The sequence below is a fragment of the Salvelinus fontinalis genome, chromosome 16 (assembly GCF_029448725.1).
Source record: "Salvelinus fontinalis isolate EN_2023a chromosome 16, ASM2944872v1, whole genome shotgun sequence".
NCBI lineage: Eukaryota > Metazoa > Chordata > Actinopteri > Salmoniformes > Salmonidae > Salvelinus > Salvelinus fontinalis.
In genome coordinates this window covers 1,879,049-2,455,764 of record NC_074680.1, presented here as the reverse complement: position 1 = coordinate 2,455,764, position 576,716 = coordinate 1,879,049, and the positions used below count along the sequence as shown (strand labels likewise).

The following is a 576,716-nucleotide window of genomic DNA, read 5'->3' as shown; positions in this document are numbered from 1 at the left end:
CTCTTTTGCACACCAGTATCTCTACCTGCACAGGATCATCTGATGATTTATCACTCCAGTGTTAATCTGCTAAATTGTAATTATTCGCTCCTATGGCCTATTTATTGCCTACCTCCTCATGCCTTTTGCACACAATGTATATACACAATGTATATAGACTTATTTTATTTTTTCCTACTGTGTTATTGACTTGTTTATTGTTTACTCTATGTGTAACTCTTTGTTGTTGTCTGTTCACACTGCTATGCTTTATCTTGGCCAGGTCGCAGTTGTAAATGAGAACTTGTTCTCAACTAGCCTACCTGGTTAAATAAAGGTGAAATAAAAAAAATTAGAGTGTCTAGTTTGAGTAACAGACTCCTCACAAGTCCTCAACTGGCAGCTTCATTAAATAGTACCCGCAAAACACCAGTCTCAACATCAACAGTGAAGAGGCGACTCCGGGATGCTGGCATTCTAGGCAGAGTTGCAAAGAAAAAGCCATATCTCAGGCTGGCCAATAAAAATAGAAGATTAACATGGGCAAAAGAACACAGTCACTGGACAGAGGAACTCTGCTTAGAATGCCAGCATCCCGGAGTTGCCTCTGCACTGTTGACTTTGAGACAGGTGTTTTGCGGGTACTATTTAATGAAGCTGCCAGTTGAGGACTTGTGAGGAGGCTGTTTCTCAAACTAGACACTCTAATGTACTTGATTAATTAGCCTTTTAAAATTATAAACTTGGATTAGCTAACACAACGTGCCATTGGAACACAGGACTCATGGTTGCTGATAATGGGCCTCTGCACGCCTATGCAGACATTCCATTAAAAATCTGCTGTTTCCAGCTAGTATAAATAGTCATTTACAACATTAACAATGTCTACACTGTATTTCTGATCATTTTGATGTTATTTTAATGGACAAAAAACGGATTTTCTTTCTAAACCAAGGACATTTCTAAGTGACCCCAAACTTTTGAACGGTAGTGTACATTTGCAATCATTTGCTTTCAAGAATAAGGCAGCTAAAAAATGCATTTGTTTCAGCCTAGCTCAGTGCTTTCTGTGGTGGTGGGGCAGCCAGCGGAAAATACGGAGTGTAGGGGTTGGTAATGTTCTCTAGTTGCTCTGTGATTGGCTCAGTGTTCTGTCACTCATGGGGACACTTTGTCACTGCAAAATCTATGGGGAGAGCTCATGAATGCAAGCCCCTTGGGTGCTGCCATAGAGTTGCAGCGTCACTACAGGCTAAGGTTCGATCCCAGGTTGTGTCATACCCGGCTGAAATTACAGAGTGTAGGGGTTTGTAATGTTCTCTAGTTGTTCCGTGATTGGCTCAGTGTTCTGTCACTCACGGGGATATTTCGTCACCTCAAAGTCTACAGGGAGAGCTCGAAAATTCAAGCCCCTTGGGTTCAATCCCAGGCTGTGTCATAGCCGGCCGTGACCGGGAGTCCCATATGGCGGCGCGCAATTGGCCCAGCGTCGTCCGGGTTAGGGAAGGGTTTGGCCGGTGGGGCTTTACTTGACTTATCACGCTCTAGCGACTCCTTGTGGTGGGCCGGGCGCCTGCAGGCTGACTCTGTACGTCAGTTAAACAGTGTTTCCTCCAACACATTGGTGCAGCTGGCTTCCAGGTTAAGCAAGCAGGTGTTAAGAAGCGCGGCTTGGCGGGTCATGTTTTGGAGGATGCATGACTCGACCTTCGCCTCTCCCGAGCCCGCTGGATGAGACAAGATGGTAATAATGAAATTGGGGGCGAAAAGTATAATTTACCACATTAACAATGTCTACACTGTATTTCTGATCAATTTGATGTTATTTTAATGGACAATTATTTTATTTTTTTCTATTTCTAAGCGACCCCAAACTTTTGAACAGTAGTGTACATTTGCAAACAATGTCAAAATATATTTTTTTATCATTGAGTTAATAAAGCTGCATACAAACATGATCTCTTTTTTGCTTTCTTGAATAAGGCAGCTAAAAAAAGCATTTGTTTCAGCCTAGCTCAGTGCTTTCTGTGGTGGTGGGGCAGCCAGCGGAAAATACGGAGCGTAGGGGTTTGTAATGTTCTCTAGTTGCGCCGTGATTGGCTCAGTGTTCTGTCCCTCATCTTGACATTTCGTCACTGCAAAATCTACAGGGAGAGCTAGAAAATTCAAGCCCCTTGGGTGCTGCCTTAGAATTGCAGCGTCACTACAGCCTGTGGTTTGATCCCAGGCTGTGTCATAGCCTGGGATTTTAGGCAGCTAAAAAAAGCTCCCGGTCGCTACCATGACCGGGAGTCCCATAGGACGGCGCACAATTGGCCCAGCGTCATCCGGGGTTAGGGGAGGGTTTGGCCGGTGGGGCTTTACTTGGTTTATCGCGCTCTAGCGACTCCTTGTGGTGGTCCGGGTGCCTGCAGGCTGACAATGATTGTCAGTAAACAGTGTTTCCTCCGACACATTGGTGCAGCTGGCTTCCGGGTTAAGCGAACGGGTGTTAAGAAACGCGGTCATGTTTCGGAGGATGCATGACTCGACCTTCGTGTTTCCCGAGCTCGTTGGGGAGTGGCAGCGATGAGACAATATGGTAATTACGAAATTGGAAAAAAAAGTTTTAAAATATATTATTTAAGGACCCATCCAAGAATGCTCAAGGTCATTGACCACAGATAAAATGATGTCAAATCACGTTATATGTACCATGGCTTTGATTGGACTGATCATGTCAACATCATACTTTCAGAATCTTAGCTAGCAAGCTAGCAGTCATCATTATGAATCAAGTCGACAATCTACTGGCAAATCCTTTTCCATCCTTGTCATATGAAGAGAAATTATAGGTAAAACGTATCGGTGCTCATCGGCCATTGGACATAAACATTACACAACATTGAGTGGTTTGGAAGGAATCAGTGGCTAACTGCAAGCATAGCAAAACAATAACTAGCCTGCTATACAGTGGATGTATGGTCCAAGTCAGGGTTTAAGGGTCTCTTTTCCAACCTTAGATAAACATTCAACATTGGACTTGTTGTCAATCCTGCATGACTTCTCCCGCATTCGAAACAACTGGAAACTCAGAACTGGGAAATCTCAGATTTCAGTGAGTTCAAGACAACTGGGAACTTTGAAAAAAACTAGCTCTGCCTGGGAAAATAAGTTTTGAACGGTCATCCAACTCGGAATTCCAAGTTGGGAACTCGGGCCTCTTTCTAGAGCTCCAAACTGAAGATCACTGAAGTCATGATTCAACCTTGTTTTTTTCCGAGTTTCCAGTTGTCTTGGGCTGGCAAACCCTAGATCATTGTTATTCTAACTTTCGCGACGCATATAAGGCCCTCCCGCCCTCCTTTCGGAAAAGCTGACCACATTTTGTTGCTTCCAGCCTATAGACAGAAACTAAAACAGGAAGCTCCCGCGCTCAGGTCTGTTCAACGCTGGTCCGACCAATCGGATTACACGCTTCAAGATTGCTTCGATCACGTGGACTGGGATATGTTCTGCATTGCGGCGAACAACAACATTGATGAATACGCTGATTTGGTGGGCTGGTTTATTAGCAAGTGCATCGGCGATGTCGTACCCACAGCGTCTATTAAAACATTCCTAAACTAGAAACCGTGGATTGATGGCAGCATTTGCGCAAAACTGAAAGCACGAACCACTGCTTTTAATCAGGGCAAGGTGACCGGAAACATGACCGAATACAAACAGTGTAGCTATTCCCTCCGCAAGGCAATCAAACAAGCTAATCGTCAGTATAGAGACAAAGTAGAGTCGCAGCTCAGACACAAGAGGTATGTGGCAGGGTCTACAGTCAATCACGGACTATAAAAGGAAAACCAGCCCCATCGCGGACCAGGATGTCTTGCTCCCAGACAGACTAAACAGCTTCTTTGCTCGCTTTGAGGACAATACAGTGCCCTGATATGGCCCGCTAACAAAACCTGCGGGCTCTCCTTCACTGCAGCCAACGTGAGAAAAACATTTAAACGTGTCAACCCTCGCAAGGCTGCAGGCCCAGACGGCATCCCCAGCCGCGTCCTCAGAGCATGCGCAGACCAGCTGGCTGGTGTGTTTACGGACATATTCAAACAATCCTTATCCCAGTCTGCTGTCCCCACATGCATCAAGAGGGCCACCATTGTTCCTGTTCCCAAGAAAGCAAAGGTAACTGAGCTAAATGACTTCCGACCCGTAGCACTCACTTCCGTCATCATGAAGTGCTTTGAGAGACTAGTCAAGGACCATATCACCTCCACCCTACCTGACACCCTAGACCCACTCCAGTTTGCTTACTGCCCCAATAGGTCCACAGACAACACAATCACACTGCACACTGCACACTGCCCTAACCCATCTGGACAAGAGGAATACCTATGTGAGAATGCTGTTCATTGACTACAGCTCAGCATTTAACACCATAGTACCCTCCAAACTCGTCATCAAGAGACCCTGGGTCTCGACCCCGCCCTGTGCAACTGGTTCCAGGACTTCCTGACGGGCCGCCCCCAGGTGGTGAGGGTAGGTAACAACATCTCCACTCCGCTGATCCTCAACACTGGGGCCCCAGAAGGGTGTGTTCTCAGTCCTCTCCTGTACTCCCTGTTCACCCACGACTGCGTGGCCATGCACGCCTCCAACTCAATCATCAAGTTTGCAGACGACACTACAGTGGGATGCTTGATTACTAACAACAACGAGACGGCCTACAGGGAGGAGGTGAGAGCCCTCGGAGTGTGGTGTCAGGAAAATAACCTCACACTCAACAAAACAAAGAAGATGATCGTGGACTTCAGGAAACAGCAGAGGGAGCACCCCCCTATCCACATCGACGGGACAGTAGCGGAGAGGGTAGAAAGTTTTAATTTCCTCGGCGTACACATCACGGACAAACTGAAGTGGTTCAACCACACAGACAGCGTGGTGAAGAATGCGCAGCAGTGCCTCTTCAACCTCAGGAGGCTGAAGAAATTCGGCTTGTCACCAAAAACACTCACAAACTTTTACAGATGCACAATCGAGAGCATCCTGTCGGGCTGTATCACCGCCTGGTACGTCAACTGCTCCGCCCATAACCGTAAGGCTCTCCAGAGGGTAGTGAGGTCTGCACAACGCATCACCGAGGGCAAACTACCTGCCCACCAGGACACCTACACCACGCAATGTCACAGGAAGGCCAAAAAGATCATCAAGGACAACAACCACCCGAGCCACTGCCTGTTCACCCCGCTATCATCCAGAAGGCGAGGTCAGTACAGGTGCATCAAAGCAGGGACCGAGAGACTGAAAAACAGCCTCTATCTCAAGGCCATCAGACTGTTAAACAGCCATTCACTAACATTGAGTGGCTGCTGCCAACATACTGACTCAACTCCAGCCACTTTAATAATGGAAAAATTGATGTAATAAATGTATCACTAGCCACTTTAAACAATGCCACGTCATATAATGTTTACATACCCTACATTACTCATCTCATATGTATATACTGTACTGTATACCATCTACTGCATCTTGCCATCTTGATGTAATGTATCACTAGCCACAAATCATGTCCAATCAATTGAATTTACCACAGGTGCACTCCAATCAAGTTGTAGAAACATCTCAAGGATGATCAATGGAAACATTGATTTACTACGTAAATAAGGTATTTCGTTTTATTTTTTTTGCAAATATTTCTAAGAACCTGTTTTCGCTTTGTCATTATGGGGTATTGTGAGTAGATTTCAGAGGAAATGTTTTTATTTAATCCATTTTAGAATAAGTCTGGTATGTGGAAAAAGTCAAGGTGTTTGAATACTTTCCGATGGCACTGTATATAGAGAGTTGGGCCATTGCGGTTTCTGTCAGAACCTTTATAGAGGGCCACTTTCTCCTCCATAGCCGTTACTAAGTGATAATTGACCCTTCGTTGTGCTGATTATTTCAGATAGTTTTCAAAACATAGGATGCCCAGTGAAAGCAGACATGCAATTTGTTGACAACACAACATAGTACTGACTTGGATACACATTATCCCAAATGCTAATCAATAAAAACATCTGTTAATTTTGCAACTCTTTTCTGCTTGTTTACAGCGGTAATTTCATAGGGGAATTGTCGGAGGTGCTCTCGTATTGTTACATCACCAAAATGTTAAGAATAACGGTGCAAACATGGCAGCTTTTCTAAAACCTGGCCCAACTACTTCAGAAAGTATTCACACCCCTTGACGTTTTCCACATTTTGTTGTGGAAAAGATTTGCTTAACAAGTCACATAAATCACAAGGAATAATAGTGTTTAACATGATTTTTTAATTCATATGTCATCTCTGTACCCCACACATACAATTATCTGTACGGTCCCTCAGTCGAGCTGTGCATTTCAAACACAGATTCACCCACAAAGGCCAGGGAGGTTTTACAATACCTCGCAAAGAAGGGCGGGCACCTTTTAGTAAAAAAAGAGCAGACATTGAATATCCCTTTGAGCATTGTGAAGTTCTTAATGTCAGTTGGGATGGTGTATCAATACACCCAGTCAATACAAAGAGATACAGGTGTCCTTCCTAACTCAGTTGCTGGAGAGGAAGGAAACCGCTCAGGGTTTTCACCATGAGGCCAATGTTGACTTTAAAACAGTTCCAGAATTTAATTGCTGTGATAGGAGAAAACTGAGGATGGATCAATAACATTATAGTAGTTACTCCACAATTCTAACCTAATTGACAGAGTGAAAAGAAGGAAGTCTGTACATAATACAAAATATTCAAAAAAAATGCATCCTGTTTGCAACAAGGCACTAAAGTAATACTGCAAAAAATGTGGCAAAACAATTCACTTTTTGTCCTGAATACAAGGTGTTATGTTTGGGACAAATCCAATACAACACATTACTGAGTACCACTCTCCATATTTTCAAGCATAGTGGTGGCTGCATAATGTTATGGGTATACTTATTATCGTTAAGGACTGGGGATTTTTTTTTCTCAGGATAAACTGAATGGAGCTAAGCACAGGCAAAATCTTAGAGGGAAACGTGGTTCAGTCTGCTTTCCACTAGACATTGGGAGATTAATTCACCTTCCAGCAGGACAATAAACTAAAACACAAGCCAAATCTGCACTGGAGTTGCTTACAAGGAAGACATTGAATGTTCCTGAGTGGCTAAGCTACAATGTTGACTTAAATCTACTTGAAATTTTTTGGCAAGACCTGAATATGGTGTCAAGCAATGAGCAACAATGAATTTGACGGCGCTTGAATCATTTTGAAAATAATAATGGGCAAATGTTGCACAATCCAGGTGTGGACTCTGAGACTTACCCAAAAATACTCACGCCTGTAGTCGCTGCCAAAGTTGCTTCTACAAATGATTGACTCGTGGGTATCAATACTTATGTAAATTAGCTATTTCTTTTTCAATACATTTGCAAAATTTTATAAAAACATGTTTTTACTTTGTTATTATGGGTTATTGTGTGTAGATGGGTGAGAGGGAAAAAAGAAGCTATTTAATCAATTTTGAATTCAGGCTGTAACACAACCAAAAGGTGGAATAAGTCAAGAGGCATGAATATTTTCTGAAGGCACTGCATACGGCTCTTGGTCTGGTCTACTTAGTTCATTGACATCCAATGAAACAGAAAAAATCGGAGTGGGATGTCCCACTTCCTCTTCCGTCTCTGGCTCTAGCATCTCTGCCACGTCATATAGGAGTGATATCAGAAGAATATTCTGTTTCGATCAATGATGTAAACTAGTGATACACTCGAAAAAGGAGATCGATCAAGTATTCATTCATCTCATTCCGATATTTATTCATCTGTACGTGCCCTTACATTGATGTCACCGTAAGTACATTGGCATATTTTCTTGATTTAGCTAGCTACATTAGCATAGCTGAAGAGCAATGTTGTGAAGTGTAGCTAATGTCAGCTAGCCAGTAGATCTCTGATTAATTAATTTAGGGTTAGCTAACTAGCTAGCTATAATAAACATGTTAGCAAGTGTCAGAAAACGGAAAGGTAGTTACTCTCACTAGCTAGCTAAGTTGTTGTAACGTTAGCTTGTCAGGGAAAACATTTGTCAGGAAAAAGATTTTGGTACTATGGAAACTTATGGCAAAGATTTATATAACTAAACCATTGTTCTATCTGTGCTTGTGGCAACATAGTTACTGTGCCTTTTGTAAATAGTGAACATTTTATGACAGCTAGCAGTGGTATAAAAAGTACCCAATGGTCATACTTGAATAAAAGTAAATACCTTTAATAGAAAATGACTCAAGTAAAAGTGAGTCACCCAGTAAAATATTACTTGAGTAAATTGGTTTTAAATATACATAAGTATCAAAAGTACATGTAATTGCTAAAATATATTAAAGTATCAAAAGTAAAAGTATAAATTATTTCAAATCCCATAGGTTAAGCAAAACAGAGGACACCATTTTCTTGTTGCTTTATTTACAGATGGCCACGGGCACACTTCAACACTCAGACATAATTTACAAATGAAGTATTTGTGCTTCGTGAGTCCACCAGGTCAGAGGCAGTAGGAATGGCCAGGGATGTTCTCTTGATAAGTGCTTGCATTGGACTATTTTCCAGTCCTGCTAAGCATTCAAAACGTAACAAGTACTTTTGGGTGTCAGGAAAAATGGTACAAAGTCCATTATTTTCTTTACAGATGTAGTGAAGTAAAAAAATATATATAAATAGTGACGTACAGATACGACTTAAGTAGTACTTTTAAAGTATTTTTTACTTGAGCTCGTTTTACCACAGACCGATAGCAATGAACTAACCTTACTCTTCTAGATTCATCAAGGGAAAGACATAAACACTTCCATAACTAGACCAGTCCTTCGCTGTTTATGAAACAATTCTAGGCAAGACAATTGACTTTGACCACCATCAGTCAGTTCCCTTACTTGGCAAAAGGTGGACGGTAGGCCTAAATTCTTGTTCTATGGCTGCACCCAAGTGTGTCCACATAGTGGGGTAGGTCCAACTCCTGTTACACGTCCTGGATAGGAGGAGAGTATAGGAGGACATATCCTGAACACAATACAGTTGTAATTCAATCCCAGTAAATGGGCAATGGGAGATAAGGAGTTATTTCACCTTACAAAGCCAAGAGGAGAGAATGGTATCAATAAATGATTCATACAAATTCTTCAAGTTGAATGTTAGTCACTCACTGACATTGTCTACCATTTTGGAAACTGCCCTGAGTGTCTTTCAACCCAAAGTTAGACTCATTTTGTTCCTCATTACTATTTTATACCGTATTTGCTCGGTCAAAGTCCACTGTCTGTACATCAGAACTGAATTCGTCATTTCAAAAGTAAACATATTAAGCTAATCTTGGAGAAAGGATTTACACACTATATACAGTTAGTATTTGATTAGTACATACATTTTATTCCCACACCTTTACGTCACAGTTTTGCTAACATTAAACGTGTGTGTGTGTGTGTGTGTGCAGAGCCTGTGGGATGCTGCTGGATGAGACGCCACTATTCGAGCCAGCTCTGCTCCAGGAGCTGGACTGGAGTAGCAAGACAGTGTCCTTCTCTCCCCCAATCTCCCCCTCCCAGCCTGGGGAAGGTCTGGTCCTCAGGCCTCTCTGCACAGCCGACTTCAACAGGGGTAAGGAAGGAAGGGCCACTACAACACACTGCTTTATCTGGGTTGTGTGCATTCAGCAACAACCGGAAGAAAACGGACTGAAGCAGGAACGGTCATTTTGAGTTTTCCGTTGCAAAACCTTTTGCTACAGTGTTCCCTTATGAGCACGACCCTGACTGACACATTCCAAATAATAAGACTGACTTAGCTGAACAACAATAAGAGACTGACTGACTTGTGTATTACAATAGTAGCATTCCTGAAAGTCAGTGTTTTCACAATAAGAGACTGACCTGTCTGGTTCAACAGTCGTGCATTCTATTCTATGTCTAAGATAAAATGTTGAATGTAAGTTTCCTAATAGTTACAATGTTGTTTTTGCTACACAGGATTCTACAAGGTGTTATCCCAACTCACAACTGCAGGGGATGTTACGCCAGAGCAGTTTATTAGTATGTTCCAATCAAAGCCTGGGCATGGCAATACACATTGACTGGTTCATTTTGACAGTGGATTTTGACATGTTCTAAAGTGAATGTATATTCTGATTTTTCATCAATACACAATCATAGAAAACACACATTCTTCAGTAAAAAGGTCCTCAATAAGTGTTTTGCCATATGATATCCTGTCCTTCAGATATAGATGCACACACTACCCAAAATGATCCTGTATATTCTCTCATAGAGAAATTTGAGCACATGAAAAAGACTGGGGACTACTATGTCATCGTGGTGGAGGACACAAACCTGGGACAGATTGTTGCCACGGCCACATTGATCACAGAGCACAAGTTCATTCATTCCTGTGCAAAGGTAGGGTTTACCAACAAGCAATCTACCTTAAACCCTCCCCGGATCTGTGTCAACTCCTTTTTGATTGGTGTACTTGGTCTAATCCTATCGGTCCGTATCGTGACAGACACACACGTAACACTGCATTGATAACAATGGGATATTTTGCTCAAAACCACACGTTTGTCACAATGTTATTCAGCCCATTGAAGACTTCAAAATGTCTGACATTTTGTCTCATTCACAGAGAGGAAGGGTGGAGGAGGTGGTTGTCAGTGACGTGTGCCGGGGAAAACAGCTGGGGAAACTGTGAGTTGTCTCCACTGAGCTTAAAGGAAAAATCCACAACAACAAAAAACACTTCAAATGTTTTGCATGTCAGCAGTCGGTTTGCTTCTTGAAAATCCTATTGACAAGAAGCAGTGTTACTTGCCACAAATTTTAAATTTAACTAGGCAAGTCAGTTTAGAACAAATTTTTATTTATAATGACGGCCTAGGAACAGTGGGTTAACTGCCTTGTTCAGGGGGAGAACGATAGATTTTTACCTTGTCAGCTCGGGGATTCGATCTAGCAACCTTTCGGTTACTGGCCCAACTCTCTAACCTCGAGGCTACCTGCCGCCCCATCATGATGACTTGACTGTTGACATGCAAAATATTTTGGGACTGTATGAACAGTAAACTAATGAAAAAAATACCAAAATATAGTTTGACATAATTGGTAGTCCTTGCCTCTCTTCCAACCCGTTCTGTAATACTAGCTGGTAAACATGGGCGTTACATTTCAGTGAGGTTGTAGCTTTAGCCAACTTGTCTTGCAAAACAAGGCGGGCTATTGTCCTTTGTTAAACTCTTCGTTAACGGTTCTTGTTCTCTCACCAATTTCAGGTTAGTGTCGACCCTCACTCTCCTCAGCAAAAAATTAGATTGCTACAAAATAACATTGGAATGTGCACCCAAGAACGTGGCCTTCTACACAAAGTTTAGCTACTCGGCATCAGACGAGACTTACATGCAGTGTCGATTCTTTGATTGAGCGTCGTTCTCCCTCCCTGGGATTTGACTTGAAGAAATTGGTTCCAGGACATTGTCATATTGGTTCAACATCCCAGGATCCCCCAACGTTCCAAGTCTTCTCCCCACCGTCAGAGCTACCTCACCTGGGGGAGATTTGGCATTGTGTCCCCGGCTTCTTAACAAAGGAATGTCAAGCCAGTCTGGAATTTGGGACATGCAATAAAGTGCTCTCTGCGCTTTATAGGAAACACATTGAATCATTTATTTTTCTGTTTTACAAATGTGAGGGTTTAGTTAATATTTACATGTGTTAATTGCAATTTAAGATTTGCAGACTGGTCCACATGAGATATGCGAAGGCAAGTGAAAAGTCCCACATTGACCATTTGGTAACGGTTTGATATAATTTTTGTTGGATTGATGTAGGGCAGAAAACTTGGGACATTGATTATGCTAAGGTACTGCATATTTATTTTGGGGAAATTTGACAATCACCCACTGAAATTGTATTTTCTGTTCATTGGCAAAGACTTTGATCGCTGTGCCCTTTAGACTAACTGTGCTTGCAACCTATTGGGCAGCACAGAATTGCTTTCACTAGTGATCATGGGTTATTTCAGACCTCAGGAAGTTCAAGTTGTACATAAGTAAAATCATGTATAGGTTTGAGGGAATTCTGTTCTAGAAAATACATAGCTACATTTGGTATGAAGATATGGGTAAATTAATTGTAGTGAAAGCTTATTTATTCAACCTTAGGTTTTTTCAGTTTAGTTTCGGCAACTGGGGACATTTTTACTCTATGTAAAATGCTAATAAATTATTTTTACACTGGTTGTTACTTTGTTGGTCAAAATACAAAAACCTAAACTATTTGGGAGCAATGTGTTGAATGCAAAAAATAACAGTACAAAAGACATGCTAGATGTTTGTTTATTAAGCAATGGGTCGTTAATTCTCTGGCAAGCTGTTTCAATTGTAAACCTGATCTGTCCAACATTCCTAATTCCCTAACATGGGGCTCAGCATTGGGCATTTACTTCCTATTACTGTACCTTACAACTGCCACCTTCTGGCAAAAAATAATTAAAGTATCAAAAGTGCATTATTGCAATACTGTCCCGATGCAAATGCAAAATGCTATAAAACCTTCAGTGCACACAGGTCAAGAAAAACAAGTCACTTATGAAATTGTATCCTTCGGTCTCAGACGTCAGGAAGTGGACCCAATGCTCTCCGACCCCCCTTTAGAAAATGTTTAATATTTAAATTATCAATACAAATGTAAAAAAGTGCACTGTATGTGATGACGGCTATCTGCATAATAAGCCTATCCGTTCTGCTCAGTAGTGACCTGCATTCCCCCAAAATCCTCGTCTTCTTCCAGGCTTCGTTTCAGGCTGCCTGTGAGGTACAGATTGAGTCAAAAATCCGCAAAGAAAGACTGGTGACGAGATTAATAAACTGGAAAACTCAATATCATCCAAACTAAAAATCAACTTAGTAGGATGAAAACCAGTTGTAATTGGGCATATTTGAGTGCACACATTCTGCCCAGTCACTGAACAATAATAATCAGCTACTTTCAATGTGTTGTATTATAGGAATGATCTGACTTGCACCCATTGATTGTACACGAACGTGCTAGGTTGATATGGGGTAGAGAATAACTTATTTTGACATGAATGAAAAACATGAACAATGGTAGCTATGACACAGCCATGTTGAAATGAGCCTTGCTGTTGGAAAGCCACAGAAAGTGTTTGTACATAAGCACCTCCCTCAACTGCAATTGACTTACAAAACTGCCTAGAAAGAAGTCTATCTCAAATGCACCCACGGTGACACAATAAGCCCAGGTTCTTGGAACTGTCACCTGAATGCAAGTTGCACACACTGACCTGGCATTCCAGCATGCAGGGAGAACGATCTGCCCAGCTGTATTGGAGACATCTTGATGGTCAGTTTAGCTGAGTAGATCGCTTCATATTCCTAGAAAACCCAGAGATGGAGGGCGCAACGTTACAAACATTCAGACAGAAATGTCTTGTTTTGAGCAGACATTTATGTATCTGCCAAATTTGTAATGTTGAAACCCATTGAACATCCCTCACGCCATTTTGGTATATCAGTGGTCAGAGCTGTTTGGAAGGTTGAGTCCACAACTTTATACAGAGGACCCTACCTGTAATTGATGCACAAATCCCACGTTAGGGTTGATGCAGAATCTCCTCTCCTGAACGTGGCTGAAAGCATCCCTGCAGAAGAACCAGTAAAATACAGCAGGACATGTGACTAGATCTTTGGTCACCATGCATCTGGACAGCAGCAATACATGGCGTGAACTCATTATAATGTCTATGAACTAGAGCGATATGGACAAAAAAAATCCATATTGCGATACATTTACATTTTGTTTGCAATAATCAGTGATAAATTACAGTAAATACTTTTAGGGAGAGATACTAGCTGGGCGATATGGACAAAAGTAATATTGCAATAAATGTAACTACACTGAACAAAAATATAAACGCAACCATTTCAAAGATTTTACTGAGTTGCAGTTCATATAAGGAAATCAGTCAATTGAAATCAATTCCTTAGGACCTAATCTATGAATTTCACATAGCAGGGGTGCAGCCATGGGTGGGCCTTGGAGGGCATAGGCCCACCCACTTGGCAACCAGGCCCACCCACCGGGGAGCCAGGCCTAGCCAATCAGAATGAGTTTTTCATCACAAACGGTCTTTATTACAGACATAAATACTCCTCAGTGTACACCAACCCACACACACAATACCCCATAATGACAAAGCGAAAACAGGGTATACATTTTTACAAATGTATATATATATTTTTAAAAATACCCTTTACTATGAGACTCAAAATGGAGCTCTGGGGCATCCTGTTTCTACAACTTGATTGGAGTCCACCTGTGGTAAATTCAATTTATTGGTCATGATTTGGAAAGGCACACACCTGTCTATATAAGCTCCCACAGTTGACAGTGCATGCATGTCAAAGCAAAAACCAAGCCATGAGGTCAAAGGAATTGTCCGTAGAGCTCCAAGACAGGATTGTGTCGAGGCACCGATCTGGGGAAGGGTACTAAAACATTTCTGCAGCATTGAAGGTCCCCAAGAACACAGTGGCTTCCATCATTCTTAAACGTAAGACATTTGGAACCACCAAGACTCTTCCTAGAGCTGGCTGCCCGGCCAAACTGAGCAATCGGGGGAGAAGTGCCTTGGTCAGGGAGGTGACCAAGAACCCGATGGTCACTTTGACACAGCTCCAGAGTTCCTCTGTGGAGATGGGAGAACCTTCTAGAAGGACAACCCTCTCTGCGGCACTCCACCAATCAGGCCTTTATGGTAGAGTGGCCAGACGGAAGCCACTCCTCAGTAAAAGGCACATGACAGCCTGCTTGGAGTTTGCCAAAAGGCACCTAAAGGACTCTCAGACCATGATAAACAAGATTCTCTGGTCTGATGAAACCAATATTTAACTCTTTGGCCTAAAAGCCAAGCGACACGTCTGGAAGAAACCTAGCACCATCCCTACGGTGAAGGATAGTGGTGGCAGCATCATGTTGTGGCGATGTTTTTCAGCGGCAGGGACTGGGAGACTAGTCAGGATCAAGGGAAAGATGAATGGAGCAAAGTAGAGATCCTTGATGAAAACCTGCTCCGGACCTCAGACTGGGGCCAAGGATTCACCTTCCAACAGGATAATGACCCTTAGCACACAGCCAAGGCAATACAGGAGAGGCTTCGGGACAAGTTTCTGAATGTCCTTGAGTGGCCCAGCCAGAGCCCAGACTTGAACCTTGTCAAACAAATAGTTTGGCAGCGACACTCCCCAACCAACCTGACAGAGATTGAGAGAATCTGCAGAAAAGAATGGGAGAAACTCCACAAAAATACAGTTGTCAAGCTTGTAGCATCATACCCAAGAAGACCCGAGGCTGTAATCGCTGCCAAAGGTGCTTCAACAAAATACAGAGTAAAGGTTCTGAATAATTATGTAAATGTGATCGTTTTTATTTTTAATACATTTGAAAAACTTTTTTTTGCTGTTTTTGCTTTGTCATTATGGGGTATTGTGTGTAGACTGATGAGGGGGAAATCAATTTAAGAATAAGGCTGTAACACAGCAATGTAGAAAAAGTCAAGGGGGCCGAATACTTTCCGAATGAACTGTATATACTCACAGAAAGCTGTGTATCTCCTCTCTGTAACTAGAACAATAGCTGCATTTTGAACGACGTTCCCATGCTTTTGCTACTCAGAATGCATCGCTCTCTCCTCCGCACGGACCGCGGGGAGACGGAGTGAGTCAGCAGCTAAACAGGGACAGGCAGATACTTTCGTAGCAGGACTCAACACAATGCATAGGATTTTACTGTTGAACAAATTATGGTTTTATAACCATCTACACGAACGCTGTGGAGCAAAATCACCGACATTTGCTTTGGTAAGAGGAAGACGATGTCCGTGTTGGCCATTTTCGGTTTATCATTCCAGCTCTACTCTGAACTAGCTAGCAATAAATGAAGCCTGCTTGGTTTGTTGAACGGTCTTACCTGTATTTTACACCAAATGTCTCCATAAGGTATGCAATAACCAAGGCAGCACTGAAAGAAGAGAGAATTATTTAGATTAAGATTGATACTAATCTTCATCTTTAAGTATCAGGAAGATCAATCGACAAGCAAGCAATTTTCAAACACACGGGATCTGTTCAAAATCAAATATTTTACACGAGGTAACCAACCTTCTTGATATCCCTGCGTTTCCATGAACTAGAACCTTTCCTATGTGAACAAGACAAGGAAAGAGTCAAGATAGATTTCTACGGGGAAATAGTAAGAATTCAAAAGCACTGTTTCGCACAATCCAACAATTATCCAGGTGCAGAGTACAAGTAATGTCACATACAGTGCCTTCAGAAAGACTTTATGCAAATTTTCTTGTGTTACAAAGTGGGATTGAAATGGATTTAATTGTAATTTTTGGTCAATGATCTACACAAAATACTCAAATGTCAAAATAAAACACTATCTACACTAAACAAATATATAAACGCAACATGTAAAGTGACGGTCCCATGTTTCATGAGATGAATTAAAATACAAGTAATTTTCCATATGCACAAAAAGCTTATTTCTGTCAAATGTTGTGCACAAATTTGTTTACATCCCTGTTAGTGAGCATTTAATCCTTTCGCAAGATAATCCATCCACCTGGCAGATGTGGCATATCAAGAGGCTGATTAACCAGCACTATCATTACACAGGTGCACCTTATTCTGGGGACAATAAAAGGCCACTCTAAAATGTGCAGTTGTCCCAACACAATGCCGCAGATGTCAAATTGAGGAAGCATGCATTTGTCAGTGACGGCAGGAATGTCCACCAGAGCTGTTGCCAGAGAATTTCTTGTTGATTTCTCTACCATAAGCCACCTCCAACATCATTTTAGAGAATTTGGCATTCCGTCCAACCGGCCTCACAACCGCAGACCACCTGTAACCACGCCAGCCCAGGACCTCCACATGCAGCTTCTTCGCCTGCGTGATTGTCAAAGGGAGGGGGAGTAGTTGTCTGTAATAAAGTCCTTTTGTGACAAAACTAGTTCTGATTGGCTAGGCTCCCAAGTGGGTGAGCTTATGCCCTCCCCCAGGCCCACCCATGGCCACAGCCCTGCCCAGTCATGTGAAATCCATAGATTAGGGCCTAATTAAAGTATTTCAATTGACTGATTTCCTTATATGAACTGTAACTCAGCAAAATCTTTAAAATTGTTGCATGTTGCGTTAATATTTCTGTTCAGTATAGATTAGTATTCAACCCCCTGAGTCCATGCGTATTACAATCACCTTTGGCAGCGATTAAGATCTTACTGGCTAAGTCTAAGAGCGTTCCACACCTGGATTGTGTAACATTTGCCCATTATTCCTTTCAAAATACTTCAAGCTCTGTCAACTTGGTTGTTGATCGTCGCTAGACAACCATTCTCAGGTCTTGACATATTTTCAAGCAGATTTAGGTCAAAACTGTAATTTGGCTACTCAGGAAAAGTCACTGTCTTCTTGGTAAGCAACTCGTGTAGATTTGGCCTCGTGTTACGTGATTTCATCTCCCAGTGTCTGGTGGAAAGCAGACGAACAGGTTTTCCTCTCGGGTTTTTCCTGTCCTTCACTCCGTTTCTTTTTAATCCTGAAAAACTTGATTACTCGATTACAAGCATACCCATAACGTGATGGAGGCACCACTATGCTTGAAAATATGGAGAGTGGTACTCAGTAATGTGTTGTATTGGATTTGCCCAAACAACTGTATTCAAGAGAAAAAGCTAATTGCTTTGACACAATTTTGCAGTATTACTTTAGTGCCTTGTTGCAAAAAGGATGCATGTTTTTAAATATATACAGTACCAGTCAAAAGTCGACTCATTCCAGGGTTTTTATTTGGACTATTTTCTACATTGTAGAAATAACACATATGGAGTCATATAGTAACCAAACAAGTGTTAAATCAAAATACATTTTACATTGGAGATTCTTCAAACTAGCCCCCCATTGCCTTGATGGCAGCTTGAACATGCTTGGCATTCTCTCAACCAGCTTCATGAGGTAGTCACCTGGAATGCATTTCAATTAACAGGTGTGCCTTGTTAAAAGTTAATTTGTGGAATATCTTAATGCATTTGAGCCAATCAGTTGTGTTGTGACAAGGTAGGGTTGGTATACAAAAGATAACCCTATTTGGTAAAAGACGAAGTCCATACTAGAACAGCTCAAATAAGCGGAGAGAAACGACAGTCCATCATTACTTTAAAACCTCTTCTGGCTGCAGGGTGAATATTGAAAAAACTGGAAAATATGCGCACATTTTCAAACGGCCTCTTAAGAAATTTTTGATCTTACAATATGCATATATTTACTACTATTGGATAGAAAACAGTCTATAGTTTCTAAAAACGTTTGAATTATTTCTCTAAGTTGAACAGAACTATTTTTACAGCCCATTTCCTATCCAGAATTGAGATTTCCAAATGCGATGTCTCTCTTTAAGACCTTGTCTATAAAAGGTCATGTCACTTAGGACCGTAGAAACACGTCACACGCCTTCATCTGGGTGTAATGCGGAAGTGAGAGAAAAAAGCAGTCGAATATCTCTTCCAGGGGCTGAACACAACATCTTCTAGTGAGACCTGCGCAGTTTAATTTTTTTTCTGGGCGCGAGGTAGAACCTGGACTCGGCTCCTGGAATACGCTCGTTAAAGGTGAATATGACCTCTGGCTACGATATTATTTGATACATGTCACAAAATCATCCTAAAGTATGTTTTTTCAATATACTTTAATTATATTATTGCAATTTATTCTGGACTTTAGACGTGATGCTTTGGAAGAATTTTTTGAAGAAAGAGAGATTAGCGCCGCACGACCATTGTGCTTGCTAACCCAAGAGGGAAATAGTTCGTTCTGGAACCCAACTAAAGACTGTACTGGACAATGGACCCCTTTACAACATTCTGATGGAATATCAACAAAGATAAGGACCCAATTTGGGATGCTTTTTCATATATCTGTCGAACTGTGCTATGCTAGCGTTTGACTAGAATCAATGCTGCCGTATGCTAGCTAATGTTGTAAGCTAATATAACGATATATTGTGTTTTCGCTGTAAAACACTTCAAAAATCGGAAATATTGGCTCTATTCACACGATCTTTGTCTTTCATTAGCTATCCACCATATGTTTTTCTGAAATGTTTTATGAGGTGTAATTAGTAGTTGACGTTGGTGTCTGTATTTTCTCTGGCTACTCCCGTGCGATTTCAGACTGTAGCTATGATGTAGCTATGATGGGAGCAGTAATGTAAAACTGATTTATAGCTAAAATATGCACATTTTATGAACAAAACATAGATTTATTGTGTAACATGTTATAGGACTGTCATCTGAGGTAGTTTTTTCTAGGTTGTTTAGGTTGGTTCTAGGTTAGTTAGGTTGGCTTGTGCATGCTACTTGAATCATACTTGTGCTGCTGCTACATGTCTGTCCACTTTTTTATTTGGTGGTGAGCTAACATAAATATATGTGGTGTTTTCTCTGTAAAACATTTAAAAAATCGGACATGTTGGCTGGATTGACAAGATGTTTATCTTTCAAATGCTGTATTGGACTTGTTAATGTGTGAAAGTTAAATATTTAAAAAAAATAGATTTTGAATTTCACGCCCTGCAATAGAGCTGGATGTTGTCATAAGTGTACCGATATCGGGACAGCCCGCCTAACAGGTTTACTTTAAGACATGAAGGTTAGTCAATCCGGAAAATTTCAAGAACTTTGAACGTTTTCAAAATGCAGTTGCAAAGACCAAGCGCTATAATGAAACTGGCTCTCATGCGGACTCATGAGGAAAGGAAGACCCTGAGTTACTTCTGCTGCAGAGGATAAGTTCATTCGTTACCAGCCTCAGAAATTGCAGAACAAATAAATGCTTCAGATTGCAAGTAACAGACATCTCAACATCAACATTCAGAGGAGACTGCATGAAATCAGGCCTTCATGGTCAAATTGCTGCAAAGAAACCACTACTAAAAAGACAAACAAAAAGAAGAAACTTGATTTGGCCAAGAAACACGAGCAATGGACGTTAGACCCCTGGAAATCTGTCCTTTGGTCTGATGAGTCCAAATTTGAGATTTTTTGGTTCCAACCACTGTGTCTTTGTGAGATGCAGAGTAGGTGAATGGATGATCTCTGCATGTGTGGTTCCCACCGTGAAGCATGGAGGTGGTGTGATGGTGCTTTGCTGCCCACACTATCAGTGATTTATTTTGAATTCAAGGCACACTTAACCAGCATGGCTACCACAGCAATCTGCAGCAATACACCATCCCATCTGGTTTGCACTTAGTGGGACTATCTTTTGTTTTTCAACATGACAATGACACCTCCAGGCAAGGAGGAGAGTGATGGAGTACTGCATGAGATGACCTGGTCTCCACAAATCACCCGACCTCAACCCAATGGAGTTGGACCGCAGAGTGGCGGAAAAGCAGCCAACAAGTGCTCAGCGTGTGTGAAACTCCTTCAAGACTTTTGGAAATGCATTTTTTTTAACCTTTATTTAACTAGGCAAGTCAGTTAAGAACAAATTCTTATTTTCAATGACGGCCTACGAACAGTGGGTTAACTGCCTTGTTCAGGGGCAGAACGACAGATTTGTACCATGTCAGCTCGGGAACTTGCAACCTTTCGGTTACCAGCCCAACACTCTAACCACTAGGCTACCCCGCCGCCCCATTCCAGGTGATTACCTCATGAAGCTGGTTGAGAGAATGCCAAAAGTGTACAAAGCTGTCAAGGCAAAGGGTGGCTATTTGATGAATCTCAAATATAAAATATATGAATTACTAAATCTATATTAGTCAACACTTTTTTGGTTGCTACATGATTCCATATGTGCTATTTCATAGTTTTGATGTCTTCACTATAATTCTACAATGTACTTTAAAGAAGAAAAAAAATGTATACCCTCAAATGAGTAGGTGTCGAAAGTTTTTTACCGGTACTGTAAATATTATATACAGGCTTCCTTCTTTTCAATCTGTCAATTAAGTTAGTATTGTGTTGTTGATCCATCCTCGGGTTTTCCTATCGCAGCCATTAACGGCAACTGAGTTATGAAGGACGCCTGTACTGATACACCATCCAAAGTGTAATTAATAAATTCAAAGGGATATTCAATGTCTGCTTTATTTTTTATTCAACCCAATTTTTACTCTTTAATAACTTCTCTAGGATAGGGGGCGACATTTTCAATTTTGGATGAATTGGTGCCCAAATTGAACGGCCTCGTACTCTGTCCTAGATCATATGATATGCATATTATTATTACTGTTGGATAGAAAACACCGAAGTTCTAAAACTGTTTAAATTATATCTGTGAGTAAAACAGAACTCATATGGCAGGCAAACTTCCAAACAGGAAGTGAAAAATCTGAAATGGGTCGATCTGAAAGTCATCGCCTATTCAAATCTCCTATATTTATGGATCTGTATGCACTTCATACGCCTTCCACAGATGTCAACAGGCAGTAGAACGTGGAATGAAGCGTCTAGCATGATGTGGGGCCGGATGAGAGCTATTGGAGTGGGTGGTCAGGCAGATTGCCAGTTCTTGGCCACGCACTCTGGGCATGGGATGTCCTTGTTTGCAATGAGTCATATAGACATGAAGAAATGCTCCGTTTGGGACGTTATTGGATATATGAGAAAAACATCCTGAAGATTGATTCTCAACTGAGTTTGACCAGTTTATTCGATTTGTAATATCACTTTAAGTTTTCGTTCATTAGCGTAAATTTGTATGGACACGTGTACTACACATGCTAGCCAAAGTTGCTAATTCGACAGAAGTAATGGACATTATAAAACAAAACAACGATTTATTGTGGAACTAGGATTCCTGGCACTGCATTCTGATGAAAGATCATCAAAGGTAAGGGAATATTTATGATGTAATTTCGTGTTTCTGTTGACTCCAACATGGCGGAGAATGGCTGAGCGCCGTCTCAGATTTAAAAAATAAATTTAGTAAAAAGTATACCATGCAATAATCTAACACAGCAGTTGCATTAAGAACCAGTGTATCATTAATTATATGTACAACATGTATCTTTCATCAAAGTTTTATGATGAGTATTTCTGTATTTCACGTTGCTCTCTGTAATTATTCTGGCTATTTTGGATGCATTTCTGAAAATGGCGCCAATGTAAAACCACGATTTGTGGCTATAAATATGCACATTATTGAACAAAACATAAATGTATTGTATAACATGATGTCATATGAGTGTCATCTGATGAAGATGTTCTAAGGTTAGTGATTCATTTTATCTCTATTCGTGGGTTTTGTGAAAGCTATCTTTGCTGTGAAAAAATTACTGTTTTTTTGGATATGGTGGTGAGCTAACATAAATATATGTTGTGTTTACGCTGTAAAACATTTTTTTTTAAATCAGACATGTTGGCTGGATTCACAAGATGTTTATCTTTCATTTGCTGTATTGGACTTGTGATTTCATGATATTATATTATTTACCTGTGGCGCTATGCTAGGCTATGCTAGTCAGCGTTTCTGATGACAATGATCCCGGATCCAGGATGGGTGGTTCAGAGAGGTTAACTTAATGCTTGCCATAACAAAGGGGTTGAATACTTATTGACAAGGCATTTTTGAAAAACATATTTCCAATTTGACATTATGGGATATTGTGTGTAGGCCAGTGACAAAACATTAATGTAATCAATAAAAAATTCAGACTAACAAAATATGAAAAAAGTTGAGGGGTGTGAATACTTTCTGACGGCACTGTAGAAGGAAAAGAAGTACCTGCACATTGTTGTATGCTCAGTTTTTTGGAATGAAATTCTAAAAACAATACTCAATCCAATTAAATACATTTTTATTACCTCCGCTTGCTAAACAGCCATCAATAAATTCTTTAGTCTGTGGATAGAGGAGAAAATACATTTAGGCATTCTAACAATAACATGGCAGGTTAGGCTGCAGTACATTGTAACATTACCCACCACATTTAGCTCATGCTGAAACTCACCATAGGGAAATATCTAATTATGTTCTCCACAGGATTGTCGGCAATATCTAAAACGAGGTATCTGAAAACAGAAGAAAGCAGGCCAACATGAATTAGCTGATAGATTGAGTGAGAGATTTCATTTAGCTGAGTTTTAAACACGTACCCATTCTCAGTTTGTTTCTTACCTAAATTTATGTGGGAAGTTGGCCTTTATAAAATTTGCCTCAATATCTTGGCGAACACACACCAAATGCGTTATCTCCTGTCTTTCAAGGATGGAAAGCTAAAAGAGGACAAAAAGGTTCAGTTAACAGCACATTGCACAAACTCAAAAAAGTTATTATTTTATGGCCCAGGACCTTCAACATTTCAATAACTATGTTTTTAGGGCCATCCACCCCGAAGACGCAAACAATAACTATGAGAATAAACTACACAACTAGAAAATGTTGGCGAACATCCACACTAGAGGAAAGGTCATCGTTCTACAGTACACATGTCAATCAACTGATCGACACATCCTACTGGACGCTGTAGCCCTATTAATACAGCCTGGTCTCAGACTAGCCGTAGTAAATGTAAATCTGGCAAACTCAAATTGGTATGTTGTTATGTTTGGTAGGTTACTTAAAAGAGTAACTTGTGAAAAAAAATGGGGGGGGGAAAACATTTAAATCCAGATGTTTTAGGTTTAGTTAGCAGGTGACAATGCACCTTATTTGGCAATGGTGTTGCTGGTGTGTGCAAATGTATTTTCCATGATGCTACCTTGACTAAGCTATTAATGTTACACAATTCTTAAGGCAGTAAGGCACATTTCCGCATATGACCAAATTCAAAGTGTTTGCTTACCGTTTCATACACATCTATGTGCTTTTACAAAGAAAACATATAGGCTATGAGGATTTATATTTGTAGCTACATCCATCGGCACAAGAAATAGATGACAATGGTGACCTAGTCAACACGTATTATTTTTCCAAACTGCTATAACCGATTGTTGGCACAGTCCACTAAATACAGGTGGCTTATAGTTCAATGGTTGTGAGTTCTAAACCCACACGGGGAAGATATCTTCACTTTTTTTATCCTCTCTTCACAATATTCATCCTGTGCCCACACAATTCTAATTATGAAAAGTAAAAGTATACCTGTGAGAGGGGTTGCCCCGGTAGTAGTTGTAGGTTTTTATACAGTACTCAAGACCAGTCTGAATTCATTTGACCATTGGAAAAAGAGTTACTGCGTAAATACTGCAATGTGGGTTGGATTTAATTGAGCCCCTAATCTTCATCTTCAAGGTGATTGCACTTTTCTAAAGTGTGATCATAACCTACCCCAAATTTTGAAATATATATATTTTTAAATGGCAATTCAAACAAAGCCAATATGCGGTGATAATTAGGGATGCGCGATATATCGCTGAACATATCAGTATCGGCCCATGTCTAGTTTAACGCAGATGTGAAAAACCGATGTCAAAGCTGATGTGCATACCTATATAACATAGGTACATGACGCAATGACGGCACGTAAAATGTTGTGCTACATGTGCAACACAGTATTCCTAACTCAGCCCACAGTGTCTGCTGTGTGGATCGAGCAGTCATTTGAAAGAGCAAGAAAATTTCAGCGGGACAATTCCAATGGCGAAATCCATTAACGTCAAGGTAATGGAATTCGTTGCCCTTGACAATCAGTCGTTCTGCCGTGGGATGTTGGCTTTCGCGACTGGTCAAGCACCGGTACACACTAACGTTACCAAGTGCGCCATTGTGCAAATGTTTCCCTACCGGAGTTACACAGTAATAGCGTCACTGCTATTTGCTTCACGACATACTATGGAACGCCGTTTGGCTCTTTGCGTGTCAAGAAAGATACGTCAAATAACACTATTTGACAATAACACTATTTGACGCGTTAAAATAAGCTTTTCAATTGACACGTCAAATAACAGTTCTATTATAGAATGTTGTGTTCAGAATTCACGTGCAAGCCAAGCGCCACCACTACCATCAGTAGCACTGTCAAAGCTGTGCAAAAAAGTCTGCAAACAAGCATACACCGGCCACGAATTATGCGTTTACAATACCGCGTTGGTAATAAAGCATTATTTGTTCAACCGCAACTTCTGGGGTAGCTTGCAAGCTTTAGCTTGGTACCTAGCTAGCTAGCACCAATACAACCAGCCTGAAAACAATGACCAGTAGAAACTGCAGTCATTTTCATTATTCTTAGCAATGATTTAGGAATCCTTGTGAGTAAGTATTAGCTAGGTTGCCACTTGTTGTTCGCAAATTGAAATTGAACTTCAGTTCTTGAACATAAATAGCTAGCCAGCTACTTAACCTTGTTGCCCAAAGCTAACATTATAAGCAGCCAGCTAGCTTCATCTGGCTAGTAAGGCTCGAAATGACCGGTGAAGCTAGCCACAATAAGAATTAGGCACAAGTGGAATTTGCGGTTTGCCTTCAAAATAAGAGTACCTCTTTGAAAGTGATTCAGAAGGTTACAATTGGTGGAATCATGCCATATTTAGACTCGATAATGTTAAACAAAGTTGGAATGTGAAGCGATGAAATGGGGTGTCAGTCTACTTGGTGACACACACAGAACACAACTGTGAAGAGTTTACACAAATATTAGCGTTGTAGCTCTTATCGCGGGACTGTGACTATGTCAAATCATCTCCCCAGTCAGCCTATTGTGTGTATTGACATTCATATTGCACTGTACAGGCTTACCCCATTTCATTGATCCCCAATCCTTAGGTATCAGTCTACTCAATACCCAATATATTTTCCCCCAACGTCCTCCTCAGAGTTATCAGACTTCAAAACATCCACGCAGTATTGTTTTTCCTTTGGAACGGTGTTCAACACACATAGGTTGACAATAAATGTGGCTCAATCCACAGTTGTGTGAATCCCGCAATAAGAGCTACAATGCTAATGTTCTCTGGGTGTCACTGAGCAGACTGATACCCCATGTCATTGATCCACAATCCATAGGTAAGGCTGTACAGTTAAATAAATATGCCCCCAATTTAATTCTAAAGTATAATACATTGTGTGATTTAAACAGATTGTCTTTTGTTGTTTGTATATAACATTCCAACCTCGTTTAGCATTATCTATTCAATTCTGGCATATTTCTAAGATTTGCATTCATTTGCGTCACTGTCAATGACACTTATTTTGAAGGCTAACCGCAAAGTTCACTATGGTGGCTAGCTTCACATAGATGGGTCCGACCACCATTAATCAAATAAGAACTGTCTTATAAATTAGGGTTATTTTAAATGACACTTGGGTTCTGAGAATATGAAATACTTATGCCAGTGAGGGAGAGAGGGTAATGTATAACGTTTACATTATATCAGGTATCCTATTGAAATATTGAGTGCAGGGAAGCGATCACGTGGCAGGCATTGATAAGCGGAGAGAGCCATGGATTAGTGATGGAGGGGGGGGGGGGGGGTCGAGATCAGGTCAGATCACATTAAGGGAAAAATATAAGTTTATGGCCCGCATCACTTAGTGTCCTGCCTAGCAGTAAAGACACAATGTTTGTACAGATGTGAAGGAGGAGACTCAGCCTAGGAGGAATGGTTAAATATCAGTGCTTGTGTGAAAATGTTTTTGTCTAATGCAGCTGTATTGATCGTCTGGGGAAAGCTTTCAGTGACCTTTGAGTTTATTACTCTGAGAATTAGAACCTAACACCTAGCTATATTGTTAGCTAGCTAACTATAGCTACTGAAACAGATTGTCGTTTTGCGATGTTTTTGGGGAAGAACATTGTTTGCATCCATGAGCTAGCTAGCTTCTTTTTTTTTTTTATGACCAGCACTGTAGGTGCGCGAGACAACTTCACCAGCATCATAGTATATGTTTCGATGAATCGGTGTGACATGAAATACGAGTGATAGTGTAATCAATGTGTAATAACTACGTAAAAAAATGAATAAATGCGTTAACTTATGTGACGTGCAGTCATATTCAGGTCCTGATTGGTCAACAAGCTTATTTGAAGTGCATCTTTTTTGACATGCGAAGACCCAAACGGCGTTCCATAGAAATCCTGGTTGAGAAGGAAACGACTGAACAAATGAAACAGCAAATAAGTGAAAGAAATAGGTTTTGATTATGTTTTACTGGTAATGGGGACATCCGTAAATGACAATACAACTTTTTGGTCAGTGGTGTGTGTGTAACCTTTATCTAGGCAAGTGTCACGCCCTGGTCTTAGTTATCTTTGTTTTCTTTATTATTTTAGTTAGGTCAGGGTGTGACATGGGGGATGTTTGTGTGTTTTTTGTCTAGTCTAGGGTGTTTGTATTGTATAGGGGGTTTTGTAGCGTTCATGGGGTTGTGTTCAGTGTAGGTGTTTATGTAAGTCTATGGTTGCCTGGATTGGTTCTCAATCAGAGACAGCTGTCTTTCGTTGTCTCTGATTGGGAGCCATATTTAAGGCAGCCATAGGCATTAGGTAGGTTGTGGGTAATTGTCTATGTTTGACGTTAGTCGCTTGTGTCTGCACTTTCGTTTGTTAGCTTCATGGTCATTTGTTGTTTTGTTTAGTTTGTATTAGTTTCGTGTTCGTGTCATCTTCTCAAATAAATAGAAGATGTATCGATATCAAGCTGCGCCTTGGTCCTCTCTTTCACCAAACGACGATCGTGACAGCAAGTCAGTTAACTTCACTAGGATAGCATTAGGAATTTTGGATGAAAAGCGTGCCCAAACTACACTGCCTGCTACTCAGGCCCAGAAGCTAGGATATGCATATACAGTGGGGCAAAAAAAAGTATTTAGTCAGCCACCAATTGTGCAAGTTCTCCCACTTAAAAAGATGAGAGGCCTGTAAATTTCATCATAGGTACACTTCAACTATGACAGACAAAATGAGAAAGAAAATCCTGAAAATCACATTGTAGGATTTTTAATGAATTTATTTGCAAATTATGGTGGAAAATAAGCATTTGGTCACCTACAAACAAGATTTCTGGCTCACAGACCTGTAACTTCTTCTTTAAGAGGCTCCTCTGTCCTCTACTCGTTACCTGTATTAATGGCACCTGTTTGAACTTGTTATCAGTATAAAAGACACCTGTCCACAACCTCAAACATCACTCTCCAAACTCCACTATGGCCAAGACCAAAGAGCTGTCAAAGGACACCAGAAACAAAATTGTAGACCTGCACCAGGCTGGGAAGATTGAATCTGCAATAGGTAAGCAGCTTGGTTTGAAGAAATCAACCGTGAGACCAATTATTAGGAAATGAAAGACATACAAGACCACTGATAATCTCCCTCGATCTGGGGCTCCACGCAAGATCTCATCCCGTGGGGTCAAAATGATCCCAGAACCACACGGGGGGACCTAGTGAATGACCTGCAGAGAGCTGGGACCAAAGTAACAAAGCCTACCATCAGTAACACACTACGCCGCCAGGGACTCAAATCCTGCAGTGCCAGACGTGTCCCCCTGCTTAAGCCAGTACATGTCCAGGCCCGTCTGAAGTTTGCTAGAGAGCATTTGGATGATCCAGAAGAAGATTGGGAGAATGTCAGATGAAACCAAAATATAACTTTTTGGTAAAAACTCAACTCGGCATGTTTGGAAGACAAAGAATGCTGAGTTGCATCCAAAGGACACCATACCTACTGTGAAGCATGGGGGTGGAAACATCATGCTTTGGGGCTGTTTTTCTGCAAAGGGACCAGGACGACTGATCAGTGTAAAGGAAAGAATGAATGGGGCCATGTATCGTGAGATTTTGAGTGAAAACCTCCTTCCATCAGCAAGGGCATTGAAGATGAAACGTGGCTGGGTCTTTCAGCATGACAATGATCCCAAACACACCACCCGGGCAACGAAGGAGTGGCTTCATAAGAAGCATTTCAAGGTCCTGGAGTGGCCTAGCCAGTCTCCAGATCTCAACCCCATAGAAAATCTTTGGAGGGAGTTGAAAGTCCGTGTTGCCCAGCAACAGCCCCAAAACATCACTGCTCTAGAGGAGATATGCATGGAGGAATGGGCCAAAATACCAGCAACAGTGTGTGAAAACCTTGTGAAGACTTACAGAAAACGTTTGACCTCTGCCAACAAAGGGTATATAACAAAGTATTGAGATAAGTATTTGGTCAATAACAAAAGTTTATTTTCCACCATAATTTGCAAATAAATTCATTAAAAATCCTACAATGTGATTTTCTGGATTTTTTCTCATTTTGTCTGTCATCGTTGAAGTGTACTACCTATGATGAAAATTACAGGCCTCATCTTTTTAAGTGGGAGAACTTGCACAATTGGTGGCTGACTAAATACTGTTTTGCCCCACTGTAATTGGTAGATTTGGATAGAAAACACTCTAAAATAATGTCTGTGAATATAACAGAAGTCATATGGCAGGCAAAAACCTGAAACAAATCCAACCAGGAAGTGGGTTTGTAGTTTTTTTTAAGTGATTGCCTATCCAATATCCTGTGTCTGTGGGGTCAGATTGCAGTTCTTAAGGCTTCCAGTAGATGTCAACAGTCTTTAGAAGTTGTTTCAGGCTTGTATTGTGAAAGGGGATCGAATAAGAGCTGTTTCAACAAGTGGTCAAGCTGAAAGACATTAGTTTAGTCTCGCGCATGAGCGCGACACTCGTTCTCTTTCCTTTCTAATGACAACAGACTTGTCCGGTTGGAATATTATTTAAGACTCATGATATGGTTTAGCCCCATCCTATATCTCTGATATTTTAATCTCCTTACGAGCCAGGACGCAACCGGAGATTCTTTGGCAGGGCCCTGTTGACCATTCCAAAGTCTAGGTTGAAAACAAAAGGAAACCGGGCATTTGACATTAGGGCCCCTAAAACTTTGGAATGATCTGCCAGAGGAGATCAGGCATGCAAATTCAGTGCCTCTCGAAATCCCTGCTGAAGACACAATTTTAGAAAGATGATTTCAAAGTATGATTTTAATAAGCCATCTTTTTCATTCTCCATCCTCCAGTCTTTGTTTCTTTACTACTTTTATTTTATTATATTAAGCACTGTTACTTGTATTGAAAAGCGTTATATAACTGAAGTTAATATGACTTTGGCCTATTCTGTAGGCCTATTTTACATTCAGCAATAAGCAAGAGCAAGCCTGCTTCTCTCCTTGAACAGGCCTAGTATTACAAAAAAAATCTAAAAATAAGTGTCCTATAGCTTTTGTAGCCTATCGCTTTTCCTGGGACTCCACGAAACAAGGAATAGTGGAGAGGGTTGCGTAGCCTGTAGCCTACTGAGCCGGGGAACAGCTGGAGGAGGGAAGATTGAAGAGCGTGTGGACGCTGCTGTTCACTTGAATTAGAACTACTTCACTGTTTATCGTCCTTGGTGTGGATGGCCCTTTACACGTAGTAGGGTCAGTTTGAGTGTAGGCTTTTGTTCCAGCCAAGCAGAAACACACCTGATTCTACTAATCACTTATCCCCCATCGTCAGTCGAGACTGACTTATTGAATGAGGTGTTACTGCTTGACTGGTCTGGAACAAAGGTCTGCACCCACACCTGCCCTCCGCAGATCAGCCACCCCTGTTTTAATTATGGTATACCAACTTACCTTGCTTTTCATAGCAGCTGAGTAGGGACCTAAAAACAGGCCTGGTAGAATTTCCTAACACAATGGAGAAACATGTTTTGGCATCATTATGAGATATGACTCAGCACTTCTGTTGCCCGTTTCAAGAATTCCACTTTGGGGAGAAAAGGGCATAGCTACCTGCATTTCTCGTCTCATTGGATACACCCAGTCCTGTGGAAAATATCAGAAAAGTCAAGGGATGTTAGCTGGCAGGCTAACTAGCTACTTAACGGTATATTTAAGCAATAATGTACGAGGGGGTGTGGAATATGGCCAATATAACACGGCTAAGGACTGTTCTTACACACGACGCATCGCGGCGTGCCTGGACACAGCCCTTAGCCGTGGTATATCGGCCATATACCACAAACCCTATTGCTATTAAAAACTGGTTACCAAAGTAATTAGAGCTGTAAAAAAAAAAAATGTTTTGTCATACCCGTGGTATGCTGATTGGCTGAAAGCCGTGGTATGAGACCATATGAAATACGTTTGACAAAACATTCTTTTTTAAATTACGTTTGTAACCAGTTTATAATAGCAATTAGGCGTTGTGTCGTGCACAACAGCCTTTCGCCGTGGTATATTGGCCATAAGTTACAAACTAACTTAGATAGTTAGCTGACGTTGGGTAGCTAGTTCGCGGAACACATCTGATTTGAACAGAAATATCATTAACGGTCATTTAAAAATGCTTCAGACAAGATTACATTTAACTAACGTTAATCACATTTATCGAGTGAGAGATGACACGTTAGATTAACGTTACGTTCATCTTACACCGGCTGTTTTTGAGTATGCTAACTTGTTCATTTAGCTATAGTTGCGTTAGCTTTGCATGCTAGAATTTACCAATAGGTCCTCCTTACACGGAGGAAGGGACGGGAACTGAAGCTTATTCTCCTCGTCCATCTTGCAGTGTACTCGGGCGCCGGTGCCCCGGCCTGTCGCTCGGTTTCGGTGGTTTGCTAGCTAAAACTGTACAATTGTAGGAGTTTGTTTTGAGGTTGCACATGCGTTTCCGCCATGCTGCTACCTTTCGGATGAGTCACGTGACCCGAGACAACGTCACCCCGTAGACGTTATTCTTCGATGACGTTTAACGGCGGTTGGAATCCAATAAATGTTGCATTACCGCCACCTACTAGACTGGAGGACAACTCCTTTATTCTTTGCTTGAAAAAATATAACTTCTTCGATCACCACGTAGACGTGCTCTTAGCTGCTTTCTGTAAATAAATGGGAATTTCAATGCAGGATCCTTGGAACGTCACTATCCAATTGAAGTTAACATTGAAAATATAGACCCTTTTCTGTGTTTGCAAATGTTGCCACACGAGGGCGATGTGCCCAAGTTGGTAGTAGAACAAGGGGGAGTTCTTGTAGAACGCCAGCATGGCTCCTTGGCGAGAGAGTTGGAGTGAGGTCGGTCTAGAGGAAATGGCGAGTGTGCTTGAATCCGAAAGTGCGGCAAGTGAAGTGGTGTGGGGGCTGTGCTTTGGCAAAGTGGGTGGGGTTATATCCTGCCTGGTTGGCCCTGTCCGGAGGTATTGTCGTATGGGGCCACAGTGTCTCCCGACCCCTCCTGTCTCAGCCTCCAGTATTTAGGCTGCAATAGTTTGTGTCGGGGGGCTAGGGTCAGTCTGTTATCTGGAGTATTTCTCCTGTCTTATCCGGTGTCCTGTGTGATTTTAAGTATGCCCCCTCTAATTCTCTCTCTCTTTCGGAAGACCAGAGCCCTAGGACCATGCCTTAAAACTACCTGGGCTGATGACTCCTTGCTGTCCCCAGTCCACCTGGTCGTGCTGCTGCTCCAGTTTAAACTGTTCTGCCTGCGGCTATGGAACCCTGACCTGTTCACCGGACATGCTGTTTTCGATTCTGTCTCTACCGCACCAGTTGTTCCGGACGACTGTGTGATCACACTCTCCGTAGCCGAAGTGAGCAAGACCTTTAAACAGGTCAATATTCACAAGGCCGCAGGGCCAGACAGATTACCAGGACGTGTACTCAGAGCATGCGAGGACCAACTGGCAAGTGTCTTCACTGACATTTTCAACCTCTCCCTGACCGAGTCTGTAATACCTACATGTTTCAAACAGACCACCATAATCCCTGTACCCAGGAAAGTGAAGGGAACCTGCCTAAATCACTACTGCCCCGTAGCACTCACGTCGGTAGCCATGAAGTGCTTTGAAAGGCTGGTCATGGCTCACATCAACATCATCATCCCGGAAACCCTAGACCCACTTCCATTCACATACCGCCCCAACAGATCCGCAGATGACACAATCTCAATCGCACTCCACACTGCCCTTTTCCACCTGGACAAAAGGAACGCCTATGTGAGAACGCTGTTCATTGACTACAGCTCAGTGTTCAACACCATAGTGCCCACAAAGCTCATCACTAAGCTAAGGACCCTGGGACAAAACACCTCCCTCTGCAACTGGATCCTGGACTTGACGGGCTGCCCCAGGTGGTAAGGGTAGGCAACAACAACACATCTGCCATGTTGATCCTCAAAACAGGGTCCCCTCAGGGGTGCGTGCTTAGTCCCCTCCTGTACTCCCTGTTCACCCACAACTGCGTGGCCAAGCAAAATTGTCCACGTCAGAAGTAACATTTAATCTTCGGAAGAGGGTGCCTGCCAAAGGAGTTATAAAGGGAAAGGAGATACGTAGTCAGTTGTACAACTAAATGCCTTCAACTGAAATGTCTTCCGCATTTAACCCAACCGCTCTGAATCAGAGAGGTGTGGGGGGCTGCCTTAATTGACATCCACGGAGCCTGGGGAACAGTGGGTTAACTGCCTTGCTCAGGGGCAGAACGGCAGATTTTTACCTTGTCAGCTCGGAAATTCAATCCAGCAACCTTTCGGTTACTGACCCAACACTCTAACTACTAGGCTATCATATAGCTTGGAGTCTCTTTGGATATAGATGAAGAGTACCTTAGTCAGAAAATCCCAGGAGTGGTCAGTGCATGTCGCCTGACCCGTATGGTAAATGGAATGAAGGAGAAAACCCTGTCGATATTCTTGTTGTTTGAGGAGACTACCTGAATATGTGAAGCTTGGAAATGTGAGGGTATGCTGTGAGTGCATTTGTGTCCACAACCATTACAGTGTGGGAATTGTAAAGTATATGGGCACATGTTAAATGTTTGCAGATTGGAGAAGTATGATATTGAAGAATCTGTGAATGGAAAATGTTGCAACTCTGGTGGGGATCACACTCTGGACTTCCTTGAGTGCCCTGTTAGGGTGAAAGAGGTTGAGGTGTCAAGGATCAGGGCTGTGCAGCAGATCTCCTATGTGGAGGCGGTGAAGTGAGTCTCTAAGGAGCAAGAGGCAACAGTGTTGAAAATATTGCGATCGAGTAATCTGGATGCACTCATTGTGGATTTTGTGGCATTTATAGCCACAGTAATTCATTGTACAGCACAAGTGTCTAAGAAGTCCAAGATGCTGGGATATCATTATATCTGCAGCCAATATTTTTTGGGGGCTCCAAGACTTCACGGCAGAAGCACTACAAGGACTATTGTCGCTAGCAAGTGTCCCACCCTCACAGGAGGCTTCTGAGCCTGTGTTGGGACCTGATTAGAATGAGGTAGTTTGAGGTAATTGGTAGTTTGAATGATCTTTTATTTTCACCCAAATGTTTTCCTTTTTGGGATCCTTATTATCAGGGTCTGTAGTGACGCCTCGAGCACCGCCTCGAGACTGCTGTGCCACTCGGGAGCCCCCTGAGCAGACGCTTTTATCCAAGTAAGAGGATCGGTGAGTGGATGGAAAGGATTGCTGAAGCGCACGCTGATGTGGAATGTGAATATAATGGTGGGGGAATCAAGGAGAATTGGAGTATTGTCCAAAATAATAGAAAATGGAATACAGTGATGAGAATGTCCCTTCTTATTTTGTAGGAGTACGTTTTGTTAATGAGGAGCAGCTGATTGGATTACCAATTTTGAAGAATCCATTTGATATATCCAAACTGGTGGAGAGAGTGCTCGGTGAAGTGAAGGCTGTGAGGATCACATGATCCTTGTCCTTCTTCTGAGGAGCAGAAGAGCATGTGTTGTGTCTCACCCGATTTGAGAAGTTTGATGTGTCCCGTGTGTCTCTTTGGAACAGGTCACCCCTCTAAGGGGTGATATCTGGCATTTCAATTATCTCGCAACAGCTCTAGTGGACATTCCTGCAGTCAGCATGCCAATTGCACACAGCCCTCAAAACTTCCGACATCTGTGGCCTTATTTTGTGTGACAAAACTGCACATTTTATAGTGGCCTTTTATTGTCCGCAGCACATGGTGCATCTGTGTAATGATCATGCTGTTTGATCAGCTTCTTGAGTCGTGAGTGATCAGGGAGTACAGAAGGGGACTAAGCATGCAACCATTGTTGAGGGGCAGCGTGACGGATGTGTTGTTGCCTACCCTCACCACCTGGGGTTTCCCGTCAGGAAGTCCAGGATCCAGTTGCAGAGGGAGGTGTTCAGTCCCAGGGTCCTGAGCTTAGTGATGAACTTGGAAGGCACTCTGGTGTTGAACGCTGAGCTATAGTCAATTAGCAGCATTCTCACGTAGGTGTTCCTCTTGTCCAGGTGGGAGAGGGCAGTGTGGAGTGCAATAGAGATTCGGTCACCTGTGGGTCTGTTGGGGTGGTATGCAAATTGGAGTGGGTCCAGGGTGTCTGGGATGATGGTGTTGATGTGAGCCATTTCATGGTTATGAAATGTGAGTGCTACGGGGCGATAGTCATTTAGATAGGTTAGCTTGGCATTCTTGGGCACAGGGACTATGGTGGTCTGCTTGAAACATGTAGGTATTACAAACTCAGGGAGAGATTGAAAATGTCAGTGAAGATGCCAGCTGGTCAGCGCATGCTCTGAGTACGCTTCCTGGTAATCCATCTGTCCCTGCGGCCTCGTGAATGTTAACCTGTTTAAATGTCTTACATCGGCTACGTAGAGCGAGATCACATAATAGTCTGGAACAGCTGGTGCTCTCATGCACGGTTCAGTGGTGCTTGCCTCGACGCGAGCATAGAAGGAATTTAGGTTTCTGGTAAGCTCGTTTGACTGGGCAGCTACGGCCAGGTTTTCCTTTGTAATCCGTGATAGTTTGCAAGCCCTGTCACATCCGACAAGCCTCAGATCGTAGTAGAATTCGATCTTAGTCCTGTACTTTACGTTTTGACTGTTTGATGGCTCGATCGAGGTCATAGTTGGATTTCTTATAAGTGTCTGGATTAGTGTCCCGCTACTTAAAAGTGACAGGTCTAGCCTTTAGGTCATTGCGGATGTTGCCTGTAATCCATGGGTTCTGGTTGGGATATGTACGCATGGTCAATGTGAGGACGATGTCGTCGATGCACTTATTAACGATGCTGGGGACTGATGTGGTGAACTCCTCAATGTTATCGGATGAATCCCGGAACATATCCCAGTCTGTTCTAGTGAAACAGTCCTGTAGCTTGGTATCCGCTTCATCTTCATCTGATCACGTCACTGGTACTTCCTGTTTGAGTTTGTCCTTGTAAGCAGCAATCAGGAGGATAGAGTTATGGTCAGATTTGCCAAATGGAGGGCGAGGGAGAGCTTAGTATGCGTTTCTGTGTGTGGAGTAAAGGTGATTTTGAGTTTTTTCGCCTCTGGTTGCACAGTCCACAAGCTGGTAAAAATTATGTAAGACAGATTTCAGTTTCCCTGCATTAAAATCATCGGCCAATCGGAGCAGCACTTTTGGATGTGCATTTTCTTGTTTGCTTATGGCCCTATACACCGCGTTGAATGTGGTCTTAGTGCCAGGATCGGTTTGTGGTGGGGAATAGACAGCTATGAAAAATATAGATGAAAACTCAGGTGAGCAAAACCATGAGCAAAACTTCCTTAACATTAGAGATCGTGCACCAGCTGTTGTTGACAAAGAGACACACCTCCTCCCTTAACCTTTTCCGGAGCTACCGTTCTGTCTTGAAGATGCATAGAAAAACCAGCTAGATATACACTACCGTTCAAAAGTTTTAGAACACCTACTCATTCAAGGGTTTTTCTTTATTTTTTCTATTTTCTGCATTGTAGAATAGCAGTGAAGACATACAAACTATGAATAAACACATATGGAATCATGTAGTAAACAAAAAAGTGTTAAACAAATCAAAATATATTTTATATTCTTCAAATGTATTTTATTTTATTTTATTTATTTCACCTTTATTTAACCAGGTAGGCTAGTTGAGAACAAGTTCTCATTTGCAACTACGACCTGGCCAAGATAAAGCATAGCAGTGTGAACAGACAACAACACAGAGTTACACATGGAGTAAACAATAAACAAGTCAATAACATGGTAGAAAAAAGAGAATCTATATACAATGTGTGCAAAAGGCATGAGGTAGGCAATAAATCGAATAATTACAATTTAGCAGATTAACACTGGAGTGATAAATCATCAGATGATCATGTGCAAGAAGAGATACTGGTGTGCAAAAGAGCAGAAAAGTAAATAAATAAAAGCAGTATGGGGGGTGAGGTAGGTAAATTGGGTGGGTAGTTTACAGATGGACTATGTACAGCTGCAGCGATCGGTTAGCTGCTCGGATAGCAGATTTTTAAAGTTGTTGAGGGAGATAAAAGTCTCCAACTTCAGAGATTTTTGCAATTCGTTCCAGTCGCAGGCAGCAGAGAACTGGAAGGAAAGGCGTCCAAATTAGGTTTTGGCTTTAGGGATGATCAGTGAGATACACCTGCTGGAGCGCGTGCTACGGGTGGGTGTAGCCATCGTGACCAGTGAACTGAGATAAGGCGGCACTTTACCTAGCATAGCCTTGTAGATGACCTGGAGCCAGTGGGTCTGACGACGAACATGTAGCGAGGGCCAGCCGACTAGGGCATACAGGTCGCAGTGGTGGGTCGTATAAGGTGCTTTAGTAACAAAACGGATGGCACTGTGATAAACTGCATCCAGTTTGCTGAGTAGAGTGTTGGAAGCTATTTTGTAGATGACATCGCCGAAGTCGAGGATCGGTAGGATAGTCAGTTTTACTAGGGTAAGTTTGGCGGCGTGAGTGAAGGAGGCTTTGTTGCGGAATAGAAAGCCGACTCTAGATTTGATTTTGGATTGGAGATGTTTGATATGAGTCTGGAAGGAGAGTTTGCAGTCTAGCCAGACACCTAGGTACTTATAGATGTCCACATATTCTAGGTCGGAACCGTCCAGGGTGGTGATGCTAGTCGGGCGTGCTGGTGCAGGCAGCGAACGGTTGAAAAGCATGCATTTGGTTTTACTAGCGTTTAAGAGCAGTTGGAGGCCACGGAAGGAGTGTTGTATGGCATTGAAGCTCGTTTGGAGGTTAGATAGCACAGTATCCAAGGAAGGGCCGGAAGTATACAGAATGGTGTCGTCTGCATAGAGGTGGATCAGGGAATCGCCCGCAGCAAGAGCAACATCATTGATGTATACAGAGAAAAGAGTCGGCCCGAGAATTGAACCCTGTGGTACCCCCATAGAGACTGCCAGAGGACCGGACAACATGCCCTCCGATTTGACACACTGAACTCTGTCTGCAAAGTAGTTGGTGAACCAGGCAAGGCAGTCATTAGAAAAACCGAGGCTACTGAGTCTGCCGATAAGAATATGGTGATTGACAGAGTCGAAAGCCTTGGCCAGGTCGATGAAGACGGCTGCACAGTAATGTCTTTTATCGATGGCGGTTATGACATCGTTTAGTACCTTGAGCGTGGCTGAGGTGCACCCGTGACCGGCTCGGAAACCGGATTGCACAGCGGAGAAGGTACGGTGGGATTCGAGATGGTCAGTGATCTGTTTGTTGACTTGGCTTTCGAAGACCTTAGATAGGCAGGGCAGGATGGATATAGGTCTGTAACAGTTTGGGTCCAGGGTGTCTCCCCCTTTGAAGAGGGGGATGACCGCGGCAGCTTTCCAATCCTTGGGGATCTCAGATGATACGAAGGAGAGGTTGAACAGGCTGGTAATAGGGGATGCGACAATGGCGGCGGACAGTTTCAGAAATAGGGGGTCCAGATTGTCAAGCCCAGCTGATTTGTATGGGTCCAGGTTTTCCAGCTCTTTCAGAACATCTGCTATCTGGATATGGGTAAAGGAGAAGCTGGGGAGGCTTGGGCGAGTAGCAGCGGGGGGGGGCGGGGCTGTTTGCCAAGGTTGGAGTCGCCAGGAGGAAGGCATGGCCAGCCATTGAGAAATATTTGTTGAAGTTTTCGATTATCACGGACTTATCAGTGGTGACCGTGTTACCTAGCCTCAGTGAAGTGGGCAGCTGGGAGGAGGTGCTCTTGTTTTCCATGGACTTTACAGTATCCCAGAACTTTTTGGAGTTAGAGCTACAGGATGCAGATTTCTGCTTGAAAAAGCTGGCCTTTGCTTTCCTGACTGACTGCGTGTATTGGTTCCTGACTTCCCTGAACAGTTGCATATCGCGGGGGCTCTTCGATGCTATTGCAGTTCGCCACAGGATGTTTTTGTGCTGGTCGAGGGCAGTCAGGTCTGGAGTGAACCAAGGGCTATATCTGTTCTTGGTTCTGCATTTTTTGAACAGAGCATGCTTGTCTAATATGGTGAGGAAGTAACTTTTAAAGAATGACCAGGCATCCTCAACTGACGGGATGAGGTCAATATCCTTCCAGGGTACCCGGGCCAGGTCGATTAGAAAGGAATGCTCGCAGAAGTATTTTAGGGAGCGTTTGACAGTGATGAGGGGTGGTCGTTTGGCCGCGGACCCGTGGCGGATACAGGCAATGAGGCAGTGATCGCTGAGATCTTGATTGAAGACAGCAGAGGTGTATTTGGAGGGCAAGTTGGTCAGGATAATGTCTATTAGGGTGCCCATGTTTACGGATTTAGGGTTGTACCTGGTGGGTTCCTTGATGATTTGAGTGAGATTGAGGGCATCAAGCTTAGATTGTAGGACTGCCGGGGTGTTAAGCATATCCCAGTTTAGGTCACCTAACAGAACAAACTCTGAAGCTAGATGGGGAGCGATCAGTTCACAGATGGTGTCCAGGGCACAGCTGGGAGCTGAGGGGGGTCGGTAGCAGGCGGCAACAGTGAGAGACTTATTTCTGGAGAGATTCATTTTTAAAATTAGAAGTTCGAACTGTTTGGGCATAGACCTGGAAAGTATGACAGAACTTTGCAGGCTATCTCTGCAGTAGATTGCAACTCCTCCCCCTTTGGCAGTTCTATCTTGACGGAAAGTGTTATAGTTGGGTATGGAAATCTCAGTATTTTTGGTGGCCTTCCTAAGCCAGGATTCGGAAACGGCAAGGACATCAGGGTTGGCAGAGTGTGCTAAAGCGGTGAGTAAGGCAAACTTAGGGAGGAGGCTTCTGATGTTGACATGCATAAGGCCAAGGCTTTTTCGATCACAGAAGTCAACAAATGAGGGTGACTGGGGACATGCGGGGCCTGGGTTTACCTCCACATCACCCGAGGAACAGAGGAGTAGTAGGATGAGGGTGCGGCTAAAGGCTATCAAAACTGGTCGCCTAGAGCGTTGGGGACAAGGAATAAAAGGAGCAGATTTATGGGCGTGGTAGAATAGATTCTGGGCATAATGTGCAGACCAGGGTATGGTGGGGCACGGGTACAGCGGAGGCAAGCCCAGGCACTGGGTGATGATAAGAGAGGTTGTATCTCTGGACATGCTGGTCTCAATGGGTGAGGTCACCGCATGTGTGGGGGGTGGGACAAAGGAGGTATCAGAGGTACGGAGAGTGAAACTACGGGGTCCATTGCAAACCAAAACAATGATAACTAGCCTGAACAACAGTATGCAAGGCATATTGATATTTGAGAGAGACATACAATAAGGCATAAAGTGATTGCAGGTCTTGATTGGGAGAGCTAGCTAAAACAACAGGTGAGATAACAGCAGCTAGTCAGCTAACACAGCAACAGCAGGTAAAAATGGCGACGACCAGGCAGAGAGGGTCGGATTAACTACAGGGCAGAGTTAGTTAGTTAACTACAGGGCTGAGTTAAAGCACAGAGCCGACAGATAAAACACAAATAAACGGAATGGAGTACCGTGAATTAATGGACAGTCAAGCAGGCATCAGCTATGTAGCCGAGTGATCATAGTGTCCAGGGGGCAGCCGTAGATGGAGCAGTGAGGCCTCCACTAAGCTAGCCCGCGGCGTTTAAAGTTAGTAGCCCGGGGGGGTGGTCTGCTCAGACGGAGGGGGTCTGCTCAGACGGAGGCCGGTTGAGGGCACAGCGGATGGGGTGTTCGTCTGCAGACCAGACGTGGTCGTGTCGACAGAGAATCCAAGCCGGATGGCGGTGGCGAAAGAGAGGTTGTGAATTGTAGAATTGTGTATGCTAATGTAACGGATGTGAAATGGCTAGCTAGTTAGCGGGTACGCGCTAGTAGCATTTCAATCAGTTACGTCACTTGCTCTGAGACTTAAGTAGTGTTGCCCCTTGCTTTGCAAGGGCCGTGGCCTTTGTGGAGCGATGGGTAACGATGCTTCGTGGGCGACCGTCGTTGATGTGTGCAGAGGGTCCCTGGTTCGCGCCCGTGTCGGGGCGAGGGGACGGTTTAAAGTTATACTGTTACACTAACTGGTGCTAGCTTCGTGATTCAGACAGCTAGTCATGGGTAGCAAGCTAGCAGAAGATAGCCACCCTTCGCCATGATGACAGCTTTGCACACTCTCTGGCCTCTAGACTGCTGATTATTACACACACCTGTCACCATCTTCACATGCACCAGCACTTATTGACACTCACCTGGACTTCATCACCTCCTTGATTAACTGCCCTATTTATGTCACTCCCTTTTGGTTCCTTCCCCAGGCGTTATTGTTTCTGTTTCATGTCAGTGCGCTGTTCGTGGTTTTTGTTTTGTTCATGCTTGTTTATTTATTAAACGTATTCACTCCCTGAACTTGCTTCCCGACTCTCAGCGTACATTGTTATGATGACGCTGGGCCAATTGTGCGCCGCCTTACGGGACTCCCAATCACGGGCCTGATGTGATACAGGCTGTATTCGAAACAGGTACTATAGTGACACCTCTTGCACTGAGATGCAGTGCCTTAGACCACTGCGCCACTTGGGAGCCCTACGTACAACCAACCACCCATAAAATATATTTTGTAACTACATCACATGATGGCGATGATGGTGGACACACAAAGTCAAGAAGAATGCAAAGTACATAAATGTACAGTAGGATACAAGTAGACACCCCTTGCAGGTGCGGTGGCAGGAAGCATAAACTCCATATTGAAGATCATTTTACAGCCTCAATCTTTTTAGATGAGGCATGCATACAGTATAAAGATTGGTGATCTAGCTAATATTAATTTAGGGTATTGTGTAGTCCAAAAACGTATTGTACAGTCTCTGTGCCCTTATGACCTCACGCAAGCAGGTCACAGTCTCAGGTCATCGTCACCAATCAACTGCATTACAGTTAAAAACGACTTTGACTACCCCGACCGATTTCTGGATGCTAGCAATGCTAACGAGCTTAAACGAATGGGAGTTAGCATTTAGCGGTCACTACTTCTAAACCTGAAAAGGGACAACTTCTACATGCTATTCAGAGAAAACAACCAAATATCTCAAAATTCCGACTTAGGTAACCACATTGGGGGCCTGTTACAATACATAAATCACGATGGATTGGATGAACGTGCGCCAATGTCTGCATTCCATTGACTCCTTTACCGCATCTATGCTGTGACCAAGGTGACTCCCTTCACTTATCAAAGAAGCAGGATGTTAAAGCAGAGCACCAAGCAGAGATCACAACCATAAGTTGCTGTTTTCTCTCTCTCTCTCTCTCTGCGTGTGTGTGTGTAGTATGAGTGTTGCAGATTCCTTAAGATGGTCATTTTAATTGCAACCACAGTAGATGCTAGATGTGACTGAATACAAAAAACAATGGCGCAGATATATAGGCATGAGAAAATGCATCCAAAAGGGGTAAATTCCACCTGTAATGTACTGCATATGCATTCACTGTGCAAGGAGATATCAGGAGTCTCTCTAGGTGGAGACAGAGGAGAAGACCCCTGCATTTAAAAGGAGTCTCTCAAGGAGATGGGTTCAGCCTCTGAAATGAGTCCTTCTGTGGACAATGACACTGGAGCTAAGATGTGCTGTGTGTTTGAGTGTCTGTGTGTGCAGATATGACTTGAGATCTGAAATCTTTCAAGGAGCTCAGCGCAATAACATTGTCTATGGGCTTAGAATTGTCTGTGTTGTCCTGGAGCCCAATCGACGAGGAGAGACCAGATTCACCTATACCCAGCTGTGTGTCCGTGAAGAGTGACTAGTCTATGAAGCCGCCAACTGAATTCAGACAGCCAGCCTATAAAACAAGGGTCAATTCCTATACATATATTTTTTTATGGCCTCTACAGGACAAAAGTCTGAAATGTAACAATGTTATGACATTTGAAATGGCACATAGAAGTCAAAACACTGTGAAATGGAAAATACATCATTATTAATCTGAAAGAGAGTAACCTGACATCACATTTACTCAAAAGGCATAATATTCTTTCTGTAAGATGGTTGATCTAATATTAAACATGTTGTTTTTGAAACGGCCCAGCAGGGAAGATCAGACTCACCTGAACCCAGCTGTGTGTCCATGAAGAGTGACCAGTCTATGATACTGTCTATAGAATTCAGACAGAAAGCCTCCCCTACAAAACAAGGGTAAATACCCGTGCATATCTTTTTTTTGTGCGGTGGATGACATTTTACTCTACTTTACTAATTTTACTCTCTACAGGACTCTATGGGATAACGGTATGAAATGTAACAATGTTATTAGCTACGTTTGAAATGACACATACAAATCAAAACACTGTCAGATGGAAAGTACACTATTAATACATCTGAAAGAGAGTGACTTGACATAACCAAAAATGCATAACATTCTTTCTGTTTAGTGATTGTAATATTCAATGTTTTGTTTTTGACATATCAGACTCACCTGTACACAGCTGTGGGTCCATGAAGAGTGACCAGTCTATGAAGCTGCCTATAGAATTCAGACAGGCAGTCCTCCAGACAAAACAAGGGCAAATACTTATTCATATATTTTTTGTGGGAAGGGTGACATTTTACTCTACTAATTTTACTTTGTACTGAAGTCAATGCGTGTAAGGCATTTTAGCAAAATTACACCCTTGTTTTCTTAAGTACAATGTCTGGGTAAAATGGCTGGTTTTCATGTCTTTACACATACAGTATCTCACAGAAACCAATAGGAGAGATCAGACTCACAGATTCTCAGTGGTCAGTCTACCCAGAGTCATCATACAGAAATAGCCTCCATATTCAGAGTGAGCTCGTATGAAATAGAAAATGGGTGGGATTTAAAAGCTACGTAGAAACCTGACCATTAATGGTCAAACACTTTAGTATTACAGCTAAAGAAAAGAAAATAGCAGCAGCTAATTATTCATTTTATTTTCGTTGCTATATTTTTATTCTATTTAACCTTTATTTAACCAGGAAAAGCCCATTGAGACCGAGAGTCTCTTTTTCAAGTGAGACCTGGCCAAGAAGTCAGCAACAAACAATACATTACAGAATTAAAACATACAATACAACACAACATGATCCGGTCTAAAAAAAGTATTTACACTCCCCCGTAACAGTCTCCCATCAATATTTTAAATTAATTCAGTGGGATTAACATATCTAGATGAAGCATGGATTGTAGACTATTCCATGCCTCTGGTGCACAAGAAGAGAAGGCACTCTTGCCTAATACTGTGAATGTCCTGGGGACATTAAGTAGCAACCACCTAGCAGACCGGGTATGGTAACTGCTGATGGTGAAGGAGAACAGACTACAGAGGTCAAGAGGGAGTTTACCCAAAAGGGCTTTGTAGATGAACACATACAAATTGTAACGTCCTGACCAGAGTTCTTATGTGTTTTGCTTGTTTAGTGTTGGTCAGGACGTGAGCTGGGTGGGAATTCTATGTTGTGTGTCTAGTTCGTCTGTTTCTATGTTCAGCCTGATATGGTTCTCAATCAGAGACAGCTGTCAATCGTTGTCCCTGATTGAGAATCATATATAGGTGGCTTGTTTTGTGTTGGGGATTGTGGGTGGTTGTTTCCTGTCTTTGTGTTTTGTCTGCACCAGCAAGGACTGTGACGGTTAGTGTGTTTTGTCAGTTTGTATAGTGTTTTTGTTTTGTCTATTAAATTCATTATGTCTAATTACCACGCTGCACATTGGTCCTCTGATCCTTCTCGCCTCTCCTCGTCTGAGGAGGAGGACGAAGTAGACTGCCGTTACAGAACCACCCACCAAACCCGGATCAAGCAGCGTGAGAACGGGCAGCAGAGACAGCAGCGACAGCAGCAGCGGTACCAGGAGGAATGGTCATGGGAGCAAATATTGAACGGAGAAGGACCCTGGGCTAAGGTTGGAGAATATCGCCGCTCTCGGGAAAAGATGGAGGCAGCTAAAGCCCAGGAGCGGTGGTATGAGGAGGCAGCACGGAAGCGTGGCTGGAAGCCCGTGAAGAAACCCCAAAAATTTCTTGGGGGGGGGGCTAAAGGGTAGTGTGGCGAAGGTAGGTAGGAAACCTGCGCCCACTTCCCATGCTTACCGTGGAGAGCGGGAGTACGGGCAGACACCGTGTTATGCGGAAGAGCGCACGGTGTCTCCTGTACGGGTGCATAGCCCGGTGCGGGTTATTCCACCTCCCCGCACTGGGCGGGCTAGAGTGAGCATTGAGCCAAGTGCTATGAAGCCGGCTCTACATATCTGGCCTCCAGTACGTCTCCTCGGGCCGGTGTACATGGCACCAGCCTTACGCATGGTGTCCCCGGTTCGCCAACACAGCCCAGTGCGGGTTATTCCACCTCCCCGCACTGGACGGGCTACGGGGAGCATGCAACCAGGTAAGGTTGGGCAGGCTCAGTGCTCAAGGGAGCCAGGACGCCTCCACGGTCCGGTATATCCGGCGCTACCTTCCCGCTCCAGCCCAGTACCACCAGTGCCTACACCACGCACCAGGCTTCCAGTGCGTCTCCAGAGCCCTGTTCCTCCTCCACGCACTCTCCATGTGGTGCGTGTCTCCAGCCCAGTACCTCCAGTTCCGGCACTACGCACCAAGCCTCCTGTGCGTCTCCAGAGCCCTGTACGCACTGTGCCTTCTCCCCGCACTCGCCCTGAGGTGCGTGCCCTCAGCCCGGTACCACCAGTGCCGGTACCACGCACCAGGCCTATAGTGTGCATCGAGAGTCCAGTGTGCCCTGTTCCTGCTCCCCGCACTAGCCTTGAGGTGCGTGTCTCCAGTCCGGTACCATCAGTTCCGGCACCACGCACCAGGCCTACTGTGCGCCTCAGCAGGTCAGAGTCGGCCGTCTGCCCAACGCCGCCTGCACTGCTCGTCTGTCCAGCGCCGTCTGAGCTGCCTGCCTGCCCAGCGCCGTCTGAACTGCCTGCACTGCTCGTCTGCTCAACGCCGCCTGCACTGCTCGTCTGTCCAGCGCCGTCTGAGCTGCCTGCCTGCCCAGCGCCGTCTGAACTGCCTGCACTGCTCGTCTGCTCAACGCCGCCTGCACTGCTCGTCTGCCCAGCGCCGTCTGAGCTGCCTGCACTGCCTGCCTGCCCAGCGCCGTCTGAACTGCCTGCACTGCTCGTCTGCTCAACGCCGCCTGCACTGCTCGTCTGTCCAGCGCCGTCTGAGCTGCCTGCCTGCCCAGCGCCGTCTGAACGGCCTGCGCTGCTCGTCTGCTCAACGCCGCCTGCACTGCTCGTCTGCCCAGCGCCGTCTGAGCTGCCTGCACTGCCTGCCTGCCCAGCACCATCTGAGCCATCCGTCTGCCCAGCGCCGTCTGAGCCATCCGTCTGCCCAGCGCCGTCTGAGCCATCCGTCTGCCCAGCGCCGTCTGAGCCATCCGTCTGCCCAGCGCCGTCTGAGCCATCCGTCTGCCCAGCGCCGTCTGAGCCATCCGTCTGCCCAGCGCCGTCTGAGCCATCCGTCTGCCTAGCGCCGTCTGAGCCATCCGTCTGCCCAGCGCCATCTGAGTCATCCGTCTGCCACGAGCCATTAGAGCCGCCCGTCTGTCCCGAGCCATTAGAGCCGTCCGTCAGTCAGGAGCCGCTAGAGCCGTCCGTCAGTCAGGAGCCGCCAGAGCCGCCAGCCAGTCAGGAGCCGCCAGAGCCGCCAGCCAGTCAGGAGCCGCCAGAGCCGCCAGCCAGTCAGGAGCCGCCAGAGACGCCAGCCAGTCAGGAGCCGCCAGAGACGCCAGCCAGTCAGGAGCTGCCAGAGACGCCAGCCAGTCAGGAGCTGCCAGAGACGCCAGCCAGTCAGGAGCTGCCAGAGACGCCAGCCAGTCAGGAGCTGCCAGAGATGCCAGCCAGTCAGGTGCTGCCAGAGCCGCCAGCCAGTCAGGAGCTGCCAGAGCCGCCAGCCAGTCAGGAGCTGCCAGAGCCGCCAGCCAGTCAGGAGCTGCATGAGCTGCCCTACAGTCATGAGCTGCCCTACAGTCATGAGCTGCCCTCCAGTCATGAGCTGCCCTCCAGTCATGAGCTGCCCTCCAGTCATGAGCTGCCCTCCAGTCATGAGCTGCCCTCCAGTCATGAGCTGCCCTCCAGTCATGAGCTGCCCTCCAGTCATGAGCTGCCACCCAGTCATGAGCTGCCACTCAGTCCGGAGCTGCCACTCAGTCCGGAGCTGCCACTCAGTCCGGAGCTGCCACTCAGTCCGGAGCTGCCACTCAGTCCGGAGCTGCCATTCAGTCCGGAGCTGCCATTCGTCCTGAGCTGCCTCTCTGTCCGGAGTTGCCCCTCTGTCCTGAGCTACCTCTCTGTCCTGAGCTACCTCTCTGTCCTGAGCTACCTCTCTGTCCTGAGCTACCTCCTAAATCATGTGGGGGCCTTGGGGAGGATTCTTAGGCCAAGGTCGTGGGCGAGGGTCGCCACTCAAAGGACGCTAAGGAGGGGGACAAAGACAGTGGTGGAGTGGTGTCCTCGTCCACCGCCGGAGCCGCCACCGAGGACAGATGCCCACCCAGACCCTCCCCTTGAGTTTTAGGGGTGCGTTCGGAGTCCGCACCTCAGGGGGGGGGGGGGGTACTGTAACGTCCTGACCAGAGTTCTTATGTGTTTTGCTTGTTTAGTGTTGGTCAGGACGTGAGCTGGGTGGGAATTCTATGTTGTGTGTCTAGTTCGTCTGTTTCTATGTTCAGCCTGATATGGTTCTCAATCAGAGACAGCTGTCAATCGTTGTCCCTGATTGAGAATGTTGGGGATTGTGGGTGGTTGTTTCCTGTCTTTGTGTTTTGTCTGCACCAGCAAGGACTGTGACAGTTAGTGTGTTTTGTCAGTTTGTATAGTGTTTTTGTTTTGTCTATTAAATTCATTATGTCTAATTACCACGCTGCACATTGGTCCTCTGATCCTTCTCGCCTCTCCTCGTCTGAGGAGGAGGACGAAGTAGACTGCCGTTACACAAATGTATCTTTCTGCGCATATAAAGTGAGGTCCAACCTACCATTTGGTACAATGTGCAATGTTGGGTGAGTGACTTGGCATTTGTGATAAAGAGCAAGGATGCATGATAAACAGAGTCCAGTCTCTGTAAGACGGAGGAGGCTGCATGCATATACAACAAGTCACCGTAATCAATTACAGAGAGAAAAGTGGCCTGAACAAGCTTCTTTCTAGCCATAAGCGGGAAGCAAGCCTTATTACGAAAATAAAAACCCAATTTCAATTTAAGTTTTGTCACAAGATTATCCACATCAACTTTAAAGGACAACTTGTCATCCAACTTTTTCAGTGGACAAGCCACCAGATGTAACAATGCTAACCTACTCTGGCAGAGTTCTAGCTCTGGTAAAGGTCATGAATTTAGTTTTTTGTACATTCAATAACATTTTGAGACCATAAAGGGAGGCCTGCAGTGACTGAAAAGCAGTCTGGAGCTCAACAGCCCGAACCAGAGAAGGAGCACATGAATATATGACTCTATCATCTGCATATAGATGTAACTTTGCTGGTTGCCCAAATCATTAATACAAATTGAGAACAACACAGGAGCTACAATGGAACCCTGGGGCACACCTCTATTAATCTCAAGAAAGCTAGACTTGTGATTATCAGTACATACTGTACAGATTGTGTTCTGTCAGAAAGATAGTTCCTAAACCAATTTACTGTCCCTTCACTGAGACCAATGTTTCTGAGTCTAGCTAGCAACAATTCATGGTCAGCTGAATCAAAGGCCTTTGATAAATCCACAAACAGAGCAGCACAATGTTGCTTTTTATCCAGTGCATTAATGATGTAATTTACCACTGCCATAGCTGCAGTTGTGGTGCCGTGTCCCGATCTAAAGTCAGACTGAACCCCGTTCAGTATGTTCTTTTCAATAACACATTTTTTTAAACTGTGAGCTCACTAGGGATTCATAGACTTTGGCCAGGTTAGGGAGTTTGGAGATAGGACGATAGTTATTAGCATCTGAGGGATCTCCACCTTTTAGCAGTGGGAGGACATACGCTGATTTCAAAATGCTGGGTAGGGAATTGGTCAAGAGACTCACTTGAAAATATGAGCCACAGGCTCAGTAATAATACCAGCTGCTATCTTTAAGAGGTAGGGGGTCCAGGTTGTCTGGACCTGCAGACTTTTTACTGTCTATTGCCTTTAGTGCTTTATAGACCTCAGTATAAGAAACAGACTCAACGTTAAAATGGCTCACATGCGGGTCTATATCATAATTGACTGTAATAGAGCTTACATTAGAGGCCTGAGCCCCACCATTATCAAAAACTGAACCAGCAGATATGAAGTGCTTGTTAAAAAACCCTACAATATCCGCTTTATCCTTCACTTCATTAGAATCCATCATTAAATGGTCAGGAAGGTCAGAGGATACATTAGAACCTGACACTGATTTGAGTAGCTTCCATAACTTGGTAGGGTCGTTTAGGTTCTCTGTGACTGCATTTAAATAGTAATCTGATTTGGACTTCCTGATCAATCCTGTGCATTTGTTTCTTAGCGCTCTGAAGGAGGCCCAGTCAACAGTAGCATTTGTATGTCTAGCTTGAGCCCAAAATATTGTAACGACCCTTGGTTTAGAGGCGCGGAAATCGACTCTGCCGCTCGAGCATGCTTTTGCGGCACAGTCGATAGCGCGCCGGACTTCGGGCTAGAAGGTCAATGGTTCGAGACCTGCTCCCTGCCTGTTTCATTACACTGGTGTCGGAAGTGATCGGACCTTGCATCCACGACAGTGAGTGTGCTTGGCCGGTGAGCGCGTTCCTGTAAGACGTAGAGTCGCAAGCTAGCACGAGGACGCGCTCTTTGAAAGGAGGGAGTAGTGTAATGACCCTTGGTTTAGAAGCGTGGAAATCGACTCTGCCGCTCAGCATGCTTTTGCGGCACAGTCGATAGCGCGCTGGACTTCGGGCTAGAAGGTTTGAGGGTTCGAGACCTGCTCCCTGCCTGTTTCATTACAATATACTTCTTATGTTCTTTCCTGATCCTGTGCCAGGATTCAATGTGGAACATATTTATCTTTCTATCGTATATCATAAAGATCAATACTCTGTATGGGGTTTTAACATTTACAATTAGACCTATCACTTGTTATGATTTCTCTGTCTTTTCCGATTGAATTGTTGATTTCAGATGCTCGAAGACCACATGATCTATTTTGTGAAGAAAGAGCTGAAGAGGTTAAAAATGTTTCTGAGTCCTGATCTTCCAGAAGGCTTTGAGAGTCAGAGGGAGGATGCAGAAATGGTGGGACGCGGGACCGAAGATGAGAAGCAGGAGAGCATTTGCCAGAGAGGGGGCTCAGCAGATCACACTGCATTTCCTGAGGAACATGAACCAGACGGAGCCGGCTGACATAATGGAGAAAGGTAAGCAATCTAGTTCACTGTGCTGTATTGTATTCACTGTGATTCACTGTGATTACTGGTTCGTTATTTTCACTTAGAAATGTACATTATCACCTGAACATGTGATTGGAAATAAAAGGCCTCATTGCCTCCTAAAGGGGGAAATATGTGTGAACTGTGTTTCCAAAGAGAATAAATATTACTGGATAAAAAAATCTGAAACGCCAAAAAAAGTGTCTATGAGTACTAAAGTTTAGTGTTTTTTGTTTGACCATTCAGATGTGCTTGCTGTGTTCCAACCTAAATTCAAATCCAACCTGGAAAGAAAGTTTCAGTGTATATTCAAGCGAATAGCTGAGCAAAAAAAAATAAACACATTGCTCATCAGGATCTACACAATGCTCTACATCACAGAAGGTAGAAGCGGAGAGGTCAATAATGAACATGAGGTATTTCATATTTTAGTATTTTATTAGGGTCCCCATTAGCTACTGCTAAAGCAGCAGATACTCTTCCTGCGGTCCACACAAAACATGAAATAAAACATAACAGTAACAAGTACATCACAAGGAAAAAACGAAATCTATTTCAAATAAGTGTACACGCTTTCATACATTTATGCCTTCCTAATAATGTGATTCATAGTGTCACGCCCTGACTGTAGATTGCTTTGTATGTTTCTATTTTTAGTTTGGTCAGGGTGTGATGTGGGTGGGTATTCTGTTGTAGGTCTAGGTTTTCTATTTCTATGTGTTTGGCCTGGTATGTTTCTCAACCAGAGGCAGATGTCTATCGTTGTCTCTGATTGAGAGCCATACTTAGGTATCCTGTTTTCCCACTTTTGTTTGTGGGTGGTTATTTTCTGTTTAGTGTTTGTCGTCACCTTTCAGAACTGTTCGTTTGTCGTGTTGTTGTTTTGTTAGTGTTCATATTTATAAAAGAAACGTATTTATGAATACTTACCACGCTGCACCTTGGTCCTCTTCTCCTTCTCCAGACGACGTTCGTTACACATAGACACTACTGAATGCAAGTGCAACACACAAAAATGAAAATGTAAATGCAATAACAAGGTGCGTTGCAAATAGGCTGACACTTTTCGTTAAATTCCCCAGACGCAAATATAGCAACCATATTTTGCTAAGTTCCCCCGACGTGAAGAAAGCTACCTTGTTTCTATAGTTATTGCCCGTAATGGGTATACTGGGGTAAAATATAGACTTTTAACAGCTACCACCCGCATGGGTTTCCTTAGGTAACATGTCATCTCTTAAATTCGTAGGCCTTTTGTTAGTTACCACGCACTATGGTTTTCATTAGGTAAAATGCAACATTTATGAATATCAAATAACCAGGCCTTGAATCTTTTTTTAAATCTTTTTTTCCCCCTAATTTTGTGGTATCCAATTGGTAGTTACAGTCTTGTCTCTGTAAATGCTTTAGGTCAGATGAGGGTCTTCTGAGGCTGGTGCCAGTGGTCAAAGCCTCTAGAACAGTTATATGAGTGCTTGAATAACAATGATCCAATAGCTATTTCCCTGTTGTATACCGCATAATAAATCTTGTTTCATTTTCTTTTATAACTTCCACAATTTTTCTTCATTCTTGAGCTCTAGTTCAAGTTATTGTGATATAGTTTCACTGTGTGTAATTATTCTTATTTCAGGCTCAGTCAATGTAACCTCACAGAAAGAAGCTGTGAAATGTTGGCCTCAGTTCTCAGCGCAAACTCCTCACACCTGAAGGAGCTGGACATGAGCGACAACGACCTGCAGGATTCAGGAGTGAAACTGCTTTCTATTGGACTAGGGATTTCACTTCTGTAAACTAGAGACAATGAAGTGAGAAAGTTTCATGGTTATTGTTGTAATAAACCAATAAAGTGCACATACTTTTGTTTGAATCACATAATATTCTTGCAAATTCAATTAAAGGGGAAGTTCAAGATTGTAAAACTTGATGTTAGATGGTTGCTCACCCAGAAAGTAGTCCATGGGCTAGGAGAAAGTGTAATCCATGGTTTGGTTTCCTCTAAACAGCCACTGAACACTTCAACATTAGCCTCCGCTAGCGAAAACATAATGTAAAACATAATTGCAATCATGCAATTGTCAAAATATAATGGCCAAATCAATTGAAATAAACTCCATATTTGATTTGATGTTACGTCTGGGGGCGTTGGCCATAGACGTTTGATTTTGTAAGAAAAAAATATACGGACATTTTGAAAGCAACATGCTGTATATAAAGAGAAGAACGGGCTGCACGTTGATCCTGCTGCTCTGATTGGATAGTTGACTCGTCTCATATTTCACCCAAAGCTGTCTTCGTTCACTTGCTTGTAGCTTCATATTTCACCCGATCACCTTTCGGTCTGATCATTTAGATCGCTACTGCCTCCTGTTAGCCTGCCTCTATGATAAATCAGTAGAAACGCTGATGCACATTCTGGCTGAGTGATGACACCCTTGTATGTGACAGTTTGAGAACAGAACACACACACACACAGTCACACACACACCTCTGGTCCTAACCTGCAGGGAGATGGGCACTTAGACATAATAAACCTTACGGTTTTTTTTCCCATCATGAGTATCAACTGTCAATTTACAGATTTGATTACGAATGTAGCCACCCTCTAATAACAACACAGTAGATTCATCTGATACGTAGGCTAAAGGGGACGCCTGACAGCACGTTTTCTAGCGGGTACTTGAAGGCTGAGAAGCCAAGCAGTTCTAGTGTAAAAGGTGATGTATAAAGAGAACCGAATCATGGATTACGTTTTATTCTTGCTCATAGACTACTTTCAAGGTGAGGAATCATCAAGTTGTAAACTCCTGAACTTCCCCTTTAAAGCATCCTATTGCACATCCCGATTGAATTCTGGTTTAAAATATGCCATTATTTTCTCCCCCTCAGGCTCTTGAGATGTAACTTCACAGAAAGATGCTGTGAAGAGCTGGCCTCATTTCTCAGCTCAAACTCCTCACACCCGAGGCAGCTGGACCCAAGGGACAACGACCTGCAGGATTCAGGAGGGAAGCTGCTCTCTGCTGAACTCGAGTCCAGTCTGTAAACACTGAGCGAAGGTATTATGTGGTTAATGAGACATTAGAATGGGTATCATAGTACATTGATGTTATTGTTCTAATCAATGCCTGGTGTGAGCCAGCTTTACTCTGATTGTTATATCATTTTGTAGATTGTCATTCTGTAGAGTCGCAGAGGGAGGTTGTGCTTCGCTGGCCTCAGCTCTGAAGTCAAACCCCTCACATATGAGAGAGCTGGATGTGAGCTACAATAACCCGGGAGACTCTGGAAGGAAGTTGGTCTCTACTAAACTGGAGAAGCTATTACCTGTGCACACTTTTAAGGGGAGGCTACCTGGTAGTAGTAAAGGATTTTCAAGTAACCTTTAAGAAGCTACTGCCCATAAACTGCAGTGTTGTTCCAATTGTATTGAGCACCTATATTTGCCATAAGTCTTTGATATTTGTATATGGTCATTAAGTTCCTCATTTATTAATAATATATTTATTGGTCATTACAGTAATGAAAGTGACTAACAACATCATGATGTGAAGGGAACTTTACATAAAGCCTACAGGTATAATTCATTATGATGCAGTTTTGTCATAAGCATGTATGACCCCATATAATGCTTATAACCATCTCATAATGATTCTGACTAAATACCAGACATTTTGAGTCAATGACTCAGCGATTTGACACAGACATAACTTATTATAAGCATTTCAATAAGACATTATGAAGGCTTTTAGAAGCTTATAACAAGTAATAAAGTACTATACCTGGAGACTTTAAGTGTTACTGATGCCTTTGAGGTCACACAGGGCCAAAACACAGCCATATTGTGATCACTCGAAGATATTTAAGCACAGGCGCCTGCTGAGGGGAGGACGGCTCACAATGGCTGGAACGGAGCAAATGGAGTACACGGAAACCATGTGTTTGACGTCGTCCAATACCATTCCACTGATTCCACTCCAGCCATTACCACAAGCCCATCTTTCCCAATTAAGGTGCCACCAACCTCCTGTGATTTTGAGGTGTGGCCACAGTTGCCGTGGAGACAAGGGCTGACCGGGTACTGTTACTGGGAGGCAAACTGAAGTTGGATATGGGCTCTTGTAGGGGTGACATATAAAAGACGTAGCGGGAGAGGAGAGGATTTTGACACAATGATAAGTCATGGAGTCTGCTGTGCTCCTAACTACATATTCTTTATGGCACAACTATACGCAGACTACCATACGCAGAGTACGACTCTGTTGCAGGTGGGGGTATCTGGACTGGTTGGTCATTCTTCAGCGTCTCCACTGGCACACTTGTACACATTCTGGCTCCACATTCACTGAGCCTCTCTACTAAGGGTTTAGGGTTGATAAAGTCATTGACTCTTTTTTCATGATTGAATGATATTCGAAGAATCTCAAACATGCCCTGTGACGTTGGATTTACAGATGTTCTCTATGTCTCACTTTAACCACTAGAAATAAGTATAACGTGTGAAATGGATAAAAAAAACATTTGAAACGAGAAGGATAATGACACCTACCACTTACTTGTAAATGTTTAATTGGCCATTCAGGCATATGGTCAAAAAGTGCTGTTTTAAAAAAAAATGGTTGTCACTGTAGATAGGTTCTGACAAACTGACGACTGAATGACCAACTAAAAAGTCTGCATGTATAATAAAGATATTTCCCACGCTGTCAATTATTGCATTTTTTTAAGGCAGTGTTATATCCTGCTGTTGCATGAGATATAACAGGTGGTTTAGTCCATCTACCCCACTAAGTAGTTTAGGGGTACGTCGTCTTTGAAATAAAATGTGCCTAATATTCAGTGCGACAAATGTAAGGACACTGTATTGCTCATGGGACACAGATTGTGAACACAAAGACGAACAGGCCAACGCAACAACTTTCAAGAATTCTTTGTTGAAAATGCTTTTTTTATTAGAATTATTGATTTAAATTACGAAATGAACAAACACTGCTATACATATTGCTGTTTTTGTTTGTTTTCAATCATTTTAAACGGTTAAAGCATTTGAGAAAAGAGGAAATAGATGTCAGAAACAGAAGACGTACAGTAGATGACACGTACAGTAGAAGATCTAGAGTCAATGGCTTTCCTACGTGTTTCTAAGGGGTTCAAAAAACTCGAACAGACTAAGAACACACTCTCTCCCACAATGGTTTTTGGTATCTTTTTTTCCGGTCTGCAATTTGCCGCAATGCATGATGGGTGTTGTTGTTCAAATGCTATCATGTGATACCATAACTATCCAGTGAAGTTTACCTCACGACCATCCACACAAAGATAAATAAGTGATGTGTTCTCCTTCAAGGCTGGTCAGTCCACAACAACAGCAGCAGCAATGATTTTTTTGCACAGTCTTATTTGCTGCACCCAGCACAACAAAAATTGTTCAGCAAGTCTTCTGTCCCGTGATCACAGCAAGGCCATGACACTCACTGACTGTGTAAGGAATGTTTGAAGTAAACAGGTCTTAAATATTGCAATTCAATCACCCCCCCCCCCCCCCCCCCAAAAAAAAATGACTTTCAATGAAGCTCTAGAGTGTCTGCTTGAACCTCACCTCCATAAGTATTGGGGGTATAAGGAGTTGGTCATAATACCCTCATTGGTCGAACTGTCTTGGTGAATGACATCATTTCAGAAGTAGAAGGGTCCACGGTTTGAATTTCTCCTCATATAACACTCAAGCATTTGAGCCCCGACGCTTCCCATGCTGCTCCTTAAAATAGTTATCAACAACCACACCGAAGAGAAATCCCTGACATCAATGTAAATCACACAAACATGTATTAAAACACATAGTAAAGTTCAGGTACATTACTGAGAAAAGCACACAATACGATGGCCATCGATACTTTGACCGATATTCGGAGTAGAGTGTTGAGGGTCTAGGCAATGGATAAAAATTGGCTATTTTTGTTTGAGACACTGAGGCTTTGAGGCTCACCCAGTTAACCATCAGGAGACAACAACACCAGAACGCAAGGTCACACAGCACAGGTCATAAATACAATTAGAGATGAAAATAAAGTCATATGTTTATTAGCGTATCGGCGCATCCACATAAAAAAAAAAAGACGAGTCTGCTTTTAAAATCTCTCCATTGTTTCTATATCCCTCCCATTGTCTCTCATTTAGTCATTCATTGGTAGATTGATCATAGCAGAGTGCAACTTTTGCCCGATGGCTTTACTCAATGTTGATCGAAAAATATGTCTTGCTTTCACCAGTTTTCTCCTCTTATGACTGCCTCTGCTGTCATTTCTAACCTCCATGTCATATGTTCATTGTTCAAAAAACAAATTGTGCTGGAGTTGAAATGGAGAAGGGATGACACTGGCTGGTACAGGTGCACACACTTTGGGTATAAAAAATCACACTGAAGCGTACAAGAAAAACAAGCGGCTTAGCCCTTGAGGGTTCCTGATGTCAAGGAAACAGTTACCGGTTGGCTTGGTCCAGGCTTGAGTGTGCTCTTTGTCTTCCAAGTCGGTAAGGGGCGCTGCTCGCCCTCCGCACAACATCACCTTACTGCCCCTGCTCAGAGGGCCAGGAGGGTAGGTGAGTTGAGGGAGTCTGAAGACTGATCCCCGCTGCTGCTGCTGCGCCGGTGGGCTTTGGAGCAGGACTCTGAGGACGGCGAGGGGCTCTCGGACTCCAGCATGCTGGGGTAGGTGAAGATGAGGCTAGGGGCGCTGGGTGTGGAGGCCGGGGTGGAGGCGGCCACCACCGGAGTGTTGAGGCTGTCGCTATCGCAGTAAATCCCACCACCTCCGCCAAGACAGATGGGCTTGATGACGGAGCGCTGGGACTTGCCGTCCTCGTCGTCCTCTTGTGGTTCTTGCTTCACCACAACGGGGTTGATGAGGCCTCGGGGACACAGATTGTTGCGCATGGTCAGCGGGAGAGGAGCGCACTGCTGCTGGTGGTGGTGGCCCCCCTGGTGGCGATCGTCGGGGGGCAGTTTGCACATGGGGTTGTGGGCCACCAGCATAAACTCCAACTTGTCCTTCTCCTTCTGCAGTGTCTCGATCTCTTTCTGTAGATCAGCCTTCTCGTCCTCCAGCTCCTCAGTCTCCTGGAAAACACAAACAAACAAAACAGACGATCAGGACAAGTTTTAATCTTCAGTATCTGGAGGGTTAATATTCAGCTCAATTACAATTCTGGTGTTTGGAGTAGACAGAAAAAGTGTTCATCTTCATGTTAAAGCCCCAATCACTGTTTAAGGTACACGTTGGTGAGTTTCTGCACCACCTAACGCTACCACAAGAGTGTACTGTTTTCCAAAAAGAGCAAACTGAACATATTTCAGTGTAAGTTTGCTCAGGAAAAGAGTAGGGATACAGCGAAAGGGCAGTCAATAAACATCTTGGCTATGTTGCTGAATGACCTGAACTTAAATCTACACTTTACCTGACATTCAGGTTTGACCCTTATCCTAATTAAAAAAAATATTGCTAGTACAACTTTGTCCAAACAAAAAAGGTATAAGGAAGTAGGAAACAAACGAGCAAAGCACGGACACACCCCAAAAATAGCAGAAATAGTGCAACAAGGAAAGAGACGGTTGCACTATTTCTGCTATTTTTGGGGTGTGTCCGTGCTTTGCTCGTTTGTTTCCTACTTCCTTATACCTTTTTTGTTTGGACAAAGTTGTACTAGCAATATTTTTTTGAATTAGGATAAGGGTCAAACCTGAATGTCAGGTAAAGTGTAGGTTTAAGTTCAGGTTGCCCTTCATGCTTGAAATATGACACTTCCTTATTTGGTCATTCAACAAAGAGTGGCGTGTGGTGGAGAGAGGGAAGGGCGTTTTTGCTGGAAGCAGTTTGGGGGAGGGGAAAGTGTAGTCATCAAGTTGAGATCAGATGGGACTATTCAAGCCAATGAGAAGGCAGATATGGGTCTGAACAACAGGCAAAACTCCTTTTTCTCAAAGTTGCCGAAATGCCACGTGCGTCCACTTATATTAGTGCATTCGTAACAACCTAACCATTACGAAACTTTGCCTCTTCTTCTCGGTTAGGGAGTGTGTGAGTGTGTGTATTTATGTGGTTGTGTGTGTGTTTGTGAGTGAGTGTGTGTGTGTGTGTGTGTGTGTGTGTGTGTGAGAGTGCATGTGTGTGTGTGTGTGTGTGAGAGTGCATGTGTGTGTGTGTGTGTGTGTATGTGTGAGTGTATGTGTGTGAGAGTGCGTGTGTGTGTGTGTGTGTGTGTGTGTGTGTGTGTGTGTGTGTGTGTGTGTGTGTGTGTGTGTGTGTGTGTGTGTGTGTGTGTGTGAGAGTGCGTGGGTGTGCCGCGTAACTCACTCCTTGGAGCGTCTCAGTGAGTTCCCGTCTGCGGTTGCGGCACTTGGCGGCAGCCAACTTGTTCCTCTCGCGTCTCACCCTCCTCTTCTCCTCTTCTTCAGGGGTAAGCTAAGGAAATAAATAAAACACCTTGTGAGTTGTCGTTCACACAAAAGCTGAACAAGGTAAACAAGAAGAGAAGCCTTGGGTTAAGACATATAAGCCATCATCTCCAAATTCCTCACAACTTGGCACTTTGATATTAAAACTCACTCTACTGTCTCACAATGCTAGAAGACATTCACCAATAGTGCTTGCCGGCACATGGTGAATTCCACACATCCAGACAAAATGAACTTTTAAACACACACATCATCTGTACACTTTGTGGTCCTCACCTGCTCATCTCTCCTGCGGCGTCCGCGGGTGTCCCCAATGGAGCGGATGACACCCGGACGGGCCAGGGTGGTGTGTCCCAGGAGCCCGGGGCCGTTGGAGAGGTGGTGGCCATAAGGGTGGGAGCGTGAATACGGGTTGGACATAGAGGTGATCACTGTGGGCTGCACCATCCACTGCAGGTCCTGGCTGGTCGTGATGGCGTTTATCGTAGGGATGAAGGCACTGCTAGAGCCAGGCATGTCGACCCGGTATTTCTAGATACAGGAAAGGTAGCCAAAAGAGGGAGGTGGGCAGAGCGGGAAAAAAGAGGGCAGAAAGGGAGAAAAATGGTGAGTGGATATTTTCAAGATGATAATAGATGTTTTCAAGATGACAAAGAACACAAGTTGTGTGTCTTCAACTCCGGGGAACAAACACATTGTGAATGGAGTAACATCAAAATATACATTTCCATGTATTTCTTTTTTGCTTCAATTGAATGTTGTTTATTTATTTCACTGGTTACAACTGGGGGGAGGGGAAACTTCACTTGACATGTCTTCGACCCCGCTACCTCAATTTCCATTTCTGCCACAGAGTACTGCAGCGTAACCCCCCCGTTTACACACCGGCCACCCACCCTTCATCATACTCACACATCCTCTTCATTACAGCCTAGTAGTGAATCACTGACTCCACACACAGACACTGTCTAGATTCACCCGTTTAACCCCTGGAGTGGCACAGTCAGTGACACATTCGGTGAATCATGGCGGGAAAGCCCGTAGTGTTGCCGCCTCCATCATCGTACTACAGCTAGGAGAGGAGCTTGCGTCAAGCTGCAAGTCATCTGGAGAGCAACATGGTATGGAATGGTATACCTCTCGGAAGAAGAAAAAATATCCACCACGAAAATGTGTGTTGACTCGTTTATTCCAGTCAGAATAAGGTGATTATGATGGTTTCCAGTGGCACTGATATAGGCCTTATCTCTCTCTTTCCATTGACAAGTGTAGCATATCTATTTTTTTCCTTGAGTTGACTTTATCTGTGGACTCTATCGTGCTCATCAGTGATCAACGCCAAACTGTTGTGAGTGACAACACAGAAGTGACCATCTTTAAAGCAAACTATGGTATCCTTAATTCAATTTATATGGCTTGAGCCCTCACGAGGCATCTTTGGGGTGATAAGACAATATCTGATGCCACAATGATATTGCCCCTGAAAGCAAGGATAGGACGCAAGTCGGTATGTCTCAACAAGTCCGGGCCAGACACTTGAGTGACTAGAGGGAAAAGGTGAGTGATGCATGTCATCAGCCGACCCGATACGGGCTGGATTGACTTGTTCATTAAACATAGAACATGAAGAGACTAGTAATGCTTCTGGGCTGTCATCCAGGGGTCCATTCATCCATTCTTTTCTTGTGATGAGTCATGTTGGGGATATGTAAAGCACGTGCGTAAAACGGTCAGTTCCAGTAAGGCGGAAAGAGGCATTATATTTAGGCTAGAGAGAAAAGCCAGGTCCCCGGCCAGTTACATTCCAGAAGTGAGGCAACGGTGAAAATTCCATTGCAGTCATAAATCCCAGGGACTAATAACTAACGAGAAGGTAAAGTCCTAAATGGGGTAATGGTTGGATATGGTAATTGGGGTGACTGGTTGCCACACAGAAGTAACAGACATTTCTGGTTAGAACCGGGGATATGAAAATAGGTAAAGGAAGGCTGTTGTGCAAATTTGATTTGTGAGATAATAGGTGAATGACTGCGAGTAGACTCCAAATGTGAAACACCGTCCACAATTCCAGGTGCAGGGTGCAAATACAACATGTTACGCGTTTCTCGGCCCAGGATTTTGTGAGTTGTCTCGCATAGGCTATCAAGTCAGTAAGCTAATGTCTGTGTGCCGGTGTTTTGCCGAAAATCTCCCCCCTGCCAGAATTCTCCCCCCTGTCAGAATTCTCCCTCCCCTTTGCGTTCTTCATTGCTGCGACTTGCTTGCTAGTTGAGATTTCTGCTCTTCACTCCGTTGTCATTTTAGCCTACATTTTACTGATCTAGTAGCAGAAAGCATTTTTGTTTGCAGTTTTCGGTTTGGCTATTTGTTTCAAGTGTATGTGGCAGTTCTAGCTTGTATGGCGACCTGGGCGAACCCCCCCCCCCCCCCCCTTCAGCGCCCGCCCGCCCGCACCAGGGAGCAGCGGCGGCGGCTTCCCATGTCACCCGTACAACTGATTTTGTATTAGTCTATAAATAAATCTCTTTGTCAAAATTCGTCATCTCCCCCATGTCTTATTCGACTAGTATTTCTGAAAATGTAAGGATAACTCAGCCATAGTTGTTTTGAAATGTTTATTGCTTGCCAACATTTGACTCCCTCCTCTATGTTTAATATAACACATACATTAATTATTCATTTCGGTTGCCTATCCTGACGAAGTTTGTTCTATAGAAAGAATTTGACTCTGATGTGTGTCACAGAAAGTATTTGAATCTAGCCACAAAATTAAGGAAATTAGATGGGAGGGGGGGGTGAATTCTGTCAGGGGGGAGATTTTCGACACAACACCGGTAAACAGCTTACCACACGTTACCCCCTTTCCCGGAGTCTTACTCTTACGCACTGGGATTTCGCCATTGCTGCAGAAGAAAATAACACTCCTCTTAAACAAATAGAATAGTTGTCCTCCGCCCCCGAGAAACTAAATGATGACGTGAACATCCAGGAACTTTCGCCTCGATAATAGTGTAAACATGTCCAGGGAAGAGAGAGGACCTATGGCACTGCGTCAAACCCGGAACAAATAAGGAAGTGCTTATGATGATCTCGAAATTGATGTAACCAAGTCAATTCAAAAGACGGATTCAGGCAGACAAACCATTGAAAGAACAAAGTAAAATGCGTGGGAGTTCTGGTCTGAAGTGGACGATAAATATTATTTAACGCTACGACCAGGCCAGCTGTTATATGTGAGCCCACGGGAGCAAAACAACAGTTGCCATTTGGCAGACAGACCTACAAAAACGAGAAACTTCTTTTAGCCCTCAGTTTTCCGACATGTGCCTCAGAGGAGATCTAAACAGTTGCAATGTTCATTATACTAAAATTAAATTAGAACACTGGTCTAGGTCTATGAAAGAACAAGCTGTTAAATGTAGCGCAGAGATCCTCCTTCGTTTGACTTAGTAGGCCTACTGCGGGTTGTGAATTGGACACTGACAACCTAACACCAGACGACTGAAAACCTAAGAGACATGTCTCTCTGTCACTTTCATAAAACACATCGATACTTTTCAACCTTAAAAGCTCATCTTTTGTCGGGAATAACCTTTAAAGTGGACAGGTGGTGTGAAATGCTGATTATGGTTGTTCCTCAATGATAGCCACTGGGCATCATATCTCAGAATGTCACTAGAACCAGAGGACGAGAGAGCAGGTAGAAAAAAAACCCGTAGGCCTAATCACTATATGGGATCTGGGGGAAATTCCTGCCTCGAAGTCTCCAAATGTTCCAACATCCACGAAGGCGCATTGGGAGACGCATCGTGAGCGTCTTAACCTGCCGTTTCCAAGTCACGACAAAATCTGCCAGTGCGTGATACATGGGGCCCATCTGCAACACACACACACAACCTCGAAGCTATGGGTGGATGTCCTATATTGTGCAATGTGCAGCGTACCACCACTGAAGGACGCTATAGGCCTTGTTGCAGAACTTCTATCCAATGTGGAATCCTAGTCAATATTCGTTATTGCTCCGTTCGCTTTACAGTGATCCACACTTATCATCAGCCGGTCAGAGACATACAATAGACTATCTTAACCAAGAAGGCACTGAGAAGGATTGGTAGAATCAGTGGATGTTTTTTGTTCCCCCTGACCAAGTTATGCGCATGAATAAAGTCGTTATCCCATATGCAAGGGAAAGGGTAGCCCTTTGGTTTACACATTCCAACTTATATTTAAATCCATATCTTGGAGGAGAAATGTTGAGAGCAATCAGAATGACACAATATGCTGTAGCAACCTGTACGCAGTTTGGTGTGTGTTATAACTCATGATAACTTGCCTCCTGTGTTCATAGAAGTGTATACTCATTCAACAGGTCTTATAATGTGCGTATGCCTAAATTATTTGTGGACTACACAGTATGAACACTTTCTAAAGTATATTCTTCCGTCTACAAAATATGCATTTTCTAATAAAAACGTCCGCTCATTTTCAAATGACCAGTTCCAAAGTGCAACACGTGGGTGTTAAATTATAGGCTACAGCGACTGAGCAATACCTGATTGCATATTGCAATTCAGATGACGCATACACAGATGTGTCAATAAGTACATTTTCTGCAGTCGTTCATAACACAGGTTTCATAACATTCAACATAAATACGGCATTGAGTCGGTTTGTTCTTTTTTTACGCACTTCGCTCGCGCATCGGTGTCTTGGCCAGAACCACATATATAATCTATTACGTTTCACCTTATTGCAGAGCAGGTCTGGAAAATATTGGGAGAATATCACAATATGACGCGCGCAGATTCTGATAATATCACAGGCGATACCGCGAGCGCGCTTTCTCCAAATGTGAAGAAAAAGTCTCTACAGCACAAGGCTATAGTTTGGAGTAATATATTTCATATCAATATAATATTCTTAATGCCCCTTGAATAAAACATGTACATAGCGATGTATTAGAAAGATAATATGTACCTCTATTGCATTGCACAGCAACATCACCTTTAATTACGAACAGCGCTATAGCCTCTCCGGGTTACCCATCTAAAAGTGTGTCATAGACAACTGCACAGTGACGAAATGTCGATACAATGAAACTCAATTTACAGTTGTGAATGCCAATATTTTAATTTGAGAGAAGAGAAAATATATTATGTTGTATTGCGTTACCTGGTAGCTTGAGGTAGAGATCGGACTGCCGATCGTGCTGCTGCCGCTTGTGAACGACTCTGGCTGGACCGGCGAAGTGCTGCTGCCGCAGGACGAGGTGTCGTAGTTCACGGAGTAGTCCTGGTACATGATCCAGGAAAGAGGAAGATTTCAGTAGTTGATATGAGCTCCTAACTCTCAAAAAATCCTCTGACTGTGGAATCCCTTTTGGGAGCTGAAAGTGGACCAGATTGGAAAGTGACCAACTTGAAAGCAATAGTCGTTAAAACACGTGGAAATCCAGAAAAAAAGTGTTTTCAAATAGGTTATTGGTACAATAAATCCAGGCTCTTCGAAATTAAATATTTTAAGGTAATTAACTAGAAATAAAACTGAAAATATTTATATTTTTTTGTCCACTCCAAATAATTATATCCTGCTTGAGGATAACTTCGGCTACTGTTCTTTCCCTTGTCACTGCTGTAGCCTATTCAGGTGTGCTACAAGAGCCAACTTCAAGAACAAAAGTCACCTACTTTCGCAGTCAATCCAGAGTTGACGGTGAATAGACTTGCGTTGCGAGTGAGTCACACACAGAGGCTTTAAAATTGCTTTCCACCCCAGCCTACTCTACAGAATCTCTTCCCCGCGACACACTTTAGGCCTCCACTGTTACCCTGGAACAGTTCTATCTTTCTTTTTCTATTCCTTCACCACACTAGGATGACTCACTTCAATGGCACTACGGAGAACTGCGGCCGCTTATCAACGCAGGCAGGCTCATTCACGTCACTGTCTGGGCGTAGACACTTCACTTGAGGGGTTATCATAGCTAAGATTGTAAAAATCGGCACAAGGTATCGTAAATCAGCTTTTTTGTTATAAATAACATCGTTGGAGTCGATTTACTATGCTTGTGATAAGCCTACATGTTTACGCACGTGTATTTTATCATCGGTTTGGAAGTTATACAGTATCTCTATATTCACCGTTTGTCTGATTTGGTACAGTCCATTGACGCATGTTTCCTAAAATGGGCAGTTGCGAGAGGACAAGGTTTCCTTGGTAAAGGCACGTCAGAGACTGGAGGGATTCCCTACCCTCCCTCGCCGCATTTTCTCCTCAAACTCAGAAGGATAGGGGTCTCTGTGCCACATAGAGTAGGTTAGGTATATGCAGTTATTAATAAAGACGTGTGCAGTTATATCTTGCCACCCTTGTGGATCTTCATCTCATGACTATTCAACGTTCTTGTAACTTTTGGTTTTCAAACGAAGAGACAGAACGAGAGAGAATTATATCCCTTTTAAGTTTTTCGCAGCTCTAGATTTTAAACGCCTGCCCTTATGTGTAGCCCGAGGAACAGATAGATGTGGCTAGTCCAGCAGTAAAGGAAGATTATGGAATTCTACCATATTCTCGACCGCTAGTCAAATAAAATAAAATCGTATTGGTCGCCTACACATATTTTGCGGGTGTAGCAAAATGCTTATGTTCTTAGCTCCAACAGCGGAGTAATACCTAACAATACACGCAAATACCAAAAATAAAAATAAAATAATTAAGATATATAGAAATGTTAGAACGATTCATGTCAGAGTCCGGGAATATAAATATGTATATAACGTGTGTATAGACAGTATGGACAGTATATGAATATAAAAGGTGTGTACAGCAGTAGTTATATAGGATGAGCCTTGACTAGAGTACAGTACACTGAATGAACAAAACATTAAGAACACCTGCTCTTTCCATTAAATAAACTGGCCAGGTGAATCCAGGTGAAAGTTATGATCCCTTACTGATGTCACCTGTTAAATCCACTTCAGTCATGAAGGGGAGAAGATGGGTTAAAGAATGATTTTTAAGCCTTGAGACTATTGAGACATGGAGTGTGTACGTGTGCCATTCAGAGGGTGAATGGGCAAGACAAAATATTTAAATGCCTGTGAATAGGGAATGGTAGTAGGTGCCAGGCACACTGGTTTGAGTGTGTCAATAACTGCAACACTCAGTGGTGACCAGTCATTAATTTCCCCAGTTTTCCATGTTATTTTGGCATTAATACGTGTCACATATCAGTTTGCAAACAATGTAAAAAAAATAATATTATTGCGTTAATAAAGCTGCATACAAACATGGTCTCTTTTTTGCTTTCTTCAGTAAGGCAGCTCCAAAATGCAGGTGTTTCAGCCTAGTTCAGAGCTTTCTGTGGTGGTGGGGCAGCCAGTGGAAAATACGGAGCGTAGGGGTTGGTAATGTTCTCTAGGTGCGCCGTGATTGGCTCAGTGTTCCATCACTCATGGGGACACTACGTCACCGCCAAATCTACAGGGAGAACTTGAAAATTTAAGCCCCTTGGGTGCTGCCATAGAGTTACATTAGAAGTGCCCATCCAAGAAGGCTCAAGGTCATTGGCCACAGATAAAATTAAGTCAAATCCCGTTATATCTACAGTAGCTTTGAATGGACTGATCATGTCAACATCATACTTTCAAAATCTTAGCTAGCAAGCTAGCAGTCATCATCATGAATCAAGTCAACAATCTACTGGCAAATCCTTTTGAATCCATGTCATATGAAGAGAAATTATAGAAAAAAAGTACCGGTGCTCATTGCCCAGCAGAGGTGTGGACTCGAGTCACATGACTTGGACTCGAGTCAGACTCGAGTCACAAATATGATGACTTGCAACTCGTCTTTGACTTTAACACCAATGACTCGTGACTTAACTTGAACTTGAGCCTTTTGGCTCGACCTGACTTGATGCCCTCCCCAAGCCCAAATATAAAAAATTATGCTATTAAAAAAAGTGTCAATTCTTCATTTAATGGATTACATTTTGAATCGGACAGCAGCCAATCAAATTGTGCCGGCTGAGAAAAAGTTGTGCGTGGCAGTGGAGAGGAACGTCAGCAGGTGAATTCAGATGGAGCCCTTGGAAAGATGATACCCAAAATTATTATTTTTGGATATAAAGACGACGCTGTATCAACAAAAAACAGATTGCAACTTGCAAAACATGCGGGAAGAAAATTACAGACGGAGGCGCAATTTCCAATTTTGTTCGCCATTTGAAGCTGCAGACAAGGCTCCTCTGACAGCCATGTGTAGCGGTGGTAAGGTGTTGGGACTGCTGTTGGGACTCTGCTGTTGGGTGTTAAGGCTGTGTAAGGGAGGCGAAGTCAGGTGCAAGAGAGCAGAGTAGAGTAAACAGGCACACTTTTATTCCGTTCAACAATAGACACAAAAAATGACATAAGTGCCCAAAAACACGGAACATAAACTACAAAAGTATCGCGCGTGAACATACACCATTAACAATGAACAATTACACACAAAGACATGATGGGGAACAGAGGACTAAATACATGTAGATTGATTGGGGAATGAAAACCAGGTGTATATGGAACAAGACAAAACAAATGGACATTTGAAAAATAGAGCGGCGATGGCTAGAAAGCCGGTGACGTCGATCGCCGAACGCCGCCCGAACAAGGAGAGGATCCGACTTCGGCGGAAGTCGTCACATTGGGACAGCTTTATATAGGCCCTAACAGTTTTTGGGCACCGTTTGAGTGAAATTCATGTATTGTTTAGTGTTGTGTTGTGGCTTTGCTGGCATGCATAAACATTTTTTGGGGGAGTTTGCCCTACCAAGATTTACATGCTAAAATCACCACTGGCAACACTGCTGTTTTTTTCACACTCAACAGTTTTCCCTGTGTATCAAGAATGGTCCACCCAAAGGACATCCAGCCAACTTGAAACAACTGTGGGAAGCATTGAAGTCAACATGCGCCAGCATTCCTATGGAAAGCTTTCGACACCTTGTAGAGTCATGCCCCCCAAAATTAAGGCTGTTCTGAGGGCAAAAGGGGGTACAACTCAATGTTAGGAAGATTTTCCTAATATTTTGTACACGCAGTGTATATGGGTATTTCTATTAATAATGGGGCCAATGTGTGACATTGGGATAAACATTTTAATAAAAAAAAAATGTTTTAAAAGGATTTTCATGCAGTTTCATGCATACATCCTTTAAGCAGTGTTCATACAGACATTGGCAAGTCAAATTCAAGGACTTTCTTTAACTTTTTCCAGGACTTAATTGTAATTGTCAAGGACCTCAATGTTATACAGTTGTATCATTTATATAATTGTACATATAGAGCCTAATTTAACCCCCCCTCCCCATTACTACTTTATGAAGGCTTTTTTGGTGGCCTTGCCAATGCATTGATATTCTAATTATTATTATATTCTAAAATATGTGAGAATAATGTGGACATTGCCAGACTAAATAGATTGGATGCATGCATGGTGATTTTTCTGTAGCCTATGTGGCCGACGCAGGCACACATAGGCCTAATAAAGCCATAAATAGTGGTAGCAAAAATCTCCCGATTTGAATCTCACCATCTCTGGGGGTTTTTTTTAATGAGAAAGTGACCAAAAACCAGGTCGATTTTTTAATGAAGGATTTTATGGAAAGCCAAGATGAAGCCAGCATTAGATGTTGTCATCCTCATAATAACTGCATGCTGTTTTACCGCAACAGAGTAGCGCAGCACCCTTCAATTGAAGCGGCGGGAAACAAACGAAAGTGGCCACATCTCTGGCAAAAACTGATGAAATCACGGATAATTATAAGGGAGCAGGAGAACTTAGAAATGGGCAACAATAAATACCAGGAAGCCTAGCTGTTAAGAGCGTTGGGACAGTAACCGAAAGGTCGGAGGTTCGAATCCCAGAGCCGGCGGAAAAATCTTCTGCTCTGGCCTTGAGCAAGGCATTTAACCCCCAACAACAACTTCTCCTCGGGCGCCGATGACGTGGATATCGATTAAGGCAGCCCCCTGCACCTCTCGGATTCAGAGGGGTTGTGTAAAATGTGGAAGACACATTTTGGTCGAATTCATTCAGTTATGCAACTGACTTGGTATCCCCCTTTCCCAAATTGAGGAAATGTCCGATTTTCAAGATAGGCCTATTACAGTACTTTAATTTACGAGTTCCAAATTGAAGTAGGCTGCTTCAAGCCCCTTGTATTGATAGCCATGGGAAGTAGGGGTGCTGATGGTCCTACAGCACCCCCTGAAAAACTATATTCAAAATGCAATATTACTACTTAAAAAAAAATATATATATTTTTTTTTCTTCACAAAAGTAGTGCACTGGAACTTTACTAGTCCTGTGCTAGTGGACCGATATAGCCTTCTGTATTGTGGGAAAAACTATTTGTATATATTTTATCCAACGTGGATCCAGGCACAACTATCTTCCCCAGTTTAAGGAATGAGACACCAAAATATTCGGAACATTCCTTGTTTACAGCTTTTTTTCCAGCACTTGGGATGTTCTTGCGTCACATGCACTATCATAACAACTGTTCATCACTTGACCGTCATTCGGAAAATTCCTTCCAGGATCAGATGATGATGTGTGAAAATATCATGGCATAACTGATCAGCTGGACAGTGGACACCAAATGCACATTCAACAAGTGTTATGCGTAATTCTTGAAGAGCCACATTAATGACAGCGTCTATTTAGGTTTTAAGTATCAAGGAAAGGTGCTCCTGTCGGTAAGAAGCATTCGATTCTGCAATTCAGACATTATTTTGGATTTGTGTGCGCATGAAAACTTTTCACCCCATAACATAAGGAGACACAAAATGTTATATAGTAACACTGCATTTCTGAGATCTCTATACAAAAAAAAACTGTTTAACAGCTAGATCCAATGTAATATTGACATTAAAAAAAATTGCCAGATTATTATCAGTGATTTATCAACAGCTGTAATAAATTGTCCAGTGTAGTTAATCCTCACTGGTACCCTAGTTTATAGAAAGACCTATATACACTGCTCAAAAAAATAAAGGGAACACTTAAACAACACAATGTAACTCCAAATCAATCACACTTCTGTGAAATCAAACTGTCCACTTAGGAAGCAACACTGATTGACAATAAATTTCACATGCTGTTGTGCAAATGGAATAGACAAAAGGTGGAAATTATAGGCAATTAGCAAGACACCCCCAAAACAGGAATGATTCTGCAGGTGGTGACCACAGACCACTTCTCGGCTCCTATGCTTCCTGGCTGATGTTTTGGTCACTTTTGAATGCTGGCGGTGTTCTCACTCTAGTGGTAGCATGAGACGGAGTCTACAACCCACACAAGTGGCTCAGGTAGTGCAGTTCATCCAGGATGGCACATCAATGCGAACTGTGGCAAAAAGGTTTGCTGTGTCTGTCAGCGTAGTGTCCAGAGCATGCAGGCGCTACCAGGAGACAGGCCAGTACATCAGGAGACATGGAGGAGGCCGTAGGAGGGCAACAACCCAGCAGCAGGACCGCTACCTCCGCCTTTGTGCAAGGAGGTGCACTGCCAGCGCCCTGCAAAAAAAGCCCTGCATGCTCTGGACACTACGCTGACAGACACAGCAAACCTTTTTGCCACAGTTCGCATTGATGTGCCATCCTGGATGAACTGCACTACCTGAGCCACTTGTGTGGGTTGTAGACTCCGTCTCATGCTACCACTAGAGTGAGAACACCGCCAGCATTCAAAAGTGACCAAAACATCAGCCAGGAAGCATAGGAACCGAGAAGTGGTCTGTGGTCACCACCTGCAGAATCATTCCTGTTTTGGGGGTGTCTTGCTAATTGCCTATAATTTCCACCTTTTGTCTATTCCATTTGCACAACAGCATGTGAAATTTATTGTCAATCAGTGTTGCTTCCTAAGTGGACAGTTTGATTTCACAGAAGTGTGATTGACTTGGAGTTACATTGTGTTGTTTAAGTGTTCCCTTTATTTTTTTGAGCAGTGTATGATGCACCACTGGTCTCCTGCATAAAATATGCTACTGCCTGGCAGTAGTGGATTTATAGACTATCATCGGGTTGTGCGTGAGAGAGGGGCTACCTGGCTTGGTGGTCGATCGGGGGAGGATGACTCTCGAACGTCTTTGAAGCGTCTGTACGAGTCATGATCTCTCCTCAAGTGAGGAAGCATAGGCTAATCATCAGGCGAGTTATCCGCCATGACAACAATCGATCAGAGCCAGACATAGCAGAGTGGAAAAGTATATCTCTCGATCATCAGAACATTATACATAGGCTATTCCTCGGTTCACACGTGAAGCTTTTTTCACTCATAAGTAGGCTTATAGCCCATGCTGCATTTGTGACGTCAGGCAGACGGGAGAGAGGATTATGAAAGCATTGAGATAAAACAGATGCCAATTAACCCACCTGTCCATAACCAATAAAATGAATACATTTACACAGGAGGAATTTAAAGAATGTTACTTTTCCTATTAAACAAGTTCACATATAGAGTTTGTTTGGGAAACAGGCAAACACCATGTCTGTAAATATCATTCTTTGCCTATAGATACAACATAGTTAAAGTTTCAGTATCATGTTTGTTTATACTTCATAAAAACGAAATAGGCTACTTAAAAATGTTTGAACAATTGAGTTATTTTCTTATGAATTGCATTCATTAGAATGCTCATAGGCTTAAATACTTATGAACGTGATGGCATAATTGATTAACAATATGTACGTCACACTATTTATATAGTTTATGACTGTTTATTCATTAAAGTCATTCTAAATGGTTACCTAATTGTTTTACACAGGCTCTACCCAAGTATCAGCATTGTAGGACAAGGGCATTTAACACATATGTCATTTCCTGCACCATGAGAACAAGAGGGTCAAGCTCTTTTGATAGACTCACTGCCTCCAATAGCTAAACCCAGGTCCTATTATTTCTGTCTCCACCAACAGCCGGGAAGCAAACAAAACACAACTCAGATACCTGTGTAAATCAAGACCCGTGTTTGACCATCCACCTCCATATGACCATATGAGAGAAAAAACACCATTCTGTTAGCTGGTCACAGTCTCAATGGTCTTGCAATATCCATCCATATCACGTGTGGTTGGTTTTGCTGCAGAGCTTATGCTCGTTTCAGCATGACATCAGTGCAAATATAACAATAACAATACATCCGGTGCAGATACTGTATATGGGGCTAATATCGGAGAGTGCGAGGATGTTAGGTGTTTTACCTGTCAAAGTGAGGATGTGATTAACCAGGGTGTAAACTGAAGTGGGCTCAGTTCCCTTGTTTTAACACTAAGCCAAAGGAAATGAACTGATATTCAAAGTGTAAGTCAATGTGTAAATTAACACACAAATATTTGGTACTGATTATCCCCCCCGGTATCACTTTCCTCCTTCCACGGCAGTATTGTTTTCACAGGTTTAATTTACACCCTAACCTGGATAATAGCTCATGTGATCAGACGAGCTAATCTGATCACTCCAAATGCTGTCTATGCACGCACGCACGCGCCAAAGTGCTGACTCGGAGGGCAATGGGGTAAAGGATCAGACATGGAAATAGGCCGTGAGCTGTTATTGCAAACGTATGCTCGTGGCGTATAGGTCAACCGTTTATGACGTCAGCGTGACATTCTGATATACATCCGTTTACTTATCACCGGCCTAATCGTACTATTATTGTTCCATTATTATTATTATACTAGAGATTGGTTGACATGTTATCCAGATGACTGAAAGTACAGTGGGCTATCTATTTAATAAGCACCGTCTGAATTTGAGCAAGTAAATAACATTTTATGCAACTTATGTGGAATGATTCAATTAAGACAATTATCAAAAATCCAATCAAATTGTATGTCACATGCGCCGAATACAACAAGCCCTTAACCAACAATGCAGTTTTAAGAAAACACCCCCCAAAAAAGTAAGAGATAAGAAAAACAAATAATTAAGGAGCAGCAGTAAATAACAATACCAATACCGTGTGGTAGCAGGGAGAACAGTCTATGACCTAAGGTGTCTTTGACAATTATGCACCACTTTGTTCACGTCTACCATTGAAAACTAAGACTTCAGATGTCTTCAAAAAAATGTTATTACATTTCATCGAACAAGTGATGCACAGATTCCTACTGGATTCCAAATCAGATTGGTAGACACAGCTGATCCAAATGAGCAACCTGAATTCCTGCAATTGTATTTGCAGGTTACCTTGGCGACTAATGTAAAGCAGTAAGAAATAGAGGAGCACAGCAACACAATAGCGTTCCTGACCTTAAGACAATGTGCAATACAGAGGAGGAGAAAATGTATTCATTCCGATGTGCATTTCTTCCCATAAGACCAATCACATTAAAGTAAGCAGAAAACAGAAGGACTGTGGCTGTCAAACAATACCCTTCCAGTTTTTGCAATGACTTAGTAACAACTGCAGGTTTGACGAGCTCAAGATAGACACCCAATTGCAGTTTTTGCCCTGTGGTCTCTATCCAACAGAAAATCAGAAACCCTACATGGGGTCTTGACATATCCAAGCCAAGAGTTTCCATTGTTTTACACATGTCAAAGCTTGACAGTGATTGATAACCCCCCTATTATCCATTTCCTCCATCCTATAATTTTTCCCATCTTCCTTATCAGATCCGTGATCTATTCAAGAAGGGATGGGCAGACTTTGATTCATTTTTGAACAGATGGTGATCTCAGGGATCCACCCTCAAAGGAACGTTTAAAAGTTGCTTATGGATGAGGCGCTAGCCTCTTTGCATATCTCAAGTAGTATTCGAGCAGTAATCAACAAACATTCATAATGCATTCATAATGCCTCACTCTCCCTATAACTTCAGTATGTAATAAAGTCTCCAATTGGACACCAGTGCTGTAGAGAAAAGAAGAGCCTTATGTGAGAACCTCTGGAGAGGAGGAATAGCACTGACTAAAAATGCCAAATTGCCATCGCGTAGCAACCACCAAACGTTTCTTTGTTTGTATGTTGATGCTGGAAAATCGATCTGAAAGGTGACTCAATGTTGTTAAGGGGCACTACGGTTCAACACTTGTCCTTTGTATGTTGGCAACCCGCAGTCCATTGCCTAGTAGACAAAAGGTAATTCTCTGTATTCGTTGTTAATTGCTATACAATTCTGTAATGGAAGCATAACCTTTACCCTAGCCAACCTAGTGGCAAAAACAAGCTGCAACAACACCTAGTGCAAAAGGACACGACTATGTGGGTGAAGGTAAGATATAGTCAATATCCCCAATCGCGTTACACATGAACACACTTAACAGTAATAAGTGTGGTCTTTTGACCGTAAACCCCCCCCCCACCAACAAAACAGAGGGTATCAGTTCTTCCTGCTACAATGGAAGGAAGTGCGTCACAAACGCACAGCGTACCACGAAAACAAAGAAGAATGGAACGCTGCTCAGGCGAAGTGAAAAACAGAAGAGGGGAAATGTTGGAGTGTGTGGTGGAAGAAGTGAACAAATAGCCGGGGCTTGGAGAATAAAATAACTCAAGTGGCCAGGGGACTTCTGAGCAGGCAACGGAGGAGTCAACCCCACCATCTGCAGCTATGGATAAAAAAGGACCTTAGCAAGTCTCTCACCTCGCTGGACGTTTCGTCGACATGTTTTGTTGGCTGGAAAAAGGCCCAATCAAAACAACAGCACTCTTTACTAGAAACTGACAAAGGGACGTGTTAGTTGGCCACCTGACAAGAAGCGCTTTGGGTCAGGTTTTTATTTAGGTGGTTCACTGCCTCACTGGTTTTCCCCCTCACTGCTCCAAAACAGGTCAAACCGAAATCGTGTTTTCAGTGGCGCTTTTCAACGGAGCCACAACACACAATGGGGAAACGTATCTCTGTCCGTCAACAAGGTCGTCCAGTGCAATTTACGAGAATTTCGTCTGGAGCTGGGAGGCCAGGCAGCTTGGAATGTTAATGGCTTCCGGTTGGAGCACAAGTCGAACTCACGTTGTTGGACTAACTGATAGCCTTTCTCGTGATGTTGTCTGCATTCCTGTCCCTTGGTGACTCCGACACACAAAGTGAATACGTGTAATGACTTAACTCAAGGATGATCTAGATAGTGTTGTCACGATACCATAATGTTGAATTCGATACCAAGTTTAGTATCGCAATACTCAATACCGTCAAGATACTCGATACCAAAACGATACCACGGCAAAAAAATAAGGCATATTAGCAGAAGCCACAGAATGGCACTTGATCTAGACAGATACACTCAGCTACTGCTCTGTTCAATCATTGGCCCTCATCAGTTCAATATCATTACATTTTTTTAATGTTTTGCATTTTCTTTTAAATCCAGAGACAGCCATGTATGCATTAATGAATCAATTTGACTTTATTTTTACCAATATAACTACGTAATGGTAATCACTTATTTGAATAGTAGCATGGTTCATCTCTATTGACAAACTGGGTAAATCAAGATGTAGTCTAGGCTTATCCACAATACAGCTGAATGCATATTCAATAGGAGTGTGTGTATGCGCATTGGCAAACACAGGCTTAGGAGATCTTATACGTTTTGTTCTATGAGATAATCTTCCTCAGCTAACGTCACCCTTTGTGAATTTTAAAGAATGTATGTAATATAAACAGCACATAAATGCTTAATAATTCATTAAGGTTGTGATAACTGGCTGCTATTATCTTATAGAACGAAACGTTTTCCTAAACCTGTGTTAAGCTTAGACCTTATTTTCTACGTTTATTCCAAAACCCTATTCTTTCCCCCATTAAATTTGCCCACAGGGAGAGCTGAGCGAAACAGAGGTAAGGCTTTTCCGGGTCTTAGGACTACAAGCCGGCGAGCTCTATATATAACCTTTGGAAGAGACCGAGAGAGACCGAATAAGTGAATGAACAACGTTTTTGGTGGCAATCAGCTTTGAAATCAGCATATTTAGCGTTTTATTTGGAATAAATCACAAACAAAGTACTAGGGTAGTGAATTGGTGTTATCTTTAGCCGTCAGCTACTAAGGAAGGTTTGCCAGCAAAGCTGGAAGTTACCGGTACCTTCTTTCCATTGTAAAGTCATCTAGCCTGTATGGACATGGTTTTGTGAACAGTAGTTAACAGTTTCAACATTTCTACATGCCATGGCGCATTTTTCAAGTGTGTTAACTTCTGTGCATCATGTGTGGGGAGATAACATGATGCAGCCCAGACTCCCAGTGCAGGCAAGTAATGAGTAAGTGGTGAAGGCACGATGTGCGCTATAATAAGGGGTCGGTTGAGCTGACAGACAGGCTTGATCCGTGGGACACATTTGACAGAAGTTCCCGAACGTAACACAAATCCTAAACTGAACCGTTTTTCATGTTCTAGTATCGGAAAAGTACAGAGGTTTCGGTATATCGTGCAACACTAGATCTAGAGCAGGAGCGGCCACATCAGCATTTCAGAACATAGAGGAGGGGCCACACAGATTTCTTTGGGGACCGATTTGTTTGTCAAAAGCAATTTGCGGGACAGAAACATCTAGTTTTAAACATTCAAGAGTGGCCTGAAGTGTTTTTCAACCCAAAATAATTAAACATTATCAAACCGCCCGTAGGCCGTACGTTGCCCACCCTTAAGTTGGAGGATCTGAGAAGAAATGTAGCTTGTCAGGCTCGATCCGAGAAGATTGTCAGATTGTCATCCATGGCCATCTAGAATTCAGGTGCACCACAGCCCAGCAAAACTTGAGAAGTGGATATAGAGGTAGCGAGACAGAGAGAGCGAGAGCCTCACGGGGAAGGAATAGAAAGCGACACAGAAAGAACATCTCTTATGCCACTGAATATGTTCACACTCAAATGACCACCGTTCTGTCGGCATACTCTCTTCACAGTCACATTAAAGGAGGAATATCAGGAATCCAGAAAATGTGCTCATATAGTTGGAATCCCATGGAATGCTTTGTTGAGATAAACAAATACAAGCTCAAATTGAATGTGTGGTTATCTGGAAGAAAATAATTAATGGTGCTGTGGTATGTGTGCCAAGATCAGCGTGTTGCTTCTAATCTGCAATCATATTCCCCATTGTTCTCTTGTGTTGCAGCTATGCTTTTAATCGTGTTCCCTCATGTAAACTTGAAATGGAAGCAAATTAAAAGGGAATTTCTATAATGACTGATGTGTATTCCCACTAGGGCTTCTTCTAGGCGCTAAGGGACAGTCAGCTAGTGAAGATGAAGACACTGACTTCTCCTGACTGCTCCTGTCTCCTGCATAACAGACTCTCTTTCCCCTTTGCCATACGCACACTACTACAGCATAAATGTAAAGGAAGGGAAGAAAGGAGAAGAGAGGAGCGAAAGAGAAGGAAGGAGGGGTGGGGGGGGGGGGGCAGAGTCCTTTCCTGAGGTCTACTGCTCCGGTGCGTCCATTCCTTCCGGCTGGATGGAGGCTTGATGCGAATGTGGAAAAGTGGAACATTTAATTAGGCTGCCAAGGGGGGTTTGTGTCACTTGGCACGAGCGACACAACCCCCCCCTCCCCACCGCTCTTTCACCCTCTCCGTAATGCGTTCACTGCAGTCCAACCCCCACCTCTCTTTTTACCCACAGTCCTCGGAGGCTTGACCTACAGGGCCGATGGGGGCGGACAGAGGTCAACAGTTTACAGCTGTGTGGTGGCCACATACTGTATAGCTCGCTGAGCGTTTCAATGAGCTGCCACCGAGGGTCAGGATGGTTTAAGGTGCCGCTGACTCTGGAATGGGTTTTACGTTGCTTTATGGTTTCAACAAAATGTGTAGCTAACTATAACATCAGGGCAATATTTTATAGTCATGAGCTTAAATGTCAGAAATTTGTATGTATGTGAGTGTGTGTGTATGTATGTATGTATGTATGTATGTATGTATGTATGTATGTATGTATGTATGTATGTATGTATGTATGTATGTATGTATGTATGTATGTATGTATGTGTGTATGTATGTATGTATGTATGTATGTATGTATGTATGTGATTGTGTATGTATGTATGTATGTATGTATGTATGTATGTATGTATGTATGTATGTATGTATGTATGTATGTATGTGATTGTGTATGTATGTACGTATGTGAGTGTGTATGTATGTATGTACGTGAGTGTGTATGTATGTATGTACGTGAGTGTGTATGTGTCCCCCTGCTTAAGCCAGTACATGTCCAGGCTCGTCTGAAGTTTGCTAGAGAGCATGTGGATGATCCAGAAGAAGATTGGGAGAATGTCATATGGTCAGATGAAACCAAAATATAACTTTTTGGTAAAAACTCAACTCGTTGTGTTTGGAGGACAAAGAATGCTGAGTTGCATCCAAAGAACACCATACCTACTGTGAAGCATGGGGGTGGAAACATCATGCTTTGGGAATGTTTTTCTGCAAAGTGACCAGGACGACTGATCCGTGTAAAGGAAAGAATGAATGGGGCCATGTATCGTGACATTTTGAGTGAAAACCTCCTTCCATCAGCAAGGGCTGTGTGGCTGGGTCTTGAAATGTGGCTGGGTCTTTCAGCATGACAATGATCCCAAACACACCGCCCGGGCAACGAAGGCAACTCACATACACACACACATACACACTGACATACACACTGACATACATACACACTCACGTACATACATACACACTCACATACATACATACATACATACATACATACATACATACATACATACATACATACATACATACATACTCACATACATACACACTCACGTACATACACACTCACGTACATACGTACATACATACATACATATATACATACATACATACATACATACGCACTCACATACACACTCACATACACACATACATACATACATACATACATACATACATACATACATACATACACACTCACATACATACATACACACTCACATACATACACACTCACGTACATACATACATGCATGCATACACACTGACATACATACACACTCACATACATACACACTCACGTACTTACACACTCACGTACATACATACATACACACTCACATACGTACATACATACACAATCACGTACGTACATAGATACATACATACATACATACATACATACATACATACATACATACATACATACATACACACTCACATACATACTCACATACACACACACATACACACTGACATACACACTGACATACATACACACTCACGTACATACATACACACTCACATACATACATACATACATACATACATACATACATACATACATACATACATACATACACACTCACATACATACATACACACTCACGTACATACACACTCACGTACATACATACACACTCACATACATACATACATACATACATACATACATACATACATACATACATACATACATACACACTCACATACATACACACTCACGTACATACGTACATACATACATACATATATACATACATACATATGCACTCACATACACACTCACATACACACACATGTATGTATGTATGTATGTATGTATGTATGTATATATGTATGTATGTATGTACGTATGTACGTGAGTGTGTATGTATGTGAGTGTGTATGTATGTATGTATGTATGTATGTATGTATGTATGTATGTATGTGAATGAGGGTGTATGTATGTATGTGAGTGAGGGTGTATGTATGTATGTATGTATGTATGTATGTATGTATGTGAGTGTGTATATAAGGTCCTTTGCTGTTGTTCTGGGATTGATTTGCACTTTTTGCACCAAAGTACATTCATCTCTAGGAGACAGAATGCTTCTCCTTCCAGTGCGGTATGACGGCTGCGTGATCCCATGGTGTTTATACTTGCGTACTATTGTTTCTACAGATGAATGTGGTACCTTCAGGCGTTTGGAAATTGCTCCCAAGGATGAACTAGACTTGTGGAGGTCTACAATTTTTTTTCTGAGGTATTGGCTGATTTCTTTAGGATTTTCCATGATGTCAAGCATACATCCACAGGTAGACCTCCAATTGACTCATATGATGTCAATTAGCCTATCAGAAGCTTCTAAAGCCATGACATCCTTTTCTGGAATTTTCCAAGCTGTTTAAAGGCACAGTCAACTTAGTGTATGTAAACTTCTGACCCACTGGAATTGTGATACAGTGAATTATAAGTGAAATAATCTGTCTGTAAACAATTGTTGGAAAAATGACTTGTGTCATGCACAAAGTAGATGTCCTAACCGACTTGCCAAAACTATAGTTTGTTAACCAGAAATTTGTGGAGTGGTTAAAAAACGAGTTTTAATGACTCCAACATAAGTGTATGTTAACTTCCGACTTGAACTGTGTGTATGTATGTATGTATGTATGTATGTATGTATGTGAATGAGGGTGTATGTATGTATGTGAGTGAGGGTGTATGTATGTATGTATGTATGTATGTATGTATGAATGTATGTATGTATGAATGTATGAATGTATGTATGTGAGTGATAGTGTATGTATGTATGTATGTATGTATGTATGTATGTATGTATGTATGAATGTATGTATGTATGTATGTATGTATGTATGTATGAATGTATGTATGAATGTATGTATGAATGTATGTATGTATGAATGTATGTATGTATGTATGTATGTATGTATGAATGTATGTATGTATGAATGTATGAATGTATGTATGTGAGTGATAGTGTATGTATGTATGTATGTATGTATGTATGTATGTATGTATGAATGTATGTATGAATGTATGTATGTATGTATGTATGTATGTATGAATGTATGTATGAATGTATGTATGAATGTATGTATGTATGAATGTATGTATGAATGTATGAATGTATGAATGTATGTATGTATGAATGTATGAATGTATGTATGTGAGTGATAGTGTATGTATGTATGTATGTATGTATGTATGTATGTATGTATGTATGTATGTATGTATGTATGTATGTATGAATGTATGTATGTATGAATGTATGTATGTATGTATGTATGAATGTATGTATGTATGTATGTATGTATGTATGTATGTATGTATGTATGTATGTATGTATGTATGTATGTATGTGAGTGATAGTGTACCAGCACAACATCCTAATTTCCATATGATCTTTATGGCCAAAATTGTGCTATCTATAGAACAGTGCTAATCTTTACAGCGAAAACAGTTAGAATCTACATATAACATAATACTAAGTATTAAACCTGTTACTGTAAGGCTGTTACTGTAAATAACGAGAATTTAACGAAGAAAAAAATATATATTCATTTCACATGGACATTCAAACATGAATTCGAAAATCTCAAAAACATACGTGGTCAGAAATGCAGTTCTGATTTTGTGTGCATATACAATTTACATATCACATGCCTACAGTAGGTTACATCACACCCATTTTGCGTCAGGTAAAGTTTTCCAAGTTGCAAGGACACTTGTCCACACACACTATTAAAAGTTACCAACACGCATATTTACAACTATTTATTTTGGAAGGTCTTTTCACATTACATGTACCTGTTTGCGTGCCTGTCCAAGTCCCTTCTGTCACTCCACCTGACAAGTCTATCAGTGTACAAAGCCGATCGGGATGTGTCCCTTAGTCAGTGTGACAGCCTGAACCGGCAGCATTGCAATACAGAGTGACAGCTCGTCAGGTAGACTTGCCAGTGGAAAAGAGAGGGAAGGGAGAGAGGGAGGAGAGAAAGAGCGGGGTAAAGGAAGAGAGACTGGCAGGCAACAGAAGTGTAAAGGGGAAGACAAAGATAAAGGTTATTCATCTGAGAAACTCATGGAAATAAGGTCAACTTCAAGCCATAAAATAAGTTAGTCACTTTTCCTTACATTACCTCTAAACTCCACTCAAACCCTTCTCTCTACCAAGAAAACCAGTGTCTGTCTAGGATTGCCAAGTAGGACCTATATCAGGCGGATTGAGACTCATTTTATATGCTGATTTAGTGTGTCGGCCCCAGACAAATTCCCTGCTAAATAGTAGAGAACCAAAGGCTGCATTCCAGAGACAAACCACCTGAGGGATGTGCTTTGGTAAATCCATGACATGTTTAAGAAGAAGATGGGGTATAAAAAAAAACTGACACAAATATCTGCCTTCATTTCATCAAAAGCCATCCAATCCATCCAAAACACCCAAACAATGTAAGAGGAATACAAAAAATGGAAAACCTACAAGCTCTTGAGCGAGGAGTCTTTTGATCGGCTTAGCCACGCTCTCCTGGCTTCTCATGTTTCGGCTAGGACGAGAGTAATTAGCAATTAACAATCAGGGTTTAACGAGATCCCGTTATTATCTATGCAAGAGGGAGAAATCTGCTGCTTTGACAGTGAGTGCATTAGAATATCCCTGCGACTTCGGGATGAAAACAAGAGTGGTCCAAACCAGTAATTCTCTCATTTCCACGACATCTCTGGGCTATTTTTTCCCCAAAACTCCCCCTGATCAAACAGGCTGCAACAAAAGGCACCAAATCCCCCACTCTCCTCACTACTCTCTCTTTCTCAAATTAGCTAAGCCTCTCAGCTCCATCATTTTCAGCTTGGCTCGCATCAACAACCCCGCTGCATACCTAACACTGCCTACCGCTGAAACCCGACTTTGGGAGTAAAAAAAGAAAAAAAAAGAGTCATGGCTGACAGCTTAGGTGTCTTGGACGCAATAAGGGTGGGGAGTAAACAGTGGGCGAAGGCAGCCGTCCCTTGCCTCCCTGTGACATATTCAGGCCTTTCGGATATACCCCATTTCCCTCCGATTACCTCCCCGTGTTCACTGCCGTCCTGTCTGTTTAACGTCTCCAGAGATAAGGGCCGATTTGGGATGGCAGGAAGGATTCTCAATCATTCCCTTCTCCCCTTGCCTTTTTGTCTGTACATTTCTCTATTAGCTCCCCAGCCGAACTCAAGTGTGTAAAAGGTGGGGAGTTTTTGACTTTCTCGACCTCTGCTCTCGAAAGTTCATTGAGTTTCTTCTTAGGTTGAGCCTAAGTGATTCTAAACGCTAGCCCCAGGTTATCACCCAGGGAACGTGCTACAGAGCTTAAGTGATCCTGTTTCACACACCTGTCATTAGCTGAGACTGGCAGATCCATGACTGCCTTGAAGCTAACTGCTGACAGAGGTTTCGCAAGAGCAGAATGTCAGTCTAATGTTGATGTAGCTAGTTAGCCAGATCCTTGGCTAGGAAACACTTGCTGAGCAAAGCATGCCAGGAGCTTGAGAAAGGAGAAAGAGCGTGAGAAAAGTGAGGCTTCAGCTCTGGTTGGGAGCCTTCAGCATTAACAACCTACAGGGAGTAAAAAGGCCAACCTTGACTGAGCTCTTTTTCAACAAATGATATGATTAAGTAATCAAAGAATGTTATAAACATCTTCATTAGACATAGGCGAAGAGGTCGTGGCTCATTTAACTGTAAACCAAACCACTTATCCAAAACCAAAATGGCCGACAATCATTAGCAAAACCATTTCATGGTTCAGCAAAGGTTAAACTGACTTTGAGTGGTAAAGAGATCCTGAGCATCATTTTAATCAACTCTCTCCAGAGACCCCCCCCCCCCCCCGGCTAATTATTCCTACCTTTAATGATTCCGGCCGACTGCCATTGCGATCTCTTAAATAAGGCTGGATTAGAGGATTTGGAGTATTAGCAACAGAGTTGGCAGGCAGGAGACCTCTGTGCCGTGAGTCGGGGTGAGAAAAACAGCTTCAAAAGGTATCTTGAGCAGCACCTTCATGAGATTAAGATTACATTACAAAGACCGTATCCCTATTAAGAGGTTTAACGCCTGCAAAAGAGAGGCAAGTTCCATCATGTGGACTGCAGTACTTTGGAAGTGGCGCCTTCATGTGAAATGACACCTGTGCTATAGTTGAAGTAAGTTGAAAGAGTAGTTTACGTGTAATTTAGAAGTTTTACGTCAAAGTATATTACCTTCAAGACCTTAAGTATTGCACCAAACTTAACAGAATTCTATGAATCGTCGACAATGTCAGCGTCTGTAGATTCCTCACAGCTCACTCCAATCTTTATTTATATATAAAATAATATTAATAAAACATATCTTTTTTTTATTGATTTAAAGCTGATCGTTTATTCGTACGTGAAGCTCCAGACTTCTGCTAGGAACACTGACTAAGGAAGGATCCAGAGGACAGGTTAAGCTGCCAACATCAATTCAAGGAAAACAAAACGCATTTTCAATGTGAAGCGCCTAGTTCACAATCAAATAAAAAGCCTCTACTGTCCTCGAGAAGCCTTTGTTAAAGATGCTGTTACCCCATAATCCTCCCCTTCTTCCTCTGCACTCCCTCCCTCCACCCCCTCCAAAAAAAGGAGCAGTTTGTCCCCGGGCTGACGAGAGAGACCATTTGAAAGCAGGTCGGCAAAGGTTACCGTGGGAAACGTGGAGCACAGCAAAAATAGACAAAAATAAGCTTGCTTTTAATTATTTTTTATTAAGAGACTTGATGCTATTAAATGCCCCAGATACATTCACCCTATAGTTCCCAATTAGACTTGACAGTTGCATTACCAACAATAAATATAGCAAAGGGCTGGCCCCCGGGCCAGGAAAAACCCCTAACTATGACCCCCTCATGTTTAATAATGAAAACAAGCATGCACACACACACTCCCTCTCTCACACACCGTCCCTCTCTCCCTTCCTCCAGTACACAGACCACCCCTCCCTCTCTACACTCCTGTTAGTCTTGCTCTACACTCCTGTTAGTCTTGCTCTACACTCCTGTTAGTCTTGCTCTACACTCCTGTTAGTCTTGCTCTACACTCCTGTTAGTCTTGCTCTACACTCCTGTTAGTCTTGCTCTACACTCCTGTTAGTCTTGCTCTACACTCCTGTTAGTCTTGCTCTACACTCCTGTTAGTCTTGCTCTACACTCCTGTTAGTCTTGCTCTACACTCCTGTTAGTCTTGCTCTACACTCCTGTTAGTCTTGCTCTACACTCCTGTTAGTCTTGCTCTACACTCCTGTTAGTCTTGCTCTCTCACACAGACACCTTCCCCGCCTCTCTCTTCCGCTCATTCAAACACAGCTACAGTGCCTTCAGAAAGTAGTCATACCCCTTGACTTTTTACACATTTTGAGTCACTGAACTACACATAGTACCACATAACATCAAAGTGGAGTGATGCTTTTAGACATTTTTACAGATGAATTCAAAATGAAAGCTGAAACGTCAATAAGTATTCAACCCCTTTGTTATCGCAAGCCTAAATAAGTTCAGGAGTAAAAATTTGCTTAACAAGTCACATACTAAGTCGCATGGACTCTGTATGCAATTAGTGTTTAACATGATTTTTAAATGACCACCCCATCTCTGTACCCCACACATACAACAATTACAGTTGAAGTCGGAAGTTTACATACACTTATGTTGGAGTCATTAAAACACATTTTTCAACCACTCCACAAATTTCTTGTTAACAAACAATAGTTTGGGCAAGTCGGTTAAGACATCTACTTTGTGCATGACACAAGTCATTTTTCCAATAATTGTTTACAGACAGATTATTTCACTTATAATTCACTGTATCACAATTCCAGTGGGTCAGAAGATTACATACACTAAGTTGACTGTGCCTTTAAACAGCTTGGAAAATTCCAGAAAATTATTTCATGGCTTTAGAAGCTTCTGATAAGCTAATTGAAATCATATGAGTCAATTGGAGGTGAACCTGTGGATGTATTTCAAGGCCTACCTTCAAACTCAGTGCCTCTTTGCTTGACATCATTGGAAAAGAAGTATAACGCAAGTATAGTATAAACGCAAGTATAAACACCATGGGACCACGCAGCCGCCGTACCGCTCAGGAAGGAGACGTGTTCCGTCTCCTAGAGATGAACGTACTATGGTGTGAAAAGTGCAAATCAATCCCAGAACAACAGCAAAGGACCTTGTGAAGATGCTGGAGGAAACCGGTACAAAAGTATCTATATCCACAGTATAACGAGTCCTGTATCGACCTAGCCTGAAAGGCCGCTCAGCAAGGAAGAAGCCACTGCTCCAAAACTGTCATAAAAAAGCCAGACTACGGTTTGCAACTGCACATGGGGACAAAGATCGTACTTTTTGGAGAAATGTCCTCTGGTCTGATGAAACAAAAATAGAACTGTTTGGCCATAATGACCATTGTTATGTTTGGAGGAAAAAGGGGGACGCTTGCAAGCCGAAGAACACCATCCCAACTGTGACGCACGGGGGTGGCAGCATCATGTTGTGGGGGTGCTTTGCTGCAGGAGGGATTGGTGCACTTCACAAAATAGATGGCATCATAAGGCAGGAAAATTATGTGGATATATTGAAGCAACATGTCAAGACATCAGTCAGGAAATTAAAGCTTGGTCGCAAATGGGTCTTCCAAATGGACAATGACCCCAAGCATACTTCCAAAGTTGTGGCAAAATGGCTTAAGGACAACAAAGACAAGGTATTGGAGTGGCCATCACAAAGCCCTGACCTCATTCCTGTAGAAAATGTGTGGGCAGAACTGAAAAAGCGCGTGCGAGCAAGGAGGCCTACAAACCTGACTCAGTTACACCAGCTCTGTCAGGAGGAATGGGCCAAAATTCACCCAACTTATTGTGGGAAGCTTGTAGAAGGCTACCCAAAACGTTTGACCCAAGTTAAACAATTTAAAGGCAATGCTACCAAATACTAATTGAGTATATGTAAACTTCTGACCCACTGGGAATGTGATGAAAGAAATAAAAGCTGAATAAATCATTCTCTCTACTATTATTCTGACATTTCACATTCTTAAAATAAAGTGATGATCCTAACTGACTTAAGACCGGGAATTTTTACTAGGATTAAATGTCAGGAATTGTGAAAAACTGAGTTTAAATGTAATTAGTTAAGGTGTATGTAAACTTCCGACTTCAACTGTATCGGTAAGGTCCCTCAGTCGAGCAGTGAATGTCAAGCACAGATTCAACCACAAAGACCAATGCCTCACAAAGAACGGCACCTATTGGTAGATAAAAAAAACAAAAAAAAAACAGACATTGAATATCCCTTTGAGCATGGTGAAGTTATTAATTACACTTTGGATGGTGTATCAATACACCCAGTCACTACAAAGATACAAGCGTCCTTCCTAACTCAATTCCCAGAGGAAGGAAAGCGCTCAGGGATTTCAGCATGAGGCCAATGAAGTTTTTATAACAGTTACAAATTTTAATGGCTGTGATAGGAGATGAGGTAACGATTTACTTTGACTAGATATCCATAATGCATTTATTACACGTCTATAAGAATTGACATGTAATAAACGTGTTATAACAGGTCCCAACCACAGTATTAAAATCTAATGAAGATACAGGCATCCTTCCTAACTCAGATTAGGAATAGATTAGGAATCACTGGCCACTGTAAGGAAATGAAACACCAGCCACTTTAATCATGTCTCTGTATCTTGCATTAGTCATCTCATATGTGTAAACTGCACTCCACACTATTCTACGGTATCTTAGTCACTTTAATTGTTTCTAAATATTGCATCACCCATCTCATATGTATATACTGTACTCTATACTATGCCACTGTAACTTAGTCCAATGACGTTCTGACATATATGTATATATGTTCTTAATCCATTCCTTACTTAGATGTATGTGTATTTTGGGTATATGTTGTGAAACTGTTAGTTATAACTTGTTAGATATTACTGCACTGTCGGAGCTAGAAGCACAAGCATTTCACTACACCCGCAATAACATCTGCTAAACACGTGTACGTGACCAATACATTTGATTTGATTTTGAAATATACTAATAGCATCTGTAGCGCATTCATGTCATGCTATGGAAAAACTCATATTTAGGTATCTTAATAGCTGCATCCTTACAATGACAGCGTAGTGTCAGTATGGCTGTTGTCATTATGGCCATACCAGTGTTTGTGAATATGTTAAAAGGCCAAACGAGGTTTTGAAAATGGTGCTGATATATAAGTTAGCCTGTACCAGCCCCATTTCCCCTACCTGCCGGTAGAGACGGATTGGTTGTTTTGCAACAAAACCAAGGCGTACTCAACTATGGGGAAAAACAGATGGGGTCATCCAGAAACACAACAAAACAGGCTGACTTCTGCCCCCATGGATGAGCGCACATCATTTTTGTGAGGTTGTCAGCTAACCCATCTATAGCTGTGACTTACCTTCTTTTCTTCTTCTCACTGAGGTCAGTGGTGCATGAAGATCCAAAGAAGGTTGAAATGTTACGGATCAAATCATGTACAGTGCATTCAGAAAGTATTCAGGCCCCTTGACTTGTTCCACATTTTGTTACCTTACAGCCTTATTCTTAAATAAAATGTAAAAACATTTTCCTCAGCAATCTACACACAACACCCCATAATGACAAAGCGAAAACAGGTTTTTAGATTTGTTTGCTAATTTATTAAGAACACTAAACAGAAATACCTTATTTATTTAGTGTTCAGACCCTTTGATATGAGACTCGAAATTGAGCTCAGGTGCATTCTGTTTCCATTGATCATCCTTGAGATGTTTCTACAACTTGATTGGAGTCCACCTGTGGTAAATTCAGTTGATTGGATGTGATTTGGAAAGACACACACCTGTCTATATAAGGTCCCACAGTTGACAGTACATGTCAGAGCAAAAACCAAGCCATGAGGACGAAGGAATTGTCCGTAGAGCTCCGAGACAGGATTGTGTCGAGACACAGATCTGGGAAGGGTACCAAAAACTTTCTGCTGCAATGAAGGTCCACAAGAACAAAGTGGCCTCCATCGTTCTTAAATGGAAGACGTTTGGAACCACCAAGACTCTTCCTAGTGCTGGCTGCCCGGCTAAACTGAGCAATCGATGGAGAAGGGCGGTGGGAGGTGACCAAGAACCTGATGGTCACTCTGACAGAGCTCTAGAGTTCCTCTGTGGAGATGGGAGAACCTTCCAGAAGGACATCCATTTGCAGCACTCTACCAATCAGGCCTTTATGGTAGAGCGGCCAGACGGAAGCCACTCCTCAGTAAAAGGCACATGACAGCCCGCTTGGAGTTCGCCAACATGCACCGAAAGACTCTCAGAAACAAGATTCTCTGGTCTGATGAAACCAAAAACTCTTTGGCCTGAATGCCAAGTATCAAGTCGGCAGGAAACCTGGCACCATCCCTACGGTGAAGCATGGTGGTGGCAGCATCATGCTGTGGGGATGTTTTTCAGTGGCAGGGACTGGGACACTAGTCAGGATCGAGGGAAAGATGAACGGAGCAAAGTATAGAGAGATCCTTGAAGAAAACCTGCTCCAGAGCGCTCAGGACCTCAGACTGGGGTTGAAGGTTTACCTTCTAACAGGACAACGACTCTAAGCACACAGCCAAGACAACGCAGGAATGGCTTCGGGACGAGTCTCTGAATGTCCTTGAGTGGCCCAGCCAGAGCCCGGACCTGAACCCGATCAAACATCTCTGGAGAGACCTGAAAATAGCTGTGCAGCAACGCTCCCCATCCAACCTGACAGAGCTTGAGAGGATCTGCAGAGAAGAATGGGAGAAACTCTCCAAATACAGGTGTGCCAAGCTTATAGCGTCATTCCCAAGAAGACGCGATGCTGTAATCGCTGCCAAAGGTGCTTCAACAAAGTAGAGTAAAGGGTCTGAATAGTTATGTAAATCTAATATTTGCTCAAATAAAAAACTGTTTTTGCTTTGTCATTATGGGGTATTGTGTGTAGATTGATGAGGGATAAAAAATTATTTAATACATGTTAGAATAAGGCTGTAATGTAACAAAATGTGGAAAAAGTCAAGGGGTCTGAATACTTTCCGAAGGCACTGTAGTTGAGGGTAGAGGTCGAGCGATTATGATTTTCCAACGCCGATACCAATTATAGGAGGACCAAAAAAAAACAGATACCGATTAATCGGACGATTTTTATATATATATTTGTAATAATGACAATTACAACAATACTGAATGAACAATGGACACTTTTGTTTTAACTTAATATAATACATAAATAAAATCAATTTAGTCTCAAATAAATAATGAAACATGTTCAATTTGGTTTAAATAATGCAAAAACACAGTGTTGGAGAAGAAAGTAAAAGTGCATTATGTGCCATGTAAAAAAGCTAACGTTTAAGTTCCTTGCTCAGAACATGAGAACATATGAAAGCTGGTGGTTCCTTTTAACATGAGTCTTCAATATTCCCAGTTAAGAAGTTTTAGGTTTTAGTTTTATAGGAATTATGACGTGTCCACTATTTCCCTCTATATCAGTTGTACTTCATATACCTTTGACTATTGGATGTTCTTAAAGGCACTTTAGTATTGCCAGCCTAATCTCGGGAGTTGATAGGCTCGAAGTCGCTGTGCTTCAAGCATTGCTAAGCATCAAGCATTGCTAAGCATCAAGCATTGCTAAGCATCAAGCATTGCTAAGCGCAGTAGAGTGCTGTTTGAATGAATGCTTATGAGCCTCCTGCTGCCTACCACCGTGCAGTCACACTGCTCTATCAAATATCAAATCTCAAATCAGAGACTTAATTATAATATTATAAACACAGAGATACGAGCCTTTGGTCATTAATATGGTCAAATCCGGAAACTATAATTTCATCGAACGGGTGGCAACCCTAAGTCTAAATATTGCTGTTACATTGCACCACCTTCAATGTTATGTCAAAATTATGTCAAATTAATTACGGTCTTCACACAGTTCGCAACGAGCCAGGCGGCCCAAAGTGTTGCATATACCCTGACTCTGTTTGCACTGAACGCAAGAGAAGTGACAAAATTTCCCTAGTTAATATTGCCTGCTAACATGAATTTCTTTTAACTGAATATGCAGGTTTAAAAAAATATACTTCTGTGTATTGATTTTAAGAAAGGCATTGATGTTTATGGCTAGGTACATATGTGAAACGATTGTGCTTTTTTCGCGAATGCACTTTAGTTAAATCATCACCAGTTTGGCGAAGTTGAAGTAGTGTAACGGTCCTGACCTGTTTTATGTTGTTTTTTGTATGTGTTTAGGTCAGGGCATGTGTTTTGGGTGGGCAGTCTATGTTATCTGTTTCTATGTTGGTTTTGGTTGCCTGGTATGGCTCTTAATTAGAGGCAGGTGTTTTGCGTTCTCCTCTAATTAAGAGTCATATTTAGGTAGGGTGTTCTCACTGTTTGTTTGTGGGTGATTGTTTTCCGTATCTGTGTTATGTCTTGCACCATACGGGACTGTTCGGTTGTTCGTTTCGTTTCGATGTAGTCTGTTTCCTGTCCGTAAGTGTTACGTTTAGTTATGTAAGTTTATGTTCAGGTTTCGTCTACGTCGTTTTCTTGTTTTGTATTTTTGAAAGTGTTTTGTGTTTTCGTGTTGCCGTCGTTTCAAATAAAAGATGGCTTATTTCCCGAATGCTGCATTTTGGTCTGATGATCCTTCTCTCCTCTCCTCGTCCGAGGATGAGGAGAGCGACAGCCCTTACAGAATCACCCACCACGCTAGGACCAAGCGGCAAGGGAAAACTCAACGGAGTAAGGGACAGGAAAAGAAGGAGCAATGGATATGGGACGATATATTGGACGGAAAAGGTGTCTACACATGGGAGGAGATCCTGGCTGGTAGGGATCGCCTCCCATGGGAACAGCTGGAGGTACTGAGGAGAGCAGAGGCTACCGGAGATTATGAGGGAACGCGTCTGGCACGGAAGCCCAAAAAGCCCGTAAGTAACACCCAAAAATTTCTTTGGGGGTAGCTAAGAGGTAGTGGGCCAAGGGCAGGTAGGAGACCTGCGCCCACTTCCCAGGCTTACCGTGGAGAGCGGGAGTACGGGCAGGCGCCGTGTTACGCAGTAGAGCGCACGGTGTCTCCTGTACGAGTGCATAGCCCAGTGCGGGTTATTCCACCTCCCCGCACTGGCAGGGCTAGATTGGGTATTGAGCCAGGTGTCATGAGGCCGGCTCAACGCGTCTGGTCTCCAGTGCGTCTCCTCGGGCCGGCATACATGGCACCTGCCTTACGCATGGTTTCCCCGGTTCGCCTACATAGGCCGGTGCGGGTTATTCCACCTCCCCGCACTGGTCGGGCAACCGGGAGTATTCAACCAGGTAAGGTTGGGCAGGCTCAATGCTCAAGAGTGCCAGTACGCCTCCACGGTCCGGTATTTCCGGCGCCACCTCCCCGCCCCAGCCTAGTACCTACAGTGCCTACACTACGCACTAGGCTACCAGTGCGTCTCCTGAGCCCAGTTCCTCCTCCACGCACACTCTTTGTAGTGCGTTTATCCTGTTCGGTGCCTCCAGTTCCGGCACCACGCACTAAGCCTCCTGTGCGTCTCCAGAGCCCTGTACACACTGTATCTTCTCCCCCTACTAATCCTGATGTACTTGTCCTCAGCCCGGTGTCACCAGTGCCGGTACCTCGCATCAGTTATAGAGTGGGCTTTGAGAGTACAGTGTGCCCTGTCCCTGCTCCCCGCACTAGTAGGAAGGTGCTTATCCTTAGCCCGGTGCCTCCAGTTCCGGCACCACGCACCAGGTCTACAGTGCGCCGTATCCGGCCAGAGCCATCTGTCTCCCCAGCGCCATCTGAGCCATCCGTCTCCCCAGCGCCATCTGAGCCATCCGTCTCCCCAGCGCCATCTGAGCCATCAGTCTCCCCAGCGCCATCTGAGCCATCCGTCTCCCCAGCGCCGTCTGAGCCATCCGTCTGCCATGAGCCTGCAAAGCCGCCCGTCTGCCATGAGCCTGCAAAGCCGCCCGTCTGCCATGAGCCTACAGAGCCGTCCGCCAGACAGGAGCCGCTAGAGCCGCCCGCCAGACAGGAGCCGCTAGAGCCGCCCGCCAGACAGGATCTGCCAGAGCCGCCAACCAGACAGGATCTGCCAGAGCCGCCAACCAGACAGGATCTGCCAGAGCCGCCAACCAGACAGGATCTGCCAGAGCCGCCAGCGAGCCATGAGCAGCCAGAGCCGTCAGAGAGCCATGAGCGTCGAGAGCCGTCAGCCCGCCATGAGCGTCGAGAGCCGTCAGCCCGCCATGAGCGTCGAGAGCCGTCAGCCCGCCATGAGCGTCGAGAGCCGTCAGCCCGCCATGAGCGTCGAGAGCCGTCAGCCTGCCATGAGCGTCGAGAGCCGTCAGCCTGCCATGAGCGTCGAGAGCCGTCAGCCTGCCATGAGCGTCGAGAGCCGTCAGCCAGCCATGAGCGTCGAGAGCCGTTTAGTCAGGATCTGACTGAGTATATCAGCCGGGACCTGCCCCTTGTCCCGGTGTTGCCCCTTGTCCCGGTGCTGCCCCTTATCCCGGTGCTGCCCCTTGTCCCGGTGCTGCCCCTTGTCCCGGTGCTGCCCCTTGTCCCGGTGCTGCCCCTTGTCCCGGTGCTGCCCCTTGTTCCGGTGCTGCCCCTTGTTCCGGTGCTGCCCCTTATCCCGGTGCTGCCCCTTATCCCGGTGCTGGTCTTTATCCTGGTGCTGCCCCTTATCCTGGTGCTGCCCCTTGTCCCGGTGCTGCCCCTTGTTCCGGTGCTGCCCCTTATCCCGGTGCTGCCCCTTATCCCGGTGCTGGTCTTTATCCTGGTGCTGCCCCTTATCCCGGTGCTGCCCCTTGTCCCGGTGCTGCCCCTTGTCCCGGTGCTGCCCCTTATCCCGGTGCTGCCCCTTGTACCGGTGCTGCCCCTTGTACCGGTGCTGCCCCTTGTCCCGGTGCTGCCCCTTGTCCCGGTGCTGCCCCTTGTCCCGGTGCTGCCCCTTGTACCGGTGCTGCCCCTTGTACCGGTGCTGCCCCTTGTACCGGTGCTGCCCCTTGTCCCGGTGCTGCCCCTTGTCCCGGTGCTGCCCCTTGTCCCGGTGCTGCCCCTTGTTCCGGTGCTGCCCCTTGTTCCGGTGCTGCCCCTTATCCCGGTGCTGCCCCTTATCCCGGTGCTGGTCTTTATCCTGGTGCTGCCCCTTATCCTGGTGCTGCCCCTTGTCCCGGTGCTGCCCCTTGTCCCGGTGCTGCCCCTTATCCCGGTGCTGCCCCTTATCCCGGTGCTGGTCTTTATCCTGGTGCTGCCCCTTATCCTGGTGCTGCCCCTTGTCCCGGTGCTGCCCCTTGTCCCGGTGCTGCCCCTTGTCCCGGTGCTGCCCCTTCTCCCGGTGCTGGCCATTCATTTAGGGGATGTTAGTTTTAGGGTGGTCATTGGGAGGGGAAGACAGAAGCGGGGAGTGACTATGGTGGTGTGGGGACAGCGTCCAGAGCCGGAGCCACCACCGTGGTCAACTGCCCACCCAGACCCTCCCCTGGACTTTGTGCTGGTGCGCCCGGCGTTCGCACCTTGAGGGGGGGGGTTCTGTAACGGTCCTGACCTGTTTTATGTTGTTTTTTGTATGTGTTTAGGTCAGGGCATGTGTTTTGGGTGGGCAGTCTATGTTATCTGTTTCTATGTTGGTTTTGGTTGCCTGGTATGGCTCTTAATTAGAGGCAGGTGTTTTGCGTTCTCCTCTAATTAAGAGTCATATTTAGGTAGGGTGTTCTCACTGTTTGTTTGTGGGTGATTGTTTTCCGTATCTGTGTTATGTCTTGCACCATACGGGACTGTTCGGTTGTTCGTTTCGTTTCGATGTAGTCTGTTTCCTGTCCGTAAGTGTTACGTTTAGTTATGTAAGTTTATGTTCAGGTTTCGTCTACGTCGTTTTCTTGTTTTGTATTTTTGAAAGTGTTTTGTGTTTTCGTGTTGCCGTCGTTTCAAATAAAAGATGGCTTATTTCCCTAATGCTGCATTTTGGTCTGATGATCCTTCTCTCCTCTCCTCTCCTCGTCCGAGGATGAGGAGAGCGACAGCCCTTACAAGTAGGCTGTGATTCGATGATTTGATTATACCGCATACCGCATTGATTATATGCAGCGCAGGACAAGCTAGTTATCTTACAAAAAACATGGTTGATGATCTTACTAAGATAAAATTAATGCTAGCTAGCAACTTACCTTGGTTCCTTGCAGCCACAAGGTCCTTTTGATGTTGCACTCGCATATCAGGTGGTCAGCCTGCCACGCAACTTCCTCGTGGATTGCAATGTAATCGGCCATAATCGGCATCCAAAAAGGCCGATTACCAGGATGTTATGAAAACTTGAAATCGGCCCTAATTAAATTGGCCATGCCGATTAATCGGTCGACCTCTAGTTGAGGGTCATATCATAACCCATTAAAGTTGGTCAAACTCGTCTATAAGGCACAGATGAAGGGTCTATGTAGGAATTCTTTACAAAGTTAAGTCAAATCTATTTTTCCATTCATAAAGCATTTATAGCTAAGCACTGTGCAGTTTGCCACTGATCTATAACGCCAAAATTAAAAATCTACGTATGAATTTTATGCAGTCAATGTACTGTCATTTCTATTTTCCCATTCATAAAGCAATTCTAAATCATTTCTAAACATGCCTCACTTACATAAAAGAATACGGACCCAACACAGAATGTTATTGGAAAGATTAACATTTTATTTACATTTTCTAGATGTAACGTTAGCTAGCTAGCACAGAAAACAATTGCTGAGCACATCGTCAAAGAATCAATCCTACTATTGACATTTTTCTGTTGAACTTTTTTAATAGATTTACCAAAGATTTATATTCAAAGCATTGAAATTCAATTTTCCATTTCAGACTTATAGCTAGCAATTAACCAGTATAGAGATCTCTCTAATGCCCAAAAAGCTCAGATTCAAACTCCCATTAAAAACTCTGCAAGCATCAAAATAAGCTCGTTGATCACTAATATGGAGTTTCGCTGAGCAACTATCTTTATTTACTCCCGTTATGGCTGATATGTACTGTACCTCCAAACAAGGTCTAAATAAAAAGCAACCTAAAAAATATATATTTGGCATCGCACAGGTCGGAAGTCTACAACACTCAATAGCTCAATACGTTGCGTAAGACTCATTATTTTGGTTGTTTGTACATTTTTATTTACACCTTTATTGGAAATACATACCGCCCGTACAAGGAGAAAATATAGATAGTTGCTCAGCGAAACTCCATATTAGGTGATCAATGATTGCAGAGCTGGTGAATGGGAGTTTGAGTCAGAGCTTTCTGGGCGTTAGAGAGGTATTTAAACGTGAGGTCACCAGGAAGTGACATTACGATGACCTCTCACCTGCTCCTCCTTCCTGTGGCTGTGCAGCCAAAATAGAAAGAACATTGTGATGTTTTTGTCTCTTAATTTGTCCTGTTGTTAATGGTTCGTAATGTGCAAAAGTACAACGTAAGTCTTAAGCTACTGGGATAGCTACCATTGTTAACTAAATGTTTTATGAGTTTCATGACGATTCTGTAATGTTTAGAGAGCGAGTTGGAAATGGTGTTGACATTGCCAGGGGCTTAGCTAGCTGCTAGCGGTAAAAGCTAGCTTTACCATTGTGTTAGTACGTTTTACTCACTAAAATACTGTAGTTATTGCTAGCTATGAGTCTGAAATTTGGAATTTTATTTGAATGCATTGAATATGAATCTTTGCTAAACGTATTCAAGAAAAGTTCAACTGAAAAATGTCCTCAGCAATGGTTTTATGTGCTAACCTTACATCTGGAAAATAATATGTTCATATTTTCTGTAACATTGTGTTGTGTTACTGTTTTTTTTTTATAAGTGAGGCATATTTATAAATGCTTACTGAATATGAAAATAGAAATGACAGTACATTGACTGCAAAGACCATTAATATTGCTGTTGTAGATCAGTGGCAAACTGCATAATTACAGTTGAAGTCGGAGGTTTACATACACCTTTGCCAAATACAGTTAAACTCAGTTTTTCACAATTCCTGACATTTAATCCTAGTAAAAATTCCCTGTCTTAGGTCAGTTAGGATCTTTATTTTAAGAATGTGTGATGTCAGAATAATAGTAGAGAGAATTATTTATTTCAGCTTTCATTTCTTTCATCACATTCCCAGTGGGTCAGAAGTTTACATACACTCAATTAGTATTTGGTAGCATTGCCTTTAACATGTTTAACTTGGGTCAAACGTTTCGGGTAGCCTTCTACAAGCTTCCCACAATAAGTTGGGTGAATTTTGGCCCATTCCTCCATGACAAAGCTGGTGTAACTGAGTCAGATTTGTAGGCCTCCTTGCTCACACATGCTTTTTCAGTTCCGCCCACAAATCTTCTACGAGATTGAGGTCAGGGCTTTGTGATGGCCACTCCAATACCTTGACTTTGTTGTCCTTAAGCCATTTTGCCACAACTTTGGAAGCATGCTTGTGGTCATTGTCCATTTGGAAGACCCATTTGCGACAAAGCTTTAACTTCCTGACTGATGTCTTGAGATGTTGCTTCAATATATCCACATAATTTTCCTGCCTCATGATGCCATCTATTTTGTGAAGTGCACCAGTCCCTCCTGCAGCAAAGCACCCCCACAACATGATGCTGCCACCCCCGTGCTTCACATTGGGATGGTGTTCTTCGGCTTGCAAGCGTCCCCCTTTTTCCTCCAAACATAACGATGGTCATTATGGCCAAACAGTTCTATTTTTGTTTCATCAGACCAGAGGACATTTCCTAAAAGTACGATCTTTGTCCCCATGTGCAGTTGCAAACAATAGTCTGGCTTTTTTATGGCGGTTTTGGAGCAGTGGCTTCTTCCTTGCTGAGCGGCCTTTCAGGTTATGTCGATATACGACTCGTTTTACTGTGGATATAAATACTTTTGTACCGGTTTCCTCCAGCATCTTCACAAGGTCCATTGTTGTTGTTCTGGGATTGATTTGCACTTTTCACACCAAAGTACGTTCATCTCGAGGAGACAGAACACGTCTCCTTCCTGAGCGGTATGACGGCTGCGTGGTCCCATGGTGTTTATACTTGCGTACTATTGTTTGTACAGATGAACGTGGTACCTTCAGGCGTTTGGAAATTTCTCCAAAGGATGAACCAGACTTGTAGAGGTCTACAATTTGTTTTCTGAGGACTTGGCTGAATTCTTTTGATTTTCCCATGATGTCAAGCAAGGAGGCACTGTGTTTGAAGGTAGGCCTTGAAATATATCCACAGGTACACCTCCAATTGACTCAAATGATGTCAATTAGCACATCAGAAGCTTCTAAAGCCATGACATCATTTTCTGGAATTTTCCAAGCTGTTTAAAGGCACAGTCAACTTAGTGTATGTAATCTTCTGACCCACTGGAATTGTGATACAGTGAATTATAAGTGAAATAATCTGTCTGTAAACAATTGTTGAAATAATGACACAAAGTAGATGTCCTAACCGACTTGCCAAAACTATAGTTTGTTAACAAGAAATGTGTGGAGTGGTTGAAAAAAGAGTTTTAATTACTCCAACCTAAGTGTATGTAAACTTCCGACTTCAACTATAATTACCATGAAGTGCTTCGCTATAAATGTTCTAAATGTTTCATGAATGAGAACATTTACTTTACTTTAACTACATGTGTGCATTATAGACCAGTACGACCAACTTAACTCTGATGTGGAGGGCTGTTAATGAGTTATGACCCTCAACAACACGATTTGATCCGTAAAATTGACCCTGAGGATTCAACCCTGTGGGAATCTTCATGCACCATTGACCTTAGTGAGAAGAAGGAGCAGGAGGTGGGGGAAATGGGGCTGGTACAGGCTAACTTATATATCAGCATGATTTTCAAAACGTGGTTTGGCCTTTTGGCATATTCAGTAACACTGGTATGGCCATAATGACAACAGCCATACTGACACTACGCTGTCATTGTAAGGATGCATCTATTAAGATACACAAATATGAGCTGTTGCATAGCATGACATGAATGTGCTATACATATGCTACGGCTATATTTAATTAACCTAATGTGGATCATTACAGCTGATCATAACACATCAGCTTCTGGTCATTCTGAAATAACCCCATTTTCTCGAGTTCTCTCCTCTCGTCTTTAAACCTGTTATAACACGTTCATGAAAGGCTTATAGATGTGTAACACATGCGTTATGATATGGAGAGGAAAAGTTAATCGTGACCAATAACTGAGGATGGATCAACAACATTGTAGTTACACCACAATACTAACCTAAATGACAGAGTGAAAAGAAGGAAGCCTGTACAGAAGAAATAATTATTCCAAAATATGCATCTTGTTTGCAATAAGGCACTAAAGTAATGCTGCAAAAAATGTGGCAAAAAAATACATTTTTTGTCCTAAATACAAAGTGGTATGTTTGGGTCAAATCCAACACATCCCTGAGTACCACGCCTCACAATTTCAAGTATGGTGGTGGCTGCATCATGTTATCGGTATGCCTGTCATCGCAAAGGACTAGGGAGTTTTTTTTAGGATCAAAAGTAACGGAATAGAACTAAGCACAGGCAAAATCCTATAGGAAAATCTGTTTCAGTTTGCTTTCCAACAGATACTGGGAGACAATTGTACCTTTCAGCAGGACAATAACCTAAAACACAAGGCTAAATGTACACTGGAGTTGCTTACCAAGATGCCAATAAATGTTTTGATACATTTTTGACTTAAATCGCTTAAATCGCAATGATCAACATCCAACTTGACAGAGCTTGAAGAACTTTAAAAAGACTAATGGGATGTTTTTTATTTTTATTTTTTTTACAATCCAGGTCTGCAAAACTCTGAGATTACCCAGAAAGAATCAGAGCTGTAATATATATATATATATATATATATATATATAAAATCTTCCACTTTGACATGAGTATTTTGTGTAGATCATTGACATACAACTACAATTAAATCTATTTGAATTCCACTTTGTAACACAACAAAATGTGATGTGTGAATACTTTCTGAAGGCACAGTACATTTAGCACAGGCCAGAATTCACAGTGCATCTCAGTGGCTTACAATCACATCAACTTTGAAATAACGTATTTCCGGACAGTATATGCTTTGAGGGTTTATTGGGAAAATGACTGACTGAGGTGTTGGTGAAACAAAAATATAACAGAAAAACACAATTCAGCAAAAACTGTCATGTAGTTAGTCAAAATATGATCACAGGTTTTTACAGTATTCTCCAATGTACATAGTACTAAGGAGGACTTCTCAAGGCAAGGATTAAGACAAGTGTAGAATGACCAGGTAATGGTAAGATCAAGGTTTGGCCCCGCCCCACTGTTTGATATGAATCAAGATGAACTGCTGATCTTGATCTTTCCCCACATTGAGCTCCAGTCAAACAGTTAAAGGGGAATAAACCCCTCTAACTCATTGTTGAATTGTCTGTCAAAGTGCTCACCTCTCTCACTCAGGGAGAGCAAAGATAGCGCTACAACTATGTTATGCAGCTCCCCACTCACTGCAGCGCTAGATAGAACTTTGTGGAATAACACAAATCTCCAAAAATATGAAACTTTTGGTCACAGCGAATATACTAAATTCGGGAAGCGCAATCAATTGTGAGATATGTCTTAAACATTTTATGTGATCATTTTGGGAAGCAGATTCATCATTTGACCTTTTCTGACATCTCTGCCAAGCAAAGATGAAAGGAGTCAACCTGATCCCGCCTCCCACTTTTAACCATGCAATCCCATTGGACATCATTCCACCTGCCAATTCACATTGCCCATCTTCCATCTCTGACTGTAGGCTACATCAGTTGTTGCATGGTGTGATCAGATCATTACGGCAAAATATAAATATACAAATATATATACTAAAATGAGAGGGAAAGACTAGTGAGTGTGCAACATAACGTCCACTTCATTGGATGACACATATGGATTATACGGCTAATTCATGGAAGAAATGTTTCATTAAATTGTAACTTTACTATAGCAGCCAGCTGACAGAGAACCTATCCTTGTAAAATAATTTCCGTTGCAGATACAATAGATAGCCTAGGTACTGATGCATGCATCTATTGAAATGTGATTTATGCTCACTTTTCATTGGAGTAGATCAAATATGCTATTATTACATTTATTATTAGCCCACATTTACATTTTCTAAATCGGTACATTTCTAAATGATGCAAGCAAATGTAATAATGTAGGCTAATTTAAAAAAAATGTAAAAGTATTCTTGTATGTTTTCAGCCTGGAAGAACTCGAGCCTGGTAAAAAACCTTATAGCCTACTGCGCAATATATTCCAAAATACACCAGTGACATCATTTAGGAGGTAAAGGTTGTGAGAACAGTGTTTCTGATCAGATCAACAACTATCTTCTAATGTATCCGTGTGGCTATGCCATCTTTAGAGCACAGCATTTTCTCCTTGGTGTACAGTGCATTGAACATGAGAAATGAAATCGGCTACTCCCTAGGTCCGATGATGCTTCTGACGATGAAGTAAAAGGTGTGTTTCGTTGGGTTACGTGCTAAAGTCTGACGCAGGCGATTTTGAAAATTGCCAGTGTGTTGTGCTTATGAGGAGTCCCCTCGTGCGCGTGTTGCTGCTTGAGCAGTAACCTTCCCGAATTTTGTATGATCACTGTTAACTAAAGTTGATTCTTTTCGTGTTTTTCATCAAAGTTCTATCTAGCGCTGCAGTGAGTGAGCGGCTGCATGACCTGGTGACGTAGCTCTCGCTCTACCTCACTGTCCCTGACTGAGAGAGGTGAACACTTTGACAGACAGCCCAACAATCAGTCAGAGGGGTTCCGTTATTCCCCTTTAAGGGCCCTTTTCCAGTTCTCTGACAACCACTCTGAAGATCAGAAGTGACGTCTGCTATGAAGCGGTGACACTTTGTCTGGGCAAGCCCCACGTCGGTCTGTTGACGTGACAAGTGGTTCTGACCCTACGACTCCAAACCATTTTAGCAACAACTTTTCAGTACTTTCATTCCCTCTAGTTTTTAAGAAAGGAGAAAAAAACAACTTAATAAAATGGAAAAAACAGACCGTTCAGGGGAAGAAGCACGAGAAGCCCAACGTGGCGTTAGAGAGTACCTGTACAGTAAGCACATCGCCACTATCGTGCAGTCCATTGACACACAAACACACACGCTCACACACGAACACACTGCTGTACTTCAATCCTAGAGTTTCCCGGTGGCAAAGGCCCCTTCCTGAAACTGAGGGACGAAGCTCTTGAAGTACACTCTGCGGAGAAAGATAGATAGATAGATGGATAGAGAGAGCGAGAAAGAGAGCAATAAAAGTAATTTAGACCGATGCAGATTTACTGGAAGTGCACCAGTACTTATCTGACCATAAAAGCAAAGCACCGGTTTTCCGACTTTCCTTGGAGACCCGGCGATATAAACAAAGACAATGACATATCTATTCCATGTAACTACCAACTTTGGGACAAAACCTCTGCTGTTATAGTTAAGCACTCCTGTTCTGTTCAAAGTAAGCATGGTCAACTGGAGATAAAGCCATTAAACCACAAACAGGGTTAACTGGTTCATGTTAAAAAATAAAAAAGGTAGAGTAGGATAAAGTTTGGAGAGCCATACATTTTGAAATCATATCACATTTATTTTTTGCATACAAATCTTCACCACGGTGTGCGTAGTGATATGTCTTTTCGATGAAAGCGATTAGGTGGTCGTACTGTTATTGTGATTGTTAGTGTGACAGGGATTTTTGGGGGGCTTTTCGTGTAAGCATTATTATCCCAGATGAGTAGGTCCAAAGATGGTGGCAGGTTCAACAGCTTTGCAAGTTTCTTGCTAACTAGTCGATTACGAGGCCGAAACAAATACATTCAATTTTTATCATTATCATCCTGTATTATGGATAATTATACACTAAGTGTACAAGACATTAGGAAACAGACTGACCAGGTGAACCTAGGTAAAAGCTATGATCCCTTATTGACGTCACTTGTTAAATCCACTTCAATCAGTGTAGATGAAAGGGAGGAGACGAGTTAAAGAAGGATTTTTAAGCCTTGAGACAATTGAGACGTGGATTGTGTATCTTTGCCATTCAAATGCACATGGACATGACAAAAGTTCCTTTGAACGGGGTATAGTAGTAGGTGCCAGGCACAACGGTTTGAGTGTGTCAACAACTGCAACGCTGCTGGGTTTTTCACGCTCAACAGTTTCCCGTGTGTATCAAGAATGGTCCACCACCCAAAGGACATCCAGCCAACTTAACACAACTGTGGAAAGCATTGAAGTCAACATGGGCCAGCATCCCTGTGGAACGCTTTTGACACCTTGTAGACTCCATGCCCCGACAAATTGAGGCTGTTCTGAGGGCAAAAGCGGGTGCAACTCAATATTAGGAAGTTGTTCCTAACGTAAAAGTGCACTCAGTGTAAGTCATTATTATATGGTATAGTGGGTCAAATGGTCATTGTTGTCCAGTATGCTATCGGGTGAACCAAGCATCGCCTACATACAGATCTAGGATCAGCCCCCCCCCCCCCCCCCCCCCCCCCCCCCCCCCCCCCACAATTCTAACCATTAGTGGGGAATGCAAAACTGACTGTCTTACTTGGCTCTCTTGGCCATCTCGTTGCCGTCCCAGCGAGGGCTGTAAGGGTAGGACTTCTGCACCTGCGAGTACAGCTGCCCACTGTTGGTGAAGTGGTACACAGACTGGAATGTCAGAGTGGGCTGGTCCCGCGGGAAGTACAGAGGGAGGTCCACTGGAGGAGGAGAGGGGAGAAGGGGAGAGACAGAGTGAGAGAAAGAGATAGTGAGAGAGAAAGAGGTGATGTGGGGTTGAATGTAGGAAAGAAGTGTGTGTGTGTGTGTGTGTGTGTGTTTGTGTGTGTGTGTGTGTTTATGTGTAACTCACCATGGACAAGGAAACAGAAGTCTTTCCACATGAGGAGAAGAGTGAGCTTGGTGAATCCTTCTGCATCGTACTCCACCACCCCCCTGCAAAAAGCATGCACGCACACACACACGCACGTACACCTTTCTTATATAGACAATGTAATGTGTCCACATGCCCCATACTAATCAAATACAACACTACAAATGTGCTTGCTTAGAAGAATGTAGCACTGTCTATACATGCTCCTAACAACTTAATGGGTAAAGCTTTTTTTATTTGATTTTTTATTTTTATTTTTTATTAACCTAAACAACTTCTCAGCAAAGCAGAGCCTTCTTCAAATGCAGGGGCTTTCCAACCCTGAAGAAGGCAATGCGTTGCCGAAACGTTGGTTAGATTTACACATTCAATTGGTGGGGGCAAAGTTCCCTGTAAATATTTTCAGCACTGAGCAAATTTCAGGTATGCTGAGTACAAACTTGAACGTTGTCAAAATTCTGTGCAACTTCCAGCTCGCGTTTACTGTGAACACCGAAGCTGTACCGGCTTTAAATTACAGCTTTAACAGTGGCCATGTATGCTACTGTGGCTATTTGATCATAATGTAGGTCTTCCAGAGTGGCGAACCATCAGAAACAATGAAGAAAATGCATTTCATAACATTTTAACATGGAAATAGTAGCAGCCAATGTGTGGTGTTAAATGTAGGCCTACATTCCATGAGACATGCAGGGCTTGACATTAACCTGTTTATCCACTTGTCATTCAGACAAGGAAGTGACTGAAGAATGTTGTTTTGTTGTTTGATGCAAGAAAACACTTCACAAAATAAAATGTTTTATTATTTCCATACCATTATTACAGAGAATCAGACAAATTATGCCAACCTCTGCCTATTGCTACTTAGCTTATTCAAGCCTGTCTCAAAATACAACGCTGCCACCTTAAGACAAAAAAAAAGCTATTAACCAGACTCGCTTTTAAAAGATGTCTAGAAATGTTCATGTTTTGTGCCCTTGTAGGAAGCAATCCCTCCCCTATCTCTGACTACAAATGATCTACAACTGGGCTAATAACTCACTAAATAGCAAAGGATATGAACAAAATGTGCACACGAGGCTACATGCAGCTCTCGCTTTGATCTCAAAACAAGTGCATCCGCATCTACTCACGACCGATTCATGCTGTAAACACAGTCCAGTTCAAAGTAAACGGCACAGATCCATTCATCCCACAGATCCATATACGGCAAAAGACTACGGACTGAGTTGTGCATGTCAATGCAATAGAATCATACTCCGATGTGTTCTGACTACAACAAAATCTCTTGCATAGTTAATTTTGTTTCAGTATGCTGCATTGAACGTGGCTAATATTGCGTTGATTTAACCACAATTGCCACAGTAAAGGGAAATGTTGATAGTGTTGACAGGGAAAACTCTAGAACAATGGTCACCAACCTTTTCTGAGTTGAGATCAAATGCAAGCCGATATCTACCGCTCAGATGTTTTTTTTAATATGATTTAAAAAACGTAAGCCTAACCAATTCAAACAGTACTGTAACAATGAGGTTTGTGCAGTAAGCTATAGGCCCAATACATTATCACAGCATAATGGCTGTGGTTATATGATCACACCGGTAATAGATGCGTTGTTGTATTACTTGTGAAGCACAGCTGAGTGAGCATACATTTAAATGTTTTGCTTTTTATTTGACTGGGCTGATGGTGCCTGCATCTGATGATCAGTGTCAGCAGAGGGAGAGAGCAGAAGACTGAGGGTCTGCCTCAACATCCCCCCGCTCTCCCTTTCCTCCACTGACATCGTGTTTCCATTGATCATCCTTGAGATGTTTCTACAACTTGATTGGAGTCCACCTGCGGTAACTCAAATTGATTGGACATGATTTGGAAAGGCACACACCTGTCTATATAAGGTCCTGAAGTTGACAGTGCATGTCAGAGCAAAAACCAAGTATTGAGGACGTAGGAATTGTCCGTAGAGCTCCGAGACAGGATTGTGTCGAGGCACCGATCTAGGGAAGGGTACCAAAAGAATTCTGCAGCATTGAAGGTCCCCAAGAACACAGTGGCCTCCATCATTCTTAAATGTAAGACGTTTGGAACCACCAAGATCCTTCCTAGAACTGGCTGCCCGGTCAAACTGAGCAATCGGGGGTGAAGGGGCTTGGTCAGGGAGTTGACCAAGAACCCGATGATCACTCTGGCAGAACGCCAGAGTTCCTCTGTAGAGATGGGAGAACCTTACAAAAGGACAACCATCTCTGCAGCACTCCACCAATCAGGCCTTTATGGTAGGGTGGCCAGACGGAAGCCACTTCTCAGTAAAAGGCACATGACAGCCCGCTTGGAGTTTGCCAAAAGGCACCTAAAGGTCTCTCACACCATGAGAAACAAGATTCTCTGGTCTGATGAAGCCAAGATGGAACTCTTTGGCCTGAAAGCCAAGTGTCACGTTTGGAGGTGACCTGGCACCATGTTGGTGAAGCATGGTGGTGGCAGCATCATGCTGTGGGGATGTTTTTCAGCGGCAGGGACTGGGAGTCTTGTCAGGATTGAGTGAAAGATGAACGGAGCTAAGTACAGAGAGATCCTTGATGAAAACCTGCTTCAGAGCGCTCAGATTGGGGGTGAAGGTTCACCTTCCCGACAGGCCAATAGCAAACAGCCAAGATAATGCAGGAGTGACTTGCGGACAAGTCTCTGAATGTCCTTGAGTGGCCCAGCCAGAGCCCGGACTTAAACCCGATCAAACATCTCTGGAAAGACCTGAAAATAGCTGTGCAGCAACGCTCCCCTTCCAACCTGACAGAGCTTGAGAGGATCTGCGGAGAAGAATGGGAGAAACTCCCCAAATACAAGTGTGCCCAGCTTGTAGCGTCATACCCAAGAAGACTTGATGCTGTAATTGCTCCCACAGGTGCTTCAACAAAGTACTGAGTAAAGGTACACATACATATCTGAATACATATGTAAATGTGATACTTCCGTTTTTTTCTCGCATACATGGGCGCACACACGCACAGACATACCGCAGACTCACATTCCAAAGTGACTGAGAAAGGCAGCAATGTACTCTCTCCTCTTGTGGTAGCCTTGAATGACATACTGCACCTGAGGAGGGAGGGAGGGAGAGACATTAATACCTACTTGATTACCGGGCAAATACCAGCTGAAACAGAACTGTACAATACTAAAACAGAACTTTTGGGGTTGGCATCTTGAAAAGTTAAGCCAACCTAATACACAGGAAATAACATGCTTTTTATTTCACACATTTTTCATTGTATCATTTTCAATGTAAATCACTTCCTCAATTGAGCGACTTGAATTCAAATTGACCAAGGCTGACCCTGGCTAGTACATACAATCTCTCAAGAAGACGAGACCATATCATTCGGGCATCAAACAATACTCCGACATTATACGTCAGCGTTTTTAATGAGTGCAGATATCAAAGAGCTGAGATGTCAAACTATAAAGTGTATCAGAGGATGAGTTAGGCGCGTTTTCACTCGGGGTAAGTCGCCAACACCGAGTGACCCCTTAGTGACGCTAATAAGCATGATGGCCGTGACAGTTTTGTGACACAAATAATCAGGGATTTATATTAATACGGTCACCTCCAAAATTATTGGCACCCTTGACAAAGATGAGCAAAAAAGACAGTACAAAATAGTATTTTGCTATATTTTGTATACTCAACAAAAAGTATACTAATACATTTGCTCGGAGAAAGATGTTGTTCAAAAAGCAACACTTTTCCCCTCAAAAATATATTATTGGCATCCTTGTAAACTCAGCAAAACGTCCCTTTTTCAGGACCCTGTCTTTCAAAGATAATTTGTAAAAATCCAAATAACTTCACAGATCTTCATTGTAAAGGGTTTAAACACTGTTTCACATGCTTGTTCAACAAACCATAAACAATTTATTAACATGCACCTGTGGAACGGTCGTTAAGACACTAACAGCTTACAAACGGTAGGCAATTAAGGTTACAGGTATGGAAAACTTAGGACACTAAAAGAGGCCTTTCTACTGACTCTGAAAAACACCAAAAGAAAGATGCCCAGGGTCCCTGCTCATCTGCGTGAACGTGCCTTAGGCATGCTGCAAGGAGGCATGAGGACTGCAGATGTGGCCAGGGCAATACATTGCAATGTCTGTACTGTGAGACGGCTAAGACAGCGCTACAGGACGGACAGCTGATCGTCCTCGCAGTGGCAGACCACATCTGTACAGCATCGGTACATCCGAACATCACACCTGCGGGACAGGTACAGGATGGCAACAACAACTCCCCGAGTTACCCCAGGAACGCACAATCCCTTCAGTGCTCAGACTGTCCGCAATAGACTAAGAGAGGCTGGACTGAGGGCTTGTAGGCCTGTTGTAAGGCAGGTCCTCACCAGACATCAGAGGCAACAACGTCGCCTATGGGCACAAACCCACCGTCGCTGGACCAGACAGGACTGGCAAAAAGTGCTCTTCACTGACGAGACGCAGTTTTTTCTCACCAGGGGTGATGGTCTGATTCACGTTTTTCGTCAAAGGAATGAGCGTCACACCGAGGCCTGTACTCTGGAGCGGGATCGATTTGGAGGTTGAGGGTCCGTCATGGTCTGGGGCGGTGTGTCTGCCCTCTTCAATTCAAACCAGGTTTTCAATGGGTTTTAGTCCAGAGATGGCCATGCAAAATGTTGATTCTGTGGTCAATTGACAATTTCTTTGTGGATTTTGATGTGTGCCTGGGGTCATTGTCTTGCGGAAGAGTTCCGCCTCATGGCAGAGGCGATTACATTTTCAGCAAACATTTAATGGTACTTAGTAGAGTTCATGATGCCGTTGACCTTAAGGGCCCCAGGACCAGTGTAAGCAAAACAGCCACCATATTTTACAGTAGGTATGGAGTTATTTTCTGCATTTGCATCCTCCTTTCAACGCCTAACTCACCGTGGTATACGTGGCCAAAGACCTCTATTTTCCTCTCATCTAATCATAGCACCCGATTCCAATCCAAGTGCCAATGCCCTTTAGCAAACTCCATGCATTTACATTTGGTGGCTGCTCACAATAAAAGCTTTTTTTCTGTCAACCCTTCCAACGAGCCTATTGGCATAGAGGTAGCGTCTAATTGTAGATTTGGAGACCCCAAGATTCGACCAAGTTCTGTAATTCTCCAACTGTGGCCCCTTGGAATTGTCTTTGCCCGTCGAACCATCTTCACTGTACGTGGGGACAAGATACACTTGAGTAGTTTATATAGGATGGCTTCTGTCAAACTATCAAAAAAATGGTGTGATTTATGAGGGGGGCGAGACTTACGCCTAGGATGTAAATATCACACCCATTGTTCTGAGTAGCTGGGGCTTCACACTAGGATGTAAATATCACACCCACTGTTCTGAGTAGCTGGGTCTTCACACTAGGATGTAAATATCACACCCACTGTTCTGAGTAGCTGGTGCTTCACACTAGGATGTAAATATCACACCCACTGTTCTGAGTAGCTGGTGCTTCACACTAGGATGTAAATATCACACCCACTGTTCTGAGTAGCTGGTGCTTCACACTAGGATGTACATTTCACACCCACTGTTCTGAGTAGCTGGGTCTTCACACTAGGATGTAAATATCACACCCACTGTTCTGAGTAGCTGGGGCTTCACACTAGGATGTAAATATCACACCCACTGTTCTGAGTAGCTGGGCCTTCACACTAGGATGTACATTTCACACCCACTGTTCTGAGTAGCTGGGTCTTCACACTAGGATGTACATTTCACACCCACTGTTCTGAGTAGCTGGGGCTTCACACTAGGATGTACATTTCACACCCACTGTTCTGAGTAGCTGGGTCTTCACACTAGGATGTAAATATCACACCCACTGTTCTGAGTAGCTGGGTCTTCACACTAGGATGTAAATATCACACCCACTGTTCTGAGTAGCTGGGTCTTCACACTAGGATGTACATATCACACCCACTGTTCTGAGTAGCTGGGTCTTCACACTAGGATGTACATATCACACCCACTGTTCTGAGTAGCTGGTCCTTCACACTAGGATGTACATTTCACACCCACTGTTCTGAGTAGCTGGTCCTTCACACTAGGATGTACATATCACACCCACTGTTCTGAGTAGCTGGTCCTTCACACTAGGATGTACATTTCACACCCACTGTTCTGAGTAGCTGGTCCTTCACACTAGGATGTACATTTCACACCCACTGTTCTGAGTAGCTGGTCCTTCACACTAGGATGTAAATATCACACCCACTGTTCTGAGTAGCTGGGGCTTCACACTAGGATGTAAATATCACATCCACTGTTCTGAGTAGCTGGGTCTTCACACTAGGATGTACATTTCACACCCACTGTTCTGAGTAGCTGGGGCTTCACACTAGGATGTACATTTCACACCCACTGTTCTGAGTAGCTGGGTCTTCACACTAGGATGTACATTTCACACCCACTGTTCTGAGTAGCTGGGGCTTCACACTAGGATGTACATATCACACCCACTGTTCTGAGTAGCTGGGTCTTCACACTAGGATGTACATTTCACACCCACTGTTCTGAGTAGCTGGGGCTTCACACTAGGATGTACATTTCACACCCACTGTTCTGAGTAGCTGGGTCTTCACACTAGGATGTAAATATCACACCCACTGTTCTGAGTAGCTGGGTCTTCACACTAGGATGTAAATATCACACCCACTGTTCTGAGTAGCTGGGTCTTCACACTAGGATGTAAATATCACACCCACTGTTCTGAGTAGCTGGGGCTTCACACTAGGATGTAAATATCACACCCACTGTTCTGAGTAGCTGGGGCTTCACACTAGGATGTAAATATCACACCCACTGTTCTGAGTAGCTGGGTCTTCACACTAGGATGTAAATATCACACCCACTGTTCTGAGTAGCTGGGGCTTCACACTAGGATGTAAATATCACACCCACTGTTCTGAGTAGCTGGGGCTTCACACTAGGATGTAAATATCACACCCACTGTTCTGAGTAGCTGGGGCTTCACACTAGGATGTAAATATCACACCCACTGTTCTGAGTAGCTGGTCCTTCACACTAGGATGTAAATATCACACCCACTGTTCTGAGTAGCTGGTCCTTCACACTAGGATGTAAATATCACACCCACTGTTCTGAGTAGCTGGGGCTTCACACTAGGATGTAAATATCACACCCACTGTTCTGAGTAGCTGGGGCTTCACACTAGGATGTACATATCACACCCACTGTTCTGAGTAGCTGGTCCTTCACACTAGGATGTAAATATCACACCCACTGTTCTGAGTAGCTGGGGCTTCACACTAGGATGTAAATATCACACCCACTGTTCTGAGTAGCTGGGGCTTCACACTAGGATGTACATTTCACACCCACTGTTCTGAGTAGCTGGGTCTTCACACTAGGATGTAAATATCACACCCACTGTTCTGAGTAGCTGGTGCTTCACACTAGGATGTACATATCACACCCACTGTTCTGAGTAGCTGGGGCTTCACACTAGGATGTAAATATCACACCCACTGTTCTGAGTAGCTGGGGCTTCACACTAGGATGTAAATATCACACCCACTGTTCTGAGTAGCTGGTGCTTCACACTAGGATGTAAATATCACACCCACTGTTCTGAGTAGCTGGGGCTTCACACTAGAATGTAAATATCACACCCACTGTTCTGAGTAGCTGGGGCTTCACACTAGAATGTAAATATCACACCCACTGTTCTGAGTAGCTGGGGCTTCACACTAGGATGTACATTTCACACCCACTGTTCTGAGTAGCTGGGTCTTCACACTAGGATGTAAATATCACACCCACTGTTCTGAGTAGCTGGGGCTTCACACTAGGATGTAAATATCACACCCACTGTTCTGAGTAGTTGGGGCTTCACACTAGGATGTAAATATCACACCCACTGTTCTGAGTAGTGGGTCTTCACACTAGGATGTAAATATCACACCCACTGTTCTGAGTGACTTTGTAGGTACTTAGAGTTCAAACCATGTTGCATGTCCAAGACTCACAGTTGAAGAGTCCTGAGTTATTGGAGTGACAATGGCTTGTTTTTAACCCTAAAACTAAAAAAACATACTATTTCTTGTGATGGTACTTAACCTCTAAAAGTCGAAGCCTTTGAGGAGGGGCTGGGGTTCTACTAAGCTAACGTATGGATCATTTAGCTATTTGATTTAGAATTTTAGGACCCCTGTAAGTATCAACAAAAAAATATGCAAAAACGATTTGATAAAATATTGAATTTGGCCTTTACTACTTATAGCCCATAGAATTGGATAACACATTCATAAATGTAAAACAGACAGTCCAAAAATAAATCCCAAGGAATAAGGTTTTGAAGTGTCTGTCCTATAATCTAGGCAATATATGAAAGCTCAGGAAAAATTTTTGTTTCTTGGACACATATTTAACCCACATTTTTTATTGGCACAAAACTACCTCCATACTTCCATAATAAAAAAAAAAAACTGGTACCGGGTTACCTTCATCCAAATCCTGAGCCATTTATGGGGGTCGTAGAGCAGAACACCATTGTGTTCGTGAGAATCTCCTCTTTCCATAGAGTTATACTAGTAGGCCAAATGGTTCGGACGCTACACATCGGTGGTACCGACTTTAGACGAGTCCCTTGGGGCTTGTGGGGGATCAAAGAGCGAAACAGAGAACCCCCTCGTGTTCGTGAGTGTCTCATCTTTCCAGAGTGGTCATTTTGGTGTGTAGGCAAAACCGTTCGGGCGCAACAGACGTTTTCGTGAGAAGACCGATTTTCAGGATGTCTCATGGTCTGACAAACACTCTCTAGCGCCAACTGACAGATTTTGAAGGGGATTTTTAAAATGATGTTACTTAGATTGACAGGTGCATCAATCGACTCTTAAGGATTACATTTATTTCCACATGCAGTGTGTCTGCATCACTGTGTGTGTGGACCTGGTGTGAGGGTCTTGTTGTGATCCTGGGGGTAGTGTATTGGGCTATATGTAAGACAAAAGACTTTCGATCAAGTAGAGTCCATGGTCAAGCGTGGGACAACGATGTGTTTTGCTCTTGATCAGGGGTAATGTATTAGGCTATTTGGTGACCCAAAGGGCTATTGTGACTTTGATCAAGCTTGTGGGGTGGAGAGAAGGGCGGTTTGGTTGGGCATGTGGAAACTGTTTTGAATGGGAAGTTTGAAATGTGCTTTGAAAATGTGCTTTGAGATTTGAAACATGAGCCATTTCGATGATCTGATTTGATTTATGTGCTTAGAGTGGTGAAAATGTTCCACTAAAGTGATTGAAAAAAAAAAGTCTAACTTCCAAGGCTCAGTGAAGTCCAGGCAACTGCTTATTGATTCTCCACTGGGCCAGATTTGAATGCACTGGAAGGCCCAACCAGTTTTTTAGGCATGCAAACAAGCCATTACCACTCCAATAAGTCAGGAAAGTGCCTCCAACTGTGAATCTCGGAAATGTACCTTTTCCAAACAGAATTAAATGAACCCTGCATATTTTAAATTCACAGCTCGTGTTATTAATAAAACAATTATTTGAAGCAACTAAGCCATTTTATAGTTGAACTGTCCAGACCCACATCACCAGCCCCTGCCCCACTAATACACACAAACCCCTCTCCTGATTAGCCCATCACAACTTCAAGCATTCTCACTGGTTAAGGAAAATGGACAATGGGGTATAGTTGTCATGCTCAAACACGGAACCTCCATTCTAACTAAACCATCACATCAACAGCCCCTTGATCAACACAGTCTCTGTCACCCCACCAACACCTTTCACAACATGTCTGCACACAGACACTAGGACCCTTCCTCACATTCACAATACTGTAATCGGAACAGTGGGGTGTGATTACATAGAACACACGGTAAAAATAAATAACAAGGGTGTCATTCACATCCTGATGTGAAGCACTGGCCACTCAGAACAATGGAGGGGATATTTAAGGTGCGTTATTGCTATTATAGACTGGTTACCGCGTTGCGTCCTGGGTAAGAACAGCCCTTAGCTGTGGTATATTGGCCATATATCACAATCCCCGAGGTGCCCTATTGCTATTATAAACTGGTTACCAATATAATTAGAGAAGTAAAAATAAATGTTTTGTCATACACGTGGAATACGGTCTGATATACCACGGCTGTCAGCCAATCAGCATTTAGGGCTCGAACCACCCAGTTTATAATTACATACAGCACGTGGATGTGATATTTACATCCTGGGTGAGATATTAAAATCTTAGGCGGAAGTCCCGCCTCCTCATAAATCACAAGATTTGATTGATTGACATAAGCCGTCCTATATAAACTACTCACTTGCGTCCTCTACCAGGCAAGTTTATCACTGTTCCAGTGGTTTTAAACTTTTAAATGATTGCACTAATAGTGGTAAGTGGCATATTATGGAAGCATTTTTTTGTACCCATTGCCTGATTTATGAAGGTCAACAACCATTTGTCTCTTTTCATTTGAGAGTTCTTTGTCTTTCCCCATGGTGATGGATCGCAAATGGATTTTGCATGTTTATACCCCAGTGAAACAGGAAGCCATGGAAGGCCACAATACAGTTCCTTAAGCTGAGATTTACCTAAGTAGAATGTTAATGCAGATAAAATTTTGTTTTATTTTATTTATTAAAATCTTTAGTGGTGCCAATAATTTTGAAACTTATCTTTTTGAGAATTTATTTTATTTCTTGTTAAACAAAATATCTTTCTCTGAGTAATTGTATTAGTATAAAATACATAAAAAAAATATTTATCATATTAGCTCAGTATTTGTAATTATTTATTTTATACAGTCTTTGCTCATCTTTATCAAGTGTGCCAATAAGGTGCATACGGAAAGTATACAAACCTCTTAACTTTTCCCACATTTTATTACGTTACAGCCTTATTCTAAAATACTTTAAATTGATTTCCCCTTTATCAATCTACACACAATAACCCATAATGACAAAGCAATAAAATAAAAAAAACGTATTCAGACCCTTTATTCAGTACTTTCATGAAACACCTTTGGCAGTGATTACAGCCTCAAGTCTTCTTGGGTATGACACTACAAGCTTGGCATACCTGTATTTGGGGAGTTTCTCCAATTCTTCTCTGCAGATGCTCTCAAGCTCTGTGAGCTTGGATGGGAGCGTTGCTGCACAGCCATTTTCTGGCCTTTCCAGAGATGTTTGATCGGGTTCACGCTCTGGCTGGGCCACTCAAGGACATTCAGAGACTTGTCCCGAAGCCAATCTTGCTTTGTCTTGGCTGTGTACATAGGGTCGTTGTCTTGTTGGAAGGTGAACATTCGCCCCAGTCTAATGTCCTGAGCGCTCTGGAGTAGGTTATCATCAAGGATCTCTCTGTACTTTGCTCCGTTCATCTTTCCCTCGATCCTGAGTAGTCTCCCAGTCCATGCCGCTGAAAAACCTCCAGACGTGACGCTTGGCATTCAGGCCAAAGAGCACAATCTTAGTTTCATCAGACCAGCGAATCTTGTTTCTCATTTTCAGAATCCTTTAGGTGCCTTCTGGCAAACTCCAAGCGGGCTGTCATGTGCCTTTTACTGATGAGTGGCTTCCATCTGGCCACTCTACCATAAAGGCTTGATTGATTGAGTGCTGCAGAGATGGGAGAACCTTCCAGAAGGACAACCATCTCCGCAGAGGAACTCTGGAACTCTGTCAGAGTGACCATCGAGTTCTTGGTCACCTCTCTGACCAAGGCCCTTCTCCCCCGATTGCTCAGTTTGGCCGGGCGGCCAAATTTCTTCCATTTAAGAATGATGGAGACCACTGTGTTCTTGGGGACCTTCAATGCTGCAGAAATTCTTTGCTACCCTTCCCCAGATCTGTTCCTCGACACAATCCTGTCTCAGAGCTCTACGGACAATTCCTTCGACTTCATGGCTTGGTTTTTGCTCTGACATGCACTGTCAGCAGTGGGACCTTATATAGACAGGTGTGTGCCTTTCCAAACCATGTCCAATCAATTGAATTTACCACAGGTGGACTCCAATCAAGTTGTAGAAACATCTCAAGGATGATCAATGGAAACAGGATGCACCAGAGCTCAATTTTGAGTCTCATAGTAAAGGGTCTGAATACTTACGTAAATAAGGTATGTTTATTTTTTATTTTTAATAGCTTTGCAAAAATGTCTAAAAACCTGTGTTTTTGCTTTGTCAATATGGGGTATTGTGGGTAGATTGATGAGGATTATTTATTTATTTTTTCATTTTAGAATAAGGCTGTAATGTAAAAATTTGGAAAAAGGGAAGGTTTCTGAATACTTTCCGAATGCACTGTGTCACGCCCTGACCTTAGAGAGCCATTTTATTTCTTGATTTAGTTAGGTCAGGGTGTGATGTGGGGTGGGCATTTTATGTTTGCTATTTCTTTGTGTTTGGCCGAGTGTGGTTCCCAATTAGAGGCAGCTGTCTATCGTTGTCTCTGATTGGGAATCATACTTAGGTAGCTTTTTTCCCCACCTATGTTGTGGGATCTTGTTCTTGTTTTGTTGCTGTTGAGCCCTACAAGGCATTACGTTTCGTTGTTTTTGCTGGTTATCATTAAAGAATATGATTAACCTACCCCACGCTGCATCTTGGTCCACTTCTTCAGAAGAGCGTTACACACTAACAGTGAGTTATATTTCTGATGGTAGTGGGGTAGGGGGAGAGAGAATAGCAACTGGTTGGAATAATGTAATTTACGCAAAAAGTTGTGCCTCACAGGCTCTGATGGTGGTGTGCCACTGACTTGCCTGTTAAAAAAAAACCAATACAGGTTCAAAAGAATATGAAACCTAGACTCATTGAACACTGCTTCAATACTTGTGTTATTTGAGTGTGTATTGTGTGTGTTGGTTATGTGCGGGTGTTCATTAATGTGAAAGGCAGATACAGCATGATGCAGATAATATTTTTGTGAATATTTCACTAAAGTTGAACAAAAACATATACAGGTAGGAGCAGATCAACATATTATTTTGGGGCAGTGTTAACTCATTCGTGACCTTTGATATAACCATTGTTCTATGGAAATGATCTACGATTAATAAACACACACACACACACACACACACACACACACACACACACACACACACACACACACACACACACACACACACACACACACACACACACACACACACACACACACACACACACACACACACACAGTTGTAGTGTGTTGACAGCTCTGAGTTGCTGGTGTGTGTGTCCATTGACCGTCAAGAAAATACTCATCCAGAGGCGGAGACTTTAATGCAGGGAAACAAATCCGTTTTATCTCATTTCTACCAGCATGTTAAATCAGCATGTAAAATGTGCAACCAGAGGAAGGAAAACTCTAGACCACCTTAACTCCACAAACAGAGACACGTACACAGCTCTCCCTCGCCCTCCATTTGGCAAATCTGACCATACTTCCATCCTCCTGATTCCTGTGAACAAACAAAAAACTAAAGCAGGAAGTACCCGTGACTAGCTCAATAAGGAAGTGGTCAGATGATGCAGATGCTGAGCTACAGGACTATTTTGCTAGCACAGACTGGAATATGTTCTGGGATTTTTCCAATGGCAATGAGGAGTACACCACATCAGTCACTGGCTTCATCAATAAGTGCATTGATGATGTTGTCCCCACAGTGATCGTACGTACATACCCCAACCAGAAGCCATGGATTACAGGCAACATCCGCTGCCGCTTTCAAGGGTAGAGCTGCCACTTTCAAGGAGCGGAACTCTAACCCAGACGCTTATAATAAATCCCGCTATGCCCTACGATTAACCATCAAACAGGCAAAGCATCAATACAGGACTAAGATTGAATCGTACTACACCGGCTCCAACGCTCGTCGGATGTGGTAGGGCTTGCAAACTATTCCGGACTACAAAGGGAAGCACAGCCACGAGCTGCCCAGTGACATGAGCCTACCACATGAGCTAAATAACATCTATGCTCGCTTTGAGGCAAGCAACAATGAAGCATGCATGAGTGCATCAGCTGTTCTGGACGACTGTGTGAACACGCTTTCCGTAGCCGATGTGAGTAAGACCTTTAAACAGGTCAACATTCAAAAGGCCGCAGGGCCAGACGGATTATCAGGACGTGTACTCCGAGCATGTGCTGAACAACCGGCAAGTGTCTTCACTGACATTTTCAACCTGTCCCTGACCGAGTCTGTAATACCAACATGTTTCAAGCAGACCACCATAGTCCCTGTGTCCAAGAACACCAAGGTAACCTGCCTAAATTACTATTACCCCTCGGGAAACGATTTGGCATGGGTCCTGAGATCCTCAAAAGGTTCTACAGCTGCACCATCAAGAGCCTCCTGACTGGTTGCATCACCGCCTGGTATGGCAACTGCTCCGCTTCCACCCACTAGTCACTACAGAGGGTAGTGTGTACGGTCCAGTACATCACTGGGGCCAAGCTTCCCGCCATCCAGGACCTCCATACCAGGAGGTGTCAGAGGAAGGCCCAAAAAATTGACAAAGACTCCAGCCTCCCTAGTCATAGACCGTTGTCTCTGCTACCCCACGGTAAGCGGTACTGGAGCACCAAGTCTAGGTCCAAAAGGCTTCTACCCCAAGCCATAAGACTCCTGAACAGCTAATCAAATGGCTACCCAGACTATTGGTATTGCTACCCCCATCTCCATTTTTACGCTGCTGCTACTCTCTGTTTATTATCCATGCATAGTCACTTTACGTCTATCTACATGTACATATTACCTCAATTACCTCGACTAACCGGTGCCCCCGCACATTGACTCTGTACCGGTACCCCCTGTATATGTGTGTGTGCATATATATATATATATATATATATATATATATATATATATATATATATATATATATATATATATATATTTTTTTACTTCAGTTTATTTTAGTAAATACTTTCTTAATACTTTTTTTCTTAAAACAGCATTGTTGGTTAAGAGCTTGTAAGTAAGCATTTCACTGTTTTCTCAGGCTGGCTGGCTAGCTAGTTAGCTAGCTTGCTAGCTATGTGAAGAGAAATATAATAGCAGATAAAACAATCTCTGATACTAGCTAGCTATGTTCAATCGCATATTCCCCTTATTCTGAGCTACATTCTCTCCCTTCCCTTACAACAATGTCCTGTGGAAATGGATAGCTAGCTAACATTAACTTAGCTAGCAAACTAATCATGTGGTAAGTCGTGGTAATTTTAAACACACAGTCAGTTATTCCTGCTGTAGCTAGCTAGCTAATGTTAGCTATTTATCCTGTATTCTTGTGGTATCCAGATATTGTGCGTATTTTAGGACATTTTACCACGGGTCATTTTCTTTTGGCGTACTTTCTCTAGCTGGCTAGGTAGCTTGTAAAACTCCTGTGGTTTTCTGTCTGATAATATTTTTTTGCCGTGCTTTCTCCAGTAGAAAGAGGTAGCTTGCTATGTGATGCACAATTCGAGCTAGTTTGCTACTATAAGCAGAAAGGTAAGCCCACTAGTATATTTCCTGTAAACCAGCCTACAAATTTACTTATTACCTAATGAGGTTAGCTACTGACAATTGTTGCCTGAATAAGTGATGTCTAATGCTCAGTTATCTTTATGTAGGCCCTTAAAATGAACGAGCCCGGCAAGAGAATAATTCTCTACATGTGGTTGTGTGATGCAAAAGTAATTCCTGTCAAATAGATTTGTGGTATAATTGTTGAATGTACTTACTGTGGATTATCAGTGCATAATAATACTGTAATTTCCCCCTTTCTACATGTAACCAAGTCGGTGAGAGAGACCTTGAGTCCCCATGGGACAACACATTTCTGACTGTTGGCACTGTGGCAAAGGTATGTTAAAGGCATTACTAATTGTGTGCTCAATTCACACGAGAAAGAAAACAACATGATTTAGTGTCGGAGAGTGTTTCGTGTCCAAGTATTATTTTGCCTCCAAAACAGGCCTGGGGAAGAAACTTAATGCACTGTCAGAAGGGGTGCAAGGACCTGAAGCTCTGGAAGCCGTCCATACGGAATCATCTGTACTGAAAGACGGCTTCAATGTCAAGTGGAAATCCGGATGTGATGGAGGCCAAGTGGAGAAGCCTTGTGAACCATACGCAGGACATCCAGGACGACAACACCCCTGCATTCCACAGTTGTTTGCATCCACCACTGGAGGGAGAAGAACGCGATAAGGAGTGGTTGGAGCCAGGTCTGTATTTTTGAATAACAGCTATAATGTATGTAGTACATCTAGTGCAGATTGACAAGAGGTAATGCTGATTTTAAAAGAATTGACGGCAGGATCCACAGCAGCGGTCAAGCTTAGAGAGTCTGGTAACACAGCCTTTGTTCCTAAAAGATTTCCGCCAGTTGTCACCACAGCATCAGACCTACTCCCTTGAGGCATATCACTCGTGATTCTCCGCTTCGCACCAAAGCACACAGGGTTCTCCTACCTGGGCACGTACAGCAGGTAAAACATTTTTTTTGGGGGGGGTAATTATCTTTTTATTCTTTTTGATTTTTTTTTAACAGAGTTAATATAGACAAACAAACAAAGTGCAGCACACATACCAGGTACAATAGAAATAATAAGGACACAGAAAAACATTATACAAAAGGGCAGTCATAAAATTAAAATAAATAAAAACATCACAATTACGAGGCATTTATGGGAGGTTTTCTACATACAGTTCAAGTCGGAAGTTTACATACACTTAGGTTGGAGTCATTAAAACTCGTTTTTCAACCACTCCACAAATTTCTTGTTAAGAAATAATCGTTTTGGCAATTCGGTTAGGACATCTACTTTGTGCATGACACAAGTAATTTTTCCAACAATTGTTTTCAGACAATTATTTCACTTATAATTCACTGTTTGGCCATAATGAACATCGTTATGTTTGGAGGAAAAAGGGGGACGCTTGCAAGCCGAAGAACACCATCCCAACCGTGAAGCACGGGGGTGGCAGCATCATGTAGTGGGGGTGCTTTGCTGCAGGAGGGACTGGTGCACTTCACAAAATAGATGGCGTCGTGAGGAAGGAAAATTATGTGGATATATTGAAGCAACATCTCAAGACATCAGTCAGGAAATTAAAGCTTGGTCGCAAATGGGTCTTCCAAATGGACAATGACCCCAAGCATACTTCCAAAGTTGTGGCAAAATGGCTTAAGGACAATAAAGTCAAGGTATTGGAGTGGCCATCACAAAGCCCTGACCTCAATCCTATAGTACATTTGTGGGCAGAACTGAAAGGGTGTGTGTGTGAGCAGGGAGGCCTACAAACCTGACACAGTTACACCAGCTCTGTCAGGAGGAATGGGCCAAAATTCACCCAACTTATTGTGGGAAGCTTGTGGAAGGCTACCCAAAACATTTGACCCAAGTTAAACAATTTAAAGGCAATGCTACAAAATAGTAATTGAGAAATAAAAGCTGAAATAAATAATTCTCTCCACTATTATTCTGACATTTCACATTCTTAAAATAAAGTGGCGTTCCTAACTGACCTAAGACATTGAATTTTTACTAGGATTAAATGCCAGGAATTGTGAAAAACTGAGTTTAAATGTAATTGGCTGAGGTGTATGTAAACTTCCGACTTCAACTGTAGGACCACAAAGGTACGTTTCTCTAGAGGTAGAATAGCAGAAGCCTGAGAAAGACATCCTCGCAGATGGTACTTCAGGTGTGGACCACAAGAACAATATACAATAAACAAGGGTATTGAACAGACATTCAGACTCAGGCTCAAACAACTTTACAATCAAATTAGAATAAATATACATTTGGTGAAAGAGCAAATTGTCTACCCAAGATCTTCCAGATGTGTAAATTAATATCCTTCATTCTGCTACAGTACCAGAAAACATGCATGAAGGTGCCAGTATCCTGTACACATTTGAAACAAATGTGAAGCATTGAAAAACATTCTGTGAAGGTGGACAGGTGTAAAGTAGGTTCTATGAAAACAATTGAAATTGAGTTCTTATGGAAGTACATTTGGGGAAGACCTTTTCGCAGATAGAAGTCCAGTCTTGCTCACGTAATGCATGTTCAATGTCTCTCTCACAAACATGTCTCAATGCCTCATAGGAGGCGGCACTTCTGTTCAACAAAAGTTTAGAATTCAGAGATTTAACCGCTCTGAACAGTAGGATTCGTAAATAGTTTTTCAACTTCAGTCATTTTAAAACGTAGTTTTATCAACTTTCTTATGACCCTCTATGAAGTGTCTACGTTGTAGGTACTTTAAAAAAAAAAGAAAGAAAAAAAAGTCAAAATAAGTTTGTAAATAAAGGCGTAAGGTCAGCAATACCCTTTGTCTTCCAGCCCAGAAATTTGGGGGGGGGGGGGGGTCAGGATTAAGGGCAGTCGGTGACCAGAGTGGTAGATGGTCTGGAATCTGCAATTATCTCCTCGCATCTTTCCAAGCGTGTATTATGGACTGTAAAATTGTCAGATAGGGCCTGGATCTTTTCAAAGCTATTAATAAATGGTAAGGAAGCTATGTCTCTTTGATGACATGCTATTAATTCCATCCCAACCCAAAGTGAGTCACGTCTGTCTAGGCACCAACCAATCATGTGCTTGATCTGAGCAGACCAGTAATATAGTTGCATATTTGGCAGAGACCCCTCCTAAATCCTAAGGCTTAATTAGTTTGGTAAATGTGGTTCTAGGTTTCTTATTGTTCCAGATATATTTTGAAATATTGGCATTCATTTTCTGAATAAAGGACTGAGATAGATTGCAGGGAATATTTTGTAATCGATCATTTAGCCGAGGAAGGATATTCATCTTGACCACATTAATCCTGACACCAGGTCCTGTTTAAATCTTTGTGAGCAAAGTCATATAATTTGAAGTGAACAGGTCTTTAAGATTTGGAGTAACATATATGCCCAAGTATTTAAAGCCTGTTTCGGTCAATTGGAATAGAGATACCATTTCTAAGTTGATTGTCGAAGGGATATTCAAAGGTAAAGCCATGGATTTACCCACATACATTTTGTAACCTGACAGGTTACCATATTCAGATATGTCCAGGAAAATGGCGCCGACAGACAGGGCAGCTGTGCTTCTTGCTCCTAAGCAACTTTGCAGTATTTTGTTTTTTTTATGTGTTATTTCTAACATTATTAGCCCAGAATTTTTTTGAATAACACAGCCGGGAAAAACTTTTGGATATCAGAGCGGCGGTAACTCACCAGCATTACGACCAGGAATACGACTTCCCAGAATCGGATCCTTTGTTCGTACCCCTTAGGGCAATTGAACTGATTCCAGGGGCTGAGAAGAAGTATTCGGAGTGGACTTCTAGTTTGACTCAGGAGGAGCGCACACCATCCACCGCATCCGAGTATATTACTTGCTAATGTTCAGTCTCTGGATAATTAAGTTGACGAGCTCAGGGCAAGGATGTCCTTCCAGAGAGACATCAGGAATTGTAACATACTCGGTTTCACGGAAACATGGCTCTCTCAGGATATACTGTCTGTTGGGTTCTCAGTTCATCATGCAGACAGGAATAAATATCTCTCCGGGAAGAAGAAGGGCGGGGGTGTAAGTTTCATGATTAACTACTCATGGCGTGATTGTGATAACATACAGAAACTCAAGTCCTTTTGATCACCCGACCTAGAATACCTCACAATCAAATGCAGACCGTATTACCTCTTAAGAGAATTCTCTTCGGTTATAGTCACAGCCGTGTATATTCCCCTTCAAGCCGATACAACGACGGCCCTCAAGGAACTTCACTGGACTTTATGCAAACTGGAAACCACATATCCTGAGGCCGCATTTATTGTAGCTGGGGATTTTAACAAAGCAAATTTAAGGAAAAAGCGACCGAAGTTCTGTCAACATATTGACTGTAGTAGTCGCGCAGCTAAAACACTCGACCACTGCTACTGCAACTTCCGGGATGCCTACAAGGCCCTCCCTCACCCTCTCTTAGGCAAATCTGATCACGACTCCATTTTGCTCATCCCTTCCTATAGGCAGAAACTCAAAACAGGAAGTACCCGTGCTAAGGACTATTCAACTCTGATCTGACCAATCGGAATCCACACTTCAAGATTGTTTTGATCACGTGGACTGGGATATGTTCCGGGTAGCCTCTGAGAATAACATTGACAAATAAACTGATACGGTGACTGAGTTTATCAGGAAGTGTATAGGAGATGTTGTACCCACTGTGATTTAAAACCTACCCTAACCAGAAACCATAGATAGATGGCAGCAGTCGCGCAAAACAAAGCGCAAACCACCATTTAACCATGGCAAGGTGACTGGGAATACATCAGAATACAAACAGTGTAGTTATCCCCTCCGTAAGGCAATCAAACAGGCAAAACGTCAGTATAGAGAGGAAGTGGAGTCGCAATTCAACGGCTCAGACACGAGACGTATGTGGCATGGTCTGTGGGCTCTCCTTCTCCGTGGCCGACTTGAGTAAGACATTGAGGATCAGCGAAGTGGAGGTGTTGTTTCCTACCTTCACCACCTGGGGGCGGCCCATCAGGAAGTCCAGGAACCAGTTGCACAGGGCGGGGTTCAGACCCAGGGCCCCGAGCTTAATGATAAGCTTGGAGGGTACTATGGTGTTGAATGCTGAGCTAAACACGCGTATGTGACCAATACAATTTGATTTGATTTACTGCAGTGACAGAGGTCTCTGGTTTGGACATGTATAAAAGCACATCATCAGCAAATAACGAAATTCTGAAATTCTTTGCTCTTCGTCACCCACTGATGTTATTACTATACCTTATTGCCTCAGCCAGTGGTTCTATGACTAACGAGAACAGAGCAGCTGATAAAGGACAGCTTTGACGACAGCCCCTACCGATAGGAAATCTTTCTGATAGTTTACCATTTGTGTTAACTGTTGCTGATGGGTCAGAATTAAGAAATTTGACTGAATTCATAAAATGGTCACCCAGATAAAGAATGTTCTAATACAGCAAACAAGAATTTCATCAAAAGGCCTTTTCGGCATCGAGAGAGACAATGAGTGCAGAGTCTTTACTTCTGCCAAGATGGTTTAGGATATTCAAAGCATGTCTCACATTGTCCTTTCCAGATCTGGATTTCACAAAGCCAGTCTGATAAGGTTTATTGAGGTCTGGAAGTAGGCCCTCCAACCTGTGAGCAAGTCTTTTAGCGACTATTTTAACATCAACTCCTAGCAAACTGGTCTAAACGAAAAGCAGTTTAATGGGTTTTTGTCCTTTTTTAGTATCAGGCTAATGGATGCAGTTTTCCAGGACTCTGGTATGAAGTCTCTTTCGAACATATAATTTAGAGCAGGCATGAAGATAGGGCATATCTCAGGCTAGAACTTCTTGTAGAACTCTGCCGAGAAGCCATCTAGGCCCGGGTGTCTTACCAGAAGGCATTGCTTCCCATGGGAGCATTTAGTCTATTTCTATGCTCATCTGATATAGTGGTCAAGATGATCTTATTCAGATATTTTGTAATTTCGTCGTTCGATCTTTGTGAACTATGAAGAGATTTATAGAAGTTGCATAAGTTGCATATTGATAAGCAATGGATCATAAGAAGTGGAGCCATCTCCATTCCTTACAGACTTAATTTTTCATTATGTTCTTTTTTAAGTTGGTAGAGCAAGTAGACAGCTCGGGCAGTTACCGAACTCATAATATTTTTGCTTGGTAATAAACACTAGTTTTGTTTACATGCTTTGTATGATCTGAATTGAGTTTGGCCTCAGCACAAGCTAGTGGCTTCCTGTTTGCCTGGGTTGGCTGTTGTTTAAGAAAAAGTTCTAAATGCTTTACTTCAGCCTCAAAATGTTCCCTGTTTTCTAAGCGTCTTGATCAGAGAAGCTTGGGAAATGATATAAGCCCTTATGGTTGCTTTAGCAGCATCCCAGAGAGTTTCAGCTGAGACAGGAGAGAGTTGATTGTCAAGCCAGTAATCTTTTAACACAAAGCAGAATACTTCATTGTTAAGCAGAGACATGTTACGTCTCCAATATCTCGTTTTGGGGATTGTTTTGCCAATTTCAATATCTATGTAGGTTGAGCATGGTCAGAAATGAGTATAGAACCAATAGCACATGACTGTACAACATGCGTGTAAGTATAGGTCATCAAAAAATAGTCCAATCTAGAATATGAATCATGGGGATTTTTTTGAGAAATTGGCCTTGAATATTTTGGTATGCCTACTGGAGAGCTCTTCTTTGTCTACACCCATTCAGGATCATTCACACCCTCTTAAGCCTTAGCCCCACCCATCTCTTTAAGGATTCACACGTGAGGCCATGTGCTAAATAGTCAGTATGATAGTGCACTAGACAATCAAAGATTAAGACTAAAGGCTGGTTTATACTACGTTTATCAACATGTCTGTGTACTTCACATTACAAGTCAGGCTTTATCCGTACTACAATGGTGGATATTGCTCATCCACCTGTTGCTAACTCTAGCAGGCTTGTAACTGCGCGTGCATGTCGCACATGGCTAGTCGTACACAGAGTCGTACAAGCCATGACGTCATTTTCTGAAATGTTCCAAGCTGTTTAAAGGCACAGTCAACTTAGTGTATGTAAACTTCTGACCCATTGGAATTGTGATACAGTGAATTATAAGTGAAATAATCTGTCTTTAAACAATTACTTGTGTCATGCACAAAGTAGATGCCCTAACTGACTTGTTAACAAACTATAGTTTTGCCAAGAAATGTATGGAGTGGTTGAAAAACGAGTTTTAATGACTCCAACCTAAGTGTATGTAAACTTTCGACTTCAACTGTATCTATATTTCATGTTTTTTTCACTTTCACAGCTAGGTAATGCAGCGAACTAGTTTAGCCTACTCAAACACCTGGCTCAAACAGAGCGATGCTCAGTTAGCTAGCTAGCTATGGCTATCCAACTATGGAACTCTTCCAAGTCAAGGTAAGCTTTTGGCTTGAATAATTTACTGCCCCCGGGACCTGCCGGTGTAACTGCTAAACTGCTTGCTGACTGTTCTGCATGTTTGAAGCTGGTTTACTAACGAGTTAGTACTAGTAGCTATGTTGACTATGATGTTAGCTAATATGGTGACAATGATGTAGGCTGTGTATAGCGGTTAGAGGTTATGATATAAATGTTTGGCTTGGAAAGTTTTTTTTCGCCTGGTCACAGATAGCCGATGTGTTGTGCACTGAAGTAACACAAGTGAAGTGAAAAGGTGAGAGGAGAGAGCGGAGATGCCAGAAGGAATTATACAACGGTCAAAGGGATCATGCTGTTTGTACACTACATGACCAAAAGTACGTGGATACCTGCTCGTTGAACATCCCCCCTTTGCTGCTATAGGAGCCTCTACTCTGTGAAGGCTTTCCACTAGATTTTGAAACACTGCTGCAGAGACTTGCTTCCATTCAGCCACAAGCGCATTAGTTAGGCACTGATGTTGGGCGATTAGGCCTGGCTCGCAGTCGGCGTTCCAATTCATCCCAAAGGTGTTCGATGGGTTCGAGGTCAGGACTCTGTGCAGACCTGTCAAGTTCTTTCACACCGATCTCGACAAACCATTTCTTTATGGACCTCGCTTTGTGCACGGGGGCATTGTCATGCTGAAACAAGAAAGGGCTTTCCCCAAACTGTTGCCACAAAATCGTAGCACAGAATCGTCTAGAATGCCATTGTATGCTGTAGAGTTAAGATTTCCCTTCACTGGAACTAAAGGGCCTAGCCCAAACCATAAAAAAACAGCCACCCCCCCCAGACCATTATTCCTGAATGTTGCAACCGAGGAGAGACGGTTTTTACATGCTACATGCTTCAGCACTTGCCATTCCCATTCTGTGACCGTGTGTGGCCTACCTGTTCGTGGCTGAACCGTTGTTGCTCCTAGACGTTTCCACTTCACAATAACAGCACTGACAGTTGACCGGAGCAACTCTAGCAGGACAGAAATTTAATGAACTGACTTGTTGGAAAGGTGGCAACCTATGACGGTGCCTGAGCTCTTCAGTAAGGCCATTCTACTGCCAATGTTTGTTTATGGAGATTGCATGGCTGTGTGCTCGATTTTATACACCTGTCAGCAACAGGTGTGGCTGAAATAGCCGAATCCACTAATTTGAAGGGGTGTCCACACTTTTGTATATATAGTCTATGTGGCTGCTATGAAAGTGAACTGTGTTTGATCAGGGGTGTATTCATTCTGTTGAAAAACTTTTCTAAAAAACGTTACAAAACGGGGATAAACATACCTCAATTTGTCTAATAGAAACTCTTGTTTCCAACTGTTGGACTAATGATTACACCCTAGATCAGCTAGATGCAGGCAAGAGTGTGCGAGGCGGTATTGAACGTGTCAAAGTCTGTCACCTTGATTACTAAAATGTATTTCGACTTGTGCACCTACGTTGTAAGCGTTCATTCATAGGCTAGGTTGTAGTAACCTCCTGATTGGTTTAGGTAACATTTGAGTGTCATGTAGTAGCCTAAACCTATCGATGCTACATTGAGCTGGGTGAATGGAATATGAATGACAGTCATCCAATATGCTGTAATAGAAATAAGGCCATGCTTATATATATTGTTTTAATCATCCTCCCTCATCTTAAATGGCACCGAGCACCACTGCTGTAAACTGGGCTTCTGTTCCCGCACTGTACTGTTCTTGCCAACTGTCTTTGCTGTCCACACCTGGTTGCAGGTATCTACATGTATTTGAGCACACCCTCCTACATGTTTCTGTTACTTTGCAAAATTCTGTGGCAGTATAGTTCAATATAGTTCATAGTGACAGACTGTAGGTTTGTTGTAGCCCTGGAAAAACACTTCTGATTAAACTCATTGAGAAATGTATGATTAGTTGACAAGTTGAATCATGTGTACAAGGCAACATTTTTAAATGGGTACTGTTAGGGGCACTTGAGGACTGGAGTTGGGAAACACAGCTGTAAGGTCAGGGTTTCCCAACCCTCTCCTCGGGGACCATCAGATGTTTCACATAAACTCAGTAAAAAAAAAGAAACGTCCTCTCACTGTCAACTGCGTTTATTTTCAGCAAACTTAACATGTGTAAATATTTGTATGAACATAACACGATTCAACAACTGAGACATAAACTGAACAAGTTCCACAGACATGTGACTAACAGAAATGGAATAATGTGTCCCTGAACAAGGGGGGGGGGGGTCAAAATTAAGTAACAGTCAGTAAGAAAAGTAACAGTCAGTATCTGGTGTGGCCACCAGCTGCATTAAGTACTGCAGTTCATCTCTTCCTTATGAACTGCACCAGATTTGCCAGTTCTTGCTGTGAGATGTTACCCCACTCTTCCACCAAGGCACCTGCAAGTTCCCGGACATTTCTGGTGGGAATGGCCCTCTCCCTCACCCTCCGATCCAACAGGTGTCAGACGTGCTCAATGGGATTGAGATCTGGGCTCTTCGCTGGCCATGGCAGAACACTGACATTCCTGTCTTGCAGGAAATCACGCACAGAACGAGCAGTATGGCTGGTGGCATTGTCATGCTGGAGGGTCATGTCAGGATGAGCCTGCAGGAAGGGTACGGTGATGCTGATGATGCTGTGACACACCGCCCCAGACCATGACGGATCCTCCACCTCCAAATCGATCCCGCTCCAGAGTACAGGCCTCGGTGTAACGCTCATTCCTTCGACGATAAACGCGAATCCGACCATCACCCCTGGTGAGACAAAACCGCGACTCGTCAGTGAAGTGCACTTTTTGCCAGGCCTGTCTGGTCCAGCGACAGTGGGTTTATGCCCATAGGCTACGTTGTTGCCTGTGATGTCTGGTGAGGACCTGCCTTACAACAGGCCAACAAGCCCTCAGTCCAGCCTCTCTCAGCCTATTGCGGACAGTCTGAGCACTGATGTTGTGCGTTCCTGGTGTAACTCGGGGCAGTTGTTGTTGCCATCCTGTACCTGTCCCGCAGGTGTGATGTTCATATGTACCGATCCTGTGCAGGTGTTGTTACACGTGGTCTGCCACTGCGAGGACGATCAACTTTCCGTCCCGTCTCCCTGTAGCGCTGTCTTAGGCATCTCACAGTACAGACATTGCAATTCAATGCCCTGGCCACATCTGCAGTCCTCATGCCTCCTTGCAGCATGCCCAAGGCACGTTCACGCAGACGAGCAGGGACCCTGGGCATCTTTCTTTTGGTGTTTTTCAGAGTCAGTAGAAAGGCCTCTTTAGAGTCCTAAGCTTTCATAACTGTGACCTTAATTGCCTACCGTCTGGAAGCTGTTAGTGTCTTAACGACCGTTCCACAGGTGCATGTTAATACATTGTTTATGGTTCATTGAACAAGCATGGGAAACAGTGTTTAAAACCTTTACCATGAAGATCTGTGAAGTTATTTTGGAGTTTATTTGCATTAGCCCTAAACTGGGACACCTTGATTCAATTAGTCAACTATCACCAAGACTTTGATTAATTGAATCAGGTGTGCCAATTCAAGGCTACTACAAACATGTGAAACCTCTGGTGGTCCCAGGGGAGAAGGTTGGAAAGTACTGCTGTAGGTCTTATAAATCTGTTGATCTTGGTGTGTCCTGCATGTTATGCCTCTGTTTCAGAACTCTACACCAGTTTCTGCAAACTCCAGTACTCGAGTACCCCCAACAGTACCATGCTATGATGGGGGCTGATACTGACGGAGATGCACTGGAATGGGCCCTTCCTAGAGATAGCTTAGATAAGATAGAGGAGGCCTTGTTCCTATTGCAATTCCATAGGTGTATATGTACTTTATTTCAGGTTAGACACTTGTACACGTGTGAAACAGGACAAATATAAGCAGCCTCTATTTGACATTTTGGATTGAGAACCACTGCTCGTTAGAATGTGAGCAGATTAAATAATTTAGAATGTTCTTTCATTTGAAGATATTGTTAACACACCACCCTAAAATGATCTGTGTGTCATCAATGTTGACATGAAAAATATGCATATGAACACATAGTAAGATAAATATGAATCTCTTGATGCTTTTGTTGGGCCTATCAGTAAACATATGAAACAGCATATCAAGTATTGAAAACTAGTGTTTTGTATAATCTTATTTTATATTTGTTCTACTAATGCCCTCAAACAGAACTCTGGACCTCACAGCCAGTTCCAGTGCGTTTTTTCATTGTTGCCCTCTAGTCAGGGACTGATTTGGACATGGGACACCAGGTGGGTGCAATTAGGGCTGTGCGTGCCAGGTGGGTGCAATTAAATGTCGGTCTCACGGTAATTGATCGTTAATTAACATAAACACATGTAGCATCTCCTGGCTTCCACACATAGCCTACAAGTCACTGATGCAGACTGTTGGAACATCTACATTTTAAAAAGTCTAATAAATCCTTGTAATATAGCCTACACCTGAACAATATATATATTATTTATTTTAGACAGGTCTAAAGAAACATGATATGAAGAAAATGTAGTCTATTTAGTCTACACTAGTTCATTTAGCAGACAAGATTTGCTTAGAATTCCATGGCATAATTGTATATAATTTTATAGTATGAAGAATACAATTGAACAAAGCTGAATAAAATAAAGGATATTTTCAACAAACGATTGGAGAAAATGGTGTTTTCCCATTAGTGGCAAAAAGTGACCACAAATGTATTTATGCATGTAATGCTTTTATTATAAAGGTGCATTTTTATGGTGAAAATGATCTTCCCCAAACTTGAAACTCAAGCACTGCATACCAGTATGCCAGTTAGGCTCCACACCAGTTGTAAAGAGAATTCATGTGCTTCCTTTAAATAAGTTATTTGGCCACTTTAGTTGTGATACAAACCATATAAAAACATATAGGCCTATGGGCTAGGCTACATGGGGTGTGCAACTATGATTTGAAAAAGTCACACAAAAAAGGCATTGTTTCTTGCCTTAAGCTGGGCATCATTTACAAGTGATAATATATTGTCACCCATCAGACTATTCTTGATTTAATCTTGTCTTTACATACACTAAATAATATACGTGTGAAATTCGTTTTGATGTAGAATGGACCATTATCATGCAACTGTCTCGCACTTAAAAAGCAAATGGAGTACGCTTTTCCTGTGGTTCATTTTCATGCCAGTCAGGTACAGTTGAAGTCGGAAGTTTACATACACTTAAGATGGAGTCATTAAAACTAGTTTTTCAACCACTCCACACATTTCTTGTTAACAAACTATAGTTTTGGCAAGTTGGTTAGGACATCTACTTTGTGCATGACACAAGTAATTTTTCAAACCTTTGTTTACCAACAGATTATCTCCCTTATAATTCACTTTATCACAATTCCAGTGAGTCAGAAGTTTACAAACACTAAGTTGACTGTGCCTTTAAACAGCTTGGAACATTCCAGAAAATGATGTCATGGCTTGAGAAGCTTCTGATAGGCTAATTGACATCATTTAAGTCAATTGGAGGTGTACCTGTGGATGTATTTCAAGGCCTACCTCCAAACTCAGTGGCTCTTTGCTTCACATCATGGGAAAATCAAAATAAATCAGCCAAGACCTCTGGGGAAAAAAATGTAGACATCCCCAAATATGGTTCATCCTTGGGAGCAATTTCCAAATGCCTGAAGGTACCACGTTCATCTGTACAAACAATAGTACACAAGTATAAACACTATAGGATCACGCAGCCGTCATACCGCTCAGGAATGAGATGAGTTCTGTCTCCAAGAGATGGACGTACTTTGGTGCGAAAAGTGCAAATCAATCCCAGAACCTCAGCAAAGGACCTTGTGAAGATGCTGGAGGAAACAGGTATAGAAGTATCTAAATCTACAGTAAAACGAGTCCTATATCGACATAACCTGAAAGTCCACCCAGCAAGGAAGAAGCCACTGGTCCAAAACCGCCATAAAAAAGCCAGACTACGTTTTGCAACTGCACATGGGGACAAAGATCGTACTTTTGGAGAATGTCCTCTGGTCTGATGAAACAAAAATAGAACTGTTTGGCCATAATGACCATCGTTATGTTTGGAGTAAAAGGGGGAACGCTTGCAAGCCGAAGAACACCATCCAAACTGAAGCACGGGGGTGGCAGCATCATGTTGTGGGGATGCTTTGCTGCAGGAGGGACTGGTGCACTTCACAAAATAGATGGCGTCATGAGGCAGGAAAATGATGTGGATACATTGAAGCAACATCTCAAGATATCTGTCAGGAAGTTAAAGCTTGGTCGCAAATGGGTCTTCCATATGGACAATGACCCCAAGCATACTTCCAAAGTTGTGGCAAAATGGCTTAAGGACAACAAAGTCAAGGTATTGGAGTGGCCATCACAAAGCCCTGACCTCAATCCTATAGAAAATGTATGGTCAGAACTGAAAAAGCATGTGCGAGCAAGGAGGCCTACAAACCTGACTCAGTTACATCAGCTCTGTCAGGAGGAATGGGCCAAAATTCACCCAACTTATTGTGGGAAGCTTGTGGAAGGCTACCCAAAACGTTTGACTCAAATTAAATGTATGTACAATGTAAAGGCAATGCTACCAAACACTAATAGAGTGAATGTAAACTTCTTACCAACTGGGAATGTGAATAAAGAAATAAAAGCTGGAATAAATGATTCTCTCTACTATTATTCTGACATTTCACATTCTTAAAATAAAGTGGTGATCCTAACTGACCTAAGACAGGGAATATTTACTAGGATTAAATGTCAGGAATTGTGAAAAACTGAGTTTAAATGTATTTGGTTAAGGTGTATGTAAACTTCCGACTTCAACTGTAGCTATACTCCTGTTGCAAAGATAAGGAAAGTGCTTCATATTTGCTTAACATTAGGAAAGTTGAGAAATAAATATAGTAGGCCTAACCTATAGAAAGCTGATAGGATCCTCTTTTTAATAGAGGCCATCACTCTGTTTTTTCGCACAATTGCATAGCCTATAGAAATGTTGCGCAACATGAGCTCATGGGCTCTCATGAAGTGTTTGATTCGATTTTTGATTACATTTGCATTGATTTCAGAGTGATTATAGAGTGTTGAGTACCCGGCAGTTAGCAAGTTTGGTAGGCTACTAATGACCATCAGCAATATCAGAGCTTGGAGAAGCCTAATTACAGTGACTAAACGGTCACGTGGAATTTGACTGCCTTCATGACTCGTGATCGCCAGTGTGGCAGTAATATGGTCACTGCAACAGCCCTAGGTGCAAATAATTATCAGGTCGAACAGAAAACCAGAAGGCTTTGGACCTCTTGGGTAAGAGTTGAATACCCCTGCTCTATACTATTGACAAAGGAAATAAACCTTTCTTTTATAAAATAAATACATTTAGATTAGGTTACATATTGCGTCAAAGTATTGATTTCCCACTCACAGAGATGAGGATGAAGGAGAGAATGGATTTTGAGAGACCCATGGTACCTGGTAAGATGAATATTGAACTTGTTACCACCTGTCCCTGTAGTAGGGTTAGGGTTACCCTGCGATCATCCTGCCCTCGACTAATAGTGGCTACTTGCAGTTCACAGAACAAAGTATTTTACGTTTGTGGCATCTGATTTATTAACCCTGCTCTAAAGTTATGCATAGCATAATGACAAGAACGTGCATTAAGACGGTTTTATACTTTGTTCAATTAAACATGTCATTTATTATATCTTGCGACTCCTCAACCTCCAGTAACCCCCATGTAGTGCCCATCAGAAGAGGGGAATTTGCTCCTGTTGGAGCTGACAACACAATCCAGCAGCAACACTGGGTTGTCTGGTCCCAGTTGCTCACCTCGCAGGGCCCACTCCTCCAGGCGGAATTGTCTACAAAGAGCAAAACAAACACCTGTCATGCACCATAAATACTAAGACATTCCTGTCAAGCATCTGGTAACAGGTACTGTCTCTCCCAATACCATCATTACCATTGATAGTTGTAATATTTAGGCCTTTGGGGGATTTTCTCAAATTAATGGGTAAGATTGTATTGGTGAAAATATAAAGTGACATTCCTTCCCGCTAGGCTACAACCTCCACACAAAATGTTGAATGAATAAGCTTCTACTCTATACAAAGCCATGGCCTTTTCAGGCTGGTATTTGAGTAGGCCCTACATCCGTATGGAACAGTTGTTTAGTAGCTAGCTAAATTCTTTCATTTGTTTTTTCACAAAGTAGCTAGCTATTCGCAGTGAGCTGGTGACGCAATTGAACTAACATTAGCTAGCTAGCTAGCTAGAACCACTGAGCTAGAACCAGGCCAGCTAGCTAACTAACTTTGGCCAGTTAGCTGGCTACCGCCTGCTAGTTGCTACAGTTAGTTAGCGAGACTGGTGTTAGCTAATTTATATGCAGCAAAGGAGCTTGTGAAAACAGTAATGAAATAACTAACTAACCTGTTAGACATCTGTTCTCCGGGACCCACTGGTTTGGGCTGCTTCTTCCAATTTTAGTTCAGCATGTGGTAGAGGGTGGTAAGTAACATTATCCCTCTGTCGTGTGCAGGCCAAAGCTGGGGTTGGCGAGGAGGCATGCACCCTCCTCAATCCCTGCTAGCAGTCCCTGACCCTGTGCCCACTACCGACAGCAGAGGCATTCCTCTTATATGGCCATTACCAGTTGGAAAGGTAACATTATGATTATACTAGTTGGTCGCTCAGGCAGGATGTTTAACTCTGGATCCTGCTAGCAAACAGCTACAGGGTAAGCTAACATACAATTGTAATGCATTCTGGCTTAAATTCAATTGTGAATATTGCTGAGAATTTAACAAAATATATTGTGCGTCAAGGATGTCAGGATAAATCATTATGTAGCTAATGTTAGCTAGCTAATAATTTGTGCCACTACTTGCTACTGGATGGTCACGGTGCCAAGTAGTCAAGACAGATAGATCTCCAATAAGCACATGCTGCATTCTCACTTTGTATGATCTGTAATCACAATTCTGTCTATCTTTTTCTGTTTCTCCCGTTAGCCCCCATTTAATAAGTTACAAAAAAAGCTGAAATATTCCAACGGAAGTTGAAGGCCATAAATGTATCTTTCTCTGTCATTCGAGTGTCAATGTTGACAATTTAGTGGAATTTCTTAAACGTCCTCTGAGAGAATCCCTACGTGAGAATGCTATATTTTTCTACTCATCCTTCCTGCAGGATCGCTGCGCCATCTGCTGACCATTTAGGGCAGGGATGGGCAACTGGTGGCTCACGACCTCCCATTTTTTTTGTTTTTTTGTCTGGGTCTCAACTTAATGTTGATAGTTAGAATAGACAAGGTGCTATTTAGAAATTTGGTTGTATATCAACAGTTTTTCTATTGTTATATCTGTCACTGAATTAGCCCATGTCAGGTAAATTAGTCTAGCCAGCTATCTAAACTTGTAGCAATCATGATCAAATTACCGACCAGGGGGCCCCCATTGAATTCAATAGTCACCGAGATATCATACTCAAAACTGCAAACATTTCTCTCCACCCAATGGCAAAATGAGTAGAATTGCAGGAAAGTAGTTATACATTTGCAAAATCTTCTCTCAGCCCCTTGGCAAAATGTTTAAAATTGCAGGAAATAAACTTGCTTTAAAATTGGCACATTTTCTCTATGCCCCTTGCCAAACTGTGTAGAATTGCAGGAAATGATTATTATTATATTTGTAATCTCGGCTGTCCAGAGGGGGGGGGGGTCGTTAAAATGTTTTGCTCAGAAGGTGGGGGGGGCACAACAAAATTTCACCCAGGGCCCCCAAAAGGCTATACGTGTAGGTATAGATGTGGTTAACCTCTACGGGATTGGTGTCTCCCCGCGGGACGATTGAGCTAACGTGCGCTAATGTGATTAGCATGAAGTTGTAAGTAACAAGAAAAGTTCCCAGGACATAGACATATCTGATATGGGCAGAAAGCTTACATTCTTGTTAATCTAACTGCACTGTCCAATTTACAGTAGCTATTAGTGAAAGAATACCATGCTATTGTTTGAGGAGAGTGCACAGTTATGAACTTGAAAATGTATCAATAAACCAATTTGGCATATTTGGGCAGAATTTATACAATATTTTGAACAGAAATGCAATGGTTCATTGGATCAATCTAAAACTTTGCACATACACTGCTGTGGACAAAATCTAAATTGCGCCTAAACTGCAATAATAGATTGTGGCCTTCCTCTTGCATTTCAAAGATGATGAACATAATCTTTTACCAGATGTGTTGTATTCTCCTTCATTAATTTCACATTTCCACAAACTTCAAAATGTTTCCTTTCAAATGGCATCACGAATATGCATATCCTTGCTTCAGGTCCTGAACTACAGGCAGTTATATTTGGGTATGTCATTTTTGGCGAAAATGGAAAAAAAGGCTCCGATCCTTATTAAGCAAACCTGCGAGCCACGGCGGCCCCTCATGATGATTTCTGATTTTTTGTGGCCCCCACCCCTATCAAACTTGCCCATCCCTGATTTAGGGAATGGAGTTCTCAACCTGAGTGCCAAATATCATGCCATAATATACAGTATTACACACACACACACACACACACACACACACACACACACACACACACACACACACACACACACACACACACACACACACACACACACACACACACTCTCTCTCAAATTGGTCACAAACACATGGTTAGCAGATGTTAATGTGAGTGTAGCGAAATGCTTGTGCTTCTAGTTCCGACCGTGCAGTAATATCTAACAAGTAATCTAACAATTTCCCAACAACTACCTTATACACACACACAAGTGTAAAGGAATGAGCGCCTCCTGCTGAGTGCCTCCTGCCGGGATACACACTAGACATAGTGACTCAGACACCCCTATTCAAGTCTATTTGTCTTTGTTTACATAGGACCAAGTGGGGAGTAGTCACGACTCTCTCAAAAGCAGCAAGGCCATACTGTGATTGTGTTTGTTTAGTCACAGCAGGGTATGTGTGTGCGCGTGGGGGAACTGTGGATCACTGAACTTAAATACACAGAGATGACATCCCACTCCGAACCTGGCATGACAAAAGGGAATCCAGCCTTGGTGTCTAACCGGTGAGATCATGCCACAGATTTTTGATGTGCCCGCACCCAGGATGCGCTACCTCTGCTTCCGGCGTATGTGTGTGTACACGGCCCTGGAGGGGTGGATGCAATGTGGCCGGAAGTGATCCTCATTCACCACACTCACACCTGAACAAAATCCAGTCCAAAGGGAGATCTGATGAAAACCAGGGCCCGCATCCACAAAGAGTCTCAGAGTAAGAGTGCTGATCTAAGATCAGTTGTGTCTTTAGATCATAATAAATAATAGTGTATGGACAGATCCTAGATCAGCGCTCCTACTCAGACGTTTTGTGGGTACGGACCCAGGTAGTCGAAACACTGTCGAATAAATTCACATGGGAGCATCATGCAGTGTGCAGAGTACACTATTTTGACGTCCAGCACCTGCTAAGTCTACGGATATGCGTGTCATCGCTTCTCTATTCAGTAATACGCCTGTTTCGTGGGGAAAAGCAGTTGGATGTCTTTCATTGTGCTTACGCACACCCTTTCGGCCCCTGTATGATGGAGTAACCTCTTTTCATCCCTTTCTCTCGCTCTCTTTTCACCCTGTCGTGCTCTCTCATTATCAGGTTCTGTCATACCTTGTTGGTGAGGAGCTGGCACACTTGAGGTACATAGTCAATGAGGCAGCCTCCACTAGGGAATGCTGGGATGTGTAGTGCAGAGGAACCTCCAAGTGCGCTGATGGACAGAAAGATAAAGAAAGAGTTAAACTACGGCACACAGCAATTCAATTCATATCCCTACTAAGGCCCATTCTATAAGGAGACCCGATAGCGTTGAGTAAATTGCAGATGCATGCAGGTCATCCTATGCTTCCCGTAATGAATCACTTTTAGACTACCTGTGGTAAACAGAAATGGGAACATTCTAGAGTTGGTTCATGTTTACTTCAAAGCCTTACACTCTGCAATTTGAATTGGCAGAGAGCGAGAGTTAAAGAGAGGGAGGAAGAGGCAGCAATAAGGGACTGAGCACGCAACCCTTCTGTCAAACATTACATACATTTTCCACTGACGTTAGTGCATGGTTTATCAGAAGTATTTCATCTCACGACTCAGATTCAGACTTTGCTCACACAAGCATTTTCTGCCTCTATGTACAGAACCATGCCCATAACACACACACCCTGGCATGTCCTTGATATACACTAGTTTATCCCTTAATTCAGGTTCAGCCCCACCCTGCTCTACAAACACAAGTGTTCTCAGGCATGACTGACAGGGGTGGTGGTTCCAGCTCCAGGCACATCCCTTCCTCCCTCTCACAGAACAGAACAGAAGCAGAAGAACAGGTGGAGACTAGAGAGGAGAGAGAAGGGCAATATGAACTGCACACACCCTGTTAAGGTAAGACATAGGAATGAGGTCAGACGTAAGCCTCTAAACAGACCACTCGTCTCTACGATCCACAGCGAATATGATGCGTGTGTGTGCGCGTTTGCATTGAGTGCAGACACACTAGCACAGACTCCGTCCCCCCAAAATGACACAACTCCCTCTAAAAGAAAGCAAACAACTCTCTCTCTCTTTTCCATCAGTATCTCTCCACATGTATCTCTCTCACAGTATACAAACCCATCCAAAACCTAATTTGAACAACTGAAAAACACATACACACAACCTCACAGAGAGCAGCCATAATGTCAGAGAGAAGAAAAGTAATGTTCCCATATGGGGGGGGGGGGGGGGGTCATAGCTATAACCATGAAGCTACACTCTCTAGAGCTGGAGGGGGTCATAGCTATAACCATGAAGCTACAATCTCTAGAGCTGGAGGGGGTCATAGCTATAACCATGAAGCTACACTCTCTAGAGCTGGAGGGGTCATAGGTAAAACCATGAAGCTACAATCTCTAGAGCTGGAGGGGGTCATAGCTATAACCATGTAGCTACACTCTCTAGAGATGGAGGGGGTCATAGGTAAAACCATGAAGCTACACTCTCTAGAGCTGGAGGGGGTCATAGCTATAACCATGAAGCTACAATCTCTAGAGCTGGAGGGGGTCATAGGTAAAACCATGAAGCTACAATCTCTAGAGCTGGAGGGGGTCATAGCTATAACCATGTAGCTACACTCTCTAGAGCTGGAGGGGGTCATAGCTATAACCATGAAGCTACAATCTCTAGAGCTGGAGGGGTCATAGGTAAAACCATGAAGCTACACTCTCTAGAGCTGGAGGGGGTCATAGCTATAACCATGAAGCTACAATCTCTAGAGCTGGAGGGGGTCATAGCTATAACCATGAAGCTACACTCTCTAGAGCTGGAGGGGTCATAGGTAAAACCATGAAGCTACAATCTCTAGAGCTGGAGGGGGTCATAGCTATAACCATGTAGCTACACTCTCTAGAGATGGAGGGGGTCATAGGTAAAACCATGAAGCTACACTCTCTAGAGCTGGAGGGGGTCATAGCTATAACCATGAAGCTACAATCTCTAGAGCTGGAGGGGGTCATAGGTAAAACCATGAAGCTACAATCTCTAGAGCTGGAGGGGGTCATAGCTATAACCATGTAGCTACACTCTCTAGAGCTGGAGGGGGTCATAGCTATAACCATGAAGCTACAATCTCTAGAGCTGGAGGGGTCATAGGTAAAACCATGAAGCTACACTCTCTAGAGCTGGAGGGGGTCATAGCTATAACCATGAAGCTACAATCTCTAGAGCTGGAGGGGGTCATAGCTATAACCATGAAGCTACACTCTCTAGAGCTGGAGGGGGTCATAGCTATAACCATGTAGCTACACTCTCTAGAGCTGGAGGGGTCATAGGTAAAACCATGAAGCTACACTCTCTAGAGCTGGAGGGGGTCATAGCTATAACCATGAAGCTACACTCTCTAGAGATGGAGGGGTCATAGCTATAACCATGAAGCTACAATCTCTAGAGCTGGAGGGGTCATAGCTATAACCATGAAGCTACACTCTCTAGAGCTGGAGGGGGTCATAGCTATAACCAAGAAGCTACACTCTCTAGAGATGGAGGGGTCATAGGTAAAACCATGAAGCTACACTCTCTAGAGCTGGAGGGGGTCATAGCTATAATCATGAAGCTACACTCTCTAGAGATGGAGGGGTCATAGGTAAAACCATGAAGCTACATTCTCTAGAGCTGGAGGGGGTCATAGCTATAACCATGAAGCTACAATCTCAAGAGCTGGAGGGGGTCATAGCTATAACCATGAAGCTACAATCTCTAGAGCTGGAGGGGTCATAGGTAAAACCATGAAGCTACAATCTCTAGAGCTGGAGGGGGTCATAGCTATAACCATGAAGCTACACTCTCTAAAGCTGGAGGGGTCATAGCTATAACCATGAAGCTACACTCTCTAGAGCTGGAGGGGTCATAGGTAAAACCATGAAGCTACAATCTCTAGAGCTGGAGGGGGTCATAGCTATAACCATGTAGCTACACTCTCTAGAGATGGAGGGGGTCATAGGTAAAACCATGAAGCTACACTCTCTAGAGCTGGAGGGGTCATAGCTATAACCATGAAGCTACAATCTCTAGAGCTGGAGGGGGTTGTCGTGTCTTTGGCATCATTAAAACTGAAGACTTATTTATCAAATAACTTTCTAATTATTATTACGCGATTAAACTGATTAATCATGTAACTGTAATTAACTAGGAAGTCGGGCACCAAGGACAATATTCAGATTATAAAGTTATAATTTTCCTAATATAACTTTCAGCAGCCTGGGTGTTGGAGACAGGGAGGTAGGGGGATGGTGCATAGAAAAGGGCTGGTGCAGAGGGAGGGGGGGTGGGGGGGTAGTGCTCGCTGTACCCAAAGAGGGCAACGTCATGACAGGGTCATAGGTAAATGGTGTTCTACAGTATTGGTGCAGAGTTTTTAACCTTAGACAACAAGCTATATGGGCTAATAGACCTGGCAGACCATAGTATTTATATAGTTCAAATCCTTTCAGCATTTTGATTGAGCATGCCTGGAGTGCCTGATGGGCAGGGTTTGCACTTTTGGGGCTACTCCATTGCTCCAACAAGCTCAATCAAGGGCAAATGATTTTTTTTAGAAAGAACACAAACACTATTTGAACCAAGGCCTCTATTCCGGTCTCCATATACACTACATGACCAAAAGTATATCAACACCTGCTGGATTTTTGTTTTAGATTCCGTCTCTCACAGTTGAAGTGTACCTATGATAGAAATTACAGACCCCTACATGCTTTGTAAGTAGGAAAACCTGCAAAATCGGCAATGTATCAAATACTTATTCTCCCCACTGTATATACCACTTGGGTCCTGTTTCAGTAATAATGATATCAGACCTTCTTGTTGCGTGTCTGATAATCTACCATTTATATAGGAGTGGTTAAAAAAAGCTAATAATGGTCCTTTGAGTATATCAAAAAAAGTGTTGTATACTTCCACTGGTATGCCATCCAGCCCTGGAGTTTTCCCACCCTTAAAGGCCCCAATTGCATCAAGCAGTTCCTCCTCTGTAATTTGGCCTTCACATGAGTCTTTCTGTACAGATGTTAATTTTACATTATTATTAGGAAAAAAATCCATACAATTAGTTTCAGTTAGTGGAGATGGAGAACTGAAAGATATTCTTAAAGTACTTTACTTCCTCTTTCAAAATATCATTTGGTGACTCATGCGTGACTCCATCATTTGTAACAAGTTTTAATACATTTTTTTTGGTAGCATTTCTATATTGAAGATCGAAAAAGAATATGGTGCATTTTTCCCCATATTCCATCCAGTTCCAGTTTTATAATATATTACACTGGATCTTTCTTGAATAAGTTCCTCCATTTCTTTTTGTTTTTCCTCTAACTTATTCTGTGCCTCTATGGAACCGGTTTTATTGCTATCTAACTGTACTGTTAGTCCTTCAATAATATGGACTCTTGATCTAAATTGCTTTTGTTTTATAGATGAGTACTGAATTGCATTGCCTCTAAAGGCACACTTAAAAGTGTCCCATACAATACGGGGATCTGCTGTACCTATGTTATGTCTGAAAAAGTCAGTTATAAATTCTTCTGTCCTAGTTGTAAACAATTTATCATCTAGTAGGCTTTGACTAAATTTCCAATATCCTCGCACACGTGGAAATTCTGTAAGAGTAATATATATGCCAATTATGTGATGATCCGACCGCATTCTGTCCCCTGTCAACACTTTTTAAACTTTTGGTGCCAGAGAGAATGGTATAAGAAAGTAGTCAAGATGACTAGCTTGATTAAGCCTCTGCCATGTATATCTCACTAGGTCAGGGTATTTAAGTCTCCATATATCCTCTAATTCCAATATATCCATGACATTCATGATTTCCTTAAGTGCCTGAGGGTGATAGTTTGTAGTGTGATTTCCTTTCCGGTCCATAGAGGTATTTAAGACCGTATTAAAATCTCCCACCTTTATAATAGAGTCTAGTGTTGCTTGTAGAGTTGATAAATTCTTATATATATTTTCATAGAAGCTTGGATCATCATTATTCGCATCCGTATAGGTTAATAAGCCATTTCTGTTTATTGTCCAATAACATATTTAAAATATATATATTTTTTTTTATTTATTTAACCTTTATTTAACCAGGAAAGGCTCATTGAGATTTAAAATCTCTTTTTCAAGAGCGTCCTGGCCAAGATAGGCAGCACCAAGTCACCTGAAACCCCACCTCTTCAAGGAATACCTAGGATAGGATAAAGCAATCCTTCTGCCCCCCCCCCCCCCCCCCCCCCTCCCTTAAAAGATTTAGATGCACTATCGTAAAGTGGCTGTTCCACTGGATGTCATAAGGTGAATGCACCAATTTGTAAGTCGCTCTGGATAAGAGCGTCTGCTAAATGACTTAAATGTAAATGTAAATTACAAAAATTACAGACAGACAACATGAAAAACTACAAGTAATCTAGTAAAAACCATAGAATTCACAAGAGTATAACAAAATCAAAAACAGCAAATTAAAAACATTGACAGGTCAGGGAATCAGCCTCAAAATCCTTCATCAGTGATTTAAAAACACCAAATCGGGACAAGTTCTTCCAGTTTAAAAGTATTTTGTAAGTTATTCCAAGACGATGGCGCAGAGTACATAAAAGCCCTTTTACCAATAATCCATCTACCTTGAGGATCTGTTTGGACAATTTGCACATTTGGATCAAAATTACTGTTAATTAAAACCATCACCACTTTTGAATTTCTTTGCCCATGGGAGAAATATATTTCGCCCCCCCAATTCTTTTTCCACAAAACTTCATCTAAAACTGTTGAATGGGTTTCCTGTAAACAATAGATATTATATTCCTTCTCTTTTAGCCAGGTAAATACTGATCGTCTTTTCTTATTATCTGCTGGGCCATTACAATTGTAAATGGCTATACTTATTTCCCCACTTACCATAATGAGACACAACTTTCAATTCTTTTTTATCAAAATATATGTTCGCAAACGTACCATTAAAAAGTAACATGATGATTGAGTGTCTATATAGCTGTACCATGATATTTGCATTTCTACTAAGTAAACCTCCAATTGGTCCCTACTATTCCACCCGCTAAAAGCCCTCCTCATCCCGAGTTGGGTTGTCATCCCAATGCCCGGCAGACCACCCTCGACCCCCTGTATCCCATAGCCCTGAACCGACTGGGATCCATCCTTTGAAAAGAGCACACAGTGCTCACCTGGCCATTCTACTGCCAATGTTTGTCTATGGAGATTGCATGGCGGTGTGCTTAATTTTATACACCTGTCAGAAACGAGTGTGGTGGAAATAGCCGAATCCACCAATTTGAAGAGGTATCCACATACTTTTGTATATATAGTGTAACTATCTATATATATTTTTTTAATGTAACCTTTATTTAACTAGGCAAGTCAGTTAAGAACAAATTCTTATTTACAATGACGGCCTACCGGGGAACAGTGGGTTAACTGCCTTGTTCAGGGGAAGAACAAACATATTTTTACCTTGTCAGCTCGGAGATTCGGTCCAGCAACCTTTCGGTTACTGGCCCAACGCTCTAACCACTCGGCTACATTTCTAGGCTGTATTTCTATCTGCAACATTACTCCTTACTGAACACACCCCTGACGGCACAAAGCCACAAGGTGTGGTGGGAAACGATGATGATATAGTATGGGTCAGACAGAGGTTGTAACTGGGCCATATTATCCAGGTATGAGGGGGAGTTGCCAGAGCACATTGTGGGAGGCAGTTCATCTAAGCTGTGGATTCTTATCAGTAGATTATTCATGTCTGAATTGTTACACATTGTTACACAATGTGGGCTACGACCACTTCCCTTTAATGCAGTTTTACAACGTTACTTGTTGTGGTTTAGCCACTATCTAGTGTTCCTCATTATTTAGATACAACATCCTCAGTCATGACTAGTATCAGTTTATTGCTTGACAAACTACCGATAATGTCAGCTGTTCGTTCTTTACCTTGTTCAGGGTTGATCTATATTGCGCTACTTCATTCGCAGATCAATGATGGCATATTGTCACTGATATAGAAATATAATTAAATCAAATTGCTGTGGTCGGATGAGCTATGCCCTTTCTAGTAATTCTATTTCTATGGTCGCCAAGCCCTCTGAATTGTGAACGACGCATTCCAAATAGGTCATACTGCCATGATGAGAGCCCGATGCACATATTAGCATTGCTCTCTGTGCTTTTTTTTTGTTGTCTAAATGCTACAATGACCAATGCAAAGCAGCTCACGACAACGAAGACAAATCCTCCGACTGTAAAAGTCTATCCGCCCACAGATCTATCTAAGAATAACCTCATTTCATTCAGATGTAAATGCAGACATAGACGCACAGAACGGTCGACTCACCAGTTAATTAGCGAACTCGTCACTCACGCGTGTTGATTGGGTCCGTGAACAAAGACACTTGCGATTGTCATTGTAACGACGCACGCCTCAAACTGTCAATTGAATGAAGGCTGATTAATCACTAGCGTCTGACGCTGCCAGATAAACTGTGGAAATGGAAAGAAGATATTTATTGTGTATTTGTCAAGGTATTTGAGAAGATATTTCATATGCATTGGATCCAAAATGCTTGCTTTACTTCACTTAATTTTAAGTTGCTTAAAGTAATAGTAGTAGTAGTAGTTGTAGTAGTAGTAGCAGTCTTGTGAGTGCTGTGCAGTTTTGATTATAAAACGTAATGATTAATTGTAGCGTTGGCATAGTAGCAGTGTCTGAAAAAGTACCCAACTGTCATCCTTGAGTAAAAGTAAAAGATACCTTAATAGAAAATGACTCGAGTAAAAGTCACCCGGTAAAATACTACTTGAGTAAAAGTCAAAGTATTTTGTTTAAAATATACCTAAGTATCAAAAGTAAAAGTATAAATAATTTCAAATTCCTTATATTAAGCAAACCAGATTAAGCAAACCACCATTGTCATGTTATTTACATTTACAGAAAGCCAGGGGCACACTCCAACACTCAAACATTTACAAACAAAGCATGTGTGTAGTGAGTCTGCCAGATCAGAGGCAGTAGGGTTGACCAGGGATGTTCGGTTGATAAGTGCGTGAATGAGACTATTTTCCTGTCCTGCTAAGCATTCAAAATGTAACAAGTACTTTTGGGTGTCAAGGAAAATGTACGGAGTAAAAAGTACAATGTTTTCTTAAGAAATGTAGTGAAGTAAAAGTAGTCAAAAATATAAATAGTAAAGTACAGATACCCCAAAAACTACTTAAGTAGTACTTTAAAGTATTTTTTACTTAAGTACTTTACACCACTGCATAGTAGGGAGGAAAGGTTTAAAAGGACACATAATATAGTTTTAAATATTGGTATGAAAAAAGTTGCAGACTAGCAGGAGCTTGTTTGACAAGTGCAGGTCCATAGCCAGGGTTCATCCAAGGTTCAATCATGTTTGGTGATGGTACTATACACAAAAGTGAAGGAAATTGCTTTATACAAATCTGACCTTGTCAGTTAAAAGACTGTTGATTGTCCGAGTGAATGCTTGTGTAAGGGCCAGGGAATCACCTTGTAAGAAATAAAAGAGGACTCCAACTGACAAAGGCACTAGATTCTTAGCTTATCTGTCCTCACACGGTCTCTCTCTCACACACACACACACACACACACACACACACACACACACACACACACACACACACACACACACACACACACACACACACACACACACACACACACACACACACACACACACACACACACACACACACACACACACACACACACACACACACGCGCTTCACTCCACCTGAGTCACCAAAGGTAATCTCCTGCGTTAATTAAGTCATGGGCGGCCTTGTCACTGCATGAGTGTGTATATGTTGGTGTATGTCCTGTATTCAGTAAATTTGTCATACGGAAGGCTACGTTGCTTGAGGGGGGGGTTGTCCACACAATGACTCCTATCCATTGTGGGTGGAGTGCTACGAGTGGAGTCACCAGCACAGGCAGAAGCAGGGACACCTCAGGGGTCCTTGGAGAAGAGTATCATGGGACCAAAAATGGCTCAGGACTTTGGCCAAATTGCCAAGTGGATTGGTAACCCAACCCAAAGGGATTTGGGGTATATTTCCAGACCGTTTAGTGAAAAGGGAATAGCATCTGCTATTAAAACGCTGTCGTAATTCATTTGAATGCAGTGAGCTCTAGTGACCAGATTAGCGTTAATCTTTCTGTGCATACATGACATGGTATACAAGTGCTCACTAAAAAGCATGAGCTGGCGCACAACCAGAGAAAATGATATAGTGTCGAGGTGCTGACTAACGGTGAATAAACTGGAAGCTATAAAAACAGAGTCACTCCATATGCATTACCTCCTAGTAATCTATTGGGTGAAAAAACACCAACGTTTCGACATCACTGTGCCTTCTTCATGGTCAAGTGCTCACTGACAGTGATTTGCAAATAAATGACATGGTCTCAATGTCACTGAAAGCATCCGTTTCGACTAGCATCGTAGTTCTCTGTGAAGGCCGAGGCCCTACCCCCGAAAGAATATGTCACTAGTCCTAAGTAGCATGAGAGTATCCCTATTTCTTTTGACCAGCCAGCACCTCTTCGGTCATTGTCTTCAGGCAACAGTTTGGCACTGTCGTGACCCCCTCGCCTCGTAAACACCCTCATAACCGGTTCAGTTGTTTCAATCCCACTTTACCTGTGTGGAATTTTGACATTTGCTGATATGCCCCTGGTGTAAAGGGCTTCAGTGGTACAATTTGTGCTAAGGGGGGGGAAGTACAAGTGTCTCATTAAGAGCTGAAAGAAGGTCAAAAGTGAATTTGGAATATTTGGGAAAATGTAACGTTCAGATCACACCAAACCCACTTCTTTGGCACAGAGGGTTCCCAAAGTTCCCATAGACCTAAATCTGTGTGTCCAGTGCATTTCCTGTTTTGGCCGAATGACACTCTCCCTTTGGGCCGAGGCAATATGCATCAGGAAAACACATGCTGTTCTAGTTAATGTCCTGACATGCCAAAAAGAGTTTCTAAAGAAACTTTGATTACGACAGAAAGGTTTCTAGATAAACTTTAATTGTGACAAAGACAGCTTCCACAAACCAAAGAACCTCAAGGGCATAAGGTAAACGTGTGGCCTAGTAGAAAATACTTAATTCATGATAATACCCACTGGGAAAACTAGTAATTGTGGGTAACGTAGTCTCATGACACTTCCTCCGTCACTCAGTCAGAACCCAAAGCAGGTATCATAGGGAGGGCTGATGATGGGTCCACCAGGGACACAACGACCACGACAGGGGTGAGGCTGAAGTCTGGCAGCATGGTGTCGTGTAGAAAAAAATAATCCCCACCCACACAGTGTAGCACCTGGAATTCCTTGGGTGCTTTTGATATTCACCAGGGAGTGGGTAAGGTCTGTGGACTCGCTCAGTCATCTGTGCATTGAGGAGCACTCACAATTCTGCTGCAAGGATAGGTGTGTGTGTGTGTGAGGAGTGTTCTGGTGGGCGCCCGCGGCTATGCTATGCAGCTCCCTCTAGATATATGGGGTTATAGGCAGCTACAGGAGAAATATTATGGAGAGGAACACCGCAAATAACGTGGCTGCTTACAATGGTTCACAAGTACACATATGGAAAAGCATACAAGCACACTAGAGATGTGCAATGCATATATTACAGGCAAAGGCAATCGCATTCACATATGCGCACACACACAGACCCGAACATTGCTCTGCCGCAGCCTAAAACTGTCTCTCTCTGTTGATTTTCTTTGGCTCCCAAATAGGCTTTGGTTTGGGGGCAGAGACGGTGCCCACTCGATTCTTTTATGTAACACTGCAGGTTTTCTGGGTAGAGCGAGAGGCTAACGACTCATCTCATAGACTGACTGGGTACAGTCAGGTCCGGACCAGCCAACAGTGGAGAAGAAAAGCGAGAGAATGGAGAAAAAAGGAGATGTAACAGGGAGGCAGGAAAATGAGAAACGAGAAGGATGGAAGAGACATGGGCTGTCAATCTAAACCTTGTATATGGCTGACATTGGTAGATGCCTTGTATATATGGCTGACATTGTTTTGATGCCTTGTATATATGGCTGACATTGGTAGATGCCTTGTATATGGCTGACATTGGTAGATGCCTTGTATATATGGCTGACATTGGTTTGATGCCTTGTATATATGGCTGACATTGGTAGATGTCTTGTATATGGCCGACATTGGTAAATGCCTTGTATATGGCTGACATTGGTAGATGCCTTGTATATGGCTGACATTGGTTTGATGCCTTGTATATGGCTGACATTGGTAGATACCTTGTATATGGCCGACATTGGTAAATGCCTTGTATATGGCTGACATTGGTTTGATGCCTTGTATATGGCTGACATTGGTTTGATGCCTTGTATATGGCTGACATTGGTTTGATGCCTTGTATATGGCTGACATTGGTAGATGCCTTGTATATGGCTGACATTGGTAGATGTCTTGTATATGGCTGACATTGGTAGATGCCTTGTATATGGCTGACATTGGTTTGATGCCTTGTATATGGCTGACATTGGTAGATGTCTTGTATATGGCTGACATTGGTTTGATGCCTTGTATATGGCTGACATTGGTAGATGTCTTGTATATGGCTGACATTGGTTTGATGCCTTGTATATGGCCGACATTGGTAAATGCCTTGTATATGGCTGACATTGGTAGATGCCTTGTATATGGCTGACATTGGTAGATGTCTTGTATATGGCTGACATTGGTAGATGCCTTGTATATGGCTGACATTGGTAAATGCCTTGTATATGGCTGACATTGGTAGATGCCTTGTATATGGCTGACATTGGTAGATGTCTTGTATATGGCTGACATTGGTTTGATGCCTTGTATATGGCTGACATTGGTAGATGTCTTGTATATGGCCGACATTGGTTTGATGCCTTGTATATGGCCGACATTGGTAAATGCCTTGTATATGGCCGACATTGGTAGATGCCTTGTATATGGCTGACATTGGTAGATGTCTTGTATATGGCTGACATTGGTAGATGTCTTGTATATGGCTGACATTGGTAGATGCCTTGTATATGGCTGACATTGGTAGATGTCTTGTATATGGCTGACATTGGTAGATGTCTTGTATATGGCTGACATTGGTAGATGCCTTGTATATGGCTGACATTGGTAGATGCCTTGTATATGGCTGACATTGGTAGATGTCTTGTATATGGCTGACATTGGTAGATGCCTTGTATATGGCTGACATTGGTAGATGTCTTGTATATGGCTGACATTGGTAGATGCCTTGTATATGGCTGAATTTGGTAGATGTCTTGTATATGGCTGACATTGGTAGATGCCTTGTATATGGCTGACATTGGTAGATGTCTTGTATATGGCTGACATTGGTAGATGTCTTGTATATGGCTGACATTGGTAGATGCCTTGTATATGGCTGACATTGGTAGATGTCTTGTATATGGCTGACATTGGTAGATGTCTTGTATATGGCTGACATTGGTAGATGCCTTGTATATGGCTGACATTGGTAGATGTCTTGTATATGGCTGACATTGGTAGATGCCTTGTATATGGCTGACATTGGTAGATGTCTTGTATATGGCTGACATTGTTTTGATGCCTTGTATATGGCTGACATTGGTAGATGTCTTGTATATGGCTGACATTGGTAGATGTCTTGTATATGGCTGACATTGGTAGATGCCTTGTATATGGCTGACATTGGTAGATGCCTTGTATATGGCTGACATTGGTAGATGCCTTGTATATGGCTGACATTGGTAGATGCCTTGTATATGGCTGACATTGTTTTGATGCCTTGTATATGGCTGACATTGGTAGATGCCTTGTATATGGCTGACATTGGTAGATGCCTTGTATATGGCTGACATTGGTAAATGCCTTGTATATGGCTGACATTGTTTTGATGTCTTGTATATGGCTGACATTGGTAGATGCCTTGTATATGGCTGACATTGGTAGATGCCTTGTATATGGCTGATATTGTTTTGATGTCTTGTATATGGCTGACATTGGTAGATGCCTTGTATATGGCTGACATTGGTAGATGTCTTGTATATGGCTGACATTGGTAGATGCCTTGTATATGGCTGACATTGGTAGATGTCTTGCATATGGCTGACATTGGTAGATGCCTTGTATATGGCTGACATTGGTTTGATGCCTTGTATATGGCTGACATTGGTAGATGCCTTGTATATATGGCTGACATTGGTAGATGTCTTGTATATGGCTGACATTGGTAGATGCCTTGTATATGGCTGACATTGGTAGATGTCTTGTATATGGCTGACATTGGTAGATGCCTTGTATATGGCTGACATTGGTAGATGCCTTGTATATGGCTGACATTGGTAGATGTCTTGTATATGGCTGACATTGGTAGATGCCTTGTATATGGCTGACATTGGTAGATGCCTTGTATATGGCTGACATTGGTAGATGCCTTGTATATGGCTGACATTGGTAGATGCCTTGTATATGGCTGACATTGGTAGATGCCTTGTATATATGGCTGACATTGGTAGATGTCTTGTATATGGCTGACATTGGTAGATGCCTTGTATATGGCTGACATTGGTAGATGCCTTGTATATGGCTGACATTGGTAGATGCCTTGTATATGGCTGACATTGGTAGATGCCTTGTATATGGCTGACATTGGTAGATGCCTTGTATATGGCTGACATTGGTAGATGCCTTGTATATGGCTGACATTGGTAGATGCCTTGTATATGGCTGACATTGGTAGATGCCTTGTATATGGCTGACATTGGTAGATGTCTTGTATATGGCTGACATTGGTAGATGTCTTGTATATGGCTGACATTGGTAGATGCCTTGTATATGGCTGACATCGGTAGATGCCTTGTATATGGCTGACATTGGTAGATGTCTTGTATATGGCTGACATTGGTAGATGCCTTGTATATGGCTGACATTGGTAGATGCCTTGCATATGGCTGACATAACCATGTCCATTTAACGTTAAATGATTCAAATACAATCGGTAGCATGAAATTGAACTCGAGGCTTAAGTCATTTCACAAGATAGTACAGCACAGCCTGTCCTTATTCAAGTGGCTATCGAATGCACTTCTGAATAACAACAATACACGTTAAGGTTTTTGTATGCCGCATTTCAATATCCCAATAAGAGGAACGACGTCAACTGCATAAACACAAAAGCGTAGGTGAAGATACTCTCTTAACCGAATCAATGCGTGAGGAAGAGTGGTGAGGACCAGACATGAAAGTATTTCAGTCCGAGCGAACTAGCGTACAAACGAACGTACAATAGCTGCAGCCCATGTATAGGCAAGTACATACATGGGTGTCAGTGGAGTAGCTATGAAGTATAGTATCTCTCTCTGGATTGGCTGGTCTGTTTGAAAAGAGAGAGAAAGGTATAACGTCATAGCTCTGAGGGGATAAAAAATATTCAGTTTCTCCCAGAATGTATTAGATCCTGGAGCTACCGCAGCCCTCCAAGGAGAGAGAAAAGGAGAGAGAAAAGGAGAGAGGGAAATGAGATATCAAACGTCTCTCTCAAGTCCCACTCTCTTTCCTTCTCTCTTTGAGGCTCCGCCAGCAAGACTGACTGGGAGGCGAGAGAGAGAAATCAGGAGCGGAGAGGAGGATGAGGGGAGAAGAAGGGAGAGAGCGAGAGCGAGAATGAGGAGAGAGTAAAAGGAAAGAGAAAACGTTTTCTTTGCCGGGTCAGCTTCAAGGGAAAAGGGGGACAGAAAGCCAGGGCCAAAGTGGAACGAGAACACAAGCAACAGAGCCACAGGCATAGGGAACACACACAGACATACAGGGAGCTCCAAAGGTTCACTTGTATGTGTATTGAAGTAGTCAACGGATTAGTATTTGGTCCCATATTCATAGCATGCAATGATTACATCAAGCTTGTGACTCAACAAACTTGTTGGATCCTCTTGCTGTTTGTATTGTGTTTCAGATTATTTTGTGCCCAATAGAAATGAATGGTGATTAATGTATTGTGTCATTTTGGAGTCACTTTTATTGTAAATAAGAATATAATATGTTTCTGAACACTTCTACATGAATGTGGACGCTACCATGATTATGGATAGTCCTGAATGAATCGTGAATAATGATGAGTGAGAAAGTTACAGATGCCCAAATACAGTACCCCCAAGACATGCTAACCTCTCACCATTACAATAACAGGGGAGGTTAGCATTTTTGGGGGGCATGATATTTGTGCGTTAAACTTTCACACTTTCTCATTATTATTCGCGATTCATTCAGGACTATCCGTAACCATGGTAGCGTCCACATTAATGTAGAAGTGCTTATGTAATCATTGCGTGTTAAGAATATGGGTACAAATACTCAACTTTTCACCGCTTTAAATACACATTAGTGAATTTGTTCCGACACTTTTGGTCTAAACGGTTTACCCAACACGGATGAGTATACCTCAAATTAAAGCTGGCAGTGCTGGAGTAGAGCCAAAACAACAAGAAATGTCTCACTGTCCCAATACTTTCGGAGCTCGCACGCACGCACGCAAAGTCAGAAGGCCCAAAGTCAACACGAAAATACTACACTCAAGCGAGCATGCATAAACATACAAACATGAACTAGCTTGAGACTAAAGCTATTGAGGTAAATACGGAATGTGCGTAATCTGCGATGTTCTACGGAATCTACGCTACGTTGTTCGGGCTCAACCTTTTTCCTCAAAGGGCCAGATATGTCCAAATGATAGTAGGGTCTGCTGTGCAGCCCTATTCTCCTACATCTCTCCTCCCCAGCGCCACACGCTCCCCCTTTCCCCGCTCTCCTCTTTCATGCCTTTAGCCTCTTTCTGTCCATTCTCCTCACTCAACTGGCCGAGGAGGGCGCCAAACGCCACTGCAGCCTGGTCTAGCACATGGGCAAGGTCAAGCCTGTGAACGCACAGACACAGACACACATAGCTGAGCTGGCATGCTTCTCCTCTTGGTTGTTAGTAGGGTGGATGCGAGCATTCTCAACCTCATTGAAAATAAATATAGCACATTTTCAAATATGTTACTGCAATTGCAATTCAATTCACTTCCTGAATTGATGGGAATGGAAATTTAGTTGACGAATGACCCCGACCCTGGTGGTCTATAGCACTGTCAGAGAGTACTTCAATGTAGTGTGGAGAGTGCAGGGGACTAACTCATAAACAAATAATCTTTAAATGTAAAAAAAAAAAAATCCTACTTTATTGTATTCACTAGTCAGAATAAGAAATCTCAATTGGTGGGAATGAAATGGAACAAGTCACATCCACTAGATTGCTCTGAGTTTTAATTGATGAAAAGTTATCCTCCATATTAAATTTGTCTGTAGCAAAGTGATGAAATCTGTTGGTATCATCAGAAAGATAGTGGTTTGGTTCATCAGGCTTGCTTCCTAAGTCTATAATATTGCTTATTTTGCTCATCTCTCATTTACTGTAATATTGTCTGGCCCAGTATATATGCCTCCTACCTACACAAATTACTCATCATACAAAATAAATGTGCAAGACTAACCTTCTCTAATTATCTGGCTCCATCCGCACCTTCGTTTAAGAAACGCAATATCTTGTCTATTTACGACATGAATATATGCCAATTATACACTTTCATCTACAAATACTCATAGCTCCCAGACAAAGCCCTTCAATTGATTCTTCCAGGTTAATTCTGAAATCCAACTACATAAAACAAGACACTGCGATAACCTTCACCCTCCCCACTGCCGCACCTCATATAGTCAATTCTCTATCAGATACAGATGTACCATAATCTGGAATTCTTATCTTCACATTGCCAAAACCTCATCATCCCTCAATAACGTCAAGTTAAGACTGGGGGTCAGCCCGATGAACCTAACTACCCAATAATCCTCTCCAAGTAGCCTAACTCTCACACACAATCAAACATTGTTTGCGAGACAGAGCAGGAGATAGAGCGCGAGACAGAGAGTGAGACAGAGTGCGAGAGAGCGCGAGTGCGAGACAGAGCGCGAGAGAGAGTGAGACAGAGTGCGAGAGAGCGCGAGTGCGAGACAGAGCGCGAGAGAGAGTGAGACAGAGTGCGAGAGAGCGCGAGTGCGAGACAGAGCGCGAGAGAGAGTGAGACAGAGAGTGAGACAGAGCGAGTGCGAGACAGAGTGCGAGACAGAGCGCCAACGCGAGACGGAGTGCGAGACAGAGCGCCAGCGCGAGACAGAGCGCGAGTGCGAGACAGAGCGCGAGACAGTGCGCGAGACAGTGCGCGAGACAGTGCGCGAGACAGTGCGCGAGACAGTGCGCGAGACAGTGCGCGAGACAGTGCGCGAGACAGTGCGCGAGACAGAGAAGGGGAACGAAAGATGGAGGAAAGTAGAAAGAGCTAGAGAGAATAGATGACCAAAAGGGAGACAGTGAGAGAAAGAGACAGCTAGAGATAAAGAGAGAAGGGAAAGAGAGAAAATGGAGGACAGGAGAAACAGTGTGACGAGAAGTAAAAAAAGGGAGACAAAGAGTGCGGGGGTGTAGACCGAGAGAGTGAGGAAAGTCGAGGGAGAGGAGGGATGAAAAGAGACAGAGATAGAGGGGGCAGAGGCCCCTTAACCTGGTATGACAGGGAGTGCGCTCGTAAATAACCATCTCCAGAGATTATTCCAAGCACGAACGGCCAGACCAGGCCGGCTAGAGGGGGGCATGGGGTCAAGAGAGGGGATGTTTACATACCTGACACTCTGCCCTGACACACACATGCACACACACACAAACTCAACTCATGTACAGTACACATATGCACACACTTACGAACACTCAGATGTACAAACATACATGCGAATTAAGCAAGTACACACACACGCGCACACACACACACACACACACACACACACACGCACGCACACATTTACGCACACACACACACACACACAGTCACTCTCAGCCCCAGACACTGACTATGTGTCATCTATCTCTTTTTGTTCTTCTTCTTTCTTTTTAAAGGAACACATGAGTCCAGACACTGGCGTGTCGAATTATACATTGGTGACATCATGCGCTGCGGTTTTCACAATGCATTTTTGTTTATCTTCTTCTTACGCCTTACATGCTCTCTCCATCTGCATCCTACAAGTCTGTCTCATCTAGTCAAGTTATGGAGGAGATTTGGGGCCAACTGTCTGGCAGTAATGGTCAGAAATGCCAATCGGAACATCTTACTCCAGCCAGGAGAAAGGGCTCCTCTAGAGCCTGGTTCTCTTCAAGGTTTCGTCCTACTTATAAGGAGTTTTTGCTTGCCACTGTCACATTGGCTTGCTCTTAAAGGCCCAGGGCAGTCAAAAATGCTATTTTGCTATGTTTTATACATACAGAAAGTATTCACATCCCTAGACTTTTTCCACATTTTGTTGTTACAGCCTGAATTTAGGATGGTTTAAATTTGCCTCAAAGAAGGGCACCTATTGGTAGATGGGTAAAAATTAAAAAAAGCAGACATTGAATATCCCTTATTAATTACCCCTGAGTCAATACATGTTAGAATCACCTTTGGCAGCGATTCCAACTGTGAGTCTTTCTGGGTAAGTCTCTAAGAGCTTTGCACACCTGGATTGTACAATATTTGCATATTAATATTAGTTTAATTCTTCAATATACATTACCGTTCAAAAGTTTGGGGTCACTTAGAAATGTCCTTATTTATGAAAGAAAAGCAATTTTTTGTCCATTAAAATAACATCAAATTGATCAGAAATACAGTGTAGACATTGTTAATGTTGTAAATGACTATTATAGCTGGGAACTGCTGATTTTTTTATGGAATATCTACATATTATAGATATGGCGTACAGAGGCCCATTATCACCAACCATTACTCCTGTTTTCCAATGGCACGTTGTGTTAGCTAATCCAAGTTTATAATTTTAAAAAGCTCAAAAAGATCATGAGAAAACCCTTTTGCAATTATGTTAGCACAGCTGAAAACTGTTGTCCTGATTAAAGAAGCAATAAAACAGTGTGTGAAGGATACTGTATATATATATATATATATATATATTTTGGACATTTTCACTTTGGGGTGTACTCACTTTTGTTGCCAGCGGTTTAGACATTAATGGCTGTGTGTTGAGTTATTTTGAGAGGACAGCAAATTTACACTGTTATACAAGCTGTACACTCACTACTTTACATTGTAGCAAAGTGTAATTTCTTCAGTGTTATCACATGAAAAGATATACTCAAATATTTACAAAAATGTGAGGGGTGTACTCACTTTTGTGATATACTGTATATGCTGATGAGTTTAAGAAGAAAGGTCTTTGTTTCTGGCCATTTTGAGCCTGTAATCGAACCCACAAATGCTGATGCTCCAGATACTCAACTAGTCTAAAGAAGGACAGTTTTATTGCTTCATTAATCAGAACAACAGTTTTCAGCTGTGCTCACATAATTGCAAAAGGGTTTTCTCATGATCAGTTAACTTTTTAAAATTATAAACTTGGATACTGTATATCAGTATCCTTCACACACTGAAGGAACCTATAGGCCTTCAGTGTGTGACAGGTTAGTACAGGGGTGAACCTATAGGCCTTCAGTGTGTGACAGGTTAGTACAGGGGTGAACCTATAGGTCTTCAGTGTGTGACAGGTTAGTACAGTGGCTAACCTATAGGACTTCAGTGTGTGACAGGTTAGTACAGTGGTGAACCTATAGGCCTTCAGTGGTGAACCTATAGGCCTTCAGTGTGTGACAGGTTAGTACAGTGGTGAACCTATAGGCCTTCAGTGGTGAACCTATAGGCCTTCAGTGTGTGACAGGTTAGTACAGTGGTGAACCTATAGGTCTTCAGTGTGTGACAGGTTAGTACAGTGGTGAACCTATAGGTCTTCAGTGTGTGACAGATTAGTACAGTGGTGAACCTATAGGTCTTCAGTGTGTGACAGGTTAGTACAGTGGTGAACCTATAGGCCTTCAGTGTGTGACAGGTTAGTACAGTGGTGAACCTATAGGCCTTCAGTGTGTGACAGGTTAGTACAGTGGTGAACCTATAGGTCTTCAGTATGTGACAGGTTAGTACAGTGTTGAACCTATAGGCCTTCAGTGTGTGACAGGTTAGTACAGTGGTGAACCTATAGGCCTTCAGTGTGTGACAGGTTAGTACAGTGGTGAACCTATAGGTCTTCAGTGTGACACAGGTTAGTACAGTGGTGAACCTATAGGCCTTCAGTGTGTGACAGGTTAGTACAGTGGTGAACCAATGGGTCTTCAGTGTGACACAGGTTAGTACAGTGGTGAACCTATAGGCCTTCAGTGTGTGACAGGTTAGTACAGTGGTGAACCTATAGGTCTTCAGTGTGTGACAGGTTAGTACAGTGGTGAACCTATAGGCCTTCAGTGTGTGACAGGTTAGTACAGTGGTAAACCAATGGGTCTTCAGTGTGACACAGGTTAGTACAGTGGTGAACCTATAGGCCTTCAGTGTGTGACAGGTTAGTACAGTGGTGAACCAATGGGTCTTCAGTGTGACACAGGTTAGTACAGTGGTGAACCTATAGGCCTTCAGTGTGTGACAGGTTAGTACAGTGGTGAACCTATAGGTCTTCAGTGTGTGACAGGTTAGTACAGTGGTGAACCTATAGGCCTTCAGTGTGTGACAGGTTAGTACAGTGGTGAACATATAGACCTTCAGTGTGTGACAGGTTAGTACAGTGGTGAACCTATAGGTCTTCAGTGTGTGACAGGTTAGTACAGTGGTGAACCTATAGGTCTTCAGTGTGTGACAGGTTAGTACAGTGGTGAACCTATAGGTCTTCAGTGTGTGACAGGTTAGTACAGTGGTGAACCTATAGGCCTTCAGTGTGTGACAGGTTAGTACAGTGGTGAACATATAGACCTTCAGTGTGTGACAGGTTAGTACAGTGGTGAACCTATAGGTCTTCAGTGTGTGACAGGTTAGTACAGTGGTGAACCTATAGGCCTTCAGTGTGTGACAGGTTAGTACAGTGGTGAACCTATAGGCCTTCAGTATGTGACAGGTTAGTACAGTGGTGAACCCATAGGCCTTCAGTATGTGACAGGTTAGTACAGTGGTGAACCTATAGGTCTTCAGTGTGTGACAGGTTAGTACAGTGGTGAACCTATAGGTCTTCAGTGTGTGACAGGTTAGTACAGTGGTGAACCTATAGGCCTTCAGTGTGTGACAGGTTAGTACAGTGGTGAACCTATAGACCTTCAGTGTGTGACAGGTTAGTACAGTGGTGAACCTATAGATCTTCAGTGTGTGACAGGTTAGTACAGTGGTGAACCTATAGGCCTTCAGTGTGTGACAGATTAGTACAGTGGTGATCCTATAGGCCTTCAGTGTGTGACAGGTTAGTACAGTGGTGAACCTATAGACCTTCAGTGTGTGACAGGTTAGTACAGTGGTGAACCTATAGGCCTTCAGTGTGTGACAGGCTAGTACAGTGGTGAACCTATAGGCCTTCAGTGTGTGTGACAGGTTAGTACAGTGGTGAACCTATAGGCCTTCAGTGTGTGACAGGTTAGTACAGTGGTGAACCTATAGACCTTCAGTGTGTGACAGGTTTGTACAGTGGTGAACCTATAGGTCTTCAGTGTGACACAGGTTAGTACAGTGTTGAACCTATAGGCCTTCAGTGTGTGACAGGTTAGTACAGTGGTGAACCTATAGGCCTTCAGTATGTGACAGGTTAGTACAGTGGTGAACCCATAGGCCTTCAGTATGTGACAGGTTAGTACAGTGGTGAACCTATAGGTCTTCAGTGTGTGACAGGTTAGTACAGTGGTGAACCTATAGGTCTTCAGTGTGTGACAGGTTAGTACAGTGGTGAACCTATAGGCCTTCAGTGTGTGACAGGTTAGTACAGTGGTGAACCTATAGACCTTCAGTGTGTGACAGGTTAGTACAGTGGTGAACCTATAGATCTTCAGTGTGTGACAGGTTAGTACAGTGGTGAACCTATAGGCCTTCAGTGTGTGACAGATTAGTACAGTGGTGATCCTATAGGCCTTCAGTGTGTGACAGGTTAGTACAGTGGTGAACCTATAGACCTTCAGTGTGTGACAGGTTAGTACAGTGGTGAACCTATAGGCCTTCAGTGTGTGACAGGCTAGTACAGTGGTGAACCTATAGGCCTTCAGTGTGTGTGACAGGTTAGTACAGTGGTGAACCTATAGGCCTTCAGTGTGTGACAGGTTAGTACAGTGGTGAACCTATAGACCTTCAGTGTGTGACAGGTTAGTACAGTGGTGAACCTATAGGTCTTCAGTGTGACACAGGTTAGTACAGTGGTGAACCTATAGGTCTTCAGTGTGACACAGGTTAGTACAGTGGTGATCCTATAGGTCTTCAGTATGTGACAGGTTAGTACAGTGGTGAACCTATAGGTCTTCAGTATGTGACAGGTTAGTACAGTGGTGAACCTATAGGTCTTCAGTGTGACACAGGTTAGTACAGTGGTGATCCTATAGGTCTTCAGTATGTGACAGGTTAGTACAGTGGTGAACCTATAGGTCTTCAGTGTGTGACAGGTTAGTACAGTGGTGAACATATAGGCCTTCAGTGTGTGACAGGTTAGTACAGTGGTGAACCCTATAGGTCTTCAGTGTGAAACAGGTTAGTACAGTGGTGAACCTATAGGTCTTCAGTGTGTGACAGGTTAGTACAGTGGTGAACCTATAGGTCTTCAGTGTGTGACAGGTTAGTACAGTGACAAACCTATAGGCCTTCAGTGTGTGACAGGTTAGTACAGTGGTGAACCTATAGGTCTTCAGTGTGTGACAGGTCAGTACAGTGGTGAACCTATAGGCCTTCAGTGTGTGACAGGTTAGTACAGTGGTGAACCTATAGGTCTTCAGTGTGTGACAGGTTCGTGATTCTGAAAGGACAGCCACCGTAATACCAGCGCACTCATGTAGGAGAGTGCCCTTTTTGTAAAACACAAAGGGCCAGTGGTGTAGTGGAGGGTAGGCTATACGCAGGTACAAGTGGTACACCCACTTATTTTTCAGTGGGCATTGTGTATACTCCCTTCTTAATCCCTACTGATGCGTATCAAAGTAGTGTAGTGGAGGTATATGATTGATCAATTACGTAGTACAATAGAGAAATCATCCACAGAGTAGCCTACACAATCGCAAAGCACATGAAACATGCGCACCGCACACGTAGCCTAGTTTCAGCGGAATATCATCTGCAGGCAGCAAGAGTGTGCAGCCCTCAACTGGTTCTGGCATGGAGCAGCTCACAGATGAATGACATCGGTAGCCGGTAGGGTAGGAAAGACGTTTAACTGATGATATCTACCGGTAAATGCTAACTTAGGTCACAATGGGTATGCAAACCAGGTATTAAAAACGTTTTGTCCTTAGTTTTGGTTAGTAGGCTATTTGTTCTGTGCAATTGTCATCATGCCCCTTTTGCATCAGTGGTGTAGACATTGATCGGCCTGGGTGGATCCATGTCTACACCATGAAAAAAATGAAAGGATAAAAAGAGTGTTATTTTGAAAGTGAAAATCTGAAAAATCTATAGGAAAACTTCCGAAAACATAATTTTTCACACAGGTTGCCTTTCCTTCCCTGGGCAAGCCGTTTGGGAACATTTTGGCAAAATTTGAATATACCAACTTCTCCAGGCGCCACAACAACACTGCATAGGGCCGATGGAAAGACAGCAGTCACACACAGCATGCTGTTAAAGGATAAGCGGTCTATAAACTCAGACATAATAAGCCGTTAGGTCCCAATCAAAAGAATGCAAAAACACAACCACTAAGCATTTCCCAATCTAAATGTACATCTATTACTTCCCTCTGCAAAAAAATATTTCACGTTTTCCACACACAAGTAACCTGTGACCTAAATTTATAAGTGGAACTGACAGCATTTGAACTACTTTGGAGATATGAAACTGACAATCATATCAGTCAAAAATATCCAATTCCCAGTTCATGCCGCAAAACCAACTTTATAAGAGGTTTTAAAAATAGGTTCTATTTGACTCAACGTTCCATGACGTACACTAAAGCATTGTTGGCAGAGTAGATGGATGCAGTTCAAGGCATGATTCATATAATTCACCAATACATTTCTTGGTAGTCCTATCAGGTTGTAAATTGGTTGCTATCAGGTTGTAAATCACAGCTGGCCTGGTACATTGTTTATTGCCTCCCTTTGGGATGCACTGTTTCAATGACTCAATATTCTGGACAAAATGTATCTAAGGCTGGGAACGTCAATATAATCAAACTAGCAAGGGCAATGATCACAAGTAAGTCATAATGTGGCTAACAGGCTAGCATATATATTTATGTAGCAAGCTAAAAACAGAGCCTAACGTTAGCTAGCTAGCTACTAGGAGGATGTCATGTCATGTCATTGGAGGAGTGGGTGAGTGACTGACTTTTCCCCCTCATATCATTTTTCGGTGGCTATACATATCTAGAGATGCAGGTGTCATTTGGTTAGCTAGCAAGAACTTGAATGACTGTTATCCTGTTAGCATATCTCTTGCATTCGCAAATTCATTCTGGCTATCTACTCAGAATTCAGAGCACTCTTGTCTGAGTGTGCCAGAGCGCAGAACAATTGATGAATTTATGAACGCGCAACACCTGCTGAATACGACCGGTGACAGTAAATGTAGACAAAGAAGTAATAATTGGTCAAGAACACTCTAGATCAAGCCTGGGAAACTCCAGTCCTCAGGGGCCTGATTGGTGTCACATGTTTGCCCCAGCCCCAGCTAACACACCTGACTCCAATAATCAACGAATCATGATCTTCAGTTTAGAATGCAATTAGTTAAAATCAGCTGTGTTTGCTAGGGATGGAGGAAAAGTGTGACACCAATCAGGCCCCGAGGACTGGAATTGCCCAGGCCTGCTCTAGATAACATGTAAACAGCCTAGCTACGGCGAGTACCATTGTCAGACTTCTCTCATTTGTGTCTGGAAGTAGCTAGCTAGCAAGCTAGCCAACTTTAGCAGTTAGCCTGGGTGCTTGGTTGGGACAAGCATGCATTGGCAGGCTAACTGCAGAAGGACGAGGAGGCTACAATTTCCCATCGTTTAACAGTGCAATTTTGACGGCCAACTGGCTGAAAAGGTTTGAGGGTTTATCTAATGTTCCTTTGTTAGATTTGAGCTCATCTTGCTCTGGCAAGCATTAGTTGTTGATCGTTGTTGTTGTTGATGTGCATAACTGAGGAAGAGAGAGCCTACCTTTTCATGGTTGTTTGATCAATAGGAATGTGACGTTCCCAAATGTAAGAGGACTCCTGTGGTATTTACATATTTGCAGAAAAGCATTCAGGTGTATTTTGTGGCTTTTGGCGAATGCCTTCTAATGCTCTAAAGTCACGCTGTTACTACTGCCTGTAAACACACAGTCCAGTTCAAAGTGAATGATGGCAGGCCTCTGTGGCAAATGGCTTGTTTTCATAAAGCCTACTGTATCTCTGATTGGCAATAGTGCACCGGTCTGTGTAGACTCCGGTCCTGGACAAGACAGATATTTTTTATTCGGTTTTATTTACTGCAGTGTCTATTAATTGTCCAAACGCACAGATGCTTTCCCACTATATAATTGCTATAGAATTTTCACAAATCCCTTAGTATACATAATTCCCGAAGAATTTATGAAAACGTGAAAATGACCATATCTGGTCGCTTGTCTTCTTTTTTTATTCATTCTTCTTGGGGGTGTATGTGAAATGATTTTAATATGATTTAATATTGCTACAATTTTGTAAGTTCCACTTTAAATGCAACATGTTTCACACAACATGGTTTTCAAAGAGATGGCTAACAGCAGCAAGCGCGCTGCAATGAAAAACACAGTTCCACTCACCAGATGATGTTCATTGAAACTTAACTAATTGTTGAAAGTTATTATTGAAAAGGGAGACGCTAACAAATTAGCAAAAACACCCTCTTTGGTAACACCTGCTGCAAACTAGCCCACAACAAAAGCTAGCTAGCTAGACCTTGGAAAAACTCCTGCTCGCTATTGCGCAGTGACCTGTTGGCCTTTTCCATGAGTTTTTGTAAAAACGGTCCCACCCATTAAGTCAAATTGTAATTGGTTGATTCCACTGTCACTCCCTAATACAGTTGACATCTGATGGCCTAGCCAATGGCTGACTTAGCTAGCCAAATTTATCTCCCCAGAGACCAGCAAAGAAAAATCCTGATGGGATAATTTTGTCTTCAGTGTTAACCCTTTCCTTTCCAACAAAAACAGAATAGATTCAATCAGAATATCATTGAAAATAATACTTTAATTATCATTATTATCATAATCATTATTTTAGAAATCCTTAAAACCTTTTCTGAAGGCGTAGAAGGGCAATTGTTCCGAACTGTGTTTGGGTTAGTAATCATTTGTAGAGTGGTTCCATTTTCCCTCAGCATGCATTTTTTCACTATTTTGAAAGTCTAAAGAATATTGTTCTGAAACATGTACACATAAATACTGGACATTTTGAACTCATTTTATGGTTATGTTTTGACAAAATTTCAATCATGGTCTTGAATTGGACTAAGTCTTGACTCGGTCTCGGAACCCCCCTCCGGTCTTGACTCTGACTCAATTTGCTCTGGTCTTGAATCGGTCTCGCTTTAGGTAGTCTCGAACACAACACTGGCGTCTTGTAAGCCCATGTGGGCTGTGCACCTGGTAGGTGTATGAAACTTAAATAAATAATATATGCCATTTAGCAGACACTCTTCAAAGTGACTTACAGTCATGCATGCATACTTCTACCTATGGGTGTCCCAAGGAATCAAACCAACAATCCTGGCGTTGCAAGCGCCATGGTCTACCAACTAAACCATACAGCACCAATGACCATATTAACTGATTCATACACTTACTGTTCAATGCTGGGGGACAGGTAGAGTTTAGGGAACACTTGGGTGGCCTCTGCGTCTTCAAAGCTGACGGAGAGAAGAGCCACGTCTTCCCCAGGGTCCAACGTTGTGTCCTGAGGGAGAGGGGGAGTTAGTACTCACAAATAAGTATCATTTCACTTTTCCATGACTGGTATTAGTGAATTCATCAAATCAATGAAAATCCTCCCCATACTGTAGGATATTTCGATTTAAAAAAAACAGCTGTGGTGAGCTGTACTTCAGTGTTGAGTCAAACTCAACAAGTCCAGTTTAGCCTAGCCTGCTTAGGCTCATTTCCCAGTCCAAGCCTGATTTAAGTACATCTGAGTGTATGTGTTTGAGATGGACACACAAAGAGAGAGGGCAAGAGAGAAAGAGAGAGAGAACGAGAAGAAGAAGGAAAGAGATAAGAGACGGGAGGAAACATCCGATTCGTTTCACGCCGAGCTGACTTCGACAGCTGCAGCCGAGTAGTGGCGCTGATGACTGGAAGTACCAATCAAATCATGTGAGAGAGAGAGAGAGAGAAGCCACCCGAAGCTGCTCTAGATGAGCCGATCATGCTGATCCATCTCTTCAAGGTTTTGATTTCCTCCCCCCGTTCCCTTTCTATATCTATCAGTCATTTTTCCTAGAGCTAGCCCCCCCTACCATTCTGGATCATCATTAGCAGGATCCGACATTAAGCGGCACTCACTGTTTGCGCTAAGCGAACGAGGGCTGGGGAGTTAATCAAATGTCTTACAGTCGGTTTGAAATCATCCATTTGTGCTAATCGCTGCCCTTCCCGGCAAGGGAATCTCCCTCACCACCATACGGTATGTGTTGAGGCGCGGCGCTACCAGTTTCCTAAGCCAGGCGTTTCAACGCGGCCAACCACGTAACCAAAGCAGGCACAATGAGGTCTGTCAAAGAGAAGATGCCTTTTCTTCGATAGATGTGAAACGGTTGAATGAGCCAAAGGCGGCTGTGTGCACTCCCTCATTGGGCAGTTTCTCAGAGTCAAAGCAGTTAATTGTATTTTGTGCAACCTAATTGCTATTGCGGTTGAGTTTGAATTAAAAGCGTTACGAATGAGGCTTGAGGGATTTGGGTACATGACTCCTTCCCATCAACGACTCCCTCTCTGGTCCTGAATGTGGATGGCCACCACACTGCCCAAGGACGTTGGGATTTCCATACCACTGGTTCAAGAGGGGGGGGGGAGGCTCAAAATGACCCATCTGAATTAGTCCCGGTGGCTCAGTTTTGGGACTTTGCCGTACCGGACTTTGTATTTCAGAAACAATATGAATAGAAATGTCAAGGGCCTCTGCAGGCAAGGAGAAAGTTCCCTTCCATCTAGCCCGGCCAGAAGAGTGCTGAACAACATATAACACTTCTTCCCAAATGATATTGGTGTGTGTGTGTGTGAGTATGTACCAACAGCCACAACAATGACGATGGCTGCCTCATGTCTCATCCTGTCCCTCTTGTCACAGCCAATAACATAGAGGGAGAAAGAAAGGGGGAGTAAAAGAAAATAGAGTGTCTGACATTCAAAGGCGGTTGCCTGATTGAATCAGCTTGGGTCAATATAGTGGATGTATGCGCCAGTAAGCATCGACGCTCCCTCTCCGAGTTGTACTTCTGAGCTACCGGGGTCGACTATCTGGGACGGACTAAGTAGACGGAAAGGTGAGGGAGGAGGAAGAATAAGATGAGGGGGGGGGGGGGGGGGAGTAAGGCATAGTCATTTCCCCCAGTTCTCACTGTCAAATTCAGGCCTCGTCTGTGGTGACCAAACGGATACTTTTTTTAAAGCAACGCTTGCGGAGAGAGAAGGAATGTACAGGAGGTGAGAGTTGGGGTGGGAAAGAACACCGGGTTCTTCTGCATGCGTAGCATCGCGCCACGGTCCTCGAGAGGCTTTTGTCTCAGACGGACAGTCAAAGAACCGCGTTTGGAGATGATTCACTTCGTCTCGTCCCAAAAAAAACAACAAGCAGCTGTCAAAAGACATATGACATCACGGAAACAGAAAACAACAAAAACGAAGGAGGACCCCGAACTCTTCTGTTTTCTTTTTACCGCTATCCACCACTATTAGTCTGCTGCAATATGCTGATACACACGTGTCTGCATGGGTACAATCCCTCTGTGCATCCACGCCTCCCTGCAGTTTTGGTTGCATAAATGTCCTCTTCCGTATAGGGCCAAAATCCTGACTTGCAATATGCATACAGAACTTCAGAACACATTCAGAACATACTGTAATGAGGTGTTCCAGGGACACCGGGATATCTCCAATCATGAGTTGGTGAGTGACAGAGGGGTGAAACTCACAATTTCAGCCTACATGACCTTACAAATGGCCCAACTACACCCACCTGAAGATGACTGGTGGGAAAGCTTAAAGCCTCGCAAATGGCAGTGCAGATGTCAAAGTCTGGCTGCGACCTCCGAGGTAGAATACTACATTTTGCCTTAGTTTGGGAGGCTATCTCTGAGCCTTGACTTACCGAACTAAGAGCTTAAGATCGGGTAATGTAAATGAAGTAAGAACAGGAAAAAACATTTGTAGAAAAATACACATTTATGTAAGAAAATATCTTTGAGAATGGGAGCTTTTAATGCTGACTGCAATGTGAATCCCCACAAACGAAAACAAGAGTCCCAAAGCGCTCCCCAAAAAACTAAATGCCTCTATGCGTTTATACACAGATTGTATGCTTTCTACAGCAATACCCTTCGGGCCAAGTGCTGCCTGCTTAAGTACAGAGCAGAAAAACTAAAAATTTTAAAAACCTTTCTCTCCTCAGGCCATAGGCAGGGCCTAATGAAGAACCTCTCCATGGGGAGTAATGAGTCTATAAAATGACCCCGGTTGAAGGACTGCGAGTGAGGGAGGGAGTCCTTAAGGGGGTGGGTGGACGGAGGCAGTTACTTACTGCACACCCGGGAGTATGTGAGTCAGCCCCAAAAACTGGGGTTGAGAGAGAGGGTGAAGGGTGTATGAATGTGTGTGTGTGTGTGTGTGTGTGTGTGTGTGTGTGGGGGGCTGCTCGAAGTCAAGCCTTCACGTGGCCACTACTCCACTGTTAGCCTTGCTCCCTCCTCTCTCATCCGTCTTTCTCTCTCTCCCATTCTTTTCTTCTTCTCGCTCCTTCCCTCTGTCTGTTGACGCCCTGTAGCATCTCCTCTCCGTGACGTGTGACAGGTTGGAGATGTGACAGCTGTCCTTACGCTAGACCATGTCCGGCCAAAGTCACAACACGCACGCACACACTAAACAGACAATGCTCTCGACAAGGGCGGTACGGAGGTAAGGACTATTGTCCGTCTTATTTGCCCATCTCCAAATGTCACGAGCACCGTCATGGGGCAGCTTGAGTGACACAGGGGTTATTCCGTAAGGATGAGGGCAGCTGCTGGGCTTGCTTTGAGATTCTCTGTCCATCTGTCTGGACACAGTGTTTCACCGCCACAACGCAACCTGCCAGTCAACATTCTTGGACGAAAGTAAAAAATCTTGAGGTCTACATTGAGAATGGTAATGAGCCGGGGGAAAAATGCAGCAAAACATGTAGGTGGGTGTCTGGGAGATTTTGAGGAGCTCTGACATTTCAGTTGGTGCTTAGAGCTAAATGGTTCCTTTGCATGAGGGACACTAACCAAGCAAAATCGGCCAATTCTGATCCCAGGCAGGATTTCGGGAAGCGGAGAATCAAAATCATCCATTGACGAGGATACTACAACTAATTACGCTGTTGCATGAGACTTCTACGTCCACTTTACAAATTGCCTACTATCAATGGGGTCGTCCATTATGCTGAGAGCTGATAACATCAATGTGCCATTAGATAGCAAAGCAGTGTCTTGTAGGGCAATTTTCATTCCATTTTCTTTCATTGCTTTGATGTCAAAATGACATTTTCTCATTCAGAGGAAGCACACGAGGGGATATTGGAAGATCGTTTCATAACCAAATGTTTCTGCATGCTTTTCACTGGGTTTTTCCAAGAATGGGTGAATAAGATGGAAGATACAAGGGCACCACCATAGCTTTATCATGTACAGCGTAGCACAGAAACACTCAATTAACATAAGTCTTCCTTAAAACAATCTTCTGTACAATTTAATTTATCAGAAAGGTTAGGTTATAATCCCATGCATATTCAAGAGACCTAGCATTCAACTGAATACAAAAGATGTCCAAGCAAGCAATGCAGAATGGAGACATGTTTTGTGTTGCCTGATGTAAGCTTTGTACCACAACGCCCAGAGGCGGAAAAGGGTATATCATTGGGTCAAGGTGGCTGTTGCCAATGCACGTCTCATCACATTAAATGTTCTGTTCTGACAGATTTAGGGGGGGAGTTGAGGATGTGAGATTGTTCCGAATGAAGTGTTACTGTGTGACAGAAGGGGGGGATTTTGTGAGGCCAGTGCAGTATGCTCTCTATGGTAAGATGTCCCCAAGCCTTCCCAAAGCTGCATACATATGCACAAATTGAGCAAAGGACAGTAGAGCCACAAATGCATGTGCCCGCGCACACACACAGATACAGAAACACACACAGACTATCCTACTCACGTTCTCTCTCTGACCCTGCCAGTAGACAATGCTGGAATGCATGTAAAAGGTGGAGACGGGTAAGGTCAACCATTAACCAGCCGGCTCCATGCCGTCATATTGCGTGCGGTGTGTAATGGCTTCACTCTGTCATGTAGATAATAGGGAAGCGATTACAGAGCACACACAAACACGCTCTGGCTGGACCCACCCCGGTGCCAAGAGTATGCCAGGGACACCACGACCTAAACACACCTCAAGCCTGTTGCCATGGACATGTGTGTGTTGTGTGTGAGAGAGAGAGAGAGAGAGAGAGAGAGAGAGAGAGCGAACGTGTGTCAAAGTAAGGCCCCATCAGTGCTGGGTGTGGCAGCAAAGGGAACCCACGCTGTGGCAGTTTCATGCCAAGCAGTTCCAAAGTCCACTAAGAATTTAAAGACATGGTCTACAATGACGAGACAAAGTAAGAATTGTTTTTTTTATCATGGGTGTTGGTTTTGTGTAGTGTGGAAGTGAATACATAATGCACATCCACTGTTCCCGCTGTTATTAGTAGTTCTGTGAACTAAAGTTGCCAGGAAATCAGGACCTTTCTGCAAAGGTCAACCGGAAAGATGTCTGCGTTCGTGTTGCTGGCATATCTGACGCAATTACCAAGGACATACAATACTAGACTAAATGCAATCGTCAGAGTAGAGAGCCGAGGGGGACGCCTAAGGCTATACGCAAGGCCGATAATGGGCGTAGGGTGTCATTGCTAGTGTGACGTTGGCAACAATGACTCACCAGACATGATATGCGTTGTTAGGCATCTCTCTAGTCGAATCGTGAACACTTAAATTTTTCCCAGCGCTGGAGTGGTTCAAAACACGACACACTAGGGCTGTCCCCGACTGTTCTTTTGACCAATCGATTAGTCGAAAATGTTAAGTGTATTTTTCCTTATACAGCGCATTTGGAATGAATTCAGACCCCTTGACTTTTTCCCCATTTTGTTACATTACAGCCTTATTCTAAAATGGATGAAATTGTTATTTTTCCTCAATCTATACACAATACTCCATAATGACAATACAGTTTTTTTTGTTGCAAAAAACATTCACATTTACATAAGTATTCAGACCCTTTACTCAGTACTTTGTTGACGCGCCTTTGGCAGCGATTACAGCATCGATTCTTCTTGGGTATGACGCAACAAGCTTGGCACACCAGTATTTGGGGAGTTTCTCCCATTCTCCTTTTACAGAGCCTCTCAAGCTGTCAGGTTAGATGGGGAGCGTCGCTGCACAGCTATTTTCAGGTCTCTCCAGAGATGTTCGATTGGGTTCAAGTCTGGGATATGGCTGGGCTACTCAAGGACATTCAGAGTCATGTCCTGTGTTGTCTTGGCTGTGTGATTAGGGTCGTTGTCCTGTTGGAAGGTGAAACTGTCTGAGTTCCTGACAGCTGTGAAGCAGGTTTTCATCAAGGATCTCCCTGTACTTTGCTCTGTTCATCTTTCCCTCGATCCTGAGTAGTCTCCCAGTTCCTGCCGCTGAAAAACATCCCAACAGCATGATGCTGCCACCACCATGCTTCACAGTAGGGATGGTGCCAGGTTTTCTCCAGACGTGACGCTTGGTATTCACGCCAAAGAGTTCAATCTTGGCTTCATCGGGAACAGAGAATCTTGTTTCTCATGGTCTGAGAGTCTTTAGGTGCCTTTTGGCAAACTCCAAGCGTGCTGTCATGTGTCTTTTACTGAGGAGTGGCTTCCGTCTGGCCACTCTACCATTAAGGCCTGATTGGTGCAGTGCTGCAGAGATGGTTGTCCTTCTGGAAGGTTCTCCCATCTCCACAGAGGAACTCTGGAGCTATGTCAGAGTGACCAAGATCAGGTTCTTGGTCACCTCCCTGACCAAGGCACTTCTCCCCCGATTGCTGAGTTTGGCCAGGCGGCCAGCTCTAGGAAGAGTCTTGGTGGTTCCAAACTTCTTCCATTTAAGAATGATGGAGGCCACTGTGTCCTTGGGGGCCTTCAATGCTGCAGACATTGTTTGGTACCCTTCCCCAGATCTGTGCCTCGACACAATCCTGTTTCGGAGCTCTAAGGACAATTCCTTCGACCTCATGGCTTGGTTTTCGCTCTGACATGCACTGTCAACTGCGGGACCTTATATAGACATGTGTGTGCCTTTCCAATCAATTGAATTTACCACAGGTGGATTCCAATGAAGTTGTAGAAACATCTCAAGGATGATCAATGGAAACAGGATGCACCCATGCTCAATTTCGAGTCTCATAGCAAAGGGTCTGAATACTAATGTAAATAAGGCATTTCTGTTTAGTATTCTTAATAAATTTGCAAAAAAATCTAAAAACTTGTTTTCACTTTGTCATTATGGGGTATTGTGGGTAGATTGACGAGATAAAAAAATATGACATTTTGTTTAGAATCAGGCTGAAATATAAAAAAAAAGAGGAAAATTAACAAGGCACACCTGTCAATTGAAATGCATTCCAGGTGACTACCGCATGAAGCTGGTTGAGAGAATGCCAACAGTGTGCAAAGCTGTCATCAAAGCAAAGGGTGGCTACTTTGAAGAATCTCAAATGTAACATTCCAAGATGGCGTAGCAGTCAGACGTCTTTGTCTTTGTCCTGTCCCTTGTATATATCTTTTTCTTCGCATATCTTTTAAAAATATTTTCCTAAACAGCAACTTCTAAATACTCTCCTGCAACCCGCCTCACCCAATGTGGCGTGGATCTGCTTTTTTTCTAAAGTATTTCTATTTACTTCGGATTTGGAATCCCTCAACCAACTGAAGATAACTACCTACCAGCTATCAGTTAGCAAACCATTGTTAGCGGTCATCAGCTAACCTTTAGCTCGGAAAGCTCTCGCCAGTTCGAACAACGTGGCTCAAACCAGAGCATAACGGACCTATTTCTCTCCATGTCCCCAGATTCCTACCGCAAACTCTGAACATTTTCATCTGGATCTTCGCAACTAGCTAACCGCAATCCCGGGTGACCACTCCTGGCTAGAGTTTCCATCGCGGAGCAAGCACCAATTAGCCTGAAGCTAGCCCGGACAGGGCTCCTGTGCTACCACCGAAGCCCACTCCTGGGCTACAATATCCGGACCCCTTCTACTGCCGGTACGGGGCACGGAACCCCGCCGATCCTCTATAACTGTAATACTGACATAATCTGCCCAAGGACTCCAACAGGCCCGACGCCCGCTGAAGGCCCATTCTGCTAACCTGCTAGGCCTGCTAGCTTTCTGGAACCCTACTAATTCCACGACTGGTATATCGACGTCACCGCACGAAGAGGAAAAAACAGACTTACCCCCATCGCGACGTCCCCCAAAGGCTAACTTGCTAGCCCCGGTCTGCTAACTGCTAGCTTGCCTGCCCCGGTCTGCTAACTGTTAGCTTGCCTTCCCCGGTCTGCTAACTGCTAGCCCCTGCTAACTGGCTTGCTTGCTTGCTAACCCAGTCTGCTAACTGCTAGCTTGCCAGCCCCGGTCTGCTAACTGCTAGCCTGTTTAGCCCCAGCCTACTAACTGTTAGCTTGTTAGCATCAGCCTGCTAACTGTCTGAATCGCCGTGTCCCCAGTCAGCCCAACCACTCACTGGACCCATATGTTCACTTGGCTACGCATGCCTCTCTCTAATATCAATATGCCTCGTCCATTACTGTCCTGGTTAGTGATTACTGTCTTATTTCACTGTAGAGCCTCTAGCCCTGCTCAATATGCCTTAACCAACCATGTTGTTCCACCTCCTATATATGCGATGACATCACCTGGTTTAAACGTCTCTAGAAACTATATCTCTCTCATCATTACTCAATGCCTAGGTTTACCTCCAATGTACTCACATCCTACCGTACCTTTGTCTGTACACTATGCCTTGAATCTATGCTATCGAGCCCAGAAACCTGCTCCTTTTACTCTCTGTTCCGAACATGCTAGACGGCCAGTTCGTATAGCATTTAGCCGTACCCTTATCCTATTTCTCCTCTGTTCCTCTGGTGATATAGAGGTTGATCCAGGCCCTGCAGTGCCTAGCTCCACTCCCACTCCCCAGGTGCTCTCATTTGTTGACTTCTGTAACCGTAAAAGCCTTGGTTTCATGCATGTTAACATTAGAAGCCTACTCTTTAAGTTTGTTAGCCATGTCTGAATCCTGGCTTAGGAAAACTACCAAAAACCCTGAAATCTCCATCGCAAACTATAACATTTTCCGCCAAGATAGAACTGCCAAAGGGGGCAGTGTTGCAATCTACTGCAAAGATAGCCTGCAGAGTTCTGTATTACTATCCAAGTCTGTACCCAAACAATTCGAGCTTCTACTTCTAAAAATTCACCTTTCCAAAAACAAGTCTCTCACTGTTGCCGCTTGCTATAGACCTTCCTCTGCCCCCAGCTGTGCCCTCGATACCATATGTGAATTGATTGCCCCCCATCTATCTTCTGAGCTCGTGCTACTAGATGACCTAAACTGGGACATGCTTAATTAACACCCTGGCCATCCTACAATCTAAGCTTGATGCCCTCAATCTCACAGAAATGATCAATGAACATACCAGGTACAACTCCAAATCCGTAAACACGGGCACCCTCATAGATGTCATCCTAACTAACTTGCCCTCCATATACACCTCTGCTGTTTTCAATCAAGATCTCAGTGATCACTGCCTCATTGCCTGCATCCGTAACGGGTCTGCGACCAAATGACCACCCCTCATCACTGTCAAACGCTCAAATACTTATGTCATGCAAATTAATTACTTAAAAATCATACAATGTGATTTTCTGGATTTTTGTTTTAGATTCCGTCTCTCACAGTTGAAGTGTACCTATGATAAAAATTACAGACCTCTACATGCTTTGTAAGTAGGAAAACCTGCAAAATCGGCAGTGTATCAAATACTTGTTCTCCCCACTGTATATATAAATGTTACTGCTCGACTAAAACAAATCTCAGTCGACCAACAGCCGAACAACCAAATAATCGTCCAGTCGACTAATTGGGCCCAACAACATACACATAGTTTCACCACCCCAAACACCACACGTGTTGGTGAGTCACAACCATAGGTTAAATTGTTCTCAGCACAACAAACAGCTGGGTAGATGATAGTCATCACTAGTCATTCACCAAAGGAGGAGTCAATGCACCTTCAGGGGGGGGAATATGATGTTCCCACGTTCAGTGAGGGGGATAAATTATAGAGCATCTGTGGACACTGCAAGTATAAGTGGATGGGCAAGCTAAGTGGATGATTTAAGCCAAGGTTGGACTAGGGCACCATGTTTGAGACTATATGGGATAAGAAAGGGCGAAGATATATCAGATTTGGAGTCCAGCCAATGTCGGATTCTATGGAAGCACAGGGATGAGTTTAGCAAACACACTAAGATATGAACTTAAGAGACGCATCTCAATGTTGGGACAAAGTAAACATTGAGGAAGAATCTAGAGAAGGTGGGGATGATGATAGGATAAGGCAGAGGAGAGAATGACTGAGACAACAGATACAGTAGACAGTTGACTCATTTACTCATTATTAGAAGGGATTCATTTTACACAATGACTCAACGTCATAGAGAGCAACAGTAATGGCATCTTTTTGGAGGCACTAATGGAGGCGAAGTCCACCATGGCTTGATGGCCTAAGCCTACGGAGAAATTAATGTTTTTTTGGGAGGGGTTTTGGATAAACGTCAAAAATAAGGTCTGTGGTAAACACAGGCTTAGGAGATCTTATATGTTTTGTTTTATGAGATAATCTTCATCAGCTAATGTTACGTTTTTGTGAATTTTGAAGCATTTTCTAATCAAAACACTTAAAAAGCTAACGATGCATTATTAATGCATTAACATGTAAAAAATACAACTACCCCTCTGGTCGCTTGCCTTTGACGTCCAGCTAACAGGCTTAGTTCACCATATCAGACAGACCCAAAGTCTCCTCTGGAAAAAGTCGCTTAGGAACCCATTAAACTAGCACCTTCCCACTGAAGAGATATGGCTCCAGCCTGGAGCAAAACAATATACCATCCTTGTGTTTTCGTTCAAGCTGGTAAGCAGAAAGCTAGTGTATTTTGTATTTATTAAGGATCCCCATTATCTGCTGCCAAGGCAGTCGAAATTCTTCCTGGGGTCCAGCAACATTAAGGCAGTTATATACAAATAAAAATATTACATTTCATAACACTTTTTACAACACATTAAGTGTGTTCCCTCAGGTCACTACTCTACTACCACATATGTACAATACAAAATCCACGCGTACGTGTTTGTAGAGTGCGTGTCTGATCAAGTGTATGTTTAAGCCTGTGTCTGTCTGTGTATGTCTTTTCACAGTGTCCGCTGTTCCATAAGGTGTATTTTAATCCGTTTTTAAAATCTGATTCTACTGCTTGCATCAGTTACCTGATGTGGAATAGAGTTTCATGTAGCCATGGATTTATGTAGTACTGTGCACCTCCCATGGCCTGTTCTGGACTTGGGGACTGTGAAGAGACCTCTGGTGGCATGTCTTGTGGGGAATACATTGGTGTCCGAGCTCTGTGCTAGTAGTTTAAACAGACACCTCTATGCATTCAGCTTGTCAACACTTCTTACAAAAACAAGTAGTGATGAAGTCAATCTCTCCTCCACTTTGAGCCATGAGAGATTGACGTGCATATTATTAATGTTAGCTCTCCGTGTACATTTAAGGGCCATATCGATATGTAATACCAGGTCTAAATAGCAGAAATTAGCACTGCTCACCAGAAGCCGCTAGCCTCGAGAGGCCTCTGAGGAGAGGGCTAATTCACACGCTGGTCAGATTAAAAAGGGCTATTGCTGGCTTGTTTGATTGTCATTGCATTACTATTGCTTGAGCGAGGGGGTTACTGGGATGGATATTGGGATGAGGGGCTTCTTCTGTTCGACTGCACTGTAAGTGGAGCCATCTTCACGGTCTTCTGTCTGTGGCCCGGGAGCATTGGGATGGTCAAAATGACCATGAAATCTCGATGCTTGTTGAATCGTAAACCAAGCGCGAAGACAACTGTGTGACCACTGACAGTGATATGGTTTGTTCTAATTCTAAGAACACCCACACACATGCGTACGCACATGAACACCTAGAAATGCATACATAGACACAATAACTCAATTACCAATAAACTAATGCAACGATATCTAACATACACATCTTTTGAATAGCAATAAACCACTTATATATAGATTATCTTAGAGTTCATACAGTATATGCCAATTATCAATTTAAGTCACGGCAAGACTCTACCCCCAATGCTTTGCTCTCTTAATCTTCTGGGCCCATCTGTTTGATCATAAGCAACATAGCTTTGGAAACCTACCAGGAGGCTACTGCAATGATCTGATAGCCTCGATGCTCTGATTTGTGGCTCTGTACATTTGCTGTGATGAGACAATGACCAGAACGAGACAGACCGATTATTCACATCGCAAAGGGTTTAAAAAGATGTGCAATGCCAGAGATGTCTGAACGAAGCCAGACACTGGAAGTACGGGGGGGGAGAGGGGAAAATCACCAGAGCGCACGCTAGCAGATACCCATAGACTTCCAGGCATTGTGCTAACACTAGTTAGCATTGGCTCGTGAAACTACATGTAACTTTCTTCATACTGGACACAGAGACATAAAAATGGTATCCAGATGTTCATCTGACTCTGACTACTGCAGATAAAGGGCCTCATTGCTAAAGTCCCGAAGTATACCTTTAAGGATGTGATATTGTCAGCTCCGAGAGGGAGAAGGGCAGTGAAAATGAGCTAGGGAAAGAGAAAGTCAGAAAAAGAGAGGAATAGGAGGAAGAGAGAAAGAGAGAAAAAGGCCAAGAAAAACGTTTGCAAGCCAAACATGTAGATCGACTCCAGTTCATCGGGAGCTGGGGCATAAACCAGGCCAGATGGAACTAATTCCGTGGAGGCATGTAGTGACGGTGGGTGGGGGTGCAGGGGGACCTGAAGGATCTCGCCTGAGATTCCAACTTTGTAAACCTCTGATGTTCGGACAAGGGTTGGGGGAGGAAAGTGTGTGTGTGGGTGGCAGGGGGTAAAAGGCAAGGGTGTTAGGGTTAGCGATCACAGCGGTAGGCGTCGATCTGTTTCTCTGAGGGAGGCTGGGGGCGCCTGTGACCTTTAGGAAAGGGGGTCATATGGGGGTCAGTGAACAGGAGCCGCTGCTTCTTTGCCGAGTGCCCTCCACCTCCACCTCCACCCTGCTTAGGCAGTGGGTGCTATTCTGCCCTTCTCTTCCTTTCAACAAGCTTCTGTCCTACACTGAAGGAGGAACTCTTCCATCCATCTTTTCCTTTCACCAAAGGAGAAAATATGAGCTTCTGCCCTTCACTGAAGCAAAGGTTTTCTTCCTTCACTGAAGCATTCCCTTCCTTTCACTGAAGGAGAGGAAGAGAGCAAGTGTCTAGGGAAGAGTGGTATGAACCTAAAGGTTTGGATAGTTCAAAAGACTGTATGATCATGGCTACCAGTCAGTAAAACGCAAATAGCTAGGATGTTATTCAAACACAACCTGCGGCAACAAATGCACTGAGCACATAGGCAGGAAAGGAGAATGACAACCAAGGCGAAAACGGCCTACAAAGTCCGTCAACTCAACCGAGAAATGGTACGTTTTGGTACCTACTGGAGAGCTCTTCTTTGGTTACACCCATTCAGCATCGTTCACACCCTTTTAAGCTTTAGCCCCACCCATTTGGGCTAGGGTAAACTCAGAGCTTTGTCAGATTGGCCGTTAGTAAATTCAGAGCGTTTCGCTCTCGGAGCGCACACTGGATGCTCTGGGCGAAAAGTAGGGTTGATCCGAGCGTTCTGACCTAACAGCAGCATTCAAGCACCAAAGCTAACTGGCTAACATTGGCTAGATACTTCCAGACACAAATGAGAGAACATCTCACTGACCATTTTACTCGCTCTAGCTGAGCTGGTTAGGCTATTTTTATGTTATCCAGAGCGTTAGTGACTGCAACTGTGCTGCTGGCAACAATTTAATTACGCTTTTTTTGCCAACGTTTACTGACACCGGCCATATTCAACGGGTGTTATGCAGTTCTACTACGTGATATCTTTAAAAAAAAGCCGCGTTAGAAAGGATTACCAACACATACTGACCAGCTCATATTATAGACAGAACCGTGCTACATGGCAGACCAATCTGAACTCATCTCCCGGAATGTCCAGCCCACTCATTATCTCAGCCAATCATGGATAGCAGGAAGGTTGCTCACCTTTTCCATGGCCACACCAACTAGGCTCGTAATTTAACAATTATATTCATATTTACAGATGGCATACAAGTTTGTTATTAAGGTACATGAATTTCACATGCTCCGGAATGTTTTTTGCCAAAAAACACACAATAAAAAAAAAAAGTTGCCGTTCAAATGGCGCTTCTGTGAAGTAGTGAAGCGCGACATACATCACATTTGCACATTATTCTTAAAAAAAAGATTCAAGCTCTGTCAAGTTGGTTATTGATAGATACATTTTGAAGTCTTGGCATAGATTTAACCCGATTTATTTATCAAAATTTTAACTAGGCCACTCAAAAACATTCCATGTCGTCGTCTTGTGTATATTTGGCCTTGTGTTTTAGGTTAATGTCCTGCTGAATTGTGAACGTCTCCCAGTATCTGTTGGAAAGTAGACTGAACAAGGTTTTCCTCTCGGATTTTGCCAATGCTTAGCTCTATTACGTTTATTTTTATTAAAAAAAAAACTCCCTAATCCTTGTCGATGAGAAGCATACTCATAACATGATGCAGCCATCACCATGCTTGAAAATATGAAGAGTGGTACTCAGTGATGTTGGATTTGCGCTAAACATAACGTTTTGTATTCAGGACATAAAGTACATTTCTTGCAACAATTTTTGCAGTTTTACTTTAGTGCATTATGGCAACAGGATGCATGTTTTGGAATATTTTTTTATTCTGTACAGGCTTCCTTCTTTTCACTCTGTCATTTAGGTTAGTATTGTGGAGTACCTAAAATGTTGTTGATCCATCCTCAGTTTTCTCCTACCAGAGCCACTAAACTGTTTTAAAGTCCCCATTGGCCTGGCCTCATGGTGAAATCCCTGAGCGGTTTCCTTCCTCTCCGGCAACTGAGTTAGGAAGGGCGCCTGCATCTTTGTAGTGACTGGGTGTATTGATACACAATCCAAAGTGTAATGAATACCTTCACAATGCTCAAAGGGATATTCAATGGATGCTTTTTTTACCCATACCAATAGGTGCCCTTCTTTGCGAAGCATTAGAAAACCTTCCTGTGGCTGAATCTGTGTTTGAAATTCACTGCTCGACTGAGGGACCTTACAAATAATTGTATGTTTGGGGTCCAGAGATGAGGTAGTCATTGAAAAACCATGTTAAACACTATTATTGCACACAGAGTGAGACGATGCAACTTATTATTTAACTTGTCAAGTACATTTTTACTCCTGAACTTATTTAGGCTTGCCATAACAAAGGGGTTAAAATACTTATTGACTCGAGACATTTCAGCTGATTTTTAATTCAACTTTCACCTGTGAGATCCAAATATCTCTAACGGTCACCCCAGTGTGAGTTTATGTGCGTGATGTCAGAATGCACTCACTGTTCCAAAATCTGATCATTACACAACAGGACAGTTAACCCGCGCTGCCCTCAAACCAAGGCACACTGCCTGCAAATTATTTATAGGCTATGTTTAAAAAACTAATTCTAACAACAGTTTGAATTAGGTGTGTTCCGCCTCATAAATTCACATAGAAGTACCCTATTTCACTGTTGTGGACAATTTATCCTTGAGGCTTTCCGGAGCTGGACAAACTTCTCTCTTCAACGAGAGCTCAAGCACTTTCCCAGTGTTTCCCAAAATCAAGTATGCAGACATTTGCGTATCTCCAGTCAGAACAGAACTTGCAAACTTTTTCCACCTGGCACATTTTCCAGCTGGCGCCTGCATTGCCTTCATTGTTGTTTTCCTTACTAATAATAACTTTGAACGTGTGCGTTCCGATCAAAGTAAGTGCCTTATTACGTTATAATTATAGTTTCTGTATATCGTGTTGTCGTTTCTACTGTAGCGTACCGTATGCATGTATGTATGTATCTATGGAGCATAAAGTATTTAATGTTTTATTCACATTTTCAAGTACTGGTGGCCTCCGGAGTGGCACAGTGGTCTAAGGCACTGCGTCACAGTGCTAGAGGATCCCGGGCTGTGTCGTAGCCGGCCGCGACCTGGAAACCCATGAGGCGGCGCACAATTGCCCCAGCATCGTCCGGGTTAGGGGAGGGATTGGCCGGCCGAGATGTCCTTGTCCCATTGCGCTCTAACGACTCCTGCGGTGGGCCGGACGCATGCACGCTGACTTTGGTCGCCAGTTGGCTTTCGGGTTAAGCAGGCAGTGTGTCAAGAAACAGTGCGGCTTGGAAGGGCTTTGTTTCGGATGTGAGTTGCAGCGATGGGACAAGACTAACTACCAATTGGGGAGAAAAAGTACAAGAACAAAGAAGTACTGGTGACAAATCATGCATTACAATTCTTGCATAGATTGTAATAGACACATATGATGTTAGTAAAATACTTTTTGAAAGGTTGTACTGATTATGATGAGCTAATGCTAAGCTAAATGCCAACTCCTGTATGGGTGGCATGTTTGCTGACATCATACAATGCATTCTGGTTGTCACGTAAATGTCTGTCAGACCAAAGGTGTTATATCAAAATGAGGTGAAGGAAAGGTTCACTCGACTGACTTAGATTGTAACTACCGTTACTCAGGGTTGCCAGCTCACAAACCCTTTCCAGGGGGTTTATTTTTATTTAGTTTGGAAATGTACCCTGTGTTTGCACCCCATTTATTGATAAATCCCCCATCATAGTAATGTTTCCTGCATCATATCTCCCCATGATAGCGTCCCTCATTTGTACCCCACATGGAATTGAAATCCCCCACAAATGTAATGAACACCACCACAAACCCACCTAAAATGGTTTTACCCAAATCTAGCACAAATGTTCAGCTTTTGCGCTACAGTTAGGCTAGACAGTAGACTCGCATTTGGGGTGATGATCTGTGAGGTGATGACATTTTATTTGCTTTGTGATTTGTCAAAAACGGTAAACGACTTGTCAAGTGCTCCGGTTCTTGTATACACTGTAACAAGTACATCAAAGATTTGTAACACGCTGAAAAGTGGTCAAACTAACTTCATATATTTCGGGAAATGGGCACAGCAATCTGTTTGGCATTCTGGGATTAGGGGGTTTTAGCATGTCAAACAAACAAACATGGCTGCCATCATAAATAATGTATCTGCTGTTAGCTTCGCTGACACACATCTCTTTTCTAAACAATGTTACATTTCTCCCTTGTGCTCAACAGAGATGTTGTACATTGTAAACAAGTCGAGCTGTTAAGTCGCTAACTTTTTAGTTTTTTTGTTAGCGCAACCTTTTGTTTAGACTGGATTATGGAATGAGTTTGGTTGTGGATGTGTTCCGTATGATGCTCGGATGATGATGTTCTCATTTATCTTTTACAATAAAAGGTGAAATTGAGGAATAAAGTTGTGCAATTTGATCAATTTTCGAATCAAATCTTATTTATAACATGCTCCGAATACAACAGGTAGACCTTACAGTGAAATGCTTACTTACAAGCCCTTAACCAACAATGCAGTTCAAGAAATAGAGTTAAGAAAATATTTACTCAATAAACTAAAGTTAAAAATAAAGTAAAAAGTAACACGATAAAATAACAATAACGAGGCAGGGCAATAACTATATACAGGGTCAATGTGCTACCGAGTCAATGTGCGGGGTTATAGGTTAGTCGAGGTAATTTGTACATGTAGGTAGAGTTATTAGAGTGACGATGTAAAAATAATAACAGAGTAGCAGCAGCGTTCCAGGGGGGGGCGGTCAATGTAAATAGTCCGGGTGGCCATTTGATTAATTGTTCAGCAGTCCTATGGCTTGGGGGTAGAAGCTGTTAAGGAGCCTTTTATTCTTAGACCCTCCGGTACCACTTACCATGCGGTAGCAGAGAAAACAGTCTATGACTAGGTTGGCTGGAGTCTTTGACAATTTTTTGGGCTTTCCTCTGACACCGCCTAGTACATAGGTCCTGGATGGCAGGAAGCTTGGCCCCAGTGATGTACTGGGCCGCATGCACTACACTCTGTAGCGCCTTACGGTCGGATGCCAAGGAGATGCCATACCAGGCGGTGATGCAACCAGTCAGGATGCTCTTGATGGTGCAGCTGTAAAACTTTTTGAGGATCTGGGGACACATGCCAAATCTTTTCAGTCTCCTGAGGTGGGAAAATGTGTTGTCGTGCCCTCTTCACGACTGTTTTGGTGTGTGTGAACCATGATAGTTTGTTGGTGATGTGGACACCAAGGAACTTGAAACTCTCGACCCGCTCCACTACAGCGCCGTCAATGTTAATGGGGGCCTGTTCGGGCCTCCTTTTCCTGTAGTCCACGATCAGCTCCTTTGTCTTGCTCACGTTGAGGGAGAGGTTGTTGTCCTGGCACCACACTGACAGTTCTCTGACCTCCTCCCTATAGGCTGTCTCATTGTTGTCGGTGATCAGGCTGTTGTGTTGTCACTGTTGTGTTGTCAGCAAACTTAATGATGTTGGGAGTCATGCTTGGCCACAAAGTCGTGGGTGAACAGGGAGTACAGGAGGGGACTAAGCATGCACCCCTGAGGGGCCCCCGTGTTGAGGATCAGCGTGGCAGATGTGTTGTTGCCTACCCTTACCACCTGGGGGCGTCCGTCAGGAAGTCCAGGATCCAGTTGCAGAGGGAGGTGTTTAGTCCCAGGGTCCTTAGCTTGGTGATGAGTTTTGTGGGCACTATGTTGTTGAACACTGAGCTGTAGTCAATGAACAGCAAACTCACATTGGTGTTCCTTTTGTCCAGGTGGGAAAGGGAAGTGTGGAGTGCGATTGAGACTGCGCCATCTGTAGATCTGTTGGTGCGGTATGTGAATTTGAGTGGGTCTAGGGTTTCTGGAGACTGGCTGAAGCAGATCGTTAATCATGTGCAAACAAATTCAGTGCCAGTTCATCAGCATCATAGGCATGCAGTGAAATTACTCATCAGATGGCCTACACCTACTTCAGTGACACGATTAGCCGAGATTAAATGGCAGAATGTGTGTCACAGCGCTGATGTCCTGATGACGCAACGCTCCAAAACAATCTGAGTAATATCACACTTGATAAAGATAGGTCACTGGAACTAATGTAAACTGAATTGTACATATCTTTACAATAAATATGCACTTGTGCACTTTCTCCGTACAATAAGGAGATTTTCAACCATTTCAAGTGGGAAATGTTTCCTATTTGTGCACACACTGTAAAAGATGCTGATATGCAGTAGATATGCCTGTGGATGTATGCAAAGAGAGACTAACATGGCTCTGCGAGTGGGGGAGAGATGGAGAACGAGAAGGTCAGTGAAAGAGAGTAGGAGAAATCAAATAAGGGGAGCAAGTACATGAGAGAGCAAGTCACAAAAAAAGAAAGAGACTGAAAGGGGAAGGGGAAAGGGGGATACCTAGTCAGTTGCACAACTGAATGCATTCAACCAACATGTACCTTCCACATTTAACCCCTCTGAATCAGATTTAGGAGGGGGAGCAGACAACGAGAAACGAGAGGGAGAGAGAGAGCGAGCAGGTCACAAGAAAACGATAAGGAGAGAGAGAGGGGGGGAAGGGAGAGAGAAGAGAAAGGTCAGGCCTCTCACAGTGGTGGTGCCACCTTGCCGGTGCTCTGGTGCCACTACTCGTGTCACAACGAGGAGGGGATAGGAGAAGGCACCCGGTGCCACTGTTCCAGGGCGCCTTTCTGACAACACTGTCGCAGTGGGGTCGCTGTTGCTACAAGTGACAGGTCGGGCTGTGGAACAACCGTGGACCCATGGTGGAGGTGAAGTCATTCGGTCATTTTCTTTAAAACACCGCACTCCTCATCCGCTTTAAAGGCACACACAAAGAAACAGCACAGCCGAAAAGTCCTCCTCTTTCACACCTTATGCCCTTTGTATGCCAGCCGTGCCGTGGCAAAACAATGAGGCCATTGTCCTGGCCCAAAGCTTTTCTTGAGTTCCAGGCTTTACAGTACCTTTTAGCCTCAGTGTTTGCTTGCCTCATAAGAGTGCCAACTGAAGGGTGTGGACGGTACATAGTTACAAAAGAAGGTGCCACAAATTGATATTTACAGAACATAATTGATGGGGTTTCAGGCAGGCTTCTTTAAAACCTGCTTCTGTTGTCTATATTTGGTGCTAGGACAGAGCTACACGATTAGCCTTCTCTGGACAAACACGTCTTAACGTGTACCGGAATGGGTAGTTTAATGGATGTGCTTGTTTCTTTGGTCCTGTCGGGATCGGCGTGTCCCAGTGTGTGCTTAAACTTCAAACCCTCAGAACCGGTTGTGACCTCACTCTGGCATTTGCTTCCATAGTGTATTCGCTTTCCAAGTTGTCTCAACTTGATTTATGGGGTTATAACGAAATAGATGATGCACGCCTTGCCAAAGCAGGAGACTGCAGAGCTGGAACAAGGTTCACAACTTTCCTCCCTACATTACAAACCCAGGTATTTTATAGTGCTCTCTGGAATGAGGACTTTTGTTTTCTTACAATAGCTGCTATAAGCAAACGTATTTCCCATGCAACTGCGAAGGTGGTGCAGTTGGCGACTGCAGGAAAGGAACGTGGGGTTAGACACCTGGATACACCCTCAGAACAATCAACTTTCCCTGTTTGCTTAAGGTGCCTCCCTCTTGTCGGTTAGACCAGACTGCATTCAGTTGGTCTGGCTGGAAGACAAAATGTTCTTATTGTCCCAGTCAACACTCTTATCAATGTCTAGCCGTGACTACATTGAATTCTGTAGGAATCACGTCAAGGGATATCAAACGGAAGAGTCTGCATTCACAGTAGTTGCTCTTTGCATTGTTACTCATTGGTTACGTTCCAATGCTCATACTAGCATACTACTTAGCATGCTCAATAAATGACCTCATTATGTCTAAAGGTTTCATCAACCTTATGTAGGTAAGGGCAGATGACAAGGTAACTTGTGGAGATAATCATTTAACTGCTAATTAAACCAATTCCTCAACTTTTTTGGTCTGGGTGCTTTTTGCAGAGACATCCACTCTTTACTGTTCCATGCATCTACCCCTCCCACCCTCATGCTCCCGCTCTTTCACACTTTCTCTCCAAATCTCTCCCCCTGGTTCATTTGCCTAAACATTTGCTCCAGCTGCGCATTAGCCATCATCAACTTTTCATTGACTGTGTCCGTGTCGCTCAAGCATCCACTCTCAGTTTAGTATTAAGCATTTTACTTGGATCCACATTAGCTGCCGTCAAGGCATCTGCTACTCTTCCTGTGGGCCAAACAGCAACAAAACATCACAACAAAACAATAGTCTACATCATAAATAAAACAATACATCACACAAGACATTGTGCACGATACAAATTTACACTGCTCCACCATTACATATTTACTATATAAAATGTACAATAGCACAAAGATACAATATTACAATGTTTGGGTGTGTATAGTGTGTTGGTGTCTTTACAATCAGTGTGCCATGAGGTGTTGTTTTATCCTTAAAAAAAAATGATTTTACTGCTTGCTTGAGTTACCTGATGTGGATGAGAATTCCATGTAGTCATGGCTCTAAGCAGCCTGGTCTCATAGACTAGACGTAACATAGCAAAAGTAAATCCGAGACACTGAAATGAGTATGATATGTTACGCTTGGTATGGTTACAAAAGACAGAAGGTTACTTCATTCTGAAATCCGCAGGTCGCGGGAGACCCTATGACGCCCAACCTCTTATGTAGCGTTTTCACTTTGAACGAAAAAACAAGGGGGTTCAGCCCTGAGCCACCTTAGGCTGGCCTTCTGGGATAGGTGTGTCTTTGCGTTAATCCTGCCTACTGGAATGACCCTGCTGCCCCGGAGCTGGAGAGGAAGTGAAAGTCACTTGCAACCTAACGTTATACAGTGAAGAAAAAAGAAAAAGTATGTGAACCCTTTGGAATTACCTGGATTTCTGCATACATTGGTCATCAAATTTGATATCATCTTCATCTAAGTCACAACAATAGACAAACACAGTGTGCTTAAACTAATAACACACAAAGTATTGTATTTTTCTTGTCTATATTGAATACATCATTTAAACATTCACAGTGTATGTTGGGAAAAGTATGTGAACCCCTAGGCTAATGACTTCTCCAAAGGCTAATTGGAGTCAGGAATCAGCTAACCTGGAGTCCAATCCATGAGATGAGATTGGAGATGCTGGTTAGAGCTGCCTTAGCGCTGCCTTAAAACACACTCACAAAATTTGAGTTTGCTATTCACAAGAAGCATTGCCTGACGTGAACCATGCCTCGAACAAAAGAGATCTCAGAAGACCTAAGCTGGAAAGTTTTACAAAAGTATCTCTAAAAGCTTTGATGTTCATCAGTCCATGGTAAGACAAATTGTCTATAAGTGGAGAAAGTTCAGCACTGTTGCTACTCTCCCTAGGAGTGGCCATCCTGCAAAGATGACTGCAAGAGCACAGCATAGAATGCTCAAAGAGGTTAAGAAAAATCCTAGAGTGTCAGCTCAAGACTTACATAAATCTCTGGAACATGCTAACATCTCTGTTGATGAGTCTACGATACGTAAAACACTAAACACGAATGGTGTTCATGGGAGGACACCATGAAAGAAGAAACTGCTGTCCAAAAAAAACCTTTGCTGAAGTTTGCAAAAGTGTATCTGGATGTTCCATAGCACTACTGGCAAAATATTCTGTAGACAGATGAAACTACAGCTGAGTTGTTAAAAAGGAACACACAAATCCTATGTGTAGAGAAAAAAAAGGCACAGCACACCAACATCAAAACCTCATCCCAACTGTAAAGTATGGTGGAGGGAGCATCATGGTTTGGGGCCGTTTTGCTGCCTCAGGGCCTGGACAGCTTGAAATCGACGGAATAATGAATTCTCAAGTTTAACAAGACATTTTGCAGGAGAATGTTAGGCTATCTGTCCGCCAATTGAAGCGCAACTGAAGTTGGGTGATGCAACAGGACAACAACCCAAAACACATCAGTAAATCAACAACAGAATGTCTTCATCAGAAGAAAATACACCTTCTGGAGTGGCCCAGTCAGAGTCCTGACCTCAACCCGATTGAGATACTGTGGCATGACCGAGAGCAGTTCACACCAGACATCCAAAGAATATTGCTGAACTGAAACAGTTTTGTAAAGAGGAATGGTCCAAAATTCCTCCTGACCGTTGTGCAAGTCTGATCCGCAACTACAGAAAACGTTTGATTGAGGTTATTGCTGCCAAAGGAGGGTCAACCAGTTATTAAATCCAAGGGTTCACATACTTTTCCCACCATGCACTGTGAATGTTTACACAGTGTGTTCAATAAAGACTAGAAAACGTATAATTGTTTGTGTGTTATTAGTTTAAGCAGACTGTGTTTGTCTATTGTTGTGACCTAGATGAAGATCAGATCAAATGTTATGACCAGTTTATGCAGAAATCCAGGTATGTCCAAAGGGTTCACATACTTTGTCTTGCCACTGTAGCTGCCAGAAACTAACAGAGCAGACGAAGCCAACAAGAATCATTCCCTGTTCTTGGATCTGAATCAACTCGACCCAAAAGAGAAAAAGTGATCCATAAACCAGATAAACATTTGAATTCATTTTGAAAGGTAGACAAGTGAAATGGCCACCGTTCTCATGGACTGGTAACATTAGGTAAGTGTTGTTGGGTTGCGTTTTTTAGCCTGCTAGCTATGTTAGCTGCTAACCTAGTATATTTAATGTTCAAGCTAGCTAGCTAGCTACCATCTTCTCTATTCAGACTGTTTTGTACTCAAAGGAATCGAACGATAGCATCATGTAGCTACACTTCATAAACCTCACAAGATGCCCAATGCTTTTATTTAATCTAACTAATGTTAGCAAGCTAAAAGCTAGATATGCAGATCGTTGACATGATTGTGTTTCCTTTCGAGATGATAATGCTAGCTAGGTGGTCGACAGCATTAGCTATAGAGTTCAGTATAGTAACATCAGACAAACATGTATTTCCCAGGGAGATTCTGGTGGAGACGATCTAATTGAGGGAACCTGAGGTTGTACAAGTTGTGGTTGTGCAAAACCCAACACTGAAAGAGAGAAGAAATGCTGCATGAATTTTCTGTTATGCTTTGTGATTCAATAATTATTGTGTTGGTATTCAACCCAAATAGATAGCTATGTTTTCCTGTTCAGCACATTGCCTGCCTATATAGAGCATTGATTCCTACCTAATGTTTCCTACCCACCAGAATGAATACCCAGTGTGGTCAGTCAAGTAAATCTGCATAACATATTGGTGGCAAAGTATGTGAGCGAAGCGAGGAGCGGAGATTGCCCAATTTGACTGGAGCGTGGAGCGAGATTCCCAAAGGATGGAACGTGGAGCGAGATTCCCAAAAGCTGGAGCGTGGAGCGAGATTCCCAAAGGATGGAGCGTGGAGCGAGATTCCCAAAGGATGGAGCGTGGAGCGAGATTCCCAAAGGATGGAGCGTGGAGCGAGATTCCCAAAAGCTGGAGCGTGGAGCGAGATTCCCAAAGGATGGAACGTGGAGCGAGATTCCCAAAGGATGGAGCGTGGAGCGAGATTCCCAAAGGATGGAGCGTGGAGCGAGATTCCCAAAGGATGGAACGTGGAGCGAGATTCCCAAAGGATGGAGAGTGGAGCGAGATTCCCAAAGGATGGAGCGTGGAGCGAGATTCCCAAAGGATGGAGCGTGGAGCGAGATTCCCAAAGGATGGAGCGTGAAGCGAGATTCCCAAAGGATGGAGCGTGGAGCGAGATTCCCAAATGATGGCGCGTCGGCCTTCTCGCCCACTCCAATTTCGCGCCAGTATCACTCACTTCACGAGCTCAGGCTAGTAGCACTCACTTTAGGGCATGCCCGGAACAGCATGCATTTGTAGTCTACTTGTGTGCTGCTATCTACTGCGTCTTGCTTCAGCTACTGCCATGGAGTTAAATTAAGGCGATTTACAAAGAAGAGGACCAAGAGCAAGAGAGGGAGAGGGAGTGCGGTGATGTCATGTCCACAACTAAATAATCATTATAGAATCTGAAAAGACACATATCTGGAAAGCATGATGGTGTACTTACTACGTGCACATGGTAAAAGAAAGGAACGAGGTGGGTAGATAACTAAGTGTGTCATTGTAGCAAAGTATTTATAAACAAAAAATCTGATCTCTTAAACATTTAGTTCATTTTTGTTATTTTATCTAAACAATAGGCCTGGCATATATTCATGTTCAAGGAGCTTTCTGTTTTCATTGAGTTATTTTGCCTTAACTTTTAGGCCTACCTATACAAAAATGTTAAAACAACACTGCATCTCTGCCCAGCCTGGCAAGAGTGGCCAAAGGTGTGTTTAGCATCCCCAGTGACTCTGCAAGTGTTGGGAAGGTATTATCAGCTGCTGGCCTAATCTCCAGGCACCATCGATTGAGCCTGAAGCCACAGACTGACAAAATGAATTCAAAGGCACTAATAAGCCATTTTTTTGTTTCATTCGTATTTAATTCTAAATAAGTCAGCCGAGATGCAAAATGTATAGACTATAATGATTTACTACAACAAAATGTTGTTTAAATGCTGAGCTCTTTGTGTCGCACTCGCAAATGCTCCAATGTACTTCTTTGTAGTCTATAGCCTCGAAATAATATAGCCTGAATAATACATTTTTGTTCCTTCTTAGGATCCTTGTCTGGCTCCTGACCTATTTAGAGTGTTTACTGTATACGCCGTTTAATATGACATGTAGCCTATTTAAATGACGTTCGCGTCTTATTCAAATACCTTTCATTCAAATCCAGATGGTTCGGTTCAAATACTGCAAAACCAAATGGTGGATGCAGCTAGTCACAAAAACAGATGGGTGTTGGTTCAACTGTGATTTTAATTTAACGGAATGAATTTGGAGCTGCAGTTTTTTTTTTTTTGCCCTGTGAGCTCGGAGCGATTTTTAACGGAGCGTTTGGAAAGGACACGGAGTGCCGGAGCGGTGCGCAAGCATGCGCGATAAGCGGGATTTCCAACCGCTCATATGTTCTGATTGGTGGACAATGGGCCATCAAGTCATAGGACGGGCCATTAGCATGTTACACTGGTTACAGCACAACACCACATATTTCATCCATATTATGTTATCAACTTTTCCTTGGCATATGCACAGGACACTGGGAGGTATACAGTAATATGACATCGCATTGTATCGTGTTCTATTGATGTAAACAATTTGTTCTAGGTTTTCCCACAGTGCCAACGACCCCTACAGACTCAGACATTGGAGTGTCCAGGATTTACTTGACTATGAGTCCAGGTTGCTCTATGTAGTACTGTGCGTTTCCCAGGCTCTGTTCGGCACTGTGAAGAGACCCCTAGTGGCATGTCTTGTGGGGTATGTATGGGTGTCTGAGCTGCTTGTTAGCTATTTGAACAGACAGTTTGGTGCTTTCAACGCGTCAATAGCTCTCACAAAGACAAGTAGTGATGCAGTCAATCTCTCCTCTACTTTGAGCCAGGAGAGATTGACAGGGATGCTGGCCCTTGTGTCAAGTTGATTCACGTGGCCAGTCTGTTATGGAAAGGACCGATGTTCTTAATGTTTTGTATATTTTATTTCACCTTTATTTAACCAGGTTGGCTAGTTGAGAACAAGTTCTCATTTACAACTGCGACCTGGCCAAGATAAAGCAAAGCAGTGCGACACAAACAACAACACAAGCTTCAATAGCGGGAATAACTCACATTTATCCTAAAAGTCCCGGGAAATACCGCAAGAATCATGAGAGCCCATACAAAGCGTTTAAAACCAAGATATGGTCACTACGCCAGGGTTCTCTTAAAATAAGATTGTCGCTGCACCTCATTTGCCCGGCTGAGCATATTCGGGCTGCTTATGGATCGACGTGCACGACAGCGTGTTCCACTTCCTGATCAACTCTATGCGAAGGAGATGTGTGGCGCTGCACGAGGCACACCAGATACTGACTGGGTTTTCTGATCGACGCCCCTATCTTTCTCTGAAAAGATATCTTTGACCAATAGATACATATCTGGAATCCCAGTCATGTGAAATCCATAGATTAGGGCCTCATGAATTTATTTCAATTGACTGATTTCCTTATTTGAACTGTGAAATTGGTGCATGTTTATTTTTTTGGGTTCAGTGTAGTAATGAGTAACTCGGCTCGCCAATGTAATTGTTGTGAAATGCTAAACACGCCGCTCATGAATTCTGAGCGTTATCATACGCCTCAATTAATTCAGCGCATTTCAGCAGTAGGCCTAGGCTATCTCGGCACACAGGATGCACAGAGCGCACCCTGGGTACGCTCAAGTATTGTCGAATCATACAAACTTAGTAATGGCAGTCAAACAACATTTGAATGACTAAAGTTGCCAAACTTACGAGATAACCTCCAACAAATGACAGAATGTCTCCTAAAGACAGCAGATCAGCTCACAAATAACGGAGAGATGAAGAGAGGAAATTGTTTAAATATCAAGTTATCTATATATCAAGTTTTTAAAAAATGTTATAGTGGTATTTTGACATGAATAGGCGAGACGTAACGCAACCTAGAGAATTAGAGATTAGAGAATAAAGTTAGGAATTTTTATGTGAGACAGGAGTCAGAATTTTGGGTTTCAGTGGGATTGGTACAATAGGAAAATAGCCTCTTATATAAGGCAATATAAGGTCAATAGAGTCAACAGATAAATACTATACTTGATTTAGGCTACATTATTGCAGGTTAAATGTATCTGATCAGTGATAGATGAGAAATACATTAGCCACCACTTCCACTTGTCCAGCCAGAGATCAATGAACCAAACATACAGAGACATTCAGTGAAACAAAATCACATTGATTGTCAGACAAGTCGCAGGCTTTAAGTCGGAAGCAGGGCAGGCTATGCTAGCGAAGAGCAAAATCCACTCGCATAACATGCGAGCAAAATGTTCTGATCGGCGAATATATGAGCAAACGAGAATAAAGATGATCATTAGCACTCACCTCAACTTCGCTAACATTTCCCCGGCCTTCAAATGGCGATTAAGCCAGAACAAAAATCTGACATGGATTGATTTACCTTGACGAGTCCTCCACGCTGGTCTAAAAGCAGCGCTGTGGCGCTGTCCCAATCAAAACAATGCTGAAATGATCATCTAGGTGACCACACACGACTATTGGTATAAATTAGTATACCGGATATATATGACTTGGGGAGTTTCAGTTTATGCAAGAATTTGATTGCCTTCAATTGCATTAGCCTACTTTATTCCACTATTTTCATCATTCAGTTGATCATAACTAAGGTGAGTTTTTGGCTGTTTCCTCGTCTCCTCACTACGCTGCTGCCCGCCTCTGCCGCGTTGTTCTCAACACCAGTTTAAATCAATATAGCTTACTATTTTCTAGAAATCTGGCTTTTTCGGGTTGGGACTCATTTCTTTTCCATGATGTCGGACCAGGCTTGGGATCGGCTTCCAAGCTTGGGTCGGACCAGGATCTAATTTTCAGTTCTGATGAGAAGTCTAAACTGCATTCAGGTCTTGTGCGTAGTCCAGTGTCAATTATGCTTTGAATTTATGGCGACCTTGTGTGATGTAAATATGCTAAGTTAAAGGCTTCCATGCAACAACCTGTATGGATAATGTGCTATACATTCTTTGGCCAATATGCTTCTGCGTATGTTGTTTATTTTGTGGAATTGCATTAGTGCGAAATTTGGGGGAAATGGTATAATATTTCTTTTTCTGGAAATGTGTAGAGTGGTCCTGGAAACCCAGTGTTAATCCCTAGTGTGTAGTTCCAGTAGTTAGCTATAAACTAATTAAAATAATACCTAGATTTGAATTTAGTTACACTTCAACCAAGATACTACAAAACGTAGTTAAATTACTAGTGGAACTACATGTAGTTCACTACTCCAACACTAAAGGACAGACCACACCTCATCTCACCTCGTTTCATCAATATGTTCTGACCATGTCAGTTTACAATCGAGGGTTACACCAAGCAGTTTAGTCTCCTCAACTTGCTCAATTGCCACATTATTCATTACATATAGATGAGGTTTAGGGTTTAGCGAGGGACTTGTCCAAAATACAACGCATTTAGTTATTTTTTGGAGGACTTGCTTATTGCCAGCCACCCATTCTAAAACTGATTGCAGCTCTTTGTAAAGGGTTGCAGTGATTTCACTTGCTGTGGTAGCTGACGTGTACAGTGTCGAGTCGTCAGCTTACATAGACACACAGGCTTTACTCAAGGCTAGTGGTAAGTCATTAGTAAAAATATATAAAACAGTAGGACCAAACAGCTGCCTTGAGGTATACCACCCTCTACCTGGTTTGCGTTAGAGATGCTTCCATTAAAGAAAACCCTCTGTGTTCTGTTAGGTAGCTCTCAACCCATGATATGGCAGGATGTAAAGCCATAGCACATTTTCTTTTGGTTAAGCAGCAGATTGAGATCGATAATGTCAAAAGCTGCACTAAAGTCGAACAAAACAGCTCCCGCAATCACCATCTTATTTCTTTCAGCCAATCGTTGGTCATTTGTGTCTCTTGCTCACTCAGACGTACGTTTCTCCGAGATCAATTAACCTGAATTAATCTAATTAGTTAACACGTTGCTCAAATTAAACGTGAGCGCTAGGCTGCACACACAAACACTTCCCTGCTCAAATCACTGAGCGCTTTGCTAAGAGGAAGAGGTAGAGAAGAGGAGGTGAGGCGGTATGGGCCTCTTGGGGGGAGGGGGGGATAGACACCATTTGAGGTAATTGCTTTTGATAGTGGCAGTTTTGAAGGTCATGCATCCCTCTTCTACATCATAAATGTCAGTTGAGACAGGGAATCGCTTTTGGGTGAATCATTGAAGTTCAAGTGAAGTGGGAACGGGGCAACTTCCGGGTCGTGGTATGAAGCAGCAGAGATGGTAAAAGTGGTGGCCCATCACGTCCCTGTTCAGTACAAACGCCTGTAAAACATGTAAGACATCCTTAGGAGGAGATCATTTTTTTCTGGGTAAAAACGAGAGGAGCAATGCTGGCTAGCATACTTCAAAATAGTGTAAGTATTTTCAACTTTGGGCGCCTGGAGTACTACACTAAAAACACACGATCAGCCCACACAGACATAACAACAAGAGTGCTACACTAATAAAAACACACGATCAGCCCACACAGACATAACAACAAGAGTGCTACACTAAAAACACACGATCAGCCCACACAGACATAACAACAAGAGTGCTACACTAATAAAAACACACGATCAGCCCACACAGACATAACAACAAGAGTGCTACTCTAAAAACACACGATCAGCCCACACAGACATAACAACAAGAGTGCTACTCTAAAAACACACGATCAGCCCACACAGACATAACAACAAGAGTGCTACACTAATAAAAACACACGATCAGCCCACACAGACATAACAACAAGAGTGCTACACTAAAAACACACGATCAGCCCACACAGACATAACAACAAGAGTGCTACGCTAAAAACACACGATCAGCCCACACAGACATAACAACAAGAGTGCTACGCTAAAAACACACGATCAGCCCACACAGACATAACAACAAGAGTGCTACACTAAAAACACACGATCAGCCCACACAGACATAACAACAAGAGTGCTACACTGAAAACACACGATCAGCCCACACAGACATAACAACACGTGCTTTGGCTAAACAGGTGCTTTGAAACACTGGGCAAGCAACCCAAAAGCACCGAAATCGTCAGTGGCACGCACCAACGATTTGACAGATGCAGCCATTACACATGATTAGGGTGTGCATACACGCTAGGGCTCCTGTTGCCACCTTGATGTGTGTTCTGTTGGTAAAAACATGTGTTTGTGAGTGTATGAGTAAACACACGCCCCAATGAGTCCAGCCATGAACAGGTTACTGTTAAAAAGAACAGGTGCAACTATGTGATGTGTTGCAGATTCTCCCCTCATTAATTCCCTCCCTTTTTCTCTCAGCAGATTCAAACATGTGTAGCAGTCTCAAGAGGTTTAACCACCTGGCTATCATCATTACACTAATCTTACATACAGTACAGTACCAGTCAAAAGTTTGGACACACCTACTCATTCAAGGGTTTTTCTTTATTTTTTACAATTTTCTACATTGTAGAATGATAGTGCGGACAATCACAACCATGAAATAACTCATATGGAATCATGTAGTAAACAAAAGTGTTCAACAAATTAAAATATATTTCAGATTCTTCAAAGTAGCCACCCTTTGCCTTGATGACAGCTTTGCACACTCTTGGCATTCTCTCAACCAGCTTCATGAGGTAGTCACCCGGAATGCTTTTCCAATCGTCTTGAAGGAGTTCCCAAATACGCTGAACACTTGTTGGCTGCTTTTCCTTCACTCTGCAGTCCAAATCATCCCAAACCATCTCAATTGGGTTGAGGTCAGGTGATTGAGGAGGCCAGGTCATTTGATGCAACACTCCATCACTCTCCTTCTTGGTCAAATAGCCCTTAGGCATCCTGGAGTTGTGTTTTGGGTCATTGTCATGTTGAAAAACAAATGATAGTCCCACTAAGCGCAAAGCAGAATGCTGTGGTAGCCATGCTGGTTAAGTGTGCCTTGAATTCTAAATAAATCACTGACAGTGTCACCAGCAAAGCACCCCCACATCTCCTCCTCCATGCTTCACGGTGGGAACCACACATGCAGAAACCACACATCTGTTCACCTACTCTGCATCCCACAAAGACACGGTGGTTGGGACCAAAAATCTCAAATTTGGACTCATCAGACCAAAGGACAGATTTCCACCTGTCTATTGAACGTTGCTCATGTTTCTTGGCCCAATCAAGTCTCTTCTCCTTATTGGTGTCCTTTAGTAGTGGTCTCTTTGCAGCAATTCAAACATGAAGGCCTGATTCACGCAGTTTCCTCTGAACAGTTGATGTTGTCTGTTACTTGAACTCTGAAGCATTTATTTGGGCTGCAAATTGAAGTGCAGTTAATTGCCAATTCCTGAGGCTGCTAACTCTAATGAATTTATCCTCTGCAACAGATGTAACTCTGGGTCTTCCTTTCCTGTGGCGGTCCTCATGAGAGCCAGTTTCATAATAGCGCTTGATGGTTTTTGCGACTGCACTTAAAGAAACTTTCAAAGTTCTTGAAATTTTCAGATTGACGAACCTTCATGTCTTAAAGTAATGGACTGTCATTTCTCTTTGCTTATTTGAGCTGTTCTTGCCATAATATGGACTTGTTTTTTTACCAAATAGGGCTTTCTTCTGTATATCAAGCCAACCTTAACACAACACAACTGATTGGCTCAAACGCATTAAAAAAGGAAAGAAATTCGACAAAATAACTTTTAACAAGGCACACCTGTTAATTCAAATGCATTCCAGGAGACTACCTCATGAAGCTGGTTGAGAGAATGTCAAGAGTGTCATCAATTTTTTGGTTAGTACATGATTCCATGTGTGTTATTTCATAGTTTTGAGGTCTTCATTATTATTCTACAATGTAGAAAAATAGTAAGAATAAAAAAAAAAAAACTTGAATGAGTAGGTGTGTCCAAACTTTTGATTGGTACTGTACGTGGGGATTATACGTAGGGATTATAAGATCCAACAACAGACCTCCCACTACGAATAGCCAGTGAAGTATAAGACACAAACTATACTGACCCCAGTCTTATAGTCTCCTGCTACCTTAGGCTATAATAGTCTTTGATTGGGTTGAATTGACCGTGTAGTGTGATCTGGCATAAAATATAATTCTAGATACTCTTTCGATTGACAGATACTGAGATATTGAATTGGTCGATACTTTGTGGATTGACTGATACCTGCTGCCACAAGTGGATGGAGAAACAAAATTACTTGTTGAATGCTTTGCTCTTACAGTCCCCCCTGTTTACAGTCCATTCTGTTCACCCTGAAAACCATGTTGGAACAGTGACGTAAGCTAGCATTGTCAAGGCGTCACAGAACACCCACACACTGCATCCTATACATCGTTTTGCAACTGTATCCACTGTCATGCGATAGTCAGAGACGGGAACTTCAGAAGGCTGTGTCAGCAAAGGGGGGCCTCAACATGTTTCCTGTCTTCCATGAGCATTTTCATAGTAATCTGTGTAAAATCAATTTCAGACTGCAAATATCACCCATATTTTGATATCACTATTGGACAGTCCCTCTGAATATGAGTAATACGTCAAAGTCAAAGACAAGTACGCATACTCTATGCTTTAATTCAGAGGTGACTGCAAGTTCAGGGGAAATTCTCACCTTTCTGGTGTGGGTTCACGTACTTCAATGTTTCTTTTTCATTGTTTTGCTATTAGGAATAAGCTTGTTACTGTTCAAAAGAGCTCATTTGAGGTTGAACATTTTACGGCTCCCCTCCCTGATGAGCTGTTGCAATGGAGAGTTTGTGTCACCAATGGAAGATGTGCGCCTTTCCATGACAACTTGGTAAATGTGTTCAAACCAGTTTTAAAATCAGTCACAATGTACTCAATCACCCACACCCTCCCCACTGCCCATTTTCCCTTAGGTTTTTGTTTGCAAGGGCTGTTCTCCTGACATTTATTTCCAGCTTGAAATGCAGTCCAACCTATAATTTAACCCTCTTAAACAGCGAGATAATTGTTTATCTGCGTGGCAGCATTGAATGGCCTTTTCAAGGTTTCGTCGTTTGCTGCATTAGTGATGGCAGAACTGGACGTCTTTTCGGGCTACTTGCTCTCAAACTAAATGCCATGACACGGCAGTCTACAGAGATGTCGTCGCTTAGACCGAAGCACCATGACAGCTATAGTTATCTTCCAGGTTTCACATGAAACTAAAGTGAAAGTCACGTGTCTGAACAGAACCATAGTTACGTGATGGATATCGGCTTGTATATTGCAGCTGAATTTACGCGACACTTCAAAAAGCAGTTATTGAAATTATAATAGACGATAGAAGGATGACAGACGCCATGAAAGAGAAGTTAGTTATACAGGTCAAAATGCACTCGCTGACTGTTCCTGTTAGATAAGAGAGAAAATAGACTGGTGCCAGTAGCGCGACTGCTATTGATCATTCGGTTTCCCTCTAGGATTGAACGCTTACAGAAACTGCCTAACTACTCATACTTGAAAAGTAACAGTATACCTCATCAATTTATTTCAGTGAGGAATCAACTGGAAAGGAGCCGTGTGGGAGGAGCCGCAAAACATAGACGGAGGATCACGATCTCCAGAGGTTTGTATTACAATCGTCTCTGAACATTCACGCAACCAATACTTAAACCCAAATCTCTGCCCCTCTACACAGTCCTTAAATTCACCCTCCTTGGTTGTTTGAACGTTTTTTTGTTCTCCAGAGGGGGAACAAAATCAGAACCAGGGTTTTTTCCCTCAACGGTACTGCTACATCTGTCCAAGCCAGCTTTCAGATGGACAGTTGATACCTTCGCTTGGCACTTCTGCCTCCTTTCAGTTGAGCAGTATGTAAAGAGAAAAGTCTGTTTCAGAGGACCATGGAGAGACAGAAAAACAGAGATTGAGAGAACCACACACTGAGCATTACAGGAGTAACCTGCAATTATTTCATAGCTCTAAAAGGCCCAGTGCAAAAATGTGATTTTCCTGTGTTTTATATATAATTCCACGCTACGAGGTTGGAATAATACAGTGAAATTGTGAAAATTATGATAATGCCCTTTTAGTATAAGAGCTGAAAAGACCGCCTGAAATTTCAGCCTGTTTTTGAGGGATGGAGTTTTGGCAATTAGTTAATAGACTAAAAAGAAAGAAAAGGAGTTCCAAAACTCTCTGCCAATAACAGCACATTTGTTGTTTTCTCCTCCCCACTGAGACCACTCCTAGACACTCCTTGACAGAAATTGCTCTTTGCTAAGACGCTATTTTTGTTTCTTTTTGACCATTTTAATTAAAACAATCACAAAAGGTACTTAATTGTTACCCAGAAATAATTTGATAATGAGATAAAAACTGCTGCACTGGACCTTTAAGATTCCTGAGCTCTTACTCAGTATTTACAGTCCAAGGGCACGTTGAGGCTGCAAATTAGAACCACTTGCTCTGGCATCAAATGCGCCGCAGTCACGCACAGGGCTTACTCTCCGAAAGGGTACAGCACCAGGGCAAATAAAAGCGTGGGAATACAGGCAATGGGACAAGTCAGTATAAGTAGTGTAAGCACCTTTGCAATGATAACACACCAGTGCCTTCTCCTTTAGTTGGAACTAGTACTCAGAATTCACCCTCGGATCCAGTATAAAGATAGAGTACGTGTGCGCGCGCGCACACACACACACACACACACACACACACACACACACACACACACACACACACACACACACACACACACACACACACACACACACACACACACACACACACACACACACACACACACACCTGTAGGGTTTTATCAGAGTATCTTCACAGTATCATTTCAAGCACTGTACCAGCCCTTTAGATTCCACAGTAGACTTGACACTCTCCGTCAACAACTGAGGTCAAAGAACGCCGTCTGCTGTCGGTCCTGGCTGTAGTTCCAAACACAAAGCAATGATTCCTAAAAATCTGATGCAAGACTATGTGGTAAAGTCAAAAGAATGAGACCACAGACACCCTTAGAGCCTCAGTGTATAAAGGCAGAGGGGGGAGAGAGAGGGGGAGAAAAAGAAAGAGAGAGAGAGAGAGTGGAGAGTGGGAGAGAGAAAGACAAAGAGAGAGAGAAATAGCAGCTGTAATGGCCGGCTGTGGGGGTTAGCTAATTATACCCTTAATAGAGCCCTAATGAAGGGTGTTGAATTCACAGTGGATGATGTCACGGCCACAATCTCCTTCTCGACACCCTTGTCAGATCCAGTAGGCCGTTGGGGTAGATAATGCCTGTCTGTGTGTGTGTGTGTGTGTGTGTGTGTGTGTGTGTGTGTGTGTGTGTGTGTGTGTGTGTGTGTGTGTGTGTGTGTGTGTGTGTGTGTGTGTGTGTGTGTCTGTGTATGTGTGTGTGTGTGTGTGCCAATGACCATTGAGAGTGAGGAATCATTGTTGTTTTCGAGGAGGACCGAGGATTGCTCCATACACACAGTCATCATGTGACTCATCTTGAGCCCACGACTTCTCCAAAAACCCAACTGCTGCACTAAGAGGAACCGCAGCACACAAACCACAACAACGAAGGAAAGGCCAGGGAGAACGAAGATGGGGCAACGTATCAATGTGGCAACAGGCGAAGAACTAAGTACTGTAACTGCGGTGAAGGCCAGTATAGACTGAGAACTATCCCTCTCATTGACGACTGATGGAAGATTCTGAACAGACACCACCCGAAAACGCAAAAAATGTATTGTTTCCAAACTAAGGACACCAGCCAGTGTGAATGTGGGCAAACAGACAAAGACACTATGGCGCTTGTCCGTGTCCCCATGCTGTTACACCGAGAGGATGATTCATCAGAGTAGGCCGCCACATAAGTGGCTTTGTGTCACTCTCCCTCTCCTTTAATCTGGGCTTTACGCAAAAAAAGAGGTGTTGAGGGGGTTTTCAGGGGAGTCGTCAGGTGCAGACATTGATAAGACTCACTTGGAGCACTAAGCAAGCACACACTGATGTATGATTTTACGGTTTGGCTTGTCCTGGGTCTAGTGTGCAGTGAGAGAGAGGGGTATTTACAGACAACTTTGAGTTCAGGTTTTGGACGCTTCCATGTTTCATTCCCCTTCCCACACAAGTTGGCTGAGAACATACACAATTTCTCATCCTCAGTTAGTTTCCTATATTGAAAATCAATAAAAATGTAGGTATTACAATTACCAGGCTATGGGATCGGGAAAAGTGTAAATTGCTATTCTATGGACTTCACTCAAACCAGAGGTGCGATCAACAAGAATTTCGTTGGTGGCAAACATGTTATTAAAACGCCCAAGAGTCGATGTCTGCGCCCCGGCGGAAATCTAATTAGCATTAAAAAATAAATCCTCATACAAATCTTAGTTTAAGCTAGAGACATCTGTTTTTTTTTTTTTTTTTTTACATGGGATGCGTCTCAATCCACCGATGTTGCATTTCCGCATCCGCATCCGCTAGAGCGGTGTTTGTCAGACCATGAGACATCCCGAGAATCGGGCTTGTCACAAAATCGCCCGTTTTGCTCTAGGCTCCCACAAGCATCTTGGGACTCGTCTGAAGTCAGTACAGCCGATCTGCCAACTTCTGACTGTAGCGTCCAAACAGTTTGGACTACCCACTAATAAACCCATCCCAACCGTGAAGCACAGGGGTGGCAGCATCATGTTGTGGGGGTGCTTTGCTGCAGGAGGGACTGGTGTACTTCACAAAATAGATGGCATCATGAGGTAGGAAAATTATGTGGATATAATGAAGCAAAATCTCAAGACATCAGTCAGGAAGTTAAAGCTTGGTCGCAAATGGGTCTTCCATTTGGACAATGACCCCAAGAATACTCCCAAAGTTGCGGCAAAATGGCTTAAGGACAACAAAGTCAAGGTATTGGAGTGGCCATCACAAAGCCCTGACCTGAATTTGTGGGCAGAACTGAAAAAGCGTGTGCGAGCAAGGAGGCTTACAATCTTGACTCAGTTACACCAGCTCTGTCAGGAGGAACGGGCCAAAATTCACCCAACTTATTGTGGGAAGCTTGTGGAAGGCTACCCGAAACGTTTGACCCAAGTTAAACAATTTAAAGGCAATGCTACCAATTACTAATTGAGTGTATGTAAACTTCTGACCCACTGGGAATGTGATGAAAGAAATAAAAGCTGAAATAAATCATTCTCTCTACTATTATTCTGACATTTCACATTCTTAAAATTAAGTGGTGATCCTAACTGACCTAAGACAGGGCATTTTTACTGGTATTAAATGTCAGGAATTGTGAAAAACTGAGTTTAAATGCATTTGGCTAAGGTGTATGTAAACTTCCGACTTCAACTGTACATCCGTTTTTTGTGTTTTGTTGGTGTAATTCAAAAAAAAAGCTAACATTAGCGAATGTTCACGGCTAACACAAAATGATATATATTCGCTAACGTTCCAGAAACGATTTTCCTTGTTGAACGCACCTCTGGCCTATATAACAGGCAACAAGAAAATGCAACAAGAAAATGCATAGAGAGAGGCGAGAGTAAAAGAAGAGGCGAGAGTTGCAATTGAACATCTGTTGGATATTGAAAGAGAAAGTATGTAAATAAATATATTATAGAATATCCTGTCAATATATATTTTACGCATTTCAACCCATCAAATCAACGTTTTTTGGCCACGTACACAGTTTTGCAGATGTTATCGCAGGTTCAGCGAAATGCTTATGTTTCTAGCTCCAACAGTGCAAGAAATCAAGACATATCAGAAGTACTTGCTAGATTATAACCTGGTTATACTCATTCTCCAAAAGTCAGGGAGGTTAGATCGTTGGGCAAGTAAGCCGAAAGGTTGCTGGATCGAATCCCAGAGCTGACAAGGTAAAATCTGTCATTCTGTCCCTGAACAAGGCAGTTAACCCATTGTTCCCCGGTAGGCCGTCATCGTAAATAAGAACTGGTTCTTAACTGACTTGCCTAGCTAAATGAAGGTTAAATAAAAATACATTTATAAAAAATGGCAGGATTCGAGGGATGTTTAAAAAATTCCCACTGTCAGCGGCATCTCTCTGCCACTTGCCACTGTAGGTCTGGGCTGAGGTAGTTTGTTTTACCTCTCGGCCTATGTCATGGGCAGAGTTTCCTGTTGCACAGAGTGGTAAATGAATAGGCTGCTGACAAGGCATATTCGGGGAAGCAGGCGAACATAACGAGCATACATGACTCATTGGAGCTCCCCAGGGGTGCATGCTCAGTCCCCTCCTGTACTCCCTGTTCACCCACGACTGCATGGCCAGGCACGACTCCAACACCATCATTAAGTATGCAGACGACACAACAGTGGTAGGCCTGACCACCGACAACGACGAGACAGCCCATAGGGAGGAGGTCAGAGACCTGGCTGGGTGGTGCCAGAATAACAACCTCTCCCTCAATGTGATCAAGACAAAGGAGATGATTGTGGACTACAGGAAAAGGATGACCGAGCACGCCCCCATTCTCATCAACGGGGCTGTAGTGGAGCAGGTTGAGAGTTTCAAGTTCCTTGGTGTCCACATCAACAACAAACTAGAATGGTCCAAACACACCAAGACAGTCATGAAGAGGGCACGACAAAGCCTATTCCCCCTCAGGAAACTAAAAAGATTTGGCATGGGTCCTGAGATCCTCAAAAGGTTCTACAGCTGCAACATCGAGAGCATCCTGACTGGTTGCATCACTGCCTGGTATATCACTGTCGCTGTCAGAGTCAGCATCGAACACAATTGCAATTGCTTGGCCTCTGACCGCAAGGCACTACAGAGGGTATTGCGTATGGCCCAGTACATCACTGGGGCTAAGCTGCCTGCCATCCAGGACCTCTACACCAGGCGGTGTCAGAGGAAGGCCATAAAAATTGTCAAAGACCCCAGCCACCCCAGTCATAGACTGTTCTCTTTACTACCGCATGGCAAGCGGTACCAGAGTGCCAAGTCTAGGACAAAAAGGCTTCTCAACAGTTTTTACCCCCAAGCCATAAGACTCCTGAACAGGTAATCAGATGGCTACCCAGACTATTAACATTGTGTGCCCCCCCCCCCCCCCCCAACCCCTCTTTTTACGCTGCTGCTACTCTCTGTTTATCATATATGCACGGGCTATCTGCATTGTGTCCCGCCACCCACCACCCGCCAACCCCTCTTTTGCGCTACAGCTACTCACTACTACCTCAATCAGCCTGACTAACCAGTGTCTGTATGTAGCCTCGCTACTTTTATAGCCTTGCTACTGTAAATAGCCTGTCTTTTTACTGTTGTTTTATTTCTTTACTCACCTATTGTTCACCTAATACCTTTTTTGCACTATTGGTTAGAGCTACTATTGGTTGATTTGATTCATGATTCCACTCGTTCGCGAGGTAGGCGAGATTAGAACTCAGATCAAGAAGCCTTCTGATCATTGACTAACACTGGGAACGCAATAATAAGTGGTAAGCGATAATTAAACAAAATAAAAGTAAACGCTATTTCACAAATAAAAAGGAGTGTAAATGGCGTTTACCCTCCACTACATTGCTGGTTGCCTCTGACAAAACCCATTCATAAACATTTAGCTATCGATGTGATGTTTGGCGCCGCCTAATCAGTCAGTTGTGTTCCTGCCTGGCTGAGTGGCAGTGTAGGTGAAATGAGCGAGCTCGCGAAACACACAAGGAAATAAAACCAAGTAGTCTGCCTGGATATTAATTCGCAAGACAAATACATTTTTCTAATATTTTCTATATTAACACATTTGATCCTTTTCTGTTCTCCTCTCATTTTAATTCAAGTACTTTTCAAGTACCAACTTCAGAAAATGTCATTTTCAAGGAGTCGAGCACTTGAATTTCAGAGTGCCAAATTCAAGTACTTTTAAGCACCTCAAGCACTTTATGCAATCCCTGAATACAACACATTACTGAGTACCACTCTCCATATTTTCAAGCATAGTGGTGGCTGCATCATGTTATGGGTATGCTTGTAATTTGACTTGGGAGTTTTTCAGTTTGCTTTCCACTAGACACTGGGAGATGAATTCACCTTTCAGCAGAACAATATCCTAAAACACAAGGACAAATCTACACTGGAGTTGCTTACCAAGAAGACAGTGAATGTTCCCGCGTGGCCAAGTTAGTTTTGGCTTAAAATCTGCTTGAAAATCTATAGCAAGACCTGAAAATGGTTATCAAGCAATGATCAAGAACCAATTTGACAGAGCTTGAAGAATTATAAAAATAATAAAATGGCCAAATGTTGCACAATCCAGGTGTAGAAAGCTCTCAGAGATTTACCCATAAAGACTCACAGCTGTAATCACTGCCAAAGGTGTTCAACACAGGGGGTTACTTATCTAATCAAGAAATCTTGAGTGTACAAAACATTAGGAACGCCTGCTCTTTCCATGACATAGACTGAAAGGGATGTAGGCGCCTTTGAAAGGGGTATAGTAGTAGGTGCCAGGCGCACTGGTTTGAGTGTGTCAAGAACTGCAATGCTGCTGGGTTTTCCACGCTCAACAGTTTCCCATGTGTATCGAGAATGGTCCACTACCCAAAGGACATCCAGTCAACTTTACACCTTGTAGAGTACATGCCCCGACGAATTGAGGCTGTTCTGAGGGCAAAAGGGAGTGCAACTCAATATTAGGAAGGTGTTCCTAATGGTTTGTATATTAGTGTTTTATTTTTCATCATTTTTCTTCCACTGACAAAAGAGTATTTTGTGTAGATATTTTTTTGAATCCATTTGAATCCCATTATGTAACAACAAAAGTCAAGGGGTGTGAAATCTTTCTGAAGTCACTGTATCCACCACGTAGGAGATTGAGAGGAGGTTATACATACGTTGATAATATCAAACGATCTCGGTAACTAACACCCACAAATGCGCCCCCTGCATTAATCAGAAAACAACCCCTTGCTGTGACTGGCGAATGCATCTTGCCCTATTGTGTTAGCTCAATTGATTGGAGAATTTCCAATGGGTGCAAGGTTAGCACAACTGTGCTTCGAAGGCGGTACTGAGAAATCACACATGCATTTAGAAAAGGGAAAGGTTGCCTTTAAAGTGGATGAACGTTTGACAAAAGGGTGAATGTTCCAATGACATTTACAGCACTGTGCTGTTGTATGCCCTTGAGCGATAACCATGTAAATACACAGATGGATGGGTTAAGTATTTAAAGAAATGTAAGGCATCTGTTCTGTATGGAATCTGTTGAATACTTGCAAAATATAATAAATGAATGCAAATATGACTAATTATTCTGATAAGAAAAAGAAACATTTAAAAGTTACAGTTAATCAATCAATCACTGTTTGGCCTACCGCATCGTAACCCTTCCCACTCACAGCCCCTGTCATCCTGTATATGCTTTGAAAATGGCACATTTTGTCATTGAAAAGCGCTCAGGTTCTCCGCTTCACAGCGCTATAACGGTTTTGACGGACAGCCGTTATAAACTTGAGCCCCGCAGGCAACAAGAAGATGCCCCATCCCTCCTGCTAATTGGGCTACTTTTGCACATTTGCTGTTGTCTGAGTGAGGGAAATGCTGTAAATCGAGAGGAGTTGATGTGTTCTGAAAGATGTTGAGGATTATAATATAATATAATATAATATAATATATATATAATATATATAATATATAATAATACAAGCAAACCGCACAACCATTAGTTTAAATGAGCACTTCACATTTCCATATTTGAAAATAATTTACAGTGTCAGCGTTTATGATCGCCATGTTTGATCCACAGATACAAGGATGACATGAGTTATAGCCTGGGTTGTCCTGCACAGAATGAGCCTGTTTGTCCTATTGTGAAGACAATTTGCAGAGGAACACGCACTCAAATACACTCGACTCCATTTTATGCACACAAAAATTACTGTACGTTTGTATGATGTGGCTTTTGAAAACCTTACACTGTTAGATCATATTTTAGCTAGTCATGTTGGCAATAGAATAAGCTTTCAAATGATGCCCACGTAATCGAGATTGCGATTTATAATGGAACGTTTTTGGATTGCGTCAACAACAACAGTAAATGTGTGTCGGTGGGGACGCAGGACTGTGTTCCAAATAAAAAAACTACAAGTGTGCCATCTTCAAAAGTGCCTCTTTCTTCGAGTCATAAAAGTGGAAGTACTTAGGAACTGTGCACGGTTTGGAGAGGTGTGTGGCCACTTGGAGACACCAGACCTCTCACTCAAACCCTTATAATAATTTTCTCTAATCTTGGACAAAATGTCAATTAATATGCTTATTCTTATTATGTTACTGAATGTATTCAGAGTATTTTCAGATGTTGTTATTGACAAATGCACATGAAATCAATGTAAAATGCACATGAAATCAACAGTGTAATGTTTGGATTCAGTCTTGTGTCAGGTGAACTGTTGTGTCCTCATTCTTGGTCAGATAATTTCCCCATAATCTCCAGTGCATCCTTTCAAATGCTACCCCGGTCATGCATATGCTTTGTACAGTTCTTCTGTTAGAAACATTTTAATTGGGCCCTATACATATAGGCTCATTTCCACGAGTGTAAGGGGTTAATCAAATCAAAGTTTATTTGTCACGTGCGCAGAATACAACAGGTGTAGACCTTACAGTGAAATGCTTACTTACAGACTCTAACCAATAGTGCAAAAAGGGTATTAGGTGAACAATAGGTATGTAAAGAAATTAAAACAGTAAAAAGACAGTAGCGAGGCTATAAAAACGGTAGCGAGGCTATAAAAGTAGCGAGGCTACATACAGACACCGGTTAGTCAGGCTGATTGAGGTAGTATGTACATGTAGATATGGTTAAAGTGACTATGCATATATGATGAACAGAGAGTAGCAGCAGCGTAAAGAGAGGTTGGCGGGTGGCGGGACACAATGCAGATAGCCCGGCTAGCCAATGTGCGGAAGCACTGGTTGGTCGGCGCAATTGAGGTAGTATGTACATATGTACATGAATGTATAGTTAAAGTGACTGTGCATATATGATAAACAGAGAGTAGCAGCAGCGTAAAAAGAGGGGTTGGGGGCACACAATGCAAATAGTCTGGGTAGCCATCTGATTACCTGCTCAGATCTTATGGCTTGGGGGTAAAAACTGTTAAGAAGCCTTTTTGTCCTGGACTTGGTACTCCGGTACCGCTTGCCATGCGGTAGTAGAGAGAACAGTCTATAACTGGGGTGGCTGGCGTCTTTGACAATTTTCACTAATAATACTTTTCACTAATGAGGAATATTAGCAGTTAAATCCCGGGATATGTGTGCACTTGGGTAAATGCTTTACATGTGAATACATATTGCATACAAGTTATGCTGGTACATGTGCACAATATACACCGATGTCAAATCAAATCAAATTGTATTGGTCACATACACATGGTTAGCAGATGTTAATGCGAGTGTAGCGAAATGCTTGTGCTTCTAGTTCCGACCGTGCAGTAATATCTAACAAGTAATCTAACAATTTCACTACAACTACCTTATACACACACAAGTGTAAAGGAATGAATAAGAATATGTAGATGTAAATATATAGATGAGTGATGGCTGAACGGCATAGGCAAGATGCAGTCGTACATATGAGTAATGTAGGGTATGCAAACATTATATAAAGTGACATTGTTTAAAGTGGCTAGTGATACATTTATTACATCCAATTTTTAATTATTAAAGTGGCTAGAAATTTGAGTCAGTATGTTGGCAGCAGCCACTCAATGTTAGTGATGGCTGTTTAACAGTCTGATGGCCTTGAGATAGAAGCTGTTTTTCAGTCTCTCGGTCCCAGCTTTGATTCACCTGTACTGACATAGCCTTCTGGATGAAAGTGGGGTGAACAGGCAGTGGCTCGGGTGGTTGTTGTCATGGATGATCCTTTTGGCCTTCCTGTGACATCAGGTGGTGTAGGTGTCCTGGAGGGCAGGTAGTTAGCCCGCGGTGATGCGTTGTGCAGACCTCACTACCCTCTGGAGAGTCTTATGGTTGTGGGGGGAGCAGTTGCTGTACCAGGCGGTGATACAGCCTGGCAGGATGCTCTCGACTGTGCATCTGTAATAGTTTGTGAGTGTTTTTGGTGACAAGCCATATTTCCTCAGTCTCCTGAGGTTGAAGAGGCGCTGTTGCGCCTTCTTCATCACGCTGTCTGAGTGGGTGGACCATTTCGGTTTGTCCGTGATGTGTACGCCGAGAAACTTAAAACTTTCCACCTTCTCCACTACTGTCCCGTCGATGTGGATAGGGGGCTGCTCCCTCTGCTGTTTCCTAAAGTCCACGATCATCTCCTTTGTTTTGTTGACGTTGAGTGAGGTTATTTTCTGGACACAACACTCCGAGGGCCCTTACCTTCTCCCTGTAGAGGGTCTCGTCGTTGTTGGTAATCAAGCCTCCCACTGTAGTGTCGTCTGCAAACTTGATGATTGAGTTGGAAGCGTGCATGGCCATGCAGTCATGGGTGAACAGGGAGTACAGGAGAGGGCTGAGAACGCACCCTCGTGAGGCCCCAGTGTTGTGAGGATAAGCTGGGTGGAGATGTTGTTTCCTACCCTCACCACCTGGGGGCAGCCCGTCAGAAAGTCCAGGTCCCAGTTGCACAGGGCGGGGTTGAGACCCAGGGTATCGAGCTTAATGATGAGTTTGGAGGGTACTATGGTGTTAAATGCTGAGCTGTAATCGATAAACAGCATTTTTACATAGGTATTCCTATTCCAGATGGGTTAGGGCAGTGTGCAGTGCGATTGCGATTGCGTCGTCTGTGGGGCGGTAAGCAAATTGGAGTGGGTCTAGGGTGTCAGGTAGGGTGGAGGTGATATGATCCTTGACTAGTCTTTCAAAGCACTTCATGATGACGGAAGTGAGTGCTACGGGGCGATAGTCGTTAAGCTCAGTTACCATAGCTTTCTTGGGAACAGGAACAATGGTGGCCCTCTTGAAGCATGTGGGAACTGCAGACTGGGATAAGGATTGATTGAATATGTCCGTAAACACACCAGCCAGCTGGTCTGTGCATGTACTGAGGACGTGGCTAGGGATGCCATCTGGGCTGGCAGCCTTGCGAGGGTTAACTTGTTTAAATGTTTTACTCACGTTGGCTGCGGTGAAGGAGAGCCCGCAGGTTTTGGTAGCGGGCCATGTCAGTGGCACTGTATTGTCCTCAAAGCGAGCAAAGAAGTTGTTTCGTTTGTATGGGAGCAAGACGTCGGTGTCCGCGACGGGGCTGGTTTTCTTTTTGTAATCCGTGATTGACTGTAGACCCTGCCACATACCTCTTGTGTCTGAGCCGTTGAAATGTGACTCTACTTTGTCTCTATACTGACGATTAGCTTGTTTGATTGCCTTGCGGAGGGAATAACTACACTGTTTGTATTCGGTCATGTTTCCGGTCGCCTTGCCATGATTAAAAGCAGTGGTTCGCGCTTTAAGTTTTGCGCGAATGCTGCAATCAATCCACGGTTTCTGGTTGGGGAAGGTTTTAATAGTCACCATGGGTACAACATCACTGATGCACTTGCTAATAAACTCGCTCACCGAATCAGCGTAAACATCAATGTTGCTGTCTGAAGCGATCCAGAACATATCCCAGTCCACGTGATCGAAGCAATCTTGAAGCGTGGAATCAGATTGGTCGGACCAGCGTTGAACAGACCTGAGTACGGGAGTTTCCTTTTTTAGTTTCTGTCTATAGGCTGGGAGCAACAAAATGGAGTCATGGTCAGATTTGCCGAAAGGAGGGGGAGGGAGGGCTTTGTATGCGTTGCGGAAGTTAGAGTAGCAATGATACAGAATGCTACCAGCCCGGGTCACGCATTCGATATGCTGAAAAAATTTAGGGAGCCTTGTATTCAGATTAACTTTGTTATGCCAGCGTTGACGTCAAGAGACTCTAAAGCAGCTTCTCTTCTGATTTAAGTCTGATTCTATGTGCATAGGGAGCTCAGGGGGGGTTTCTTGAGTCTTCTGCATAGACCGGGGGTGTCAATCTCAATCAGCGCAAGGGCCACCACAAATCTGTGGGCCAGAAATAGCCTATTATGTTTCCTTAAAAAAGAAATAAAAATGGGAATACAACTGTGACCCAAACCGGACATTGTTTGGTTATGGCCCAAACCGAATGTCCACTTATGATGCTGTATATAGCAGTTTTAACATATTTAAACAAAGAAGAGATGAAAAACATTTGTCCAGCCTTTGCGGCTGTTTTCAGATGCGCATAATATGCTGCGACCCTAATCAAAATGTATTTCATCACACCAAATAACAAAATCGTAGCTAGGTTGTTTTAACGTTTAAACATGTTTTTCATTTTTTTGCACTGCATGGATCACCGGTGCAGTTGAATGCAGCATTGCTGAATGGTGCACTCAAAATGTAGTGTAGCCAGCCCAGTCTACTTCTAAAATGTTGCTGTAATAGGTTTCTCCTTCGCATGGCGTTTTGTTTTCTGGTTATTCATTGTCAAGCTTTGAAAACAACATTTCAGTAGCATGGTAATAGCATTTAGTAGCATTAGTAGCATTTCCCTCAGCAGCGCATGGTAAACGGTACACACAAAAGCAGCACAATTGATGTTGAATTCACCAATGCGAGCGCATCAGGCTGTAATTTCAATAATTAAGCAGATGACTCAACTGTTGACTCATTTATACTCACTTGTGTGTCCTATGGTGTGTCCTATTATCCTTAAGTAGTAATTTATACCCGCGTGTGATTCCTTTATCTTACAACTGTTTGACAACCAAGACTACATTTTCTGTAGGCTACAGCAATGACCTGTTGGAGCCGAAACCGAAACTTGGCATGGACATTTAGCCTACAATACCTTTAAACTTTCGGTCCGGTTGAATATTCGGTCAGTGCCATTAGTGATGATGTGATACAGTGTGTGTGTGTGGGTCTGGGAGGAGGGGTGTGTGTATAGCAATGTACTGCTGTGTGGCGTGCAGCACGTTGGCAGTGCTTGCTGTGAATTGCAGTGCAGTGCTTCGGGGGCTGTATGGAAGCAGGCCAAAATGAATTGACAACCCAAATCATTGCGCGGGCCGGACAAAAATGTGTCACAGGCCTGATTTGGCCTGCGGGTCTTGTGTTTGGCACATGTGGCATAGACGTTCAACTGCTTGCCTGGCACTGAGCGACCCCAATCCCCACCATGCCTCCCTCGCTCGCCCGCTTGGTCCTCTGTCCTTCCCCGACCTCTGCCTAGAGCGAGCCCCTTGCGTCGTTCTGCTCCCGCTGTCCTCCTCCTGCTACTGGAGTTGAAGTCAGAGAGCCATTGTTAAACACGGCCCTAAGGACCTGAGGAAAAATTCAGGGCTTTCTCTCCAGTATTTTGCAATAGCCAATTTGCAGCGTTTGACATTTTGTTAAAAAAAACACACATGAAATATAAAAAGCTTGCCCCCACCTCCCCCTTTTGATTTAATTCTATATATAATCAAGATTTTAATTTGCATGGACAGCCTGAAAATGAATTGTTGCATAAGAGATGTTTTTTTTCGTTCTCCGCTTATAAGGGCTCATGTAATCTCTCCATTGTTATATCACCCCCCCACCCCAGCATTTTTGGGGGAGATTCTGTCGTTTTTTCTCAGATACCAACGCTGCTTTTTTGGTGGATATTTTGGGTCATTTAAATGCACGTCTTGTTCATACACCGCCTTTGATAACAAAGAGGCAAAAGAAAGAGAGAAAAAAGGCCAGGGAAATAAACAACTGCGGAATAAACAACCGAGTCAGTGACGGCGCTGAATAAATGATGCTGGAAAAGACAAGGCCGGAGCCCAAGGCTCCGCTTCACCCTGCTCCTACTCTGTCAAGCTGCTGCCTGTTCAATTTCAGGGGTTTAAAAAAAAGCATAAACCAGGAGAGAAAAAAACGAAGCAGAAAATAAACAGAGTAAAAATAATTAGATGTACGCATTCTTGTTGAGGCATACTGGCTTGGGTAAAGACGTGATTGGGGGGGAAGAGGGGAGGCCCCGGGCTGACCAAGGCCCCAGCAAGAGAGGAGGCTGACCCTGGGGAAGTGAGCTACCGTGCGCTGGGGATGCGAGGGCCTGCCAGCTATATGCTGCACCAGCCCCACTAGATATCATAGCACAGGGCCCAGTTTCCCGATAGCGATGGAACTTAAGCATACGAGTGTTTTAACAATGCATCGTTACTAAAACGGCTGAAGAACTCCCATACGTTTCCCAAAACACCACGTAGGGAGAACTTTCTCTAAGTGTGTTTGAAATTTGCAGCGCTACTCTCGGATCAGCTTCCTCCATTCACATCTTACCTTAATTATTCCACAATACTGACAACAGATCAGCTCCTAGAGATATAGCGTACCATAGTATGAGTCTTTTTCCCAAAGGGGATTTTAGAAACACTTAAAATAAGGGGTGTGTATTGTTTAAGCTTACCTTGGTGTGTGTAAATCTGTCTAGGACTAGGTGAGTTTTATCAATATATTAGCCCCTAAAAATGAAACGCTAATTAGCTGCTGATGACATGCTAATTAGATGCTAATGGGGCTATCATTAAGAACTACAAACGCCATGATGACCGGCACGAGGCTGCCAAATCAAGGCAAAGTTTAAAAAAAGAAAAATCGCTTGATTAACCATCTAATGTTCGCTAAATGTAGTAATGAACAAATTGGCTACATTTCTTCAAATGGACAATTATGTGAACTGTCTCGTGCACGTTCTAAATTGACACAATACCGGTTAGCAAAGGTGTCAGCAAGAGATTAAGTGCAGGAGCTTGCAGGGATTTGTAGTCTTGCACGATGTCTACTTTGATGCTAATTAGCATTTTTCCATCAGAGTAAATAGAGCCGAATATATTGATAAAAGTCACCTTGTCCGAGAGAGATATACATGGTTATCAAAACGTCACACCAGGGTAAGCCTACACTATACACAGCCCTAATTTCAAATGTTTCTAAAATCCCTGATGGGAAAGATTAATGTTGGGGAAATGATTGGAACCATTTCCCTGTTTGACCGCTAGGTTTCATGGGTATTATGATAAATCCCCCGTGGCGGTCTATAAGTTATCACCTATATGGATGTAAATAAGGCAGCTTATTCTAATGCTTACTCTATAATAATGCACAGTAATGCGCACGTTATTACACATCATGAAAGACAGTGAGGCAAAACATTTGACAGCATACAATGAAAAAAATAGACCTCAATTGAATGAATATGACATTTATTTTAATATGACTGAAATATACAGGCGAATGTAGCCTATACTGTATCATCTTCATACAGTCATCTAGGTTTTCATTCGAAGCATATTTCCAACCTTCACTTGTTTGTAACAATTCCAAGGACATTGGCAACTTTTCATTTGTAGTAAACTTCTTATGAAGTAAACTTCTTATGAAGTCATCGGTGGTCACAGAGCAACAGATAGAATCAGGATGTTTAGCTATGTTTAGAGTGGCATAAAATGATAAAACGACAGACTTAACTGTTCCATGAGTGATCTGAAGCAGTCGGTAATTAACATGCGTTTTCAAGTGCAACTTTAGTAATGATGGTTTTGGGATCCTACAAAGGTTCTTACGATGAACGTATTAGCCTTAAAGGGGAATGAAGTCACATTTCTTAAAAGTGTTTAAGTTCCCTAAACCCCTCCGATTTATTGTTGGACTGTCAAAGTGTGCACCTCTCTCATTAAGGGAGAGCGAGGTAGAGCTAGAGCGAGAGCTACGTCACCAGGTTATGCAATTTGTGGAATAGCGCAAATCAAAACACAACTCACGTTCTGTCACAACAAAAATAAAAAATTTGGGAAGCCCAATCAATTGTAAAATATGGCATATACATTTTATGTGATAAATTGGGGTTTCGGATTCACAACGTAACATTTTCTGAGATCTCTGCCAAGCAAGAAAGGAGCAGACCTGATCCTGCCTTCCACTTATTTTTTATTTTATTCTTTATTTCACCTTTATTTAACCAGGAAGGCTAGTTACAACTGCGACCTGGCCAAGATGTAAAGTAAAGCAGTGCAACAAAAACAACAACACAGAGTTACACAAATAAACGTACAGTCAATAACACAATTGAACAATCTATGTACTTTGTGAAGTGCACCAGTTCCTCCTGCAGCAAAGCACCCCCACAACATGATGCTGCCACCCCCGTACTTCACGGTCGGGATGGTGTTCTTCGGCTTGCAAGCCTCCCCCTTTTCCTCCAAACATAACGATGGTCATTATGGCCAAAAAGTTATAATTTTTATTTCATCAGACCAGAGGACATTTCTCCAAAAAGTATGAACTTTGTCCCCATGTGCAGTTGCAAACCGTAGTCTGGCTTTTTTATGGCGGTTTTGGAGCAGCAGCTTCTTCCTTGCTGAGCGGCCTTTCAGGTTATGCCGATATAGGACTCATTGTATTGTGGATATAGATACTTTTGTACCTGTTTCCTCCAGCATTTTCACAAGGTCCTTTGCTGTTGTTCTGGGATTAATTGGCACTTTTCGCACCAAAGTACATTCATCTCTAGGAGATAGAAAGCGTCTCCTTCCTGAGCGGTATGACGACTGCGTGGTCCCATGGTGTTTAGACTTGCGTACTATTGTTTGTACAGATGAACGTGGTACCTTCAGGCATTTGGAAATTGCTCCCAAGAATGAACCAGACATGTGGAAGTGTACTATTTGTTTTCTGAGGTCTTGGCTGATTTCTTTTGATTTTCCCATGATATCAAGCTAAGAGGCACTGAGTTTGAAGGTAGGCATTGAAATACATCCACAGGTACACCTCCAATTGACTCAAATGATGTCTATTAGCCTATCGGAAGCTTCTAAAGCCATGACATAATTTTCTGGAATTTTCCAAGCTGTTTAAAGGCACAGTCAAATTAGTGTACGTAAACTTCTGACCCACTGGAATTGTGATACAGTGAATTATAAGCTAAATAATCTGTCTTTAAACAACTGTTGGAAAAATTACTTGTGTCATGCACAAAGTAGATGTCCTAACCGACTTGCCAAAACTATAGGTTGTTAACAAGAAATTTGTGGAGTGATTGAAAAACTAGTTTTAATGCCTCAACCTAAGTGTATGTAAACTTCCGACTTCAACTGTAGGTATTTGTAGTTGTTGCAAGGGGTGCTGAGATGTTGGCCAGGGTAGGGGTAGCCAGGTGGAAAGCATGGCCAGCCATAGAAGAAATGCTTATTGAAACTATCGATTATCGTAGATTTATCGGTGGTGACAGTGTTTCCTAGCCTCAGTGCAGTGGGCAACTGGGAGGAGGTGCTCTTATTCTCCATGGACTTTACAGTGTCCCAAAACTTTTAGGAATTAGTGCTACAGGATGCAAATTTCTGTTTGAAAAGCTAGCCTTAGCTTTCCTAACTGACTGAGTATATTGGTTCCTGACTTCCCTGAAAAGTTGCACAATTCGGGGTTGCTATTCGAAGCTAATGCAGAACGCCACAGGATGTTTTTGTGCTGGTCAAGGGCAGTCAAGTCTGAGGTGAACAAAGGGCTATATCTGTTCTTAGTTCTACATTTTTTGAATGGAGCATGCTTATTTAAGATGGCGAGGAAAGCACTTTTGAAGAGCAACCAGGCATCCTCTACTGACGGGATGATGTCAATATCCTTCCAGGATACCCGGGCTAGGTCGATGAGAAATGCCTGCTCGCTTAAGTGTTTTAGGGAGCGTTTGACAGTGATGAGGGGTGGTCGTTTGACCTCGGACCCATTACGCACGCAGGCAATGAGGCAGTGATCGCTGAGATCCTGGTTGAAGACAGCAGAAGTGTATTTAGAGGGCAAGTTGGTCAGGATGATACCTAAGAGGGTGCCCATGGTTACGGATTTACGGTTGTACCTGGTAGGTTCCTTGATCATTTGTGTGAGATTGAGGGCATCTAGCTTAGATTGTAGGACGGCCGGGGTGTTAAGCATGTCCCAGTTTAGGTCACCTAACAGTACGAATTCTGAAGATAGATGGGGAGGCGATCAATTCACATATGGTGTCAAGGTCACAGCTGGGGGCTGAAGGGAGTCCATAACAAGCGGCAACGGTGAGAGAATTGTTTCTGGAAAGGTGGATTAGTAGCTCAATAGTAGCTCAAATTGTTTGAAAACAGACTTGGATAGTATGCCAGAACTCTGCAGGCTATCTCTGCAGTAGATTGCAACTTCGCCCCCTTTGGCAGTTCCATCTTGGCGGGAAATGTTATAGTTAGGGATGGAAACGTGTGATGGTGGGGGAGTGCTTTGCTGGTGACACTGGTCAGTGATTTATTTAGAATTCAAGGCACACTTAACCAGCATGGCTACCACAGCATTCTGCAGCGATACCCTTCCCATCTGGTTTGTGCTTAGTGGGACTTTCATTTGTTTTTCAACAGGACAATGACCCAACACACCTCCAGGCTGTGTAAGGGCTATTTGACCAAGAAGGAGAGTTATGGAGTGCTGCCACAGATGACCTGGCCTCCACAATCACCTGACCTCAACCCAATTGAGATGGTTTGGGATGAGTTGGATGGCAGAATGAGGGAAAAGCAGCCAACAATTGCTCAGCATATGTGGTAACTCCTTCAAGACTGTTGGAAAAGCATTCCAGGTGAAGCTAGTTGAGAGAATGCCAAGAGTGTGCAAAGCTGTCATCAAGGCAAAGGGTGGCTATTTTGAAGAAATGTAATATATATTTTGATTTGCTTAACACTTTTTTGGTTACTACATGATTCCATATGTGTTATTTCGTAGTTTTGATGTCTTCACTATTATTACAAATAAAGAAAAGCCGTTGAATGAGTAAGTGTGCCAAACATTTGATTGTCATTTGTCTACCGATTATGTACAGTACCAATCATTTACCAAACGATGCAATGCATTTAGTTTGCAAGGCAGGGCCAAATTGCCTTCCTCGAGCGAGCAAGACAATGTGATAATATAGGCAAATTTGATCAAATGGAAAAGTATTCTTATAGGTTTGCATCAAATACCCTACTCCTTGAAAGTCGTGAATTGATTATACATAGCATAAGTGATGAATGATGATCACTGCAATGAACAGCTGCAGTGTTGTTCATTGGTTCACCCCATATCATAGAATTGGCTACGTGAATGTTCATGTTTATAAAGACAAAGTGGACACATGGAATTATTTGATTTGGATGGATGGTTGACCTGACAGAAAGGAAGGCGGATATTTTTTATCTAAATTGTGGGTGAAACTGTGTTTCAGTATTTCTGGAGCTCGGACTCAGGCCTGGATGGACTCATACCTAGGGAAAACTTCATAGCCTATTGCGAAATACATTCCAAAATTCTAACAAAATACACCAGCGACATCATTTTGGAGATGCACAGCATTTTCTGCTTGGTTTCCAGAGCAGTGAAAGAGAGAAATGAAATAGGCTACTAGGTCTGTTGATGCTTCTGACAATATAGTGAAAAGGTGTGCTGTGTTGGGTGATGTCTGATGTAGGCTATTTTGAAAACGGCCGGTGTGTTGTGTTTATAAGGAGACCCCTTGTGCGTGTGTTGTTGCGTGGGCTGCTGTTTCCTCCTTGCTTGGCAGAGATCTCAGAAAAGGTTCAATTGTGAACCTACGACCCAAATGTATCACATAAAAGGCATATGCCATATCTCACAATCGATTGGGCTTCCCAAACTGTGACAGAAAGTTTTATATTTTCGTAGATTTGCGTTATTCCACAAAGTTATATCTAGCGTTGCAGTGAGTGGGGAGCTGCATAACATAGTTGTAGCGCTATCTTTGCTCTCCCTGAGTGAGAGAGGTGAGCACTTTGACATAAAGACTTCGTACAGTAGCTTGGTTCACCTAGTGTACGCTTGTAGGTCACCCAAACCAACTGATGAGGATCGAGGCTTTCCCATGAGGATGGATACAAACCAGTGTCCCTTCCACATAGCCAGATAGCGCCACAACAAGGGTCAGCTCTTGCGGGGGGGAACACGGTTCAAGCCAAGCGTGAGCAAAGGGCTCGGTCACGAACACACCGTCTCTTCACACTGATGGCTGGGAAGGCTGGCTGTGCACACTGCTAGAGTGGCATAGAAAGATAGTTAGACAGTCTGGGAAGGATGACTGATGTGACATTTAGAGGCAACACACCCCTGTGCACACTGCTAGAGTGGCATAGAAAGATAGATAGACAGTCTGGGAAGGATGGCTGATGTGACATTTAGAGGCAACACACCCCTGTGCACACTGCTAGAGTGGCATAGAAAGATAGATAGACAGTCTGGGAAGGATGACTGATGTGACATTTAGAGGCAACACACCCCTGTGCACACTGCTAGAGTGGCATAGAAAGTTGGATAGACAGTCTGGGAAGGTGGCAGCACAACCTTGTGTTAACCGCATTGACCCTATAGATGTCACAACAAAAGGTCACGGCGCTAATTACAGATGTGTGATGTATTTACCACTAAACCCTGATGACGACAGCTTGTCTGTCGAAACGTTGGATATTCGGTTATTAAAGTATCGCATCTGAGCTCCTAGAGTGTGCGGCTCTCCTTTTCTTTTTCAAGTGTTCTACTCCGCTAGCCAGCACCTCGCCTAAACAGGTGTGCGTTTCTTTCGGCTCCATATTTACCACTAAAACACAGTCACTAAGGATGTGTGGACAATCTTTTTGCTGTGCCACGGATGCATACAGTATGCAGGGAATATTGTTCTGCATACGCCTCTGTACGTACAGGCCCAAAAAATAATTGCAGAGTCAAACCTGGCAGGCAAAGGTCAATAGGGAACTGTAGAGGGCACGAGCACAGCCATCATGGTACAATCCAGGGCTGTCCTGTCACTTCGATTCAAAATGGTGCCCAAAGATCAGAGGAAGACCACCAACAATGTCTGTCTTTGTACTAACCCGGCGCTCCCTCTCGTCGCCCTTCTTCGTCTTCTTTTGGACTACGCCAGGCTGCCCCCAATAAAAAAATATAAAAAATAGCACTCCCCACTCCCTGAGGCTGGGCAACCGAAACAGGAAGGTAAACATGTCCACTGTGGTGGAGCTCAGACCACACAGACGCTTCGCTCTGGGTTATAATTGTCCTACACCACTCTGCCCCCACCGGCAACACGGCAACACGCCAGAACAAAGCAGGTCTGACCAACCACACCGCAAATGACTACTTCCTAGACATGTGTTTTGAGATTTTTGTTTTAACCCTCTGTGGAAAAGGGGCGGAAAGGGTAACCCAAATATGGGTCAAACGTCTACCTTGCCCCACCTGCCCAAATGACTCACCCTCTCTTGTCAGAGTATCATTTAGCGGTGACCCCTGACCATTTGACGGTTGATTTCTCTTGTCTTGTCGTGTTCGGGGGGGGGAAAACCGGCTATCTATGGCGTGCTGGGTTGACCAGGACAAGTCTTGCAGACATGCTTTGGGAAAGAGAATGTTTTTGGACTCATGTAATATCGTAGAGTAAAGGAAAGGAAAGGATCCATATCCTTCCTGGTGCTCCCCACAAAATGTAAATAAGGATGGTGTTCACCTGTTCGGTCTGCAAGGGAATCAAAGAAAAACTGCAAGGTTGTAAAATGCATTTCTCATTATTGCACCTTTATTTCCCATTTTTTCTCTACAGCTGTTATCTTTGCACTAATGTAAACACTTTTAAATGTAGGACACAGAGAGCCTTTGAGGCTGAGCGTTTAGACAGGCAGCCCAATTCAGATTTATTTTTGACAGATCAGATCACCTCTGAAAAAGATCTGATGTGATTGGTCAAAAAAACAATTTAATGGACAAAATATCAGAATTGGGCTGCCTGTGTAAACACAGCCTTAGTGACACCAATGTGTCTTCACTATAGTATTTTCAACTTCCCGACTAAGCAGTTTTTAAAAAATACCACTTTAATGGTGGTTTTTCAAATGGTGAATATCATGATTCAAGACATTCCGAGGCAGCAGTTTACTGTATCCTTGTTCAGCTGCTACGTTGACACCTTATGCCAACTGGTACCGCATAGACCTTCCATTAATGCACTTGGATAATAGATTGAAGAAATCCAAGCTAAAGCGACAATTAGGCATTAACAACCTTGCCCACAAGGTATTCAACTGACGATCTTGTCGTCACAATTGTGCTTTTCAATTAATATTTATGTTACGGACAATTAAGAATTTCATTCCAACTGAATGCAGAATTTTTTTTCCCCCTCAGCGAGTTCCTAATAAACACATATCCTACCTGAAAATGACAAGGTCTGACAGGCCGGGGCAAACAGATGTAACAATGGTGTTTGTGTAAAGTGTGTGAGTGTACGGCGCGTGTGTTTGTGTTTGTCTTTATGTGCTTATAAGTAGTAGTGTGAACGTTTAAAAATTCAAATGTTTCAACAAAATTGATATTGTTAACGTTAAGAAAACATTTTGTTGGTATTTTTACAAAATGAAAATCACAGTGCACTTATAACAAAACTACCACTAACAGGTCCCGATCATCATCATAAAGGGACAAATTGAAATGAAACAAATACCTAAACGTAACAATGCTGTAACGTTAGCAGGAGATAAGTATGTTTAAAATGATTTTCCACGGATAAAAAGTGCTCCGCACGTCATCGTTGTTAACAGTTGGATAAATGGAAAGGCAAGCGACAGCAGCTAAGTCCTGTATGGCAATACTTCGAGAAGTTAAATAAGAAGGTGGTGGAATGCAAACTTTGCCAAAGGTGGAATTGAAGTACAGTACAGTGGTACAGGTGCAATGCTTAACCATCTGAAAGGGGCACACCATGAGACCCAAACTGTCACTAGCAGCAGCACAGGCCCCTAACCTTGGGTGTAGTGCAACTGGTGCGGAGCAGCGCCACTTGTCAGAATGGTGCTAATGTGTTAATTAAGTGTCGAGTAAAGCTTAAATCAATATGTTATCGCAAGATCACTTAAGGATGGATTAGTATTCTACATAACAAACCAAATATAATAGCGTTTGTCTTCAGGCTACTTATAACATAACCTGGTAAACACGGTTGAATGGCTCTGTCTTTGATAAAGACAGAAGTAAATAATTATACTGTAATGTATTTAGATGTGACAGATTACAGAAAGGGGTAGGAGTGGCCATATATGTCAAATCTAATTTCATGGCATCCCAATCTATAAATATTTCTGATCCAAAGAAATTTGAGCTCCTGGTTGTAAATGTGTCCATAAACCAAAATAGACATGTATTTGTTGCTTATTTGCTGCCCCCCTGCTGCCATTACAGATTCTATTGGTGCTATATCTGAGTTTTAAAACACCTTTTCTGTCTTCGGAGTTGGTCATTTTAGGCGATTTGAATCTGGATTGGCTATCCCAGGCCTCAGATCAATTTAAGAGTATATGCATTGATTTTAGTCTGACTCAATTGATCTCAAAACCCATATGGCTAAATGTGATAAACTCTGTAAACTCCTCATTGATAGATTTTTTTTCTTACTACTATAATTAAGTTCTATCCTCAAGGGGTTTTACATGACATGCTTTACTCTGATTTAGCCACTGTTTCCTGTATTCCTGAGTTGGCTTTATAAAATGTCTCCTCCATATATAGTTCAGATTTTATTTACTTTTCGTAGGTATTTTTAACCTTTATTTAACTAGGCAATTCAGTTATCATGTAGTAACCAAAAAAAAAGTGCTAAACAAATAAAAATATATTTTATAATCTTTAAAGTTGCCACCTTTTGCCTTGATGACAGCTTTGCACACTTTTGGCATTCTCTCAACCAATTTCATGAGGGAGTCACCTGGAAAGCATTTCAATTAACAGGTATTTTGTTTATTTGTGGAATTTATTTCCTTCTTAATGCGTTTGAGCCAATCAGTTGTGTTGTGACAAGGTAGGGGTGGTATACAGAAGATAGCCCAATTTGGTAAAGACCAAGTCCATATTATGGCAAGAACAGCTCAAATAAGCAAAGAGAAAAGACAGTCCATCATCACTTTAAGACATGGTCAGTCAATACGGAAACGTTTATTCAAGTGCAGTTGCAAAAACCATCAAGCGCTATGATGAAACTGGCTCTCATGAGGACCGCCACAGGAAAAGAAGACCCAGAGTTACCTCTGCTGCAGAGGATAAGTTCATTAGAGTTACCAGCCTAAATAAACGCTTTACAGAGTTCAAGTAACAGACATATCTGAACATCAACTGATCAGAGAAGACCGCATGAATCAGGCCTTAATGGTCTAATTGCGGCAAAGAAACCACTACTAAAGGACACCAATAAGAAGAAGAGACTTGCTTGGGCCAAGAAACATGAGCAATGGACATTAGACCGGTGGAAAGCTGTCCTTTGGTATGATCAGATATTTGTTTCCAAACGCCATGTCTTTGTGAGTTGCAGCGTAGGTGAACGGATGATCTCTACATGTGTGGTTCCCACCGTGAAGCATGGAGGAGGAGGTGTGATGGTGCTTTGCTGGTGACACTGTCAGGGATTTATTTAGAATTCAAGGCACACTTAACCAGCATGGCTACCACAGCATTCTGCAGCGATACCCTTCCCATCTGGTTTGTGCTTAGTGGGACTATCATTTGTTTTTCAACATGACAATGACCCTGTGTAAGGGAATATTGTACTGCATACGCCTCTGTACGTACAGGCGTACGTGTAAGGTAGATAAGGCTGTGTAAGGGGCTATTTGACCAAGAAGGAGAGTGATGGCGTGCTGCATCAGATGACCTGGCCTACACAATCACCCGACCTCGACCCAATTTTGATGGTTTGGGATGAGTTGGACCGCAAGGTGAAGGAAAATAAGCCTACAAGTCCTCAGCATATCTGGGAACTCCTTCAAGACTTGGAAACTCATTCCTTATGAAGCTGGTTGAGAATGCCAAGAGTGTGCAAAGCTGTCATCAAGGAAAAGGGTGGCTACTTTGAAGAATCTAAAATGTAAAACATATTTTGATTTGTTTAACACTTTTTTGGTTACTACATGATCCCATATGTGTTATTTAATAGTTGTGATGTCTTCACCATTCTACATAGTTGAAAAAAGTAAAACATAATGATGAAAACATGGTGCGAAAAGTGCAAATCAATCCCTGAACAACAGCAAAGGATCTGTGAATATGCTGGAGGAAACAGGTACAAAAGTATCTATATCCACAGTAAAATGAGTCCTATATCGACATAACCTGAAAGGCCGCTCAGCAAGGAAGAAGCCACTGCTCCAAAACCGCCATAAAAAAAACAGACTATGGTTTGCAACTGCACATGGGGACAAAGATCGTACTTTTTGGAGAAATGTCCTCTGGTCTGATGAAACAAAAAAAGAACTGTTTGACCATAACGTCCATCGTTTTGTTTGGAGGAAAAAGGGGGACGCTTGCAAGCCGAAGAACACCATCCCAACTGTGACGCACAGGGGTGGCAGCATCATGTTATGGGGGTGCTTTGCTGCAGGAGGGACTGGTGCACTTCACAAAATAGATGGCATCATAAGCCAGGAAAGTTATGTGGATATATTGAAGCAACATCTCAAGAAATCAGTCAGAAAGTTAAAGCTTGGTCGCAAATGGATCTTCCAAATGGACAATAACCCCAAGCATACTTCCAGAATTGTGGCAAAACGGCTTAAGGACAACAAAGTTAAGGTATTGGAGTGGCCAACAGAAAGCCCTGACCTCAATCCTATATATCATTTGTGGGTAGAACTGAAAAAGTGTGTGTGAGCAAGGAAGGCCTACAAGCCTGACTCAGTTACACCAGCTCTGTCAGGAGGAATGGGCCAAAATTCACCCAACTTATTGTGGGAAGCTTGTGGAAGGCTACCCGAAATGTTTGACCCAAGTTAAACAATTTAAAGGCAATGCTACCAAAAACGAATTGAGTGTATGTAAACTTCTGACCCACTAGGAATGTGATGAAAGAAATAAAAGCTGAAATAAATGATTCTCTCTACTATTATTCTGACATTTCACATTCTTAAAATAAAGTGGTGATCCTAACTGACCTAAGACAGGGAACTTTTACTAGGATTAAATGTCAAGAATTGTGAAAAACTGAGTTTAAATGTATTTGGCTAAGGTGTATGTAAACTTCCGACTTCAACTGTATCTGGTACTATCCCCAAGGTTTGGAAGGCGGCCCATGTACTCCTCCATCACAAAAGTGGTGACTCTTGCGACATAATGAAATTGCCCTATTTCTAAACGTTCTTGCCTAGTTAAAATATTAGAATCCTTGATTAATTCGCAGCTGAGATCTTTCATATCTTTGAAATGTATTCTAAATGTACATCAGTCGGGTTTTAGAGCAGGTCATAGCTCCAGCTCTGCTGCATCCCTAGTTATAAATGATGGTTAATTGTCTGGAAAAAAGACAACATTGTGCCGCCCATCTTCACTGACCTGTCAAAGGCTTTCGATACTCTTGATCACTCACTGCTAATTCAGAGGCTTTCCTCATTGGCCTAGACCAGGCTGCATGTAACTGGTTTAAAAATGACTTGACAGATAGAACTCAATGTGTATCTACAGATGGTGTTAAATCAGGTTTCCTGGATATTACAAAAGGTGTCCCGCAGTGTTCGACTTTGGGACTGATTTTACTGCTTACATTAACAATATAGACATGTCTGTAAAAAATTGGAACCTGCACTTGTATGCCGATGATACTGTTGTGTCTGCTGTTGGCCCCCACGGTTGACCAGGCTCTATCTGAACTACAGTCTGCAATCATTGTATAACATAAAAACTTAATTTACCTGAAATTATCGTTTCTCAATTAAAAAACCAGCTCACTTCTGTATGTTGTAAAAGCGTTACATGGTCGCTACCCATATCATTGCATAGTGCAGAAAATACACGAGTTCAGGGGCCAAGCTTTAACAAAGTTAACCATTTTCACTGTAGTGTCCAAAACATATTTCAAGCTGTCAGGCATTCCCTTGGCAGCAAGAGTCTCTCGGTGGATGCTTCAGTGTACCCAAGTGGCGTCGGGAGCAACTGCTTGCACACACATTACCACTCCACTATGTCTCCCTGTCATGGCTTTTGCGCCATCAGTACAGATACCAACAAATCTTGACCACCAAAGTCTATTTGATGTCACAAAGCTGTCCAGTACTTTAAAAATACCTTTAAATCCGGGAAAACTCCAGGGCTGGATGGCATACCAGTTGAGGTATACCAAACTTTTTTTGATGTACTCAGAAGACCGTTTATCTAGGTCAGGATATTTAAGCCATATATCCACTAGTTCCATTATATCCATGATATTTGTGATTTCCTTAAGGGTGATAGTTTGTAGTGTGATTTTCTTTACGGTCCATTGAGTCATTTAAATCCGTATTATAATCTCCATCCATAATAATAGAGTATTGCTTGTCGGCATAATAAATTGTAATATATATTTTCAAAGAAGCGTGGATCATCATTATTTGGACCGTCTATAGATTAATGAGCCAAATCTGTTTATGGTCCAATTACATATTTAAATCTACCTTGTGGATCTGTTTGAACAATTTGCACATTCAGATCAAAATGATTGTTAATTTATATCATCACCCCTTTTGAGTTTCTTTGCCCATGGGAGAAGTATATTTCAACCCCTCCAGTCCAAAAGCATTTCCAACACACTCACCTCCATTGAATTGTATACAGTTATACAAAATAAAATGACAAAATATATATAAAAAATTATTGCATATCTTAATTTATTTCCACAATTAACAAATAATATGCGTAATAATGTTGGCAGTTAATACATAGGATTGTTACCTATAACCAGGATTGGCATAACAAAATGTAAATTTTTTGGCAAGCAATTATTATTTTGGCAAACAATTATTGTGATTCATCCTGTATTGTCCCTAACATCATTACCCTATAGCAACAGATATGGGACACACACACACGTGCAATCACGCACACGCACAATCCCCACCCTTCCCCCAAACAAGCTCAGATGTTCAACAGTTATTCCATCCCCAAGCCCAACTCAAGTGAAGACTTGATGTGCAAATGCACATACAGTTGTAGCTGTTTGAGAAGGCATGCAAAATTGAGCAAGAATGGGGAGATTTTATTAACCAATGTCAAGTCCTAGCTGATGGTGCTCAAACAACCCCCCCCCCCCCCCCCACCCTGAAACACACACACACACACACAGGTCCCCCGTGGTGACCATGTCCCCAAGCATCTCTGTGCAGTCAGACCTTCTGATTATTTTGTGCTACCAGGGGCCACAATTTGACCCCTCTCCGAGTATGCGCCCCTCGCCATGGGTTACTGCAGCTAGTGTTGCCAGCACTGCCGCTACCTGGGTGGGGGTACCCCACCGGAATCCCCACTGGCTAGGTACAAGGTCATCAAGGCTCTCATTCCTTATATTATGCTCAACCAAATCCGGGGGCTTGGGTTTTATTGGACCAACTCTGTCAGGTTGGCTCAGACTAGAGGGGGCAGTGCTGCTTTCGTGGGTCTCTGGCCGTGTTTATCTTTCTGTCTTGGCTGTAAATAGATTACTTGCAGTAGGCCTATAAAACGGATTTCTCCTTAGTGTGTGGGTCGCTCAGGTGTCTGACAAATGTCTTTGTATGACAGTGTTTTTCTTTCTGCTTGCATTTTGTATTTGTATTTGTGTATTTTCAGTAATTTATGTAATTCAGCGCTCATCAGTAAAAGAGACCTTGGTCTCAGTATAACTCACTGATTTTTAAATATATATATTTTTACCTACAAATAATTTTTTCTCATGGGGCCAGAACTCAACAGCGTGCACCACTAGGCTTTAATATGCTTGGATAATATGCTCCCTCTGCTTGAAAATGATATTATCAAACAGCAGGCTACTTACATCATTAAAAGAAGAATACGATCGAAATGCACATTACCATGAAACTGATCGGATCAAATGGTTGACATGCAGACGCAGCATTTGAGTTTCACCCGTAAAATGTGAAGAATTATCATTCACAATTGACAGTAATGGCCGTATTTATAATTAGGTAGGCCTAACTTGCTGTTTTAGAATTCATTTTTTATTTTTTTATGTATTTATGTTGAGCCACTATTTCTACTTTGTAGGCATAGGTAATTGTAACATTTGGATGATGCATTGTAGGCTAAAGTGCCTTCGTAAAGTATTCAGACCGCTTGACTTTTTCAACATTTTGTTAGGTTACAGCCTTATTCTAAAATGGATTATCTTATTTTTCCCCCTCATCAACCTACACACAATACCCCATATTGACAAAGCAAAAACATGTTTTATTTTTATTTTTGCAAAATGATTAAAATAAAAAAATAGAAATATCACATTTACTTAAGTATTCAGACCCTTTACTCAGTACTTTCTTGAAGTACCTTTGGCAGCAATTACAGCCTCGAATTTACTTGGGTATGACGCTACAAGCTTTGCACACCTGTATTTGGGGAGTTTCTCCCATTCTTCTCTGCAGATCCTTTCAAGCTCTGTCAGGTTGGATGGGGAGAGTCGCTGCACAGCTATTTTCATGTCTCTCCAGAGACGTTAGATCGGGTTCAAGTTCAGGATCTGGCTGGGCCACTCCAGGAATGGCTTCGGGGCATGTCTCTGACAGTCAGAGACATGCCCCGAAGCCATTCCTGCGTTGTCTTGGCTGTGTGTTTAGGGTGCTTAACCTTCACTCCAGTCTGAGGTCTTGACCGCTCTGGAACAGATTTTCATCAATGATCTCTCTGTATTTTGCTCCGTTCATCTTTGACTCGATCCTGACTAGTCTCCCAGTCCCTGCCGCTGAAAAACACCCCCACAACATGATGCTGCCACCACCATGCTTCACCGTAGGGATGGTGCCAGGTTTTCTCCAGACGTGACGCTTGGCATTCAGGCCAAAGAGTTCAATATTGGCTTCATCAGACCAGAGAATCTTGTTTCTCATGGTCTGAGAGTCTAGGTGCCTTTTGGCAAACTCCAAGCAGGCTGTCATGTGCCTTTTACTGAGTAGTGGCTTCCATCTGGCCACTCTACCATAAAGGCATGATTGGTGGAGTGCTGCAGAGATGGTTGTCCTTCTGGAAGGTTCTCCCATCTCCACAGAGGAACTCTAGAGCTCTGTCAGAGTGATAATTCAGGTTCTTGGTCACCTCCCTGACCAAGGCCCATCTCCCCCGATTGCTCAGTTTGGCCGGGCAGCCAGCTCTAGGAAGAGTCTTGGTGGTTCCAAACTTCTTCCATTTAAGAATGATGGAGGACAATGTGTTCTTGGGACCTTCAATGCTGCAGAAATGTTTTGATACCCTTCCCCAGATCTGTGCCTCGACACAATCCTGTCTCAGAGCTCTACGTACATATCATTCAACCTCATGGCTTGGTTTTTGCTGACATTCACTGTCAACTTGTGGGACATTATATAGACAGGTGTGTGCCTTTCCAAATCATGTCCAATCAATTGAATTTACCACAGGTGGACTCCAATCAAGTTATAGAACCATTTCAAGGATGATCAATGGAAACAGGATGCACATGAGCTCAATTTAGAGTCTCAAAGCAATTGTTTTTATATTTTAATACATTGGCAAAAATGTTTTAAAAAACTGTTTTCTCGTTGTCATCATGGGTTGTAGATTGCTGAGAATGTGTATGTATTTAATCAATTCTAGAATAAGGCTGTAACGTAACAAAATGTGGGAAAATTCAAGGGATCTGAATACTTTCCGAAGGCACTGTATGTATATTCTGAAATTATATCATACAATAAGCTACATGTCGGTACCAACTTTCATGAGGAAATTATGCCAAAAAGAAAATAATTGTGCTGCTGTACCTAAAAACAAAAAGCACTACACCACCGCCCCCAACAACAGATATTAGACAGCTTCACGAAAAGGGACCGAGTCAGAAAATCACAGCGCTGATTACACAAAGCCTACTGTATCTATGACTTGCCATAGATAGAACTTCATTGCGCAATAGCAACATATTCTCCGTTCACTTGAAATGATATGATCTTAAAGAATAGTTTGAACAGAAAACCGCTAACCTAGACGTGTGATTGACTATGAATATGATATGATGGCAGAAATAGGGACCTTGTTGATAGCTTTGTCAATAAAACAAACTTTCTTTCAAAAAATGTCACGTTCGTGCCAACAAAACTCCTTCCCGCGAGGCTCGCATGTTGTTGACATGCCTACCTGGCTTGGTGGGGCCACAGACAATGGCTTTTAAAAAGTAGGCCTAAAAAGACTAACACCAATGACACAACAATGTTGCCCCCACACTTTTAAACCTGGACTTACAGTATAATATAAAAAAATATGCCATTTAGCAGACCACTTATAGTAATACATGTATACATTTTAGCATGGGTGGCCACAGTGGGAACCAAACCCCACGATGCTGACGTGCAAGTACAATGCTCTACCAACCAAGCCACACAGGACCATGTCTATGGACTTCAGTTGTATGCCCATATCCTTGCACCTGTAGACAGATACCTGATTCGCAGTTCGTTGCCTGAAAAAAGTATTGGGCAATGTTGATATGGTCCCCTTTCAAACAGCCACATTTTTACCACATTCTTGACAGCATTCACCTTTTATGTAGCCATTGTTTAGCCGCACCTGAGCAAGAGACAGTCAACTTTGACCCTGTTGTCGCGACTGTTGTCCTGGTAACCTGACAGGACAGCAAGCTCCCAAATTCTTCAGATAGAAATGCACTGCTTTAATTTCTTCACATTCACAACACAGTTAGCAGCTCGCCATACTTGTAAATAATTACCTTGTTCATTTTCCTTATGGGGAATAAAAGGTTGGCGACAGTTAAACTCAAAACATTGTCAGATATGTTCTGGTAATTATGAGTTGGCTAGCCAGCTAGATACTGGAGCTAGATAACACGCTAGGATCAAACCAAAACGTTGTCTAAAAAGTTGCTTTTACTTGCCTGGCTTGCTAGATTGACATAGCTATCCTAAACACATTTTTAAACAGATGGGTTTTCAGGTGCAACAAATTTAGCAGGTAATGCCATTTGAACTAGGCTGCTGCAATGACATGCAGACTGACGTTTTTTGTGTTTATACTTTCCCATAATGACAAGGACAAGTTTGATGTCAGACAACAATGTGATTTAATGCGTGCCAAAGACGGTAAGATGAAAGGCAACGTTTTTACTGAAGGGTCGGCGGGATTTTTAAATGCATTACCACAATTATAAATAGGTCGTTTGGCAGGAATAAAAATACAGGTTTTGTCGCCGGCGATACCTTTCAGATATAAATAAAAGTCAGAAAAAAGTTGCCGGAACACTAAGGTTGGCAGGTTTTTGAAAAGGGATAAGATAGTCCACTAACTGTGTCCAGAGAGACTGGTGCGTTTCAGTGCTGAGAGACGTGAGGGACGAAAGGCCTGTGATGCTGATGACTGCTGCTGTTTTCCTTATGTTTAACATCATTTCTTCTCACAAACACGTCGCCGGCTGGAAAAGGCCAGCGAGCTTGGGCTTCCCCAGGCCTAGCTGCACAACCACACGCAGTGAAAAGACGGAGAGGGGGAGAACGAGAGAGAGAGATGGAGGGAGGGAGGGAGGGAGAGCTTGGTATGCGCAGCCTGCAGACACCACTCAGCTAAAAGTTGATAGGAAGTGACGGGCTGCTGATTAGTCAACTCACAGCCCCGGCGACCAGTGTGCGGGGCTGCGCGCACACTGAACACACAAAGATTGAATAGATACATACAGATTGAGAAGACACACACACAATCCTACACAGGGTTCGTTCTAGCCCTGTTTATCTGCTGTGCTGCATGCTTAAAGGCATACAGTGAAGGTTTGCCTTTGCACGCACGCATATTCCTTTGCGCGTGTGTGAGCACATCTATGAAGGGGGGATGTTGGTTGGTTGGTTGGTTGGTTGGTTACCTTGAGGAGATAGACGGGGATGTTGCTGAAGTCCACAGGGAGCTTGAGCAGGAAGCGAGCGGAGAACTCCCCCGTCTGGAACACGAGAGGCAAGGGAAAAAGAACATCACACCGTATACAGATGGAGAACAGACAGGCACACGGGGTAACACACAGGTCATATAGAAACAACACAGGCGTACTGCATGGGAATGATTAGGGATGGCTAAAGATGAGTGAATAGCAAATGAGATTTCAGAACCTGCTTGAATGCATCTCATCCGTCTGTCTTAATGGGCCGATTTTTGGACAAGCGAGAGGTATTTATTTCCTGATTTTAGGGAGCTATTGATCCTACGGATTTTCAATGTGGTTCATTTGCTGACTAGCTAAGTCTAAAAGGTTCGTTGTATTTTTAGCCTACGGTCTAGAAAAAATGATCAATCCATTTGAAGAGATACTTTTTAGCTAGTAGTTCTGAAAGTAGCACCTGCGAGACAAAAGTGGGCCGCCGAAAATCGCATACTACGTCACATACGTGCAGATAGGTGCACCGCGTCATTACTCGCTCCCGCTCTGCTGTGTGCGCATCTTTCCAGCTGTCGCTCAAATGGTGAGGGGCTGAAGCTTATTGGCTCGCTTCAAACTCAAATGAAGGATTTTGTGGCTAATTGAGGCCAAACAGTAATTCTGCTTATAGATGATGGATGTATGAACTACACATCAAGCCCAGATCCTGAGGTTTAAAAAATACTTAGTCGCCAAAGTTTCGCAAAATGTCTAACAACTTTTCCAAGAAAAATTATGTAAAAATGTAGAAATAACGCAGATTAACAAATATATGACGAAAGGAATTACGAGATATAGAACAATAAAGCCATCTTAAGGCAAACCTCATCTGCAAAGACAGAACTTTCACATGTACACATTGACATTTTCCTAAAAATCATCCTTTCCCATCAAGGCACATATATAAGACCTTCTATTCCATAAAAGTAGTAGGTTAGTTAGTGGGGGAGTGTGTGTGTGTGTATATATATATATATATATATATATATATATATATATATATATATATATATATATATATATATATATATATATATATATATATATATATATACACACACACACACACACACACACACACACACACACACACACACACACACACACACACACACACACACACACACACACAGAGTAGACACACGGCCTTGCTTTGGAACATGCTTGGGGCGCCACATCCTCACCTAGCATAATCCGCCCTTTCACAAGGCGGTTCAGTGACAGCGAAATTCCCTTCGCTGCTGTGAATGTATTAACCATGTAGCCAGCTGAACTGGTTGTGTATGTCTACATTATGCCTGGGGTTTAGGTGCTGCAATTTATGTAGGTTTAGATAGGATGAGGTTTAGATGTGGGGGTCAAATGTTTGAGAGAATCAAGAGAAAACTATAGCCTCATAGCAGTCTGTCCACAAAATGAAACCAGTGCAAAGCTTTTAAATAAATCAGTGTGCGTGTGCACCAAAAAATATTTCAAACAAAGAGAAGCTGAATGCTGAGCCACATACTAGGCACAACTCTGGGTGGATGTAACTATGCCCTGCGACGTGGCTGTATCATGTAGCGTACCCAGCTGTTCTTGTGCCCGGCGTAGATCTCCATGCTGCGGCTGTAGTTGGGGTCCTCGAGCAGGCTGTCGTACTCAAAGAGCAGCCGGGAGCTCTCGCGCAGACGCTGGCACTGGTACTGGTGGTACTGCTGGATCAGCTCCTTCACCAGCTGCAGCAGGCACTCCGGGTCCCCCGCATCCCACTGGACCAGGTGCTGGAGAGAGAGAGTGAGAAGTTATTAGAGGGGGTTTTTGTGAAAGCCTTGGTGCAAAGTGAACAAAATAGCTGAAAGCCTATACAACTCAAAGCATGTTCATTTTGCGTCGATATAGTCTCAGTTCATGATCTATGTTATCCATTCTGGTATCTAACTGCAGAGAACTATCCTTTGAGGCACTGACTTGATTTCATCTACCCTAGAGGCCATTTAGCCATGTAAGAGGAGCGAAATCAATTGAAACGATGAAAGGAATTGAAAACACAATGGCGAGGAAAGAGCCCCATTGGTTCACTAGAGCCCCATTGACATCCATTTACGGGAATAATCCCAAGCTATCCCATTTACCCCCTCTCTTCTTCCTGCGTCGCAGGAACATGACATCGCCACAGGATTTCCTGAAGCGACACAGAGCTGCGTCGGTTTGCAGTGAATCCTTTGATCATTCCCACCCCCCCCCAACGCCAATATATCTGACCTCATTTGGCAAAATGGTTGAAAGAAGTGGCTCAAAAAGGAGGAAAGGAAAGTTACCAAGACAAATGTTAGTGATGGGAAGGAGCATTGTTTCAAGGAAGCGGATAAGGATAGCAGGGACCTGGCCAATATTTCGTTGGCGCTCCAACTCTTTTGGTACACAATGGTTTGGTTAGGCATCAAAGACTGGACTTTGTGAGCCACAAATGGAATATTTTCCATTTAGACAACAGAGAAGGGGAAAAATATACCCTGAGTGTTGTTGGGACATTCCTGATCCTTAAATTAAACACGTTGAGTGCATCTTGAGTTCCAGTTCCATACAGTGCTATTTTGAGTAGTGGACAGAGCGACCCTTGCGTGTCTGAACAGTCCATTGTACATTTGCGATAACTCTCCCTCCCACCAAACAGAGTATTCGCATGAACAACGCCAAATTCCCCTGACCTCACTGACTGAAGCTGACAACAGGTATGCAAATGTACAGTACAAAAAAAGGCATAAACAAGCAGCCACCTGTCACGAATCGGTAAGCCTTGCTACACAACATCTTCCACTGGCCTAATTATACAAAACAGGATGTTATTCCTCCCTCTGAAGGGGGGGTAATTGTTCACTGACGTATGGAGGAATAAAAAAATACAACATTTTAATTTGAGTGACACTGTGCGAAAACAAACTGCGGGAAACATGTCAGCCAAATAAACACAAATGGACGACTGAGCCTAGATGCAACGTAGCACTACGCAGTGGTCTCCTGTCGACTTACTTGGAGTAGTAGAGGAAACTCAATAGTTCAAAATGGGGCATACACGTGTGAGAACAGTGGCAGTGACTTAATGAGTTTGTCACACTTGTTGGACTTTTAAATGACAGTGCTCTTGTTTTTTTTCAACGTGATTCTTGCTCGCTTCAGTGAGGCACGACTCTGTCTGCAGGCTTAGCTGAAACACACACACAGTTGGACAAAGGAGAGGGAAGATCCATGGAGCTGGAGCTTGCCCATTTGAGCGAGACTTACAGTAAGCTAGTCATCATTACGGACAGCACTCAAAACAACAATAGGACGGGCATGAAGGCAGAACTTCACGGATCAAATCAAAGTACAAAATGGAGTGTTGAACATGTGTAGCCGACATGAAAGGATATTTTCTTTGGAAGACAATATAGTCTAATGACCATATTCATATTATTTTGATCAGTTCGCAACAAGTTTGTCTTAGGAGGGCACACTGCATCGGTTCAGGTCAGTTCCATTTCAAAGCCGGTCAATCCAGGCTTGAATTGAATGGCCTTTGAACCCGAAAATGCTATTTTCACACTTACATCTCAGTTTAAATTCTTGTTTGGTATGGAAATCAAACTGATCTCAACTCTGGTGAACTAAGTCCATGAACACAGCCCTAAAAGCTCCCGTGAAGAAGTGAAAGCTAACCCTGTCACTGACCCCTTCTGAAAGCTGGATCCAAGCCAAATGACCAAACTGCGACGAGACAACAACAAACAACTGAGTCGTGACATAACCGGTGATGACATAACCACAATTCCAGTCTGACGGCAGCTGTTCCAATGTGTATTCTCTGCTCATGCTGCGGTTTGTATGCATCACTCCGTTTCTTTGGCGTGGTTGTATAGCAGTTCTGTCAACCGGCCATAGGTCGGCCCAGTTGTAGAGCGAATGTATAGATAAAGCAGCTACTATGAACGTGAGTGTGTGGATAAGGAGGGTCATAGGTCCCAAAAGTAGCCCATACCAACCCTTATGCATTGGGGAGTAATGATGACACAAGGCCAGTCTTTGACCTCTGTCAACTTAACTGCTTGGCTGTCTGTAGGTCGGTCTGTCTACGTCAGTCTGTCTGTCCATATCACGTCAGAAGAAAGCTTCCATTGTTTCCTATTGGACCACGCCCCTCCTCCTGCCATCGAACAGGGAAGCAGAGGGCAAAGTTAGGCCATTCAGTACCGGTGACCTCATCATCCTGAGCTGCGAGTGGTTACCAGCAATGTCGGGCTTCCCGAAATATGAGGGAGATGCAAACAAGGACGGGCATTGTCCAAAGAGGCAGCAAGATGGCCCAGAGGCAGGAACGAGCTGAAACTGAGGCGGGACTGAGAGGAAGTGCTGTGTCAGGATTGTGACATCACATGTCATTGAAACTTCACTGAGGAGGAAGGGAGAGGGAGGGGAAAAGGCAGCAGAAGGAAAAAAGAGGAAGAGAGAAATAAGCAAGGGCTGAGGGGCAGGGATATACTAGTGATATAAGGAAAACGGCCTCTTGACAAACCATTAGGCCTACTTTTGGGGCTCACAGATGGTAGAACGGCACTGTAATTGATTCTTGAGTCTAGACTTTCACAATGGTGTAATTAAAAAGGTAGGCCTACCACCAGGGATCATCAGCTAGATTCAGCCGCGGGGCCAATTTTATCTTGAGCGAAAGGTCGGGGGGCCGGAACATAATTACAAATCATTTGGAGACGACAAATTGACCTCAAGAAGCCCAAACAGATATGTTTGACTAAAACATAATCAGTTCAAACCGTTTGTTTGAACTTTTTTCAATTGACATTTCTTTGTATATAATATATATATATATATATAAATACACATAAAAATGATGCCAGCTGATTCATGAATTCGACTGGCTGAGAAACGCTGCCTGTCTCTCTCTCTCTAGTCACGACTCCCGACCACTACAGGTTCATTACTATGGAACAGCTGGAGATCGAATTTCAATATTGAAACAATGTTGCAAATGTCGGAGAGACAGACAGCAAGGTTTATATAAATCTCTGCTGTTGAAAACGAAATGTTAGTCTAAAAGAAATGTGAGATAATGTCTACAGTGGAGATCAAGTTTATGATCAAGTTCAAGATCAAGTTCATCAGCCCCTGCCTGGGCTGATGAGACAGTGGATTGCGCAGTGAGATGGAACAGAGTAAATATGCATTTTAATGTCATAGGAGTTAGCCGATGGTAACTTGTGGATTATAAACTGGGTGGTTTGAGCCCTGAATGCTGATTGGCTGACACAGTGGTATAACAGACCGCATACCACGTGTATGACAAAACATTTATTTTTACTGCTCTAATTATGTTGGTAACCAGTTTATAATAGCAATAAGGCACCTCGGGGGTTTGTGGTATATGGTCAATATACCACGGCTAAGAGCTGTATCCAGGCACTCCACGTTGCGCATAAGAACATCCCTTAGCCGTGGTAAATTGGCCATATACCACACCCCGTCATGCATTATTGCTTAAATAGACACCGGCTGGAATGCGCTTTTAACCAATCAGCATTAGACCAACGTGTTATATATTTATTTACAAAAAAATATATGGGGGATTGGAAATGATGCAAGATAATTGATTAGACTAGTTTATCGGTCTTAGATTCCTTCTTTTAAAGGCCCAGTGCATTCAAAATTCTGCTTTCCTGTGTTTTGTATCGTATTGTACAACAGCTGATGAAACTAACACAGCTGATGAAACTAAAGTGTGAAAAAATGTGATCAGTTTTGCTGGTTGAAAATACAATTTACACAGGACCTTATAATTGCATGGGTGGGAGTTTTGGCTTGCCTGGTGTCAACACCAGAAAGTAAATTGGTTATAGACCAATAACAAAGAATTCCAATCCCCTCTGCCAATTACAGTGAGTTTTACATTTTCCCCTCCCCACTCAGACAGAAACATTTCTGCTTGAAAAATAGTTTTTTGCTAAAAAGCAATTTCTGTCCATTTGAATGGAAAAATGAGATAATAAGGTACTTAATTGTTACCCAGAAATGATTTGATATTGATATAAATACGGCTGCATTGGGCATTTAAACAACAGCATTTTAATAAAAAGGGGGGGGGGGGATGTATAGACTACATAAAGATAGTCAGAGGTCACTGACAAACACAATCTAGCTCCAAACCTGACAAGGTAGCATACAAATCCACAGGACTGGCTGACGCAATTCCATTAGAGAAGACATTACATTTCATTGAATGCAGTCTTGGGGAAAATACAATAACTTTCAGCAAATTGGGCATCATTTCAGATTCCCAAACCAATAAGGAGCTAATAGAACAAGGTCAGGAGAAAATGGGTACGACGTGTGAAATCACATGTTCTCAAGAACAAGCTGTAGGCCCCCTCTCACTGAAGAGACCCAAGCTGACAGAATTATGTCTTCCTCTGCCATAACGACTGTGTCGTGCCGATCCAATATTTCACTGAGCCGCACCGAGAGAAGGATGCTGCCATCTGAAATGTAAAGATAATTATATAGGCCAAGGCAAATATTTGTTTGTGCATTTAATGTGATTTTTATATATGCTGGCAACCTGATCCAATAAATCGCTTGCTGACTTGAACGTATCAGGCGTTAAAAAAAAGAAAGTATTAAATTAATCCGCAGTTAGTCTTCTAATTGAAGTGTGGGCTCGCACCCTGTTTCGCCCACGGAAAGTGCCAAGTCTAAGATCACATTAAATTGCTCTTGTCATGTGTTTAAGACACTTGGCAATGGAATCCTCAGCCCTGTAGTGTTCCTAAAGACAACCATGCGGCTTGGGCCCAACATGGCACTACAGTGGTGGCTCCACTAAAAGTTTTGCGATTATGCTGTGGGACTTAAAGATAATTTGTGGTTTAGTACAGTATCCTGCGTCACTACTTCATTGCTCCTGACCAGCGCAAGGGGGAGTTAGAGCACTGATTATGCTTTTGGCGCTACTGTGTCTCTAATTGACAATGAATGGGAAACATAAACCTAAATAGAAATAGATAATTGTGCACGACTTCAATTTTAAAAAAAAACTGGTTGTTACATTAAGGTTTTTATTCTACGAGAAACTTAGACTACAAATAGGGTGTGGAAATTATAGGATTATTTTGCTTTTACTGTAGTACTGTAGCCTACTCCCGACCAGTCACGTTGTACAGCACCTGAGTGGCGCAGCGGTCTAAGACCCTGCATCGCAGTGCAAGCTATGTTGCTACAGATGCTGGTTCAATACCCATGCCGGCCTCAACTGGGAGACCCATGAGATGACTGTAGGTTTTTGGTTTTTCTCCCTCTATAAACATAAATAAATTATTGTAAATAACAAACTGGCTTCATTTACAAATTAGTAACAATGTCTCACCCCATGTTCAAGAACGGCCTTTTTCTCGCTCATTTTACGTTATTTGAAAATGAAATCATCTCCAAAATGTAATTTTTTTTAAACAAAGCGATTATTATTATTATGACTATTATTATTAATTTAGATACATATAAAAGCCCCTTGGATATTCTCACAGATATATTATTAACCCTGTTATTAGCAGGTCATATTGGTTACGGCTCCCGAGTGGCACACAATGGGATTACCTTGCAGTTCTCCAGCTGTATCCACTGAAATAGCGGTGGGCGTGCAAGGTTCAAGGCACGAGGGCAGGGGGCACGGGATGGGCCACAGAGCGGTGCACAGAAGACGGACCTAGCCCATGGGGAAGGGAGGAAGAGGAAGGGGTGGTGGACCCACACCCCGCCCCACTGGGTAGCACAGAGCAACACTTTAAGGGGCATTGCACTAATAATGGCGCTGACTAGGGAAACGTTCCCGCTGTTCTTAGTGCCAGTCTGCACATTCAAACTAAAACAATGTAACTAATAATGGCGTGAAAAATGCCCCGTAGATAAGAATTTGGAGGGCAGATATGATTAAATATTAAAGCATTAGACCTCTCACTAAAGGCGTCAGTCAAAAGTTATACTTAAATCAGAACTGGATTTAAGGAAAAATGACATGAAAAGCACACATTTGTAAATCCCAAACTCTAAAAGTAATAAAAGGAAAGGTAGACACAAGACGTAAACAAGATACTGTGTTTTTATTTACAGTAGTGATGGACAGCTGGTGGCATTTTGAAAACAGGTTTTCAAACACTTGTAGCCCAATTAGCAGGACAATAGACTCTTATAGCCCGGCTACTGTAGGTGTACTTGCAATGTACTCAATGCTTAATTAAGTACTCTAAGTGTTACAAAAAAAGTGTAAAATTTCTAACTCAAAACAGCAGTACAGTTTCTCTTCGTCAACATCTTTATGCTTCCGTTAATTAAATAACTAGAAAAAGACATTCAAAATGCAGATGCTACCCGTTCCAGGGACCGTAACCACGAGAGGACTTGAAAATGACCCGGCGCTGAGAGGATCACCAAAACTAAAAGGTGTTTTAGTTTCAGTGCATTTTCTTAAAAAAAAAAAAGTATATAGCCTATCAATGTGTAGGCATACTGTGTAATAAAATCGATAATAAAATAAAGGTTAAATAAAAATAAATAAATGAATGTGTACTAAAAACGTGAATGTGTTTTTGCAGAGCATACAACCATGCCGACAACCATCCGTGGAGATCAGTGGACAAAGAGCTGGACAATGGGCCGCACCGAAAAAAGAAAAAAAAACACATTGGTTGCCAAGAAAGCGGTTAGTTTTGCTAGATTCTTCAAATGTGTACGCAGCATGTGTGTGTTGGAGTCACTTTAAGTTCTTAATTGATCTACCGTTTCTATCATTGGCCACTGTGATTGATGAGGGCTCAGGGCGGTACCATTCTGCTCATCTGATGAAGGTGCACATGGATCCGATTCAAACTTTGAAGACCGAGATCGAGTCATTGAAGGCAGACCAGCAGAAAGAGAAACATTATCGGAGGGCAGAGATACGGGCGACAGCTGATGCATTGGTCCAGAGACAGGCGGCATTGGTGGAGAATGACGCATTGAAGAGGGCAAGGAACGAGATGGAGTCACAATCCTTGCCAGGCACACCTGTGAGCTCTGGAACTCCACCTCCGACAGGAAGAGTCAACATACGTGGCGGGTTCATCAGGTCATCGGTTCACCCTGACATTTCCATTCCTCTTCTGACAACAGAACTTGACCAACTGCTCACCAGGCACAGCAAGGGCCACCCGGACCGTTATGCTGTTCTGCTATTCCAAGGATGTGTAACCAAGGAGAGATACCACGAGTGGGCACAGAATACCAACTGGGATGGATCCCGAGGCAAATATGGCTTACCAGTGAACCCGGGTGTTCATCATTAATACTGTGTCTCAGAAGTTTCTGTTAATTACTGATGCAACCTGAAAAAGCATTAAAGACAGAGTTAATGAGTACTTTAGGTCACCAAGAATATCTGGACATGGCCTGCTCTCCCTTATGTAAGGAATTAAACACTTTCCCATGTTCACTAAAGTATGTACTGTAGGCTATGTATACTTGTCAGCCTGCACAGTAGCCTAATAAACAAATGCAGGTGGCTTATATCTTCAAAATGCTTTAAATGCATTATTATACAAATGTAAAAGCATATACTGTACAGTACTGTATTTCTTCATCAGCATCCTTATGCTTTCGTTAATAAAATAATGATAAAAATACTCTTTCAAAATGCAGATGTTTATTTAGTTATGGATCCATAACGAATTACTATGGGAATAAATAATACTGAATTACAGAAATATTGGAACAAAGTTGTCTAATGAAGGTAAACAAATTGTTGCTTACTGGAAAATACTCTTTCAAACACACACGGTCATGTTGTACAGTGCCATTATGGCTATTAGCAGGTAGTTGGACAATAGACTTGCCTAAAAGGAGGGTAGGGGGAGAATTCTATCGTCAACTGTATTTCTTAGTTAGGTTGGCTGTATCACAACCGGCCGTGATTGGTTGCAATTTCAGTTTCATCCACTAGAAAAGACCAAACAAATAATACAACAAAAATAATTATTATTATGTATCACATCCGATCGTGATTTTGAGTCCCATAGGGCGGCGCACAATTGACCCAGCGTTTCTCTCCCTCTAAAAATAAATATTATTTTGGCTTTTATTCAGATTACAATCGCTCACTTTCATTTAAAAAACAACAACAAAATAACCTCCAAAATATTGTTATATATTATCAAGTAGATGGCACAGTCATATAGCCCGGCACCTACATAAGTGACTCACTCCTTCATGGCTTCTTTCTGATAGTCTTTAATAAAGAAATGTTTTTGTTATCCTGACCTGGACACCATTTACAGTAGCCCTCCTGATTGGCGCAGCAGTCTAAGACAATGCATTGCTACAGATGCAGGTTCGATACCCGTGCCGGCGTCCACTGGGAGACCCATATGTAATTATTGGCGGTCACACCAATCGATATACTGTAGGCGACATGAGTCTCACTAGTGTTGTGGTGTAGGTCTTATTTATTTAAAGTTAGAAAAAGTTATGCTTATTTACATAAGCATTCAGACCCTTCGCTATGAGACTCGAACTATAGCTCAGGTGCATCCTGTTTCCAATGTCTCTACAACTTGATCAGAGTCCACCAGTTGTAAATTCAATTGATTGGACATGATTTGGAAAGGCACACACCTGTCTATATACGCTCCCACAGTTGACAGTGCATGTCAGAGCAAAAAAAAAGCCATGAGGTCGAAGGAATTGTCCGTAAAGCTCCGAGACAGGATTGTGTTGAGGTACAGATCTGGGGAAGGGTACCAAAAAATGTCTGCAGCTTTGAAGGTCCCCAAGAACACAGTGGCCTCCATCACTATTCAATGGAAGAAGTTTGGAACCACCACGATTCTTCCTAGAGCTGGCCGCCTGGCTAAACTTCTCAATCGGGGGAGAAGATCCTTAGTCAGGGAGGTGACTCTAACACACTCTGACAGAGCTCCAGAGTTCCTCTGCGGAAATGGGAGAACCTTCCAGAAGGACAACCATCTCTGCAGCACTCCACCAATCAGGCCTTTATGGTAGAGTGGCCAGACGGAAGCCTCACAGCCCGCTTGGAGTTTGCCAAAAGGCACCTAAAGACTCTCAGACCATGAGAAACAAGATTCTCTGGTCTGATGAAAGAAAGATTATTGCCCTTTGTGTTGTTGTCTGCGCCCAATAATGTTTGTACCCTGTTTTGTCCTGTTACCATGTTGTTGTCATGTTGTGTTGCTACCATGCTGTGTTGTCATGTGTTGCTGTCATGCTATGTTGTTGTCTTAGGTCTCTCTTTTTGCAGTGTTGTTCTCTTCTCGTCATGTGTGTTTAGTCCTATATTTTTATTAAATGTATTTTTAATCCCAGCCCCTGCCCCCCGCAGAAGGCCTTTTGCATTTTGGTAGGCCGTCATTGTGAATAGAAATTTGTTCTTAACTGATTTGACTAGTTAAATAAAGGTTAAATAAATGAAAATAAAAGATTGAACTCTTTGGTCCGAATTCCAAGAATCAAGTCTGGAGGAAACCTGGCACCATCCCTACGGTGAAGGATGATGGTGGCAGCATTATGCTGTGGGGATGTTTTTCAGTGGCAGGGACTGTGAGACTAGTCAGGATCGAGGCAAAGATGAACGGAGCAAAGTAGAGAGAAATCCTTGATGAAAACCTTCTCCAGAGCTCTCAGGACCTCAGACTGGGGCAAAGGTTCACCTTCCAAGAGGACAACAACCCTAAGCACACAGCCAAGACAATGCAGGATTGGCTTCGGGACAAGTCTATGAATGTCCTTGAGTGGCCCAGCCAGAGCCCGGACTTGAACCTATCGAACATCTCTGGAGAGACCTGAAAATAGTTGGGCAGCAACGCTCCCCATCCAACCTGACAGAGCTTGAGAGGATCCGCAGAGAAGGGGAGAAACTCCCCAAATAAAGCTGTGCCAAGATTGTAGCGTCAGACCCAAAAATATTTGAGGCTGTAATCGCTGCCAAAGGTGCTTCAACAAAGTACGGAGTAAAGTGTCTGAATACTTATGTATTTTTTTGTTTTAATAAATTAGCATAAAATGTCTAAAAAAACGTTTTTGCTTTGACATTATGAGGTATCGTGTGTAGATTGATGAGGTGGAAAAAACATTTTAATCAATTTTAGAATAAGGCTGTAACAAAACAAAATGTGGAAAAAGTCAAGGGGTCTGAATACTTTTCAAAGGCACCGTATGAATATATTAGGCCTACCTGCATTAACCTGCGCTGTCTAGACTGCCTCATTAAATACTGTTGTTGTAACATTCTGTTGCATAATTCAAGAAGTGTGTCAAAAAGCAGGATACCTTCAGATTAAAATTCAACACGCTTGGCTCTAGATAACGCATATCTATACATAGTTTTGCGAGATCAGACATAATATCACTATAATCTGAGTGTTCATTTTCGGGAGTTGCTTTCATTTCAGTGCATCTAATTTATAAACATTTCAACTGTAATTAAATTATTTACATTTACATTACATTTTAGTCATTTAGCAGACGCTCTTATCCAGAGCGACTTACAGTAGAGTGCATACATTTTATTACATTTTTACATTTCATTACATTTTACATACTGAGACAAGGATATCCCTACCGGCCAAACCCTCCCTAACCCGGACGACGCTATGCCAATTGTGCGTCGCCCCACGGACCTCCCGGTTGCGGCCGGCTGCGACAGAGCCTGGGCGCGAACGCAGCCCAGCCTGGGCGCGAACCCAGAGACTCTGGTGGCGCAGCTAGCACTGCGATGCAGTGCCCTAGACCACTGCGCCACCCGGGAGGCTGTTGATTTAGCACAGATGTAGTGCACGTTTGCAGTGTTGGCTTCATGTGTGTCTTTCCCCTTAACGTGTTGTGCTGTTTCCCATCTCCTCTATTCATTCTATTAGAATGTATGGAACGCCATATAACACCGGCGTGTCATTCGTGGTCATGCCCTGCCGGGCGTGAGCACTCCCGTCCACTGGTCTACGCAGGTCCATTGCTGCTGTTTACAGCTAAATGGTGGTATAGGAGTGGACTGGGACTAAGGTGAACACGAGGGCAGCTTGTCGAAGGCCATCGCTGACACTCCATCACCAGCAATCATCATGGATCGGTATCGTATAATAATCAGAGACAACATGGTTCCTAAAGTCTGTAAGCCCAGTCATTCATATTTGACATTAAGTTGGCCGACATTAATAATCGTAGCCCATTTCACGTGTCGCTTTGCAATATCAGTTATTATTGATTCTTAATTTCCACAAACTTCAGTGTTTCCTTTCAAATGGTATCAAGAACATGCATATCCTTCAGTTTCTGAGCTACATACAGGCAGTGAGATTTGGGTATGTCATTTTAGGCGAAAAAAAAAGATTTAAAAAAAAGGGTCCAATCCTGATTCCCCAAAATAATAATCACAGGTATTTTCGGTGATTCTCACAAAACTGACACATTGACAAAAAAAAAAACGAAACACATTTTCAACCATAATACCTCTTGGATCAGTAATTAGATCTGTATTTAGCCATTTCATAATTATTGTTATGTTTATTGAGCAGATACTATGCATTTTAAATCACAATTTCCACAAATTAGCAACGCAAAAATTCTCATTACTGCAACAGCTTAGAAGGTCCAAAAAAGTAATAAACAAATAGATTTCTAATATGTTTTGACATCAGTAATGAAAAGGCCTGAGGTAAACATAACACTCTAAATAAATATACAGTCGTGGCCAAAAGTTGAGAAAAATACAAATATGAATTTTCACAAAGTCTGCTGCCTCAGTTTGTATGATGGCAATTTGCATATACTCCAGAATGTTATGAAGAGTGATCAGATGAATTGCAATTAATTGCAAAGTCCCTCTTTGCCATGCAAATGAACTGAATCCCCCCAAAAAACATTTCCCCTGCATTTCAGCCCTGCCACAAAAGGACCAGCTGACATCATGTCAGTGATTCTCTCGAGTGTTGACGAGGACAAGGCTGGAGATTACTCTGTCATGCTGATTGAGTTCGAATAACAAACTGGAAGCTTCAAAAGGAGAGTGGTACTTGGAATCATTGTTCTTTCTCTGTCAAGCATGGTTACCTGCAAGGAAACACGTGCCGTCATCATTGCTTTGCACAAAAAGGGCTTCACAGGCAAGGATTTTGCTGCCAGTAAGATTGCACCTAAATCAACAATTTATTGGATCATCAAGAACTTCAAGGAGAGCGGTTCAATTGCTGTGAAGAAGGTTACAGGGCGCTCAAGAAAGTCCATCAAGCGCCAGGACCGTCTCCTAAAGTTGATTCAGCTGCGGGATCGGGGCACCACCAGTACAGAGCTTGCTCAGGAATGGCAGCAGGCAGGTGTGAGTGCATCTGCACGCACAGTGAGGCGAAGACTTTTGGAGGATGGCCTGGTGTCAAGAAGGGCAGCAAAGAAGCCACTTCTCTCCAGGAAAAACCTCAGGGACAGACTGATATTCTGCAAAAGGTAAAGGGATTGGACTGCTGAGGACTGGGGCAAAGTCATTTTCTCTGATGAATCCCCTTTCCGATTGTTTGGTGCATCCGGAAAGAAGCTTGTCCGGAAAAGACAAGGTGAGCGCTACCATCAGTCCTGTGTCATGCCAACAGTAAAGCATCCTGAGACCATTCATGTGTGGGGTTGCTTCTCAGCCAAGGGAGTGGGCTCACTCACAATTTTGCCTAAGAACACAGCCATGAATAAAGGTTGCTTAAAAATATCTAAAGACACTGAAGCAGTAAACTTTGTGAAAATTCATAATTGTGTCACTCTCAAAACTTTTTGCCACGACTGTACATGAAATGACCAAATTGTATGCTCGGCCAACAACTCGTTCCGAAATCCACTAGATGTTGGAACATTGCTTGCGGAGATTTGCTTCCATTCAGCCACAAGAGCATTATTGAGGTTGGGCAATTAGGCCTGGCTCGCAGTCGGCGTTCCAATTCATCCCAAAGGTGTTAGATGGGGTTGAGGTCAGGGCTCTGTACAAGCCAGTCAAGTTCTTCCACACCGATTAACAAACCATTTCTGTACGGACATTATTCCTCCTCCAGAAACTCCAGTTGGCACTATCCATTCGGGCGGGCAGCGTTCTCCTGGCATCCGCCAAACCCAGATTCAGCCACTGGACTGCCAGATGGCGAAGCGTGATTCATCACGCCAGAGAACGTGTGTCGGTGAGTCCAATGGCGACGAGCTTTACACCACTCCAGCCGACGCTTGGCATTGCGCATGGTGATCTTAGGCTTGTGTGTGGCTACTCAGCCATGGAAACCCATTTCATGAAGCTCCCGACGAACAGTTATTGTGCTATTCAATCAATCCTTGTCCCAGTCTGCTGTTCCCACATGCTTCAAGAGAGCCACCATTGTTCCTGTTTCCAAGAAAGCGAAGATAACTGAGCTAAATGACTATCGCCCCGTAGCACTCACTTCCGTCATCATGAAGTGCTTTGTAACAGCATCTCCACCCCGCTGATCTTCAGGGGCCCCACAAGGGTGCGTTCTCAGCCCTCTCCTGTACTCCCTGTTCACCCATGACTGTGTGGCCATGCACGCCTCCAACTCAATTATGAAGTTTGCAGACGACACTACAGTGGTAGGCTTGATTACCAACAACGACGAGACGGCCTACAGGGAGGAGGTGAGGGCCCTCGGAGTGTGGTGTCAGGAAAATAACATCACACTCAACGTCAACAAAACAAAGGAGATGATCGTGGACTTCAGGAAACAGCAGAGGGAGCAGCCCCCATCCACATCAACGGGACAGTAGTGGAGAAGGTGGAAAGTTTTAAGTTTCTCGGCGTACACATCACGGACAAACTGAAATGGTCCACCCACACAGACAGCGTGGTGAAGAAGGTGCAGCGGCGCCCAAAAACACTCAAACTTTTACAGATGCACAATCGAGAGCATCCTGTCGGGCTGTATCACCGCCTGGTACGGCAACTGCTCTGCCCACAACCGTAAGGCTCTCCAGAGGGTAGTGAGATCTGCACAACGCATCACCGGGAGTAAACTACCTGCCCTCCAGGACACCTACACCACCCGATGTCACAGGAAGGCCAAAAAGATCATCAAGGACAACAACCACCCGAGCCACTGCCTGTTCACCCCTCTATCATCCAGAAGGTGAGGTCAGTCCAGGTGCATCATCTGGGACCGAGAGCCTGAAAAACAGCTTGTATCTCAAGGCCATCAGACTGTTAAACAGCCATCACTAACATTGAGTGGCTGCTGCCAAAATACTGACTCATCTCTTGCCACTTTCATAATGAAAATGTATATAATAAATGTATCACTCGCCATTTTAAACAATGCCACTTTATATAATGTTTACATACCCTACATTACTTATCTCATATGTATATACTGTACGCTATATCATCTACTGCATCTTGCCATCTTGATGTAATGTATCACTAGCCACTTTAAACAATGCCACTTCATATTATGTTTTCATACCCTACGTTACTCATCTCATATGTATATACTGTACTCTATACCATCTACTGCCTCTTGCCTATGCCGTTCGGCATTCATTTACAATAAAATTATTCAAATGTATTTTTTAATTTACAGTGAACTCCAAAAGTATTGGGAGTGACACATTTTTGTGGACGCTACCATGATTACAGATAATCCCGAATGAACTGTGAACAATGATGAGTGAGAAAGTCAGAGGCATTAATATCATACCCCTCTAAAATGCTAACCTCCCCTGTTATTGTAATGGTGAGACGTTAGCATGTCTTGGGGGTATGATATAAAATGCTAACCTCCCCTGTTATTGTAATGGTGAGATGTTAGCTTGTCTTGGGGGTATGATATAAAATGCTAACATCCCCTGTTATTGTAATGGTGAGAGGTTAGCATGTCTTGGGGGTATGATATAAAATGCTAACCTCCCCTGTTATTGTAATGGTGAGACGTTAGCATGTCTTGGGGGTATGATATGTGCATCTGTAACTTTCTCACTCATTATTCACAATTCATTCAGGACTATCCGCAATCATGGCAGCATCCACATTAAATGTACTGTCTTGGGATATCTAACAACAGTATAGGTAAGTGCTAAAACAGGTACATGTCAAAATGGGGGATATCCTCCTTTAAGTGGCGGGGTTGCTCTTTTCTGAAACAAACTCCAGATTGTGGCTTTAAGTAAATTAAATAGGCTATATACACCCATATTTCCAAAATAACTGATGTTTTAATCGATACAATAGTGGCCCTAGTAAATACAATAATTAAAGTTACCAGCACAGCACATCCATTGACTACACATACACTGAGCATAACAAACATGGGAACATCTTCCTAATATTGAGTTTCAGCCCCCCCCTTTTGACCTCAGAACAGCCTCAATTCGTCAGGGCATGGACTCTACAAGGTTTTGAAAGCGTTCCACAGGGATTCTGGCCCATGTTGACTCCAATGCTTCCCACAGTTGTGTCAAGTTGGCTGGATGTCCTTTGGGTGGTGGTACAATTTTCATACAGACAGGAAACTGTTGAGCGTGAAACCCAGCAGCGTTGCAGTTCTTGATACAAACCGGTGCGCCTTGCACCTACTACCATACCCTGTTCAAAAGGCACTTAAATCTTTTGTCTTGCCCCTTCAAGCTCAATGGCACACATACACAATCCTTCTTTAACCTGTCTCCTCCCCTTCATCTACACTGATTGAAGAGGATTTAACAAGTGTCATCAATAAGGGATCATAGCTTTCACCTGGATTCACCTACTCAGTCTGTGTCATGGAATGAGCAGGTGTTCTTAATGTTTTGTATACTCAGTGTGCATTAGAAAGAGCTTATTATCAATACTGAAACGGACCTAAAAATGATGCGGTAATGCAAAATGTGTGTTTTGGTAATGAGAACCTTTTGGCTCAATCTGTAAGTAATAGGAGACAGCCTTTATGATTCAGCAAACATTTGACCACATCACTAAAGCCCATTCATGCCTCCATGTTGGTAAGGTAATGGTTCTCTAAGTTTTTCACAATTTGAGATTTTTAGTCATTTCGGCAATGTGTCGTAAAGGGGTTGTTTGAGAATAAGATCCTCATTCTGAAGGCATACAAGTGAATACATGAACTTATGCTCATCTAAGGACTACCTCCTCTCGATGATGCATCATGGGTGAATAAAACGTGTATACATTTTTTGGGGAGTTTTTACAGCAACTTGAAAGTGTTGCGGTAATGAGAAACAATGTTTTTAACTTTTTATGTAATACATATTATAGTTTAACTTTAACTAGTATACCATTTTTATGATTTATGGACAAACAGCAATATATTTTGTGTATTAATTAAATAAGTTTCTTTTTTCTAAAGTAAAAATGTATAATGTAATCCGGAGGCATTTCGGTCATGAGAATTTGCTGTGAAAATGTACCAAAATGCAGGTGAAAATGTACAATTGATTTGAAATAAGACACCGTGCCATAAACTAGGCATCTTCGTCTTTAGAATGATAGTTGATTGTTGCCGATGCATCATGGTTTTCTAACTCAATTCGCTACTGCTATGGTTACACCTGGTTTCATGAAAATGACTCTCATTTCATTTGTACTTCATTTCGTCATAAACAAAATGTCTTCTGCAATAACTTGATATGAGTCAGTCCTTGTGATGACAACAGTGGTAGGCCTGGTCACCGACAACGACGAGACATCCTATAGGCAGGAGGTCAGAGACCTGGCCGGGTGGTGCCAGAATAAAAACCTACCCCTCAACGTAACCAAGACTAAGGAGATGATTGTGGACTACAGGAAAAGGAGGACCGAGCACGCCCCCATTCTCATCGACGGGGCTGTAGTGGAGCAGGTTGAGAGCTTCAAGTTCCTTGGTGTTCACATCACCAACAAACTAGAATGGTCCAACACACCAAGACAGTCATGAAGAGGGCACGACAAAGCCTATTCCCCCTCAGGAAACTTAAAAGAGTTGGCATGGGTCCTGAGATCCTCAAAAGGTTCTACAGCTGCAACATCGAGAGCATCCTGACCGGTTGCATCACTGCCTGGTACGGCAACTGCTCGGCCTCCGACCGCAAGGCACTACAGAGGGTAGTGCGAACGGCCCAGTACATCACTGGGGCCAAGCTTCCTGCCATCCAGGACCTCTACACCAGGCGGTGTCAGAGGAAGACCCTAAAAATTGTCAAAGACCCCAGCCACCCCAGTCATAGACTGTTCTCTCTACTACCGCATGGCAAGCGGTACCGGAGTGCCAAGTCTAGGACAAAAAGGCTTCTCAACAGTTTTAACCCCCAAGCCATAAGACTCCTGAACAGGTAATCAAATGGCTACCTGGACTATATGCATTGTGTGCCCCCCCCAACCCCTCTTTTACACTGCTGCTACTCTCTGTTTATCATATATGCATAGTCACTTTAACTATACATTCATGTACATACTACCTCAATTGGGCCGACCAACCAGTGCTCCCGGGCTAGCCGGGCTATCTGCATTGTGTCCCGCCACCCACCACCCCCTCTTTTACGTTACTGCTACTCTCTGTTCATCATATATGCATAGTCACTTTAATGTACATACTACCTCAAATCAGCCTGACTAAACGGTGTCTGTATGAAGCCTCGCTACTTTTATAGCCTCGCTACTGTATATAGCCTGTCTTTTTACTGTTGTTTTATTTCTTTACCTACCTATTGTTCACCCAATAGCTTTTTTGCACTATTGGTAGGAGCCTGTAAGTAAGCATTTCACTGTTGTTTTCGGCGCACGTGACAAATAAACTTTGATTTGCTAGTTTTTGACTTTTCTTAGAAAGTCGCGGCTAAAATAAATTGCGTTAGGAGCTAATACTAATCGCTTGTTAGCTGGCTAGCTAATACAGCCGGATACCAGTGCTGGTGTAGGCCTATATCAGAATGGTGTTTGTGTAACAGTACCTTCGAAATCAGAGATAAATAGGTGAAACATGAATATGTTCGCTACATTAAGAGAAAACATGCAATGTACCCAAAGATTATAGGGTCCCACTCCCCCGAGGAAACACAGACCAACACTGGTTCCTACCGTCACAATAACTCCACCATAGAGGTCCTATTACTATTCTAATTCTATGAACACCTCTGGCCGTTTCATTCGTTGTCATGTCAAATAACTATGTGTTCAAAGTGCCCACTATTACATTATATCTATCAAATTAGAATAATCATTCTATTTCCGTGATTCCAAAAGTTCACCAAAGTGTTTTGCTCTAAAATCACAAGTCAAATCGCAATTGTAAAATTTGGTTAAAAGTAAAGGCCTAGATTTTTGACCATATCGTGGAGCCCTACATGGCAGTGTGGAAATGATCTCAAATGAAATCAACTTTTGGTTAAAGTTTGATTGAACCTGTATAAAACAATCCGAATGGAGAAAGACCCATTGAAATCACTTAGAATGTATGTGTTGCCACCCTAAGGTCATGCACTACTCATAAAGCACATTTAGAACTTTTATTATTAACAAACATAAAACACCGTCAAAAATGTGTTACAAATATTGATATTTTGGCCATATTGCCCAGCCATTGATCAGCACCTGTACTCTGAGACGCTTTATCCATACCTCCCCCTGGACCAACATGGGTTTCCTGTCCTCACTCGGTCTCCATGCTTTGAACTCCAGCTTCCTCTCTTATTCATCAGCGGGTGTTAAACAATAGCCAAAACTCCTTCCCATCAACCGTCCCTGCTCGCAACAATAGCGGGCCGTAATGAAACCATTTCTATAAACTTTTGCCAGTGAGCCAATAATAAACTCTCCAATAAATGCCTGGGACTCGTTATTCCGCAAAGCAGGAAGGAAGGGAACAACGGTTGGTACACTATGCCACGGTCACTGCGACTCTTTTTATGGGCCATCTGGGGACCATTGTTACCAAGTTTACTGGGAATGAGATGGACCTAGCTAGACTACTAAGGGAAGAGCACCCTTTGCCTAGTATTCAAGACTGTTGGGAGGTTGACGCAATGTTCACAACATTGCGAATGTTTCGATTGGTTCTACTTTGCATTTTCTCAGTGGGATTCAGCCAGATTAGGAACAATGACTTATTGTACAAGACCAAACATCTCAGAGGAGTATTAATCCTAACTAACGTAAACCTAACTTAACTTCGGTTAACCAAAACATTTAGTAATGCCAATGAAGGTCTACCTTAACAGCTATAAGAAATCATGCCCTTGTTTGACAGCAAATTAAGGCACGTTAACAGCTGAGACTTATCGAATCATCCCAACATACAATTAGAAAGGAAAAATGATCGGGGTGAATTTATATACGTAAGCGCATATGTGTGTAATAGAAGCTAGATTCCTAGTTGCCTTTCACTTGTTTAGTCGGCATACAGTAGGTAACCTTCAAACCCATAGCAAGGTCTCATAAGATTCGTCGAGCTGTCATTCAAATGTATTTGTTACAAATAACAGGAACATGTCATTCAAAATTCCGGTACTGTTTTTAAAGTTAAGGAGAACTTAGCGGTTTGCAAGTGGTAATGCAAACAAGCAAGCACTCAGAAAGAAGAGTAGCAGGCACTCTGCTATCTCTCCCTAAACTAAAAAAACATATGGTTGTTGACAATGACAGTGACCGCCAAGGCCACCGACAGATACGTTTCCTCAGCTGACAAAACAACTAGTGTCTATACCAGCCTTAAAGAAGAAAAACTCTGTTTCAGCGCGGGGGGGGGGGGGGGTGTGGGGGTTATTATATGTCTACCTCTGACAGATTTTACGTCTCTAACGATGCTGGAAAGCCATGGATTTGTCTTTCGACAAATTGCGGGGTTTACCAAAAAGAAAAGTCCCACATGCAACTTGCTAGGAATGTGTATCCTGTATGTGGGTAATTCTCAATGCAGAGTCAGTCAGGGTGGAGTGAGTAGGCTATCGCTAGCGCCGCTATCAGCTTTCTCATATCATGACTGGCTCAAATGACTTATGCTGTCATTTTTTCTGCAGGCTTCGGGGCCTGTGATTCGGGCTAGGCTAAGAGAAGCCTGCTGTCTCTGTACCAATCAGCTGTTGTGTCTGAAAAGATGGACAGGGACATGCTGGGAAGAGAGAGAGGACACTCACAGTCGCAGACACACACACTGCTGCCCTCACACATGCGCGCACAAAAGCATGGACCAGGGATTTTTCTGCCATTATAATACTTGGGCAGTCCAAACAGTGTAAAAACATATATAAATACAAAAATGTACAAACAATGTAATACATTTTCAGGATGGAAAAACGCTTTCAGTGTAAACTTAAAACAACTAAAGCCAGATATAAAGTACACTACATGACCAAAAGTATGTGGACACCTGAACATCTCATTCCAAAATCATGGGCATTGATATGGAGTTGGTCCCCTCTTTGCTGCTAGAACATCCTCCACTCTTCTGGGAAGGCTTTCCACACTACATGTTGGAACACTGCTGCAGGGACTTGCTTACGTTCAGCCACAAGAGCATTAGTGAGGTCGGGCACGGATGTTGGACGATTAGGCCTGGCTCGCAGTCGGCGTTCCAATTCATCCCAAAGGTGTTCGATGGGGTTGAGGTCAGGGCTCCTTGCAGGCCAGTCAAGTTCTTCCACACAGATCTCGACAAACCATTTCTGTATGGACATTTCTGTATGGAAATTAGATTTAAAACTGTATCTCAGCTCCATGGCAAAGTGTAGACTTGCAGGAAATTTGCATTAAAACTGCAAAAATATTTCTCAGTTATATGGAGAAATGTGTAGAATTGCAGGAAATTGGCAAAAAGAAATATGCTAAAATGTCTACACCGCCAAGATGGGAGGCCCCCCCCCCCCAAAATGTAAATGCAGCCGTGCCAACCGCGCCCATTACCACACCCACCACCACCTAAGGCCCTTTTCGATCGAGAATAAATCCTGAGCACACACACACGCACGCGCGCAGTGGTCGAAAAGCACTGGGGAACTCCCGTCCCAAGGGTTTTTTTCGGTAAAGGTCTCGGCAGGTCTCAACCTGACTAATGACTTAATTACAGACACAAAGAGAGACAGAGGGGCATACGAGTGGAGGTAGAAGGCAAAGAGGGAGATTAGGGAGTATGGATAAGTGTAGCCATGGCACAAGTACATTTTTGTAATCCACTTAACTAAATGTAATGTCTACTGACACCAAGCAGTAAAAAAAAACCTTAAGCGGCCTGCCAGGACTGGTTCCAAGTTGCTCATTTTACAGAAAGATGACAAGAACACGTAGTACTTACAAACATAAGCCACAAAATATTGTTTGTTTCAGTGAAGTTTAAATGTGGGTTACCATTCAAACTTTGATAAAACAATGCTGGCTATCATTTCAAATTAAAATCTCTACTGAACCTACAAATCACAGATAAAAAAAAAATGGTTCTCTAGATTTGAACCAGCATGCAGTCTAGTACACTACTACATAGTCTGCCACGTGACCAAATGAGTCATCTCCCTCCCTTCCTATCAGTTTCCTCGCTTCCCTCCGTCTTCCCAGCAGCTCCCTAGCGGTCATTCCGCAAATTATTCCTGTCATCGGGCTTGGGTGTGTGCTTACGGCCACACCACTCTCCATTGTACTACGTCAGTCCCTCCCCTCTCAAGCCAAGCCCCTCTAGAACAATTAAGAGGCTTGGGACCGGCTAGCAGGAGTGTGGCCCATAGACCTCTTCTATTGGATGAGTAGACCCACAGTGGACTGGTGGGAAATGAAGAGGAAACAATGAGAACAGGGGGGCTGCCAAGTTCTACGAGGGAACTTTATAGACTTGGATGGGGGCTAATTATGGTATTTTGAAAGGGTAGTAGCGAGCTACTAACCTCAATTAGGAAGCCAAGTTGGGCCACAAGGCATCCATTTGGGCTGTTTATAACACTGTTATGTAGACTGGATGGAAACCACATTGAAACTGAAGTGCTGTTAACACTATTCAGCATTTCTACTTTCAATGAAACCTGAGCGAATCACATTTGGTCTGAAGTCTTCCAAAATAACTATGTAAAAAAAAAAAAAAAATCAAGCCTACCCACTCAATAAAATAAAGGCAGCAAGGTGTCAAGACCGTAGTCTCAATCCACCCGCCCACAAAGGAAAGACCCACGGGTCTAGTCTCTAGACCAGCACAGCTCCATTTAGGGCCTACTCATCGATCACATTTACCTCATTGCTTTATCCGTCTCTGAGTGTTTCCCATGGTCATAATTTGATCACGTGTTCCAGCCTATTCCAACCACTATCTCAGCACGCTCCTCACCGCAAATAACCGCTCTTTGTTCAGCAGGCACATAACCACCAATTAAAAACAAAGATTGAGTCGTTAGGTTATGCCGAAACAAATGTGTCAGTCTAGTAAAGGGATGAAACAGTGACTCCCTCTTTCCTTCAATAAACCCATTCGTCTTTCCTTTATGTGGTACAGTGTATTCGGAAAGTATTCAGACCCCTTGACTTGTTCCACATTTTGTTACGTTACAGCCTTATTCTAAAACGGATTAAATAAATAAAAAACTCCTCAATCTACACACAATACCCCTTCATGAAAAAGCGAAAACAAGTTTTCAGGAAAAAAAAGTATTCAGACCCTTTGCTATGACACTCGAAATTGAGCTCAGATGCATCCTGCTTCCATTGCTCATCCTTGAGATTTTTCTACAACTTGACATGATTTGGAAAAGCACACACCTGTCTATAAAGTATCACAGTTGACAGTGCATGTCAAAGCAAAAACCAAGCCATGAGGTCGAAGGAATTGTCCGTAGAGCTCCGAGACCGGATTGTGTCGAGGCACAGATCTGAGGAAAGGTACCAAAACATTTCTGCAGCATTGAAGGTCCCCAAAAACAGTGGCCTCCATCCTTCTTAAATGTAAGAAGGTTGGAACCACCAAGGTGCCGTGCCCAGTTGATAATCACCCCGGCAATTGCCCCGAAACTGAACCTAAACTAAAATAAATGAAGTAAAGTATGATGGGGAGAATGGGTTTCACCACCAAATGAAATGGTGAGACAGGAGAGAGGAAGGGATGGCACCGTTTGGATAGAACAAGCTGGTGACAATGCTCCTGGACGATTGTCAGCACAAAATCTCATCACTGAGAGAGAAGGCCCTCTCAAGCAAAAAAAACATCAGCAACGGACTCCACCAGCTTTCATCGTTTAAGTGACATGCTACAGCACATCATGGAGTGTACTGTGGCTGAGGTGCACAGTGAGCAAGTAGACACTGCCTGGGATCGGTCTGTTGAGGAGCTGGAAGCGTTCATTTCAATCCTGTACGTCTGCGGAGCATTCGATGGAAAGAGTGTTTATATGGAGAGGGATACCTTTCTTTGGCGAAACTATGTCACAGCATCACTTCAGAGAGATAATGCTGTGGGGTATTAAGACGACCAAATGAAGCATTCAATGAAAAGAACACCCTCCCTACAAGCAAACACGGGGAGGTTTGATAATGCTGTGGGTTTGTTTTGCTGCCTCTGGTACTGGGGGCCTTGAATGTGTGTAAGGCATCATGAAATCAACAGAATATCAAGGTGTTTTGTAGTCCAATGTTCAACCCAGTGTACAAAAACTGGATCTCCATTGAAGGTTGTAGGTCTGTTTTTGCTTTGTCATTATGGGGTACTGTGTGTATATATTGATGAGGATTTTTGTTTTATTTCATCCATTTTAGAATAAGGCTGTAAGGTTGGAAAAAGTCAAGGGGTCTGAATACTTTCCGAAGGCACTGTATCTCTACAAACCCACACTACCTTCACCCATGTTCCCTATGTTGCTTTCGTCACTTGTTCTTCTCCTGATTTGATAACATCTAGACTCAGTGAGACGTATAAAAAGGTGCTTACACATGGGCCGCGGTAAACGGCAATTGAACAGCGAGAAAATCTGCATACCGTGTGTAGAGACCAGCAGTCCCGGGTTGTTGTCAGCTCGCATGTTGTCAACATTGTTTGATTGGTTGACAAGATGAACTCTGCACATTGCACATTGGTCAACCATGTATTTTGCCGCCCTACTCCCATTGAAGTCTGAGACCTTCAACGCTTACCAAGGCACGTCTTAAAAGTGTTGTTGTGTACTGTTTTTGCTACCTTTTTTATATTTATTTTTATTTCATTGAACCTTTATTTAACTAGGAAAGTCAGTTAAGAACAAATTCCTATTTACAATGACGGCCTACCCCAGCCTCCCCTAACCCGGACGACGCCGGGCCAATTGTGCGCCACCCTATGGGACTCCCGATCACGGCCGGTTGTGATACAGCCCGGGATCAAACCAGAGTCTGCATTGACGCCTCTAGCACTGAGACGCAGAGCCTTAGACCGCTGCGTCACTTCTTTCACCTGTGTAACATTGTCTTCCTCCTGCTTATTCTGGGGTTCTGACTGAATGCAGTGGTAAATGTGCTGCTCACAATTGACAGCGGCAACACGGACCTGCTCAATTGACAAGAAGGGTATTGATATAGCTGCGTTTAGGCATGGCTTCCTTGTTTTCAGTCTTAAGTGTGTTACTCATTCTGCTGGAGTTGACCTAGTATTTTATATTACAGTTGTTTTTCCCCATTTGTAACTCACCCACCAAAAATCACAATATGCGGTTTACATTGTTTTATCTGTGCTGGTCTAATTCCTATAATGAAAAAGCAGAAGATCTGTGCACTCTCGGTTAGTAAAAATAGTTTATATGGTGCTCTACGATGTCCCAGGTTTGTGCCATTTAAGAATATATAATTTTATTTTTTACTTCAAGTAAGATGTTTATATGTTATGTATAAAAGGCATATGTACGCATTATTTACTATTTGGATTTCTTTAAAACAATGTAATTGTTGGAGTTCATTAATGATTATGGATACATTCTGCATTTAGTTTTTTGTATTTCTATTTATTATGGATCCCCATTAGCTGCTGCCAAAGCAGCAGCTACTCTTCCTGCGGTCCAGCAAAATGAAGGCAGTTTATACCATTTTAAAAACACTACAATACGTTCACAGATTTCACAACACACTGTGTGCCCTCAGGCCCCTACTCCACCACATATCTAAATCCATGTGTGTGTGTGTGTGTGTGTGTGTGTGTGTGTGTGTGTGTGTGTGTGTGTGGTGTGTGTGTGTGTGTGTGTGTGTGTGTGTCAATGTTTGTGCTGCTTCACAGTCCCTACTGTTCCATAAGGTGTTTTTTATCTGTGTTTTTAAATCAAATTTTACTGCTTGCGTCAGTTACTTGATGTGGAATACAGTTCCATGTAGTCATCGCTCTATATAGTACTGGTGTGCCTCCCATAGTCTGTTCTGGACTTGGGGACTGTGAAGAGACCTCTTGTGGCATGTCTTTTCGGGTATGCATGGGTGTCCGAGCTGTGTGCCAGTAGTTTAGACAGACAGCTCGGTGCATTCAACATAAATACAAGCAGTGATGAAGTCAATCTCTCCTCCACTTTCAGCCAGGAGAGATTGACATGCATATTATTAATATTAGCTCTCTGTGTACATCCAAGGGCCAGCTGTGCTGCCCTGTTCTGAGCCAATTGCAATTTTCCTAAGTCCTTTTTTGTGGCACTTGACCACATGACTGAACAGTCGTCAACGTGCGACAAAACTAGGGCCTGTAGGACCTGCCTTGTTGATAGGTTTATAATAGACAGACTTCTCCCCATCTTAGCTACTACCGCATCAATATGTTCTGACCATGACAGTTTACAATCTAGTGTTACTCCAAGCAGTTTAGTCATCTCAACTTGCTCAATGTCCACATTATTTATTACAAGATTTAGTTGAGGTTTAGGGTTTAGTGAGTGTTTTGTTCCAAATACAATGCTTTTAATTGTAGAAATATTTAGGGCTAACTTATTTCTTGCCACCCACTCTGCTCTTTGTTGAGTGTTGCAGTCATTTCAGTCGCTGTAGTAGCTGACGTGTATCGTGTTGAGTCATCCGCATACATAGACACACTGGCTTTACTCAAAGTCAGTGGCATGTCATTAGTAAAAATGGAAAAAAGCAAGGGGCCTAAACAGCTACCCTGGGGAATTCCTGCTTCTACCTGGATTATATTTCAGAGGCTTCCATTAAAGAACACCCTCTGTGTTCTGTTAGACAAGTAACTCTTTATCCACATTATAGCAGGGGGTATAAAGCCATAACACATACGTTTTTTCCAGCAGCAGACTATGATCGATAATGTCAAAAGCTTCACTGAAGTCTAACAAGACAGCCCCCACAATCAAAGCCAGTTAAGCTTTAATAGAGCAGTGCATTCTAACACAATGAATTGAAATGGATTTCACCTCGTTCATATAGTTGCCAGACATTTTAAGGAATTAAATATAGGACCTCCACTGGCTGAAGGAGAAGAGGATCTGGTAAAATAAGGGCATGTTGCTAATATCCTCTAGGTAGTTAGCTAGCTATCTGACTAGCTGTAAATATCTGACTGTTATAAGGATAGTATTCTGTAGACACCAAATGCATAAATAAGCAAACAAATATCAGTTAAAATATGGAACAGATAAATGAAAATATTCAACATAAAGGTATGCTACATGTTGGGATGTTGATTAAATGGAAAATCTCAGCGTCCTGTTGGTTGTTTGGTCAAGAGAGTGAGGTGTGATTAATGGTTAAATTCAGTAGCAAGTGTTTGGGTGTGTTTGGGCGTGTTTGGGCGTGTTTGGGTGTGTTTGGGTGTGTTTGGGCGTGTTTGGGTGTGTGTACGTAGATGAACTGTGCAGCCTACACTTGCTGCACTCTTGTGTCTCTTGGCTTCCTGTCCTGAGTGCATGCACCAAGAAACCTGTTTGTCCAAAATCCCCACCTGAGATCTAAAGATGAACGCAACATTTGAACAGTGAGCCAAACCACACTATGTGTGTGTACACTCACCACTGTGAGGCTACGTGTGTGTTCTTCCAAGTAACGTGAACGGTGTGCACCACCTGAACTCATTAGGATCATCACCAAACTACGCTATAGCTTTGAAGCAGCTTAGAAGCCGCCAGGTGTAAATGAGTCTCTCAATACCCATGTTGCAACATAGTCCTCCCTCCACTCTACAAATAGGATAACAGTGCAAAATGGCAAATGACCTCCTTTTTCCAAGGGTTAGTCAAAATGTGGTTTATGCAGCTGCTGCAAGCTCTTCTTCCTATGAAGAAAGAAGTTACTCAGTCACCTGGTTCAGTGGTTTACATTTGTCTCTTTCCAAACTCCTACCCTAAAGTTTCCAGATCACAAACTGATTCATAACGATTACTGGCAAAGGGGTCCGCTTACTAGTCAATGGTGGGAAATGGGAAATGAACTGAAGCAATGAGAAAACAAGGTTTTATGGAGTAAGAGAGCAGGAGGGCGAGACTTACTAAAGATGGAGAACGAGGAGGAGCGAGGGAAAAACATCCCGGGTAGAGAAAAAGTACGGATTAAGAAAACATGGCAAGAAAGACTAAAGACAGAGGGGCTGCCAAACACTGACGCGATGGAGGTGCTTCCCCTTATGTGTGCAGCTGTTTTACGAGACAGTGAGCAATACCTCCCCCCTTGTCTCCCAGACTCTGACAGGCTGGGGAATGTAACTTCTCCCTGTTAGGTGGCTTTAAAAATAGCCCTGTGGGCAACGTTAAGACCCTGTAGCAACAGCAACGATAACAACCGCCTCTTGCCAAGCCTCTCAGCGCCTCGTCTGGCATCCGTTTCCAGCAGGGAGTTTTCCACGGGGACAACATATTCACAAGTGAGCGCCGTAGCCTATGTCTAATTCCTGGTTGCCGTTCAACTCTTCCCTTTTACTATCTTCTTATTGCTTTACCATAAATCTGTTGCGCGAGTGCTGGCAGATTCCAAGGTCATGCGTTTGTTCCTAGACTGTGCTGGGGGAGTTGACGCCCATGTGAAATGCCCTGAATTTAACTCACAGACACCTGCTGAAGCCTGTTGGGGAGACAATATATGCACCAAATGGCAGGTTGGTTTGCTGAGGTCATCCCTATGTTGGACACTGTTGTTTTGTTTGTTTGAAGTTTTTTTTTCTTCTGGACCAGACTAGCAACCCGCAATAGAAAGTTCCCGAAGATTGCTGCAGTGTTTCCGCTGCAGTTATTTAGCAGTGGTCGCTGCGCCTATGCAGAAATCATTACTGCCACGCCCCAAAAATATAGAACATGGGAAAAATATAACATTTTTGCAATCGCGGGGAAAACTGCAGTTTGAATAGTCTTTGTTAAAAAAAAAGGGGATTCCAACTTTCCCTTCCTACTTTATTTAGTTCTCAACTCCTAAAAATGCACAAACTGCACCATTTAAAACCCAGAGTTTCAGTGCATGATTAAGCACCTGTAATTTGCAGTGAGGGCATAGGGGAGAGTGGGGCTAAATGTCAATTGTAGGTTAACTTGAGAAAAAACATCACCCTACCTCAAAATCCTTTTTTGGGAGTGACTTAAATTGTGATGAGACAGATTACATTTTTAGTTGCGCAAGAGTAGTGGGAACCAGGGAAAGTGTTTGGGGATACATTGTGACATGAAGTGGTTTCTGTGAGAATTACAGGCAGGGGTGTTTTACACCAGGTGGTGGAATACCCCAAGTTACGCTAAGGTTTTTGGGACATAAAATTCATCAATAGATTGCTAACTAGTTTTTTTAAATCACATTTTGTAAATGTATATAAAAAAATATACATGAGACTCGAAATTGGGCTCAGGTGCATCCTGTTTCCATTGATTATCCTTGAGATGTTTCTACAACTGTGGCAAATTCAATTGACTGAACATGATTTGGAAAGCCACACACCTGTCTATATAAGCTCCCCCAGTTGACAATGCACGTCAGAGCATTTTTGGAAAGTTTGGAACCACCAAGACTCTTCCTAGAGCTGGCCGCCCAGCCAAACTGAGCAATCGGGGGAGAAGGGCCTTGGTCAGGGAGTTGACCAAGAACCCGATGATCAATCTGACAGGGCTCTAGAGTTCCTCTGTGGAGATGGGAGAACCTTCCAGAAGGACAACCATCTCTGCAGTACTAATCAGGAAGTTTTTCAGCGGCAGGGACTAGCAGACTAGTCAGGATCGAGCAAAGTACAGAGAGATCCTTGATGAAAACCTGCTCCAGAGCGCTCAGGACCTCAGACTGGGGCAAAGGTTCACATTCTAACAGGACAACGACCCTAAGCCCACGGCCAAGACAACGCAGGAGTGGCTTCGGTATAAGTCTCTGAATGTCCTTGAGTGGCCCAGCCAGAGCCCGGACTTGAACATGATCGAACATCTCTGGAGAGAACAGAAAAAAGCTGTGCAGCAACGCTCCCCATCCAACCTGACAGAGCTTGAGAGGATCTGCAGAGAAAAATGGGAGAAACTCCCCAAATACAAGTGTGCCAAGTAGAGGTCGACCGATTATGATTTTTCAACGCCGATACCGATTATTGGAGGACCAAAAAAAAGCCGATGTCGATTAATCGGCCGATTTTTTAAATGTATTTGTAATAATGACTTTATTAACCTTTCACGAGTATCTACCCCGGGTCCGGGAGCACCCCCCACCCCCCCCACACTGAGTAGCATAGCCTAGCATAGCGTCACAATTAAATAGTAGCATCTAAATATCATTAAATCACAAGTCCAAGACACCTAATGAAAGATACAGATCTTGTGAATAAAGCCACCATTTCAGATTTTTTTAAATGTTTTACAGGGAAGACAAAATATGTAAATCTATTAGCTAACCACGTTAGCAAAAGACACCACTTTTCTAACTCCATCAGTTTCTTACTCCATCAGGTGCTATCACCAATTCGGCTAAACTAAGATATTGATAGCCACTAACCAAGAAAAAACCTCATCAGATGACAGTCTGATAACATATTTATGGTATAGGATAGGTTTTGTTCGAAAAATGTGCATATTTCAGGTAGATATCATAGTTTACAATTGCACCCACCGTCACAAATGGACTAGAATAAATACATAGAGCAACGTGTTTACCTAATTACTAATCATCAAACATTTCGTAAAAATACACAGCATACACTAATCGAAAGACACAGATCCTGTGAATACAGACAATATTTCAGATTTTCTAAGTGTCTTACAGCGAAAACACAATAAATCGTTATATTAGCATACCACATATGCAAACGTTACCAGAGCATTGATTCTAGCCAAAGAGAGCGATAACGTAAACATCGCCAAAATATTTAATTTTTTCACTAACCTTCTCAGAATTCTTCAGATGACACTCCTGTAACATCACATTACAACATACATATACAGTTTGTTCGAAAATGTGCATATTTAGCCACCAAAATCATGGTTAGACAATGACAAAAGTTGCCCAGCTGGTCAGACAATGTCGTGCGCCATATTAGACAGTGATCTAGTCGTATACATAAATACTCATAAACGTGACTAATAAATATAGGGTGGACAGCGATTGATAGACAATTTAATTCTTAATACAATCGCTGATTTACATTTTTTTAATTATCCTTACTTTTCAATACAGTTTGCGCCAAGCGAAGCTACGTCTAACAAGATGGCGTCATAAGCGATTAACATTTTTCGACAGAAACACGATTTATCATAATAAATTGTTCCTACTTTGAGCTGTTCTTCCATCAGAATCTTGGGCAAAGAATCCTTTCTTGGGTCTAATCGTCTTTTGGTCGAAAGCTGTCCTCTTGCCATGTGGAAATGCCAACTGCGTTCGGCATGAACTGGAAACCTGCCCGGCGCTTCAAAGTGTCTCAGAAATAAATGTCCCAAAATGCGCACTAAACGGATATAAATTGCTATAAAACGGTTAAAATTAACTACCTTATGATGTTTTTAACTCCTATAACGAGTAAAAACATGACCTGAGAAATATTACTGGCTACACTAATGCTTGGAAAAAGAGCAGGTCGGTGTCCACCGCGCGCCCGACGCAGCTGGAAAAGAGTTCCTACCTACAGGTTTTTTTCATTTATAGTGGCTGTGATTGCGCAATCGATACCATTCAAATTGTCATCGCGTAAAGGCATCCAGGGGAAGACGTAAGCAGTGTCCGTATCCTGATAGCTTTCACAGTGGCCTTTAAACTGACTCCAGATCAGGGGCCAAAATGTGTGAAATCTGACTCCATGTCAGGGAAATTGCTGTAGAATGAGTTCTGTTCCACTCAGAGACAAAATTCCAACGCCTATAGAAACTAGAGAGTGTTTTCTATCCAATAATAGTAATAATATGCATATTGTACGAGCAAGAATTTAGTAGGAAGCCGTTTAATCTGTAATGCAATTATGCTAATGAGAAAACAGCACCCCCTGTAGTCGCAAGAAGTTAAGCATTGTGAAGAGCTGCTGGCAAAACGCACGAAAGTGCTGTTTGAATGAATGCGTACGAGCCTGCTGCTGCCTACCATCTCTCAGTCAGACTGCTCTATCAAATCATAGACTTAATTATAACATAATAACACACAGAAATACGAGCCTTTGGTCATTAATTAGGTCGAATCCGGAAACTATCATTTCGAAAACAAAACGTTTATTCTTTCAGTGAAATACGGAACCGTTCCGTATTTTATCTAATGGGTGGCATCCATTAGTCTAAATATTCCTGTTACATTGCACAACCTTCAATGTTATGTCATAATTACGTAAAATTCTAGCAAATTAGTTCGCAACGAGCCAGGCGGCCCAAACTGTTGCATATACCCTGACTCTGCGTGCAATGAACGCAAGAGAAGTGACACAATTTCACCTGGTTAATATTGCCTGCTAACCTGGATTTATTTTAGCTAAATATGCAAGTTTAAAAAATATATACTTCTGTGTATTGATTTTAAGAAAGGCATTGATGTTTATGGTTAGGTATAGTCGTGCAACGATTGTGCTTTTTTCGCAAATGCGCTTTTGTTAAATCATCCCCCGTTTGGCGAAGTTTGCTGTCTTTGTTAGGAAGAAATAGTCTTCACACAGTTCGCAACGAGCCAGGTGGCCCAAACTGCTGCATATAACCAGACTCTGTTGCAAGAGAAGTGACACAAATGTTAGCCAGCAATATTAACTAAATATGTAGGTTTAAAAATATATACTTGTGTATTGATTTTAAGAAAGGCATTGATGTTTATGGTTAGGTACACGTTGGAGCAACGACAGTCCTTTTTCGCGAATACGCACCGCATCGATTATATGCAACGCAGGACACGCTAGATAAACTAGTAATATCATCAACCATGTGTAGTTAACTAGTGATTATAATTGATTGATTGATTCTTATAAGATAAGTTTAATGCTAGCTAGCAACTTACCTTGGCTTCTTACTGCATTCGCTTAACAGGCAGGTTCCTCGTGGAGTGCAATGTGGTTAGAGCGTTGGACTAGTAAGGTTGCCAGATTGAATCCCCGAGCTGACAAGGTAAAAATCTGTCGTTCTGCCCCTGAACAAGGCAGTTAACACACTTGATGCTGTAAAGGTGCTTCAACAAAGTACTGAGTAAAGGGTCTGAATACTTATGTTAATGTATATTTCAGTTTTTTATTTTAACTAAATTAGCAAAAATTACAAAAAAATATCAGTTTTTGCTTTGTCATCATGGGGTATTGCGTGTAGACCGATGAGGGGGGAAAACTATTTAATCAATTTTAGAATAAGGCTGTAACGTAACAATGTGGTCTGAATACTTTCCGAAGGCAATGCACATGGTCCAATATGTAAAAATAATTTAAACAATATGTTACTGGGCTTATTTCTGAGGGTGGAAATTATATTTTAGACGGTGCCCCCCCCCCCCCCCCCCCCCCACCACCACCACCATCCACCACCACCCTTACACATTTTTCGAGAAGAAACACTGGATTGCTGTATGTCTTGTATTATAATAAGTACGTGTCTAAATATATTAGTGTGCAATTTAAGCTAATTATTTAGCTAATGTATAGGAACCTATTTTTAAGGCAGTCCGAACCACACTCCTGTCGCAATCGACAGTTTCTAAAGAAGGGAGGAGGACATACAGGCCAGCACATTCAGAAGAAGTGATTACGCAACGCACCAACGCTTTTTCAACAGAACATTGGAGGTCGTGGGGTCAATATGGCTGCTGACTCATCCTCACATATCAATAACGGCACTTGAGTTCCAGATAAAAGTGCGTCAAAGCAACAGAATGGTCCAAACATTTGGACCATAAACCAGAGCACCAGAGTCATCTGCCCTCTATTGCTCACCACATTGAGCCTGTCTGAGCAGCAACTTGGCGAGTCATTCACATTAGGCCAGGGTGATGAAATGGCTAAGCTGTGGGGAATTGTGGGAAATGAATGAGGTGGGGAATTGTACTCACTGGTAGTTCTGAGGGTTCTGGCAGGAATTCTGCATCCTCTCCAAATATGAAGTCTGGAGGTAGTTCTGGATCCCGTGCATTGAAGATGATATCCCCTGAGAAAGAACAGAATGATCACAAGTCCGCTTTGTCCCACCTTTCACACAACACGTAAAGAAAGATTCCTCGAATTGAATTCAGCCCACCATAGCAATGTTTACTACTCAAGCAGCGAGCGCACAGAAACATCTTATTCTGAAAAGAGGTCGATTCTACAGAGATGGGGAAAATGTGTTTACACTACAATGGCTCAACTGAATTAAGACCTTAGGTGAACAAAATGACTTTGATTCTAGCTGAAGAGATTGATGACCACTTGCATCAACATGAGCTCTTAGCTGTTTTGCCCAATCACTATGCTGTTTTACACTCAACTCTGTAATGTAACTTGAGATGAAATGGACCTGCACTGTTATCAAATGAGAACAGGTGAATACAGGTGGCTACACTTTTCCAAAAACATGGTGCACGAACAACAAAAACACATACCACCGACAGCCCAACCGCCTAGTTCCTATTTCCAGTAACACTCAAACATTTACAAGGTCTGAAAAATAAAACCAGACAATCATGTTGTTCTGGTTAAATGCTTGAAATTGTACTATTTGCCATAGGCCCTCACAGAATAGTCTACCAATTGTGATACGAAAATGAACCGAGTTGGGGGATTGAATAGGCTACCCTAGAACTCGGTCAATATAGGGTCGCTCCATTTGATTTCAATAGCTTTTTGACTGCACCGCTTTTGATTTGAACGAAACTTTCGATACATATTTGCCAATGGTAGAAGTGGTCAGAAAGTCATTCTTTGGACCTGAATGCCAAAACATTTAGGAGATAGGTGTGGTCAAAGTTGACCCATTTTGAAAACCCCACCCTACCATGAGACATCCATGTCTTCATCACTGGAAGAGATAAATGGGTTGAGTTTGATAATTGAAAAGCTTAACAACAGGGTTGTCAAAGTAAAATGTTTGTATAATACAAATTTCTTTTTTTTACTATTTTTTTTTTTTTTTTACCTTTAACCGCAATTATCAAAAAATGTGTCAACTTAGATTTTTTTCATTTTCGCATATGTTGCAGCTTAGACCCTATCTTATATCATCTGAGGTGTTCGTGTTGTGCCCACAGCATGCCCTTGAATACAGGGTGGATGTCATGTTTCGGCTGATTTTATTACCTCTCGTTTTGTTTTAACTTTAAAATGGTAGCACAAAGATGGTTGGAGGGTCCACACATCAGAGAATGATGACTTGAATAGGAATATCAACTGTTTTAAATGATACTGTCAAAATGATACTGTCAATCTTCCATCTTCCATTATTGACAACCTTGATAAAGATCAGAAAAAATGACCGTATAAAACAATTCAAATACTGCGCTATATTGTATGCAATTTCTTTTTTTCATGGGGAAATATTATCTTAAACTAATACAATTGCACAGAGAAAGTTTTTTATATTAAATATTTTTTCTCTCAAAAAAGGTAGGGGGCAAAATTAGACACCCCTGTTTTCAATACCGTTCAATACTTCACCTTGCGAGGATAAACGGCACTGAGCCTACAATGTTTTATGAGCTGGAAAACACATTGGGAAGGATCTTAGGCAATTCCCCAATAAAGAATCCTGACAGATCCTTGATGTCCTTCATCTGTGCTTATGGACTATCCTCTTAAATTCAAACCACAGGTTTGTACGGAGACTGAGATGGCAATTGTAAAATGTTGGTTATGTTGCCAATTAACCATTTCTTTGTGGATTTTGATGTGTGCTTGGGGTTATTGTCTTTCTGGAAGATCTACATGCAGCCAAGTTTCCGGCTCCTGGCAAAGGTAACCAGGTTTTTGGCTCACATATCCTGGTACAGGGTAAAGCGCTTGATTCCGTTGAGCTTAACAAGGGTCCCAGGACCAGTGGAAGCAACATAGCTCCATAACATCAAAGATCCACCACCATATTTTACAGAAGGTATGAGGTTCTTTTCTGCTCATACATTCTCATTTTGACGCCGAACCCACCAATGGCGTACGAGACCATAGAGCTTTATTTTCCATATCCTCTGACCAAAGCACCGGTTCCAATCCAAGTGCCAATGCTGTTTAGCAAACATCAGGCATTAACATTTGTTGGATGATGTGAAAATAGAGCTCTTTGGTCATGCACACCAGTGGTGGGTTTGGAGTAGAAATGAGAATTCATGAGCAGAAAAGAACCCCATACCTACTGTAAAATATTATAGTGGGTCTTTGATGTTACGGGGCTATTAATATTTCAATTCAATTTACATTTCAATGATGTACCAACTAAATTGCAGGGGTCTGAATGGATATGGCATGTGGTTTGGTAAGAAGAATGCCCCTCTCCCCACAGGTGTGCTTACCCCTTCTGAGGGTTTAGAGCTTGAGGTAGTCACCTTATACAAGTACTTGGGAGTATGGCTAGACGGTACACTGTCCTTCTCTCAGCACATATCAAAGCTGCAGGCTAAAGTTAAATCTAGACTTGGTTTCCTCTATCGTAAATCGCTCCTCTTTCACCCCGGCTGCCAAACTAACCCTGATTCAGATGACCACCCTACCCATGCTAGATTAGGGCTGGGCGAGACGGTATTTTATATATTTTTTTATAATAAAAGTTCTACATTTGCTTTATGAGTAGTGCATGACCTTAGGGTGGCAACACATACATTCTAAGTGATTTCAATGGGTCTTTCTTCATTCTGATTGAACAGTATAAAACAATTCAACTTCAACCCCCAAAAAGTCTTCATCTTCATCAATTTCTGCATTTGAGATCATTTCCACACTGCCACGTAGGGCTGCACAATATGGGCAAGTCATCTGGGCCTTATTTTTAAGCAAATGTTGCAATTTGACTTGCCATTTAGAGCAAAACACTTGGGTTAACTGTTGGAATCATGGGAATAGAATGTCTATTCTAATTTTATAGTTAGAATATAAAAGTGGGCACTTTTAATACAGTGTTGTTTGACATGACAACGAATGAAAATGCCAGGGAGTTATTGTGACAGGGTAGGAACTGATGTGTTGATAGGTGTTTCCTGTGTTTCCTAGGGGACCCTATAATCTTTGGCTACATTTAATGTTCTCTTAGCTACTTCATGTAGCAAATATATTCTGGCTTTGCGTTTACCTCTTTAATTTAGAAGACACTGTGGCACAAACAACGTGCTGATTTAGGTCTACACAATCACTGGTATTAACAGGCTGTATAGCTCATTACGCTTGCTCTTACTCAGTACTGTAATGAAACAGGCAGGGAGCAGGTCTCGAACCCTCAACCTTCTAGCCTGAAGTCCAGCGCGCTATCGACTGTGCCGCAAAAGCAAACTGAAGCGGCAGAGTCCATATCCGCGTTTATAAACCCAGGGTCGCTACAGTACATTTATTAGCTAGCTAGCGATTAGCGGCTAACAAGATTTAGGAACAACTTGCTAAGAAAAGTGAACTAGCTGTTTGCAGATGTAAGAAACACAAGCTAATAGTGTAATTGTAGAATGCTAGTAGATTTATATTAAGAAGCAAAGTAACAACTGCATGGTTATCATCATTGACCATGCAGACTGAAAGCAAGTGTCTCGTGGTTGAGCAACATCAAATGCGCTCCTTGAGTGACGGGGCGTGGCTAGGTCTGTGTGGAAAGCGGCATAGTGAGAGTGGAGAGAGATGACTCAAGTAGCGAAGTAAACTATAAAAATGGATGTTACACCACTGCGTATCACATTGAACAAACCAAACATTCAAATACCGGTATAGAAGGTAAAGGAAAAACCCAAACCGGTCCGTGCATCAATACTGGTATATCGCAAAAAACGGTATACCGCCCAGCCCTATGCTAGATTACGGAGACATAATTTACAGATCAGCAGGTAAAGGTGCTCTCTCGAGCGGCTAGATGTTCTTTACCATTCGGCCATCAGATTTGCCACCAATGCTCTTTATAGGACACATCGCTGCACTCTATACTCCTCTGTAAAAAGGAGACCCACTGGTTGATGCTCATTTATAAAACCTTAGGCCTCACTCCCCCCTATCTGAGATATCTAATGCAGCCCTCATCCTCCACATATAACACCCTTTTTGCCAGTCACATTCTGTTTAACTTCTTTGGGGGGTAGGGGGCAGTATTTTCACGTCCGGATGAAAAGCATGCCCAGAGTAAACGGCCTGCTACAAAGCCATAAAAGCTAGAATATGCATAGTATTAGTATATTTGGATAGAAAACACTCTGAAGTGTCTAAAACGGTTTGAATGATGTCTGAGTATAACAGAACTCATATGGCAGGCAAAAACCTGAGAAAAAATCCAACCAGGAAGTGGGAAATCTGAGGTTTGTAGTTTTTCAACTCATTGCCTATAGAATATACAGTGTCTATGGGGTCATATTGCACTTCCTAAGGCTTCCACTAGATGTCAACAGTATTTAGAACCTTGTCTGAGGCTTCTTCTGTGAAGGTTCTAAATACTGTTGACATCTAGTGGAAGCCTTAGGTGCAATATGACCCCATAGACACTGTATATTCTATAGGCAATGGATTTTTCTCAGGTTTTCACCTGTCATATGAGTTATGTTATACTCACAGACATCATTCAAACAGTTTTAGAAACTTCAGAGTGTTTTCTATCCAATACTACTAATAATATGCATATTCTAGCTTCTGGGCCTGAGTAGCAAGACGTTTACTATGTGCACGCTTTTCATCCGAAGGTGAAAATGCTGCCCCCTTAAAAAGGTTAAAAAAATTAAAAAAATTAAGTAATTAGACAATAGTTAGACAACCCTGTTGTAAGCTTTGTCACTCAACTGTTTTTCTTTCTTACTTCAAGTCTGTCTATCAGCGCAGACCTTTTATAGCACCAAGAGTAAAGTGCCTGCTCCGCTTACTCATTCATTGCTAGAGTTGTCTGGGCCCCACTCAAGCTACACAGAAGTTAACACACTGGAATAATGCAACACGGCATGTAGAAATGTTGAAACTGCTCATTACTATTCGCAAAACAATGTCCATACAGGCTAGAACACTTTTAAAACCAGAGACGATACCGGTAGCTACCAGCTTTAATTGTAGGCTAAATATCCTTGCTAACTTAGTAGCTGAATTCACTACCCTAGTACGTTGTTTGTGATAATATCACAACTGGCTGTGACTGGGAGTTCCATAGGGCGGCGCACAATTGGCCCAGCGTCGTCCGGGTTAGGGATTGGCCAGGGTAGGCCGTCATTGTAAATAAGAATTTGTTCTGAACTGACTTGCCTAGTTAAATAAAGGTTCATTAAAAATACAATAAATAATATGCAAACCATAATAGAAAATATGCTGATTTCAAAGCTGATTGTCATCAAAAACGTTATTAATTTACTTAGTCTCCTTCGCCACCAAAAACGAATTAACTTCTTCGTCTCCCGACATGTGTCCACTAGATTCCATAGCCATAAGTCAGATTCCATAGCCACATTCTGCCTCATGAATGGTGTCATTACGTTCTTAAATCGCACACTTTTATAAAATTAGAGATTGCTTCTTTTATGCGAATGTTGTTGATCAGTACAATAAAATAATAGTTTCAACTAGCAGTTGATAATAAAATAAGTATTAAATGGAAGTGATTGTTTATCATCTGTAGCCCCATGAAATCAGTTAAAACAATCTCAATAACTCAATGCATACACAACTCCTATTAAATAATATGCATTCACCTGTATTGTGAGTAGACCAAGGCTACATCTTGATTTACCCAGTTTAGCAATAAAGATAAACGATTCAAATAAATTATTACCATTATGTTGTTTTGTAGTTCAATTGTTTTTACCAATGTCACATTAATTGTATGATTGTATAATTGATTAATTAATGCATACATGGCTGTCTAAAAAATGTACATAAAAATGTTCAAATGTAATGATATTGAACTCAAAATATGCCCAACGATTGAACAGAGCAGTAGCTGAGTGCCTTCAGAAATCATTCACAGCCCTTGACTTTGAAACACAACAAAATGTGGCAAAGTGGGATTAAAATTGATTTAATTGTCTATCTACACCAAATAATCTGTAATGTCAAAGTGAAAAATAAATAAATAAATACTTAAGTATTCAACTCCCTGAGTCAATACATGTTAGAATCACTTTTGGCAGCAATTAAAAGTGTGAGTCTTTCTGGGTAAGTCTTTAAGAGCTTTGCACACCTGGACTGTACAATATTTGCACATTACTCTTTAAAAAATGATTCAAGGTCTGTCCAATTGGTTGTTGAACATTGCTAGACAGTCATTTTCAGGTCTCACCACAGATTTTCAAGTTGATTTAAGTCAAAACTGTAACTAGGCCACTCAGGAACAATGAAAGTCGTCTTGGTAAGCAACACTAGTGTACATTTGGCCTTGTGTTTTAGGTTATTGTCCTGCTGAAAGGTAAATGTCTCCGTGTTTGTTGGAAAGCACACTGAAACAGGTTTTCCTTCTTGGATTGTACCTGTGCTTAGCTATATTTTTATCCCAAAAAAAACCTCCCTAGTCCTTATCGATGACAAACATACCCATAAAATTATGCAGCCACCACCATGCTTGAAAATAAAGTGACGTAAAGTGACGTGTTGTGTAGGATTTGCCCCAAACATAACGCTTCATTTCTTTGCCACATTTTGTGCAGTTTTACTTTAGTGCCTTATTTCAAACAGGATGCATATTTTGTTCAGTTACAGCCTTTTTAAAAAAAATTGATTACATTGTTTTTTCCCCCACTAATCAATCTATACACAATACCCCATAATGACAAAACAAAAACAGTTTATAAATGTTTGCTAATTTATTCAGACCCTTTAGTGTTGATGCACTTTTGGCAGCAATTAAAGCCTTCAGTCTTCTTGGGTATGAATTTCCCCCTTTCTTCATTTCAGATCCTCTCAAGTTCTGTCAGGTTAGATGGGGAGCGTCGCTGCAAAGCTATTTTCAGTTCTCTCCAGAGATGTTCGATCGGGTTCAAGACCGGGCTCTGGCTGGGCCACTCAAGGACATTCAGAGACTTGTCCCAAAGCCACTCCTGCGTTGTCTTGGCTGCGTGCTTAGGGTCATTTTCCTGTTGGAAGGTGAACCTTTGCCCAGTCTGATGTCCTGAGTGCACTGGAGTAGGTTTTCATCAAGGAACTCACTACCATAAAGGCCTGATTGGTGGAGGGCTGCAGATATCTCCCATCTAAACAGAGGTACTCTGGAGCTCTGTCAGTGACCATTGGGTTCTTGGTCACCTACCTGACTAAGGCCTTTCTCCCCAGATTGCTCAGTTTGGCCAGGTGGCCAGCTCTAGGAAGAGTCTTGGTGTTCTTGGGGACCTTCAATGCTGCAGAAATGTTTTGGTACCCTTCCCCAGATCTTTGCCTCAACACAATCCTGTCTCGGAGCTATACGGACAATTCCTTCGACCTCATGGCTTGGTTTTTGCTCTGACATGCACTGTCAACTGTGGGAACTTATATAGACAGGTGTGTGCCTTTCCAAATCATGTCCAATCGATTAAATTTACCACAGGTGGACTCCAATCAAGTTGAAGAAACATCAATGATGATCAACGGAAACAGGATGCACCTGAGCTCAATGGAAACAGGATGCACCTGAGCTTAATATTAAGTCTCATAGCAAAGGGTCTGAATACCGAAGTAAATAAGGTATTTATCTGTTATATTTCTAATAAATAAGCAAAAATCTATAACCTGTTTTTGCATAGTCATTATGGGGTATTGTGTGTAGATTGACGAGGAAAACCATTTAATTTAATCCGTTTTAGAATAAGGCTGTAATATAACAAAATGAGGAAAAAGGGAAGGGGTCTGAATACTTCCCGAAAGCACTGTAATTGTATGTGTGAGGTATAGAGATGAGGTAGTCTGAAACTTACGTGACTTGTCATGTTAAAAACACTACAAAACGTGTTATGTGACTTGTCAAGCAACATTTTACTACTCTATTTGTTTAGGCTTGCAATAACAACGAGGTTGAATAGTTATTGACTCAAGACATTTTAGCTTTACATTTTTATTAATTTGTAAAAGTTTTGTAAAACAAATTCCACTTTGACATTAGTATTGTGTGTAGGCCAGTGACAAAAAAATCTCTATTTAGTACATTTTTAATTCAGTCTGTAACAAAATGTGGAAAAGGATGTGAATAGTTTCTGAATGCACTGTATGTCTGGATCAAGTGCCATTATTGTTTTGTTATCGTTTTGGTATCATTATTGCTAAGGGATTAGTCCTTTTTGAGGTCAGTTCAAAAAAAAACATTTTTTTTAAAATATCACACTTTTCGATTATGGTTTCGATTATATTTTTACACATGAAATATTACTTAATTCCATTCTTTTATTTTTAGGTTGTGTGTATAGTTGTGAATTGTTAGATACTACTGCACTGTTGGAGCTAAAAACACAAGCATTTCGCTACACCCACAATAACATCTGCTAAACATGTGTATGTGACAAATGATATTTGATTTGACTACGCATAATGTGGGTTGAATGCTGTAACGACACAGAATAAAACACTTCATTAAAGTCCCATGATGGTCGTGATTGCCCATTACTTATCACATATTAACCATAATTTCTTTACATTACTTACGGCTAGGGGGCAGTATCCTGAATTTCTGCCTGACTGACGTGCCCAAAGTAAACTGCCTGTTACTCAGGCCCAGAAGCTAGGATATGCATATAGAAGAATTTAGTATTATATGCATATAGAAGAATTTAGTTCTACTATGCATATAGTAGAATTTGATAGAAAACCCTTTGAAGTGTCTAAAACTGTTAAAATAATGTCTGTGAGTATAACAGAATTGATATGGCAGGCAAAAACCCGAGGACATATTTTGTTTTTGGAGGTCACAGGCCTTTCCAATGCAAGTCTATGGGTCTATATATAAAGATTCCTCCCAGATTGCAGTACCTATGGCTTCCACTAGATGTCAACAGTCTTTATACAGGGTTTCAGGCTTGTTTCTTGAAAAACGAACAAGTAATAGTAGTTTTTCCAAAGGGAGCTCAACAGGAAAAGTAGGCTTTTGGGGCGCGTGAATGAGGGTGTGCTCTTCGTTATTTTCCTTTCCTATTGAACACCGTTCTTTCCGTCTGAAATATTATTGTTTATTTACATATTAGGGTACCTGAGGATTGGATAGAAACGTTGTTTGACTTGTTTGGACGAAGTTTACCAGTAGCTTTTAGGATTCCTTTGTCTGCATGTTGAAGGAGTGGATTACTGAAAACAATGGCAACAACGAAACTGACTTTTATGGATATAAAGAAGGATTTTATTGAACAAAACGACCATTCATGTTGTAGCTGGGACCCTTGGGATTGCAAACAGAGGAAGATCTTCAAAGGTAAGTGATTTATTTAATCGCTATTTGTGATTTTGTGAAGCCTGTGCTGGTTGACAAAAATATTTTGATGTGATGCACAGTTAAATCGCATGGTATGCTTTCGCCGTAAACCCTTTTTGAAATCTGACAACGCAGTTGGATTAACAAGAAGTTAAGCTTTTAAATAAGACACTTGTATGTTCATGAATGTTTAATATTACGATTTTGTAATTTGAATTTGGCTCTCTCTAAGTCCACCGGATGTTGTCGGAATTATCCCGCTAGCGGGACACCTAGCCCAAAGAGGTATTAATAAACAATTTCAGTTGTGTATATTACATTTGTTTTGTTTTATGCCTTTATTTCCAAGTCATCATCTCATCTCTATAGAGCTGCTGCCTATGCTTTCCGCCAAAATCACTATTTCAGTAGTTCTTAAAAGTAAATAAGGCAGACTGCTCAACACCAACTATCAATCGCTTAGATCAGGAGTTCCCAAACGTTTTCTTTTAACCCCCTTCCAGCATTGGGGAACATCGCACGCAGGCTAGCATGCTGTTTAAACAGTTGGAGACAGACAGAATTGTGTGTTCATAACAATTCAACTGTTCTACCTTGTTAACTAGCAAATAGATCCAAGTTGGCTAAACTTGAAATAGAAAGATCAGCTGGGAACTCACTAGAACCTGGGCTTGTGCTTGAGAAATTGTTTATGAGACCTGTGTTAATTTTCTATAATGCCTGCTACAATAATAGTCATTATTAGTGAATGTACATTATGCATGGTTCTGATTACAATTTGTAATAAAAAAGGCATTTTTATAGACAGACTTGAAAGCCAGATCAGTGATTATTGCAACAACAAAAAATCAGGTTAAACTATTTTGATAAAATAATTAAATTACTAGCGGGTCTTATGGTTGTGGAAGGCTTATATTTAGTCTAGGTATAATTTCACAAGTCCTGAATTCATTAGATTATTACTGACAGTTTTAAATGCAGCGTATGTGTCATTTAAATTGTACAACATAGCTTAATTAGAGAAAACATTCTTTTTAAAATCGCCCCTAAGTTAGAAAAAAAATCATGCAACACACGAAAATGGAAATACAATAACAAGGAGGTGTGTTGCAAATACAGATGTCGGATCTTAACTCGATCACTCTTTTTCTTATGCATTTCGGAAATTCAAATGGAAATTCAAAAACATTAGCAGTTCTCCTCTCCATTCAGCGGCAGTCAAGTCATTGGGATCAGGGCTCGCTATCTTAAAATAATGTTCCCTCTTGCTCGAACGCTATAGGCCCATGTCCTATTACTGCAACATTAAAATGTATCTGAAATTCAGCTACAAACTTCAACAACTGTCATTTTATATAGCTTAAATAACACAAGGTTGGTCTCAACTAGGGTACGACATAGAAGTGTCTAGTGTATCCTAAGGTTACAAATTAACTGTCAAAATGTAGTTCAATCTTGGTCTAGCAGGTAGGGCTACTCCCTTTAGGGTGCACATATAGGCCTGGCGTGGGTTGGATTCTGGCCCAAGCCTTTCTGTCACAAATAATGCAATATCCAGAGGGACTTGATGTAGTTCGACATTTTCAAATGGAACCCTGACCTGTGCACCGGACGTGCTACCTGTCCCGGACCTGCTGTTTTCAACTCTCTAGAGAAAGCAGGAGCAGTAGAGATACTCTGAATGATCGGCTATGAAAGGCCAACTGACATTTACTCCTGAGGTGCTGACCTGTTGCACCCTTGACAACCACTGTGATTATTATTATTTGACCCTGCTGGTCATCTATGAACATTTGAACATCTTGGCAATGTTCTGTTATAATCTCCACCCTTGCGCAGCCAGAAGAGGACTGGCCACCCCTCATAGCCTGGTTCCTCTCTAGGTTTCTTCCAAGGTTCTGGCCTTTCTAGGGAGTTTTTCCTAGCCACCGTGCTTCTGCACCTGCATTGCTTTCTGTTTGGGGTTTTAGGCTGGGATTCTGTACAGCACTTTGTGACATCAGCTGATGTCTTTTCTTAAGAAATGACCATACATAAGAAATTACCATACCAGATACTTTTGGATAAGATAAATATTGTAAAGTGGCTGTTCCACTGGATGTCATTAGGTGAATGCACCAATTTGTAAGTCGCTCTGGATAAGAGCGTCTGCTAAATGACTTAAATGTAAATGTAAATGTAGTGAACAAATAAAATTACAATACACAAAACATTAGTTAACATTCATACAAAGTGTCGGGTAAATTGCCACAGTAGATTTGCTGTGGTAAACGTGGAAAATCTTTATTGTTGTTGTACAGAATGCTTGTAAAAATAGATAAAAAAAAAAAAAAAAAAAATCACCCGTAGTTTGATAAAAAAGGACTACATTGTTCTGACAATGCCAGCCAGAGGGCGAACCTATCTTGAAAGGCTTTGGTTGCAAGCAGGACTAGGGCAGAAAGGAAGAGGCGAAGCGAGAGGGATCACTCTCGCGAAAATAAACCCAATGGGTGTCTATGCCCTCCAATGCCCACCCATGGCTGCAACCCTGACCAGTCATGTGAAATCCATAGATTACGGCCTAATGATTTTATTTCAACTGAGTGATTTCCTTCTATGAACTGTAACTCAGTAAAAATCTTTGAAATTGTTGCATGTTGCGTTTATATTTTTGTTCAGTATAATAACAATCTTCGTAACTAAAGTGATTTGGTCAAATGTAACAGAGTAAAAAGTAAGTTACTTTCTTGAGAAATTACTTGAGTAAGAGCACAGCCCACAGAGAGTAACTAGAAAAGTACTAGTTCGTCCAAAAATTCAAAGGGCATTAGTGGACCGGATTGGAACTCATGCTTACTCGAGCATATGTATGCCGTTGTCAGTGGCTGTACCCACTGGACCACACTGAGATAACCATTCATATATTTAGCCTATTGCTTGCCTTGAACATATAATAAAACAAAAAAGTAATATACCCCTTACAAATATTGTCATTTTATTATAATCCACATAAGAACTATCACGAGACATGCTGTAGCCTGCCCATAGCCTACATAGGCTACTTGAACTGACTCCCATTGGACCTGCAGTCTAAATTATTGTATAGCCTACAAACACCGCTTCCAGCTGCCCCTGGCATCGATTCAAAATATTAAATAGGCATTCAAATCCTACTGCTGCAGGATTTCTTTCCTCCTCTGACGAAATGGGTCATATTAAGATCTGACATCTGTAGGCTGACACTTCTCGCTAAATTCCCCTGACGTGAATAAAGCTACCTTGTTTCTTAAAGTTACCGCCCGTAACGGGTATCCTGGGTTAAAGTATAGACTTTTTACAGTTACGACCCGCAATGGGTTTCCTGGGGTAACATGTCATCTCTTAAACTTGAAGGTCTTTTGTTACATAGTTACCCACCGCTTTGGGTTTGTTTCATTAGGTAAAAAGCAACATTCTTGAACATGCATAAATAACCAGGCCTTGAATCTTCAGCCTTGTTTCTGTCTTTAGCCCTTAACGGGTTAGTTGAGGTATAGTGTAACGGCTTGCAGTCTACCAACCATGAAGGGTTATCTGAGGTATGGTGCTAGGCTTCGGACCTGCTCATAAAATGAATGTGAATCAGATGGATGAATCAGTGTGAATCAGATGGATGTGTTACGCTCCTGCTCACATAAAATTAACCAGAATCAGATGGGAGTTCAACCTAAGGTCCTTGGCTTCCACTGAAGCTTTCACCTCAGCCAGCGGGATCAGAGTTTACATACGTGAACGCAACAACATTGAATGGTGTGGAGTTTCCTCCCTCTAAAGTTTCAACTTAATGGTTTCCACTTCAGCAACTTGTCTTACATTTCTACCTTCATTCTCATACACCGCATTCATACCCAGCCACAGTTACACACATAACAGTGCATACTTAGGTATCAACTCAAGGACAAAACTACATACATTTAAAATAAGAATACACATTTTTATTCACTTGAGCCTAACATTCCATTCATCAATAATAAACTTAGCAAAAAAAAGAAACGTCCTCTCACTGTCAACTGCGTATATTTTCAGCAAACTTAACATGTGTAAATATTTGTATGAACATAAGATTCAACAACTGAGACAGAAACTGAATAAGTTCCACAGACATGTGACTAAGAGAAATGTTATTATGTGTCCCTGAACAAAGGGGGAGGGGTCAAAATCAAAAGTAACAGTCAGTATCTGGTGTGGTCACCAGCTGCATTTAGTACTGCAGTGCATCGTCTCCTCATGGACTGCACCAGATTTTCCCGTTCTTGCTGTGAGATTTGCCCGTTCTTACCCCACTCTTCCACCAAGGCACCTGCAAGTTCCCGGACATTTATGGGGGGAATGGCCCTAGCCCTCACCCTCCGATCCAACAGGTCCCAGACGTGCTCAATGGGATTGAGATCCGGGCTCTTCGCTGGCCATGGCAGAACACTGACATTCCTGTCTTGCAGGAAATCACGCACAGAACGAGCAGTATGGCTGGTGGCATTGTCATGCTGGAGGGTCATGTCAGGATGAGCCTGCAGAAAGGGTACCACGAGGGAGGAGGATGTCTTCCCTGTAATACTTGTTTCTTAAAGTTTTTGTCATTGATGAGCTTGAGATTGCCTGCAATGACAACAAGCTCAGTCCGATGATGCTGTGACACACTGCCCCAGACCATGACAGACCCTCTACCTCCAAATCGATCCCGCTCCAGAGTACAGGCCTCGGTGTAATGCTCATTCCTTCGACGATAAACGCAAATCCGACCATCACCCCTGGTGAGACAAAACCACAACTCATCAGTGAAGAGCACTTTTTGCCAGTCCTGTCTGGTCCAGCGACGGTGGGTTTGTGCCCATAGGCGACGTTGTTGCCGGTGATGTCTGGCGAGGATCTGCCTTACAACAGGCCTACAAGCCCTCAGTCCAGCCTCTCTCAGCCTATTGCGGACAGTCTGAGCACTGATGGAGGGATTGTGCGTTCCTGGTGTAACTCGGGCAGTTGTTGTTGCCATCCTGTACCTGTCGCTCAGATGTGATGTTCGGATGTACCGATCCTGTGCAGGTGTTGTTACATGTGGTTTGCCACTGCGAGGACGATCAGCTGCCCGTCCGGTCTCCATGTAGCGCTGTTTCAGGCGTCTCACAGTACAGACATTGCAATTTATTGCCCTGGCCACATCTGCAGCCCTCATGCCTCCTTGCAGCATGCCTAAGGCACGTTCACGCAGATGAGCAGGGACTCTGGGCATCTTTCTTTTGGTGTTTTTCAGAATCAGTAGAAAGGCCTCTTTAGTGTCCTAGGTTTTCAAGACTGTGACCTTAATTGCCTACCGTCTGTAAGCTGTTAGTCTCTTAACGACCGTTCCACAGGTGCATGTTCATTAACTGTTTATGGTTCATTGAACAAGCATGGGAAACAGTGTTTTAAACCCTTTTCAATGAAGAACTGTGAAGTTATTTGGATTTTTACGAATTATCTTTGAAAGACAGGGTCCTGAAATAGGGATGTTTATTTTTTTGCTGAGTTTACTTTGCTCTACTGACGCAGGCTCTGATATCCTAATGTCACTGCACCAATGTTCTTTCAACAACCTGAGAGATTCTCCCAACATCAGCTAGTCAGTGAGCTGAGCAGAGTATAATATAATACAGAGCACAACAAAAGTCCTTACTCTACTTTTATGTGGCTGCGTCCAGTATGAATGAACTTAGAGGTAGTTTCGCGAGCCAATGCTAACTAGCGTTAGCGCAATTACTGGGAGTCTACAGAAACAGCTAGCATACTAGTTGTTCCCATAGATTTCCAGTTATTGAACTAACCCTATTTAGCAATTGAACTAACGCGAGTGAGCAACTTCCCTCAATCTGAACCGAGACTCTATCCACGCGTTCATCTGACTGGGGAAGTAGATAAAGAGCATCATTGCCAAAATACCGAACTATCCCTTTAACTCAAGGGTAGTTCAGAATGTTCAGATGTAACACAATTCTATTTCCTTCAGCGCAGGGTGTTTTTCTTCTGTTTTTCCCGTTTTTATGCCAGAGAGGGAGAAGAAGAACATACACACATGGCAATATTTTTCCAGACAGGAGAGGTGTCAAACGGGAGGAGGGGATTTGCCATAAATCTGTCACATAACGCCTGGGAAAACAGTCCAAAAATTATTATTGGTCCAATATACTGGCACACACACCATTCCCGGAGGGATCTGTAGATGGGACTGGAGTAGGGGGGGTCAGCAATTTGCACTGGACCACCTGTACAACAGTGGAAGCCTCTGATGGGAGGACGGCTCATAATAATGGCTGGAATGGAGTCAATGGAGTGGTATCAACCACATGGAAACCATGTCGTTGATGTGTTTGATACCATTCCATTGACTCCAGTCCAGCCATTATTATGAGCCGCCCTCCCCTCAGCAGCCACCAATGCTGCACAAGACGCAACACACACACAGGAAGCAGGGTGGTGAGGGTTTGTTACTAAAAATGCAGAGTGATACACACACGCACATTGTGTCCCAGGGTAACACCGCCCATTTGCACAGGTGTTAAAGTTATTGTGGTCGCAAAATCCTAACCTCCACAAATCACACATTCTGCCAGCTATGTTGGTTAGACTCTGGAAATAACTAGCTTTAAAATGGGCACAGTTTGCGCCGTTCATTGTGCGGAGTGCCACCACGATCTTGCACGCTATAGGCAGGCAGGTCCAGACACTGGCAAGGACCCCAAGGCCTTGCATCCTGGACTAAACAAACGCTCTTCCTCAGGCAAAAGAACAGGAAAACATCAAGCAATAAAACACAGCACTGCCCAAACTGCCAGGAACTGGGTCTGAAAAGTTCTCTCTCCATATATTTGATGTGATTATAGGCACTTTTGGAAATGATCATGGGTACATTAATCAATTTATTAACTTATTTGCACACAAATAAACTTTGACCTTGGACAAAATACTGAAACAATGAAAAAAGGCATACAAAAAGGCTTATGGATGCCAATTTAAATGTAGGTTGCTTAAAATAACAAACAAATAATTAGATGTAGGCTTAGTAAAGAAAAATACATTGGGACATTTACTGGATATTGGAAAGGGAAAGGGGGATACCTAGTCAGTTGTACAACTGAATGCATTCAACTGAAATGTGTCTTCCGCATTTAACCCAACCCCCTCTGAATCAGAGAGGTGCGGAGGGCTGCCTTAAATCGACATCCACGTCATCGGCGCCCGGGGATTTTTAACCTGTCAAACGCTTTTGTATTCATTAGTATACTAATTAATTTCAGAGTTATATTAGGGGGAGAACACTGATGATCCAGGATTTTGGGGAAGTAGCCTACCCATACACAGTCTTACTGCAGTGACCTAATTGAATACAAAAACAAATACTGTATGCCAGGGGGGCCTGCTGGTTTTCTGTTTTACCTGATAATCAATTGCACCCACCTGGTGTCCCAGCTCTAAATCAGTCCCTGGTTAGAGGCGAACAATGACAAAAAGCAGCGGAACTGGCTTTGAGGTCCAGAGTTGAGTTTGAGGGCTGTACGCCATAGTGCGCTAAAGGACACAGAATAGCCTGTACTAGCCAAATGGAATCACTTTCAGAGGCACAGTCCCATACTGACTGATTCAGTATTTGCATTTTACTCAGTCATGATCTTACAGCTTAAATCGTGTGCCAAAGTCTCGGCAAAATGGTTAGCCATCTGTTGGAATGACGCAGCTGAGGGAGAATTTGTTGTTGAGAAAGCAAAACCAGGAAACAAACAATTTGCCTCAATAACTCCTGATGTTTTTGCACACATTGACCTGCAGAAAGGTAGTGAATAATAGTCTATACTTCCCTACAGTTTTGCTTTTGAGTAGTGGGGTCTACCGCTTGTGGCTATTTGTGTTGTAGGCTATATAACCTCTTCATTCACAAATGCCAAACACAAACACCTCCTTCCTGGTTTTTCAACCTATTCTTGGGTTAATAAAAATATCTGATTTTTGTGTGTGTGTGTCATGACTCACGGTCATTCCAGGAACACCCAGTTACGATCATTCCCGCCAAAGATATAATCATTTCAAAACATCTTGTGGGTGCATGGAGGCATTTTTGGAGCCAACCTCATAAGGAAAGCGTCAAATGTGGGACTTCTCTCAAATGTGAGAGGTTTGTTTAATGCAATTCCAGTCATGTCCAGTACAATAAACATCATGTTTATTGTGGGTAAGTAGCAAAATAGAGTGGCTGCCTGTGTTCAAATGTTCCATGCTTTCATAAGCACTGAGCTTAACAAAAGACTCACGACTACTAAACTTGAAACGCTATCGACAAGACAATTTTTAAACTTAAGAAACAATATCTGACAGTTTATTTAAAATACAGTATTAAAAAACAAAAGGGGAAAAAAATGTCAATTATTTTGGCACAGTCAACTTGGAAAGGGAAAGGGTGAATTCAACATAGGCCTATCGCAATATTTGGAATTTCATCTACATCCACATTTTGATCTACAAGATTTGATCAAGACGACACCCAATGGTTATATGAGATGCCAAAGAGTTGATATGAGTTATACAACGGGTGGGTCGAATCCTAAATGCTGATTGGTTAAAACCACATTCCAGCCAGTGTATATTCCACAAGTTACCACAGGCTAAATCTATGACGTGAAAATGCCCATTTACTCTGTTCCATCTGACTAAGCAATCCACTCTCTCATCAGCGCAGCCAAGCAATTTATAAACTTAATCTCCACTATAAAAAGCATCGATACATTATCTAACTTCTTTTAGACTCACATTTCGTTTTCAACAGCAGAGGTTTATATAAACCTTTCTGTCTGTCTCAGACATTTGCAACATTGTTTCAATATCCATATTCGATCTCCAGCTGTTCCATAGTAATGAACCTGCCTGTCTGTCCGATGAGACGGACAGACAGGCAGCTTTTCTCAGCTAGTCGAAATCATGAATCAGCATAATTTTTATGGATATATACAAAGAAATGTAAATTGAAAAAAGGTCAAACGAAATGAAGTGCAGCTAGTTTACAGTCTTTCCAGCTTCAGTTTGAAGTGATTGTGTTAGCTGTGTTGTTGGCTAGCTCCTCTGAACAACAGTGTCCTGGCGAGAGAGCACACTTTCTATGTCAGGCGAAATTGCGCCTCATTAGCTCATTGTTATGGATATATCCAAATAAATGTCACTAGAAAACAGCTTAAACAAATGCAAATGCAGCTACTTTGCTGTAATTCTGACGTGACTGTAAATTAGCTAAGGGATAAGAACATTGCCAGACAGTATGGCAATGGAACACTTAAAACGAATGGCTGGGTCACGTCCATAGATACAGAACAAAAAGAATGAACGACTGGGTCGCGTCTCTGGCAACCGAACCGATAGAACGAACGGCCAGCCAGCTTGGGTAGCAACCCTAGATTTGTGTCGGAACTATATCTTGTGGAAGGATGAAATAGTATGAATAAATTCATCAAAATAACATTTTTGATGAAAATATGTCAATCATTATTTGAATACGTTGGTAACCTGTTAAAGTGATAATGCCCTCGAAGCTGATGTTTGGAGGATTTATTGGCACAGGTGGTGTTAGGCCCGAGACGGCAAACCGTGCCAATACCTTTCGGTTACTGGTCCCATTTTTTGGACATTAAGGCATGCTTCAAACACCGACTTCGAGGGCATTACCACTTAAATAACTCGTTGTCTTGTCCATTTTAATTAATGCCAACCCCTTCCAACCCAGCAAAAACAATATTCCCTAGAATATTAACTGAAGATAAACCATTCCACATCAAATAATAGCTTACCGATCAAGATTTCATTACAAACAATATTGCAATATGTTTATTTTAAAACAATACAGTGTATATTTGCAGCAGCTCTGCAATGCAGAGACAACTCCACCTGGCCTATGAAAGCATAAGACCCAAAGGCAAAGCTGTTCAGGAAGATTTAGGCTTTCAAATGTTAGCTCTAGACAGGGGACATGGCAAAACAAAAAAAACATGAGATTGTTTCTTCCATTAAAAACCAATAATGATTCAAATATTTCTTCAGCATCTGCGCAAGTTATCCATCAGTTATCCAACTGATCAGTAAATCTGTCCCCAACCAAGTGACAGTTAGCCAATTATATTTATGTTCACACCAACTACTGTATAACTTTCTCAAAAAGAATAGCAACATGCCGATGCTAACTTGTACAGCTACAAAACTAGAAGCTAAAATCATGAGCTGATTTAGATCCCATCTATCACACTGGATTACTAATACATTTCTGCCCCTATCAACATAAATCAGGATCAGCTGTCTCTATACATATAGGCTACATCCTAAATTGCACCCTACTCCCTATTTACTTGCCTAGAAAAAATAAAGGTTACATTTAAATTAAAATTGAGTGCACTACTTTGGACCAGAGCCCTATGGGGCCCTGTTCAAAAGTAGGGCATTATATAGGGAAAACAGTGACATTTGGGATACAGATATGACCTTAACAGCAGAGCCAACCAGGCCTGACCTGGACTAGATGTTCATTGCACAAATGAACCAAACACGTGTGAAAGGAGACAAATAGGGGAGAATGAGCTAGACAGCGGGAGCACTGCTTACATTTCAAGGTTTCTCCAGCGTAGGGGATGTGCAGTTTGAATCGATCACAACAGGGCCCTGGAGTCAGAGATGTGCATCTGAAGAGATGGGGAAAGAGATGTCAAATTGGGTGTCAAGCTAAGAGTAGGGATGCACAATATATCGGTGAACATATCGGAATCGGCCGATATTAGCTAAAAATGCCAACATCGGTATCGGCCCGATGTCTAGTTTAACGTCGATGTTAAAAACCGATGTCAAAGCTACTATGCATACCTATGTAACGTAGGTACATGACGTAATGACGCCACGTAAAATGTTGCGCTACACGTGAAACACAGCATTCCTAACCTAGCCCACAGTGTCTGCTGCATGGCTCGAGCAGTCATTTGAAAGAGTAAGAAAACTCAAAGGCGAAATCCATTAAAGCCAAGAAAATGGAATTAATTGCCCTTGACAATCAACCGTTCTCTTTCGTGGGTGTTGTTGGCTTTCGCCGACTGGTCGAGCACCGGTACACACTACCAAGTGCGCTATTTTTCAGATGTTGCCCTACCGGAGTTACACAGTAATAGCGTCACTGCAATTAGCTTCACCACATACATACTATGGGACGCCGTAGCACCAATACAACCAGCCTGAAAACAATGACCAGTAGAAACCACAGTCATTTTCATTATTCTTAGCAATGATTTAGGAATCCTTGTGAGTAAGTATTAGCTAGGTTGCCACTTGTTGTTCGCCTATTGAAATTTAGTCTTCAGTCCATGAACATAAATAGCTAGCCAGCTACTTAACCCTGTTGCCCAAAGCTAATGTTATAAGCAGCCAGCTAGCTTCATCTGGCTAGTGAGGCTCGATCGGACCACGATGTGTTGTGAAGGTAGCCACAATAAGGATTAGACACAAGTGGAATTTGCGGTTTGCCTTAAAAAAAAAAGTATGTCATTGACAGTGATGCAAATGACTACAAATAGTAGAATTATGCCATACTTTTATTTTGAAGGCTAACCGCAAAGTCCACTTTTGTAGCTAATCCTCATTGTGGCTAGCTTCACATAGATGGGTCTGACCACCATTAATCAAATAAGAACTGTCTTATAAATTAGGGTTATTTTAGATAGCTACCTAACTATAGCTACTGAAACAAATTATGAGCTAGCTAGCTTTCTTTATGACCAGCACTGTAGGTGCGCGAGACAACTTACCAGCATCATAGCATACGTATCGATGAATTGTTGTGTCATATGAAATACGAGTGATAGTGTAATCAATATGTAATAACCACGTAAAAAATGTATGAACGTGTTAAATTATTATGTGACGTACAGTCATATTCAGGTCCTGATTGGTCAACAAGCTTATTTGACACGTCAAATAGTATTATTTGACGTGTATCTTTTTTGACACACAAAAACCCAAACGGCGTTCCATAGAAATCCTGGTTGAGAATGAAACGACTGAACAAATGAACAACAAAACAGCACAGCAAGTTAGTGAAAGAAATCGGTTTTGATAATGTTTTACTGGTAATGGGCACATACATAAATGCCAACAAAATAACTTTCTGGTCAGTGTGGTGTGTGTGTAACCTTTATTTAACTAGGCAAGTCAGTATTTACAATGACGGCCCGGATGACGCTGGGCCAAATGTGCGCCGCCCTATGAGACTCCCAATCACGGCCGGATGTGATAGACCCTGGATTCGAACCAAGGACTGTAGTGACGCCTCTTGAACTAGAATGCTTAAAAGGCCTTTTTTTATTTTTTTTTATTTATATTGGTTGTCGGTATCGTTTTTTTGGGGCAAGGAAAATATTGGAAATCGGTATCGGCCAAAAATGTCATATTGGTGCGTCACTAGCTAAGAGTCTATATTTTTTGGACATTAAGGCATGTTTCAACCATTATCCATTCTAAAAATGTGGAATAGGCCTAAGCAAAGGCTTTGATTTCTGAGGGGGGCTGCCTTAATTGAGGTCCACATCATCGGAGCCTGGGAAGCAGATGTTGTTTGGGGTGACTGCCTTTCTCAAGGGCAGAACGGCAGATTTTTTAACCTTGCCAGCTCAGGGATTCAAACCAGCGACCTTTCGGTTACTTGCAAAATGCCCTTAACCACTAGCCTACCTGCACATTTTTGTACAGTGCATACTAGAGTTGAGTACACTACAATGTACTATACTGTACTCTACTTGACTATACTGTACTCTTGCACTACTGTACTCTACTGTTCTATGCTGTACTGTACCAGTGTTTCCGGTGCAGTCATTTAGCTGTGGCGCTGCGTCATTACAAAATCATTGCTGCCATGCCAAAAAAATATGGAACATGAAACTATATTTCTGCCGAGGCACACATTGAAGATGCTAGAACAGTCCACGTTAACTTCTCCTCTGCAAACAAAACGAGTAATACATAGACAATAGTTGAGTTTAATCATTTACCTAGGTTGGCTTGTTGTGTGTGTAACCGATGTGAAACGGCTAGCTAGTTAGCGGTGGTGCGCGCTAATAGCGTTTCAATCGGTGACGTCACTCGCTCTGAGACCTTGAAGTAGTTGTTCCCCTTACTCTGCAAGGGCCGCGGCTTTTGTGGCGCGATGGGTAACGATGCTTCGAGGGTGGCTGTTGTCCATGTGTGCAGAGGGTCCCTGGTTCGAGCCCAGGTAGGGGCGAGGAGAGGGACGGAGGCAATACTGTTACATGTGTTATACGCAAAATAAATATTCCTCTCGAGGCACATTCAACCTACGATTGCCATAGGGACGGAAACATGCATTCTAGCAAGCTGTCAATGCACAACAATTCTTGCGTTTGCCGGGAAAACAGCCGTTTTAATGGTCTTTGTTAAAAAGAGGGGTATCCCAGCTTTCCATTCCTACTTTCTTTATTTCTCAACTCCTAAATATGCACGAACTGTACCATTTTGAACCCTGAGTTTTTAGCAGCAGCATGGTTAACGTTACCACGACGCAATTCGCTGAGAGTGCAGTGGGGAGAGTGGAGCTTAATGTAACACCGGTCAATTGTAGGGTAACTTGCGGTAAAACACCACCCAACATAATTTTGGGGGACTGACTTAAACTGTGATGAGACAGATGATATTTTTAGTTGAGCAAGAGTAGTGCAACCAGGTAAAGTATTGGAGGGGGACATAAAATGAATCAATAGAATGCTAACTAGTTAAAAGATCACACTTGGAACCTAGCTAATGATTAGCCCAATAGGGTTATAGTCACAGCCGTGTATGTTCCCCCTCAAGCTGATACCACGACGGCCCTCAAAGAACTTCACTGGACCTTATGCAAACTGGAAACCACATATCCTGACGCTGCATTTATTGTAGCTGAGGATTTCAACAAAGCAAATTTGAGGAGAACGCTACCCAAGTTCTGACAACACATTGACTGTAGTACTCGCGCTTCAAAAACTCTCGACCACTTTTACTCCCCCTTCCGGGATGAATACAAGGCCCCCCCCCCCCCACCCTCCGTTCGTCAAACCAGATCACGACTCCATTCTGCTCCTCCCTTCCTATAGGCAGAAAGTAAAACAGTAAGTACCCGTGCTATGGACTATTCAACGCTGGTCTGACCAATCAGAATCCATGCTTCAAGATTGTTTTGATCATGCGGACTGGGATATGTTCCGGGTTGCGTCAGAATTTCATTGAAGTCTACACAGACAAGGTGACTGAGTTCATCAGGAATAGTATAGGGGATGATGTTTCCACTGTGACTATTAAAACATACCCAAACCAAAAACCGTGGATAGATGGTGGCCTAGTGGTTAGAGCGTTGGGCTAGTAACCGAAAAGTTGCTGGATCGAATCCTCGAGCAAACAAGGTAAAAATCTGTCGTTCTGCCCCTGAACAAAGCAGCTAACCCACTGTTCCCCGGTAGGCCGTCATTGTAAATAAGAATAAGTTCTTAACCGACTTGCCAAAACTGAAAGTGCGAACAACAGTGTTTAACCACGGCAAGGTTCATGGGAATAAAGTTGGATATAAATAGTGTAGTTATTCCCTCCGTAAGGCAATCAAACAGGCAAAACGTCAGTACAGAGACAAAGTGGAGTCACAATTCAACGGCTCAGACACGAGACGTACAGTACGTTTTGAAAGTATTCAGACCCCTTGACTTTTTCCACATTTTGTTACGTTACAGCCTTATTCTAAAATTGATTTAACAAACAATGTTTTACACTCATCAATCAACACACAATACCTAATTTACTCAGTACTTTGTTGAAGGACTTTGGCAGCGATTACAGCCTCAAGTCTTCTTGAGTAGGAAGCTACAAGCTTGGCACACCTGTATGGGAGTTTCTCTCATTCTTCTCTTCTCAATCTTGTCAGGTTGTCAGATGGAGAGCATCGCTGCACAGCTATTTTCAGGTCTCTCCAGAGATGTTCGATCGGGGGTCATGTCCAGATTCTGGCTGGGCCACTCAAGGACATTCAGGGACTTGTCCAGAAGCCTCTCCTGCATTGTCTTGGCTGTGTGCTTAGGGTCGTTGTCTTGTTGGAAGATGAACCTTCACCCCCAGTCTGAGGTCCTGAGCACTCTGGAGCAGGTTTTCATTCAGGATCTCTCTGTACTTTGTTCCATTCATCTTTCCCTCGATCCTAATTAGTCTCACAGTCCCCACAGCATGATGCTGCCACCACCATGCTTCACAGTAGGGATGATGCCAGGTTTCCTCCAGGCGTGAGGCTTGGCATTCAGGTCAAAGAGTTCAATCTTGGTTTCATCAGACCAGAGAATCTTGTTTCTCATGGTCTGAGTCCTTTAGGTGCCGTTTGGCAAACTCCAAGCGGGCTATCATGTGCGTTTTACTGAGGGGTGGCTTCTGGTGGAGTGCTGCAGAGATGGGAGAACCTTACCGAAGGACAACCATAGAGGAACTCTGGAGCTCTGTCAAAGTGACCATCGGATTCTTGGTCACCTAACTGACTAAGGCCCTTCTCCCCCGATTGCTCAGCTTGGCCGGGCGGCCAGCTCTAGGAAGAGTCTTGGTGGTTCCAAACTTCTTCCATTTAAGAATGATGGAGGAAACTGTGTTCTTGGGGACCTTCAATGCTGCAGACATCTTTTGGTACCCTTCCCCAGATCTGTGCCTTGACAAAATCCTGTATCGGAGCTCTACGGACAATTCCTTCGACCTCATGGCTTGGTTTTTGCTTTGACATGCACTGTCAATTGCAAAGTTTCTTAAGAACTATAAGCGAGGCAGCCCTCACAGTCGGCGCCATTCCTTCCTTGGTGTGGGACCTTACATAGACAGGTGTGTGCCTTTCCAAATCATGTCCAATCGATTGAATATACCACAGGTGGACTCCAATCAAGTTGTAGAAACATCTCAAGGATGATCAATGGAAACAGGACGCACCTGAGCTCAATTTTGAGTCTCATAGCAAAGGGTCTGAATACTTATGTAAATAAGATATTTCTGTGTTTTATTTTTAATACATTTGTTAAACTTTCTAAAAACTTGTTTTCGATTTGTCATTACGGGCAATAGTGTGTAGACTGATGAGGGAAATATATTTAAACCATTTTAGAATTAGGCTGTAATGTAACAAAATGTGGAAACGGGAAAAGTGTCTGAATACTTTCCGAATGCACTGTATATGGCAGGGTCTACGGAAAACCAGCCACGTCACGGACACCTACGTCTTGCTCCCGGACAAACTTAACACCTTCTTTGCCCGCTTTGAGGATAACACAGTGCCACCGACGCAGCCTGCTCGCAAGGACTGTGGGCTCTCCTTCTCCATGGGCAACGTGTTAACCCTCGGAAGGGTCCCGGCCCAGATGGCATCCCTAGCCGCGTCCTCAGAGCATGCGCAGAGCAGCTGGCTGGAGTGTTTACAGACATATTCAATCTCTCCCTACCCCAGTCTGCTGTCCCCACTTGCTTCAAGATGTATACCATTGTTCCTGTACCCAAGAAAGCAAAGGTAACTTAACTAAATGACTGTTGCCCGGTAGCACTCACTTCTATCACCATGAAGTGCTTAGAGAGGCTAGTTAAGGATCATCTCCCCTCCACCTCTACCTGACACCCTAGACCCACTGCAATTTGCATACCACCCCAATAGATCCAGACCATACAATCGCCATCGCACTCAACACTGCCCTATCCTATCTGGACAAGAGGAATACCTATGTAAAAATGCTGTTCATTGACTATAGCTCAGCCTTCAACACCATAGTACCCTCCAAGCTCATCATTAAGCTCGGGGCTATGGGTCTGAACCCGCCCTGTGCAACTGGGTCCTGAACTTCCTGCCGGGCTACCCCCAAGTGGAGAAGGTAGGAAACAACACCTCCACTATGCTGATCCTCAACACAAGGGTGCAAGCTCAGCCCCCTCCTGTACTCTCTGTTCACTGCGTGGCCACGCACGCTTCCAACTCAATTATCAAGTTTGCAGATGACACAACAGTAGTTGGCCTGATTACCAACAATGGCGAGACAGCCTACAGGGAGGAGGTGAGGGCCCTGGCAGAGTGGTGCCATTATAATAACCTCTACCTCAACGTCAAAAAAACGAAGGAGCTGATCGTGGACTTCAGGAGACAGTAGAGGGAGTACGCCCCTATCCACAAAGCTTCAAGTTCCTCGGTGTACACATCACAGGAGGGCTACACACATTTTTACAGATGCACAACTGAGAGAATCCTGCCGGACTGTATCACCGCCTGGTACGGCAACTACACCGCCCATAAGAGCAGGGCTCTCCAGAGGGTGGTGCGGTCTGCCCAACATATCACTGGGGGCACACTACCTGCCCTCTAGGACACCTACATCACCCGATGTCACAGGAAGGCCAAAAATATCATGCAGGACATCAACCACCTGAGCCACGGCCTGTTCACCCCGCTATCATCCAGAAGGCGAGGTCAGTACAATTGATTCAAAGCTGGGACCTAGAGACTGAAAAACAGCTTCAATCTCAAGACCATCAGACTGTTAAATAGCCATCACCTGGTTACTCAACCCTGCACCTTAGAGGCTGCTGCCCTATGTACATGGAATCACTGATCACTTTAATAATGGAACACTAGTCACTTTAAATAATGTTTACATACTGCTTTATTCATTTCATATATATATATATATATATATATATATATATATTGTATTCTACTGTATTTTAGTCAATTCCACTCCGACATTGCTCGTCTTAATATTTATATATTTCTTAATTACATTCTTTTACTTTTAGATTTGTGTGTATTGTTGTGAATTGTTAGATACTACTGCACGGTTGGAGATAGCGAAACGCTTGTGTTCCTACACCCGCAATAACATCTGCTAAATATGTGTATTTGACCAATAAAATTTGATTTGATTTGAAAGATGAGCAACCCCATGCTTCAGCCTATTTATTTATAGCCACTATGTTGCATCAGTTGGGCTACAGGTGATAATGCTTATTGCTAACCTGATAATATGGTCCAATATGTTAAAATAATTTTACCAAATAATTTTACCAATATGTTATTGGGCTCTTTCTGGAGGTGGAAATTATATTTTAGATGGTGTCAGCATAATTCGATTTTCATTCATTTTGGAGTAGAACGTCCTGAGCGCCTCAGTCCTTCTACATAAAAATGAACTGGGGACACCAGACCCACTCTTCTTCATCAGAACTTGACAGGTAAAAGTGAATTCACACATCCGTCATCTTGCTTTCACCTATCATATTTTTTCAAATTAGTGCACATGAAAGAGAGGATATAAGGAAGAGAAATCACTTTAAACTATTGAAATGCACCACATAGTTTAATATCAAAGGGTCACAGACTGTCATTGAGCAGAGGAACTCACCCAGTCTTGAGGTCTGTGACGCGCAGGCAGTTGGTGGAGTCAAGGCCCACTCGACCATTCCGCACCACACTGCACAACAAGGGGCGCAGCTCAGGAGAGATGCGGTTCAGTGCAACCTCAGGGGACATGTTGCTCATCTTCCACACTCAGGTTCTCTGGAAACAGCCCAAGACAGAGACCAAAGGGGCTTGCCATCATTAACGCAGTAGACACATCATTCAATCTCACAATGCATTGACAGCTATAAAATACATATTACTAAGACAATGCTCTTGTAACAGTATGTCATGTGTTCTGCAAGCTATGGTCAGAGTTTGTTAGATTAATCAATCACAGGCACTGACATTTTGATACAGACATCTTTCCAACACTAGCAATGTTTGAAAAATAGCTAGCTAACTTACTGCAATTGTATTCATGCAAAATCGAGTCAAATTAATGGCACAGAGATAGCTAAATGTATTCACTAACGTTCGTTTACTTTCATTTTGATGTGTTGTTGTCGAAAGTTAGCAGCTAACTAAGTTTCCATAAGCAGTAGTGGGAAGTTTTCCCAATAATTAACTAGAAAGCTTGCTAACGTTACATCAATTGCTGTCAAAGTCAGCTCAAAATTGGGAAATAGCTTACTTTATTGGAAATCCGTTAACGTTTAAATTTGTACAGCAAATAATCGGTCGTCACTAGTTACCACAGTCCCAAAGTAAACCAATAAATATTAAAATGTGATTAACCACACTGCTAAGATTATGCGTAACCCTAATCTTTGTTTTTATCAATTTTTACAACAGCCAATTTTGACTTCGTGGTTGTGCTATACAGTGTAAACCCAAATCTTCCGGTAGATGCTTCTGGGGTCCTTTTCGGACCTCAAAGTCCATAGCCGGTGTTGCTTTTGCCGGTCTACAAAAGGCTCATTTTCATCCTCTGCAAAATATATTTTTTGATACAACTCTTTTTTGTGTGTTATAATAATGATTCCATAGAATAGAGATTGCATTTTTTATTTGGTCAGCAAATTCATTCGAAATGCATTATACGAGTCAGAACTAGCTTAGCTAGTAGATATTCCAGAGCTGTCATTTTTCAACGTGTAACCAGAGGCAGATACTGACTGTGCTAGCAGTGCACTTTGGCCACTTCATAACAAGACAGCGAATACAGAATTGGACATTAGGTAATGTGTTTATATCTTACATGTTCACATTATTCATAAATCCAAGTAACATTAGGGCAGTGTTTTTTGCTAGCTAGCAAAGTAAAGTTTAGTCAAGCAAACTAATGTCAGCCACTGTATCAAAGATTTTTAATTGTTCTATCTGTGACTGTTGGAATCATAGCCGATTAAATTCAATTCCGCGATTTACGATGGAGTTGGGCAACTAGTGTGTGCTTACTGGAGCTCCGATTCAGTTTTTATTAAAAAACGACTGATTTCAGCACCCTCCAATTACATATGACATTGTTCAGTGTAATTGCGTGCTGTTCTTTGTGTGCTGTAATCAGTCGTTTTTTTTTATAAAAACGTCATTTTGTGACGTTGGAACTCCAGTCAGCCCACACTAGTTTCCGCCCAGCTCCATGTTTAAATCGTAGAGTTGAGTTTAGCCGGCTATTGGCAGTGGTGGAAAAAGTACTCAATTATCATACATGAATAAAAGTAAAGATACTCAGACATCATTTACAAACGAAGCAATTGTGTTTAATGAGTCTGCCAGAGCAGAGGCAGTAGGGAAGACCAGGGATGAATTGGACCATTTTCCTGTCAAAAGTATTTTTGGGTGTCGGAAAATGTATGGCGTACAAATTACATTATTTCCCCTAGGAATTAGGTGAAGTAATTGTTGGCAAAAATGCAAATAATAAATTAAAGTACAGATACCCAAAAAAACTACTTAATAGTACTTTAAAGTATTTTTACTTAAGTACTTTACATCACTGGCTATTGGAATAGCTAGCTACATGCAACCAATATTGCCAATGTCTGTCTGACACAGTGCACTCTTTTCAGTCTCAGTGTGTGCATGAGTATTTAGTGTGGTGCTCGGTTAAGTCATAATGCCCAAGAAGCCAGTGTTGGGAGGATATATTGGCACGGGTGTTGTTAGACCTTAGACGAAGTCAAGGGGCAAACCGTGCCAATATATCATCCAAACACCGGCTTTGAGGGCATTTTTACTTTTATACAACGGGTTGCCAACATATTCAAACAATGATTTACGTATTTTCATTAAAAACGTTATTTTGATGAATTTATTCATACTATTTCATCCTTCCACATATAGCCTCGCTACTGTTATTTTATTGTTGCTCCTTAATTATTGATATTTTTCTTTTTTTAATTAAAACTGCATTGTTGGCCGTACTGTTAGCTCGTCAACTACATCTAACTTATTCACATCAAAAAGTGCAGGCAGAATAACAGCAAAGTAGACGTATCTGCATTTGTTCAGGCTGTTTTCTAGTGACATCTATTTGGATACATCCATAACAATGTGCTCACCCGTCAGGACACGTTCAGAGGAGCTAGCCAACAACACAGCTAACACAATCACTTCAAAGTGAATCTGGAAAGACTGCAAACTAGCTGCACTTCATTTCGTTTGACCTTTTGTCAATTGACATTTCTTTGTATATATCCATAAAAATGATACCAGCCGATTCATGATTTCGACTGGCTGAGAAACGCTGCCTGCCTTTCTCTCTCGCCCAGACTCCCAACACGTTCATTACTATGGGACAGCAGGAGATCGAATTTGAATATTGAAACAATGTTGCAAATGTCAAAGAGACAGATAAAATAGTAAGGTTTATACAAATCTCTGCTGTTGAAAACGAATTCTTAGTCGAAAAGAAATGTGAGATAATGTCTAAATGCTTTTTATAGTGGATATTAAGTTTATAAAGTGCCTGGCTGGGTCGATGAGACAGTGGATTGCGCAGTCAGATGGAACGGTGTAAATAGGCATTTTAATGTCATTAGAGTTAGCTGGTGGTAAGTTGTGGTATAGACACTGACTGGAATGCGGTTTTAACCAATCAGCATTCAGGATTAGACCCACCCAATGTGTAATAGGCAATAACAAACACTTGGACCATATAAACTAAAGTTAATCTTCAACAGTGAATGCTGTGTATGGCCTATTTCATGGCTGGTCCAAAGTTCCTAACCAGCTATTGACTAGCAAGCCTCTATTGGCCTACTATGTGCTGTAGTAGCTAGCCGACTCTGTGTTTGTGCTTGACAATGAACAAAAACACAGAATAAGCACCAAGACAAGACTGCACAATGGAGGTAAAACTAAAATGGCAATGGACTGGAACACCAGGACACTGATTTGCTACTCGTGCTATGTCTAGAAAAATTATGAATGTTATGAGAAACACTGATTAATTACCATCATGCCCAGACAGTGTGTGAAAGGCTTGAATCATAGGGGGAAACTTGATTTCTTGCATACTCTCTCCTCAAAACAGTTAATTGGATGCAGTTTGGTAAGGAGGCACAAGACAAGGACAGATGACGTTAGGAATCAAATCAACAAAAAAGCCTATATTCACATTGGGTCAACCTGTGTCAGTGTGGCTTTAACCATTAATTGCCACCATTGCATTGATCCCCTCTCAATGAGAAGTTGTCATAACCTGATGGAGAGAAGTGTCCCAAACTATACTAAACAAAAAAATTAATGCAACATGTAAAGTGTTTCATGAGCTGAGATAAAAAATCCCAGAAATGTACTATACGCACAAAAAGCTTATTTCTCTAAAATGTTGTGCATAAATTTGTTTACATCCCTGTTAGTGAGCATTTCTCCTTTGCCAAGATAATCCATCCACCTGAAAGGTGTGGCATATCAAGAAGCTGATTAAACAGCTGGGGACAATAAAATGCCACTCTAAATTTTGCCACACAACACAATGTCACAGATGTCTCAAGCTTTAAGGGAGCGTGCAATTGGCATGCTGACTGCAGGAATGTCCGCCAGAGCTGTTGCCAGAGAATTTCATGTTCATTTCTCTACCATTCTCAACCACTTTCGATGGCCACTGGCATGCTGGAGAAGTGTGGTCTTCATGGATTAATCCAGGTTTCAACTGTACCGGGCAGCTGGGAGACAGCCTGTATGGCATCGTGTGGGAAAACGGTTTGCTGATGTCAACGTTATGTACAGCGTGCCCCATGGTGGTGGTGGGGTTATGGTATGGTCAGGCATAAACTACGGACAATGAACACAATTGCATTTTTTCGATGGCAATTTGAATGCACAGAGGGACCGTGACGAGATTCTGAGGCCCATTGTCGTGACATTCATCCGCCACCATCACCTCATGTTTCAGAATGATAATGCACAACCCCATGTCACAAGGATCTGTACGTAATTCCTGGAAACAGAAAATGTTGCAGTTCTTCCATGGCCTGCATACTCACCACACTTCACCCATTGAGCGTGTTTGGGATACTCTGGATCGACATGGACGACAGACTGTTCCGGTTCCCACCAATATCCATAGACTTCGCACAGCCATTGAAGAGGAGTGGGACAACATTCCACAGGCCACCAATCAACAGCCTGATCAACTCTTATGCGAAGGAGATGTTTTGTGCTGCATGAGGCAAATGGTGGTCCCACCAGATACGGACTGGTTTTCTGAACCAGATACGGACTGGTTTTCTGAACCAGATACGGACTGGTTTTCTGAACCAGATACGGACTGGTTTTCTGAACCACGCCTAGAGCTGTTACGGTGACCATATTACCGCCACACCAGCGGTCACAAGTCATGAAGGCAGTCAAATTCCATGTCACTGTTTAAAATCGGTAATTAGTCTTCTCCAAGCTCTGATGCTGCTGATGGTCATTAGTCGCTTACCCGACTTGCTAACTGCCTGGTACTCACCAGTCGTTTGTCCCTCTAAATCGCTCTGATGTCAATGCAAATGTAATCAAAAATCTAATCAAACACTTCATTAGAGCAGAACAGAGTGGTGGCCTCTATTAAAAAGAGGAGTATCCCAACAGCTTTCTATAGGCTAGGCCTACTACAGTTGAAGTCGAAAGTTTACATACACTTAGGTTGGAGTCATTTAAACTCATTTTTCAAACACTCCACAAATTACCTGTTAACAAACTATAGTTTTGTCAAGTCAGTTAGAACATCTACTTTGTGCATGACACAAGTAATTTTTCCAACAATTGTTTACAGACAGATTATTTCACTTATAATTCGCTATATCATTATTCCAGTGGGTCAGAAGTTTACAAACACTAAGTTGACTGTGCCTTTAAACAGCTTGGAAAATTCCCGAAAATGATGTCATGGCTTTAGAAGCTTCTGATAGGCTAATTGACATAATTTGAGTCAATTGGAGGTGTACCTGTGGATGTATTTCAAGGCCTACCTTCAAACTCAGTGCCTCTTTGCTTGACATCATGGGGAAATCAAAAGAAATCAGCCAAGACCTCAGGAAAAAAAACTAGACCTCCACAAGCACCTGAAGGTACCACGTTCATCTGTACAAACAATAGTACGCACGTATAAACACAGTGGGACCACGCAGCCGTCATACTTCCAGGAAGGAGGTCATACGCGCTCAGGAAGACGACGCGTTCTGTCTCCTAGAGATTAATGTATTTTGGTGCAACAAGTGCAAATCAATTCCAGAACAACAGCAAAGGACTTGTGAAGATGCTGGAGGAAACGGGTACAAAAGTATCTATATCCACAGTAAAACGAGTCCTATTACGACAACCTGAAAGGCCGCTCAGCAAGGAGAAGCCACTGCTCCAAAATATCCATTAAAAAAAGCCAGACTATGGTTTGCAACTGCACATGGGGACAAAGATCGTACTTTTTGGAGAAATGTCCTGAGGTCTGATGAAACAAAAATAGAACTGTTTGGCCATAATGACCATCATTGTGTTTGGAGGAAAAAGGGGGAGGCTTGCAAGCCGTAGAACACTATCCCAACCGTGAAGCACAGGGGTGGCAGCATCATGTTGTGGGGGTGCTTTGCTGCAGGAGGGACTGGTGTGCTGGAAAAGTGTCCTCCATTCGCTATTTAACCCTGCCCATTTCGAGACATGATAATGGTACATTCTAAATCAAAATCAATTTCATCCATATATTATTTAGTATATGTAAAGACAAGATTAAATCAAGAATGGTCTGGTAAGTGACAATATTGCCTATTACTTGTACATTAAATACCTTACTTCCATAAGTATTCAGACCCTTTGCTATATGACTTGGAATTGAGCTCAAGTGCATCCTGTTTCAATTGATCATCCTTGAGATGTTTCTACAACATGATTGGAGTCCACCTGTGGTCAATTAAATTAATTGGACATGATTTGGAAAGGCACACACCTGTCTATATAGGGTCCCACAGTTGACAGTGCATGTCAGATTAAAAACCAAGCCATGAGTCGAAGGTATTGCCCATTGAGCTTCGAGGCAGGATTGTGTCGAGGCACAGATCTGGGGAAGGATACCAAAAAATTGCTGCAGCATTGAAGGTCCCCAAGAACACAGTGGCCTCCATCAGTCTTAAATGGAATAAGTTTGGAACAACCAAGACTCTTCCTAGAGCTGGCCGCCCGACCAAACTGAGCAATCGGGGGAGAAGTGCCTTGGTTAGGGAGGTAACCAATAACCTAATGGTCACTCTGACAGAGCTCCAGAGTTCCACTGTGGAGATGGGAGAACCTTGCAGAAGGACAATCATATCTGCAGCACTCCACCAATCAGGCGTTTATAGTAAAGTGGTCAGATGGAAGCCACTCCTCAGTAAAAGGCACATGACAGCCTGCTTGGAATTTGCCAAAAGGCACCTGAAGACTCTCAGACCATGAGAAACAAGATTCTCTGGTCTGATGAAACCAAGATTGAACATATTTTGGCCTGAATGCCAAGCGTCACGTCTGGAGGAAACCTGGCACCATTCCTACGGTGTACCATGGGGATGGCAGCATCATGCTGTGGGGATGTTTTTCAGCGGCAGGGACTGGGAGATTAGTCAGGATCAAGGAAAAGATAAACTTAGCAAAGTACAAAGAGATCCTGATGAAAACCTGCTCGAGTGCTCAAGACCTCAGACTGGAGCGAAGGTTCACTTTCCAACAGGACAATGACCCTTATCACACAGCCAAGACAACGCAGGAGTGGCTTCGGGACAAGTCTCTGAATATCCTTGAGTGGCCCAGCCAGAGCCCGGACTTGAACCTGATCGAACATTTCTGGAGAGACCTGAAAATAGCTGTGCAGCGACGCTCTGCATCCAACCTGACAGAGATTGAGAAGATCTGCAGAGAAAAATGTGAATAATTCTGCAAATACAGGTGTGCAAGTTTGTGGCGTCATACCCAGGAAGACTCAAGGCTGTGGTCTTGCAGCCTGTGAGAAAGACTCGGTGAAGGAAAGCCATGTGAGTGAGAGGTGCTTCGGAGCATGCAGAACTCAGGGAGAAAGAAATTATCAATATTATATTCAGCCCAAGGGCACAACGGCCACTGGCTTCAAAAGATATAGATTTGTTTAGGGGGCATTACGGCCACACAAAGGGGATGCCGCCGGGAAATTCAAGACATTATCAATTGCTTGTCAAATTGTGAATGAGAGACTGATGAAGTGTGTACGGCCTGCGCAAAAAACAAAGCAGAGCTCATGTCTTTCATGCAACTTTTTTCAAAGCATCATGCAGCCTTACAATGTATTAAACATCTAAACATATAGCCCATCGTTTGTAGAACAACTAAAGTTACATTAATAACTCTAAATTAAGCATATACTGTAGGAGTACCTATTTATTTGTTTAACGCTGAACACAGAATAGCTGCATGTGCGCACTGCCTCAAATCGTTTGGAGAAAATATCCTTTCAATTTAATCAGCTTTGTTCAATTGTATTCGTCATGCTATAAAATAATATAAAATAATGCCATGGAATTCTAAGAAGATATTGTCTGCTAAATTAACTAGTGTAGCCCATAGCCATATGGCATAGCCAGATGAGGATCTGTCACGTTCCTGACCTGTTTTCCCTTGTTTTGTACTTATTTAGTATGGTCAGGGCGTGAGTTGGGTGGGTTGTCTATGTGTGATTTTCTATGTTGGGATTTTGTGTTCAGCCTGGTATGATTCTCAATCAGAGGCAGCTGTCAATCGTTGTCCCTGATTGAGAATCATACTTAGGCAGCCTGGGTTTCACGTGTGTTTTGTGGGTGTTTGTTTTCCGTGTCAGTAGTTGTGCCACACGGGACTGTTTGTCGGTTAGATTCTCTTTTGTTATTTTGTTTCGTGTAGTGTTCAGTTTATTGATAATAAAACATGGACACTTTCCACTCTGCGTCTTGGTCCGATCCCTACACCTCCTCTTCAGACGAAGAGGAGGAAATCAGCCGTTACAGAAACACCCACCAACCAAGGACCAAGCAGAGTGGGAAAGGGCAGCAGCAGAAACAGACACAGGACTCCTGGACTTGGGAGGAGATCCTGGACGGCAAGGGACCCTGGGCTCAGCCAGGGGAATATCGCCGTCCCAAGGGGGAGTTGGAGGCAGCGAAGGCAGAGAGGGGCTGGTATGAGGAGGCAGCGCGGCGACGCGGTTGGGAGCCCGAGAGTCAGACCCAAAAATGTATTGGGAGGGGGCACACGCGGAGTGTGGCAAAGCCGGGTAGGAGACCTGAGCCAACTCCCCGTGCTTACCATGGAGTGAGAGGGCGTCGTACTGGTCAGACACCGTGTTATGCGGTGGAGCGCACGGTGTCCCCAGTACGGGTGCTTAGCCCAGTGCGGGCTATTCCACCTCGCCGCACTGGTAGGGCTAGGTTGGGCATCGAGCCGGGTGTCATGAAGCCGGCCCAACGCATCTGGTCCCCAGTGCGTCTCCTCGAAGAGGAAGAGGAAATCAGCCGTTACAGGACCTAACATACGGACTAGTATGCTGTTCTGTTATTCTGAAATAGACATTTTCTTCATATCATGTTTCTTTAGACTTGTCTAAAATAAATAATGGATTTATTATGAATGTGTAGGCTATATTACATGGATTTTTTAGACTTTTTAAAATGTAGATGTACCAAAAGGTCTGCATCAGTAGCTTGTAGTCTACGTGTGGAAGCCAGTAGATGCTAAATGTGTTTATGTTAATTAACGGTCAATTACCGTGAGACCGGCAGTTACCAGCTGACGAAATTCTGTGACCGCCACTGCCCTATCCACGCCCCTACTTTTTTTTAAGGTGTCTGTGTACTCCCAGTCATGTGAAATCCATAGATTAGGGCCTAATACATTTATTTCAATTGACTGATTTCCTTATAAACTCAGCAAAAAATAAATGTCTTCTCATTGTAAACTGCGTTTATTTTCAGCAAACTATGACTTTAATTGCCTACCGTCTGTAAGCTGTTAGTGTCTTAACGACCACTCCACATGTTCATTAACTGTTTATGGTTAATTGAACAAGCATGGGAAACAGTGTTTAAACCCTTTACAATGAAGATCTGTGAAGTTTTTTGGATTTTTACGGAATTATCTTTGAAAGACAGGGTCCTGAAAAAGGGACTATTCTTTTTTTTGCTGAGATTATGAACTGTAACTCACTAACATCTTTGAAATTGTTGCATGTTGCTTTTTATATTTTTGTTCAGTGTAGGCTAACATTCCGGCTTCCATCATCCCCTCAGCTTTTACAAAAAATAGATACAAAGTATTTGAAAATGTCTACATTTTTGTAATAAAAAGTAGGCCTAATTTACCCCCATCACATAATTGTATAGTTTATTTTATTGACACTTTTTCAAGTCATACACTTTCCATGTCCATCCTTATGACACAACTAGGCCTAGGCTAATCTCCATGAAATTATCACCTTTTGTGTTAGTTTAACCCAATGAAAAAGTAATCTAACCTAATCATTTTGCTCCCTTTGTTTTGTCAAGAAAGACCAGGTTGTAGTAGGCTAACTGAGAAGATGACTTAACTCATTATGCAAGTAAACCAGAATCTGAGAGGGGCCCCACTGTTTTGAGTGGTCGGACATGCTTGCTAAAATTGTATCTGCTGCAATAGGGGTAGCACATCTAACAGCCATGGCTGAGGAAGACAATATGCTCAGAAATGTGGGAGAATTTAGCCTAGCTGTCCTAGAGCCAGCGGCCAGGCTTTCTGAGCCTTTTTACTGCTTAGGAGGAGATTTGAAGAGATTAACAGACAAGCATGAACTCCAATACATGCCAAGGATTGAATTAATTAAAGATTTTTTCTGGGCTGTGTTCAGTCACGTGGTGCAGCATTGAAATAATCTCTGGGTTTAGATTGGCACCTGTCCAACTCTGAGAGAGCTGTGAATACTCTATTTTTACCTTATTCCAGTCAGTTCATGGTAATATGGCAAAGACAGACTTTCTTTTGAGTGCAGTTTCAGTATGATATGTTATTGTTGCTTGAAATGCCCCTAGCAGTGAGTATACTCTACGATTAGCCTAGGCATAGTTCTAAAAATGTGTGAAGAACCAGCTAATTCTGAAAAATGTTTTTAAACCCCTAAGTCAAATCAAATCAAGTTTATTTTATATAGGCCTTCGTACATCAGCTAATATCTCGAAGTGCTGTACAGAAACCCAGCCTAAAACCCCAAACAGCAAGCAATGCAGGTGTAGAAGCACGGTGTAGAAGCATGCAGGTGTAGAAGCACGATTTACAACATTTATTGTAAATCACATTTTTTACATTTACATTTAAGTCATTTAGCAGACGCTCTTATCCAGAGCGACTTACAAATTGGTGCATTCACCTTATGACATCCAGTGGAACAGCCACTTTACAATAGTGCATCTAAATCTTTTAAGGGGGGAGGGGGGGTCAGAAGGATTACTTTATCCTATCCTAGGTATTCCTTAAAGAGGTGGGGTTTCAGGTGTCTCCGGAAGGTGGTGATTGACTCCGCTGTCCTGGCGTCGTGAGGGAGTTTGTTCCACCATTGGGGTGCCAGAGCAGCGAACAGTTTTGACTGGGCTGAGCGGGAACTGTACTTCCTCAGTGGTAGGGAGGCGAGCAGGCCAGAGGTGGATGAACGCAGTGCCCTTGTTTGGGTGTAGGGCCTGATCAGAGCCTGAAGGTACTGAGGTGCCGTTCCCCTCACAGCTCCGTAGGCAAGCACCATGGTCTTGTAGCGGACGCGAGCTTCAACTGGAAGCCAGTGGAGAGAGCGGAGGAGCGGGGTGACGTGAGAGAACTTGGGAAGGTTGAACACCAGACGGGCTGCGGCGTTCTGGATGAGTTGTAGGGGTTTAATGGCACAGGCAGGGAGCCCAGCCAACAGCGAGTTGCAGTAATCCAGACGGGAGATGACAAGTGCCTGGATTAGGACCTGCGCCGCTTCCTGTGTGAGGCAGGGTCGTACTCTGCGGATGTTGTAGAGCATGAACCTACAGGAACGGGCCACCGCCTTGATGTTAGTTGAGAACGACAGGGTGTTGTCCAGGATGACGCCAAGGTTCTTAGCGCTCTGGGAGGAGGACACAATGGAGTTGTCAACCGTGATGGCGAGATCATGGAACGGGCAGTCCTTCCCCGGGAGGAAGAGCAGCTCCGTCTTGCCGAGGTTCAGCTTGAGGTGGTGATCCGTCATCCACTCTGATATGTCTGCCAGACATGCAGAGATGCGATTCGCCACCTGGTCATAAGAAGGGGGAAAGGAGAAGATTAATTGTGTGTCGTCTGCATAGCAATGATAGGAGAGACCATGTGAGGTTATGACAGAGCCAAGTGACTTGGTGTATAGCGAGAATAGGAGAGGGCCTAGAACAGAGCCCTGGGGGACACCAGTGGTGAGAGCACGTGGTGAGGAGACAGATTCTCGCCACGCCACCTGGTAGGAGCGACCTGTCAGGTAGGACGCAATCCAAGCGTGGGCCGCGCCGGAGATGCCCAACTCGGAGAGGGTGGAGAGGAGGATCTGATGGTTCACAGTATCGAAGGCAGCCGATAGGTCTAGAAGGATGAGAGCAGAGGAGAGAGAGTTAGCTTTAGCAGTGCGGAGCGCCTCCGTGATACAGAGAAGAGCAGTCTCAGTTGAATGACTAGTCTTGAAACCTGACTGATTTGGATCAAGAAGGTCATTCTGAGAGAGATAGCAGGAGAGCTGGCCAAGGACGGCACGTTCAAGAGTTTTGGAGAGAAAAGAAAGAAGGGATACTGGTCTGTAGTTGTTGACATCGGAGGGATCGAGTGTAGGTTTTTTCAGAAGGGGTGCAACTCTCGCTCTCTTGAAGACGGGAGAGTTGATCACATTACAATAAATGTTTTCCTATACTCATGTTGGCTCCAATTATAAAAATGTATGACCAGACTCTTAACGACTAGCCTAAGTAACCTTTGTTGAAAAGTATTTTGCTGGGTCAAAGGGGAAGCTATGACAAATGTAATAATTTAGTTTGTACTTAAAGCTAAGCTAACAATGAACACATCTCTAAAGTTTCCATTGCCTCCTGTGTGTCTCTCTCCAATAGACCATGACGGAGGAGGCTTTCGATGTGGTGGTGGTGGGTTCCTGTATGACTGACTTGGTCAGGTGAGTTAGTTATGGTATACATCACTGAGAGAGGGAGTGGATCAGAATTTGCCTCAAAGTACTTTTGAGATCTTATGGGAACATTTTGTAGAAAGTATTGGGTCACATATCAACAATACATCTGTAGTTTGAGATGTCAAAATATGTCACATGTAGTTCTATTTCAAATATATCTTCTCGATATTTCACTTGATGGAGATTCGCTCAGGTGGATTCTCTAACGGAAGTAGGCTACAAATCGCAGCGTCTGTTGGAGACAGACAGGTCGATTGGCGAATGAGGTGAGCCCCTCTCCTCTTCATAAGACGCCCCTTGTGCTGCCTCTGATCATTCTCGCCTCTCTTCCTTCGCTCTAACTCCTGAAGCTCTCCTAAGCATGACTAGATTTTCTGTCTTCCTACTGAACCGCGAGGTTCACGCTGCCAAACGTAGGACCCCAGATCCTGTCGATAATGTTGAGTACTGACTGAAAGTAGTTTTGATTCCGCTATAATACATTTTTGACTCCTCATTTTCCGCTGGTAGCTAGCGTCACAGGCTAGCTATCAAGACTTGGGTAGCCCACGCCGTGAGGCTACAGCTAACTTGGCTAGCTGGAATGCTAGCTAACCCCACAAAGGACTAGTTTTAGCTCAAACAGACAGACGAAGTAAGCATGCGCTTTCTCCGGCTAGCATTGTACTAACTAGCTAGGCTATGGGCCACGTGGCTGACGCTACTTAGCTTGTATTTTACTCAAGGAAAACTTTTTCTCGGAGCCATGGAGCCTGTTGCCCCTGCTACGGAACGGAGGGAACCAAGCAGGATTCATGCCCCTGCCTGACTACCGGCACACCCGCATTTGTGTTGGACGACACTATCAGCCAAAGACCCATACGACTCGTGTATTGTCTGCCTGGGGTGAGAGCACGCAGCAGCAGTGCTCGCTAATCCCAAGTACTGCATGCACTGCAAGCGTTTCAACGAAGGGGAAGGTGACCTCGTCATTGACGATAGCGAGGACATGGCTCACCTCATCCCAGAGGAGGAAGAGGAAGCCGAAAGGCCTTCTTCCACCCTCAGCGGAGCTTCAATACCCAACTACAGATAACGGCACATCGATGTCTGAAAACGGGCAGCATCCAGACTAAACATCGACTGGCCCGAACCCGTAGAAGTGCTGAAATGGACTTATTCGACGGGAGGAGGCTCCCCTCTCGCACCACTCCAGGTAAACAACTCCTCCAAGTGGTCCCATCTTGTGTGGCGGAAGCCCAACGTAACTGGGACAAGACCCTAACCACTAAAGTACAGACCAAGTACTTTAATAACATGGGTATTCAGGATATGGAGTTGGCCCCCGAGGGTTGAGTCGTCGCTGGCCAGCCACCTCACTCCTTATGCCATGTCACAGACCGGCATCTCCCTCCATGGGAATGCGGAGCGCTTTTCCGCCTCCATCTTCCAAAAGGTATACGTGTCTGCCGCACGTTCAGTACGGGCATTCAACATCATGTCAAAGCTGATGGCATACCAGGACGATTTGCTTATGGAGATGCAACAACTACTAGAAAACGGTATTGCCAACCAGGGCCTATGGGTGGAGATCTGTGTCATTGCAGGCCTCACCCTACGAGCCTCCAGAGGCGCCATCAAAGGCCGTGGGCGTGCCATGAGCCTTGCTGTGGTGGGGGAGAGAGCCCTGTGTCTTGACTTGTCAAGCCTCTTGGACATAGCTGCGGGAAGTAGGGGTGCTGGTGGTACTCCTCTCTGAACAGACATAATTTTGCTCCAGAGGATCAATAGCCTCTAAAAAATATTGCTGTGGATTAACTTTTATCACAAGCACTTATAGTCGGGAAGGCTGCAATTTGGGCAGCACGTGCGCCAAATATAGAACAGCTTGTTGCATTGTGTCCATAGATATAATCCATAGAAGGATTTTGGAACTTCTAACCCTGGCACTTTGACTGTTAAACTCATGGGTATACTAGCAATGGCTGCCTGTCCTGACTTGAATGGGAACAGCCCATATGTCTATGGTTGGTTGTGGCTGTCAGTTTGCCTTTCATAAATTTCAAATGTAAAGAAAATGCCTACTGCTGAAAAGAGAAGACTAATCTGTCTGTAGAAGCTAACTATTTATCTCTAGTATCTTATCTTGAGATCATGGCAAAGCACATCGGCCATCACCGGCGAGAAGCCTATGCTTCATCTTCATCATTGTGTGAATCAGTGTCACTGGAAAGTTTATTTTGTAGCCTATACTATATACAGTGCCTTCAGAAAGTATTCACACTCATTGACTTTTTCCAAATGTTGTTGTGTTACAGCCTGAATTTAAAATTGATTAAATAGAGATTTTTTTTGTAACTGACCTACACAATACCCCAGTTTACAATTGGCTCATTCATCCCCCTCCTCTCCCCTGTAACTACTCCCCAGGTCGTTGCTGCAAATGAGAACGTGTTCTCAGTTAACTTACCTGGTAAAATAACGGTAAAATAAAATACAAAATAAATAAATAAAAATAATGTCAAAGTGGAATTCAAATAATCTTTTATTTCTCAAAATTTTTAGAAATTGAGTCAAGAAGTATTCAAACCCTTTTTTATGGCAAGCCAAATAAGTTCAGGAGTAAAACTGAGCTTAGCAACTATTTTTGAATAACTACCTCATCTCTGTACCCCACACTGTACCCAACACATACAACATACAAAGGTCCCTCAGTCGAGCAGGGAATTTCAAACACAGAATCAACCGCAAAGACCAGGGAGTTTTTCCAATGCCTTGCAAAGAAGGGTACCTATTGATAGATGAGTAAAAATAGAAGCAGACATTGAATATCTCTTTGAGCATGGTGAAGTTATTAATTACACTTTGGATGGTGTATCAATACACCCAGTCACTACAAAAATACATGCGTCCTTCCTAACTCAGTTGCCGGAAAGGAAGGAAACCACTCAGGGATTTCACCATGAGGGCAATGGTGACAGTTAGAGTTTAATGCCTGTGATAGGAGAAAACTGAGGATAATCAACAACATTGTAGTTATTCCACAATACTAACCTAATTGACAGAGTGAAAAGAAGGAAGCCTGTACAGAATAAAAATATTCCAAAACATGCATCCTGTTTGCAACAAGGCACTGAAGTAATACAACAACAAAAATGTGGCAAAGCAATTAACTTTATGTCCTGAATACATTGTGTTATGTTTGGGGCAAATCCAATACAACACATTACTGAGTACGACTCTCCATATTTTCAAGCATAGTGGTGGCAGCATCATGTTATGGGTATGCTTGTAATCATTGAGGACTGGAGAGTTTTTCAGGATAAAAAAGAAATGGAATATAGCTAAGCACAGGCAAAATCCAAGAGGAAAACCTGGTTCAGTCTGCTTTCCACCAGACACTGGGAGATTAATTCACTTTTCAGCAGGACCATAACCTAAAATAGGCAAAATAGTTGGCCAGCCTCTCGGACATAGCCTTGGGAAGTAGGGGTATTGTTAGGTTACAGTGCATTCAGAAAGTATTCAGACCCCTTGACTTTTTACACATTTTGTTACGTTACAGCCTTATTCTAAAATGAATTAAATCGTTTTTCCCCCTCATCAATCTACACACAATAACCCACAATGACAAGGCAAAAACAGATTTTTGGAAATGTAAAAAAAAAAAGAAGTATTACATTTACATAAGTATTCAGACCCTTTACTCAGTACTTTGTTGAAGCACCTTTGGCAGCTATTACAGCCTCGAGTCTTCTTGGGTATGACTCTACAAGCTTGGCACACCTCTATTTGGGGAGTTTTTCCTACTCTTCTCTGCAGATCCTCTCAAGATCTTTCAGGTTGGATGGGGAGCGTCACTGCACAGCTATTTTCAGGTATCTCCAGATATGATCGATTGGGTTCAAGTCCAGGCTCTGGCTGGGCCACTCAATGACATTCAGAAACTTGTCTCGAAGCCACTCCTGCGTTGTCTTGGCTGTGTGCTCAGGGTCGTTGTCCTGTTGGAAGGTGAACCTTCGCCCCAGTCTGAGGTCTTGAGTGCTCTAGTGCAGATTTTCATCAAGGATCTCTTTGTACTTTGCTCCATCTTTCCCTCGATCTTGACTTGTCTCCCAGTCGCTGCCGCTGAAAAACCTCCTCACAGCATGATGCTGTCACCACCATGCTTCACCGTAGAGATGGTGCCAGGTTTCCTCCAGACTTGACGCTTGGCATTCAGGCCAACGAGTTCAATCTTGGTTTCATTAGACCAGAGAATCTTGTTTCTTATGGTCTGAGAGTTCTTTTGGTGTCTTTTGGCAAACTCCAAGTTGGCTGGCATGTGCCTTTTACTGAGGAGTGGCTTCTGTCTGGCCACTTTACCATAAAGGCCTGATTGGTGGAGTGTTGCATTTCTGTTGCCATCTGAAAATGAAGCTATTTTCTACCGAATGGTTTTTTTGTTGTTTTTTTTTCACCTTTATTTAACCAGGTAGGCTAGTTGAGAACAAGTTCTCATTTGCAACTGCGACCTGGCCAAGATAAAGCATAGCAGTGTGAACAGACAACAACACAGAGTTACACATGGAGTAAACAATAAACAAGTCAATAACATGGTAGAGAAAAGAGAATCTATATACAATGTGTGCAAAAGGCTTGAGGTAGGCAATAAATCGAATAATTACAATTTAGCAGATTAACACTGGAGTGGTAAATCATCAGATGATCATGTGCAAGAAGAGATACTGGTGTGCAAAAGAGCAGAAAAGTAAATAAATAAAAGCAGTATGGGGGTGAGGTAGGTAAATTGGGTGGGTAGTTTACAGATGGACTATGTACAGCTGCAGCGATCGGTTAGCTGCTCGGATAGCAGATTTTTAAAGTTGTTGAGGGAGATAAAAGTCTCCAACTTCAGAGATTTTTGCAATTCGTTCCAGTCGCAGGCAGCAGAGAACTGGAAGGAAAGGCGTCCAAATGAGGTTTTGGCTTTAGGGATGATCAGTGAGATACACCTGCTGGAGCGCGTGCTACGGGTGGGTGTAGCCATCGTGACCAGTGAACTGAGATAAGGCGGCACTTTACCTAGCATAGCCTTGTAGATGACCTGGAGCCAGTGGGTCTGACGACGAACATGTAGCGAGGGCCAGCCGACTAGGGCATACAGGTCGCAGTGGTGGGTCGTATAAGGTGCTTTAGTAACAAAACGGATGGCACTGTGATAAACTGCATCCAGTTTGCTGAGTAGAGTATTGGAAGCTATTTTGTAGATGACATCGCCGAAGTCGAGGATCGGTAGGATAGTCAGTTTTACTAGGGTAAGTTTGGTGGCGTGAGTGAAGGAGGCTTTGTTCCGGAATAGAAAGCCGACTCTAGATTTGATTTTGGATTGTAGATGTTTGATATGAGTCTGGAAGGAGAGTTTGCAGTCTAGCCAGACACCTAGGAACTTATAGATGTCCACATATTCTAGGTCGGAACCGTCCAGGGTGGTGATGCTAGTCGGGCGTGCGGGTGCAGGCAGTGAACGGTTGAAAAGCATGCATTTGGTTTTACTAGCGTTTAAGAGCAGTTGGAGGCCACGGAAGGAGTGTTGTATGGTATTGAAGCGCGTTTGGAGGTTAGATAGCACAGTATCCAAGGAAGGGCCGGAAGTATACAGAATGGTGTCGTCTGCATAGAGGTGGATCAGGGAATCGCCCGCAGCAAGAGCAACATCATTGATGTATACAGAGAAAAGAGTCGGCCCGAGAATTGAACCCTGTGGTACCCCCATAGAGACTGCCAGAGGACCGGACAACATGCCCTCCGATTTGACACACTGAACTCTGTCTGCAAAGTAGTTGGTGAACCAGGCAAGGCAGTCATTAGAAAAACCGAGGCTACTGAGTCTGCCGATAAGAATATGGTGATTGACAGAGTCGAAAGCCTTGGCCAGGTCGATGAAGACGGCTGCACAGTAATGTCTTTTATCGATGGCGGTTATGACATCGTTTAGTACCTTGAGCGTGGCTGAGGTGTACCCGTGACCGGCTCGGAAACCGGATTGCACAGCGGAGAAGGTACGGTGGGATTCGAGATGGTCAGTGATCTGTTTGTTGACTTGGCTTTCGAAGACCTTAGATAGGCAGGGCAGGATGGATATAGGTCTGTAACAGTTTGGGTCCAGGGTGTCTCCCCCTTTGAAGAGGGGGATGACCGCGGCAGCTTTCCAATCCTTGGGGATCTCAGATGATACGAAGGAGAGGTTGAACAGGCTGGTAATAGGGGGTGCGACAATGGCGGCGGACAGTTTCAGAAATAGGGGGTCCAGATTGTCAAGCCCAGCTGATTTGTATGGGTCCAGGTTTTCCGGCTCTTTCAGAACATCTGCTATCTGGATATGGGTAAAGGAGAAGCTGGGGAGGCTTGGGCGAGTAGCAGCGGGGGGGGCGGGGCTGTTTGCCAAGGTTGGAGTCGCCAGGAGGAAGGCATGGCCAGCCATTGAGAAATATTTGTTGAAGTTTTCGATTATCACGGACTTATCAGTGGTGACCGTGTTACCTAGCCTCAGTGAAGTGGGCAGCTGGGAGGAGGTGCTCTTGTTTTCCATGGACTTTACAGTATCCCAGAACTTTTTGGAGTTAGAGCTACAGGATGCAAATTTCTGCTTGAAAAAGCTGGCCTTTGCTTTCCTGACTGACTGCGTGTATTGGTTCCTGACTTCCCTGAACAGTTGCATATCGCGGGGGCTCTTCGATGCTATTGCAGTTCGCCACAGGATGTTTTTGTGCTGGTCGAGGGCAGTCAGGTCTGGAGTGAACCAAGGGCTATATCTGTTCTTGGTTCTGCATTTTTTGAACGGAGCATGCTTGTCTAATATGGTGAGGAAGTAACTTTTAAAGAATGACCAGGCATCCTCAACTGACGGGATGAGGTCAATATCCTTCCAGGGTACCCGGGCCAGGTCGATTAGAAAGGCCTGCTCGCAGAAGTATTTTAGGGAGCGTTTGACAGTGATGAGGGGTGGTCGTTTGGCCGCGGACCCGTGGCGGATACAGGCAATGAGGCAGTGATCGCTGAGATCTTGATTGAAGACAGCAGAGGTGTATTTGGAGGGCAAGTTGGTCAGGATAATGTCTATTAGGGTGCCCATGTTTACGGATTTAGGGTTGTACCTGGTGGGTTCCTTGATGATTTGAGTGAGATTGAGGGCATCAAGCTTAGATTGTAGGACTGCCGGGGTGTTAAGCATATCCCAGTTTAGGTCACCTAACAGAACAAACTCTGAAACTAGATGGGGAGCGATCAGTTCACAGATGGTGTCCAGGGCACAGCTGGGAGCTGAGGGGGGTCGGTAGCAGGCGGCAACAGTGAGAGACTTATTTCTGGAGAGATTAATTTTTAAAATTAGAAGTTCGAACTGTTTGGGCATAGACCTGGAACGTATGACAGAACTTTGCAGGCTATCTCTGCAGTAGATTGCAACTCCTCCCCCTTTGGCAGTTCTATCTTGACGGAAAGTGTTATAGTTGGGTATGGAAATCTCAGTATTTTTGGTGGCCTTCCTAAGCCAGGATTCGGAAACGGCAAGGACATCAGGGTTGGCAGAGTGTGCTAAAGCGGTGAGTAAGGCAAACTTAGGGAGGAGGCTTCTGATGTTGACATGCATAAGGCCAAGGCTTTTTCGATCACAGAAGTCAACAAATGAGGGTGACTGGGGACATGCGGGGCCTGGGTTTACCTCCACATCACCCGAGGAACAGAGGAGTAGTAGGATGAGGGTGCGGCTAAAGGCTATCAAAACTGGTCGCCTAGAGCGTTGGGGACAAGGAATAAAAGGAGCAGATTTATGGGCGTGGTAGAATAGATTCTGGGCATAATGTGCAGACCAGGGTATGGTGGGGCACGGGTACAGCGGAGGCAAGCCCAGGCACTAGGTGATGATAAGAGAGGTTGTATCTCTGGACATGCTGGTCTCAATGGGTGAGGTCACCGCATGTGTGGGGGGTGGGACAAAGGAGGTATCAGAGGTACGGAGAGTGGAACTACGGGGTCCATTGCAAACCAAAACAATGATAACTAGCCTGAACAACAGTATGCAAGGCATATTGATATTTGAGAGAGACATACAATAAGGCATAAAGTGATTGCAGGTCATGATTGGGAGAGCTAGCTAAAACAACAGGTGAGATAACAGCAGCTAGTCAGCTAACACAGCAACAGAAGGTAAAAATGGCGACGACTAGGCAGAGAGGGTCGGATTAACTACACACAGATCCTGAGTTAAGGCACAGAGCCGACAGATAAAACACAAATAAACAGAATGGAGTACCATTAATTAATGGACAGTCAAGCAGGCATCAGCTATGTAGCCAAGTGATCATAGTGTCCAGGGGGCAGCCGTAGATGGAGCAGTGAGGCCTCCACTAAGCTAGCACGCGTTTAAAGTTAGTAGCCCGGCGGGTGGTCTGCTCAGACGGAGGGGGTCTGCTCAGACGGAGGCCGGTTGAGGGCACCGGTTGAGGGCACGTCTGCAGACCAGACGTGGTCGTGTCGACAGAGAATCCAAGCCGGATAGCGATGGCGAAAGAGAGGTTGTGAATTGTAGAATTGTGTTTGCTAACTGGTGCTAGCTTCCTGGCTGCGCTAGCTGCAAGATAAGCTAGCAGTTAGCAGACCGGGGCAGGCAAGTTAGCCTTTGGGGGACGTCGCGATGGGGGGGGAAGTCTGTTTTTGCCTCTTCGTGCGGTGACGTCGATAGACCAGTCGTGGAATTAGCAGGGTTCCAGGTAGCTCTAAGTAGCTAACAGGCCTAGTAGGTTAGCAGGATGGGCCTTCAGCGGGCGTCACGCCTGAGGGGCCTGTTGGAGTCCTCGGGCAGATTATGTCGGTATTCCAGTCGTAGAGGATCGGCGGGGTTCCGTGCTCCGTACCGGCAGTAAAGGGGTCCGGATATTGTAGCCCAGGAGTGGGCTTCAGTGGTAGCACAGGAGCCCTAGCCGGGCTAGCTTCAGGCTAATTGGTGCTTGCTCCGGGATGTAAACGCTAGCCAGGAGTGGTCACCCGGGATTGTGGTTAGCTAGTTGCGAAGATTCAGATGAAAATGTTCAGAGTTTGCGGTAGGAATCCGGGGATATGGAGAGAAATAGGTCCGTTATGCTCTGGTTTTAGTCACGTTGTTCGAACTAGCGAGAGCTTTCCGAGCTAAAGGTTAGCTGATGACCGCTAGCAATGGTTTGCTAACTGATAGCTGGTAGGCAGTTAGCTGGCTATCTTCAGTAGATGGATTCCAGATCAGAAGTAAATAGAAATACTTTAGAAAAAAGCAGATCCACGCCACATTGGGTGAGGCGGGTTGCAGGAGAGTATTTAGAAGTTGAGGTTTAAGAAAGTATTTTTAAAAGATATGCGAAGAAAAAGATGTAAAAAGATATATACAAGGGACACGGGACACGACAGGACAAAGACGTCTACACTGCTACGCCAGCTTGGATTTTTTGTGTTGCACTAATGTATTTTCTGTGAAGTAAAACTATAGTAAAACTATAGTTGTACCCCGCTGATCATTCTATTAAAGCAAAAAAAACTAGGTGGACTTTTTCTGAACTCTAACGCAACCCCTGGCCCCAACCAGAGGGCAATGCCGCCCCTATTTTGACTTGTTTTCTGTCCTAGAGCGTATTTTCTCATTTAGGTTCCACCACCGAAGAATTACGCAGTCTGCTAATACATATTCACGAATTGAGGGTGGGAACGTTGTGGTGATTACCATGTGGAGTGGAGAAATAAAAACAAGAAGTGCGCTGACAGCTGTCAGTGTAGCTAGCTAGCATGCTAACCTTATATAGCTATCTAATGTTATATGTTGTTGCTTCGCAATATTCAAAAGATTAGCCAGCTGGCTAGGTATGGCTGGTTCTGGAGCTGGATTTGTCATAAGCATTTATTGAAGACTTCATTACAGATGGATAGGGGAAACCAGTATCTTTGACTTTGCCATCTATTTTATGGAAGGCCCATTAAATTGTCAGAGACTCCAGTCACCCAAGTTATAGACTGTTTCCTCTGCTACCGCACGGCAAGCGGTCCCGGAGCGCGAAGTCTAGGACCAAAAGGCTCCTCAACAGCTTCTACCCCCAAGCCATTAGACTGCTGAACAATTCATAAAAATCTGTACATTTACACTTTACATTGACACCCCCCCTGTCCACTGCTGCTACTCGCTGTTTGTTTGTTACCTATGCATAGTCACATCGCCCCCACCTACATGTACAGATTACCTCAACTAGCCTGTGCCCCTGCACACTGACTCGGTACCGGTGCCCCCTGTATATAGCCTCGTTATTCTTATTGTGTTACTTTTTATTATTACTTTTTATTTTTTAGCCTACTTAGTAAATATACATTTTTTCTTGAACTGCACTGTTGGTTAAGGGCTTGTAAGTAAGCATTTCCCTGTAAAGTCTACACTTGTTGTATTCGGCGCATGTGGCAAATAAAGTTTGATTTGATATTTGTTATGTCCAAAGTTTTGGCATGTTCCATAAATTGCGGCCGTGAATCCGCCATAGAAACAGAAAGAAAGTGGATCGATGCTCCAGTAATATGAATAGCCTAACTATTGAACGGTTTGGACTAGATTTTACATTGTAATGGACATGATGCGACCGTTGGTAGGCTGCTGGCAGACTGTGCGCTACAGCAATGCCAAGTTAGCCCATGCTCATGCCATGGTTCTCAGCTATGGGAAGTGAAATGATAGGCTACAATGACTTTTGCTCATGATGCACGCCGCAAATGACATGTAACAACACCTTCAGCTCATCGGACACGAAACAAAACACCAATACAAATGTAACAACAGCACAAAATAGATAAACACGTTTTTGGAATTTTCTTTTGCAGGTGCCTTTTCATTATAGGATGGAGACTTGTGATTTCTAGCTGCACCAATTAAAGCAGTGGAGCGTGGTCAAAACTATTAATCTTGGAGCAACAGTGGGAACGGGATTCCAAAATGCAATCATATCACATGCAAATGTACCATTTATAAAATGTTCCTATACCGTTTATTAGGTATACCCATCAAGTACCGGATTGGACCGACTTTGCCTCCAGAACAGCCTGAATTATCTGGGGCGTGGAAACGTTGCTCAATTGGTATCAGGGGACCTAACTTGTGCCAGGAAAACATCCCCCACACCGTTACATTATCGCCACCAGCCTGTACCGTTGACACCATGCAGAATGGGGCCATGGACTCATGCTGCTTACACTCTGCCATCAGAATGACGCAAAAGGAATCGGGATTCGTCGGACCAGGCAATGTTTTTCCACTTCTCAATTGTCCAGTGTTGGTGATCGGGTGCCCACTGGAGCCGCTTCTTCTTGTTTTTAGCTGTTAGGAGTGGAACCCGGTGTGGTCATCTGCTGCAATAACCCATCCGTGACAAGGATTGATGAGTTGTGCGTTCCGAGATGCCGTTCTGCACACTACTGTTGTACTGCGCCGTTATTTGCCTGTTTGTGGCCCGCCTGGTAGCTTGCACGGATCTTGCCATTCTCATTCGACCTCTCATCAACGAGCTGTTTTCATGCACAGGACTGCTGCTTACTGGATGTTTTGTGTTTGTCGCACCCTTCTCAGTAAACCTGTTTCACGCACTGTGTGTGAAAGGCCCAGGAGGCCGGACGTTTCTGAGATATTGGAACCAGTGCGCCTGGCACCGACAATCATACCACGCTCAAAGTCGCTTAGGTCACTTGTTTTTCGCATTCTAACGTTCAATAGGTCCCAAATGGAAGGTAAACAGTTGGATGAAATCAGACAAAACAAGCTCAATAACTCAATGCATGTACACACTCCTATTGAATATGCATTCACCTGTATTTTAAATAGGCCTAGGATACATTTTGATTTACCCAGTTTGTCATTAGATTTACCATTCAAATAAATTATTTTCATGATGTTATGTATACTGAACAAAAATATAAACACAACATGCAACAATTTTACTGAGTTACAGTTCATATAAGGAAATCAGTCAATTGAAATAAATTCATTAGGGCCTAATCTATGGATTTCACATGACCTGGGAGGGCATAGGCTAACCCACTGGGGAGCCGGACACAGCCAATCAAAATGAGTTTTTCCACACAAAAGGGCTTTATTACAGACAGAAAAACTTCACAGTTCCATCAGCTGTCCGGGTGGCTGGTCTCAGACGATCCCGCAGGTGAAGAAGCCGGATGTGGAGGTTCTGGTCTGGCATGGTTACACGCTTTTTTACACGCTCACCGCATTTTCCTGCTTGCAAGAGTGCAAGGAAGAGAGGCCTGCTTGAGAATGACCAGAGGCAGGGCGAGTGGTGTCTAATGAAGAGGAAAGGGGCTCGTCTCATTCGCCACTTGAACTTGTCTGTTTCCAACAAGCTCTGTGATTTGTACTTCTGTTAAAGAATCCTCCTGAACGAATCCCCATAAAGTGAGATCTCACTTTTATACCATGGAATTGTTGAATATTCCTGATTGACTTTACGGGCATTCTAGAGCGTGTATTATTTCCATATAACGCATGGTATATTTGCACGGTAGAATTCAATGGTTATAGTTCATTAATACATGTTTTGTTTGACCTGCTTTTGAAAGCAAAAGTCGAATTGGAAGCAATATTGGTTTTGTTGAATTCGATTTCAAAATGGCAAACTAGGACTGATGGTTTGGTTAGCTAAACTACCAAGTCTGTTTGTTTGGTTACCACGGCAACTGCTGTAGCTAACGTTATCTAGTAAACTTGCTAGCTACTTCAGTGTATGTTGAACACATTTCTACTAGCAACTGAACACATTTCTAGCGGGAAATGTGTTACAATTTTAGTCATGGTATAAAAGGGATAATCAACTCGGGGCTGTAATGCAAAATAATGCAACTCCATGGAAGATCACTTACACTCAGCTAGCGCGTCTTGGAACACTTCAACTTCGTTCATTATTTTCAATAGAACGCATAGCCCCGAGTTGATTACCCCTTACATATTATCATAGAACAAGGGTTATACAAGTAACCCTAGATTTTAGACAAAGTCCCTCTTAAATGTGGGTCCTGGTTCTGAGCCATGGCATACATTATGGAACTGTCAATTCTGTTTTAGAGCTGTTCATCCTCATGTTATCTTCTGAAACTGACAGCCACACATCTTTGTTGTACTTGAAAAAGCTTTATTAGTCGTTCTGGCTCATACTCATCACATTGTGATGGAAACATGGAACGGCCTATTTTCTGGGCCGATGACAACCATGTGACTCTAAACCCTTTTAGGTATGGTCTAACACGCTATGTGCATCTTTTTAGCCTATATTTACCATCAGTTGTCATGGAAAGTTTTAACGCAAAAGCCAAGGGGTAATATTGGGAAGAGTGTTTCCAGCATGGCTCGAAATGGATGAAGCCCTATACAGACACATATAAGGGAACTGCCCTGTTCTTCCACCCCTGCCTGGGTTATTAATTCCATAGGAATCTAGTCATTCTATTTCTATGATTAATACCGCTGTCCCCAGACACAATCACCAGATTAGGCTAATGTCACGTAACGTAGGCATGAGGCAGATGGAGGCGTAACTTCATCCAGAGGTATAAAGACCCCGAAGGGCCACATCAGAAAGGCAAGGAGGACAAGGTATCAAATAACATTTTATTGGTCACATACACATGTTTAGCAGATGTTATTGCGGGTGTAGCAAAATGCTTGTGTTTCTACCTCCAACAGTGCAGTAATATTTAACAAGTAATATCTAACAATTTCACAACAGTACACACAAATCTAAGTAAAGGATTGGAATTAAAAATATATAAACATATGGATGAGCAATGTCAGAGCGGCATAGACTAAGATACAGTAGAATAGAATACAGTATATACAGTGGGGCAAAAAAGTATTTAGTCAGCCACCAATTGTGCAAGTTATCCCACTCAAAAGATGAGAGAGGCCTGTAATTTTCATCATAGGTACACTTCAACTATGACAGACAAAATTAGGGGGGGAAATCCAGAAAATCACATTGTAGGATTTTTAATGAATTTATTTGCAAATTATGGTGGAAAATAAGTATTTGGTCAATAACAAAAGTTTATCTCAATACTTTGTTATATACCCTTTGTTGGCAATGACGGAGGTCAAACGTTTTCTGTAAGTCTTCACAAGGTTTTCACACACTGCTGCTGGTATTTTAGCCCATTCCTCCATGCAGATCTCCTCTAGAGCAGTGATGTTTTGGGGCTGTTGCTGGGCAACACGGACTTTCAACTCCCTCCAAAGATTTTCTATGGGGTTGAGATCTGGAGACTGGCTAGGCCACTCCACAACCTTGAAATGCTTCTTACGACGCCACTCCTTCGTTGCCCGGGCGGTGTGTTTGGGATCATTGTCATGCTGAAAGACCCAGCCACGTTTCATCTTCAATGCCCTTGCTGATGGAAGGAGGTTTTCACTCAAAATCTCACGATACATGGCCACATTCATTCTGTCCTTTACATGGATCAGTCGTCCTGGTCCCTTTGCAGAAAAACAGCCCCAAAGCATGATGTTTCCACCCCTATGCTTCACAGTAGGTATGGTGTTCTTTGGATGCAACTCAGCATTCTTTGTCCTCCAAACATGACGAGTTGAGTTTTTACCAAAAAGTTCTATTTTGGTTTCATCTGACCATATGACATTCTCCCAATAGCAAACTTCAGACGGGCCTGGACATGTACTGGCTTAAGCAGGGGGACACGTCTGGCACTGCAGGATTTGAGTCCCTGGCGGCGTAGTGTGTTACTGATGGTAGGCTTTGTTACATTGGTCCCAGCTCTCTGCAGGTCATTCACTGGGTCCCCCCGTGTGGTTCTGGGATTTTTGCTCACCGTTCTTGTGATCATTTTGACCCCACGGGGTGAAATCTTGCGTGGAGCCCCAGATCGAGGGAGATTATCAGTGGTCTTGTATGTCTTCCATTTCCTAATAATTGCTCCCACAGTTGATTTCTTCAAACCAAGCTGCTTACCTATTGCAGATTCAGTCTTCCCAGCCTGGTGCAGGTCTACAATTTTGTTTCTGGTGTCCTTTGACAGCTCTTTGGTCTTGGCCATAGTGGAGTTTGGAGTGTGACTGTTTGAGGTTGTGGACAGGTGTCTTTTATACTGATAACAAGTTCAAACAGGTGCCATTAATACAGGTAACGAGTAAAGAATAAGTTACAGGTCTGTGAGAGCTAGAAATCTTGCTTGTTTGTAGGTGACCAAATACTTATTTTCCACCATAATTTGCAAATAAATTCATTAAAAATCCTACAATGTGATTTTCAGGATTTGTTTTCTCCTTTTGTCTGTCATAGTTGAAGTGTACCTATGATGAAAATTACAGGCCTCTCTCATCTTTTTAAGTGGGAGAACTTGCACAATTGGTGGCTGACTAAATACTTTTTTGCCCCACTGTACATATGAGATGAGTAATGCAAAATATGTAAACATTATTCAAGTGACTAGTGTTCCATTTATTAAAGTGGCCAGTGATTTCAAGTCTATGTATATAGGCAGCAGCCTCTAATGTGCTAGTGATGGCTATTTGACAGTCTGATGGCCTTGAGATAGTCTCTCAGTCCCAGCTATGATGCACCTGTACTGACCTCGCCTTCTGGATGATAATGAGGTGAACAGGCCGTGGCTCGGGTAGTTGTCCTTGATGATATTTTTGGCCTTCCTGTGACATCGGGTGCTTTAGGTGTCCTGGAGGGCAGGTAGTTTGCCCCCTGTGATGCATTGGGCAGACCGCACCACCCTCTGGAGAGCCCTGCGGTTGCAGGCGGTGCAGTTGCAGTACCAGGTGGTAATACAGCCCGATAAGATGCTCTTAATTGTGCATCTGTAAAAGTTTGTGGGGGTTTTAGGTAGTGATGCACCGATATGACATTTTTGGCCAATACCGATATCTGATATTTTCCTTGCCAAAAAAAAAACGATACTGATAACCGATGTTTAAAATTTCTGCGGCCTTTTAAGTATTCTAGTACAGTTAAATAGTTAACACACACACATGGACGCAGCGGTCTAAGGCGCTGCATCTCAGTGCAAGAGGCGTGACTACAGTCCTTGGTTCGAATCCAGGGTCTATCACATCCGGCCGTGATTGGGAGTCCCATAGGGCGGCGCACAATTGGCCCAGCGGTGTCCGGGTTTGGCTGGGGTAGGCCGTCATTGTAAATAAGAATTTTTTCTTAACTGACTTGCCTAGTTAAATAAAGGTTACACACACACCACACTGACCCCAAAATTATTTTGTTGACATTTACGTACGTCCCCATTACCAGTAAAACATAACCTATTTCTTTCACTTACTTGCTGTGCTGTTTCGTTGTTCATTTCTTCAGTTGTTTCAGTCTCAACCAGGATTTCTATGGAACGCCGTTTGGGTCTTTGCATGTCAAAAAAGATACACGTCAAATAACACTATTTCACATATCAAATAACACTATTTGACATGTCAAATAAGCTTGTTGACCAATCAGATCTGAATATGACTGCACGTCACATAATAATTTAACGTGCTCATACATTTTTTACGTAGTTATTACACAATCACTCGTATTTCATATGTCACAACGATTAATTGATACGTATGCTATGATGCTGGTAAAGTTGTCTCGCGCACCTACAGTGCTAGTCATTAAAAAAAAAAGCTAGTTAGCTCATGGATGCAAACAAAGTTCTTCCCCAAAACGACATAATCTGTTTCAGTATATAGCTAGGTGTCATCATCTAAAATAACCCTAATTTATAAGACAGTTCTTATTTGATGAATGGTGGTCAGACCCATATATGTGAAGCTAGCCACAATAAGGATTAGCCACAATAGTGGACTTTCTGGTTAGCCTTCAAAATAAAAGTATGATATAATTCTACTATTTGTATTCATTTTCAACACTGTCCATGACACAATTTTATTTTGAAGGCAAACCGCAAATTACACTATTGTGCCTAATCCGTATTGTGGCTAGCTTCACAACACATAACCTGGTCCGGTCGGGCATCACTAGCCAGATGAAGCTAGCTTGCTGCTTAGAACATTAGATTTGGGCAACAGCGTTAAGTAGCTGGCTAACTATTTATTTTCATTTTCATATTTATTTTCACTGAAGTTCAATTTCAATAGGCGAACAAGTGGCAACCTAGCTAATACTTACTCACAAGGATTCCTAAATCATTGCTAAGAATAATGAAAATGACTGCGGTTTCTACTGGTCATTGTTTTCAGGCTGGTTGTATTGGTGCTAGCTAGGTACCAAGCTAAAGCTAGCAACCCCAGAAGTTGAGGTCGAACAAATTATGCTTTATTACCAACGCGGTATTGTAAACACATAGTTCGTTGCTGGTGTTTACTTTTTTGCAGACATTTTTGTACAGCTTTGACGGTGCTACTGTATCTTTTTTGACACTCAAAGACCCAAACGGCGTTCCATAGTATGTATGTTGTGAAGCTAATAGCAGTGACGCTATTACTGTGTGACTCCGGTAGGGCATTATCCATTATTCCATTATCTTGGCTTTAATGGATTTCGCCTTTCTTACTCTTTCAAATGACTGCTCGACTTGTTGACTGCTCGATCCACACAGCAGATATTGTGGGCTAGGTTAGGGATGCTGTGTTGCACATGTAGTGCAAAATGTTATGTGACGTCATTACTTTGTGTACCTACGTTATATAGGTATGCACGTCAGCTTTGACATCGGTTTTTAACATCAGCGTTAAACTAGACATCGGGCCGATACCGATGTTGGCATTTTTGCTAATATTGTCCGATTCCGATATGTTCACCGATATATCGTACATCCCTGGTTTTAGGTGGATAGGGAGGTGCTCCCTCTGCTGTTTCCTGAAGTCCACAATCATCTCCTTTGTTTTGTTGACGTTGAGTGAGGGGTTATTTTCCTGGCACCACACTCCCAGAACCCTCACCTCCACCCTGTAGGCTGTCTCGTCATTGTTGGTAATCATGGCTACTAATGTTGTGTCGTCTGCAAACTTGATGATTGAGTTGGAGGTGGCGTGGCTATGCAGTCATGGGTGAACAGGGAGTACAGTAGGGGGCTGAGCATGCACCCTTGTGGGGCCCCAGTGTTGAGGATCAGCGAAGTGGAGGTGTTGTTTCCTACCTTCACCACCTGGGGGCGGCCCGTCAGCAAGTCCAGGACCCAGTTGCACAGGGCAGGGTTCAGAGCCAGGGCCTCGAGCTTAATGATGAGCTTGGAGGGTACTATGGTGTTGAAGGCTGAGCAATAGTCAATGAACAACATATGTATTCCTCTTGTCCAGATGAGATAGGGCAGTGTGCGGTGCGATGGCGATTACATCATCTGTGGATCTATTGGGGCGGTAAGCAAATTGAAGTGGGTCTAGGGTGTCAGGTAAGGTAAGGTAGAGGTGATATGATCCTTGACTAGTCTATCAAAGCACTTCATGGTGACAGAAGTGAGTGCTATAGGGCAACAGTCATTTAGTTCAGTTAACTTTGCTTTCTTTGGTACAGGAACAATGGTGGCCATCTTGAAGCATGAAGGGACAGTAGACTGGGGTAGGGAGAGATTGAATATGAAGCAAGATGTTGGTGTCCGCGACGTGGCTGGTTTTCCTTTTGTAGTCCAAGATTATCTGTAGACCCTGCCACATACAGTACGTCTCGTGTCTGAGCCGTTGAATTGTGACACCACTTTGTCGCTATACTGACGTTGTGTCTGTTTGATTGTCTTACGGAGGGAATAACTACACTGTTTGTATTCGGACATATTCGCGGTCACGTTGCCATAGTGGTGGTTCACGCTTTCAGTTTTGGGCGAATGCTGCCATCTATCCATGGTTTCTGGTTAGGGTAGGTTTTAATAGTCACAGTGGGTACAGCTTCTCCTATACGCTTCTGGATAACTCAGTCACCATATGAGTCACCATATCAGTATACCATATCAGTCACCATATCCCAGTCCGCATGATCAAAACAATCTTGAAGCGTGGATTCCGATTGGTCAGACCAGCGTTGAATAGTCCTTAGCACGGGTACTTCCTGTTTGAGTTTCGGCCTATAGGAAGGGAGGTGCAAAATGGAGTCGTGATCAGATTTGCCGAAGGGAGGGCGGGGGAGGGCCTTGTAGGCATCCCGGAAGTTGGAGTAGCAGTGGTCGAGTGTTTTAGCAGCGCGACTACAACAGTGAATGTGTTGATAGAACTTCGGTAGCCTTGTTCTCAAATTTGCTTTGTTAAAATCCCCAGCTACAATAAATGCGGCCTCATTATATGTGGTTTCCAGTTTGCATGAAGTTCTTTGAGGGCCGTCGTGGTATCGGCTTGAGGGGGAATATACACGGCTGTGACTATAATCGAAGAGAATTCTCGTGGGAGATAATATCTGTATAATGTCTGCATTTGATTGTGAGGTATTCTTGGTCGGGTGAACAAAAGGACTTGTGTGAACAAAAGGACTCCTGTATGTTATCACAATCACACCATGAGTAGTTAATCATGAAACATACACCCCCGCCCTTCTTCTTCCCGGTGAGATATTTATTCCTGTCTGCGAACTGAGAATCCAACTGGTTGTACGGACTCAGACAGTATATCCCGAGAGAGCCATGTTTCCGTGAAACATGGTGTGTTACAATCCCTGATGCCTCTCTGGAAGGGAATCCTCGCACTCAGCTCGTCAACTTTATTATCCAGAGACTGAACATTAGCAAGTAATATACTTGGAAGCGGTGGGTGGTGTCCACTCTGAGTACATCTTCTCCGCCAGCAATGTTTTGGGTCAGCCTCTAGAATCAGTTCAATTGCCCTGGTGGGAGTGAACAAGGATCCGATTTGTTGTTATAGATTGATTTCCGTCTATCGTAATAATCAAATCTAAATAAAGCATAAAGAAAACTTAGGTTGCTGTTTTTGATTGGGTTTCGTGTCTCAAAAATATTGTCTTGCATTTTAAAATGACAAGGGACCAAATATTGTAAAAATGTTCAATGCGACATCTTAGCATCACTACTTTGAGAAGGAAGTGAATATATTGGCTTTTTCTCCACAGTTGGCAACACTGTATCACTCATACCACAAATATGCTGAAAAAAATATATAAACGCAACATGTAAAGTGGTGGTCCAATGTTTCATGAGCTGAAATAAAATATCCCAGAAATGTTCCATACGCACAAGAAGCTTATTTCTCTCAAATTTTGAGCACAAATGTATTTACATTCCTGTTTGTGAACATTTCTCCTTTGCCAAGATAATCCATCCACCTGACAGGTGTGGCTTATCAAGAAGCTGATTAAACAACATGATCATTACATGTTTGGGACAATAATGTTGGGGACAATAAAAGGTCACTCTAAAATTTGCAGTTTTGTCACAACACAATGCCACAGATGTCTCAAGTTTAGAGGGAGCGTGCAATCGAAATGCTGACTGCAGAAATGTCCACCAGAGCTGTTGCCAGAGAATTGAATGTTCGTTTCTCTACCATAAGCCGCCACCAAAATCTTTTTAGAGAATTTGGCACTGCGTCCAACCGGCCTCACAACTGCAGACCACGTGTAACCAAGCCAGCCCAGGACCTCCACATTCGGCTTCTTCACCTGCGGGATCGTCTGAGGGGGTGCTGAGGCGTATTTCTGTCTTTAATAAAGCTCTTTGTGGGGAAAAACTCATTCTGATTGGCTGGGCCTGGCTCCCCAGTGGGTGGGCATGGCTCCCCATTGGGTGGGCCTATGGCTCCCCAGTGGGTGGGCCTATGCCCTCCTAGGCCCACCCATGGTTGCGCCCTTGTCCAGTCATGTGAAATCCCTAGATTAGGGCCTAATGCATTTATTTAAGTTGACTGATTTCCTTATATGAACTGTAACTCAGTAAAATCTTTGAAATTATTGCATGTTGCATTTTATATTTTTGTTTCGTATACTTGGCTTCCAATGTCACCCCGTACCACAAATCCTGTTTGGCTTTCATAGGCTAGGTTAGAAGACAGACACTGATCCATTGATCTGCCTGTTGTCTGGTGATGTGGATATGACCTCATCAGTAGAACCTAATAAACTCCATTGAGACAAAGGATTCAACTTGGTCACCATAACACCATGATCCCATTTAATTGATACCCAACTGTTGCTGTTATATCATCCTCAGTAGATGTGGTGTGAAGAGTGTAGCGAAAATGTCCTTCCCACACATGTTGTATCATTACTCATCATCTCAAGTACAATTGAGTAGTGTATGAGCACACATAAGTGAGACAACATTTGTCGCCCTGAGGTAGGCTTAGGCTACCTTTGCAAAGTGTTGTGCAACACAACAGGTGTTAAACAGAACAATAGATGATTTACAGTCTTTCGCTTACATAAAATATGTCCATGTGGATGTCCATGCAAATGTACTGTTCCGTTATAGGTCACCGTTCAAGTCACATTTGCCCTTTCCGTGTTTCGGTTGAGTAACTACACAACCTTAGAATTTTCGTCTCACCCCCCCCCCCCCCCCCCCCCCCCCCCAACCTTTATCTGTAACTGTGGCGAAAGTCATCCCACCCCCAGTTATCAAAAACACACGGACACGCTCACTGACAGTTTTGATCATTTTAGGCAACCTCTTTCCTTCGCTCGTTAAAAAATGCAGTCGTCAACTTTACACTTTAAAGGGCAGGAGGAGCTGCATCAATTAGGCCCCGCAGTACTACTGACGGGAAGAGACTGTGTTTTGGGTCTTTTTCAGGAGGGGGAGTGTGGGAGGGAGTTAGGGGGATGGGGATGTGGAGGGGGACTTGAAAACTAGAAATACATTTTCCACCCCATCAAAGTGATATGCATGGCTTTGAAGTTGGAAATCCAGTTGCCTGAAAGTGCCAATGTTTGGGTGGTTGTGACACAGTCCCCCTCTCCCCACCTCCACTTGTCTTTTTCCCCTGACTTTGTCTCCTCTCTCTCTTTCCTCTCTGATGTGGCCTCTCACACTAGTAGCCCCATGCTGTCAAAGCCAGACAGCGCCCCCTGCTGCCAGCCTCATCCACAGCTCCCTGATGTGAGATATGGAGCCGGTGTGATGTGATATGGATGTGGAGCAGTGTGATGGGATTGTGTTTATATAGGCTAGCCTAGATGGGCTAGATGGTGCATTTCACAAGTTCTAAGGGAACTCATTCACCTCCAATGTATAGCAGCCACGCCTAGTGGTTAGAGTGTTGGACTAGTAACCGAAAAGGTTGCAAGTTCGAATCCCCGAGCTGACAAGGTACAAATCTGTCGTTCTGCCCCTGAACAAGGCATTTAACCCACTGTTCCTAGGTCGTCATTGACAATAAGAATTTGTTCTTAACTGAGTTAAATAAAGGTAAAATAAAAAAATAAAAAAAACATTGCCCCCAAAGGACAGCGGATCAGCTTACCGTCTTAACAAACCTTATAGTGTTTTCAGTTTGTGGTATAGACATTTTTACACCTGCTACAACCTATGAGGGCTGTTGACATTGGCCAATATGAGCCATTTCTGTAGGTGAGGGGAAATTACCTCAGTGGTTAAGAAGGAAACTTTCTTTTCAGTATTTCACACCTCTCTCCTCACACCTCTCCTCGACCTTCCCCTCACCTCTTCCTTCTCTCACTCTACCTCTCTCTGAAAAGAGCTCTTATTTTTTTTTTTTCATACACCGAACAGGTGCAGTGAAATGTGTTGTTTTACAGGGTCAGCCTAGTAGTACGGTGCCCCTGGAGATAAATTAGGGTTTAGTGTCTTACTCAAGGGCACATTGGCTTTTTTGGATTTTTCATCTTGTCAGCTCAGGTATTCGAACCAGCGACCTTTAGGTTACTGGCCAAATGCTTTAACCGCTAGGCTACCTTGCGCCCTATATATCCTGTCCTATCTTATCCTACACAGCATGGCCATATAAGGGCTTCCTGTTTTTAAATAACTTTTCTTTGTACAGTCATTATACCTTTTTGATAATCTATTCTGTATTGAAGCACTACTAGGTTACGTGAACCTATGTGTCTGCTGCAACGGAATTAAGTAAATGGTCCAAAGTTAGCAATGTTTGCACAATCCTCAGTCCCTCTTAGACCTACTTCTAAAAGTCATAAACGCTACTGATCCGATGCGGTAGTAGTTCTCATGCTACTTCTGCGTCAGAATGATCTGCGCGTTCCAAAGGTTAGCCGCCATTCGGAGGTTTAAATGTAAAGCAAATGGGTTTTTTTCCGGTGCTGCACAAAAAATAACAAGCTTCACCGAACACTTGTGATGGCCTTTTGGTGGCGTGGGAGAAAACAGACTGGGGTTGGAGTTGAGCTTTAGCACGTAGCCGACCGTTTGGTTGGCGTGCTCTCAAACACACAGACAATGGACGAGTGTCTGGTGATGGAGGGGCAGTGGTTTACCCAACCTGGCAATCACCTGTTGAAAGCCAACCAGCCAAGCCAACCAATAGTCGTGGTCAGATGCCGATAAAGGCGGAACTGGAATCTGTGTGTGTGTACCTGCGTATATGTGGAATCTGGGAATATACAATTCTCATGATTTTGTTTCCTTCATCAGGAGCAACTGTAGATGCATGATGTAAACAAACTGTAATAACAAAAGTGTGAGACTATATGGTTTCTTCTACATAGTTGATTTTAATGTGTGGCTGATGACACATATAGGAGAGCAATCATAGGCATGGTACACATGGATAAGTTATATAGGCTAACATTGATTTGTACATACACATGTTCTAACAAATCATGATTCACATGTTGTCTCAGAGTACTTTTTGCTGAAAGGCATTGTCCTAACAAGGAAAAGACATAGGACATGATTCATCAAAACCACTTAACAGATGGACTCCCATATGTTCGCCCCTATTTTGGTATCGACCAAAACAACCTCAAATCTCATGCATCAACGCTGAGGTTACCGGAACTCCTGAGGTTGTGAAAAACAACAAAGAGCTATTTTTATGTGGATTTACTGTAACTCCCTAGTTTTTCAATCCACCACACCTGCTAATTAACACACACACACACAAATCCATACTGTACACACACACTTCACACACCCAAATCTCAATAATGGCTATGTTTATCATCCTAGTCTTGCCACTCTGACCCTGGAGAAGGAAGAGCCTTGTAACTCTCTGTGATTGGAGGAGAGGGCAGACAGACAGCTCTCTAGCCTGGGGGAGAGAGGGCGGGGTAAGCATGACCCAACCTGTAGTGTCAGGCATTAGTGACATTAGCCCTAACAGGGCTCACTTCAACACCATCACCCTGGAAACCTTAGACCCACTCCAATTCGCACACCGCCCCAACAGATCCACAGATGACACAATCTCAATTGCACTCCACACTGCCCTTTACCACCTGGACAAAAGGAACACCAATGTGAGAATGCTATTCATTGACTACAGCTCAGCGTTCATCACCATAGCGCCCACAAAGTTCATCACTAAGGACCCTGGGACTAAACACGTTCCTCTGCAACTGGATCCTGGACTTCCTGACGGGCCGCCCCCAGGTAGTAAGGGTAAGCAAACAACACATCTGCCACGCTGATCCTCAACACGGGGGCCCCTCAGGGGTGCATGCTTAGTCCCCTCCTGTACTCCCTGTTCACCCACAACTGTGTGGCAAAGCACGACTCCAACATCACCATTAAGTTTGCTGACGACACAACGGTGGTAGGCCTGATCACCGACAAAGGAGGTCAGAGACCTGGCAGTGTGGTGCCAGGACAACAATATTTCAACATTAGTTGTGAAGAGGGCATGACCATGCCTTTCCCCCTCAGGAGACTGAGATGGGCATGGGTCCCCAGATCCTCAAAAGGTTATATTTCTACACCTTTGAGAGCATCCTGACCAGTTGCATCGCCGCCTGGTATGGCAAATGCTCGGCATCCGACCGTAAAGTGCGTACAGCCCAGTACATCACTAGGGCCAAGCTTCTTGCCATCCAGGGCGTATATACTAGGCGGTGTCAGAGGAAGGCCCAAAACATTGTCAAAGACTCCAGTTACCCAGTCATAGACTGTTCCAGTACCGGAGCACCAAGTCTAGGTCCAAAAGGCTCCTTAACAGCTTCTACCCCCAAGCCATAAGACTGCTGAACAATTAATCAAATGGCCACCCAGGCTATTTGCATTGACCCCCCCCCCCCCCCTCCCCTTTTTGTTTTTACACTGCTGCTACTCGCTGTTTATTATCTCGACTAACCTGTACCCACGCACATTGACTCAGTACCGGTACCCCCTGTATATAGCCTCATTAATGTTATTTTATTGTGTTACTTTTTATTTGATATTTTTTGCATTCGGCGCATGTGACATACATTTAGAATATATTTGATTTGACATGGTCATGTCAAAGCAGCTGTAGTTTGCGTCTATGACCAGCACTGACCTGACTGAGCAACTTGCGTTCAACTGCACCTTAGTCCAGGGCTAAGCGAGTGTTCACACTTGCACATTCTGAAGTGGGCTAGCACCAACCTTAGCCCATGGCTAGCTGGCCCTGCTCCAGAGCAGACTTTGAGGAGCCCCATAAACACGATGCCAAAATAACCCATATAAAACATGGTGAACAACGTCTAGAATGCTCATTGTCCAATCACAAAAGCTGCACATTCACTTAATTGACATACAGTGCATTCGGAAAGTATTCAGAGCCTTTGACTTTTGCCACATTTAGTTAATTACAGCTTTATTCTAAAATTGATTAAACTCGCTGGACTCTAACCACACACTCACACATACTACACTGACACTCCAATACGCACAAAAAATCAGAGCTGGCCGCCAGGCCAAACTGAGCAGTCGGGGGAGAAGGGCCTTGGTCAGGGAGGTGACCAAGCTCCGAGACAGGAATGTGTCGAGGCACCACCAAGTCACTCTGACAGAGTTCTAGAGCTCCTCTGTGAAGATGAGAGAACCTTCCAGAAGAACAACCATCTCTGCAGCACTCAACCAATCAGGCCTTTATGGTAGATTGGCCAGACGGAAGCAATACCTCAGTAAAAGGCACATGACAGCCCGGTTGGAGTTTGTCAAAAGCACCGAAAGACTCTCAGACCATGAGATACAAGGTTCTCTGGTCTGATGAAACCAAGATTGAACTATTTTGCCTGAATACCAAGTGTCACTTCTGGAGGAAAACTGGCACCATCCCTACAGGGAAGCATGGTGGTGGCAGCACCATGCTGTGGGGATGTTTTTCAGCGGCAGGGACTGGGAGACTAGTCAGGATCGAGGCAAAAATGAACGGAGCAAAGTACAGAGAGATCTTTGATGAAAACCTGCTCCAGGAACTCAGACGGGGCGAAGGTTGCTCAGGAACTCAGATGGGGCGAAGGTTCACCTTCCAACAGGACAATGACCATAAGCACACAACCAAGACAAGGCATGAATGGCTTTGGGACAGGTCTCTGAATGTCCTTGAGTGGCCCAGGCAGAGCCCGGACTTGAACCCGATCTAACATCTTTGGAGAGACTTGAAAATAGCTGTGCAGCAACGCTCCCCATCGAACCTGACAGAGCTTGAGAGGATCTGGGAGAAACTCCCCAAATACAGGTGTGCCACCCTTATAGAGTCATTCCCAAGAAGACTCGATGCTGTAATCGCTGCCAAAGGTGCTTCAACAAAGTACTGAGTAAAGGGTCTGAATACTTATGTAAACGTGATCTTTTTTACTTTTAATAAATAAAAGTATGGGGTATTGTGTGTAGATTTATGAGGAGAAAAAGAATAAGACTGTAAAGTAACAAAATGTGGAAGAAGTCAAGGGGTCTGAATACTTTCCGAAGGCACTGTAGATAAACTCTCTTGGTAAATAGTGTGGTCTACAGCTTATCATGAGTTACTCTAACTCAGGCAAGGAAAACATTGAGACTTTCTTAATATTAGGGATCGCGCACTAGCTGTTGTTGACAAAAGGCTATAGGATAGCCTCAAACAGAGCTCATCCAGTTTTTTCTCCAGTGATTCCACATTCGCCAGTTGAACAGAGGGCAAATGTGGATTATCCACTCGCCGACGCATACTCGCCAGGCATCCGGCTCTTCGACATCTGTAACTGCGTCTCTTCATACTAATGATGTGGGTTTGGGCCTGGTCCGGGAGGAGCAGTAAATCTTTCGCTTCCGACTCATTAAAGAAAAAATCCTCATCCAGTTCGAGGTGAACAATTGCTGTTCTGATGTCCAGAAGCTCTTTTCAGTCATAAGAAACGGTGGCGGAAACATTATGTAGAAAAAAAAGTTTAAATCAGCACAGAAAAAGACTAACTAGCACAATTGGTCAGGAGCCCGTAAAACGGCGGCTGTCCCCTCCGGCGCCATCCAGATGCAGCACTTAGAATATTTGAAAATGTATTTTTGCCAATAATTGACAAACATATACAGTGGGGAGAACAAGTATTTGATACACTGCCGATTTTGTAGGTTTCCCTACTTACAAAGCATGTAGAGGTCTGTCATTTTTATCATAGGTACACTTCAACTGTGAGAGACGGAATCTAAAACAAAAATCCAGAAAATCACATTGTATGATTTAATGCCGGCCCTCGACTTGGTCTCCGGCCTAACAACACCTGTGCCAATATATCCTTCAAACACCAGCTTCTCGGGCATTATCACTTAAATAATGATAAGCCACCAGGTATAGACAACCTTGATGGGAAACTATTGAGAATACTAGCAGACTGTATTGCCACCCCTATTTGCCATCTTTAACCAAAGCCTAAAGGAGTGTGTGTGTCCACAGGCGAGGAAGGAAGCTTAAGTAATTCCACAACCTACAAATAGTAAAAATCCCTTTGCTGGCTCTAACAGCTGCCCAATCAGTTTGCTGCCTGTTCTTAGTAAACTGATGGAGAGAATTGTGTTTGAACAAATCCAATGCTATTTTCTTAGAGAACAAGTTAACTACTGATTTTCAACATGCATATAAGGCAGGGCACTCAACTTGTACTGCACAGACTCAGATGACTGATGATTGGCTAAAAGATGACTGATGATTGGCTAAAAGATGACTGATGATTGGCTTAAAGATGACTGATGATTGGCTAAAAGAAATGGATAAGATGATAGTTGAAGCTGTATTGTTAGATTTCAGTGCAGAATTAGATGTTATTGATCATTATTTGTTTTTGGAGGGAGAAAAAACGAACTTGTTAAGGCTTTATATCACCTGCCATCACATGGTTGGAGAGTTATTTATCCAATAGAACTCTGAGATTATTCTTCAATGGAAGCTTCTCTAACATCAGATATGTATAGTATGGAATCCCTCAGGGTAGTTGCATTTTCACAAATCATTTGTCACTTGTCTTACAAGAAGCTAAAATGACTATGTATGCTGATGATTGGACACTCTACACATCGGCAACTACAGCCAGTGAGCTCACTGAGACTCTTAGCATGGAGTTACAGTCATTGTCAAAATAGGTAATTAACAATAAACCGGTCATAAAAAAACACTGAGGGTGGGTTGCACCAACATGGTTTAAATTCATCTAGGATTAGAGCTAATCTAGGTGAATCTATAATTCATCAGAGATGTGTTGCACCACTTCATTTTAAGTCTGGATCAGTAAATCTATGATTAACGGTTTTAAACTATGATTAGTGTGTAAATAGTATTTTTGTTGTCTCTTGGTGTCTTTCCTATATATAACTTTTTTTTTTTTTTCATTTTAATATAATATCTTATGTTGTTCTTGTATATTACTGTTTTGTACTTCGTCACGCATTTGTACATTTTATGTGGACCCTAGGAAGAGTAGCTGCTGCATGTGCAGTAGCTAATGAGGATACTAATAAACTAACTTAAATTATTGCTCGCTTATAATATTGGTCATGTGTCAGAGGTAGAATGTTGATCGCATGTTGTGTTTGTCCGCTAGCCCAGTGCTTTGTTATACAATTGTGAATCCTTAGCCCAGGGCTAAAGCTTAGCCCAGGGTTAACAAATGCTTGTGTGAACAAAGGGCAAAGTTAACCTAGGGCCAGCAGTCTAGCCTGGGGCTAAGAACAATGCAGGGTGAAAAGGCCTTTGCTTTGGATGGTTATTTTTCCCATATGCAGGGGAACAGGATTCCAGTTGAAAGTTTTAATTGTCACATGCACAAGTACAGTGAAATACTTAACTTGCAAGCCCTTCCGAACAGTGCAGTAATCAATATCAAAATAGTTTACCTAAAAAAGCAAGAAATAAGAGAGAAAGAAAACAGGACAATGTAACCTATATACAGGGTCAGTACCAAATGTCCATTGTGCATGGATACTGGAGTAGTTTAGGTAGATACAGTGCGTTCTGAAAGTATTCAGATCTTTTTCCACGTTTTGTTACGTTACAGCCTTATTCAAAAAAATATTTACTTTGCTCCGTTCATTTTTTGCCTCGATCCTGACTAATCTCCCAGTCCCTGCCGCTGAAAAACATCCCCACCACCATGCTTCACCGTAGGGATGGTGCCAGGTTTCCTCCAGAAGTGACGCTTGGCATTTAGGCCAAAGAGTTCAATCTTGGTGTCATCAGACCAGAGAATTGATTGAGCCCTGATTGGTTGAGTGCTGCAGAAATGGTTGTCCTTCTGGAAGGTTCTCCCATCTCCACATAAGCACTCTGGAGCTCTGGCAGAGTGTACATCGGGTTCTTGGTCACTTCCCTGACCAAGGACTTCTCCCTCGATTTCTCAGTTTGGCCAGACGGCTAGCTCTAGGAAGAGTCTTGGTGGTTTCAAACTTCTTCCATTTAAGAAGGATGCTGCAGATATTTTTTGGTGCCCTTCCCCAGATCTGTGCCTCGACACAGTCCTGTATCGGAGCTCTACGGACAATTCCTTCTACCTCATGGCTTTGATTTTGCTCTGACATGCACTGTAAACGGTGGGACCTTATATAGACAGGTGTGTGCCTTTCCAAGTCATGTCCAATCAATTTAATTTACCACAGGTGGACTCCAATCAAGTTGTAGCAACATCTCAAGGATGATCAATGGAAACAGGATGCACCTGAGCTCAATTTCTAGTCTCATAGCAAAGGGTCTGAATACTGATGTAAATAAGGTATTTTATTTGCAAAAATTTCAAAAAACCTGTTTTCGCTTTGTCATTGATGATACATTTAAAAGAAATCAATTTTAGAATAAGGATGTAACGTAACAAAATGTGGAAAAAGTTAAGGGAATGTATGTACGTGTGGAAAAGTGACTGGTAGCAGAATAAATAATAATAATAATAAGCAGCATTATAAGTGGTGTGTTGTGTGTGTGCAAGAGTGTCAGTGTAGGCGGATATACATGTATACAAGAGTAATAGTGACCAGTAGCAGGATAAATGGATAGATACTATGTTAATGGCCATCAATAATCAATGAACACTGCTTAATTGTAGTAATACATCTAATCAATAATCATTTTAGCAGCAGCACAGGTGTGAGGGGGGTGTGTCTGCATGTGGGTGTAAACGTGTGGCGTCAGTAATGAGGGTGAGTGAGTGTGAGTAAGCGATTCCTCGATGTTGCAATCCCCATAGTCTGTTATTAGCAGAGATCATATCACCAGAGTACACTTGTTGCTGTCTCAAAACTGGACATATCATTGCACCTTTGTCGTAGTTGTTAGTGACTTTAGAGTTTTATTACAGGGTTTTATGAGTCTGTGAGGGATATTTCACCTGTGCGATTTCTCCCTCAGCCAGGCACCAAGGCTACCCAAGGCGGGAGAGACCATCCACGGTCACAAGTTCTTCATTGGTTTCGGAGGCAAAGGGGCAAACCAGTGTATTCAGGCCGCTAGAATGGGAGCCAAGACTGCCATGGTCTGCAAGGTATGACACAGTGGCAGTAAATGGCCAGCAAGCCCTCTCTCTCTCTCTCACTGTCCCTCTACTGTACTCTACTCTTTTTCTCCAGAACACACTCTTTCACACTGAACTCCTCTAACCACCCCTGTCAACGCTCCGGCCCTCATGCCCCCTTGATCCGTACCATTACACATGCATAACACACACCACACTCCTTCAAACGCCAATTATTCCCATACATCCAACCCCGGGTCTCCAATCAGCTAGGCACAGCATAGAAAAAAGGTCAGCAAAGTAGCTGAAGCCCCACCTCTGTCAAGAACAAAGGGTCCAGTCGATAAGCTGTACAACGCGGGAGCGCCCAAAAATAGATGCCCAGGCTTTTGAGAAACATCCAAGGAGGAAGGCCGCACTTCAAAGACAAAGGGGGCCTAGGCTCCCACTATAGTGCTACTACCACTGCATACTACACTTCATAGGCAGTTAGGGCACAGATGCCTCTTTGACTTCTTCCTTGAAAGCGTGGGATAAAAGTGGGGAGCCTGAAGGCGAGGTGGGGACCCCTTCAACGCCCCCCCCCCAAACGATTTTACGATGTGGACATCCCAGAGCAGATCGAGGGATCGAGGGGAGGATGAGGGAGGAGAGGTGGACATGAGGAGGCGTCGGACGGGTGGGGTCGTCGTATCTTGAAGGCTTGGCGCGATGGCCTTGTGTGTGTTCGCACCAGTGTCTATGTGTGTGCATATGTGTGTGTGCATGTGTTTGTGTGATGTGACGGCACTTTGCCAGTATGCCAGCGGGGTACGAGAAAATACAACCCGATTCTGGTTGGAGTTCACTGATCTTCAAAAAGTATCTATCTCATGTATTGCTTAGATCCGTGTTTTCGAAGTTTCATCATAGCATTTGTATTTCAGGTTGGCAAAGACTTCTTTGGAGAAAACTACATCCAGAATTTCAAGGACAATGGTGTATCCACAGGTAAGAATACCAAAAATTACAACTTTCAAAACAGCAGGCCATTCTTAAAGTACAAAAAAGTTGCTGTGCTTATTTCAAAACTAGCTTGAAATGCAACAGATATGCTATTTCATGGCATGCATCCACCCAGACCTTGATCGTAATAATATTTGTTTTTCTTTTAGATGTGCTTCGTTTAAAATCGAGTTTGCTCAGCGTAATTGGACCAATGGAATAGTCCCAAAAGTGCCAAACTATTAGAAATGAAGGAATACATCATATGTGTTGGAAATGCTTCCTCTTTATTCCTCTTTTTCTCCCTCTCTAGAGTTTGTGGGGCAGACGGTTGACTCGGCCACTGGTGCTGCCTCCATCATTGTCAACGATGCAGGTAAACGAGGGCCGTAGACTGCCCTGTTAAAATGTAAAAATCCCCCCAACAAATTACCAACACATACAATCACTCACTTGCTCAATGTGCACTTACTTGGTTACTCACTCACACACAGACACATACATATGCTTTACTGAGGAGCAGGATTCGCCAGATGTGCACCTACACACTAAGTGCATCTGAATGGGATGAGGATCAGTACGCACCACTCTACTACTTCCCTCTAAACCCTCCTCTGCACAGAGTGTAAAATTAGCCTGGGCTTTATCTGCATCTGTGTCTGCAAATAGAATCAGGTGATATAATGCATCGCTGATATGTGGGCGGGCGAAGCGCTTGAGTGCGAGTGTGTGTGTGAATAGTACAAATCTTGCGAATCCTGCTGAGGTACACAGGAAGTTAGTGTTTTAGGAAGAAGGGGTTTGCGTGAGGGAGGACTATTACCGTATAACCGACGGTAATGGATGAAGACCGTCATGAAAATAAAGTAACCGTCATAATTGTAAGATAAATAAATAAACATTGTGTGGCAAAACCATGTCTGAGACACAGAGCACACAAAATAACTTGACAATTACATCTAAACTGTTTTCAAATGTAATTTGATACATATCAGGGTTCATTTGCTCATCTATGGCCATAATGACATTCATTAAACCTATGATTGATTATAGCTAAATCATTTAATGTATTAAAATAATAGTTTAGTTCCAAAACGACATAAAAAAAACACTTTGAAGCTAATTTCTGAAGTTTCTATATTGCAATAGTCTAACACCCCATAGAAGTACAATGGAGTACAATCGCATACTACGATTCTCAGAGTGCATTTCAACTCCCAGGGTGCAATGCTCTATCTAGGGCTGCAGGCTGACTGCTGCCAGCAAGCCTAGACAAACGCGAAGCAGTCTAAATATATTGCTGGCATAACTACGTTATTTCACATGACTTTTCGGTTGTAGTCATATTATAATGCTCACATGAATGGCATGCTAAATATATCTTCATGTCATTCAAAAATAATTGGAATTGAGTTGCTAGTAATCTCTCGTGGACAGATGAAACAGTGAGAATCTGTCAAGGCTCACGTAGAATTAAGTGATTACGAGTAGCAGTAGTTCCTGGTTTGGGGTTTTCGTCATTGATTATTTGGATGAATCAGGATTGGGCGAAGGTAGTGCTTAAATTGGTGCAATGATTTTCAAGCCTGGGTGCGGATGATAAACGGTTTCCACTACATTCCACAAACTCAAAATTGGCTATATTGTAAAAGTGTATCAAAACAAAAATTACATTTTTGGCCATTATAAACACGTGTGAAATTGCGGAAGAGAGAAGGAGGAGACTTCGCTTCCTTCGCACAAAGGTAATCCCAATCGTTAACAACATCCCCCCCAGAAGTAAAACAGGCAATTACAATTTTTTTGCAACATAATTTTACTTCTGGGTAACCAAGATTAAGTTGCTAGAAGAATGTTACAATGCAAATGTCATGTGTAAAATAGTTTGTAGTTTTGGAGCTAAACCTCCCTTGCACTGCTTTGTAAAACCTTTTGCTTAGTTGTTCCTGTTGACTGGCCCTCGTCATCTGCTTTGTAATCAAAGTATTCCCAATGTTTGCTTCTGGAGACAGTTTTGTCAACAAGTTGCTGGCGTGGAGGTTTTATGTTTTTGTTTGAAGAAGTCAAATGTCATAATTTTCTCTCATCGCTTGCTTCTCAAAAGTGGCTCGCCCTATGTCAGCTGTAAGCGCATGTAGCCTGGGTAGCTTACTATTGCCTCCTTGAAAAGATTCAGACAAATTACTATACAGACTAGATCCTCTCAATCGGTATATGACGTGAGACATATTTCACAGAAGTACCGAAAGTAACACAAATTCCAGTACTGAACTGTTTTTCATGTTCTAAACTCAGCAAAAAAAGGAGTCCCTTTTTCAGGACCCTGTCTTTCAAAGATAATTCCGTAAAAATCCATATAACTTCACAGATCTTCATTGTAAAGGGTTTAAACACTGTTTCCCATACTTGTTCAATGAACCATAAACAATGAATGAACATGCACCTGTGGAACGGTCGTTAAGACACTAACAGCTTAAGGTCACAGTTATGAAAACTTAGGACACTAAAGAGGCCTTTCTACTGACTCAGAAAAACACCAAAAGAAAGATGCCCAGGGTCCCTGCTCATCTGCGTGAACATGCCTTAGGCATGCTGCAAGGAGGCATGAGGACTGCAGATGTGGCCAGGGCAATAAATTGCAATGTCTGTACTGTGAGACGCCTAAGACAGCACTACAGGGAGACAGGACGGACAGCTGATCGTCCTCGCAGTGGCAGACCACATGTAACAACACCTGCACAGGATTGGTACATCCAAACATCACACCTGCGGGACAGGTACAGGATGGCAATAACAACCCGAGTTACACCAGGAACGCACAATCGCTCCATCAGTGCTCAGACTGTCTGCAATAGGCTGAGAGAGGCTGGACTGAGGGCTTATAGGCCTTTTGTAAGGCAAGTCCTCACCAGACATCACCGGCAACAACGGGTGAGCACAAACCCACCATCTCTGGACCAGACAGGACTGGGAAAAAGTGCTCTTCACCGACGAGTCACGGTTTTGTCTCACCAGGGGTGATGGTCGGATTTGCGTTTATCGTTGAAGGAATGAGCGTCACACCGAGGCCTGTACTCTGGAGCGGGATCGATTTGGAGGTGGAGGTTCCGTCATGGTCTGGGGCAGTGTGTCACAGCATCATTGGATTGAGCTTGTTGTCATTGCAGGCAATCTCAATGCTGTGCGTTACAGGGAAGACATCCTCCTGCCTCATGTGGTACCTTTCCTGCAGGCTCATCCTGACATGACCCTCCAACATGACAATGCCACCAGCCATACTGCTCTTTCTGTGCGACAGGAATGTCAGTGTTCTGCCATGGCCAGCGAAGCGCCCGGATCTCAATCCCATTGAGCATGTCTGAGACCTGTTGGATCGGAGGGTGAGGGCTAGGGCCATTCCCCCGATAAATGTCCGGGAACTTGCAGGTGCCTTGGTGGAAGAGTACAGTAACATCTCACAGCAAGAACTGGCAAATCTGGTGCAGTCCATGAGGAGGAGTACTGCAGTACTTAATGCAGCTGGTGGCCACACCAGATACTGACTGTTACTTTTGACTGTTAATTTTGACCCCCCCTTTGTTCAGGGACACATTATTCCATTTCTGTTAGTCACATGTCTGTTAAACTTCTTCAGTTTATGTCTCAGTTGTTGAAACTTGTTCTTTTCATACAAATATTTATGCCTCCCTGATGCAGTGAAAAATAAAAATTAAGTAGGCTTTATACGACATTAGTGCAGACCCATCACATTTGTTGCTTATCTGGAGTCACTGGTTATACGCACCAACCAAACTCAGTAGAGCACGATGGTCCTCTTTTGATTAGTAACTGCTTCCAGGCCTGCTATGATGTTCAGCTAAAAATTGTTAGTATGCTTAGAACTGGGGATGGGCTAGCTAATCCAGAATCACGATGGTTTAGCCTATTTGAACTTGACTGGAGCCCCGTAGTAAAGATTGGAGTCTTGCAGTGCACATTTGCCTATTCCTATTTACGATAACCTATTTCAATAAATACGTGATACAGAACGCAAAAGAGGAATGTAGGCCACACAATGCAGAGAATTCCACCAAAGCAGAGCAAAATGTCCAGTCAGAATTTATTGTTTCTTTCTGACTCTCTCTGTCAGATGCATTAGGCTATAGCCTAAACATATTCATTATTTTTTATATATATATAATGGACACTCCTAATGGACAACTATCTTGTGTTTAGCTGTTTAAAAAAAAAACGGTCTATATTCCCTTCTCTCTGCATTCTATATGGTTTATGTATATGGCTGAAGGCTATGCTTCATCGTTGCATGCATGGCTTTCTCCCGATGACACAATGGCTGTAACGGAGTTCCATCTCAAAAAAGGTATTTAAATAGCCAGGGGACTAATAATGAGAGAGAACAACCAATATCAATAGCCTTTAGAAAAGTCGAATGACAAGTTTGTTTAAGTTTAAGCTTATTTAGAAAGAAAAATATCCATGCTGGCCGGGAAAATCCCTCCGAGCGAGGTTGAAAACCAAATGGCCAATAACCTATCCTCATTCCTCCTACTGGCCTTTCATAAAAGCTTTAAGACAAGCTAAAATGATGAACAGTAGCTTATATCCCAAATATTCTAGCCTACGAAGGTGTTGTCCGAAAGTTGTGGCTTTTTAAAATAAGAGTGAAAGTCTATAGACTAAGCAAGTGGTCACCAACCGGTCGATCTCCAAGGCATTCCTAGTCCATCACCAAACATTTCTGTAAAAAACCCAACGATAAAGCCTAGCGTTCCTACTTTTTTGATTTGTTTCATGCTGTTGGCGGTAGGTAAACTTGATTCATCATTTTGAACCATTTCATGTGTCTGAAGGTAGAACTCCGCCTACCCGGCAAGCCCAGGGAGCAAATCAAGTGCACCTATAGGCCTACCGCTGGCCAATCAGATATCTCAGTTCACCATCTCTGCACGGTTTCCTCGAGCCATAGACTGTAACAAGAAGCCTCGAACGCACACCAAAGTTGATACTAAGAGATTTCAAAACTTTAAAACCACAACTAGAGAGAATACTGCAAATAGCTTCTGTTTTTATGAGTAAGTTGTTTCAGGAACTTGTTCTTTAGCACTGTCAACACTTTGTTCAACACTAAGCGTTCACCCAAAATACGTGTCCACCTAACTTCCACTCACGCTACAACCAGCACTGCAGCTGTAATGAATGACTATAGCAAAGTGTTCCGATAAACTTGCATCGGGGATTGTTATTATTAGCGGCTTGACTTTTTTAATATCGAGGAATATTTCGCCTTCTCTTTTCATAGAAGTCACAACATGAATTGGTGCATGAGGCAGAGATAATGCAGTGCGACTCGAGTTTAGCCATCAGCTGGTAGACTGTGTGTCCTTTTCTCAGTGGAGGGAGAGCAGAGGGACGGTGAGTCAGGTGAGAGGCTCGCTCCCTCCCATCAGACTGACCATTAGTTGCAGGCCATCAGTCCAGTAAAAAAAAATTATATATATATAATGACTATGCTCATTAGGGCTGACCCCAATTAGTCGACTGGTCGATTGTTTGGTCGATAGGCTATTGGTCAACCAAGATTTTTGTTGTTGTTGAGCAGTAGAAAATATATCAAGAGAAAATGTTGGCACACGAGACACCTCTCTGATTCGTGCCCATCTCAGTGAACTAATCCATTGCGGAGGCCGCGTGGATGGCACAGTCCAAGAAGAAGGGGAGTGTGGTTAAAATGTACAATGCACGTCTCTCCAGAATGCTCTCTCTCACCAATGTGTGCACATCCATTGTTTCATAACTTCATTGTGTGAATTCTTTGCCTTGATTGTTGGTGTCTCTCAATTCCCCATCACATATCACCAGTAGTAGCCTACATTTTTACCGTTAATTCATATCATTTCTAATCTACAATGTTTGTTTGGTAATGGTAATTTCTGTTCATGCATTCAATATATTATTATTCCGGTCTTTTACCGTTCTCATTGTCAGAGTGGACATGTTGTTTGCAGAGCCCACGACCTTTGCTACACTTGTGAGAAACAAGTTTTGTTTACGAGTTTTGTCCGTTTAGTCATTGTCTTTTGTTTAGAGCACTACTGTCAGTGTTGAGTAAGGACATGCACCTGATGCCGCATAGAAGTAGGCTTATATGCTACCTGGCCTGTGCGCAAATGTAGGTATATACTGAAAATGTGACCGTTTGGGGATCTGATAGTATTTCTGATTGGCTTAACTGCGTCTTCACTAATGAGCTGTGGGGCTTCTCAAAGTATTGTTTTCGTCATCTCAAAGTAAAACAAACAAAGTCTGTTTTTCCATCCATTGAGAATGACAAAAGTTCCTCAATGTTTTTGAAAGTTCTTTCCAGCTCTCTCCCTTTCGATAACCACGGTGTGAAAGGGAAAAATGTCATGCTCTGATTGTAAAATAGGTCTACTTGATGAGCGCTTATCCCTTGTGCAAAATAGCGTACAGCTGTGTCTGCCCGAGCCCAGAATATTTTATACAATGTTGCAAGTTTGTTAGTGCAAGCTTCTTTCAAGTTCGTTGCAGACAGGCCATGCGTAGCTAATGTGATTTATAGGATATATTTTTTTATCCGGATATTTTCTACCTGCAGGCTGCAATGTTTTTCTTTGTTGGCTATTTTTACATAGTTGGCAATGGCAATGGAAGTTACTTTTTAGGTTTGTATAATTTTTATTTAGATTTGGATAGAACCCCTGGTTGCTGAGGAGTATTTCTGTCTGAAATAAAGGCCATTTGTGGGGGGAAATTAATTCTGATTGGCTGGTCCTGGCTCCTCAGTGGGAGGGCCAGGCTGACTAGTGTGTGGACCTATGCCCTCCCAGGCCCACCCATGGCTGCACCCCTGCCCAATCATGGCCAATCATGAAAAAAGAATGTGTACATCACAATAGGACAAAGCCCAACCCTACTAACCAGTGTGATATAAACTGGTACAATAGATTGAGATTCTCGTTGACAACAACAGTCCATGGTCATTTTCCTTGTACCTCAATGCAGGAAATTATTTTTATATTTTGGATTCACTTTCTAAAGACGATTTGACAGGACGTACAATTGTTGACTGGCAGTTCATTTCCTGAATCGACTGAGCAAAAGTGGTTCAAGCATCTCAGACCCCTGCGATTCAGCAAAAAAAAAATCAACAATACCCATAAAAAAAAAACACAGCTAGTCATTCCGGGTGCGTAGTGTTGGAGTACTAAAACACAGTCAGAGGAGATTGGAGCATGTCGAAGGGCCAGTCCAAGGCTCAGTCTAACAATGGGGCAGAATCTCTTCTTAGCCCAACAGAAAAGCAAAGCAAGGTGAGGTGAACAAAACATGTTTGGAACACCCAATCTAATTCCATCATATCTGCAACAATGAAGTAGCAAGCAAAAGGCTGTGTGTGTGTGTGTGTGTGTGTGTGTGTGTGTGTGTGTGTGTGTGTGTGTGTGTGTGTGTGTGTGTGTGTGTGTGTGTGTGTGTGTGTGTGTGTGTGTGTGTGTGTGTGTGTGTGTGTGTGTGTGTGTGTGTGTGTACACCTATGCTGTCGTAAGCGAAGGGTCAGTGACTCTCCTGCCCCGTCATCATCTTTCCATTTGCTCACTTTCGGTTGTGTCACGTCCGCAGGGGAGAACGCCATTGTGATCGTGGCTGGTGCCAACCTGCTACTGGGTGGTGAGGATCTGCGGCGGGCACTGCCAGCCTTAAGCCGTGCCAAGGTAATGGTGTGCCAGCTGGAGGTCAGCCCGGACACCTCCCTGCAGGCCCTGCGCCTGTCCCATGAGAACAACGGTCAGTCTGGACGTCTATCTATGTACTGTCTTCGTACTGTCTACCTCTGTCTGTCTATATCTTTCTGTCTGTCGGCCTATCCCATGAGAACAATGGTACGTCTGGGCGTCTGTCTGCTTTGTCTGTCTGTCTGTACGTACTACAGTCTGTCTGTCCTGAAGCGACACTCAACAATCTCTGTTCCAACCTACAGTGAGTCATCAGGGAATTTCTTTTAGATTCTGATTTATCAAGAACTAAGCCTGCTTTACTGGCACAATCCTCTGTTCATTCATACATTTATTGAAATTGACACTGAGGCCTCATATCACCAATATCTTATTTTCCTTGATTGTCTTTGTTGTTCAGAATAAGATCCCTAGCTATATATACAATGGGGTCTGAAATGATTGACAGCCTTGATAAAGATGAGCAAAAATGACTGTGTACAATAAATCATTATATATATTGTATGCTCTATGAAATTATATTATTTTATACTAATACAATTGTTCAGAGAAAGATATTTTGTTGTTAACTTTTTTTTTCATTTAGGGGTAAAAATTGACAGCCTTGTTTCATTGCCTTTCAATACCTCAGCTTACGAGGATAAACGACACTGACCCTTTTTCAAAAATATTTTATGAACTGGAGAACACATTGGGAGGGATCTTAGACCAGTCCTCCATACAGAATCCTTCCAGATCCTTGATATCCTTCGTCTGGGCATTTCCAAAGAGCTCTATTTTCATGTCATCTGACCAAAGTACCGGTTCCAATCCAAGTGCCAATGCCATTTCAAATCAAATCAAATCACATGCACATGCACCAAATAGGTGTAGACCTTAGTGAAATGCTTACTTTACAAGCCCATAACCAACAATGCAGTTCAAGAAATAGTTAATAAAATATTTACTAAATAAACCTAAAGTTAAAAAAATACAAATCAATCAAAAAGTAACACAATACATGTACATAACAATAACGAGGCTATATACAGGAGGTACTGGTACCGAGTCGATGTCACGCTGGTATAAATGATTCGGGAGACAGACGCAGGATTGCGTAATAGTATTTTTTTATGTACCCGTGTTAAGGCACGGGGACGAAGACCAAACAAACACTGTACAAAAACACAGGGTTGAAACCCAAACAAAAGAGCGAGGAGTACCTCGAATAAATAACACAAGTGCACAATGATTAACACACGGGACGAGACCCGTAATCATCTGCGCAATCCACAATGGCACGAAAGCCAAAACACACAGCACAGGTACTCACACCCCCCAATGGACATAGTTACAATTATCGATACAGTATATACAAATACAATCAGTGGGAATAGGGGACAGGTGTGCGTAATGAAAGTTCCGGAGGGATTCGTGACAGTCGAGGTAATTTGTAAAGTGACTGTGCATAGATAATAAACAGCGAGTAGCAGCAGTGTAAAAACAAGGGGGGTCAATGTGGTCAATGGTAAATCCTTTACTAGTCTCTGCTAGGTAAAGCCTAGCCTTATCTCAGCTCACTGTTCACCATAGCAGCACCCACTCGTAGCACGTGCTCCGGCAGGTATATCTTGTATTGTATTATTGACTGTATGTTTTGTTTATTCCATGTGTAACTCTGTGTTGTTGTATGTGTCGAATTGCTATGCTTTATCTTGGCCAGGTCGCAGTTGCAAATGAGAACTTGTTCTCAACTAGCCTACCTGGTTAAATTTACATTTACATTTAAGTCATTTAGCAGACGCTCTTATCCAGAGCGACTTACAAATTGGTGCATTCACCTTATGATATCCAGTGGAACAACCACTTTACAATAGTGCATCTAACTCTTTAAGGGGGGGGGGGGTTAGAAGGATTACTTTATCCTATCCTAGGTATTCCTTAAAGAGGTGGGGTTTCAGGTGTCTCCGGAAGGTGGTGATTGACTCCGCTGACCTGGCGTCGTGAGGGAGTTTGTTCCACCATTGGGGTGCCAGAGCAGCGAACAGTTTTGACTGGGCTGAGCGGGAACTGTACTTCCTCAGAGGTAGGGAGGCGAGCAGGCCAGAGGTGGATGAACGCAGTGCCCTTGTTTGGGTGTAGGGCCTGATCAGAGCCTGAAGGTACGGAGGTGCCGTTCCCCTCACAGCTCCGTAGGCAAGCACCATGGTCTTGTAGCGGATGCGAGCTTCAACTGGAAGCCAGTGGAGAGAGCGGAGGAGCGGGGTGACGTGAGAGAACTTGGGAAAGTTGAACACCAGACGGGCTCCGGCGTTCTGGATGAGTTGTAGGGGTTTAATGGCACAGGCAGGGAGCCCAGCCAACAGCGAGTTGCAGTAATCCAGACGGGAGATGACAAGTGCCTGGATTAGGACCTGCGCCGCTTCCTGCGTGAGGCAGGGTCGTACTCTGCGAATGTTGTAGAGCATGAACCTACAGGAACGGGTCACCGCCTTGATGTTAGTTGAGAACGACAGGGTGTTGTCCAGGATCACGCCAAGGTTCTTAGCACTCTGGGAGGAGGACACAATGGAGTTGTCAACCGTGATGGCGAGATCATGGAACGGGCAGTCCTTCCCCGGGAGGAAGAGCAGCTCCATCTTGCCGAGGTTCAGCTTGAGGTGGTGATCCGTCATCCACACTGATATGTCTGCCAGACATGCAGAGATGCGATTCACCACCTGGTTATCAGAGGGGGGAAAGGAGAAGATTAATTGTGTGTCGTCTGCATAGCAATGATAGGAGAGACCATGTGAGGATATGACAGAGCCAAGTGACTTGGTGTATAGCGAGAATAGGAGAGGGCCTAGAACAGAGCCCTGGGGGACACCAGTGTTTTTTTCAGAAGGGGTGCAACTCTCGCTCTCTTGAAGACGGAAGGGACGTAGCCAGCGGTCAAGGATGAGTTGATGAGCGAGATGAGGTAAGGGAGAAGGTCTCCGGAAATGGTCTGGAGAAGAGAGGAGGGGATAGGGTCAAGCGGGCAGGTTGTTGGGCGGCCGGCCGTCACAAGACGCGAGATTTCATCTGGAGAGAGAGGGGAGAAAGAGGTCAAAGCACAGGGTAGGGCAGTGTGAGCAGAACCAGCGGTGTCGTTTGACTTAGCAAACGAGGATCGGATGTCATCGACCTTCTTTTCAAAATGGTTGACGAAGTCATCAGCAGAGAGGGAGGAGGGGGGAGGAGGGGGAGGAGGATTCAGGAGGGAGGAGAAGGTGGCAAAGAGCTTCCTAGGGTTAGAGGCAGATGCTTGGAATTTAGAGTGGTAGAAATTGGCTTTAGCAGCAGAGACAGAAGAGGAGAATGTAGAGAGGAAATAAAGGTTAAATAAAGGTTAAATAAAAAAAATTATGTAAATATTCCTGGTGGCCGTTTAATTAGTTGTTCAGCAGTCTTATGGCTTGGGGGTAGAAGCTGTTAAGGAGCCTTTTGGTCCTAGACTTGGCGCTCCAGTACCGCTTGCCATGCGGTAGTAGAGGGAACACTCTATGACTTGGGTGACTGGAGTCTTTGATAATTTTTTGGGCCTTCCTCTGACACCGCCTAGTATATAAGTCTTGGATGTCAGGAAGCTTGGCCCCAGTGATGTACTGGTCCGTACACACTACACTCTGTAGCGCCTTACGGTCAGATGCTGAGCAGTTGCTATACCAGGCGGTGATGCAACCGGTCAGGATGCTCTCGATGGTGCGGCTGTAGAACGTTTTGAGGATCTGGGGACCCATGCCAAATCTTTTCAGTCTCCCTAGGGGGAAAAGGTGTTGTCTTGTCTTGGTGTGTTTGTACCATGATAGTTTGTTGGTGATGTGGACACCAAGGAACTTGAATCTCTTGACCCGCTCCACTTAAATCACGTCGATGTTAATGGGGAACTGTTCGGCCCTCCTTTTCCTATAGTCCACGATCAGCTCCTTTGTCTTGCTCACATTGAGAGAGAGAGAGGTTGTTGTCCTGGCACCACACTGCCAGGTCTCTGACCTCCATATAGGCTGTCTCATCGTTGTCGGTGATCAGGCCTACCACTGTTGTATCGTCATCAAACTTAATGATGGTGTTGGAGTTGTGCTTGACCATGCAGTCGTGGGTGAACAGGGAGTACAGGAAGGAACTAAACACGCACACCTGAGGGGCCCCAGTGTTAAGGATCAGTGTTGCAGATGTATTGTTGCCTACCCTTACCACCTGGGGGTGGCACGTCAGGAAATCCAGGATCCAGTTGCAGAGGGAGGTGTTTAGTCCCAGGGTACTTAGCTTAGTGATGAGCTTTGTGGGCACTATGGTGTTGAACACTGAGCTGTAGTCAATGAACAGCATTTTCACATAAGTGTTCCTTTTGTCCAGGTGGGAAAGGGCAGTGTTGAGTGAGATTGAGATTGCGTCATCTGTGTATCTGTTGGGGTGGTTTGGAAATTGGAGTGGGTCTAGGGTTTCTGGCATGATGGTGTTTATGTAAGCCATGACCAGCCTTTCAAAGCACTTCATGGCTACCAACGTGAGTGCAACAGTGTGGTAATCATTCAGGCAGGTTACCTTCACTTTCTTGGCCACAGGGACTTTGGTGGTCTGTTTGAAACATGTAGGTATTACAGACTCGGCCAGGGAGAGGTTGAAAATTCTTGCATGCTTTGAGTACACGTCCTGGTAATCCATCTGGCCCCGCGGCTTTGTGAATGTTGACCTGTTTAAAGGTCTTGTTCACATCGGCTACAGAGAGCGTGATCACACAGTCGTCCGGTACAGCTGGTGCTCTCATGCATGCTTCAGTGTTGCTTGCCTCGAAGCGAGCATAAAAGCCATTTTGCTCGTCTGGTGGGCTCACATCACTTTGTAGTCCGTAATAGTTTTCAAGCCCTGCCACATCCGACGAGCGTCACAGCCGGTGTAGTAGGATTCAATCTTTGCCTGTTTGATGGTTCATCTGAGGGCATAGCGGGATGTTTTATCAGAGGTCAGATTTGCCAAATGGAGGGTGAGGGAGATCTTTGTATGCGTCTTTGTGTGTGGAATAAAGGTGGCCTAGAGTTTTTTTCCCCTCTGGTTGCACTTGTGACATGCTGGTAGAAATTAGGTACAATTAATTTAAGTTTTCCTGTATTAAAGTCCCCGGCCACTAGGTGCGTTGCTTCTGGATAAGCATTGTCTTGTTTGCTTATGGCCTTATACAGCTCGTTGAGTGTGGTCTTAGTGCCAGCATCGGTTTGTGGTGGTAAATAGATGGCTACGAATAATATAGATGAGAACTCTCTTGGTAGATAGTGTGGTCTACAGCTTATCATGAGGTATTCTACCTCAGGTGAGCAATACCTCGAGACTTCTTTAATATTAGACATTGCGCACCACAGTTATTTACATAGCTACTCTGTCCTGCCGAAACACGGAGAAGCCAGCCAGTTCTATATTATCCGTGTCGTCGTTCAGCCAAGTCTCGATGAAACATAAGATATTACAGTTTTTGATGTCCCGTTGGTTGGATATTCTTAATCGTAGATCTTCCCGTTTGTTTTCCAATGATTGCATGTTGGCCAATAATACAGAGGGTAGTAGGGGTTTACAAACTCGTCGTCAAATTCTTACAATACACCCCGCACTCTTCCCCCTTTTTCTCCATCTTTTCTTCATGCTGATGACGGGATTTGGACCCTGTCTCGACAAAGCAGTTCGTGTCGGACTCAAAATAGCACTGTTGTTTAGGAGCCCGTAAAAGGGCAGCCCTTTGTTGGTTGACATGTAAATAGAACTCTTTGGTCATGCACACCAGTGGTTGGTTTGGCATCAAAATGAGAATGCATGAGCAGAAAAGAACCCCATACCTACTGTAAAATATGATGGTTGATCTTAAGTGGCTATTTTGCTTCCACTGGTCCTGGCGCCCTTGATAAGGTTAACGACGTCATACACTTTACCCAGTACTAGGATATTTTGGCCAAAAACCTGTTCACAAATGGATCTTCCAGCAAGATAATAACCCCAAGCATACATGAAAATCCACAAAGAAATGGTTAATTGGCCACAAAATCAACATTTTGCAATGGCCATCTGTCTCCAGAATTGAAACCCATTGAAAACCTGTTTTGAATTGAAGAGGGCAACTTTTTTTTAGAAAAAGGTTCAGTGCCGTTATCCTCTGAATGTGAGGTATTGAAAACAGGGGTGTCAATAATTTTGACCCCTACCTTTTAAAGATTTTTAATTTTCATTACTTGTTAAACAAAATCTCTTTCTCTGAGCAATTGTATTAGTTTGAAATAATATAATTTCCCAAATGTGTTGAGCTTACAATATACAGTTGAAGTTTACATACACTTAGGTTGGAGTCATTAAAACTCATTTTCCAACCCCTCCACAAATTTCTAGTTTTGCCAAGTCGGTGTTCATAAACTGAGCGGTGGTCCTCGGGCAAATGCAGCCGCCACTGATTTCTCTCTGCGATATATTATCGCCCTCAAAACTTAAAAGGGGTGCGTTACTTCGCTGAGTCTGTATCAGTCTTTATCTACGAGTGTGTTTCGCAAGCTGGGTGTGTGCATGCATGTGGCGAGTGTGTTTTTCAAGGTACAGTATACCACTTCATTAATAAACTTCCCCACCCAAAAGAATGGCAGCTCCAGGTAAATATAGCACCACACCTCCAATGGCAATAACTAGGCCACGGAGCTCTATCATCATTAGCACCCCAGTCTATTATTGGACCGCATCGGTGTCTCACATCTGTGGAGTTGGGACATACGGGGACATCCGGCCCTGGTGTCGGGGCCCGTTATTAGTTACCACCATACACTTCCAAAGCATGTCGTAATGGGCTCTCGCCCACCTCATTGCCCACAGATGGGCAATCTGGGAAACCCAGATGGCATCGCGCGCCATCTCTGACGTACCACCTCTGATATCATATACCCTGGCATGGATTATCAACTCCCTCTGCCAAGGCGCTAATAGGCATCACTGCGTGGAGAGAAGAGACAATTTGATGTGAGAGCGCCGATAGCAGCACAAGCAGATTACATGAATGTCAGCCCCCGGAAGGGGTGCGGTGTCAATGGTTTGGCCCGGGGGCTAATGACGCGATTGGATCGTCAGGTGACGGGGCTCGCTGCTGCCCGGCCTACGCAAATGACACCTCGGGAGGTTTTTCTTAAGGATGAAAAAGAAACAGATTCGTAGAAATAACTCTCCAGGATTGAGGTACTGTACTGTTGCTTTTTCACGCTGTACACTTGGTGTGGCGTCACATACAGTCACTGAAAGAATACTTCAAACTTTGAAATATTTTTTAAGAAATTTGTTATCTTATATTATATGGTAAATATGTATATTTACTGTATATATATATATACTGAACAAAAATATAAACGTAACATGCAACAATTTCAACATTACAGTTCAAATAAGGAAATCAGTCAATTTAAAAAAAATAAATATGGCCCTAATCTATGGATTTAACATGACTGGGCAGTGGTGCAGCCATGGGTGGGCCTGGGGAGGGCATGGTCCAACCCACTGTGGAGCCAGGCCCAGCCAATCAGAATTAGTTTTTCCCCACAAAAGGGCTTTATTACAGACAGAAATGCTCAAACAATCCCGCAGGTGAAGAAGCTGGATGTGGATTATGGTAGAGAAGTTCAATTCTCTTGCAACAGCTCTGGCGAACATTCCTGCAGTTAGCATGTCAAGTGCACGCTCCCTTGTCTGTAGCATTCTGTTGTGTGACAAAACTGCACATTTGTGACTTGTTTCAGGAAACTAGGCGCATGTCGCGTTTCACTACTTCACTGGAGAGTCATTTGAACGTAAACTTTTTTTTCTAAATCAAAAAGCGTTTTTTGGCAGAAATGCCTTGTGGAACATGTGAACTTTCATGTGCCTTAATAACAAAGTTGTATGCCATCTGTAAATACAAATACAATTGTTAAATTACAAGCCTAGTTGGTTTAGCCACGGACAAAGATAGGAACTTTCCCACTACCCAGGATTGGCTGAGATAATGGATGGGCTGGATATGCCGAGAGATGAGTTTGGATTGGTCTGCCGTGTAGCACGCTTCTGTCTATAACATGAGCTGGTCAGAATGTGTAGGTAATCCTTTCTAATGTGGCTTTTTTGAAAGATGTGATGTAGTAGAACTGCAAACGTGTTGCTCTCCACTTCTGGAGGACCGAGTTTTGAAATCAGTGGAATTAGAGTCTGATAGCTAAGGAGATGGAGAAAATTCTGGCGTTTGATTGCAAATATGCAGGCTTTGGTATAAAACACCTGTGTCCGGATTACATCTTCAAGCTAAGGGCAACCATGGCATCCGTGACAGAGAGGGAGAAGCCTTCATCCATGTTTACGGGTAAGATAGTCTAGCTAGCAACATTTTCAGATATTACACGTTTCTAATTTTGTCAGAAAGTAATTTTAATTTCAAGTTAGTGTACTGTTAGCTAGCTGGCTAACGTTAGCTGGCTTGCTCACTAGCTAACATTATGTGTATGATCTGTGTACTTTAGTATTATTATTTGTATGTCAGAGCCATTTACACTGCTAATTATAGCCTAATGTTAGCTAGCTAGCTAACCTTGAACCTGGTTGATTAGCTACCTGCAGATTTATGCAGGGTAGTCATTTAGTACATGTCTAAACAAAAGACTCCACTGTGCAGTCACCATTTCAATAGAATTTTCATGATGTCACTGCAACAACTGCAGATGTAGCTGGTAAATTCGCTCTGGCTATCTACTCCGATTTCAGAGCACTCTTGTCTGAGTGTGCCAGAGCGCAGAATAACTAACGAATTTATGAACGCTGGCCAGTGTCGGTAAACGTTAAATTGTTGCCAGCAGCACAGTTTCAGTCTCTACTTTTATCCAATGTTTAAAAAAACACACAATTTCAAACTTTGATACATAAGACCGAATAGAGCCGGTCCCTCACATTTTAGATTGGCCTTTTATTGTCACCAGCACAAGGTGCACCTGTGTAATGATCATGCTGTTTAATCAGCTTCTTGATATGCCACATCGGTGGATAGAATATCTTTGCAAAGGAGAAATGATCACTAAAAGGGATATAAATAAATGTGTGCACAAATTTGAGAGAAATACGCTTTTTTTGTGCGTATGGAACATTTCTGGGATCTTTTATTTCAGCTCATGAAACATGGCACCAACACTTTTTTTTCATACACTAAATTATTGATTTATTTTTTAGACTGTGTATCATTCTTCCCAACTAATGAATATGTTGTTTATTCTCCATCTCTTTCTTTCTATCCTTTCACTCTACCTCGTTAGCAAGGAGAGGGTAATTATTTGAACATGTAAGTGGTAATGCGTCCATCCAAATCCCTCTTTCTCTCTCTATCACTCTGTCTCTCTTTCTCTCTCACATTCTCCCTTTTTCTGTCCCTCTTTCTTTTTGCTCTCTGTTCAAGAGGTAGCTTTGATATTTTCTCACCAGATGCAATTAGAGCCTCTTAAACACTCTCCAAACGCTCTCCGGTGACTCATCCATCTCTCTCTCTGTGTGTGTGTGTGTGTGTGTGTGTGTGTGTGTGTGTGTGTGTGTGTGTGTGTGTGTGTGTGTGTGTGTGTGTGTGTGTGTGTGTGTGTGTGTGTGTGTGTGTGTGTGTGTGTGTGTGTGTGTGTGTGTGTGTGTGTGTGTGTGTGCGTGCGTGCGTGCGTCACCCTCTCCTGACCTTCTCCATATATCTCTCTCTTACTTTCTATCTCTCCTACTTGTTATTTCTCTCTTTCAGCCTCCTCCTCTCTTTACTGTTCTCCTTCTGCCTCTTCTAAACCCCTGCCTTTCTTTTTCTTTCTCTATCACTTTCTCCCTCGCTACATGTCTGTCTCTCATCCAGATAGTCCTCAAGAGAAACACTTTGGTGTGTGTGTGTGTGTGTGTGTGTGTGTGTGTGTGTGTGTGTGTGTGTGTGTGTGTGTGTGTGTGTGTGTGTGTGTGTGTGTGTGTGTGTGTGTGTGTGTGTGTGTGTGTGTGTGTGTGTGTGTGTGTGTGCATGCGTACATAAACACATGCAAGTATATCGGAGGATGGCAATTATAAATGCAAGCAGCTCAGCCGACCTGACGGACCAAAAGACGTTGCGTCGAAAATGGGATCCTATTCCCTATATAGTGCACTACTTTTGACCAAGGCCCATAGGTAATAGGGTGCCATTTGGAATGCACACCTAGACTCACAACACCTCCAGACATGACTCAGATGCTACCACATCTGCCATAACAGATGTGGCTCTAACCTACTCTCGCTCTACAGTACTACACGTCTACTACAGCTGTTCCCCACAACACCTGGAGGGGAAAATGGTAGTGAGCTGACTGATGACTATTAGCTAATGTCTGAGTATTTTAACACCTATGTCTGGCAGTTGCATATAGCTTTGGTTCGAGTCATTGTGTTATTACGGTTATGACAGACTGTGACGTTAGCACTGGACTGCACTTCAGGGTTCAATTCAGGAAGTAAAGTGAATTCAGGAAGTTAATTGAATTCGGGCAATTCGGGACGTGAAATGTCAATGCCAATTTTCCTATTAGATCTTCCATGCGCAATATCGGAATTGCAATTCCATTTTACTTCCTGATTTGATTTGTCTAGGTCCATTAATACCAGTATTTGTTACTATAGTCACCTTGATTTGTGTGCATTAAAATAGAATTGACCCCAACCCCTGCTTTACTGGCGAGTGCAGTGGCCACATGTTTGTATGTGCAGTTTCCTGCACTGTAACTTATTCACCAACATTGCTCTGGACTGGGGTTGAACCATCCTCCCTGGTCACGTGGTCGATGTCAACATACACAGACATGTGGTGTCACCACAGATGGCAGATGGGCCTCAAGATAGTGTGTGGGGGGGGGGGGGGGGGGGGGGGGTAAGAGGAAGAGGGTGATAGCGCTGTCCTTACACCTCAACTGGCTGCGCCTCTTTAGTTTACACTGCATTAGATGCATATGAACAGAAAAAGAGAGAGAGATAGACGAAGGAAGAGTGACATGAGAGAGTGGGAGGAATTAGAGAACAAGTAGCCAGGGTACAGTATTTGAGGAGAGAGATGAAGTCTAGAAAGAGGAGATGCAATAAAGAGAGAGGGGGAGAAAGACTGGTGGAGAGAATGGAGAAGAAGTGAGCTGAGAGAGTTTACAGAGAGAGGGATGAGGGTCAATTGAAACTAGCTGTGAAAGTGAAGAGGGGGCAGATATTGAGAGAGCTAGAGGAAAGCGAGGGTTTTATTTGAAATGTTATCATATCAGAAACCTCTTTTCTCTCTTGGAAAGTGGAAGGAAGGTGTGATCTGTGTCGTCCAAACAGAGGTTGTGTACGCTGAGTTTGACGTGTTGTCTGCGTGTGTGTGCGCGTGTGTGTGACGCACTGTTTCCACTTTTACTCGAAAGAGGCCCTAGCATCCACCTCAGAGCGCCAGGTGGCCAAAGCCCTGCGCAAACCCACGCAGCTGCTCACTTACACACGCCCACACACACACACACACACACACAAACCAGGGTTTTATTTCACAGATGCAGGAATACACAATGGCTTTAGCTTAAATAAAATCTGAGATAAAATCAGTCACATACAGTTGAAGTCGGAAGTTTACATACACTTAGGTTGGAGTCATTAAAACTTGTTTTTCAACCACCCATGTTGTCCAAAAAGGTAACATTTTGAATCATCTGTCCATAGAGATTCTTTCAGGAGTCTTGATGGTCATCCAGGTGCTTCTATGTGCTTTTTGGCAAACGTGAGTTATATTCTTTGGACAACATGGGTCCTGTTATGTCTGGGAAAAACCAGACACTGCATTCCACAGTAAGAACCTCATACCAACGGTCAAGCATGGTGATGGTAGTGTGATGGTTTGGGGATGCTTTGCTGCCTAACGACCTGGACGACTTGCCATCATTGAAGGAACCATGAATTCTGCTCTGTATCAGAGCATTTAAAGGAGTGTCCACCTGGTCAGTGTATGTCATGGAAAGAGCAGGTGTTTTGTACACTCAGTGTATATCTGAATGTATATGTATATATATGTATATATATATATATATATAGCTTTATACTTACTATTTATATTTAGTATGCTAAACTCAGATTAACACTGATTGTCACATAGGTTAGGAAATTTCCCTGCAGGAAATGCTAAACTTGTAGACTGATTGTAAAAGGGAGTTTTGTTTTTGTCTTTTTAGCAAACAGAAAAAAATATGTACTGATTCTCTGACTAGATAACAGACAAAATATGTTTCCCAAAAGTCATCATGAAAAAATAAGTCTTTACCAGGTTGTAATCTTGTTATCTGAAGTCTTTACAACCAGGAAACCACTTTCCAGTGACCAAAGTATGTCATTCTGATTTTGTCGTGTGTGTGGTAAGCTTTTTCTCGACCAACATATTTCCATAAACACAAGCTTTCTCTCATCCCATTTTATCTCACTCAGTCAATGAAATTGTTCGGTTGTTCCAGCACCCTGTCGTGGAATGGATTGCTCTCTGGTAGCATTTACCTGATATGTACTTTACCATTTGAATGTGGTCAATTGAGATAGTTTCCTATGTCTTACAGTGAAGACCATTTTCAACCCAGCGCCAGCCATTCCAGACCTGGATCCCGAATTCTATAGAGCATCTGATGTGTTCTGCTGTAACGAATCCGAGGTGAGAAAGATAGACAATATGAAGCAACACACACACACACACACACACACACACTTAATATATTTCAGCACCTATGTGCCTGAGGCGCTGTAGCAAGCACTGAAGCCTGCAGTTAAAAAACAAGCCCCCCCTTACTCCCTCTTTCACAACCATTTGATTGTATTCTCAGGGTTACGGCCCTGTACATCAATAGCATAGCAGCTGCCTCAGAAGTAAGTAACCCCTTCTGGCTTGAATAGAAAAGATGATTTCTTTCCCTCCCTCCCTCCATTTACGGTAAAGGGTGTTATGGAGCCACCTTAGCCTCACACCTCCACTATCAGAGATGACAGATGGGGATTGGGATTGATGGGAAACATAGTTAGAAACAACAACAGGGCAGATATGTTAAAAGAGTGAGCCAGGTTCACCCCTGGGGTAACACAGAGGTGAGTTTGCACCAGAAATGTCTCTTAGAGAGACTTTGATGTGGTCGGGGGGCAGGGGGGGGGGGGGCTTTCCAGGTGGGGACTTGAAAGCAAGAGTTGAAGATGGAGCCGACCGTCTGTATTTTTCTCTTGTAAGTTTGAGTGTAAGACACACACGCACACACACACACACACACACACACACACATTGCTTTCACCCTCTCACCGCTGCTCATGTTTCAGTCCGGGCAGTGAAATGTTTCACCCCCCCCCCAGAGCACGCAAATGCACCCAAACACACGGATCCTCTGGGCTTCTCCGATGAGGAAGAAGACAGACAGCTCTTTTTCTTATTTGGTAGCTGGCCAGAATAGGGTGGCACCAGGGACTATGAGCACCGATAATATACCGTGGGTAGTTTCTTTTTCAACTGTCAAGGAATTGTTGGCTTGGAAGCTTCATAGAGGATGAATTGAAAGCCTCCGTTTGTGTTTGGTGTCCTGACCCCCCCCGCCCCCCGAAAGAGAAGTGAGCTAGCTGAGATCATTGTCTGGGCAGGTGTGGAGGGTTGACAGACAAGATGGAAACCCACTCTTCATCTTAAACCCGTACGTTTTTGTGTGTGTAGTCTCCCAGTGCCATGCAGAATCTAGAGGGGGGCTGAAGGATGTCAAAGTGCAGGCACTATTTGATCCACAACTCACATAGCATGTTGACATGTTTGTAGTGATGGGACTTAGCACCGCTGTCCACACTGACTAGCTGCTATATAAATCAAATTGTATTTGACACATGCTTGGTAAACAACAGGTGTAGACTAACAGTGAAATGGTTACTTACGGGCCCTTTTTAATTATTTTTAACAACGCAGAGATAGAATAATAGAAAGATAACACCAGTAATAGAGTTGCTGGATAGGTAGGGGAGAGTCAGGTAAGTCGCGCCACAGGGTTTGTTGAGCCATCCCTTGTTTCTAGGAAACTTTACACAAATGTGTCCCTATGCTTACCCGGTCCCTATGCTCAATTAAACCCATTCCCAGGATAAGTTGTGCCAAGAGAGCACTTTTTTTGACAAGCTATGTTTTCAAAAATTTTATGTTGACATGAATTCTGATTATTTCCAGGGATACATAACATCCTGAAATGTATGTCGATTCTTTGTTAGAAAGAATCAAAATTTCCATTAGCCGGTAAATGCCAGCTTTAAAACAAATTCTAATGAAAAGCCGATAAATACAATTGTTTCCGGAAAATTGTCCAGGAGATGAAAACAAATCCGTTGCAAATGAATGTTTTTTTATTCATTGCTGGAAATACCAGTTGATGTGCTCCAATTTCAAAGGCAAAAATACTTCATAGGCTAATACATCCTGAAGCTGCTTGGAAATTAATGTGTGTTTCTATTTTTACTCACGCAAAAGACGCAAGGTCCTATTGTTGTGAGATAGATGAAGATCAGTTCAAATTTGATGACCAATATATGCAGAAATTCAGGTAATTCCAAAGGGTTCACATACTTTTTCTTGCCACTGTAGTAGGATATATGTGGCTTGTTATCAACAAGCCACATATATCACACATGACGAGTCACAACCCCAAGAAAATTACAATGACAATAAGCAACATTAACATCATTCTGTAAAACTGTAAAAAGTTTGATATCGTTTGAGCTTTTGAAACAAGTGCTTTCAGAAATGCATGGTGCGGGCCTCGTTTCACAGGAGCGTCGTAAAATAAGCTATCTCTCAAGGAACCAGCCTTAACAAATTTCATTTATTTACATATCGAATTTGATTGTCCAACATCAGTTTTATAAGTTCTTCATTTTGTGGCCGCCTCGAGTGTCCTCTTTCCACTGCTGTGGTGCTGAATTGCAGCAGGAGTGGGGCGGGGCGGCCCGGTCATGGCTAGAAGGGATCCAGCTTATTTTTTTTGTGCGAACCCTAACCCTTTTCCTAACCTTAACTAACTTCTCCTAACCTGTACGTTAATTCTTCTAACCTGCTGCGTAAGTTCTCCTAACACATTACGAAAAATCAAATCTGATGTTAATTTGACAAAAGCTGGATCATGGTGTTCGTAGACAGCCATGTGTTTGTTATTTATTAGGCCTAATTAAAATGTTCATGCCTAGGCTAAATTAAAGAGGCCTAGATTGTATTTGAAAACAGCAGTGTTTTGTTGTTTATTCATTCATTCACATTTTCATAGAAATTGTGTATAGGACAGGTCGTTATACTAATATAAGTTGTGTTTTATTACTGTGTAGGCGATTCTAGGCTTATTGTTATTGTTATTCTAGGCTAAATGTTTTTTCATTTTAAATTATATTCATTTATGATTTATAGCAGGGATGAAGACGCGACGGGCAATGTTTTGCTTTTCAATAAAACCTATCATGTTGGTATAAGAACATTGTTCTAATTTATTGTATTACAACTTCACAGACTTTCTATTTTGCACTTGTAACATAAAAGTAACATATAAAATCCCCATAAAAATATGTCAATTCAAGCTAGAGATATCAGCTGCGTCTCAATCCACCGCCTGTGTCGGCCTTCTGCATCTGCGATGGAGGTTGCCGAGCTACAGCAGTGTTTGTCAGACAGAGACATCCCGGAAATCGGTCTTCTCATGAAAACGTCTATAGTGTCCGAACAGTTTGGCCTATACTATTATGACCACTCTATGGAAAGGGAAGACTCTCACGAACACAATGGTGTTCTTCGTTTTGCTTTACGACGGGACCGTTTTGCTCTACGACGGGTTTCCTTCAGATGGGACTCGTCTGAAGGTCACCCATAGAAACAAATGGAAGTATGGAGATAGTTGTGCCAACAAAAACAACAACAGGTTAAATATGTGTACAAAAAAGCTAAAATATTTCCTGACCTTTCTTATAAACAAAAAAAAAAGAAAAGTCCCTTTTTCAGGACCCTGTCTTTCAAAGATAATTCGTAAAAATCCAAATAACTTCACAGATCTTCATTGTAAAGGTTTTAAACACTATTTCCCATGCTTGTTCAATGAACCATAAACAATTAATGAACTTACAGATGGTAGGCAATTAAGGTCACAGTTATGAAAACTTAGGACACTAAAGAGGCCTTTCTACTGACTCTGAAAAACACCAAAAAGAAAGATGCCCAGGGTCCCTGCTCATCTGCGTGAACATGCCTTAGGCATGCTGCAAGGAGGCATGAGGACTGCAGATGTGGCCAGGGCAATAAATTGCAATGTCCGTACTGTGAGACGCCTAAAACAGCGCTACAGGGAGACAGGACGGACAGCTGACATCCTCGCAGTGGTAGACCACGTGTAGCAACACCTGCACAGGATCGGTACATCCGAACATCACACCTGCGGGACAGGTACAGGATGGCAACAACAACTGCTCGAGTTACACCAGGAACGCACAATCCCTCCATCAGTGCTCAGACTGTCCGCAATAGGCTGAGAGAGACTGGACTGAGGGCTTGTAGGCCTGTTGTAAGGCAGGTCCTCAACAGACATCACCGGCAACATGTCGCCTATGGGCACAAACCCACCGTCGCTGGACCAGACAGGACTGGCGAAAAGTGCTCTTCACTGACGAGTCGCAGTTTTGTCTCACCAGGGGTGATGGTCGGATTCGCGTTTATCATCGAAGGAATGAGCGTTATACCGAGGCCTGTACTCTAGAGCAGGATCGATTTGGAGGTGCAGGGTCCGTCATGGTCTGGGGCGGTGTGTCACAGCATCATCGGACTGTGCTTGTTGTCATTGCAGGTAATCTCAACGCTGTGCGTTACAGGGGAGACATCCTCCTCCCTCATGTGGTACCCTTCCTGCAGGCTCATCCTGACATGACCCTCCAGCATGACAATGCCCCCAGCCATACTGCTCGTTCTGTGCATGATTTCCTGCAAGACAATAATGTCAGTGTTCTGCCATGGCCAGTGAAGAGCCCGGATCTCAATCCCATTGAGCATGTCTGGGACCTGTTGGATCGGAGGGTGAGGGAGAGGGCCATTCCCCCCAGAAATGTCCGGGAACTTGCAGGTGCCTTGTTGGAAAAGTGGGGTAACATCTCACAGCAAGAACTGGCAAATCTGGTGCAGTCCATGAGGAGGAGTACTGCAGTACTTAATGCAGCTGGTGGCCACACCAGGTACTGACTGTTACTTTTGATTTTGACCCCCCTCAGGACACATTCCATTTCTGTTAGTCACATGTCTGTGAAACTTGTTCAGTTTATGTCTCGGTTGCTGAATCTTGTTATGTTCATACAAATATTTACACATGTTAAGTTTGCTGAAAATAAACACAGTTGACAGTGAAAGGATATTTATTTTGTTGCTGAGTTTATATCCTCGATATAGGACTGACACTTTAAAACTTTATTTCAGAAGCATTTTTTTGGGCTATTTATGAATGTTATTAAACATGTTTCTGTGGGCTATAGTAGTAAAGGCCATATTCAATATTTTATCCCCCAAAAATAATGTATACCTAAATAGGTCCTAAAATTTCCAATCAAATATCGAAATGATCCATGGTATGACCATCTTAAACAGTTCCATATATTAGCTTACCCCCCCAATAGAAGTTTCCATCAGATCAGTGACTGAGAAGAATGTCAAACTAAACTAATCTAGCTGATCTATAAAGTGATTTTGCAAAGTGCCTCCATTGCAAGAACTCAACTTACCCCTCACCAATGTGCCGCACCCTCCTGGGCGATGCACACCCACACACTCAACATACATAGATTTTCACTTTGAGGTGGGCCAGTAGTCTGAAGGTTGCTGGCTCAAATCCCAGACCACACAATCTCTAACACATCTCCCTGGTGGTCTCCACAGGCAGAGCTGCTGACGGGGGTGGCCGTGGCGAGTATAGAGGATGCTGGCCGGGCCGGACAGGAGCTGCTGAGGCGAGGCTGCAACTCGGTCATCATCACCCTGGGCTCCCGGGGCTGCGTTGTGCTGTCGGCACAGGAGCCCTCGTCCCCATCACACCACGTCCCCACCAAGCCGGTGACAACGGTGGATACCACGGTAATAATATCCCTAGGGTCTTAATATCACAGTTTCTCAAGCCTGCATGTCAAAGTGTAGGCATATTGGCTATAGTTAAATGAGGGAGGCGCCAGAAAATGAAGCTAAACTCTAACGAGACTTAACTACACTGAACAAAAATATAAACGCAACATGTGAAGTGTTGGTCCCATGTTTAATGAGCTGAAATAAAAGATTGCAGACATTTTCCATACGCACAAAAAGCTTTTCTCTAAAATGTTGTGCACAAATTAGTTTATATCCTTGTTAGTAAGCATTTCTCCTTTGCCAAAGTAATCCATTCACCTGACAGGTGTGGCATATCAAGAAGCTGATTAAACAGCATGATCATTACACAGGTGAATGAAAGTCCACTCTAAAATGTGCAGTTTTGTCACAAAAAGTTCGGAGGACTCATGGACTCATGGCTCTTGACCTTTGCCTCTCCCGAGTCCGTACGGGAGTTGCAGCGATGGGACAAGACTGTAACTACCAATTGGATACAATGAAATTGGGGAGAACAAGGGCTAAGAAAATACATATTTAAAAAATATATATTGTCTTAGTTTGTAGCCAGCAGTTTCAGACAGGATTTCGTAACGCACCCGAAGTCTCAACTAATGGCTTGCCATGTCGTCGAACACTGAAAAGTAATGCTGTTCCATCGATCCCCCCTCCCCCCTTCACTTCAAAGAGAAAGGCATCCGATCAGCCAACATCAGTGCAGCAGAAAAGAGAACAAGCTGAGAATGAGTAGGTGTGTCCAAACTTTTGACTGGTACTGTGTAATATATACACTTCTGTTCAAAAGTTTGGGGTCACTTAGAAATGTCCTTGTTTTGGAAAAAAAAAAAAAAAAATCCATTAAAAGAACATCAAATTGATCAGAAATACAGTTTGTTTCACAATAAAAAATATTTAGCATCTTCAAAGTGGTAGGCATGTTGTGTAAATCAAATGATACAAACCACCCAAAAATCTATTTTAATTCCAGGTTGTAAGGCAACAAAATAGGAAAAATGCCTGGGAGAGAAAATACTTTTGCAAGCCACTGTATTTTTCCTCGTCACAACTACTCTTCAATGTATTCTGGCTCAAATAAATAGGGCTGTATGTTCCTATGCAAAAGAAAATGAAAAAATCCTTCTTGGAAAAAAGACTCATCAGAAACAGCCACTGTAGCTAATTATTTAGCCCACTCGGGCAGGCAGTGAGTAACAGCTCCTGTGATCCTGTAAACTAGTACCGCCACCATTTTGAAAAGCCTGCCTTCGAGGGTGGGAACAAGGAAGTAGGGCTCCCGTCAGGCTGTAATCTTCACAAAGCCAGGGAAAATGAGTCAACCTAGATATCCTGCAATGTCCTGGCAGATATGAATATCGTTGAGAAAAGTTCAATGGCTCTATTGAACAAGAACAACCATGTCTTCACGCTGCTAGCGGGAACGTGCAATCGGAAAAACACAAAAGCCACAACAAAACATGGCTCCATTCATTTTTATATCACACAGCCGGCTCAATGGTAGCGCAGAAATTTATAAATACAGCTATAGTGCATAATTCTGTCTGAAACACCCTCTCATCATTCATAATTATGTAGGGAGACATGAAAAACATCCCAAATAGTGTCGAGAGGTGAAGTTTACATTTAATATGCCATTGAAACCAGCATTTGTATCATGTTCAATTGGTTTTCAAATCAACTTTTTTTTTTGTCCAGCAGCCAAAGGCATAATCATTAACATATACTTTAAGTAACCCATGTGAGTTAATGCATCTTTAGATCTCCCTTCTTTCTTAACTTCTAACAGATATTTTCATCAGTCAAATGAAATCACTCACGCGTGCGGTGCACTTTTGAGACGTTTTCCGCTAATTGCATTTTGGAACACTCCTGCGTACCCTACAGCCATGTGCGCCTTGTTGGGTTTATAATATGAAGAAATACAACATTTTAAGCTATACATTTTTATCTGTTGCATTAATGTTCCGTGGTTGAATGAATGTGGGATCTGTCGCCCCAGAACTGTCCCAGAACCGTAGACATTTTTTATCATCTCAGAGATAACCTTAATTTCAATCCCTGAAGGGAATTATTTAAAAAAGAAGTCAATAAGAATAGTAACTCAATGAGGCCATAAGCCAAAAAGAAAATGCTCACCCAGAAGCAGCGCTCTTTGTGGCTGGGGACTTTAATGCAGGCAAACTTAAATCAGTTTTACCAGCATGTCACATGTGCAACCAGAGAAAAACAAATCCTAGACCACCTTTACTCTACACACAGAGATGCATACAAAGCTCTCCCCTGCCCTCCATTTGGCAAATCTGACCATAATTCTATCCTCCTGATTCCTGCTTACAAGCAAAAACTAAATCAGGAAGTACGAGTGACTCGCTCAATACGGAAGTGGTAAAATTACGCGGATGCTACACTACAGGACTGTTCTAATAGCACAGACTGGAATATGTTCCGGGATTCATCCAACGGCATTGAGGACTACACCACCTCAGTCATCGGCTTCATCAATAAGTGCATCGACGACGTCGTCCCCACAGTGACTGTACATACATATCCCAACCTGAAGCCATGGATTACAGGCAACATCCGCATCGAGCTAAAGGCTAGAGCTGCCACTTTCAAGGAGTGGGAGACTAATCCGGGCACTTATAAGAAATCCCGCTATGCCCTCAGACGAACCATCAAACAAGCAAAGCGTCAATGCAGGATTAAGATTGAATCCTACTACACCGGCTCTGACGCTCGTCGGATATGGCAGGGCTCGAAAACATTTACGGACTACAAAGGGAAACCCAGACGCAAGCTGCCCAGTGACGTGAGCCTACCAGACGAGCTAAATGCCTTTTATGCTCGCTTCGAGGCAAGCAACACTGAAGCATGCACGAGAGCACCAGCTGTTCTGGATGACTGTGTGTGAACGCTCTCGGTAGCCGATGTGAACAAGACCTTTAAACAGGTCAACATTCACAAAGCCGCTGGGACAGACGGATTACCAGGACGTGTACTCAAAGCATGCGCGGACCAACTGGCAAGTGTCTTCACTGACATTTTCAACCTCTCCATGACCGAGTCTGTAATACCTACATGTTTCGAGCAGACCACCATAGTCCCCGTGCCCAAGGAAGAGAAGGTAACCTGTCTAAATGATTACATTCCGGTGGCATTCACGTCGGTAGCCATGAAGTGCTTTGAAAGGCTGGTCATGGCTCACATCAACATCTTCCCGGACACCCTAGACCCACTCCAATTCGCATACTGCCCCAACAGATCCACAGATGATGCAATCGCACTCCACACTGCCCTTTCTCACCTGGACAATAGGAACACCTATGTGAGAATGCTGTTCATTGACTACAGCTCAGCGTTCAACACCATAGTGCCCACGAAGCTCATCACTAAGCTAAGGACTCTGGAACTAAACACCTCCCTCTGCAACTGGATCCTGGACTTCCTGACGGTCCGCCCCCAGGTGGTAAGAGTAGGCAGCAACAGGTCTGCCACACTGATCCTCAACACTGGGGCCCCTCAGGGGTGTGTACTTAGTCCCCTCCTGTATTCCTTGTTCACCCACGACTGCGTGGCCAAACACGACTCCAACACCATCATTAGGTTTGCTGACGACACAACAGTGGTAGATCACCGACAACGATGAGATGGCCTATAGGGAGGTCGTCCAAGAACTGGTAGTGTGGTGACCAGACAACAACCTCTCCCTCAATGTGAGCAAGACTAAGAAGCTGATTGTGGACTACAGGAAAAGGCAGGCCGAACAGTTCCCCATTAACATCGACGGGGCTGTAGTGGAGCTGGTCGAGAGTTTCAAGTTCCTTGGTGTCCACATCGCCTACGAACTATCATGGTCCAAACATACCAAGATAGTCGTGAAGAAGGCATGACAAAACCTTTTCCCCCTTAGGAGACTGAAAAGATTTGTCATGAGTCCCCAGATCCTCAAAAGGTTTTACAGCTGCACCATCGAGAGCATCCTGACAGGTTGCATCACCTCCTGGTATGGCAACTGCTCGCCATCTGAACGTAAGGCGCTACAGAGGGTAGTGCGAACGGCCCAGTACAACACTGGGGCCAAGCTTTCCAGGACATATATATAATAGGCGGTGTCAGAGGAAAGCCCATAAAATTGTCAGAGACTCCAGTCACCCAAGTTATAGACTTTTTTTTCTCTACTACCGCACGGCAAGCGGTACCGGTGCGCCAAGTCTAGGACCAAGAGGCTCCTCAAACAGCTTCTACCCCCAAGCCATAAGACTGCTGAACAATTAATAAAATTGCCACCGGAAAATGTACATCGACCCCCCCACCCCCTCCCTTTTGTACACTGCTGCTACTCGCTGTTTATTATCTATGCATAGTCACTTCACCCCTACATGTACAAATTACCTCAACTAACCTGTACCCCCGCACACTGACTCGGTACCGGTGCCCCCTGTACATAACCTCATTATTGTTTTTCTTATTATTTTTTACTTCAGTTTATTAGGTAAATATTTTCTTAACTCTTCTTGAACTGCACTGTTGGTTAAGGGCTTGTAAGTAAGCATTTCACGGTAAAGTCTACACTTGTTGTATTCAGCGCATGTGACAAATACAGTTTGATTTGATTTGTCTTATTCTCTATGGTAAAAAAAAAAGTGATTTATTATGAAAAGTGGTTCCTTGCATCATACTATGATGTAAAAATGGTGTTAGAGACAAGTGACTGGACATGTGACTTGAGCTTTTGGACAAGTAAAACAATCAGACCTACTTGTCCGAAGGGCAAGTGGCTAAGAAAAAAGTAAATGTCAAACCCTGCACCTTATTTTCCATGATCTAACAACTGATTCCTCAACATAACCATAAAAGAAAAGCAGATGTTTGCATCACCTTGATGTGGCCACTCATCTTCAGGTTCTGGGAGGACACCGAAAAAGATTACGTATGCGCACAATATGTTGTTGTACTACTAATCACCATGACGTGATGAAATTAAATTCTCTCGGGCCCAGACCAGCACACGCTGTACGACGTCCCAGAGGTAGAGGCTAATGGCTCAGCAGTTTCTCACCCCAGCAGAGGTTCAAGATTAAACTGGGTTTCATAGGGGATGTGGGGACATTTTAGATTCTCTTCCTGATTTCATCTTGAAAAGGCTTTGCTGTCATGCCTGGCTCGGTGAGACGTTCGCACTTCCTGTTCGAGGTCGGGACACAACTGATTTACAGTTGATGCATTTGTTAGGGCTATAGAGAAAAATGGTCACTTTCATTTTGTTCGCATACAACTACACATGATGCATTTCATCAATTCTACAGGATGACAGTGTTGCGAATTAGAGAGTCCAGCAGTTTGCGTGCAGGGATACTGGGCTGCAAAAGTACAGATGCATTCCAAACTACAAGATCATATCTCCTTAAACCGGGGTGTCTTTTATCTTGTATCTTGGGTTTAATAAGGAACTTTTCAATTTTGAAACTCACTGTTCCTGTTTGGAATCAAAATCCCCCATTAACGGAAGTTAAAACAAGTGAACCCACTGAAGCAGGAGAGTAACAATTGGGGTTGTGTTTAGGGCTTCATGCCTGTTGGGTTTTTCCTCTCCCATCAACTCCTTGCCACGACCTGTAGTGTCATATTCCTGTCTTAGTGTGTATGTCTGTACTGTAATTTAGTGTGTATGTCTGTACTGTAATCCACCTTATACACTCCCCATTTACAAAACAGTACAATAGATACCAATTTGCTGAAGTCGGTGCAATGTGAGAGTGCTCAGAAGCAATTAGTGTACTGACTGCGTGTGCACAGATCCCACGAGTTAGCTTTACCGATCCATGAATGTTACCAAAACTATTTGTACTGCAATCTTCCTCGATGTACCTATAATTAAATGACCCTTTATACTTTTACTGTCCCTAGTACTACACGCAAACACACCAACTCCCCCATTCCCTGGTGGTGCATACGAAATGAACCATAGCCCCGAGGGGAAGCTGGCTTAGCTTCCTTCACCCCAAACCCCCTCCCCTCCCTCTGTGACTCACCTCTCAGCCCCGCACCAGTCAGCAGAACACAACACAGCCTGTGATCGGGCCTTGGTTTTGGCAGTGCTCCCCCCCTACACTTTGATGGCCCCATAAATTCTGTAGTGTTTAACTCGTTTGGATGCCCTAATCCCTCTTCCAGTAAACAATTTATTTTTACTAGCAAAAAAAAAAAAGGATTGTTTTCTGACTGGCTAGTCAGCCTCACAGACCTTTTGTGTTTCCTTTTGATTTGTTTAAATAAAATGTACCTGCATGGTAAGGCCTGTCAGGTGATTATTTGGTTCTTTGATTTTGTTCATTGGCGTTTTTCGCTGAGTGAACACGGTGTAGTGCTGCACTCTCAATTTTTTTCACCAGAAGCATGTTTTTTTTGGTGTGAATTTGGTGGCTTCGATGTCATGCGTGGGTTGGCGAACTGAGGAAGGAGGCTGGGTCTGAAGCCATGATCTTGCAGGATCAACACTGTCACCACCCAAAAATACACACAAATATTGTTTTATTATACTGCCAGTATCCTTTCCAGTCAGTGCTGAGTTCAAAGAAGCATACAATTCTAGCTTCTCCTGGTTGCTACCCCAGTTCATTCATCATCCACTGAACCACAACACCCTACCCCCTCCTCTTCCACGAGCAACACATTTTACGTGGCAAGGCTTTAGAAGCGGAGTCAGGGTCAGCTGCAAAGCTGGACTGGTAACAAAGCAAAATTCACTCTTCCCTCCCGTCTTCCCCTAAAGTGTTCCTTCTTTCTTAAATTGAGTGCAGGCATTCCTACATTCGCAGAGGCTGCGCTGTTAGTGTGGACGATTGGATGATGCTTGCGCACACAAGTCTGCGGTCTCTGTCTCTCACGCACACACACAGTGGCCACCCCTTTGGCCTGTGCTTTTCCTGTACTGTGGGGTTGGTGTGACGGTGGGGGTAGTTGCCAGGCCAGACAAAACAGCTCAGAGTGGGTCTGGACAATCCATATCATCCTGACTTCCTTCCTGTGAGAGGAGACAGATGAGGACCCCACACAGGCTTGTTCCTGGAAGCAGTAGGTAGGGGAATACCCCAGTATTCTTCACCTTTTCCGAACCCTGACCACCGGGTAGTTAGTCGCTACGAAGATGGGGCTACGAAGGGAGGCCCCCATGAAGTCCTTATTGGACTGCACATGCCAGTGATTAGTTACCACCTCTATGCCATGCAGTCCAAAGCTATCCTCTTCTTCTGAATCTGTGTACATTTATCACACTTGTGAAAAGAGCAAATTAAGAAAAAAATGACAAGACCGTAAACCAAAATGATGGATAGATCAAAGACATTGTGCTCAGGAGGCTTAATCTATTCAATTAACTGTGCTTTTGATCTGGTTATTATCTTCCGATACTTCTGCAGAGCAACTGTCATCAGTCTTTCCCGGAAGCTTGGGGTCCAGTAACAGTTTGAGTCAGCACTGGCCAGGGAGTTCTTTACTCTCTCTAGGGGGTCCTTATTGATGAGGGCCCCAGGCTGGGGATTACTGTTTCCCCATCCGTCACGCCCGTATGGGAGACTAGATTACAGGAAATACAGTCATTGTGATGCACAATGTCAGGTTCTTTGTATCCCCCTTTTAATACTAAGTTTAGGGCAGGGATCCGTCTTGAAAGAAAGGAGACAAATGAAGAGCGCCACGAAGGAAGTTACATTTGCAGATCTGTTTTGATTTCAAAAAAGCATTTGAATGTTGACAAAGAAATAAAGGAGTAAAAAGGAAAGATAAGCTACAGCCACAACATGCATCTACACTCATAGACCGCAGTTGTTTATGCTGATGTTAGATTGCTCATGCTGCACCTTACCTCAGACTTTTACGACTCTAACAATGCTGAGAACCAGCCAAGGAATAAAGGTCACGGTGTAGCGGACGGAGCTAGCCGTGAGAGAGCATCAGTACTCGTCCACGGCTACCGCTTCTGTCGTTTGACTGACAGGCTTTCCAATCTAACCTTCACCAAAGTGTGTCGAGGGCAGCCGCAGCGGGGCTGAGGTTGTCAGCTCCGGTGAGCGTCACGTGGGGAATGCGACGCTGTCACATGTCAGTCTCAGGCATTGTTTTCAACACAAGACGAGAGGACAGTGACTCGGCACGGGGAGCATTGGAACGTGGTGGACAGGGACGATCAGATTAGAAGACTTGAGTTGTTATCCAGTGTCCCTCCAGTTACACTCTTTAGAAATTACAAAAACATTGAGGATCAGTTCTCAGTGTGTGTATCCTGTAGATTACATGTTCATCATTTCTGTTGATTATAATGGAATTGGCCTGATTCTGTTGTGGGAAAAGAGCAATGTGCAAATGATCGCAAATGTTCTGGCAACTTGGCTGATAATGTGATACCTTCTTTTCTCTCAATATTCTTTGGTATGTTATTTGTCTCCTCATGCCAACCTCATTGAGTTTGGGTGTGGACAGGGTGTAGTCATTGTCTCACCAGAACTGTGAACTGGAAACTTGCCAAAGTGGGACTGTACATTTCCACATGGTAAGCACAACCCAACCCAACGACCAGACATGAGACAAACATACAGTGCATTCGGAAAGTATTCAGACACCTTGACTTTTTCTACTTTTTATTACGTTAGTCTTATTCTAAAATGTATAAAAAATATATATAATCCTCATCAATCTACACACAATACCTCATAATGAAAAAGCAAAAACAGATGTAGAAATGTTTGCACATTTCTTACAAATAAAAAACAGATACCTTATTTACGTAAGTATTCAGACCCTTTGCTATGAGACTTGAAATTGAGCTCGGGTGCATCCTGTTTCCATTGATCATCCTTGAGATGTTTCTACAACTCGATTGGAGTCCACCTGTGGTCAATTAAATTGATTGGACATGATTTCGAAAGGGACACACCTATCTATATAAGGTCACACAGTTGACATTGCATGTCAGAGCAAAAACCAAGCCATGAGGTCAAAGGAATTGTCCGTAGAGCTCTGAGACAGGATTGTGTCGAGCTACAGATCTGGGGAAGGGTACCAAAACATTTCTGCAGCATTGAAGGTCCCCAAGAACTGCGTGCTCCATCATTCTTAAAATTGAAGAAATTTGGAACCACCAAAACTCTTCCTACAGCTGGCTGCCTGGCCAAACTGAGCAATCAGGGGAGATGGGCCTTGGTCAGGGAGGTGACCAAGAACTCAAATTATCGCTCTGAGTTCCTCTGTGGAGATGGGAGTACCTTCCAGAAGGACAACCATCTCTGCAGCACTGCACCAACCAGGCCTTTATGGTAGAGTGGCCAGACAGAAGCCACTCCTCAGTAAAAGGCACGATAGCCCGCTTGGAGTTTGCCAAAAGGCACCTAAAGGATTCTCAGACCATGAGAAAGAAGATTCTCTGGTCTGATGAAACCGAGGTTAAATGCCAAGCATCACGTCTGGAGGAAACCTGGCACCATCCTTACGGTGAAGCATGATGGTGGCAGCATCATGCTGTGGGGATTTTTTTCAGCGGCAGGGATTGGGAGACTAGTCAGGATCGAGGGAAAGATGAACGAAGCAAAGTACATAGAGATCCTTGATAAAAACCTGCTCCAGAGCGCTCAGGACCTCAGACTTGGTCTAAGGATTACCTTCCAAGAGGACAATGACCCTAAGCACACAGCCAAGACAACGCAGGAGTGGCTTCGGGACAGGATGTCCTTGAGTGGCCCAGGAAGAGCCCGAACTTGAACCCGATCTCTGGACAGACCTGAAAATAGTTGTGCAGCAACGCTCCCCATCCAACCTAACAGAGCTTGAGAGGATCTGAAGAGAAGAATGGGAGAAACTCCCCAAATACAGGTGTGCCAAGCTTGTAGCGTCATACCCAAGAAGAATCGAGGCTATAATCGCTGCCAATGTTGCTTCAACAAAGTACTGAGTAAAGGTTCTGAATACTGAATACCTGTTTTTGCTTTGTCATTATGGGGTATTGTGTGTATATTGATGAAGAAAAAAAAACAATTTAATCAATTTTAGAATAAGGCTGTAACGTAACAATGTTGAAAAAGTCAAGGGGTCTGAATACTTTCTGAATGCTCTGTACATGGGTAAAAATTGAAATCTACACACTTTTTAAGATTTTTCTCCCCCTGTATTCACTTTTTCCAGTCTCTCACCAATCCCTGAAAGTCACCTTTGACTCTAGCCTTGTTTCTTGGCTGATGAGAGTTCTGAATGGGGGATGTGGTGGGAGGCTACTTGGGGGAGGGGTAGAGGTGTTCGGGGAAGTGTGCAATGAACTATTTGAGAGGCAGAACGGTGAGTAATTGGCCAGGCTTGTGAGAACCAGTGGCGGGGGCCATCTGTGGTTAAATCTGAACGCTTTGCCACATTCCTCCATGCGTTTTCCTATCAGTGATCTAACACCCTCATCTCATCCCTCCTACACACCCAAGCCCACCCCCCTGGGCACCTATTGCACATTCCATTCTCAAATTAGTATTTTGCCCTTTGGAATCTCTAGACTTTGAATTGGTCCTCCTCCTCACCAATTACTCCTCTGAGGTTGTTGTCTTTAAACGTGCCTATAACCTCAGGTTGTATAGGATACACGAGACAAAGTGAAAAAATATACAGCAACAAAATATGCTCAAATTAGCAAAAATGTTTTTTTTACTGTAAAAGTAAGTATCTTGTTTGATACTGTAAATGGGTAATGTTGTGTCAAAAAGGAACAAATGTCCTTTCAATGTTTGACAAATTTTGCATTTGTATTTTAGTTATGGCATTTGCACTCAAGCCTCTGATAATTAGATTTAGTTTGCACAGATCAAGTTTAGTTAGGTATCATTTGAAAGAGATCATGTGCTCAGAAATATGACTTGTATTTAAATGTTGATAATGCTTTTACTTTTATTAATTCTGGAAAAGTCATTAATATTTCTATACATTTTTATATTGACTAGTACACTGTACTCTATGAACATTTAACATTGTGGTATATGGTATAATTCTGCCAAGCTGACCCTGTCAAAAGACAAATCTCTTCGGCTAAATAAGTATGTTGGTGAGAAAAAAAGTCTAATGTATTACATTATCCTGGCATATTATATGAATAATACCCCCACATTTGTTTTTATATACGATAGCTATTTGAACATGTAAGCTAAGTATTCTTCATTTTTGCAATATGCAAGTGAATAGATCGGTCTTGTCATCTTATCTTCAGTTGTTTATAACAAAACGGGGAAGCTCACACTGGCTAAGACAATTGGAAGTGATAATACATTTGTTTGTCATAAAGGGTGAGTATTAGGCCATTTCAGACGAATGGCGGAGGCATTTCAACTGACAGTGGGGAGCCTTGTTCAAAAAGCTACAATTGACAAGTGTCATAGCACCCCCTAATGTTGCCAACAGTTGGTCAGACAGTTATAACATCTATAGTCTCCGTTTCTCTTGATGACTTTTTCCAAGTTTCGTGAGGAATTAAGTCATAGATTCCTTTACTTGCTTACATTAAATTAATCTCTATTTTTGCATTTAAGCCACAGATTTGGATTTGTCCACACTTTGACAGTGTGTGCGTCTCCATCGCAGGAAGCCTAGTGGTTAGAGCGTTGGGCCAGTAACCGAAAGGTTGCTGGATCGAATACCCGAGCTGACAAGGTAAAAATCTGCCGTTCTGTCCCTGAACAAGGCAGTTAACCCACTGTTCCCCGGGCGCTGTGGATGTCGATTATGGCAGCTCCCCGCACCTCTTTGATTCAGAGGGGGTTGGGTTAAATGCGGAAGACACATTTCAGTTGAATGCATACAGTTGTACAACTAACTAGGTATCCCCCTTTCCACTTACATTCAATTCTAAATGAAGGAATTAATGAGTTCTCGCAGGAACTCGTTCACAGAAAGTACTTTGTCCTTTAAAAAAACTCTTATTAGCCTACATTTCAATTGAATTGTTGACACATTCAGTGCGTGTTTGTTTTGCTATCGGAGTAGTAACGAATGTTTGTCTCTACGCAGGGAGCCGGAGACAGTTTCATTGGTGCCCTGGCCTTCTACATGGCTCATTTCCCCACAATGTCTCTGGAGGAGATGGCCAGGAGAGCCAATCAGGTGGCAGGAGTGAGTGTACAGACAATTGGGACGCAGGCGTCTTATCCCTCTAAAAAGGACCTACCCACAGACCTTTTCTAGAGAAGATGGCAACTTGCACACTAAATGGACACTGTGAGCCTGAACAATCTAAAACACTGTGCCAAGTACTCTATCAAGTAATTAAACGACTATGTAAATAACTTAATGGTGACCATTGTCCTTTATTCATCTGCCATAACAGTAGTCATAATTTTTTTTTTTTTTTATATTCCAATATGTCCAATAATGTGATGTAAATACTTTTTGCTTCATATTAAATGTGTTCCACAAACTCATCATTGAAACAATTTCACTCAAACATTGTTTTTCATAAGCTTTGACAATATCAACAAATGGGACAGAAATGTCAAACACATTTAAGAGGGAAAATACAACTTATTCTGACCTACAATGAGGATACAAATGATTTACATGTCAGAAAAACGAGTGAAACAGTTCACACCAAACCCAGACTAGTTTGTACCATTGATGGGTTGTAAGTTTGTCTAGACAAAAAAAGTATTCTGTCCTGAATTACCATAATGTTGTAAAAGCTTATGATCATTCAGTGTGAAACATAAGTGAACAGTTGTCCTTTCATGCTTCCATTATTTCTTAGGATGGCAGATATGTTACTCTTGCAGAACAAAGATTATCAATACAATGTGCCTACGGTAGAGAAATAACATACAAGTGGACAAAAACATGAAACAAGCTACTTCTTACTTATTGAGGAATAATTGTCCGAATAGCTAGGTTTCCATCCAATTGGCAAGATATTCATGCAAATATTCTAAAATCTGCATACGAACAATATATGCACATTTTCTCAGAGACGTGTTTCCATCAAATTGACTTGTTGCGGATAAAAGGCTGTGCATGATGACATAGTGCACATAAAAATATATTTTGCAGTTAAATTCTCATGTACCAAATAAAAAATACAAGTGAAATGGGCTTCCATCACATTTTCAAGTCTACTGAGGGTTTTGTCACAAATGTCACATTATATAGAAAACGTGCCCACTCTGGTCTTTGCATGTGCGCTCTAGCCAACAGCTCGCAGATACAGTGCGGGTAGGCTACCTACAGTACATGATCTGATTGTTATGAATAAGATCGAGATTATTAGTCAAACGGCAGCCGATCATCATGTCACCAGAATAAGACCCTCGATATTTATTGGAAAGGAGCATTAAACTCATCAGTGTGCACTTTCGCCACCCTGTGAAGTTCACCATAACTTATTTAATCTGTAGCCAACTGCATGCTTTCTCAAGTCGTAGTGGGAGAACTACACAACATATCATGACTCCAGGTTTACTTCGATATGAGTTATATCAATATTTGCGCATAAAGGGGTTTCCACCGCCATTTCTCACATCATTTTACCCCCCCAAAAAAAGTTTGTGTCGGTAAAATGAAATATGTGAGAAATGCTATTGGAAACCCCATCAAATATTGATATAATAACCATCATATCGAAGTAAACTTGGGAGTCATGATATGTTGTGTGGTTCGCCCACTACGACATGTATTTTGTTGTCGACCTTTGGAAAGTTGACTGACAAATTTGCTGGTTCCATCAGGCCTGTTGTGAAATTTCTATCCGACATGTACTTTACTCACATAAACAATGTTGGATGGAAACCTGGTTTTGATGTGAATGGAAACCGCTTGGTTCATCCCAAATGTTTACAATGAGTTGATGTGGTCCATGAATAGTCCAATAGGAACTCCTTAGCTCTTCTCGCGAATGACGGTCGACACATTTTAGACAATGTCAGTGAAATCTTCTGACTAGGTGTTGCAGATTCAAAAGTCTTGTTCTTTGCCGTTCATGGTTAAATCGACCTGATCTTCTTCTTTTCGTGAAAGAGGACGTGTTTGTTCACTGCAAAGACAGAAATAAAATTCTGAAGCGGGTGCACAATGAAAAGCTATGTGCAAAGTGTAGGTTTATCAGGTAAGCATTGCAAACCAGTCAAAAGAATTGTGAGGGTATCATTTTGAAGCAGGGGCAAATGACTAGGCCTACATAGTATATGATTTGCATTATCTCAAACACAAATGTTACCTGATATAAACTGAATATTAAATCACTCATTATAGACAGTAGGACAGCAAAATGCCACTATTGGTTCTTTGTGTACGATGTCATATGGCTCGTCTACATTAAAGCCACACTGGCTGTGTCTGAAATTTTCTGTAAAAAAACACTTGCTTCCCCTGTCCACGTTTGCTTAGGCTAATTCCTCTCAGCACATTGGAGGAGGTCCGAGTGAGGACCAATGAGCTTTGAGAGAAACAAGGATGGCGAAAGCAAGGACTTGGCTGCAAGTAACGTTTACAGACACAGCCCTTGTGAGAGGCCAGTGTTAACTTGGCATCAGTGATAACTCCCTGAGAAAGTGTAATAGTTGGCTTCCATACAATGGTAATGAGAGGGTTTGTAGTTTACCCAAAGGGTCATTTTTCCGCAGCACCAGTTTATCACGTAGTCGGTTCCTCTTGGTGTTGAAGCAGTAGCCTGTCCCAGCAGCACTCACCATTTGCACTAAGACAGTCCTGTAACAAAGGCAATGGTTACTTTGTGATAGATAACACTTGGTATAGGCCACAATAATTATGAAAAATATGTACTACATGCTCATTGCTATTCCTTGGGTCACTTTTATCAAAGAACAGATTGAGGATAATATTATAGCAAACAGTTCAGAGAAAGACATCAAATCTAAACTCCAATTTGTACTGTATGAAGCTTTTACTTGGAAGTAGCTTAGCTGAGGGTATAATGAATGGTCCATGGATTAGATATGATAATAAAGTAGGACGTCTATACACAAATTAGGAGGTGGAGAAGGAAATCAATTACTTACTTTGACTTGGCCTTGGCCACTTGTGTGTATGGAAAAGATCAGATAATGAAATCAGATTGGCAAGATCATAACTCACTTAGGTAACGTTAGCTAGCTAGCTTTAGGTTTAACTTGCTAGTTAATTAGTCGAACACTTGCCATGGCTAGCTAGCTTAGCTTCTGATTGTGCAAGCTAACGATAGTCAACAGGGACATCTCCATCTATAAAACATTGTTTCAGAATGTAGCTAACTACTTAATCTAGCTAACGTTAGTTAACAAATTAACGTTACATGCTGACTTCAATGCTACTAGCCAGTGAATCACAGCTAGCTAGCTAGCTAAAATCGGCCAACCAAATACATGCATAGAGCCAGCCAATTCTATATTTCGCCATACAACTTAGTGAAAAACTACAATATACAGCAACGTATTCAATCATACTCACGATTTACAGCAGTGAGGAACATATTTAATAGAGTATTACAACAGCTAGCTAGTTTAGGGAAAGTCACATTGAAATACCAAAGCACAACTTCCGGGTTAATGCCCTTGTCATTCGGTCATTAACCGTTTCATTCCATTGAGGTATTTGTTTTTTCTGCACCTATTAAATAATTGGAGTATCTACTATTAGAAAAAAATATATATATTGTTAAATGGAAGACAAAAACCAGGTCTACTAGTTGTATTCTTATGAGATTAAGAGCCACATATTGTTATTGTATTGCATCTAATTATTTGGGAACCAATTACATTCCAGTCAGCACCCTAAATAGCGCAAGAGCAAGTGATCAAAGAATGGCTCAATATGTACATAACATACTCTCTCTGAATGAGTACATCTTTTGTAACATTGTATTTTGATCATGTGTTTTAGGTACACTTTTCTCATATAGATAGCCAAGTAGTACATTTTTTTTTATAGCTTTCCAGTGTCAACGTAGTGCATGCACATAAATTCAACAGACACGGTAACAGAGAACATATCAGATGGGGAAAGATAAGTAAATCAACAAGGAAACCTCAAAACACAAAAACAAATGAAAAGATTGAACCTGACAACCAGAGAGACACAGGTTCAAGAGAGCAAGAACGATACCACACCGGCAAGCTGAAAACACATTATCTAACCTTAGCCGTTCAGGAAATGAACAGGGACGTAACATTGTTGGACATAACCTATTGTCGTAAGCAGGCAGACGGGTAGGCAGGCAGGGAGCAGCTGTCAGGAAGTGTGTGGAGGAGAAACCTGCGTCACCAGAGGGATAATTCAGACCACCAGCCTCAGCATCACCACCAGCACCAGCACCAGCACCTCCACCCACTCAACAATCAACACACTCCAGCAGCCTGCAGCCTCTAAGGAGGTTAAATAAGCATCACTCTCCCTTCACTGCCATGGTGGCCCAGTGACTGACTGACTGGTGGTGATGGCAGACTTATAGACAGAAGAAGCAGGTCCGCTTGCTGCAGTCAAATAGTAAATGGTGCCAAAATTTGCTAATACAAAGAAATCTGCTGATACGGGACATATTGGGGTGTAGAAATGAGACAATTTGTATGCCAACTACATCAGCTCCAGAATGGTCTAAACTAGGATACTTGGATTTTTACAAGACATGCCTAAGCTTTACTATTACTCCATGAGGCAGGGGTGTCGGTCGATATATAAATTAATTTGATTTATTAACTCACACACACATAAATGCACACATGCGCGCACACACACACACACACACACACACACACAATCCACAAACCACGTAATTAAATAGAACACTGAGATGTCTGGCCCCAAACCATCTCAGCTATCTCTTTATCAGCTATTTCACATCAGCTTGGCTGACCTAACAACCGTATCCGAGGAAGTGCGGCGACTCATACGCACACAAACAGTCACAGACACCACACACTGTGTGGCTGTCACTCCCCAGCTTGCATCAGCACTTTCCCCCTCTCCCTTACTGTACATAAAAAAAATAGGGAATGCTACGAAAAGGTGAGCTCCTGGAGCGTAGCTACACCCTACAGAATCTCCTTACTTAGACCTTCCTTACTTAGACCAGCCAAATGCTGAATGTACTTGTCCTTTTTTAGTGTCACCGAGAGGCCTCTTGCAAACCAAAAGAATGTGATGATATAGTGAGGGTGAGGTGGTTTAAGCTTTTGTCACTTCTGAACAAAGAGCCTGTCATTTTAAAAGGTCATTTTAGAGAGAGAGCTCCAAAGTGCAGCAATGACGAGCATTTCTACTATTAGAAGATGTGCTTTACGCAATGGTTAGAAATAGGTGTTGTAACAGCAGCAGGGGTTAGATGACAGCATAGGAACAACAGGTTGCCGCACAATATACATATTACGACCAAAGCCGTGTCTCTCTGCTTAGTCGGTCATTAATTGAATGGGCCGTGATGTCACACACGGCTGTACATCCGGTCTCCATGGTTACACCAATTGAGCGAGCCCTGAGATGTTGAGTCTTATAATTGAATCCTCTGTACGCAACAGGTCAGCGGATTTGAGCTGAGAGGCTTATTTTAGGAGCCCTCTCGGTCTTGTTTTCCAGGAGAAGATACCTAACTGGTTTTATAATCGTTTGAAAATAGCGCTGGTGGACGAGCAAAGAACATTCAAGACAATTATCACAAATTGCAGTTTGCCATGTTGTTGGTCCATCCAGTTGAATGGACAGGGTGATTGATGGTGAGTATTTGTTCCTGAATACAAGTGTTCTACTTATAGTCTTATCACACAAGCATTTGAATATGTGACCTAGTTATTATACCAGTTCTTGCAGCACCAAACATTTATGTACAGTATTAGGCTTCAGTCATAGTCATGCAAGGTCATGTACTGTACATTTACAGTTAGTTATAGGTTATATACAATGAACAAACATATAAATGCAACATGTAAAGTGTTGGTCCCATGTTTCATGGGCTGAAATAAAAGACCCCGGAAATTTTCCAGACGCACAGAAAGCTTATTTCTCTCAAATTTTGTGCACAAATGTATTTACATCCCTGTTAGTGAGCATTTCTCCTTTGGCAAGATAATCCAATCACCTGACAGGTGTGGCAAAAAAAAAGCATGATCATTACACAGGTGCACCTTGTGCTGGGGACAATAAAAGGCCACTCTAAAATGTGCAGTTTTGTCACACAACACAATGCCACAGATGTCTAAAGTTTTGAGGGAGCTTGCAATTGGCATGCTGGCTGCAGGAATGTCTACCAGAGCTGTTGCCAGATGATTTAATGTTAATTTCTCCACTGTAAGCCGCCTCCAACATCGTTTTAGAGAATTTGGCAGTAGGTCCAACCGGCCTCCCGGTTTGCTGATGTCAACGTTGTGAACAGAGTGCCCCCTGGTGGCGGTAGGGTTATGGTATGGGCAGGCATAAACAACACAATTGCATTTCATCAATGGCAATTTGTATGCACAGAAATACTGTGACGAGATCCTGAGGCCCATTGTGAGGCCCATTTCTTTTAAGGTATCTGTGACCAACAGATGCATATATGTATTCCCAGTCATGTGAAATCCATACATTAGGGCCTCATGAATTGATGTCAATTGACTGATTTCCTCATATGAACTGTAACTCAGTAAAATCTTTGAAATCTGTTGCACGTTGCGTTTATATTTTTGTTCAGTAAACAAGCATTGTCCTGCCACCAGGGGAGAAGTGGAAGAATTACATTTTGAAAGAAAGCATAAGTTGTTGAATAACTAAAGCAAGTGCATCTGCTCCACGTATAACATCTGCATGGAGTTCTCCATCTCCAATCGGATTCAAGTCCAGATGTTACCCTCAAAACATTCAATCATCAATTGATGTTCCAGTTAACCAACGCACAGATGTGTGGGGTCTTCTTTTAAAATCAAACTCTGTCTTTCTCTTTGAGGTAAGGGGTATGGCCTTGCTTATGTATATAGTGGTCCTAATAAGTGGTTATGGATGCGGGGGATTCTACAGAAGTGTTGAAAATTGCAGTCCCCCCCCCAAAAAAGAAAAACTATTGACAAAATCAGTTCGGTCTCCAAACTTAGGACATTTATTTACATCATGATATGTTCTAATTCAATCCAAGGCAATGACAAAATGTAACATCGAAAGACTGTAGAATGAATGTGCCTTCAGCCACACCCATGCAAATATCACCAGGTGAGGGGATTGCACCCCTCTCCAGCATGGCCACATGGTGAATAGTCTGTCTGCCAGCATTTTACAGAAAATGTGTGAGTCGGTGAGTAAATCTTCATGTATTTTTAAGAAGTGTCACAACTGAACATGTAATATATCAAGAAATATGTCACGTGAGGTTTTGGGACTAGAAGATATGTTTGCTGGGATGTACAATGCATCTGTCCAAATAAAAGATGGCCAGCCGTATGGCTATGTGGTGGCAGGTAAGAGCGTTGGGCCTGTGACTAAAAGGTCACTGGTTCGAATCCCCAAGCCGACTAGGTGAGAAAAAAATGTGTCCATGTGCCAAGCACTTAACCCTAATTGCTCCTGTATTTTGTTTTAACCTTTATTTAACTAGGCAAGTCAGTTCAGAACAAATTCTTATTTACAATGACAGCCTACCAGGGAACAGTGGGTTAACTGCCTTGTTCAGGGGCAGAACAACGGATTTTTACCTTGTCAGCTCAGGATTCGATCCAGAAACCTTTCGGTTACTGGCCCAACGCTCTAACCACTACCTGCCGCCCCAAAATGTGTCCACCATGGACTTTGTTTACGAGGCACGGATGGGCAAGATGCTCTGGATAAGAACGTCTGCTAAATGATGTAAACGTAAATATGTTAGCTATGGGGATTCTTTAAAGTCCAAAATGAGTCAAAATTATCCACCCCGAAAACAATTGACACCATAGAGATATATAAAGGTCTCATCTTTGTATTTGTGCCATTAAGGTATCTGTGACAGCATGGGCAGCGGCATTGAGGCTATCTCCATTTGAAAGTTGCATGCGCCATGCTTTACCAGCTGAGCTACAGAGGACCACCATGTGGGTAGTGGACAAGTGCACACTTCAGGAAAAAGTGTACAGTATTAATATACATAGCCAGCAGGGGGGCTCCAAGAACCCAAACATTGACATCTATTTGGCCAAAACATGGACCTCGATAATGTGCTCCACTGTACTCTACTGTACAGTGCTCTATTGTACTGTGCTGTACTCTACTGTACAGTGCTATATTGTACTGTGCTATTCTGTACTCTACTGTACTGTGCTCTACTGTAAGGTACAATACTTTACTGTACTGTGCTCTACTGCACTGTACTGTACTCTACTGTACTATACTGTGCTGTACTGTACTGTACTCTACTGTACTGTACTATACTGTACTGTGCTCTACTGTACTGTACTATACTGTACTGTACTGTACTGTGCTCTACTATACTGTGATCTACTGTACTGTACAATACTTTACTGCACTGTACTGTACTCTACTGTACTATACTGTACTCTACTGTACTATACTGTGCTCTACTGTACTCTACTATACTCTACTGTACTGTACTCTACTGTACTGTACTCTACTATACTGTGCTTTACTGTACTGTACTCTACTGTATTGTGCTCTACTGTACTGTACTCTACCCGTGCTCTACTGTACTGTACTGTACTCTACTGTGCTCTACTGTAATGTACTGTACTCTACTGTATTGTGCTCTACTGTACTGTACTCTACCCGTGCTCTACTGTACTGTACTGTACTCTACTGTGCTCTACTGTAATGTACTGTTCTCTACTGTACTGTACTCTACTGTACTGCGCTCTACTGTACTGTACAATACATTACTGTACTGTGCTCTACTGTACTGTGCTCTACTGTACTGTACTGTACTCTACTGTACTCTACTATACTGTGCTCTACTGTACTGTGCTCTACTGTATTGTGCTCTACTGTACTGTACTCTACTGTACTGTACTGTACTGTACTCTACAAATTAGATTTGTTTTCCAACCCCCAATTTGCACCACTTCTGTAGAATGAGCCATAGTGCAATACTTTTGACCAGGGCACAAAAGGCTCTGGTCAAAACTAGTGCACTATATGGGGGCCCAGTAGGGGGCCCAGTAGAGCTCTGGTCAAAGGTAGTGCACTACATAGGGAATTGGGTGCCATTTAGGACATATCTGTGGTTAAATCAATGGAGAGACGGTGTGTTCTTCTTCCTCCATCTGTTCGGTGTCATCTCTGAGGGCTCTCTGTTCCATGACGCAGAGACCGAGTGGGAGTGGACGGCCTTCTGCTCCCTGAGAGGGCTGAGTGGGCCGCCGCAATCCGCTGCTGCCTACAGCCTACAAGCCAGGGAGGGATAAGGGGAGAGAGAGCGGGGAGGGAGGGAGGGTGGAGGGGGATGGAGGGAGGGGAGGGAGATTGGGGAAGAGAGAAACAGAAGAGAGGGACGGAGAGAAAGAGAGATGAAGGAGAGCGAGATGAAGTACAGTAGAGAAAGAGAGAGACACAAACTCAGCAGGGAAGAGGGAAAAAGAGAAGGAAGAAAGAGGGGGGTGATTCATGATTAAGGGGGAATTTAGGGTTGAGAGAAAAAGGGGAAGATATACTGTAAGTAGGTGGATGGGACTGAGATGATGAACAAAGGAAACAAGAGTAGTAGGGCTTTCAAATATTTCTGCTGAATAACCAAATCTTCCAAGCCCTTGCTGGCCTTTCGTGGCCGTGCTAGCCTTACAGTCATCTTACATAAACCTAAATGGACTAACAGGGTCTCCAAAGCAACTGGGCAAACCTTTATATTAAACTCAGCCTCCAGCATCCCTCCATCCTCTCTCCCCCTCCGTCCCTCTGCACCGCGCTTCAGAGACTATCTTTAGTACCTCGGACCCTCCCCTGACAGTACGATAGCTATTTTGCTATTTGCTAAATTCAGCGCTGATGTAACGAGTGACACCTTCTGTTTCCATGTGACTGGTCGCCTAGCAACCCGGCTATTATGCCAATGGCAATGTTATGCAGGAAGTAGCACCCTGAGCCCCCTGCCTCCATTGATCTCGGCAGGCATTAGTCAGCCAGTCAGTGGGGTTCGTCTGCATGAGCTGAGGCTTCCTTCCGCCCAGTGAGGGCTGCACCACTCCTCTCAAACTGTACACTGTATCGTATCCTCTCTCTCTCTCCTTACTTCCTTTGCTCTTTCCCTCTTCCCTCTTGCTTTTTTCAATCTTTATATCTCTACCGTGTATCCCATCTATCGTTCTCCCTTCTGTCTCTCTCTGTCTCTCTCTCAAAAATTTGGAGATTTGGAGTTGTTAGGAAGAGTGAAAACATGCATTGCCATCACAAATGCGGAAGGCATTTTTTAAAATTGTTTTTAGAATTGTTAATCAAAGCTTGAACACATTGACATATGCCCAGTAACAATACTGAGTAACACAGTATTCAAAGTTATGTTAATGATAACATTTCATTAATTGTCTCATATCTCAAAACATTTATGCAGTCTTATGATTGCACTTACATGCCAACATGGTGAACTTGTTTTAAAGGTCCAATGCAGCTGTTTTTATCTCCATATCAAATAATTTGTGGATAAGAATTATGTACCTTACTGTGATAGTTTTTCATAAAAAAAAGTTGAAAAGAAACAAAAATAGCATCCTAACAAGAGCAATTTCTCAGGCAAGAATTTTGAAAATTAGCTGTTATTAGCAGAGAGGTTTGGAACTCTTCTTCTTATTGGTCTATTAACAAATTTACTGCATGGTGATGTCACCATTGAAAGCCAAACCTCCTTCCAATCAAACAGCTCTTAAACTAAAAGTACATTATCATAATTTTCACCGTTTCACTGTATTATTCCAACCTCATAGTGTGGAAATATATATAAAACACAGAGAAATCACGTTTTTGACTGCTTTGGGCCTTTAATGCCGACTGGTGCAAAACTTTGCTGCCATCTATTGATTCTGAAAGGAAATTGTCTACCCTCGTCTACCCTCATTGTCTACCCTCATTTTGTTGAGAGCTCTTTCCCAACAATGCGGCAATAACAATAATAATAATATAGAAAATAGAATAAAACATATATAAAAACCACACAAGAACTACAATGCGAGTTAGAAACATGAGAATGCAAGTATAAACAGATCAGTGCCAGTACCTTATACATAAAAAGTGACTGAGGAATATATAAATATATATGCTAATATAATAATGTTAATATATACATATAAACAGGAGTAATAGTGACCAGTAGCAGGACAAATAGATAAATACTAATGGTAATGGCAATCAATAATCAATGGATAGCAGTGTAATGAAGTAACACATTTCATCAATAATAATTTTAGCAGCAGCGTAGGTTGTGTCTGAGTGGGTAGAGACATGTGGATGGGTCTAGAGTCAGTGGGGATAGTCTGTTAGAGAGGGAGAGCAGTAGTTGTAAGCCATTTAACAGTCTTATGGCCAAGCGTTAGAAGCTGTTTAGGAGTCTGTTGTCTGAGCCATGATGCACCGGTACCGCCTGCCAGATGGAAGCATGGAGAACAGTCCATGTCTCAGGTGGCTGGAGTCTTTGGAAATTTTTTGGGCCTTTCTCAATCACCGCCTGGCATGTATTGTCTTGGATAGCTGGGAGCTCGCTCCCAGTGATGTGCTGGGCCGTAAATACCACCTTCTGTAGGGCCTTCCGGTCGCGGGCGGTGTAGTAGCCATACCAGACGGTGATACAACCAGACAGGATGCTCTCAACGGTGCAGCTGTAAAAGTTCCTGAGGATCTGAGGGGCTATTCCAAATAATTTCACCCTCCTGAGAGAGAAGAGGCGTTGCCGCCTCTTCTTCATGACTGTTCTTGTGTGAGATGACCATGCACCAAGGATCCTGATACAATTTACCGTCTCCACTGTGGCCCCCATCGATGTGGATGGGGATGTGCACCCCCCCCCCCCCCCCCCCCCCAAATTGCCAGTTCTCTGACCTCCTCCGTGTAGGCTGTCTCATCGCCGTTGGTGATCAGGCCTACCACCGCTGTGTAGTCAGCAAACTTGATAATGGAGTTGGAGTCGTGGTTATACTGGGCGTACAGGAGGGGGCTAAGCACACACCCCTGGGGGGCGCCCGTGTTGAAGGTCAGCATGGCAGAGGTATTGTTGCACACTCTATCCACCTGAGGTCAGCCCGTCACAAAGAACCAGGATCCAGTTGCAGAGGGAGGTGTTCAGTCCCAGGGTCCAAGTTTGGTGACGAGCTTGGATTGCACTATGGTGTTGAACGCTGAGCTGTAGTCAATGAACAGCATTCTCACAAAGGTATTCCTCTTGTCCAAGTGGGAGAGGGCAGTGTGGAGTGCAATTGAGATTGCATTATCTGTAGATCTGTTGGGGTGGTATGCAAACAACAACAACAACAAGCTGGCACTTAACGAACTGTACAAGGAAACCATGCACCCGAAGGCTGCATTTCTTGTTGCCGTTGATTTCAATTATGTGTCACTAAGACACGCGATGGATAGCCATAACGGGTATCTTGTCCGAAACCATTTTTCAGAAAAAATTATAATCTCAAAATGACAAGAGTCCCGGTCATCTATCTTATTATTGGCCAATAGAATGGAGGGAAGTGGTTCCCTTCGCCTTAGTCTCAACAGGACGTCCGATCTCTTGCCACTTTTTCGCCGCCGTTTCCTCTTGGGTAGCCCGAAGATTGGATCGGAGGTACTTTAAGAGCCCAGGGCGGAAGAGTCAAAGTCAAAGTTGAAGCTGAAATTGAGGTGAGTAACTGCCTATCTGATATTTAAACTTTTTTGTTGATTATAAGAAATAATAGTGGATACATTTTGTGCAAAAAAAGTTTTAAAAAACAGCAAAATAATCCCAAAATAGCAAAGTTGGGTCAGAGCTCTCAAGAAGGTAGCCATACAGTACGGTGCCATCTTAATTCACACACGTGTGTGTGTGTGCATGTACTGTACATGCATGTGTCTGTGTGCTGCAACTCGCAGAGGAGACCACTAACCTGTATTCCATCGTACCATCAAAGAGGATGGTACTGATCTGGTAAACACACACACATACATACAGTACGAAGAAATAGCATTGGCCAATCACTCATCACTTCCTGGGCCATGGAAAGGGATGGTGAAAGCATGCTTATACTTGATTTGTGAGGAATTCTGGGATGTGACTCAAGGTTCCATTCCAAAATGCCACTGGACATGACATGAACCACAACTTTCAAATTCCACTTATATGGAATAAAGTTGAAATACAGTTTAGAAGGTTAGAACAGGATAATACTGATGATGGGAAAATGGTACCTCCTGAACAAAAACAGATACATCAAGTTACGGGTGATGTAGTAGTATATGTGGAAATGTTCTGATTCATAACAATGTATTTGAGTGTCTAGGCTATAATCAGAATCACCTTTATCTACCAAGTATATTTACGACCAGGACTTTGACCTGGTGAAATATTGCACAATAAACATGATATACAGACAGAATATATAGACAAAGATTTTACTCATAATCCATGTACATTTAAACATTTACACATACACACATTTGTATTTGATTCTCATACGCAGAATTGCAATCTTTATCCGCAAATATAATTTTGTCCTGGATAAGGACAAAGGGACTTTACTAGAATTACTTTACCGTGGTTGGAAAAGCAGTAATAGTATTTTAGAAGTTAGTTTCCCCCATGATTTCATGAGGTAAGGATGATCATCATCACCTGACCCACATTCCCTCAGTCATACATATTATTTCTGTTATTTTGGGGGGTACAGTTAGTAGATCAGCCACGAACACAGGCCATGATGAGTTCACTTCCTCTGATGTCAGATACTGTCATTACACACAGTGTCCTAAAAAATGCAAGGTCTAATTTAGGCCAATATCTATAGGCATTGTGAGACTGGTATAGAGGGCATTGGGTATCTGTTTGAAAAAGTGGGTATCTAGCTTTTGGAAGATTTAAAAAGTGGATATGATATCTGGAAGTGTTTGGATACTTCTTTTGGTATCTGATGGAAGGTGAAGTGGATATTTGATATCCTAGGACATTCAGCTTTTACAAATACGTATATATTACATTGTTGAAAGCCTACTAATTTGCTCAGTATTTCACCATGGGAAAATACTTCATCTTGACATGAAATGTAATACTTTTCAAGCCTGATGTTGAGGAGCGTATTCAATATCTATATTTGACTATCTTGCTTCCTGTAAGTCCACAGTCTCCACACACTGCCTTTGGCCGAGTCCACTCTTGTGTAAACAAGCCATACTTCTCTGTGGAGAGAGAGCGCGAGAGCGGCATTGCGTAAATCTGCCCGTTATTGAAATGTGAGTGAGAAAATAGCATCCTGGCGTTCTAAAATCAGACTCTTTCCGACGCAGATGGCCCACGCTTTCCGCCTGTGGGTAAGTGGGCAAGGGTGGAGAGACGTGGACGTGACAGAAATTACGCCAAGGCGAGGTCAGGTCGAGTCTTTGTCATCAGCTATTTTAGCACTGTCAAACAAACTGGTGAGAGCGAAGAAGGAAAGTGTTGACCTCATTATTCCGTGTGTTCCTGCCATTTGCCCCGTATTCTTCCGATTTGGCAATGATCTGTGCAACATGCCTTTTGAATAACACTTGCTTGTTCTAAAAGAGATGTTTGTTGTACTTATACAGCCATACAGTATAAGGTTATGTCAAGTATAGGGTAACGTTACCTGTGGGAACACACTGTTTGAATCAATGTTGTTTCCACGCCATTTCAATGAAATTACGAATGAAAATGTATGTACTCGCTACCACAAGTCGCTCTGGATAAGAGTGTCTGCATTGCGTACAGACAACTTGTTTGACCAGATCATGAACTGTAAAGGCATGATATCTGCTAAAAATACTCCAGTTTTACTGTATGAGTAATGCTGTAAATGTATTATGATGATGACCACTAGATATTTTGAAATACACTACCTTTCAAAAGTTTTAGAACACCTACTCATTCAAGGGTTTTTCTTTATTTTTACTATTTTCTACATTGTAGAATAATAGTGAAGACATCAAAACTATGAAATAACACACATGGAATCATGTAGTAACCAAAAAAGTGTTAAACAAATCCAAATATATTTTTCATTTTAGATTCTTCAAAGTAGCCACCCTTTGCCTTGACAGCTTTGCACACTCTTGGCATTCTCTCAACCAGCTTCACCTGGAATGCTTTCCCAACAGTCTTGAAGGAGTTCCCACATATGCTGAGCACTTGTTGACTGCTTGTCCTTCAAACTGTGGTCCGACTCATCCCAAACCATCTCAATTTGGTTGAGTTACACAGCCTGGAGGTGTGTTGGGTCATTTTCCTGTTGAAAAACAAATGATAGTCCCACTAAGCGTAAACCAGATGGGATGGCGTAACGCTGCAGAATGCTGTGGTAGCCATGCTGGTTAAGTGTGCCTTGAATACTAAATAAATCACAGACAGTGTCACCAGCAAAGCACCTCTACACCATCACACCTACTCCATGCTTCACAGTGGGTACCACACATGCAGAGATCACCTACTCTGTGTCTCACAAAGACACGGCGGTAGGAACCAAAAATATCAATATATTTCCATTGCTCATGTTTTTTGGCCCAAGTAAGTTTCTTCTTATTATTGGTGTCCTTTAGTAGTGGTTTATTTGCAGCAATTCGACCATGAAGGCCTGATTCACGCAATCTCGTCTGATCAGTTGATGTTGAGATGTGTCTGTTACTTGAACTCTGTGAAGCATTTATTTGGGCTCAATTTCAAAGGCTGGTAACTCTAATAAATTATCCTCTGCAGCAGAGGTAACTCTGGGTCTTCCTTTCCTATGGCGGTCCTCATGAGAGAAGGTTTCATCATAGCGCTTGATGGTTTTTGCGACTGCACTTGAAGAAACTTTTCCGTATTGACTGACCTTCATGTAGTAAGGATGGCCTGTCATTTCTCTGCTTATTTGAGCTGTTCTTGCCATAATATGGACTTGGTCTTTTAATAAATAGGGCTATCTTCTGTATACCACCCCTACTGTACCTTGTCAAAACACAACTGATTGGCTCAAACGCATTAAGAGAGAAAGAAATTCCACAAATGAACTTTGAATAGGGCACAACTGTTAATTGAAATGCATTCCAGGAAACTACCTCATGAAGCTGGTTGAGAGTGTGCAAAGCTGTCATCAAGGCAAAGGGTGGGTATTTGAAGAATCTCAAATATAAAATATAATTTGAATAGTTTAACACTTTTTTGGTTACTACATGATTCCATATGTGTTATTTCATAATTTTGATGTCTTCACTATTATTCTACAATGTAGAAAATAGTAAAACATTTAGAAAAACCCTGGAATAAGTAGGTGTGTCCAAACTTTTGACTGGTACTGTATATCAGTGTGTATATCAGCTGCCTAGCTATAGCCCACACCAGGGCTCTCCAACCCTGTTCCTAGAGAGCTACCATCCTATAGGTTTTCACTCCAACCCTCATCTAGCACACCTGATTCTAATAATTCGCAGGTTGATAAGCTGAACCAGGTTAGTTACAACTGGGGTTGGAGCGAAAACCTACAAGATGGTAGCTCTCCAGGAACAGGGTTGGAGACCTCTGGCCTACATGAAGGAGGCCCTGCAGTATCAAATTGTTGCCAGCAGGGAGTTAACAAAACAGACTATTGTGTCTCAGCATATATAAAACACTTTATACACTACATTGTCTGCGTTCTACATTCAATACATTCCTCAGTAATATGATTTACAAAAACAAACTCTTTATACAGTGAACAAAATCATCATAACATAACCATTTATAATGGTTCATGGTGTTACTGTTATTGTACAGTTGTTTCAAGATATGGCATTTTACAGCTATTTTCCATCCACGTCAGGTTTATCCATTGATTTTGTAAGCTGATAATGTAGCTACTACATATTCGATATCTACAGTACCATTCCTTAGAACGTCACCGGGCATGGGTGGGCAATTCCAGTCCTCGAGGGCCTGATTGGTGTCACGGTTTTGCCCCAGTCACAGCTAACACACCTGACTCCAATAATCACCTAATCATGATCTTCAGTTTAGAATGACATCCGATTAATCAGCTGTGATTGCTAGGAAAGGAGAAAAAGTGTGACACCAATCAAGCCCTCGAGGACTGGAGTTGCCAACCCCTGTGTAGAGGCTCCTCATTTGTTGATCTCACATGTTCTCAACAAAAGAAGGGATTTAGTGCCCTCTCATGGCAAGATTTAAAAATAAATCTGTAAATGAATAGATCAACTGGCACAGAATATTTATTACGCTGATTAACCTTGGTGTTTTACCCTAAAGACTCAGACTTTTGTTTCCATTTACGCGGACCGGCACCCGTGTCTCACTGGGCCTGCCGTGAATACTTTTCATCTTTCATTTAAATTGGCTCCTGAGTGGCGCAGCGGTCTAAGGGTTTGATCCTGGGCTGTATCACAACCGGCTGTGATTGGGAGTCCCAAAGGGCGGTGCATAATTAGCCCAGCGTCGTCCGGGTTATGGGAGGGTTTGGCCTCGTCAAATAAGAATTTGTTCTTAACTGACTTGCCTAGTTAAATAAAATGTAAATAAAAAACATAGCAATGGCTAACTGTGAACTTTAACACCTTCTCACTAGGGCTGGGCGATATATGGCCAAAATATCTCACTGTATTTAAAAAAAAAACTGATGGTATTTGATAGTATTCTATATTTTGTTTATAATAAAAGTTCTAAATGTGCTTTATGAGTAGTGCGTGACCTTAGGGTGGCAACACATACATTCTAAGTGATTTCAATGGGTCTTTCTCCATTCGGATTGTTTTACACTGTTCAGTTCAACTTCAACCCCAAAAAAGTCTTCATCTTCATCAATTTCTGCATTTGAGATCATTTCCACACTGCCACGTAGGGCTGCACAATATGGGCAAGTAATCTGGGCCTTATTTTTAACCAAATGTTGCAATTTGACTGTCACGTTCCTGACCTATTTATGTTAGTTGTTATGTGTGTTAGTTGGTCAGGACGTGAGGTTGGGTGGGCATTCTATGTTTTCTGTTTCTATGTTGGTTTTGGTTTGCCTGGTATGGCTCTTGATTAGAGGCAGGTGGTTTGCGTTTGCCTCTAATTAAGAGTCATATTTAGGTAGGGCATTCTCACTGTTTGTTTGTGGGTGATTGTCTCCTGTGTCAGTATGTTTGTTCGTACCACACTGGACTGTAGCGTTTGTTTTTTTCGTTTCGATGTCGTCTGTTTCCTGTACGTAAGTTTATGTTTAGTTATGTAAGTTTATGTTCAGGTTTCGTCAACGTCGTTTTCTTGTTTTGTAGTTTGAAAGTGTTTTGTTTCGTTTCGTGTTTGCCATCATCGTTATTAAATAAAAGATGGCTTATTTCCCAAAGCCTGCGTTTTGGTCTGAGGATCCTTCTCTCCTCACCTCATCTGAGGATGAGGAGAGCACAAGCCGTTACAGAATCACCCACCACGCTAAGACCAAGCGGCAAGGGAAAACGAAACGGAGTAGGGGACAGGAGAGAAAGGAGCAATGGACATGGGACGATGTTTTGGATGGAAAAGGTGTCTACACATGGGAGGAGATCCTAGCTGGTAGAGATCGCCTCCCATGGGAACAGCTGGAGGCACTGAGGAGAGCGGAGGCTACCGGAGAGAGGAACCGGAGCTATGAGGGAACGCGTCTGGCACGGAAGCCGAAAAAGCCCGTAAGTAATTCCCAAAAATTTCTTGGGGGGGGCTAGGAGGTGGTGGGCCAAGGGCAGGTAGGAGACCTGCGCCCACTTCCCAGGCTTACCGTGGAGAGCGGGAGTACGGGCAGGCGCCGTGTTACGCAGTAGAGCGCACGGTGTCTCCTGTACGAGTGCATAGCCCAGTGCGGGTTATTCCACCTCCCCGCACTGGTAGGGCTAGATTGAGTATTGAGCCAGGTGTCATGAGGCCGGCTCAACGCGTCTGGTCTCCAGTGCGTCTCCTCGGGCCGGCATACATGGCACCTGCCTTACGCATGGTTTCCCCGGTTCGCCTACATAGGCCGGTGCGGGTTATTCCACCTCCCCGCACTGGTCGGGCAACCGGGAGCATTCAACCAGGTAAGGTTGGGCAGGCTCAATGCTCAAAAGTGCCAGTACGCCTCCACGGTCCGGTATTTCCGGCACCACCTCCCCGCCCCAGCCTAGTACCTACAGTGTATACACTACGCACTAGGCTACCAGTGCGTATCCTGAGCCCTGTTCCTCCTCCACGCACTCTCCCTGTAGTGCGTGTATCTAGCCCGGTGCCTCCAGTTCGGGCACCACGCACTAAGCCACCTGTGCGTCTCCAGAGCCCTGAACATACTGTATCTTCTCCCCCTACTAATCCTGATGTGCTTGTCCTCAGCCCGGTGTCAACAGTGCCGGTACCACGCATCAGGGATAGAGTAGGCTTTGAGAATACAGTGTGCCCTGTCCCTGCTCCCCGCACTAGTAGGAAGGTGCTTATCATTAGCACGGTGCCTCCAGTTCCGGCACCACGCACCAGGTCTACAGTACGCCATATCCGGCCAGAGCCATCCGTCTCCCCAGCGCCATCTGAGCCATCCGTCTCCCCAGCGCCATCTGAGCCATCCGTCTCCCCAGCGCCATCTGAGCCATCCGTCTCCCCAGCGCATTCTGAGCCATCCGTCTCCCCAGCGCCATCTGAGCCATCCGTCTCCCCAGCGCCATCTGAGCCATCCGTCTCCCCAGCGCCATCTGAGCCGCCAACCAGACAGGATCTGCCAGAGCCGCCAACCAGACAGGATCTGCCAGAGCCGCCAACCAGACAGGATCTGCCAGAGCCGCCAACCAGACAGGATCTGCCAGAGCCGCCAACCAGACAGGATCTGCCAGAGCCGCCAACCAGACAGGATCTGCCAGAGCCGCCAACCAGACAGGATCTGCCAGAGCCGCCAACCAGACAGGATCTGCCAGAGCCGCCAACCAGACAGGATCTGCCAGAGCCGCCAGAGAGCCATGAGCAGCCAGAGCCGTCAGAGAGCCATGAGCAGCCAGAGCCGTCAGAGAGCCATGAGCGTCGAGAGCCGTCAGCCTGCCATGAGCGTCGAGAGCCGTCAGCCTGCCATGAGCGTCGAGAGCCGTCAGCCTGCCATGAGCGTCGAGAGCCGTCAGCCTGCCATGAGCGTCGAGAGCCGTCAGCCTGCCATGAGCGTCGAGAGCCGTCAGCCTGCCATGAGCGTCGAGAGCCGTCAGCCAGCCATGAGCGTCGAGATTCGTCAGTCAGCCATGAGCTGCCCTTCAGCCTGAAAAGGCTAAATACCCAGAACTGCCCTTCAGTCCAGAGCTGTCTCTCTGTCCGGAGCTGCCTTTCAGTCCGGAGTTGCCCCTCTATCCTGATCTCCCTCTCTATCTTCATCTACCTCTATATTCTTATCTATCCCTCTATCTTGATTTATCTCTCTGTCCCGGTGTTATCCTTATTAGGTATATTATTAAGAGAATTGTGTGGGGGAGAAAAGAGGGTGGACATTCCTGGAGGGAGGAAGTTAGGATGGATTATGGTGGGGTGGGAACCGCGCCCGGAGCCTGAGCCACCACCGTGGTTAGATGCCCACCCAGACCCTCCCCTAGACTTTGTGCTGGTGCGTCCGGAGTTCGCACCTTGTGGGGGGGGTACTGTCACGTTCCTGACCTATTTATGTTAGTTGTTATGTGTGTTAGTTGGTCAGGACGTGAGGTTGGGTGGGCATTCTATGTTTTCTGTTTCTATGTTGGTTTTGGTTTGCCTGGTATGGCTCTTGATTAGAGGCAGGTGGTTTGCGTTTTTCTCTAATCAAGAGTCATATTTAGGTAGGGCATTCTCACTGTTTGTTTGTGGGTGATTGTCTCCTGTGTCAGTATGTTTGTTCGTACCACACTGGACTGTAGCGTTTGTTTGTTTCGTTTTCGTTTCGATGTCGTCTGTTTCCTGTACGTAAGTTTATGTTTAGTTATGTAAGTTTATGTTCAGGTTTCGTCAACGTCGTTTTCTTGTTTTGTAGTTTGAAAGTGTTTTGTTTCGTTTCGTGTTTTCCATCATCGTTATTAAATAAAAGATGGCTTATTTCCCAAAGCCTGCGTTTTGGTCTGAGGATCCTTCTCTCCTCACCTCATCTGAGGATGAGGAGAGCACAAGCCGTTACATTGACTTGCCATTTAGAGCAAAACACTTGGGTTAACTGTTGGAATCATGGGAATAGAATGTATATTCTAAGTACATAGTTAGAATATAATAGTGGGCACTTTTAATACAGTGTTGTTTGACATGACAACGAATGAAAATGCCAGGGGGGAGTTATTGTGACTGGGTAGTAGTGATGGGCATTCCTTCTCTTTTCAGTGAGCCGGCTCTTTTGGCTCCCAAACGGCTCTTTAAAAAAATATATGTTTTGTATTTTTTCAAGTCAAACAGTTTGACTATGCTTGGTGTTAAAACAATTCTAATTAAATTATTAAATGAAATCATACTCTACCTTAACCACAATGTATTTAAAAATGCATGTGTTTGTTATGAAAAACAATGATATTAAACATTTGCATTTAAAGTAACTTTTTAATGTATATAAACAAAGTGCATATAAATGTAACCATTCAAAATGAATACAATCTGAACAACATAATAATAGAATATTGCACCATATCAAAGAAAAATAAATAACAATGTGCAAAACTGCAGCATCCCACTTAAAACATTAAACTGGTCCCTCTTTTCTCCCTCTTCTTTATTGCCATGTTATAACCAGCAGCACACAGCAATGCTGACCATATTTTGCTTTTATGAGAGATTTGCATTCAGAAATGCAAGCTGCCTCACTTTCGAGGGGCTGATGCAGTTTCTTCTTTCAGTAATTATTTGTCCCGTTTTCAATGGATGTGGCCACTATGCAGAGTCTCCCTGTCATGACTTTAGTAAGCCGTGGGTAGACAGAGGCCGTGTTCTTCCACCAGCTCAGAGGATCTGCAGATATTTGGTGGAGGGGCTCCTCCAAATAGGATCGGACCTCCATTATGGCATCTGCTGAGGGATTCCTTCGTGCTGCATCCCCAGTTGCTCTCTCGTCAAACAGCATCCAAACAGCAGACGTTTGTGGCACTACTGCTGGTGCTTCTGCTCCATCTGATCCCTCTTCTTCCTGTTGCCCTGGTGCCTGAGCCAGCTGACTGCTGGGGCTGTCCCTCCCTGCTGCTGAGGTTATTCTTTGAAGAGCCTCATCAATCGCTCTTGCATCACTGAAGGCTAACTTCTTAAACCTGGGGTCAAATGCAGCGGTTTCTGATAGCAGGTGATTATATTCCATTCTGTGGAACTTTCTGTCCATTGATGAACATAGGGTGTCCATCAACTCTGTCACATGTCCTGTGGTTACATTTGCTTCTCTCTGGTGGCTGGCTGTGATTCACTGCAGACCCTTACACAGGAGTATCATTTTTGAGGCTGTCACATAGCTGAAAAGAGAGAACAGTAACTTATTAGTTCAGCTTCATGTTTTGTCTGCTGATACTACATTCTCATCTACTGCTCATATACATATATAATACTGGATTAAATAATGATGTAGTACTAACTGCTTACTGTACCTCTCTCCACTGATCTCCACAGTGACCTGCTCAAAGGGTTCCAGGACTCTGCACACCTCCTCCACCACCTCCCATTCCTCTTGGGTCAGAACATCAACAGGAGCATTGACAATGGCCAGGGTAGAGATGATGGCATCCTTTGACTCAAGAAACCGCTTCAACATATAAAATGTTGAATTCCACCTTGTAGTGCAGTCTTGTTTAGGCCTCAGCTCAGGCATCTCTATATGGCGTTGTGTATACTTTTTTTTCAGTACCTACTGTGTCTTCCACAACTACTTTCACTTCGTCCACAGTGGGCTTCATCACCGTCAGAGCATCTCTTACGGTCAGGTTGATTGTGTGGACAAGACATGCATGATTGGTCCATTTGAAAAATTTCATGGCTTTGGTTATGTTAGCTGCATTGTCGCTAACACAACAGACCACTTTTCCATCTACTTGCCATCCTCTGGCCACTCTCAACAGTTCCTCTGCCAAGTTCTCTGAGGTGTGTCTGTCACTGAACTCAAAGCAGTCCAGAAGACAGCTAGACATCGAAAAATCTTCAATGAAGTGACATGTAACCGACATGTAAGAAGTGGTTACCCTTGATGTCCAGCAGTCAGTGGTAAAGCAAACTGCAGTAGCTTTTTGGACTCTTTCCCGCACTGAAGCCTGTGTGTTCTCGTACAGTTGTGGAATAAGTGATTTTGAAAGGGTTTTCCTGCTTGGAGTTTTGTACATTGGATTTAGACTATTGCTATAATTTCTAAAACCTCTGTCCTCCACGATCAAAAATGGCTGGAAATCGGTGGCAATCATTTTAGCCAATGCAATATCAATTTGGTCTTGTTTTGCTACAGACAGACTTTGGCATAAACTGGTTCATAGAAGACTGCGTTGCTGTGGGTCGCGGAGTAGGCCTACTTGACTGAGTGGATACATCTCCAAGTGTGGAGGTGCTGGTTCCACCACTATCACTAGCAGGCCCCCTAGTTTCTCGAAGCTCCGCTACAGCTAGCTTCACAAGTGCACAGTTCCCATATGCCGGTGTAGGTTGTGCGTAGAACCGACTTTATATGAGATTTTGTTTGGGCAAATTCTATACTGTGCTCTAACATTGTCTACATTATTAAAATGCATCCAAATGCTGTGTTTCCGACTCATTTTCCAGGTGTTGTTTTCACAGCTGTCCTTCCTCTCTCTCCTAGGATGCTAAGTGTGTGACTGTGAGTGAGTTGGCTCGGCCCTCCCTCACACATCTTTGGTTCATTGGTTGACACTGCGTGTCTGATTGACAGGAATAACAGGTGAGGCTGTTAGTCTGAGCAGACAGTCAGAACGAATGTTTGAGCATTTAGGCCTATATTATTTATTACATTTCTTCGTTCTTTGAATTAGTTAATTAGTTAATACTATTCATTTAAATATTTTTATTATTCATATCTTAATTTTTAAAATGTTTCTATAAATAGATTCGGCTCTTCTGAAATGCGAGTCGGCACCCAACGTTCACCTACGAGCTCTTACAGCCGACTCGTTCATGAACGACCCATCACTACAGGGTAGGAACTAATGTGTTGATAGGTGTTTCCCAGGGGACCCCTAGCTACTTCATGTAGCTAACATATTCTTGCTTTGCATTTACCTCTTTATTTTAGAAGACACTGTTGCACAAACAACATGCTGATTTAGGTCTACACAATCACTGGTATTAACAGGCTGTATAGCTCATTACGCTTGCTCTTACTCAGTACATTTATTAGCTAGCTAGCTAGCGATTAGCGGCTAACAATCAGCAGCTAACAAGATTTGGGAACAACTTGCTAAGAAAAGTGAACTAGCTGTTTGCAGATTTAAGAAACACAAGCTAATAGTGTAATTATAGAATGCTAGTAGATTTATATTAAGAAGCAAAGTGACAACTGCATCGTTATCATCATTGACCATGCAGACTGAACGCAAGTGTCTCGTGGTTGAGGAACATCAAATGCGCTCCTTGAGTGACGGGGGGCCTGGCTAGGTCTGTGTGGAAAGCGGCATAGTGAGAGTGGAGAGAGATGACTCAAGTAGCGAAGTAAACCATAAAAATGGACGTTACACACTGCATATCACATTTAACAAACCAAACATTAAAATACCGGTATAGAAGATAAAGTAAAAACCTAAACTGGTCTGTGCATCAATAACGGTATATCGCAAAATAAACTGTCTTGAATGATGCAGACAGAGGTTGATTCTACTCTCCCCAAGTCTTTAGTGTCACACTCCCGATGTAAACAATTACACTAGAGCTGGCATTAACATATAACACTGTAACATATAACACTGGTGTGAGTGTTTAGTCTCATTGGAAAAGCACTTTCAGAGAACCAAAAAATAGTGAAGATATTTAAAGAACATTATAACTGTTGAAGTGCTTAATAAACTGACATTTTAGATACATGTAATGACTGAATATGTTTTGTTTTGAATATGTTTTGTTTTCAAATAAATAAATAGTGGTGGATTTTTTGTTGTTGTAAAAGTACTTATGTAGGTGTACAGTATACATACCGAACTCAGAACCATGTTGAGGAAAACCCAAACATAACAATCTCATCCTGGAATGTACAAGGTCTGAGGTCATCTGCCTTTGGCCTAATGAGCAGGAACCCAGACTTCATCAAATAAATTGGAAATACAGACATTGTCATCCTACAAGAAACATGGTATAGAAGAGACAGGCCCACTGGTTGCCCTTTAGGTTACAGAGAGCTGGTAGTCGTATCCACCAAGCTACCAGGTGTGAAACAGGTAGGAGACTCAGGAGGCATACTAATTTGATATAGTGCAGACCTAACCCACTATTTTAAATGAGTCAAAACAGGAACATTTTACATCTGTCTAGAAATGAACAAGGAAATGATCTCAACATGGAAGAATTTCCTCATTTGTTCTACATACATCCCATCAAAATCACAGTTTACCTGAACAGAGCTATATTTAATCATGAGGAACTGCACAATATTAAAAAATGCTATAGATGGAAGGAAGGTAATGTAGAAACCTACCAAAAAACAATTAGGCAACAGCAAATTCAATCCCTTTTAGACAACTTCCGAGGCAAAACTTTTCACTGTAATAGTGGAGGTGTAGACTTGGCAGTAGAAAGCCTAAAAAGTATATTTGACCTATCAAATCTAAAAATGTCAAGCAGACAACCTAAGAAAATGAAAAACAATGACAAATTGTTTGATGAAGAATGCAAAAACCTAAGAAAGAAATTGAGAAACCTATCCAACCAAAAACATATAGACCCTGAAAACCTGAGTCTACGCCTTCACTATGGTAAATCACTAAAACAGTACAGAAATACACTATGGAAAAAGATGGAACAGCGCATAAGAAATCAGCTCAATGCGTAGAATCTAACCACTTCTGGGAAAATTTGAACACACTAAACAAAGAACTATATTGTGTATACTTAAACTCTTTAACATCATCCTCAGCTATGGCATCTTCCCCAATATTTGTAACCAAGGACTGATAACCCCCAATCCACAAAAGTGGAGACAAATTTGACCCCAATAACTACCATGGGATATGCATCAACAGCTGCCTTGGGAAAATCCTCTGCATTATTATTAACAGCAGACTTGTACATTTCCTCAGTGAAAACAATGTACTGAGCAAATGTGAAATTGGCTTTTTGACAAGTTACCATACGACAGACTACGTACTCACCCTGCACACCGTAACTGACAAACAAGCAAACCAAAACTAAGGCAGTCTTCTCATTCAATTTGGCATGAGGGTCTGCTACACCAATTGATGGAAAGTGCCGTTGGGGGATTATCAAAAAACACACACATTTCTTTCCACAGGGCCGTGGGGTGAGATAGGGATGCAGCTTAAGCCCCACCCTCTTCAACATATAAATCTACGAATTGGCACCCGGCTTCACCGTACTAGAATCAAATGTCTACTGTTTGCTGATGATCTGGTGCTTCTGTCCCCAACCAAGGAGGGCCTACAGCAACACCTAGATCTTCTGCACAGATTCTGTCAGACCTGGGCCCTGACAGTAAATCTCAGTAAAACCAAAATAATGGTGTTCCAAAATAAGGTCCAGTTGTCAGGACCACAAATACAAATTCCATCTAGACACTGTTACTCTAGAGCACACAAACAACTATACATACAGAGCATTCAGAAAGTATTCAGACCCCTTCACTTTTTCCAAATGTTTTACATTACAGCCTTATTCTAAAATGGATTCAATCTACACACAATACAACATAATGACAAAGTGAAAACATGTTTTTAGAAATGTTAGCAAATTGATTAAAAATGAAAAACAGAAATACTTTATTTACTTAAGTATTCAGACCCTTTGCTATGAGACTCGAAATTGAGCTCAAGTGCATCCTGTTTCCATTGATCATCCTTGAGATGTTTCTACAACTTGATTGGAGTCCACCTGTGGTAAATTCAATTGATTGGACATTATTTGGAAAGGCACACACCTGTCTATATAAGGTCCCACTGCTGACAGTGCATGTCAGAGCAAAAACCAAGCCATGAGGTCGAAGGAATTGTCCGTAGAGCCATGAGTTCGTAGGAATTGTCCGAGACAGGATCGTGTCGAGGCACAGATCTGGGAAAGGTACCAAAAAATGTCTGCAGCATTGAAAGTCCCCAAGAACACAGTGGCCTCCATCATTCTTAAATGGAAGAAGTTTGGAACCACAAAGACTAGAGCTGGCTGCCCAGCCAAACTGAGCAAATGGGGGAGAAGGGTGTTGGACATGGAGGTGACCAAGAAACCGATGGTCACTTTGACAGAGCTCTTGAGTCCCTCTGTGGAGATGGGAGAAACTTCCAGAGGACAACCATCTCTGCAGCACTCAACCAATCATACCTTTATGGTAGAGTGGCCATATGGAAGCCACTCCTCAGTAAAAAGCACATGACAGCCCGCTTGGAGTTGCCAAAGGGCACCTAAAGGACTCTCAGACCATGAGAAACAAGATTCTCTTGTCTGATGAAACACAGATTGAACTCTTTGGCCTGAATGGCAAGCGTCACATCTGGAGGAAACCTGGCACCATCCCTACGGTGAAGCATGGTGTTGGCAGCATCTTGCTGTGGTGATGTTTTTCAGTGGCGGGTACTGGGAGACTTGTCAGGATTGAGGGAAAGATGAACAGAGACAACCTTGATGAAAACCTGCTCCAGAGCATTCAGGACCTCAGACTGGGGCGAATTCAACAAATTACTGAGTAAAGGGTCTGAATACTAATGTAAATGTGATATTTTATATTTTAGTTTACTCTGACATTATGGTATATTTTGTGTAGATTGATGAGGGAAAAAACAAATGAGCCATCTCCTCATTGGTTTTTAGGAGTATATACCCACGTGGGTGATTGAAAGATGAACTGAGGTCCACCCTCCAGTCGGTTGTGGTAATGCACCTTTTAAAGTTGGTTGCCAACCTCCATATCAAGTCCAAAGAAGAAGAAGAAGCCTGACGGAGGAGAGATTACTAGAAAACAATAATTTATCCATTTACCTGTGGATTAGTTGTCGGAGTAGAGGACCTTGTGCGTTTCAGGTAAAATATCAACCCAACATTTATATCCCAGGACAAATTAGCTAGCAACAGCAAGCTAGCTAGCTAAATTGCCATAAATGTTTAATGCTTTTCGACCTGTCCCCAAATTCATATAATTCGTTCAGAGTACATATTGATATTTCAATCTGCGTGTCCCGATCGCGTCTGGTGTGTGTGTGTGTGGGGGGGGGGGGGTCAGCATGTAAGGCTGTAAAGTAACAAAATGTGGAAAAAGTCAAGGGGTCTGAATACTTTCCGAATGCACCGTACCTCGGCCTAAAGGTCAGCGCCACAGATAACTTCCACAAAGCTTTGAACGATCTGAGAGACAAGGAAAGAATGGCCTTCTACGCCATCAAAAGGAACATAAAATTCGACATACCAATTAGGATCTGGCTAAAAATACTTGAATCAGTTATAGAACCCTTTGCCATTTACGGTTGTGAGGTCTGGGGTCCGCTCACCAACCAAGAATTCACAAAATGGGAAAAACACCAAATTGACTCTGCATGCAAAATTCTGCAAAAATATCCCCTGTGTACAACGTAAAACACCAAATAATGCATGCAGAGCAGAATTAGGCCGATACCTGCTAATGATCAAAATCCAGAAAAGAGGTGTTAATGAAATTCTACAACCACCTAAAAGGAAGAGATTCCCAACCCTTCCATAACAAATGCATCACCTACAGAGAGATGAACCTGGAGAGAGTCCCCTAAGCAAGCTGGTCCTGGGGCTATGTTCACAAACACTAACAGTGTCCAAAGATTGTGAGCTAAAGATGAACACCTTGACTTTGTTGTCCTTAAGCCATTTTTCCACAACTTTGGAAGTATGCTTGGGGTCATTGTCCATTTGGAAGACACATTTGCGACCATCAGACCAAGTGACTGATGCCTTGAGATGTTGCTTCAATATACCCACATAATTTTCCTGCCTCAGGATGCCATCTATTTTGTGAAGTGCACCAGTCCCTCCTGCAACAAAGCACCCCCACAACATGAAACTGCCACCCTTGTGCTTCACGGTTGGGATGGTGTTCTTCGGCTTGCAAGCCTCCCCCATTTTCCTCCAAACATAACGATGGTCATTATGGCCAAACAGTTCTATTTTTGTTTCATCAGACCAGACCTGTGGACCTGTGGATATAGATAATTTTTTACCTGTTTCCTCCAGCATCTTCACAAGGTCCTTTGCTGTTGTTCTGGGATTGATTTGCACTTTTCGCACCAAAGTACGTTCATCTCTAGGAGACAGAACGCGTCTCCTTCCTGAGCGGTATAACGGCTGCGTGGTCCCATGGTGTTTATACTTGCGTACTATTGTTTGTACAGATGAACGTGGTACCTTCAGGCATTTGGAAATTGCTCCCAAGGATGAACGAGACTTGTGGAGGTCTATCGCACAATCGCCCCGTCGATGAGGTGATAATTGAGTCGCCTTCTTTTTAGAGAAGGCGAGAGCCAAATCGGCATATTCAGGGAGAATGCGCACGGTGGAGACCTGGTCTGGATTCTACACCATAGTAGCACCGACGGAAACCCCTAAACACCTACCTGAGCACTCTCGCGACCGTGAGAGTCTGGAGGATGGAACCACCAGACCCCGATCTGAACGTCCGTGAGTAGCCAGCAGGTTGTCCAGCCGGATGGACAGGTCCACCAGCTGGTCAAACGAGAGGGTGGTGTCTCTGCAGGCCACCTCCCGACGGACCTCCCGATCGGTCAGGGCCCTGTTGTTCCATCCCGCGCCGGCAGTCAGGGTCCTAAACTCCAGGGCGAAATCCTGGGCGCTCCTCGTCTGCTGCCTCAGATGCTGTTCTGCTGCCTCAGAACAGGCTTAGCACTTTAGTAGGAAAATTGATACATTCAGAAAAGACCGGCTTTATCCCAAACAGGCTTTATCCCCAACAGAAACGCATCCTTCAATCTCAGGTGCCTCTTCAACATGATGTACAGATCTTCAGTTTCTTGGCAGTTTCTCTCATGGAATAGCCTTAATTTCTCAGAACCAGAATAGACTGACGAGTTTCAAAAGAAAGTTCTTAGTTTCTGGCCATTTTGAGCCTGCAATCAAACCCACAAATGCTGATGTTACGTCAGTCGTCCGTCGCAGGGAGCCCCCGCTCGCTACGCTGATCCCTCCGCTTCTGTGGAACCGGACCGTGGATCATCGCTGGAGACTCCAGACCGTGAATCGTTGCCGGAGGAACCGGACTGCAGATCGCCGCCGGAGGCTCTGGACTGGGAACCCCCCGCTGGAGGCTCTGGACTGCAGCTCATCGCTGAAGACTCTGGACTGCAGATCGTCCCCTCTGGACTGGGGACCCTCGCCGCAGGCCCCGGACTGAGGACCGTCGTTGCAGGCCCCGGACTGGGGACCCTCGTTGCAGGCCCCGGGCTGGGGACCCTCGTTGCAGGCCCCGGACTGGGGACCCTCGCTGCAGGCCCCATACTGGGGACCGTGGCTGGAGGCCCCGGACTGGGGACCGTCGCTGGAGGCCCCGGACTGGGGACCGTCGCTGGAGGCTCCGGACTGGGGACCGTCGCTGGCGGCTCCGGACTGGGGACCGTCGCTGGCGGCTCCGGAGTGGGGAACCGTCGCTGGACGCTCCGGACTGGAGGCCGTCGCTGGAGGCTCCGGACTGGAGGCCGTCGTTGGAGGCTCCGGACTGGAGGCCGTCGCTGGATGAACTGGGCTGTTGGGGAGCACTGGAGATCTGGTGCTTAGACCTTGCACCGCTCCTCTTGGCTGAATTCCCAATTTTGCCCGGCACGTTCGGAGCGCAGGCATAGGACGAAACGGGCTGTCACAGCGCACCGGAGACACAGTGCGCAGAGCCGGCGCAGGACTCACCGGGCTGTGGAGGCGCCCTGGAGGTCTGGAGCGTAGAGCTGGCACAAGACGTGCAGGGCTGGGGAGGCGCACAGGAGGCCTGGTGCGTGGGGCTTGCTCAGTCTTCACCAGACGGCTTGCACGCACCTCAGGACGAGTATGGAGAGCTGACTCAGGTGACATTAACCTGAGGACACACTCCATAGGGCGAATGTCGTGCCTCATGCACCAACACAGCAGCTCTCTCCTAACTCTCTCCTCCAATCTCACCATCAACTCCTTAACTGTCTCCGCTTCACTCCCCTCCAAGTTCACCTTCTTCTCCCCGACTGGCTCTCGTTCCAATTAGAGTTTAACATTTAGAGTTTCATTTGGGAGATGGTAATTCTTTAAACAACCGCTCTCGTGGTGCCCCAAATTCCTATTGCGTTAATTGTTACATGATTAATTTAATCGGGTAACAATTAAACATTGTTAGTTGATTCGATAAATAACAGTCATCAGATGAATGAAAGTAAAGTCACTACATAAATCACAGACAGTGTCACCAGCAAAGCACCCCCACACCATCACACCTCCTCCTCCATGCTACACGGTGGGAACCACACATGCGGAGATCATCACCTACTCTGCGTCTCACAAAGACACGGTGGTTGGAACCAAAAATCTCAAATTTGGACTCATTAGACCAAAGGACAGATTTCCTCTGGTCTATTGTCCTTTGCTTGTGTATTTGGCCCAATCAAGTGTCTTCTTCTTATTGGTGTTCTTTAGTAACGGGTTCTTTGCAGCAAATGGACCATGAAGGCCTGATTCACGCAGTCTCCTCTGAACAGTTGATGTTGAGATGTGTCTGTACTTGAACTCTGTGAAGCATTGATTTGGGCTGCAATTTCTGAGGCTGGTAACTCTAATGAACTTATCCTCTGCAGCAAAGGTAACTCTGGGTCTTCCTTTCCTGTGGCGGTCCTCATGAGAGCCAGTTTCATCATAGCGCTTGATGGTTTTTGTGACTGCACTTGAAGAAACTTTCAAAGTTCTTGAAATGTTCCGCATTGACTGACCTTGATGGACTGTTGGACTGTTGTTTCTCTTTGCTTATTTGAGCTGTTCTTGCCATAATATGGACTCGGTCTTTTACCTAATAGGGCTATCTTTTGTATACCAACCCTCCCTTGTCACAACACAACTGATTGGCTCAAACACATTAAGAAGGAAAGAAACTCCACAAATTAACTTTGAACAAGGCACACCTATTAATTGAAATGCATTCCAGGTGACTACCTCATGAAGCTGGTAGAGAGAATGCCAAGAGTGTGCAAAGCTGTCGTCAAGGCAAAGGGTGGCTATTTGAAGAATCTCAAATATAAAATATATTCAGATTTTTTTAACACTTTTTTGGTTACTACTTGATTCTATATGTGTTATTTCATAGTTTTGATGTCTTCACTATTATTCTTGTCAAGTATCAGTGTGCAGAGGGTAGGACGGAGTCAGGCACAGGACGTAGAACTGAGTAAAATAACATACACAAAAAATAATCTACCATATATTCCACGCAGGGAAAACACACCATAACACAGAAGAATAACCCTAAACAACAATCACGCACAAAACATCATGGGAACCAGAGGGTTAAATAGGGAAAAAAATATTAACGTAATGGGAACCAGGTGTGTACAATCAAGACAAAACAAATGGAAAAAGAAACGTAGATCGGTGGCAGCTAGAAAGCCGGTGATGACGACCACCGAACGCAGCCCGAACAAGGAGAGGCTGCAACTTCGGCAGAAGTCGTGACAATTCTACAATGTAGAAAATAGTTAAAATAAAGAAAAACTCTTGAATGAGTGTGTCCAAACTTTTGACTGGTAATGCATATATTATTTTAATTTTATTTTTTTTGTCTCCTAACGGAATATGAACCCATCACAGCCAGAAAATGTGAAGAATTTATTCTGCAAAGGTTATGAAAAGGAAGATTCCAATGTCTTACTATTTTAGAAAAAAATAAAACACATAGACTTCTCAGTAATGGCAAAAGGTTGCATTCTTTTTAATATGTTTCCAGTTTTCATTTTTTTCATGAATAAATTTGTCATCATATCCACGATTTGCACAAAATACTTACTTGCCAGCTTGCAATACAATATTTCAACCACTAGCAGACGTGCATGGTCTAAAGTTTGAGGGAAGCTGACCACATTCTCACATCAAGTTAAATGTGTATAAATGCAAACTTTTGCGTGAAAAGTGGAGCAAGAACATTTTGGGGTATATTTTGTACATATGCATGGTTTATAAATGATGCCCCTGAACGGCATCATCCTGATGAGTTCCCAAATCTAAGTAACCCTATGGTTCTCCAATAGATGAAAATTGGCAGAAATATATTACATTCTTAATGCTTATAAAGACCGTATATAGACATATACGGTTGATATCGGTCAAAGTAAACAAGATATTGCTTTAAGAAACAGGCAGCCACCCCCTCCTTCTTGAGAAAGACATGACATCACTCGGTGGAGAAGCCAATGAAAAATCCGGATCCATGAACGAGAGAACTGGAATATGTTCTTGTAGGAGAGCATGTAGATTCGGCTGTGTGTGTGTGTGTGTGTGTGTGTGTGTGTGTGTGTGTGTACACGTGTACACGTACACATTCGGCTGTGTGTGTGCGCGCGCGCGTGTCTGAACGTGAGCAAATTGAGGAAAAGTAGACTACATAGCTCGTGCTATTCCCACAATTATTTTTTCAAAGCCGGGGAGGAAAAAGTCGAAACTATTATGGTTTATTAATTTGGGACCTGGGAAACAAGCTACCAGGACTGGCTACGTCGCTAGCAAACTAAATGAACGCACAATAACGAAGTCGGTTTGAGTTCAAATTGGTCTTAATACAGCCTGTCACATAACGGATTTCGAGCGCTATTATGTCAAGATATTTACCTGCACAAACTATGTCTTCAGCCTGGTATTGGGGGCTGGTTCTTCTCTTCAACAAAAGTTGAGTTTGTCATAGTGTGTGTGTGTGTGAGCGTGGGTGTGTGTGTGAGTGTGAATGTGTGTTACTGTTTGCTTTAGTAAGTGTGTGCCTTTTAATGTGCAAACTGCTGTACATTTCAAAGTAGTTGTTGCATGGCTTCACACCAGCAACAAAAATAGTTTAGTGAAGATAGATAAGCCATATCCGTAAAAGTTCAGGATGTTGAAGACTTTAACCAAGAAGCTAAGAAGACACTCGCTCAACGAGATTCATCCTTTTCAATTTAAGGTAAGCCTCATGGTATTGTCGAATCCCCCCCTCCCCAGTGACATCGTCCACCACTACATCATGTTATAAAGACACATTGTAACATTGTTATATGTTAATTAGTATTGCATTATGCAGAGCATGTAAATCTTGGTCAGACAAAAAAGTTTTAGATGCATGCCAGCAAAGCCATTACACAACACTAAACAATACATGAATTGCACTATAACAGTGACAAATGGTGCCCACAAACTGTTAGAGCCTACATAAAGCTGTCCCTACAGGAGAGCTTTCTTTCAGCAGAGCTTTCTTTTCAACAAATGTGGTTTCTACTGACAGTTGAGATGTACAAATAACTAAATGTACAGCGACAGAATTCAGAACATGGTTCTTTCTTACGGTATTATCCCTGTACAGCGAGTCAGAACCGTAGGATAAATAAAGGGGGCATATAAGCAGACAATGAAAGCTCGTACTATATTCGATGATGACATTTCTCTAAAACAGGCTGTAGGCTGCATGTGCACCACCAATTCAGAACAGTAGGGCAAAGGGACTAAATTATTAGTGTGAGGTACATGGTCTACTAACAGCTTACTACACAACATACACTTAGTAAACACCTCCCTGGCATATTACAGAATTTATGGAGCAGCATACAATACATTTTTAGACTCACAGTTGTGCTGCGCTCAAACAAGGTTGAATCATGACATCAGTGATCTTCATGTCGGAGCTCTAGAAACAGCCCAGAGTTCCCGACTTGGAATTCCGAGTTGAATGACTGTTCAAAACATATTTTCCCAGTCTGAACTTTTTTTTTTTTTTTTTAAAGTTCCCAGTTGTCTTGAACTCACTGAAGTCTGAGATGTCCCAGTTACAAGTTTCCAGTTGTTTTGAACGCAGCAGAAGTCGACCAATGTACTCAACCTTTTCTGGCCCATGGTGTTGCATGTGAATGTTTATCCTTTTAAGCTTGGAAAAGAGACCCTTAAAACCAGACTTGGACCACACGCCCTCTCCACTGAATAGCAGGCAGGGGAAGCAAAATAGGAATTGCTTTGCAACGCTTGCAGTTAGCCACTGATTCCTTCCAAACCACTCATTGTTGAATTTCCAACTTGCTGTGTAATGTTTATATCCCAATGGCCGATGAGCACTGATACGCTTTATCTATAATTTCTCTTCATATGACAAGGATTGAAAAGGATTTGCCAGTAGATTGTCGACGTGATTCATGATGATGACTGCTAGCTTGCTAGCTAAGATTCTGAAAGTATGATGTTGACATGATCAGTCCGATTAAAGCTACGGTAGATATAACGTGATTTGACGTCATTTTATCTGTGGCCAGTGACCTTGAGCCTTCTTGGATGAGCACTTCTAATGTAAAGATATGGCAGCACCCAAGGGGCTTGAACTTTCAAGCTCTCCCTGTAGATTTTGCGGTGACGTAGTGTCCCCATGAGTGATGGAACACTGAGCCAGTCATGGCACAACTAGAGAAGATCCACCACAGAAAGCTCTGAACTAGGCTGAAACACCTGCATTTTTGGAGCTGCCTTACTCAAGAAAGCAAAATATAGACCATGTTTGTATGTGGCTTTATTTAACTAAATACATTTTTGTTTACATTGTTAGTTTGCAAACTGATATGTGACACGAATTTCAAAATAACATGCAAGAGAGGCAAAACTGCCCTGAATGACTGGTCACCACTGATGCAGAGCGTTTTTGCTTGGGTCAGTGGCTTTAGGTGAATGACCTGGTTACTTTGAAAGAGACTACTGCAGCCACACACACACACACACACACACACACACACACACACACACACACACACACACACACACACACACACACACACACACACACACACACACACACACACACACACACACACTTGAAACAGCGTATCTCAACGCTCTCTCAATGATCAACAAGCATGTGGGCTTGTACAGTGTTTTTGTAACTAAACAGTCATGCAACCTCCTGTAACTGTTGCACTCAAAATAACTCTTACATGTATCAACATTGAACACAGTTCAGTTCTTTGTAACATCACATTAGTATTACACAAACTAATTTCAATTTACTTCATCACACACACACACACACACACACACACACACACACACACACACACACACACACACACACACACACACACACACACACACACACACACACACACACACACACACCCTACTTCAATTTATTACACATCTGGTTCTCCTCTGAAAACAGGAATCTGGCTTTTGTGTGTATGGACGGTAGCTCAACAGTGTTTCCATCCTAAACTGCCTAGAATACTTTCACACACCTTGTGTCTCAACATGCGTACGCAGACACACGGGCGCGAGCGGTTTGGTCAGCATGTTAGGTGGAGCACGAAGGATCCCCGCAGCATTATACAGAGCTGCAGCCGCCACGGTCTTCAATAAAAACACTGAGTGTTTGTTGGCAGGCGGCGGCATCACCAATTTTCATACATTTCATTTAATGATGGTGATAGATGATTGAAGTCACTCTCCTTTACACTTGCTCCACTTCAACCTTTAGTGGCACCCACTTCAATGTTACATGGCACCCGTTTTGTGCAACAGTGCTAACTTTTCATGCCGGGTGTAGAGGCGCTCTATGTTGTGACGCAACCAACTCCAAAGTGAGCAGCCATTTTGTGCCTCCATTGCACATTTTGAATGGCCTGGTGGAGATGTTGGAAAGCTCCACCCAAACGTTACTGATACCATTGTATCAGTAAGCCCTGGCTGCAAGCTCTTCTAATTATTGGAATTATTCCAAGGCACAACCCCTTTCAGACATCTTGGGAAGATATGTGTCACTGGTGTGTCACTGACCACGGTGGAGGCGGTGAAAGTGGTCATTCTTGATAGCGAGGGCTTAAAGATAATTATCCTCATTGGTGTGGATGGGCCCCGTTCCACTCCTGACTCTCGGAGGTGAGACTAATGAAGACAATTACAGGGCCAGTTACATGGACGTGATCCCCATGTGAGCATGCCAGGAACGGAAAGACAAGTCAGACCTGGGGTCTAGTTCACGAGAGAAAGAGAGAGATTGTGTCAGTTTTATAGGATTTGGGAGTTGAAGCAGCTGAAGTTTGTGTGTCTGGCATGGGTCTGTTTATGTAGTTATGTTTGCATGTCTAATCTACATTCTTCTAGAAATCACACGTATGTCTACGTGCTATTCACTCCGTTATTGCAAGGAAAGCTAAAATGAGCTTGCAGACATGATGGTTCACCAACAGTTTGTCATACTCTGTATCAGAGAGGAGGTAGCGTGAGGCCTGTAGTTCAGGTGGGCAGTGTATTTCCTTGTCTGTGTGAATGTGCTGCTATGTAAAGCATATGTGTGTGGACTAGCCAGTGTGTGTCTGTGTGTTCCAAGATTCCCATCGATCCAGCTTAGAAAGCTGCTCAGTGACAGGGATTTATTTCAAGCATACTTGACATACTACTCACGCTTGCATAGGCAACAGTTAATCAGGAAACACGCACGCGCGCGCGCGCGCGCACACACACACACACACACACACACACACACACACACACACACACACACACACACACACACACACACACACACACACACACACACACACAGGAGGGGGAGTATTTTAGGTTGTCGCTTTATGTAGTGATTCAATGCACTGAAGTGTGTGTGTGTTTGGCCTCTTATTGACTCCAGAATAAGATCAGGCCATGGTACAACAGCACAGTTTTTGGGGTGATTGGTTTGTTGTAAATGGACATACGCCGCTGAATAGCATACATCTCACTAATTCCACCAGTTAAAAAAACATGCTACTTCCTTTTGATGTGGTAACATGTTTGACATCGGATTGGAATTAGGCTAGCTGGTAATAGTTACAGTTGAAGTCGGAAGTTTACATACATTTAGGTTGCGGTCATTAAAACTTGTTTTTCAACAACTCCACAAATTTCTTGTTAACAAACTAGTTTGACAAGTCGGTTAGGACATCTACTTTGTGCATGACACAAGTCATTTTCCAACAATTGTTTGAAGACAGATTATTTCACTTATAATTCACATTCCAGTGGGTCTACATACACTAAGTTGACTGTGCCTTTAAACAGCTTGGAAAATTCCAGAAAATTCATGTTATGGCTTTAGAAGCTTCTGATAGTCTAATTGACATAATTTGAGTCAATTGGAGGTGTACCTGTAGATGTATTTCAAGGCCTACCTTCAAACTCAGTGCCTCTTTGCTTGACATCATGGGGAAATAAAAAAAATCAGCCAAGACCTCAGAAAACAAATTGTAGACCTCCACAAGTCTGGTTCATCCTTGGGAGCAATTTCCAAACGCCTGAAGGTACCACGTTCATCTATACAAACAATAGTACGGAAGTAAAAACAACATGGGACCACGCAGCCGTCATACCGCTCAGGTTGGAGAAGTTAGGAAGTTAAAGCTTGGTCGCAAATGGGTCTTGCAAATGGACAATGACCTCAAGCATACTTCCAAAGTTGTGGCAAAATGGCTTAAGGACAACAAAGTCAAAGCCATCACAAAGCACTGACCTCATTCCTATAGAAAATTTGTGGGCAGAACTGAAAAAGCGTGTGCGAGCAAGGAGGCCTACAAACCTGACTCAGTTACACCAGCTCTGTCAGGAGGAATGGGCCAAAATTCACCCAACTTATTGTGGGAAGCTTGTGGAAGGCTACCTGAAACGTTTAACCAAAGTTAAACAATTTAAAGGCAATGCTACCAAATACTAATTGAGTGTATGTAAACTTCTGACCCACTGGGAATGTGATGAAAGAAATAAAAGCTGAAATAAATCATTATCTCAACTATTATTCTGACATTTCACATTCTTAAAATGAAGTAGTGATCCTAACTGACATAAAACAGGGCATTTTTACTAGGATTAAATGTCAGGAATTGTGAAAAAACTGAGTTTAAATGTATTTGGCTAAGGTGTATGTAAACTTCCGATTTCAACTGTATCTTCCGATTCCGCAAACAAGCAGCCAAGTCTTTAGCCAATTGGGAACATTCGAAAGTTGGAGGGTTGTACATTGTAAACAACAGAGGGGAAATTATGTCATTAGCAAGATTAGGCTAGCATGTGCTTGCTCAACATTTGGGAAACACTCCCAAAAATGAAGAGGCAGAGCAAGGGCAGAAAGAAATATAGCTCTCACAAAGTGAGTGGGATGAGTACAATTATGATCATGTTTGACTGTGTGTGTTTGAGAGTTCAAGTCTATTTGAGTGTGGCTGTAATTATAGTAGCCCGCATGAGTGTACACATGGGTGTGATAGAGTTTTTTCTGTGACTAGTAGACACCTGTTGGCAGAGGTGGGACCAAGTCGTTGTTTTACAAGTTACAAGTAAGTCTCAAGTTTTAGCACTCAAGTCCCAATTCAAGACCGACAAGTCTCAAGTCAAGTCTCAAGTCTTAACCTTTTGAGTTTCGAGTCCTAAACAAGTCATAATGTGCTCTTCACCAAATGTAATACCATTTCATATTTTTAACAAGAGTATAGTTAGTATATTACATTTACACAAATCAAGAATGCTTTTAAATATATATATATATATATACCTTTCCAAATAAACTTTATATTTATAACCTGCAGCCCACTACCAGGAAGTTAAAAATGGGAAGATGGTTCACGTTTCAACATGACAATGACCCAAAGCAAACCGCCAAAGCATCCGTATAGTGGCTGAAGGACAAGAAGGTGAATGTCCTTGAGTGGCCTAGTCAGAGCCCCGACCTAAATCCCATCGAGAATCTGTGGAATGACTTGAAGAGTACAGTCCATGAGCGGTCACCATGCAATTTGACTGAGCGTGAACAATTCTGCAAGGAAGAATGGGCAAATATGGCACAGTCTAGGTGTGCAAAGTTATTCGAGACGTATTCAAAGAGACTCGCGGTTATAATTCAAGCAAAAGGTGGTTCCACTAACTATTAACTCAGGGGGGTGTTCACTTATCCAAATAGGGTATTTTACTGTTTTACTTGTAATTCATTTTCAGAGTAACATCTTTTTTTAATACTTGGATATTGTGTGTTTACTGTGTGTAAATATAGCCGGGAAAAGTCAGATTTGGATCCGTCTTTATTTCAGGCTGTAAGGCAACAAAAGGTGAACATTTTGAAAGGGGGTGGTGACTATTTATTTCTTTTTACATCATTTTCATTATTGGAGACAAAAGACTCCAAGAAAACAGACTAGCTACTTCAGCCAAAGTAAGTTGCCAGTGTTGCTCCGCTCAAGTGAGCAACAAGTCTGACTCTCCGGAGTAGGCCTGTCATCTCTCACTTGTCAACAAAGCGCGTGGCTACACATACGGAAATACAGAGAAGGAAAACAAGCTGCATTTCACTAGCCATGACAGGGACAAGGATACGGATGGATGTCACTAGCTAGTACAAGGATAAGGATATATATAGTCTAGATGTCGAAGAAGAAGCTACATAGGTAGTTGGACTGCTAAAGTAGTAGTGTAGAACACGTTTATATGTCCTTTTACATTTACATTTACTTATTCAAGTGTATTTTTCTATTAGTTGTATGTGTGTTTTACTTTTATAACCTTTATCACAAATTGATTGTCTACAACACATACTTGCAGTGTTGTCTTTATTTGGGACCACGTTTGTGTTGAAGAACAAGTAACTTTATGTTGTTCACATACTCATGGCTAGTTAAACACCTTGTATTTACATGGTCATAGCCATAGACAGGTTGTGTCATAAAACTTAGTGTCAGTCTTTATACGAGAAATTCTTGAGAACCAAGTGGTTCAGAGAAGCAGGTGCACGTGCTCAGACTCCTTGAATGCAACATGTCCTCCTGAAGATGAAGGAGCCTTTCTGTGGACGGCCCCAACGACGCAGGACGGCGTTACTTGTCTGTTACCTTTTTATCGCCCCTGAGTGCCCATTCCATCACAATGCAATACGCAACAAGAAGATATTGACTGTGGAACATGGGAATATATCATTATAGGAAACCAATAACATATTCAAATTGATATGTATGCACTATTGATAACTTCAATTTCAAACGTTTACTTACTCTATGGACAGCTGCCCATTTGATCCCGCTGGATATGTTCACTTTTTTTCACCTGATCATATTGACATGGATTTTTTTTTCAATTACTCCTGGGTTGATAAGGGCTGGGGAATCTGAATGATCTGTCACACAGACTGTTGTGCTGTGACCGACATCCTTAGTGTCTTCGGCAAACAAATGTAGATCTTCAAGTGTTGGCATTATCAAGACCCATCGGCACAGCCCAGACACTAAATTTCAGTCGGCATTGCCTTGCATTTTTCTCCGATTTTTCACATTTATACCCCTAGTTAACTGGGCCCTGTTGCTGGTCTGCCAGATCACCTGTTGCCATTTCCCCCCGTGCTGTCTTTGCTTCTATCTGTCAAAACTCATCGTCAGTATATTCTGGCTCATAAATTATAAATATGATTCTGCAAAGTATGCATCCTCTTGAGGCTCGTAGCTGTCCGACTCAGACATGTTCTGAATCTGTTTAAATTATTTTCGCGGGTGTAGTGCTTGAAAGCCGTGTCTGCACTGCACTAGCCTCGAGAACCAGGCTCTGTGAAATTTGGAGGTGTGGCTACGTGAGACATGTGTTCCAAGACAAGGGCAATACAGGAAGTTAACACAGTTCGAGTTATACACTTTTATGTTTGCGAGTCTGACCAATACACTGTATGGCTCGAGCAAACAACTAAGACATCTCATGAATGGAACTCTGACTAAAACAGCTGTCTGGAAAATGAGGTCTAAAATGCTAAAAATCGAAATATCCCTTTAAGTGTGTTAAATAGACCATATTCTTTGGAATTATCCTAAGGGCACAAACAGTCTTCACACACTCATGATGGCACTGCCAATCCCTCTCACCTCACACGTGTTCCCAAGCAGCACATGAACACGGGACATGTCAAATATGTCACAGCCAGGTGGACACCATCATGCCAAGCTGGTGACAGATGATCTAGCTCTTTTGGTTTTTACCTTTTGGACACAGGCGCGCACACACACATACGTGTACACACAAACTGCCACTATCCCTTTATCCATCCGGCCTTACCATGGCATCTCCACTCTTTCCTCTTTCTTTGCCACTCAGGCGTAGCAGCTGTTTTTAACAACCCCCGTATCACTCATTAGACCTGCAATCACCTTTTATTTATTTATTTTTATTTCACCTTTATTTAACCAGGTAGGCTAGTTGAGAACAAGTTCTCATTTGCAACTGCGACCTGGCCAAGATAAAGCATAGCAGTGTGAACAGACAACACAGAGTTACACATGGAGTAAACAATAAACAAGTCAATAACATGGTAGAAAAAAGAGAATCTATATACAATGTGTGCAAAAGGCATGAGGTAGGCAATAAATCGAATAATTACAATTTAGCAGATTAACACTGGAGTGATAAATCATCAGATGAACATGTGCAAGAAGAGATACTGGTGTGCAAAAGAGCAGAAAAGTAAATAAATAAAAGCAGTATGGGGGGTGAGGTAGGTAAATTGGGTGGGTAGTTTACAGATGGACTATGTACAGCTGCAGCGATCGGTTAGCTGCTCGGATAGCAGATTTTTAAAGTTGTTGAGGGAGATAAAAGTCTCCAACTTCAGAGATTTTTGCAATTCGTTCCAGTCGCAGGCAGCAGAGAACTGGAAGGAAAGGCGTCCAAATGAGGTTTTAGCTTTAGGGATGATCAGTGAGATACACCTGCTGGAGCGCGTGCTGCGGGTGGGTGTAGCCATCGTGACCAGTGAACTGAGATAAGGCGGCACTTTACCTAGCATAGCCTTGTAGATGACCTGGAGCCAGTGGGTCTGACGACGAACATGTAGCGAGGGCCAGCCGACTAGGGCATACAGGTCGCAGTGGTGGGTCGTATAAGGTGCTTTAGTAACAAAACGAATGGCACTGTGATAAACTGCGTCCAGTTTGCTGAGTAGAGTGTTGGAAGCTATTTTGTAGATGACATCGCCGAAGTCGAGGATCGGTAGGATAGTCAGTTTTACTAGGGTAAGTTTGGCGGCGTGAGTGAAGGAGGCTTTGTTGCGGAATAGAAAGCCGATTCTTGATTTGATTTTGGATTGGAGATGTTTGATATGAGTCTGGAAGGAGAGTTTGCAGTCTAGCCAGACACCTAGGTACTTATAGATGTCCACATATTCTAGGTCGGAACCGTCCAGGGTGGTGATGCTAGTCGGGCGTGCGGGTGCAGGCAGCGAACGGTTGAAAAGCATGCATTTGGTTTTACTAGCGTTTAAGAGCAGTTGGAGGCCACGGAAGGAGTGTTGTATGGCATTGAAGCTCGTTTGGAGGTTAGATAGCACAGTGTCCAAGGAAGGGCCGGAAGTATATAGAATGGTGTCGTCTGCGTAGAGGTGGATCAGGGAATCGCCCGCAGCAAGAGCAACATCATTGATGTATACAGAGAAAAGAGTCGGCCCGAGAATTGAACCCTGTGGTACCCCCATAGAGACTGCCAGAGGACCGGACAACATGCCCTCCGATTTGACACACTGAACTCTGTCTGCAAAGTAGTTGGTGAACCAGGCAAGGCAGTCATTAGAAAAACCGAGGCTACCGAGTCTGCCGATAAGAATATGGTGATTGACAGAGTCGAAAGCCTTGGCCAGGTCGATGAAGACGGCTGCACAGTAATGTCTTTTATCGATGGCGGTTATGATGTCGTTTAGTACCTTGAGCGTGGCTGAGGTGCACCCGTGACCGGCTCGGAAACCGGATTGCACAGCGGAGAAGATACGGTGGGATTCGAGATGGTCAGTGATCTGTTTGTTGACTTGGCTTTCGAAGACCTTAGATAGGCAGGGCAGGATGGATATAGGTCTGCTTTAAGTACGGGAGTACGGGATAACACCGGGGTCATGACCTTACCAGACAGGTGTGGAGTGAAAGCTAGGAGGTCAGTGCTTGTGAGCTTTCGGCCTGACACGGAACAAATTGTACGAAGCAGGAAGGAAAGAGGAACTGGGAAATTGGTGGATGTGCTCTCACTGTATAGCCCCTTACATAGAGGTTGGAGAAATCCATGTCACACCATAAATGAGGATAGCTGAATGCAAGGTGATATGCCCAATCCCAAATGGACCCCTAGGGTTTACTTCCATAATAATTAGATTCAGTGCATTCGGAAAGTATTCAGACCCCTTGACTTTTTCAACATTTTGTTACGTTACAACCTTATTCTAAAATGGATTAAATCGTTTTTTTACCTTATCAATACCACATAATGAAAAATCGAAGAGTTTTTTAGAAATATTTGCTAATTTATATTTAAGCAAACTACGTAAACAGCACATTTTACATAATTATTCAAACCCTTTATGCAGTACTTTGTTGAAGCACCTTTGGCAGCGATTACAGCCTCAAGTCTTCTTGGGTATGATGCTACAAGCTTGGCACACCTGTATTTGGGGAGTTTCTCTCATTCCTTTCTGCAGATCCTCTCAAGCTCTGTCAGGTTGGACAGTGAGTGTTCCTGCACAGCTATTTTCAGGTCTCTCCAGAGATGTTCGATCAGGTTCAAGTCCGGGCTCTTGCTGGGCCACTCAAGGACATTCAGAGACTTGTACCAAAGCCCCTCTTCCGTTGTCTTTGCTGTGTGCTTAGGGTCGTTTTCCTGTTGGAAGGTGAACCTTCACCCCAGTCTGAGGTCCTGAGCACTCTGGAGCAGGTTTTCATTAAGGATCTCTCTGTACATTGCTCAATTCATCTTTGCCTCGATCCTGACTAGTCTCCCAGTCCCTGCCGCTGAAAAACATCTGCCACCACCATGCTTCACCGTAGGGATGATGCCAGGTTTCCTCCAGATGTGACGCTTGGCATTCATGTAAAATAGTTCAATCTTGGTTTCATCAGACCAGAGAATCTTGTTTCTCATAGTCTGAGAGTCTTTAGGTGCCTTTTGGGAAACTCCAAGCGGGCTGTCGTGTGCCTTTTACTGAGGAGTGGCTTCCGTCACTCTACCATAAAGGCCTGATTGGTGGAGTGCTGCAGAGAGGGTTTGTTCCGTCTGGAAGTTTCTCCCATCTCCACAGAGGAACTCTAGAGCTCTGTCTGAGTGACCATCAGGTTCTTGGTCACTTACCTTACCAAGGCCCTTCTCCCCCGATTGCTCAGTTTGGCTGGGTGGCCAGCTCTAGGAAGAGTCTTGGTGGTTCCAGACTACTTCCATTTAATAATGATGTAGGCCACTGTGTTCTTGGGGATCTTCAATGCTGCAGACATTTTTTGGTAACCCAGATCTGTTCCTCAACACAATCCTGTCTCAGAGCTTTACGGACAATTCCTTTGACTTCATGGCTTGGTTTTTGCTCTGACATGCACTGTCAACTGTGGGACCTTATATAGACAGGTGTGTGCCTTTCCAAATCATGTCCAATGAATTGAATTTACCACAGGTGGACTCCAATCCAGTTGTAGAAACATCTCAAAGATGATCAATGGAAACAGGATACACCTGAGCTCAATTTCAGTTTAATAGCAAAGAGTCTGAATACTTATGTAGATAAGGAATTTCAGTTTTTTATTTTTAATACATTTGCAAACAACTAATCTAAAAACCTGTTTTGGGTATTGTGTGTAGATTGCTAAGATTTTTTTTGTTTTAATCCATTTTATAATAAGGCTGTAACGTACCAAAATGTGGAAAAAAGTGAAGGGGTCTGAATACTTTCCGAAGGCACGGTATATCTAACATGGTAATATCTCAAATCAAATGTTATTTTTCATATGTGCCGAATACAACAGGTGTAGACCTTACAGTGAATTGCTGACTTACAAACCCTTAACCAACAATGCTTTAAGAAGTTGAGAAGAAAAACATGTTAAGTAAAAATAGAGAAGTAAAAAATAATAATAATTTACTCATATTTAAACAGCAGCAGTAAAATAACAATGGCAATATATACAGACGGTACCAGTACAGAGTCAATGTGCGGGGGCACCGGTTAGTCGAGGTAATTGAGGTAATATGTGGACTTAAAGTGACCATGCATATATAATAAACAGAGAGTAGCAGCAGCGTAAAAGAGGGGTCTGGGTAGCCCTTTGATTAGCTGTTCAGGAGTCTTATGGCTTGGGGGTAGAAGCTGTTTAGAAGCCTCTTGCGGTCCAGTACTGCTTGCTGTGCGGTAGCAGAGAGAACAGTCTATTACTCAGGTAGCTGGAGTCTTTGAACATTTTCAGGGCCTTCCTCTGACACCGCAAAATATAGAGGTCCTGGATGGCGGGAAGCTTGGCCCCAGTGATGTACTGGGCCGTACGCACTACCCTCTGTAGTGCCTTGCGGTCGGAGGCCATGCAGTTGCCATAACAGGCAGTGATGCAACCAGTCAGGATGCTCTCGATGGTGCGCTGTAGAATCTTTTGAGGATCTGAGGACCCATGCCAAATCTTTTCATTCTCCTGAGGGGGAATAGGTTTTGTCGTGCCCTCTTCACAACTGTCTTAGTGTGTTTGTACCATGATAGTTTGTTGACGATGTGGACACCAAGGAACTTGAAGATCTCAACCTGCTCCACTACATCCCCGTCGATGAGAATGGGGACGTGCTCTGTCCTCCTTTTCCTGTAGTCCACAATCATCTCCTTTGTCTTGATCACATTGAGGGAGAGGTTGTTGTCCTGCCACCACACGGCTAGGTCTCTGACTTCCTCCCTATAGGCTTTCTCATTGTTATTGGTGATCAGGCTCTACCACTGTTGTGTCATCGGAAAACTTGATTATAGTGTTGGAGTCTTGCCTGGCCATGCAGACATGAGTGAACAGAGAGTACAGGAGGGGACTGAGCACGCACCCCTGAGGGGCCCCCGTGTTGAGGATCAGTGTGGCGGATGTGTTGTTAACTACCCTTACCACCTGGGGACGGCCGGTCAGGAAGTCCAGGAATCATTTGCAGAGGAAGGTGTTTAGTCCCAGGGTCCTTAGCTTAGTGATGAGCTTTGAGGGCACTATGGCATTGAATGCTGAGCTGTATTCAATGAATAGCATTCTCACATAGGTGTTCCTTTTGTCCAGGTGGGAAAAGGGCACTGTTGAGTGCAATAGAGGTTGCATCATCTGTTGTATCAGTTGGGGCGTTATGCAAATTGGAGTGGTCTAGGTTTTCTGGGATAATGGTGTTGTGAGCCATGACCAGCCTTTCAAAGCACTTCATGGCTATAGGCGTGAATGCTATAGGTCGGTAGTCATTTAGGCAGGTTACCTTCGTGTTCTTGGGCACAGGGACTATGATGGTCTGGTGGAAAAAGGTTGGTATTACAGACTCAGACAGGGAGAGGTTGAACATGTCAGTGAAGACACTTGCCAGTTGGTCAGCGCATGCTCGGAGTACACGTCCTGGTAATCCGTCTGGCCCTGTGAATGTTGACCTGTTTTAAGGTCTTACTCACATCAGCTATGGAGAACGTGATCACACAGTCGTCCCGGAACAGCTGATGCTCTCAAGCATGCTTCAGTGTTACTTGCCTCGAAGCGAGGATAGAATGAATTTAGCTTGTCTGGTGGGCTCGTGTCACTGGGCAGCTCGTGGCTGTGCTTCCCTTTGTAGTCTGTAATAGTTTGCAAGCCCTGCCACATCCGACGAGGGTCTGAGCCAGTGTAGTACGATTCAATCTTAGTTCTCTATTGACGCTTTGACTGTTTGATGGTTCGTAGGAGGGCATAGCGTGATTTCTTATAAGCTTCCGGGTTAGAGTCCTGCTCCTTGAAAGCGGCAGCTCTACCCTTTAGCTCAGTGCAGATTTTTCCTGTAATTCATGGCTTCAGGTTGGGGTATGTAAGTTCAGTCACTATGGGGACCACGTCATCGATGCACTTATTGATGAAGCCAATGACAGATGTGGTGTACTCCTCAATGCCATTGGAAGAATCCCAGAACATATTCCAGTCTGTGCTAGCAAAACAGTCCTGTAGCTTAGCATCTGCTTCATCTGACCACTTTCTTATTGACCGAGTCACATGTGCTTCCTGCTTTTGTTTTGGTTTGTAAGCAGGAATCAGGAGGATAGAATTATAGTCAGATTTGCCAAATGGAAGGCCAGGGAGGGCGAGGGAGCGCTCTGTACGCGTCTCTGTGTGTGGATTAAAGGTGGTCTAGAGTTTTTTCCCCTCTGGTTGCACATTTAACATGCGACCTCAAGGGTAAGGGTGGTCCTCGGGACTCAGGATTGTTGGTGCATTTCTGATGTTCAACATAACATGCAAGCAAGAGCCATTTGTGTGGCATAATGGCAGTACTGGTTTATAGGCATTTAAGGAGTAATGTTCACTACAGATTTGATCGCTAAGTACACTAAGGGATTTTCTTTATTTTTACTATTTTCTACATTGTAGAGAATAGTGAAGACATCAAAACTATGTAATAACACATATGGAATCATGTAGTAACCAAAAACGTGTTAAACAAATCAAAATATATTTTATATTTGAGATTCTTCAAATAGCCACCCTTTGCCTTGATGACAGCTTTGCACACTCTTGGCATTCTCTCAACCAGCTTCATGAGGGATTCACCTGGAATGCATTTCAATAAACAGGTGTGCCTTGTTAGAAATGTCTTTCCTTCTTAATGCGTTTGAGCCAATCAGTTGTGTTGTGACAAGGTAGGGGTGGTATGCAGAAGATAGCCCTATTTGTTAAAATAGCAAGTCCATATTATGGCAAGAACAGCTCAAATAAGCAAAGAGAAACAACAGTCCATGAAAGTTTCTTCAAGTGCAGTCACAATAACAATCAAGCGCTATGATGAAACTGGCTCTCATGAGGACCGCCACAGGAAAGGAAGACCCAGAGTTACCTCTACTGCAGAGGATAAGTTCATTAGAGTTACCAGCCTCAGAAATTGCGGCCCAAATAAATGATTCACAGAATTCAAGTAAGAGACACATCTCAACATCAACTGTTCAGAGGAGACTGCGTGAATCAGGCCTTCATGGTCTAATTGCAGCAAAGAAACCGTTACTAAAGGACACCAATAATAAGAAGAGACTTGCTTGGACCAAGAAACACGAGCAATGAACATTAGACCGGTGGAAATCTGTCCAAATTGGTTCCAACCGCTGTGTCTTTGTGAGACGCAGAGTAGGTCAACGGATGATCTCCGCATGTGTGGTTCCCACCGTGAAGGATGGAGGAGGAGGTGTGACGGTGCTTTTCTGGTGATACTGTCTGTGATTTATTTAGAATTTAAGGCACACTTCACCAGCATGGCTACCACAGCATTCTGCCGCGATACGCCATCCCATCTGGTTTGCACTCAGTGGGACTATCATTTGTTTTTCAACAGGACAATGACCCAACACACCTCCAGGCTGTGTAAGGGCTATTTGACCAAGAAGGAGAGTGATGGAGTGCTGCATCAGATGATCTGGCCTCCACAATCACCCGACCTCGACCCAATTGAGATAAGCCGAAATTAGTACGACATCCGGGCTACTTAAGTATACTCAATTTCAGAAATGTTGCATACTATTAAACACATTCTTTTCAGCCTACTATTTAAGATGCAAGTATGGGTATTCGGATACTGCCAACGTTCCCTCAACTGTTTCACACTGTTCCCTCAACAGTTGCACGAACCCACACCATAAATGTAATTAACAAGAAACTCTGTCATACTCAGACTGTCACGTTCCTGACCTATTGTTCCTTTTTCCTTTTATTTATTTAGTTGGTCAGGGCGTGAGTTGGGGTGGGTTGTCTATGTGTGTTTTTCTATGTTGGGGTTTTGTGTTCGGCCTGGTATGATTCTCAATCAGAGGCAGCTGTAGATTGTTTGTCCCTGATTGAGAATCATACTAAGGCAGCCGGGGTTTCACGTGTGTTTTGTGGGTGGTTGTAATCGCGTGTCTGTATTAATTTACCACACGGGACTGTTTGCGGTTTGTCACGTTTATTGTTTTGTATGTTCAGTGTTCATTCTATTTTCATTAAATAATCATGGACACAAACCACTCCGCGTATTGGTCTGATCCTTCTCGCCTCTCCTCCTCGTCCGAGGTGGAGGATTACGACGATCGTTACACAGACAAGCATCAAAAGTTCACTGTGCACTGCACATAACATTGATGTCCTTTACAAGAGTACCTTCTGATACTACTCAACACAGGTATCATGGCTCAAGGTTTGAGAGGAAAAACATCTATTCAAATCCATACAGTCACACCTTAGTCATGAAAACCCCATTTAAAATGAAACATTTTCATGGTCCAGTTATTTGAACCCTGTTGTGGTTTGAGTTGCTCAGATAAAACAAATGCCCCGTTTATCCAGTGTGGGGAGGAAGTATGTAACATAGATCGGGAGACTAAGTTGGACTGCAAAGAGATGAGTAGCCTACCCCAGTCGTATAAACACACTGAAGCACTTTGTTGCTTGACAGTAGGTGTGGTGCTTGTATACCTTTTAAGTGCAATGTAAATGTGTGTGTGCATGTGTGTTTGTGCGGTTGTGTGCCCTCTCTTTCACCTGCTGTCCTTATGAGCGATTAATACCAGCTTCTCTGAACTGCCCTGGGGGCAGAGCGAGGCCAAAGAGTTGAGTCAACATGCAACGTCACTGTTATGTTGGCTCATCCTCTTGCCTCTGACAATAGTGTCTGACTTGCTCCAAGACTGACACACCCTTTACCTTTAACCTGGACTTGAGCCCTTAACCCTTTGCTTGAGGTAGAAGTTGCCCTTAAAATTGACCTCGGATCAGATTACCCTACCCCCGATCCTAAATGGGAAGAGAAAAATACTATCAGCCTCCCGCACAAGCCAATGTGGTGCTAGTGGGTGATGTCATGGAGATAGATCAGGCAATGGCAGTGAAGTTGGTGTGCTCTCTACTGTGGCTGTTGATGTAAAGAATTGATCGAGAACTATGCTGCTATATACTGTACACTGCTTCAAATTATAATAAAAGGCCATATTAATTATTATAACCGTAATTGCTCCATTTGTACTTCGTTAAGGTAGTGGTGGAAATAGTTTGATCGATGGTGTGAACATTTGTAAAGATAGGCTAAAGATATTTCATAGCCAGATACAGTATAGCCTGTATTTTGATACTGATCTGGAAGTAAGAGTGCTATGTAGTGTACAGTGTACCAGTCGCAAACATTCAACATTGTGTCCTACAATGTCACAGGGAACTCTGAATGCACCCCAGTTGTATGTAGTAGAAGTGTACGCTGCCTGCTGGAGTAGGATTTGAGGCCCTGGTTCCTTTCTCTTGCACTCTCTTTCTCCTTCGCTGTTTGAAGTGCTTCGGTAGGGAAGGGGAGGCATTGTGTGTGTGCATGTGTGTGTGAGCACAGATGGCAGCTGCTCTGCCTCAGTGTGGTAATTACTGTGTGTGTGGCGTGTTACTTAACTCTCAGTGCTGCAGTCTGCTGGGTGTCTACTGTTGTTGTCGTAGACCCCTCAAAAAGGAACTGCTCTTAAAGGGCCAATCTGGGACTTGGGAATTGCCAAGAGCTGACAAGAGTTTACACTGAACTGAAGAGGCTAGATTGACCAGGCCTAGATTTCAGCTTTTTGTAAATGTCATCCCTCTTCCAAATTCCAATTTGAGAGTAAGGAATTTTCCAGTAAATAAAGCCATTTGGCCAAGTTTGGGCGTTAGCATGATGTGCACGTTATACGCGAAACAGAGTTGCCCCAATCTCGACCTTTTGCACAATTTCTCTAACACAATGTTTATTTGAGTCTTTAGATAAAATGATGTTAGTTGAGAATTATGTCAGTGGGCCACCCTGTTGCTTAGTGATGCAGTTGCGCTAGCTGTAGAGATGTGAGGCAAGTGGAATGGTGATTTGGTAAAGATACTGCGTCCTAGTTGCTTCATAGTTGCAATGATATGGGTATTACGCTACTTGTTGACCCTAACCTAGCAAAGCCCCAAAGAGTGTCTTGTACTGATGCTAACTGGATGCTATCTCATGTACGAAGTTGAGGGACAAGCCATATGTTGCCCAATTAAATAGTTATCCTTTAACCCTTTCCCGTCTAGATTTCCTACCATGGCAGTGGGGAGGGAGCGGAGAGCGACGATTCCGAGGGGGAGAACCAGGAGCTTGCACAGATTGACAGAGGTATGTGGCCCGCCTGCTCAAACCAACCCAAGTCTTCTATGCTCTTCGTTTTTACATGTGTACAAGATGGTCATAAAGAAACTTTCAGTTTACACAGTATAGAAATAGACAAGCTTGTCGCTATCTCTGCCTCTTCACCTGTGACATGTGCTCTCGGTCACCCCCCTCAGAGAGGCGGCGGAACTGCGGCCTCACCCCTCTGGCCACCAGCCAGCAGCACAATCAGGGTCCCCTATCTCCGGCACGCCTCCATCACCTACGCCTCCTTCTAGACCCGACTCTGGACCGTCACTCGTCTGAAGAAGAGCTGGAGCGAATCAGCCACGGCGTTGGAGACGGCAGGAAGTGGACGCTGCACCATCGCCACGGTGACCACCACAGCAGTGCCTCCAGCGACGAGGAGGTGTGGGACCTGTGTGGCTGCGGCCCGGTTGCAGCATCCTTGGAGCCTGGGACTTGCCTGGCCGCTTCCACCAGCCCGGTGCTCTTTAGCTCTAGCCCACCTCGCAGCCTCAAGCCACCGCCTCCAATTAAGCTCCAGTTCCAGGGGGTGCAGCCTGCTGCCAAGCCTATCATCTTGACCCACTTCGACCAGTCAGCGGCTCCCTATAGGAAACACAGGCACAGCTACGGGGGAGAGCTGGGGAGGCCAAGTCTGGACCTGGAGAAAATGCAACAGGTTAGTGCCATTACGTTGCGTCTACTGTTCTTGAATAGTGACCATTAGCGTAGCATTGTTCATCCTCCAATCAGCTTACCGTGTTGTGGTTTGGGTAGCATCTCACAAGTATTTGGCAATCATAGAATCACATAGCTGGGTCATTCTACGAATAGAGTGCCTTTTGGGAAGTGTATTTTGTCCAAAATTACTATTTATTTCACCAAATAATTATATTCTGACATGTTCAGAAATGAAAATAAATAAAAAAGTGACACGGTTTATCGTAACAGGGATGATGACATCTTAAATCAGCCATTAACGTTACTCCCCTTGTGACAGGGGTAATGGGAGCTTGTTGTGTGCAACACTGAGGGGAAATTGAATGCAAGCTTCACAACAGTATTTTAACTTAAAACATTTCTAGCCTGTCTGTCTATGGGCCTGTCTGTCTATGGGTAGCAGCCAGGGTTTCCCACCAGAAAACTCAAGAAAATGATCAAAAATAGTAGAACCAGCTCACCTACTTTTACACTATGATTTGAGTATTAGATGTTCAATGTTTCTTTCAAATGTATTTTTACCATATTAGTTTTACGATATTAAAACGAGTTCAGTTCACGTTACAGGGTTGACATTAAACCTAAGGGGCAAATGTCAATTAATCACCAATTACATTATATAAGTAAAAATATTCTGTATTTACTTTCCCAAAGCAACAAAAATAACTAGGGTTTTACAAATTTTGAAAACTGGGAAAATCTTTGGGGTTAAGTAGGTTAAAATGATGTGGGACATGACATGGGACATTCCAAAATGAGGATTTTCATAGAAAACAAATCATGTATTTTATTTAAAAGCACTGTCAAGGCAGCAGCTACTCTTCCCGGGGTCCAGCAAAATGAAGACAGTTTTACAATTATGCTGTTTGATTATTTTTATATGCTAGTTTTCAATGCTAATTGAAATAATAGATAATAGCTCTTTTTGACTACCAATATGTAAGGAATGAAAGCTATTTTGGATTGCCGTCTGCTCCCTGTAGCCTACATCCAATCTTACAGAACAAACTGGAAATGATCATATTTGGATGGACAAACCCTTTAAGCATCACCAAATGTTTGAAACAGTTAGGAGGAATTATTTATTTATGTTGGCAGATAATGCCATATTCCAACTCTTGTTTGGGTGTGGACAGAGCTCTAAAGTGCGACCAATTTGGTCACATACGCAATAAAATATTTAGCTGTGCGACCAGGATTTTTATTTTGGGAGCACTGTGCGACTATGAAAAACGTCTCCCAGATAATAATTGTCATAATGAAAAGGCTTTGCTGTACTGTTGTTTCCTAGTGCCCTAGAGAAACAAGCGAATGAGGATTCGTTAGCTTCATGGATGCACTATTTCTACAGCGAAAGCAACTTGCTTGTAGGTCAAAAGGTCAACCAGGTCAAAAGATCTGACCATATTACCAGTGCAACATTTGTATCTTCCCAAAGCGGATCACCGGGACCACATTTTACATTCCTGAACCATTTCATGGGCCGTTCTAAAACCATTCAGTCAATCTGCCTCATTGGCTAGCAAGCTAACAACCTGGTTCCTTTACCAGTATATTCAAAAATTTCGGGGAACAGAAAGAAATGTAAAGGGACAGCTTCTTCATGAGATCAATGATCATAGCAATGAATGAATGACTGATCTATTGCGTGTCTTCATGACAAACGAACCTGACGTTTTTAAAGAGACAGTTTTCAGTGCAACGCATCGCAATATGAAAATAGTGCTTTCACACAGTGTACAACATGAACAATGTCTACACTGTATTTCTGATCAATTTGATGTTATTTTAATGGACAAAAAATTTGCTTTTCTTTCAAAAACAAGGACATTTCTAAGTGACCCCAAATGTTTGAACGGTAGTGTATGTTGCTCAGATTGTATGAAGTACACTGTGGAACTAGGCCATACTGTAGGGTAGCCTTGTACCACCTGCCAGTTAGACTATGATTCATTACATTGAGCTTGGGATTAGTTTAAGGGGCACAATAGCATTCCCCTTGTGCGCACACACACAGACACACACACTCACTCCATGGCTGGGCGCTTGCCACCTCGGTGGTCCGGAGAGATGGAGAGGGTGGCACGGACGGCAGATGTCTGCCCTCGCACGGACGGCAGATGTCTGCCCTCGCAGAAGGAGTGAATGAAATAAACGGAAAATGCAGACTAATGAGTCACAGAGAAGCTGGTCCAGTGATGGTTAAAATCCAATAGCCACATTGGCCGAGGCTAGGATATTGGAAGTGTGTGTATGCGCCTGTGAGTAGGGTAGGGTTTGAGAGGTCCATATGTCCGTGGGTGTTTCTGGAAAAAGGGAACAGATGAGAGACAGCGGGCAGCAGTGAGAAGGACTAGGGTGTGTGCATATTTGTGTGTGTGTGTGTGTCTGCATCTTTGTGTGTGTGTATGTGTGTATGTGTGTGTGGTGTGTGTGTGTGTGTGTGTGTGTGTGTGTGTGTGTGTGTGTGTGTGTGTGTGTGTGTGTGTGTGTGTGTGTGTGTGTGTGTGTGTGCGTGCGTGTGTGCGTGTGTGTGTGTGTGTGTGTGTGTGTGTGTGTGTGCGTGCGTGTGTGTGTCTGTCTGCATCTTTATGTGTGTATGTGAGCTCGGACAAGTGGAATGGGAGGTATTGGAGGGAATACAATAGAGCTGCCAGACAGTACTCTCCCATTAACCCTTTAGCTGGGCAACTCCAAGTCTGTGTCCCTGGCCTGAAGTCGTGCACTATGGGCCTGTGGATAGAGTGCCATTTGGGATGCAGAGTTAGTCTCCAAATGACCCATCTGAACCACTTTCTAGACTTCTTACCTCCTCCCTATCAAACGTTCTCAACCTCTGTTTTCTCTTTCATGTCACAACAGTCTAAAAAGTAATTTCCTGCCTCTCAACCTTTCTCTTTGTTTTCTTTCACACAAACAACTCTATTTACAGTGGACCGCACATTTAAATTAACAGTTCTCATCATGCTTGGATAACCGTTGATAACAGGCTGCTTATAGCCGTAAAAGGCACATTTTCGACTAACCTTTACATCGCGATACTTTCTTTGTTCTCAACTTGGAAGACAGTGGTGTCTTCTAAACTTCCATCGCTAGTTGCAGGTAGAACATAACATTTAAAAAAGAAAATTGCACATTTTTGCTACATTAAATAATCCGACAATGTGTCCACCTGCAACTAGCGATATAAGTTTATAAATAAGCCAAAACACCTCAACAATTACTAGTAGTAGCACCTTCGCAATAGATTGGAAGGAAAAACAAGTTCAAAGATTATTTTATTTATTTATTTCACCTTTATTTAACCAGATAGGCAAGATGAGAACAAGTTCTCGTTTACAACTGCGACCTGGCCAAGATAAAGCAATGTACAGTCAATAACACAATAGAAAAATCTATAAATATGGTGTGCAAATGTGGTAAGATTAGGGGGGTAAGGCAATAAATAGGCAATAGTGGCGAAATAATTACAATTTAGCATTATAACTGGAGTGATAGATGTGCAGATGATGTGCAAGTAGAGATACTGGGGTGCAAAAGAGCAAAATAAATAAGAATATGGGGATGAGGTAGTTGGGTGGGCTATTTACAGATGGGCTGTGTACAGGTGCAGTGATCGGTAAGCTGCTCTGACAGCTGAAGGTTAAAGTAATTTTTTAAAATTTATTTCACCTTTATTTAACCAGGTAGGCTAGTTCTCATTTGCAACTGCGACCTGGCCAAGATAAAGCATAGCAATTTGACACATACAACACAGAGTTACACATGGAATAAATAAAACATACAGTCAATAATACAGTAGAAAAATAAGTCTATATACAATGTGAGCAAATGAGGTGAGATAAGGGAAGTAAAGGCAAAAAAGGCCATGGTGGCGAAGTAAATACAATATAGCAAGTAAAACAATGAGGGAGTAAAACAATTAATGAGGGAGTTATGCCTCCAGCTTCAGTAATTTTTGCAATTCGTTCCAGTCATTGGCAGCAGAGAACTGGAAGGAAAGGCAGCCAAAGGAGGAGTTGGCTTTGACCAGTGAAATATACCTGCTGGAGCGCGTGCTAAGGGTGTGTGTTGCTATGGTGACCAGTGAGCTGAGATAATTGTTTTTTTTATTTTTTATTTAACTAGACAAGTCAGTTACCTTCTTATGGCTGCAGGGGCAGTACTGAGTAGCTTGGATGAAAGGTGCACAGAGGTGCCCAGAGTAAACGGCCTGCTCCTCAGTCATAGTTGCTAATATATGCATATTATTATTAGTATTGGATAGAAAACACTCTGAAGGTTCTAAAACTGTTTGAATTATGTCTGTGAGTATAACAGAACTCATATGGCGGCCAAAAGCCTGAGAAGTTCCACTTCCTGTTTGGATTTTTTCTGAGGTTGGTAGATTTTCAATCAAGTTCCCATTGAAATTACAGCGGGAAATTGAAATTACACTTCCTACGGCTTCCACTAGATGTCAACAGTCAATATAACTTTGTCTAATGACTCTACTGTGAAGGGGGGCCGAAGGAGACAGGAATGATTCACCACTGCCATGAGGTGACCACGCATTGAACACGCGCGTTCACGTGAGAGGCAGCTCCGTTCCATCGCTCAACTGAAGTCAATCTAATTCTCCGGTTGGAACGTTATTCAAGATGTATGTTAACAACATTCTAAAGATTGATTCAATACATCGTTTGACATGTTTCTACTGACTGTTACGGAACTTTTGGACATTTCGTCATGTTAAAGTGGACGCGCTTTGTGACTTTGGAATTGTTTACCAAACGCGCTAACCAAAGTAGCTAATTGGACATAAATAACAGACATTGTCGAACAAATCAAGCATTTATTGTGGACCTGGGATTCCTAGGACTGCATTCTGATGAAGTTCATCAAAGGTAAGGAAACATTTATCATGTATTTTCTGGTTTCTGTTGACTCCCACATGGCGGCTAATTTTACTATTGTTCTGAGCTCCGTCTCAGATTATTGCATGGTTTGCTTTTTCCGTAAAGTTTTTTTTAAATCTGACACAGCGGTTGCATTAAGGAGAGGTATATCTATAATTCCATGTTTATAACTTGTATTATCATCTACATTTATGATGAGTATTTCTGTTGAAACGATGTGGCTATGCAAAATCACTGGATGTTTTTGGAACTAGTGAATATACGCGCCAATGTAAACTCCGATTTTTTTATATAAATATGAACTTTATCAAACAAAACATGCATGTATTGTGTAACATGAAGTCCTATGAGTGTCATCTGATGAAGATCATCAAAGGTTAGTGATTAATTTGAGCTATATTTCTGCTTTTTGTGACTGCTATTGTAACGGCTGATTTCCTCCTCTTCGTCTGATCGGACCAAGACGCAGAGTGGAAAGTGTCCATGTTTTATTATGAAATAAACTGAACACTACACGAAACAAAATAACAAAGAGAATCTAACCGAAAAACTGTCCCGTGTGGCACGAACACTGACACGAAATACAAACACCCACAAAACACATGTGAAACCCAGGCTGCCTAAGTATGATTCTCAATCAGGGGCAACGATTGACAGGTGCCTCTGATTGAGAATCATACCAGGCCGAACACAAAACCCCAACATAGAAAATCACACATAGACAACCCACCCAACTCACGCCCTGACCAACTAAATAAATACAAAACAAGGGAAAACAGGTCAGGAACGTGACAGCTATCTTTCGCTGGAAAAATGGCTGAGCTTATTGTGGTTTGGTGTGACCTAACATAATTGTTTGTAGTGCTTTCGCTGAAAAGCATATTTGAAATCGGACACTTTGGTGGGATTAACAACAAGATTACCTTTAAAATGGTATAAGACACATGATTTTCTGAGGAATTTTAATTATGAGATTTCAGTTTTTTGAATTTGACGCCCTGCACTTTCACTGGCTGTTGTCATATCAGCCCGGTAGCGGGATTGCAGCCATAAGAAGTTATTAATAACAAATTCTTATTTTCAATGACGACCTAGGAACAGTGGGTTATAACTGCCTTGTTCAGGGGCAGAACGACCAATTTTTTTACCTTGTCAGCTCAGGGATTCAATCTTGCAACCTTTCGGTTACTAGTCCAACGCGCTAACCACTAGGCTACCTGCCGCTATGCGCGTGCTACGGGTGGGTGCTGCTATGGTGACCAGTGAGCTGAGATAAGGCGGGGCTTTACCTAGCAAAGACTTATAGATGACCTGGAGCCAGTGGGTTTGGCCTCGAATATGAAGCGAAGGCCAGCCAGCCAACAAAGGTTACAGGTCGCAGTGGTGGGTAGCATATGGGGCTTTGGAGACAAAACGGATGGCACTGTGATAAACCACATCCAATTTGCTGAGTAGAGTGTTGGAGGCTATTTTGTAAATGACATCGCCGAAGTCAAGGATTGGTAGGATAGTCAGTTTTACGAGTGTATGTTTAGCCGCATGAGTGAAGGAAGGAAGCCGATTATAGATTTAATTTTGGATTGGAGATGCTTAATGTAAGTCTGGAAGGAGAGTTTACAGTCTAACCAGACACCTAGGTATTTGTAGTTGTCCACATATTCTAAGTCAGAACCGTCCAGATTAGAGGTCGACCGATTATGATTTTTCAACGCCGATACTGATTCCGATTATTAGCCGATACCGATTAATCAGCCGATTTTTATATATAGATATATATTTGTAATGACAATTACAACAATACTGAATGAACACTTTTATTTTAATTTAATATAATACATAAATAAAATATATTTAGTCTCATAAATAATGAAACACGCTCAATTTGGTTTAAATAATGCAAAAACACAGTGTTGGAGAAGAAAGTAAAAGTGCAATATGTGCCATGTAAAAAAGATAAAGTTCCTTGCTCAGAACATATGAATGCTGGTGGTTCAATATTCCCAGTTCTTCAATACCTTTGACTATTGGATGTTCTAATAGGCACTTTAGTATTGCCAGCCTAATCTCAGGAGTTGATAGGCTTGAAGTAATAAACAGGGCTGTGCTTCAAGCATTGCTAGGGGCTGCTGGTAAACGCAGGAAAGTTTGAATGAATGCTTACGAGCCTCCTGCTGCCTACCACCGCTCAGTCAGACTGCTCTATCAAATATGAAATCATAGACTTAATTATAATATAATAAACACAGAAATACGAGCCTTTGGTCATTAATATGGTCAAATCCGTAAACTATCATTTCGAAAACAAAACGTATATTTTTCAATGAAATACGGAACCGTTCCGTATTTTATCGAATGGGTGGTAACCCTAAGTCTAAATATTGCTGTTACATTGCACAACCTTCAATGTTATGTCATAATTATGTAAAATTCGGGCAAATTAGTTTACAACAAGCCAGGCGGCCCAAACTGTTGCATATACCCTGACTCTACGTGCAATGAACGCAAGAGAAGTGACACAATTTTCCTAGTTAATATTGCCTGCAAACATTAATTTATTTTAACTAAATATGCAGGTTTAAAAAAAATACTTCTGTGTACTGATTTTAAGAAAGGCATTGATGTTTATCGTTATGTACATTTGTGCAAGGATTGTGCTTTTGTTAAATCATCACCTGTTTGGCGAAGTAGGCTGTGATTCGATGATAAATTAACAGGCACCGCATTGATTATATGCAATGCAGGACAAGCTAGTTAACCTTGTGATATCATCAACCATGTGTAGTTAACTAGTGATTATGTGAAGATTGATTGTTTTTTATAAGATAAGTTTAATGCTAGCTAGCAACTTACCTTGGCTCCTTGCTGCACTCGCGTAACAGGTGGTCAGCCTGCCACGCAATTTCCTCGTGGAATGCAATGTAATCGGCCATAATGATTACCGATTGTTATGAAAACTTGAAATCGGCCCTAATTAATATAACCGGTCAACCTCTAGTCCAGATTAGTGATGCTAGTCGGGCGGGCGGGTAGCGATCGGTTGAAGTGCATGCATTTAGTTTTACTAGCATTTAAGAGCAGTTGGAGGCAACAGAAGGAGTGTTTTATGGCATTGAAGCTCGTCTGGAGGTTTGTTTACACAGTGTCCAAAGAAGGGCCAGATGTATACAGAATGGTGTCATCTGCATAGGTAGATCAGAGAATCACCAGCAGCAAGAGCAACATCATTGATATATACAGAGAAAAGAGTCGGTCCAAGAATTGAACCCTGTGGCACCCCCATAGAGACTGCCAGAGGTCCGGACAACAGGCCCTCCGATTTGACACACTGAACTCTATCTGAGAAGTAGTTGGTGAACCAGGCGAGGCAGTCAATTGAGAAACCAAGGCTGTTGAGTCTACCGATAAGAATGCGGTGATTGACAGAGTCGAAAGCCTTGGCCAGTTCGATGAAGACGGCTGCACAGTATTGTCTTTTATCGATGGTGGTTATGATATCGTTTAGGACCTTGAGCGTGGCTGAGGTGCACCCATGACCAGCTCGGAAACCAGATTGCATGGTGGAGAAGGTACGGTGGGATTCGAAATGGTCGGTGATCGGTTTGTTAACTTGGCTTTCGAAGACTTTAGAGAGGCAGGGCAGGATAGATTTAGGTCTGTAACAGTTTGGGTCTAGAGTGTCTCCCCTTTGAAGAGGGGGATGACCGCGGCAGCTTTCCAATCTTTAGGGATCTCAGACGATACGAAAGAGAGGTTGAACAGGCTAGTAATAGGGGTTGCAACAAATGCGGCGGCTAATTTTAGAAAGAGAGGGCCCAGCTGATTTGTAGGAGTCCAGATTTTTCAACTCTTTCAGAACGTCAGCTATCTGGATATGGGTGAAAGAGAAACAGGGGGCGGCTTGGGCAAGTTGATGCGGGTTGCAGAGCTTTTGGCCGGGGTAGGGGTGGCCAGGTGGAAAGGATGGCCAGCCGTAGAAAAATGCTTATTGAAATTCTAGATTATCGTAGATTTATCAGTGGTGTTTCCTAGCCTCAGTGTAGTGGGCAGCTGGGAGGAGGAGGTGCTCTTATTCTCCATGGACTTTAGTGTCCCAAAACTTTTTGGAAGTTGTGCTACAGGATGCACATTTCTGTTTGAAAAAGCTAGCCTTTGCTTTCCTAACTGACTGTTTATATTGGTTCTTAACTGCCCTGAAAAGTTGCATATTGTGGGGGCTATTCGATGCTAATGCAGAACACCACAGGATGTTTTTGTGCTGGATATATGGGCTATCTCGAGGCTAGCTCAAGGCTAACTAGTGCTTTCTTCAGGACAGAGGCGTTAGCTAACAGTAGCCACTCGGTTGCATCTAGCTAGCTGCGATGATCCGGTGTAATGATCCAGAGCAGCAGGAATCTGGTGATGTGGTAGAGAGAAGCAGTCCGATATGCTCACGGTTGATATGGCGCTGTGCAGACTGGCAGGTATTGTCTGAGCTAAAGCTGGCTGGTGTCCGAGCTAAAGGTGAAGACCACTAGCTGTGTCTAACAAAGACTAATAGCTAGTATCTAGTTCGCTGGCTAGATCCTGATGGAGGTTCCAGTTATAAGGAATAAAAAGTGCAGATCTGTACCACATTGAGTGAGGTGGGTTGCAGGAAAGTATATTTAGTTCGTAGATAGAAAGTGAGATTAAAATACAGTTGAAGTCGGAAGTTTACATATACCTTAGCCAAATACATTCAAATTCAGCTATGAATACCAGGCCTGGTTTCCCAGATTTTTCATAGTGTTCTATTGTTTCCAGGACTTATATTATCTCCAATATATCGTCCATGTAAAAAACCTGTCTGATTAGGATTAATAATATCCAACAATACCATTTTAATTCTATGCGCTATGCATTTTGCTAAAAAAATTACAGCATAACACTGAAGTCTAAGGGGCCCTCCAATTATTTTAATGGACTGGATCTTTATATTTACCACTTGGGTCCTGTTTCAATAATAATGAAATCAGACCTTCTTGTTGAGTATAATCTACCATTTCTATAATAGTGGTTAAAACATGCTAATTAACAGGCCTCTGAGTATATCAAAAAGGTTTGATATACCTCAACTGGTATGTCATCCAGCCCTGGAGTTTTCCCGGACTTAAAGGCTTTTATTGCATGTTCCTCCTCTGTAATTTGGCCTTCACATGAGTCTTTCTGTATAGCTGTTGATTTTACATTATTAGTTGAAAAAAATCCTTACACTCAACCATGGTCAGTGGAGATGGAAGAGACTGAAACAAAAACATATGCTTAAAGTACTTTGCTTCCTCTTTCAAAATATTGTTTGGTGAATTGTTTGGTTTCAGTCAATTATTTTTGGTAGCATTTATATTTTGAAGATGACTAAAATGCAACAAATGATTTTCCCCATATTCCATTACACTTGCTCTTTCTTGAATAAGTTCCTCCGTTTCTTTTTGTATTCTGTGCCTCTATGGTACAGTTTTTATTACTATCTATCTGTACCGTTAGTCCCTCCATTTCCTTTTTTAATAAAAACTCTTTTGACCTAAATTGTATTTGTTTTAAAGATGAGTATTGAGTTGCATGGCCTCTAAAGGCACATTTTGTCGCACCCTGAGCTGTTTCACCTGTCTTTTTGCTTGTCTCCATCCCATTCCAGGTGTTGCCCATCTTTCCATTATCCTCTGTGTATTTATACCTGTGTTCTCTGTTTGTCTGTTGCCAGTTCGTCTTGTCAGGTCTTACCAGCGTTCTCTTCCACCTTCCTGTTTCTCTAGTTCTGTTTCCTAGTTTTTCCCGGTTCTGACCATTCTGCCTGCCTTGACCCCGTGCCTGCCTGCCATGCTGTACCTGCCTGACTCTGACCTGATTAGAAACCTCTGCCTGCCATGACCCCGAGCCTGCCTGCCATGCTGTACCTGCCTGACTCTGACCTGATTAGAAACCTCTGCCTGCCATGACCCCGTGCCTGCCTGCCATGCTGTACCTGCCTGACTCTGACCTGATTAGAAACCTCTGCCTGCCATGACCTCGTGCCTGCCTGCCATGCTGTACCTGCCTGACTCTGACCTGATTAGAAACCTCTGCCTGCCATGACCTCGTGCCTGCCTGCCATGCTGTACCTGCCTGACTTTGACCTGATTAGAAACCTCTGCCTGCCATGACCTCGTGCCTGCCTTCCATGCTGTACCTGCCTGACTCTGACCTGATCACGAACCTCTGCCTGCCCTCAACCTGCCCTTTGCCTGCCCCATGTTTCTAATAAATCATCTGAGAACTGTACTATTCTTCTCCCGTGTCTGCATCTGGGTCATATTCTGAGTTGTGATACATTTAAAAGTGTCCCATACAGTAAGGGGATCTTCTGTACCTATGTTATGTTTGAAAAAGGCTGTTATAAATTCTTCTGTCCTAGTTAACTGCAAGGGGCAGTATTGAGTAGCCTGATAAAATGTGTCCATTTCAAACGGCCTCGTACTCAATTCTTGGTCGTACAATATGCATATTATTATTACTATTGGATAGAAAACACTCTCTAGTTTCTAAAACCGTTTGAAATATTTCTCTGAGTGAAACAGAACTCATTCTGCAGCACTTTTCCTGACCAGGAAGTGGAACGTCTGAAATCGATGCTCTGTTCTTCTTCATGCCTATACATGGGCACAAGACCTATTTGCATACATACACGTCATACACCTTCCTCTGGGTGTCAAGAAGGCTGTGAGAGAAGAAATGAGGTGATTATCTCGATCTGGGATGGAATAAATCCTCTTGGAATAACGTGTACCCAATTTCCGGTACTCTGAAGAACGCAATTTGGACAGTGGGGTTGCCTTTTGTTTTGCTGACGTTATATGCGACTATTATTTCCGGCTTTGATTTTATTTGATACATGTCACCATATCATCGTAAAGTATGTTTTTTCAATATAGTTTCATCAGATTATTGAAATTTTTTCGGGAGTTTTGCCGTGTTCCGTTCTCTTCCGTTTGTTTACATGGAGAGATCCGTGCAACCCGGCTAGCGCGCTTGCTAAATGGAGAGAGAAAGTTGCCATTCTGAATCCAAACAACGACTCATCTGGACAAAGGACACCTTGTTCAACATTCTGATGAAAGATCAGCAAAGTAAGACCCAATTTATGATGTTATTTCATATATCTGTCGTAGTCGCCGGCGCCCAAGTGTTTCTGGCTATTGTGCTAAGCTAATATAATGCTACATTTTGTTTTCGCTGTAAAACACTTAATAAATCGGAAATATTGTCTGGCATCACAAGATACCTGTCTTTCATTTGCTGTACACTATGTATTTTTCAGAAATGTTTTATGATGAGTAATTAGGTATTTGACGTTGGTGTCTGTAAATATTATGGCTGCTTTCGGTGCAATTTCTGAATGTAGCTGCAATGTAAACTATGATTTATACCTGAAATATGCACTTTTTTGGGAAAAAACATATGCTATACAATAAATATGTTATCAGACTGTCATCTGATGAGGTTGTTTCTTGGTTAGTGGCTATTTATATCTTTATTTGGCCGAATTTGTGATAGCTACTGATGGAGTCAAAAACTGATGGAGTAATAAAAGTGGAGTCTTTTGCTAACGTGGTTAGCTAATAGATTTACATATTTTGTCTTCCCTGTAAAACATTTAAAAAATCGGACATGTTGGCTGGATTCACGAGATGTGTACCTTTCATATGCTGTATTGGACTTGTTAATGTGTGAAAGTTAAATATTTAAAAAAAATATATTTTGAATTTCGCGCCCTGCACTTGAAGTGGCTGTTGTCATAAATGTACCGACGTCGGGCTTGCACGCCAAACAGGTTAAAAACAAGTTGTCATCCAATTAAATTTGATTACATTTCCAATATCCTTGCCCACGTGGAAGTTCTGTAAGAGTGATGTAAAAGCCAAAAATGTGATGGTGTGACATATTCTGACCCCTATCAACACTTTTTAAACTTTTGTTTATTTTGGCAAACAATTATTCTGATTCATCCTGTAATGTCCTTAACATCATTACCCCATAGCAACAGATTTGGGATACACACACAGTCACAGACAGACTCACAGACACTCATACACAGGGGTTGAGGACCGTTCCATCATGATAGGGCAATGAATTGATTTATTTTAAAATGTCTATCCCATTTTTTGGTGTCTTTACTTCTTATCCACTGGCTCATGCTTATCCGAAACAATTGCTCAGATGTGGCACGGGCCATTGGCTGTAGTATCCCATTCATACGAAAATGTTTTTCTGCCAACTTTAGCATGCCACCAACTTTTTGCTGAATTCTCTTTATATCAGAAAGGTATTGCCGGCAACCAACCTAGTTATGGTTGTGGTAAAGTTCTGCCTTTGTCACTTCACCCATCACGCGAAGTCACGCTGCTTTGAGAAAGCGTGGGGGATCCTCTGTATGAAATCAATGTCAGATTTTTGTTTTCACTGAATCTCAGTTTGGATATTGGTTAGGTTACAATTAGGCTGGGGAATGTTAGCTAAGTTTTTAATAATAATTTAAAAAAAAATGTTGTATTCAAGTTTGACAAAATGTACATCACTGTAAGTACAAAGATTTTACCATATCCAAACCACCCTCCCTCCACACAACACATCAACGCCCCCAGTCCCTTCCCTACCTATCCGCCCTACCTCAGTTCACCCACCTCGATTTCCTCCCAACCACTTACCCCATCCCAACCACCCACCCCAATCACCCCATATACCCAACCCATCCCACACCCTCCCTCAGTCCTAGAAAACAAAAATTCTACAGAGATATCACAACAAATAAACAAACAAGAATACAGGAATATTTTTTGTGTCATATACAAACAACTCAATACGGATTCAAGATATAAAAGTGGAGCAACAAAAACAGAAATAAATAAATGATCAGTAAACCTCAGACAAACTTGCTTGGACTGGATAACATTATATTGATAACTGTACCTATTATGTAATGACTCACTGTCCAATTTACAGTAGCTATTACAGTGAAAGAATACCATGCTATTGTTTGAGGAGAGTGCACAATTTTGAACATAAAAAGTTATTAATAAACAAATTAGGCATATTTGGGCAGTCTTGATACAAAGTTTTGAACAGAAATGCAATGGTTCATTGGATCAGTCTAAAACTTTGCACATACACTGCTGCCATCTAGTGGCCAAAATGTATATTGCGCCTTTGGCTGGAATAATACATTATGGCATTTCTCTTGATTTTCAAAGATGATGGTACAAAAAAATTACAAAATAACGTTTTTTTTCTTTCTTCTTTGTATTAACTTTTACCAGATCTATTATGTTATTTTCTCCTACATTCCTTTCACATTTCCACAAACTTCAAAGTGTTTCCTTTCAAATTGTACCAAGAATATGCATATCCTTGCTTCAGGGCCTGAGCTACAGGCAGTTAGATTTGAGTATGTAATTTCCATTGAGAAGTAGAGGGGTGCTGAGCATACTTCCACTGGAAAATAATTCTATGTCGAGCTAATAAGGATGTAAAAGCAATAATATCGGCATGTTTGGGGTCCAAGGAGAGCAAGTCTTCTGGAATACCAAAAACAGCTATCATGGGACATGGTTGCAGGTTAATTTCAAGCACCTCAGATACGTTTGTAAGTTTGTCATTTAGAGCATTGAATGACATGGTTGAAACATGACATGTATCACACTCATCATTTACATTTGGATATATTTCAGACAATCTGGATTTGGAAAAATGCACTCTACGTCAAACCTTAGATTGAATGAAACCAAGACGAGCACAAGATGTAGTGGAGCGTACCCTATCAATCGCCTCATCCCACCACTCCCACCGTTCCAATGCAAATGTAGTTTTGTTGATGGAGTCTTTGTCCAATGACATAATACACAGATAGATCTGAGAAATGACTGCTTTCTGTCGAGGTAATAGAGTCAATATGCCATCCCAGGGTTGGCAAGGCAGGGAAGCCAGCAAATTGGGAGGAGACACAATGCCTCAATTGAAGGTAACGGAAAAAGTGAGATGGAGGCAAAGATTATTTAGAGGCCAGGTTGAGAAAACTAGAAAAACATTATTTACATATAAGTCTTGGAAGGACTTAATGCTTTCTCTTACTAGACAAGGAAAGGTATTATCTATTAGGGAAGTGGGGAATAAGTGGTTCTTATCAATAGGACCCATAGTAGATGCAGAGGAGAACAGAAAATGCCTTCGAAACTGGTACTAAATCTTAAGTGTGGACAGCACTACAGGCTTGCCAGTATAGCGAGAGGGGAATGCTGGGAGAGAAGAGCAAAGCAGGAAGAGAAGCAGAAATACAAGAATGTGCCTCTAGGTGGCACCATGGGGTATCTGGAGCATGTAACCAGAATGGCAATATCTGAAAGTTGGCAGCCCAGTAATATATGTATACAGGGAGGAATAGAAAGATTTGAAGGTGTCATTGATCCCCGTAGGGTCAGAAATCAAGCTATGAGCGTAATCTTTCATTTGAGCAATCAGCGCTGCGTTTTAATTGGTGTGCGAGCAGATGACTTGCCATGTCGCCATGTTCATAGTAGGTGCCACGTGAATGCAATAGCAACTGTTCTGCATCTGTAGTGGACAAGAGATAGAATTCAGATTGTAAGTTCAGCGTTGCTTATATAGCTCTGGAGATGACGTCAAGGCATACTGGTGGTCTAAATCAAGGATGGCTTTCGAGAGTTCTTATAGTTTAGGTCTCCAAGTGTTGTTCCTCTAAGATAGGCCTTAAGTGACTTCCATAAGAGAGAATAGGAGGTTGAGCTTGTCTGATTTGAAAAAAGAAAAATGTTCAATAGAAGTGGAGATAACGTTACAGAAGTCTGCATCAGACAGGAGAAGAGAGTTGAATCTCCAACAGAGAGGAGAACGAGTTTGTCCTGATAGGACTATGTCGAGGGCTGAAGGTCCATGGTCAGAAAATACAATGGGTACATATTCAGTAGAGGTGACATTTGGAAGTAACTTATGATCAATAAAGAAATAGTCAATATGAGAAAAAGAATGGTATACATATGAAAAGAAGGAATACTCTCTTGCCTGGGGATTCGGAAATCTTCAGGGATCTGTACACCCATTCTGAACCATAAAATCAGAGAAGGACTTTGACATAGCAGAAGGAGATATAGCTCTGGGGTTGGAGTGGTTTAAAGCCGGGCAAATAACACAATTCAGATCACCGCCAAATATCAAAAGATGGGTGTTCAGAGAAGGGAATTTCCCCAGCAACCCATTGGCAAATTCAACATCATCAAAATTGGGAGCATTTTATCTTAAATATCCCATTTACTGTCTGAAATAACATTAGTAGTAGAGAAATGTATTATTTTACTAACCAAAATTGCAACCCCACTGGCTTTGGAGTTAAAGTCTGAATGGAAAACCTTACTGAACCTGGAGTTTTGTAGCCTTTAGTGATCTTTAATGTGTAAAATCCTTGACAGGATTATTCATTGTTTTCCAAAGTAACTTTATAGGATTAGGCCTACCTATTCCAATATTACCATTATTAGTGTTGTTTTAGCCATCTAAAATATTGAAAGGAAACACGTGTGAAAACAGACCAAGCATTTGCAAAGATAAGAGAAAAAAGAGAAATATATATTTTTTTTAAATAAGACCAAACAAGGTCACTCCCCCTCCCACCCAAAACCAAAGTCTCCTTCCCCAGCGAATGGTGACAGCAGGTTGACACGTTTGTGTAGCGTCGGTGCATATAAACCGAAAACATTCCTATCCTAAAGCAGAGAGTCTCCATAGCAGGAGAAGTGAAATACATCTGAAATGGCATTCACAAAATGGTAAAGTAGGTCGATAGATAACCAAAGACAGAAAACCCCATAACAGTAAAGCGGAACTGTCCTGACTCAGGAAGTCTTCAATCAGTGCAACACGTACAATGTGTCTTAAGGGTGGCCAAATAAGTGTACGGAGGTTCTGAAGATCTGTGGGGAGTGTGAGCGCATGAGACTCCGTAACGGTTGGACCGGAGTCTGCGCCATTACCATTCACGTTTGCCATCACGGTTGAAACAATAGTTACAGGTCTTCTCCTCCTCAAATCGTGTGACATTTGAATCAAAAAGGTAACTTACAAACACATCAATCAAATCGGATATGTAAGAAAGTGGAATGCAAAGTAAGAATTTGGCAAAATGAACTAATGCGTAGGATTCTCGTCCACAAGTTCATTTTCCATTCACATGCTAAACCAGAAGCCCGAATGTTAGCTAAATTGAGGTGAGTTCTGTTCAAGGTCATCTTGTCTAGTTGGCTAATTTATTAGCAGTGATCAGAACATTTTGCCAGCATGTTATGTAGCTTAACAAGTGGATTATTTTGCTCTCCACTTAGTAGCCTTGGCCTACTCCCGACCAAAAGCCTGTGACTTGTCTGATATTGTGATTTTATTTCACTGAATCTCTGTATTTGGTTAATTGTCTCTCTGGCTGGGCAAATAAGTGGAGGTGGTATAGGTCATCTATTAGTTTTCTCATCTATTCCTGATCAGAAACATTTAGCATTCAATAATATAGCCTAAATTAAGTGTATGAACACAAGACTCGCATTCGTTTGAAAATCTAGTTTTCTATTATTTTCTATCGGTATCATGATGAAGATACTCTCAATGTAAGACTACGCCTGCTCCCTAACAATGCGGAGTGAATGTAATGAAAAAGATGAAACCGAGGTAACACAAACATCTGGCCTGATTCCGGCATGCCAGATCTAAAACTGCTTGCCAGGGTCTGGCAGCCGGATCCGGCCTGTCCGAAATGAATGACGACGGTACAGACTAGGCCCGAGTTATTCGTTCCAGATCTGGCAGCCTGAACTGGGCCAAAGCTGCGATTTTGGGGCCAGAATCAGCCCAGCAATGGCCCAAATCCACTTGATTCTACCCCCCCACACACACACACACACAAGAAAAAATACATTTTAAATGTAAGTAGTAATATTGCAACTATCAACTATGAACAAGAAACATAAAATACACATGACATTTTCTAATTTTAAACCTTGTATTTAAATAGATTAATTAGACTTTGTCTCATCCCTCAACAGGCACTACATATGTCCACTAGCATGGATTTATCCAATTAAATGTCACTAGAAAGCAGCTTACACAAACACAAATGCAGCTTAACGCCTCTGCTCTGTGCATTATCTGGAACTAAGAAACTCGGCAGTACCAAATCGTCCATTATTTCCAGATAATGTAATGTATGTATGTAAATGTATCATGCTGTGTTCAGTCCTATCCTTTCTGCCTCCGTCTCGGTCTCCAACTTCTTTGTCTCTCCATCTGTTGCCTTGGACGTGAAAGTGTTTCTCCTGACAGCACATTTGAATAACAGAAACAATTAGCAAAATAAGTTCTTAATAATTAGTCCGATTTTGACACCACAAAAAAATCCCAAGAATCCCAATCTACAATCAACACAACACAATAATCCCAGAGGTTTTCAATTTCAACACCGAGTCAAACAGATCGAGAGATATACAGTGCATTCGGAAAGTATGCAGACCGCTTGACTTTTTCCACATTTCGTTACAGCCTTATTTTAAAATGTATTCAATTGTTTTTTTCCCCCCTTCATCAATTTACAAACAGTACCCCATAATGACAAAGCAAAAACAGGTTATTTTTGCTAATTTATTAAAAACAAAAAACTTAAATATCACATTTACATAAGTATTCAGACCCTTTACTCAGTACTTTGTTGAAGCACCTTTGGCAGCGATTACAGCCTCAAGTCTTCTTGGGTATTATGCTACAAGCTTGGCACACCTGTATTCGGGGAGTTTCTCCCATTCTTCTCTGCAGATCCTTTCAAGCTCTGTCAGGTTTGATGGGGAGTGTCGCTGCACAGCTATTTTCAGGTCTCTCCAGAGATGTTCAATCGGGTTCAAGTCCGGGCTCTGACTGGGCCACTCAAGGACATTCAGAGACTTGTACCGAAGCCCCTCCTGTGTTGTCTTGGCTGTGTGCTTTGGGTCATTGTCCTTTTGGAAGGTGAACCTTCGCCCCAGTCTGAGGTCTTGAGCAGGTTTTCATCAAGGATCTCTCTGTACTTTGCTCCGTTCATCTTTCTTTCGATCCTGACTAGTGTCCCAGTTCCTGCCACTGAAAAACATCCCAACAGCATGATGCTGCCACCACCATGCTTCACCATAGGGATGGTGCCAGATGTGAAGCTTGACATTCAGGCCAAAGAGTTCAATCTTGGTTTCATCAGACCTTAGGATCTTGTTTCTCATAGTCTGAGAGTCCTTTAGGTGCCTTTTGGCAAACTCCATGTGGGCTGTCGTGTGCCTTTTACTGAGGAGTGGCCTCCGTCTGGCCACTACCATAAAGGCCTGATTGGTGGAGTGCTGCAAAATGATTGTCCTTCTGGAAGGTTCTCCCATCTCCACAGAGGAACTCTAGAGCTCTGTCAGAGTGAACTTTGGGTTCTTGGATACCTCCCTGACCAAGGCCATTCTCCCCTGATTTCTGAGTTTGGCCGGGTGGCCAGCTCTAGGAAGAGTTGGTGGTTCCAGACTTCTTCCATTTAAGAATGATGGAGGCCACTGTGTTCTTGGGGACCTTCAACGCTGCATACATTTTTTGTTACTCTTCCCCAGATCTGTGCCTCGACACAATCCTTTCTTAGAGCTCTACGGACAATTCCTTTGACCTCATGGCTTGATGTTTGCTCTGAAATGCACTGTCAACTATGCACTGAGACCTTTTTATAGACAGGTGTGTTCCTTTCCAAATCATATCCAATCAATTGAATTTACCACCGGTGGACTCCAATCAAGTTGTAGAAACATCTCAAGGATGATCAATGGAAACAGGATGCACCTGAGCTCAATTTCGAGTCTCATAGCAAAGGGTCTAAATACACACAGTACCAGTCAAGAGCTTGGACACACCTACTCATTCAAGAGTTTTTCTTTTCTACATTGTAGAATAATAGTGGAGACATCAAACTATGAAATAACACATATGGAATCATTAAGTAACCAAAAAGTGTTTTACAAAGTTCTTCAAAGTAGCCACCCTTTGCCTTGATGACAGCTTGGCACACTCTTGGCATTCTCTCAACCAGCCTCATGATATGCATTTCAATCAACAGGTGTTCCTCATTAAACTTTCATTTGTGGAATTTCTTTCCTTCTCAATGCATTTGAGACAGTCAGATGTGTTGTGACAAGGTAGGGGTGGTATACAGAAGATAGCCCTATTTGGTAAAAGACCAAGTCCATATTATGGCAAGAACAGCACAAATAAGCAAAGAGAAACGACAGTCCATCATTACTTTAAGACATAAAGTTCAGTCAATGCGGAACATTTCAAGAACTTTGAACGTTTCTTCAAGTGCAGTCACAAAAACCATCAAGCGCTATGATGAACCTGGCTCTCATGAGGACCGCCACAGGAAAGGAAGACCCAGAGTGACCTCTGCTGCAGAGGATAAGTTCATTCGAATTACCAGCCTCAGAAATTGCAGCACAAATAAATTCTTCACAGAGTTCAAGTAACAAACACATCTCAACATCAACTGTTGAGAGGAGACTGCGTGAATCAGGCCTTCATGGTTGAATTGCTGCAAAGAAACCACTACTAAAGGACACCAATAATAATAAAGAGACTTGCTTGGGCCAAGAAACACAAGCAATGGACATTAGAGAGGTGGAAATCTGTCCTTTGGTCTGATGAGATCTTTGGTTCCAACCGCCGTGTCTTTGTGAGACGCAGAGTATGTGAACGGATGATCATGTGTGGTTCCCACCGTGAAGCATGGAGGAGGAGGTGTGATGGTGCTTTGCTGGTGACACTGTCTGTGATTTATTTAGAATTCAAGGCACACTTAACCAGCATGGCTACCACAGGCCCCTACTCCACCGCTACCACATATCTACAGTACAAAATCCATGTGTACGTGTGTGTGTATAGTGTGTATGTTATAGTGTGTGTGTGTTTTGTGTGTGTGTGTGTGTCTGTCTATGTTTGTGTTGCTTCACGGTCCCCGCTCTTCGATAAGGTGTTTTTTAAATATTTTTAAATATAATTTTACTGCTTGCATCAGTTACTTGATGTGGAATAGAGTTCCATGTAGTCATGGCTCTATGTAGCACTGTGTGCCTCCCATAGTCTGTTCTGGACTTGGGGACTGTGAAGAGACCTTTTGTGGTATGTATTGTGGGGTATGCATGGGTGTCCGAGCTGTGTGCCAGTAGTTCAAACAGACAGCTCAGTGCATTCAACATGTCAATACCTCTCATAAATACAAGTAGCGATGAAGTCAATCTCTCCTCCACTTTGAGCCAGGAGAGATTGACATGCATATTATTAATATTAGCCCACTGTGTACATCCAAGGGCCAGCCGTGCTGCCCTGTTCTGAGCCAATTGCAATTTTTGTGGCACCTGACCACATGACTGAATAGTCGTCCAGGTGCGACAAAACTAGGGTCTGTAGGACCTGCCTTGTTGATAGTGCTGTTAAGAAGGTAGAGCAGCGCTTTATTATGGACATACTTCTCCCCATGTTAGCTACTGACAGTTTACAATCCAGGGTTACTCCAAACAGTTTAGTCACTTCAACTTGCTCAATTTCCACATTATTTATTACAAGATTTAGTTGAGGTTTAGGGTTTAGTGAATGAGTTGTCCCAAATACAATGCTTTTAGTTGTAGAAATATTGAGGACTAACTTATTCCTTGCCACCCACTCAGTAACTAACTGCAATTCTTTGTTAACTTCACTAGGTAGGGGGCATCATTCTGAATTTTGGATGAAAAGCGTGCCCATAGTAAACTACCTGCTACTCAGGCCCAGAAACTAGGATATGCATATACTTGGTAGATTTGGATAGAAAACTCTAAAGTTTCCAAAACTGTTAAAATAATGTCTGTGAGTATAACAGAACTGATATGGCATGCGAAAACCTGAGGAAAATCCATCCAGGAAGTACTATTATTTTGAAAGGCTGTTTTTCATTGAAAGCCTATCAATCATGCAAAGACTTAGGACCTAGTTCACGATCTCTATGGCTTCTTCTACATGCGGCCAGTCTTTAGGCACTGTTTCAGGCTTTTACTCTGAACAATGAGGGAGATACAGCACTTTCAATGAGAGGACAGTGGAAATTTCCAGACATGAGTCCAGCGCATGTCTTTCTTGTTTCTCCTTTTCTATTGACGAAGCTTTTGTCCGGTTGAAATATTGATTATTTATGACAAAAACAACCTGAGGCTTGATTTTAAACATCGTTTGAGATGTTTCTACAAACTTTTATTGTACTTTTTTGATTTTTCGTCTGTCTGCTGTGACCGCGCTTTGTTCCAATGGATTGCTGAACAGAACCAACAAAACTGAGGTTTTTGGACATAAAGAGGGACATTATCGAACAAAACAAACATTTATTGTGTAACATGGAGTCTTCGGAGTGCAACCATAAGAAGATCATCAAAGGTAAGTGATACATTTTATCGCTATTTCTGACTTTTGTTACTCCTCTTCTTGGCTGCTAACTGTTTGTAATGATTTGACTGCTGGGCGCTGTTCTCAGATAATCGCATGGTTTGCTTTTGCCATAAAGCCTTTTTGAAATCTGATAGCGGTTGGATTAACAAAAAGTTTATCTTTAAGCTGGTGTATAACATTTGTATCTTTTATGTATGTTTATTATGAGAATTTCTGTTTTATTGAACAAAACGCGCTAACAAAACTGAGGGTTTTGGATATAAACATGGACTTTATCGAACAAAACAAACAATTATTGAGTAAATGGGAGTCTTGTGAGTGCAAACATATGAAGATCAGCAAAGGTGAATGATTCATTTTATCACTATTTCTGACTTGTGTAACTCCTCTACTTGGCTTCTTACTGTTTGTAATGATTTGTCTGCTGGGCGCTGTTCTCAGATAATCGCACGGTATGCTTTCGCCGTAAAGCCTTTTTGAAATCTGACAACGTGGTTGGATTAACAAGAATCTTTATCTTTAAACCATGTATAACACTTGTATGTTTCATGAATTTTTATAACGAGTATTTCTGTTTTTGAATTTGGCGCTCTGCAATTTCACTGGATGTTGGCCAGGTGGGACGCTAGCGTCCAACACTCCCTAGTGAGGTTAAGGGATGCAGTCATTTCAGTCGCTGTAGTAGCTGACATGTATAATGTTGAGACATCCGCATACATAGACACTCTGGCTTTCGTCAAAGCCAGTGGCAATTCATTAGTAAAGATTGAAAAAACTAATGGGCCTACACAGCTGCCCTGGGGACTTCCTGATTCTACCTAGATTATGTTGGAGAGGCTTCCATTAAAGAACACCCTCTGTGTTCTGTTAGACAGGTAACTCTTTATCCACAATATAGAAGGGGGTGTAAAGCCATAACACATTCGTTTTGCCAGCCGCAGACTACGATCGATAATGTCAAAAGCCGCACTGAAGTCTAACAAAACAGACCCCGCAATCTTTTATCATCAATTTCTCTCAGCCAATCATTTGTGTAAGTGTTGTGCTTGTTGAATGTCCTTCTCTACAAGCATGCTGAAATTTTGTGCATTAGGTAGTTGTTGTGGAATTGTTAGATTACATGTTAGATATTGCCTCAACTATAAGCACAAGCATTTCGCTACACTCGCAATAACATCTGCTAACCATGTGTATGTGACCAATAAAATTTGATTTGATTTGGAAAGTCAGACGCCAAGTCCGGCTCGAGCAGCAAAGCAGACCGCTCGAACAGCAGAGGCCACCACTGCTTGATCGTGTGTTTTTGTTTTATTTAGAGGTAATGCAAAAAAAAAAAGTGTTGTCTATCAACAATGACAAGCCACCGGGGTCTGACAACTTGGATGGAAAATTACTGAGGATAATAGCGGACGATATTGCCGCTCCTATTTGCCACATCTTCAATTTAAGCATACTAGAAAGGGTGTGCCCTCAGGCTTGGAGGGAAGCAAAAGTAATTCTGCTACCTAGTAAAGCCCCCATTACTGGCTCAAATAGCCGACCAATCAGCCTGTAATCAACCATTTGTAAAAAAAAAAAAAAAAAAAAAAAAAAGGTCTTTGACCAGATACTATGCTATTTTACAGTAAACAGATTGACAACACAAATCTAAATGAAGGAATGGAATTGAATAAATAGATAGTACCCTCCAGCATTGATGTTGGCAATTGACGATACATGTATGCTGCTATTTGCTATGCTGAAAATTGCAATCACAGATTTGTAAAACTGACAGGAAATAGTAGCCTATTGTTGACTTGGTGATGTGAGGTCTCAATCTGGAATCAAACTTTGTCTATCTGGAATCAAACTTTGTCTGTGTTCTATGTTAAGGTTCAGCAATTCATAAGTTACCCGGTTTAGATACGCTGTTTTATTTTCCTCTGTCTTCTCAGAATGCACAGGCAGCCCATTGCTACTGTCAAAAGTTCCATGCAGGATATTTTTCAATGTCACACAAATTGCAAATGTCATTATATTAAGTCAGGATTGCCCGAAGGGGCCAGGTATGCTGAAGTAGACTCAGCACGAGTACCATTTTCCGGAAGCCAGAGTAATATGACTCTGCCTAACTCGGGAAGAGCTCGGCCCGTATGAAGCCCCCCGAGTCCGAGTCGATGCCGAGTCTCAAACGGAATAGGCCCGAACCCACCGTGTCGACTGGGAAGTAGATCAAAAAAACATGGGCGTGGGCTCTGTTTCAAAATGTCACTGTTTTGTGTGTTGTGTAGGAAAAATATTAGTTGTATTATATTCTTACTATGAAATATGTGTGTCTTGTCTGTTTAATGAATAAAATAAGGAATTATTGATTTCATTTGCATGGCGCAGCCATGTATCCTATAGGCTGCATAGACCAGTAACGTAATTCAACTCAAAACATACTGTTCTATTCTTTTGAAAATGGTTCTTAGGACCTGCGTAAACAAATTAATAATTGGGTTTATTTGTGATGGTGTATATTCAATGGATCTATTCAAATAGAAGCCTACCCACATCGCCCCATGTCTGCTCCCACTCCTGAACTTGCTGGCATGTGCATGGGAGGTGTAAAAGGCTTATCCCGTCAAGGATGTGGTCAAATTGGACTGTATGAATTGGGTTCTTAAAAACGTTGCCTGATTTGTGAAAGAAGTATAGGAAACAATTGTCATCGCAAACCGTTTGTGTGGCAGATTTATTGCAACAAATGATCGGTTTGTCAGATATGCGCCTTGATAAAAAAATCGGAATATTCTTTGTTGTCTTCAAATGACTGAAATGCATATAAGGTTTCAGGGGTGACACAGAGGACATTTTAAGGGCTATTTAATGATAGTCACCATACTTTCAAATTCTAAACGGACTGTACTCACATTGTTGTTAAGGGGGTATCCAAACCAACTCTCCCTCCCTCCACAACAGCAGGAGTCTTGCGTTTCCATTCTACTCCCCTCTTCTTCCAACAGCCCTGTTCCTCTTCAAAAGCACCAGTCTCCCGCCTCCCCCCCCAGACAATTCCTCGATTGTAAAGGGCCTCTGTCACTTACGAGAATGGTTCTGCTGGGTGGACTGGGAAGGAGTCTTTGACAGGATGTTACATAAGCTTCATTGACTGGCTTCTTTGGTTTAGCAGCAGCTGCACTCCGGTCACTTTCTTGATTATAATTCTTAATTGACTCACAATAGTCAGTTGCTGTGACATCAACAAACATTAATTTGCTCCTCACTCATAATGAAACACATTGACTGCTCTCTGAGGAATAAACGGCCCCCTAATTGTGAAGTTTAAACTGCATTCTTTGTATGAAGTGTTTTCTACAAATAAATGCATTATTATTATTATTCAGTGGTGTTTTGAAACGAGTCAGTGTTAGTGTGCCGAGGGATGAAGTTGGTCCAAAGAGGTATGTTTGCTAATCAGTCTTTCTCCTTGGTTCCCCTCAGAAAATGCTCCTGAAAAAGAACTGTGGTGGGAAAACACGGACCATAAAGATCCGGGTAAGTTTACATTCATTTGCAATTTCACTTTATTGTACAGAAAAACACTCATAATCCCAAACACACACTAAACCACTCACAAAATATGTTTCCATACAATCATTTTCATGTGAGTAAAGTATATTTAGGTTAAAAAAAATACTCACGACAGGCCTAATAGAAATCAGCATGATTGTCAATAAACGTTCCTATATGTCGACAAAACAAAATACGCTAGACGGGTGGATCATTTTTTGCCGGTCAAATGGATCAAGCAACAAATGGCAGTGGAAATGCTTTTTTTGCGCAATTGTTGATAGAATACCTGTAATGTCTAAGTAAACTGCAGTCACGTGACACTATGTTGTGTGGTCCTTCCCACCAGGACCTGGGAAAGCATTCACGGTTTAGAGAAAGTGCACGGTGAAGAGCTTGATGCTCATTTCCCATGAATATAGTTATATATAAATATCTTAATTTGTATGACGTGGAAATGATGATCAGTGCTAGGCTAATCTCATGTACCCTCTGCACTGTACCTGCGAGCCGTAGGACAGAGCACGTGTGCCAGGACCAGAGTGGGCGAATGTGCTGTTATCACAAGACTTTCTGTGGCAAAACCACCGAAAGAATTAAAAATGGCAAATGAAAAGTTATACAACAAAGTGCTTTTTATGTGCACTACATCATTACGCACAGCTTTTTATCCACAACAAGCCAGTTTGATGGAAACACACCTTCGCGGGTAAAATGTATATCATTTGAATGCAAGTATTTGATAAATCGCTTGAAAATATTTCAACAAGTGGATGGAAACCTAGCTACAGACATTGTCACACTCCTTTTGGCCCTTTAATGAATGGAAACTCAATTGCATGACTCAATTGCACACACGCGCGCACACACACACACACACACACACACACACACACACACACACACACACACACACACACACACACACACACACACACACACACACACACACACACACACACACACACACACACACACACACACACACTCTGAGTCCTTATCCTTTCAAGCTGAGCCACAATACCAAGTCGAGATGGCCGTGTCCATTACAGTGGAGAAAAGGCTGAAAGGTCATGAACAACCCAGTCTACTTTGCTGCCTACACCTTGATGCCCCTCCAAATGCATGCTGGGAAAGCATCTAACACCTTGACTGGTTCCCATGACCCTCTGCTATAGCCACTATACATTTTCTAACAAGAAAGTAGGAAGTCTATATTAAACAGCAAGCAATTATTGTTCCCTCACAGTTGAGATTCATGAAAAATAAACACTACTATATCTTTAATTCATGAAAAATAAAACACATGTTCAACTCTCTGAGTCAATACACATTAGAATCACCTTTGGCTTCTAGTGTCTTTTTGGGTAAGCCTCTAAGAGCTTTGCACATCTGGATTGCACAATATTTGCCCATCATTTTTTAACTCTCCAAGCTCTCTTTCTCCAGGATTTGTCTGTGCTTAGCTCTATTCTGTGTATTTTTATCTTGAAAAAAAGAAACTCCCTAGTACTTGCCGATGACGAGCATAACCATAACATGATGTAGCCACCACCATGCTTGAAAATATGAAGAGTGATACTCAGTGATGTGTTGTGTTGGATTTGCCCCAAACATATTGCTTGGTATTCAGGACAAAATGTTAATTTCTTTGCCACATTTTTTTTTGCAGTATTACTATAGTGCCTTAATGCAAACAGGATGCTATTGGAATAGTTTTATTCTCTACCAACGTCCTTCTTTTCACTCATTTAGGTTAGTATTGTGGAGTAACTACAATGTTGTTGATCCATCCTCAGTTTTCTCCTATCACAGCCATTAAACACTATAACTGTTTTAAAATCACAATTTCCTTCCTCTCCGGCAACTGTTGGGAAGGATGCCTGTATCTTTGTAGTGACTGGGTGTATCCAAAGCGTAATTATACTGAACAGAAATAGAAACACAACATGTAAAGCTTTGATCCCATGTTTCATGAAATAAAACATCCCAGAAATTTCCCATATGCACAAAAATCTGATTTCTCTTAAATTGTATGCACAAATTGGTTTACATCCCTGTTATTGAGCATTTCTTCTTTGTCAAGATAATTCATCCACCTGACAAGTGTGGCATATCAAGAAGCCGATTAAACAGCATGATTATTACACAGGTGCACCTTATTTATTGTCCACCTGCTGGGGACAATAAAAGGCCACTCTAATATGTGCAGTTTTGGAGCATGCAATTGGCATGCTGACTGCAAGAATGTCCACCACAGCTGTTTCGAGAGAATTGAATGTTCATTTCTCTACCATAAGCTGACTTCAACGTTGTTTTAGAGAATTTGGCAGTACGTCCAACCGGCCTTAAAACCGCAGACCACGTGTAACCACCCCAGCCCATTACCTCCACATCTGGCTTCACCTGTGGTATCATCGGAGACCAGCTACCCAGACAGCTGATGAAACAGTGGGTTTGCACAACCAAATCATTTCTACACAAACTGTCATCTGCATGCTCGTCGTCCTCACCAGGGTCTTGACCTAAGTGCAGTTCGGTGTCGTAACCGATTTCAGTGGGCAAATGCTCACCTACGATGGCCACTGGCACGCTGGAGAAGTGTGCTCTTCATGGATGAATCCCGGTTTCAACTGTACCAGGCAGATGGCAGTGTGTATGGCGTAGTGTGTGCAAGTGGTTTGCTGATGTCAACGTTGTGAACAGAGTGCCCCTTGGTGGCGGTGGGGTTATGGTATGGGCTAGCAACGGACAAGGAACACAATTGCATTTTATCGATAGCAATTTGAATGCACAGAGATACCGTGACGAGATCCTGAGGCCCATTGTCGTACCATTCATCCGCCGCCATCAACTCATGTTTCATCATGATAATGCACAGCCCCGTATTGCAAGGATCTGTACACAATTCCTGGAAACTAAAAATGCCCCAGTTCTTCCATGGCCTGCATACTCACCATGCATGTCACCCATTAAGTATGTTTGGGTTGCTCTGGATTGACATGTACGACAGCGTGTTCCAATTCCTGCCAATATCCAGCAACTACTCACAGGCATTGAAGAGGAGTGGAACAACATTCCACAGGCCACAATCAACAGCCGTATCAACTCTGTGCGAAGGAGATGTGTTGGGCTGCATGAGGCAAATTGTGTTCACACCAGATACTGACTGGTTTTCTGATCCACGCCCCTACCTTTTTTTTAAGGTATCTGTAACCAACAGATGCATATCTATATTCCCAGTGATGTGAAATCCATAGATTAGAGCCTCATTTTATTTTATTGACGGATTACCTTATATGAACTGTAACTCAGTAAATTTTTTGAAGTTTTTGCGTTTAACATTTCTGTTCAGTGTAATAACTTCACAATGCTCAAAAGGATATTCAGTGTCTGCTCTTTTTCATTTCTACCCATCTAACAATAGGTGGGTGCCATTCTTTGCGAGGCATTGGAAAACCTCTCTGGTCTTTGTGGTTAAATCTGGGCTTGAAATTCACTACTTGACTGAGAGACCTTACAAATATCCGTATATGTGTGGGGTACAGAGATGGGGTAATCATTCAAAAATCATGTTAACCAATATTATTGCACACAGAGTGAGTCCATGTAACTTATTATGTGACTTGTTAAGCAAATTTGTTACCCCTGAATATATTTAGGCTTGCCCTAAACAAAGTGGTTGAATACTTATTGACTCAAGACATTTCAGCTTTACATTTTTTATTAAATTTGTAAAAATGTCTCAAAACAGAATTCCACTTTGACATTGTGTGTAGATCAGTGGCACTAAATCTCAATTTAATACATTTTAAATTCAGGCTGTAACACAACAAAAAAGAAAAAGTGGAAAAAGTCAAGAGGTGTGAATACTTTCTGAAGGCACTGTACTTTATATCATCTTTGGGAGTTTACCATTCAGTTTATCTCTGAACCAAGGAAACCAAAGGTTTCTTTAAAGCAAGTGGCACTACACTTAAATGTTATTTTCCTGCAATGGGTCATCATTTTCTTAGTGGCTCAGTGAAGATGCAAGCTATATACGCTAGCTCTATGATCTCAGACCATTGAGGTATATTTTGGGAGAGCGACATGTGTGACTAGCAGGACAAGTGTGTGTGTAGTTCCTGGGTTGTGTAAAGGGTGGGTGGAGGCTGGTTGGGCAGCTCGAGTGGAGTTGAAGGCACCTGGTCATTTTGGCACAAATCAGGACAGTCCAGAAGGACGCACAGAGTGTGGCGGGAAAGTGACGCTACGGTCTGTGTGGGTTACTATAAGCTGTGGCCCACTGCATACACACACTTATGCGCACAGACACACCATTGAGGTTGGCAAACACACACACAGTAAAAGCAGAATCATACAAATAATAATAATCGCGTATAGGTGCACACACACACACACACAGCTACAGAATGGCTACATGCATAGGCTACCCTTTTCCATATAGTTGAACACTACTTTCGTCGTCTCTAAGTGTTGACTGAAATATGTAACTGAGGCTCATCTTTCAAAGTGGTGGAGGAAGAGTTGAGATGGAGGAGGAGTGTGTGTGTGGTTGCCCTGTGGTGTATCATCAGGGATGAAGTGACTTTCCATTTTTTGCCAACCGGCTGCTCTGTTGTGTTCCTCTGCTACAGAGATGTTTATTATCTCTTCCTCTCATAGTTAAAAAAATGAAATAAAATGATGACTTGTGGTCCTTGGGTATTTTCCAGGCACAGCATTTTCTAGTACAGTAAGTAGATCTCTCTCGTTATCCCGTTTTTCAATATTCTTTCTCTTCAGCACTCTCGCCCTCCTCCCTTCCCCCTCCCCAGCTTGCTCTCCTTGTTACTCTCCCCTTCAACTTCCACTACACGTCTCCTTTTCCCCTTTCTCCTTGCCTCTGTATTTCTCTCTTGCTCTTTCACCCTTGTCCAACTTAATTATTCCTCTCTTTTTCCTGGCATGGGTCCAGGAGAGACACTAGATATATATGCAGGGATGGTAGTTGTTAGAGGGAAATGATTTGTGGATGGAGCAAGGAATAGGAAAACAAGAAAAAAAACCTGCTCCTGTCTATTCCTGAAACTTCCTCTCTGGGGTGGGAGAGAGTAGGAGGTGGGAGGTGGAGGAGAGAGATCTTTCCCAGGGATGGAGCCGCCAAAGCGTCTGGTTTCAAATCAAATCAAAATGTATTTGTCACATGCGCCGAATACAACAAGTGTAGACCTTACCGTGAAATGCTTACTTACAAGCCCTTAACCAACAGTGCAGTTCAAGAAGAGTTAAGAAAATATTGACCAAATAAACTGAAGTAAAAAATAATAAAAAGTAACACAAAATAACAACGGGGCTATATACAGGGGGTACTGGTACTGAGTCAATATGCGGGGGTACAGGTTAGTCGAGGTAATTTGTACATGTAGGTTGGGGTGAAGTGACTATGCATAGATAATAAAACAGCGAGTAGCAGCAGTGTACAAAACAAATGGGGGTGGGGAGGGGGGTGTCAATGTAAATTGTCCGGTGGCCATTTGATTAATTGTTCAGCAGTCTTATGGCTTGGGGTAGAAGCTGTTAATGAGCCTTTTGGTCCTAGACTTGGTGCTCTAGTGCCACTTGCCGTGCGGTAGCAGAGAAAACAGACTATGACATGGGTGACTGTAGTCTCTGACACTTTTTTGGGCTTTCATCTGACACCACCTCGTATATAGGTCCTGGATGGCAGGAAGCTTAGCCCCAGTGATGTACTGGGCCGTACACACTACCCTCTGTAGCGCCTTACGGTCAGGATACTCTTGATGGTGCAGCTGTAGAACCTTTTGAGGATCTGGGGACCCATGCCAAATCTTTTCAATCTCCTGAGGGGGAAAAGGCGTTGTCGTGCCCTTTTCACGACTGTCTTGGTGTGTTTGGACCATGATCGTTTGTTGGTGATGTGGAAACAGAGAAACTTGAAACTCTCGACCCGCTCCACTACAGCCCCGTCGATGTGAATGGGGGCCTGTTCTGCCCGCCTTTTCCTGTAGTCCACGATCAGCTCCTTTGTCTTGCTCACATTGAGGGAGAGGTTGTGTCCTGGCACCACTGCCAGGTCTCTGACCTCCTCCCTATAGGCTGTCTCATCGTTGTCGGTGATCAGGCCTACCACTGTTGTGTCGTCAGTAAACTTAATGGTGTTGGAGTCATGTTTGACCACGCAGTCGTGGGCAAACAGGGAGTACAGGAGGGGACTAAGTACAACTCCCTGAGGGGCCCCAGTGTTGAGGATCAGCGTGACAGACGTGTTGTTGCCTACCCTTACCACCTGGGGGCGGCCCGTCAGGAAGTCCAGGATCCAGTTGCTAAGGGAGGTGTTTAGTCCCAGGGTCCTTAGCTTAGTGATGAGCTTCGTGGGCACTATGGTGTCAGTATTACAGACTCGGTCATGGAGAGGTTGAAAATGTCAGTGAAGACATTTGCCAGTTGGTCCGCGCATGCTTTGAGTACACGTCCTGGTAATCCGTCTGGCCACGCGGCTTTGTGAATGTTGACCTGTTTAAAGGTCTTGCTCACATTGGCTACCAAGAGCGTTATCACACAGTCATCTAGAACAGCTGGTGCTCCCGTGCATGCTTCAGTGTTGCTTGCCTCGAAGCGAGCATAAAAAGGCATTTAGCTCATCGGGTAGACTCCCGTCACTGGGCATCTCGCGTCTGCGTTTCCCTTTGTAGTCCCTAATAGTTTTCAAGCCCACCACATCTGACGAGCGTCAGAGCTGGTGTAGTAGGATTCAATCATAATCCTGTATAGACGCGTTTGATGGTTCGCCTGAGGGCATAGCGGGATTTCTGATAAGCGTCTGGATTTGTGTCCCGCTCCTTGAAAGTGCCAGCTCTAGCCTTTAGCTTGATGCAGGTGTTGCCTGTAATCCATGGCTTCTGGTTGGGATATGTACATACGGTCACTGTGGGGACAACGTCGTCGATGCACTTATTGATGCAGCTGATGACTGAGGTGGTATACTCCTCAATGCCATTGGATGAATCCCAGAACATATTTCAGTCTGTGTTAGGAAAACAGTCCTGTAGCGTAGCATCCGTGTCATCTAACCATTTCCGTATTGAGCAAGTCACTGGTACTTTCTGCTTTATTTTTTGCTTGTAAGCCGGAATCAGGATAGAATTATGGTCCGATTTGCCAAATGGAGGGTGGGGGAGAGCTGTGTTTGCATCTCTGTGTGTGGAGTAAAGGTGGCCTGTTTTTTTTTAATCCTCTGGTTGCACATGTGACATGCTGGTAGAAGTGTGCCTGCATTAAAGTCCCCGGCCACTAGGAGCGCCAATTCTGGATGAGCATTTTCTTGTTTACTTATGGGCTTTATAGAGTTGGTTGAGTATGGTCTTAGTGCCAGCATCGTTCTGTGGTGGTAAATAGACGGCTACGAATAATATATATGAGAGCTCTGTTGGTAGATAGTGTGGTCTACAGCTTATCATAAGGTATTCTACCTCAGATGAGCAATACCTCGAGACTTCTTTAACATTAGACATTGCGCACCAGCTGTTATTGACAAAAGACACACACCCCACCCCTCGTCTTACCAGACGTAGCTTCTCTGTTCTGCCAGTGCATGGAAAATCCCGCCATCTCTATATTATCTGTGTCGACGTTCAGCCACGACTCGGTGAAACATAAGATATAACAGTTTTTAATGTCCCGTTTGTAGGATAATCTTGATCTTCATCTATTTTATAATAGTCATCTATTTTATTTTCCAATGATTGCACGTTGGCTAATAGAACGGATGGCTGTGGGAGTTTACTTGCTCGCCTACAAATTCTCAGAAGGCAGCCCGACCTCCGCCCTCTTTTTCTCCGTCTTTTCTTCAAGCAAATGGCAGGGATTTGGGCCTGTTCTCTGCAAAGCAGTATATCCTTCTCGTCAGACTCGTTAAAGGAAAAAGCTTCTTCCAGTTTGAGGTGAGTAAGTAATCGCTGTTCTGATGTCCAGAAGTTATTTTCGGTCATAAGAGACAGTAACAGCAACATTATGTACAAAATAAGTAAAAAAATAAGTTACAAACAATGCAACAAAAAAAAACGAACAAAATAGCACAGTTGGTTAGGAGCATGTAAAACGTCAGACATTCTTTCCGGCGGCATTTTCAGACCCCGCAGGGGATGGGGAAGAGGAAGAGTGAGTTGGAGAGATGGAGTAAGACTGAGGTTAAGAGACGTGAGACTGACGACACCCCCCTGCGTCCTTCTACATATAACGTTATCGTGCTAACTAGCAATTTTAGTCTGATTTTGATCAAGGCTCAGGTCAGCATATGGGAGTGAAGAGGAGACTTAAATCACAGCTTATTTAGAGCCGCTGATCAGAACAACTTACCTTGAGGTATTGTAGAGCAGACCATTGGTTCCCACTGTGGCTTGGGGCCCTCTGTTGTGAGTGGTATCCAGAATATAGGCTGCGTCAAGGGATGACAATTGATACAAATACTATTATCTTTATTTTGTTAATAAATCTGATTGGCCTAAGGAATCACATTATTAAGCTATTTAGTAAGTTCAATGTTTTAACATGAAGGTTTGTCTATGTTTAAACGTACTGTTCGGTAGCTGCCCAAGCCTTATGGTGGATATAGAGCAGTTGTGACCAACCGGGTGATCGACTGGTCGATCTTCAAGGCATTCCTAGTCTATTACCAAACATTTCTGTATAAAAGCCAACGATAAAGGCTTGCGCTCCTGCTGTTGGCAGTAGGTGAACTTAGATTCAGAAGCCCTTACGCAACGGGTCGGCAGTGTTCCCATCTGTGGCTAAATTGGATAGCTCAAATCACCTTGCCTACAGATTCCAGCAAAGTTTGATACTAGCCTACATGAGATTGAATAACTTTTAAAAACCATGACCAGAGAGAGCCTGACGAATACAGCAAAGAGCTGCTGTTTTTATGTGTGTTCATGTTTAAGTTTTTATTACAAAACAAAAAACGCACTTCTCCATACTACCACTTGCGCTGCAGCTGCAATGAATTAGTAACCAAGTGTATCGATAGCCCTGCGTTTTAATTATTATTAGCAGCTCGTCTTGTCTATTTTAATATTGAGGAATACTTAACTTTCTCTGGTCATCGGAACAACATGAATTTGTGCATGAGGTACCATGATCTATTTTGTCATGGTGCTTTCAAGACAACTGGGAACTCGAAGAAAAAAAAAACGAGATTCAACTGGGAAAAATCGATTTGAACGGTCAACCAACTCGAAATTCCAAGTCGGAAACTCTGACATCTTTCTAGAGCTCCGACTTTCTGACCTGAAGATCACTGACGTCATAGTTTGACCTCCAGTTGTCTTGAAAGCATCATGACCATCAGATACAGTTACCATCAGTCCAGTAAAATTGAAAAAGTGAATTATTTAAATTCATGCTCAGCTGTGCCTTGGAAGTGCTACACCAAATGATATATATATATTTTTTAAATCAAGCTCAAGTTTTGAAATAAAATATGGTCTGAGAAGAAAAATATTGTCAGGCCAGGCATATAGCCAATATGCTGTGATAATGTGTTAGGCCTACTGCACAAAACCTCATTCTTACATAACTGTTTTTATTAAATTCATGTAAAAGAATTTAAGTAATGTAAAAAAAAAAAAAATTCAGAGCGGTACATCTCGGCTTGTTTTTTGACAGCGAAAATGATCTTGACTCAGAAAAGATTGGTGACCACTGGTCTAGAGCAGAAGACACCTCCCATTGTGGACCAGGGTCTTGTAATGAAAAGTTCAGGAACCCCTCAAGTAGAGAATATTTACACATCAGACAGCTGTTTCCCCCAAAAAATATTTATCAATTTGTTTTCAACTACTGGTCCTGTAGCACGTATTAATTTTTTTAACTGTGTGCAGTATCCTCAGAACTCGACCTTTGTTTGACCATTTTGGGCTATGATGTCTATCAGGCCCTAGACGCTGGATGACTCTATATGACTCTGGGGAATGCTAACATGTGCAGCAGACGCGGATCCGTCCCCAAGGTGTAACGAATCGCGCACGCAATGGGCTGCCTTGCAGCTAGCCATATGGAGAACAATTTAACTTTACTGCATCTACGACTCTTGACCTGGAACCTGTCTCTCCCACACTGCAATTTCCTCCCAGGGAAGATGTGTTTAATCCTTCAACGGCCAAAAACAAAAACCCGGTGAAAGCTTTTTTCTGTCATTGACGGACTGAGTCTGCCTGGGTGTGGAGTGTGTTAACACGCACTGTTGGGATTTGTTGCCACAGTGGCGCAGTAGTCTCTGTCGGTTTTGATCCCTGAAGACATGTAGTCATATCATATAGTGGTGATGTCATTAGGTGTTTTTCCAATGCCACCACAATCTAATATCGCATAAGGAAACTACACTGCTTTACAAGGCTGCTCATTACAGTAACAGCATGTATATTGAGGTGATGGGAAAGGCCGAGAAATATGGGACTGAAGGGATGTCGGGTGGGGTGGAGATTGGAGAAACGGGTCCAGGTTGAGGGAGGGATGAAAAGAGAGGAGGATGATGAAATTATAGAATGTAAACTCACAAACCCCAGTCACTGGAAACCAACAGCTTTACACACAACTCAGTTTCTAACTAACATTCAGAAAGGGCTCCATCCCATAATTAGTTTTCAGTCTCTCTTCTGCCTACTGTGAATCTTGAGCCCTGCTATTTCCATCCACCCAGATCCATGGAGGATAAAAGCCAGATTAGCCAAAACCCAAAACCCATTTCTCTCAAACTTTTTCCTATTTTTATTAATTTTTAAAAATCATACTCTCTCTTTCTGTCCACAGAACTTGACTGGGACTCGCCCTCTGCCCAGGTACGCCTACGATCCCTCAATTTTTGCCTTCCGGTCTCTCAGCAGGGTCCCTCCTTGCAATCCCTTGACTCCGTCTGAAGACCCCCCGTGTGTGTGAGGGGATAACACCAACAAAACCCCTCCTTCCTCACTTATTGACTCTATAGGAGACTGCCAGACTTCAAACTCTGAAGACGAGACTGAGCTAAATAATGAGTCATACCATTATGGTATGACCGTTAGGACAACTTGACAATGCCAATGTTTGAAGGTCAATATTGTACTCTCAGATAATCCTGCTCTGTCAAATCATGCTGTTGCTCGGACAACTGGTTCACTTGACAGAACCATCTAAGACACTAAGAATGGGGAGATCTTAACCCTGATATTGGATGATGATGTGAGACGGGGGCAGACGGTATGTGTGAACAACAAGGCTACAATAGAAATTGCTTTGAAAATACACCGCTTCACTCAAGCTCTCCGTTCCAAGGACACTTCAGGTATTTCATACATTAACAGCTGTCTTTTGGACACATTTTCAATGGATGTTTGTTCTAAAAATGGATTATCAAAGATATTTTTGAAGGAAAACACAAGCATTCGAAAGCATTCAAAGACTACTCCAATGCCTTTGATACAAGGGAAATGTATGTTGACGACAATCAAAAGGTCAAACAAACGCAAGACAGGTTTGTTGTCTAGACCAGGGTTTCCCAAACTCGGTCCTGGGCCCCCCACATTTTAGTTTTGCCCTAGCACTACACAGCTGATTCAAATAATCAAAGCTTGATGATGAGTTGGTTATTTAAATCAGCTGTGTAGTGCTAGGGGGAAAAAATAAAAAGTGCACCCCAGGGGCCGCCCGCCGAGTTTGGGAAACCCTGATCTAGACGGACAACAGCTCATTAGGACAAATCATGAACAAGGACTTTCTTGATACATTGCAAGATGTACACTGCACGATATAAGTAAAGAGTCTATATTTCGTGATATCAACCAGCGCTAAGTGCGTCGATACTAGGGTCGAAATGGAGATCAGCTTTCTCCATTCAAATATTTCCTTAACATTATAATTATTTCACAATACTGACGACGGATCAGCTCCTTGAGAGATACTACCACCAACGGCTGCAAATATTGAGCGGCGTATTCTAATGCTTTTAACGCTTAGCCAATAAAAAATGCACTAAATCACCGATTTGGTACATCATTGCGCACATGTTAGACTACACATCATGAAATATATTTAGAGAAATTGTATACAGCAGCCTACATGTAGCAAAATAGAACTCAATTGATTGAACATGAAATGTATTTCAACATATTATTGAAAACCCCCACAGCCTACTGTTTATACTTTAATGCAGTCATCTCGGTTTTCATTTTGAAGCATATTTTTAAACATCACTCGTTTGTATCAATTGCAAAGACATTAGCAAATTCGTCTTTGTAGTCAACTTTGTTCTGAAGTTATCGGCGGTCACAGAGAGATCAGTCAACCATGTGATTCTATGTTTAGCGGAGATCTTCCATTCATTAAGTGATGCTAGAGGGCAACAAAATGTATCTAAAGTTGCACTTAACTATTCTACGAGTGATCCGAGTCAGGCGTTAGATTGAGGGCTTTCAAGTGCAATGTTAATGATAGTTTTGGGAAACAGCTCGGATATTTAACGTTGCTCCTACGAAGGGTTTAACGATGAACTTAGCAGCTTTAAAGATGCTTTTATGGAAACCGGGCTCAGGTCACGAGACACTACGAAATGTATGACTAGTTCAAGAGGTAACCTTTAACAATGTAACCCTCAACCTGTTGACGAGTTTGTGAATATTACCTTAAGAGGAAAACATCAAATACTTTGTCCTCTTTTCCTGTATGCATTTCACTGTGCTGTGGTGCAGAAAAGAAAGGTATATGAGCATGGAAGAAAGGAAGTAAAAGAAATCTATGAGAATATGACATGATTTACTGCTTTAATTTCAGTGCTGTGTCATGAGTTTGTGTAGTACGCTATGCAACACATTTCTAACCCTGTATATACCTCCATTTCTTCGGTGGCACATGTATGAGACAACCGACAGTCATCCCAAACGTCTCATCTTTATGCCTCTGAATGACACTCCTGATGTATTGAACGTAAAACTGAGGCTAGTCTTGACTGTAGGGTCGATATGCTAACGTAATCAGTGACCAGACAACCTATTTATGCAAATGAATGTAACCCTTGGTGGACATGTTGCGATCAAAACAAGGTTGTCACCATAACCAAGCTCTGCTAGAGTGAATGTTGTGCAGCGCTCTGACATTTCTGTGTCCCTCGCATAATTTATGAACAAATAAATGCTCTGTGGCATCTTGACTCTTAGGAGTGATACATTTTCGATCACATTACATAGACTAATTCTACGTGCATTGACACGATTACCATTTTGGATTAGCTGTGTACCAGGGTTAGCATCAATCCCATTTCAATCCAGTCAATGCACGAGGTGAATCAAAAAACGAGTGTCATTTATTTTCAGTGAGGACATATTCTCCCTGTCACTCTGTGTGTCGCCTTCCTCATTGCCGTGGCCCACCCAGCTTCTGATCCATGACCCTGGTCTACTGCATCTCTAGCTCCAGTACTGGTGGAGCTCTGGGAGTTGAATCTGGGATTACTCCATCCTTCAAGAGCCAATTGGGTCAGGAGGATATAGAGGGGTCAGGCAGCATGGTCGGGAGTGGGCTGGGCCAGGAGCTTAGAGAGGAGGCTCTGGAGCGAGAGCCCAGGGCCAAAGCTGTCTGGAGGTCCTGCGGCACTGGGATTTGGAAAAGTGTGTTTATGGGAACTGAGATTTGAACGTGTGTGTGAGTACAGTACGTGCTTGCATAAAGTATGTGTGTATGCAACCTGTGTGTATTTGCAGAAGTGCGTGCAGCTTGTGCACCTGGTATGTGAGTTATGTGCTTCTAGGGCTTCTGCACATAGATACCCACATATCAGAGTGTATGCGCGAATAATAGTGTGTCTATGCGGGTGCAAAGGCTGAGTGGTGGCGTAGAGTGAAGCAGGACTTGCGTATGTGTCACATCAAAGCCTGCCAAGACGGCAAGGTTCCCACCCCTCCTCACTGGATCACAGCAGAACATCTCACCAAATGGTGCAAGCTGCTTATTGCCAGATCAGACTGTTTGTGTCAGTAGGTAGGTTTCCATTCTCAGGTTTATTCGACGAAGCAAAAAAAATCTTTGCGACGTGTAATGGAAACGGCAGATATACATATTTTCTAAACATCGGTAACATTTTTATCCGATTGACGGGTGGATTTTTTGGTTGAACTTCGTGACAAATGAAGATGGAATGTTTTTTTCTTTTTTTCCCCCTTGAATCAATGTTTGCTGAATAGGTTTGCAAGCCACGTGATGTCATCACAATTAAAGCTCCACTTCACATTCAATTCTAAATGTCTACTGCTAGGATTTTTTTTTTTTTTTTTTTTAAACAAAAATGTTTTCTTTGCAGGACAAGGATTGTCCTGACTCAAGAATGCCTGAATTGTTTCGTCTTGCTTTTCTGGTTGGCTGGATGCAAGTTTAACCATCCAATTATAACAGATCTACAGGAGTGCAAATCTCACCATGGCACGGACCGAGGTGACAAGTTGACACATGATCATTATTAGAATATGGCAAATATTAGTCAATTATTGCATTCTATACATGCTGGCTTTTGCAGGCTACCAGAGACAGGAAAATGATCGGTGGGAGGGCATACAGGCTGTCACCAATGTATTATTGCACAATTTGCCTAAATGGGTGATGGAAACACTTCAACCACTTAACTTGTATTCAACACTGGTTTCTTTCTTTTGTTGAGGTGTGACATTACGTCCAGCTGTTTTTAAAATCGACATAGGATGTTTAAGTGGAAACACACCGTAGCAGGCAACTGTCGCATCTATTTTCTATGTCAACAAAATCACTGGACAAGTTAATGGAAACATAGTGGATCTCACACACTAGCTAACGTAAGCACCACTCCACATGGTTGGCTGTGAGAAACATGCCGGTATACATCGAGATGGATGGGGAGGGTGGAGGCTTTGGGGATTGTGAAAATTGAGGGGTAGAGTTTCAGTGGTTGAACTGGAGAGGAGATGTGCAGTTGTAGACTCAAACAAATGTCTAAAAACATGGAGTTATTTATTTGTGGGGGAATGAGGAATCTGAACAACCCCGTGGGCTAAGTACCGTGTGGACAACTTTATTGTACAAATAAAAAGTTACAAAATACACAACTTCTGGAAGAGTATCATTTTTAACCTCCCAAGTTTAAGATTCTCAGCTGGACAGAATAAGACAGAATAGTAGTGAGGTGGAGGGAGAAAATGAACAAGAATAAATGCCGTGTGGGATTTCTGAGGCAGTGTAATCCTGCTCTAGGTAGCTTGCCACAAACGAAACCCTACTTCACACACACCAGGCTCCTAAACGCTGAGTCACTCTTTATGAAGATCTGGTTAAAAAGACACTTTGAAGAGGGAGGACACACACACTACTTTTGACTTGACTCATTATCAGCTTGCGTTTTATCCAGTAATGCCACACACATGTCCAGATGGTCTGCAAGCTGCTTAAATGCGCTCCCTCACACTCACTCTCCTTTGAAAAAGGGTTACGCCAGCAATTGACAGTGAAACCCAACAGCGAACCCATACTGTTCGGACGTCAGGTGGGCTTAGCTGCGAGAGAGCAGCCAAAGTAACAAAGCCGACCTCGGATGAGTGAATGTGGGCACTAACACTAAATCCTTCACTATATGCTGTACACTCATCTGACATAGGATAGGGCCAATTCAAATTGGACTCGGTTTAAGTGCAGCCTATCTCTATTACTTACAAGGGGGTGAGTCAAGTGCTTTCAGGCAGGCCTACTACAGTAACTAGCCAGCAGATCCAACCTGCTTCCTTACAGCTACACTAGGGTCAGGCATAATTCCTGTTTTTATTAACACAGCTGAGCCTGTACAAGATATGCCTCGGGAAACGAACCTCAATCCAGGGATGTGAAATGCTTTATACTCCGAATTGTTCCATTATTCCAACATTTCTCATCCCTGGATTGAGGTTCATTCTCCGAGCTATATCTTGCACCGGCTCAGCGGTGTCTTAATACACACAGGAATGCTTTCCGACCCTAGTGCAGCTGTAAAAGCAAGTGGTTCGGATCTGCTGGCTAGCAAACTAACCAGTATGTGAGGACTGATATCTTAACTGTAATGAGACTGGTCCTTTTTCACACTGTTCGAGGATATGTAATGCAAAACATTCACCAAGTTATTTCAATGACATGGTCATCTTGGAGAAAGAAGGCAATGGTTACCATGAGGCAACTACAAACCTGCTAGCAACCAACAAATGTAGTCATTTTCACAAAGAGGGCAACACTGTACGCTTTCCCAGTGCCAGCCTCCACATTGTTGCCATTTTCCCAGAAGTGAATTCAAAAAGGGTACACCGTTCAAAAGTTTGGGGTCACTTAGAAATGTCCTTGTTTTTGAAAGAAAAGCACATTTTGTCCATTAAAATAACATCAAATTGATCAGAAATACAGTGTAGACATTGTTAATGTTGTCAATGACTATTGTAGCTGGAAACAGCTGACTTTTTATGGAATATCTACATCGGCCCATTATCAGCAACCATCACTCCTGTGTTCCAATGGCACGTTGTGTTAACTAATCCAAGTGTATCATTTTTAAAGGCTAATTGATTATTAGAAAACCTTTTTGCAATTATGTTAGCACAGCTGAAAACTGTTGTTCTGAGTAAAGAAGCAATAAAACAGACCTTTAGACTAGTTGATTATCTAGAGCATCAGCATTTATGGGTTCGACTACAGGCTCAAAATGGCCAGAAACAAAGACTTTCTGAAACTCGCCAGTCTATTCTTGTTCTGAGAAATTATGGCTATTTCATACGAGAAATTGCCAAGAAACTGAAGATCTCATACAACGCTGTGTACTACTCCCTTCACAGAACAGCGCAAACTGGCTTTAACCAGAATAGAAAGAGTGTGAGGTCCCAGTGCACAACTGAGCAAGAGGACAAGTACATTAGTGTCTAGTGTGAGAAACAGATGCCTCAAGTCCTCAACTGGCAGCTTCATTAAATAGTACCCGCGAAACACCAGTCTCAACATCAACAGTGAAGAGGTGACTCCGGGATGCTGGCCTTCTAGGCAGAGTTGCAAAGAAAAAGCCATATCTCAGACTGGCCAATAAAAATAAAAGATTAAGATGGGCAAAAGAACACAGACACTGGACAGAGGAACTCTGCATAGAAGGCCAGCATCCCGGAGTCACCTCTTCACTGTTGACGTTGAGACTGGTGTCTTGCGGGTACTATTTAATGAAGATGCCAGTTGAGGACTTGTGAGACGTCTGTCAATTTGATGTTATTTTAATGGACTTTTTTTTTTGCTTTTCTAAGTGACCCTAAACGTTTGAACAGTAGTGTATGTTGTATGCAATATCCCTTACTCAGGAGTGTCATAGAACACAAATAGATACTGAGGGGGTGGAGGCCTGTGTGTGTGTTGCTGCTAAGTCTGCAGGTGGGTGGAGTTGAGGGGAAAAAGGGTCAAAAGTTTGAGCCTTGTGTTCAGTAGCCATACTTTTCGTTGAGGTGGGTGCGGCCATCCCCAGACTGACCTGTAGACATGGAGGACAACGTTTTAAGCATATTATTCAGAACATGAACATTAAAAAAGTAGTGACAGTGCAGTGACCAAAGAGTCTAAAGTGCCTGCTTTAAGACCGGCTCGCAAAACACATTTAGTATGTTGGCCTGTTTTGTTGCTATATTAAGTCACTGGCTATCTGCTCCAAGAACAAAACCCTACGTAGTCACGTGTGTAACAGCTATGTGGGAAATAAATTATTCCACCTAACCATGCCAACCTTCCTCACATGTCGCAGTGTCTTCCAATGACATACGTTTCCCTTTAGGTACTCGCACGCAATCTTATCCAAGAACCAAATTGTGGGTTTCTTGCTAGTTGCTAAATACCAAGAGTTTTGTCAATGAATCCAAATGGCTCTTAGCAGTGTACTTACCCCCGCAAAACGTTAAAACCTTATCATCTTAACAGTGTGGCTTTGATCTGCATTCCTTGGCAACTGATGAAAATGCAGTCTAAACTCTCCCTTCTCACAAATTGGCCATAAAGCCTGTTTACTTCCCTTTTCTCTTTCTCCCTAGCTCCCTTCATCCCAGAGGTCAGGGACAACCTTATTCCTCTTACTCAGGAGTGGTAGAGAACACAAATAGTCCTTCTGATAAAGAACATTGTGTTCAACAATAATCTTGCTCTGTAATGTACATTTCCTCAGTCCTGAAACTCTTGGCGTAACTCCAAATGTCACCTAGCTGCGAGGTTACAAGCCTGTGAGATTGTTCAGACAAAAAGGTCTTATGTCTTGATGAAGGTTCTTCAGCAAAAACATTGACAGAAATTACATTACTGTTAAATGGTTGAACAACAGTTGACGAGGTTAAGGGCCTGGCTTATTAGTCAAAGCCGAGCCAAATTGTTGTCTTTGACCTCTGTTACCCTAGCGTTCACCTCAAGACATGGCCGCCCTATGTCAAGGGGCCAGGTGGTAGGTGATTAACATCACAAGATGAAAGAACTCATAGCAATAAACAAGTGAATATTCACAAGAAGTTATTTATACCTGTGGGGGGCACCCAGACACAATAGTCTGGGTCATCCTCAGGGTACGGTCCTGATTGGGCGGCTGGAGGCTGGAGACAAAAGCATGACAATGTGACACAGCATTTCTCTAACGAGCGAAGAAAGAAAATGCACCAACACCACAAAGTAGCTCTCTTTCCGCATGGTACAAATTAGGTAGTAAATGGAATACAGACCGAATATAATAGAGATTAAGAGGGTGAATCTTCGCATGGTACAAGAAAATTCACAGAGTAACCTAGTTTTGTATCAGCCCAGTATCTTTGTATAACTAATGTTGGTCTAAAAGTACACTGGATTTCAATTTGGGGGATTGTTTAGAACGCCAGCATTCTTGATTAACAGTATTAATTCATTCTCAATCAAGTTTTGGCTCGTTATCGGCTAGTGTGTGTGAGAGTGAGTGATTGAGTGAATTTGTGTGGGGGAGAATGAGCTCGAAGTGCTTACTCTGTTGGGGCCAGTGGTTCTTTTTTTCAAGAACTTTTTAGGACTAGGCTTGGCAGCTGCCGCCTCCTTGCCCCCTTCTTTAGGGTCTAAAGAAAGATGGGAGGAGAAACACCAGAACTAAAGTTAGGGACTAAAATCCATCCACACAATGGGAGAATCTCAATTGCATTGCCTCCTTCTCAAAACCCATTGGATAAGAAGGTCAGAGGAGCGGGACCTCCGAACTTCTCAACCAATGGGTTTTGAGGATGCGAGAGGTCCCAGGAAATGAAACAGATTCTCCCGTGGACATAGTGCACATAGCCAGACAGAGAGAAAAACAGTGTACCAACAGAAGAGCAAAGAGACACAAACGTGAGTCCCTGTACCTGGTAAGGGCTTTAAACGGCCGAGAGGCGCATCTTCCATGGTTTCCTCAGGCTCCTCTACATCTATACTTCTCTGGGACAGCTTTTTCCCTAGAAAAACCAGACAAAAACACTGTTCAATGACCACAGCTGAATAGTGATACGTTGTTACGGGAAACAATTTCACCATGATGATGCCACATCAGAGCCAAACTTTGGAGATACATAGATATGTAGTATAATATGTATAGCTCTGTCCAAAGTAACACTGCCATCTACAGGCGATTGGGAGAACAACAGCTCCATATGGATAAAATAGACACAGGCTACATTCCAATTAACTATCCTTCAATTGTGCACGCCTACACCCCCTCATTGATTTAAAGGAGTTTACTGCTGTAAGGAATATGGTGGAAACTCCCAGCAGTCATGCTTGCACCAATCAAATGCTTTTAAATGTATGAGGGGAAAGTAAACGAGTGCACACCTCTGGAGAAGGGTAGAGAATCGGGAACACAGCCACAGTGAGAAAAAGGTGGCAAGACACACAATCCAACTTTTATATCATACCTCTGGGGAGTTGGGACAGAGGTGAGTCCTGCCTCTGGCATCCTGTACTGCAGCCCTCTGTGGAATCAGTGCTTTCATTGGACCGTTGGGGTTCCTCAGCCTGGATGTCAGCCTCAGTCAAGTCTTCACTCCCTTTGTTGTTGTCATCCTCCTCCTCTTCTTCCTCCTCTTCCTCTCCTTTCATGTTGAAGAGTTCTGCGGGCAGGTTGGCTCGCTTCGGGGGCAACTTCTAAGAAAGAGGGAAAGAGAGCACATTATGAGGAATGAGACAACAAAAAAATTGGGAGTGGTTGTGAAGAAGAGGCAACTGTTGAGTAAGAGATGCAGAGAGAGGGAGAGCTAAAGAAATAGGTGGACAGAAAGAAAATGCAGAAATAGGGATAGTGTAAACTGTAAAACTTTTCCAGCATTTGCAAAAACCCTCTTATGAAAAGCTATTATGGATATTCTCCTCTGTTGCCAAGTGAACATACCCCTATGGTCCCAGTCTTCAGTTTGAACTTGGCGCCTCCCTTCATGGCACCAAACAGCGGTAGGGATCGCTTCTTAGGCTTGTCTGCATCGGACGACCCACTCCTAGACATGTGAAGAAGAAATTGTCAGAGTGCAATACTGTACAACCATGTGTAGCGGACATGCAGTATTCCTAGGAGGGAACAGCAATAGGCACTACTAATATACAATCATCATCTAGAGGCATTTGAGAGAATAATGGACGAATGGATACATTGTGAGAAATAGGCACCAAAACGCAACATTCAACTAGGTGATTCAGATATTAGGGGATAGCTGCATGCATATATATATCACCCCGTCTGCAGTGAAGGCATCTGGGCTGGCCGCGTGAGCTCCACCAGCCGACGCAGTCTCTGGGCCTCCTTGCGCAGGTCGGCGGCGTGCACGTGCAGCTTACGGCGCTCCACTCCGTCCAGCGCCGCCTCGCTGCGCACGGCGACCATGAAGGCATCCAGGGGGTCCTCGGAGGACGAGTGAGAGCCGTCTGATAGGGAAGAGAAATAGAAGTGAATGGAAACCCGAGGATAAAGCACTCTCTCTCACTCGCACACATACACAGACAAACTGACAGATACAACACAACTCACTTGGGTGAAACTACACATAGTAGAGACGGCAACGTAAGTGTACCAGTGTTTCTTAATCCTGGTCCTGGGGAACCAAAGGGGTGAACATTTTGGTTTTTGCCCTAGCACTACACACCTGATTCCACTTTTCAAAGGAAACAGAAACACGAACCCACATTGCGATGAAAGGTGGTTGAAAATACCTTTTCTGTGCACCACTTACCTCTCCCTGTAGCACTGAGCTTCTTCTCGGTCTCTGCCAGCTCCTTCTCAACCACCAACAGTTTGGCCACCTTAGCAAGATAACAAGCACCCTGTCACTCTAGCGCACACCATAAAAGCTATAGTACCCTTCCTCCCCTGACATATCACATACTCTGCACACAAAACATTTCAATAGACAGAAGAGGCTATTTGAAACAAAAACTTTGTTTTAGGGATTTGTAAAGTGTACTTCTGTTGCAGAGAATTGGCAACATCAGTGCTATCACATTACAACGCTGTATGTGGTGCACTATCTTAGGTGAGCACTTCATTTTGAGAGATACTTTGTATTACCTTTTTCAATTCCTGAGGTAGAAATGTGAGAAAGCGTATTTAATGACACGGGTCTTTACCAGTGACTCGTAAGTGTCCGGGCGCTCCTGAATCTTTCCCGCCCTCTTCATGCGCTCCTGTCTCTTCTTCTCCACAGCACCGGTGCGGTCCAGAAAGTTATCATCGTCACTGTCATAGAAATCCTCGTCTTCCCAGTTCTTCTTCTTGCGCTTGCGGGAAACTAGAAGGAGTGGATTATGAACAAGTTAAACTACGACAACAGTAGAAGTTACAGACAATGAGCACGATTACATGCACACAATAGTGATTATTGTGGATAGCCAGGTTACTATAATGATTTGTTTAAAACGTTTACATGCTTTGCAAAAATAACAATTTCCCTAATAATCCTGTTTACATGGACACGGAAATCAGGCTACTGATGGGCCTTTTGATAAATGCAGAAAATCGGTCATCAAAATCAACAGTGACCATGTTATTTTTGCTAATACTTTTTGATTCTCAGTTTGGACATATGAAGTTTGTATGCGAAAACTATTTACAAGATGCATACTTTGTTTTTCTGAACTCACTTCACTCGAGCACAAGAGGGAGGCTTGCGCTACCCGGTGCTGGAACATGCGCAGATGCCGATTGAATTTTTTTATTTTTTTATTTATACATGTATTGCTCAGAAAAAGCAGGTGTTTTAATCGGCGTATGCTTACTTCGATTATGACCTTACGCCGGTTAAGATAAGCAGAGTAAGGTGTTTACATAACTAATGCCATACTCTGCCTTAATGTTTAAAATTGAATTATTAGTGTGCATGTAAACATACTCAATGGTACAGAGTAAGGACTCAACGTCTGGCGGACCAAGGGGTTAAGCCTACATATGGAATAAACAAAGTTGTTGGCGCATCTTCCAAGTGCCTAAACAGGTTCCAATATGTCCAGAACTATGCTGCACGTGTCCTCAACCACACCTTCTCCCGCAAGCACATCACTCCAGTGCTGTTCAACCTCTACTGGCTCCCCATATGTTCACGCGTCGACTACAAAATCCTGGTTCAAACCTACCAAGCTATCTCTGGACTGAAGTATCTGTCTGACCTCATTCTACCCTCCTGTCCCACACGCACCCTTCGCTTCTCCAGGTCTGTATCCCTTCAGCAGCCCCGCAGCAGACTATGGGTGACAAGACTGTCAGTTGCGTGGCGCCGCGGCTGTGGGACGCATTTCCAGACACAATTAGGCTGCAGTCTCTGTCGTCTACTAATTCTGTTCTCCGGATCTGGCGACACCTGTATATAGCTTTGATTGTTGTCTGTGTTCTGGATTGTTTTTATTAAATGTTTCATTTTTGTGTCTGTGAAAATCGCTTTACAAATTAAATGAATTATTATTATTATAATAAATATACATTGTAAATAAAAACTTGAATAACAACCAAAACGGCAAGGCATCACCTTCAATGTGAGCTATTCACTGTTTTGTAGTGTATGCACTGTGTATAATGTTACATTTCAATATAACTTTGGAATATTTGAACAAATGACTGGGAGCTGCTGAACCACTCATACTGCTGATGTAGCAGGCTGCATTGACTACAGTAAATAGTAACAGTTCTGTTGTGGGCTGATGTAGAAGCTCTGCTAGGACCCCCACCTGCCTCCTGCCTGAGCAGGCCCCGGGCCTCCAGGATGCGACACGCCTCCAGGGAAGACTGGATGGCCGCATCTTTCTTCTTCCCTATGTGGGTCACCTCGGCGACCAGCTGCTTCCCTGAAGCGTCATCCACTGGGAGCCTGTGTGTGGAAAGGAGGTGACATGTTTAACATTCTATTCAGTATGTCAATTTTCTACCTGGTAGTTCGTTGAAAGATAAATGTCAGTAATTGACTAGGTCTGAATCAGTCCCTGATTAGTGGGGATGAATAAAAACCAGAGGGGCTGCAGACCTACAGGTCCAAATTTGAGAAGGACGGCAATATAATTTGCATGATATAATACATGATTGCACACAATTACATACCCTCAGACAAAATAAAAAGCTTACTTTACTCTGCAGAGCCAGGTACCGTGGCTTTTGTCTTCATACTCAAACTCGAGCTCTTCCCCTGAAATAAAAGACAAATAGCGAGACACTGTCAAACACACCAACAGGAAACATGATTATGGTACTAGTGAATGTCTTTCTCCAAAGGTCTGACCTTCTCTGTCAAAGAAGCCCTGTAGTGCTTTCTTAGGGTCCTTCAGGTAAGCAGCCTCTTGGTCCTCCTGGAACTCTGTGGAGAAGGGGTTCTCCTCGTTCTCATCCTCTTCAGGGGCTGCGTCATCATCTACACATGTACAGTTGAAGTCAGAAGTTTACATACACCTCAGCCAAATACATTTAAACTCAGTTTTTCACAATTCATGACATTTAATCCTAGTAAAAATTCCCTGTTTTAGGTCAGTCAGGATCATCACTTTATTTTAAGAATGTGAAATGTCAGAATAATAGTAGTGATTTATTTAAGCTTTTATCTTTTTCATCACATTCTCAGTGGGTCAGAAGTTTATATACACTCAATTAGTATTTGGTAGCATTGCCTTCAAATTGTTTAACTTGTGTCAAACGTTTGGGTAGCCTTCTACAAGCGTCCCACAATAAGTTGGGTGAATTTTGGCCCATTCCTCGTGACAGAGCTGGTGTAACTGAGTCAGGATTGTAAGCCTCCCCCCTTCTCCTCCAAACATAACGATGGTCATTATGGCCAAACAGTTCTATTTTTGTTTCATCAGACCAGAGGCCATTTTTCCAAAAAGTACAATCTTTGTCCCCATGTGCAGTTGCAAACCATAGTCTGGCTTTTCTATGGCCGTCTTCCTTGCTGAGCGGCCTTTCAGGTTATGTAGATATAGGACTAATTTTACTGTGGATATAGATACTTTTGTACCCGTTTCCTCCAGCATATTCACAAGGTCAGCAGGGTAGCCTAGTGGTTAGTGCTTTGGACTAGTAACCGAAAGGTTGCAAGATCGAATCCCCGAGCTGACAAGGTAAAAATCTGTCATTCTGCCCCTGAACAAGGCAGTTAACCCACTGTTCCTAGACCATCATTGAAAATAAGAATTTGTTCTTAAATGTTACATAGTTACATCAAATTTAAAAAAAATAATAATAATAAAAAAAAATTCAAAGTGTTACGTAAAAGTGTTGATGTAACTATGTTACATAGTTACATCAAATTAAAAAAAAAATAATATTTTTTTTTTCAAAGGTCCTTTGCTGTTCTGGGATTTGCAGTTTTCGCACCAAAGTACATTCATCTCTAGGAGACAACGCATCTCCTTCCTGAGCGGTATGGCGGTATGACGGTATGGTCCCATGGTGTTTATACTTGTTTGTACTGATGAACGTGGTACCTTCAGGCGTTTGGAAATTGCTACCAAGGATGAACCAGACTAGCTCCACAATGAGACAGGGTGCGTGCAGGCCAGGCAGCAGGGTGCGTGCAGGCCAGCCTGCCAGTTTAGTGGAGTCAGTGTAGTCAGCTCAGCTATCCCCATTGAGACCGTGTCTGTGCCTCGACCTAGGTTGGGCAAAACCAAACATGGCGGTGTTCGCCTTAGCAATCTCACTGGAATAAAGACCTCCTCCATTCCTGCCATTATTGAAAGAGATTGTGAAACCTCGCATCTCAAAATAGGGCTACTTAATGTTAGATCCCTCACTTCCAAGGCAGCTATAGTCAATGAACTGATCATAATCTTGATGTGATTGGCCTGACTGAAACATGGCTTAAGCCTGATGAATTTGCTGTGTTAAATGAGAACTCACCTCCTGGTTACACTAGTGACCATATCCCCCGCACATCCCGGAAAGGTGGGGGTGTTGCTAACATTTACGATATTTCGATTTACAAAAAAAAAAATTACCCTAGTCGTTTTCGTCTTTTGAGGTTCTAGTCATGAAATTTATGCATCCTACTCAATCACTTTTTATAGCTACTGTTTACAGGCCTCCTGGGCCATATACAGCATTCCTCACCGAGTTCCCTGAATTCCTATCAGACATTGTAGTCATGGCAGATAATATACCAATTTTTGTTGACTTTAATATTCACATGGTAAAGTCCACAGACCCACTCCAAAAGGCTTTCGGAGCCATCATCGACTCAGTGGGTTTTGTCCAACATGTCTCCGGACCTACTCACTGCCACATTCATACTCTGGACCTAGTTTTGTCCCGTGGAATAAATGTTGTGGATCTGAATGTTTTTCCCTCATAATCCACTATTTTATTACGTTTGCAATCGCAACAAATAATCTGCTCAGACCCCAACCAAGGATCAGCAAAAGTCATGCTATAAATTCTCAGACAACCCAAAGATTCATAGGTGCCCTTTCAGACTCCCTCCACCTACCCAAGGACGTCAGAGTACAAAAATCAGTTAACTGAGGAACTCAATTTAACCTTGCGCAATACCCTAGATGCAGTCGCAACCCTAAAAACAAAAAACATTTGTCATAAGAAACTAGCTCCCTGGTATACAGAAAATACCCGAGCGCTGAAGCAAGCTTCCAGAAAATTGGAAAGGAAATGGCGCTACACCAAACAGGAAGTCTTCCGACTAGCTTGGAAAGACAGTACAGTATCGAAGAGCCCTCACTGCTGCTCGATCATCCTATTTTTCAAACTTAATTGAGGAAAATAAGAATTATCCAAAATGTATTTTTGATAATGTCGCAAAGCTAACTAAAAAGCAGCATTCCCCAAGAAAAGATGGCTTTCACTTCAGCAGTGATAAATATATGAACTTCGTTGAGGAAAGGTTCATGATCATTAGAAAGCAAATTACAGACTCCTCTTTAAATCTGCGTATTCCTCCAAAGCTCAGTTGTCCTGAGTCTGCACAACTCTGCCAGGACCTAGGATCAAGGGAGACACTCGTTTAAAAAAAATACTATATCTCTTGACACATTGATGAACATAATCATGGCCTCTAAAGTGCACACTGGACCCTATTCCAACTAAACTACTAAAAGAGCTGCTTCCTGTGCTTGGCCTTCCTATGTTGAACATAATAAACGGCTCTCTATCCACCGGATGTGTACCAAAATCACTAAAAGCGGCAGTAATAAAGCCTCTCTTGAAAAAGCCAAGCCTTGACCCAGAAAAAATAAAAAACTATCGGCCTATATCGAATCTCCAATTCCTCAAAAAAAAAATGAAAAAGCTGTTGCGCAGCAACTCACTGCCTTCCTGAAGTCAAACAATGTATACGAAACGCTTCAGTCTGGTTTTAGACTCTATCATTGTACTGAGACTGCAATCGTGAAGGTGGTAAATTACCTTTCAATGGCGTCAGACCGAGGCTCTGCATCTGTCCTCGTTCTCCTAGACCTTAGTGCTGCTTTTGATACCGTCGATCACCAAATTCTTTTGGAGAGATTGGAAACCCAAATTGGTCTACACAGACAAGTTCTGGCCTGGTTCAGATCTTATCTGTCGGAAAGATATCAGTTTGTCTCTGTGGATGGTTTGTCCTCTGACAAATCAACTGTACATTTCAGTGTTCCTCAAGGCTCCGTTTTAGGACCACTATTGCTTTCACTATATATATATTTTTTTATATATATATATATTTTTAAATTTTATCCCATTTTCTCCCCAATTTTTTCGTGGTATCCAATCGCTAGTAATTACTATCTTGTCTCATCGCTACAACTCCCGTACGGGCTCGGGAGAGACGAAGGTCGAAAGCCATGCGTCCTCCGAAGCACAACCCAACCAAGCCGCACTGCTTCTTAACACAGCGCGCCTCCAACCCGGAAGCCAGCCGCACCAATGTGTCAGAGGAAACACCGTGTACCTGGCCCCCTTGGTTAGCGCGCACTGCGCCCGGCCTGCCACAGGAGTTGCTGGAGCGAGATGAGACAAGGATAATCCTACCGGCCAAACCCTCCCTAACCCGGACGACGCTATGCCAATTGTGTGTCGCCCCACGGACCTCCCGGTCGCGGCCGGCTGCGACAGAGCCTGGGCGCGAACCCAGAGACTCTAGTGGCGCAGTTAGCACTGCGATGCAGTGCCCTAGACCACTGCGCCACCCGGGAGGCTCTTTCAATATATATTTTACCTCGGTGATGTCATTCGGAAAAATAACGTTAACTTTCACTGCTATGCGGACGACACACAGCTGTACATTTCAATGAAACATGGTGAAGCCCCAAAATTGCCCTCGCTAGAAGCCTGTGTTTCAGACATAAGGAAGTGGATGGCAGAAAATGTTCTACTTTTAAACTCGGACAAAACAGAGATGCTTGTTCTAGGTCCCAAGAAACAAAGATCTTCTGTTGAATCTGACAATCTTGATGGTTATACAGTCGTCTCAAATAAAACTGTGAAGGACCTCGGCGTTACTCTGGACCCTGATCTCTCTTTTGACGAACATATCAAGCCTGTTTCAAGGACAGCTTTTTTCCCCATCTACGTAACATAGCAAAAATCAGAAACTTTCTCCAAAAATTACGCAGAAAAAATAATCCATGCCTTTGTCACTTCTAGGTTAGACTACTGCAATGTTCTACTTTCCGGCTACCCGGATAAAGCACTAAATAAACTTCAGTTAGTGCAAAAACACAGCTGCTAAAATATTGACTAGAATAAATAAAAAAATATTTTATTACTCCAGTGCTAGCCTCCCTACACTGGCTTCCTGTTAAAGCAAGGGCTGATTTCAAGGTTTTACTGCTAACCTACAAAGCATTACATGGGCTTGATCCAACCCATCTTTCCGATTTGGTCCTGCCGTACATACCTACATGTACGCTACAGTCACAAGACGCAGGCCTCCTTACTGTCCCTAGAATTTCTAAGCAAACAGCTGGAGGCAGGGCTTTCACCTATAGAGCTCCATTTTTATGGAATGGCCTGCCCATCCATGTGACAGATGCAGACTTTGTCTTTACTGAAGACTCATCTCTTCAGTAGGTCCTATGATTGAGTGTAGTCTGGCCCAGGAGTGTGAAGGTGAACGGAAAGGCACTGGAGCAACGAACCACCCTTGCTGTCTCTGCCTGGCCGGTTCCCCTCACTCCACTGGGATTCTCTGCCTCTAACCCTATTACAGGGGCTGAGTCACTGGCTTACTGGTGCTCTTCCATGCCGTCCCTAGGAGGGGTGCGTCACTTGAGTGGGTTGAGTCACTGACTTGATCTTCCTGTCCAGGTTGCCCCCCCCCCCCTTGGGTTGTGCCGTGGCGGAGATCTTCGTGGGCTATAGTCGGCCTTGTCTCAGGATGGTAAGTTGGTGGTTGAAGATATCCTTTTAGTGGTGTGGGGGCTGTGCTTTGGCAAAGTGGGTGGGGTTATATCCTGCCTGTTTGGCCCTGTCCGGGGGTATCGTCGGACGGAGCCACAGTGGCTCCCGACCCTTCCTGTCTCAGCCTCCAGTATTTATGCTGCAGTAGTTTGTGTCAGGGGGCTAGGGTCAGTCTGTTAAATCTGGAGTATTTATCCTGTCTTATCCGGTATCCTGTGTGAATTTAAGTATGCTCTCTTTAATTCTCTCTTTCTCTCTCGGAGGACCTTAGCCCTAGGACTATGCCTCAGGACTACCTGGCTTGATGACTCCTTGCTGTCCCCAGTCCACCTGGCTGCTCCAGTTTCAACTATTCTGCTTGCGGCTATGGAACACTGACCTGTTCACCGGACGTGCTACCTGTCCCAGACCTGCTGTTTTCAACTCGCTAGAGACAGCAGGAGTGGTAGAGATACTCTCAATGATCGGCTATGAAAAGCCAACTGACATTTACTCCTGAGGTGCTGACCTGTTGCACCCTCTACAACCACTGTGATTATTATTATTTGACCCTGCTGGTCATCTATGAACATCTTGGCCATGTTCTGCTATAATCTCCACCCGGCACAGCCAGAAAAGGACTGGCCACCCCTCATAGCCTGGTTCCGCTCTAGGTTTCTTCCTAGGTTCTGGCCTTTCTAGGGAGTTTTTCCTAGCCACCGTGCTTCTACACCTGCATTGCTAGCCTACCTGGTTAAATAAAGGTGGGAAAAAATATTTTTTATTTTTTAGGTCAACTTAGTGTTTGTAAACTTCTGACTCACTGGAATTGTGATACAGTGAATTATAAGTGAAATAATTTGTCTTTAAACAATTGTTGGAAAAATTACTTGGGTCATGCACAAAGTAGATGTCCTAACCGACTTGCCAAAACTGTAGTTTGTTAACAAGAAATGTGGTTGAAAAATGAGTTAATGACTTCAACCTACGTGTATGTAAACTTCTGATTTCAACTGTATGTATAGATAGGAAGGCGAGAGAGAGATTAAAGTTAACATATTGAGGGCTTGGGTTGAAGCTACAGAGCTGTGATATGGTAGCAGTGGTTAATTGCAATTAGTGTAAGTAAACTATTCTGAGCCATGCATTACAGTCTCTCCTGGTGCTGAGCACTGAAAGCTTACCTATTCCCCAGGAACAGCCCGAATCATCGTTTAAACTCTTTCCCTTGATGCCACTGCTTTCTATCCCCTCTTCCTTTTCCTCCTCATCCGAGCCTTCTCCCATCATCCTCCTCTCCAGGTCCTCCCGCTGCTTCCTGGCTCGCTCCCGCAGCTCTGTGACAGTCAGGTCTGACTCCGCCTCTTCGTCAAACTCTGGACCCTGCAGAGACAGACAGTAGAATAGGGCTATTCAGAACTACAATGGTAAAGGACTACATAAGTGATAGAGGTTTGAAGTCTAAGGATGTATATTCTGGTCTAGTACATCTAGCCTACTTGTGGTAGTAAGTGCACTGTGTATAACATTTTACTTAGCCTATTTCTGAATGGTATGAACACTAAGTAATGTTTTCTGGCATGAAGGAACAATTCTTATATTTTTTTACCTGCATGATGAAAAGTCTAGTGCTTCCCCCGAATTTGAGTACGTGCCCAACCCGCACTCTGATGTAGGTATTCGGTGGTATCTTGTTCTTGTTGACGAAGGTACCATGTGTGCTGCCCAGGTCATGGACATAGAACCCTCTCGCCTCTCCAACTGCCTCCTCCTCTCCTGCCAGCCCACGGTACTGAATGACAGCGTGATACCTGGAGATTGAGGGGTGTTCCAGGGATACATCACACACAGGTAAACGCCCGACCACAAAATAACTCTGCTGGGTGAGTGGGACCGTATCAACTATAGTGCCATTCTTGAGGGTTTCTAGGGAATATGGGACATCTGCCACTCCTGCCCAAGGAGGTTCGGCGTATGGAACAGGAGGGTGGGGTTTAAATTTGCCAATAGGTGTTCCTTTGACAGGAAATCTTGGTGGGGGTTGGACGTCTTGCAGTTTGGTCTTTGCGGCAACACCATCACTAGTCTTGTCTTTTTCGGGATGTGTTTCGCTCTCTGCACCTTTCCGTGACGTTGTGTTGTCATTATCCGACGTGGAAGGGGTGGTTTGCTCATCTGAAGATGCCTCACTACTATCTGAAGTAGATGGTTGTAGTTCTTTGTCGCCATTTTCTTCATGTGTAGGCTTTTTTGGTGCTCTGCTCGCGACAAGACCTCGTTTACTCATGAGCGAAGGCGCCGCAAAGAGAGCAGGTTTTTTGAAAGGGTCCTCTGTTTGAGTGTTAGTCACGTCTTCTTCCTTGTCACATTCACCACCATTCTCATTACTCACACGTTCTTCCATTTGAGTGTCCATTTCTTTACCAGTAAATATTTCACACTCTACTGTGCGCGAGGAATCCGCCATGTTTATTTGGTACGGCTCTCAACTCGGACCGTGCTGTAACACAATTCTATACTAATTGTTACCGTCAGAGATGTTATCTGGGATATTATGCAAATATTATGAACTACCCTAAAATACAGACCCCGTAAAGCGGTACCATGTTAACGATTAAAAAAAACGTTTATACATTAACGTTACTGTGTGAAGCCAAATTATTCGCAAGGAGGAACTATTCCAAACATTCCAATTATTTACACGGTGCCTTTTAATGACACGGACCAGAAGCAACATCTGAAAGCTGTTTTGTTCTGGACGTAAACTATACTCTTGTTACATCTCTTCGAATACGGTGAGAAGCTAGCTATATATTTTGTACTAATCTATAAAATCGCTGTGTTAACTAGCTAAATTATAAAGCGCCGCCAATCGTGGATTATCCATTGGCGGGCGTAGCTAGTTAAGAAGCTACATAGAACAACCTATGCACCTTATTTGTGTAATTGCAATTTGTATCGTATCGAGTATCCAGCTAGCACTATACTATGGGCAGAAATGGTATTGGGGTAATGGCGGCAAATTCAAGATACAAGAACCATTTGAACAGTTTTCTACAACTGGATGAAGTAGCAGAAAGAAGCGTGTCGATTTTTTTTGGAGGAGTTGAGTATTGACGAAGACTGGCGTCAAGTACTAAAATACGTACTCCGGTAGCTAAGAAATTAAACCTGACGAGCATGATATTGTACAGAGATTGGCAACGGTTCAGACAGAACAATGAGACAGATATTTCACCGGATGTATAAATGTGAAGTTTCCACTCAATACCAAATATGATAGTGGAAGGAGATGGATTTTGGCCGATAACCTTTATCATGGATGAAACATTTGATCTCAGTACATTTTTCTGTTCCCGAAACTAGAAATATGTTACGAACAGAGTGGACTGCGTTTTGTAGACTAACTTTTGGCAGAGTTGTAAAAAATCGCGTTGTTTAGGAGTGCAAAGACGAATTGAGATTCTACTTCAGAGTAGATTTTCCCCAACGGAAATATGCAGATGCCTGCTAGCTCGTGTTTGGTCTGCCCACTATGACTAATTTGTTCCCAATGCAAACGAAAGGATGTGGTGTATCTTGGTTTAGTTATATAAATCTTTGGTTCAGACTTGTCTGTGGGAAAGGCGGAAGTATGTTAGACTCGGATGGCGCGTTAATGGAACATTGTAGCGTTGAAAATGTAGCAAAATGGACTAAAGTTGTTAGTATAGATAGTATTCTATCTTTATTATCTTATAATGCCTCGTTCCTTGTTTGAGTACGTTTCATGGAAAATGATGTGTTTTTGGGAGATCCATTTGCGGTCAGGGAGATGGGGGCTGCACTGGGAAAGGTAGAGTCAAAGTGGACAGTGGCCGCATTTATAAACGCACAAAAATGCCCCAAAACATGCGTGGGCCAGTTTCCAAGCTAAAGTTGGCATTTATAAAAACTGAACTTGACTTGAATGTGCTTATCCTACCATAACCTTTAGACCATAAAAACGGACAAGTTCTAGTGGTTGAAGTATTACATTGTAAGAAGGCAAAAGTAGCCTAGTAGTAACCTTGGGGAATATATGATGGCAATCTTATTCGTAACAAAAAAACCTTGCAGTTAGGCCTAAATATAATAAGATGCAATCATTTGCTGTTCGTGACTTGTGAAAATATCTGTATTTAATCTTTACATTCAAAAATAATTAGAATTAGGCATCTATATTATTAATTTAATTTGCATGATAATTGCAGAATCAATTCCTCACCTGTTTGTGACTGATGGTTTTGTACTCACGAAATGGCCTAAAAGACAAGTTAGGATAGGCTACCATTTGTCCCATCTCTCATTTAATTGGACCCACTTCACAGTAGTAAATAGATGCTCTATTTCAAGTATTTTTGCTCTATGCGATCCGATCCGTAGTGCAGTTTAATGGTAGAACAGACGGTTCACCTTTTCCATTTACCTTTTGTAGGCTATGTCTGAATAATGTAATGTTACATTTCTCGAGTAGACAATATTTCATTTATAAACAATACATAGGCCTAATATATTGCAAAGAAATTGGCAATATTGCAGAATAAATTCCTCACATTTTCTGGCCATGATGAGTTATTATTCACGATGTAGCCATAAAACAAATTACCATGCACATCTCTCTTTTAATTGGGCATATTCGAAAGGCTATTATTATTTCAAGTTTTTACTCTATGCATCCGAAAGGGAGTGCGGTTTAAAAACTGTTTATAACATACAGGTGAACATGAAGTTGATCTTTTGCATAAGACTTTTGTAGGCTACTGTAGTTGTATGTTTTTCAGAGTAGACAATATTTTAGAATTTGCGGGCAGTGCACCATATTTAGATTTGGGAAAAGTACATTCAGAACACTATCGAATTCCAACCATCTGTTTACAGTTCCAGAACAATTTGGAATTGTTTTTGTCTTTCAGAAATGGTCAGATACAACAAATGTCACTACAATTTTTTTTTATCCGCCAACACCTCCAAAGACATTTGATCAAGTTCACCATTGCTAACTCCTTTAGATACTGTCTTTGCCTAATTCCTATACTTTCAAGGTACACAACAAATAAGGGCATTATTGTCACAATGTAAGGTGAATAATGGGCGTTTTTCAGGCAGAGTTATAATGCTCGTTGTCACATGCACAGTTTTATGACCGGTCTGATTTATAACGGGAAACGTGTATGTCAGTGCCGTTTAAGATGAGGGAGGATGATTATTTTTTTCTCCATGAGCATGGCCTTATTTCTAATACAGCATATTGGATGACTGTCATTCATATTCCATTCACTCAGTTCAATGTAACAGCCATAGGTTTAGATTTAATTTCCCAGCCTGAATCCAACTGAAGAAGTCTTGAACTCAAAATGATTTGCTACTAAATGTACTTTAAGTGTCAAACATAAAAGTACATTTGAAGGTTTTGTAAACCTATCAAATGCTTAATCATTTTAATCAACTTTTAATCATCTTCATCAAACTCCTCACACGCTCCATGAAGTCTGTACATTTTGGGCATCAGCAGATTGAATCTGAAATACGTAAAGAACAAAGACATACAAATAGACAATTAATTGCTGTCCAAAAAAAACTATATTAGATGTGACACATTTATCAGTGCATAAATCATTGAAACATGATGTTACCAATTGTAACCGTGTTTGTTGTTTACTGGACATTACATATTGATGATGACTTTTGGAGTACTTAGCATAGCAATCTAGAGCCACTACCTATTCCAGGTGCTGGACAAGCCCCTGGTAACCTCGCAGGAAGTGGTCCAGTGCACGCAATAGGTGTCCAACCCATTGGGTCCCGCCAATTCTGGTGGGCACCAGTGGTGTGTGCCCAATAACCTGGAAGCTGTTTACCAGGTTTGCCTTGTTCAGTGAACTGGTGTGGTAGAAGGTGTAGAGCCCACTGAGGAGGTCTTCTACTTTCTGAAACATCACGTTGGACCGGATGGCATCAGAAATGGTCAGTTCAAGGCGGTGTGCCATACAGTGGATGCCGATTATGTAGGCCCTGTCCCCCTTCAGCCGGCTGACCACACCATTCTTGGCTCCGGTCATCACAGCAGCTCCATCTGTTCCCAGAGCGACCAACTTGCTCCCCCACTCATCACACGCTCCCTCCATGATGGCACTGATGGTGTTGCTTATGGGTGTCGCGTCTGCGTTCTCCACTGACTTGATTCCAACAAACTTCGACTCGATCTTGCTCTTGTGACAGAATCTGACAAACTAACTGCTCCTCTTTCACAGAACTGTCTGTGGAGCCATCTGACACGATGGAGAGAAATGTGGTGTTTTTCAGATTCTCTCTGATGCCGTTTCTCTCCACCTCTGCAATATGGTGCAAAAACTATTTGGCCTGCTTCTCCTTTCTATATGCTGAGCCCACAGCAATTCCTTTTTTTCTTTCAAACTGAAAAAATCAAACATCAAATGAATTCAATAATAATTAAATATACAATCGTGTTATCCAATTTAGCTGGAAGTTGATTGTGCTAAATTAGCCTTCTACCCTTTGTTTACTTAAGGATCAACACTATAAGGCTGGTAAAGTTGATTGTGTCACAATGCTTTAAAATGTGAACAGCATCTGGAGACAAACATTTTACAAGCTCTCATTTACAACTGCGACCTGGCCAAGAGTAAAGCAAAGCAGTTCGACACAAACAACACAGTTATACATGGGATAAACAAACGTACAGTCAATAATACAATAGAAAAGTCTATATACAGTGTGTGCAAATGAGGTAAGATAAGGGATGTAAGGCAATAAATAGGCCATGGTGGCGAAGTAATTACAATATACCAATTAAACACTGGAGTGATTGATGTGCAGAAGATGAATGTGCAAGTAGAGATACTGGGGTGCAATGGAGCAAGATAATTAAAGAAATACAGTATGGGGATGAGGTAGTTGGATGGGCTATTTACAGATGGGCTATGTACAGGTGCAGTGATCTGTGAGCTGCTCTGACAGCTGGTGCTTAAGCTAGTGAGGGAGATCATTCCAGTCATTGGCAGCAGAGAACTGGAAGGAGAGGCGGCCAATTGTGGAATTGGTTTTGGGGGTGACTAGTGAGATATACCTGCTGGAGCGCGTGCTACGGGTGGGTGCTGCTATGGTGACCAGTGAGCTGAGATAAGGCGGGGCTTTACCTAGCAGAGACTTGTAGATGACCTGGAACCAGTGGGTTTGGTGACGAGTATGAAGCAAGGGCCAGCCAACGAGAGCGTACAGGTCGCAATGGTGAGTAGTATATGGGGCTTTGGTGACTAAACGGATGGCACTGTGATAGACTGCATCCAATTTGTTGAGTAGAGTGTTGGAGGCTATTTTGTAAATGACATCGCCGAAGTCAAGGATTGGTAGGAAGGTAAGTTTTACAGCATGAGTGAAGGATGCTTTGTTGCGAAATAGGAAGCTGATTTAATTTTGGATTGAAGATGCTTAATGTGAGTCTGGAAGGAGTGTTTACAGTCTAACCAGACACCTAGGTATTTGTTGTTGTCCACATATTCTAAGTCAAAACCGTCCAGAGTAGTGATGCTGGACGGGCAGGCAGGTGCGGGCAGCGATCGGTTGAAGAGCATGCATTTAGTTTTACTTGCATTTAAGAGCAGTTGGAGGCAACGGAAGGAGAGATGTATGGCATTGAAGCTCGTCTGGAGGTTAGTTAACACAGTGTCCAAAGAAGGGTCAGTAGTATACAGAATGGTGTCGTCTGCGTAGAGGTGGATCAGAGAATCACCAGCAGCAAGAGTGACGTCATTGATGTATACAGAGAAGAGAGTCGGCCTGAGAATTGAACCCTGTGGCACCCCCATAGAGACTGCCAGAGGTCCGGACAACAGGCCCTCCGATTTGACACACTGAACTCTATCAGAGAAGTAGTTGGTGAACCAGGCGAGGCAGTCATTTGAGAAACCAAGGCTGTTTAGTCTGCCGATAAGAATGTGGTGATTGACAGAGTCGAAAGCCTTGGCCAGGTCGATGAATACGTAATGTATACAGTAATGTCTCTTATCGATGGCGGTTATGATATCGTTTAGGACCTTGAGCATGGGTGAGGTGCACCCATGACCAGCACTGAAACCAGATTGCATAGCGGAGAAGGTACGGTGGGATTCGAAATGGTCGGTAATCTGTTTAACATTGAAATAGAATGTTACAGAGCCATAGGAAAGCTTGGAGATCCATGTCAGCATCAGTAGGCCTATAATTTTATGGTAACTATACACTATTTTGAGGTGAACCAAAGCTTATCAAGAGCTGAGAAATAACCTACAATACTGGACATCCGCACGCACATCCACTCAAAGTCAGAAAGTGGTCTCGCCTTGCCAATGTTATGTACAGTCCTAACAGTATCTTCATCTTCGTACTGGTCTGCTCTGACATTGCCATTAGTGCTGTCACAGAGGGTGTCAAGAGGAGAGGCTCCGATTGAGCCCGGGACACAGGCACGCAGGCAATGTGACACTTGTTGTGTTCATGGTCACGAATGTTCGCCAGCTTCATCGTTTTCTTTTTCCGATGACAAATGAGTTGTTTCTGCTTTTATCTTTAGCATACTGGCGACACACAGAACAACTCATCACCACAGCCTCAGCATCATACTGTAGCCAGCCTCTTGAAACTCCTTTATCTCCAAACCTCCATTTCTCACAAAACTTTATTTTTTTTAAATGTGATTCGTCCTCCTTTTCTTCGGTGGGTTTTGTTTCAAAGGTTGGCTTACCCCAGGTAAATGTCGGCACATAACAGCTAGTTAATGACCGGTAGCTAGCAGCAGACCCGTGGCAAGTGAGCAATGTCGAGTAGCTGATGTCCCGTATGGTATAAACAATGCCGCGAAACTAGGAGCACTAGAGACGGTCTGTGGCTGGCAAACATGAGTCGTTTCCTCCGAACCATCACGCCAGATATTTTAGTACATTACTCTTTTGGTTCAAACATTTACCCGCCAGTGTTGCGGATAGCCTTCTGAGATTTACTCACCAAACAGAAAATCTACCCGCATTTGGCACTTGGCGGGTGTTCATTCCGGACCCTGAGTGTAGTGCTAGCTAGCTGTAGCTTATGTTTTCAGTACTAGATTAATTCTCTGGACAACATGTCAGTTCATGCTGCAAGAGCTCTGATAGGTTGGAGCACGTCCTCCGGAAATTGTCATGATTACTGTGTAAGTCTATGGAAGGGGGTGAGAAGCATGAGACTCCTGGGTTTTGTATTGAAATCAATGTACCCAGAGGAGGACGGAAACTAGCTGTCCTCTGGCTACACCATGGTGCGCCACTACAGAGTTCTGTTGAGGCTACTGTAGAACATCATTGCAAAATAGTGTGTTTTAATCAGTTATTTGGTGATGTGATTATATTAATTATAGTTTTTTTTCGAAAAGGATAACATTTTTAAATTGTTTATTTTAATGAAATTCACCGAGGATGATGGTCCTCCCTTTCCTCCACTGGTGTATGTATGGCTTGAGCCAAGTTTATAAATATTTTGGTGCAGATATTTAGTGTAAAATGTACACACCGTTTATAAATGAGGCCCCAGGGTCCGGTATTCCGATAGCGATGGAACTTAGGCTTACTAGTGTTTTTAATTATGTATCTTTCCTAGAACGGCCAAAGATGTAACATGCGTTTCCCAAAACATCACACAGAGAGAACTGTGCTAAGTGCGTCGTTGGAGCATGTGTCGATACTGATAGGATCAAAAGAAAGGGAGCACTGCTCTATGATCAGCGTTCTCCATTCAAATCTTACCTTAACATTAGAATTATTTCTTTCTAGAGAAATATTACCACCTACGCCTGCAAATGTTAAGTCGCCTTATTCTAATGCTTACTCAATAAAAATGCACTAAATCACAGATTTGGTACGTCATTGTGCACATGTTAGGCTACACATCATGACGTCTATTGAGACAAATTACAGACAGTGATGCAAGTTAGATGTCAATTGTTCGTGGGTAGCTAGCTAACAATTCTTCGTGGCTATCTGGCTAGCTAACATCAGTAGCTAGCCAGTTAGCCCTATTGACTTATTATGGGATTGCGATCTACGGTTGGTAGGCAGGTAAATATGCCAAAAATATGATAAACTTGAATTAATTTTTCCGTCGACGATAGCAAGCTGTCAAGGCCCTGAGGCAGCAAAGCAGCTCCAAAGCATGATGCTCCCTTCACCATACTTTAGTTGGTATGAGATTTTGATGTTGGTGTGTTGTGCCTTTTTTTTCTCCACGTAGTGTTGTGTGTTCCTTCCAAACAACTTAACTGTAGTTTCATCTGTCCACAGAATATTTTGAAAAATACAATAATTTGTGTGTTATTAGTTGAAGTTTGTCTGTTGTGACTTAGATGAAGATCAGATCAAATTTGATGACCAATTTATGCAGAAATCCAGGTAATTCCAAAGGGTTCACATACTTTTCCTTGCAACTGTATATACTAGTTAGCTCAGAGGAAAGCCCAAAAATTGTCAAGGACTCCAGTCACCCAAGTCATAGACTCTTCTCTCTGCGACCGTACGGCAAGCGGTACTGGAGCGCCAAGTCTAGGTCCAAAAGGCTCCTTAACGGCTTCTACCCCCAAGCATAAGACTGCTGAACAATTAATCAAATGGCCACCCAGACTATTTACAAGGAACCCCCACCTCCCACTTTTTTACACGCTGCTACTCGCTGTTTATTATCTATGTAAAGTCACTATATCCATACCCACATGTACAAATTAGCTTGACTAACCTGTACCCCCACACATTGACTCGGTACCGGTACCCCCTGTATATAGCCTTGTTATTGTTATTTTATTGTGTTCCTTTTTATTTTATTTGGTAAATATTTTCTTAACTCTATTTTTTTTGAACTGCATTGTTGGTTCAGGGCTTGTAAGTAAGCATTTCACGGTAAGGTCTACACCTGTTGAATCGATTCTCAATTGCAATACGGCTCTAGAAACATAAAGCCCTTTACTTTCATATCACATCAAAAATAACTTCCCAAATGCGAATATACACTTAATGTATGTACTGTGTTTTAAACCGGCTTCATCACAGTTGCAGCCGACACTTGCAGCCTTCTTCCGTTAACACACAGGTGTTCGTAAACATGCTTAGATGGCTAATTAGCACAGGTGGTCCCTCGGTCTTCTGTAAACGCGCGCTGTAACGTGGAGATATGGCCGTGTGGGACCACTAACCCTATAAAGGTGTGTATAAATTGAACCGTATTGTTTTTTTGTGTGTTTTTTTTGTTATAGATAAGGTCCTTATGCTTCCAATACCGTACTGCAGGCGATGCGTGTTAATGTTCTTAGCAAAACACCCCTGTACAGAAGACGCCTTCGCCCAATGACTCTAGGAGATAGGCTAGGAGATTAATAGATGTGAGACGTGTGCAGGGGGGGCATGACGCAAAGGAATTGGGTACTGATGGTGCTGGAGCTTAGAAGTGTCCGGTGAGATGAAGGCAGGTTGAGGTTGCCAGGATCGGAGTAGCACAGAAGACAGTGCTTAGACAGTGAAGAGAGTAGTGGAGGAAGATGGGTCCAGGAGGAGGGATCCTAAGAGGCTTGCTGTGAGTAGGCAGAGGTCAATAGAGAGTGATGGGAATAACGTGCTTCAGTATGGTTGGTTTCTTAGTGTTCATACCCATTGTTAGCAACTGTACTGCAGAACTGGAAGTTAAAATCACAGGGAAAAAACATTTTGTGGTAGCAGCTGCAGAGAAGTACGTGGGTGTATGAGATTTTACTGCAGAAGAGTTTCAAGGTGTGTTGAACAATAGTGTCCCGTCTTCCCAGGCTGCTGGCCTGGTGCAGGATCAGATATGGCCAAGTAGTGGAATAGTGGTTTTAATGAGTGTAGGGTTAGTTGGTAGGGCCATTTTTGTTCCCTTCTCCCCGTCCTTCCCTTTTTGTGTTACTAAGTGTAATCAATTCACACTCCAGAACGGTAGGCAGAAATATAGGGCTAGATGAGAGAAATAGATAAATTAGTTCCTTGTTCCTTTTAGTGTGTGCTGATTGACATCTCCCCTGCTTTGTCACATACCAGAAACCCCATCACACGAGAGCCTGAAGCGGCTCACTAGGGAACGATGATGCGTTACTGGGGCGAGATCCCCGGGCCGGCAGGCGCCCCACCGAGCCGCAGCTCCTTCGACCTGCTCCAGCGCGAGTTCCGCTCGGTGGAGATGCAGGACCCCCCTCTGCACCAGCCCTCGGCCCAGCGGCCCCGGCCCACCACCATGCTGGACATTCCCTCTGAGCCCTGCAGTCTCACCATCCACACAGTGCAGCTATGCCAGCACACCCGACGCCTCCGCAGTCTCCTGGCTGCAGCCCAGGGGAAAGGTCTGGTCCCCTCGGAGGGTGGTGGTACTGGAGGAAGTAGCAGGCTGGAGGAAGGGGAGGCTCTGCCCCCACGGCCACCCACACCACCGGCCGCCCCCGATGACCTGCTGCCCCTGGACAGCAAGGCACCCTGGCAGCCCTTCCAGCTCTGCCACAGCGACCCTGAGAGTGACTTTTACATGTAAGAGAGTAATGGCTGTGTCTTGACTTGTTGCAGTGGCATTCACAGTGTCACTTTGTATTGTGATCTATGTTTATTAATTGAACTTTGCATTCAAGTCACAATAAGCAAATGAAGATAAGCAAAATGGACTATGATCGTATTTTTTTTGTGGAAGAATGTGGTGAACAGTGCTCTGGCAAGGAATTATCAGTTAAGTTCCAAGTTTTCTCCTGTGAGCTAGTTCTGTCTTATCCCTCCTTCAATCTTCACCTCTCTCCCCCTTTGTCTCTCACCCCCTCTTCCTCCCCTCTCCCCATACAGGGGAAAAGGTGAGCCCGTTACGGAGCTGAGCTGGCCCTCGTGCCGACAGCTCCTGTACCAGTCAGTGGCCACAGTCCTGGCCCACGCCGGCTTCGAGTCGGCCCAGGAGAGCGTGCTAGAGACCCTGACTGACCTGGCCCACGAGCACTACCTGCGCCTCAGCCGACTGCTGCGCACGGCCGCGGACCGCGAGGCCCGCCTGGGCGCCACGCCCTTCCCGGACGTGGTAGAGCAGGTGTTCCACGAGGTGGGCATCGGCAGCGTGCTGGCCCTGCAGCGCTTCTGGCAGGTGCGCATCAAGGACTACCACAGCCACATGCTCCAGGTGAGGAATTGCTGGTGTTGTTTTGGGATGGACTTTGTTTGTGATGTGGTGGCTGGGGGAGAAGTGTGTCGTGTTTAGTAGGACACAACGTTGTGAAAGGATCATATAGACATCCATTGTGTACAACAGACTCCGATAGTATTACTCCCTCCGGAACATGACCCTGATATTGACATGGCTAGGTGAGACCAGGCACCTGCACCCTGAGGAGTTTATTTGACCTTCTAGTCCTGTGTAGGTTAGATTATCCCACTGTTCCTAGGTCAGCCAAGAGCTATTTACCACCCTACTGTTAAAACTATCCCTTCGTTCTGTTCAAAGTCAGCAATACCAGGCTCCACAGTGCAACCATTTTACTCGCATTTGCGCCCAAACATGTATATGTGAGAACAGAAAAAAGTCAACTCTGAGCACGTGCAAGCTGTTTTATAGCGGGTAGCTAATCACACAAAGAACTACGGACCCCATATAGCTATCCCACCTCGCTCAGCAATAGTGCCTGGGGGGGGCTGGGCGCACTCTGAGTGAAGTGCTGAATGAGTCACTTTTAGAAGCGCACAGGCATAGAAGTCCAATTTACCCGAACGTCTACTAAAGTGTGATGATGTCCTCGTGTTTCTTGGCTATTTACATTATTCTGTTCACACGCTGGGTCGTTTTTCAATGTCAGTTTGAGCTTGCTCAACTGCTTGCGAGAAGATGGTCGGACAGACAGTGTCCTGTTACCACTGTAACCTCCGGCCCTTAAAAAGGCAGATGAACATTTGTCTCACCTAAGTAATTGAAATATTTGAGGGTACATTGTGCTTGATTGAGCATGGAACACTCCTAAAAACGTTTTATTCTTGAACCATTAGTCATTTATTATAAAAACAAGCATACTTTCATTGTGTTCCTAAATTTCTTTGTGTGCTCCAACATTTTTGCTCATTTTAGAAAAACAATGTCAGTGTAGGGCCCTGCAAGGAGCTCACTGTTAACCCTCTATCTATCCCCTGGGGCTGTTCCCAGGTCAGCAAGGAGCTCACTGTTAACCCTCTATCTATCCCCTGGGGCTGTTCCCAGGTCAGCAAGGAGCTGTCGGAGGAGTACGAGCGGCTGGTGAACCCTGAGAAGGCCCTGGAGGACTCCAAGCCCCCGCGGATCAAAGAGGAACCAATGAATGACATTGCCTTCCCCATCAGCGAGGAGCCAGAGGCGGACCAGGCCTCTGGGGATCAGGCCCTCCCCATGGGGGTTCTGGGGGCCCCAAACGAGAGGCTGGCTGGGGGCCTGGAGGGGGAACACTCACCACACACCTCAGGTACTGTATATACCCCCCGTAATACTATGTGCAGTCCTCACCATATGTATTTGGACAGTGAAATTTTTTATTTTATTTTGGCTCTGTACTCTAGCATTTTGGAATTGAGATCAAATTATTAACATAATGTCGTTTAAAGTCTAGTATTTGGTCTCATCCCTTGCACCCAATGACTGAACTGTCTGTCTGAACATTCTTACATTCATTTGGATGCTACCGCGATGATGACAAATCATGAATGAATCGTGAATAATGACGAGTGATAAAGTTAGAGGTACAAAGATGGTACAAAAATGGTAACCTTCCCTGTTATTGGTAATGGTGAGAGGTTATGTTGTGTAACCTCTGTAACTTAGCCAAAACTAACTGCATATGCACCCAACACGTTTTTAGAGACGCAAGCTTGATGTAGTCATGGGGTGCAAGCAATATGGGAACAAAAACCTTTAGACTATTTTAATACAAGTGAATTTGTCCAAATAGTCATGATTTCTTCAAATGGGAGGGACTAGATCCATAAAGTGCTGTTATGTCCAAATGTAAACATATGTATAGTGATTCATTTGAGCCAGATCCTGCCCGAACAGGATCCGGAACATCTCCGTTTTGGACTGTTTCAATACGGAACCTATTTGGCTGGATCCGGTACCTGTCGTGGCATGAAAAAGAATTCACTTTTTGCAATATTAAAAAAATTCTAATAAGAGATCAAAGTTCATTCGAGTTGCCTCTTCGTTAATTCTCCAAGCTGTGGATGTAGCCCAATAACAAGGCATAGCCTACAGTCGGGAACACATGGCAAATCTGTCAGTGAACTAACAGCATGCAGTTAAAACAGGCCTTTTGCAATATTTCAAATACAATTGAGGGAAAAAACAGGTTGGAAAGCAAATGGTTCCTGCTGAAAAGAGAAGACTAATCTGTCTGCTGTAGGCTACCAAAATATTTGATCAACTTCCAAATATGTTTTTTAAAGTAAAATGAGAGAAAGACTTTTGGCACGAGTGCATAGGCCATCACCAGTGAATGAGCTGAACATCATTGTGTGAGTTAGTGAAACTGGAAAGCATTTTTAGGAGGATAATTTCCTCCTGATATTGTAGCCGACAAAATGTCTCCATACGCCTCGGGCCATTGATTCAAGACAAGTTGAGCTTTGTTGATCTCAGTTTCTCAGTGTCAAAGTAGCCTGTCATTTTGATTATTTGTACGCATTAAAAAAAAGATTCTGCCAAAGTCTCCAGTCATGTAAAATGACGTAGAATTGTATTTATAAAAGTCAACAATTGTACCGGACCCTAGGTTACCAAAAACATTTTCCCATGTGGGCAACTTCTGTAAGTGCCTCTAATTTACTGCTTCATGCCACTACGCAAATGCGATGTAATGCATGCAATGCTTTATTATAAAGGTGAATAAATATGTGTGTGTGTGTGTGTGTGTGTGTGTGGATGAAATCCAGTTTTCCCCAGGTCAGATAAGAGGTGACATTCTGTACTATCGTGCCACAGTGATCATTTGATCTGAAATTCTAAATGCTCTTCAGAGGTCAAATGAACATGTTAGCTTCACTGCCCAAATACATATGGTAAGGACATACTTGGTTGTGTTAAAAAATACCCTAAAAGTATTGCACTGATTCTAACATTGGCTCGCATGATATCATAACAGTGATCGTATAAAAGTGTCATTTAGCATTTGACATAGATATATGCTTCATTTAGGCCTACATGATATAGGTACTTTACTTAAGTCGGACAAACACTGGTATGATACCCTCAGGGACCAAGAGGCTATGATAGGATTAACTGTATAACATAGCATTGTTTTCATGAGATAGATTTGATTACAAATAACTATTCCATATACAATATTTGTAACCGAGTTCTGTCCTTCATCTTGGCCATTGTGTCCCTGACAGGCGGCGGAGTTGCCATCAGCTCCCCCTTGTGGCACCTGTCGCAGGTGAAGATGGAGCCCCAGGACAGCGAAGAGGGCCAGGTGTCAGGCCACGGGGTACTGGGAGGTGATGTGTTCGAGGAGGGAGGGCCGATGTCCACCATGAGCGAGGCAGATGGCATGGCGCCCTCGCCCGGAGGGGCAGCGTCGGATGGCAGCTACGCCTCGCACTCTCCCGACTCACTCATGGGCACGTCACCTGTTTTCAACCAGAGGCCCAGGAAGCGCATGAAGAAGATATGAGGAGCCTCACGGAGGTAGCCATTTTGTGTCAAGGTAACATGGGCACATAGTGGCGATAAGAACCATTGCAAGGTTGTAAACAAATTCCCATGCCGTTGTCCATTTTGCCCGAACAGATCTGAAAGTATTGGATAGGTCTCAACAATGGACACATTTCCGCACGAGGGCCATGCGCGCTAGTTGGTGGCGGAACACGGGAGTTATTCTAGAATGCCAGCGTAAAAAGCCTCTATTTACATGTTGCTTATGAATGCATTTCACACTACTTTTGGATTATAATTGGATTTTAAGGCTCGCGTGAATGTCCCGCTTTATATAATATGTGTGTCATCATCGCAAATCAACTGCATTATACTTTAAAAAAACACTTCAACTTCAACCAGTAAAATGGCTCTTTGGCAATGAGCGTTAGCATTCTAGCGAACAACTGCTGCATCCAAAATAGTTATTTTGCAACGATCACAACCAAATGTAATGTTAGCGACTGTTCAAGCACTGTAAAGGTTATTTTGTTTAGAAGTAATAAAAAATGTAATATAGTCTATGTTGAATGAGCGCAGCCAAGAGTGGCGCACATCTGTGGGTGACGTCAGTGTGTTGTGTACTGGAAAGGGGTCTATGTCCTAGTGTTGCACGGTATACCGGTACCACGGTAGTATCACAGTACCAAAACGTCATGATACCAACATTTAAAAAATACCAGTACTACCACATATTTCGCCCCCACCGATCTAAAGAACCCACTGGCGCCTGTTATAAAGTCCGTTTTGTTTATAAATACAGTTTAATGTAAGCAACAGGATCTAGTCTTGTATGTGCCAGTCCAATAAAGTCCACTTCACTTTCATGCGCATATCACGTGTGGCACCTGTAATCTGCCAGCCACATCCCCTATAAGCCCTTTCTCACCTGCTTTTCTCCTTCTGCACTTCCTGCACATCTATTTCATCAGTTTTTAAAATATAATTTAGCTGTGATGGCAAGCGGGGATGCAGACCCTGAATCCAGGTTTGATAATTATTGGTTTGATAAGAAAAAAAACGTTGTTCAGTCATGTTACCTAGCTAACAATCTTGTAACTTGACAGTAGGTCTAGCAAAATGATCTGCTACTCATGAGATGTGCCTCAAAAGGTAGGATTTATATAGGCCTAATGTAAGACTAAACTATACTAAACAAAAATATAAATGCAACAATTAAAACTATTTTACAGTTCATGTAAGGAAATCAGTCAATTTTAAATAAATTCATTTGGCCTCAATCTATAGATTTCAAATGCCTGGGCAGGAACGCAGCCATGGGAGGCCATAGGCCCATCCACTTGGGAGAGTGTCCCACCCACTGGGGAGCAATGCCCAGCCAATTTTCCCCACAAAAGGGCTTTATTATAGACCAAAATACTCCTCAGTTTCATCAGCTGTCCAGGTGGCTGGTCTCAGACGATCCCGCAGATGAAGAAGCATGATGTGGAGGTCCTGGGCTAGCATGGTTACACGTGGTCTGCGGTTGTGAGGCCGGTTGGATGTACTGCCAAATTCTCTAAAACGACATTGGTAGAGAAATTCATTCAATTCTCTGGCAACAGCTCTGGAGGACAATCCTGTAGTCAGCATGCCAATGCCACACTCCCTCAAAACTTAAGACATCTGTGGCACTGTGTTGTGTGACAAACTGCACATTTTAGAGTGACTCATTCAAATCAAGTTTATTTATAAAGTCCTTCTTACATTAGCTGATATCTCAAAATGCTGTACAGAAACCCAGCCTAAAACCCCAAAGAGCAAGCAATGCAGGTGTAGAAGCACGGTGGCTAGGAAAAACTCCCTAGAAAGGCCAGAACCTAGGAAGAAACCTAGAGAGGAACCAGGCTATGAGGGGTGGCCAGTCCTCTTCTGGCTGTGCTGGGTGGAGTGACCCTTTATTGTCCCCAGCACAAGTTGCATCTGTGTAATGATCATGCTGTTTAATCAGCTTCTTGTTATGCCACACCTGTCAGGTGGATGGATTATCTTGGCTAAGGAGAAATGCTCACTAACAGGGATGTAAACATATTGGAGAGAAATAAAATATCCCATATGCACAGAAATCTTATTTCAGCTCATGAAACATGGGATCAACACTTTACATGTGGCATTTGTATTTTTGTTCAGTATATAAAAAAAATCTCTTTCTGGTGCCCCTTAAATTATGCTTGGTGATTAACGTTTTTAAAGTTGGGAGCAGTGTGTGTATGTGTTTGTGGGAGAGAGAGCAGTGTGTGTTTATGAGAGAGGGAGACAGTGTGTGTGAGGGATGGAGGGAGAGAGTGTATGGGTCTCTTAACTGAAGAGTAAAGAAAATGTAATGTAGTGTTTTCCCCTTACTGCCACAATGACATGCAGATCATTATGCATGTATATTCCTTCCTCCCATTCCCCCAACCAAATCACAGGTAGGCCTTTACAAATATGATCAAATCAGCCATTTCTATGCAGTATTCTATTATACAAGTGAACAGTGTGAAGTTAAATTCAATATGTGTTGTATTGAGTAGAAGTGTGAATATCAGTGAGAGGTTTTTTGTGTAGCATAAGCACATAACGTTTAGAAACATGAACAAGCGTCAGTGGGGGATGGGGCGAACAGGACGCTAGGCAGCTCTGAATTTTTCCCCCCGTGGTGTTGCAATACTACTCGATATTGTGATACTTGGGTTGATATCATATCGTTAGTAAAATGTTGGTATTGTGACAACACCAAAATGTAACCTAGTGTCAGGTTAGATTTGGGTGTGCGTCGGGAAAGGCTATTGAGTAGTAGAGGTGGCCATTCTATCTACTGGACCGGGTGGTCATACAAAGTTCTTCAGAAGGACCATTGAGAGACTGCAGAATGCAAATGGATGGCCATGAAAGGAGATAACAAGATGGAGCGGTTACACACATTCTGTGGGTCAGGTAGTACTTATTTTCTCTATTTTCCCAAATGATTTAATGGCTCTTAGTTTTGTTTTTTCCCCCACCAACTCCTCACTTGATGAACTGATGGTGAAGACATTAGTTTATGTTCTTCCATGTAGGAAATATTAATTGGATAAATGCTTTCTTTGAGATGGTGTTCATTTAAATGTTAAAATGAATAAATGCCTTCTTGTTGTCAAATGTGTTAGTGTGGATGGATGCTATTTACCAGCTGAATGAGGATTATGCTACTTCCTATGTCTTGTCCCACAGGTCACATACACCGTTAGCGTAACAGTTATTACCATCCATTACCGTTTGTGTAGCAATCAACGGCCATTACCAGTCACTACACTCTGTCGACATAGAGAATATATTATGCACCCAAGAACATGAAACGGCAGCAACTACAAGACCTCACATTAAGGAACAATCCCCAATCGCTCCTCCACGCTCCACGCATGGTCATACTCCGCACACGGCAGGACAAATTCCCATGAAGTTGTACGCTCCTATTCAACACTTTCCTATGCTGCAACTGTAAAAGATACTGCACAGCTAAATTAGCATCTGTTTACCCTAATGGAACAGTGCTGCGAGTGCAACACGGGAAGTAATTATAGCCTGATGTCGGCTTCAAAAAGCAAAGGGGCATCAATCAAGGCTTAATGGCAAATTAATTACAGCGTGCATACATCTGCATGCTAAATGAGTAAGCCATTTGATTACCTGTTCAAGACTATTTTTCCCCCCCGCTGTTGTCGCTTTAAAGCCCTTGTCTTCATGCCCCCTGTGAAATAGAAACAGTATGTGATTGGGTGCTCTCCTGTTATGAACCTAGGACCCTGTTCAATCAAACCATGAAACTGGTTCTCTAGGGGGAAATAATCACGCATAGCATTCTTCTTACACTTCAACTCAGCAAACGATCACAATTGGATTCACAAACCTCAGAAAACTCAGATGTGCAAGTGCTTCTCTTATTTTAAGTAAAGAGAGAACCACAGCTTTAGTTGCCTTTTATTGCAGCTTATAAGATGCAATACATGAGGGGGAAACATACTTTAAAACGTTTTGATTCAAGAACGTTTATTATTGATTGGGCTGATAAATTGAGTCTGACTCGTACCAATTATGAGTCACTCTGCAATATAACTTAAACATCTTCTCTCAGAGGAATGAAAACAAATGTATCTCACAAAAGTTAAAGAGCCTCACTGATCTGGGAACAGTTGTGTAGACACTGCAGTGAAAGCATCACTGATCTGGGAACACTTGTGTAGACACTGCAGTGAAAGCATCACTGATCTGGGAACAGTTGTGTAGACACTGCAGTGAAAGCATCACTGATCTGGGAACACTTGTGTAGACACTGCAGTGAAAGCATCACTGACATGGAAAGGCATTTCTATCTTCAATAGCATTCATGTCAATTCTGTGGGATATTGAAAAGTCTAAGAATCTCTCCTGTTTGTACTCTTACCTGAAAACAAATTATAAATACTTACTGGAGATTGTGCTGGAAGATGCTTAATTACCCATAGCCCACAATATATCAACCCTATCCTATCCTTTGTGGTGATTGGAGGGAGACTGGGTGCTGGCTGGGAAAAGGGTATTACTGTAAGTTCAAGTGAGGTTAACCTAAAACGGTTTTCTTGACCATTAGGGTGATCCAACAGTTTGTTTTGGTCTTGTGCTGTCCTAAATGAGAATCTCTGTTTAAAAAGTAATTCCAACACAATGTTTTCAAACCCTCACTTTTTTGAAAAGGTATCTTATATTTTCACCACATCAATTTCCTCACACTCCGGGAAGAAAATGCCAACATAGATTTAGGATCCGGTTACCATCCCTAATTATACAGGAAAACACAGGTGACATTAAATCAGCAACTCTTTGACAAATTATATTTTCTCCCATCGGGCTTTCAGTGCACTTTCTCCATCAGGTGGCAGTATTGTGCCACACGCCAATCATGACAGTTGAATCCTCCTCCGCAGACTGGGTGTTCCATACTCCTCTTAGTACTGCTGCTATTGAACAGTGATTCCTACTGAACTGGCAGCAGTTCTATTGGAGGGAGGCAAAGTAATCCATTCCAGATGTTTCCATTGGCACGTGTGATATCAACGGTGGCTCCTCTGCCCAAATTAAAACATGTTATGTACTCAGTGAGATGATTATCCCTGAGAGACTGGTTTTACACAACCATGTTTCACCCTGAACCTGCAACAAGAAGACACTCCTGCTTAGAGGGGAACCAGACCTAGCTTGTCTTCCAGAGCAGATGGTAGTCTGAAGAATATAATTCCAAGTGTGTGTGTGTGCACCTAAAAAAAAGAAATGTCCTCTCACTGTCAACTGCATTTATTTTCAGGAAACGTAACCTGTGTAAGTATTTATATGAACATAACAATATTCAACAACTCAGACATTAACTGAACAAGTTCCACAGACATGTGACTAACAGAAATGGAATAATGTGTCCCTGAACAAAGGGGGGGTCAAAATCAAAAGTAACAGTCAGTATCTGGTGTGGCCACCAGCTGCATTAAGTACTGCAGTGCATCTCCTCATGGACTGCACCACATTTGCCAGTTATTGCTGTGAGATGTTACCCCACTCTCCCACCAAGGCACCTGCAAGTTCCCTGACATTTCTGGCCCTAGCCTTCACCCTCCGATCCAACTGGTCCCAGACGTGCTCAATGGGATTGAGATCCGGGCTCTTTGCTGGCCATGGCAGAACACTGACATTCCTGTCTTGCAGGAAATCACGCACAGAACGAGCAGTATGGCATTGTCATGCTGCAGGGTCATGTCAGGATGAGCCTGCAGGAAGGGTACCACATGAGGGAGGAGGATGTCTTCCCTGTAACGCACAGCGTTGAGATTGCCTGCCATGACAACAAGCTCAGTCCGATGATGTGTGCAGAGGTTCCCTGGTTCGCGCCCGTGTCGGGGCGAGGGGACGGTCTGAAGTTAAACTGTTACATCCATAGGCGGCGTTGTTGCCGGTGATGTCTGGTGAGGATCTGCCTTACAACAGGCCTACAAGCCCTCAGTCCAGCCTCTCTCAGCATATTGCGGACAGTCTGAGCACTGATGGAGGAATTGTGCGTTCCTGGTGTAACTCGGGCAGTTGTTGTTGCCATCCTGTACCTGTCCCGCAGGTGTGATGTTCGGATGTACCGATCCTGTGCAGGTGTTGTTACACGTGGTCTGCCACTGTGAGGACGATCAGCTGTCAGTCCTGTCTCCCTGTAGTGCTGTCTTAGGCGTCTCCCAGTACGGACATTGCAATTTATTGCCCTGGTCACATCTGCAGTCCTCATGCCTAAGGCACGTTCACGCAGATGAGCAGGGACCCTGGGCATCTTTTCATAACTGTGACCGTTCCACAGGTGCATGTATATTAATTGTTTATGGTTCATTTAACAAGCATGGGAAACAGTGTTTAAACCATTTACAATGAATTTTTACGGATTATCTTTGAAAGACAGGGTCCTGAAAAAGGAACGTTTATTTTTTTGCTGAGTTTATGTGCATTCCCAGTCTGCCTAATGTAATTGTTCCTGGAAATGTATATAGTATGTATAAGCTGGAAGTAGAAGCCTAAGTGTTGTCCATTAGTTTACTCCAATTAGGAGAGGGGTGGTAGGGTTAGGGGAAAATTATATTTAAAAAATATTATAGTGTTAGGGGAAAATCTTTTTTACTTGTGCACTGGGGCCTCCCGCTCCTCTTTCTATTCTGGTTTGAGACAGTTTGCGCTGTTTGCGCGGTTTTGGAGCCACTGCTCCAAAACCGCCATAAAAAAAGCCAGACTACGGTTTGCAACTGCACATGGGGACAAAGATCGTACTTTTTGGAGAAATGTCCTCTGGTCTGATGGAACAAAAATAGAACTGTTTGGCCATAATGACCTTTGTTATGTTTGGAAGGAAAAGGGGGTGGCTTGCAAGCCTGAAGAACACCATCCCAACTGTGAAGCATGGGGGTGGCAGTATCATGTTGTGGGGGTGCTTTGCTGCAGGAGGGACTGGTGCACTTCACAAAATTGATGGCATTATGTGGATATATTGAAGCAACATCTCAAGACATCAGTCAGGAAGTTAAAGCTTGGTCGCAAATGGGTCTTCCAAATTGATAATGACCCCAAGCATTTTTCATATTTTGCTGCCTCTATAAGCTTGGCACATCTAGCTACTGGGATTTTTGCCCATTCTTCAAGGCAAAACTGCTCCAGCTCCTTCAAGTTGGATGGGTTCTGTTGGTATACAGCAATCTTTAAGGTCACACCACAGATTCTCAATTGGATTGAGGTCTGGGCTTTGAATAGGCCATTCCAAGACATTTAAATGTTTCCCCTTACACCACTCAAGTGTTGCTTTAGCAGTATGCTTAGGGTCATTGTCCTGCTGGAACGTGAACCTCCGTCCCAGTCTCAAATCCCTGGAAGACTGAAACAGGTTTCCCTCAAGAATTTCCCAGTATTTAGCGCCATCATCATTCCTTCAATTCTGTCCAGTTTCCCAGTCCCTGCCGATGGAAAAACATACCCACAGCATGATGCTGCCACCGCCATGCTTCATTGTGGGGATGGTGTTCTCGGGGGGATGAGAGGTGTTTGCGGGGTTTGCGACAGACATAGCGTTTTCCTTGATGGCCAAAAAGCTACATTTTAGTCTCATCTGACCAGAGTACCTTCGTCCATATGTTTGGGGAGTCTCCCACATGCCTTTTGGCGAACACCAAACGTGTTTGATTATTTTTTTCTTTAAGCAATGGCTTTTTTCTTGCCACAATTCCGTAAAGCCCAGCTCTGTGGAGTGTACGGCTTTAAGTGGTCCTATGGACAAATACTCCCATCTCCGCTGTGGAGCTTTGCAGCTCCTTCAGGGTTATCTTTGGTCTCTTTGTTGCTTCTCTGATTAATGCCCTCCTTGCCTGGTCCGTGAGTTTTGGTGGGCGGCTCTCTCTTGGCTGTTGTGGTACCATATTCTTTCCATATTTTAATAATAGATTTAATGGTGCTCCGTGGGATGTTCAAAGTTTCTGATTTAAATAAAATTGAACCCAACCCTGATCTGTACTTCTCCCAAAAACTTTGTCCCTGACCTGTTTGGAGAGCTCCTTGGTCTTCATGGTGCCGCTTGCTTGGTAGTGCCCCTTGCTTAGTGGTGTTGCAGACTCTGGGGCCTTTCACAACAGATGTGTGTAGATATTCTGAGCTCATGTGACACTTAGATTGCACACAGGTGGACTTTATTTAACTAATTATGTAACTTCTGAAGGTAATTGGTTGCACCAGATCGTATTAGGGGCTTCATAGCAAAGGGTGTGAATACATATTCCTGCACCATTTTTCCATTTAAAGTTATAATTTTTTTTTTTTTTTAAACAAGTAATTTTCTTAATTTCACTTCACCAATTTAGACTTTTGTGTATGTCCATTACATGAAATCCAAATTTAAAAATCTATTTAAATTACAGGTTGTAATGCAACCAAATAGGAAAAACTTCAAGGGGGATGAATAATTTTGCACGGTACAGTATGTTTAGATTCAGTGGTGAGATGTAATCCGATGTCAGTCATTGAATCGTCACTCGCCGTCATGGAGCTTATATCGAGCCAGTTTGCTACAGCAGGGGGAAAAATTGGTACTTTTACAACCACAAGCGGCATATCACAAAACAGCTCATAACGTCTCCCAGTAAACACTAAAGTAGACGCCGCTTTCTGGTGCTACAATGACATGAGTCCCATTGAGACCAGCCATGTGCAACCACATTCCATTAGAGGGTTTTAAGAGCTCACCCACTCCCTTTAGTTTAGATGGAATTAATGTGAGAAGAACACATTTTCACACTGACAGCCAACCACGATTTGAGTCAATCCCACGCCTACACGGCACCATATTTTCATTCACCTCTCTCTCTCTCTGAGGCATTACTGAACCCTGTCCCTTGCCATCTCCAGCAGTAAGAGAGAGTGAGAGGAAGGAGGAAGAGGGCTTTTGTCACTTCAACATATTAACCTCTGGGCAAAAACTGGTTGAATCAATGTTGTTTCCACGTCATTTCAAACCAAGAAATCTGTGTGATAATGTAGAAATAATGTGGAAAACAGTATTTTTTCCACTCAACTTTTAACTTAGATCCAATGACATGGTGGAATGTTTTGTTGATTTCACATTGAATTCCCTCAAATCAAATCCACTTTTATTGGTCATATACACATATTTAGCAGATGTCATTGCGGGTGTAGCAAAATGCTTGTGTTCCTAGCTCCAACACTACACTAGTATCTAACAATTCACAACAATACACACGTAAAAGAATGAAATAAATAAATATTAGGACGAGCAATGTCTGAGTGGCATTGACTAAAATATAGTAGAATACAGTTGAAGTTGGAAGTTTACATACACCTTAGCCAAATACATTTAAACTCAGTTTTTCACAATTCCTGAATCCTAGTAAAAATTCCCTGTCTTAAGTCAGTTCGGATCACCACTTTATTTTAAGAATGTGAAATGTCAGAATAATAGTAGAGAGAATGATTTATTTCAGCTCTCATTTCTTTCATTACATTCCCAGTGGGTCAGAAGTTTACATACACTCAATTAGTATTTGGTAGCATTGCCTATAAATTGTTAAAATTGGGTCAAACATTTCGGGTAGCATTCCACAAGCTTCCCACAATAAGTTGGGTGATTTTGGCCCATTCCTCCTGACAGATGGTGTAACTGAGTCAGGTTTTTAGGGCTCCTTGCTCGCACATGCTTTTTCAGTTCTGCCCACACATTTTCTATGGGATTGAGGTCAGGGCTTTGGGATGGCCACCCCAATACCTTAACTTTGTTGTCCTTAAGCCATTTTTCCACAACTCTGGAAGTATGCTTGGGGTCATTGTCCATTTGGAAGACCCATTTGGGACCAAGCTTTAACTTCCTGACTGATGTCTTGAGATGTTGCTTCAATATATCCACATAACTTTCCTGCCTTATGATGCAATCTATTTTGTGAAGTGCACCTGTCCCTCCTGCAGCAAAGCACCCCCACAACATGATGCTGCCACCCCCATGCTTCACGGTTGGGATGGTGTTCTTCGGCTTGCAAGACTCCCCTGCTTGCAAAGAAAAAGCCATATCTCAGACTGGCCAATAAAAATAAAAGATTAAGATGGTCAAAAGAACACAGACACTGGACAGAGGAACTCTGCCTAGAAGGCCAGCATCCCGGAGTCGCCTCTTCACTGTTGAAGTTGAGACTGGTGTTTTGCGGGTACTATTTGATGATGCTTCCAGGTGAGGACTTGTGAGGCGTCTGTTTTTCAAACTAGACACTAATGTACTTGTCCTCTTGCTCAGTTGTGCACTGGGTTCTCCCACTCTTCTTTCTATTCTGGTTAGTCAGTTTACGCTGTTCTGTGAAGGGAGTAGTACACAGAGTTGTACCAGATCTTCAGTTTCTTGGCAATTTCTCGCATGGAATAACCATAATTTCTAAGAACAAGAATAGACTGACGAGTTTCAGAAGAAAGTCTTTGTTTCTGACCATTTTGAGCCTGTAATGGAACCCATAAATGCTGATGCTCCAGATACTCAACTAGTCTAAAGAAAGCCAGTTTTATTGCTTCTTTAATCAGAACAACATTTTTCAGCTGTGCTAGTTTCCTGAAAATAGCTCTACAGTACTATTAAGCCTATGATATGAATTATAGGGAGGGTGTACTGTTTCTGTGAATGTGTGTTTTCATTTAACTTTTGTTTCCAAACCTTTCCCTTTAGACATAAAAAAAAAAATGGGAAGGAAGTTGTGTTGGGGAGAGAGTTGAGTTATTGACTAGACTGGTGAGGGTCGGGCCTGTAATCGAACCCACAAATGCTGATGCTCCAGATACTCAACTAGTCTAAAGAAGGCCCGTTTTATTGCTTCCTTAATCAGCACAACAGTTTTTCAGTTGTGCTAACATAATTGCAAAAGGGTTTTCTAATGATCAATTAGCCTTTTAAAATGATGAACTTGGATTAGCTAACAAGTTGGCTAACAATTGGAACACAGGAGTGATGGTTGCTGATAATGGACCTTTGTACGCCTATGTAGATATTCCATTACAAATCAGCTGTCTCCAGCTACAATAGTCATTGACAACATTAACAATGTCTACATTGTATTTCTGATCAATTTGATGTTATTTTAATGGACTTTTTTTTGTTGCAAAAATAAGGACATTTCTAAGTGACCCCAAACTTTTGAACTTTAGTGTATGTGACCCATTTCAGGAAACTAGGCGTATGTCGCGGGTCACTAGAACCATTTGAGCGTAAACTTTTTTGTTGTTGTCAGAAATGCCTTCTCAAATGTGAACTTTCATGTGACTAAATAACAAACTTGTATGCCATCAGTAAATATGAATCAAATTGTAAAATTATGAACCTAGTTTAGCCACAGAAAAAGACAGCAACTTCCCACTAGCCATGATTGACTGAGAAAATGAGTGGGCTGGACATGCCGAGAGATGAGTTTGGATTGGTCTGCCATATAGTACGCCTCTGTCTATTTGAGCTGGTCAGTTTTTCTAGGTAATCTTCTCAACTGCAGCTTTTAAAAAATGTATCGCATAGTAATTCTGCATAAGCCTAATGTCAAGTTAAAGTGTACTGTTAGCTACCTAACGTTCAGTGTTTGCTCCACTTTTTGGAGGCCCGGGTTTCGAAATCAGTGCAATTCATGTAAGACAGCTAAGGAGATGGAGAAAACACCTGTCTCCGGATTACAACCATGGCATCTGACAGGAGACATGTCCATCGATGATGTATACGGGTAATATAGTCTAGCTAGCGTCATGAGTTGGGATTATGGTTTATTGTTTCGCTAGCTAGCTACATGTTTTAAACAGGATCGGTGAGTCCCCCACGGGACGGTTGAGCTAACGTAGGCTAATGTGATTAGCATGAGGTTGTAAGTAACGCAAACATTTCTCAGGACATAGACATATCTAATAATGGCAGAAAGCGTAAATTCTTGTTAATCTAACTGCACTGTCCAATTTACGGTAGCTGTTACAGTGAAAGAATACCATGCTATTGATTGAGGAGAGTGCACAGTTATGAACTTAGAAATATAATAATAAACCAATTAGGCACATTTGGGCAGTTTTGTTACACAACTTTGATTAGAAATGCAATGGTTCATTGGATCAGTCTAAAAGTTTGCACATTCACTGCTGCCATCTAGTGGCCAAAATCGAAATTGCTCCTGAGCTGGAATAATGCATTATTGCCTTTCTCTTCCATTTCAAAGATGATGGTACAAAAAATATTTTTTTTAAACACGTTTTTTTCTTTGTATTATGATTTACCAGATCTAATGTGTTATATTCTCCTACATTAATTTCACATTTCCACAAACTTCAAAGTGGTATCAAGAATATGCATATCCTTGCTTCAGGTCCTGAGGTACAGGCAGTTAAGATTTGGGTATGTCATTTTAGGTGCAAATGTAAAAAAAAAAAGTGGTGGATTCTTAAGAAGTTAACAAAGCATCCACTATGCAATTATCCATTTCAATAGAATGTCACTGCAACAACTGTTGATAGACGTACTAGCTGGTAAATTTGCTCTGGCTATCTACTCCAATTTCAGACGAAGGTAAAGATAGTATAGCTAGCTACATTTACAGATTTTACACATTTCTAATTTTGACAAAGTGGTTCATGTTAAAGTGTACTCTTAGCTAGCTAATGTTAGCTGGCTGGCTCGCTAGCTAACGTTATTCAGACCCATTTGCTTGACTAGTTATAGCCTAATGTTAGCTAACATTGAACCTGGTTGGTTAGCTACCTGAAGATTCTTGCAGGGTAGTAATGTCAGGTCCAAACGCCAACAGGTAAGTCCAAAACAGTCCAGCTCATACACAGTAAATCCAGCCAATATATATTGGCCCTTTCTCTATGGTTCACAGCTCCTTCCAGCCCTCTCTCTCTCTTCCTGGTTTGTCTTGACCCTTTATCTGTGGGTCGGCCCCACCTTCTGAGGGTTCCCCTTGCTTCTGGGAATTGCAGTCAGCCATTTTGTGATTTGTGGTTCTGTTCGGGGTGGCCATTTTAGTGATAGGACAGAGCCCGTTTATTAGTTCTGCTCTCACATATCTGCCATTCATCCCTCGACCCCCTTCTTTGCCACACTAGCCAATGTTAGCCAGTTAGCTTGGGTGCTTGACTGCTGTTGTGAGGTCAGAACGCTCGGATCAACCCTACTCCTCGGTCAGAGCGTCCAGTGTGTGCTTGAACGCTCCGAGAGCGAAACGCTCTGAATTTACGAATGGACAATCTGACAATACAGTTGCAGTGACCAACGCTCTGGATAACATAACAGCCTGAGCAGCTCTGCTAAATGAGTAATGTTCAGTGAGCTGTTCTTTCATTTGTGTCTGGAAGTAGCTAGCAAGTTAGCTTGGGTGCCTGACTCCTTTTTTAAATTAATTTTTAAATATTTTTTTAATTATTATGATGAACAAAACAAATACAAAAACAAAAATATACAAACAAGAGTACATAAACCTGACATTGGTATTACATATCGAGATACATTGTATAATTTGTCATAGAGTTTTATGGTACGTATTGCTTTTTTGTTTTTACACTTACTGATAATTTTAAAATCATATTTAAATTCTATCTTAAACAATGTGAAGAGGGGTTTGTTTTCCGCCCACTTCATTTTATGGATAAAGAATCTGCCATAAAAAATAAGCAAATTCACAATGAAAGTTAAATCAGTGTCCATATAATTTGGATCAAAATAAAGTCTTTCAAATAAACATTAAAATTAAATCTTCTAAATCACTCCAAAATCTGACATAAAAACAGTCCCAAAATAAATGGCCACTCTGGGTCACAACCACAAAATACACATTTTTTTCAATAGCTATTTTGAATCTGTGTATAATAAAAGGTATCAGGAATCAAGGTAAGACCCAAGTGCAGACTGTGTGAAGTAACAATGTGTATTGTAACCACAGGGGCAGGCGAACGACAGGTCAAGGCAGGCAGGGGTCGATAATCCAGAGCAGAGGCCAAGGTACAAGACGGCAGGCAGGCTCAGGGTCAGGTCAGGCAGTGGTCAGGCGGGCGGGTACAGGGTCAGGACAGGCAAGGGTCTAAAACCAGGAGGATGAGAAAAGAGAGACTAGGGATAAACAGGAGCTGAGACAAACCGCTGGTAGGCTTGAACAAATAAGACGAACTGGCAGCAGACAGACAGAAAACACAGGTATAAATATACAGGGGCTAATTGTAACGCTCTTCGTTGGGAGAAAAAGAGGAGGACCAAAGCGCAACGTCTTAAGTGTTCATGATGAATCTTTAATGGAACAAACTGAACACTGAAATACAAAAATAATAAAGTGAATGAACGAAAACCGAAACAGTTCCGTGTGGAACACACAGACACGGAAGACAACCACCCACAAAACCCAGGTGGAAAAAGGCTACCTAAGTATGATTCTCAATCAGAGACAACTAACGACACCTGCCTCTGATTGAGAATCATACCAGGCCAAATGAGAAAAAAACAACATAGAAAAACAAACATAGATAACCCACCCAACTCACGCCCTGACCATACTAAAACAAAGAAAATACAAAAGAACTAAGGTCAGAACGTGACAATAATGGGGAAGATGGGCGACAGCTGGAGGAGGGTGGAGGCATTCACAGGTGAAGGACAGGTGAAACAGATCAGGGCGTGACAAAAGGTCTTTACAGGTGTGCTTGACTGCTGTTAGTACAAAATGCTCGGATCAACCCTTAAAGAGATGGGTGGGGCTAAAGCTTAAGAGGGTGTGAATGATGCTGAATGGATGTAGACAAAGAAGGGCTCTCCAGTAGTAGTACCAAAACATTCAAAGGCCATTTTCTCAAAAGTGAGTTTACCAACTTTCAAAGCAAAATTACTTTCCCATTGTTCCTCATGCAGTGTATGATACAACATTTTGTAGCTCTGAGTCTCAACTTTTATCCAATATAAAAAACACTATTTCAAATTTTGCAACATAAGACCGATTTGAGCCTGTCGGACACATGCAGTGCCTTGCAAAAGTATTCATCCCCCTTGGCGTTTTCCCTATTTTTTTTGCATTACAACCTGTCATTTAAATCGATTTTTATTTGAATTTCATGTAATGGACATAAACAAAATAGTCCAAGTTGGTGAAATGAAATGAAAAATCCCACATATGCTGAGCACTTGTTGGCTGTTTTTCCTTCACACTGTGGTCCGACTCATCCCACACCATCTCAATGTGGTTGAGTTACACAGCCTGGAGGTGTGTTGGGTCATTGTCCTGTTGAGAAACAAATGATAGTCCCACTAAGCCCAAACCAGATGGGATGGCGTATTGCTTCAGAATGCTGTGGTAGCCATGCTGGTTAAGTGTGCCTTGAATTCTAAATAAATCACAGACAGTGTCACCAGTAAAGCACCCCCACACCATAACACCTCCTCCTACATGCTTTACGGTGGGAAATACACAAGCGGAGATCATTCGTTCACCCACACCGCGTCTCACAAAGACACAGCGGTTGGAATCAATGGTGTTCTTGGGGTTGTACTCATCCTTCTTCTTCCTCCAAACACGGCGAGTGGAGTTTAGACCAAAAAGCTCTATTTTTGTCTCATCAGACCACATGACCTTCTCCCATTCCTCCTCTGGATCATCCAGATGGTCATTGGCAAACTTCAGACAGGTCTGGACATGCGCTGGCTTGAGCAGGGGGACCTTGCGTGCGCTGCAGGATTTTAATCCATGACGGCGTAGTGTGTTACTAATGGTTTTCTTTGAGACTGTGGTCCCAGCTCTCTTCAGGTCATTGACCAGGTCCTGCCGTGTAGTTCTGGGCTGATCCCTCACCTTCCTCATGATCAATGATGTCCCACGAGGTGAGATCTTGCATGGAGCCCCAGACCGAGGGTGATTGACCGTCATCTTGAACTTCTTCCATTTTCTAATAATTGTGCCAACAGTTGTTGCCTTCTCACCAAGCTGCTTGCCTATTGTCCTGTAGCCCATCCCAGCCTTGTGCAGGTCTACAATTTTATCCCTGATGTCCTTACATAGCTCTCTGGCCTTGGCCATTGTGGAGAGGTTGGAGTCTGTTTGATTGAGTGTGTGTACAGGTCTTTTATACAGGTAACGAGTTCAAGCAGGTGCAGTTAATACAGGTAATGAGTGGAGAACAGGAGGGCTTCTTAAAGAAAAACTAACAGGTCTGTGAGAGCCAGAATTCTTACTGGTTGGTAGGTGATCAAATATTTATGTCATGCAATAAAATGCAAATTAATTACTTAAAAATCATACAATGTGATTTTCTGGATTTTTGTTTTAGATTCCGTCTCTCACAGTTGAAGTGTACCTATGATAAAAATGACAGACCTCTACATGCTTTGTAAGTAGGAAAACCTGCAAAATCGGCAGTGTATCAAATACTTGTTCTCCCCACTGTGTATATACACTGCTCAAAAAAATAAAGGGAACACTAAAATAACACATCCTAGATCTGAATGAATGAAATATTCTTATTAAATACTTTTTCTTTACATAGTTGAATGTGCTGACAACAAAATCACACAAAAATTATCAATGGAAATCAAATGTATCAACCCACAGAGGTCTGGATTTGGAGTCACACTCAAAATTAAAGTGGAAAACCACACTACAGGCTGATCCAACTTTGATGTAATGTCATTAAAACAAGTCAAAATGAGGCTCAGTAGTGCCTGTATGACGTGCCTGTATGACCTCCCTACAACGCCGGGCATGCTCCTGATGAGCCAACTCCTGGACAGTCTGTGGTGCAACGTGGCGTTGGTGGATGGAGCAAGACATGATGTCCCAGATGTGCTCAATTGGATTCAGGTCTGGGGAACGGGCGGGCCAGTCCATAGCACCAATGCCTTCCTCTTGCAGGAACTGCTGACACACTCCAGCCACATGAGGTCTAGCATTGTCTTGCATTAGGAGGAACCCATGGCCAACCGCACCAGCATATGGTCTCACAAGGGGTCTGAGGATCTCATCTCGGTACCTAATGGCAGTCAGGCTACCTCTGGCGAGCACATGGAGGGCTGTGCGGCCCCACAAAGAAATGCCACCCCACACCATGACTGACCCACCGCCAAACCGGTCATGCTGGAGGATGTTGCAGGCAGCAGAACGTTCTCCACGGCGTCTCCAGACTCTGTCACGTCTGTCACGTGCTCAGTGTGAACCTGCTTTCATCTGTGAAGAGCACAGGGCGCCAGTGGCGAATTTGCCAATCTTGGTGTTCTCTGGCAAATGCAAACGTCCTGAACGGTGTTGGGCTGTAAGCACAACCCCCACCTGTGGACGTCGGGCCCTCATACCACCCTCATGGAGTCTGTTTCTGACCGTTTGAACAGACACGTGCACATTTGTGGCCTGCTGGAGGTCATTTTGCAGGGCTCTGGCAGTGCTCCTCCTTGCACAAAGGCGGAGGTAGCGGTCCTGCTGCTGGGTTGTTGCCCTCCTACGGCCTCCTCCACGTCTCCTGATGTACTGGCCTGTCTCCTGGTAGGGCCTCCATGCTCTGGACACTACGCTGACAGACACAGCAAACCTTCTTGCCACAGCTCGCATTGATGTGCCATCCTGGATGAGCTGCACTACCTGAGCCACTTGTGTGGGTTGTAGACTCCGTCTCATGCTACCACTAGAGTGAGAGCACCGCCAACATTGAAAAGTGACCAAAACATCAGCCAGGAAGCATAGGAACTGAGAAGTGGTCTGTGGTCACCACCTGCAGAACCACTCCTTTATTGGGGTGTCTTGCTAATTGCCTATAATTTCCACCTGTTGTCTATTCCATTTGCACAACAGCATGTGAAATGTATTGTCAATCAGTGTTGCTTCCTAAGTGGACAGTTTGATTTCACAGAAGTGTGATTGACTTGGAGTTACATTGTGTTGTTTAAGTGTTCCCTTTATTTTTTTGAGCAGTGTATATATGCCTACCACCAGGTCAACATTGCAAACGAACGGCGTTTGACACTACGCCTTAATGCCAGCCGAAAACAGAGCCCTGAATGTCATATTGCTCAGTGTTTGAGAATTAGTTGCTTATTATATCTTGATGTGTGCCCTTTGCTGCGTCCTTGATTCTCTGCTGGGCACGCAATATCAAGTATGACTAGTGGGGTCTCAATCAAATTATCCATGGCCTATATACTATATGCTATAGGCCTAGGCTATACGAAGAGCATGCTCGGAGAAGCACAGGGCAATGTAACATTTCTAAGAAAATGTACTTGGAGTCTTTGAGCTGCTGGGAAGGTGTATATAAAACTAAGCTACATTGCATTACACACTGCACTGGATAGGCTATCCCAATCATGAGCCCTGGCCCACAATATCTGTGTGCGAGGACTAGGCCTACTGATGTCCTGCTCAGTTTGAGAGAGAGAGCCCGAAGTTGAGGAGGACCGGAGGTAAGGTTGCTACAATAGATTTTAATAAAAACAATATCTTTCAATGTCCATAACGAAGCTATGTATCAGAGCTATTGACCTCACAATAAGCCATATTCGAGTAATTTACATAACTTTACTATGAAGCAGCAGGCCCGGAGGACAGCTCATGGTATCCTACTTCTGGAAGTCCTAATTAATTTAAACAGTCTTTATTTTATTTTGGACTTCAGGACACTAACAAGAGGGTTTTGTGTTGGAGCATTTTTCTTCAAGAAAATATAGGTAGTATGCCTACCTGTTTGACAGACAAAATGATAGTCTACTATACATAGATTTTGTAAACCAATTCCTTCAGTCACCATGCACTCCTTCAATATCTCAGTGTCAGTGAGTGAAGGGCTAGGCGTGTTAAGTTAAAACCAGGGCTCGAACTGAGGGTGTGTGTGAGGGTGTGGCTAAAAGCATAAACCTACCCCTTGTTAAGTTTAAGATTTTGAAAAAAATGAAATGCACCAGATTATATAAACAGATTTTAAACAATGCTTTAGTCCGCAATGCTTTATGCTAGAAACTAGCTGTAAAATGCTGGGGAAAGACGTGGCTCCGATGCATATGGGATATCAATGGGTTGTCTTTATGACGTTCAAAGGCTGCACTACAACCTTCTATAGCCGAGGATACCAAAAATGTACTTGGCTTGGGAAGAAATGTGTGATTCTGTGACTTATCAATTGACAACCCACATTTCAACAGGCTGTTAAACAACATAGGAACTCTAAATCAGTCAGGAGCAAGCCAGGAAGATATGAAAATGAATGATTTAGGCTATATTATTATAATTTCAAGGCTATAGCCTGCAAAGCATTTGTGACACGCTACAGGCTGGCAGGATCGCTCAGAATTTCAACAACAGCACACAGCACTTCAATGCTTATATGCTTATAAATATTGCATTTCGGGTCTATAAAATGACATTTCAAAAAAACATTACTTAGAATGAAATAATAATAAAACAAAATAAGGCCTTACTCGGCTATACAGTCATTCTACAGTGCCTTTGATATCACTTTTAGAAACATGAGTTTGGCCAGTCTTTGGTTTGAGGATCATGCGGTGAGCTATCCATTCCTAGTTTGTTAATTTAGCCTAGCAGTTACAAGTGCATATAGGCTTATCTGCTGTGTTAAAAAAAAAAGGCTTTTTCTCGAATTCATTGTTGATCAGATACTTCAGTTGGTACTGGTTGTGCAAAATGTTAATAGTGGATAGACAACTTCAGCACTGTTCCAAACTTAGACTATTCTATCAATAGCCTCTGTATAGAAATCCCAACCTTTCTGGTGCTGCAGTGTGCACTCATTCATTGTCAAGCTCTGTTGTGGTAGTAACTTACACAAAGCTTGAAGGGACACTTCTTTCATGGAATAAGATTTGACATATTAGTGTTGTTTGGCTCATGACGTTTCATCAAGTTCAGGGGGTCCACCCTTGAGTGTCAAAAAAAGAGTAGCCTCACATATTAGGACAACTCAAACAATACCTCAGTGACACTCCACAATTATTACATGAGCATGAACCAACCTCGTGCAACGTTGAGAGTTTGGAGGGCTGGAAAGGGCCCTGAACATCTCCTAAAAGCTTCTGTCACTTCTACTCACAGACTGATTCTGCAGCCAGGGGAAGTTGACGGATTTTATGCACAGTCAGTTCCAATGCTCACCCCGTGTCACTGTCCGAGGTGCTGAAATGACAGCATCATTATACGGGAGAAGGACTCATTTCCAGTCATGGGTTGTGTCGCAAAAGGCACCCTATTCCTACTACTTTTGACCAGGGGAATAGTCCACTAGCCCTGGTCAAAAGTAGTGGACTATTATAGGGAGTAGTGATCCATTTGAGATGCACACCATGGTGCCTGGGCAGAACAGAGGCAATTGGACAAGCAGTGCTTATCATTGTCGATGTCTATTTATTGTGAGGATTTCTTTGATTGCCCCCTAGGCCAAATTCACAGACAACATTTTCCTGGACCAAATTCAAACGACAACCATCGTTAGACACATTAAAGCATCGGTGCCTAGGATGTCGATCGTGGTCGACCAGTAGACCGCATAAAAGTTTTCAAAATGTATGCACAAAAAATACATATTTTGGCAATTCACAGCGTTACCATCGAGTCTGCTTTAAAATAATGTGATCCACAGTTCTGAAGCACAGTGTGTGGCTTATAGGTTAGATTTTTTCTCGAATTTTACTGCACAGCCAACATATTTTTAAAAACTGCTTGATTGACATAAAATTGGACCAACCTGTGACACTATAGTTGCTACATTTGTTTTCCAAACTGTCGCTACCATAGCAACCGTCTGCAATTAGTATGTTTACATTTCCACTATTGCGAGACCTGTAATAGAATATTCTTTGTTGTTCCAGTGGTAGTTGTTTTTTTTCTATGAAGTTGCGGTTACATTGTTAATATGAGTGCTGGACCAAGCAGCAAGAAACCGAAAATCTACCACTTTCAGTGGGAGGAAGATAATTTTTTTAACCTCAACAAATTCTAAATGTGTGTGTCTGATCTGCCATTCAAGTGTAGCTCTTGCTAAGAAGGGAAATGCCAAGAGGCATTTCAGAACTGTTCGCAAGAAATATGAAAATGACTTTCCAGCTAAAAGTGAACTAAGTAAGAGAAAAGTAAAAGAGTTGAGTCTCAACTAGCTGCCCAACAATCAATCTTTACAAGGCCCAGCTCAAAATCAAAGGCAGCCATGAGTCGCAATACTAGCAAAGCACAGTAAACCTTTCCAGGATGGAGAAATGGTAAAAGAGGTATTTTTAGAGGTAGCAGAATCATTGTTTGATGATTTCAAAAATACATCAGAAATCGTTTACGCTATTAAGGATGTTCAGCTATCCAGAAATAGTTATACGGCGCTGTGAAATGATGGATGAGGAATTGAGGGAGCATCTTAAAAAATATATATATGAGTGAGTGTTCTTTTCACTTCAATTTGACGAGTCGACAGACGTGATCGATACGTCTCTGGGGCGGCAGGGTAGTCTAGTGGTTAGAGCGCTGGACTAGTAACCGAAAGGTTGCAAGTTCAAATCCCCGAGCTGACAAGGTAAAAATCTGTCGTTCTGCCCCTGAACAAGGCAGTTAACCCACCGTTCCTAGGCCGTCATTGAAAATAAGAATTTGTTCTTAACTGACTTGCCTAGTTAAATAAAAAAAAATAAAAAAATGCAATACCATGTGTGGATATCATAAGGTGAATGCACTAATTTGTAAGTCGCTCTGGATAAGAGCGTCTGCTAAATGACTTAAATGTAAATGTCTCAGTTGTACATTTTCATCACAATGGTGTTTGAAAATATGACTGCCAAAGAGGAACTGCTCAAAATCATATCGTCGAAAGGAAAAAATCGAGGGGAGAATATTTTTGTGGCATTCAAGGACTTTATTAATAGCACTCAGTTACCCATTTACAAACTTCAGTGAGTCAAGTCAAAATACAGGTCCACTCTAACAGATGATCACCTGGACACCTGCTTGAGGCTTGCAATCAGTAGCTACAACCCAGACTATGCAACGCTTGATGACAGCATGCAGTGCAAATCATCCAATCAATAAGGTGAAACGTTATTTAATATTGGCGGCGGGAGGGGTAGAATGGGTGGGAAAAGTAGATCCTATGTAACTAAAGTCTGGGCACCCCTGCATTAAAGGGAATAACAAGTAGGAGTCAGGTCCGATACAATTAGGGCCCTTGTGTCATTGATAACTTGACAAAACATAGAATCCTCAATACGTTACAGTAAATAAAGTTAACAGTTGTGCAAAAATGGGCATTGTTTTTACCAACCTACATGTCATGTGAAGAATGATTTAATTGTAACTGCTTGCAATAGAACACTATACACTTACGTTAAAAAAAATATTATAGAATGAGACGGGGTAAAGTGCATGAGATCTACTCTTAACTAGAAGGCAATAATTGCCTCCAAACCAACATGTAGTATAAAAGCATTGCTAAAAAACTGTCTGTCATCTGTTTGAGCTTCAGAACCTTTGACTTCTAAGAGCGCAAGCAGACACCACCCACCTATACCTGAAGGAGTTAAGATCTTCATTAAAATGAGAGATGGTTCTCTTTTCTTACATCGATGTCTTTTTGTCTTCTCCAGTGTTTTAATACATCCATTAAATTGGATTCCCGGCCTCTAGGGAGTGACAGGCAGGGAGGTATTTACTCCAGGAATGCAGTGGGATGGGCATTTTGGGAGGCAGGAAAACGGGCTCAGTTGTTAGAACATGGATATGTGGTCCGCTTAAGCCCAATTTCCACAACCTGAGTCACTGATGTGTTTTACCACAGTCAATTGAGTTGTTACTCCCAGTTAAATGTTTATTAGACCAGCCCAGTGTAGAGCGCAAAAATAAAACAGCTTGATTGTCTGTGGGCCTCAATTCATGATAACAAGTGTCATTCTTGAGTGTGCGAATCATGCTGTAGCAAATTTGTGAATTAACTGGTCCGACACTACAACGGAAAACTGTAACATACAGTTATTTTGAGTATTTAACAGTAAAATACTCTGAAATGGTTTACTGCAGCATACTGTAAATGATGGTGCATTGTGGGAAAATGCTGTGGGTGGGGAAATAATTGCTGTATTTCGAATGGTATTGTACTGAACACAAATATAAAGGCCACATGTAAAGTGTTGGTCCATGTTTATATACAGTACCAGTCAAAAGTTTGGATACACCAACTCATTCAAAGGTTTTTCTTTATGTTTTACTATTTTCTACATTGTAGAATAATAATGAAGACATCAAAACTATGAAATAACACATATGGAATCATGTAGTAAGCAAAAAAGTCTTAAACAAATCTTTGAGATTCTTTGACGTAGCCACCCTTTGCCTTGATGACAGCTTTGCACACTCTTGGCAAAATATATTTTGATTTGTTTCACACTTTTTTTGGTTTCTACATGATTCCATATGTGTTATTTCATAATTTTGATCAAATCAAATTTATTTATAAAGCCCTTCTTGCATCAGCTGATGTCACAAAGTGCTGTACAGAAACCCAGCCTAAAACCCCAAACGGCAAGCAATGCAGGTGTAGAAGCATGGTGGCCAGGAAAAACTCCCTAGAAAGGCCAGAACCTAGGAAGAAACCTAGAGAGGAACCAGGCTATGAGGGGTGGCCAGTCCTCTTCTGTGGCTGTGCCGGGTGGTGATTATAACAGAACATGGCCAAGATGTTCAAATGTTCATAGATGACCAGCAGGATCAAATAATAATAATCACAGTGGTTGTAGAGGGTGCAACAGGTCAGCACCTCAGGAGTAAATGTCAGTTGGCTTTTCATAGCCGAACATACAGAGTATCTCTACCGCTCCTGCTGTCTCTAGAGAGTTGAAAACAGGTAGGTAGCACGACCGGTGAACAGGTCAGGGTTCTATAGCCACAGGCAGAACAGTTGAAACTGGAGCAGCAGCACGGCCAGGTGGACTGGGGACAGCAAGAAGTCATCAGGCCAGGTAGTCCTGAGGCATGATCCCAGGGCTCAGGTCCTCCGGGAGAGAGAGAGAATTAGAGAGAGCATACTTAAATTCACACAGGTCACCGGACAGGAGAAGACAGGAGAAATACTTCACATATAAAAGACTGACGCCAACCCGGACAGGAAGATCACATCAGTGACTCAACTCATTCAAGTGGCGCATGGAAGAGCACCAGTAAGCCAGTGACTCAGCCCCTGTAATAGGGTTAGAGGCAGAGAATCCCAGTGGAGTGAGGGGAACCGGCCAGGCAGAGAGAGCAAGGGTGGTTCGTTGCTCCAGTGCCTTTCGGTTCACCTTCACACTGCTGGGCCAGACTACACTCAATCATAGGACCTACTGAAGAGATGAGTCTTCAATAAAGACTTAAAGGTCGAGACCGAGTCTGCGTCTCTCAAATGGATAGGCAGACCATTCCATAAAAATGGAGCTCTATAGGAGAAAGCCCTGCCTCCAGCTGTTTGCTTAGAAATTCTAGGGACAGCAAGGAGGCCTGCGGCTTGTGACCGTAGCGTATGTGTAGGTACGTACAGCAGGAACAATTCGGAAAGATTAGGTAGGAGCAAGCCCATGTAATGCTTTGTAGGTTAGCAATAAAACCTTGAAATCAGCCCTAGCCTTAACAGGAAGACAGTGTAGAGAGGCTAGCACTGGAGTAATATCACATTTTTGGTTCGAGTCAAGATTCTAGCAGCCGCGTTTAGCACTAACTGAAGTTTATTTAGTGCTTTATCCGCGTAGCCGGAAAGTAGAGCATTGCAGTAGTCTAACCTAGAAGTGACAAAAGCATGGATACATTTTTCTGCATCATTTTTGGACAAAAAGTTTCAGATTTTTGCAATGTTATGTAGATGCTGTCATTGAAACAGTCACTATTATTCTACAATGTAGAAAATAACAAAAATAAAGAAAACCGCTGGAATGAGTAGGTGTTTCCAAACTTTTGACTGGTACCGTATATACAGTTGAAGTCGGAAGTTTACATACACTAAGTTGACTGTGCCTTTCTTTGGGCTAGGGGGTAGTATTTTCACATCCAGATGAAAAGCGTGCCCAAAGTAAACTGCCTGCTACTCAGGCCCAGAAGCTAGGATATGCATATTATTAGTAGATTTGGATAGAAAACACTCTGAAGTTTCTAAAACTGTTTGAATAATGTCTGTGAGTATAACAGAACTGATTTGGCAGGCGAAACCCCGAGCAAAATCCATCCAGGGAAAAACATTTTTGAGCTCAATATGTTTTCCATTAGTTTTCTATGGCAATTCCTTTTTAATAGAAATATGCTTACAGTTCCTATGGCTTCCACTAGATGTGAACAGTCTTTAGAAATTGGTGGATGTTTTTCCTGAAGAATGAAGAAGTAGCCCTGTTATTTTCATGTGTCACTCCAGGTGCACTCTAATGCTTTGGTGCGCACTACCTGGAACGCGCTTCACTTTGTTTTCATCCGGTATTGAGCACAGTATTTCCCGTCTTAAATTTTATCGATTATTTACGCTTTAGGATACATACATTTGGATTAGGAACGTTGTTTGAAATGTTTGGACCAAGTTTACAGGTAACTTATTAGATACTTTGTAGGCATGTTGGGCGAGTTGGAACCGGTGTTTTTCTGAATCAAATGCGCCAAATATGACATTTTGGGGATATAAAGAAGCAATTTATTGAACAAAAGGACCATTTGTGATGTTTATGGGACATTTTGGAGTGCCAACAGAAGAAGATCTTCAAAGGTAAGGCATGAATTATATCGTTATTTCTGACTTTTGCGTAGCACCTGCCTGGTTGAAATCTGATTTTCATGTGTTGTTATGCTGGGCGCTGTCCTCAGATAATCGCATGGTCTGCTTTCGCCGGAAAGCCTTTTTGAAATCTGACACTGCGGCTGGATTAACAAGAAGTTCATCTTTAAACCGATGTATAACACTTGTATGTTTCATGAATTCTTATTTCTGTTTTTGAATTAGGCGCGCTGCAATTTCACTGGGTGTTGTCAAATCGATCCCGCTAAAGGGATTGGCGCGCGAAGGGATCCATAAGAAGTTAAATAGCTTGGAAAATTCCAGAAAATGATCTCATGGCTTTAGAAGCTTCTGATAGGGTAATTGACATCATTTGAGTCAATTGGAGGTGTACCGGTTGATGTATTTCAAGGCCTACCTTCAAACCCAGCGCCTTTTTGCTTGACATCATGGGAAAATGAAAATAAATCAGCCATGTCTGGTTCATCCTTGGGAGCAATTTCCAAAAGCCTGAATGTACCACGTCCACCTGTACAAACAATGGTACGAAAGTATAAACACCATGGGACCACGCAGCCGTCATACCGCTCAGGAAGGAGGTTCTGTCTCCTAGAGATGAACGTACTTTGGTGCGAAAAGTGCAAATCAATCCTAGAACGACAGCAATTGACCTTGTGAAGATTCTATAGGAAACCGGTACAAAAGTGTGTATAGCCACAGTAAAACGAGTCCTATATCGACATAACCTGAAAGGCCACTCGGCAAGGAAGACGCCACTGCTCCAAAACCGCCATAAAAAAGCCAGATCGTACTTTTTGGAGAAATGTCCTCTGGTCTGATGAAACAAAAATAGAACTGTTTGGGCTAATGACCATCGTTATGTTTGGAGTAAAAGGGTGAGGCTTGCAAGCCAAAGACCACCATCCCAACCGTGAAGCACGGGGTGGCAGCATCATGTTGTGGGGGTGCTTTGCTGCAGGAGGGACTGGTGCACTTCACAAAACATTTGGCATCATTAAAAAGGAAAAGTATGTGGATATATTGAAGCAACATCTCAAGACATCAGTCAGGAAGTTAAAGCTTGGTCGCAAATGACTCTTCCAAATGGACAATGACCCCAAGCATACTTCCAAAGTTGTGGCAAAATCGCTTAAGGACAACAAAGTCAAGGTGTTGGAGTAGCCATCACAAAGCCCTGACCTCAATCCTATAGAACATTTGTGGGCAGAACTGAAAAAGCATGTGCGAGCAAGAAGGCCTACAAACCTGACTCAGTTACACCATCTCTGTCAGGAGGAATGGGCCAAAATCACCCAACCTATTGTGGGAAGCGTGTGGAAGGCTACCCGAAACTTTTGAGCCAAGTTAAACAATTAAAAGTCATGCTACCAAATACTAATTGAGTGTATGTAAACTTCTGACCCACTGGCAATGTAATGAAAGAAATGAGAGCTGAAATAAATTATTCTCTCTACTATTATTCGGATATTTCACATTCTTAAAATAAAGTGATGATCCTAACTGACAATATTTACTAGGATTAAATGGAATATTGAAAAACTGAGTTTAAATGTATTTGGTTAAGGTGTATGTAAACTTCTGACTTTAACTGTATATATATTTACAAAAATAATATATGGGGGATTGGAAATTTTGACCGTAGACAATTACATTGATGGAAGCAACAATCTAGCCGCAATATTAAAGCTGATCCACCCCTTTAATAAAAGAAAAATACAATTAATAAGAGTAAGGGCGATAGGGGAATCAATGTCCAGCCTTAACTCTGGGGTTGCTAGCTTGTCTTTTATTTCCTCTGAAAGTCCGTGAAGGAAGGTACCAAATAAGAACCCCGGATTCCAGGCATTCTCGGCGGCCAACGTGTGAAAATATACTGCGTAGTCTGCCACTGCTACGGGAGTCTTGACGTAATTCAAGTGATTTTCCGGCCGCCTCTCTCCCGGATACTGGAGAATCGAACACCTTCCTCACCTCTGCCATGAAATTCTCCAGATGACCACAAATGACGGATTGTTGCTCCCCAACTGCCGTAGCACAGGAGAGCACCCTTCCCGACATTAGCTTAATAATATATGCCATCTTTAATCTGTCCAAAGGGAATGAAGATGGCTGTAGCTCAAAAATAAGGGAGCACTGAGAAAGAAAACCCCGGCAGGTTCCAGGATCGCCAGAAAATCGCTCAGGAGGAGGTAAGCGGGGTTCTTGGGGAACCAGGGTAGGCTGTACAAACCCACCACTAATAGTAGACAGGTTACTTGGTGGTTGGGAGGTCTCAGGTGGCGAGCTGTCTATGAGCTAACTCATTGATTTGCTCCAAAATAGCCTTAAACCCTTGGTCGTGGCGTTCCGTCAGGGAATGAAGCCCCTCCAAAAGGTACTGTAGTAGCTCATGGTGAGACAGCGTTGCCGAGCTGGTCCAAGTCTGCTTGGTCTGTTGGGGCCAGGTCGTACTATAAGGGCACAGGGCGAGACCCAGATGCAGACACGGGAGGCAGATAGATGGTTTGAGTCTCTGATATTTATCATAATCCAAGGGGCAGGCAAGAGAATGGTCGTGGACAGGCAAAAGATCATAAACAAGGTCAGAACCCCGGAGGTACAGAGTGGCAGGCAGGCAGGCTCAAGGTCGGGGCAGGCAGTATGGTTAGCCAGGCAGGTTCAGAGTGAAGGCAGGCAAGAGTCAAAACCGGAAGGACTAGCAAAAGAGAGATAAGAAAAAGCAGGAGCGCATAAAAACACGCTGGTTGACTTGACAAGATGAACTGGCAACAGAAAAACAGGGAACACTGGAATATATACCCAGGGACTAATGGGGAAAACGGGTGACACCTGGAGGTGGGTGGAGACAATCACAAAGACAAGTGAAACAGGCAGGGCGTGACAGTAATCAAGATAGGTCAAGATCAAAGCCTGAACGACTGGTACAGTTGATCTTTGTGTCAAAAACGCAGAACATCTTTTTATAGAGATTGCTAGCCGCAATGAACAGCGCCGTCTTGTTCTTTCAGCAGGGCTTTTAATAAAACACGTGTCAACTATAACAGCCACGGAAACACATTGGACTATGTTAATACTATCAAGGTAAATTACATACTAGCAAGGTTGTTGCTTGAATATAAGGCCAGGCATACATAGATTAGACAACGGAGATACTCCAAAAACATCCTGCCAAAATCCTGGTAACGTAAACTCACCCCATTCCGTAAAATGTGCGTAACCGCGACATTCAAACGAGGCTACAAAGAAAACTAATGGGACTGTAGCGACTGTGTTGACTTCAAAATCTGGGGTGTGAACTAGGTTTCTATTCAAGCGTTGATCGACATGGTAATGGCTCTATAGTATTGGAGAAAAGCTGAAAAAACTGACCCTCCGTTACATCTTGACGTGTCATGTTGTAACGTACAGCACGCATAAAGCAACTATTGCTGTCTTACAATCTCTCTCCACCAGTGTAGCACTTCTCTCATCGTTTAAAAACAAGAAATAGACAGTGACGGGGGTAAGGGGGTATACCTAGTAATTTTATTCGTCATCATTGCATGCGATCATCATTCTCAAAGCCGCTGTTTAATTCTAAGATCACTTTAGCACCGCCCTAAAAACCCGATTCAAATTCGACACAAACCTTCAAATAGGTATGTAATGACACATTATATAAACTCTTTATAGTGTTTTATTTACATTTTAGAGGCGATAAGGTGATAAGTTGGACAGATCGAGTTAAAAAAACAATTTTCCCACACGATCACGATCCTTCTCACTATCACGCATTAGTTTTGCTAATTAGTTTCGCTTCCCCACCTGCCATTTTTAAAAAGACCTGACGGGGCTCATTGCCTGCTTGAATTATGCAGAAACGGGCAGTGTTTAGGTCATGTAATTGATTTTGTTGGAAAGGGAAGAAATTGTGCTTTACAATGGTATTGTCATTACAGTTGATCTGGAAGTATTCCGTTTTTGGGGCGCTAATATAAGGGCAATTGTACGAGTTTACGTGAGTTTACATTAGTTGTCGATTTTTGGACTATGTTCTCTATTTTGCTTTATCATTGACTAAAGGAAGACAAGCTACCTAAATGTGACTTATCGGCTAGTACTGAAGCAGGACATGTTTTTGAGTTGAGTAGCCCAAAGCCTTGCATTTAAGCAAAACAACATCTGAAGGTGGGCAACTTTTTCAGCCTGTCTGGCTGTCATTTCAATGCTAGCGTTAGCCACGCTAGCTCGCGATTAGCATGAAAACACTGAAAAGCTCACGTAAAGGAAATTTGGCCAGTGACAACCTTGTAAAACCTTTGCTAACATCTCCAACATATCAGCTTTCGAACAGAGTAGACTTTAATGTGTATGTTCACTTCGTTTTTGGAATATTTACATTTCATTGAAGCCTATTAGGGTAAAATAGCGACTTCAGGCATATACCCAGTATTATATAGTACTGCTTCAAAGGAATAGGTTTTCCCTTTCCTTTCGTTTTATTTTCACACAATTGTGTCTTGCAGAAGGGAACCATGAAGAGGATCCTAGAGTGGGCAAGGTGGAGGCTGATAAAGCAGCAGAGAAGACCTGATTCATCAAGTATCACAGTTAATTCGGGTGTTTCTCACCTGGTTGGCATACACAACATGGCAAGGTATACAACATTTAAGCCCAATCAAATATCCAATGTTATTAAAACATGTACCCCAATCTACGGTCAAGCAACATTTAATGTCAGTTGTGTGTTAATGTTATGAACTGCAAACAATCTATGGTTCTTGGAGTCAATGAATCAATTGAAAGTGACTACAATTAAAAAATGAATTCAAAACCCCTGTGCCAGTAAAGATGACAAAAAAAAGGAATCTACTCTTATGGTTCTGTTTACATTTTTTCAGACACTTCAATCACACTCTTGTTAATCGACACTCTTGTTAATGTCAGGCAAACTTCAGCCACCGTAGGAGGGAGAGCCGCTGGTTGGCTTTTTTGACTGCAGTGGGGGTGTAACAGGAAAGGACATTAGAAGTTCGGTCCCAATGATATCGAAGCTTCTTACCGTCTCCACTGCAGCCCAGTCAATATCGATTTTAAAACTGGAACAATAGATAGCGTGTAGCACATGGTAGCAAAAATTCACTGGACCAACTCGTTTGCCTATTGTCCCGACAAATTAGTAAATTATGCATTTTACATACGTCAGAGTGCGTTATCTGTTATAACTCTGCTTTCAACACCATCCTGACCCACAAACTGGTTAGCAGACTCAGGCCTCTGGGTGTAAACCCTGTAATAACAAATAAATTTTTTTACATTATCACAAGAATGTGGATCCCCGGAATGGACCCAACACCTAAACATGCTGACGACACTACCATGGTACACCTGATCACCAGTGATCATGAGTACATAAAGGAGCTGTGGGACCTGACATAATGGTGATAGGACAACGGCCTCAGCGTAAGCAAAACAAAGTAGATGGTGAGACTTAATGACCATTCTCCCATCTACTGTACATTGGCATGGAGATGATCAGCAGCTTCAAGTTCCTGGGCACCCTGATATCATTTTCTGCCCTCAGTTACTTCACTCAAAAAGTCCCACCAGTGCTTCTCCACTACCCTCATCAACTTGCTGTACCACGGCCTATGTACCAACCTCAATGTCTGATTTTATTGCCATAACACATGTAAATTAAATGTTGTCCATATTTACTGTAAGATTTATTTTATACCACGGCTAAGGGCTGTTCTTAGGCACGACGCATTGCGGAGTGCCTGGATACAGCCCTTAGCCGTGGTATATTGGCTATATACCACAAACTCCAGAGGTGCCTTATTGCCATTATAAACTGGTTACCAATGTAATTAGAGCAGTAGAAATACATGTTTTGTCTTACCCGTGGAATACGGTCTGATATACCACGGCTGTCGGCCAATCAGCATTCAGGGCTCGAACCATCCAGTTTATAAATGGTGACATTGCACATATTGTAACATTATAGTCCATTGACATACATGACTTCACTACTTTGCATAATGCTCAGTTTACCCACTCTACTAAGAAATCATACATGTATTAATATATTAAAGCTGCATTATGTATTACTGTGTCCAATTGATTCTGATTGGTTGTAATATTTTTGAAAACTTTCACTACAACTTTTTTTTGTTGTTGGCCGATTTTGTCGGAAACTTTCATAATATATCAATCCTTTTGGGACACATCACCAATTAACATTGGCTGCAGTATTCCGAACTTTACTAGGTAGTCATGCTATAAACATTAGGATAATTCACCTTAAATGTATTCCCTTTAAATCAAATAACATTTTATTTGTCACATGCGCCTAATACAACAGGTGTAGACTTTACAATGAAATGCTTACACGCCCTTAACCAACAATGCAGTTTTAATAAAAATACCTATAAAATAAGAAATAAAAGTAACAAAAAATTAAAGAGCAGCAGTAAAATAACAATAGCGAGGCTATATACAGGGGGTACCGGTACAGTCAATGTGAGTCAATGTGCGGGGGCACCGGTTAGTTAAGGTATTTGAGGTAATATATACATGCAGGTGGAGATATTAAAGTGACTATGCATAGACAATAACAGAGTAGTAGTGTAAAAGAGGGGGAGAGGGGGCAATGCAAATAGTCTGGGTAGCCATTTGATTAGATGTTCAGTAGTCTTATGGTTTGGGTGTAGGCCTCTTGGACCTAGACTTGGCGCTCTGGTACCGCTCTTAAAGCCTCTCATTGCACAATCATAAACGTGGTCCCTCATCATGTTCATTTGGTTGGCATCAGGGGCAAAAGCAGAGTCAACCTTGCTGCTCATTAACTTCAGCAGTGTTTGGAGGTCAACACAAAAAAATTGACATTCAGAATAACAAAGCTCAGATACTTCCCACAATTTATCTGTAATAACAAGACACTTAATTATTTACAGGGATGACTTACTCATTGTCGTCATCACCAACATCAACAGACGAGAGTGGACTCCATGTGGTGAAGGTGGACGATAAGCCTCGGGGAATGCTGGAGCGGAGGCCACAGGAAGTGATATAGGTGGAGGGAGGGGCACCGGACGTTGTGCTGGTGGTGGGGGGGCCAAGTACTTCATATTTTCATCCAGAGCCAAGTCTGACATATAATTGTGCATTTGACAGATTTAAGTGTCTGGGGGAAAAAAGAGTAACAATGGCCAGGGATGAGGTAATGTATATCATCATTGTAATTTCAAAAGCATGTCTTGATTGTAGTCCTTCTAAATTGTTTGATTGGTAAGAAACTGGAAATCGTGCATCTTAAGTCTTTGTAGTTTATAGCATTACTCCCAAGCACAACTGACCTTAGACTACGTTTGTAGAATATCAGCCATCTGAGGCACACTGAAAGCACAGGACATCAGAAACCTCACTTGCTCTTCAGTGATGACATAACAAGGTGCACCTCTAGCTCCTCTCCAAGTCCGAGGAGCCCGGTAAAAGAAAATCAACGGCCTATCAACATTACCTGGTTTGATTGCTCAACAGTAAGCCTAACCACACCCACTACAATGCTGCTTACCTTGTTGTGCATGCCAGCCAGAGGTACGATCCTCTCCTGAATGAACTGAGATACTTGATCAATTAGGTCATCTGCTGAAGCAACATTTATCAGCCTCCCCTAGCCCAGTCAAGGCTCCTCTGCATGGTCTCCATTCTGTAAGACGACAGTTTTGTGAAAATAGAGACCATGGGACTGCGATTCCTGTTCAAACAGTACCATAGTGTTAACGTTCCTGGTTCATTTCTACATCATAGGCTTAGATGAAATATTAATATTTCAAAGGGTATTCAAAAGTAATATTTCTGCTGTTGGAAAGCTGATATGTTGTGGATATTAGCTAAGTTTTTACAGTGTTGTCCTCGGTCAAATGAGCTTTGTGTGAGCTTTGTAAATGTTTTCATGCTAATTGCAAGCTAGCGCGGCTAAGGCTAGGTAGCATTGAAATAATAGCTAGCCAGCCTGCCTGAAGTTTTAGACCTTCAGCTGTTGTTTTTCCTAAAAATACAAAATTATGTTTCACGTCAGTTCTCCTTGATATTAAGTCACCTTTATGTAGCTAGTCTTAAAGCATAGCCATGTCATGTTTCAGTGGCTGTAAAAGTTAACAATTGACATGTTTTTTTTGGAGCAGGGCTGTAAAAATGTCACCAGGCAGCACCGTTCACTGCGGCTATGGCCGGGTTTTGAGGCTAAGGAACGTTAGCAATCCAGCCATTTAAATACCAGCATTCATAAATATATATATATATATATGTATATACAGTTGAGGTCGGAAGTTTACATACACCTTAGCCTAATACATTTAAACTCAGTTTTTCATAATTCCTGACATTTAATCCGAGTAAAAATTCCCTGTCTTAGGTCAGTTAGGATCACCACTTTATTTTAAGAATGTGAAATGTCAGAATAATAGTAGAGATAATTATTTATTTCAGCTTTTATTTCTTTCATCACATTCCCAGTGGGTCAGAAGTTTACATACACTCAATTTGTATTTGGTAGCATTGCCTTACAATTGTTTAACTTGGGTCAAACGTTTCGGGTAGCCTTCCACAAGCTTCCCAGAATAAGTTGGGTGAATTTTGGCCCATTCCTCCTAACAGAGATGGTGTAACTGAGTCAGGTTTGTAGGCCTCCTTGCTAGCGCACGTTTTTTCAGTTCTGCCCACAAATTTTCTATAGGATTGAGGTCAGGGCTTTGTGATGGCCACTCCAATACCTTGACTGTGTTGTCCTTAAACCATTTTGCCACCACTTTGGACGTATGTTTGGGGTCATTGTCCATTTGGAAGACCCATTTGTGACCAAGCTTTAACTTCCTGACTGACTTGAGATGTTGCTTCCACATCATTTTCCTTCCTCATGATGCCATATATTTTGTGAAGTGCACCAGTCCCTCCTGCAGCAAATCACCCCACAACATGATGCTGTCACCCCCGTTCTTCACGGTTGGGCAGGTGTTCTTCGGCTTGCAAGTGTAACGGATGTGAAATGGTTAGCTAGTTAGCGGTGGTGCGCGCTAATAGCGTTTCAATCGGTTACGTCACTCGCTTTGAGACCTTGAAGTAGTGGTTCCCCTTGCTCTGCAAGGGCCACGGCCTTTGTGGAGCGATGGGTAACAATGCTTCGTGGGTGACTGTTGTTGATGTGTGCAGAAGGTCCCTGGTTCGCGCCCAGTTCGGGGCGAGGGGACGGAATAAAGTTAAACTGTTACACAAGACTCCCCATTTTTCCTCCTAAGATAATGATGGTCATTATGACCAAGCAGTTAAATTTTTGTTTCATCAGACCAGAAGACATTTCTCCAAAAAGTACGATCTTTGTACCCATGTGCAGTTGCAAACCGTAGTCTGGCTTTTTTTATGGCGGTTTTGGAGCAGTTGCTTCTTCCTTGCTGAACGTTATGTCGATATAGGACTTGTTTTACTGTGGATACAGACACTTTTGTACCAGTTTACTCCAGCATCTTCACAAGGTTCTTTGCTGTTGTTCTGGGATTGATTTGCACTTTTCGCACCAAAGTACGTTCATCTCTAGGAGACAGAATGCGTCTCCTTCCGGAGCAGTATGACGGCTGCATGGTCCCATGGTGTTTATACTTGCGTACTAATGTTTGTACAGATGAATGTGGTACCTTCAGGCTTTTGGAAATTGCTCCCAAGGATGAACCAGACTTGTGGAGGTCTACAATTTTTTTTCTGAGGTCTTGGCTGATTTCTTTTGATTTTCCCATGATGTCAAGCAAAGAGGCACTGAGTTAGAAGGTAGGCCTTGAAATACATCCACAGGTACATCCAATTGACTCAAATGATATCAATTATCCTATCAGAAACTTCTAAAGGTGTTTAAAGGCTTAAAGGCACAGTCAACTTAGTGTGTGTAATATTCTGACCCACTGGAATTGTGATTCAGTGAATTACAAGTGAAATAATCTGTCTGTAAACAATTGTTGAAAAAATGACTTGTGTCATGCACAAAGTGGATGTCCTAACCAACTTGCCAAAACTATAGTTTGTTAACAAGACATTTGTGATAGGTTGAAAAATAAGCTGTAATGACTCCAACCTAAGTGTATGTAAACTTCCGACTTCAACTGTATATATATATATATATACTACATATTGTCACGCCCTGACCTTAGAGATCCTTTTTATGTCTCTATTTTGGTTGGTCAGGGCGTGAGTTGGGGTGGGCATTCTATGTTTTTGTTCTATGTTGTCTTTTTCTACAGTGGGGAGAACAAGTATTTGATACACTGCCGATTTTGCAGGTTTTCCTACTTACAAAGCATGTAGAGGTATGTAATTTTTATCATAGGTACACTTCAACTGTGAGAGACGGAATCTAAAACAAAAATCCAGAAAATCACATTGTATGATTTTTAAGTAATTAATTTGCATTTTATTGCATGACATAAGTATTTGATACATCAGAAAAGCAGAACTTAATATTTGGTACAGAAACTTTTGTTTGCAATTACAGAGATCATACATTTCCTGTAGTTCTTGACCAGGTTTGCACACACTGCAGCAGGGATTTTGGCCAACTCCTCCATACAGACCTTCTCCAGATCTTTCAGGGATCGGTGCTGTCGCTGGGGCAATACGAACTTTCAGCTCCCTCCAAAGATTTTCTATTGGGTTCAGGTCTGGAGACTGGCTAGGCCACTCCAGGACCTTGAGATGCTTCTTACGGAGCCACTCCTTAGTTGCCCTGGCTGTGTGTTTCGGGTCGTTGTCATGCTGGAAGACCCAGCCACGACCCATCTTCAATGCTCTTACTGAGGGAAGGAGGTTGTTGGCCAAGATCTCGCGATACATGGCCCCATCCATCCTCCCCTCAATACGGTGCAGTCGTCCTGTCCCCTTTGCAGAAAAGCATCCCCAAAGAATGATGTTTCCACCTCCATGCTTCCCGGTTGGGATGGTGTTCTTGGGGTTGTACTCATCCTTCTTCTTCCTCCAAACACGGCGAGTGGAGTTTAGACCAAAAAGCTCTATTTTTGTCTCATCAGACCACATGACCTTCTCCCATTCCTCCTCTGGATCATCCAGATGGTCATTGGCAAACTTCAGACGGGCTTGGACATGCGCTGGCTTGAGCAGGGGGACCTTGCGTGCACTGCAGGATTTTAATCCATGACGGCGTAGTGTGTTACTAATGGTTTTCTTTGAGACTGTGGTCCCAGCTCTCTTCAGGTCATTGACCAGGTCCTGCCGTGTAGTTCTGGGCCGATCCCTCACCTTCCTCATGATCAATGATGTCCCACGAGGTGAGATCTTGCATGGAGCCCCAGACCGAGGCTGATTGACCGTCATCTTAAACTTCTTCCATTTTCTAATAATTGCGCCAACAGTTGTTGCCTTCTCACCAAGCTGCTTGCCTATTGTCCTGTAGCCCATCCCAGCCTTGTGCAGGTCTACAATTTTATCCCTGATGTCCTTACACAGCTCTCTGGTCTTGGCCATTGTGGAGAGGTTGGAGTCTGTTTGATTGAGTGTGTGGACAGGTGTCTTTTATACAGGTAATGAGTGGAGAACAGGAGGGCTTCTTAAAGAAAAACTAACAGGTCTGTGAGAGCCGGAATTCTTACTGGTTGGTAGGTGATCAAATACTTATGTCATGCAATAAAATGCAAATTAATTACTTAAAAATCATACAATGTGATTTTCTGGATTTTTGTTTGTTGTTTTCTGTTTGTTGATTTCTGTTCAATTCGGTTTTTGGATTAAATTATGAACACTTTAAAAGCTGCACCATGGTCCACTCTTCCTTCAGCCCACGAGAACCGTTACACATATACTAGCTACATATGTAAAATAATCCCATGGCCTAATCAGATTTACAATATTAGCAATACATAGGCCTAAATTACTTGCAGTGCTGTCTCAGTGTCTGATCCTCCAACATAGCTGCATAGGAATAAACAGATCCGTCCTCTGTGTTAGCTGATCAACTTCATGATTAAGTAATAATAGTATTTAAAAAGAATCAACCTTGTTAACGTGGACTGAAGGGCATCAAGTCCAGGATTATCGGAGAGCAGAAGCCGAGTGCAGTCATTTAGGGTTTGTTTGCAGCGGATAAGGAAGTTCCTTCTCTCCATCTTCAATTGTGGTGTTGTCGCTTCAATCCGGTTGAAAGGTGGAGCTAGGGAAATTCAATGTTAGCTAGCTAGGCTATAGCTAGCTAAGCAGGTGGTTGATGCCATAGCCTACCTCATTAGGTATAGTCTACCTCATTAGGCTATAGCTATTTAAGCAAATGGCTCTGAGATATGAATAATAAGATCATACACGTAACGTTAGCTAGCTAGTTAGGTAAACAATTAACCATAATCACAACTCATGTTACTACCGTCCATGAATCTGCAGGTATCTAACCAACCAGGTCCAATGTTAGCTAGCTAACATTAGGCTATAGCTAGCCAAGCAAATAGCTCTGAGATACGAATAATAGGATCATACACGTAACGGTAGCTAGCTAGGTAAACAATGAACCATAATCACAACTCATGACGTTACTACCCTGCATGAATCTGCAGGTAGTGTGGGTGATTTCTGTTAAGATAATGTGTTTCTTGTTAAAAGGCTAAATAGCACTAAAGGGAGTAAGCAAAGGCCTTCTGTGTAATCCTGGGATTGAGTGTACTTATTGGTATAATTCTATAATATATTATAGTTATCTGTACTTCATCCTATAATGGCCCGTAGTAATATTATAGTCCAATAGTGGCATGTAGCAATCGTATAATTGCCTATAGTAATCTGTACTTATTATTTTCTGGAAATAATGTATAGGCGCACCACCAATATAATTGATTTCCAAGGAACTAGATGGGAGGGGAAACCCCACCTTGAGGAAAGAAATTAGATTTGGAAACAATGGTGGAGTAAAGCCGAGGGGATATGGTTATTAGCATAAAATGGAGGGACTATGAAACTTGTATAAGCATGAAACTGTATAAAAGGAGTGGACTGAGTCTGAGTCCGGCAGTTGGTCCATGGTCCAGCTCGACTTGTTACTTTGTAATAAAGTCTATTTGAATTCACAAGTTCCGGTATCTGAGAAATATATTTGAGCGAATATTTCCCCGACAGTAGCTAACCAACCAGGTTCAATGTTAGCTAGCTAACATTAGGCTATAGCTAGCCAAGCAAATGGCTCTTTCTGTCAAAATTAAAAACGTGTAATATCTGAAAATGTAGCTAGCTAGACTATCTTACCGGTAAACATCGTTCATGGTTGGACGCGTCTCCTGTCGGATGACATGGTTGCCCTTAGTATGAAGACTTAATCCGAAGACCTTTCCTTAGCGATCATAATAGAATTCCACTGAAATCAAAACTCTGTCCTCCAGAAAGTGGAGAGCAAGACTTGAACAGTTTTAATACGATATATATATATTTTTAAACTGCGTTGGACAGGATTGCCTACACATACTGACCAGCTCAAATAAACAGAAGCGTGCTATATGGGAGACCAATCCAAACTCATCTCTCAGTATGTCCAGCCCACTCATTATCTCAGCCAATCATGGCTAGCGGGAAGGTAGCTGACTTTTTCTTTGGCTAAACCAACTAGGCTCGTAATTTAACCATTTTATTTGTATTTACAGATGGCATACACATTTGTTATTAAGGCACATGAAAGTTCATATGTTCCAGAAGGCATTTCTGCCCAAAATCGCATTTTGATTTTAAAAAAAGTTGACGTTCTAACGGCGCTCCTGTGAAGTAGTGACCCGCGACAAACGCCTAGTTTCCTGAACAGAGCTCTACAGTACTATTAGGCCTATGATATGAATAATAGGGAGGGTGTATTCTTTCTGTGTGTTAATGTGTATATGTGTTTTCATTTAACTTTTGTTTTCCAAACCTTTCCCTTGAGACATAAAAAAAAGATGGGAAGGAAGTTGTGTTGGGGAGAGAGTCGAGTTATTGACTAGACTGGTGAGGGTCGGGCCTGTAATCGAACTCACAAATGCTGATGCTCCAGATACTCAACTAGTCTAAAGAAGGCCAGTTTTATTGCTTCCTTAATCAGCACAACAGTTTTTCAGTTGTGCTAACATAATAATGATCAATTAGCCTTTTAAAATGATGAACTTGGATTAGCTAACACAACGTGCCATCGGGTGGGTGCTGATAATGGGCCTCTGTATGGCTATGTAGATATTCCATAAAAAATCTGCCATTTCCAGCTACAATAGTCATTTACAACATTAACAATGTCTACATTGTATTTCTGATCAATTCGATGTTATTGTATTGAAAAATGTGCTTTTCTTTGAAAAACATGGACTTTTCTATGTGACCCCAAACCTTTGAACGGTAATGTATTTAGATTTGTTTAACACTTTTTTGGTTACTACATGATTCCATATGCTTTATTTCATAGTGTTCACTATTATTCTATAATGTAGAAAATAGTACAAATAAAGAAAAACCCTTGAATGAGTAGTTGTGTCCAAACTTTTGACTGGTACTATATATATATATATATATTGTATATTGTATATATATTATTTTTTATTATGTCCCCCGACTTCTAAAACCAAAGTTGCGCCCCTGCTCTATATTGTGTACTGCTATTGACCAGGACCCATATCGCTCTAGTCAAAATTAGTGCACTATATGGGTGATAGGGTGCCGTTTGAGACACAAACTACGAGTTCTTCCAATTAAAACGGGCTGTGAAATGGCTGAACGCTTGTCCACCGACACTTCAGCAGGATGCCATGAAAATCCCAGCTCTATTTGAATAAAGATTAGACTTGTCTGTAGCCCCACAACGAAAATGTAGTTATCGTGGATACAGTTGGCTATGGTTGGTATAGGGCCAGTGACATAAGACTGGAATAGGTTTTATTGCACCAGTGTAGATGTCCTTGGTTTTCTACTAGCGCGCCGTCTTCATAACCCACTAAAACAAAGCAGTTAGATATCCTCTCAGTCTTCTTACAAGACAGACAACCAGCACACAGCATCCATCTTAAAGACTCCATGAGATCGGCTGCTGGATGTTTCACGGATTGATTCCGACGGCGGTTGGTCACACAATGGTGCTGCAGTATTGATTTTACACATCATCGCCGCTCCCCGAGTCACAGTTTGTTAGCGGAGCTTCAAACCTTATTGCATCTGACACTGCGAGAGAAAACATGTGTGACACCAGCCTCAAGGAAATCTGTTCCATTTGTCTCTCCTAATAATAAGCATGTCACTCTGGGGCCTTGGAGAAACAGGGGCCCTTGTTGCGACTTCTGAAAGGCGTGGCCTTGCACTGTCTCACATGAGAAGCATAGGCCCATATGGCCTGTGACTGCTATTCTTTGGGACTGGGCTGGAGTAAAGTACATAGTAAAATCGTCAGTGTTAAAATTCTGGTGCTAATGATTCAAAGTGTTAAAGGGTTGGTTCTGGTTTTGAATTTTACAGGAGAAACACCAAAAGTGTAAATTAACAATAGAGTCTTGTGTTCAGTCACCGAGTTCAAGTTGTTCTGCTCCCAGCAGTGTTAATTGGAAAATCCAGGTTATTTTGATAAGGATCTGTTGAAATTATTTTGGGGGCCATTTTTTCACCCTTGCATTGAGAAAGTAGCAGTGGTCAGGGAACGGTGAGTATTCTTCCAATGAAATAAATGCTAGTCATTAGTTCATGCTGAATTTGCATTAAAAGTAAAATATTTTGGGACGTTGTACTATAGGCACGTTTACTGAAAATCGTCAACCTGGGAGCGAGTAGCGACCCAGACCAGTGACCGGACCGAGCTAGCCCGACAGATAAATTAGCTAGTTAGCTTACATTTGCGAACACAAGCTTGCGGGCTGAAGATGGTTAACGTTTGCTAGATAATTCATTTATTGTTTGTTCAGCCAATTCCTATTTTGAGCTTCACCTTAGTATGTCGGAACAAGTACACCGTTATTAGTTAGCTAGTGCTAACTAGCTAGTGCTAGCTAACGTTAGTTAGCTCAGCATTTTTAACATTGCTTGGTTAGCTGTTGCTTGTTAGCTAGCTAATAAGCTAATGTTATTAGCCCGCATTATTTTAGTTTACACTTGACTGAGTCATCGTCTCTAATTTGACTAGACTAGTTGATGTTCAGGCAAGGAGCAGCTAAGGACAGTGGGTTGTGTAGAATCCTAACCACCACGTGCAGCATTAACAGCGCAGTAGCTAGCCAGCCACTTATTACAACAGCTCGTTGTGGAAGCACATTAGGTGAATTTGGAGGTTTTTCTGAGTTTGATTAGTTGGTTGATTGCACCCAGTAATGTCTTTGTCAGTGCATTTCATGGAAAGAAAACAGAGATACATAAGGCACCACCAGAAGTGTGAATAACAGTACAAAGATTTCCTGGCCTCCCAGGCAGACGTAGAACATCAGCATACTGTTCTAAATTTGCCACAGGTAACTGAAGAAGCTAATTTTGGTCAGGCAGGTAACATGATAGGCACAGTTGTTATAATTCCACCACTACATTCTGAAGACAGGAACTGAAAGTGATGAAATACTTATTAGTAATCAGTCGACATGTGTTGGCCTATTGTCGCTCTATCTCTTTCCTCCACAGCCTCGAAACAGAAGTTGACACCAGAATAATTGGAGCCGCTAGAGCGCGATGAGCCAAGTAAAGCCCCCCTGGCCAAACCCTCCCCTAACCAGCACGGGCATTGCTAATCAACAATACCCATGCTGGTTGTTTCCATCTGTTTAGTTGATAAAAGAGATTCTCTTGATGAAACCAGGAGGGGTCCTGACGAAACCAGGAGGGGCAGCAGTGCTGAAGGAGTATGAGTACACAGGGACAATCTGTGACAAGTTCAAGAAGGCAGATGGTGAACATCCTTACAGGACATATAACTGAGTCTAAGGGGTATGATGATGTGACATTTTTGGATTAGCTGTCCATTTTACATTGTCCTTTACAATCTGTTCTGTTCCATTTATTTCAATCTGTATAAATAGGAAACAATCTTTGTTTTTTAGGATAATCCCTCAGCGACATACCAAGGAGAAGTACGCCCTGGGGATTTCCACCTTGTTTCCTGCACTTTAAGATCTGCTCTCCAGGAAAGGATATGTAAGTTATTATTGAACATTATCAAGGTGATGTAGACTAACTTCAAAAACTGGCAAAGGTGGACGTCCTAGCTAAAAGAGACACGAATAGAGGATCTAAATCAAATATTGCTAATCTTATGAAACTGATTAGAAAGAGATCCTTACTATATTGTCTTTGTTGAGGAGCATTTCTATGACAGTCAGAGTGGTTCTGGATTTCTGGGATGGTGTCTGAAGACCATTTAGAGAAAGACAAGACTTGCTGTGTGTCTAGACACTCTGAAAACAAAAGCGTCAGGAGGCCCAATGCACGGAAGAGATTTGAGACATCTTAATGACCAGCTAGAAGAGGAGAGCTGTCGAGGCCATATCACTGATGAACCATACCAATGACCAAGAGATTATCCTGTAGAAAATGAATGAAACATTTGAGTAGAGACAGGGCCTCGTCCACAAACCCCCCCCCCCCCCCCCCCCCCACACACTGATTAGCATTGCTAGCATAGCGTCACATTTAAATAGTAGCATCTAAATATCATTAAATCACAAGTCCAAGACACCTAATGAAAGATACAGATCTTGTGAATCAAGTCACCATTTCAGATTTTTAAAATGTTTTACAGGGAAGACAAAATATGTAAATCTATTAGCTAACCATGTTAGCAAAAGACACCCTTTTTCTTTGTCCACCATTTTTTCTCAACACCAGTAGCTATCACCAATTCGGCTAAACTAAGATATTGATAGCCACTAACCAAGAAAAAAGCTCATCAGATGACAGTCTGATAACATATTTATGGTATAGGATAGGTTTTGTTAGAAAAATGTGCATATTTCAGGTATAAATCATAGTTTGCCATTGCAGCCACCAACACAAATCTCACCAAAGCGACTAGAATTACTATAGAGAGCAACGTGTATGACCAATTTACTCGTCATAAAACATTTCATAAAAATAGACAAAGCATAGCAATGGAAAGACACAGATCTTGTGATTTCAGACAATTCAGATTTTCTAAGCGTTTTACAGCGAAAACACAATAAATCGATAAATTAGCATACCACATGTGCAAACGTCACCCCAGCATGAATTCAAGCCAAAGGGAGCGATATCGTTATCATCGCCAAAAGATATACATTTTTTCACTAACCTTTTCAGAATTCTTCCGATGACACTCCTGTAACATCATATTACAACATACATATATTGTTTGTTCGAAAATGTGCATATTTAGCCATAAAAAAACGTGGTTATACAATGAAAATAGTAGCAAATCAAGCCTGAACATGTCGGACGCCATCTTTCATAGTGATCTAGTTTAATCGAAAGCTAATCATATACTTGACTAAAAAATACAGGGTTGACAGGAATCGAAAGACAAATTAGTTCTTAATGCAATCGCTGATTTACATTTCTAAAATTATCCTTACTGTGCAATACAGGGTTCGCCAAGCGAAGCTATAACAAACAAAATGGCGGATTATGCGTTTAAAATATTTCGACAGAACAACGATTTATCATATTAAATATTTCTTACTATGAGGTGATTTTCCATCAGATTCTTGGGCAATGCATCCTTTCTTGGGTCTAATCTTCTTTTGGTCGAAAGATGTCCTCTGTCCGTCGAAATGACCACTAACGTTCGACCGGGACCCAGAAACGTGCCCGGTGCTTGAAAGTGCATAACAAAGCAATGCCTCAAAATCGCACTAAACGGATCTAAATTGCTATAAAACGGTTCAGATTAACTACGTTATGATGTTTCTAACTCCTATATCGAATTAAATTACAGACAGATACATTTCACGTTGATAACCGAGCCTCTGAAAATGGCGTCCCGAGGTCCTCTTCTGCGTAATGGCAAGAGTCGAAAGGGGGGCTACCCTCACTCCTTCGCCTTTTATAACCTCTGAGAGCTACGCAGAAAGCAGATTCCACTTCTCATTGGTTACTGACATCCAGGGGAAGGCGGGTGCAGTTCATGTCGTTCCATAGGATATACAGAGACTTTCAAAACTGATCTGAAATCAGAGCTTCGCTCTCAGACCATCGCAGTACCTGTCATGGATTTCGCTGTAGAAAGAGTTCTGGGTCACCCACAGACAAAATTCCAACGGCTATAGAAACTAGAAAGTGTTTTCTATCCAATAGAATTAATAATATGCATATTGTACGATCAAGAATTGAGCACGAGGCAGTTTAATTTGGTGACACCCAGAAATAAAAAATGCTAATTGCGCCACCTATTGGCAAAAGGTTAACCTATAAAGCGTTACATGGGCTTGCTCCTACCTATCTTTCCGAGTTGGTCCTGCCGTACATACCAATACGTATGCTACGGTCACAAGACGCAGGCCTCCTAATTGTCCCTAGAATTTCTAAGCAAACAGCGGGAGGCAGGGCTTTCTCCTATAGATCTCCATTTTTATGGAACAGTCTGCCTACCCATGTGAGAGACGCAGACTCGGTCTCAACCTTTAAGTCTTTACTGAAGACTTATCTCTTCAGTAGGTCATATGATTGAGTGTAGTCTGGCCCAGGAGTGTGAAGGTGAACGGAAAGGCTCTGGAGCAACGAACCGCCCTTGCTGTCTCTGCCTTGCCGGTTCCCCTCTCTCCACTGGGATTCTCTGCCTCTAACCCTGTTACAGGGGCTGAGTCACTGGCTTACTGGTGCTCTTTCATGCCGTCCCTGGGAGGGGTGCGTCACTTGAGTGGGTTGAGTTACTGACGTGATCTTCCTGTCTGGGTTGGCGCCCCCCCTTGGTTTGTGCTGTGGTGGAGATCTTTGCTGGCTATACTCGGCCTTGTCTCAGGATTATAAGTTGGTGGTTGTAGATATCCCTCCAGTGGTGCGGGGGCTGTGCTTTGGCAAAGTGGGTGGGGTTATATCCTTCCTATTTGGCCCTGTCCGGGGGTATCTTCGGATGGGGCCACAGTGTCTCCTGACCGCTCCTGTCTCAGCCTCCAGTATTTATGCTCCAGTAGTTTGTGTTGGGGGGCTAGGGTCAGTTGGTTATACCCGGAGTACTTCTCCTGTCTTATCCAGTGTCCTGTGTGAATTTAAGTAAGATTTCTCTAATTCTCTCGTTCTCTCTTTCTTTCTCTCTCTGAGAACCTGAGCCCTAGGACCATACGTCAGGACTACCGGGCATGACGACTCCCTGCTGCCCCCAGTCCGCCTGGCCTTGCTGCTATTCCAGTTTCAACGGTTCTGCCTGCGGTTACGGAACCCCTACCTGTCCCAGACCTGCTGTTTTCAACTCTTAATGATCGGCTATGAAAAGCCAACAGATTTATTCCTGATTATTATTTGACCATGCTTGTCATTTATGAACATTTTGAAAATCTTGGCTCTCTCTAATTTTCTCCTTCTCTCTTTCTTTCTCTCGGAGGACCTGAGCCCTGGGACCATACGTCGGGACTGCCGGGCGTGGTGGCTCCTTGCTGTCCCCAGTCCGCCTGGCCTTGCTGCTGTTCTGCCTGCGGTTATGGAACCGCCACCTGTCCCAGACCTGTTGTTTTTCAACTCTTAATGATCGGCTATGAAAAGCCAACTGAATATTATTCATGATTATTATTTGACCATGCTTGTCACTTATGAACATTTTTGAACATCTTGGCAAAGTTCTGTTATAATCTCCACCCGGCACAGCCAGAAGAGGACTGGCCACCCCTCATAGCCTGGTTCCTCTCTAGGTTTCTTCCTAGGTTTTGGCCTTTCTAGGGAGTTTTTCCTAGCCACCGTGCTTCTACACCTGCATTCTAGCTGTTTGGGGTTTTAGGCTGGGTCTCTGTACAGCACTTCGAGACATTAGCTGATGTACAAAGGGCTATATAAAATAAACTTGATTGATTGATTGATTGAACACAGTGTTACTGTACATTAATTGTAAGGGTCTACTGATACGTAAAGCAAGACTGATGGCCCTGATGGCCCAGTATAATATAGGTTCAGCAAATCCCCTTATTGTTTGGGATACCTTTAAATGTACCTTCAGGGGTCATTCAATTCAATATTCATCAATAATAAAAAAACAGTTTCTGGCTAAAGAAACAAGACTAACAACGGAAATCCATGAACTAATAGTACAGGTAGATAGCAATAAAAACGATACTACAGAGATACAAAATAAGTTAGAGGAAAAACAAAAAAAACTTAAGGAACTTATTTAAGAACGATATAATGTAATCTATTACAAAAATAAAGCAAACTGGATGGAATATGGAGAAAAATGCACAAAATTCTTCCTGAATCTCCAATACAGGAGCGCTAACAAAAATAATTAGCAGAAACTCGTTAATGAAGATGGAGTCATCTATGATTCTCCAAATTATATTTTAAAAGAGGAAGCTAATTATTTTAGGCAGATGTTCTCTTTTCCGTCTCGTCCTCTCCCACTGAATAGAGATTACGGTAAGGAATTCTTTCCAAATAATATAAAAATGGAAAATTAACAAATGTACAGAAAGATCAGTGCAAAGGCCAAATTACAGAGGAAGAACTTTTTGAGGCTATTAAATCCTTTCAGTCTGGAAAAACCTCAGGGCTTGATGGCATACCGGTAGAGGTATATCAAGTATTTTTTTATATAGTTAAAGCTACATTGTCACGATCGTCGTATAGAGGAGAAGAGGAGGACCAAGGTGCAGCGTGGTAAGTGTTCATTATTTTAATTAAAATATGAAACACTTTACAAAAACAACAAAAACGATAAACGAACAGTCCTGTAAGGTGAACACACAAAACAGAAAACAACCACCCACATACACAGGTGGGAACAGGCTACCTAAGTATGATTCTCAATCAGAGACATTGATAGACAGCTGCCTCTGATTGAGAACCATACCAGGCCAAACACACAGAAATACAAAACAAGGACAACATAGAATACCAGACATAGAATGACCACCCAGACTCACGCCCTGACCAACCAAAATAGAGACATAAAAAGGATCTCTACGGTCAGGGCGTGACATACATTGTTAGATTGTTTTAACTACTCCTATAGAAATGGTAGTCTGTAATGTACTCAGCAGGAAGGTCTGATTTCTCTATTATTAAAACAAGACCCAGTTGGCAAATATAAAGACTCGGTCTATCTAAAAAACTGGAGGCACCTTACACTTCAATGTTGTGATGCAAAAATACTAGCAAAATGCATAGCACTCAGAATTAAAAGGGTTTTACCAGGTATTGTTCATCCTGATCAGACAGGTTTTTTACATGGACGATACATTGGAGATAATATACGACAACTACTAGAAATAGTAGAACATCATGAAACATATAAGAAGCCAGCAATGGTATTTATAGCGGATTTTGAAAAGGCATTTGATCAAGTAAGACTGGATTTATATATATGCCTGGATTTTTTCAATTTCTTTCCATTTACAATGGGTAAAAATAATGTATAGCAATCCCAGGTGTAAAATAGTAAATAACGGCTACTACTAAGGGTGTCCGCTGTCAACATATCTATTCGTTATGGCCATCCAAATGCTAGCTATTAAAATCAGATCCAATAACAACAGAGGATTAGAAATCCAAGGCTTAAAAACAAAGATGTCCATGTATGCCGATGACTCAAGTTTTATGTTAAGTCCGCAAGCTAGATCCCTGCAATGTCTCATTAAAGATCTAGATAACTTTTCTGTACTCTCTGGACTAAAACCTAATTATGATAAGTGTACAATATTACGTATTGGATCCATAAAAAATACAACTTTTACATTACCTTACAGCTTACCTATAAAATGGGCTGATGGTGAAGTAGACATACTCGGTATTCATATCACAAAATATATAAATAAGCTCTCCACAATGAATTTCAATAGAAAACTTGTGACAATAGACAAGATCCTGCAACCATGGAGAGGTAAATACCTGTCTATTTATGGAAAAATTGCCCTGATTAACTCCTTAGTCATATCTCAGTTTACTCACTTACTTACGGCGCTGCCTATTCCTGATGATTTGTTTTTTCAAATCATATGAGCAATAAATATTTCGCTTTATTTGGGATGCTAAACCAGACAAAATAAAATGAGCCTATCTATATAATGAATATGAATTGGGTGGGTTGAGATTATTAAATATATAAGCACTAAACCTCTCTCTAAAAGCTTCACTCATTCAAAAGTTTTATTTGAACCCTAAATGGTTCTCAAGTAGATTAATAAGAAAAGCTCATCCATTGTTTACAAATGGCCTTTTTGCCTTTGTGCAGATTGCCATGTCTCATTTTCGATTAATTGAAAATTATACTTTTTTCAAGGTATCTGTCTTTTTCAAACAAGCATTGCAGAGCTGGCTACAATTTCAATTTCATCCCCCTGAAAAGATAGAAAAAATATTACAACAAATATTATGTCTGAACTCAAATGTGCTGGTTGATAAAATACCTGTATTTATGGGAAAGATGTTTGAAAATGGTATTTTGTTCTTAAATGATATTGTAAATTGTAATGGTAGAGTTATGTCCTTCATGGAGTTATCAGAATTGTACGGGAAGGTCTGCTCAATCCAAGAGTACAACCAATTGATTACAGCATTGCCCCAAAAAATGGAGGAGGTGGGTGGAGGTAGGGAGCTGGTCTGTCTGCCCAATATAAAGGATCAAAACTGGCAGAGGAATAAAAATAGGAAAGTATACCAGTTTCATTCGAGGACCAGGATGTTGACAACTGTGCCATAAAGATTGCAAAATAGTTGGGAAGAGATTTTTGATGTACCGATTCCATGGTACAGGGTGTATGAGTTGATATATAAAACAACGCAAGATTCAAGACTTCGTGCTTTCAGCTAAAATTATTATATAGAATTCTTGCCACCAACAAAATGTTGAATATTTGGGGCATAAAATCATCGAATCTCTGCAGATTTTGTTTTGAGGATACAGAATCAATAGACCACTTATTTTGGTATTGCCCTCAGGTAGCCTGTTTCTGCTCTCAGGTTCAGGAATGGCTGAAAATGCATAGCATTGATCTAAAATTGACCCTAGAAATAGTACTGTTAGGAGATCTGGAGAGACTGGGTCAGTCAGTAAAATTATTTATCTTCAACATGCAATCTGTAGATTCTATTCGATTAGATAGATTGAAATTGTACGTTAAACATCATAGTATTGTTGAAAGATATGTGTTGCGTAGAAACACGAAGTGGGTGGCCAGCAGAGATGGATGGGATGGGCTGAGGGAAGCTGAGGGTGGCCAGCAGAGATGGATGGGATGGGCTGAGGGTTGGTATGTGGAATTGGAGACAAGTAGTACTGGAGTTGCTGTGTGAGATAGAGAATGATGGTCAAAAGATAAAGGGAAAAAAAGTTTTAAAAAACATAATAAAAGTACATTTCAATGACACTAAGTGGCAGTGTTTTTACAACTAATGCCGGTTTGCCTGAGGCTGATGCCATGCAGGTGTTTGTACACATGCATATACACACACTCTCATTCCAATTAACACATACAAGAACACACACACATGTAATAGTGCCACACATGCACACAAACATATAAAGTAGGCATTGCTGTTATGATTTCAGTTTTCGTTGATGTCCTTTGTTTTAAATGTATTATTTAATATATATTTTTTGCATTGTTGTTTGCTGTTTTCGTCTGTCTTTTCCTTTTTCTCTTTAGTTCATTCTCTTGGTTGTTGGTGCATTGGGGGGTTCTTGGGGGAGGGGAAGGTAATTCATTGTATTTTTCTTTTCTTCCGGGGGGGGGTGCTGCTGCGGGAGGGGTCTCGACTGGTTGAGGGACAGCTATTGGGGAACTGTGGGGGGATCTTGGAGGGTTCGGGTTTCACAAGATTAGATCAAATTAATCACCAACCTTTGAACAACTTCATCAGATGACAGTCTTATATCATCATGTTATACAATACATTTATGTTTCTACCGAAATCATCCATTATATTCAAAGTATGAAAATGCCCTGCAAATTCAAGTTTATTTTGACGACTTTGAAACTGCAAACCCATTGGAGTCTAAACATGTCATTCATAAACTTGGATGTCTATATTTCACTCTCCGTAATTTTGCCGCCACGCCCAGAATTAATCTCTGATGAATATCCATCTCATTACATTGTTTCACTCTCAAGATGGCATTCACATAATACTAAATCCATTTGTTGAAGATGTAAAAGTATTGGAACAGAGTGGAATGAAAGTGTTGTTGACTGATCAACCTATCTATGGTATCATTGCACAGATTACAGGTATCAATTTAGGTTTAAACGGCATTCTTGGTTATATGGAACCTTTCAGTGCCAACTACTACTGCAGGATGTGCCTTACTGTCAAGGCCACAGCTCCGACAGTATTCAGTGAGAATGACCCACGGGTGACTTTCCGCAACCTAAACATTGACTGAGCATTACAGCCATCTTGCTCAGAATCTAGGTGACAGTTCTTGTTACGGAATCAAACACAACAGTGTACTCAATTCCTTGACATACTTCAATGTATCAGATCACTTTGTGTTGGACGACTTTAGGCATTCAAATATGGCTATTTGGACAAAATGAACAATCCGACAAAGATAAACCTATAACACAGTGGTAATAGCATCGGGCTCAATGCCAGTCAAACAATTTGCCTTATTAGGATCATTTCTCTTATGTTTGGTGATGTTGGTCCCAGAAGGAGACAGACACTGGCATTTGATATTGCTGCTGTTGGACATCATCAACATTGTATTTTCACCCAGCATTACTGAGACGATGACTGTATTTTTTTAAGCATTTTATCGCAGAGCAGCATAGATTTTTTACAGAGTTGTATCCTCTGAATAATCTGATTCAAATCAAATCAAATTTTATTGGTCACATACACATGGTTGGCAGATGTTAATGCGAGTGTAGCGAAATGGTTGCGCTTCTGGTTCCGACAGTGCAGTAATATCTAACAAGTAATCTAACAATTCCCAAACAACTACCTAATACACACAAATCTAAAAGGGGTGAATGAGAATATGTTCATATAAATATATGGATGAGCGATGGCCGAGCGGCATAGGCAAGGTGACTAGTGATCGATTTGTTAAAGTGGCCAGTGATTGGGTCTCTGTAGGCAGCAGCCTCTCTGAGTTAGTGATTGCTGTTTATCAGTCTGATTGCCTTCAGATAGAAGCTGTTCTTCAGTCTCTCGGTCCCAGCTTTGATGCACCTGTACTGACCTCGCCTTCTGGATGGTAGCGGTGTGAACAGGTAGTGGCTCAGGTGGTTGTTGTCCTTGATGATATGTTTGGCCTTCCTGTGACCTTGGGTGCTATAGGTGTCATGGAGGGCAGGTAGTTTGCCCCCGATGATGCGTTGTGCAGACCGCACCACCCTCTGGAAAGCCTTGCGGTTGATGGTGGAGCAGTTGCCGTACCAGGCTGTGATACAGTCTGACAGGATGCTCTCGGTTGTGGATGTGTAAAGGTAGTCAGGGTTTTGGGTGACAAGCCAAATTCTTCAGCCTCCTGAGGTTGAAGAGGCGCTGTTGCACCTTCTTCACCACACTGTCTGTGTGGGTGGACCATTTCAGATTGTTGTTGATGTGTACGCCAAGGAACTTAAAACTGTCCACTTTCTCCACTGTTGTCCCTTCAATGTGGATAGGGGGATGCTCCCTCTGCTGTTTCCTAAAGTCCACGATCATCTCGTTTGTTTTGTTAACGTTGAGTGAGAGGTTGTTTCCCTGACACCACACTCCGAGTGCCCTCACCTCCTCCCTGTAGGCTGTATCATTGTTGTTGGTAATCAAGCCCACTACTGTTGTGTTGTCTGCAAATTTGATGATTGAGTTGAAGGCGGGCATGGCCACACAGTCATGGGTGAAATGGGAGTACAGGAGGGGGCTGAGCATTCACCCTTGTGGGGCCCCAGTGTTGAGGGTCAGTGAGGTGGAGATGTTGTTTCCTACCACCAAGAAGAAAGTCAGAAAGTCAGGACCCAATTGCACAGGGCGGGGTTGAATCCCAGGGCCTCCAGCTTGATGATGAGCTTGGAGGGTGCTATGGGGTTGAATGCTGAGCTGTAGTCAATTAACTTCTTATGGCTGCAGGGGCAGAATTGAGTAGCTTGGATGAAAGGTGCACAGAGGTGCCCAGAGTAAACGGCCAACTCCTCAGTCATAGTTGCTAATATATGCATATTATTATTAGTATTGGATAGAAAACACTCTGAAGTTTCTAAAACTGTTTGAATTATGTCTGTGAGTATAACTTCTCTAGGGTAGGTGAGATGCTAACGTCCCACCAGACCAACATCTGGTGAAACTGCAGAGAGCTAACATTTTAAATACACCATTCGTTGTATTAAACATTCTTGTAAATACATGTATCTTACATCATTTAAAAGATGAACGTCTTATTAATCCAGTCGCTGTGTCAGATTTCAAAAAGGTTTACTTCAAAAGCAAACATGCGATTTTCTGAGGACGGCGCCCCACACACACACAAGTATTACTATCATTTTCCAACCAAGCATTAGCGTCACGAAAGTCAGAAATAACAATAAAATAAATCGCTTAACATTGAAGAAGATCCTCTGGTGGCAATGCCAAGTGTCCTAACTACACAGTGAATGTTCGTTTTGTTTGATAAAATCCATTTTTATAGCCTAACACTTAACATTTGTAAACCGGTTGCGTCGTGATTTCCGTCTCATTCAACTTTGGACGAAGCGTTCGTGGTAATTACACACACTAAACAAACGTTTATCCAGTCATGGTTGGTTTCATTGCAATTCTCTGGTTGTTACTAACACAACCATACATTATTGATCTTTTCCCGGGACGTATTGACCGAAACAAACCGATTGGAAGACACCAATCAATGACCTCATTGCGCACCAATGGTAGGACCGGTCTATCGTTGATTGACTGTATTTTGGCCCAATGACCACTGATCATCTTGAAATCTAGCTTGGAAGATAGCCAATGAGCTGAGGTAAACGGCAATATGTAATGGTTATACGTTTGAAGACCAGCCTTTGTCGTAAACTCTGGCGTAAAAGAGGTTCATTCGCCATTGCAAATCCTACTTGACGGCGCCACGAGTGTAACGCATAGCAGTACATATTCAATAGCATTTTCAACAAGTTTATATATTTAAATTATGGCGAATAAATCAGGAAAGGGTCCCCCACTGAGGGTCTTCACAATATTGTAAATAGAAAATGTGTAAATAGTTACCCTTGTTATTTGTTTGTTTATTATTATTATTATATATATTTTTCATATATATATATATATTTTATTTTTTTGGGGGGGGGGGGGGTGTTAGAATAGCATTTATGTATTTTGTTTATAGTTCTTTTCTTCAACATGTATCACTGTACCAATTCGGCCACTTGGGTACATTTGGGTAAATTTGTGTGGGACACCTGGGTGACGTCATGCTCAATGTCATGTAGCTCGCTCATTTTTGAAGTTATCTGTCTAAATCTTTGCTCAGCTATTGTTGCCATCTTATGCTCTTCATTCAAATCATCCCCAGCATCCTATCTGTATATTTGGCTGTTCTTGGTCATTTGAAAGATGATGCAGCAACAATAAAAAACAGAAAACGTATGTTTAATTCCTTGTATTTTCTTCTACCAGATCTATTGTGTTATATTCTCCTACATTCAATTCACATTTCCACAAAATTCAGTGTTCCCTTTCAAATGATACCAAGAATATGCATATCCTTGCTTCTGAGCCTGAGCTACAGGCAGTTAGATTAGGGTATGTCTTTAGGCGGAAATTGAGAAGATGGGGGGGTGCCCCAAAGAAGATAACAGAACTCATATGGCAGGCAAAAACCTGAGAAAAAATCCAAACAGGAAGTGGAAATTCTGAGGCTGGTGGATTTTCAACCAAGATCCCATTGAAATCACAGCGAGATATTAATGAGTTTGCACTTCCTATGGCTTCCACTAGATGTCAACAGTCTTTGGAACTTTGTCTGATGACTCTACTGTGAAGGTGGGCCGAATGAGAGGAGAATTAGTCACGTCTGCCATGAGGTTCTTTGACCATGCGCGTTCACATGAGAGGGAGCTCCGTTCCATCGCTCATCTGAAGTCAATGTAATTCTCCGGTTGGAACGTTATTCAAGATTTATGTTAACATTCTAAAGATTGATTCAATACATCGTTTGATATGTTTCTACTGACTGTTACGGAACTTTTGGACAGTTCTTCAGGTTTTAGTGAACGCGCTTCGTGACTTTAGAATTGTTTACCAAACGCTCTAACAAAAGTAGCTAATTGGACATAAATAACGGACATTATCGAACAAATCAAGCATTTATTGTGGACCTGGGATTCCTGGGAGTGCATTCTGATGAAGATCATCAAAGGTAAGGGAATATTTATCATGTAATTTCTGGTTTCTGTTGACTCCAACATGGCGGCTAATTTGACTATTGTTCTGAGCGCCGTCTCAGATTATTGCATGGTTTGCTTTTTCCGTATATTTTTTTAAAAATCTGACACAGCGGTTAGCATTATTAAGGAGAGGTATATCTATAATTCCATGTGTATAACTTGTATTATCATCTACATTTATGATGAGTTTTTCTGTTGAATCGATGTGGCTATGCAAAATCACTGGATGTTTTTGGAACTAGTGAACGTAACACGCCAATGTAAACTCAGATTTTTTGATATCACATGAAGTCCTATGAGTGTCATCTGATGAAGATCATCAAAGGTTAGTGATTCATTTTATCTCTATTTGTGCTTTTTGTGACTCCTATCTTTGGCTGGAAAAATGACTGTGTTTGTCTGTGATTTGGCGGTGACCTAATATAATCGTTTGTGGTGCTTTCGCTGAAAATCCTATTTGAAATCGGACACCTTGGTGGGATTATTAACAACAAGATTACCTTTAAAAGGATATAAGACACATGTAAGTTTGAGGAATTTTAATTATGAGATTTCTGTTGTTTGAATTTGGCGCCCTGCACTTTCACTGGCTGTTGTCATATCGATCCCGTTAGCGGGATTACAGCCATAAGAAGTTTAAGAGCATTCTTACATAGGTATTCCTCTTGTCCAGATGGGATAGGGCAGTGTGCAGTATGATGGCGATTGCATCATCTGTAAACCTGTTAGGGCGGTATGCAAACTGAAGTGAGTCTTGGGTGGCTGGTAAGGTGGAGGTGATATGATCCTTGACTATTCTCTCAAAGCACTTCATGATGACAGAAGTGAGTACTACGGGGCGGTAGTAATTTAGTTCAGTTATCTTTGCCTTCTTGGGTACAGGAACAATAGTGGCCACCTTGAAACATGTGGGGACAGCAGACTGGGATAGGGAGCGATTTAATATGTCCGTAAACACACCAGCCAGCTCGACTGCGCATGCTCTGAGGACGCGACTAGGGATGCCGTCTGGGTCAGCAGCCTTGCGAGGGTTAACGCGATTAAATGTTTTAGTCAAGAGAAGGAGGGGGGGCCCAGTTCTCATTAGCGGGCCGCTGAGGTGGCACTGTATTATCTTAAAATTGGACAAAGAAGGTGTTTAGTTTGTCTGGAAGTGTGACGTCGGTGTACGTGACGTGGCTGGTTTTCTTTTTGTAGTCCGTGATTTCCTGTAGACCCTGCCACATACTTCTTGTGTCTGAGCCGTTGAATTGCGAATCCACTTTGTCCTTGTACCGGCATTTCGCTTGTTTGGTTCTCCTGCGTTGGGAATAACTACACTGTTTATATTCAGTCATATTCCCAGACCTCTTTCCATGGTTAAATGTGGTGGTTCGCGCTTTCAGTTTTGTGCGAATGCCGCCATCCATCCATGGTTTCTGGTTAGGGTAGGTTTGAATAGTTACAGTGGGTACAATATCTCCAATGCGATAACTGACGATAATTCTCTTGGAAGGTAATATGGCCGGCATTTGATTGTGAGGAATTCTAGGTCGGGTGAGCAGAAGGACTTGAATTCCTTTATGTTGTTATGATTACACCATGAGTCGTTAATCATGAAGCGTACACCCCTGCCCTTCCTCTTCCCAGAGAGGTGTTTATCTCTGTCGGCGCGATGCATGGCTGAACCGATTCCGACAACATATCCCGAGAGAGCCATGTTTCCATGAAACAGAGAATGTTAGAATCTCAGAAAGGCAACCCTTGTTCGAATTTCGTCTACCTTGTTGTCAAGAGACTGGACATTGGCGAGTAGTATATACGGGAGCGGTGGGCGATGTGCACATCCTCGGATCCTGACCAGGAGGCCGCTCCATCTGCCCCTTCTGCGGCGCCGTTGTCTTAGGTCGGCGTCTTGGGTGGTAGTCCAAACTGATGATCCGCTTCGGGAAAGTCGTATTCCTGGTCGGAATGTTGGTAAGTTGACGTAGCTCTTATATTCAATAGTTCTTCCCGGCTGTATGTAATTTGACTTAAGATTTCCTGGGGTAACAATGTAAGAAATAATACATTTAAAAAAAAAGAAATACTGCATTGTTTCCTAAGGACTCGAAGCGAGGCGACCATCTCTGTTGGCGCCATCTTGATTCTGAAGCATCACTCAAATGTTGAATGACATAAAAATGGTGAATTGATCTCACAGTATTTTCAGTTTCATATGTCCAGTGAAATAAATGTCACACCCTGGGTCATGTGTGATGGCATTGAGTATCACACTGGCATTGTTGTCTATTCAGATGTAGTGTTACTATTACACCAGTACAGTGCTGATATTCTAACTTGTTTCTTATAAATAAATATTCAAGTGTACTCCCTCTCCGGCCTCTAGGTCCCCAGGCTGCTCGTTATGGCCTTCACCTGTCACTCCCTTTGGTTCCTCCCCCAGGCGTCATTGTTTCTGTTTCAGTTTCCTGTCTGTGCGTTGTTCGTGTTTTGTATTGTTTTATTTATTTATTAAAACACTCACTCCCTGAACGTGCTTCCCGACTCGCAGCGCACATCGTTACACACTGGTTTAGTGTGACTTCTGGTGTTAATATTTTACACTTTAAGTGTTGGTCCAGTAAAACTGTGATAGAGTTATTAAAGTAAAACTGATGGTGGTTTTGTGTCACACTGGTAAAGTCTAGTAGAGTCAATGTAGAGTCAATAGAGAGTCAATGTACGGTGTACATTTTAGGACACCCTCAGCCTCACACGGTACTGGGGACTTGCCCTATAGCTGAAAGCCATTTGCCATCGGTATTTACAACACAACCATTTTCCAGGTTCAGCTTTGTGTAAGTACTTGTAAGTTGTCGTCGCCCTCCCCTTGTATTTGATCCCTCTTAAATACAAAACAAACACACAAAATATTCAAACTCCAGCAATCATAGCTTTAATAGAAGCCTGTCTTCTCTTTCCCGCATCAGGCCTGCATAATCCACTTTGGTTGATTAAGGTTGAAAAATAGCAGCACAGAAACAGAGACTGCAGATAGGGAGATAATACGATAAAAGTGACACTAATATGCAGGCATTACTTTATCATGATTTATGGAAGCCGATCCCGGAGGTTGGAAAAACTGTAATGAGAACAAAAAACTGACAGAAGAAGGGGAAGCAGAGAGTTGCGGCGTCACTTTCTTCTTGGGCTCGCTGCCTCCAGTGGCGTGATGACAGAATTTAGTGCTGTCCCCAATTACTGTCAACTTGGCAGTGCTCTCTCGAACGCTTAGTTCCCCATCCTTGACGCTAGCAAACTCGTGAGTGTAAATGCAGAGACTCAATAAAAATCAGCATTATTCAAGCCTCCCCTTCTTCCTTTGCGAATAATTCCATGACAAGACCTCAATGAATTACTTGAACAAACGAGGCTAATAACAATCACCAGAATTTGTAGCCTATTGTTTGATGACTTGCCCTTCTGTGTGGCTTCTGGGCATGAGTAGTTGGGTGTTTTGCTCTCTTCTGCCTGTACCATGCTGTTTTAGGTGCGTCCTTTGAGAGGAGTTGGTGTTCAACCTAGGGCTGCATAATGAATCAAATGCACATCACAATATTGACATGTTCAATATCCATATTGCAAGCAATATTTTAAAACGCCACTCAGCCACGTGTAATGTCCGTTTTCATAGTTTACTCCGTTTGTCGTCTCTCTCCCTCTCGTGGAAAGCTGCATCTTCCTTATTCGGAGCAATCTGCAGCGCAGTTTTTCCTCCTCGCTGTTAGATTCACTATTCGTTTGCATGCTCTTCTGTTAGGTCAAATGCAGTCAACAGATTGCTCCAAACAAGACGATGCAGCTTTCCACTTTGCTTTTTAATATACAGTGCATTCAGAACGTATTCAGACCCCTTGACTTTTCCCCCCATTTTGTTACGTTACAGCCTTATTCTAAAATAGATTAAATCTACACACAATACCCCATAATGACAAAGCAAAAACAGGTTTTTAGACATTTTTGCAAATGTATAAAAAAAATAATATTACATTTACATAAGTATTCAAACCCTTTACTCAATACTTTGTTGAAGCCCCCTTGGCAGCGAATACAGCCTTGAGTCTTCTTGGGAATGACACTACACCTGTATTTGGGGAGTTTCTCCCATTCTTCTCTGCAGCTCCTCTCAAGCTCTGTCAGGTTGGATGGGGAACGTCACTGCACAGCTATTTTCAGGTCTATCCAGAGATGTTCAATCAGGTTCAAGTCCGGGCTCTGACTGGGCCACTCAAGGACATTCAGAGACTTGTACCGAAGCCCCTCTTGAACAAGGCCCTTCTCCCCCGATTGCTCAGTTTGGTCGAGCAGCCAGCTCTAGGAAGAGTCTTGGTGGTTCCAAACTTCTTTCATTTAAGAATGATGGAGGCCACTGTGTTCTTGGGGACCTTCAATGCTGCAGAGTATGCATGTTGTTTTGTTGTATTTTTGACTGATGCTAGCTAACGTTAGCAAACCAGAGTAGCTCAATCTGGTAGCCATCTATTGCACCCTTATCTGGAAAACATTCTGTTACTAAAAATAGAATTGTCGATATAGCTAGCTCAGTATGTTTGTGTGTTTATAGCAATGATGAATGTGTTTAAATCGTCTATGGTTGGTTAGTTGGTTCTCAAATTTAGTGACACTCGTTAGCTAACAGGAAGCTGACAAGATTGAAATGATCATGTTTGGTGTGCTAAGCTAGCCAGTCTAATAGAGTTCAATACAATTACTGGGGTGGTTAAATTGTGTATTGCTGAGTATTTTGTTGTAGATGGTACCAACATGTGCTCAATTTACAGCAAGCTCAATTTACAGTAAGCATGGCATACACATGAATTGGGTAGTGTTTGTGTTACGGGGTAATAGGTGGTTAGAGGTAGCCTGAGGACCACAGAGTACCTTCCAGACCATGTAATCAATTTAGTCTACCCCTGTTCTCTTTTTACATTTTCTCTTTGTAAAACTCAGGTTATCTGGAGTCATTCCAGTGCCCTGCTGAAAAATATGCCAAAGCGGTGGTATTTTGGTTACACGAGCATGAGGGAGTGGACACACCTTGGGGTTATGGAGCACAACTAGAATGTGGGACAGAAAACAGCAAGGGACACTGAAAGGTATGACATCAAGACTACCAAAGTAATGACACGACCACCTCAATCTTCTCTCTGTAGATTCTCAAGGCGCAATACAAAGACAGACATGTCTACAAAAATCCCCTGCAAAGGGCAAGAATGATCTGTCAATGGGCTAGGGTAGGTTTACACACAGTACTTTGAGATGAAGAAGGGGGTTTAGGTAGTGCAGGGTTGTGCTTTGACAGTAAATGTATTGTATGAGAGCGATTGAGAGGTGCCATTTCTCCTCAATCTCCCATACACAACAATTCATACTGCCCTCCTAAGACTTTTCACATCTTCTTTACCCCCCCAGCCTGTTTGTTGACTGATCTTTCCTATCAAAGGCATCTCTCAATGTCCCACATTGTCCTTAACTTCTCTAGGGTAGGGGGCAGCATTTTCACGTTTGGATGAAAATCATACCCAAATTAAACTGCCAGCTACTCATCCACAGAAGATAAGATATGCATATTATTAGTAGATTTGGATGGAAAACACTCTGAAGTTTATAAAACTGTTTGAATGATGTCTGTGAGTATAACAGAACTTATTTAGCAGGCGAAACCCCGAGGACAAACAATTCAGATTTCTTTTGTTGAGGTCACTCTCTTTTCAATTAAATTTCATTAGGAAACCAGATTTCTAAGCGACCTACTTGCAGTTCCTACGGCTTCCACTGGATGTCAACAGTCTAGAGAAATTGTTTGAGGTTATTCCTTTGTGTAATGAAGAAATACGGCCATCTTGAAGTCGAGTCACTCTAGGTGTCCTGATAGATTATAATCGCATGACCAGAAGGCATGCTACGGATAGTTTTAATCCTGTATTGAACACAGATCATCCCGTCTTCAATTTTATCGATTATTAACGTTAAAAAATACCTAAAGTTGTATTACAAAAGTAGTTTGAAATTTTTTGGCAAAATTTACAGGTAACCTTTGAGATATTTTGTTGTCTCGTTTGAGCAAGTTGGAACCTGTGTTTTTCTGGATCAAACGCGCCAAATAAATTGACATTTTGGATATATATCGACGGAATTAATCGAACAAAAGGACCATTTGCAATTTTTATGGGACATATTGGAGTGCCAACAACAGAAGCTCGTCAAAGGTAAGGCATGAATTATATTTTTATTTCTGTGTTTTGTGTCGTGCCTGCAGGGTTGGAATATGCTTCTCTCTCTTTGTTTACAGTGGTGCTATCCTCAGAAAATTGCATCGTATGCGTTCGCCGAAAAGCCTATTTGAATTTTGACATGTTGGCTGGATTCACAACCAGTGTAGCCTTAATTTGGTATCTTTCATGTGTGATTTAATGAAAATTTGATTTTATAGTAATTTTCTTAGTAATTCATTTGAATATGGCGCTCTGCACTTTCTCAGTCTTTTTGCCAAGTGAGACAGTAGCGTCCCGCCTAAACTCAGATTTTTGGATATAAATATTAACTTTACCGAACAAAACATACATGTATTGTGTAACATGAAGTCCTATGAGTGTCATCTGATGAAGATCGTCAAAGGTTAGTGATTCATTTTATCTCTATTTATGCTTTTTGTGACTCCTCTCTTTGGCTGGAAAAATGGCTGTCTTTTTCTGTGACTTGGCTCATACCTAACATAATCGTTTGGTGTAAAACCTTTTTGAAATCGGACACTTTGGCTTGATTTACAACAAGTGTAGCTTTAAAATGGTGTAAAATACTTGTATGTTTGAGGAATTTTAATTATGGGATTTGGCACCCTGCAGTTTCACTGGCTGTTGACGAGGTGAGACGCTACCGTCCCACTTACCCTAGAGAGGTTAAGACACTAGCAGCTTACAGATGGTAGGCAATTAAGGTCACAGTTATGAAAACTTAGGACACTATAAAGAGGCCTTTCTACTGACTCTGAAAAACACCAAAAGAAAGATGCCCAGGGTCCTCATCTGCGTGAACGTGCCTTAGGCATGCTGCAAGGAGGCATGAGGACTGCAGATGTGACCAGGGCAATACATTGCAATGTCCGTACTGTGAGACGCCTAAGACAGCGCTACGGGGAGACAGGACGGGCAGCTGATTGTCCTCACAGTGGCAGACCACATGTAACAACACCTGCACAGGATCGGTACATCCGAACATCACACCTGCGGACAGGTACAGGATGACAACAACAACACCAGGAACGCACAATCCCTCCATCAGTGCTCAGACTGTCCGCAATAGGCTGTGAGAGGCTGGACTGAGGGCTTGTAGGCCTGTTGTAAGGCAGGTCCTCACCGGCAACAATGTCGCCTATGGGCGCAAACCCACCGTCGCTGAACCAGACAGGACTGGCAAAAAGTGCTCTTCACTGACGAGTCGCGGTTTTGTTTCACCAGGGGTGATGGTTGGATTTGCGTTTATTGTCGAAGGAATGAGCGTTACACCGAGGCCTGTACTCTGGAGCAGGAACGATTTGGAGGTGGAGGGTCTCTCATGGTCTGGTGCGGTATGTCACAACATCATCGGACTGAGTTTGTTGTCATTACAGGCAATCTCAACGCTGTGCATTACAGGGAAGACCTACTCCCTCATGTTGTACCCTTCCTGCAGGCTCATCCTGACATGACCCTCCAACATGACAATGCCACCAGCCATACTGCTCGTTCTGTGCGTGATTTCCTGCAAGACAGGAATGTCAGTGTTCTTCCATGGCCAGCGAACAGCCCAGATCTCAATCCCATTGAGATTGTTGTTTTCTATCAGGAGTTTGAAGCACATAATCAGTTTCACTTAATTTCTTTTCAATTAAATAAGGACCAGAGAAACGAGCTGACAGTGAAGATCCTGGAACAGGCAATAACACCAGTTCTTGGTCACCTGGCTGTAGTGGACGAGAAACAGTCTGTTTATCATAATATCTTTTCATACTCCTCTGTGAGGAAGACAGAGCTTCCTTTGCGAGAGCACAGGCTTGGTGTAGGCGCTCACGAAAGCGACTAACGTAGTCCAACACATTCTCATCTCCCGCACACAACTCTTGGGACAAAAACTGTTCTTACAGGACTTTCATTGGTCCTCTCACTGTGTGACCAAACACTAGTTCAGCCGGGCTGAACCCTAGGGACTCCTGCACAGTTTCACGAGCAGCAAAAAAAACTAGAGGAACTCCCTCATCCCAATCTTTCTCAGATTCCAAACAATATTTACCTAGCATAGACTTCAGTGTCTGATGCCAACGTTCAAGCGCACCCTGAGACTCTGGGTGATATGCACTTGACACACGGTGCGTAATTGACAAGGATTTTAACACCTGCTTGAAGAGCTTTGATAGGAAATTGGTACCTTGATCAGTGTGTACCACCTTAGGTAACCAAATGTTGTGAGCATTTTAATTAAGGCTTTACTCACTACCGGAGCTGTAATCCTTTGCAGAGGAATGGCCTCGCGGTATCTTGTTGCCATACACATATCCGTTAACAGAAACTGGTTACCTGATTTTGTCTTCGGTAACGGTCCAACACAATCAACCACCACATGTTCGAATGGTTCACCTATGACAGGTATTGGACAAAGAGGAGCGGGAGGAATAACCTGATTTGGTTTTCCTGTTATCTGACATGTGTGGCATGTCCGACAGAAATGAGCCACATCTTGTTTTAAACCTGGCCAAAAGAAATGTCGAAGGACCCGGTCATAAGTCTTGGTGATTCCTAAATGACCGGAGCACTGGTGATCATGAGCAAAGGATAACACATTTTGTCGAAAGGCTGTGGGAATCACTATTTGGTAAACAGCATTCCTATCTTCGCCCGCGTCAACATGGGATGTCCATTTACGCATGAGCAGATTACCATCAATGAAGTAAGCCACATTCTTCTTCTTTAGCTCTTCCAATGAGACAACCCTAGAAAAATATTTAGCAAGCCTGTTGTCAACCTTTTGGTTAGCAATCAGCTGCTCACTAGTGACTGGTAACTGTATTGCATCAGCAAGTTCAATATACTTCAATTCTTCCCTGGGCTGTTTGTCAGAGGGGGATCAGCTTCCCAGAGGTAGCACACAACCCATCCTCTTGATCAAACTCTTTGAACAGAACAGTGTTCGACAAATCTGTTACGTCACCCACTTGTCCTGCCTGAACACGAGTGACAGCACAAGCGTGGAACACGTGGATAATTCTGTGCCAGCTTATTTGAGAGAGAGTGGTCACTTTTATCCAATACTTCCAATACGGGTACTACCTTTCCTCCGGCAATATCGTCACCCATTGTAAAGGTCACACCTTTTACTGGCAACATAGGACATACCCCCACTCTGAATATTCCACTGATTAACTCAGAGTGTACATTCACAAAGTGCAATGGCACTGGGACAAAACCCATTTCAATACCCTGAACTAACACACTGGAACCACAGTAGGTATTGTCGGATAAGGGCAACACATCAGACAATATAAACGACTGCGCCACACCAGTATCTCTAAGCATTTTAACCGGACGCTAAGACGCTTCGCCATTCGTTAGGGAAACAAACCCCTCGAAAATGAACGGTTCATAACTGAGGTCGGGGACTGGGACTTTCAAACTACATTTACCCTGAGGCACCTGTTTTGTTTCAGACCTCACAACCGTACGAATTAGCCCAACACCTGTTGGCAGCTTGGCACGAAGAGGCATCCCTTGTTTGCGTTTTAGCAGGAAGCAATCATTCATCATATGTCCCATCTTATGACAATAGAAACAGGGACGCTAGTAAGGTAGTAAGGTTTAGTAAGGTTAGTAAGGTTTAGTAAGGTTTACGCACATCTCCACTGTGGAAAACCATATGCTAGTCTAAAAGAATAGGGAGATAATGTCTAGATGCTTTTTTACAGTGGAGATCAAGTTTATAAATTGCCTGGTTGGGCTGATGAGATCCGTGTTGTCCCGTGTGGCTCAATTGGTAGAGCATGGCGCTTGCAACGCCAGGGTTGTGGGTTCAATTCCCACGGGGGGACCAGGGTTTAATTCCCACGGGGGGACCAGGATGAATATGTATGAACTTTCCAATTTGTAAGTCGCTCTGGATAAGAGCGTCTGCTAAATGACTTAAATGTAAATGTAATGAGACAGTGGATTGCTCGGTGAGATGGAACAGTAAATAGGTATTCTACTTTATAGCCTTAGCCGGTGGTAACTTGTGCAACAGACACCGGCTGGAGCACGGTTTTAACCAATCAGCATCCAGGATTAGACCCACCCATTGTATAAGTAAATATAACATGTGAGCACAAGGCAGAGGTGGGACCAAGTCACTATTATTATAGTCACAAGGTTGAGTATCAAGACTCTCATTACTTTACTTTTGAAGTGTTCTTTGCCCTGGAGGGTACATCATCTCCATTTAGATTTTCTCTTAGAATGTATTTTTCTAGTTATTATCCAAGCTTTTTCAGCGTTTTTTCAGTTTGTTTTTTATTTCAGTTCACAGTTCAAGTCTTTCTACTTCAACAGCATCCCCAAAAACTTTAGCAAAATCAGCAGCTCATTTTGTTCCTCTTCAATACAAAATGTAATAGAAAAGTAAAGTAGAAAAGTAGGGAAAAAATCTCAATTTTTTATAGATTTTTCCGTTTTAGCTATTAGCTATCCGACTCATTTTCGAATGCTTTTAAAACACGAAAGTCTAGAGTCAAGTCTAAGTCATCTATTTTAAGGGCAAGTCAAGTCGAGTCACACGTTTTAAGTGTAAAAAATAATAATAATCTTTACATGCTGCAATGACAAATCTTTGTCTATTTGAGGCTACCAGACAGCCCTTTTCATTATTTTGTCTGTAACACATTTTGATTATGTAATATGCAAGCTTCATAAGTAAATGATGAATTTCAACAATATTTACATACCAAAAGACCAGTAGGCCTATGATAGTAATTGTTGCTTGATGCCCCATTGCTAATGAGCTTGCAAAGTAAACAGTTAGGCCTAATATTGTCAGGTTTTGGCCAGGACTGTTCAGGTTTTGGTCACTAGATGTCCCCATTTCACCTTTTTTTAACCTTTTGTTTTTTCCTTGCTCTAATTATTGTTTGCACCTGTGTGTCGTTCCCTTGTTGGTATTTAAACCCTGTGTGTTCCTCAGTTCTTTGCTCAGTGTTTGTACGTTAGGTTCTCTGGTTTTGCTCTTGTGTATTTTGGATTAGTCTTTTGAGGTTTGTTTTTTCCCTTGCTGTTCTTACCACTTTGTGGATTTTCTTTGTATTTTGGAAGATATCTATTTTTGTCTCTTGGCTTTTCTTTTGACGTTGTGGATTTATATTTTTGCCGGAAGATCTTTCCTTTGATTAAACCACCGTCTCTAGTACTGCTGTGTCTGCCTCATCTTCTTTGTTCTCCCGATTATTAGTGACTATTTCTCACTCCGGGTCCTGACAAATTTTCTTGATCACCAAACAATTTTTGGAGCTGCATATGTTTTGGATGGCAATGCTCTCTCTTCAATTTGACGTTTGCGCTGCACCCAATCATATAGCTGAACAGTAAATCAGCAATCTGTTTGCTAGCTTAGTGGTTCTCAAACTTTTTAATCCACGACCCCCAAAAAGTAATGGTTCAAAGCTTGCGACTCAAGCACATGCAAACACAATCGCTGTGCAAATGTAGCCTGTCATTACAGTCATAAACTGTGATGCATTTTTAAAGAGCAAAATACAGAAAAACAGCGTTTTACACCTGCATTTTGAGCGGAAAGTCATTAATGTTCGAAGTAACCACCTTCATCCCGTAACTATTGAAGGTAGTGCGATGTTACAGCTATCTTTAGACATAGCCAGTACCCACCACTGAGGTATATAATTATAACCCAACCAAACTAGGCCTGTCTGAAATATAAAAATGATCAATGAAATCACCACCAGGTAGCCTAATAGTATTGTTCTGGCAAAGATGCATCCGTAGCAGATTGCTAAACTGTGTTTTATTTGGATGATATGAATATAGTTAGGCTACTCTGTTTTTCCCCCAGGCAAAACTGGAGAAAATTAATAATGCGCTCTCTGGTCACTAATCTGGATAAGTTTACCCTTACCTTTGTGCGCCAATTCTGATGACTGGTCAACAGTCAAGACACACAACTTTTTGGTTCTGAAGTACATATTAGATGTTTTGAAACAAGAATTTGGTGCAATGCCGTAGGCCTATGTTAATGACCAGATCGAATAAGCAAAGGTATAAATAGAAAATACAAATGGTTGGCTATATGTAGCCTATTAAAATATGGATGAAAGATTCACATGCCTGACCCCCCAAAATCTTCTCATTGCGCAAGCTCACCCGACCTGTGTTGATTTACAGTTTGCCGGTCCAATCAGAGGGCCAAGTGTGCATTTCACTAGCCAATCTGTTCAATGTTTTTTTTGCAAGTGTGATGCTGGCATGCTGCAGCTCCTGTCTCTGGCTGCTTAGAGAGTAGGCCTAATCCATGGAGACTCTGTGTCACAAAATGATTGACAAAACATTACAAAACCTGGCCAGATAATTTAAAGTCATCAGCCTCAAGACAAAGGTGAATCTTGAGTTTGTGTGTTTTTTTTTACCCTGTTTTCTTCCAATTGGTAGTTATAGTCTTGTCCAATCCGTGCAACTCTCGTACGGGCTCGGGAGAGGCGAAGGTCGAGAGCCGTGCGTCTTCTTGACACAATGCCCGCTTAACCCGGAAAGCCAGCCACACCAATGTGTCAGAGGAAACCCCATACACCTGGTGACCGTGTCAGCGTACATTGCGCCCGGCCCACCACAGGAGTCGCTAGTGCGCGATGGGACAAGAACATTCCTGCCGGCTAAACCCTCCCCTAACGCGGAAGACACTGGGCCAATTGTGCGCCGCCTGAATTGTGCGCCGGTCACCCGGTCGCGGCCGGCTGCGACAGAGCCTGGACTCAAACCAGGATCTCTAGCGGCACAGCTAGCACTGCGATGCAGTGCCTTAGGCCACTGCGCCACTCAGGTGAATCCTGAGTCTTGAGGTTCCAAGTCAAGTCTCAAGTTATTTTATTTTCTATAAAGTCAAGTCTCAAGTCATCAAATCGGGAGCTTCTATCTGCATTTTTGTCTAAATAAATTTATAACAGTGGTCTATACCTATATAGTTCCCTAAATACCCCAATTCATGTTATTAAAGATGCACTATGCAGAAATTGTGCCGCCATTTTCCTCAGTTTGTTACAAAACAAGCAAGTATAGAGAATCATTGTCCCATCTAAACCGTAATGAAATATCTTTTCCATAACCAACATTTTATATTTTCAGTTGTTTGAAGCTGGTGCACAAAACTGAAAGAAAAAGACGCCAAAACGAAACTTAAGAATGGGAAGCATAGAAATAGCGCACATAGAACATATTCTACTGCTTAGACTTGCTTTCAATAAGGCTGACAGATCTATAACACACATTTATATGTGAATTTGGTCAGGTCTGCAAAAAAGTTACATATTCCAGCTTTAAAAGATCAAAAGAATACTAGATAAAATTGCTGACATCATTCAAACCAATGAGGGTTTGGAACTGTAAAGCCAACCTTGTGGTCCCAAATGATCAAAATGTGTGACTCAAGTCAGACTCGAGTCCACACATCTGCGACACGGTACCCATGGGTACTATTGTGCTAGCATACATTAGGAATAACTGACATAAATTAGTTTAATATTTATTTTGAAAGACAAAAATGCACTCCAAGGAAGTATAGGACATGCTGTTGTTTTCTCAAGGTGAACACAATTACATTGAGTATCTGTGAGAAATGATGCTTTTTGTTTTATATTTACAGTCATGGCATTACCGCAAGTAAATCGAATAGTTGGTGCTCGGGTGAAATATGGAAATAGAGAGAAAGAATCAGAGAGACTGACAAACAGAAACAAACCAAGAAAAAGAAAACACACAGGCGAACACATCCGATAGTGCCGTAGCCAGCCACACCCGTCACAACACAGGCCCAAGGCGTCTGTGTCTCTCTCCTCTGATTCATGGCTGATCCTCTGCATCTGAGTATCAGTGGCCTTCATCACTTTATTAAGCCCTCAATGTCACCGTTCAGACAGAACAGCTCTAGTCTCATGTCGGTCGCTTGGGAAAAGGATAGTAAGAGCGGGCAGTAAATAACCCAGTGTCTAAAGTACTGCTCGCAAACAGTCTCCAAGTTGGGAAACAAAATCCAAACAGAACAATGTTGACCAATTGTTTTAGCCACTATTATAGAGATACATATCTAACAAGAAATGTCCATGTGTTATTCCCAAAATTTAAAGAACATAGATAGGGGAAAATGGAAGAAAGTAGGGAGGGAACATCGGTAACATCACAAATTCTATTTTATGGAAAGATACCAAGGAGACAAAGACAAAAAATAAAGAATAGAAATGTAATCTCTGGAATATTTAGACTACTGACAGACTAAGACAACCAACAGTTTCCCTACCTCCAAACTCCTACTTTAACATGCCTGAGAAGAAGAAGAATCTGTGAGTTTGTAGTTTTCAGAACACCTATAGGGAAAGGTCATAAAGTAGACAGGTAACCCTGCCAGGAAGAATTCCCAACCGCCAGGTGTGCAAGACACACACTATTTACTTTGCAGTCCTTAATTAAACAACCCTCACTCTTTCTCGCATTAGCGGGGATTTCTCGAAGGAGGTGCGAACATAATTTACATTAATTCCTCATCGAATAAATAATTCTCAGGTGCGTCTTCGGCAGAGGCCCTCGCTCTCGACGAATGTCGACCATCTGCTGTGTTTTCCAAAGGGATTAGAACGACAGCTTTCTAATGAAGAGATATAAAAAGAATACTCAAATTCCTGTCCTGCTGATACCAAGCAAGCAAGATCCCTTATGTGTGAGAGGAGGAGGCATCAATGCCAGTTGGCTAGGTCTTTGAACATAGAGCATGCCAGGAATTTCTAAGCCAACTGCTGAGGCATTTTCCAAAGGGTCTAATGGAGGTTAAAGCTGAAAGTTTGTCAAACAAAACCCATACATTAGATTCAGCCCCAGGGATTATGACTTTTTAATTTAAATTCCAATAAATTGGCATTCTGGATGGATCTCACTCTTTACACAGCAGGGGTTCTCCTTGGGCTCAGAGTCTTTGAATACTCTCTCCCTCTCACACACTCTCTCTCACACACACACCAAGCCCACCCTCCCTTCCTAAAGAAGCATTCTCCTGCATTTCACTTCGCAGTTGGATACTACAATTATCTTGCCCCAACTAACAGTGAGACAACAGAAATGTTGAAACAATGCGGTAATGTTTCAACGAGAATGGCTTAGGTTTGTGCACAAGAGGAATGCTTTGTTTTTGCATTGGTGTCTGTCTAGAAGCCGACAGGTCAGCATGACTGTTCTTTTCATTTAGAGTGATGCAAACACTATAAATCAAGCATAAGAGCATAAGAGAAACCAGGTATCTCGACAGCAGAAGTAATATAAACAGGATTCTGTTCAGTCATGCAAATGCTTGTTCGGATCCAATGTGTGTCCTTTCTCAATGAGTCACCAGGCAACTAGGAGAATCGATGTTGAGTATCATCTAGAAGCGCGTAGTCCGCTTGTGACTAACTGATTCTTTTGGATGATGTAACGGCATTCCTCCTCCTCTTCATCTTCGGAAGAGGAGGAGTATTGAGGGAACCAAGGCGCAGCGTAGAGAACAGACATATTTTATTTAACAAAAACACGAACTTGAATAAACTAACAAAAATAACAAACGGTGTAGACAGACCTAGACGACGTACTTACATAAAACAAGAAAAACGCAGGAATAGGAACATAGGCTACACAAACCGAACAAACCGTAAACAGTCCCGGGTGGTGTACAAACACAGACACGGAAGACAATCACCCACCACGAACACTGTGACAACGCCTACCTAAATATGACTCTTAATTAGAGGAACGCCAAACACCTGCCTCTAATTAAGAGCCATACCAGGCAACCCAAAACCAACACAGAAACAGAAAACATAGAATGCCCACCCAACCTCACGTCCTGACCAACTAACACACATAACAAACTAACAGAAATAGGTCAGGAACGTGACAGATGATCTGATATTTAAGGATTGGGATGCTAATCAAAGCCGACAAAGCGGTGGTGCAAAAAGTGCCTCTGGTGATTGAATGTACTCATGAAGTTTAAAATGAAATCTCCCTGATGTGTATTAGCTGTCAGGCAGCACACATCAGCGGAGCACATTAACGCCAACCCGATGCCATGGCACAGCGGGTATGGATTTGCCCGGGGCACAGATGTGACTCAGGCATTATGGATGTCCTCTTGTCAGGTAAGCTATCCTAGCAAAAAAAATCGTTTTTGAGAGAATGAGAAGCACCCGTTTGAAAGGATGGGGGCGGAGAGGGGTCAGGGGTCAAACAGAAAATGTAATGTAAAACCTGAGGTACTGTCCTGGGAAAAGGGTAATGGTTGATGGACCAGAACAGGTTTTAAGGTCAATGTCAAAAACAAATGGCCATTGTGCTCCATTTCCAAGATTGTCAAGCAGGTGGCACTGCTTTGTCCTCAGATGCTATCACTATCAAGCCGGAGCAGCATGGCTCGCAGTATCCCAGCACAGTAACGTGGGAAATGATGAGGTCCCGTGAGGCCGGGCCGCTGTCATAACTGATGTCATAAGTCTTCCTAGGCGAGTGTCCAAGGCTAGGATGTGCTAATTGCTTTATTGATTCTGAGTTTTGCTCTGCGACAGCACTTGATAAACACATCAGTGGGGGAAAGGAAAGCATATGGGCCCACCAAGCTTTGTGTCCTTTTCATCGAAAGCTAGTTAAAGCTGTGCTTTGAGCAGGGGAGAGACACCGGGGCTAGTGTTTTTCCTGCTCGCGCCACAAACGTAAATCTTCACAAAGGGAGAACATTGTGCGCGAGCCGACTGTCGCATCTGTTTGTGTGTTTCTCAAGGTGATACAAGCGGACACCGCAAACAATATCACAGGGAAGTTTGTCTTACCATGGTTCCTTGCTCCTGTCTTTCCCCCTGTGATGTAAAAAAAAAAAAAAGAGCACCATATTCAAAACTGTGAATTTAGGGCTCTAATCTGTAAAGATGAAGCGTTACAGATTCTGCAATAGAAATTGAAAGGCAATTTCCGATTGAGCCGACATATGCAGCGTTTACCAATCCGCTAAAGCAGAAACAATGTCTTTAAATTTCAATCACGGGGATTGAAAGAGCCCTCTCTCATGATTAGTCGGTCTACAGTATGTTGTTATGCATCAAAGAGAACTTCAAAGGCAAGGTAAAACAACAGTGTAAGATAAGTCTGCCTATAAAAGCCATGGATTAATTTACTTGGTTTAATGAGCGTGATTACTAAAGGCAGCCTGATTCAGCATCCATCCCTATAGGCAAAGGAGATTGAGCTTTCCTTGGTAGGGGGCTAGGAGCGTCACAGATCTCAGACCAACATACTTGACCCCATCTCTAACCTTAACTATGAATAGGTGAAAACAAAAGCAGATCCCAGCTCAGCTCTTAGGGCCAACAACTTCTCCGCTCCACTCAATTAATATCAGCCTGACTTTCTACTTACAAAAGTGATGATCATTCATTAGCAACACAATAGACAGTTGATTATATTTATGTTTATGAGAACCTTAATTACACCAAACGTGTCTCCCTGATTGTGTATTCAAAATGTGCTCATTCTGGTCAGAAGCCTTGAGAAACATATTTATTTTTTAAATCATCCATGGATGAAGATGGGAGGTGCACACATCTCAAGTAAGACTATGTGCCTCAATGCTCAATAGTCTCTGATCGCACCATCTGCTCTGCCAATTAAAACTGCTAAAAGTGGGCGATCTAAGAACGAGGGAAAGACAATTCAATTGGTCAGCTGTTGTGTCAGTTCTGAAAACAGATGCCTGATTTCATGTTCAACAGAAGAAAACTGTCAATTATAGCTTTTGTATCACATCGTTGGCATGTTAGGCACTTCTTCGGGCTAGCAGATCTCGTTGTCAAACATATGAGAGCTTTCAGGACTACGGGAAACGTATGATCTCTGTAATTGCAAACAAAGGTTTCTGTACCAAATATTAAGTTCTGCTTTTCTGATGTATCAAATACTTATGTCATGCAATAAAATGCAAATTAATTACTTAAAAATCATACAATGTGATTTTCTGGATTTTTGTTTTAGATTCCGTCTCTCACAGTTGAAGTGTAACTATGATACAAATTACAGACCTCTACATGCTTTGAAAGTAGGAAAACCTGCTAAATCGGCAGTGTTTCAAATACTTGTTCTCCCCACTGTATGTCAGAGACCTACATTTGACAGCACATTGAGTGAGAAGAGAAACAATCAATCAAAACAACCCTCGCAATATCAACTGGAATTACACGGGTCTATTACTGAACTTTCTGCTTTAAAAATATTAAAACGGGAAGAGTGTCACTGGCAAACATAGTTACAGATCCAATAACATTATATATAGTATCCCCTCCTCATAAAAAAAAAGCACAAACTAATTATAATACACAAAGTAAGCAAAACAATTAAATGCATCATTCCAACGTTGCCAAAAATGATGAATAAAATACTAATGAGATATACCCATATAAGCAATTTAACGATTGAGAAGTACAAACTATGGCATGGAAC

The 576,716-nt window shown here is 42.8% G+C and overlaps 10 protein-coding genes and 1 long non-coding RNA gene across 16 annotated transcripts; 5 read left to right on the top strand and 6 right to left on the bottom strand.

The window, feature by feature from the left end:
• Window positions 1–7,619: 7,619 nt before the first annotated feature.
• On the top strand, window positions 7,620–12,240 carry gnpnat1 (glucosamine-phosphate N-acetyltransferase 1). Its single transcript, XM_055864148.1, has 6 exons — window positions 7,620–7,812; window positions 9,449–9,612; window positions 9,981–10,043; window positions 10,279–10,406; window positions 10,633–10,694; window positions 11,276–12,240. Exons 1-6 carry the CDS (start codon window positions 7,805–7,807, stop codon window positions 11,421–11,423), a joined length of 573 nt encoding a protein of 190 aa, XP_055720123.1. The 5' UTR covers window positions 7,620–7,804; the 3' UTR covers window positions 11,424–12,240.
• Window positions 12,241–12,321: 81 nt separating this feature from the next.
• On the bottom strand, window positions 12,322–31,721 carry LOC129812522 (serine/threonine/tyrosine-interacting protein-like). Of its 2 annotated transcripts, none has more exons than XM_055864146.1 (11): window positions 31,503–31,721; window positions 30,789–30,821; window positions 30,630–30,683; window positions 23,210–23,307; window positions 23,043–23,103; window positions 22,897–22,933; window positions 16,181–16,220; window positions 15,990–16,040; window positions 13,590–13,662; window positions 13,306–13,396; window positions 12,322–12,808 (listed from the first exon to the last, which is right to left on the bottom strand). In XM_055864146.1, the coding sequence occupies exons 1-11, from the start codon at window positions 31,560–31,562 to the stop codon at window positions 12,735–12,737; spliced, it is 672 nt and encodes a 223-aa protein (XP_055720121.1). In that variant the 5' UTR covers window positions 31,563–31,721; the 3' UTR covers window positions 12,322–12,734. The 2 variants fall into 2 exon arrangements, with proteins under 2 accessions (XP_055720121.1, XP_055720122.1); XM_055864147.1 differs by having other exon boundaries at window positions 31,520–31,721.
• A 23,784-nt stretch (window positions 31,722–55,505) lies between these two features.
• fosl2 (FOS like 2, AP-1 transcription factor subunit) lies at window positions 55,506–64,936 on the bottom strand. Of its 2 annotated transcripts, XM_055864144.1 has the most exons (5): window positions 64,718–64,936; window positions 64,203–64,322; window positions 59,307–59,561; window positions 58,930–59,037; window positions 55,506–57,695 (listed from the first exon to the last, which is right to left on the bottom strand). In XM_055864144.1, exons 3-5 carry the CDS (start codon window positions 59,544–59,546, stop codon window positions 57,159–57,161), a joined length of 885 nt encoding a protein of 294 aa, XP_055720119.1. In that variant the 5' UTR covers window positions 59,547–59,561; window positions 64,203–64,322; window positions 64,718–64,936; the 3' UTR covers window positions 55,506–57,158. The 2 variants fall into 2 exon arrangements, with proteins under 2 accessions (XP_055720119.1, XP_055720118.1); XM_055864143.1 differs by having other exon boundaries at window positions 64,203–64,936.
• Window positions 64,937–99,926: 34,990 nt separating this feature from the next.
• Window positions 99,927–296,658, bottom strand: babam2 (BRISC and BRCA1 A complex member 2). Its single transcript, XM_055864136.1, has 12 exons — window positions 296,423–296,658; window positions 295,793–295,947; window positions 287,973–288,049; window positions 267,913–268,007; window positions 234,110–234,304; window positions 232,494–232,568; window positions 165,207–165,316; window positions 138,401–138,500; window positions 106,795–106,865; window positions 103,749–103,831; window positions 103,443–103,596; window positions 99,927–102,092 (listed from the first exon to the last, which is right to left on the bottom strand). Exons 2-12 carry the CDS (start codon window positions 295,927–295,929, stop codon window positions 102,029–102,031), a joined length of 1,161 nt encoding a protein of 386 aa, XP_055720111.1. The 5' UTR covers window positions 295,930–295,947; window positions 296,423–296,658; the 3' UTR covers window positions 99,927–102,028.
• A 189-nt stretch (window positions 296,659–296,847) lies between these two features.
• Window positions 296,848–378,479, top strand: rbks (ribokinase). 2 transcript variants are annotated; one of them, XM_055864138.1, is made up of 9 exons: window positions 296,848–296,969; window positions 308,307–308,368; window positions 339,054–339,186; window positions 340,083–340,146; window positions 340,454–340,516; window positions 347,779–347,943; window positions 360,476–360,567; window positions 365,821–366,015; window positions 378,070–378,479. In XM_055864138.1, the coding sequence occupies exons 2-9, from the start codon at window positions 308,310–308,312 to the stop codon at window positions 378,241–378,243; spliced, it is 945 nt and encodes a 314-aa protein (XP_055720113.1). In that variant the 5' UTR covers window positions 296,848–296,969; window positions 308,307–308,309; the 3' UTR covers window positions 378,244–378,479. The 2 variants fall into 2 exon arrangements, with proteins under 2 accessions (XP_055720113.1, XP_055720114.1); XM_055864139.1 differs by lacking the exon at window positions 296,848–296,969 and adding an exon at window positions 308,577–308,649 and having other exon boundaries at window positions 308,339–308,368.
• Window positions 306,523–307,631, bottom strand: LOC129812519 (uncharacterized). Its single transcript, XM_055864141.1, has 2 exons — window positions 306,974–307,631; window positions 306,523–306,932 (listed from the first exon to the last, which is right to left on the bottom strand). Exons 1-2 carry the CDS (start codon window positions 307,424–307,426, stop codon window positions 306,693–306,695), a joined length of 693 nt encoding a protein of 230 aa, XP_055720116.1. The 5' UTR covers window positions 307,427–307,631; the 3' UTR covers window positions 306,523–306,692.
• Window positions 378,342–381,603, bottom strand: mrpl33 (mitochondrial ribosomal protein L33). The gene is made up of 4 exons (XM_055864142.1): window positions 381,490–381,603; window positions 381,063–381,081; window positions 380,645–380,751; window positions 378,342–380,077 (listed from the first exon to the last, which is right to left on the bottom strand). Exons 1-4 carry the CDS (start codon window positions 381,509–381,511, stop codon window positions 380,028–380,030), a joined length of 198 nt encoding a protein of 65 aa, XP_055720117.1. The 5' UTR covers window positions 381,512–381,603; the 3' UTR covers window positions 378,342–380,027.
• Window positions 381,604–411,627: 30,024 nt separating this feature from the next.
• Window positions 411,628–470,353, top strand: si:dkey-16j16.4 (uncharacterized). The gene is made up of 5 exons (XM_055864140.1): window positions 411,628–412,355; window positions 430,429–430,510; window positions 430,681–431,189; window positions 457,102–457,155; window positions 467,983–470,353. The coding sequence occupies exons 1-5, from the start codon at window positions 412,287–412,289 to the stop codon at window positions 468,106–468,108; spliced, it is 840 nt and encodes a 279-aa protein (XP_055720115.1). The 5' UTR covers window positions 411,628–412,286; the 3' UTR covers window positions 468,109–470,353.
• Window positions 470,354–472,215: 1,862 nt separating this feature from the next.
• slc4a1ap (solute carrier family 4 member 1 adaptor protein) lies at window positions 472,216–488,519 on the bottom strand. The gene is made up of 14 exons (XM_055864134.1): window positions 487,623–488,519; window positions 487,198–487,396; window positions 480,936–481,064; window positions 480,782–480,842; window positions 480,391–480,530; window positions 478,801–478,961; window positions 478,407–478,476; window positions 477,912–478,101; window positions 477,575–477,677; window positions 477,102–477,330; window positions 476,553–476,642; window positions 476,185–476,270; window positions 475,715–475,784; window positions 472,216–474,688 (listed from the first exon to the last, which is right to left on the bottom strand). Exons 1-14 carry the CDS (start codon window positions 488,478–488,480, stop codon window positions 474,639–474,641), a joined length of 2,436 nt encoding a protein of 811 aa, XP_055720109.1. The 5' UTR covers window positions 488,481–488,519; the 3' UTR covers window positions 472,216–474,638.
• An 87-nt stretch (window positions 488,520–488,606) lies between these two features.
• On the top strand, window positions 488,607–505,852 carry supt7l (SPT7 like, STAGA complex subunit gamma). 2 transcript variants are annotated; one of them, XR_008753009.1, is made up of 6 exons: window positions 488,607–488,808; window positions 498,100–498,579; window positions 498,883–499,207; window positions 500,273–500,510; window positions 501,973–502,098; window positions 502,432–502,519. XR_008753009.1 is itself a non-coding variant. In XM_055864135.1 (5 exons), exons 2-5 carry the CDS (start codon window positions 498,143–498,145, stop codon window positions 502,710–502,712), a joined length of 1,281 nt encoding a protein of 426 aa, XP_055720110.1. In that variant the 5' UTR covers window positions 488,607–488,808; window positions 498,100–498,142; the 3' UTR covers window positions 502,713–505,852. The 2 variants fall into 2 exon arrangements, 1 of the variants encoding a protein (XP_055720110.1); XM_055864135.1 differs by lacking the exon at window positions 501,973–502,098 and having other exon boundaries at window positions 502,432–505,852.
• A 37,967-nt stretch (window positions 505,853–543,819) lies between these two features.
• Window positions 543,820–549,473, top strand: LOC129812513 (uncharacterized). Of its 2 annotated transcripts, none has more exons than XR_008753007.1 (4): window positions 543,820–544,151; window positions 545,114–545,416; window positions 545,530–545,623; window positions 548,720–549,473. It is a non-coding gene; the product is annotated as an uncharacterized LOC129812513 (long non-coding RNA). The 2 variants fall into 2 exon arrangements; XR_008753008.1 differs by lacking the exon at window positions 543,820–544,151 and adding an exon at window positions 544,255–544,950.
• The last annotated feature ends 27,243 nt before the right edge of the window (window positions 549,474–576,716 follow it).

Coding starts and splice junctions, on each gene's coding strand:
- rbks (XM_055864138.1), top strand. CDS start 308,310: ATGACGGAGGAGGCTTTCGATGTGGTGGTGGTGGGTTCCTGTATGACT. Junction 339,187..340,082: donor AGACTGCCATGGTCTGCAAG/GTATGACACAGT, acceptor TTTGTATTTCAG/GTTGGCAAAGACTTCTTTGG. Junction 340,147..340,453: donor GGACAATGGTGTATCCACAG/GTAAGAATACCA, acceptor CTCCCTCTCTAG/AGTTTGTGGGGCAGACGGTT.
- babam2 (XM_055864136.1), bottom strand. CDS start 295,929: ATGAGCAACATGTCCCCTGAGGTTGCACTGAACCGCATCTCTCCTGAG. Junction 138,501..165,206: donor CTGTCCCCCAGCATTGAACA/GTAAGTGTATGA, acceptor TCTGTCCATCAG/CGCACTTGGAGGTTCCTCTG. Junction 103,832..106,794: donor TTTCTCAGTCACTTTGGAAT/GTGAGTCTGCGG, acceptor TGCTTTTTGCAG/GGGGGTGGTGGAGTACGATG.
- supt7l (XM_055864135.1), top strand. CDS start 498,143: ATGATGCGTTACTGGGGCGAGATCCCCGGGCCGGCAGGCGCCCCACCG. Junction 498,580..498,882: donor CCTGAGAGTGACTTTTACAT/GTAAGAGAGTAA, acceptor CTCCCCATACAG/GGGAAAAGGTGAGCCCGTTA. Junction 500,511..502,431: donor ACACTCACCACACACCTCAG/GTACTGTATATA, acceptor TGTCCCTGACAG/GCGGCGGAGTTGCCATCAGC.
- slc4a1ap (XM_055864134.1), bottom strand. CDS start 488,480: ATGGCGGATTCCTCGCGCACAGTAGAGTGTGAAATATTTACTGGTAAA. Junction 487,397..487,622: donor CTAGACTTTTCATCATGCAG/GTAAAAAAATAT, acceptor CTGTCTCTGCAG/GGTCCAGAGTTTGACGAAGA. Junction 476,271..476,552: donor CCGTTTAAAGCCCTTACCAG/GTACAGGGACTC, acceptor ATCTTTCTTTAG/ACCCTAAAGAAGGGGGCAAG.
- si:dkey-16j16.4 (XM_055864140.1), top strand. CDS start 412,287: ATGTTGAAGACTTTAACCAAGAAGCTAAGAAGACACTCGCTCAACGAG. Junction 431,190..457,101: donor ACCTGGAGAAAATGCAACAG/GTTAGTGCCATT, acceptor GGTTCCCCTCAG/AAAATGCTCCTGAAAAAGAA. Junction 457,156..467,982: donor CACGGACCATAAAGATCCGG/GTAAGTTTACAT, acceptor TTCTGTCCACAG/AACTTGACTGGGACTCGCCC.
- LOC129812519 (XM_055864141.1), bottom strand. CDS start 307,426: ATGACGGATCACCACCTCAAGCTGAACCTCGGCAAGACGGAGCTGCTC. Junction 306,933..306,973: donor GGCTTCCAGTTGAAGCTCGC/GTCCGCTACAAG, acceptor CGGAGCTGTGAG/GGGAACGGCACCTCAGTACC.
- fosl2 (XM_055864143.1), bottom strand. CDS start 64,331: ATGTACCAGGACTACTCCGTGAACTACGACACCTCGTCCTGCGGCAGC. Junction 59,038..59,306: donor GCCGCAGGAGAGATGAGCAG/GTGAGGACCACA, acceptor TTATTTCCTTAG/CTTACCCCTGAAGAAGAGGA. Junction 57,696..58,929: donor TCACTGAGACGCTCCAAGGA/GTGAGTTACGCG, acceptor TGTGTTTTCCAG/GAGACTGAGGAGCTGGAGGA.
- LOC129812522 (XM_055864146.1), bottom strand. CDS start 31,562: ATGGACGAGGAGAATAAGCTTCAGTTCCCGTCCCTTCCTCCGTGTAAG. Junction 23,308..30,629: donor CAGCTGCTATGAAAAGCAAG/GTAAGTTGGTAT, acceptor GTCCTCTTTTAG/CTTTCCATCCTTGAAAGACA. Junction 16,041..16,180: donor AACGCAGGGATATCAAGAAG/GTTGGTTACCTC, acceptor CTCTTCTTTCAG/TGCTGCCTTGGTTATTGCAT.
- mrpl33 (XM_055864142.1), bottom strand. CDS start 381,511: ATGTTCCTCACTGCTGTAAATC. Junction 380,078..380,644: donor GCGGAAAAATGACCCTTTGG/GTAAACTACAAA, acceptor CTGTCTTTGCAG/TGAACAAACACGTCCTCTTT.
- gnpnat1 (XM_055864148.1), top strand. Junction 9,613..9,980: donor CACAGCCGACTTCAACAGGG/GTAAGGAAGGAA, acceptor TTTGCTACACAG/GATTCTACAAGGTGTTATCC. Junction 10,695..11,275: donor GGAAAACAGCTGGGGAAACT/GTGAGTTGTCTC, acceptor CACCAATTTCAG/GTTAGTGTCGACCCTCACTC.